General features: G+C 45.7%; 4 protein-coding genes and 1 pseudogene across 8 annotated transcripts; 1 reads left to right on the top strand and 4 right to left on the bottom strand.

Annotated features, from left to right (window-relative positions):
- Nucleotides 1-15827: 15827 nt before the first annotated feature.
- On the bottom strand, nucleotides 15828-166342 carry CMYA5 (cardiomyopathy associated 5). Of its 2 annotated transcripts, none has more exons than XM_068250143.1 (14): nucleotides 166317-166342; nucleotides 138024-138940; nucleotides 122076-123919; nucleotides 107813-107908; nucleotides 85355-85588; nucleotides 81486-81508; nucleotides 78549-78670; nucleotides 69361-69510; nucleotides 63638-63784; nucleotides 47334-47481; nucleotides 41451-41584; nucleotides 24946-25045; nucleotides 23110-23286; nucleotides 15828-17431 (listed from the first exon to the last, which is right to left on the bottom strand). In XM_068250143.1, the coding sequence occupies exons 2-14, from the start codon at nucleotides 138886-138888 to the stop codon at nucleotides 17179-17181; spliced, it is 4293 nt and encodes a 1430-aa protein (XP_068106244.1). In that variant the 5' UTR covers nucleotides 138889-138940; nucleotides 166317-166342; the 3' UTR covers nucleotides 15828-17178. The 2 variants fall into 2 exon arrangements, with proteins under 2 accessions (XP_068106244.1, XP_068106235.1); XM_068250134.1 differs by lacking the exon at nucleotides 166317-166342 and adding an exon at nucleotides 155498-155745.
- LOC137528686 (uncharacterized) lies at nucleotides 94227-94856 on the bottom strand (the record flags this gene model as incomplete). Its single annotated transcript, XM_068250156.1, has 1 exon — nucleotides 94227-94856. A coding segment is annotated over one exon (630 nt), but the record flags the coding sequence as incomplete, so codon positions are not given.
- LOC137542540 (baculoviral IAP repeat-containing protein 1b-like) lies at nucleotides 165025-272273 on the bottom strand (annotated as a pseudogene).
- A 39222-nt stretch (nucleotides 272274-311495) lies between these two features.
- On the bottom strand, nucleotides 311496-355716 carry TENT2 (terminal nucleotidyltransferase 2). Of its 3 annotated transcripts, none has more exons than XM_068250171.1 (14): nucleotides 354934-355716; nucleotides 350723-350848; nucleotides 340133-340400; nucleotides 333143-333257; nucleotides 331105-331196; nucleotides 329296-329362; nucleotides 328775-328841; nucleotides 325814-325890; nucleotides 321487-321615; nucleotides 319395-319438; nucleotides 316844-316980; nucleotides 316652-316743; nucleotides 315957-316036; nucleotides 311496-313104 (listed from the first exon to the last, which is right to left on the bottom strand). In XM_068250171.1, exons 1-14 carry the CDS (start codon nucleotides 355041-355043, stop codon nucleotides 313024-313026), a joined length of 1485 nt encoding a protein of 494 aa, XP_068106272.1. In that variant the 5' UTR covers nucleotides 355044-355716; the 3' UTR covers nucleotides 311496-313023. The 3 variants fall into 3 exon arrangements, with proteins under 3 accessions (XP_068106272.1, XP_068106280.1, XP_068106289.1); XM_068250179.1 differs by lacking the exon at nucleotides 354934-355716 and adding an exon at nucleotides 352184-352456; XM_068250188.1 differs by lacking the exons at nucleotides 340133-340400; nucleotides 350723-350848; nucleotides 354934-355716 and having other exon boundaries at nucleotides 333139-333223.
- A 54183-nt stretch (nucleotides 355717-409899) lies between these two features.
- On the top strand, nucleotides 409900-540604 carry HOMER1 (homer scaffold protein 1). Of its 2 annotated transcripts, none has more exons than XR_011023458.1 (11): nucleotides 409900-410012; nucleotides 412592-412764; nucleotides 419618-420204; nucleotides 450652-450808; nucleotides 458580-458711; nucleotides 462993-463085; nucleotides 471876-472018; nucleotides 527099-527258; nucleotides 529134-529244; nucleotides 532138-532291; nucleotides 534282-534341. XR_011023458.1 is itself a non-coding variant. In XM_068250201.1 (11 exons), the coding sequence occupies exons 3-11, from the start codon at nucleotides 420200-420202 to the stop codon at nucleotides 538928-538930; spliced, it is 1071 nt and encodes a 356-aa protein (XP_068106302.1). In that variant the 5' UTR covers nucleotides 409900-410012; nucleotides 412592-412764; nucleotides 419618-420199; the 3' UTR covers nucleotides 538931-540604. The 2 variants fall into 2 exon arrangements, 1 of the variants encoding a protein (XP_068106302.1); XM_068250201.1 differs by lacking the exon at nucleotides 532138-532291 and adding an exon at nucleotides 538742-540604 and having other exon boundaries at nucleotides 534282-534362.
- Nucleotides 540605-576716: the final 36112 nt, after the last annotated feature.

Genomic DNA, 576716 nt, shown 5'->3' on the forward strand with positions numbered 1-576716 from the left:
GTGTTCCTGCAAATTATGATCAACATGAATGTGTCAGTTTTGTCAAATATATGTGGGATCCTTTGTCAATTAAAAACAGATCTTTTTCTCCCAGTAACTCTTTAAGATCCTCCATCTATGATCCTGCTATGGGGAAAATTCCTAAACTATGCAACCTCAAGAGTAATGTTAATGTGACTAATAAAGTTCCTCATGTTGTTGTCGCAACTTCTTCTGCAAATAAATCTATGCCTCACTCTGTTCACACCTGTGAAAGCACATTCCCAGATGAAAATTGTTCCAATATTCCTGTCCTGGACATTTTACAATTTGGTCCACAGATTTCGGAGGCTTGCGCTTTAGAAGCTTCAGTTTCACAACCGAATGCGATCTTGGATTCGCACATTTTGCGTTCTGACTCCCCTGATTTGACATTGTTAGCCGATTCTAAGGGTGAGACAGCGCTTTGGTTGTGCGAATCTGATACTGAGGGATCTTTGCTTTGTCCAGAAAATATTTCTGTGAGTCTACCCTGTACCATGAATGAAACTATGATGTCTACTCGCACTGACATTTGTGAGTCCCTTTCTTGCTCTGAAGAAAGTACTGACTTTCCACCCTGTACTCTGGATGAGTCAATGTTGCCTTGCATAAAATCTCCTGCAGTGAGCCCAGAGGCTCGTCTAGGTATTGCAACTATTCTCACCTGTTTTTCTGCCATTTTGGAATTGCAGTCTAGTTTGACTGCTATGCAGGATTCTGCGTGCAGTGAAACTATAGTCAGGGAGTCAGTGTTTGTTCCAGTATATATTCCTGTGCATTATGTTCATGAGAATGAAATTCAGTCTCAGCGTATTGTAGAACCATCCCTTGGACATCTGCCCTGTCCGCAGAATGTATTTGATGTTTTGCCCTGTAACATGGATATTTCAGAATCCTTGATTAGTTTGTCAGAAAACTTGGGAAATGATGCTCCTGAGTCCTGAGGTTGTGTTTGATGTGCTGGAGGTCTCTGAGTTCCTCCCAAAGGATGCAGAACTTTTGGGAGATGCCTCCTGCCCCCAGGTCCTTCTGAGGTATTGCCCACTTCAGTAGGCATTGCTGTTATGCTGACTACTTTTGCAGCTCTTGTGGAGCTTCAGTCATGTGTAGTCAATGATAAGTTTTAGTTAGATACAATTACAGTCACAGAGACTTCTAAGTCTGAGTCCAAGTCTTCTTTTGAAAGACCAGTACTTGTGACCACTACTCGTGATGATTTTCTGCCCGGTCCTGGTTTTAGTCTTGTCGTGACTGACTCTGAGGTTTGCAGTTCCTTGACATGTCCAGAAGTTTCTCTTGTACTAGTGTACCCAAATGCGCTCTGTGAGCCAGAATGCCCAAGTGTGTCTCGTGTGCCAGCATGCTCAGATGCTTCCTTAGTGTTCTGATATTGCCTGCCTGCCTGCATGCCCAGAAATGGTTCCTGAAAGCCCTGATCTTGATGGTTATCCTGGTAACCCTGAATCCAGAATTGTCATAGGTTTCATAGGGGTTCTTGATAGTTCTCCATGTGAACCTAAAGAGCATTCTGGTCTCTTGGGATCTCTGCGGAGCTTCAAAGTGTTCTGGGAGATTTTGGGAGAAACTTATCTTGGTACCCTGGATTGGATCAACAGTGGCTTCTGTGTTGATAGGGACACTTCTAATGGGTATTGTGGGAGGTTTGGTATTTTTGGACGGTCCCTGGAAGGTGGTGGGTATTGCTCGGAGAGTTTTGATGGGTCCTTCTCTGGTACTTACAGTTCTGATGGGTGTCACGCTGAGGCTTGTAGTACTGATGGGCATGTTTTGGTGGATCCTGCCTCCGATAAGTTCGGTTTTGGGAGGATTGATTCTGGAATTGGGCCTTGTCGGGCTGTCCCGACCTTCATGAGTGTTCAGCCAGACTGTTTTGTTGGAAATGTCAGTTTTGAAAGACGTCTGGAAGCCGTCCCTAGAAGGGGGGTACTGTAATGATCTGCTCTGCTGTCTGCACAGGCAGGCAGCTTTTTGACCATTTTTCAGGTCTTCCTGCTGCAGGTCCCTGGAAAGGAGACCTGTTTTCACTCTGCAAATTTCAGACTTGCTGTTCTGGTGAGGGATTTGCATTCACTTATCTGGTTATTGATAGCTCTGCCTCTCTTGAAGGCATGCAGTATAAATGCTATTTCCTCCCAGAATTCCCTGCTGGTCATAAAGGTTTGGTTCTGCTGGACTTACCTTGAGTTTGAGCCCCTCTGCTAATTGTTTGCTAAATATTGTCTTAGAGTAGTTATCCTTGGGAGTGCACTAGCATTCCTTCTAGTGCAGTTAGTTTGTTTATTATCTGTATGGCCTAGTTCTGTCTTGTCTGTTTGGATTGCATTCGCCCTAGCGTTAGAGGCGGTGGATCTCTCTTGTTTGAACCTTGGAGTATAACCTTAGCTGCGGTTGCTACTGGTTACTCCTTCTGTCTGTCTTGTCTGGAACGAACGCTTGCTGTTGTCAGCGTGAGGCAACCGATTAGCAAGCGTTCACGTTCTCTGTCTATTTTCATTTTTCCGTGTTTCATTTGTTAGGGTTGGTACGTTTTGTCACTGTTGCACTTAACGTGCGGTGACCGTGCCTTGAACGCACTTTGTCGCTATTGCGCTTAACGTGTGGTGACCGCGTTTAGCTAGTCCTGTCTGTTCCTTCATGTTGGATTGCAGGTTGTTATTGGTTCTGTATTGATTCATTCTATGTTCTGTCTTTACTCCGTCTTGTGTCTTTGCTAGCAATCGTCATTCTTGCGATTGCTTTCTCACTTTGGTCTTTGCTGTTGTATGTCAACCGTCGCTGGGTGGCGACTAGATTGGTGGACATACATACATTATGTCTCTGTGCTCACTCTCTCTCGAGTGGCTATCTTGCCCTGTTTTGCTTCACTTCGTACAATCTCCATCTGGCATCTGTGGTTGTACAGAGACCGAGTTCCTCTGTACTCCACAGCTCCATTTGCCGGTTGGAATTCCTCTCTACAGGTGCATTTGCACCAAAGCTGGGTTCCCTTATTCAAACGCTTGTGGAGGGTTTCCGCCGTGTCAGCGCACATGTTGAGCGCTGACCACGGAGATAATTCCACAATCGTTACAATGGACTAATAAAATGTGTCGCTTTTATCCACAGTAAAATGTTTTATTTGAAAAATATAATGACAGAAAGCTGAGAAATAATGATTTTTTTTTCAATTATTTCTTATTATTCTCATTAAAATGCATTTAGAATAAAATAATTCTTAGCAAAAAGTACCACCCAAAGAAAGCCTAATTGGTGGCAAAAAACAATGTATACAGTAGATCATTTTAGTGGGATAAGTACTGATAAAGTTATTGGCAGATGAATGGACACAGCACTGACAGGTGAAAGTTGCTCTGGTTTTTAAGGGGAAAAACCCTCAGAGGTGAAGTGGTTAAACCCATGAGTGTCTGAACCTGCATATATGTAGCAGGCGAGGGTCAGAGTGCTTGTGCTTGGTTCAAGAGATTTCACAGTGTGTTTGCTCCACTGTTCCAACACAAACATTTGTCCAACACATATCCTACTACAGGAGTATCGGAGCCTGTAGGGTTTCTGAAAGACTGAACATGTAAAAGGAAGCCAGAGCATGCCATTAAGTTCTAAGAGTGTGTTGTAAGTCAGCATATGTATATCAAGTGAGTATCAAAATCTGCACCCATCTTTCATTATAACATCAGGACCTGTGTACTTATAGTCAAGAGTGTCAAAGCATGACCTTGTGCTAGGTGTCAAAGCACACTCATATGTTCCAAGGGAGCAGGGGCGTATCTGGGTAATATAGAGCCTATGGCAAACACTGAAATTGCGCTCCCCCTGGTTAGAGCCCCATTCTTTATCACGTACATGTGTTATGGTTGCCTGTGTTTTTTGGCTTGAGATATTGCTGAAGTTACTTTTTTAATATCTCTTCTTATTTCATCTTTGTCCTCTTTTCTGAAAGTAAGAGTGTACCCTACATACAAAAGATAAGTAGCTATGTTCCCCAGAATTAATCTGATCTGAGGTCTTAGTGACAAAGAGGCAAGGGGGCAGCCATATTGGCACAGCTCAGGAGCAGGCATGGACCCCCATGGTGCTGTGGCGCCCATGAAATGATCCATGCCTGCAACCCTCTAGATACGCCTCTGCAAGGGAGTGTTAGACACTACAAATATGTTGTAATGTGTTTGTCAATACTGCAAGTGGAATATGACAAGATTAAGCTGTCAGGAAAGCAGGTTTCCGTAGTACACTGGTGGAACTGGAATATGCTCTGTGTGCTGTACTAACTACAGAGACACTACAGAGAACATTAAGAGCTTACTCACAGATAAGAAGTGTCTTCAGTCTTTTGCTGTGGAGTCCATTTTAGATAAGCCAGTGTGTTGAAGGATGTCCTTCGTGGTGTGTGTCCTTGTGATTACCAGTACAACTGACAATGGCAGCTCCAGCTTCAAATATTTGGGGAGGCACAAATCGGGGCATAATGGGTGGGGCCCCTCTGGGTGATCAAAATCAATATTTGTATGGTGAGCTTTAGATATTTTTTGCCTTGTGAGGTAATTATTGCAAACAGATAACATCCTTGGTTTACTTAAAGGGACTCCGAGCACCTCTCATGAGTATGCCTTTAAGACAGACGACTGCCAACAAAGTTGTGCTATGACTCCTCTGGAGGAGCCTCTTGCAATGGCCATGCGTGTCACTTCCTCTTCCTGCTTCATTCAGTGATGCACTTCTCTCACAGAGAAGACAGGGGTGACCCGGAAGTTATAACATAGCCAAGATGGCAGCCGCGATTTTTTTTAATTGAAAACGAATAAAAACTATTTGGTGTAGAACGGCATCAAATGAAAGAGATCACAAGCTACAGAAAGGTATGCATCTTTAAGTACTTTGCAGTACTGGTCGGAGTCTTAAAGGCATGCCCATGAGAGTTGCTCGGAGTCCCTTTAACCCCTAGACTCAGGTTGACATGGAGAGTTTTTTTTATAGACCCTATCTTGTTCACAGTAGGATGCTGGAGTCTGGAAACAGTTAACTGTTTGTTACCGAGCAGCGGGGAATGGGAGGATGGGGTGCTCAGAAGGGCACAGTGATTCCTGAAGGGTGAAGGGGGGGGAGTGCCCAGCATGCCCCAGTGTAGCGCCGCCCATGACAACTGAGGGGAGGTTTCTGGGATAGCACAAGCCTCATTAAATGCCACCCATCTGTTGACCATTCCCTAATGGTGGACACCATCCGGAGAATAGTTTAGAATTACTGGATAATTTTTCAGGGAGTCAGCAAACTAAAGTCATACAAAGAACATCCACTGAAATCATTCAGAGGGATGCTTACCCTGGGAGACCAATTAACCTCGAGCAAATTTATAACAGTTATAAAGGCAGGTTAGTTAGACATGCATTAAATGTGGGGAAATTATAACCTTATTATACCCTTTTCTGAATTGTGAATAATCGCAGCCCAGTGCAATCTCCAGTGCCTAGCTGCTAGGGGCGGGCCCAACATGAAGCCACTTGAATCATGTTATTCATGCAGCAAAATCTAGGGGGCGGTGTTTGGACTAATATTTTGAGCCACCTGGCGCCTGCCTCCTCTCCGCTCTCCCGCCCGCCTTCCTGGCGTACACACTACCCTCCTCATCCACTCAACCCCATCCTTATTTGACCGGTGGCACCTGCCGCCCTTCCCTATGACATCATAAGCAGGTGAGCTATCGATATATGCCTATTATGGAGATCACCATGGCTAGTCAGAGGGGAAGAGGGGCCCCAACCCTGAAGTTTGCCCCAGGGCTCCTTAAACCGGCCCTGAGTATAATGAGAGGCATTGTAATAGAGAGTGATGAAATAAACAGCCTCGCCTACTTTTAAATACCATGTCTCCTGCAAAATTAAATTCAGGGGTTCCTCGAGATAAAAAAACACATTTTCAGGGGCTCTTTAACCACTTGAGGACCAGCACCCTCTGCCCCCTTAAGGACCAGAGGGTGCTGGTCCAGTAAACCGCCGCTTCCCGACGAATCGCCGCTAAAATCCGCCGCTCCCGACGGTCACCCCGCTCTGTCCCCCGCCGCAGGCTGCTCTCTCTGCCGTCGCTATGACGGCAGAGCACTGTGAGCCGGGCAGGAGTCGTTTTCATTGGCTCCTGACCCTGTCACTCCATGTAAGCCAATGGGAATGGCTTACAGTAATGACAGGGCCAGGAGCCAATGAAAACGGCTCCTGCCCGGCTCACATTGCTCTGCCGTCATAGAGGCGGCAGGGCACCACATTGCGGCGGGGATAGAGCGGACAGAGCGGCGGGGACGGGCGGGGGCGCGCGGTCAATGGGACGTAGAGTTTGCCTACGGTCAGGTCAGAACCGCAGCGCCCGAAACTGCCCGAATGCTTGGCATTTCAAGAAGTACTGTTTCAAAAATAATAACTGCCTTTGAAAGAGAAGAAAAAACATCCCCAGCAAAGCACAGTTGTGGATGAAAGTCAAAGTTGTCTGAGAGAGACCGCCAGACTCTAAATCGAATTGTTAGAAAAGCTTGCAAGACCACGGCTCCTAAAATCATTGCAGAGCTGAATGAACACCTACAGAACCCAGTTTCAACAAAAACTGATAGTTGGGAGCTGCACAAATCTGGATTCCAGGGAAGAACTGCAATTAAAAAACCTCTGTTCTCAAAGACAAATGTTTCAAAGCGTTTAGAGTGGTGTACAAATACAAACCACTAGAATTGGTCCCTCGAGGAGTGGAAAAATGTGATTTTCTCTGACGAATCATCATTTACCTTATTTCCGACCTCCGGCCGAGTGTACATTTGGAGATAGCCGAAAGAAGCATTTCATCCAGACTGCCTTCTCCCAACCGTAAAACATGGCGGGGATTCTGTGATGATCCTGGGTGCTATTTCTTGGAAATCCACCAGGCCAATGATTTCCCTTCATGGAAGAATTAACAGCCGAGGCTATTTAGGAATTTTAGGCGACCAAGTTGATCCTATGGTTCAAGAACTGTTTCCGGAGGGGAATGCCATCTTTCAAGATGATAATGCCCCAATCCATACAACTAGAATTGTTAAAGAATGGCACAAGGAACATTCTAATGAAGTTGAGCATCTCATCTGGCCGCCGCAATCCCTAGATCTCAACATTATTGAGCATTTATGGTCATTATAAGAGATTCAAGTAAGAAGTCAATTTCCGCCGCCATCGTCTCTAAAAGAACTGGAGGGTGTTTAAACTGAAGAATGGGCTAAAATTCCTTTGGAAACAATTCACAATTTGTATGAATCAATACCTCGGAGAAGTTAGGCTGTAATTTTTTTGTCCAACCCCTGTATATATTATACTGTAGTATGCTTCAGACAGCAGAAAGTCTAGAACTGGACTTGCTGGCTGATTTCTTCTACTCATTTTTTTTTTTTTTTTTTGCGAATTATGCATTTTTCCTAACAGTGGCCATTTTGCCATTCATTTATAAGAATGTTGCACAGCAAAGCAGGGCCGGTTTAAGCAACAATGGGGCCCCAGGGCAAAATAAACCTGGGGGGCCCCCCAACAGATACCCCGGAACAAAAATCGGCATTAAGGGACCTTTTTTGCTGCTGGTATAGTCAGGGTCTGAAGCCCCAATCGGTCAGAACTCCACATTCTGGCTATCCCAGCCTGTATGGGGGACAAGGGGTTAAAAAGTTTCAGGAGGGGGGACCCCACCTAATTAAAAAAAAAAATTCCCACACTCTAAACATAAAAAACAAAATTGGGAAAATAGGAAAAAATGCCAGGGATCTTCATACAGCCATATTGCGGCTGAATAGTGATGCCTGGCCAAAGCGCTGCAGCTGCGTATGGACCCCATGGAAACCCCGTCAGAAAATTCATTGCTCTTTCTTTTGATACATGTAAAATTACACTATCATTAGGTTTGCTACTAAAAGTGACATTTACCGCATTTAAAAGTATACTCTTTTCCTTTGAAACTTTAAAATCGATTTTCTCAAAAACTATAAAGGTCTTTTTGAAAAAAATGTTTCCTCTTGTAGCCACTGGGGGCCCCTACAGGCTCTGGGGCCTGGGGGCAATTGCCTCCTTTGCCTCTATAGTAGCGCCGGCCCTTCAGCAAAGTCTGTGTTTTGTTAAAATGCAACACAACGAACAGATACAATATATCCTGTGAAAGGTCCTTGTGCTTCTTTTGGATGCAGTAGACAGAGTTATTGGGCCTCCACTGCCACTTGCTGGTATGTAGAGCCCATAGCATTTTTTTGTCTATTTTGTTAGTCTACACTTTCCATTCTTGTAATGCTAAATGCTAAATTAAAGGGACATGGAACACTTTGTACTTCATTATGATGTATTTCTTCAAGCAGAAGAAAATATAGTGTTAGATATAGTAGGGAAGGCTTATAAGCCTTGCTTTTTTCTGCCATCCAGATACTCTATAAAACAGCTTTGAAATTTGTGTTCACTATTGCTTTAAGGCAGTTATGCTATAACATTTCTGAGGCAGGGGTCACACTTACCGGCTTTCGTACGCGTTTTCTGCACAGAAAAACTGACTTCAACTGAGAACTCATGTTAATCAATAAGCTAGGTCACACTTTAATGCAGATTTCGCATGCAGAAAAAAAACTGACATCTTGCGCAATTTGTCAGTTTTCTCTATAAATTACATTAGCTGTTGTACGATAGAGGTCACATTTGTCTTTCAGTTTTCTGAAAAGTGTAGAAACTGAAAGACAAGTGTGACCCCAAATGAATGTCATTCATAGACTGCTTTGGCTAATGTAACTGAAAAGAAAAAACTGACCATAACAATAAGAAAAAAGTAAGGCAGTCCATAATGGGATAAAAATACAAAAGCTTTATTGAACCATACGTTAAATGCATAAAATAATTGCACTGCAGAACACATAAACCCCTCAAGCAATGAAAAAGTCTATGTTGCAGGTTTTCTTTTTGGTCTACTATTTTTGATTGAAGAGGTTCCGTGGTCCGCAGTACAATCATTTTGTGCAATTAAATATCCTGTTCAATAAATCTAGTATATTTTAAAACCATTATTGGTGTTTCTACGTTTTTTTCTTTTTCCTGAATTAATGGCTGTACATGTCCACCGCATTTACAGTTGGTCAGATAATGAATGCATGGGGGCTGAGCAAGGTAAAATAACTTTTGTGTGTCTCACTAGTAAGAATAGCATGTGTAAAGCATTCACTATAGAGTATATTGACCAGTTGTGTACCATCATGATGATATATAGGCTCATTGTTATCATTTATGTTACAGACATTCTTTTAACTTCCTGTTACTGGTGACGCTACAGGAAGTGAATCAATAATATCCCCAATGACAATACAAACAGTATAAAACACATCATTTTCATTGTAGATAGGTTAACAGTTATTGGGGTTTCATTTTTGTTTGTGCTATCGATGGATGGATTCACTCACTTTGTGGTTTAAGGGAACGTTGTCCCTGAAACAGGAAGGGATTGTAAATCTAGCCAATCAGAACGCAGGAAAAAATACAAAGTGCATACTGGTTTAAGCCTTCGTCATGCCAAAGCTAACATAAAATATTAGGGTGGAGTTCAGTCTACTTATGTGCCTTGATAAAGGACTCCTCTGTGGCTCTGAAATGTTACTTGTGTTATGACACCACATATTGAAATTTACTTTTGTGGATTGCCGTTTCCTGCTGTGCACCCACCTGGTAATTTGCTGTTTGAAGGTATTAGTGTATGTTGATTTGGGAATTACAAAAAAATACAAAGGCTATATCAGAGACATCTAGGTAAATGACATGCATGTAGACACATAGAGAAGGCTTCTTTCTTTCATCGCTGATCACTTAGGCCCATGCTAGATGAAAGTTGGCCGAGATGGTCGCTAACAAACGTCTCTGCTGAAAATCAGCAGCACCCTGACACCTCGGCCAGGGATCCACTGGGAAGATCGACTTGGCCGATCACTGGTTGATCCCCAATCATAGCAACAGGATTTGTGATGCTAGTAAGGCTAGTGATGCTAGTAAGCATGTTTATATTTTAAATGCAACATGACACTTAACACATAGCTTACATATTGAAATAATTATGTGCAGGAACTTACTTTATTAATAAATCACAAATAAATTAAGCTAAAATGGCAATTTAGGAAAAATATGAACTTTAACAGTAAATGTATTACGAAACGTGTCAAGGGTTTTTACAGTACAGTATAGCAAAACATTGAAAGCTTGAGAAACATTGGCTTTAAATCGATTTCAGCTAACAGGCATACTGTGATTGCATCTTCTCCTGTAATCCAAAATAAAATACAATGGGCTTGATTCACTAAACTGTGATAACTCAAATATCACACCTTATCAAAGATATCACACCTTATAAAAGATATCACACCTTATCATGGCAACTTGTTAATGCTGCAGTCATACAATAACAACACAACTTCAATTGGTGGGGACAGGTTTTATCAGTGACAGACACATGGTGGACAGTTTTGGTGACTTGGAGTGTCTGGTTTCTGGAAGGACTGTTTGGGAAACGTCTCACACGGGGACATACCTGCCCTCACACTACAAACAGTACAAAATGGGAATCTCAGCTATGACAGATAAAGCTCTCCTTACAAATTCACACATCTTGAATGTGTTATATAAAAAGGGACTCAAGTCAGGTTGTGTTCTGTAAGGGCTAGTACAAAAGTTATATACAACCATCCTACCTACACAGGTGATTTATTAATAGAGTTGTGGGATTGAAGAATAATGATGTTTTGCTGTCATCACTTCAAATATCCTATCACATGCGGCACAGGGCCGGTTTAAGCCGCACTGGCTCCCCACATGTCCACCCCAACCAAGGGAGAGCCGGTAGGTGTGTATGATATTGCAGCGCTGCATAGGATACGCAGAGGTCATGCATGTCTGCACATCAGCCCCCACAATCCCTTGCATCGCCAGGTGACCGCGCCTAGCCAAAGAGCGCTCACCTGGTATCAGGGCCGGGCCGAGGCAGAGGCGAGAGAGGCTCCAGCCTCAGGGCGCAGTTTTAGTGGGAGCGCACAACTCACTCAGCTATCATTCCCCTATTGTGTTTGAAGCAGAGAGAAATAAGAAAAGAGGATACATGGCAGTGGCTGCAATTGTTGCCTCTTAGTCTAATAGCAACCAGTGTGTGACGGCTGGGGTGGGAGGGATGGATGCACTTTGGTGTCTCAGCCTTGGGTGCTGGAGAACCTTGTCCCAGTTTTGCCTGGTATGAGCATTAGACGATGCAAGGGATTGTGGGGGCTGCCTGTAGTGTGGATACGTGTGGCTTATGCATCACCTAGGCAGCGATGCAATGCTGTGCAGCCAGCCAAACATATTACGGGGGCCCTGGGAGCAGTCGGGGGACTGGGGGACCACCAGGAATTCCATGACGCAGGGGGCCTGGTAGCTGTTAGTGGCACTGGGGCAGGTGCATGTCATATTGGCACTGCTCAGTTTGGTGCGGGGAGAGCTGAATGACGGCTCTCCCTGCTGCCGCTAAACTCCGAGGCGGCGTTAAATACTATTCCCCCTCCGAGTTGTCGCAACTCGGAGGGAGATGTAATTCGTGGTCTGGCAGCCGCCAGAGCCCCGAATTACTTCTACGCGGGGTGCACATCATTGCATTGCTGCTATGACGGTGCCCAGTTTCTGCGCTCAGCTCTCAGAGCCGCGCGCCAAAATCAGCTGATTCACACTGGGGAAATTTCTCCCTTTCCTGTAATAGCACCACTGGCCCTGCATGCGCAGGATTGCAACACACAGCAGCTACGCTGCATGTGATTGGACATGTGCAGTGATTGCACGCAAAGTTCTAGCCTGCACTTTTTGCTTTAGTAAAACAACCTAAATGTCTTTTAGATATAATTAGTAATGACATTCACTGCCAATATTTCCAGCCAACAACCCCCACATTCACACGTTATTAACAGCACATTTCTAAACACTTCCTACAAAGTTATTTTTATAAATATTCAGTGCGGTTACATCTGTAGCTAAATGTGAAACGGAAATATCACATATGCATTATTTCCAGTAAGTTTGTTGGTAGTCTGGGGTGGACTGGCGTACACGTAATTCATATGCCCCAACTGGCTGCAGTTTACACCCTTAAAGGGACACTTAAGTCAAATAAAAAAAATTAGTTTTACTCACCTGGGGCTTCCAATAGCCCCCTGCAGCTGTCCGGTGCCCTCGCCGTCTCCCTCCGATCCTCCTGGCCCCGCCGGCAGCCACTTCCTGTTTCAGTGACAGGAGCTGACAGGCTGGGGACGCAAGTGATTCTTCGCGTTCCTGGCCACAATAGCGCCATCTATGCTGCTATAGCATATATCATATACCATATAGCAGCATAGAGGGTGCTAATGTGTCTGGGAACGCGAAGAATCGCTCGCATCCCCAGCCTGTCAGCTCATGTCACCGAAACAGGAAGTGGCTGCCAGCGGGGCCAGGAGGATCGGAGGGAGACGGCGAGGGTACCGGACAGCTGCAGGGGGCTATTGGAAGCCCTAGGTGAGTAAAACTCATTTTTTTTGTTTGACATAAGTGTCCCTTTAAAGTGTACCCGAGGTGACATGTGACATGATGAGATAAACATGTGACCGCAGTCACCCCCGGCAGTATCATAGTCTATGATATCTGCAGATCCTCATACGCACCTTGTTTAACAGACATTTATCAGCATATCTGACAAGCAACGCCGGCGCTACTATAGAGGCAAAGGGGGCAATTGCCCTAGGGCCCCGGAGCCTGTAGGGGCCGCCAAGGTGTCTCCCCCAACTTAACTTTTGTTCCCCGGTGCCCCTAAAGAGTCTTCGGCTGAGCCAGGTGGTGTCAAAATTTGGCTGCAACAAAGTGTCCCTACTTATGATTTTTGATTGGGGGGGGGTGTCTATTGGGGGGGCCCGGGAATAATTTTTCCCGGAGGCGCCTTTGTTACTAGAACCAGCCCTGCTGACAATCATCTGCAGATCTGAAGATCCATCCTGGTGGATCTGATCTGTAGATGAATGTCTGTTAAACAAGGTGTGTATGATGATCTGCAGATATCATAGTCTATGAATGCATTTTGCAGGAATGCATCTTTTGCAGGAACTGATCTTTTGCAGATAATGATCTGTTGAATGTGTACAGCATCTGTGTGTGCAGCATCTTGCAAAGATTTTGTCTGATGGGGAGTGCAGCTCCATAGAATAGACTGTGTAGAGTATGGCTCTCATACTACATGGAAGGGGGTAAAATTGGTCAAAGATTAATCTTTCAAGTGTTCAATTACCAAAAGGACCATACGGGGAGCCAAAGCTACTACCTTGCCCAGGGCTCCAATTCATCTTAATCCATCTCTGCATAGCAGATCAGTTTGCCGTTCGGTTTCCTGCGGAGCCACAGACCAGTAGACTGGAGGAAGCTGATTGGCTGCCTTATGTTCTTGTAGAGAAGTCTAGCCATCTGCAGCCAGGTTTAATCAATGTTTATTGTTTTAGAGCAGCCCTGAAGTGATATTTTATTTCCCGTTAGCAGGCACTGTGCTAAAATGTGTAAGATGACTATCACTAACATACAAGTATGTACAGATATTCAAAAACTTACATGATAGATGTGGGAAAATTACCCACGTGCAAAATAAATAGTATATCATTATTTTATTTCAAATTCCTTTATATTAGTGTCCTGTTAGCTTTATAACAAAAAGCAATAAATATCCTTGCTGCTGCTACTTTAAATCACTCAAGTCACCTAAGTAAGAAAACAAACAAACATTTTAACTTACCTGGGGCTTCTTCCAGCCCCCTGGACTCCTACTGTGCCCACAACGTCCTCGTGATCCCCTCCGGGCAGAGGCGGTGACCCCTACAAAGATGGGCTGTCGCCGCCAGAGCTGTGTGCACTGTGGTCGGGAGCATTCTGCGCATGCACAATAGCCAGTTACGCATACTGCGCAGGACGCTCGCGACCAGGGTGCGAGTGGCTAGAGGTCATGTGTGCGCAGTAGCCCAGCTTTGTGGGAGTCGCCGCCACTGCCCGGAGGGGATCAGGATGACGTCATGGGCACAGTAGGAGTTCAGGGGACTGTACGAAGCCCTAGGCAAGTTAAAATCTTTTTATTTTTTTAACTTAAGATTCCCTTGAAAGTATACCTGAAGTGACAATTAATGTAGTCATGTGACTTCATGTAGAAGGGTGCCAGTATTCACTTCCTCCTGTCCCTTTCTAGTAATAGTATAGTGCAATCACCTCTGTCAATTCTGGGCAAACTGGACTGTTAGACCAGTTGGTTGCATCTCGACCCAGAAGGAATGCGATAGTCCTCCCAACTCTGCCCCACCTTGCCCTCATCGCCTCACAATCTGGCAAAGATATAATGTGTGGGGATTTACATCATTGTGTGGACAGAGATTGGAGGAATATGGTTCTCCTATGGGAGAGAGAGTTTAGAATCTCTGCTCTGATAGTAGTTTTTAGCCCTAGAGTTTTAGAAAGGGCATTATATACAGCTGTACTAACTGGAGAAAAGCTTCAGAATTCTGATATCTAATCAGAAATTGTCATTACCGAGACTCAAAAATGTTTAGGCTAATCACAAGACTTGAAAGTATTGGGCTAATCAGAGAATCAGTATTGTACAGCAGAAATCAAATTACCACGGAGATTTTAAGCCAGAGAATCAGAGCATGCAGAAGTATATCGTGGTTGCCAATCGGAAATGCAGATTATGCACAAGCGTACATCCACAAAAAAATTGCGGATTCTTCAAAAAAACACTTTTATTTATTTGTTGTTTTTTTTTTTTTTTTTACAATTTACTAAATTTATTGACAAAAATACCAAAACAAAAAAAAAAATATTCAGCAGAAATACTAACAATGCGAGAGTGAGGAATAACACCCAGTGTGAGTACAGGCACCCATCTAATATAGGGGTTATCTTTGCTTTATTACTGTACTTGTTACTTCAGATACACTTTAAGGGTCGGTTCACACTTGTATTAAAACCATATCCGTGGCTCAGTTTTTTTGTCCGGGCCAAAAACGGAGCAACGGATACCAATGTTAAAAATATGGACCATCTTCACACATTTCAAAACACTGATCCGTGTGATAAAAAACTCAACGGAGAGTCCGGATTTGCAACATTTTCACGGACCCCGGAAACCCGCAGGGGCAATGAAGGGCAATAGAAAAAATGGATCTCCCTCTACACAGACAACTTACATTTCCAGTACGTTTAGGTGTCCCCAGCCCTGGCTGTGGGTGGGAGGGGGCAGCTGAGCTGGTGGGGGTAGCAGCCAGGAGGGGGGGGGGGGGGGAAGTGGGCACAGTGGTGGGGAGGGGGGTCGGACCCTCCCCCTCACATGGGACCCCCTTCTGCTCTCCCCCTCCAGCTATTTTCGCTAAATTTTAAATCAGCAGAGAGCGGGGAAGCTATTACCTACTTCCTTGCATTCCACTGGTCGCCGTGTCACTTCTCTGCAATGCCGCCCACTGAAGTACAGTCTGCTCTCCCCCTCCAGCTATTTTCGCTAAATTTTAAATCAGCAGAGAGCGGGGAAGCTATTACCTACTTCCTTGCATTCCACTGGTCGCCGTGTCACTTCTCTGCAATGCCGCCCACTGAAGTACAGAGGGCGGCATTGCAGGAGGTGACGTGGCGAGTGATGGAACGCAAGGAAGTAGATAATAGCTTCCCCGCTCGCTGCTGATTAAGCATTTAGTGAAAATAGCTGGAGGCAGAGAATGGCTGGGGGGACCCAGGTGAAAGGGGGTCCAACCCCCCTCCCCACCACTGTGCCCACTGTCCCGCTTCCTGACTGCTATCCCTCCAGCTCGGCCCCCCCCCCCACGCCCACGGCCAGGGCTCTGGATATGATTTTACAGACGTATGCTGCAAAAAGGACACTTTTTTGGAAAACTGATCCTTTTTTAGAATTTTTTTTCAAAACTGATCTGTTTGAAATGGGATCGGATCTGCATCCTAACAAGTGTGGACCGAGCCTTACTCACATTCCATGGCTACAACTCCAGACACAACTATAATCCTTAGCTAGCTACAGGACAACACTCAAATTCAGACAATCCTTAGAAGCACAGATTCTTTTCTACAAACCTCAATATTGTAATAGTATAGATAACCAGGGCTGTGGAGTCGGAGTTGAGGAGTCTGAGCAATTTTTTGGTACCTGGAGTCAAAGTCGGTGGTTTCATAAACTGAGGACTCAGAGTCGGATGATTTTTGTACCCACTCCATAGCCCTGCAAGGCCTGTAAAGTCAGAGTCTGAGAGTCCGAGTAATTATCGGTACCTGGAGTCAGAATTGGTGGTTTCATAAATTGAGGCGTCGGGTTGAAGTTGGATGATTTTTGTACCCACTCCATAGCCCTGCAAGGACAGTGGAGTTGGAGTCAGAGCAAAATTGGTTACCTGGAGTCGGAGGTTTCATAAACTGAGGAGTTGGAGTTAGATGATTTTTGTACCCGTTCCATAGCCCTGCAAGGCCTGTGGAGTCCCAGAGTCGGAGAGTCAGAGTAATTTTGGGTACCTGGAGTTGGAGGTTTCATAAACTGAAGAGTCAGAGCCGGACGATTTTTGTACCAACACCACAGTCCTGGAGATCACATACATCTTCTGCTCAGTAACATACAGTATATTACTTCAGGAACATGAAAATGGGCAGCACAGTTCTTACAGCCAGTGTACTGAGGCATTTGGATCCCTATAATTACATAGGCTGGGATCAGAGGCTGGCTTTGTGTAGTTCAGTGCTCCATCACTCTTGTCCCAGGAGACCACAAGCAGTGTATGTTTCCAAACGGCCAGGTAGGAGCACCCACCCTTTGAAATTAAGCAGAGCAGAGTGGAAAATAAGACCTATAAACAGACCCTGAAGACCAGAGTCAAAAGAAACTATCTTAGAAGACCAGCCATGGTGTCCTTTATGATCACAGAGCAGAAAAAAAAAATCAAAAATAAAACTAAACCCTGAGAAAAAACCTGACAAGACAACCTGTGGTGTGCTTCGCCTATTTATTCTATCCCCAGGTGTCCCCGCACACAGTGACTCTGCTACAAAGCACAGGCTAGTAAACTCTTCATTATGGCTTGTCCACCTTCAGCACTCTGCGGATAATGGCCTGTTAGCTGTGCTTGGCAAAGTTTGGCAGTTCTATTCCAGTATGTAGGTGAATCTCTCCTGGGGCCTCCAGAGCAAAGGTGGGGTGAGCTGCCTCTGTAAACTTATACCTGAAGGTGAACAGCAGCTGTTTTCTCTGGACATCGTAGAAAGAGAGTCTACCCTTCCCATAGTCTAGAAGGATTCCAACCTGGAGTGGGGGTGCTGTCAGCAGGACTTCACTCCAGAGTTCATTGTGCAGGAACTTGTAGGAGAAACTGAAAGGAAACATAATGTTTATGTCAAGCAAAAATTTGAAAGCAGAGATGAACTATAGTATAAAATGTGACTTATTTCATGAACTCTACCAAACCAAAATTAAAGGAAACACGAGGTGAAAATAAACTGATGAGATAAAAAATTGTATCTATCCTGCTCATCCTAAAAATGCCCCTTCTTAGATATCACATGGTTTTATTTTATTTTTAAAACTACTTTTTAAGTTTTACTGTTTCATTGCCTATGCTCAATAACACATTCATTAAAGTATGCCAGAGCTATAATTTACGAACTATTGAACCTTTATCTCTTTCCTGTTCTCAGAAGCCATAGTCTGCCCGGAAAGTGTTTTATGGCTGTAATTCCTTATCTTTGAGGATTACTCTATAGTCCGACCCGGTCCCAACCCAGACAGAAACTGTCACTTGCATTCCTGATTTTTAACTCTTTCATGCAGAGAAATAAAAAAAGGAAAACAGCCTAGTTATTTGTGTGCCTGGCACTGTACATGCACGTCTATCTCATGTCACATGTCACCCCATTTATCCTTTAAAGCGGTATTGTCACCATAAAAATCACATTTCAAGAGCAACTGGTCTGAGACAGTGTATTAAGTGATGATCCTGCATTCAAAACTTGCAAAACTTTTTCTGCTGTTATGATTTGGAGTTATCACATACTTTACGAGCACTGGCCCTCTAGTACAGTGTTTTTCAACCAGTTGAACGGAACGTTGCCTGGTGTGCCGTCCTCTTCTCCCCCTCCCGCCCGTCCCCGCGGCCGCCGCTGTTAGTACCTTAGCAGCGGCCGCTCTCCCCTCTCCAGCGCATGTGTTTATTCTAGCAGCGTATCTCCGGCTGCTCTGTGTGATGCGGAAGGAGGCAGGGCTCGGTTACCATAGTAACGACGATACATATCGCCGTTACAGGAAGCCGCTGCCCTGCTTTCTTCCGCATCACACAGAGCAGCCGGAGATACGCTGCTAGAATAAACACATGCGCTGGAGAGGGGAGAGCGGCAGCTGTTAAGGTAATAACAGCGGCGACCGCGGGGACGGGCGGGAGGGCACTATACTGGCTATACTGGGGCACTATTCTGGAGCACTATACTAGCTATACTGGGGCACTATTCTGGCTATACTGGGGCACTATACTGGGGCACTATACTGGCTATACTGGGGCACTATACTGGCTATACTGGGGGGCTATACTGGGGCACTATTCTGGGGCACTATACTAGCTATACTGGGGCACTATACTGGGGCACTATACTAGCTATACTGGGGCACTATACTGGGGCACTATACTAGCTATACTGGGGCACTATTCTGGGGCACTATACTAGCTATACTGGGGCACTATTCTGGCTATACTGGGGCACTATACTAGCTATACTGGGGCACTATACTGGGGCACTATACTGGCTATACTGGGGCACTATACTGGGGCACTATACTAGCTATACTGGGGCACTATGCTGGCTATACTGGGGCACTATACTGGCTATACTGGGGCACTATACTGGCTATACTGGGGCACTATTCTGGGGCACTATACTAGCTATACTGGGGCACTATTCTGGCTATACTGGGGCACTATACTAGCTATACTGGGGCACTATACTGGGGCACTATACTGGCTATACTGGGGCACTATACTAGGGCACTATACTAGCTATACTGGGGCACTATTCTGGCTATACTGGGACACTATACTGGCTATACTGGGGCACTATACTAGCTATACTGGGGGGCTATACTGTGGCACTATACTGGGGCACTATACTAGCTATACTGGGGGGCTATACTGGGGCACTATGCTGGCTATACTAGAGCACTATACTAGCTATACTGGGGCACTATTCTGGCTATACTGGGGCAGTATACTGGCTATACTGGGGCACTATACTGGGGCAACTAAACTCCCTACACTGGGGCAAATATGCTAGCTATGCAGCCGCACCCCAGCCCCCCCCCCCCCCATAGCCTGCTGCGCATGGCACTGTCCACTAGGTCGCGCAAACAACCGGGGGTCCCGCAAACAACCGGGGGCCGCATCCCCGACCCCCCCCCCCCCCCCACGCCGTTCCCCGGAGAAAAATTTGGTCAGACAGTGTTCCCCGGGCCGGAAAAGGTTGGGAACCACTGCTCTAGTAGTCAGTGCCAAACAGTTAAATGCTGGGGGTTCTTTTTATCTATAATATATTCCTCCTTTTCCATTTATTTCCCTGCCTAGCTTCTTATCTGAAACATCTCTGCTCACTTGTGTTTACAAGCAAGGCTGAGGTGACTCAGCGATTGGAGGAGAAAATAAAAAAAAGACAGTGCAGTTGTTAGTATACAACTCAGTGGGAGTGTCTGAAGACTCGGAGAGGAGGGCAGCTAATGAATACACAATGAGCAATAGAAAGGAGGGGGGGAAACCAAGAGTCAGGGAGGATATGATGTCAGCATTAGCTTGGTAAAATGGCCACTGCCTAGAATAGGATTTTCTGATTTTCCTTTATAAAATTCACAGGAATCATTACGTGGATAGCACAATACACCTGTTATGTAAGTAAAAAAGTAGTATTTATCTACATATATTATATATGTGTTTTTTATTTCTAGGTTAGCATGGGTGTCGCTTGTTCTTTAATAAGCTCCACCAAACCAAATTTAAAGCCAAAATCACTTTGTATCAATTCCAACTATAAATAGGTCTAAGCCCTAAAACAACTTTTGCCAAAATGCATCGGATAACAGGAAAAGAGGTTAGAACGTTAATTTTATGGAACATCTCTGGGATTCTGTGTGAGGGAGAGTGATAGTTCTCAAAGCTTTTATTGGTGGCCCTCATTTACACTGCATTGCTGGTGTCCCAAGAACAGGAGAAGAGTCTATCCAATAAGAACACATACAACAGTAACAATATGACAGAGAGTCTAACCTCCTTATATCAAGTTTTGGTTGAAAATGGGCTTGAAGTTAGAGCAGGTAAATATGTAAGCTCCCCCTTCGGTACTCATTTAAAGGTTGGCCTGCCCGGGGGAGGCAGGACGGGTAAAGCCGGCTGTGCGCCGCAGCGTAGAGATTCAAAATATAGGTTGGTGGCCAAAAGGTTAACGCTCAAGCATGCTTTTAAGTGACCCTGGGGGTGCTTCACAATAGATTCTAAGCTAAGGTAGCCCCTTACAGCTGCATCAGCCAAGCTCCATTCAGTGTTTGTATGTAGCTTAAAGTGGATCCAAGATAAACTTTTACTCATTGCATAATTGTGTTCCTTTCTTATTGTTTATAGGGCATTCCTCAAGCCAAATACTTTTTTTGTTTTGTTTTAACACTCTAATTTCCTATAAACTAAACAAGCCTCGCCCACAGCTCCTTTTGTGCCTTAGCACTGTATCAAGGGCTTATGGGAGCTCAGTCTGGGCAGGAGGAGGAGGAGGTTACTAGCCATTGATTTCAGAGGCAGAGGGGAGGAGGAGAGGGGAGTGAATTTACACACAGGCAAGCTGGTAGCATCGCCAGCCCTCAGTCGGTGACAATGTGACAAACACAACATGGCTGCCCTCATTGTATCACAAGAATAAATAATCATAAACTTTTGAAGCTGTTTGCAGCTAGATATGCTGTGTAAACTATCTAAACGTTAGATACGATATATAGACAAGTTACTTGTTATAGTTAGTTTCTCATCTCGGATCCGCTTTAAAAAGAAACTGTAGTGAAAATAACGTCATGATTAAAATTGCTTATTTTTTTTACAATATTAATTTAATTAGTGTTTGCCCATTGTAAAATCTTTCAACTCCCTGATTTACATTCTGAAATGTATCACTGGTGGTGGGATCTTTAGTCCTGGCAGGTGATCTGTATGGAATGTTCATTTACTGAGCGTTCCATACACAGAGGGAGATATCCTTGCTTGGCAGTTGGAAATAGGCATTATTTCCCACAATGCAACAGGGTTCACAGATAGCCAACTGTCAGGACCATGGTCATGACATCACACTGTGGGAGGGGTTTCACCACAATATCAGCCATACAGAGCCCCTGATGATCCGTTTGAGAAAAGGAAAAGATTTCTCATGGGAAAGAGGGGATCAGCTACTGATTGGGATGAAGTTCAATCCTGGGTTGAAGTTCCTCTTTAATTCTTTTTGTCGCGCCTCTGCGTTTATCATGCTATTTCTAAAACTACAATAAATGAAGGTGCTGCTTTGAAGTGTAGCGTGGGGATAAAGAAAGCCATTCAACTGCATTACTGAGCAGCTTTCTGCAGAGATACAATCACAAGACAAAACAGTGGCTGTAAGCTACAAGAGGAAGGATCGGGTTATGCTTCCTCCATGCCACCCGGGCAGGGCTGGATTTACCATAAGGCAGTGTAGGCACGTGCCTACAGGCGCCTCTTGATGGAAAGGCGGCTCTCTTCCCTCGCCGAGTGCCTCCCTCCCTCCTTCCTTATGCAGAGTCCTGATGAAAGCGTAAATGAGAGGTTCTCAGATCCCAGAACTCCCTTCAGTCAGGAGCACCTTTAGCTACTTAATACTGTGGTTCTTCTAGCTACCTAATACTTGGGGGCACCTCTCGCTACTTAATTGAGGATATTTCTGGCCAAATAATGATAAGAGGCACCTGTAACTGGAAGCAGGAAATTTGGGCGCATGAGGCAGGTGGACAAAAAGGGCGCCGCCATTCACTCCCATAATAAATATCGTTTAATAGGCGCCCAACAGGAAAAAAGGGCGCCGGAGAAAAATAATGTTTTAAAAGCGGCGCCCGGAGACTTTTAATGTTTTATAACTACTTCTCATGATTACACATTATTTAATGATTTATAATTTTTTTAAACATTATTTTTAAACGAAAAACAGTACAATATTTTTTTTAAAACATTATTTAAAACGAAAAACTGTACAATTTTTTTAAAAAAACATTATTTTTAAACGAAAAACCGCACAATATTTTTTTAAACCGTTATTAATGCTTATCACAGGGGGGTCTTAGGTTTAGGCACCACCAGGGGGGTCTTAGGTTTAGGCACCACCAGGGGGGTCTTAGGTTTAGGCATCACCAGGGGGGTCTTAGGTTTAGGCACCACCAGGGGGGTCTTAGGTTTAGGCACCACCAGGGGGGTCTTAGGTTTAGGCACCACCAGGGAGGTCTAGGGGTTAGGGGTAGGTACAGGGAGGGTTCTGTGTGAGAGTAGGGTTAGGTATAGCTTTAGTAACATTCTTATTAATGTTTTATAAAACGTTATTATAAATTTCACTTTTTAAACAGGGAAGATTAACGTTTTTACAATTGCCGATTTTATACACATTATTTAATGATTTATAACTTTATAAAACATTATTTTTAAACAAAATATAGCACAATTTTTGTTTAAACGTTATTCATGCTTATCATTTAAAACCCTGCGCCCTTTTTTCCCGGTGCCCTTTTTTAACGTACGCCCTGTAACTACCTATGACAAGCAAGAGAAGTAAGGGAGAAGCAACAGCTGGGGCAGCCAGCACACTTGCGGTGTGATTTGGTGGGAGTTTGTAGGTTCATGGAGGGTGAAGTCTAGGGTGCCAGAACATCTGTTCCTATAGGCTCCTGTGAGGTTAATCCGGGCCTGCTGCCAGGGGTTCTGTGAGAGTTGGAGGGATCACTGGATGTAAAATGAAATGAGGGGGCATAAGAGGTTACCTTGTGGAGGAACAAGAGCACTGCATACACCATGATGTGCTGTCCTGGGCGGAGGCATATTCTTCAGGAGAAGGGCGGAAAGTTGCACCAACGCTGTACGCACTGCACTCATTCACCAGCATCTCCCAGTAATGCCTCCCAGCTGCTGGCAGCAGCTCTCCAAGCACCAGCGGAATTCTGTGCAAGAAACACAACAATGTAAACCCTTGTGTACAGCAGCCTATCTGTAACAAAGCACTGGAAGCATCATAGCAATAGACAGATAGAACCGAAACAAAAATACCTAACAAAAATATCTGCACTCATCACCACAAGACATTAATGCTTGGTTCAGATGGAGGGTTGCCAGCGCCTTGTCGTTTCATGTCAGGATCAAACGCACCCTGCATTAAGATGAATGTCAGCGGTCACCTCAAGTGACCAAAAGTTCTACAGGTACTTGTATTGACCTGAGGACCCGTGAAACGCATTGTCTACCTCCATGCATGAATGGAAATAATGGTTTGCCTGTCTAAGAAGGTAAGAAATTGTGCTTCTCATGTATGCAACATCTAGTACAGGGGTGTCAAATTCAAATACAAAGTGGGCCGAACTTGTACACTGGAACTTAGTCACGGGTCAACCTCAATGTCTAGTGGCCACCTTCCTCCCTTATAAAGTTCCCAGGTGTCTGATGATCCCCATCTATCCCTATACAGTTCCCTGGTGTCTAGAGGACCCACCCTCCCCTATACAGTTCCCTAGTGTTTAGTGCTTTCCCCCTCCCTCCTCCATAGGGCTTCCCTGGTGTTCTAGGCTTCACCTCCAGTATAGCTTCCCTGATGGTCTGCAGAGGGCCAAACATAATGCAAAGTGGAGAAAGCACTTGAGGGCCAAATTTATTGGCTCTGAGGGCCAGATTTGGCCCGCGGGCTAGAGTTTGATCGGTATGATCTAATAGTATTATATCATCAAGGACGTCTCCACCAGTGTTTTTTAGTATTCACCTCAATACATGGAGGCAGGGAACACACTTGACTTTCAGTTTTCCGCGCACGTTTTTCTGCATACTTTTTCTGCACACCAAGTGTGTTTCTATGCAGGAAAACGCGCACATTTTTTCACAGCAGCTGATGTAAATGATAGAGGAAACTGCCAAAATGTGCAGAATCAGGATGCAGAATGTCAGTTTTTTTTCTGCGTGCGAACAACACAGTAAGTGTGCACTAGCCCATTGATTAACATGAGTTCTCAGTTTTTCTGTGCAGAAAACGCGTACGAAAACAGTCAAGTGTGTTCCCTGCCTTACCATTGATTCTGCAAACAGGGTTAATGGAAGAGCGGCGTATTCGGAAGATGGACGGGCGGGCGCCTTGACACAGGTCAGGTAATGTATAAATACCCACATACATGCACATTTATATACTGGGGGAATAACACCGGGGGTTTTATCACGTTTGTTGCTCGTCCCGATATCGGTCCCCATTACCGCCTTGCACCCAATCGAGCAAGACCGCCCTACATCGTGCAGCATGTCTGACCGATACATGCAAACAATTGCAATTTCATCCTGCAATTGTCGGATCATCAATCGGGCATGCACTTGATGGCACCGATTTTCATCCGTTTTGATTATAATAATCGAAACGGATAGTCTATTGGCTGCCAAGTCATCTGATGTATGCTCACCTTAAGACAAACCTTTCAATCTAACCCCAATCCCCACTGGAGAGGCTTGGACATCTCTGGAAATTCTTTAGTTAATCAGGTAATCAATGTACATGGGTATGTGAGTTGGAATTTGCAATGATAGAACTGCTGCTATATATTCCACGTGTCTACTGAGAAAATACAAACCCAGTGATCTCTTTCTGTTCTGAAATGCTGATCACAGCGCCATCTGGTGACAGGTCCAGTGCTGGGTGAGCGGTATCCCTCAGTAAGTGAAATCTGGTACCTGCGGGAAGAGACTTCGGTAAGGTTAAAGCAAATCTGAAGTGACTGAAATAAACAATTGAATCTATGGGTTTACTACTACCGTAAATAGGAACGCACTGACCCAGACATTTAGGGTGAGTTCCACTATAGATATATAGCATTTCATTGCAATGTAAGTTATCGCACAGCAGCATGCTGGAATAGTCTCACAAAGGGCACAATGACATCTGTGCGTTGCCTGCATGGTACACTGGGCTCTGTTACAACACAGCATGAAACCTGCGGGCCTCAGATTAGAGCGTGATATCGTTGGGAGTCACAGACTGGAAAGAGGCTCCATCACACCTCCACATACAATTCCAATCGATACAGACTCAATCCGGACTCAACCAATCAGCACATGTGGGTTCTTCAAGAATTCATATTTATTTGCAGCGGTTATACAGCATAAAAATAAAGAACAACGTTTCGGGCGTGAGGCCCTTTCTCAAGTGCTTGATTGATGATTGAGTCCGGATTGGCTCTGTATCGACTGACATTGAGCTCTGTTGTAAGACGCAAGCCTTGCCATGTGCTGCTGGATATTGCGTTGCCTTGATGGTACAGCGGGTTTGGTGGTTATGATGCAAGCCTAGCTGTGTGCTGCTGGACATTGCGCTGCCTTGATGGTACAGCGGGTTTGGTGGTTATGATGCAAGCCTAGCTGTGTGCTGCTGGACATTGCGTTGCCTTGATGGTACAGCGGGTTTGGAGGTTATGATGCAAGCCTAGCTGTGTGCTGCTGGACATTGCGTTTCCTTGATGGTACAGCGGGTTTGGTAGTTATGATGCAAGCCTAGCTGTGTGCTGCTGGACATTGCGTTGCCTTGATGGTACAGCGGGTTTGGAGGTTATGATGCAAGCCTTGCTGTGTGCTGCTGGACATTGCGTTGCCTTGATGGTACAGCAGGTTTGGTAGTTATGATGCAAGCCTTGCTGTGTGCTGCTGGACATTGCGTTGCCTTGATGGTACAGCAGGTTTGGTGGTTATGATGCAAGCCTAGCTGTGTGCTGCTGGATATTGCTTTGCCTTGATGGTACAGCGGGTTTGGTGGTTATGATGCAAGCCTAGCTGTGTGCTGCTGGACATTGCGCTGCCTTGATGGTACAGCGGGTTTGGTGGTTATGATGCAAGCCTAGCTGTGTGCTGCTGGACATTGCGTTGCCTTGATGGTACAGCGGGTTTGGAGGTTATGATGCAAGCCTAGCTGTGTGCTGCTGGACATTGCGTTTCCTTGATGGTACAGCGGGTTTGGTAGTTATGATGCAAGCCTAGCTGTGTGCTGCTGGACATTGCGTTGCCTTGATGGTACAGCGGGTTTGGAGGTTATGATGCAAGCCTTGCTGTGTGCTGCTGGACATTGCGTTGCCTTGATGGTACAGCAGGTTTGGTAGTTATGATGCAAGCCTTGCTGTGTGCTGCTGGACATTGCGTTGCCTTGATGGTACAGCAGGTTTGGTGGTTATGATGCAAGCCTAGCTGTGTGCTGCTGGATATTGCTTTGCCTTGATGGTACAGCGGGTTTGGTGGTTATGATGCAAGCCTAGCTGTGTGCTGCTGGACATTGCGTTGCCTTGATGGTACAGCGGGTTTGGTGGTTATGATGCAAGCCTAGCTGTGTGCTGCTGGACATTGCGTTGCCTTGATGGTACAGCAGGTTTGGTGGTTATGATGCAAGCCTAGCTGTGTGTTGCTGGATATTGCGTTGCCTTGATGGTACAGCGGGTTTGGTGGTTATGATGCAAGCCTTGCTATGTGCTGCTGGACATTGCGTTTCCTTGATGGTAGAGCGGGTTTGATGGTTATGATGCAAGCCTAGCTGTCTGCTGATGGATATTGCGTTGCCTTGATGGTACAGCGGGTTTGGTGGTTATGATGCAAGCCTAGCTGTGTGCTGCTGGATATTGCGTTGCCTTGATGGTACAGCAGGTTTGGTGGTTATGATGCAAGCCTTGCTATGTGCTGTGTTAATGTTATAGCTGTATGTTAATCCAAGTTTCATAGATTTGCACTTAATAGATATAAGGTGACACTAGTGTTTAAAATAAGGCCAATGTAATATAGATGAACAGAGTTACCCTTTAGCATTGGCCTCAGATTCTTCTATTGCTGAAAATGAGTAGTCAAGAGCAAGTACTGTTTGTGAATTTATCTTTCAGGAAATTCCACAGATATGCTGTGCCTGGCACTGCGTAGGATGTCCCCATTCTCACGAGCTGAAATCTTAGAAGCATCTTTGGGAAATTGGACTACGTGCAAGAAACAACACCAGGTGCTAAGCTATGAGAAAACTCCACCCTGCTGTGCAATGAAGAAAAAACTCTCGGTGTCATGCATTTATTATTGGACTAGTAAAGCTCATCATGACTACGTAATTTGTGGTATAAGAATCAGTACACAGCGGAAGTGCCTTCAGAAGCCTTACCTGCCTGAATCCTTTTTTACTAGGCTAACCAGGTTTCTCCATGTATACATGTGAAGCTTCTTAATAAAGCCATACATTGCTTTCCTTATCATCTCCTGACATATTTTTGAAATCTTGGTGTATTGATAAGTGAGTGACTTTCACATTATGGTCCTTCGAAAAGCCGGAATCGATTCTGTTTGGCCTGGGGTGCATCTCTGAAAACTGGGGGTGATGATCCCAGTCATCCCAATAAAATAAGTCCTCCAGGGTGAAAAATTCCCTGTAAACAGGGGCAAATTTTCAGAGTGCTATACCCAGACGGGACGGAACTCGAATCCAAGAACCAGGATTTCAGGAGATGCTGTGAAGAGCAGAGGGCTTTACCTTTTTTTGGGGTGTGTTTGTGTGTGAATGTGTGGCCGGCCACGGACTGAGAGGATTACATTGATTGTCAACACTGAGAGCTATCAAGGTGCATCAAAAAAGTAAGTAGATATTTGATTTTATTCAAGTACTGCATGACAGTTCGGTTAGCTGGGGTATACCTGTGATCTGTAAAAAAGCTGACAATTTTACCAATTGTCAGTCATGGTATCTGCGAGGTGGAATAGATCCTCAGTGACCGAATGAGGAGAAACAGCGGATACCATGTAATAGCCACAGGGCAAAAGTAATCCAGGGCTCAAAGTGCAAGCCGAATTTAATCCAGGGCTACCAAAGCCGGGTTAGATTCAGGGCTTAAGTGCAAGCCGAATTTAATCCAGGGCTACCAAAGCCGGGTTAGATTCAGGGCTTAAGTGCAAGCCGGATAAAAGCCGTGGTTATCATCACTGATTTGCTAGGCTGGGTAGTAATTCTCGCAAAGCGCGCCCGAGTAACAGCGGCATTCAGTGAAGCGTACTATTCAGCAAGTCGGCCCCAGCACAGTATCGGTACACTGGGGGGCAGCGGCGGCTGAGTAGTTATATCATAGGAAACAGATCACGGGTGCCCCGGAATAGAATTGTCAGGCAGGATGGGGCAAAATGCAAATAAAGCTCAACTTCTCCGTGCAACAGATGATGAACTTCTCATGCATCGTAAAGACCCACGCTTAACAGAAAAATGCGAGGTCTGGCATGAGATGTTCAAATTCCCGGGTCATTTGCACCCAAAACAATGCAGGGCATTGATAAAGGCTATAGAGGAGAGAAGTAAAGGGAAATTAACTTTGCAGAATAAATATGGTTTGCAATTGGCGAGAGAATGGCGAGATGAAGCTGATAAGTGTAATAGAGAGCTGTGCTCCTTTTATTTTGGGAAGAAAGCGAGGGAGAGTGATAGTGAAAGTGGAGATGTGCTTGGAGCTGAGGCTGCAGAAACACAAAGGATGAGGCAGAGATCCCAATCCCTTCAGTGGAATTCAGACCATAAAGGTGCCCATACACTCGTCAGATTGGCAGAAGATAGATAAGAAATGCATCTGATGATCTATCTGATGCGTTTTTAGAACATTTTTTACCAGGATAGAATTCCAATAGATTTCAGTTTGAAATCTGTTGAAATTCGATCTGATGGCATTTTTTTGCCATCAGATTTCCATTAAGGCCAATGCAAACTGATAAGCAATCTCATCAGATCGACCTAAATTTTCCACCCTGCAAGTTCGATGGAAATCCATCGAAATCGATCGAAATCGGCCGTCGATCGGTCGATTGGCCAACCGATTTGCGATCGATCGATCGATCGATCGCGATCGATCGGTCGGCCAGAAAATCGGCTGAGTGTATGGGCTGCTTAAGTCAGGATATCAAGCCCGCTCCTCAAGTACAGGAAACCTCAGTAAGCCCACTAAGTACAAACCTGTTAATAGACAAACTGAGGTGACAACGTCTGATAGACAGTTGCGGGAACAAAAAACATCAGAAGCCCGAGGCAGAGCATCCTCAGCCTCGAACATCAAACAGGAGGTTGATCAGTTAGCTGTGACAACGGGAGATCTGAGAGTAAGTGCAAATAGTGAAGAACAGCCATCTCAGACCCCACCGAAATATACCAACATTTACCCACCACTTCCACACCCTCAATTTCCTTCCTATAATCCAGGTGCCATCTTTATGCACCCAATGGCAGCCATGTCACAGCTCCCGGGTTCTGCCCTATTACCTTACCCATCTTCCACCGCATTGCAACAGCCAGCAGTGACCATTTCAGTGCCTACTGAAAAGTGCAACCCTAAACCCGCAATGCAAATGCCTATGATAGAGCTCCCAAACGGAGCAGGGCAAACCATACATGTTTACAGACCCTGGTCAGAGGAGGACATGTTGAATGCAATTAAGACCATACCTAGCCCAAGAAAGGATGTAGTAGAATGTGTTAAACAACTGACTGAGTTAAGACAGAGTTTTAAGCTGACTGCCGCTGAATGTGAGAGAGTTGTGAGAAGAGTCTGTGGTACTGGATGGGTTAATGTAGAGGGAAATTGGAGTGCATGGGGGCCTGGACGACTTGTGACTGACCCGTTTGCAGAGTTGGGGTGGGATAGCACAACCTTAACCACCAGGTGGGATGAATTGATCCAACGAATGATAACATTTTACAAGATCACCCCAGATTTTACCAAGCTTTCTATGATTTCCCAGAAAGCAAACGAAAGTGTGAATGATCTAGCAGCTCGGGTCATGAATGCTTTTGAAATATACAGTGGGTTGCAGAAACCTGCAGTGCTTGATGGCACTACACCATGGGAACAACAGCTCAAAGCACAGATTGATGGGGCTTTAAAGGAAGAATTACAATGGACAATCCATAAAAATTTGATTACATGGCATACGTGCAGTGTGACAGAGTTTTTGGAGTATGCCAGTCATGCGGAGAAAATTCTGATAGAAAAAAAGAAGCAGGGACAGAAGAGATATCCTGCTGCAGCAGCCTCCTACTCCTTGTTCACCTGCAACCAGGGCACAGGCGAGGAGGGTGCCTGCAGCGGAGGTGTCTCGCGTCCCCGTCCACGTAGATTTGTGCGTGACTTTGCTGGAAAACGAGACAGGGAGGAATGTTTCATTTGTGGAAACCGGGATCACATTGCACGAGACTGCCCAGAGAATACGGCCAACCAAACCAAGTAACAACCCCAGTCTGCATGACTAGGCAGGGAAGAGTTGAGCCGTGACACTGTTGTGATTGAGATTGATTATGCTGACAAAAAAAAAAAAAAAAAAGGGCCTGAAATCCTCCTGTCTGTATCGAGTGTTAGAATCAAGTTTTCGGTTGACACTGGTGCATGTAGGTCTGTCCTCGGGACTGGTTTGAAAATCCCGTGGGAAATGTTGGGTACAGTTGTAACACGGAATGCCAGTGGTGGGTTTGAAGTGTCCCCAACCACTAAACCATTGCAGGTTTTAGATGAAAAGTCAGGCAGAGCTGTGTTTTGCAGTTTCATAATTTCTGCAAGGTGCCCAATTAATCTGTGTGGCAGAGACTTGATTGATGATTTAAAGTTGACTATTGCTCCCGGTCCAGAGTCACTGCAGATCCATCGTGCTCCTATGGCAGACGCACCTGACGTGCATTGGTACGGTATCATTCTGCCAAATTCACTCCTGAACTGGATGCAGCAGGATGCCGGCCCAGCTGATACATTTCAGGAGGTAGTATGTGTGTCACGCGTCACCACACATTATATAGCAAATGGACGCAGGGATTTGGACTATGAGCAAAAGTTCCCAATGAGGAGAAAAGTCTGTGTAGAGATTACCGGACTATGAGAAAATGCAGAAGGTTATGTTCTGTATGAGGTTTCAATCCCAGGCTGGGACAGTGTTGAGACAGACGGCATCCTGCAGGATGAGCTGTTTGCTGTCCCGAACTCCGCCCCTCATGCTTCACTGTACAAACCGAAGTGGGGACGTTGGGACACGGCCGGGATTCTATTGAACAAGTGGAAAGAAGAAGGTGGTGAGGGCATTTACTGCCCACGCCACCTTCGGACCACAGGGATGCTGATACACCTGACTAAACGACCTGAAGAATCTGACAATGTTGACTTTGCGGATGCGTCCTGACATGAGTTGTCCAGTGTCCCAGACAAGCTGTGGGCACAATCTGACACTGACGTGGGCCTGATACAAAATTCAGAGGAGGTCATTGTAGTTGCTATTGCAGACTCCTCATTTATGTCAATTATTTGTGTAAAGGTGCACGAGATGAGAAGAGGTGTCTGCAACCCACAGTGTAACTGCTCTGTTTCTTAACAGAACAGGGCAACAAGGCCTCACGTAAGAAACTACAGTTCTGTCAGCCCACTGTTAAATATTTAGGACAACTCGTTTCAGGTGCAGGACGCACTATTGAGGATACGCGGGTACGAGCTATCCAAGATATACCAAAACCTGTGACAAAGAAAGACATAATGACGTTCCTTGGGACCCTTAACTACTACGGGGCCTGGATTATCCATTGCTCAGCACTGGCTAAGCCTTTGTTCAATGCCATCCACACTGACCCAATGGCAATGACTGACAAAGTCACCTGGACAGATGACTTGACTATGGCATTTCAGAGGTGTAAGTCTGCGCTGCAAGATCCCCTGGTTTTAGTCTTCCCTGATTACCCGAAGCCTTTTAAACTGTATGTTGATTGCAAAGATAAATGCATGACAGCTGTGATGACACAAACATGGGGAGACAAACAGAGGCCGCTAGGTTTTTATTCTAAGCCTTTGGATCAGGTTGCATGTGCTTTGCCGTCTTGTGTACAATCTGTTATTGCTGCTGGGATGGCTGTCGACATAACGGCCACCCTGGTCCTCTACCATCCACTAGAGGTTCTTGTCCCCCACGCAGTGCATGCTCTTTTGTTGCAGGATAAAATGACGTTACTTACTCCTGCCCGTCACTTGTATTGCACTGCCACTTTGCTGGGTCAGCCTCACCTTACGGTGAAACGCTGTACCACACTCAACCCAGCAACTTTACTCCCGACCCCCGCTGCAGAGGGTGATGAGCCTCAGCATGATTGTGTCACAGAGTCACAAAAGGTCTTTCTACCCAGAGAAGACCTGAAGTCCGAACCAATACCCGGAAGTACACTTGTCTTTGTCGATGGCTCTGCCTCCAAAGATGCCTTAGGAGTGAACAGAGTGGGAGATGCTGTTGTTACCCTGAATGCTGTTTTGGAGTCTGGTCCCTTACCGATCTCCTACTCCGCACAAGCTGCAGAGATTCATGTACTCACTCGAGCCTGTGCGCTGCACGAGGGTGAAGTTCTCACTGTTTACACTGACAGCCAGTATGCGTTCTCTGCTTGTCATACCTACGCAGTACAGTGGAGGAACCGTGGCATGTTAACTGCGGCTGGGAAACCAGTCCGTCATAAAGACTTATTGCAACAGCTCCTTGATAGTGTACTGCTGCCCTCGCAGGTAGCTGTGGTAAAATGCATGGCACACATGCGTGATGACTCTGACGTTACCCGTGGCAACAATCTTGCAGATGCTGAGGCGAAATTGGCGGCACAGCGCCCTCTCCCAATTTCTGAGCCATCCCATCCCTTCTGCCCACCACAGCTGCCGCCTCCCCTTCACTCCCTGACACAGATCCCCCTCTGCCAGCAGCCCCCCCCCCCCTCTCATCATTCCATTCTCTGCAGCGATCACCACTGATCTCTTAGTGGAATTCCAGAGCAATGCACCAGCAGCTGAAAAGTCTCAGTGGCAAAGAGCACATGCAACAGTTAATGATAGCGGCCTCCTCTGTGTCAATAATGCCTTATGCCTTCCCAGACTTTTGTACAGATTATTGGCTCTTGTGTGACATGGGGTCACCCATGTCTCAACGGGTGGTGTGATGGCTACAGCCACCAAATATTTTTACTGTCCGGGCATAAGCACCTTTTTTAAGAAGTTTGTCTCACAATGCACTGTATGTGCTCAGCACAACACAGGAAAGGGATTAAAGCCACCTATTGGTAAAACACCTACACCACATTACCCCTTTCATACCATTGCACTGGATTACATTGAACTCACCCCTGCAGAGGGAAAGAAATATGCTCTAGTGGTGCTAGATATATTCTCGGGGTGGGTGGAAGTCTTTCCCACTGCAAAAGCTGATGCACTCACAGTTGCAAAAGCGCTGACAAGAGATATTATTCCGAGATGGGGCATACCAGAAAAAATCATCAGTGACAATGGTAGCCATTTTGTGAATGATATCATTAAACAGTTGACAGTTACTTTGTGCATAAACGTTAGGCACCATTGTAGTTATCACCCACAGTCAGCAGGAGCTGTGGAAAGAACAAATGGTACAATTAAAAACAAACTTACTAAAGCTATGGCGGAAACAGGGAAGAGTTGGATATGGTGTTTACCCTTGGTATTGTTAAGTATGAGAACAGTGACAGTGAAAGGCAAGTTGTCACCATATGAAATTGTGTTTGGCAGGTCCTACAGAATCCCGGCTTTTGATGTAATCTGGGATCCCCCTGAGGAGTGGGAACTTGCAGACTACTTAAGACGCACCTGTAAACAAAGATCTCATGTACCGGGGAACCCTCCAAAAGAGCCGGATGTAAGTGAGGATCTCCTTGTAAATATAGGAGATTGGATCTGGGTCAAAATTATTAAAAGAAAACATTGGAACACCCCACGGTGGGAGGGTCCTTACCAGGTGTTGCTGGCCACACCCACAGCGGTCAGAATAGCCGAAAAAAGTTCGTGGATACATTTAACTCACTGCAAAAGGGCACCCATTCCCGGTTCAGGGACAGAATAGACAGCATCCTGTGACGGGAGGTGTACGCTCCTGGGCCCTGGAGTGTGAGGAACAGTTGCCTGAGCTCCAGTCAAGACAACGTCACAGCGGGTGGAGGGAATATTAGAGATTTTCCTCTATTCAAAGCGGGCACAAGCCCTGAACAGGATAACTGAGGAGCTAGATTAGGGAGAGTTGGGGGCCCGTTTAATTCTCAGAGTTCTTGTCTTTAAAAAAAAAAAAAAAAAATGGGGATCTTGGATACAGGATACTTTAACACTCCAGGTGGAAAGGGAGTCATTATTGCTATGCTTTTCATTGGGACATTGTGGATGGTGTTAGAAGCCCTAGAGCATTTCCAAACACCTCCTTTAGCCTTTCCACAAACTGATAATGTAACTCACAACCGGCCAAGGGTTAAACGGGATGCCATAAATGTAGAACTGATGCGAAGAGGCCAGGTTGCTGTAACAAGAGAACACCAGAGCTTAGTGTTCTGGTATAACTCTTCACAAATACAAGTGGCGACTTACACCTTTGACTACTGCCAGGTTGTGCAACGTTGTAATTGGCACTGCAGCCTTTATGAAAAAGGACAATTTTTCATTTGTGTGACTGATGACAATTGGGGGTATAAATGTAGTTCTTGGAAAGCAGCTGCCTGGAACACAGGTACTGACTGGGGATATAGACCTGATCCTGCCATGACTCGGGTGGACAAAAATGGGGTGCCCCTTCGCTCAAGGATGACCTTAACAACAGCTGGGGGAGCCTGTATGCCCGGAAGACAAATAGATAGTTCCCAGCGCCTGACCCTGAATATAGAAAACCCAAGCCCTGGAGATGCAGGAACATATGTGATAGGCATGCATGTCCCAGGGTATACAGGGGGGCCTCTGGGGAAGTTTTCGCTCAGGGACATGTATAAAAACCCTGAGTTTAGAGTCATGGAGCATGAGGATCAGGAACCTTGGGTACAGGCCCTGGCTAACCCTACATTTGAGGAGACCATTGCCATGGAGACAGGATATACAGATACTAACATGTGGCTTGAGTGGATGAGGTACACAGCCAAACAAAACAATATGTCAGATTGTTATGTATGTGCAGGAGCAAGGCCACACCTTGGCACTGTGCCACTTCCCCTTCCAGAAGGGGGTGAGACATGTTTTCTGTCACTCTATAGGAGTAAGGGTCAAACCCCAGCCACAACAGATCCACTCTGTAAAATGTGGATAGACCGATACCCATTGAAGGAAGGTACCCCCAATCAAATTGACCACTCAGCAACTGTGTACAAGGGTAACTATACTTGTTATAACAGTACGAATACAGGTGGAGTAGATGTGGGTGAATTTCCCCCTGGTTACTGTGCTGTAATGAAACAAGCAGACCCTTTCCTACTATTTCATCAGACACACTCCCTTGGTGATATCTACTGGTTGTGCGTCGATCTTAAATTACGCCCTAGATTGCCACCAGTGTGGAAAGGTCACTGTGCACTGGCCAAACTCATTATGCCCATACATATGTTTAGAGAAAGTGACCAAGATTTTGAAAAAGAAGCCCACAAGATCTTTAAGAGAGAACTTAAAGGTAACCTGGACCCGCATGTCTATTTGGATGCAATAGGTGTCCCCAGAGGGGTTCCAGATGAATATAAGGCCAGAAACCCAGTGTGGGCAGGGTTTGAGTCTTTAATTCCACAGATCACTATTAACAAAAACGTGGAGTGGATAAACTACATATATTACAATCAGCAAAGATTTGTGAATTTTACACGTGATGCTCTGCAGGGCATAATTAATGAGTTAGGCCCAAACTCCAAAATGACATTTCAGAACAGAATGAGCCTGGATATGATGCTTGCTGAGAAAGGAGGAGTTTGCAAATTTCTGGGACTGGGCGGGGCCTGCTGTACCTACATTCCCAGTGAAACTGGCCCTGATGGACGGGTGACAGAAGCTTTGAGGAAACTGACTGACCTATCAGACGAGTTAAAAAGAAACTCTGGTGTATCAGATTCCTTTACAAAATGGTTCAATGACTGGTTTGGAGACTGGAAGGGTTTCCTAAAAAATGTTGGTACCATGATACTTATTGTGATACTCATGTTCAGTTTTTTGCTTGCTGTGTCATACCCCTGGCTAGGAAATATGTGGGCAGTTTCATAAAGCAGAAAACTGATGCAGCCATGTTTTCATTCCAACATGAGGAATACAATGACAGTGAGGAGGAGGACAGCTTTATGGGGAAGCACAAATTCCCAAAAATTGACTTCTCAGTTGTGTAGATTGCTTGATATCGGATAAGATAGTACACTAGAAGCATTAGGCGTCACATAAATATATATATATATTTTGCAATGCTACAAGGCTACAAAGAAAGCAGCTGCTAGCCTCCATTACTTAAGAAATGTTTCAAGCCTATGTAGTTGAACCCCTTGCCACCTTATACGTATTTATGTGCAACAGGGGGGTATGTTAATGTCATAGCTGTATGTTAATCCAAGTTTCATAGATTTGCACTTAATAGATATAAGGTGACACTAGTGTTTAAAATAAGGCCAATGTAATATAGATGAACAGAGTTACCCTTTAGCATTGGCCTCAGATTCTTCTATTGCTGAAAATGAGTAGTCAAGAGCAAGTACTGTTTGTGAATTTATCTTTCAGGAAATTCCACAGATATGCTGTGCCTGGCACTGCGTAGGATGTCCCCATTCTCACGAGCTGAAATCTTAGAAGCATCTTTGGGAAATTGGACTACGTGCGAGAAACAACACCAGGTGCTAAGCTATGAGAAAACTCCACCCTGCTGTGCAATGAAGAAAAAACTCTCGGTGTCATGCATTTATTATTGGACTAGTAAAGCTCATCATGACTACGTAATTTGTGGTATAAGAATCAGTACACAGCGGAAGTGCCTTCAGAAGCCTTACCTGCCTGAATCCTTTTTTACTAGGCTAACCAGGTTTCTCCATGTATACATGTGAAGCTTCTTAATAAAGCCATACATTGCTTTCCTTATCTCCTGACATATTTTTGAAATCTTGGTGTATTGATAAGTGAGTGACTTTCACAGCTGCTGGATATTGCGTTGCCTTGATGGTACAGCTGGTTTGGTGGTTATGATGCAAGCCTAGCTGTGTGCTGCTGGACATTGCGTTGCCTTGATGGTACAGCGGGTATGGTGGTTATGATGCAAGCCTTGTTATGTGCTGCTGGATATTGCGTTGCCTTGATGGTACAGTGGATTTGGTGGTTATGATGCAAGCCTTGCTGTGTGCTGCTGGACATTGCGTTCTCTTGATGGTACAGCAGGTTTGGTGGTTATGATGCAAGCCTAGCTGTGTGCTGCTGGACATTGCGCTGCCTTGATGGTACAGCGGGTTTGGTGGTTATGATGCAAGCCTAGCTGTGTGCTGCTGGACATTGCGCTGCCTTGATGGTACAGCGGGTTTGGTGGTTATGATGCAAGCCTAGCTGTGTGCTGCTGGACATTGTGTTGCCTTGATGGTACAGCGGGTTTGGTGGTTATGATGCAAGCCTAGCTGTGTGCTGCTGGACATTGTGTTGCCTTGATGGTACAGTGGGTTTGGTGGTTATGATGCAAGCCTAGCTGTGTGCTGCTGGACATTGCGTTGCCTTAATGGTACAGCGGGTTTGGTGGTTATGATGCAAGATTGCTGTGTGCTGCTGGACATTGCGTTGCCTTGATGGTACAGCGGGTTTGGAGGTTATGATGCAAGCCTAGCTGTGTGCTGCTGGACATTGTGTTGCCTTGCTGGTACAGCGGGTTTGGTGGTTATGATGCAAGCCTAGCTGTGTGCTGCTGGACATTGCGTTGCCTTGATGGTACAGCGGGTTTGGTGGTTATGATGCAAGCCTAGCTGTGTGCTGCTGGACATTGCGTTGCCTTGATGGTACAGCGGGTTTGGTGGTTATGATGCAAGCCTAGCTGTGTGCTGCTGGACATTGCGTTGCCTTGATGGTACAGCGGGTTTGGTGGTTATGATGCAAGCCTAGCTGTGTGCTGCTGAACATTGCGCTGCCTTGATGGTACAGCGGGTTTGGTGGTTATGATGCAAGCCTAGCTGTGTGCTGCTGGATATTGCTTTGCCTCGTTGGTACAGCGGGTTTGGTGGTTATGATGCAAGCCTAGCTGTGTGCTGCTGGACATTGCGTTGCCTCGATGGTACAGCGGGTTTGGTGGTTATGATGCAAGCCTAGCTGTGTGCTGCTGGACATTGCGTTGCCTCGATGGTACAGCGGGTTTGGTGGTTATGATGCAAGCCTAGCTGTGTGCTGCTGGATATTGCGTTGCCTTGATGGTACAGCGGGTTTGGTGGTTATGATGCAAGCCTAGCTATGTGCTGCTGGACATTGCGTTGCCTCGATGGTACAGCGGGTTTGGTGGTTATGATGCAAGCCTAGCTGTGTGCTGCTGGACATTGCGCTGCCTTGATGGTACAGCGGGTTTGGTGGTTATGATGCAAGCCTAGCTGTGTGCTACTGGATTTTGCATTGCCTTGCTGGTACAATGTTCCGTGGTAATGACATGAGCCTAGCTGCTGAACAATGTCCACATTACAATTGAATGGCAATGAGGTACCATGTGTTACCAAAAGCTGCTAACTTTAAAACCTGTATGATGTGCTGTATGCGTGCATTGCAAAGGTTTCAATGTAAACTTACCCTTATTGTTATGCAGCTCCCATCTAGAACTATTGACTTTTTTAATGTGTTCCCTAAACTCGAAACCCTTTCTGTGCAATGCAAGACTTTTATGACTTGTAATTAGTTCAGTTAGTGAGAATCAGTGAGAGTTACTACAGTCCAAGTCTGACTGAAGGGTGTCATTTACATACCTGAATTATTAACCCTTACTTTAAAAAAAAAAGAGAAAAGGAACACAACTTTGCTTTAAGTAGGATAGGGGTTGTACATACACACTTTTATCTCCCTATTCCCTAATAGCCATAGGTTAGGTAAACCTACTTGTGCTTTGGAGCGGGCTGTGGCTGACAGCTTGTTGTAGAGGACAGTCAGTATATGGCTGGGTAAGCACAGGCCCGGTCCGCCCATGATGCCAAATGAGGCGATTTCCTCAGGCGGCACAAGTCTGGGGACAGCACCAGGCAGAAACAGGAAGTGAAGAGAGTGCCTGGCCAACCTATACTGGGGGCAACTGTACCTGGATAATCTATACTGGGGACAACTGTACCTAGCTACTAATACTGGGGTCACCTATACCTGGAGGTGGCCACAAACATTAAGACTCCCCCCATCACATGACTCCCAGCGCTAAGCTAGCGGAAGATCTGAATAGGTTCTACTGTAGGTTTGAAGACAACCAAGAAGATGTACCCCACGACCAGGTGCCACCGGTCATGACCTCCCAGGTTCATACTAGCCCAGGTCCCCCAGCCGCACTGATGGTGTCAGAGGCCGAGGTTCTGAGATACCTTAAGCTACTCAATCCCCGGAAAGCTTCGGGCCCAGATGGTGTGTCAAACCTCTGCCTAAAAACCTGTGCAGACCAACTGGCCCCAGTCCTCACTTCCCTGTTCTCACAATCCATAAAGGAACACAGGGTTCCCTCTTGCCTAAAAATCTCCACAATCATCCCCATCCCAAAGAAACCAGGTGCCACTGACCTAAACAATTTCAGACCGGTCGCACTAACATCAAACATCATGAAGGTCTTCGAGAGGCTGGTCCTTTCCCACCTGAAACACACCACCAAGGATTTGATGGATCCTTATCAGTTCGCCTACAGGGCCAACAGGTCCGTGGAGGATGCCATCAATATCAGCCTGGAGCACGTTTTGAGCCACCTAGACAGACCAAACACCTATGTCAGGATCCTCCTCTTGGACTTCAGCTCCGCCTTCAATACCATTAGCCCCGACATCCTCTCTGACAGGCTAGTTCTCCTCAATGTGCACCCCAGCCTCTGTAGCTGGCTGAAGAACTTTCTCTCAAACAGGACTCAGACAGTCAAGCTGGGCCCTTCTTGCAGATGCGAGTCACCAACACGGGTGCCCCCCAGGGCTGTGTCCTGTCCCCAATGCTGTTCTCGCTGTACACAAACTTCTGCATCTCAACAAACAACTCGGTCCAAGTCATCAAGTTTGCGGATGATACCACCATCCTTGGTCTTATAGAAGGGAGCGATGAACGAGCCTATCGCCAACAGATTGCGAATATCTGCAACTGGTGCAAGGCAAACAAGCTTGTACTGAACACAGATAAAACCGCAGAACTGATCATTGATTTCAGAAAAGGCCATCCCAAACTCCCCCCAGTCCTCATCGAAGGCACTGAGGTGGCCAGGGTCCCGCACGCATGTTTCCTAGGCACCACCATATCCAGCAACCTAAGGTGGGAGGCAAATGTAACAATGATCCAAAAGAAAGCGCAACAACGGCTGTTTTTCCTACGACAGCTGAAAAAGTTTGGAATGTCACAAGACATTATGACCTGCTTCTACTCTGCTGCCATTGAGTCAATACTTGGCTCTTCCATCATCGTGTGGTATTCAGGGGCCTCTGTGAGCGACAGGTACAGACTACAAAGAGTCATAAAGTCTGCCGAAAGGATCATCGGTACTCCCCTCCTACCACTCAACATTCTCTACTCGTCCAGACTACGCTCAAGGGCCACAAGGATAGCAAGTGACCCCACCCACCCTGGCAACCGCTATTTCAGTCTCCTCCTCTTAGGCCACAGCTACAGGTCCTTACCCACCAGGACCACTAGACACAGAAACACCTTCTTTCCACAAGCCATTGACCTCCTCAACGTTCCCTCCCAAGCGCACTCCCTTGCTCCAGCGCTTACACCCAGGTAGTAGCCCGCCCATGGTACATCACCTCAACTAGTCTAGAGTGAATTAACTATTCTACTGCTCTCCTGTACTACTATTATATATCTGTTTATGGTACTGTATATCTGTATTACTTGTCTTGTGTACTACTCGAGCCTGTCTGTGCCAAAAATAGTTCCAAGTGCAAACCCCTGTACTTGGCCATTAAACTTGATTCTGATTCTGGATACCTACCTATACTGAGGGGCTCACCGCAGCTATAACATGCGGTGCAAATTGTTGGGTCCTGTGCGATCATTCCAATTCAGGGGGGGGGGGGGAGGGCGTAGTATAGAGCTGGCCCTGGGTAAGCACTAGAAGCCTGGGTGGTCATGTGACAGCTGCAAGCTGGGTGTGGTGGGGTACGTACCTTTGGTGGATATGAGCGCAGCCTCACTCTGCTCACTCGATCCAAACGTATTGGCAGCTTTGACATAGAAGAAGTAGTTCTCTCCTGGCTGCAGTGAGACCCTCAGCTGCTGATCCTTTATCCCAGATACAGACCTGAAAACAACAACAGTAATGGCATGCTTACAAGGATGGATGAAGTCAGTCCCTCAACTACCTCCAATGTTGAGGACAGCTATAAGTAAAATGAAAACTTTTTTTGTTGTATAGAACGTGGTTATTTAATTTTATCCCAAGTCCAGGCCTTGTAGTGGCCAAGAAGCTGTAAGATAAAATCACTTTGATAATCCCAGTTTCCTAAGTAGACCTCCATCTCAACTATGTTTTCTATCTACATCCTTGTTAGAGAGATTTCTACTGTGAGAATCTGCCTGGTTCTTGCGATGTAAAGCCTTCATTTAGTTTAAAGAACAACTGTTTCAGCAAGAAGACCATATTCAGAGTTCTACCTTAAGACATATTCTAGAGCAGGCTTTCTCAACCAGGGTTCCCTGGAACCCCAGGGTTCCTTGAGTGCTTTGCAGGGGTTCCTTGGAATTTTCCCCAATTGTGGGGGAAGTGTAGTAGAGCATACAATAATAGGTGGTACTGTAACAAAAAGCACAAAATTGGGGGCTTAGGAGACAGTATAATGAGTGGCAGTGTAATTTGGGGTAGTGAAATAAGCAACCACACTACTTTTAAAGACCATGCCTCCTGCAAAATAAATGCAGGGGTTCTTAGAGATCAAAACATTGTTTGCAGGGGTTCCTTGAGCTCCGAAAGGTATTTGCAGGGTTCCTCCAGGGTAAAAAGGTTGAGAAAGGCTGTTCTAAAGAAACATAATTCTGATCATTTTAGTGGTACATGCATCATGCTTTGTGGAAGGCCATTGAGTTTTATCTGTTCAAATGCACAGCCAGCCAGTGTCAGGGACTAGAAGGGTAAAAAAAAATAAATCACAGCATGAAAATCTACAGAAGTTTCCTGGAAATCCAGAAGAACCCAAATATGGCTTGGAGTTCCCAGACCTGCGTAGTGGGTATGCAGTCTATCACATTCTCATGGAAGTCAATAGAAAGCTGCTAATGTGAGGGATGGACAGCTCCCATACACCCACAGCCTACCTATAGTAGGGTGGGCCTACTTAACACTTGTTAAGCTGAAGTTTTCTGTATATAAGATGTAGCCGTTATTTATAGGGAACGAGAAATGGTATTCACTATTTAGAGCTAATTAGTGTTGGGCGAACAGTGTTCGCCACTGTTCGGGTTCTGCAGAACATCACCCTGTTCGGGTGATGTTCGAGTTCGGCCGAACACCTGATGGTGTTCGGCCAAACCGTTCGGCCACATGGCCGAACTAAGAGCGCATGGCCGAACGTTCCCCGAACGTTCGGCTAGCGCTGTGATTGGCCGAACGGGTCACGTGGTTCGGACCCGAACGCGCTCTGATTGGCCGAACTGTCACGTGGTTCGGGTAAGTAAATACCCGAACCACGTCATATCTCCGCCATTTGTCTGTGGGTTTAGCTTTGGGTAGGCAGGAAGGGTAGTTCGCACTCCAGCCACGCTAGCCAGGGTCCCCCCAGTTATTGTGTCGCTGCTGGGAATAGTAGTACACCGCTCGCTCAGCCACACTATATAGCATTGTGTTTACTGCCACTCTGTGACTGCGCTCAGCCACACTATATAGCATTCTGTTTACTGCCACTCTGTGTCTGCTGGGAATAGTAGTACACCGCTCGCTCAGCCACACTATATAGCATTCTGTTTACTGCCACTCTGTGTACCTCGCTCAGCCACACTATATAGCATTCTGTTTACTGCCACTCTGTGTCTGCTGGGAATAGTAGTACACCGCTCGCTCAGCCACACTATATAGCATTGTGTTTACTGCCACTCTGAGTACCTCGCTCAGCCACACTATATAGCATTCTGTTTACTGCCACTCTGTGTCTGCTGGGAATAGTAGTACACCGCTCGCTCAGCCACACTATATAGCATTCTGTTTACTGCCACTCTGTGTACCTCGCTCAGCCACACTATATAGCATTCTGTTTACTGCCACTCTGTGTCTGCTGGGAATAGTAGTACACCGCTCGCTCAGCCACACTATATAGCATTCTGTTTACTGCCACTCTGTGTACCTCGCTCAGCCACACTATATAGCATTGTGTTTGCTGCCACTTTGTGTCTGCTGGGAATAGTAGTACACCGCTCGCTCAGCCACACTATATAGCATTGTGTTTACTGCCACTCTGTGTACCTCGCTCAGCCACACTATATAGCATTCTGTTTACTGCCACTCTGTGTCTGCTGGGAATAGTAGTACACCGCTCGCTCGGCCACACTATATAGCATTGTGTTTACTGCCACTCTGTGTACCTCGCTCAGCCACACTATATAGCATTGTGTTTACTGCCACTCTGTGTCTGCTGGGAATAGTAGTACACCGCTCGCTCAGCCACACTATATAGCATTCTGTTTACTGCCACTCTGTGTACCTCGCTCAGCCACACTATATAGCATTCTGTTTACTGCCACTCTGTGTCTGCAAAGAAACATGACATTTTCCACATTTAAAAGACAGTTTTTCCTTTGAAACTTTACAATCAATTTTCTCAAAAACTATAAGCTCTTTTTCAAATATTTTTTTCCCTCTTGTACCCACTCCCAATGTGCACATACCCTGCAAATTTGGGGTATGTAGCATGTAAGGAAGCTTTACAAAGCACGAAAGTTCGGGTCCCCATTGACTTCCATTATGTTCGGAGTTTGGCGTGAACACCCAAACATCGCGGCGATGTTCGGCGAACCCGAACATCTAGGTGTTCGCCCAACACTAGAGCTAATGTACATTCTGATTATTTGTGTTTTCTGCCTTGCCGCTTTTGTAACGAGTCTGAACACGGTGCACTGCGGACTTCCACTATTACTACTGACTGTGGGAAGAAGTTGTCACTTTTATGAGAAATATTGCTGTTGTGTTTGATACAGCTGGAAAGATTCACTGAGTTCCTATTACTAATACCAGAAGAGGTGAAGGCAAATCTTCCCAACAGGTAAACAAGCAGCAATAAATGCAGAGGCTGCTAATGATGAAGAAAAATAATCTCCTAACGCATATTTCCACTAACCCAGGAAAAGAAAAAACATTTAGTCAATCAAAGCTGGTCGGTTAACCGGCTGCTGGCTTTGACCAGATCAATTTATTTCCGTCATCGTAAATTTGTATGTTAAGTAAATTTTTTGCTCATCACTAGTTGTAACCTTTTCTTTTGCTCTAGAAATAAAACACAGCAAATGTCCATTTCCGACTTAAAGCGGATCTGAGATGAAAAACTAACTATGACAAGTAACTTGTCTATATATCTTATCTAAAGTTTAGATAGTTTACACCGCATATCTAGCTGCAAACAGCTTCAAAAGTTCATGATTATTTATTCCTGTGATCAGGGGCGTAGCAATAGGGGGTGCAGAAGTAGCGACCGCATCGGGGCCCTTGGGCCAGAGGGGCCCCGAAGGGCCCTCCCTCAACTACAGTATTAGCTCTCTATTGGTCCTGTGCTCATAATAATCACTTCTATAGATACTTTGAATAGTGGTAATCATTTACAAACTGTTCTCCATCCCCTTCTTGCACCTCTGTAGTTGCCATTGACAGGTTTTGGTGCGCCATATCAATTGATATGTATAGAGTGCTTGGGGTGCCCCATTGTAAAACTTGCATCGGGGCCCACAACTCCTTAGCTATGCCACTGCCCGTGATACAATGAGGACAGCCATGTTCTGTTTGTCACATTGTCACAGGCTGAGGGCTGGAGATGCTATCAGCTTGCCTGTGTGTGCCCAGACTGAGCTCCTATTAACCCTTGCTACAGTACCAAGGCACAAAAGGAGCTGTGGGAGAGGCTTGTTTAGTTTATAGGGAATTAGAGTATTAAAACAAAACAAAAAAGTATTAGGCTTGAGGAATGCCCTATAAATGATATGAAAGGAACACAATTATGCAATGAGTACAAGTTTATCTCGGATCCACTTTAAGCTTCCAAGCTGTGTGGAGCTTTCAATTTATGTTATCAACTCTGCTTTGTCAATCGATCTGAAGAAGATATGTAAATAATTCTAAGTTGCATGCAAATTTAATTGACTTTGTATGCAACTGAGCTAATGAAATGCACTTCCTACTTGGCCCAATTCCAAGCTGCGGCCAGTTTGCATTAAATTTACATAACTACAGTCATTAACGATTCCTAAGAGAAGTCTGGAGTTGGGGTTGTTTGGCTGGTTGCTGTCTTCTCCCACCCATCTTCAGACCATCTGAGTATTATTAGGTGTGTGTGGCTTGTGCGCATATCTGTACATCATCAAAATCTGGTTTCAGCATCAGAAACACTTCTTATGTCTATATATTGCTGTTGATTGGTATGTAATTGCCACCCTCCCAGTGATGTCAAGCCTAGGCTATGTCAGGCAGCCTTCTCCCCAAAAGCACTCTGGGAGATTATGTAATGATCCTGGTCACGTCACAGAGGGGGAACAAACATCTCAGCTTACCAGCAGTAAAGTTGGCAACATCAATGATACATTTCAGAATGTAAGGACGAGATAAGATTTTACATGAGCAAACATTGACTAAATTATCTATAAATGTATATTGTAAAAAAATAAGCTATTTTATTCACTACAGTGGGATAAGACTATCATCTAATCATCTTGCTCTAAAAGATTAACTACTTAAGGACCTCAGTGATTGGAATCTACTCCCTGTTTTGGTGGGCTCTTAGCTGGCAGGGCATAGATTTTAATCACCTCCCGCAGCGCGCATCCGCTGTTTCCGTCGCTCCCCGCCAATCGTGCCGCTCAAACCCGACGAATCGCCGTGCATACCCGCTGCAACCGCCGTCACCGCCGCATACCGGGAACTTCCTGTCATGGACTCTGCCGTCTCTATGACAGCAGAGCCATGTGAGCCGGACAGGAGCCGATTTCATTGGCTCCTGGCCGTGTCTATAAATGCAAGCCGCTCCCATAGGCTTACATTGATAGACACGGTCAGGAGCCAATGAAAGCGGTTCCTGACCAGCTCACATGAGTCTGCCATCATAGAGACGGCACAGTCTAAGTCAGGAGGATCCCGGTATGCACGGCGATTCGTCGGGGTTCCGTCGGTATTGTACCAGCGTTCTCTGGTCCTTAAGGGGGCAGAGACCGCCGGTACGTAAGTGGTTAAACACAGTACAAAAACAAAAAACACAGACAAAAACAAATATGAGACTGTATAAGACTGGTCTAATGTCATTTGAAGGCATATTTACACTTCACTGAAGCATATTGATATCATTGCTGGCTGCAGGACAAATTATCAGGTTGACTTGTAATCAAGTTATTACTGAGCAAATAAAGTAGAGAAAGTTCTAAGCTTCGATTCTGGGTATAGCAGAAACTTTCTGCATGGTTTATACAGCTTAGTACAGGACAAGTCAATCTAATAATTTTGCTATGGCAACCTTATCAATTAGCTTCTGAGTGAAGTAAAAGTTTGAGTGTCAACCTTTCCAGTAAATACCAGTTATATATTTTTTAGCTATTATGCTATATTTTATGCTTTAGTTTAGAACGTAGGTGAAATTTGAGTTTCATTCCACTTAAAGTTATATACAATAAAGTTCCTCTTTAAGTGGAACCTATCAGGATGTCTGCTATGTGCACCAAAGATGATTTGAAAATGTGACTAATATGCAAACTTGGGTTCCAAATGATTCCAGAAGAACATATTAGCAATAAGAGAAATTACTTTGAACTTTGCAAAGCACTGCAGAAGATGCCAGCAGCACTATATAAATGTATAATAATGATCTTACCTGAGCCCTTCTCCCTCGGAGGAGTACTGCTTACACCACTCCAGGGTGAAGGTCTCTGTGGACTCGGGGTGAGCAGTGCTCCATCTGATGACAGCGGTGTTCCAGCACACGGTGCACTCCTCCGCTTTGATCAGAGGGGTGGAGGGTGCTGCCAATAAAATAAGGACAAGTCAATAAATGTTGTGTACCTTACCTGCTAAATTGAAGCTTCCTCTGGGTGGTATGCAGCACTTATGTGTACTTTCATTTGTAACAGGACAATAAAGAGTTCTGTAATGTGAAATACAGTATATTATTTCTTTCAAAATTATATCTAGGCATGGGCTCAGCAAAATGATGTGCAGATGATGATCATGGTTTGCCTAGTACTGCAAAATAAGTTCACAAAATCCTTTACTATGCTTTATAAAACATTTGCATGAGTGATCTCTACCTTTTTTGTTTTGCCTTGTGTTAGGCCTCCTTTAAACAAGCAGCTGATGGCGGTACATTCCCCGCCTGTCAGCTGCTCTCGTGCAGGTATGCACTACTGAAAAACGTGCATGTTATGCCACATTACAAATTAATGACAACGAGCTAACATGTGCTACGGTCTGTTACTGGTAGACACTAATTTTGAAACCCATTGTGATGCGCTTTATATGATCATGTGCATTGCAACGGACTTAATGTTAAGTATCCCAGTATCCCTTCTAGAATAATATATACTCTGGTGGTGAGTCCGGTTTTATCAGGTGTGGTGAAGGTAAGATGCTCTGTACTGTATTGCTGATTTAAAATACTGTATATACCCACAGGCCAAAGGCATTTGAATTGCGCTGCGTCATTGGGACTTGTGGTTGTGAAGCCACATCTTCTAATGCTTAAAGTGAATTTGAAGCGATAATTAAAAAAAAAAAAAAAATACTCACCAAAGGAGACGGAAGGTTCTGGGTCCTACAGAGCCTTCCTGTTCCTCTCCTCATCTGCTTGTTCCCCTGCAGGCTCTTCTGTTCAAATCTCCCACCGTGGGAGACTTTGGAAGTCTTCATGAGGCTGAGTGCTCGAGAAGACGGGCGGCTCTGTAATGCGCACGCACGTGTAATGGTGTGATGTAATGTAATGGTGCATGCGCAGTATGGGCGGCCCATCTTCAGGAGCGAGCGTGCTCCCGAAGACTTCCGACGCCCACCCAAAGTGGAAGAGAGCAATCTCCGACCCATGGGTTGAAGACTGCTAACAGCGAGAGCCTGCAGGAGAACGCGGGGACCAGGAGACAACCAGGAAAGCTCTATTGGACCTAGAGCCTTCCCCCTCCTTAGGTAAATATCTGTTTGTTTTTTTAAATATCGTTTCAGACTCTCTTTAAAACATGCCCCATGCTGTAAGGCAGCACCAATGACCAGAGCATGAACACAATGCCCTACAGTGAAGTTATTTCTGGAGTAAACTATTTCTACCTGGGCATGTTTTACTTGTGCTGTTTTGCTTTAGCATTGCTGAAAGAGAAGGAACAATAAATCCACCAGTATTAAGGTATCAACACCCAATAAACTGTTTCAGCAACAAAGGTGTAACAGTAACGTTGCGTATTGTATGGCAGATTCTGTTACCAAACAACACGATGTCCTATATGGCAGATTCTGTTACTGAAGACTACAATTCACTCCCGGGGAAAGATAAAAGCTCGCATAGGCTGCTGATAAACAGGAAAGACCCAGCAGACAGACGACAGCACCGGAGGTTGAAGCCTGAAACTCAAGATGCTGTGGATGCTCTGTGGAATGGACATCAGATGACCACACTGTGGTGCTAAGCTTCCAAACCCCCAATGCAGTATCTCATAAACAACAGTGTTATGTGTGAGCCAACATGCTTTGGGATTTCATAGCGCTGCCAAAAACTTGATGTATTCCTTAATATAGGAGTGAATCCAAAGACATAACAACAAAAGTTGTTTAGGTGATACCTAAAATATTTGATACATACTCGGTGCTTCCAGCAGCCCCATGAGCACTGATACGTCCCTCGCCACCGTTCTCCAGCAATCAGCCCCGGTAACTGGCATGTGCAGAAGAGACGACTGTCGCAACTGTGCCAGATTACCGGGGCTGATTGTAGCCAAATGGAGCCATCCAAGGAAAAACTGGCGCCGGGTGAAGCCGAAATAAGGGTAAACGATAAATACCAGTGTAAAATTGGGGCCAATGAAAATGAAAAATATTACAGTGGTAATGATGATAGTAAAACATTGGTAAGGGTTACCGATATTTTACTTCAACTAAACCTAAACTTACTCTCTCACAGATTCCTCCCCTCGCCGATGTCTAACCCTAAAACCCCCCTTTCTGATGCCTAACCTTAAAAGCCCCCTTCTTGATGCCTAACCTTAAAGCTACCTTCCTTACACCTAACCCTAAAGCCCCCCTTCCTGACGTCTAACCCAAAAACCACCCTACCTGACACCTGACCCTAAAACCCCCCTTACTGATGCCTAACCCTTAAACCCCCTCTTCCTGATACCTAAACCTCCACCCTTCCTGATGCCAAACCCTAAAACTCCCCTTCCTGGTAATGATTTGCATATTTAAGAGTGATGCATCATGGAAAACCATAGTTGTTCACTTAAAGCTGAAATACCTTTTTTTTTAAGAAGGAAAATGTATTGTAAGTTTTTTTTTAGTAAGGGCACTTTTCGGTCTCTTTTAGTCCCTTACAGTTTCCTAGTGGGTCACCATGAGCTATCTGAGTATTTTGTAGCCTTAGATCTCTGTGACACTTCAGAGTTGGAATGGCATGGCAAGTCCTTTGGATTTTGTTGTTTGTTTTGTCTGCTGCATACGTAAATGCCTCATGCCTTGACCTCTTCTGTGTTGAGGTCTACAAACTACTGCATGTAACACCTCAGCATAGGCTTTGCAGGACCTCTGGAGTATGTGCATGATGATCCAGCTTCCAAGGAAAGCTTTACAGAAAGAGTAACAGCATGTGAATGGAATGGACTTTGTAGGCCTTGACTTAGTAGAGTATGGTTGTACATTCCCAAATCTTAAGCTGGTAAACAGGGCATGTCACATCGAGTATTGGAATGCATTACCAGTGGTGCTAGTCAACCATTCCACCCAGATCAGAGATCAGGGAAGCAGTCCTACCTTGAGTATTGTGTCTTCTTAAAGTGTACCTGAGAAGAGGCCAAAGTAATAAAAGATACATACTTGGGGCTTCCTCCAGTCCTTTCGACCTAATCTATCTCACGCCGTCCTGTTCTGACTGCTCGTTCGCCTACAACTCGCCCCGGAAAATCCTCCAGTCGGGGCCAGTTGGTGCAGGCATGGCCTGGCGCTCTCCCCTGTCTCTCTCCTGGAATTGTGAACGGGATGGGAGTGCACACATGTGCAGTTGGCCCTAGACTGGAGGATATTCAGAGGACAGCCCTGTATGCCAAGCCCAATTCCGGGCACGACTCAGTCGTGCTTGGCGAAATAAATGATTCTGATTCAATTGCAGGCAAACGGGGAGTCAGAAGAGGACGGTGTGAGAGCAATCAGGCCAGAGGGGGCTGGAGGAAGCCCCAGGTATGTATGTTGTATTGCTGTGGCCCCATCTCAGGTTCTTTTTAAGACTATTTACACATTTGGCAAGACTGTAAAACGGTTTTAAAACTGATGCATTTCCACCAGCCCTACTAGTATTTATAGACTTGGCTGAATAATGAGGACAGGCCTAGGTCAGTCACAGGGACAAAAGAGTAAACACAGCTGTAAAAAATTACTGGTGCGTGTCATTTTAGGCTACATAAGATGTCACCATATTGTTACTTTTCAGAGTGGTTTCCAAAACAAGTTCAAAGTGATTCATTTGGACAAAACAACATTAAACAGATCCCTGGCTCACTCACACAGAGACAGCAAGAGTACCTAATTGCATTAAAACAAATATATCAATAGGACAGTTTCGCAAATGCATGGAAATCATGATGAGGCCAACATCAAAGGCTCAACTGTAATCTGTGGTCCTAAAAAAGTGTAAATTGACTGAGGGACCCCCAACTTAACCCCCCCCCCCCCCATTCTCGGGAGGCAGCATTAGGTGGTTAGGTTGCCCCTTGTTCCTGAACAACCACCCATAGTATTAAGTGTACCTGAATGGAAAGAAAGGGCCCTGGTTAGATACTCTCCTTAGATAATCCAGAGGCTTCCCTCAACCCCCCTGCACCTCACTGTTCCAGCGCTGGGATCCTTCAATCCTCATAGACAACAACTTTATCTGCCAAGTTCAAGGGACCATTCTACTGCGCAGGTGCGAGGAGTTCTGCGCCGGCACAGTGCAGCCATGCTTGAACTTCCAGAGGGTCCAGCAGTGATCGAGAGGAGGACATGGGGATCCTCTGGAGAATCTACTGAGGTAAGTATCTGTATTTCTCTCCCTTAAAAGTTACAGGTTTACTCCAAGTGTTCCCTGGGTTCCAGAGTCGTACTCATGTACTCATGTACTCATGTACTCATGTACTCATGTACATGCCATCGGTTCATGGAGAAGAGGTGGCCAGCAGGGATGAAGAGAGAAGCACACAAACTGATGGAAGACCGCCATGTCCGAGCAGGTTAGTTTGTTCCACTGCCAACATTCTGCAGGGGCCTCTGAGACCACTATTCACTTGGGGGAGGGGGTAACGGAGGGAAATCCATCAGTCAGTTCTGGGGTACCGGGCAATTGCCTAGTTTTTCCCCTATGGAAGCGCCAACCCTGACTCCTCTGCTTGCAGTGCAAACATGGAATTGCAAGCCACAGAGGTGCCATCTTTTTTTCTAGTCTTTGGCATCTGAATCCTAACAAACCCGTTTAATCAATACAGCTTATAGTACTTATGGGTTCCAGGGAAAAGTTCCATCCATACTTGCTGCCAGAGCTCTCTAGACTGCCTCTTTAAATACGTCTTTCAACAACTTGTTACCACTCTCAGCATAACAAAGTGACACCGGCTCTGCTTCACTCCAGAATGTCTGACTACGCAGTTCCAAAGGTTGTTTTCAAATGTTAAAAAACTGGAAATGTGCAAAGCTGTGTACAAAGTCCAGCGAGGGTGATAGAGGAGTACTGGGGCAGAGGACAAACCAAGGGCAAGCAAGAAATCAATCTTTGATGAATGGTAAGTGGAGAGCTCTGGACTGCCTGTCCAGCAGCATTTTCACATTCACACATATCAAGGAACTAAAGAACTGCTGATTTACTGGCATAGGCAGGTAGTCACAGTCTAAACTTAAAAATGACATCATACCCATGGCTTGTAAATTAAAGCACGTTATAGCAACAAAAGGAAATATAGTGACGCTGTGTGCTCTGGTTTCCTCCTATAGCTCAAAAACATTACGATAGGTTAATGGGCTCCTGATTAAAGCAAACCCGAGGCGACCCTAATGCAAAAGATAAGATACTTACCTATGAAGAGGGTTCCTGTATCCTCTCCGTCCCGCTGACCAGACCCCCTTATAGTTCGCATCCGGGTTCTCCGCTGTGCTAGTGCATGGCAATGCTGCACCTGCACTAATATGGCTGCACCTGCAGCATACCTACTAATACATCATTGGTGAGTTGGGCGCAGGGTGAGCAAAATGACGCTCTCCCTGCTGCTGATAAACTTCCCGGGGGTATTAAATGCTATTCCCATTCCGAGTCGAAGGGGGGTGTAATTGAGGGTCTGGCAATCGCCAGAGCCCCAAATTACTCTTGTGTGGTACGCGCTATAAGAGGCCACCAGCTTCGGCGCTCCGCGCTGAACTCCTTGCACCGAAGTTACCTGCGCCATCAGGCTCCGTATATGTTCATCTCATGAATTAGCTCTCCTTAATGTGGCCACTAATGGTCCAATTTCCTGAACGATCGACCAGCCGATCCGATTAATGTGATTGGTTGGAGCCATATTGATTGCATTGATCAAGTGTTCCCCTCCTGTTAGTGGACATGATTGATCGTTTCCAACCGATTGCACTTATCGAAAAACTGATCAATTTCATTGCTTGTATCGGATTGGGTATGTGTTAGCATTTTTTGGATCGGCCAGTCAATTGTTTGGGAAAGTGGACCATTAGTGGCTTCACCACTAAGGGCCCGTTTCCACTATCGCAAATTTGTAAGCGTTTGCCGCATGCGAATTCGCATAGCCAATACAAGTGGATGGGACTGTTTCCACTTGTCAGGATTTCTGTGCGTTTTCATCCGCGTGAAAAATCTGCATGGCAGAGCCATCAGAATTCGCATACCGCTATGCGATTGGCATACAATGTATTTAATAGGGAATTCGCATGCGGTTTTGGTATGCGAATTTTCATACGAATTCACATGCGAATTCACATGGAATCAATGGAAAAGCACACAGGCACTGCCCTGGTAAAATTCGCATACACCTGCACGGCGATTCGCACCGCACAAGTGGAAACGGGCCCTAGGGGTCATTCCCCTTATGGATCAGAGCAATTTTTGCCTTTCATCGCTCCTTCCTTTCATTCGCCAATAACTTTATCACTACTTATCACATCAAAATGATCTATACATTAGAGGGGGTTTTTTGCCACTAATTAGGCTTTCTTTGGGTGGTACTTTTTGCTAAGGGTTATTTTTTTATATGCATTTTAGAGGGAATAGTAAGCAAAAAAAACATTTTTTTGAAAGACACTATTTCTCAATTTTCAAACCCTATAGTTTAAAAATAAACAATGTTACTTTAGATAAAACCCACCCATTTTATTTCTATTTGCCCATTTGTTCCAGTTATCACGACAATAAAATTATGTTCCTAGTATAATGTATGGCGACAATACAGGGGTTGGACAAAATAATGGAAACACCTTGAAAATCAACAAAATATATTTGAATATGGTGTAGGTCCACCTTTTGCGGCAATTACAGCCTCAATTCTCCGATGTATTGATTTATACAAATTGTGAATTGTCTCCAAAGGAATTTTAGCCCATTCTTCAGTTAAAACACCCTCCAGTTCTTTTAGAGACAATGGCGGCAGAAATCGACTTCTTAATTGAATCTCTAATAACGCCCATAAATGCTCAATAATGTTGAGGTCTGGGGATTGTGGTGGCCAGATAAGATGCTCAACTTCATTAGAATGTTCCTCGTGCCATTCTTTAACAATTCTAGCTGTATGGATTGGGGCATTATCATCTTGAAAGATGGCATTCCCCTCCGGAAACAGTTCTTGAACCATAGGATGAACTTGGTCGCTCAAAATTCCTAAAATTCCTCGGCTGTTAATTCTTCCATCAAGAAAAATCATTGGCCCAGCGGATTTCCAAGAAATAGCACCCCAGATCATCACAGAACCCCCGCTATGTTTTACGGTTGGGAGAAGGCAGTTTGGATGAAATGCTTCTTTCGGCTGTCTCCAAACGTACACTTGGCCGGAGGTCGGAAATAAGGTAAACAAAGATTTGTCAGAAAAAAACACATTTTTCCACTGCTTGAGGGACCAATTCTGGTGGTTTCTACACCACTCTAAATGCTTTGAAACATTTGTCTTTGAGAGCAGAGGTTTTCTAATTGCAGTTCTTACGTGGAATCCAGATTTTTGCAGCTCCCGACGAACAGTTTTTGTGGAAACTGGGTTTTGTAGGTGTTCATTCAGCTCTGCAGTTATTTTAGGAGCCGTGGTCTTGCAAGCTTTTCTAACAATTCGATTTAGAGTCCGATGGTCTCTCTCAGACAACTTCGACTTTCGGACACAACTGTGCTTTGCTGAGGACGTTTTTCCTTCTCTTTCAAAGGCAGTCATTACTTTTCAGACAGTACCTCTTGAAATGCCAAGCATTCGGGCAGTTTCTGTTACAGTAGCGCCTGCCATATGAGCACCAACAATTTGGCCTCTTTGAAAGTCTGAGAGTTCTGCCATTTTTATAAATTATAACCAACTTTTGTTTAAATATCTGTAAAAAACGGGGTCAGTGAAAGATAGCGCCCAGTGCCGATAGATAACAACGGCGCCCCATTAACTTACATTATAAAACGATATTTATCACTTTAAATGTTAAAAAATGGCGCCGACCTTTTGAACGAAATTTAACGTTTTAAAACTTGTTTTTTTTTTGTCCTGCCTGAACGATATTGTGAACAAGAGGAACATTTTTTTTTTCAAAAAGACCTTATAGTTTTTAAGGAAATCAATTTAGAATTTTCTTCTTCTGACCGTGGGAAAATTAAACGCCGGCCGACTTTAGCGGTTAATAGCAAAGCCCCTTTAAATGCCAGAAACACCAAATGTGTAGGGAATGTTAAGAAGAACAGTGGGAACAAGAAGAACATTTTTTTTTTTCAAAAAGACCTTATACTTTGTGAGAAAATCGATTTTAAAAGTTCAAAGGAAAAAAGTATCCATTTACATCCAGTAATGACATTTCTGCGGGAAACAATTCCCGCCGAATTTAGCAGTTAATAGCAAAGTCCCCTTAAATCCTAGCAACACCAAATTTGCAGGATATTTTAAAAAGATACTGGGAAACAATATTTAAAAACAAAAATTAAATTTTTTTATTTATTTTTAAAAAATGTTAAATTTTTGTTTTATGTTCTGAGTGCGGGATTTTTTTTTTTAAATGACGTGGGGTCCCCCCTCCCGAGCCTCTGTAACCCCTTGTCTCCCATGCAGGCTGGGATAGCCAGAATGCGGAGCCCCGGCTGACTGGGGCTTCGCACCCTGAGCTATACCAGCCCGCATGGTCCATGGTATGGGGGGGCTCTGGGGGGAGGGGCGGCCAAGCCTCCCCCTCCCCCCGGAGCCCTTGTCCAATCCATGGACAAGGGGCACTTTTCCCCACCTCCGGTACCCCAGAAGGAGGTGGGGGTGACGACTCCCTGGGGGGGGGGTTCATGGTGGCATCTGGGAGTCCCCTTTAAGAAGGGGAACCCAGATGCCTTCCCCCTTTCAGGAAAAATGAGTATAGGGGTGCAAAGTACCCCTTACCCATTTCCATAAAAGGTTAAATGAAATAAAAACGCAACAATGAGAAAAGTCCTTTAATGTTCTAAATTAACCAGAAATACTTACCTGTACCTTTAAGAAAAATTCCCACGCCAATTAGGTCCCACGACAGTATCCTCTATCTTGTGATCTTCAGAAATACTTACCTGTACCTTTAAGAAAACATTCCCATGCCATTATCCTCGGAAAAGGTCAAGCGCTATAATCTGTTATGTCCCACGACGACAGTATCCTCTGTTTTGCGATCTTCAGAAATACTTACCTGTACCTTTAAGAAAAGATTCCCACGCCAATACTCATTTCTTCTGGGAGGGGGGCCGGCATCTGAGTTCCCCTTCTTAAAGGGGACTCCCAGATGCCACCATGAACCCCCCCCCCAGGGAGTCATCGCCCCTGCCTCCACCTGGGGCAAGGGAGGCGGGGAAGAGCCCCTTGTCCATGAATGAATTGTCCATGAGGGGGAGGCTTGGCCTCCCCTCCCCCCGGAGCCCCCACATACCATGGACCATGTGGGCTGGTATAGTTCAGGGTGCGAAGCCCCAGTCGGCCGGGGCTCCACATTCTTGCTATCCCAGCCTGCATGGGGGACAAGGGGTTACAGAGGCTCAGGAGGGGGAACCCCACGTCGTTTTTTTTTTAATTTGCTATCAACTTTTTTTTTTTCAATGTTCTGAGTGTGGGAAATAAATAAAAAAAACACGACTCATGGGTGCACCAGGTGCCAGGCTAGGTTAGGGTGACAGGTGAGGAGGCGGGGAGGACAGCGGGAGACGGTGCTATGCGTCCGTATGCAGGACGCATTGTAAGGTATAGTATTGCTAATTGCCGTGGGAGATCTTCAATCAAGATAGAGGATACTTTACGATGGATCATTTCCGAGGATATATTGGCGTGGGAATTTTTTTTTAAAGGTACAGGGAAGTATTTGTGGTAAATTAAGATTATTAAAATACTTTTCTCGTGGTTGTGTTTTTATTTCATTTAACCCTTTGTGGAAATGGGTAAGGGGTTCTTTGTACCCCTATACTCATTTCTTTTGGGATGGGGGTGGGCATCTGGGATCCCCTTCTTAAAGGGGACTCCCAGATGCCACCATGAACCCCCCCTCAGAGAGTCGTTGCCCCCACCTCCTCCTGGGGCACTGAAGGTGGGGAAGAGCCCCTTGTCATGGATTGGACAAGGGCTCCGGGGGGGAGGGGAAGGCTTGGCCGCCCCTCCCCCCGAGCCTCCCCATACCATGGACCACGCGGGCTGGTATAGCTCAGGGTGCGAAGCCCCAGTCGGCCGGGGCTCCGCATTCTGGCTATCCCAGCCTGCATGGGAGACAAGGGGTTACAGAGGCTCGGGAGGGGGAATCCCACATCATTTTTTTCAAAAAATTTCCCACGCTCAAAACATAAAACAAAAATTTAAATTTAAAAATAAATAAAATGTTTTAATTTTTTTTTAAATATTGTTTCCCAGTATCTTTTTAACATATCCTGCAAATTAGGTGTTGCTAGGATTTAAGGGGACTTTGCTATTAACTGCTAAAGTCGGCGGAAATTGTTTCCCGCAGAAATGTCATTATGGGATTTAAATGGATACTTTTTTCCTTTGAACTTTTAAAATCGATTTTCTCAAAAAGTATATGGTCTTTTTGCAAAAAAAATTTCTCTTCTTGTTCCCACTGTTCTTCTTAACATTCCCTACACAATTGGTATTTCTGGCATTTAAAGGGGCTTTGCTATTAACCGCTAAAGTCGGCAAGCATTTAATTTTCCCACAGTCAGAAGGAGAATATTCAAAATCGATTTTCTCAAAAACTATAAGTTCTTTTGGAAAAAAAATGTTTCCTCTTGTTTACAATTTTCTTCTTAACATTCCCTGCAAATTTGGTGTTTTTAGCTTTTAAGGGGGCTGTACTATTAAACGTTAAAGTCGGCGGGCAGACATTTTCCAAATGGCAGCAAAGCAGGGCTTAAAACGATAACTATCATTCAGGCAGGACAAAAAAGAAACAAGTTTAAAACGCTAAATTTCGTTCAAAAGGTCTGCACTATTTTAACCTTTAAAACGATAAATATCGTTTTAAACAAATATCGGGCAGAAGGGGGCACCATTATTTAACCGGCGCCATTTTTCACTGGACGCGTAAAAACCATCACTGGAACTTTTGTATAATACTCGCAGCGTGAGAAGGGCCAAAAACATTATCGAGGACAACACTCACCCTGGAAATGCCCTGTTCGAGCTCCTTCCATCAGGTAAACGTTTTAGATCAATCCGCTCACACACAAACAGACTGAAAGACAGCTTTTTCCCATCCGCCATAAACTTGATGAACTCTGAATCCTCTCTGAAATAATTAACACTGTGTACAAATTGTTTAAACATCTGTAATACCTGGCATACTTGTATAATTTCTTCTCTTCCTTGTTACTATTACTATGTTCCCTATGCGTACGTTAAAAAGGGGCGCTGGGAAAAAAGGGCGCTGGGTTTTAAACGATAAACATGAATAACGTTTAAAAATATAATGTACTATATTTCGTTTAAAAATAATGTTTTATAAAGTTATAAATCATTAAATAATGTGCATGAAATTGGCAATTGTGAAAACGTTAATCTTCCGTTTAAAAAGTGAAACGTATAATTACGTTTAAAATAAAATAGTAAGTAACCCTCCCTGTACCTACCCCTAACCCCTAGACCCCCGTGTTGGTGCCTAAACCTAAGACCCCCCTGGTGGTGCCTAAACCTAAGACCCCCCTGGTGGTGCCTAAACCTAAGACCCCCCTGTTGGTGCCTAAACCTAAGACCCCCCTGGTGGTGCCTAAACCTAAGACCCCCCTGTGATAAGCATTAATAACGTGTGAAAAAAATATTGTGCTGTTTTTCGTTTAAAAATAATGTTTTAAAAAAGATTGTACTGTTTTTCGTTTAAAAATAATGTTTAAAAAATTATAAATCATAAAATAATGTGTAATCATGAGAAGCAGTTATAAAACAGTAAAAGTCTCCGGGCGCCGCTTATAAAACGTTATTTTTCTCCGGCGCCCTTTTTTCCTGTCGGGCACCCATTAAACGATATTTATTATGGGAGTGAATGGCGGCGCCCGATTTGTCCACTTGCCTCAGGCGCCCGAATTTACTGTCACCGTTCCCTATATGCACCGTGAGGTTGTCATGAAAAGTAATTTCGTTGTGTTACACAATGACAATAAAGTGAATTGAATTGAATTGAAAAAACAATTATTTTAATTAAACATATCAAATAACAAAAATAATAAACAAAAAAAATTAACATATGTCAAGTTTTGATTGCTTAAAGCATGTTCAAAGATTATGATGCCAAAATGTTATGTGTTTCCATTATTTTGTCCAACCCCTGTATAATATTTGGCAATAAAGGTGTATTTTTTCATTTTGTTTGTTTGGTTTTCTCTTTATACTTTAATAAATTACAATCCCTAATTTGCAAAACATCAATAATGTACCCTTACAGCATACTGTAGATATATAAAAAGTTAAGTCCATAACCAAACAATTTATGTATTCTTTTTGAAATGCCCTCATTTTTTTTGTTTAAAAGTCATTTATTTTGGTAGCCATAGGAGTGAGGCAGGAACAGGAAGGGGTTAATAATTTTTAGTTATGAGTGTAGGATTTGTGTGTGTGTGTGTGTGTGTGTGTGTGTGTGCGTGCGTGCGTGCGTGCGTGCGTGCGTGTGCGTGTGTGTGTGTTTAAATTTGTCCACTAGGTGGAGCTGAATCAGCAAAAGTGATTTTTTTTTTACACTGTAGCAAAGATTATTGGAGGCACTTAAATTGGTTTTGGGAACATATGTTCCCATTCACCAATCTGTCCGCTAACTGCTGCCGTGGAGGGCAAGTGCGCGTGCAGAAGAACTTCAGAAGACGAGTATCTACACCCCTGGGGGGGAGGTACAAGTACTCCTACGGGGCGTAGATAGACTGCTGTGATCGCGGCTAATGGTTAAGCCTAGTACACACGCCTGAGGACCGTGGCCCCACAGAGATCAGGACTCGTTTCTGTGGATGATAGTTCGGGGCCGAGGCTATACAGACACATGTAGGCTAGCAATGCGTTGGTTATTATGGAAGAAGTGACAATGCAAAGCGCACAGTGGAAAGGGCTTCTCTTTAGGCAATGACAAGAGGCTCCTGTAAATACAGTAGATTACTACGTAATTTAATGGTTGAGGTGAGAAAGGAGTAAGAAGAGAGAAGAGAAAAGCTTTGTGAATCAACCCTTGTGTGGGGACAGAGAAACATAACTACAGTAGTATAGCATTTCGGAATGTATAATTTACATATTACATGATCTTGCATTAACAATTGTCAACTCAGCTCAGAAGAAAGACAAGTAACTGACTGCCTGCCACTACTTTGTGCAGGAATTATCTGCAGCAGGCAGAGCACAGCCTATCTCCAGCCCTGCTGTGTCTGCAGTATATGGTCACTTGCTCCCCGGCTGGGATTAGCACCACACTGTCTTATTTGACCCTGCTCTGCTTCTGTTACTCACAGCATATTGATACTAGTGTGATATTATACACTTGTAAGCCTCGACAGACAGGAAATATAAACACACAGATTAACCTTGCATGAATATGCACAGAACATATTTATATCAACAAACAAATGCTCTGTTAAATTCCTCAGTGCCGTAACCTGGGTGCTTAGGTTTACCATTTGCGCACTGAAAACATAGCGCTGTCTACACAAAACAGTAGGTGTAGGCTACTAAAGGTTCCCATTAAAGTGAACCTGAAAAGTGTATAGAAAAAAAAATGGTACATACCTGGGGCTTCCTCCAGCCCCCTTCAGGCTGATCACTCCCTCGCTGTCCTCCCGCGCTGCCTGGATCCTCCGCTATTCGGTTCGGTAATACCGTCAGTTGGAGCATGCGCTGTCCGGCTGTGCACTGCTCCCTATCACGCTCCCGTCACTTGGAGAATTCTGTGCCTTGCAATAGTACTGTCCGCAATCCGTATACATGCACCCCACGGGGTTACCCGTGTATACATAAGCACGCATGTAACCTGGGAGCGTGTGTGTGTCACACACGTGCCCAAGAATATGCCAGGAAACACGTGGGGCATAACCAAAATTCTGTGTGCAATGACAAAAAACAGTCCAAACACTCTTGCTGCCAATCTAGGTTGCCGCACCTTTTGTCAATTAATCCTTCAAGATATACTTCTATAAGATCAGGGCATAACATTCACTGCCACCACACCGCTTGTAGACCAGCTGTCCACTCCGCGCAACTGCAGGCGTAGCGTGGAGTGGGCAGCTGAAGGCGGTCTTTCATCATCCTCAAACCTGCAGTGTACTTGTATGCCTGTAACAGACATACGTGGAATCTGTGAGAGTTTTTAATTCATATTTTAAATGGTGAAATAAAACTTTTTTTAAGACTGTATCATGCTATGCAGAGTTAATTTTTCATGCAAATGGGGAAACAGAGAAGGGAGTAATTGAGCCCAGAGTAGACCAGACAGGCAGGAAACATTAAAGACGTGCATATGATCATTTTGTATGATCAAAGGAGCTGGTGAGCGGACAGGGCCGGATTTAGGCCAAGGCTACCTAGGCCATGGCCTAGGGCACCACAGGTGCAGGGGCACCAAAGCAGCAGGCTAAACTGGTGCAGCATTTGTAAGCTTGCAAATGCTGCAATGCAGGGAGATCAGGCAAGCGCCTGACCGCGGTACTCTGCTGCTAGCCGCCTGTGCAGCAGCCATCTTGCTCTCTGTGCACGTTTGCATTGCGCCCGGCAGCTATGGACTTGGGCAGCATTGGAGACGTAAAGGAAGAGGAAGCTTCTGCACAGGAGTCGAGTGCAGAAATGATTGACACTGACGGCTGCGGCGGTGTGAAGGCGATCTGGCTACATATACTGAAAGGGAGTGGGAAAAGGAGGGATTAAGGGAGTCATCAGGCTACCTATACTGGAGGGAAAGGGGGGAGGTCATCAGGCTACCTATTCTAGAGGGATGGGGGAGATGGGTCATCTGGCTACCTATACTGGTGGGAAAGGGGGGAGCGGTCATCTGGCTACCTATACTGGAGAGAAGGGGGAGGGGTCATTTCAAAACCTATACCGAAGAGGAGCGGCTGGTGACAGTGGCTTTGGGCGGTAAAGAGTACAAATCCGGCCCTGTGATCTACAGGTGGTGTGGAGAAAGAGAATGTTATGCGCTGATCTTATAGAAAAGCATATTCATCAGAACAATGACAGACAGGCCAGATAGCTTACTTTATTTACGTTAATTACAAAGCTATTGCATGTTCAAACACCTAGAGAAAAGGGCGCAGGGTTTGCAAGTAGTAGAATATTGCTACAATTAGCGATATTCTACGGCTGAATTCCAATAGTAAAAAATATCGGTAATGACTACCGATATTTTACTATGGCTAAACCTAACCCTACTCTCACATAGAACCCTCCCTTGGTGGTGCTTAACCCTAAGACCCACCCGGTGGCGCCACACATCAACCTCCCCCCCTCCCACGATGGTACCTAAACCTAAGACCCTTCCCTGGTGCCTAAACCCAAGAACTGCCCGGTGGTGCCTAACCCTAGGACCCCCCTCCCCCCGAGCCTAACCCTAACCCCGTGGCTCCTAACCCTATCTCCCCCCCCCGAACCTTAATGAACCCTCTGCCGTAAAGCCGTCGTATGCAGCTTGGGAGGTAAATTTCAGCTCCACGCCCGCTATGCATGCCGCAATTTTCATTCCTGCAAGATCCTTTAGTATGTGTATCGCTAATCAGGCCCCGGGATGCACCAAAATTTACCTCCCTAGCCGCATACCGCAGCTATTATAAAAGCCACGATTTGCGTCAAAGAAGGTAAATTTCCATCTTTTGCTGCAAATCACGGCTTTTACAATAGACACCTATGGTGGTGCCATTTTTCCATAACGGCTCCTGCGCCCTTTTTTCCTGATACTGCTCAAACCACCTCTTCTTGGTGGCAGATTCCCCATCACCCATTTATCAAAACATGGAAGAAAACTGATGATGAAGTGTATTAATGCCAAGAACAACCAAATCAATCAGATTTTAGCTGTTCACAGTAGCAAAGTTTCTGATAGGTTGCTTTGTGCAACGCTTCATCACTAGTAATATGGCCTGTGGTGTGGCGTCTCCAGTGTCCCTGGGATATTATCCACCATCAGTCCTGATGATGAGCACACGCTTCCACAGATAAAACATCGACTTTCCCAGCATTTGCTCCTTGAAAATGGTATCTGGTTAGGAGTCGCTGGCATCTCATTCCCTTCAGCAATGTTTACAACTGTTAATAAGATCAGTGTGGTACATACCAGTCCGGAATATTGACTTGTCACTGGGTAAGCTGCAGCCGGTGTTATTTACGGCCATAACCCAGACGCTGTAACATTTATCCGCTTCAAGGTCCTCCAAAATGCAGAAACTTTCCTTCACTATGACTCTGTATTCCTCCAGCAGCCCTGTAGTCATAAAACGTACAAAATGCTCTATAAACTTCATTGCCGGTAGCCCAGGGTCATACTGTAGATCTTGAGAGATGCGGTCGTAAACCAGACGACATAAACATGGTACAGAAACAATCTTTGACTTTTAAATTCTAATTTTTTAAAGAGACTCTGTAATTAAAAACGAAAAATACCCCTGGGGGTACTTACCTTGGGAGGGAGATGTCTCTGGAACCTAATGAGTCTTCCCCATCCTCCTAAACCTCAGGAATCCAGGGCTGGCTCCGCAGTAGCGGCTCTCTGCTTGGGCTCCAGTGAAACTAGCCGAGGCCGATCGAGTCCACTCTACTCCGCAGGTAACCGCTATTTCAGCTGGAGCCCGAGCGGAGAGCTGCTACTGTGCCTGCGCTGGATCATGGTAGGTAAATATTTGGGGGGCTTCCAGCCTGGGATCGCCGAGGCTTAGGAGGACGGGGGAAGCCTCATTGGGACCCAGAGGCTTCCTGCTTCCAAAGTAAGTATCCCCAGAGGGTTTTTTTCTTACAGATTTTCTTTAGAGGGGCACTGTATTGACATATAGTAGAATCCAGAAAATTATTCCCGCCACCCACTTTTACAGGCATTTTCCTGGTCTCAGCATCAGAAATACTTCCTATGGTATATCTATATATTGCTATATATTGGTATGTAGTCTTGCCCTCCCAGTGATGTTTCACCTAGGCTGTTTAGCTTTGTGGAATTCTCCTCCCAGAGCATTCTGGGAGACCAGGTATAATTTCTATTGGCTTCACAACTCTCAGTAAACATTCTGCAGCGATGCACCTCCCAGGATAAATAGATAAATAGAGGGAGGAAAAATTTGACAATGGGCAAACACTGACTTATGGAGAATATTCACTTTCAAAATGGATTGCATGGAAAAGCATTCTGTACTAAACTCTTTCACCTCCATTGGAAAGGGTCCATACTCTACCCACACCATTCAGCAAGCAACCAAATATTTCATGCTCTTGAGCCTGAGATTCATGCCTGCTGACTGGTGTAGGTAGTGTAGGGACACTTTTGAATGGAGGGAACCTCAACGATGGTAAAAGGGTTTAGTACAGAATACCCTCCACTTGTGCAACTGAATACAACACATAATCTAGTTGTATTACTAGTTGTCATTACTAGACAGACAGACTAGACTAGATTGCCTCTGACATAGAAGACCTGGATTTGAATCTTGGCCCTTCCTGTTCAGTGAACCAGCACCTATTCAGTAAGGAGACTTTGGGAAAGACTCCTTAACATTTAGCATACTTGTTCCTAAAATACTGGGTAACTCTTGAGAAAGGTTAGGAAGGGACACGATACAGCTTGCACATGGCATCGCTGCCACCTTGTATTGTAAGGGGGGAACTGATGTCTCTCTTGCATTCAGTTTTCAGCTCCTGCTGTATCTGTTCTGGGGAAGTAATAGCACAGCATGTGCCTTTACATTTGCCAAGATGCCTTTCCTGCAGCTATACTTAAAGAGGAACTGTAAACAGAAAAAAAAAACAAAAAAAAAACGGACTCCTAGAGGGTGATGAGACGAACCATTTTTACTCTTGGCAGAGTAACAGTTTTTTTTTCTTCCTTCCAGCAGTTGTAACTGTTATACTAGGGCTGTAACCACTTTTTCTTCTTTAACTGACTGATGTCATCTGAAGGCGCCCAATGTATGTGTGGAAGAAGTTCAGAACTAGCTGAAGGAGGCTAAAATGTGTTTGTTTATATATACAAACAAAATTGAATGGTTGTTGTAAAGCAGTTTTGGAGCTAGTCTACTTTAGGGGACCCACCGTAAATCCCCATAGAGAATTGGAGTTGTGCTGAAAACGGAACAAATTTCCGCTTTCAGCTCTTTTAAACTCCCACAAGTTATACATGTATGGAAAGCTCAGAATCTGCTCTAACGAATGATGCCACTTTCGGTGAGAAGAAACTGAAACTCACCCTGAACGAGCCGCCGAAAGGCCGCAATCGCGGCTCCGTCGGCCATCTTACATTTGTGCTGCTCATATTGTTCTCCCTCCTTATTGGAGGGATTGTTAGCTGGGGGCGTGCCAGAGAAAGAAAAAAAAAAAACGTCAGTAGCTAGTTCTGCGTTTGTCTTGTCCGGGGAGAAGGGAGAGCAGTTTCTGACACGCCCCCAGCTAACAATCCCTCCAATAAGGAGGGAGAAAAATATGAGCAGCACAGAAGTAAGATGGCCGACGGAGCCGCGATCGCGGCCGTTCGGCGCTTCCTACATGGTGAGTTGCACCTTTTGCTCACCGAAAGTAGCATAATTCGTTAGAGCAGATTCTAACCTTTCCAAAGATATATAGCTTGTGGGGGTTTAAAATAGCTGAAAGCGGAAATTTGTTCCGTTTTCAGCACAGCTCCAATTCTCTATGGGGATTTACGGTGGGTCCCCTAAAGTAGACTAGCTCCGCAGTTTTAGTAAGTAAAAGGGTAAATGTATGGAAAAAAGGGTGATTTATTGTAATGGGCTGGGCCCTTTTCCACTGGCTGTGATTTTGACTGATTGCGAGAGCACCACGATTTACATATAAATCGCAGTGCTCATTTCCCACTAGTGCTCCCATTTTTTCCCAGAATGCAGTTGTCGACTTCCGTGATTCTCATTGCAATCGTGCTCCAATCCCAACAGTGCAAATGAGGCAAGTGGATAAAGCAGCATGTGCGATCACAAATGCTGCGCAGTTGCGATCGCGCTTGTAATGGAAAAGGGCCCATGGAGGAGAAAACAAAATGAAAGCAGATCAGGTCTGTTTCTACACAGTTAGTATCAAGTTTCAGCATAGCGTCAAAGTGCTCATACACTTATGATTTTCTCATTGGCAGTATTTTCTGGTGGTCTAGTGGTTCCCCTTCAAAGTCTTCCCTTGCAGTCTAGTGGTCCCCTATCCTTTACTAGAGTATTCCCTCAAACCCTGGTTTTCTCTCAGTATTCCTCCAGTCATCCTGTGCCCACGCTGTCAGTCCGCGATCCTCTCGTCAGCTGTATCGGCCTCCAATAAACTGTATGCATGGCCCCAGGCCAGGCGCCACATCGCGTTCCTGTGCACGGCAGCGTTCTGCACATGCGCAGTACAGAACACATGTGCAGTACTGAAAAATCATTACTATCAGAATGCATGCAGCCCAGGGCCAAGCATGTGTAGTACCTCGTGACCGGCCACAACTAACCAACTTTGAGAAGGGTCACTGATGCTGTCTGGAGGGTCGTGGAAGAACAGTGCGGGCACAGGATGACTTCAGGGTGCTGCAAGAAGCCTCATAAAAAAATTAAACTGCGTTTTGTTTTTGACTTAAAGGGAACCTGAAGCGAGTAAAATTATTTAAAATAAATAAACACATGCGTAGCTGCAAATTAATATTACATACTTATCTCACTATCAGTTCCTCTCAGAAGCTCACCATTTTCTTCTTACAGTGATCCCTTCCAGTTCTGACAATATTTTGTCAGAACTGAAATAAACCAGTTGCTGTCAGTTATATATCAGCAGCTGTCAGTTACTACTGAATGTGCAAGGTAATGTCCATGTTTTCCTATGGCTCAAGTGGGTGATATTACAATTTAACAGTGTGCTGACCAGGAAGCTGTTAGGGGGTAATGGCCATCTTTAAAATTAAGGACGAATTCCATTGATCACAGTGGACAAATGGGGCGCAGGAGAGGAGAAAGAGATTGAGCTGTAGACTACACAGGAGGTAAGTATGACCTGTGTATGGTTATTTTGACTTTTTATTTTCAATTCAGGTTCTCTTTAAAGTGTACCAGAGAGGAGTAAGTATAAAAGATTTATACATACATGGGGCTTCCTCCAGCATCCCCCCTCCCCCATCTTCCTCCGCCTTCTTGTTTTTCCATTAACAGTCCTGCTAGCTCAGTGAGTCGGGGTGCACTGCGCATGCGAACAAGAAGGCAGAGGAAGACGGCATGGAAGTGATCAGTGCAGAGGGGCTGGAGGAAGCCCCAGGTATGTATAAATCTTTTATACTTACTGGCTTTACAGTGTACCTGAGACGATAGTCGTGTTAGGCTTTATACTTACCTGGGGCTTCCTCCAGCCCCCTTGAGGCCGCTCAGTCCCTCACCTTCTCCCCTGGGCCACTTCTGGACAGCCTGATACTCTAGCTGAGTTGTGCTTCACTGCGCATGTGTGGCCCGGCCGTGCTCCCCCATGGCAGACAGAGATTGCTTCCGGGTACGGGAGTGCAACGAGGGAGCAAGTGCTGCTGGTGAAACAGGGGACAGGAGTGGCCAGGTGAGATGGCGAGGGATGAAGTGGCCTCAACAAGGCAGGAGAAAGCCCCAGATAAGTATAAAACAGGCTTCCTTAAAGCTTCCCGTTAACCCCCGGTAGTATGGTCGCCCCCATACCTTTTAGCTGTATTCCCTGGTATTCTAGTGAACCCTCCACCTCTGCATGTGTGGTCGCAGTATATAATATATATATATATATATATATATACATACATACACCCATTACACCTAGAGAGCATTATTTGACCACTGGAGCTCCCCCCTCTCTACATGACCATCATGTACCTGCAAGCCCCCCTCCCCCCCTGAAGGCTGCAGCATCTCTCTCCCTCCTCCTTGCAAAACGCAGGCTATACTCCCTGTATACCTTGTCCAGTGTTGTGTCGCTCCACTCTGCAGCACAGTACACAGTTCACAGTTCAGTACACTGAGCGGCTCTGATGACAGCTGAAGAATTGAGCAGAGGGAAGCGACGCACAACACTGGGCAAGGTATACAGTGTATATACTACACTCTGCTAGCAGGAGGGGCAAGGTGATGCAGCCTTCAGGAAGAGGCTGGGAGATGAGACGACCAGAGGAATTCCTGCTGACCACCGGAGCACGAAGAGATCTCGGAGAAGTGAGAGCCACACTCACGGCCAGCCCCTGCTATCTCCCTCTGCAGTGTGCACGAAGTGTCCTGCAGAGATGACGTGAGCTTTTTTTTCTTTTCTTTTCACAACTGTTACTTCCCAGATGGCTGTTCGTCCCAGGCTCAATTAATATGCAGCCGCGGACTAACTTTATTAGGTGGGCGGGGCTTATGCCTTAACACTCTATTTAATGTGTTTTTTGGCTTCTTCTTCCTGGAAAGACTTGGTTTTCCCCCATAAAGTGGATGTCAGCTTCATGCTGGCGATGAGTTGAATATGTGGTTACAGTTCCTCTTTAAGTCACTTACCCTTTCTCTCCCCATGCAGTATAACTTCATATGTTTGTGATACTTTAGTTCTAAGTTTTCTTTTTCAAATACAGCCTTATTCTTAGTGCTGCCAAAAAATCTGCAGGTGCCAATTTGCACTACACAGCCGCCACCGATTTTTTTTAAAGAATGATACAGGTGGGGCCACCATGAAAGCAGAGCCATGGCTGGTGATGTGTAGGGAAATGTGCACAGTGTGCATGAAGATGTGCACAGCTGCAGATGCTGCGGGGAAACACCGTTCTTTCGGACATCTTCACATATCAAGCCAATCTTCTATTAAAACATCAAGAAAAGGAATACGTCCCTGCTCTGAAATTCTACTGACCGTTTTCGTCGCGGTTCCCCTGCGGCTCCTCCATGCAGTACACCTGGAAGCAGTCAATGATGTCCTCCTCGCTCATTGTCCAATACACGGTGATGGAAGCGCTGGTGGCAGAATTGGCCTCTTGAGGCTTTAATTTTGGTGTCTGTGGAACTGCAATAATAAATGAAACAGTCTTATGGAGCCATGGTTCTCAAAACATGGTACATGCAGCCCTGGGGGAGAAGTGATGACTTTGGGCGCAGGTGGCAAGCAACATCCTCGGCAGTACCATAGACTGCAATATTAATTGTGGCTATGGTCGCCGGGGGGCTTAGATTTTGGGCCATTCAGTAATACATCAGTCACAAGTGGCGCCACATCGGTACTATGAACAGGAAACACTGGTGTGAAAGTATATCAATCGGCAAGTAGAGAAAAGACATCAGTAAATAAGGTAAGTATTCGATGTAGGAGCAGGAAGGCCAGCGCTAGAAGAAGCAGTAGTGAGGTTAGGGTAGAGGTAGTGGTAGTAGGATTAGTGTAGATAGTAGTGGCAGGTGCAGCGGTAGTAGGAGGATTAGTGTTAGGTGTAGCGGTAGTAGGTGGATTAGTGTTAGGTGCAGTGGTAGTAGAGATAGTGTTAGGTGTAGTGGTAGTAGGAGGGATAGTGTAAGTGTAGCAGCAGTAGCAGGAGGGATAGTGTTAGGTGTAGCGGTAGCAGGAGGGATAGTGTTAGGTGTAGCGGTAGTAGGAGGGATAGTGTAAGAGTAGCAGCAGTAGCAGGAGGGATAGTGTAAGTGTAGCAGTAGCAGGAGGGATAGTGTTAGGTGTAGCGGTAGTAGGAGGGGGTAGTGTTAGGTGTAGCGGTAGTAGGAGGGATAGTGTTAGGTGTAGTGGTAGTAGGAGGGATAGTGTAAGTGTAGCAGCAGTAGCAGGAGGGATAGTGTTAGGTGTAGCGGTAGTAGGAGGGGGTAGTGTTAGGTGTAGCGGTAGTAGGAGAGGGTAGTGTTAGGTGTAGCGGTAGTAGGAGGGATAGTGTTAGGTGTAGTGGTAGTAAGAGCGTTAGTGTTAAGTGTAACAGGAGTAGGAGAGTTAGCAAGAGTAGGTGCCAATTATGCACCAGGGTGCTTAGATTTTGGACCACTTGGCATTACATCATCAACAACAAGCAGCAACACATCGGTAGTCTACTGGGCCCCCTTTTTTTCCACAGCTCTTCCTGGTAGTCTAGTGCCCTCCTTCACCTCAATAACTTTCCTTGGTAGTCTAGTGGTCCTTCCCCTTTAAGGGATTTCCTGGTAGTCTAGTGGTATCACCCTTCCCCTTTAAGCAATTCCTGCTAATCTAGTAGTCTCCCCCCTTATCACTGGTAGTCTAGTGGTCGCCCCCAGCAGCCTTCCCTTGCAGAGATCAGCAACTAGCAGCCTGGCTATAAGTATGACTCACCCTGCTGGCTCCTGCGGTGATTGCCTCTTTCCTTCTCGCACTCATTTTGCTGTGCATAAGTGGCCGGTGGTACAAATGAGTTATAGAGAGAGCCAAACACAGCAGGAGCTAGGAGGGTGATTGGTAATATGTAGCCATATACTCCATATACACGACATGCGCAAATTAGTGAATTACACCTTTTAACAACTTAAGAACCACAGGCTTTACGGTTGCGCATGCACTGGAAAATGTCATTTTCCAATGACCTGTTCTCTTATTCTTATGCCGGGCATACACGGCACGTTTCTGGATGCAATTATGCACCGGATCGAGCCGCTGGCTCGATGCCGGCGCATTCCCGCTCGTCCGCACGTGCGCGCAGATCGATTTCCGCTCGTCCCCGCTGGCACTCCTAATCAGCCACCCCATTCCCCGCTATTGTCCGCCGGCGGGGATCGAGCAGGGAATCATCGGACCTGTCGGATATTATCAATCGAGCCATCAGCGGCTCGATTGATAAGGAAAGAAAGTGCCGTGTATGCCCAGCATTAGGAGAACATTGTTTTCTGTTCCCTGGCTATTGTTTACCTTTAGGAAATATGAAAACACTCCATGTTTATCCCACAAGGCCTGGATGTCTGCTTGATATCTATTCTATGGCCTTGTGGAGTCAGAGCACAATGTTCTACTGAACATGGTGCTTGCAGAAATGCCTCTATTTCTTTCCAAGAGAAATTCTCCTTGAAGAGAGACATAAGTCCTTTCCTAAAACCAGTTATCTAAAGTGACTGAGGTCTCCGATTTTAAGCGTATCATACTTAAATTCTAACACTCCCCCCCCCCCAGCGAATCACAGCAATCGGCTGTCATAGGCATGAGCCTATGACAGCCAATCGCTCCTGTGCCTCCCCAGGGGACAGCCGAGTGACACGGCTGTCCCCAGTACAGCGTTGCTGTAGAATGCAGCGCTGTAAGCAATCGCTGCTGGGAGACTGATTCAAGCGGAAATGAGTGCATACCGGCGCGCGATCTCCTGCAAAACCCCGCCCAAGGACTTCATGTCAATTGACGTTGAGCGCTCCTGGGGCTTCCGCTGCATTCACGGCAATTGGCGTGGATCAGTCGGCAAGAGGTTAAACGAAAAATGGCAAAAACAGCAACAAAATAGCAGAAAACCATAAAATTATTAAAAAAATGCATTTTCAATGGCATTTTCGTTCATCATAAGTTGAATATTTCCTTATGTTTGCAAAAATGAAGGTAAAAGAATATTGGCATTTTTGCTAATCACTGGTCCCTTGCTGCATGTCTGCTGTGACCATAACAGTGTGATTGAGAGAGGAGCACGGGCGTGCGAACGCAAGTGCAGAAGCCTGCAATCACAGCTGTGTCCAGTGATCTTTCGGAGGGGCTAGCGGCACACTGGAGGGCAGCGGAACTGTAGCAAGGGACCACATAGGCTGCTGGGGCTGGAAGATGTCCCAGGCAAGGAAACCTGAATGTTTCCTTTTCAGCTCAGATGTCCTTTAACCTCCTTGGCGGTAACCCCGTTAACGCAGGAGGTTTTCTCCGGCCCTACTGGGCTGATTTGTTTAATTTTTTTTTTTGCTGCACGCAGCTAGCACTTTGCTAGCTGCGTCAGCACACCGATCGCCGCCGCCCCGCGCTCGATCGCCGCTATCCATCGCGCCGCGCGCCCCCCCCCCCCAGACCCCGTGCACTGCCTGGCCAATCAGTGCCAGGCAGCGCTGAGGGGTGGTTCGGGACTCCCAATGACGACCCGACGTCGGTGACGTCATCCCGCCCCGTCGCCATGGCCAGGAAATCCCGTTCTTTGAACGGGATTTCCTGATCGGAGATCACCGAAGGCGATCGAAGCGTGCGGGGGGATGCCGCTGCGCTGCCTCCTGGCGGAATTTTTTATACCGCCAGGGGGGTTAATGGACAACTGAAGTGTAAAGAATATGGAGGCTGCCATATTTACTTTCTTTGAAAAAAAAAAAAAAAACAATTGCTTGGCAACCCTGCTGATCTATTTGGCTGCAGTAATGTCTGAATTACACCAGAAAAAAGGATGCAGCTAATCTTGTCAGATCTTACAATAATGTCAGAAACACCTGATTTGCATATGCTTGTTCATGGTCTATGACTAGGCCCGGTTCACATTAGCGTTCACTGTCCGGATCCGCCTGATCGGATCCGGACCGTATACTGTACAAACGAAACGTACGTTCCGCATAGCAATGCAAAGTCTATGCGGACGTTCACACGCGTACGTTCCGTACAGAACGGATCCGGACTCCGGACACTTTTCCAACATGCGCTATTTTTCGGGTCCAGATCATCCGGCCGACGCACCCGGACCGGAGCCTGACTGCACCATCCGGAAATAGAAACCTATGGGGAACGGAAAGCACAGAACACACAGGATACAAACACCTGATGTTCTACCCCACTTCCTATGCGTATTCTAGCAGCCATTTCGGATGGGGACACGTGCAGCAGTGGAGCAGCAGTGACCTTACGTGCTGGAGCTGTTTGGCAGTATGTCGGAGGTGGAGGTGAGGCCTAAACAGCGGAGGACCTGATTCTACAGGTGCACCAGGTGCACACTCTGCTGACCCCAACAATTTTTTATTATATTTCGCTGTTTTTACCACACGGATCCGGATGGCAGCCTGATGCATGCCTGATGCAAACGGACCGGATCTGCATCGGATCCGGATAGGAACCGTACGGTTCTGATCCGGATCAGGTCCTGATCCGATCCGGATCCGGTCTGTTTGCATGCCAAAACGCAAGTGTGAACGGGGCAGGCATGCATAAAATAAAGGCATGAGGAGAAAAGGGCACAGGTGGATAACAAAATTGTTATAAATGATCATTTTCAATTAAAGTCAAGCTGAAAACATGTAAATGATAATTAACGTTGTAAAACAGACGGAAAATGAAAATGACAAGCTACTTACTTTATAAACCTATTTATTATTCAATAATACAGCTTAACCTAACCCTACTCTCACACAGAACCCTCCCCTGGTAGGGCTCAACCCTAAGACCCCCCCCCCCCCCCCCTGGTGGTGCCTAACCATAAGACCCCCCTGGTGGTGCCTAACCGTAAGACACCCCCCCCCCCCCCCGTACTGGTACCTAACTCTAAGACTTCCTGTTGGTGCTCAACCCTAAAATCCCCTTTCCTGGTGCCCTTTCAAACGTAGAAACAATAAAATATTTGCTAACGTAAACATTTGTATATAGAAATGAAAACATAAGACAAAAACTATAAAGTTAAAATTTCAAAACGATAACATATTTCATAAACTGTAATGTGCTAATGTTGAAAACAATATTTATCGGGTGTCCATTTTTCCGCTTTTGGCAACGTATTAACGATATTTGCATTCGTGCCTATGGCGGCACCCAAATTGTCCACTAGCCTCCGGCGCCCTTTTTTACCTGCTGCCGCTAACAGTATTAGAGGCAGAGGATCAGCAATATAGTCAGGTATTGCTTAAAAAGTAATAAATATGGAAGCCTCCATATCTCTCTTGCTTCAGTAGTCCATTAAGGTAAAAGTAAGTATGGTGTTTTTCGCATACAAGTTATTTTTTTTCTCTCGCCATATAGATCAATCTTAAAGGGAAACTGAAGTGAGAGGTAAATGGAGGCTGCCATATTTATTCCCTTTTAAACAAAACCAGTTGCCTGGCTGTCCTGCTGATCATTTGTCTGAATCGCACAACTGAAACATCTGATCTGCATGCTTGATCAGGGTCTGTGGCTAAAAGTATAATGTTGGGGATACACGGTACAATTCTGTACCGTGTATAGACCAGCTGATCCGGCCAGCTGATAATATTCAGCTGGTCCGATCACGCTGCTCGACCCTCGCCCGCTCGATCCCCGCCGGCGGACAATTGCAGCGCTGATAAGGAAGCACGGGCGGGGATGAGCAGCAATCGATACGCGCGGACGAGCGGGGAAGCGGCTGGGGTCGATCCGGCGGCTAATCGAGCCGCCGGTCGACCCGTGTATTCCCACCTTTAGAGGCAGTGGGTCAGCAGGACCGCCAGGCAATATGCATGGTTTAAAATTAAATAAATTTGTCAGCCTCCATACCCCTCTCACTTTAGGGTCCCTTTAATTAAATGCCCTACCGATGGCTGTGCTCGCAATGATAGGCACCTTTTATGACTACTGTAAATTGAGAATGTACCTCAGTAATTTACGAGGGGAACACATTATTGCTTAATAAGGTCGTAAAACACCAGACCATGCATAGAATATCTAACAGAAGACCACCCACATTGCAAACACTACAGCAGCTTGTCATCGTATAATTAGTCTTAAATCATATAAAATATGTAACTCTTTAACAGCCAGACGTAAGAAAATCTCCCGCTTTCACTGAGGACTTATCCTGTTCTGCATAACTCAAAGAAACACAGCGGACAAGACGAGAAAAAAAAGTGGCTCCACCGCCGTGTATGCCAAGGCCTTGTGACTCTGGCCAGGTTATCTTACATATCAGTCTCCCAGAATTAGCCTGTGTCGTCTTCTGAGAAGCTCAGGATTTCAGAGTGACAAGACACCCTGGACCTTATGTCACGATTGACTGATCTCCCCTCTTATGTGACACACAGCTGTCAGTGTACACTTTCCTGGACTCCGCTGCAAAATTCTTTCATCTGATTCAGTGTTAAAGGCATCCTTTAAAGCCACACTTTTAATCCTGCAAGGCGATAGCTGGAGACAGCAGCTACTGTCACATACAATGCAGAGGGATTGGTGGCCAGGATTCAGCAGCATCTGGAATTCTGTACCTTTAAACTGGATACCTATCATAATGAATTAATGTACTATCCTAAATGTGGTGTTCTGGCCTGCAGATGGCACTGTGATATTACTGTGATATTGCATGGTCAGAAGGTCACATGGTTCTATCCATGCTGTTCTAGGATTGTTAGTTCCTGTTCCTGCCTGTCTGTGTGTGTGCTGGATATGCAAAGCAAGCATAGCTTGGTGTACCAAACTGCAGTAACTTGTAAATAGACCAAGTTTCAGTTATCCTGCAATCCCCATTACTGAACACAACAAATTGGCGACGAGGATGGCTCTCGCATTACAACTACCATGTTTCCTTCAACCACCGGTTGAGCCTGCAATGCACTTCACCGGTTAGATTCTGATGTTTGACAATTATGTACTTGCATCAAATCTGTTAAACAGCTGTTCAGGAAGATGGTGCCATATTTGGCAGGACTCTGGCTTTTTCTTGCTTTTCTTCCCTTTTCCCTACCAATTCACCTTGTTTTCCCCCAGAAGGTGTGCGGTGTGGTCCAGTGTAGCCTGGGACGCTGGTGCAGGCCGTGGGGAGTTTGGGATCTGGAGTTATTTCTGCCTTGCTGCTGCCTGTGTCCGTTGTCTGTGCAGGTACAGGCCGTGCGGAGTCCACCGCTGCTACCCATTTGGTCAGGGCTCCACTGAGGTAGAAAGACACTGTGCTGATCGGGAAACCTTTGGCCTCGCTGGATGCCGGCTCCATCCATCCATTGGTAGTTGCTGCTACACCACAGCAGGGACACCTCTGGTTCAGCCCCTCCATGGTGCCAGGCACTAATCCGGAAGTAAGGGCTGCCGCAGCCGGATGCTTCTGTGACAGCCAGATAATTTTGAACAGCTCTGTTGAACAGTGCTGCTCGGATACCCCTTTTCAAAATCCGGATTGGATTCAGATCCGGATACCCAGATATCCGATCCGGGTCGGATATCCGAGTTCAAACTTTTCTGATCCGAATCGGATATCCAACCTCAGTATCCAGGTGGATTCGGATATCTGGATAGAAAAACCGGAAGTGGCCTTTAAATTGCTTGAAAACGTTTTTTAGGGTAAATGAGGCATGTAGCATCATTATTTTCTAAAGGGAAACACTAATTGATGATGTGGGGACTTAAAATTCCCCCTCCCCCCAAAAAATGGCTGTCAATTAACATCAGGACTAGGTTCCAGACAGCGGTTGTGCAGCCCACATTATGTCCAAAGTCCAACCGCACAACTGGGACAGACACCTCCAAAAAATTACGCAGCAATTGTGTTTTTGGTTAAATATAGGTGGTATCAGCACAGCAGCAGTGGCCTGTGGCACCCTGGCGGTGGGAGAAGCAAAGGCAGCAGGAGCAGGGCAATGCAGCAGCGGGTATAACATCTGCCAGGAGCATGCCGGACGTGGTACTTGGCAGTGGCACTTTGCACTTGGCATGTGGCACTTGGCACGTGGCACTTGGCACGTGGCACTTTGCACGTGCCACATGCAAAGTGCCTAGTGCAAAGTGCCACGTGCAAAGTGCCACGTGCCAAGTGTAAAGTACCACGTGCAAAGTGCTACGTGCCAAGTGCCACGTGCAATGTGCCAAGTGGCAAGTTTAAAGTGCCACGTGCAAAGTGCCACGTGCCAAGTGCAAAGTGCCACGTGCAAAGTGGCACATGCAAAGTGCCACATGCCGAAGGACAGTCTTACAGCAGAGGAAAATACACTAGTGGACACTAACTGTCACACTGGCACTGCTCACAGCACAGCAGTTCTGTAGTAACCTAACACAGTAGTACTACTACTCTAACAACTACTAGCACTGACTGCAGTACTACAGTACTAACTACACAATAACACAGTAATCCTATTCCCTAACCTAACCTATACTGTAGCTAGACCTAGCTGGCCAGCAGGCAGCAGCTAGCCTGGTCTGTGCACAGCACACACACAGACACATAGCAGCTGCAGCAGCCCTGCAGCACACACTCTGACTGTCACTCACTGAATTAAATCAAGCTAGCTAATCTAATTAACAATATAACAATAGTGTAGTGATAGTGAAGGGGTTAATCACTGAACAGCTTTAGGTTTATCACTGTGTTCAGCACTTGCTAGGCCAGCAGCACTGGAGCATGTCTCTCAGTGAGCATTCACAAGCATAGACGAGATTTCTCATCATGGCAGCCCTCCTTATTATACAGGGGGGGGGGGGGGGGGGCTGGCCAGGGTTCCCTTCTGTGGTTGGGTGCCAGGGTTTAGGCTGGGAGCCCTCTGATTGGCTCAATGAGGTCAGGTGGGGCTGGCCAGGGTTCCCTTCTGTGATTGGTTGCTAGGGCTTCTGCTGGGAGCCCTCTGATTGGCTCATCCCCTGCCCCACTTCGATGTCTTCTTCGGGATAATAGACGATGCAAACTGGTGGTGTCGTAGTAGGGCAGCCTCGGCTCTTGGCTTTCAGACATTATTCCCCTTTCCTTCCAGAACCTGTATGAGCCACAACCAATTCCGGGTATAACCCCCTGTTTGTACTTGGCAAAATAAATGATTCTGATTATATGAAAATTACTTACTTGATGTCAGAAAGAGAGCTTCGCTGATTCGCTGCCTAGGCACAGAAGGACAGCACATATTCTACACTTTAAAGGTAGAAGACAAAACTTATGCTTCAACTCTCATTGCATTAAAGAACCCTAAACTATTCTCACACAAGCCCTCCCTCTACCCATATCGGTACAGTGCCATGAGATAGGACAACACTACATACTGTAAAGCACTACATAAATAATAATAATAAAAGGAAAGCAGCTAAGCAAAAAAGTATGCTTTGGCACAGACAGTAATAGCTGATTAATAAGAAGGAGCAGGGTACAGACTTCCACCCCCAACCTGACAGGCCCATAGACCTGCATCATCACAATCTTACAATCTAGTCAATTTACCAGTAATGTACAGTACTCAAATTCTTCTTCTTACCTGGGACATGTCTCGCTGCTTTCTGGTCACCTGCAGCAGTTTTTGCAGCTAAATGATCAAACAGGGAGAAAGCGCTGGGCATCTTGTCTAGAGAGAGCGTGTTTTCTATTGCTGTAATTACCCTAGGTTTAATTGAAAGAAGAAATATAAATAAATATGACAATGATGATCATAAGCTGCTAATTATGAAAAAGTTTCGCAATTGCGGCCATAGCAAAGCCCCTTTACATTCTATTGTCACCAAAATTTCTACTTATGTTAAGGAGAATAGGGGCAATAAAGAAAAAACACTATGTCGTTTTTGAGAAAATCGATTTTAAAAATGCAAATGAATTTCAAAAACTACAAGGTCTTTTTTGAATTTATTTTCTTTTACTTATTGCCCATAGTCTCCTTAAAGGACAACCGAGGTGACAAGTGACGTGATGAGATAGACATGTGTAGGTACAGGGCCTAGCACACAAATAACTAGGCTGTGTTCCTTTTTTTCCTTTCTCTGCCTGAAAGAGTTAAACATCAGGTATGCAAGTGACAGTTTCTATCTGGGGTTGGACTGGGTCAGACTATAGCATAACTATATCATGTAATTAATGATAAGTAATTACAGCCATAAAACACTTTCCTTTTAGTAAATGGCTTCTTGGAGCAGGAAAGAGAAAAAAAGGTCAATAGTTCATAGATTTTAGCTCTGGCATACTTCAATGAAGGTGTCTTAAAGCAGTCATTTTTAGGAGAAGGAAAAATGATGTCCTTTAATATATGTAATATATGTAACAAGTTTAGACATCGGCATGTAGGGGGTCTTTGCTATTAACTGCTAAAGTTGGCAAAAAATTAGGCAAAAATTATGCAAAATTGCAAAACTACGTTTCCGGATTCTATTTACAAATAAAATTTGTTTATAAACAAACACAATGGCCACCAAAACAGGAAGTAGGTTGATGTACAGTATGTCCACACATAGAAAGTACATCCAAACACAAGCAGGCTGTATAACAGCCTTCCTTTTGAATCTCAAGAGATCATTTGTGTGTTTCTTTCCCCCTGCAGCTCTCATGCACTGAAGTGACAGGCTGATCGTTTCTTCCTGCAAATAGCTCTGCCTGTGTCTAATTCCTCAGTATGTGACGGCCCAGCCAGCTCAGAGGACGATTTATCCAGCTTGTAAAAGATAAGAAAGCAGAGAGAAGCTGCCCTAATGTAAATAACACACAGGTAGTGTGCATAGAGGGGCCTGGAGGGGAGCGTGCATAGCAGAACCACAACACTGAAGAACTTGGCAGCCTTCCAGACACAGGGCGACAAGTCCGACAGGGGAAAGATAAGCTGATTTATTACAGAGATGGTTTGATAGTAGAAACTGCTGCAGTAAGCCAGAACACATTAGAATAGGTTTTGGAACTTGTAGGGTGGTAGAAAACCAGATGCAATTTTTGTTACAGAGTCTCTTTAAAGTGAATATTCTCCAAATTTTCTTCTATGTCCTGCAGTTGCCAGAACCCTGGAAACAGGCCTCCAGGCATCCCTCAGCTAAAGGATCACTGAACCTAAATCAATCGGCCAAAAACGAGTTTCACTTACCTGGAGCTTCTACCGGCACAGGACATCAGAGGGATGGTAGAAGACACAGGTAAGTGAAACTCGTTTTTGTCCGATCAGTTTAGGTTCACTTGGACAACGTATCATGTGTGACTGGCTGTTGGTGATGGGATGTGCTGGAAAACCAAGCTTGACCAGTTTGTGGATAAAATTCACCATCTCATAATGCCCAGTATGACCTCAGGCCCAATGTTAGCTGGCTAGAAGGGATGGGGTTTACCATGGTAACTGACGTGTTACGTTGAGACATGCAAGTTTGCAAACGCCTCTAGTCAGCTGACAGGCCAGAAGTTATGCTGGTTATTATACTGTGGCAAATTCCATCCTTAAGCTCAACACACACCATACAATCTTGGTTGTACAGATTTACCAAATCTATGTAGTATAAGGGCCAACAGATTGAAAATACCTGGAATGATTGATTGGATAAACTCTTATACTGCATGAAAGTGGTAAGATTGTACAACCAAGATTGTATGGTGTGTGTTGAGCTTTACACCAATACTGTTATTTCCTGCTGCAACTCATTCCCAGTGGTCTTCCCGTCATTATTATGGGCATTCAGACAGAAAGTTTCTGCATTGATCTGGCACATGGAACAATCATAAACGACTGTCTTGGGTGACCAAAATTTGAAGGGCCGTTCTGGATTTTTCCCACAATTTCAATATCAAAACTGTTAAATGCTACCATCCAATACACCAACTCCGGGACTGACTGCAGAGTTATTGGATTAATGCATAGCAGGGGACAAAGCAGAACGCCAAGTCATGTCTGGGGACTAATGTAAGCCATCCCCTCAGTCTATGGGGGCTCTGCTGCTATACAGAGAACGCTCTGATAACACTTAAAAGAACAGTCATTTACTGTCTGATACTTTTCAGAACTGGCCTAAGTGACAAGTGCAGCAGCAAATTCAGTATATTCCCTTCATAAAACTCTGAGGCCCATATGCGATTCCAGTTTTCTCCTACGTTTTCACCTAGGAGATAATTTTTCATCTTCTATTTTAAATCATTTTCCAGCACTTTTCAACTAAAAAATGACTGAGAAGTAAGTGCCAAAGTACTATCAAAATTATTTTAAGTATTTTCTTGCTTGCTGGTGGCTTAAAAGGCATTTTATTGAAAAATTTAAAAATATCACCTAGGAGAAAACTCAGGTGAAAAAGTGAACTGCATATGGCCCCGAAACTCTAACATTTGACAAAGGTTAGTTGAATAGTTTTGGAAAATCAGAAATCACCCAGAAAACCAAAGCATGCTATTACAGCCAGAAACACAGCGTGTTGCACTCCAGCACACAAGACCCATGCAACACAATGACTGGACACTTTACCTGCTACTGATGTCGCTATGAGCCTAAGAAAATAATATGTTTGTTAACACTTTACAGAGACTTTACTATGTGCAACAAAACTATAAAGTACAAACTTTGAACACAAATAAAAAAACATGAGCTATTCTGGCCTCTAAAGCTTCGGACACAGACTCGACCACTGTTGGTAAAAACGATGGATTCCCAAAGGTAATGCCACAAACAAACGACCTCTGATGGCGTGTGAACTCAACGTCAGCACAAAGACGGTCTACTGATCGGATAGCAGAAGCTTCATTTATTTTATTTATTTATTTAAAGAGACTCTGAAGCAAGAATAAATCTCGCTTCAGAGCTCAAAGTTAGCAGGGGCATGTGTGCCCCTGCTAAACCGCCTCTATCGCGCCGCACAACGGGGGTCCCTTCACCCCCAAATCCCCCCCCGCACGACTTGGTCGTACATTTGGTCGCTCCTGGAGGCAGGGCTAACGGCTACAGCCCTGCCTCCAGTCGCGTCTATCAGCGGTGCATCGCCGCCTCTCCCCCGCCCCTCTCAGTGAAGGAAGACTGAGAGGGGCGGGGGAGAGGCGGAGATACGCACTGACAGACGCGCGTGGGGCAGGGCTGCGGCAGTTAGCCCTGCCCCAACCAGGAAGCGCTCCCCGGCTGTAACGAGGGGATTTGTGGGATCAGGGACCCCCGTTAAGCCGCGGGATAGCGGCGTTTTAGCAGAGGCACACATGGCCCTGCTATTTATGAGGTCTGAAGCGAGATTTATTCTCGCTTCAGACTCTCTTTAAGCATTTATACCTTAAGCCTGAGGACCCAGAAGTACATAACTATGCAAGGTTTTTGAATAGAGTGATCATTTATCATTGTTCGATACAAACAACTTTTGAACGGCTAATGTGTACTAACGCACACCAACTGATTCAGTGTAAACGGGCCTAAGGGCCCATTTACACTAAGGCCCCGTTTACACTTAATCAGTTGGTGTGGGTTATTGCACGTTGGTACGCGTTTTTTTCCATAGCAGTGCATTGTGAAAAAGATTTCAGTTAAAACGCATTAAGTGTGAAATGTGCCATAGGAAAACATGGGCATTACTTTGAAAATCAGTTTTCTTTCAGATTTAACTGAGAGCAACTGATTAAGTGTAAAAGGGGCCTAACAAGGATTATCGTCTGAGGGAATCTGCCAGGATGGACCAGTTACATCGGCAATAACCATTATCTTTTCAGGTTGTATCTCATTTTTTCAATGATACTAGGCTGACCAGTCATTCCTCATTTGCTATGGGCAGTGGTGGTCAAGCATGTGTATGAGGCTTCAGGTGGTATACATGTGAACAACAACAATATCTACAGTATCCATGGTACACAGGCCAATACATGTGAAGACACCCTACCAACATGAATAGATTGGATAAATACTCACCAGAGCGGCCTGTGTGACTGTTCCCAGAAAAAGAACAATCATCTAATGTCGGATGAGGCAGCACAGTTCAGTGCCTCCTTTCTTACTGGTCTTAAAATTCCCCATATTTGTGTACATTCACACATTTAATTAGTAGCTTGAGTGACTTCTGGGGTTATTCACTAGAGCACCATAATGGTGCATACACCAAAAACTGCTGTACACGCATTTATGAAAACTAGCTATGCCTATGTATGCTATGCAGCGGGTAATGGATAGGTCAAGTCACTAAGCTGAATCCTGGCCATCTGCAGTGGAGCAGCGTTCATCTGTAGGATAGTATTTACGGTATATAGGGGAAATGTTTACAAGTCATCCCCATAATATTTGACTTTTTTGTAAGTATATTTTTTTAAATATAAGTTTTTTTATTTTATTCTCATTGTTAAGGTGGGCAGTCCAAGGAGGACTTTTTTTGTATTTCATTCTCATATTTATGGGGGGAGGAAGTTTTTTTATTTTATTCTCATATTTATGAGGGGCAGTTCGAGGAGGACTTTTTTTTATTTTATTCTCATATTTGCGGGGAGCAGTCCGGGGAGGGTACTTAAAGGATACCTGACCCTAGGCAAAACTATCTTTCCCTGAAATTAAGACATCCCCTGAAAGTAAGCCCTAGTAGGAATTTTGAGTATACTCTAAATATAAGCCCTACCCTGAAAGTAAGCCCTAGCGGCAGTAAGGGGAAAAATATGGAAACTTGTGTTATTACTGGAGACCATAGTCTTGCGGGCAAGTAGACACGGGACACAGGAGAACAGGGGATAGAGCAGGACACAGGTTCAGAGAGGGTCACCAGGGGACACTAAAGGTACAAAGGGGAAAAAAGTGGCGCACAAGAGGTGGATCCAGCACAGGAAAAGGTGTCAGTGTCACAGTGGGCATGTCAGGAGGACACACAGCTCAGGAACTTGTGTGTTAATAGAAATATAAGACATACCCTGAAAATAAGCCCTAGCACTTCTTTTGATGCAAAAATTTATATAAGACACTGTCTTATTTTCGGGAAAAGACGGTATGTGTTGTCCATTCCTTTTCTCGTCCTCTCCAATCCCCATAATTATTCCTTGAAAAATGTGACTTTTTGCTAAAGTCTAAGTTTCATATAAGAAGAAGCAGGCCTGCTGGGAGGTTCCCTCCTGTCACCCTCCCATTCTTCCTCTTAAGAAGAGAGAATGGTGCGGGGAAGAGGAGGGAATAGGAGTGTGATAGGAGGGAACATCCCAGCATGCCCGCCTCTTCCTGTCTAATCACATTTTTCAAGCAATGATTACAGGAACCGGGGGGAAGGGGAGGTGGAGAGGAATGGACAATGCACGGAGGTATGTGGATCCAGCATGAACATACCTCTGTGCTTACAGCAAGGCAACTAATATTGTCTAAAAAGGAATACATATGGCAGCCTCCATATCACTATCGCTTCTGTTGTCTTTTAAGCAAAGATGGAGGAGTATCTATTTAGTATTGTTCTATTTTCTATTTATAATGTTGTGGGTGCAATATGGTCAAACATTATTTTAGTTTGGTTTCTCTTTAAAAAGAAACTGTAATTAAAATTACATAATGAATAATATTGCTTATATTTTACAATATTCACTTATAAATTATTTAGTGTTTGCCCATTGTTGTAAAATCTTTTCTAGCCCCGATTTACATTTTTTAAATTTATCAAAGGTAGCAATATCTTTAGTCCTGCTAGGTGATCTGTGTGGAATGTTTGTTTTCTAAAGGCTCGTACACACGTTGGATTTTCGCAAACGACCCGTCGTTTGGACGATCCGCCAAGCGGATTGCTCAAGTCCAGTCTTATCAGCTGAACGACAGACTGTACACACGTCCGATTTAACGTCCAAATGACCGGACCTTCAAACGTCCAAATGACGGGGCGTTTGCGAAAATCCGACGTGTGTATGTACCTTAAGGGTTCTATGCACAGCGGGAGATACTGCCAGCTTGGCAGTTGAAAATAGTCGTTATTTTCCACAATGCAACGAGGTTCACAGGCAGAAAACTGTCAGGGCCATGGCCATGACATCACACTTGGGAAGGGTTTCACCACAATATCAGCCATACAGATCCTCCTGATGAACTATTTGAGAAAAGACAAATATTTATCATGGGGAAGGGATATTGGCTATTGAATGGAATGAGGATCAATCCTGAGTTAAAGTACCTCTTTAATATCTAGATATATGTATATGCAGCTGCCTTATCCCATCATTGTGCTGCAATTTATCATCGCTGAGAACATGAGTAACTGGCTATGAGGTAAGAGATCCACAGGTGATAAAACCAATGAATCCAACATTCTCCATTCATAATATTAACACTCTACAAAGAGTGCCCTTTATAAGTTTGTACAAGTGCTTTGAGACATTTCTCATGGAATAAACATAAAAAGCTGTGAAACTTACAGACAGAAAAGCAAGCGCATCCAGCTCCTCCACCTCCTTGGCTGTTTTCTCTAGGATCTCCTTCCCTGCATCCACGTTCTGCTGGAAACTGACCATCTGGTCATACAAGTAATCCATCTTCATCTTCTTCACTTCCTGGTGACTCTCTCTCTTCTCCTTGTGCTGGGCGATCACTTTCTCCACCATCTTCTCATTCTCTTCTGCAAGATGCTTCTCAGCTTCTGCACAGTTTTTCTATAAAGGTAACAGAGACAATAACCACCACTAGTTTTAGGAAGCCCCTATGGGTTGTGGCTAGTGTTGGGCGAACACCTGGATGTTCGGGTTCGGGAAAGTTCGCCGAACATGGCCGCGATGTTCGGCATGTTCGGGCCGAACCCCGAACTCCCCGAACATCCCGCTTTTGGGGGCCCTATGGGGTCGCAGGCATAAGGGGGGAGCATGCCCCGATCGCGGGGGGGTCGGAAATTCCCCCCACCCCCTCCGCTAGCGCTCCCCCCTCTGCCCGCTTCCCCATACAAAAGTTTAATGAAGTAAAACAGTACCGGTCTGGTGGTAGTGGGTGGCTGGCAGTGGGCGGCACTGTTTAGTGAGTGACTGAGGAGGAGGAGTCCGGAGAGTGACGCGTTGAGGGAGGCCGGGCAGCGGGCGGTTCAGCAGTAGTACGGTACTACTGCTGAACCGCCCGCTGCCCGGCCTCCCTCAACGCGTCACTCTCCGGACTCCTCCTCCTCAGTCACTCACTAAACAGTGCCGCCCACTGCCAGCCACCCACTACCACCAGACCGGTACTGTTTTACTTCATTAAACTTTTGTATGGGGTAGCGGGCAGAGGGGGGAGCGCTAGCGGAGGGGGTGGGGGGAATTTCCGACCCCCCCGCGATCGGGGCATGCTCCCCCCTTACGCCTGCGACCCCATAGGGGGGCAGTATTCGGCCGAACAGGGGCCCTGTTCGGCCCTGTTCGCGGCCATTTAGTAGTTCGGGGCGAACCCGAACTTAAAAGGCCGAACACCATCAGGTGTTCGGCCGAACTCGAACATCACCCGAACAGGGTGATGTTCTGCAGAACCCGAACAGTGGCGAACACTGTTCGCCCAACACTAGTTGTGGCTTTGCTATAACATCAGTGGATTACTACAGTAAATGGCCAGAAATTGCTTTTGTGTCCAGTGGTGCTCAGCAGAGCTTGAATATTCGAGTAGCTCGAATATTCGAGCTCTTTTCCAGCTATTCGAGCTCGGTATTCGAGCTCCGAATAGCTGTAGCTATTCGAATGGGCTATTCGCGTACACTCGAATAGCCCATTCACTATTCGAGCTATTCGAGCAAACGGCGCTATTCGAGCTCGGTACCGAGCTCGAATAGCGTCATAGCCCAGATTGATGTCCTTAGAGCCAATCAGAGGGCTCCCAGGCCCTCTGACGGCAGCCAATCACAGAGGGGGACCCTGGCCAGCCCCTACCCTATAAATAGCGGCCGCCATGTTACGTTTCTCCGTCCTTGCCTGAGACTTGCATAGAGAGAGAGTTGCTCCTTTGTGCTTTGGCTTAGCAAGAGCTTTATTGTGGTCATTTACCTAGCGTTTTTGCTCACATACACCTCCTATACACACCTATATTGTTGTTAGTTAGTTAGACATTGTATTTTAGTTAGTAGCTTTTGTGTTACATAGAGACAGGCCAGCTGCTGCAGGCTTACAGCTTTAGGCCTCAGGGCCTGCCTGTGTGGGCAGCTGTCCTCCTGTCCTCTGTTTATTTCTCTCTATTCTATACCAGTATTTCTGCTGTCCTTTACTACTGATTGTATTAGTATTGTAGTTATATACTGTAACTGTACTAGGACACTCACTGTCACTGTTCATAGGCTACTAGCTGCTCCTGCGTGTGTGCACTCACTGTCTGTGTACACACTACACACACTCTATTTCCAAGTTCTGATAACTGATTGATTATTGTAATTGAATATTGTAATTAGTTAGTTGTACTCACTGTTACTACTTACTGTACTAGGAGTCTAGGACACTCAGTCACTGTTCATAGGCTACTAGCTCCTGCGTGTGTGCACTCACTGTCTGTGTACACACTACACACACTCTATTTCCTTCTGATAACTGATTGATTATTGTAATTAGTTAGTTGTACTTACTGTTACTACTTACTGTACTAGGAGTCTAGGACACTCAGTCACAGTTCATAGGCTACTAGCTCCTGCGTGTGTGCACTCACTGTCTGTGTACACACTACACACACTCTATTTCCTTCTGATAACTGATTGATTATTGTAATTAGTTAGTTGTACTTACTGTTACTACTTACTGTACTAGGAGTCTAGGACACTCAGTCACTGTTCATAGGCTACTAGCTCCTGCGTGTGTGCACTCACTGTCTGTGTACACACTACACACACTCTATTTCCTTCTGATAACTGATTGATTATTGTAATTAGTTAGTTGTACTTACTGTTACTACTTACTGTACTAGGAGTCTAGGACACTCAGTCACTGTTCATAGGCTACTAGCTCCTGCGTGTGTGCACTCACTGTCTGTGTACACACACTACACACACTCTATTTCCTTCTGATAACTGATTGCTTATTGTAATTAGTTAGTTGTACTTACTGTTACTACTTACTCTTACTGTACTAGGAGTCTAGGACACTCAGTCACTGTTCATAGGCTACTAGCTCCTGCGTGTGTGCACTCACTGTCTGTGTACACACACTACACACACTCTATTTCCTTCTGATAACTGATTGATTATTGTAATTAGTTAGTTGTACTTACTGTTACTACTTACTCTTACTGTACTAGGAGTCTAGGACACTCAGTCACTGTTCATAGGCTACTAGCTCCTGCGTGTGTGCACTCACTGTCTGTGTACACACTACACACACTCTATTTCCTTCTGATAACTGATTGATTATTGTAATTAGTTAGTTGTACTTACTGACTGTTACTACTTACTTACTTACTGTACTAGGGACACTCACTCAGTCATTGTTCATAGGCTAGCTCCTGCGCGTGTTTGCGCGTGCGTGCACTCACTGTCTGTAGTGTACACACACTAAATTTACTTGTGATTACTACTGATTATTGTAACTGCTAGTTGTACTTCCTGACTGTTACTACTTACTTACTGTACTAGGGACACTCACTCAGTCACCTCACCCACCAACCCACTCCATTAAAGTACCCCACTTTTCACCCGCCCTTTTAAAAAACTTTTGTCTATACGCCCAAAACATCGAAGATGTCTGGAAGTGGCAGCCAGCGCGGTTTGGGCAAGGGGAAGGGCAGCAAGGGAATCAGGAGGAGAGGGAGCAGCATTGTGGCAAGCCGCGGGCGCGGGCGCGCCACCATGCACAGTTCCGCAGCAGCAGCAGCAGCGTCAGTGGCTAACATTCCTCCCATAGCCACTGGCCGTGGACGCCTTGGGCGCCGCCCAGCAGGAGCATCTGCAACTCACGCTGCAGAGACACAGCAGCAGCAGCGTGTAGCACCTGCTCCGATTTTCCTCCAGCCGGGTCGGAAACGTCCCATTGAGGAAAAGCATGCAGACACTGTGGTGCAACTCATGACGGAGGATGAGCAGCCCGCCATCAGCTCTGCATCTGAGGCCTCCACCCTCACCACCACCACCACCACCCCTGTTCGCAGCAGCCGCCCAGCAGGGTCTGGGGAGGAGGCCAGTTCACCGTCACTCGCCGACCTGTCATTCAGCAGTCTTTTGACCCCAGGCATCATGAGTAAATTGTCTGCTGTTGTTGGCGATCTTGAGGAGGAGATGCTGATGGGCACTTTGGGGGATGAGGGATTGGACAGCAAGACTGTGGCGACAGTCAAGCAGCCCATCCATGCATCAGGAGAGGAGTTTGGGGGGTCCTCATCCCAGCAGGACATGTTTCAGGAGGGGGAGGATGTTGATGACCCGGTGACAGACAGAGACTGGGTGCCACCACCTCCAGGGGATGTCGTCCTCAGCAGCTCTGAGGAGGAGGAGGAGGATGCTCTTGTGGGCCTTGCAAGGAGGCGCATCATTGCAAGCACTGGTGTCTCAGGCTCAGCAGCAGCAGCAGCAGCATCTGCCAGTACCACCACCAGCCGCACCCAAGCCCCCCAAGCCCCACCCCCAACCACCACAGGGAGACAGGCAGCAGCGCTTCCATGCCGTAGGGGGATGTTTCTGTCACCAATCTGGCGCTTTTTCACCATGCCCACAGTGTACAGCAAGTACGCCACTTGCAACCACTGTCAGCGGAAGTTGAGCAGAGGTGCAGACCCCTTAAAGTTCTGCACCAGCTCGCTCATCAACCACCTTGCTGCGAAACATTTCCACCAGCATCAGGAGTTCCAGAGGCTGAAGGCATCTGGTGCTGGCAGTGGCACCACACCCATCACTGCACAGCCTTCAGCAGCAGCAGCAACAGCAGCCACCCGCCCTCCTGCTCCTCCAGCAGCACCAGCAGGAGTGCGGAAACGCACTGCTCCTCCCCCCTCTGCAACTCCTGCCGCCGACACTGAGGCCTGTTCTAGCAGCCAGTCCTCAGTGGCCTCCTCCGCTGTGTCTGCTGATTCCCGTGCCAGCAAAAGGCCACGCCAGAGCCTTTTGAGCGAGTCCTTCCAGGGGGTGGTTAGGGCTCTGCCTCCCAGCAGCCGTCGCGTGCGGCAGCTGAACGGCTTGCTGGCACGGGCCATGTGCTCCCAACTCCTGCCGTACACGCTCGTGCAGGAGGGGAGCGACATTCGTGCGCTGCTTGCTTGCGCAGCCCCAGACTGGCAGCTCCCCAGCAGACACTTTTTCTCCCGCAAGGCCATTCCTGCACTGCACCGCTTTGTGATGGCCAATGTGGAGCGAGGGCTGGAGCACGCGGTTGGTGAAAGGGTCCACGTCACCATGGACTCCTGGAGCAGCCGCTTCGGGACAGGCCGCTACCTGTCCTTCACTGTCCACTGGGTCAGCTTGGTGGAAGGGGGTGAGGATGGGAGAGCAGCAGCGGGCACAGCAGCAGCAGCAACACAGTGGGTGGTGCCACCCCGCAGGGTCAGGGGAACTGCAGCAGGTTCCTCCGATCCTCTGCCATCCTCCGGCACACCTGGCCAAACCCCCCGCCTCAGCAGCAGCGTGAAGGCCCGCCACTGCCAAGCGCTGCTGCACTTGGTCAGCCTTGGGAAGACCAAGCTGACGGCAACCCATGTGTTGGCCAAACTCCAGGAGCAGGAGAGGATTTGGCTGACCCCCAGAGGCCTCAGAGTCGGAGAGGTGGTGGCCGACAATGGGGCCAATCTGGTTGCCGCAATAGACAGGGGAAACCTGACCCACATCCCCTGTCTTGCCCACGTGCTGAACCTGGTAGTGCAGAAGTTCTTGCGCACCTACCAGGGGATGGGCGAACTGCTGGAAACGGCAAGGAACGTTGTGCGTCACTTCCGGCGCTCGGCTGCAGCCTGTGCGAGCCTGGAAGACGTGCAAAAGGAGCTGGATCTGCCACGCCATCGGCTGATCCTTGACGTTCCGACTCGTTGGAACTCCACCCTGGCGATGTTGGAGCGTCTGGTTGAACAGAAGCACGCTGTCAACCAGTACCTTGCCCTGGCCACTGTTTCCGCCGCTCAGAGAAGGGACAAGACCAGCAACCATATATCATCGTCCCCGATGATGACTGGAGGCACATGCAGCAGGTGTGCTTAGTGCTGGCTCCCTTTCTGCAGGCCACTAACATGGTGAGCAGGGACCATGCTATGGTCTGCGAGTGGGTGCCCCTGGTTTGTCTGCTGAACAGGGCCCTCGATGCTTTGCTGGAACAGGGAGCGGCAGCCTTGGACCAGCAGGAGCGGCAAGCAGCTGCACAGTCCACCTCTGAGGGGGAGGAGGACTTGGTGGAGGTCCCTGACCTTGCTGCTGATGAGGGGGAGCAGCACAGTGCAGCTGAGTTGGTGCGGGGGTGGAGAGAGGATGAGGCTGACGAGGCAGAGGAGGAGGATGAGGACAGCAGCACTGCCGTCGATGTGCCAGCAGACGTGGCCCGCCTCTTCCCAATGGCAGCGCACATGCTGACGTGCCTGCGCAGAGACCCCAGGGTGATCCAGATGAAGCAGAGGGAGGACATCTGGATCAGCATGATGTTGGACCCACGCCTCAAGGGGAAGTTGAGCCAGTTCCTGCCGCCTGCAGGAGGAGACCCAGCGCAACAAATAAGGAGCTTGCAGCAGGCCCTTGTTGAGCGCTTGGAGGAAGCCTTCCCCCAGCCTTCCACCCCCACTGTCCAGCAGCCAGCACAGAGGCAGCAGCAGGTGCCTGCATCCAGCAGCAAGCGCCCCACAGACCTGCTGTCTCTCAGCCACGAGCTCTACAGGACTGTAGAGGCTCCGGCAGCAGTGACTAGAGAGGAGGTGCATGCAGCAGCATCCTCCACCGGTCACAGCCAGCGCCTGACCCGCATGGTGGCTGACTACATGGGGTCCTACAGCGGGCTTGACAGCGATGCCCCTGTTGATCCCATGGAGTATTGGGTCAAGCGCCTGGAGATCTGGAGCGAGCTGGCGCAGTACGCCCTGGAAGTGCTGTCCTGCCCCCCTTCCAGCGTGCTGTCCGAGCGCTGCTTCAGTGCAGCTGGTGGTGTGGTCACCGAGAAACGCTCACGTCTGTCTCACAAGTCTGTGGACAGACTGACATTTCTCAAGATGAACCAGGCGTGGGTGGAAGGCGAGTTCCTGGCCCCTGTTGTCGGCGAGAGGGGGACATGAACTGGCTAAGAACCATCGTTAATGTGCCTTACCACCCTTTACCACCTCCTGGCTCCTGCTCACTAAGCCAGCCTGGTTCACTTTGACTATTACGTCGCCTGCAGCCACACATTTTACACCTACAGTGGGCTGCTGTGTACTGCCCTTCTGCTGTCTTTCTGTGTTTCCCACTGCCAGGGTACACAGATTTACCTTCTGCTGCCACTCTGCCACCAGCTATTACGTCAAACAATAGCTATATATCTGTGTAATTTGTTTTACAAACAAAACCAAAAAACCATAAAAAAAAAAAAAAAAAGGTTTAATTTTTCTGAGGTGCCCGGGTTGAAAACTGTGTTGTCCCAGTTGTGTATTGGACACGATGTGGGCTGCACGACCGCTGTCTGGGACCTCCTGTTGTGTTCATTTACGGCCTGGTATCACCGCTAGGTACCAGGGCTATTATGTCACGCTGCCTGCCTGCTGCCACACTCACACTACTCCTCCATTCCTCCTGCTGATGCTGCTGTCTGTCTGTGTTTCCCAACGCCAGGGTACACAGATTTACCTTCTGCTGCCACTCTGCCACCAGCTATTACGTCAAAAAATATCTATATCTGTGTAATTGGTTGTAAAACCAAAACTACAAAACCATAAAAAAAAAAAAAAAAGGTTTAATTTTTCTGAGGTGCCCGGGTTGAAAACTGTGTTGTCCCAGTTGTGTATTGGACACAATGTGGGCTACACGACCGCTGTCTGGGACCTCCTGCCTGCTGCGTTTATTTACAGCCCTGGTATCACCGCTAGGTACCAGGGCTATTATGTCACGCTGCCTGCCTGCTGCCACACTCACACTACTCCTCCATTCCTCCTGCTGATGCTGCTGTCTGTCTGTGTTTCCCAACGCCAGGGTACACAGATTTACCTTCTGCTGCCACTCTGCCACCAGCTATTACGTCAAACAATAGCTGCTCACATTCCTCCTCCATTCCTCCTGCTGCTGCTGCTGCTGTCTGTCTGTCTGTGTTTCCCAACGCCAGGGTACACAGATTTACCTTCTGCTGCCACTCTGCCACCAGCTATTACGTCAAAAAATAGCTATATCTGTCTGTGTAATTGGTTGTAAAAACAAAACTACAAAACCATTAAAAAAAAAAAAAAGGTTACATTTTTCTGAGGTGCCCGGGTTGAAAACTGTGTTGTCCCAGTTGTGTATTGGACACAATGTGGGCTACACGACCGCTGTCTGGGACCTCCTGCCTGCTGTGTTTATTTACAGCCCTGGTATCACCGCTAGGTACCAGGGCTATTATGTCACGCTGCCTGCCTGCTGCCACACTCACACTACTCCTCCATTCCTCCTGCTGATGCTGCTGTCTGTCTGTGTTTCCCAACGCCAGGGTACACAGATTTACCTTCTGCTGCCACTCTGCCACCAGCTATTACGTCAAACAATAGCTGCTCACATTACTCCTCCATTCCTCCTGCTGCTGCTGCTGCTGTCTGTCTGTCTGTGTTTCCCAACGCCAGGGTACACAGATTTACCTTCTGCTGCCACTCTGCCACCAGCTATTACGTCAAAAAATAGCTATATCTGTCTGTGTAATTTGTTGTAAAAACAAAACTACAAAACCATAAAAAAAAAAAAAAAAAGGTTACATTTTTCTGAGGTGCCCGGGTTGAAAACTGTGTTGTCCCAGTTGTGTATTGGACACAATGTGGGCTGCACGACCGCTGTCTGGGACCTCCTGCCTGCTGTGTTTATTTACAGCCCTGGTATCACCGCTAGGTACCAGGGCTATTATGTCACGCTGCCTGCCTCATTGACTGCCTGCTGCCACACACTCATCCTCCTCCTCCTGCTGCTGAATTTACCTCCTGCTGTCTGTGTGTTTCCACTGCCAGGGAGCACATACAATGGCGCTTCCAACATGCGTGCGCCACCAGCTATTTGTTACGCTCAAAAATAGCTGCATTTCTTTAAAAAAAAAATTTGAAAAGAGAAATAAGTGAAGAAGAAGACGATATAGAAGAAGATGAAGAAGATGAAGAAGAAGAAGAAGAAGAAGAAGAAGGAGAAGAAGAAGAAGATGAAGATGAAGAAGAAGAAGATGAAGAAGAAGAAGATGAAGAAGATGAAGAAGATGAAGAAGATGAAGATGAAGAAGAAGAAGAAGAAGATGAAGAAGAAGAAGAAGATGAAGATGATGAAGAAGAAGAAGATGAAGAAGAAGATGAAGATGATGAAGAAGAAGAAGATGAAGAAGATGAAGAAGATGAAGATGAAGAAGATGAAGAAGATGAAGAAGAAGAAGATGATGAAGAAGAAGAAGATGATGAAGAAGAAGATGAAGAAGATGAAGAAGAAGAAGAAGATGAAGAAGATGAAGATGATGAAGAAGATGAAGAAGAAGAAGATGAAGATGATGAAGAAGAAGAAGATGAAGAAGAAGATGAAGATGATGAAGAAGAAGAAGATGAAGAAGATGAAGATGAAGAAGATGAAGAAGATGAAGAAGAAGAAGATGATGAAGAAGAAGATGAAGAAGAAGATGAAGAAGATGAAGAAGAAGAAGAAGATGAAGAAGTTGAAGATGAAGAAGATGAAGAAGAAGAAGAAGAAGAAGATGAAGAAGATGAAGAAGAAGAAGAAGAAGAAGAAGATGAAGAAGATGAAGAAGAAGATGAAGAAGATGAAGAAGAAGATGAAGAAGAAGATGAAGAAGATGAAGAAAAAGAAGATGAAGAAGAAGAAGATGATGATGAAGAAGATGAAGAAGAAGAAGAAGACAATATAAAAGAAGAAGAAGATATAGAAGAAGATATAGAAGAAGAAGATATAGAAGAAGAAGAAGAAGAAGAAGATATAGAAGATAAAGAAGAAGAAGAAGAAGTATATACAGTACTGAACAAATTTCTGGACACAACTTCTCTTTTCAACTTTTTTTTTTTAAAGGAACATCCCCACATAATCACTTGCTGTTGTTACTTGGAAAAAAAGAGGTTTCTTGCATCATTCACCCTCAAAACAAGTGTTGGAAGCTATTTAAGGCCATTTCGAATAGTCAGCTCGAATAATGAGCTCGAATACCGACTCGAATAGTGAGCTCGAATTCCGAGGTTGAATCGAATAGTAAAAATTATTCGACTCGAATATTCGACTGAATAATTTACTATTCGAATTCGACCTAACTCGAATTTTGAAAAGGGGTATTTGAGCACCACTATTTGTGTCAAATCAAATATTTCCTCTGCTACTGTCATTACATTTCTTTCCATAATTTTCAGCAGGGAAAGTAATCCAAAGGAGCTGGTTTTGGACAATAGAGCCCAATTTGTATCATCTGCATTTGAATCTTTTCTGGAGAGAGAAATATCGCGCATAGGAAAGTGTCTATTACCCCCAAGCAATTGGAGAGATTGAAAGATTCAACAGAAGTCTTATGCTGAATACATACCATGCGTTTCCGCGTCGAATGCGTCCGTCAATACGCGCCGATTCGATTATTTCCGAGCATTTCCGAACGCATTTCGATGATTTTTAGGTTGATTGCCATGTAAAGTATGGCAAATCGACCTAACTATCCATCGAAGCTTGAATCGGACATGTCGGAAATAATCGAATCGATGCGTATCGACGGACGCATCGAACGCGGAAACGCATGGTGTGTATCCAGCATTAAAGGGAACCTAAACTGAGAGGGGTGTGGATGTTTCCTTTTAAACAATACCAGTTGCCTGGCAGTCCTGCTGATCTCTTTGGCTGCAGTAGTGGCTAAATCAAAGACCTGAAACAAGCATGCAGCTAATCCAGTCTGACTTCAGTCAGAGCACCTGATCTGCAATGCTTGTTCAGGGCTGTGGCTGAAAGCATTAGAGACACGTGATCAGCAGGAGAGTCAGGCAACTGGTATTATTTTAAAAGGAAAAATCCATATCCTTCTCAGTTTAGGTTCCCTTTAAAGAAGTTCTTAAGACTGCAAATCTTATAGGTAAATCCTGGAAAGTTTTCACCACAGAGTTCTTACATGTTTACAGAGCAACTGCACATCCAACTACACAAGCATCGCCAGCTGATTTGTTTCATGGCAGTACTATACACACTTAACTTCAGGTGGCTGACATACAACTTCTACAGCATCCAGTGCCTATAAAGGCCCGTACACAGGCCTGACTAAGGTGGCCGATAATGACCGCCTCAGCCGATATCAGGCGTGTGTACAGTGGCCACCGACCCCCAACCCAAAAGCCACCTGCCCAATGGATCAACTCACCCCCTGCAATGGCCAATCGCATCGTCTGTGCAGAATCGGCCTTAGAGTTCGTGAGGCCTGGGGCAAGTGTCATATGCGGGGCCTAGAGCCATAAGTGTTGGGCATCTACCTTACCACCATGCTCACAGGTTTGTCCCCTTTTAAAGCAGTACGCCTTATTATTGTGTAAAAACAGTTGTTTGTTAAAGGCCACTAAGCTAACCAATAAAGTGGAGATGGGTACTAAGCTGGCTTGGGAGCAAGGGAGGGGTACTAGGCTAGCTGGGGGGCTACTGATGGGTACCAGGCTGGCTGGATAGGTAGAGGCTGGCTGGGGAGCTTGGGATAGATACAGGCTGGCTGAGGAGCTAGGGGTGTGCACCAGACTGGCTGGTAATGGGTGCTAGGTTGAATGGGGAGCTCCCCATGCTTTTTCTGCACCACCACCAGGGAGGGTGAAATGTGTTGTGTCTGTTGGCCTGACTTTGATGGCTGACTCTGATTCTGTTGGTGGTATTGTAGAGTCTTAACCTGTTTAGTAAATTCCAAAATATGATGCTACAGAGTCCTTAGAGAGGTTGAGTTCGCAGACTCGCAATGGCCGGCGGTATGTTGCATGCCCATGGCCGGGAGTACTATGCGCATGACGTAAATCATAATGTCAATGCGCAGGGAGCTCTCGTCCGTGGGCATGTAATCAAAGACGCGTGTGCCGCAGGGTCAGCACCTGAGCATGTGCCGACCAGGAAGAACGGGGCTCTTAGTGCGAACGCAGTGGGCATGACTGCTGGGCCCCCTTCACTTGCCCCCCCTAAGGCCAACTCTGGTCTGTGCAGCTTCCCCACCCACCGTGTGACGTCATGCACGCACTGCTCCATCATCCCTCCTACTCCTTGCATAGCAAGAGAGCGCGTCATCTACATAGCTGACATGCATTTGCACAGGCCGGCCAGAGATGTCGCCCTTGGCAATTGGGCCCCGATAAGAGATGGTCAATGAGATGCAAATAATTTCAAATTATGCAAATTAATTAAATCAAATGGAAGGATTATGCACATTTTGTATGCAAATTTATGCAGCTCAAAAATGAACCAATTGAATTAGTTCATGTTCCAGCTGCATTAATTGGCAAGCAAAATTAGCATAATGCTGCATCACCTCGAAATTATTTGCATCTCATTAACCATCCCTAGTCCCCAATGGCTGACATAAAGTCAAGAGGTGTGTGCAACAAGATAAAAGTAAAGCATATACTGATCTGCAATGCAGTGCTAGAGAAGTCCACTTTCAGCCTGCATCTTTAGTTAGTGTTGAGGGACCTGAAATACTGAAACACAGAGCCGGGACAAGGTCCTCCAGCACCCAAGGCTGAGGCACCAAAGTGCGCCCCTCCATCCCTCCACCCCAGCCGTCACACACTGATTGCTATTAGACTAAGAGGTGCCACAGGGCCCACAACCTCCCAAACACCTTAATATCTAGTTATCTGGCTTGCAGTCACTGCCATGTATCCGTTTTCTTATTTGTTTCTGCATCAAACACAATTAGGAATGACAGCTGAATGAATTCTGCGCCCCCTCCTACACTGCGCCCTGAGGCTGAAACAGGGACAACACCCATTTTCTAACCCATTTAGATTGACAAGGCAAAGAGGACCTTTCAACTAGATCTGGTTAGTTGTGTTTTCCAACTTGGTCATAACGACTACAATTTGACCATATCCTTCATCAAATGAAGCATCAAACAAGTCCTAACGGGCAAGACGACTGGCATTCTATATACATCCATCAGACAACGCCAGTCATCTCTTACACATTGATTACTTAATGACTGACATGGAGAGTTTTTTTTTACAAACCCTATCCTGTTCAGTGTGTGCTGCTGGAGCCCGGAAACAGTTAACTGTATGTTACTGAGAAGGGTGGGCACAGTTATTCCCAGGGGAAAGGGGGGGGGGGGCAGTTCCCCAGTGTAGCGCCGCCACCAGTGGCTAGTGTTGGGCGAACATCTAGATGTTCGGGTTCGGGCCGAACAGGCCGAACATGGCCGCGATGTTCGGGTGTTCGACCCAAACTCCGAACATAATGGAAGTCAATGGGGACCCGAACTTTTGTGCTTTGTAAAGCCTCCTTACATGCTACATACCCCAAATTTACAGGGTATGTGCACATTGGGAGTGGGTACAAGAGGAAACATTTTTTTAGCAAAAAGAGGTTATAGTTTTTGAGAAAATCGATTTTAAAGTTTCAAAGGGAAAACTGTCTTTTAAATGCGGGAAATGTCTGTTTTCTTTGCACAGGTAACATGCTTTTTGTCGGCATGCAGTCATAAATGTAATACATATAAGAGGTTCCAGGAAAAAGGACCGGTAACGCTAACCCAGCAGCAGCACACGTGATGGAACAGGAGGAGGGTGGCGCAGGAGGAGAAGGCCACGCTTTGTGAGACACAACAACCCAGGCCTTGCATGAGGACAAGAAGCGTGCGGATAGCATGCTTTGTACCGCCATGCAGTCATAAATTTAATAAAGATAAGTGGTTCAATAAACAGGGACCACGCGGCAACGCTAACCCAGCAGCAGCAGACGTGATGGAACAGGAGGAGGCGCAGGAGGAGAAGGCCACGCTTTGTGAGACACAACAACCCAGGCCTTGCATGAGGACAAGAAGCGTGCGGATAGCATGCTTTGTACCGCCATGCAGTCATAAATGTAATAAAGATAAGAGGTTCCATAAACAGGGACCGGCAACGCTAACCCAGCAGCAGCAGCAGCACACGTGATGGAACAGGAGCAGGCGCAGGAGGAGAAGGCCACGCTTTGTGAGACACAACAACCCAGGCCTTGCATGAGGTACCGCCATGCAGTCATAAATGTAATAAAGATAAGTGGTTCAATAAACAGGGACCACGTGGCAACGCTAACCCAGCAGCAGCAGACGTGATGGAACAGGAGGAGGCGCAGGAGGAGAAGGCCACGCTTTGTGAGACACAACAACCCAGGCCTTGCATGAGGACAAGAAGCGTGCGGATAGCATGCTTTGTACCGCCATGCAGTCATAAATTTAATAAAGATAAGTGGTTCAATAAACAGGGACCACGCGGCAACGCTAACCCAGCAGCAGCAGACGTGATGGAACAGGAGGAGGCGCAGGAGGAGAAGGCCACGCTTTGTGAGACACAACAACCCAGGCCTTGCATGAGGTACCGCCATGCAGTCATAAATGTAATAAAGATAAGTGGTTCAATAAACAGGGACCGGCAACGCTAACCCAGCAGCAGCAGCAGCAGCACACGTGATGGAACAGGAGCAGGCGCAGGAGGAGAAGGCCACGCTTTGTGAGACACAACAACCCAGGCCTTGCATGAGGACAAAAAGCGTGCGGATATAGCAGCAATGCTTTTTGCCGCCATGCAGTCATAAATGTAATACAGATGAGAGGTTCAATAAACAGGGACCGGTAACGCTACACCATCCCAGATGTTCATTGGTCATGTTACTTGGTTGGGGTCCTGGAGTGTTGCGTAGTCGTTTCCAATCCAGGATTGATTCATTTTAATTTGAGTCAGACGGTCTGCATTTTCTGTGGAGAGGCGGATACGCCGATCTGTGACGATGCCTCCGGCAGCACTGAGACAGCGTTCCGACATAACGCTGGCTGCCGGGCAAGCCAGCACCTCTATTGCGTACATTGCCAGTTCGTGCCAGGTGTCTAGCTTCGATACCCAATAGTTGAAGGGTGCAGATGGATTGTTCGACACAGCTACGTCATCTGACATGTAGTCCTTGACCATCTTCTCCAGGCGATCGGTGTTGGAGGTGGATCTGCACGCTTCCTGTTCAGTGGGCTGCTGCTGCATGGGTGTCAGAAAATTTTCCCACTCCAAGGACACTGCCGATACCGTTCCCTTTTGGGCACTAGCTGCGGCTTGCGTTGTTTGCTGCCCTCCTGGTCGTCCTGGGTTTGCGGAAGTCAGTCTGTCGGCGTACAACTGGCTAGAGGAGGGGGAGGATGTCAATCTCCTCTCTAAAGTCTCCACAAGGGCCTGCTGGTATTCTTCCATTTTGACCTGTCTGACTCTTTCTTCAAGCAGTTTTGGAACATTGTGTTTGTACCGTGGATCCAGAAGGGTATAAACCCAGTAATTGGTGTTGTCCAGAATGCGCACAATGCGTGGGTCGCGTTCAATGCAGTCTAGCATGAATTGAGCCATGTGTGCAAGAGTCCTACCAGAATCCTCATCATCCTCTTGTGAGCGTTGTGATAGTTGTTGTGATGCATCATAGTCGTCACCTTCCTCCTGGTCTGCTTCTGCTGACCATTCGCGCTGAATTGTGGAAGTCCAACGTGCACCGCTCTGGCCCTCGTCAGTGGTGGCATGAAATTCCTGCTCCAACTCCAGCTGTTCCTCCTCCTCTTCTTCGTCATAGCTGCTGGGGCCAGCGTTCCCTGAGGCGGATGGCCTGATGTTGGTACCATCACGCTGATCGTTTTCTCCTTCAGATTCCCCCAGTTGCATCATGACAGCTGTTTCCTTGATTTTCAACATTGACCTCTTCAGTAAACACAGCAGTGGTATGGTAATGCTGACTGAAGAGTTGTCACTGCTCACAAGCAACGTGGATTGCTCAAAATTTTGGAGGACTTGGCAGAGGTCCAACATGTTGGCCCAATCGGATCCACAGAAGCTTGGCAGCTGGCCGGATGCGCCTCGGTACTGCGCCGTCATGTACTGGACCACTGCACTCTTCTGCTCACAAAAGCGTGCTAGCATGTGCAGCGTAGAATTCCAGCGCGTAGGGACATCACACAGCAAGCGATGGTGGGGGAGATTGAAGCGCTCCTGCATCTTGGCGAGTGCCCCCGAAGCAGTACTGGAATTTCTACAATGTTTGGCCACTCGACGCACCTTCAACAGAAGATCGGCCACGCCTCGGTATGTCCTCAGGAACCGCTGAACTACTAGGTTCATCACGTGCGCCAGGCAAGGGATGTGTGTCAGCTTAGCCAACCTTAAAGCGCGAATGAGATTACTCCCATTATCACACACAACCATGCCCGGTTTCAAGTCCAGCGGTGCCAGCCACAAATCCGTCTGTTCCTTTATTCCCTTCCAAATTTCCTCCCCTGTGTGCTGCTTATCCCCAAGGCAGATCAGCTTCAGCAATGCTTGCTGACGCATGCCAACAGCTGTGCTGCACTGCTTCCACGATCCTACTGCTGCTGGGTTAGCGTTTCCGGATGAGGTACAGGTTTGAGATGCGTTGGAGGAGAAGGAGTCAGAGAGGTAGGTGCTGCTGTTGTTATCCAGTGGGAGGGACGGCGGTGCAGCTGTTTGCGGCGTGGGCAACACCCGCGCCGTAGCAGGTGAGGAATCGCTGCCAGGCTCCACAAGGTTCACCCAGTGCGCGGTAAGGGAGATGTATCGACCCTGGCCGAACGCACTCGTCCAAGTGTCAGTGGTGAGGTGAACCTTGCAGGCAACGGCATTCTTCAAGCTTCGGGTTATTTTGCTGACCACGTGCTCATGCAACTCAGGCACTGCAGAGCGCGCAAAGTGGTAGCGGCTGGGAACCACGTAACGTGGGATGGCCACTGACATCATGCCCTTGAAGCTGTTTGTCTCCACCACTCGATATGGCAGCATTTCGCAGGCCAGAAGCTTGGCTATGCTGGCTGTTACTGCCACGGCCCGGGGGTCATTTGCTGGCAATTTCCTCTTGCGCTCAAACATCTTCGACACAGACAACTGAACCGTAGCGCTGCACACGGAAGGGCTGTTGGTTGTTGTGTTTGATGAACACTGGGAGACCTCAAGAGCACTACTCCGGAAAGTGACAGTGTCAGCGTCGTCTGATGTTTGTGAATGTTGTGAACCACGCAATGGCTGGGCTACTGCTGCTGCTGAGGCGGGTCTGGTGGTGAGTCTGGTGAACCCAAGGGAGGCAGTGTTGCTGGTACCCTGTCCTGCCGCGTTTGCCCACAGAGTGGGATGTTTGGATAGCATGTGGCGGCTCATGCTGGTGGTGGAGAGGTTGTTAGTACTTTTCCCCCTGCTCAGGCGAGTCTTGCACACCTTGCAAATCGCCATGGTAACATCCTCAGTGCAGTCTTCAAAGAAAGCCCAGACTTTGGAGCACCTGCCTCCTTGCTGGCGATTTCTGTTTCCTCCTCTTTTGCCTCTCACTCTAACTTCCACGCTTGTGGTGCCTGAAATTGCGCGCCGCCTACCTTGTGGCACAAGGCGAACTCGTGCAGCAGTGGGTTCTTCAACAGACTCATCTGTGCTGCTGCTACGACGGCGATGTTCTCGTTCACAAATAAAATCTGGGTCTCTGTCCACATTGTCCATACCCTCCTCTTCCATCTCCTCAAACTCGTCATATGTCATTGTGGGGGGCCGCCGCCGTGGAGTAGAGCTCCCCAGAACAACCTCTGCGCAGCTCACTCCAACGTCGTCTTCCAGATCTTGTCGGCCGACCTCCAGCAATTGCAACCCCTCCTGCCCAACTTGCTCTGGGATTTGGGTTTCCGAGTCCTCCTCGGACTCGCCTTGTATTACAGTGCGCGGTGCATTTCCCACAGTTAATGGTTGTGAATCCGGGCACAACATTTCTGGCTGTTCCTCCATTGACCTTTGAAAGGTGGAAGTTTGTTGGGCTGGGAATAGCTCCTGCGAATACCCCATTGTGTCCTGAGGTAATTCATAGGACTGGTTATCTGGCAGTTGTGTGCGTGGTGTCGCTGCCGGTTGTGTCAGCTTTGTGCCCACTGGCTCCTTGTAACTGGCTGAGGACTCGGACCTCGTGCGTGATGTGCTGGTGCTGCTTAACCCACTGCTGGACGCTTGAGAGGTCATCCAAGTAATTATCTGGTCCTGTTCTTTTGGATTTGTGAGGGTTGTTGTCCTGGACAACATGGGCGGTATTGAGTGGGTTTTCTTGGGTGCTCCCCTGTGGCCTGTACGTGAACCGTCAGGGGAAACACCTCTTCCCTTGCCCCTTCCTCTTTCACCGGATTTCTTCCTCATTTCACTTATCCTTACAGTACACGCTGACTGGCAGCAGTACAGTGGCAGTACAGAAATGCTATACAGTACCACTATTCCCAGCAGCGACACAGAGCACAATGCTATACAGTGGCGGGTGAGCGGTGTACTACTGTTCCCAGGCCCAGCAGACACAGAGTGGAAGTAAACACAATGCTATATAGTCTGGCTGAGCGGTGTACACAGAGTGGCAGTACACACAATGCTATATAGTCTGGCTAAGCCGTGTACACAGAGTGTCATTAAACACAATGCTATATATAGCGTGGCTGAGCGAGGTGCACAGTGGCAGTACACACAATGCTTTATAGTCAGGCTGAGCCGTGTACACAGAGTGTCAGTAAACAATGGTATATAGTCTGGCTGAGCGGTGTACACAGAGTGTCAGTAAACAACGGTATATAGTCTGGCTGAGCGGTGTACACAGAGTGGCAGTAAACACAATGCTATATATAGCGTGGCTGAGCGAGGTGCACAGTGGCAGTACACACAATGCTATATATAGCGTGGCTGAGCAAGGTGCACAGTGGCAGTACACACAATGCTATATATAGCGTGGCTGAGCGAGGTGCACAGTGGCAGTACACACAATGCTATATATAGCGTGGCTGAGCGAGGTGCACAGTGGCAGTACACACAATGCTATATTAGTCAGGCTAGCCTAAGCCGTGTACACAGAGTGTCAGAAAACACAATGCTATATATATAGCGTGGCTGAGCGAGGTGCACAGTGGCAGTACACACAATGCTATATATAGCGTGGCTGAGCGAGGTGCACAGTGGCAGTACACACAATGCTATATATAGCGTGGCTGAGCGAGGTGCACAGTGGCAGTACACACAATGCTATATTAGTCAGGCTAGCCTAAGCCGTGTACACAGAGTGTCAGAAAACACAATGCTATATATATAGCGTGGCTGAGCGAGGTGCACAGTGGCAGTACACACAATGCTATATATAGCGTGGCTGAGCGAGGTGCACAGTGGCAGTACACACAATGCTATATATAGCGTGGCTGAGCGAGGTGCACAGTGGCAGTACACACAATGCTATATATAGCGTGGCTGAGCGAGGTGCACAGTGGCAGTACACACAATGCTATATATAGCGTGGCTGAGCGAGGTGCACAGTGGCAGTACACACAATGCTATATATAGCGTGGCTGAGCGAGGTGCACAGTGGCAGTACACACAATGCTATATATAGCGTGGCTGAGCGAGGTGCACAGTGGCAGTACACACAATGCTATATTAGTCAGGCTAAGCCGTGTACACAGAGTGTCAGAAAACACAATGCTATATATATAGCGTGGCTGAGCGAGGTGCACAGTGGCAGTACACACAATGCTATATATAGCGTGGCTGAGCGAGGTGCACAGTGGCAGTACACACAATGCTATATATAGCGTGGCTGAGCGAGGTGCACAGTGGCAGTACACACAATGCTATATTAGTCAGGCTAGCCTAAGCCGTGTACACAGAGTGTCAGAAAACACAATGCTATATATATAGCGTGGCTGAGCGAGGTGCACAGTGGCAGTACACACAATGCTATATATAGCGTGGCTGAGCGAGGTGCACAGTGGCAGTACACACAATGCTATATATAGCGTGGCTGAGCGAGGTGCACAGTGGCAGTACACACAATGCTATATTAGTCAGGCTAGCCTAAGCCGTGTACACAGAGTGTCAGAAAACACAATGCTATATATATAGCGTGGCTGAGCGAGGTGCACAGTGGCAGTACACACAATGCTATATATAGCGTGGCTGAGCGAGGTGCACAGTGGCAGTACACACAATGCTATATATAGCGTGGCTGAGCGAGGTGCACAGTGGCAGTACACACAATGCTATATATAGCGTGGCTGAGCGAGGTGCACAGTGGCAGTACACACAATGCTATATATAGCGTGGCTGAGCGAGGTGCACAGTGGCAGTACACACAATGCTATATATAGCGTGGCTGAGCGAGGTGCACAGTGGCAGTACACACAATGCTATATATAGCGTGGCTGAGCGAGGTGCACAGTGGCAGTACACACAATGCTATAGATAGCGTGGCTGAGCGAGGTGCACAGTGGCAGTACACACAATGCTATATATAGCGTGGCTGAGCGAGGTGCACAGTGGCAGTACACACAATGCTATATTAGTCAGGCTAGCCTAAGCCGTGTACACAGAGTGTCAGAAAACACAATGCTATATATATAGCGTGGCTGAGCGAGGTACACAGTGGCAGTAAACAATGCTATATATAGTGTGGCTGAGCGAGCGGTGTACTACTGTTCCCAGCAGCGACACACAATGACTGGGGGGGACCCTGGCTAGCGTGGCTGGAGAGCGAACTACCCTGCCTGCCTACCCAAAGCTAAACCCACAGACAAATGGCAGAGATATGACGTGGTTCGGGTATTTATTTACCCGAACCACGTGACCGTTCGGCCAATCAGAGCGCGTTCGGGCCCGAACCACGTGACCCGTTCGGCCAATCACAGCGCTAGCCGAACGTTCGGGAACGTTCGGCCATGCGCTCTTAGTTCGGCCATGTGGCCGAAAGGTTTGGCCGAGCACCGTCAGGTATTCGGCCGAACTCGAACATCACCCGAACAGGGTGATGTTCTGCAGAACCCGAACAGTGGCGAACACTGTTCGCCCAACACTACCAGTGGCCTAGCTAAGGAGCTGTGGGCCCCGATGCAAGTTTTACAATGGGGCCCCCCAAGCACTCTATACATAACAATTGATATGGCGCACCAAAACCTGCCAATGGTAACTACAGTGTCAGAGCTGCAAGAAGGGGATGGGGAACAGTTTGTTAGTGATCACCACTATTCGAAGTATCTATAGAGGTGATTACTACCAGCACAGGACCAATAGAGAGCTAATACTGTAGTAAGGGCCCCGATGCGGTGGCTACCTCTGCAACCCTATTGCTACGCCCCTGGCCACCACTGATGGGGTGAATTCAGCGCTTTCAGCTGCCTGTCTGAAAGAAGCCTTATTTTCGTTAAGACTTTCAATATTTTTTTACTGCTAGGTCTACAGTGGGGAGTTTACCTCATTTGCTGTGCCAGAAACACAACAGAAAGTTAGGCGGAATGTATCCAAAATTAGGGGAAATTTCTTGCAGTTGTTACTGGAACAATTGCCACAATCTGAAAGGGCTGCCACGGTTTTGGAAACAAGTGTAACATTTTGGAATACATCTCAGGGACAGGAAATGAGAGAAATGTGTGCAACATGGACACAATCAGCAATAACACCCCAACTAAGCATCAGAGTTCAGACCATCCCTTGTGCTTACTAAAAAATAAATAAATAAATAAAGAGTTATCCCATAGAGCCATATTAATCCATGCCATGCACAGCACGACGAGGACCAAAAAGTCCAACACTTGCTGCATGTTGGATTGGTGTGGTTCTGTAAATGTATTAGCTATAGGCTCACTATACACCAGCGCTTCAGCTTTCAGGGGCATAAAGAGATGATTGGCATATTCGTGGGGTGATGCATCATGGGAAACCAGAGTTGCTCACTTACAGATTAATTATCAGAAATACTTTCTGTTTTAAGAAGGCAAACGTTATCTAACAGAATTAGGGATGGTTGGAAATGTCGATTTCCGATTCCGCAGAAATCCTGACTTCCGCTAATGCCGATTGCCGATTCCACGGATTTCCGAGTAATTTTTTGGGGGTCATTTTTTTGTATTCTCTGATTGTCCAAATACTTCCAAGTTGTTTCTGCATTCTCTGATTGGTCCATTGTTTCCGAGTTCTGTGATTGGGATAAAATTACCGAATTGCTGTAATGCAATTGCGCAAAATCCGAATGAGCATACCTAGACAGAAACCCTGAAGTGTAAAAAAAAAACCCCAAACATTAAATACCTCCAGCTGCCCTATACCCTGCAGTTATACTGGGCAGAGGGAGCACAGAAAGTCGTAATGGGGAGAGGGAACACTAATGTTTCATTTTCCCAGTGCAGGTATGAATGAAACGTTATCCTTGCAGGAACTGTGTTGTAGGGGTCGGTACAGGGCTGAGAGATGGATTATGAAGAAATGGGGCCCTAAGCAAGGTAGTACCTGTGGCTCCCCCTTATGGTCCTTTTTGTAATCTGAGGTGGAGAAGGGTCAGAGAAGGTAGCAGGTGGGCCTCTTGACACCCACTGGGCCCCGGGCACCTGCCTATGTTGCCTTGTGGGTTATCCTGAGATGATACAGGGCCAGGCCTCTGATTCACAACCCTGGAGATTACATCTCCTTCTCACTCACCCACTGGTGATAGACAGGATTAATCTATTAGTCATTTATGTTTCTGCCTCTTCCATTATTGAGTCACTGCTGGATACAGACCTGCTACATTTACCTAAAGTGACGCACACAAGTTAAACTGTTACATGTAATAATAGAACAAAGACACTTACTTCAACTTCATTAAACAACGCCTCCACTCTGGTGACAAAGTCCTCGGTTTTCAAGGAGCTTGCCTGGAGCGTCTCCAACAGGGCCTCCAGATTGCTCTGAAAACAGAATATAGTTTATTTTGTTACACCTCATTTTTTTTTTGTTAACTCTCAGTTATAGTCAAGGAAACTTAAAGCAAACCTGATCTGAAAAATAAAAGTCAAAATAAACATACTCATAGGGAGACATGGACATTACCTTGCACATCAGTTGTCCTTTCAGTTATAACTGACAGCAACTGATGTAGTGGAAAAGTGCCCTAAGGGCTCGTTTCCACTAGCGAAGTGATGCGAGTGTGGCTATGCAGCCGCATCGCATCACTTTCGCCGCCGACCGCATCACTTCCGCATCTCCCGATGCGGAAGTGTATTGGGGAGATGTCGAGAGACGTTTGAAAGCTCGCGGCTATCCGTCTAGGTTAATCAAGAGGGGCAGACTTAGAGCTATGGAGAGGTCACAATTGGATCTATTACAGAATGAGGGCGGTCCGGCCAAGGTCAACGAAAGCCAACTTTTGTGACCACCTATTCGACAGAATACAGGAATGTGATCAACATTATCTCCAGATATCTTCCTATTTTGGAGGGAGATGTGGGTCTCTCCCTTGTCCTGAAGGATGGTGTTAGATTTTCCAGCCGACGGGCTCCTACTTTAGGACAGATGCTCTCTCCCAGTTTATTTACATCTGGCGCCACAACAGACACTTGGCTGACAGTCAAGGGATCCTATAAGTGTGGGATCGCCACATGCAGGTATTGCCACTTACATAATAAGACCAAAATGGTTGTTTCTGCCTACAGTGGCCAAATTTATAATCTTAAACAGTTCATTAATTGTGGCACCTGCTATGTGGTGTATTTAATTGATTGCACCTTCTGTTCTGTACAGTATGTTGGGTGTTCCACCAGGCCTCTAAGGCAAAGAATAGCCGAACATTATCTTGGGGCAGGGTGGTCCACCACAAACATTTCAAACGTGGCCAGACACTTTAGGGAGGTGCATGGGGGAGACATGAAAGGTTTCCGGTTTCAAGGAATAGAGAGAGTTATGTCACCAAAAAGAGGGGGAGACCTATATAAAATCCTTCTCAAAAAGGAGGCCATGTGGATACATCGCCTGGGGACTAGGTTATCCCATGGCCTCAATGCAAGGTGGGACCTAGCGCTCATCACGCATTAGCCTGGTCCATCTTTCTCACCCTCCCTCCCTCTTCCCCCCCCCTCCTTCTTCTTCCCTCCCTTTCTTCCTCCCATCCTCTTCCTCCCCCCCCTTTTCTTCCTCCCCCCCCCCGTTCCCCTCCCCCCCCCCTCCTTGCAAGCCCTCCACATGACCCATTATTGCGAGTAGGATACCATTATCTGTATATGCATATACCTTAATTTTTACATCCATGGACAGGGTCCGCATATGTCTTATATACTTCTATGTTATGTTATGATCAACCACGTTGTTGTGTGTTTTTTGCCACATTCCTATTTATTCATTTCTGGTACATTGCTATCTGTATTTTATATTGCATTTTATATTGATTTTAATTTATAGTGTGTTTGCCTCTGTAGTGGATTTTTCACAGGTAATTACCTGTCCATCACACTTAGACCACCCTCTTCACTCCTCCTTTCGGGGTGGGGTCCTGAGTGGCTGGTATAGGACATCCTCCTATTTATAGGAGTCTTTGCCACTTTGTAATTAGCTATGATTAAGAGCTGAGATAGCTCGAAACATGTCAGCGTTGTGATGCATGTGCATATTCTATATTGGATACGTCCTAAATAAAAGTATTTCCTGGAATCCTGGATTGGTGCGGACCTTCTTGTTGTGACAGCAACTGATGTAGTGGAAAAGTGCCCTAAGGGCTCGTTTCCACTAGCGAAGTGATGCGAGTGTGGCTATGCAGCCGCATCGCATCACTTTCGCCGCCGACCGCATCACTTCCGCATCTCCCGATGCGGAAGTGTATTGGGGAGATGGGACGCGGCTGCGGGTGGATGCAGCCATGCAAATATCTGCAGCATGCTGCAGATTATCGGACCGCTCCGCGCCGCACCGCACAACATGTACGCAGTGGAAACTCTTCCACTGGCGTGCATGTGTTTCAGCACACCTGCGGTGCGATGCGGGTTATGTAGCCGCATCGCACCGCTCCTAGTGGAAACGAGCCCTAAGGCGTTCAGTTGCAACTAGATCTAGTCCGAACTGGAAGGGATCATTGTTAGAAGAAAATAGTGAGCATCTTAGAGGAACTAACGAGGTAAGTATGTATTATTCATTTGCAAGTACATTGTGTGCTTATTTTAAATAATTTTACTTGGTTCTGGTTCACTTTAATGGATATCTTGTGATGACTACAGACGTTCAGTGAGATGTGGATAGTTCTGGCTTGCAAAGCAAATTGCATGGAGCTTGTAACTGAGACAGTCAGATGTATTTTGACCGGTCCAATTTGAAGCTCTATACAATTGGCATGCAAAGGAGCATCTTATTGATCATCTCTTATGATCAGATTGGGGTGTTAAATTATCAACCATTTAACCACTTCCTGCACCATGACGTTAAAATAAGTCTCTGCACTCCCCTCCCTACAAAATCCTAGATAACACTGTTTATTTATCTCTGAGCTGATTACAATGCTACACCCTTGTAAAGGAAGGACAGCAAACCCCTCTCTTCCCAGGGAATTCAATAGCAGGATTAATGTGTAAAACAAAACATTCCAGGAGCAGAAATGAGGACAATTGTCTGATAAGCACAAATGCACTTTTCAGCCTGTGGAGTGCCTCCTTCATTTGTTAATGGCTAGCTATCTAAATAAAGAAGGCACTACATAGGCTGAAAAGTGCATTTGTGTTTATCAGACAATACACACAATGTTGCTCAAGAAACACAAGTGCAAGTTTGAGGTGGGAAGTACCTCCTTCATAGCTCAGTGCCAGTGTAGCAGGCGTGGTGTACCTGCTGTAGGAGTCCATCGGTACCTCTCGCTAACTGGGACTGAGACAATGTGGAAGTGAGTGAGCCACTACTTTACATAAAGGCAATCTGAGCAGTAAATGGAGGCTGCCATGATGCGGCAGCCAGAATTATCCGCTGCTCCCATCGCTCCACCACGGCGGATCCCCTCCTTGAATCCCTCCACTGGCTTCCTATCCAGTCCAGAATCAGATTCAAGATACTGTGTCTGACCTACAAATCTGTCCACAAAACCTGTCCAACCTACATTTCCGATCTTACTCAGAGGTACATACCTAGCCGCTCACTCCGCTCTTCCAATGAACTTCGCCTGACCGCCCCCCGCATCACCCAGTCCCATGCACACCTCCAGGACTTCTCAAGAGCTGCTCCAACACTATGGAACTCCCTCCCTCCACCCATTAGGGCAGCCCCCTCCTTCAACATCTTCAAGAAGGCCCTCAAAATTCACCTTTTCACTCTGGCCTACTACCCCTCACAAGTGCTCTAATCCCACAGCTGAACTCTGGTCCCTACCTTTCGTGTCCTTACCTCTCCCTCTAGATTGTAAGCCTTTGGGCAGGGTCCTCCTCCTTTTGTGTCCTACCTAATCATGCACCTCCATTACTGTGCACCCATGCTATGCATCTGAGTGAACCTAACTTGCCTAATCTCCATGCTCCCATCCAGTGACTGACTAAGCATTACCTTGTACTCATACTGTGCTGTGTGATCTGGTTTGCATGTATTCCTGTATTGTCATATTTATGTCACCCCTAAATATTGACATGATTAAGGAGCCTTTCAGAGCTCCGATACGCATCAGCCTTTTGTGTGTCTACTGATGTGCTAATAAAGGAAGAAAAGTTTTATACCCACCCTTGGTGTAGCGGGATATCCCCCTTTTTTTGCCTGCATGTTCTGAGACTTGTGGTTCCTGCTCCCTTGGGACAAGCAACGGTGGTGGTAGCGTTCCTATTCCTTTTTGTACCCCTAAATATTGTCTGTAACCTAAATTAATGTCCAGCGCTACGTAATATGTTGGCGCTTTATAAATACAATAAATAAATAAATACATTTCCTTTCAAGCGATACCAGTTGGTGATCCTCTGCCTCTAATACTTTTAGCCATAGGCCCTAAACAAGCATGCAGCAGATCAGGTGCTTCTGACATTATTGTCAGATCTGACAAGATTAACTGCATGCTTGTTTCTGATGTTATTCAGACACTACTGCGGCCACATAGATCAGTAGGGCTGCCAGGCAACTGGTACTGTTTAAAAGGAAATAAATATGGTGGCCTCCATATTCTTCTCACTTCAGTTGCCTTTTAATACTTATCCAAACCTAACTCTCAGATCCCAGTTTTGCAAAGTTGTTGGGGTTCAGCCACTTATGAAAAGAGAAACTCCGACCAAGAATTGAACTTTATTCCTGTCAGTAGCTGATACCCCCTTTTACATGAGAAATATATTCCTTTTCACAGACCACCAGGGGGCGCTGTATGACTGATATTGTGGTGAAACCCCTCCCACAAGAAACAAGAAAAGTATGTACTCTTGGCAGTTTCCTGTCTGTGAACCTTGCTGCATTGTGGGAAATAGCTGTTTACAGCTGTTTCCAACTGCCCAGAAAAGCATGCAGCAGCTACATTACCTGCCAACAGTAAAAATGTCACCATGTAATAAATGTCAGAATGTAAATCAGGGATTTAAAAGCTTTTACAATGGGCAAACACTGACTAAATCATTTATACTTAATTATTGTAAAAATGAAGCACTTTTTTATTACATTATTTTCACTGGAGTTCCTCTTTAAACCACACCTGAAGCGTGTGTGTGTGTGTGTGTGTGTGTGTGTGTGTGTGTGGGGGGGGAGTTGGGTAGTCACTTCAGCAGTTGGAAGCTTCTGAGTAGTTCAGAGGCTTTCCGGATTCCTGTAGAAGCCCAACTTTCCAGTGCAGGGTCCATCTTCATCTGCTGGCTGTGCTCCTGGCCATGGACAAGAGCATCCGCACTGGGCACTTCAGAGTGAGGTCCACATATGGCCAGTACAGTGAAGTGCTTGTGCATGGGTTTCTTTCTCTGTACGCAAGCACTTTGTTCTACTGGGCCTACACATGACCAGTCCTGGTGTGCATACCCACAGCCAGAAGAAACCTATTCCACTCACGCCTAGTTGGATGATTAGTGGTTTACAACTCATACGTTTATTTTCACATCAGGTCTTTTTTCAACCCCCAGTCTGGGCAAAACTGATTTACAGCCCTGTGTAGGTACAAAGCTTGTTTTATCAGTGTAGAAATTCTTTGATAATCTGATGCCAGTAAATCCCGAACCACCTGCTGAGCAGACCATTTGTGTGCAATTTCCTGTAGCACAGACCTCCATTACTGTAGCTGCTATCTTATCAGAAAGTTCAGTCTTGGCCCTTCCCCACTGCAGTTTGACCAGTATGATGATGTAAGAAGCACCGCCCACAAAGCTAGGCTAGCCTGCAGTTTAATTCCTTCAACTCATCTGCTACCGGTCATTTGAGCAGACACCTGCAGAGGCCCCACTTCACACATGAAAGATAACACTTGGGATTTATGATTAGCAAGCAGTAGGTTGTATGTTTGCATCTCTACCTGGATATGAGCTTTGCTGAGAAAAAAAGGCGATCCCTTCAGCTAAGCTCGGTACACTGCAGGGATTACTAGCAAAATGATTGCACTTGCATATGTCAGAATGTAAAACACAGTTATTCCAGAGAGTTCCTAATGAAGGCAGGGATATGGCAGCGCCCAATTGTCTCATCAGTCAATGGAGTACTGAGCTCCTATTCTGTGCAGCTAATAAATTATGCAACAAGAATGGAAGATTCTAGGCAGTCCTCTAGGGATGATAAATAAAATTCAAATAATTCTGGGTTGATGCAGGATAATGCAAATATTGTATGTAAATGTATGCATCATGAAAATGTAACAATCAAATGAAGCCAATGTGGGATGTAATCCCTTTTAAATCTGCACACATTTGCATACAGAATTTACATAATCCTGCATCAACCTGTAATTATTTGCAGTTCTTTGACCATAAAGACAAGACACAGAAAATGTATCTTGCACGTTGTTTCTCCTGGCAGACTCAAAGCACCAGAGCTGCAGCCACTAGGGTTCGCTCAGTAAGCAGTAGCAGCGTTAGGGAGTCTTTCCCAAGATCTCCTTACCGAATAGATGCTGGCTTACTGAACAGGGACAACATTTGAACCCTGGTCTCCTATGCCAGAAGCCGTGCCCATAACCATTACCTTATCCAGCACCAAACCTATGCTCAGGGGCTTAGCAGCAGGGTATGAGCCCCCCCCCCCCCCCCGTGAAATTTCTCACACACGCAACCTATATGTGGGGCCCCCCTCATATCCACATAGCCCCCAGGTTATTGTAAAATCACAATAAAATCTTTCCTCTCCCCGGGCAGTTGGAAAAAGCCGTTATTTTCTCACAATGCAACAAGGTTCACAAACAGCAAACTGTCAGGGCCATGGCATCACACTTGGTAAGGGTTTCACCACAATGGCTATCATTCATAAAGGAGCTGTCGGTAAGGAGAATCAATGCGGGAAAACACTGCTGCCGGTATTTTAGACTTCTGGGTGGGCATTCATAAAAATGTATCCAGTTGCGGTAGCAGTGCGGAGATTCCCCGAATTAGGCTGGCGGTAGGCAGGCGGAAGCACAGGAAGCAGCCGAGTTGATACATTTCTCCGTGTTCCGCTCTACTGCAGCTGCCTGGGAGGTCTGTGTGTCTCCATTCACTTACATTGGTATCGCCACATCAGAGGCAGCGGTACTTCCCGACCTCACACCGCTTGCAGTGATCTTTATGAATTTGTTTTGTTACATTTGTTCCGATAATCACCGCACAAGGTGGTGATTTATCACTCTGCTCGGTAATGTCAGTTTTTCATGCGGAAAGAGGCTTTATGAATGCTGACTTTCTGAGTGTTCGGTAAAGTCAGCTGTTTTAAGCATTTCCGCATGCGGAAATGCTTTATGAATGATAGCCAATATCAGTCATACAGATGTTCCTGATGCTCTATTTGAGAAAAGGTAAAGATTTCTCAGGGGGTATCAGCTACTGATTGGGATGAAGTTCAATCCTGGGTTAAAGTTCCTCTTTAAGAGTCCCCCCCCCCCATTTATTTCTAAATATTATTATTATTATTTAGTATTTATATAGCGCCGACATATTACGCAGCGCTGTACAGTGTATATGACAATCATGCCACCTTTGTAAGCACTGTAATATTTTAAAAGCAGATCCTTTGATGACATGTTTATTTAAAAAAATACCTAGAGTTGTTTACAGAAAGTGTTAAAGCTCAGGAGACTATGTGGTTAGGGTGGAAGTTAGGATGCTGGGAATACATGATGAGGTTTTTCAGTCGATTTACTGTCTGATCTTATTTTAGATCTATTTTCCGATCGATTTTCTTATCTTTTCTTATCAATTTCCATTCACTTCTATGAAAAATCGATCAGAAAAATAATCGGACATGTGGGAAATTATCTATCGAACCATCTATCTGCTGAAAAAACATATGGTGAACTCCCAGCATTAGACATAGAGATTTCTTGGGGACCCGCCAAGAGCACATTCCCCTTTGCCTGCGCCGTGGGCATTGTAACAGCTTTAGTGTTGCAGGCATTTCTGTGCGTTGAGGTGGAAAGCGCACAGCTATGCAAGTGAATGGGTCCGCTTTTTTAGCGCATAGAAGCGCGTACAAGCGCATAGAAGCGCATGCGTTTTTTACCCCTAATTGGAGAAAAAAATACATTTACATACAAAAACAAAGTTTTATTGACAACTGCTGCTGCTACAGTAAGCAAAACGTGCTTTAAAGAAGCGCAGCGCAACGCACAGAAACGCGGACTAAAGCGCGCACAAGCGCATGCGTTTTTTACCACGCGCTTTCACACGTTTTTCAGCGCAGCAGATGTGAACGAGGCCTTATTTGGGGAGACACAATTACCCACCTCATAAAGGATTTCAGCCCCTTTCACAATTAAGCATTGCAACATCCTGGAAAAGGGGCTGTCTCACTGAATGTGGGGCGCCGTGGCCGTGGTGCGGCGGATCACGATTCCCGGAGCATGCAGTGTGTTACCAGGCAGCTTTTGTGTATGTCCCCGAAGGAGCACTTGAGAAAGGGCCTCTGCCCGAAACGTTGTGCTTTCAGTGTGCTATATCACCGCTAATGAATGAATGCAATAAATACCAGTTGAATCATCTATGGAGGGTCGAGTCCTATGTGGATTGTACGATTGATTGGAACTTTTACGAGGGGTTTGATGGACCTCTTACCGCACTGGACTCCCCACAACAATTGAAATAACTCTGTGGCCGGCAGGTACTATTGCACAGTGTATTGTCCCCGAAATCAGGCATACTTTCAGTGGAAAGTATGCTTTCCTGATTTGGTTGCACCGCAGCTTGTTCCACAACTTCTTGGCCGGGGTGCGGTGCGAACATAAAAACTGCACCCACCAAGTGTAAAAGCAGCCTTAAAGAGGAACTCCAGTGAACATAGTGTAATAAAAAAAAGTGCTTCATTTTTACAATAGTTATGTATAAATGATTTAGTCAGTGTTTGTCTATTGTAAAATCTTTCCTCTCCCTGATTTACATTCTGCCATTTATCACATGGTGACATTTTTACTGCTGGCAGGTGATGTCAGTGGAAGGAGTTGCTGCTTGCTTTTTTGGCAGTTGGACCCAGCTGTAAACAACTGTTATTTCCCACAATGCAATGAGTTTCACAAACAGGAAACTGTCAGAACCGTGATCCTGACATCACACTGTGGGAGGGGTTTCACCCCAATATCAGCTATACAGAGCCCCCTGATGATCCGTTTGAGAAAAGGAATAGATTTCTCATGGGAAAGGGAGTATAAGCTACTGATTGGGATGAAGTTAAATTCTTGGTTATGGTTTCTCTTTAAAATAAATTTGTTGTTTTTTTAACATGTGATTCCTCAGATGTGGTATAATAAGTGACAACTGACAAAGGGTACATTGGCCGAAATATTGTGTTTGGCTGTATAAGCGCATTTAATGCAATAAATGGGAAGCTTGGATATTTATCTTGACAAAAGTCTTCTCTACAAGTGCATGTGAGTTAGCCTATGTGGGGCAGACCTCCATAAAGATTAAAGAGACTCTGTAACACAATTTTGAGCCTTATTTCTTCTATCCTATAAGTTCCTATAGCTGTTCTAATGTGCTCTGTCTTACAGCAGCCTTTCCTTGTTGCACAGTGGCTGTGTTATCTCTGTTATATGATCTAATCGTCTCTCCTCTGTCGGGTCTGTCTGGCTCAGGCACTCAGGCTGGAATGTGCTGTGCTGCTTGTGATTGGATAGAAGCTATACACACCCTCTCCAGCCCCCCTGCACACTCTATATGACTCACACACTGAGCTACTCTCAGCCTATCACTTGCTATGTCTTTTGTTTGTAAGCACTGCCTAAAAATGGCAATTACAAGCCAGGATTGCAGCAGGGAGTGGCAGAAACAGCACAGAGGGGCCCAGGAGACATAATGAATAAAATGGTATGCTTTTTATTGTAAGAATTTTACAGTACAGATTCTCTTTAAGGTGAGGCTTTATGAGCACCAGAATAAAATTAGCAACTGCGGACCTGGAGAGCGGGCTTTTAAGGCAATTTTTGGGAAAGGGGTATTCTGTGAGTCAACTTAGATGGCAAATTCTGGAGTACTTTATATTCCAGGAAGGTATTGATCCCCACAATGCATTGCTTCAGAGGGCAGCTTACTGGATTAATATGTGTGATTAAGTCGTCTGGGTCTAAACGAGGAGTTCCAGTTGAAGTTTTTGTAAATTAATGTGTTAAGATTGAGGTTAGTGTTTCTTGGTGGGCAGGGCCGGATTTCTGGAAAGGCCAGAAAAGGCCTGGGCCTTGGGCAGCTACAGTCCAAGGGGGAATGTGAACATGAAATTGGTTGCTACATATGAAAGAGAAGGCTGAAAATGAGGAGCAATGCGCCAGTCCCTCTGTAATGCTATTACCAGTGCAAAAAAGCAGCGCGCTGGGCATCAGCACCTGATCAAGTAGCCTTTGCTTGAAATAATTTTGAATTTAGGAGTTGGTGAATCCCCCAAGATGTGCCTAGTAAACACATCTGATTTAGATTGGTTAATAATTGGCAACATTTACCACCTATGTATGAGGGTTTACCTACACAATGGGCTTGATTCACAAAAGAGTGCTAACTGTTAGCACGGCCATTTTCGCGCGAATTTTCGCATCGCGCGCAATCGCGAATTTTCGCGTGAAATCGATATCGTTTTCACGCAAAAATTTGCGTTTGCGCATGAAAATGATATCGTTTCGCGCGAAAATTCGCGATCGCGCGCGATGCGAAAATTCGCTCGAAAACGGCCGTGCTAACAGTTAGCACTCTTTTGTGAATCAAGCCCAATCTGTTTATAATATTCAATATCTATATTTATAGATACTATATATTTATAGTACCAGTATCTACAGGGCCGGCGCTACCATTAAGGCAAAGGAGGCAGCTGCCCCAGGGCCCCAGAGCTTGTAGGGGCCCCCAGTGGCTACAAGAGGAAAAACATTTTTTTCAAATCGGCCTTATAGTTTTTGAGAAAATCGATTTTAAAGTTTAGAAGGAAAAAAGTATAGTTTTAAATGCGGTAAATGTAACTTTTAGTAGCAAACCTAACGGTAGTGTAATTTTACATGCATCAAACGAAAGCGCAATAAATTTCCTGACGGGGTTTCCAGGGGGTCTATACGCAGCCGCAGCGCTTTGGCCAGGGATCGCTATACAGCTGCAATATGGCTGTATGAAAATCCCTGGCATTTTTTCCTATTTTCCCCCCAAAAATTTATGTTTAGATTTTTTAAAAAAAAATTATGTAGGGTCCCCCCTCCTGAAACTTTTTAACCCCTTGTCCCCCATGCAGGCTGGGATAGCCAGAATGTGGAGCTCTGACCGATTGGGACTTCACACCGTGACTATACCAGCTGCAAAAAAGGTCCCCTAATGCCGATTTTTGTTCCGGGGTATATGTTGGGGGGGCCCCCCCAGGTTTATTTTGCCCTGGGGCCCCATTGTTGCTTAAACCGGCCCTGAGTATCTATATCTTATAGTATTCTGTAGGCCCTCAAACTAAATGAAGGTGGTAAAATTTGCCACTCATTGGTCAATCAAAATTGGATGTGTGTAAAAGACATTACTTCCAGACACTGCCAATGAGTAATGGATTTGGTACTCAACAGGATTATCACTATTACTATAGCATTATTTATACTATGTAAAGCTCTGTAGAAGATGTTTACTGCTATATTCATCACAGTGAAAATTTCAGTCATCAGCAATGTCACATGTGTCACAGAAACAGGAAGAGAGTCGCCTTTGCTGGCCTAACCAAAGGTCCTTACCTTCCAACCAGTGTTGCCAACTTATACCTTTAACAGCCAATTTATTTAGAGGCTTGCAAGGGCTCCAGCCACTTTATTTTAGCACATTTTTTTTATTTCTTTGTTACATTTTCTTGCTTCTAATTAGTACTGCTGTAATGGGTATTTACAGCCACTTGTCACTAGGGGGCAGTGTGAGACAATAACAGGGGAGTTCTGCTTTCAGTTTCTGTATTTTTTTTGCTAGAGAGAGAGATCAAAGGATTCCTAGAATTTACAGCACAATGAGTTCTGCCAACTGAGGTCAAATGCAGTGTACTTATCTCAAACGAGATAACTCTATTGAAGCTGTTTATGGTTTAAATAAGGACACATACGAATTATACAGATATCGTAATTGTGGCTAGTAGTGAGATGCGGCTTAGGCACTGATATGTGTAAGTAGACCCAAAACCTGAGTGTGAGAGAACGCGGAAAAGCCGCCGCGTGTACTGACAGCAGAGCGGCTGATTCCGCGTCCAACACGGCGGTCTGCACGCGGAAGCATGCATCTAGTGACATGGCAGAACGCGGAAAAGCCGCCGCATGTACTGACAGCAAGGCAGCTGATTCCGCGTCCAACACGGCGGTCTGCACGCGGAAGCGTGCATCTAGTGACATGGCAGAACGCGGAAAAGCCACCGCATGTACTGACAGCAAGGCGGCTGGTTCCGCGTCCAGCGCGGCGGTTTGCACGCAGCAGCGTGCAGCTGGTGTGGCTGAGCCTGTTAGTTCACACAGGTTTAGGAATACGCGCGCGCGCGCTGAAAGGCAGAACTTTTATGATGGCCAAGGAGGGATCAGCTGACCAGGCCGGTCAGCTGACCTCAGAGCTGGTAACCATTGGTTGATCACTTCAGGGTGGCGCCAGAGAGCACTGCGGTATATATGGTTACTGCTGGCCACTCTCAAATTGTCTGCCGTTGCGATCACTACGTGGAAGCACTCAGACCTTAGTCAGATCCAACAGTGTGTTTGAACCAGGAGGACCTGGGAATTCACACTGAGCCAGATTACTTGTGTTATCATTCTGTTATACTTCAGACTAGTTCCAGGGTGTAGAGACCACGGACCTCACACCCAAGACTAGGAAACTTGTATTATCATTCTGTTATACTTCAGACTAGTTCCAGGGTGTAGAGACCACGGACCTCACACCCAAGACTAGGGAACTTGTATTATCATTCTGTTATACTTCAGACTAGTTCCAGGGTGTAGAGACCACGGACCTTACACCCAAGACTAGGGAACTTGTATCATCATTCTGTTATACATCAGACTAGTTCCAGGGTGTAGAGACCACGGACCTCACACCCAAGACTAGGCATTGTTTGATATTTATGACCTGTTGCTTTCCTGACTATCCCTCTGGTTTCTGATTCGATACCTCGCATATCTGATATCACGTTGCCAAACCCTGCCTGACTTGGATACCGAATCAGCCTTCTGTCTTTGTAACTTATCTGTCTGTGTGTTGCCGACCTGGCTTGCCCGACCACGAGAGCTATCTCTCTCCACTTAAGAGATAGTCTCCAAGGTCAGTCAGTGACATCCACCTTCAGGTGTCACTCACTCTCTGGTCCTTCCTACCTTCAGCCTGACTCCACTCCTTGGAGAGTCTCAGGCTGCTGGAAGGTTTCTGTACTCTCCATAGCAGTGTCTTCTGTACTGCTTAGGGTCACCTGTTCATCAGGTGGGTTGCTCAAAGTTATACTGTTACACCAAACACTCACTATATATATCTAGAGGTGTCCAGAGGTTAGCACTATATCTGTATTATTGGTGATTCTGCAGATCATTCATAATCAGGTATAGATCTGTATTCTTGGTGATACTGCAGATCACCAAAAATCAGATTCTCTCTGCGTGCTGACACCGATCGTTACACTGAGTAACATAGATGTGTTAGTGTTAAAATGGAAGATTTGCCAACCCTGCTTCCAACACTATGAAAAGAAATCATTAGCTGCAAAGCAGGTGGTTTGGACGCACGGAACTCACTGCTGGGCGCTGAAACCAGGCGCCCCATAGCAGCAATGTAAGGGTAATTTGGGGCGCTGGCAGCTGCCGAACCCCGATTTACATCTCCTTCTCAGTTGCGACAACTCGGAGGGGGAATAGTATTTAAACAGAGTCCGTAATCAAGGATTGAACTTCATCCCAATCAGTAACTGATACCTCCTTTCCCATGAGAAATCTTTTACTTTTCTCAAACGGATCATCAGGGGGCTCTGTATAGCTGAGATTGTGTTGAAACCCCTCCCACAGTGTGATGATAGGACCATGGTTCTGACATTACACTATGGGAGCCTTGTTGCATTGTGGGAATTAACAGCATTGTGGGAAATAATTATGCAAGTAGTATCTCCCAACTGTGACACCAGTGGAACATTGGCATTCAACGGCAGCATGTAAACACTACTACTAAACACTGTCTATATTTTTTCGCTGGCACTTTGAGTAGTGAGCGATGGGAATGATGGGGAAACACCAAAATGTTATGCTCATGTGAACCTAATTTGATCAATTTCTTAGTAATTTAAGCAGCATAGGAAGCAAGTACCAAAGTCTGTAATTTCCAAAGTCCATATAAAACATTTTAAAGATGTGTTCAGACATACGTCCATTTGTTTTCTAAAATTCTTGAGTCACTAATATAAAGGTTATCTGCCAGATATTTCACACGTTTTCGCCAAGCTGAGATAGGTACTACTTAAATGTATTGCATTTTAAATAAAGCTTTCCAGTTCTCAATATTGGTATACTGCAGAAAAAATATGACTTACCGTCATGGAATTAACTGCATCCTCTAACGTTATGACATCATGATTCTTGTGATCACCAAAATCTTTATCGTTAGCTACTATCGGAATCTTACAGGAGTTGCAGTAGGAGTCCATCTGATCCTGTTTGTCTTCTGCTTGAGGAGGTTCAGATAGTTTTTTAGCTACTTCCTCTGGTTCCTTGTCCCGTTTAACAATCTCAAAGCCAGAATAGTCATGTTTCTGAGGGACTTCTTGTACAGTTTCCAGATATGAAACATTCTCATGTTCCTCGGGCTCTTGGTCATCAAATGTGATTTCCTTTAAAGAAACATCATCTTCTTCAAGGTCATCCGGTGAAACAATAACATAATCCAAGGACTCATCAATTTCGTCCTCATCTGCAACACATTTCTGTTTCATAATGTGAGGTTTTGGCACTTCTTTTTCAATCAGGTCAACATTTTGTTTGTTAACAATACTTTCCCTTGAAATCACTTTAGACCTTATTTCTCTGGCTAATAGAGGAAGAGGCTCAACATCTGACGCCTCCTTTCTAGGTACTTTTGAAAAGGCAGATGGTACGTCTTCCTCACTCTTCTTTGTTCCTGATCCCAGATTGTTGTTTTCCGGAAATGACTCGTTTGCCAAAACTTCATAACTCAAGTATTGCTCCTCTTCGCTTCCCTCATCACTGTAAAATTCCTCCTCATCATCAGACTTGACAGCACCAGGTGGAATTTCATCTTTAAGGTTAAATTTTTCAAAATAAATTCCGGTTCCATCGTCATCTGAAATTCTGCTGTGAAATGTGGCTGCTGAAGAGGTACTTTCAGCATCTGATTTGTCATGTTCCTCTTTTGCTTTACATCCTCTTGCTTGTTCATAAAGATCTGTGTAGAGGAAGGCCAGGGCAGGTGGTTCCTCTAAGAGCTCTGGATTAATCGGATAAGAAGTGGGGAAAAAGAATGATTTTTCCAAAACACCTTCATCTGGACTGAATAAAGTAGCTCCATTTGTCTTCTTCTTCTCTTGCCTTTCCAAAGCTTCTAAGCTGGATGTTTCAGGTAGAAGACTTCCTCTTCGTGACCCATCTTTATCTAAGGACACACCATAGAAAGATTCATCTAGACTATGCAGTACATAGTAGTCCTCTTCGATGGATGGTTGTCTTTCAACAGAGGCACTGCTTTGTTCTTCTGTCACATGGACTAGTTCATGTCTTAGAGCTGGTGTTTGAACATTAACGTCAGCAGGTTTGTTACAGGTATCGATTAAGGTAAATTTCTCAAAATAGTCAATTTCATTGGCAGCTTTATCTGTGGGAGTATTTCTATTTTCAATCTTCTCTTCTTCAACTGTTTCGCTATCTTTCTGGTCAAATTCCCAAGGTTCCTCTAGGTCAAGAAACTGTTTTGGCTTAAGCAAGGGGTTTTCTTCAAGGTATTCTAGCTTGTCTTGCATCTCCTCGCTTGCATCTTGGTCAGCAGTTGATATAAGATCTGGGGCCAAGATGTTTAAAATTTCGGACCCATCTGAAACAATACTGAACACGTTTGATTCGGTGCTAGGTGGCTCTTCCACTTGGGACAGTCCACCTTGCTGTGGATTGGTTAGTTTAGCTATGTTTTCTAAGACACTGCTTAACTCTACAAGAACGTTGGGTGGATAGTCAATATCGTGCTTACTTGACAGCACATCAGGTTTAGCATGGACTAAAGACTGTGGAATGCGTCCTTTAAATCTGGCGTTACTGAAAAAATCGTCATTCGCGTCTTCTGATGTTTTTTTCTGTGCTACATTTTTTACCGCTGCAGATCCAGCATTGTCATGACTCAATTCAGTGGGTTTTACTGTTTTTTCAGACACTGAAAAATAAATAAATAAAAATAAACGTTAATATCATAGAGCTGGTATCATAAAAGATTTCTTATAAAGGCGGCATTATATTAGCTGTGAGTTTTACTATTATCATCTGCGAAACACTGAACAATTAACTCCTCTTGTGTAGGTTGTATAGTCATATGTAGAGATGGTCGGTCATATGCTAATCATTCCAGATTGCATGCAACTGAGAAACCGAGGTGAACCTGAAGGAAAAAACAAGATACTTACCTGAGAAGAAGGAAGGGTACTGGGCAGCAATGGTGGTTTTCAGAAGGACGTGGGAAGTCTCTGGAAGTTTCAAAGGCTTTCTATGTCCTACTGGAAACCACCGCTGCTGTCTGGGACCCTTTTGAGGATCGTCACCATGCTCCTCTTCATGCACAAGCTTGGCCTCGCCTGCACAACTGCACTCACGTTGTTTCGAGGGTCTGCGCATGGCATTGGGAAGGGGCCAGGAGAATGTGAGAAGCCTAAGGAGGATCCAGAAACTTCCCTCTTGTTAGGTAAGTATTTTTGTTATTTTATCTCGCCTCGGACACACTTTTATGCATATTGTATGCAATTGGACCAATTAAAAGACAACTATTCAAGTTAACTAAAATAATAAATGCCACATATATTTCTAGTAATTACTAGCAAATAGCAATACAAAGGCTTTTTTCCCCATCTTTTCATTACTTTTGTTTAAAAAAAAAAAAAAAAAAAGATGAGATTAACAGAGAACAGTTTTCACTGTGGGCATTACTATGGAGGACTGTATTCAGCACATCCAGCATACAGAAACAGTCCTTACTGGCTGTAATCCTGTGACTGAAATGTCTTCAGAATGACAGAAAGCAGAGATATAGCATCAAAACAGTGTGTAAATAACTCATCAGCGGCAGCTCTGTGTGCCTGGTCCCTGCTGTGTCTCTGCTCTCTGCTTCACACAGTTCTAAAGACAACAACCAGGAAGAGAGCTCTTTCTGAATGGTGGATGTAAGCATCCAAAAACAAGGGTCCTTCTTTTTTAGATCCTTTCTCCGTAGTTGAAAAATCTCTCAGCTGTTCTCATATGATCTGTGAGAAAGCCGTGTGTGTGGGCAGGGCAGAAACAAACAGTAAATCATTCCTCTTTGATTAATGGCAGGGAAGTAGCACCTATCTACATGGTACAGTCCTGGTATCCACACCGGCTCATGAAGCAGGGACTGATGCACAAATACACAAAGCATTTCCTTCTCACAGGTTGTGATAAAAGACTTCTCAAAAGTCTTCTATTGTTACTGGCTTATAGCTCTATAGGTATGTTACAGAATGACAGTTTCTTTGATAGTTGTCCTTTAAATGCATTTCCTGATGATTTACCATATGTTCACGTGCAAACAGGGATTATTAACATGTCATTGACCATCTTGAGGCATACGAAATCTTATTTGATAGTGACTCATTTTGCACAAGTCTGCTTACTTCATTGCAATCACACAGTTTGCATCTCAAGGATCTCAGAATTTCAACACCTAGCAGAGGTTTGGGTTTTTTGTCAACTCAGCCGTGGGTGGTTTTTAATTTTTAAAGTTGATAGTCTGATTAGGCAATTCCTCATGCAATGGATGAGCTCAAACATATTCAAAGAGAAATCAAGCCTTACCTGTTTCCTTTCCTTTACACTCAAGTTAGTGCAATGAAAAATTCATTGATATCATTTTGCCCGGGATCGGTGAGAAATGTATTGGTACCTTTCAGTCAGATATTTCAGGAAGTAATGTATAGTGTCTGAGAACAAAGGCATTTATTTATACTTCTAAAGGCTCGTACACACATCCAACAATGTCCAACCACATGACATCTTGTTTACAGGAGCTGTATTTCCTCACAGCCAAACCAATTAAATGAAAGACTTATTTACATACTGCACATGCTAGAGGAACGATGGGCTGCACGATATGGCCGCGTTCAAAACAAGCACAAGTTGTTCAAACGACTTGTACACACATGGCCAACTGCACTAAGTGTCGTGTAAGTGGATTGGGCAAACTGCTTGTTATTAGTCACTCGTCTAGTTGTTTGCCATGCATACACATGCCTAAAGGCTCGAACACACGTCTGATGAAAGGCAATTGACGGGTCTGTTGTCACCTTCCGCTGGGCGGGTTTTCAGCAGACAGTACAGCGTGTGTACGCCGGGCGGAACGCTCAGAAACAGCCTTATCAGTCTGCCAACAGACTGTACACACGCTGTACTGTCTGCTGAAAACCCGCCCAGCGGGAGGTGACGACGGACCCGTCAATTGCCTTTTATCAGACGTGTGTACGAGCCTTTACTACAGTCCAACAAACGAAGTTTGTAAGATAGTTGGGCGGAATAGTTGCACGTGTGAACAAGCATTTAAAGCATGGCTGAAGTGAGAGTGATATGGTGGCTGACATTTATTTCCTTTTAAAGAGACTCTGAAGCGAGTCTACATTCACTTTGTTAACATGCAGCCATGTTAAGAACTATAACCCCTGCTAAAGCACCACTATCCCGCAGCAAAATGAGGGATTTATGCCTCCCAAATATCCTCTCCTACCTCCTCCGGGGAGCACTTCCTGATGAGGCAGAGCTTATGGCTGTAGCTCTGCCTCTCAGTGCTTCAATCCCCGCTGATCGCCGCCTCTCCCCGCCCCTCTCAAGCTTCCTTCACAGAGAGGGGCGGGAAGAGGTGGAGATCTGCGTGGCGATTGACGCGCATGGAGGCAGAGCTGCAGCTGAAAGCTCTGCCTCCATGAGCAGCAAAATCCACGACCAAGAAAGTCGTGGATTTTGCAGGGGGATTTGGGGAGTATAAACCCCTCGTTTTGCCGCGGGATAGCGGCGGTTTAGCAGGGTTTATAGCTCTTAACATGGCTGCATGTTAAAAAAGTGAATTTAGACTCGCTTCAGAGTCTCTTTAAACAATGCAAACTGTCTGGCTGTTATGTTTTTACAAAGCTTCCCCCTTCGATAGAGCTCTCTACCGGTAGCTGTGCACAGCAGTCGAGGCTGGGAGCATTCAGGACATGCGCAGTTCAGACACATTTATAACTGCGAATGCACAGGACGCTCTCCCCCCAATGCTCTTGCACACTGTAAAGGAGTGCACACAAAGAGGACACGCAAGTGGGATGAGCATGTGCCCTTCATTCAAGAACAGGGAACAAAGCAAGAAGACGGAGAGGTGGTCTAAGCTGAGGAGACACAGAGGATATGGGGGCACTAAAGACCCCTCAGCTATGGCCAACTCTGATAATTATTTTTAGTTCAGGCATGCTTTAAATCCTTCATAAAACACATTTCTGTAGTCCGCAATCAATAACAACTTCTGAATGACTTGATAATATATGGCATTATCATCTACTGTACCTATGGCATGCTACACATCCTGAAAACAGCAAATAAATGCTGTTGTATGAAATGCACAGGTGGGTGCATAACGCTGATATGAACTAAAGATAGAATCAAGACATACATTGTATGTGTAGTAAGAGGGTTATCTTCCTGGTGTCTCATTTTTATTCTCACTTCCAGGGGTTAAATTTGATCTCTGAACTTTGTACAGCAGTCATGTCAGTATGACAAAAGATCTGATTCTTTCAGCTCCCAACAAAATAAATAAATAAGTGAAATGCAAGTGCAGGTGTGGCTTGGCACGCAACTGTGATGGCTGCTTAAACCCGGAGCTCCCGCTTACCCTCCGCTAAAGCTTCTCCTACACGCTATCCAGCTGACCCAAAATGAGTGTCCGAACTACAAGAAAGCAGCAAGGCACCATACCCGATTCGGGAACCACTCCCGTACCTCCAGGCAAAACGGTCCCGGAGATCTTCCGCTCGCAGAAGCAGACCATGCAGGCCTCAAAGATGGCGCCGGTGGCTGGAAACACAGCATCGCAACCGTCCTCCCCAGAGTCCACGGCAAGTGTAAGTAGCAAGAAATCAGAGCAGCTACATAGATCCCCCACACTTGCGGACATGCACGCCATGGCAGATGATATAAAGCGCACATTCCAAGATGCTATAGCTAACATCCGCACAGACATGGCGGGATTTAGCAGCAGACTCACGGTGGTGGAGACAGAGGGAATAAGAAGGGACACCCGCATTGATAAAATACAGCGGACCTCAGATCACCATGACATCAGGCTGGCTGAACATGCTAGACACCTAGAAGATCTGGACAATAGGGGCAGACGCTGTAACATTCGTGTCAAAGGAGTGCCAGAAACTGTGAGTCCAGAACAGATCCCACAGGCCCTTGCAGCCATCTTTAACAATCTCCTACAACGTGCAGAAGATTCACAGATCTCTTTCGTTAGAGCACATAGGGCTCTTAGACCACGAGGTGGAGACTCCGATCTTCCAAGAGACATTATATGCTGTCTAGAGTCATTCCAAATAAAAGAAAACATCATGAGAGCTGCTAGAACACAGGACGAGATTTTATTTAACACCACCCCTGTACAGCTATTTCAAGACCTATCATTGATTACTCTCAACAAGCGCAGAATTCTGAAACCTCTCCTAAAGGTTTTAAAAGATAATGGCTTTTCTTATAGATGGCGTTTCCCATTTGCTCTAACAGTACTTCATGAAGGCAAAGTGGTCACTTTAAGATCCCCTGCGGGCCTTTCCGATTTCTATGATGACCTGGGCCTAGACCACATAGACATTCCGAACTGGGAGACCGCTCCGATGTTTCCCCGCCTAGACGCGGCTTCCTCCAAAGCTCCTCGCCGCAATCAGGGGAATGTTAACCGCATCAGACACAGATCTGCCAGCAGCAATGGTGAAGAGTCAAATAAAAGACCCATCCTCGACCGTCAAGATCGGGACTCCTCGGGCGAGGACTAAGTATACTCACTCTAGTCTTACAATTTAATTACGCAAGGCCTTCCTTTTGTTTATGTGATCCCTAGGTGTTTCCCACTGCGATCAACTATACACATGTGATCATAACTTCATTACGCACTTTTTCAGCAACAATGACTCCTCCTCAGAGATCTCCTATCTCTCATGGAAATAAGGACATCTTACTGCATCACTCCTGACAGGTTATGTTGATACCAAGTATAATTTTACTACTGGATAATGCACAACTCTAAAATGCTATAGATAGAATGTTTACTAATATTATATGATACATAGCCTGATCCTAACCTGAGGTAATGATGCAGAGAAATTTTGTACTGCATGAGCTCTTGCACAGGTGTGTGGTGACTTAGACGGGCCCGGTATTGGCCATACACCGGGAGATTTCTCTCTTATCACAAATTCATAGTATCTCAACAGATTTTATCCCCTGACTCAACCATACCCAGGATGACTACATGGCTGTCTTCCGGTCCCCTCTGGGACACCTATAGGCAGAGGCGGGACAAGGTCCTCCAGCACCCAAGGCTGAGACACCAAAGTGCGCCCCTCCCTCCCTGCCACCCCAGCTGTCACACACTGATTGCTATTAGACTAAGAGGTGCCACAGGGCCCACAACCTTAATATCTAGTTATCTGGCTTGCAGTCACTGCTATGTATCCCCTTTTCTAATTTCTTTCTGCTTCAAACACAATTAAGAATGACAGCTGAATGAATTGTGCGCCCCTCCTACACTGCGCCCTGAGGCTGGAGCCTCTCCAGCCTATGCCTCGGCCCGGCCCTGCCTATAGGCCTGTCTCTCAATGCTGTTGGGGACAAGCTCAGGGATATATTGCAAGCCTTTGCGTATACTGTCTACGGTTTATAATGTTTAGGATACGAAACACAATAGAGAGGAAGAGATGGGATGAGTAACTCTGCTCTTTCCTATTTGGAAAATGTGAAACAAAATGGCCTGTTGTGCATTACCCTAGAGCCTGATTCACAATCCACCTACAGGCTATATCAACATCCTTAGCCTAGCGGCTCTGAGGGGATGTACACAATGACACCTCTCCATATCACCGTTTAGAAATATCTTTCTATGGTTGCCTTATTGCTCTAGTTCTGTTTCAATTATAAGTTATCACTAATAATAGAATAGCTGGTTTTAGCAATTTTTACGTTCTGTAAAGCGGAGGCGGCGGTTTTCCAATTGCCCTACCGCTTCCAACACCTTGGGCCTGATTCACAAAGCGGTGCAAACTTTTTCGCGGGCAATTTGCCGCGATTCGCGCGATCGCGGACTTTTGCGCGCGCAATTTGCCGCAATTTGCGTGAATTGCGGCAAATTGCGCGCGCAAAAGTCCGCGACCGCGCGAATCGCGGCAAATTGCGCGCGCAAAAGTCCGCGAAAAAGTTTGCACCGCTTTGTGAATCAGGCCCCTTATCTGCTGATTAGACTCACACGGTTGTGACTAGTCATTACGGATACTGGGTGTCTTCCACATCCCCACACAGTGTATGTACTATTTATACATACACTGAATACCTTGCCCATTATCAAAGTAGGTGTTGGCTTAATAAAACCACACCTACGCTGGGAATAATTTTCTTTTTCACTAGCTAGACTCAATAACTCTTACATCTTCTTTTTCCCTGGTCATTCTCTTAATACATCACACTTGATGCAGTTTTGGCCTCTCCAACTCTGGGTGTTTGCAATCCTCACCTCCCCCTCTCCTCTAATACCTCCTTTCACCCTCTCATCACTTCTCCCCCTCTCCTCATTTCGAGCTCTTCTCTCCCCACTATCAGATATACCATATCCCTCTATAATCTGCCAGATATTGGGGGAACCTAATCTGTTGCACAAAATGACTGAAGCAACCAGCACCTGCCGGACACAATTAGAGTGGAAATTTCTCTCACTCAATGTGAATGGCCTGAACATTCCAGCCAAAAGAACCATGGTCTTTGACCTTCTTAAGAAAGAAAAGACTCACTTTGCTTTTCTTCAAGAAACTCACCTCAGAACAAATCATATACCATCTAGATTTGATAGACACTTTCCAACAGCCATACACGCTACCTCCCAAACAACCAAAACTAAGGGAGTGTCAATATTTATACACAAAAGCGTCCCTTTTCGGGTAGAAGAAGTAGAGAAAGACCCAGAGGGTAGGTTCTTATTTGTAAAAGGAAAGCTCAACAATCGAATCTTTACTTTAGCAACAGTTTATGCTCCTAACAAGCAACAACCTTCCTTCATCGCATCAACCCTCAACCGTCTCTCTTATTTTACATCAGGCATTTTGATTCTTGGAGGAGACTTTAACATACCCTTACAACCACTGACTGACTGCTCGAATGGCTCTTCCACGCTATCTTACAGGGCACTAAAATTTATCAGGTCCAGCCTGCAAAAGTTGACACTTATGGACCCTTGGAGAATATCACACCCCCTTGAAAAAGACTACACGTTTTTTTCCCCCATACACCAAAAGTATTCACGTATTGACTACTTTTTTGTCTCACAAAGAGATTTGACACTCATACGCGCTCCATCCATTGGTTCCAAGACAATCTCGGATCATTCCCCCATCTCCCTTATTGTGAGCTTCCCTGAGAAAGTAAGCAAATCATGGTGTTGGAGGCTCAACCCTCAAATTCTAGCTGATGAAGCTAGAGTAGCTACTATAACAACAGCGCTAGATAACTATTTTCTAGATCACAGAAACACTGATACATCAACCCTCACAATCTGGGAGGCTCACAAACCGGTGATTAGGGGACGCCTTATACAGTTGGGGGCCAAGTTGAAAAAAGAAAAAGAAGAGGGAATAATTAAACTCTCGGAGGAAATCTGCAATTTAGAGAAGCTTCATAAACAATCCCTTGCTGCACAAACACTAGAAACACTGACTGAACGCAGAGCTAGACTACACTCCCTACTATTTACCGAGGCTAAACAGAAAATCTTGTCAGGAAAGAAAATATTTTATGAACTAGGAAATAAGAGTGGTAAATACTTAGCAGAAGCCCTACGCCAAAAAATGCTAAACTCCCATATTCTCACCATCATTGGCACTAAACACACCAAACTAGCTAAATCAGATGATATAGTTGAAGAGTTTCGCAGGTTTTACAAAGAATTGTACAATCTGCAAGACTTGCACCCAGAGAACTAACAAAATTGCAGAATACCTAACTAAATTCTCCTCTCCTCTTAATATCTCACAAGATGACTTCAAAGACCTGGAAGCTCCAATATCTGAGGATGAGTTTTTGGTGGCGGTTAGAGGCTTGAAATCTGGCAAAGCACCTGGACCTGACGAGTTTAGCTCCCAATATTACAAACTGTTCGCTAAGGTGCTGGCCCCAGCCTTTACCGCAGCCTTTAAATCAATTACCCCAGACACTACTCCCTCCCCCCAATTCCTGGAGGCCCACATAACAGTAATCCCTAAACCGGGGAAGGATGCCAAGCTCTGTTCCAATTATAGGCCCATTTCCCTTCTCAACCTGGATGCCAAGATATTTGCTAAAATTTTGGCAAACAGACTCATTCCGTTTATTCCAGAACATATCAAGATAGACCAATCGGGCTTTATCCCAGGGAGAGAGGCCAGAGACAATGTTATGAGAGCAGTTGGTGTTATAGCTTTAACTAAAAAACTCAAACTCAAAGCCTTCCTCCTTTCAACTGACGCGGAAAAGGCCTTTGACAGGGTGGCATGGGACTTTTCCCGTGCGGCCCTGTCACGCCTAGGTCTTGGCCCCAATATGTTAAATTGGATTAACTTACTATATTCCAATCCCTCAGCCAAAGTAAAGGCCAATGGCTTGCTTTCTGACAAATTTACCATCACCAATGGTACACGGCAAGGGTGCCCCCTTTCCCCGTTGCTATATGTAATCACTCTAGAACCTTTCCTTAATGCCGTGAGAGCAAACCCGGCAGTTAGAAGGATACGTACGAAATCCTCAGACCATGTAGTGTCCGCTTTCGCCGATGATCTATTATTTTTTCTCCAAGACCCTCTAACTTCTATACCCAATCTAATGAAACAGTTTGAACAGTTTGGCTCTCTCTCCAACCTTAAAATAAATTTTCATAAGTCAAGAGCCCTGAACATCTCACTTGACCCCGAAACAGTTAAACACTGTCAAACAATATTCACTTTCTCTTGGTCAACTGAATCGCTACACTACTTAGGAATAGACATCCCTCAGAATCTAAACAACATCCTTGCAAGCAATTTTATTCCCTTAAGTAAAAAGCTCAAAGCAGACCTAACATCTTGGGGCACCCAAAAAAAGCTCTCATGGTTTGGCAGAATAGCCTCTGTCAAAATGACTTTGCTTCCAAGATTTCTGTATGTTAGCCAATGCCTCCCGATTTCCCTACCGCCAACATATATTAAAGATCTTCAATCTGCTATCAATAAATTTATCTGGGAAGGGAAACCCCCAAGAATCAAACAATCAACATTGATTCTTCCCAAGGATATGGGAGGCATGGCTCTCCCTGACATTCACACATACCATCTGGCCTCACAACTAAGCAGAGCCATTGAATGGTCCAACTATTCCCTACCCAAACAATGGGCACAGGTTGAGGGAGAAAATTCTGATCTCCCAACCTCCGCCCTGGGTTGGACTGACTTTCCTTTAACCACACGAAATAGCTGGGAAAACCCCCTGATTGAAGCCACAATTAAAAGCATGCGCAAATATCTACCGCCTAAGGGCTTGGCATCCTTCCCCGGCAGACTCACTCCCCTCACCAACAATCCTGCTTTCTCCCCAGCAAAAGACATAGCCTTCCTTCAAAGATGGCCCAGTGGTGACTGTCCCAGACTCCAGGACTTTGTCAGTAATGGTACAGCTAAGTCTTTACCGGATCTCAATGCAATGAGAGATGATTGCCAACTATCTCAGTGGCAATATTTCCAGGTCCGCCATTTTACACAAGAAATATCTAGCAAAGTTAATTGGGCCACATCATTATCTCCCTTTGAAAGATTAATTGGCAGCAAGGGACCACATAGACATTTAATTTCCCAACTCTACCAGCTCCTCCTTACTAGCCCGTTACCCAACAAAACGAGATTTCAGGAGGAATGGGAAAAAGACCTGGAAACACAATATACCAATGACCAGTGGCATAAAATCCTCTCCCTCAATCACAGGGGTTCCATAAGTGTCAACATACAGGAACTAGGCTATAAGCTCATAACCAGATGGTATAGGACGCCAAAACTTTTACACAGAATTTTCCCTTCAGTCTCCGACAGGTGCTGGAGATGCAATCACTCGGAAGGTTCTCTCATACACATCTTTTGGGAATGTCCAAAAATCCAGAACTACTGGACCCAGATTCACCAACTAATTAAAGACATAACTTGGAGCAGGGTTCCCTTTACACCGGCCTCGCTTCTTCTCCATGACACCACAGACTCAAGCAAAAGCTACAAAACATCTCTAGTAGCCCACTTAATCAATGCAGCTAGAGCTCTTATTCCAGTTCACTGGAAAAAAAACAGATATACCCACAATCAAAGAATGGATTGGAAGGGTGGGAGCTGTGGAGTCTATGGAGAGGATCATAGCTTGCGCAACAGACAAATTGGAAAAGTTTAATTACACATGGGCTCTTTGGAACGATTTCCAAGTATCAGAAAAATATAAACTCCTTATGGGTCACTGATCAATGCTCATAAATATGTTCCTCTAGCGTATTTACAACTCCAGTACCCTGTACCCCTTATACTTTATCCCTAGCAGTGGATCCTTTCCCAATTGTGGTCCACTTCTGGGGGCCTTTTTCTTTTTCTTCCTTCTTCGACACCCAGAGTTGAACAATTACACGACTTGATCAGGGCATACTTTTTATCAGAGTCCTGACTAACCCCACACTAATACTATGCTCTAGCTCCTCCTTAGATTTACAGGTGGTTCAAGATAAATACCTAAGATATAATCCTAAGCATCTGGGGCTTCCCCTGACTAATAGTATAATAACATGTCTTAAACTATGGGGCTTAATGGTGTTTATGTTAGCTTATATCTGTAAATAGCTTGTATGCATGCTTCTAATCTGGCTTTTGGGTCTATTTGCTAACGCTTATAGATGATTGTTAATGTTCAGAATATATTTTGGTTTTACCCTTCAATAAACGTTAACTGAAATAAATAAATGAGTAACTTTGAGCTTGAGAGAACTCTCAGGGACTGTTTACACAGCCAGATATAAGTGTTTTGCCTCTATTTAGTTTTTAGGAGACCTGTGGTTGTATTTCACTGTTGTTCCACTGCCTCATTTTTATACATGTAATATATGGAGTTTCACTTGTTATTTTATGTAAAAATCGAGAGTTAAACAATTGCTAAATTCTTCATCTGCCTCTCCAAAAACACAGATATGAATGTTCAACCAAGCAGCCAAGTGTAGGGGTCAGTCTTCTGGGAGAGTGTCGAGTGAGTGGTCAGATCATATGTGTTCCAATGTCTATGGCAGACTAATGAGGTTACTATACTGTGAAGTTTATGAATGAGTCATTTGCTGAAGATGCAGGTGTATCTGCCCTTTTGGAGCTGATTGGTTAGGAATAAGATGTTTTGTGCATGGGCATCCGCACATATGGCAATTTCGGGCGTCTGCCCGACCCTGGCCGTCCGCTGCCCCCCCTGGCCACGTGCCTGTGCGGCCAGCAGGAGGGGAGCAGCGCAGAGAAGAGGGAGAGCTATGTGCACAGTGGGGAAGGGCGGACGTCTCCCGCCCCCTTCCCAACCTTAGGGGGCTCTCCCTCCCTCGCTCTCCCCTCCGGAACGAAGTGTTGTGCAGCGGCTGGGCAGCGCGCGGAACTCACCTCCGTCTCGCTCCAAGCGCCAGAAGTTCTGGTACCGCTGTCTGATCTGGACCAGAACAGACTAGCGGCAAATCCATCCTGTGCCTGAACGAGACGGAGGTAAGTTCCGCCCGCTGCCCAGCCGCTGCACAACACTTCGTTCCGGAGGGGAGAGCGAGGGAGGGAGAGCCCCCTAAGGTGAGGGAAGGGGGGGGGGGAGATGTCCGCCCTTCCCCACTGTGCCCATAGCTCTCCCTCTTCTCTGCGCTGCTCCCCTCCTGCTAGGGGCACACCTGGCTACTTATTCTGGGGACATATACCCCTCTCCTGCCTACATATACTGGGCACATATACCCCTGGCTACATATACTGGGCACATATACCCCTGGCTACATATACTGGGCACATATACCCCTGGCTACATATACCTCTGGCTTCATATACTGGGCACATATACCTCTGGCTTCATATACTGAGCACATATACCCCTGGCTACATATACTGGGCACATATACCCCTGGCTACATATACTGGGCACATATACCCCTGGCTACATATACTGGGCACATATACACCTGCCTACATATACTGGGCACATATACACCTGCCTACATATACTGGGCACATATAACCCTGACTACATATACTGGGCACATATGCCCCTGACTACATATACTGGGCACATATACCCCTGGCTACATATACTGGGCACATATACCCCTGCCTACATATACTGGGCACATATACCCCTGCCTACATATACTGGGCACATATACCCCCGAGTACATATACTGGGCACATATACCCCCGGCTACATATACTGGGCACATATACCCCTGGCTACATATACTGGTCACTTATACCCCTGACTACATATACTGGGGTCATCTATACCTCTGGCTACATATACTGGGGACATATACCCCTGGCTACATATACTGGGGACATATACCCCAGACTACATATACTGGGCACATATACCCCTGACTACATATACTGGGCACATATACCTCTGCCTACATATACTGGGCACATATACCTCTGGCTACATATACTGGGCACATATACCCCTGCCTACATATACTGGGCACATATACCCCTGGCTACCTGTTCTGGGGACATCTCTACCCCCGGCTACCTGTTCTGGGGACACCTATAGACCTGGGGCTACCTATTTTTGGGGAACCACTGCTGTCAGATTGAATGTATTTTGGGGAACTGTTGCCAGGTGAGAGGTGTCTACCATATTAAGGGGGCATTCTGACTATTTATGTGAAATGCTGTCTATTTATGTGCCTCATGACTGCTGAATTTGTCTTATTGGGGGCCTCATGGTTACTGACTTTGTCTTGTTGGGGGCCTTATGATTTGTTGGGGGCCTCAAGATCACTGAATTTGTCTTGTTGGGGGCCTCATGATTGCTGAATTTGTCTTGTTGGGGGCCTCATGATTGCTGAATTTGTCTTGTTGGGGGCCTCATGATTGCTGAGTTGGTCATGTTGGGGGCCTCATGATTGCTGAATTTGTCTTGATGGGGGGGCCTCATGATTACTGAATTTGTCTTGTTGGGGGGGTCACATGATTGCTAACTGCGAGACTATGGAAAAAGCTGAATCATCATCATTTGAGACAATAGCATTAAACCTACTTTTTCAGCTTTTCAAAACCGAAAATGAAACTGGGAGGTTCTAAAAAAAATGAACACATTTTCCAGGAGTCGGATGGATAAAATTGTTTATCTTCACAGTTTATTTTCAACTTGGATTTTCCATAATGTTCATGTATGAGTTAAAACATTTGTATTTAGTTTAAATTGCTATTGGCACTTTGCGATAGATTAGTGACTTTTGGGTTGCAGTTTGGGCACTCGTCCTCCAAAAGGTTCGTCACCACTGTCCTAATCTAATGTCCCACCATTGCTAAGTTCATGTAATCTTGTCTCCACCCACGACCACACCCACATTCTGGTTCATGACCACACCCATTTTTCGGCATGCTGTAGCCCCATTTTTTGGTGCGCCGAGCGCGCCACACAACGCCGCCCCAAATTTTTGTTGTGCCCCGCTTCTTCCTCTCCCTCTTTTTTGCCTCCCCCCTGGAAAATTTTCTGCGGACGCCCATGGTATTGTGCATGACAGTCTGCCTGCTAACCTGGCACCTCAGTTAAAAATGATAAATCAGACTTTTAAGGAACATAATCTGATGTGTCTGATTCTGATTGAAATTAATAGGAAGAGACAAGGTGTTGGGTCATGCTGCAATGCCAATCTTCCTGTTATCTAAAAGACACCGTAAAAAAGATGGTGCCCATTTTCTTGAATTGATTTAAATGAATAGGATTGGAAAACTTCTTTGAAAGTTGAGAGTGAAAACGCTTCCTACCTTTATCAGATTGTGTTTTTTCAGCTGGATTGCTTGGTGGAACTGCAGTGGCCTCAGCTGGGGTAGGTTCCACTTTCTCATCTTGAGTTGTCTTCTCTGAACCTAAGTCTGACTTTGGCTCCTCTGTGTACTGAGATGTGCTGTCTTTAGGAGGTTTCTCTGGGTTTTGAGAGGTGCTGGTTTCAGGAGGCTCCTCTGTGTTCTCAGATGTAGAGTATTTTGGAGTCTCCTCTGGGTTCTGAGAAGTACTGTCTTTAGGTGGTTCATCTTGGTTCTGAGAAGTACTGTCTTTATGAGGCTCCTCGGGGTTCTGAGATGTACTGTCTTTAGGAGGCTCCTCGGGGTTCTGAGATGTACTGTCTTTAGGAGGCTCCTCGGGGTTCTGAGATGTACTGTCTTTAGGAGGCTCCTCTTGGTTCTGAGAAGTACTGTCCTTAGGAGGCTCCTCTTGGTTCTGAGATGTTATGTCATCGGGAGGCTTGGCAGGACTGTCAGTAGTGTTAGCTTCTTCTGTGTGTGTAGACAGGTGACGTTTAGCTTTTTCCAGGGCGTGCTTGAAAGACTCCTCCATGCTGTCAGCAGACTCTTTAGGATTTTCCCCACTTTTCTTGTGATGTGGAGACAGCCTTGTAAACTTTGATGAGGATGAAGGCCTAACTCTCTTCCTGCGCATCTTACCTTCATCCATGATGAAGATAACTTTACCAGATGGGGTTCCGACTGATGAGCTCTCCATGCTGTAGATATCAGAAGTGGTGCTAGCTTCTGATGCCCATGGTGTGGAGCATCTGCTTGAGGTGGTCTCCCAGTGAATTCCGCTGTCTTCACACTGGACTGTCACCATAGAGAAGTCTGGGTTGGACATGAGACATTGGAGCTTTGGTTTCACATCTCCAGCATCAACCACATCTTTTAAACTAGAGCAATAAGCAAAAGAAAAGTTATAAGTATTTGGTTGAATTAGAATTTTACTTGTAAAATACGGCAGAACCTTTTTTGTTTTAACAATTTGATAAGACTTTCCATATACACTGCAACCATTTGAAAACTAAATAGCTTTAGATTGTAAGCTCTCGAAGGCAGGTCTCTCAATCCTATTTGTGTCTTGGAATTTATGATTCATTTCAAAGCTTGCAGTCTGTTATACATTTTATTCATCATGTTACATTTGTCATTCAAATCACCAGTTTTGTGTTTTATACCAGTGTCCATATTTGATGTATATCATTGTAGGTATCATTATGTACCCCTACTTTGTACAGCACCACTGAATACGTTGGGACTTTATAAATCAATAATAATAATAACTGTGGTGAAACAATCAGCTACCACTAAATGCAGTGGGTGTGTTAAGGTGCCTGTGGGCATACTCTAACCAAATGGATTTCCTAAAGACAGGAGGCCCTCTTAGGCCAAAAACCTGGGGAAACTGTAAACATGCTGTATAATTTGAGCTTGTTAACCCATTCGCGTTCCGTCGTTTTCACTTGAGCAATGTTCACCTCCCATTCATTAGCCTATAACTTTATCACTACTTATCACAATGAACTGATCTATATCTTGTTTTTTCCACCACCAATTAGGCTTTCTTTGGGGGGTACATTTTGCTAAGAGCCACTTTACTGTAAATGCATTTTAACAGAAGGAATAAGAAAAAAAACGGAAAAAAATCATTATTTCTCTGTTTTCAGCCATTATAGTTTTAAAATAATACATGCTTCCATAATTAAAACTCACGTATTGTATTTGCCCATATGTCCCGATTATTACACCGTTAAAATTATGTCCCTATCACAATGTATGGCGACAATATTTTATTTGGAAATAATGGTGCATTTTTTCCGTTTTGCATCTATCACTATTTACAAGTTTAAAAAATATAGAAATATTTCATCTTTACATTGATATTTAAAAAGTTTAGACCCTTAGGTAAATATTTATGTTTTTGTTTTTATTATTGTAATGTTTTTTTTTTATATTAACCACTTCACCACTGAGGGGTTTTACCCCCTGACCACCAGAGCAATTTTCACCTTTCAGCGCTCCTTCCATTCATTCGTCTATAACTTTATCATTACTTATCACAATTAAACGAACTGTATCTTGTTTTTTCCACCACCAATTAGGCTTTCTTTAGGTGGGACATTATGCCAAGAATTCTTTTATTCTAAATGTGTTTTAATGGGAAAATAGGAAAAATGTGGGAAAAAATTCATTATTTTTCAGTTTTCGGCCATTATAGTTTTTAAATAATGCATGCTACTGTAATTAAAACCCATGAAATGTATTTGCCCTTTTGTCCCGGTTATAAAAGCGGTTAAATTATGTCCCTATCACAATGTTTGGCGCCAATATTTTATTTGGAAATAAAGGTGCATTTTTTTCAGTTTTGCGTCCATCCCTAATTACAAGCCCATAGTTTATAAAGTAACAGTGTTGTACCCTCCTGACATAAATATTTAAAAAGTTCAGTCCCTAAGGTAACTATTTATGTATTTTTTTATTGTAAATTTTTTAATTTTTTTTTTATTACAAAAAAAAATAAAAAAATTGGGAGTGTGGGAGGTAATGAGTTAATTTTTTGTGTAAAAGTAATTTATTTGTATGTGAAAAATGTTTAGGGTGTAGTTTTACTATTTGGCCACAAGATGGCCACAGTAACTTTTTGTTTAATGCGACCTCCAAGCGTCCTTCCGGACTCTTGGAGGAAGTACTAGGAGGCTGGGTAAGTGTTTCTTTTTTCACAATGATCGCGCTGCTCATCGGAAAGCAGCGGATCATTGCGGGGCTTAGATCAACAAACGGGAATGGATTTTCCCGTTCATTGATCTCCGGGCGAGCGGTGGGCGGCGTGTTTACGAGCGGGAGCACGGGCAGCGGCGGGAGCGCGGAAAGTACGGATTTCTCCGTCCCTGGGAGTTAAAGGATGGAAAAAGGGACGGAGAAATTCGTACGGGCGGGGGTAAAGTGGTTAAACATTTTATTTGGGTATTTTTGGGAGGGTGGGATGTAAACAATGTAAATGTGTTTAACCACTTTACCCCCGCGCGTACGGATTTCTCCGCCCCTTTTTCCATCCTTTCACCCCCAGGGACGGAGAAATCCGTACTTTGCGCACTCCCGCCGCTGTCCGCGCTCCCGCTCGTAAACACGCCGCCCGCCGCTAGTAAACACGCCGCCGTCCGCTCGCCCAGAGATCAACGAATGGGAAAATCCATTCCCGTTTGTTGATCTAAGCCCCGCAATGATCTGCTGCCGCTCGGCTGAGCAGCGCGATCATTGTGAAAAAATAACAAAGTCCCAGCCTCTTTCTACTTCCTGCAAGCGTCCGGAAGGTTCGCATGAAACAAATTGGTAATGTTGCCATCTTGTGGCCAAATAGTAAAACTACACCCTAACAATTTTTTACACACAAATAAACTTGTTTTACACAAAAAATTAACTCCTTACCTCCCACACTCCCCAATTTTTTTTTTTGTAATTAAAAAAAAATAAAAAATTTACAATTTAAAAAAAATACATAAATAGTTACCTTAGGGACTGAACTTTTTAAATATTTATGTCAAGAGGGTATAACACTGTTACTTTATAAACTATGGGCTTGTAATTAGGGATGGACGCAAAACTGAAAAAATGCACCTTTATTTCCAACTAAAATATTGGCGGCAAACATTGTGATAGGGACATAATTTAAACGGTTTTATAACCGGGATAAATAGGCATATACATTTAATGGGTTTTAATTACAGTAGCATGCATTATTTAAAAACTATAAAGGCCGAAACTGAAAAATAATAAATTTTTTCCCACATTTTTTCCTATTTTCCCATTAAAACACATTTAGAATAAAATAATTCTTGGCATAATGTCCCACCTAAAGAAAGCCTAATTGGTGGCGAAAAAAACAAGATATAGTTCATTTCATTGCGATAAGTAATGATAAAATTATAGACGAATGAATGGAAGGAGCGCTGAAAGGTGAAAATTGCTCTGGTGGTCAGGGGGTAAAACCCCTTAGTTGGGAAGTGGTTAAACTGTGAAGAACTGGCATAGGCATGTCCATTCTTTAACCTGCACGTTGCATTTTGGACCTGCAGTAACACGCTGTACTTGCCGCTTTTGATAGCATGTTATGATTTGAGCTTTGTAGTTATCTGTTACTACATTTAATCCAAAAATATCCCTTAGGTTTTGATTTGTTATGCTTATGTTTGCCAATGTTAACTTGAAAAAAATGTATTTAAAGTCGAAAGAGTATCTTTATATACTGTAACAAGCTCTGTAATCTTTTAAAATATACATTTGTAATAAAGCATCCAAATGTCCATATTATTTCATTGGCCCATATGCAATTCACTTTTTCTCCTGAGTTTACTCCTAGGTGATAATTTCCCATCTTGTCAATAAGATGCCTTTTAAACCACCAACAAGCAAGAAAAGACTCAAAATAATTTTTATCGTGCCTTTTTTACCTTCTTTCTGATATTTTTTCAGTTACAAAGCGCTGAAAGATATTTTAAAGTGGACCTGAACTCTTGCACAGGACTGAAGAAATACATAGAGGAATGCACCCTGTATGTATAGAGAGTTTAGTCTGTCTCATCCCCCCTCATTTGTGTCTAATCACACGTTGTAATCTGATTTGTCCCATGTGTCACATGACTGCCTACGGCAGAGATGGCAGATAAGGCCATTTGAAAGCACAGGCTGTAAACAATATGTCTGCCTCCATGAATCAGGAGGTAGAAACTGTGCAGATTTATTGCAGGATTTGTATCAGCTGTAACAAAGACATGTTTTTTGTTTAACTGCCTGCTGACCGCATCACGCCGACGGGCGTGGCAGCGGCGGCAGCCCCAGGACCGCCTAACGCTGATCGGTGTAAAGTCCTGGGGCGGCAGTTTGCAGGAGATCGCGGGCAGGCTGCGCACGCATCTCCTGTTGGTAGGCGGAGCAAAACCGCTGTCTTTCTTCTAAGTACAGCGCAGCGATCTGCAGCAGCACTGTACTGGGGACAGCCGTGTGACACGGCTGTCACCTCCTGACTGTCGACGGTGATCGGCTGTCATAGGCTGAAGCCTATGACAGCTGATCACAGGGATTGGCTGGCGGGGGGAGGGAGGGTATTGTAAAATAAATAAATAAATAAAATAAGTAAATTGAATAAAAAAAATTATAAATATTTACAAAAAAACAAACACTGGGGAGCGATCAGACCCCACCAACAGAGAGCTCTGTTGGTGGGGGGAAAAGGGGGGGGGGAAATGGTCTGTTGTGCGGCCCTTCAGCTTGGCCTTAAAGCTGCAGTGGCCAATTACACAAAAAATAGCCTGGTCTTTAGGGGGGGGGGGGTAGCACTGTGGTCCTCATGAGGTTAAAGGTTATTATGCTGTTGCGTATCTTTTAGAGCAGAGAGGACGTTCTGAGTTCAGGTCCGCTTTAAGGAGAGCATGAAAAATGATCTCCTAGGAGAAAACTTAGGAGAAAAGGGTAATTGCATATGGACCTTTGGGTCTCTGATCACATCTCATTTAAACGCAAATTAAATAATGCCATCTAGGTGGAGGGCTGTACATGTTGCCAGCAGGCATCTTCTGCATCTCTGAAGTCTAGGAATGAGGATTTCAGGCACAACACCAGCAGTGTGGAGCAAACAACAGCAATTCCCTCTAACTTATGGCTGGATGGATGCCTTAAAAACAGCTATTATCATCTCAGTGCAGCGACATCGAGCAGAAACGCAAAAGGAAGGGGCGGCTCTGAACTTTGGAGGGTAAGGAGGAAGAAAAATGGAGTTTGCCCGCGCTTGGACAAGATGATCCCGCAGTCCAGAGGAGCCCAAATTTCCAATTGTAGCCACTAATCACAGCTATTAACATGGGCAGTGGGCACCTATGACGGTGCAAAAACTTCATCGGCGGCAACTATTAGTAGCCGCACTTTGGGTTAGGGCATTGATTTGGGGGTTGGTTAGGGTTATGCATCGATTGGGGGGTCAGCTAGATTTAAAGAGAAACTCCGACCAAGAATTAAACTTTATCCCACTCTGTAGCTGATACCCTCTTTCACATGATAAATCTATTCCTTTTCACAAACAGACCAACAGGGGGCTCTGTATGGCTGATACTGTGGTGAAACCCCTCCCACAAGAAACAAGAAAAGTATGAACTCTTGGCAGTTTCCTGTCTGGGAACCTTGCTGCATTGTGGGAAATAGCTGTTTACAGCTGTTTCCAACTGCCCAGAAAAGAATGCAGCAGCTACATCACCTGCCATCAGTAAAAATGTCACCATGTAATAAATGTCAGAATGTAAATCAGGGATTTAAAAGATTTTACAATGGGCAAACACTGACTAAATCACTTATACATAATTATTGTAAAATTGAAGCACTTTTTTTTATTACATTATTGTCACTGGAGTTCCTCTTTAAGCATTAATTGGTGGGAGGGAGGGGTTCAATTAGATTTAAGCATTGGTGGTGGTGGTGGTGGTGGGGGGGGGGGGGGGGGTCAGTTATAGTTAGGCATTGTTTGGGGGGGTTAGTTAGGGCTAGGCATCAGTTGGGGGGTTGGTTGGGGTTGGACGTCAATACAGGGAGGGTTCAAGTGAGAATTGAGTCAGGTATGGGGAGAGTAAAGTATCAGTAAAAAGTACCAATATTTTACTATCTTTTACTATCATAACTACACATCCTACTATCGGCTTTATGCGGTGCCCAAATGATTGCATCATCCTTTTTACATGAATGCTCGTTGGATGTTAGGGGCCATCGTACACACACTAAATTCTTGACAGAGGTGGCCCCGACCTGTCGCCTCAGCCGATTACCTTCTATTCTAGAGTGTGAGCAAGACTTCAGCTCAGCTGACAAACACAAGTTATTTTCTCTAATGAAAAAACAATAGAGACCATGTCATAACCACGTCGGCAGGTAATGATGAGAAGGTATATTGTAGGCCGTCACCCATACATTGTAACCAACAGAATGGACATATTAGCCCTACCTAAACCGCCGCATCCCCGCGGCTGTAATATATCTAAATCCCCCCTAACTCCCCCTCCCTCTCCCCTGCAAAATCCACGACTTTTGTGGTCGTGGATTTTGCTGCCCTCTACTCTTCCGTGTGAGGCAGAGCTATGAGCTGCAGCCCTGCCTCACAGGCATCTGTCAGCGGCGGATCTCCGCCTCTCCCCCACCCCTCTCAGTGAAGGAAGACTAAGAGGGGCGGGGAGAGGCGGAGATACACGCTGACAGACGCGTGTGAGGCAGAGCTGCGGATTTTGTAATAAAAAACTGATTTTTTTAGAGACTTCAGAGTCTCTTTAAAATGCCTTTTATTTTGTGTACTTTAGAAATCAGAGTAAAGATGCTCATTAATGATCCAATTTTCCGAACGATTGTCCGTACGATCATTCAGGCGGGGGGGAAATGATAAACAGTAATAATCCAATCAGACTAAAATAATTGTTTAGAAATTCAGACCAACGGTGCGATTGGTCAATCAGCACTATTAATGGCACATGATCCAATTGATGGTATGTGCGATAGTTTGGGAGATTGTACCAGTAATGGGCACCTTAAAGGGAACCTGAAGTGAGAGAGATATGGAGGCTGACATTTTTCCTTTTAAATAATGCACATTGCCTGGCTGATCCTCTGCCCTCTAATAATTTAATCCATAGACCCTGAACAAGCATGCAGATCAGATGTTTGACAAAAATCTGACAATATTAGCTGCATGCTTGTTCCATGTGTGTGATTCAGACACTACTGACCAGAAAGATCAGCTGGATGCCAGGCCACTGCTATTGTTTAAAAGGAAATAAACATGGCAGCTTCCATGGGTCTCACACCTCAGGTTCCTTTTAACCTCCTTGGCGGTAATCCCGAGCTAGGGTCAGAGCGGAAAACCGCAGGTAAGAGCGGTAATCCTGACCTCTGCTCTGGGTATCCGGCGGAGGCTCTATGCAGAGTATAGCGCAGGGGCAAATCCAGGATTTCCAAGGGGGGGGTTCCTGAAAGCGGTGTGTGGGCGTGGCCAAAACATGGTGTGGGTGGAGCCAAATACTAGCAGTTTCTAGGCTAAATTGCACCCAGGGTGAGGGCGTAAAATGCGCCCCCAACGTTTAGACAGGTATAGGTGCCCGCAGTATAGGTAGCCAGCTATAGGTCCCCCCCCCCAGTATAGGTAGCCCATATAGTTGCCCCCAGTATAGGTTAGATAGGTATATGCCCCCAGTATAGGTTAGATAGGTATATGCCCCCCAGTATAGGTTAGATAGGTATATGCCCCCCAGTATAGGTTAGATAGGTATATGCCCCCCAGTATAGGTTAGATAGGTATATGCCCCCCAGTATAGGTTACATAGGTATATGCCCCCCAGTATTGATTAGACAGGTATATGCCCCCCAGTATAGGTTAGATAGGTATATGCCCCCAGTATAGGTTAGATAGGTATATGCCCCCCAGTATAGGTTAGATAGGTATATGCCCCCAGTATAGACTAGATAGGTGGAGGAAGGTGCCCCTGTGTGGGGAGAAGATTGCCCTGGGAAGAGAAGAGAGAAAAAAATTGTGGCGGCGCCAATAAGGGATGCGGGAGCCGGCTTTATTCCTCGCTCCCTCCCTCCCTCTGAATTCCCCTCACCTGCGGTGATTGTGTGCCCGGCTCCCCCATGAGTGTGTGCGCAGCGGAGCGGTAGGTCCTCTTACCGCAGATCAGGCGCATCGGCAACTGGAGTCTCCTGCTTCCTGTGTACCATGACGTCACAGGAAGCATAGAGACTAGTTGCCGGTGCGCCTGATCTGCGGTAAGAGGACCTACCGCTCCGCTGCGCACACACTCATGGGGGAGCCGGGCACACAATCACCGCAGGTGAGGGGAATTCAGAGGGAGGGAGGGAGCGAGGAATAAAGCCGGCTCCCGCATCCCTGGGCCCCTCGCTCTAGTCAGAGTCCTTCTCGCCGCACACAGATATGAGCAGGCGGCAGCTGTGCATCTGTGGCTGCCGCTGCTAAGATTTAGAGGGAGACTTCCGGTCTTGGTGCAGGGGGGTGTTCTGTACACCCGGAACAACCCCTTCCGTGCGCTTCTGTAGCGTGCAGCGGGCGGTTCTACATATCTCCCAGGGATCCCGACGTCTGCCGCCATTCTTCTTCCTTTCCTCCAGGGCTCTGCTTCCTGCTGGTGAGATCGCCGGCTGTCATCATGACGACAGCCGGCAATTTCACTTTAGAGTTGCAGCGCCACCCGGAGGATGGAGGCATAACTGCAGCACTGGAGCCAGAGAGGTGAGTGATTGCTGGGCTGCTGCAGATCTCCCTGGCTGGCAGCATGATTTTTTTCCAGGTTGTAGGGTCTGAAAGGGCACAAAAAATTGCACCGCTTTTAGACCCTAAAATCCAGAAAGAATCATACCACCAAGGGAGTTAACAAGCACCTTCTTATGCCTATAGCAGCAATGCTTTTTCTTTTCATTTCTGTATATGATAATTAAAGGACAACTGAAGTGAAAGGGATAGGGAGGCTGCAATATCTATATTTATTTCCTGCAAAGTAATACCAAATGCCTGGCAGCCCTGCTGATCTATTTGGCTGCAGTAGTGTCTGAATAACACCAGAAACAAGCATGCAGCTAATCTTGTCAGATCTGACATTATTTATATGATTAAATACAACTAAGTGGGACTTTAAAGGGGTATTTATATCAATGTGCCATTTTGGAGTGTTATGTTGTTTTATTGCTTCTCCTTTATAGTATACTATTTTTGTACTTTTAAACATTCCTTTGTCATGTGTGATGTTTTTGATAATTTGTTATATTTGTCAATAAATGATTGTAACTACCATTCGAGGAACTGTCTTCGGCATTCTCCAATTAACCCCTCGTTTTTCAAAATGGTACATTGATAAATACCCCTTTAAAGTCCCGCTAAGCCGTATTTAATCAGATTGTGAGCCCCTCTGAGGGACAGTCAGTGACAAGACTATATACTCTGTGTCACAGGAGCCCTCAGTGGCTGACCGCACTTAGCCTTCTAAACGGTGCCAGCGCACAGATCGTGCGAACTCTGGTCGCAGTCAATGCGCAGGAACCGCTAAGAATTAGCCGCAGACAACTCAGAAGGGAGCCTGTGAGACACGGGTGATTACAACTCACACACTAGTTCATGGGATCTGCCACCACCTCTGTTTCCTGAGACAGAGGAACTCACTAACTGACTAGTCCTGCGAATAAAACGGTTAACACACGATATTCTGTCTAGCCAACAACAACAAACAGTAGCGTATCTTCAGAGACCCGGGATCATTTCTGTGTGTGCTGATAAGCAGGGTAGCGGAAAGTGAATGACTTGGAGAAAGTCGTTTATTCACGCAATATAAATAATTAATATATACAGACAATTATGAAAATCAACAATTATGAAAACAGCAATAGCCAGTATGAAAAATAAAAGAAGGGAGAAAAAATACTTAGTTCCTGGAAAGATGTCCTTATTGTGGGAAGAATCATAAAGTCCTTGGTTTCAAAGTCCAGAGTTCAGAGTTCAGACCAGGTGGATGCCAGCATATCCTCAAGCTGGCATCTGATGAGTGCAAGATGTTTCAGTGTGGAGGACACTGAGTTTTAGTCCTCAGCCATTCTTATGCCCCTGCTTCAGTAGGAGGGAGTGAGGGCGGGGAGCTATACACCTCCTTCAAAGATGAGCCCTCCTCTTGTACTGGGGCTAGAAATCATATCTACCCATATATGGGCTCTATCTCACAGAACCGTACAGGTCAGGGCAGATTTACTAATATTTCCAGATCTGCCTCGATGTACCCAGCAGTCTGATACCAAACATGAGGGGTGGGACCCCTGTGGTACCATTAGGGCACTGTTGGACTGCCTAACGGGCAGTCTTTACCTCAGAAGGTTCTGAAATGTGCTCAGAACCAACGCCAGGCAGGGCCCTACCTGCTCTGTTAGTTTGGAGGGTCTGCCAGCCTGGCAACACAGAAAATATGATACATATAGCCATTTATGGAATATGAGAGACCCCTGGGATTTATACCAGGTCATTCCCAGGCAAAGGTTCTTTGAAGTTGGCAGCAGCAAGCCACATGTCGGCTCCCTGCTGGGAAAAGGAGTCGGAGTGTCTGAGTTCCCTCACTCTAAATTTGGTTCTGTCATGGTGTTTGTCACCTTATACCTGATGGATGGGCCATCAGCACAGCTTGAAGCCAGGGACTCTCTGGGCCCAGGCTCATTAGCATATCAAAAGAGCCATCCTGCAGTTAAGGTGATGCTATTCCTCTGCTAAGAAAGGACTGCAGACCTCCTACACAATAAATCCAGATTCTATCGATTTGAAGCGCAATCGACGCAGAGAATCGAGTGCGATCGCTTTTCTTCACGGGCGGTTCCAGGACGCGCCTGCGTCCCCGCAATCGTCCGTGACAGCCCCCCCCCTTGTCAGTGGCTTAGCCACTCATCCGCAAGATGTGTGGCGGCGCCGCTAACCTGGCTGACGGGCCTCGAGTTGCCGGTACGGCGGGAAAACCTATTGGAGCCTGTGGCTCGGTTCCCCTGGACCGGTCGCGGTCTGCTACCCTCAGGGTTGACCCAACATGGACCGTTCTGGACAGGGCGTTTGCGCCACTGCAGTCGGACGTGGTGTCTGCCGGGACTGCGGACAACGGGCAGTGGGTTGGTTAGGTCAACAGCCAGCCCACGCAGGGTTCCCCTGCTGAGTGGCTGTGGACCTAAGGGAACCCCGCGGGAATCCCTGGACCTTCCCAGCTCCTGACAGACGGCACATGCCCTGCAGTAGTTGGCTACATCCCTGTTCATCCGGGGCCAATAAAACTGTTTCCGAATACCGGCGAGTGTCTTGCGGACACCCGAGTGCCCGGTCAGAGGATTACCATGTGCGGATTTCAGCACATGTCCCCTAAACGCACTCGGGACCACAAGCCACTTGGTATCCGCGTGGGATCTACCTGTAGGGGGCTGTACAGACTCACTGTACAGTCTCCCACCTTCCCAGTACACCTTGAAAGCGGCCCCGTCTGCGAGGGGCTCAGCGGCTTGCTGCATGAGCACCTCCAGGCTTGGGTCACTTTGTAGTGCGGCTGAGAATACGGCGCTGTCAGTTTCAGCCAACTGGCTCATGTCACACGAGGCCAGCGGCTGAAAGGTCTCATCCCTGCGGTCAGAGGAGGGGGAGGAGGCCGGAACCCCCTCCACCTGTCCTGAGCTCGGGTTCTGAGCAGTGCAGCTGCGCGGTACTGCTAGCACCGGTACACTGTCAGAATGGCACAGACGGACATTACTCAAATCATCATTGCATGCAGTAATGACATTGACAGGTATAGACATTTTTTCATTACAGACAGGTTGTACAGAAAACTCAGGTACAGTTACAGCATCATCACAACAGACAGTCTGTACATCAAACTCAGGTGCCTTTGAAGCAGGCACTATTGAACCTGGTACCCTTGAACTGGGCACATTCAACCCACCTCCCCCTGGTGCTCCCCCAAGTGTATAAAGTACCTGGTGGTGGGTGGAGAGTCCGTCTCCTTCCGTGAGCGACAAGGCGGTCGTGGCAGGTTCATAGTAGGACACAAGCTTGCCCAAATCAGTCCCTAGCAACACAGGGACAGGGAGATCCTTCATAACCCCAACAACCCTTTCTTGGACCCCTCCCACTCCCCAATCCAGCTTCACTCTGGCGTGGGCTATGTGAAAAAGGGTGCCTTCTACTCCAGTAAGGGCAAGGGATCGGCTGGAGCTGATGCTCTCCTTTGGCACAAGGTGTGAGTCAACTAACGTGATGTCAGCTCCGGTGTCTCGGAATCCGGTGACAACTTTGCCGTTCACTCTAACAAGTTGCTGCTGGTCGGTTCGGTCGCGGATTTCCTTTCCGCGGGCAAACAGGACAAAATCGGATGATCCAGGCTGTGGTTCGCTGGCGGGTTGCCTCTGCTGTGGGTGAGGTGCAGGTGATGCAGATGATCCAGGTGCTGGTGGTGTCTGTCTCCGCTCCGGACAGTCGAATTTCATGTGTCCGGGCTGGCGGCAGTAGTGACAGGTGACCTCTCCAGGCGCTGCAGGCCTGGGTGCAGCAGCTGCGCTGGGTGGCCTCTGTGGCGGACGGCTCACAGGGGCAGGAGGGTCTGCCGAGGTATTGGGCTGACCTCCTCTCCAGCTGGATGGGACAGTTCTGCGTGTATCAGCCACCCGGGTAGTTGCAAAAGTCTCAGCAAGGTCTGCAGCGACAGTGGCTGAAGCCGGCCTGCGTTCTAACACAAACTGTCGTACATCAGCAGGGCAAATGTTCAGAAATTGTTCGAGGACTATCAAGTCCTCCAGGACGCCATAAGACCCTTTGGTGAGGCCTAGAGTCCACTGACGGAGTGTGGTGAGCAAGCTGCTGACCACATCTCGGTACGAATCAGACGACTTTTTCTGCCAGGCCCTGAACTTTTTGCGATAGGCTTCTGGCGTCAGCTGGTACTTAGTAATGATAGCGTCTTTTATAGCAGCATAATCATTATCCTTCTCCGCAGGCAATTCTGCGAAGGCATCAAGCGCTTTGTAGCGCAGCAAAGGTGTCAGATGTCTGGCCCACTGGTCTTGGGACAGACGATACTGACGGCATGCTTTTTCAAAAGACCGCAAAAACAAGTCAATGTCTGTGTCTTTTTCAATATTAGCAAATTTAAACTTTGCACTTACGGGTGGTGCAGCTCCTTCAGCAGGGAGACTGGGCGGTGAACTCCGGCTGGCCTGTTGCACTTTTGCCATGTTTAGCTCATGCTGTCGTTGGCGCTCCCGTTCTCGCTCAGCGGCATCCCTCTCCGCGTGGCGTTCTGCAGCAGCGGCTTGCCGCTCCCGTTCCTCTCGTTTTTGCTCCGCCATGTACTGCAGGTACTTGTCCAGGTCAGTCTCCATCAGCTTTTGTAATGCCTGCTGCATTACCGGGTCAGCACCCATGGACAGTCCAGTACTGGCCGGTTCCAGGCGAGTACTTTCAGAAACTCTGGGGTTGGGGTCCACACTGACATTCTCTGGCGTAACTGTTGCAACAGGGCCCGCAGGATGCTCAACCTCTGTACGCCTAAGATCTTCAGCCTCTGGTTCCCCTTGATTGTCAGATGGGCTGGTATCCACCTCAGCGGACACTCCCGGCTCCCGCAGTTGCTGGGCATCCCATCTGGACAAGTCTGCTATCAGGTCCCGTTTTGTCTTGCGGAGGATGCCAATGCCCCTCTCTTCGCAAAGATTTTCCAGGTCTGCTAGGCACATGTTCTGGTAGTTCCCGGACATTTCCATGCCAAATAAAATAAAACTTTGGGGAGGGGTACTGGCTACACAGTCTCTCTGTATATATAAAAAATATATTGCCTTCCAGCTTCACCAACGAATTAGTTCGTTTCTCGATAGCGCTAGCGCTATCGCAGATACTTTCAGCACAACACAGGTCCAACCGCTGCCTAACACTGTCACAGGAGCCCTCAGTGGCTGACCGCACTTAGCCTTCTAAACGGTGCCAGCGCACAGATCGTGCGAACTCTGGTCGCAGTCAATGCGCAGGAACCGCTAAGAATTAGCCGCAGACAACTCAGAAGGGAGCCTGTGAGACACGGGTGATTACAACTCACACACTAGTTCATGGGATCTGCCACCACCTCTGTTTCCTGAGACAGAGGAACTCACTAACTGACTAGTCCTGCGAATAAAACGGTTAACACACGATATTCTGTCTAGCCAACAACAACAAACAGTAGCGTATCTTCAGAGACCCGGGATCATTTCTGTGTGTGCTGATAAGCAGGGTAGCGGAAAGTGAATGACTTGGAGAAAGTCGTTTATTCACGCAATATAAATAATTAATATATACAGACAATTATGAAAATCAACAATTATGAAAACAGCAATAGCCAGTATGAAAAATAAAAGAAGGGAGAAAAAATACTTAGTTCCTGGAAAGATGTCCTTATTGTGGGAAGAATCATAAAGTCCTTGGTTTCAAAGTCCAGAGTTCAGAGTTCAGACCAGGTGGATGCCAGCATATCCTCAAGCTGGCATCTGATGAGTGCAAGATGTTTCAGTGTGGAGGACACTGAGTTTTAGTCCTCAGCCATTCTTATGCCCCTGCTTCAGTAGGAGGGAGTGAGGGCGGGGAGCTATACACCTCCTTCAAAGATGAGCCCTCCTCTTGTACTGGGGCTAGAAATCATATCTACCCATATATGGGCTCTATCTCACAGAACCGTACAGGTCAGGGCAGATTTACTAATATTTCCAGATCTGCCTCGATGTACCCAGCAGTCTGATACCAAACATGAGGGGTGGGACCCCTGTGGTACCATTAGGGCACTGTTGGACTGCCTAACGGGCAGTCTTTACCTCAGAAGGTTCTGAAATGTGCTCAGAACCAACGCCAGGCAGGGCCCTACCTGCTCTGTTAGTTTGGAGGGTCTGCCAGCCTGGCAACACAGAAAATATGATACATATAGCCATTTATGGAATATGAGAGACCCCTGGGATTTATACCAGGTCATTCCCAGGCAAAGGTTCTTTGAAGTTGGCAGCAGCAAGCCACATGTCGGCTCCCTGCTGGGAAAAGGAGTCGGAGTGTCTGAGTTCCCTCACTCTAAATTTGGTTCTGTCATGGTGTTTGTCACCTTATACCTGATGGATGGGCCATCAGCACAGCTTGAAGCCAGGGACTCTCTGGGCCCAGGCTCATTAGCATATCAAAAGAGCCATCCTGCAGTTAAGGTGATGCTATTCCTCTGCTAAGAAAGGACTGCAGACCTCCTACACAATAAATCCAGATTCTATCGATTTGAAGCGCAATCGACGCAGAGAATCGAGTGCGATCGCTTTTCTTCACGGGCGGTTCCAGGACGCGCCTGCGTCCCCGCAATCGTCCGTGACACTCTGTACAGCGCTGCATAATATGTCGGCACTAAATAATATACTAAAATAAATAAATAAATATGAATGTACATCGGGATGTGGGGATAACCTAAAAACTACTTTTTTGCATATCCATATAAATATCTTATTCCCCCTTAAAGAAAACCTGAACTGAACATTAAAAGTCAAAATTAACATACACAAGTCTTACTTACCTCCTGTGTAGTCTACTCCTCAATCTATTTCTCCTCTCCTGCGTCCCGTTTGTCCACTGTGATCAATGGAATTCTCCGTCCTCCCTTTTGAAAATGGCTATTACCCCATAACAGCTTCCTGGTCAGCACACTGTTAAACTGTAACATCGCCCACTTGAGCCATAGGGAAACATGGACACATCAGTTCTCCTCTCAGCTGTAACTGACAGCAACTGATATATAACTGACAGCAACTGATATATTTCAATTCTGACAAAATGTTGTCAGAACTGGAAGGGATTATTGTCAGAAGAAAATGGTGAGCTTCTGAGAGGAACTGATGGCAAGGTAACTATGTAATGTTCATTTGAAGTTACCTCATGTGTTTATTTTAAATAATTTTACTCAGTACAGGTTCTCTTTAAAGAGGAACTCCAGTGAACATTTTAGTCTTGGCAGGGGATGTAGCTGCTGCATGGTTTTTGGCAGTTGGAAACAGCTGTAACAGCTATTTCCCACAATGCAACAAGGTTCACAGACAGGAAACTGCCAAAAAAGTACATACTTTTCTTGAGGGAGGGGTTTCACCACAATATCAGTCATACAGCGCCCCCTGATGGTCTGTTTGTGAAAAGGAATAGATTTCTTATGTAAAAGGGGGTATCAGCTACTGATTGGGATAAAGTTAAATTTTTGGTCGGAGATTCTCTTTAATAGGGCAGCATTTACATTAAAAAAGGGTCCTTGGTGGCTATGTTGATTCAGATCTGACAATCATGTCAGAAACACCTGATCTGCTGCATGCTTGTTCAGGCTCTATGGCTGAAAGTAGGTATTAGAGGCAGAGGATCAGCAGGGCTACCAGGCAACTGGTATTGCTTAAAAGGAAATACATGTTGCAGTCTCCATATCCCTCTCACTTCAGGTGTCCTTTAAGGCTGCTTTCACACTGTGGCAGGCAGAGGTACAGAGTATTGAGCTGTAGGACAATGAAAAGTGATGAGAAATGGAAGTATACACACAAAGGTCAAACACATAACGGTGACCGGATGTGCGGCTGGTGCAGGGATTTCACAGCGACACAACACACTGACAGCAGCGGATCATCAGCCGGGAAGCAGCTTCCAGAAGGGGCAGGGGAGGGGCAGCAGGAGACTCCCCAGCTGTCACTTCTGATGCTTCTTTAAATAGAATAAACCTTTCCATTGCCAGCGCAGGCTCTGGAATAAAAGGCAGTTTTACACTAGTGGAGATGGCAAACCGGGGTTTGTTCAGGGGATTTACAAGTGTCAGGCCTGACACCCCCCCCCCTCATATAACAGGTGCGGTGCCCCCATATCCCAGTGCATGCTTGTGGGGTACCTCTGTGCCAGCTCCTCCGCTTCTTCAGTGTTGAGGACAGGGTTGGCTTCCTCCAGACAGAAGGAGACATCTGAAGCTTTGTCACACTCAGGAGGACACAGGCTCTCCATTCTTCTCTTCTGTCTTTTACTTTGCTGGGGGGTGTTGTGTTCCCCTAGATCAGGCCGCCCCTGAACTCCCCGGAGAGACTGGTCTCATTGCAGCAGCAGCTTCTGCCACTGGCTTCTATTCCCCTGACTAAGGGGAGGCTTAAAATAGCCCCAGAGAGCAAACAGCCTGGAACATACATGCTTTCTCTCAGCACCCAGAACTGCTCAGCCTGCCCCCTCTGACTTCCTACTCTGGGTCCTAGGGCCTGCTGGCTAATTAGCTACATCACCTGCATACCAGGTCATCTGCTCTAAATACCGCCCACAGAGAGGTATACATATACCGCCCACAGAGCAGTATAGCTTGTAAACAATGCTAGTTGCCTGGCAGCCCTGTTGAACTTGTCTGAGTCTAAACCCTGGAACAAGCTCATAGCTTATCCAGTAAAACCTGAGTCAGGGTACCCGATCTGCAGCATGCTTGTTCAGGGTCTATGGCTAAAAGTATTAGAGACACAGGATCAGCAGGGCTGCCAGGCAAATGGTATTGTTTCAAAGGCAATAAATATGTCAGCCTCCATATCCCTCTCACTTCAGGATCCCTTTAAAGAACACCTGAGGTGAGAGGGATATGGAGGCTGCCATATTTAATTCCTTTTAAACAATACCAGTTACCTGGCTGTCCTGCTGATCTCTTTGCCATCAGTAGTGTCTGAATCACACACCTGAAACAAGTATGTGGCGAATCCAGACAGACCATTTAGAACACCTAATATGCATGCTTGTGTTGGAGATTTAACAACACTATTACCTTAAACTTCAGTATAGTAAAAGAGCCACAGGATGTCACTGTGTGTAAAATGCAATTGTGATCTTTATGGGATTGTTATCCACTCTGTATTCTCTGTGTTCTAAGCAAGCTGCATATCCTGGTGGTGGTGTATGAGATATCTCTGCATGTTTTTCTTCAGTAAAGAGTTCTATCTTGTCCTAATGGGTGTCTATCTGTGTGTACAGACCACTCTGCTCCAACAGCTTGTACAGGGTCTACAGTCCTGGCCAAAAGTTTTGAGACTGTCAAAAATATTAGTTTTCACAAAGTTTTCTGCTAAACTGCTTTTAGATCTTTGTTTCAGTTGTTTATGTGATGTACTGACATATAATTATAAGAACTTCATACGTTTCAAAGGCTTTTATTGACAATTACACGAGATTTATGCAAAGAGTCAGTATTTGCAGTGTTGGCCCTTCTTTTTCAGGACCTCTGCAATTCGACTGGGCATGTTCTCAATCAACTTCTGGGCCAAATCCTGACTGATAGTAACCCATTCTTTCATAATCTCTTCTTTGAGTTTCTCAGAATTAGTTGTTTTTTGTTTGTCCACCCGCCTCTTGAGGAATGACCACAAGTTCTCAATGGGATTAAGATGTGGGGAGTTTCCAGGCCATGGACCCAAAATGTCAACGTTTTGGTCCCCGAGCCATTTAGTTATCACTTTTGCCTTATGACACGGTGCTCCATCGTGCTGGAAAATGCATTGTTCTTCACCAAACTGTTGTTGGAAGAAGTTGCTGTTGGAGGGTGTTTTGGTACCATTCTTTATTCATGGCTGTGTTTTTTGGCAAAATTGTGAGTGAGCCCACTCATGAGAAGCAACCCCACACATGAATGGTCTCAGGATCCTGACAAGCCTTTTCCCAGATGCCCCAAACAATCGGAAAGGGGCTTCATCGGAGAATATGACTTTGCCCTAGTCCTCAGCAGTCCATTCACCATACTTTCTGCAAAAGATCAATCTGTCCCTGATGAATTTTTGGGAGAGAAGTGGCTTCTTTGCTGCCCTCCTTGACACCAGGCCATCTTCCAAAAGTCTTTGCCTCACTGTGCGTGCAGATGTGCTCACACCTGCCTGCTGCCATTCCTGAGCAACCTCTGCACTGGTTGCACTCCGATCCTGCAGCTGAATCCTCTTTAGGAGACGATCCTGGCTCTTGCTGGACTTTCTTGGACGCCCTGAAGCCTTCTTATTAACAAGAACTGAACATCTTTCCTTGAAGTATTATAAATTGTCGATTTAGGTGCAATCTTAGTAGCCACAATATCCTTGCCTGTGAAGCCATTTTTATGCAACGCAATGATGGTTGCATGCATTTCTTTGCTGGGCACCATGGTTAACAATGGAAGATCAATGATTTTAAGCATCACCCAGCTTTTAACATGTCAAGTCTGCCATTCTAACCCAATCAGCCTGACATAATGATCTCCAGCCTTGTGCTCGTCAACATTCTCACGTGAGTTAACAAGACGATTACTGAAATGATCTCAGCAGGTCCTTTGTTGACAGCAATGAAATGCAGTGGAAAGGTTTTTTCGGGATTCAGTTAATTTTCATGGCAAAGAAGGACTATGCAATTCATCTGAACACTCTTCATAACATTCTGGAGTATATGCAAATTGCTATTATAAATAAAACGTACGCACCAACTTTTCTAATTTCCAATATTTTTGACAGTCTCAAAACTTTTGGCGAGGGCTGTATGGCTAAAAGTATTAGAGGCAGAGGCTCTTCAGAACAGCCAGGCAATTTGCAATGTTTAAAGGGAGTCTGCAACGAGAAGTATATGGAGGCTGCCATATTGCTTTCCTTTTAAACAATTCCAGTTGCCTGGCAGCCCTGCTGGTCTATTTGGCTGCAGTAGTGTCTAAATCACATCGGAAACAAGCATCCAGCTAATCTTTTCAGATCTGACAGAAATGGCAAAAATACCTGATCTGCATATGCTTGTTTGCAGGCAGATGATCAGCAGGACAGCCAGGATTGCTGGTATTGCTTAAAAGGAAATAAATATGGCAGCCTCCATATACCTCTTACTACTAGTGTCCTTTAAAAGGAAATAAAATATGTCGTCAAACTCCATATTCCTCTTTATCGATGTTCGTGTCTAGGAGGACTCATGGTGAAGCATGTGATTTGTTTTTTTATCCAATTGCAAACCTATGATCACATCCTGCTTTAGCACATGATCCTGACTAGCAAATCACAGACTGACATATCTATCACCTGACCAAACTGATCACATGCTTCTCCTAGATATGCCCATCACCATTCCTCTCACCTCAGGTGTGCTTTAAAGTGTAACTGTCGGGCATAAATTCAAAAATCAATTCTTCATTTTTATCTGGTAAACAAGTAATAAGGATGCTAACCAGGCAATCCAAAAGTTAAAATCACTATTACTTTTCCTGTTGATAAATGATCATTCCTCAGTATCCCTGACTCTAATTTGGTACACACACAATTTGGGTGCACAAAAAGGAAGTTGCAGGGCATGCTGGGTTGTCCTTTTTTGCTTCTGTACTTCCCCTCAGACTTAACTAATGCAGCCTGATTGGCTGAAACCTCTTTCCTTCCCGTTTTCCCCTCCCACACCTCTGATCCTCTTTGATTGGCCAATATTTCTTATGCTGAGACAATGCACTATAGAAATATAGTGCAGGGCGGGCAAATCAGGCAGGGGAGAGTAAGGGAGGAAAGTACATCAGGATTGGCTTCAAACTAGCCACACTTAAAATGGGAAATGCTAAGGATTGTCTCTTTTTTTTACTATAGAAAAATTACTAAAATCAAAACGAGGACATTGCAATACATATGTTCTGTAAGTAAAGCAACAGGGGCGTAGCAATAGGGGGTACAGAGGTTGCGACCGAATCAGGGCCCTTGGGCTACTTTGAATAGTGGTAATCATTAACAATCTGTTCCCAATCCCCTCCTTGCACCTCTGACACTGTAGTTCCCATTGGCAGGTTTTGGCGCGCCGTATCAATTGTGGCGTACAGAGTGCTTGGGGGGCCCCAATGTAAAACTTGCATCGGGGCCTGTAGCTCCTTAGCTATGCCACTGTAGAGCAAGTATTTATTTAGTTATATATGTGTTTCTTTTTTCTGAGATAGTATGGCTGACAGCTCCTCTTTAATAAAGAACAAGTGACATCCATGCTAACCTAGAAATAAAAAAAACACATATATAAGTAGATAAATACTAGTTCTACTTTCATAACAGATGTATTGCACTGTCCACGTTATGATTCCTGTGAATTTTATAAAGAAAAAGCAGAGAATCCTATTCTTGGAAGTTTCCATCTTTGTCGCCTTTGACCTCCTGACATAATTTCCACCCTCACTTTTTTTCTCCGCTTACGGTACTAATTGTGTATACATGACCCGCCCTCCTCCCAGGGTCTCCAGACACTCCCACTGAGGTTTATACTAGGAAATGTCTTATGTCATTAGAAGGAGGGGGAACTAAAGGGAAGAGGAGGAATATAGTATAGATAAAAAGACCCCCAGCATGCAACTGTTTGGCAATGGCACTTAAAGGGCCAGTGCTCCTAAGGTACGTGATAACTCCAAACCATAACAGCAGAAAAAGTTTTGAAAGTTTTGAATGCAGGATTAGCATCTTTATCACTTAATACACTCAGGCTAGTTGCTGTTGAAATTTGATTTTTATGGTGACAATACCGCCTGAACTCTTGCACAGAATAGAAGCAAAACAGAAAGAAATACCCCTGTATGTATTTAGAGAGTTTACAAACTCAGCTGTGTCAGCTGACTGACATGGCAGAGCAGCTAATTGGTAAACACAAAATGTTAACAGTATGTCTGCTTTCATGAAAGTAGGAAGTAGAGTCACTGCAGATTTATTGCAGGATTTGCATCAGCTGCTACAAAGTAATGTTTTTCTTTGAAGGTTATTATGCTGTTGTGTATCTTTTAGAGCAGAGAGGATGTTCAGGTCTACTTTAAAATTTAAAGGGAACCTAAACTGAGAGGGATATGGATGTTTCCTTTTAAACAATACCAGTTGCAGGGCAGTCCTGCTGAGCTCTTTGGCCGCAGTAGTGGCTGAATCACACACCTGAAACAAGCATCCACTGAACACACTAAGGAATGAAGTAGGCACTCTAAAGGCGTTTTAAACTTGCGTTTATCAAAAAGTAGCAATACCAATGTTTCAGCGATCCCCCCTTCCTCAGGTGTAACAACCAACCCAGCACACAGAAACCATATGAACAGTAGTACAGACACCCTCAATTGGGAGACCCACCCACCCACTTGGTCGGCTGACCGTGTGACATCATTACCAATCCAGGTTAACCCTAAGGGTCCAAATTCCAATTGCCTTACAGGGGACTACTATTAAAGACAATCGACTGTCTTTGATGTTACCTAATTCTCTAATTCTTCACTGTTTACAGAAGCCACCTATTATTGTTATTGGGATGAGGGTTACCTAATACTGCCATCTGTTGGGGGGGCTAAAGTAAAAGAAGTTATTCTTACCTGGGGCTTCCTCCTCTGACCCCCCTGCAGTCTGTCTGCTCCCTTGTCATCCTCCCGGTCCTGGCTGCTTGCACTCCCAATCACGCTCCTATGGCCTGTACAGTTCATTAGGGCTATAACTGCACTTGCACAGATTGTTCTAAGCCATGGTAGCGCAATCGGGACTGTGCATGCGCGGTGACCCGCAACCTGGCTGGATCTCGGACTCCACATCAGTGCAACAGAAGGGAACCGACTAACACAGAGGGAACGGACTACATACTGTGTGTGTCTGTCTGTATCTACCTTAGGCCCCGTTCACACTTGCGTTTTTGGAAAAAACGGACCGGATGTCCGTTTGCATACGTTTTTCATCAGGTATGAATACGGCTGCGATCCGGATCCGTTTTTTTAAAGAGATAACACACTATATAATTTCCTGGGGTCTGGGAGGTCAGCAGAAGCGCAGGGGTCATTGTCGGAGAGAGCTTGACGTGTGCAGACCATCCTTGGGTACAGAGACTGCAGTTTGGACAAACAGGTGTTCGAGCCCCTTTACGTACAACTTGGCTATATCCTGCCACAGCTTTCTGCATAGCCTCACATTGCTGTGGTCTTTTTCCACCTTGTCCCACAGGGCAGGTATCTACTGCACCTGTAGAATCAGGTCCTCCGCTGTGTAGGGCCTCACCTCCACGTCCGACATACTGCCAAACAAACAGCTCCAGCACAAACTCACTTCTGCTCCACTCCAGAAATGCTGGGCCCATGTGTCCCCATCCAAAATGGCCGGTATTACCATAGAAAACGCATAGGAAGTGGGGTAGAACGTCCTGTTTTTATAGCCAGTGTGTTCTGTGCTTTCCGTTTCCTATTGGTTTCTATTGCCGGATGGTGCAGTCAGGCTCCGGTCCGGGTGCGTCGGCCGGATGATCCGGACCTAAAAAATAGAGTATGTTGGAAAAGTGTCCGGAGTCCGGATCTGGTCCGGCTCCGGTCCGTACGGAACGGACACGTGTGTACGGCCACATAGACTTTGCATTGCTATGCCGAACATCCGTTCCGTTTGTACAGCATACGGTCCGGATCCGGCCCGGCGAATCCGGACAGCGAACGCTAATGTGAACCAAGCCTTATACTGCTATCTGTGGGCAGCTGGGCACAAAGTCTACCTAAAACTGAACTATTCCTGCCTTCTTTATCAACTGAACTATTTCTTCCTGCTTTGCCAACTGAACTTACTCCTGCCAACTGTTCCAACTGAACTACTCCTTCCTTATGTATTGTACAAACTGAACTACTCCTGCCTCCAGTACCAATGTAAAGGACCACTGTCACAGAAATCTTAAAATGTAAAATATATGTAAACACATACAAATAAGAAGTACGTTTTGCCCAGAGTAAAATGAGCCATAAATTACGTTTCTCCTATGTTGCTGTCACTTTCAGTAAGTAGTTGAAATCTGACATTACCGACAGGTTTTGGACTAGCCCATCTCCTCATGGGGGATTCTCAATGTTAAATTTATTTTCAAAAGCACTTAGTGAATGGCAGTTGCTCTTTCTAACTGCTGGAAAAGTAAGCAGCGAACAGGGAGACTGTACAGCACCTTTATATAAATTATTTTCAAGGAGTGTCTTTATAAAGAATAAAAGCCATGCTGAGAATCTCCCATGAAGAGATTGACTAGCCGAAAACCTGTTGGTTCTGGGAAATTTCTATTACCTACTAAAGTGTAAATGACAGCAAGATGGGAGAATGGGAGCTTTTCACTGCCTACTGTAAGCGACAGCAATATAGGGGGAAAGTAATTCATAGTGCATGTTACTCTGGGACATTTTGCTGATAGAGGGTGGCTGAGTTTCAGTCTTCTATTGGTTTACGGGAGAGCAGGTGAGTTACTGCAGCTGACATCCCCCGATCCTTGCAGCTCCAAAGGTGACCACACACAATACAATAAAATGATCAGATTTTACGGCAATGCAATAAAAAGGATCAGCTGTCCCAAAAAAATCAAAAGCTTTTTTTTTTCATTTGAGCGAGAAATCAGATTGGATCACGTTTTTATTTTTTCAATATAAGTTGATGGAGAGTGGTGGAATTTTCTGATCAATATTTATACGAAATTGAATGGTGTAGGGTAAATTGACAATTGATAAATGTATACAACCAAGCAATTTTTTTTTTGAGTTTTCAGTCCATTGGTTTTTTTATATATATAATTGGGGAAATATTGAACACGTATGTGGTACATTGGTCAAATGTTTTAAATGTTACAATCAATCAGAAAAATGGATTGTAATCCTTGAATTGAAAAGAAATTAAAAAAATTGTATGTTGTATGACCACCTTAAAGAGGAACTCCAGTGAAAATAATGTAAAAAAATGGCTTAATTTTTACAATAATTGTGTATAAATGATTTAGTCAGTGTTTGCCCATTGTAAAATCTTACCTCTCCCTGATTTACATTCAGACATTTATCACATCATGACATTTTTACTGCTGGCAGTTGATGTCACTGGAAGTAGATGCTGCTTGCTTTTTTGGCAGTTGGAAACAGCTGTTATTTCCCACAATGCAACAAGGCTCCCACAGTGTGATGTCAGGACTTCAGAGCTGTGAGGCGCTGACATCACACTTTGGGAGGGGTTTCACCACAAAATCAACCATACAGAGCCCCCTGATGATCCGTTTGAGAAAAGGAATAGATTTCTCATGGGAAAGGGGGTATCAGCTACTGATTGTGATGAAGTTCAATTCTTGGTTACGGTTTCTCTTTGAGAGAGAGCTTTAACTACTTGTCAGATGCTCCTATTTGCCAGCTCCATTGGCAGTGGTCAGTGACAGTAACCGCAATGAGTCTAGGTTGACAGTAGGACATTGTTTTGTAAAGTTGCATCGCAACATTACAACAAAACAAAAAAGTGGGAACACAGATTAACTCTGTGTTACCGTCGTAGGTACAGTAAAGCATACGGGCAATGAAAAGTATGCTTTCCTGTACCTAGTAACGTGTGCGTTTAGCGGTAACCATAATGCAACACGTTACCAAGCAAAGCTAAAGTCGCACTGTGAACGTTGCATAGACTTTTAATTGCATTGCGGTAAGCTGCGTTATAAGACTTTATAACGCAGCACCATAACGTCCCACTGTGAACCTAGCCTGTGTGTCAAGCGCAGACACATGTAGTTACAAATGCTCCCACTCTTTTGCAATACAGCAATCAGTATGGTTTTCAATAGGTAACTGTTGTCTCGTTTATGCAAAATTTCTTGGAAAATTTACATGAGCCCCTCTGGAAACCCCACAGTAGACTGTGCACCCTGGCAGAAGGCAAGACACATAGCATTTACAGGACTGTGCAAACGTTTTAGGCAGGTGTTAAAAAATGCTGTAAACAAATAATGCTTTCAGAAATATAAATAATGATTGTTAATTGTTATCAATTTATAAAATACAAATTTAGGGAGCAACAGTAAAATCTAAATCAAATCAATACTACATCAGCAAGATCTCTCCCAGACAAAGATTTCAGACTGGGGTTTCAAGGTGTGCTGTTAAAACTCTTTTGAAGAAGCACAAAGATTGAAGTTGCAGTGCTCTCCAAGTAAACTTAGTGCAGCAGATGAAAGACACATCAACCTTATTACCCTTCGAAATTGGAAGAGGCCCAGCAGTGCCATCAGCTAAGAAATGTCAGAAACCAGTGGGACCCGATACACCCATCTACTGTCCTGAGGATTCTGTCCAGAAGTGGTCTTCATGGAAGAGTTGCAGACAAAAAGCCATAACTTGGACATGGAAACAAGGCCAAGCGACTCAAGTATGCAGAAAAACATAGGAACTGGGTGCAGGAAAAACGGCAGCAGGTGCTCTGGACTGATGAGTCAAAATGTCAAATATTTGGCTGTAGCAGAAGGCAGTTTGTGCGTCAAAGGGCTGTAGAGCGGTACAATAATGTGTGTCTGCAGGCAACAGTGAAGCATGGTGGAGGAGGTTCCTTGAACGTTTGAGGCTGCATTTCTACAAATGGAGTTAGAGATTTGGTCAGGATTAATGGTGCTCTCACTGCTGAGAAATACAGGCAGATACTTATCCATCATGCAATACCTTCAGGGAGGCGTATGATTGGCCCCAAATGTATTCTGCAGCAGGACAACGACCCCAAACATAATGCCAAAGTCATTAAGAACTATCTTCAGCGTAAAGAAGTAGAAGTCCTGGAAGTGACAGTATGGCCCCCACAGAGCCCTGATCTCAACATCATTGAGTGTGCCTGGGATTACATGAAGAGACAGAAGAGTGTGAGGAAGCTTCATCCATATAAGATCAATAGTTAATTCTCCAAGATGTTTGGAACAACCTACCAGCTGAGCTCCTTCAAAAACTGTGTGCAAGTGTACCTAGAAGAATTGATGCTGTTTTTAAGGCAAAAATATTGATTTGTTTTCGATTTCTCTTTAGTCCATTCACTGCATTTTGTTGATTGATGAAAATAAATGATTAGCAGTTCCATTTTTGAAAGCATTCTTGGTTTACAGCATTTTTTTCAAACCTGCCTAAAACTAGGGCTGCAGCCACTTAGGGTACACTCCACAGGCAACCAGGAGCACCAGGGAGCCTTGCTCAAAGGACTCCTTACTGTTTTACATACTGGCTTGAGCCAAGATTCAAAGCCTGGTCAAAGGCTCAAATCCTACATCAAAGGCAACAGCCTTAACCAGTACGCTATCCAGCTGACCTTAGCGATAGCATAGTAGCATAGTTACATAGTTTAATTGAAAAAAGACATCCGTCCATGTCCAACCAGAAAAATACATTAAAAAATAAATAAATTAAAGAACAAAACCACCACCCTGAACCTGCACATACAGTATGTCAGTTGATCCAGGGAAAGGTGAAAAACCTTACAAGGACTGGACCAATTAGCCTTAAAAGAGGAAAATTCCTTCCCAACTCAAGGTGGCAGTCAGATAAATCCCTGGATCAACTCCACCAGGAATTACATAATAATTATCACCGTGAATGCCCTTCAATGCAACAAAAGCATCCAAGCCCTCTTTAAATGCAGATAGAGAGTTTGTCATAACTACTTACAGCGGTATTCCAGATTTTAACCACTCTCACTGTGAAGGCAAAAACTTTTTTCCTCCATACGCAAATTATGTCCCCTTGTCCATCGTGCAACCCTTGGGACGAAAAGCGAATCTGCAAAGCTTTTGTACTGTCCTCTGATCCATTTATACATGTTAATCAGGTCACCTCTCAGTCGCCTTTTTTTTCCAAGCTAAGTAAGCCCAGTTTATCCAACCTTCCTTGGTAAGCTACTATTATTTAATACCAGCATACATAATCAATAATGAACACTATCAACCAATAACAGTAGTTTTTCTTGTGTACTCACTGGTAATGTCAGCAGCCGAGTGGCTCCCCACACACCCTCCAGTCCTCTCTGCTCTAGTGTGCACTGACACAGGCAATGGAAACTGGAATGTAAAATACACAACCCAAGACTTCACCCTGGGGATGTCCCTAGCGGAGGAACTCACAGATGCATTTCTGGGATCAGCACAGCTTGCATCAGTAGTGGCCACACTGCAGGCTGACTGAAGGGGAATACGGCCCTTTATTTGAATCTGCCTGAAAAATACTTCATAATAATGATCAGCTGAGTTTGATGGTAGAATCCGTTTGGCAGGGATCACACTTGTCTGTTTATGTGTAACTTTTCTTTACAGGAAAACGGAGAACCCTTGTCCGGGCCCTTTTAGACGGGCGGCTGAACGCGTACGTTAAAAAAGGGCGCCGGGAAAAAAGGGCGCAGGGTTTTAAACGATAATCTTGAATAACGTTTAAAAAAAATTGTGCTATATTTCGTTTAAAAATAATGTTTTATAAAGTTATAAATCATTAAATAATGTGTATGAAATCGGCAATTTTAAAAACGTTAATCTTCCCTGTTTAAAAAGTGAAATTTATAATAACGTTTTATAAAACATTAATAAGAATTTTACTAAAGCTATACCTAACCCTATCCTCACACAGAACCCTCCCTGTACTTATCCCTAACCCCTAGACCCCCCTGTTGGTGCCTAAACCTAAGACCCCCCTGTTGGTGCCTAAACCTAAGACCCCCCTGTTGGTGCCTAAACCTAAGACCCCCCTGTTGGTGCCTAAACCTAAGACCCTCCTTGTGATGCCTAAACCTAAGACCCCCCAGTGATAAGCATTAATAACGTTTAAAAAAAATATGGTGCGGTTTTTCGTTTAAAAATGTTTAAAAAAAAAATAAAATTGTACGGTTTTTCGTTTAAAAGTAATGTTTTAAAAATATTGTACTGTTTTTCGTTTAAAAATAATGTTTAAAAAATTATAAATCATTAAATAATAGGTAATCATGAGAAGCAGTTATAAAACATTAAAAGTCTCCGGGCGCCGCTTTTAAAACGTTATTTTTCTCCGGCGCCCTTTTTTCCTGTTGGGCGCCCATTAAACGATATTTATTATGGGAGTGAATGGCGGCGCCCTTTTTGTCCACCTGCCTCATGCGCCCAAATTTCCTGCTTCCGGCTGAACTGAGTGTTTGCCGAGCAGTTCAGTCTCCTGTCTGCCGCTCGCTAGTGCAATCTGGGTGCAATTTAAATGCAGCCCAATTGCAGCGGTTGTAACACCATGCATGGCAAGCACTGACACGTGGTGTTACTGTGCAGCGGACGAACGTGACGTGGGCGTGGCTGCGGTTGCGCTCTGATCACACTCCGTGGAGGGGGGCCACCTGTATGGGGCGCTAACTAGCGCCCGGCCGGTGCAGGAGAGCAACTGACAGGCGGTGACTTCACGGCTTGTCAGCTGGGCCCTTAATCAACAGGCACGAATAGTGCACACCTGAGGCAGGGCTTACACTCGTTTGAAGAGTGAAAAACACGTGAAAAAACAAACAATGTTAGTCTATGGGCCACATAAAGAAAACGCATTGATAAGGGTTTTTCTATGCATCTATAGGTGCAGGAAAAAAAACTAGAAAAGAAAAAATGCTTAGCAAATTCATTTTTCCTGCATATTGTATGCAAAACGCAGGGGTTTTACACGCAATGGTTTCCAATGGGAAATAAAAACACGCGTTTCATGTGCTTTTTTTTTCTGAAAAAAATGGGAAAAAATAATTTGAAAATTAATTTTTTGTACTTGTTAAATATGAATATTTATTAACAACGCAGACGGAAATGCATGGAAATAAAAACCGAAAATGAAAGACACACACACAAAAACAAATGCTGAAACGCACATGGCAGAAAATCTGTAACTTCAGTGAGGGATGCTATAGTCTGACTGGGTCCCGACTGGAGAAAAACTGTCGGTTGCATAGTAGAATATTTACTCTTTGAGGCCTGATGCACACCAAGCGTTTTTGGTAGCGTTTTCAAAGCCGCTGCCGCCCGTGAAAACGCTTGACTAATGTATCTCAATGGGATGGTGCACACCGGCGGTTTGAGGTTTTTTCAAACCGCAAATGTGGCTCCTGCAGCATTTTTGCGGTTTGCAAATGCATTTCTACCTCAATGTAAAGTATAGGAAAGTGGAAAAACACTCTGAAAAAGGCAATATCAGAGCGGATTTCCAGGGGGTTTTGTTACAGAAGCTGTTCAGTAACAGCTTCAGGGCCCATTCACACTTGTGCGTTTTCAGAGCGATTTCAGCTTTGATGAAAATCGCTAGCGATTTGAAGAACGTGTGCACAATGAAAGTGTATGGAAGTGTTCTCATCTAAGCGTTTAGCGATTTGCTGAAACGCAAACGCGTTGCATGCAGCGCTTTCTGAGCGATTCTGGAGCAATTAGCAATTCGATAAAAGTATTTGAATTGAACTAGAAATCGCAAAACGCTAATCGCTGGAAAAACGCTCTGTATACAGTGAAAAATCGGTAGGAAAAAATGCCAGAAAAACGCTCAGCGTTTTGCGTTAGCGTTTAGCGATTTCTAGTGTGAATGGGCCCTAAACATGCCTAGAATCGCTCTGAAAATCTGCTTCAAAAACCTCTAGCGTTTTGCGGATCTGCTAGAGGTTTTTGGTGTGCACTGGGCCTCAGACAGGGAAAAACAAAAAGCAACACCGCATATTTATTTGTGTGCTATGCACTGTACATACATATGTCTATCACTTAAGGAGAATCTTAAAGGAGTCATCAGGGAAAACAGCGGAGGGCTCTACTTACCTGAGGCTTCCTCCAGCCCCTTGCAGCGGACACGTCCCACGCCGCAGCTTCGCTCTCAGCCGCTGCCTCTGTGGCCCCACTGGTGAAGAGGGCAACTTCCTCTACTGCGCCTGCGCAAGCACCGCTGTCAATCAAGTCCATGTCGTCCACGGTGTGCTGCGCCTGCACAGTACACCGCGGACAAAGTGGGCTTGATTGACAGGGGCGTCTCTCTCAGGCGCAGTAGAGGATGACCTCGAGGTCACCATCTGCACCGGCAGTCGACAGCTGAGAGTGGAGGTGCGGCATGGGACTTGTCAGCTGCAAGGGGCTGGAGGAACCCCCGGGTAAGTAGAACAGGGGGCAGGGCCGGCCCTAGACTTTTTGCCGCCTGAGGCAAACTTCGGAAAATCGCAGCCCCCCCCAAGCCGTGTGTGGGGGGCCACTGAGCTGGAGGGGGTAGCGGGCAGGAAGGGGGTATTGGGCACAGAGGTGAGGAGGGGGGTTGGAGCCCCCCCTCTCTCGCCTGGGTCCCCCTATCTGCGCTCCCCCTCCGGCTTTTAGTTGCTACTGGTAAGAGGCAGCGGGCGGGGATGAATCACCTCTTCCGCGTTCCAGCGTGCGTTCCACTGTCATCACTTCCTGAAATGCCGTACACTTACAATACAGTGGGCGGCATTGCAGGAAGTGACGACAGTAGAACGCACGCTGGAACGCGGAAGAGGTGAGTCATCGCTGCCTCTTACCAGTAGCGACTAAAAGCTGGAGGGGGAGAGGGGTCCGACCCCCCTCCCCACCGCTGTGCCCAATACCCCCTTCCTGCCCACTACCCCTTCCAGCTGGGGCAGGCGGGTGCCGCCCCCCCAGAAGTGCCGCCTGATGCATTTGTTTTACCCCGCCTCATGGGTGGACCGGCCCTGGCAGGGGGGAGCTGTTTTTCCCTGATGACTCCTTTAAGTGAAAAAAAAAAAGCTGGAAGAAGCCCCAGGTAAGTTAAAATCTTTTTTGTAGTCACACAGGAAAAAAAAATTATGATTGGTTTCTAGGTTTTTAGTACCCTATACTTGTTCCTCGAACAGTTTTTATTAACTAACTTCTACCTTGGCTGGCTGCTGAAAAAAGGCCAAATATCCAGACTACATCCCTGCTGCATCCTTTGCCATGTATTCATTTTTGCATTCCCTCCACTTGCCTGTTCACATTGTCTAGCGAGTGCTAAGTGAGATTAATGGAAGAGTTGATAATGTGTGACTGCTCACTGGCAGGTAATTGAGCTTGTCACCGAATGGACTGAAACTGGCACACCAATGTTATCTGGAGGTGGCAGAGGTGCTGGCAGTGCATTACGCAAGGGACAGAAGAATGGTGGTGGGATTTTATATTTGGCTAAATGATAAGGAATCAGGTTCTATTTGTCAGAATAGTAGTTATATATACACATCACTGATACCGATTATTATTTCATGGATACTGTAAATACAGTACATACGGTATTAAAGAGACTCTTGAAATTCATCGTTTTATTTAACAATCCCCTTCTACACTATAACTGCATCTAAAACGCTGCTATCCCGCGGCAGAACGCTGTGTTTAACCTCCCCAAACACAGGGGCAAAAATCCACGACTTTCCTGATCGTTGATGTTGCTGCCCGTGGAGACAGAGCTTTGGGCTGTAGCTCTGCCTTCATTCACGTCAATCAACGCTAATCGCTGCCTCTCCCCCTTCCCCCTCGGTGAAGGAAGGCGGCGATCAGCGCCAATTGACGGGCGTAGAGGCAGAGCTACAGCCCAAAGCTTTGCCTCTACTAGGAAGCGCTCCCCCAACAATGCCCCAGGGATTTGGGGGGTTTAGATACAGCGATCTACCGGGGGATATCGGCGTTTTAGATAGGGTGATCGTGTAGAAGGGGATTGTTTAATAAAGAGAGGAATTTTAAGAGGCTTCAGACTCTCTTTAAAGAGACACTGAAGCGAGACTAAATCTCGCTTCAGCTCTCATACATAGCAGGGGCATGTGTGCCCCTGCTAAAACGCCGCTATCCCGCGGCTGAACGAGGGTCCCTGACCCCCCAACCCACCCCCTGCAAACCTTGGTCGTCTTCTTGGTCGCAGATTAGCCCTTCCTAGAGGCAGGGCTAACGGCTGCAGCCCTGCCTCACAGCGCGTCTATCAGACGCGCATCGCCGCCTCTCCCCCGCCCCTGTCAGTGAAGGAAGACTGAGAGGGGCGGGGGAGAGGCGGAGATACACGTCTGACAGACGCGTGTGGGGCAGGGCTGCGGCGGTTAGCCCTGCCCCAATGCGGAAGCGCTCCCCCGCATTACGGAGGGGATTTGAGGAAACAGGGACCCCCGTTAAGCCGCGGGATAGCCGTGTTTTAGCAGGGGCACACATGCCCCTGCTAGCTATGAGGTCTGAAGCGAGATCTATTCTCGCTTCAGACTCTCTTTAACTGAAGGGAAAATGCCCCCAGAACAAGCAGGAACTAAGGACAGTTGCAGTAGAGGGCTGGCAGAGCATAACCAGGGATGAAACCCAGTGTCTGGTGATGTCTATGCGTTCCAGACTTCAGACTGTAATTGCATAGGCTTTGCACCGAAGTATTAAAAAGTAAAAGTTTGATTTATGATTATTAATCTGTCCCATTACTTTTGCTCCCTGAACAAGTGGGAGGCACATATGCAAACTGTTGTAATTCCTACACGGTTCCCCCAGGGCCGGATTACCGACCAGGCCACAAAAGCAGTCGCTTGGGGCTCCATTCAGAGTCAAAGGGGCCCCATCAGCACATAAACCAGCCCTCACCATCCTGTCAGCGGTGGCTGGATGGTATAATGGTTAAAAGGACTCTGAGCAGTGCAGTAACTATGGAAAGATGCATATTATTTTAAAGCTCTCTTTCTCCTCTTTCCACTGATATATAAACGGCCGCCCTATGCCTTTTAGTTTTTGCTATTTTCGCAATTGAAATCGCGGCCACAGGACGACTTTTCTCCAAAGCCGGCAGCTTGATTCAGCACAATGCAATGCCTCTCCCTCTAGATTGTACGCCTTTGGGCAAGGTCCTCCTCCTTTTGTGTCCTACCTGATCATGCACCTCCATTACTGTGAACCCATGCTATGCATCTGAGTGAACCTAACTTGCCTAATCTCCATGCTCCATCCAGTGACTGACTAAGCATTACCTTGTACTCATACTGTGCTGTGTGATCTCCATGCTCCATCCAGTGACTGACTAAGCATTACCTTGTACTCATACTGTGCTGCATGATCTGGTCTTTCTTGTATTCAGGTATTGTCATTTTGCTGTATGTCACCCCTAAATATTGTATGTAGCCCTATTTATTGTCCAGCGCTGCATAATATGTTGGCGCTTTATAAATACAATAAATAAATAAGGAACCCAGGGGGATAAAATTACAAACATCATGCTGGTAGGTGTGAGGATGTAATTAATTAGTTGTGGGTATGCTTAAAGGCATACCCACTGGCACTGCTCGGAGTCCCTTTAAGGGCTCTGCCTCTGACACAGGAGACCAGGGTTCGAATCTCGGCTCTGCCTGTTCAGTAAGCCAGCACCTATTCAGTAGGAGACCTTAGGCAAGTCTCTCTAACACTGCTACTGCCTATAGGGCGCGTCCTAGTGGCTGCAGCTCTGGCGCTTTGAGTCCGCCAGGAGAAAAGCGCGATATAAATGTTATTTGTCTTGTTTTGTCAAATGATGTCGTGCGTTGCAGATTGTCTTCAGAGCCAGGCTCTCCTCCTAGGTCCCCCTCCTGCTACTGTGCACTCTGCTGCTGCCCACTCCGCCCTCCCTTCCCACAGAGAACCACAGCTGCAGCAAGAATGATAGCAGCAGATGGCAAACGCTCACTCACCTATCCATGTTCCAAGCGATAGAGATCCCGTCATCTTAAACCCATCTGTCTCTTCTACAGTGCAGCCGCTCGCTCTGAACTTCCTGATTCTCACAGATCAGACAGGAAGTAGGAAGTAGTAATAGTAGTAGTAACAGAGCGGCAGCACTCTAGAGGAGACAGATGGGCTCCGGATGACGGGACCTCTATTGCTTAGATCGCAATAGGTGAATGTGAGTCTTCTGGTGCTGTCATTCTCCCCCGCTGCTGCTGCCTTCTCTGCTGGACTATCGTATTCACTTGGATGGAGGCTGCATGGTGGCTGTCTAGTTTGGGAGGAAATCGGTTGTTCGGTGGTGGGGGTGGTTATGTAATTCTGTCTGGGGAACGGCTTCCGGTTTGGCGGTGTCCAGAGCTTTCTGCTATTGCCAGGCTGGAGATGCAGGAGAAAGTGCTGATGCTGTGATATCTGGTGCCCTCTTCACAGGGGTGCCCCAGCCCCTGAGTGCAAATGTCCCAGCCATTCAACTCTCACTCTGCATTTTGCCGCTGCTATTCCCTGCATTGTGCACCCACAGAGGAAAGCGGGCTGTTGCCCATAGCAACCAGTAGCTCGACTGCCCAGGTGTGTGCGGCATGTTGCTGTGCAGCTGCATCTTCTGATTCTATTACGACATGATTGGTGGGCCCAAATCAGTTACGTTGCTTAGGGCCCCATTTAGCCTTAATCCGTCTCTGGGTTCCCCTGATTTGAATGTAAATACCCTTAAATTAAAGTCGACAGTCAGCAGTTAAAGCACATCGTGTTCGTTTCATTTCAAATACATTGTGGTTGTGTATAGAGCCAAAAATGTTAGAATTGTGTCGATGTCCCAATGTTTATGGACCTGACTGTAAATGATACCACAATGTGCTTACATTTGGTGATTATATTAACCTTTTGGGGACAGCCCATAGTAGATCCTACGTCGCACTTGTGGCTGTTCGAGCCTGATGTGGCATAGGATCTACGCCACCCGCCGTTTCTGCTCCCGACGTGATCTCTCCCCTCAGGTATCAGCAGCCATCGCGTATGGCTGCTGATCACATGATCACTACGATCGCCGGCGGATCATAGTGATCACTTACAGAGCTGCGGTGGTGGTGGGGGGGTCGAGGGGGAAGAAGAGGACCCACTCACCTCCCTGCCGTTCTCCTGACCATCGGCGCCCCCTTCCGCTCTGGCCGGCATTTCTGCTCCCTCGGCTTGACAACGTCATTAAGCCACGACTAAGAACTGAGCGGCAGTAGGAGCAGAGATGCCGGCCCGGAGCAGAGGGAGCTACTAAGGTAACGATCAGGAAGGGGAATTGTCACATGTACATGTCTTTTGTTTTGTTGTTGCAGCAGCAGTGCAGGCAGAAAAATTAGGTAGGCATGTACACGCACCAGAAAAATTATTATAGCGGCCAGCGGCCTTAAAAATTCAGGAATCCACCTGGAGTCCTGGACCCTGTTGGTGGTGGTGGAGAAGGCAGTCAAGCGGCCTGCAGGCAGAGATGCTGTGTGGGGAGCGACTTAGTCTTAGGGCAGGCAGTCACATGGCGTGCAGGCAGAGATGCTGTGTGTGGGGACTGACTTAGTTTGCGGGCAGGCCTGACCGTGCTTTGCAGACCCTTGACCCAACACTGTGTGCCAGAGATGACACCACTTGCCTTTCAACATCACGGTACAGTTTGGGTATCACCTTTTTTGAGAAAAAATTGCGGCCTGGTATCTTCCACTGCGGTGTGTGGTTTTGCTTTTGTGTGCTGCTTTTTCTCAGGTGGTCATCCCATTGCAGTTTGCGCTTTTTCATCATGTGCCTTCGTAAGGCAGTTGTCCCTACGCGGGTCTTGGTCTTTTCACGGCTCAATTTTCGATGATAGAGAGTACAGATGGCATAGCTTTCATCTGAGGTACACACACACAAAAAATGTCCACATCGCTGAGCCCTGGGATGATGGCACTTTGGTGATGGCTACCGACTGAGTGTTAAGTGGGTGCAAGAATCAGGGCAGGAGGAGGAAGATATGTCAAGCTTCCCTGCGGAAGCTGAGAAAGATGAGGTGTTCTGTGTTAAATAGTCAACTATGTCCTGACAATATTGGGGGTTGATGGCACGTGCCTTCTTATGAACACTGTACTTTGGTCGAGGGCCGCACAAAATCACGACAGCACGACCTCGAACAGACTTGCTGGGTGGCCTGCCTCTGGCTCTGCCTGTTGTTTTGTCCATATTGGGGGGGATGAAATGAAAGGTATGCACTGACTTGACTAATACAATGTGCAGTCACACAGATGCAGTGAAAGGTATGCAGTGACTGCTGGTAGAACAATGTGCAGTCACACAGGTGCAGTGAAAGGTATGCAGTGACTTCTGTTATGACAATGTGCAGTCACACAGGTGCAGTGAAAATGGATGCACTGACTGCTGGTATATAAAACAGCATGCGGTCACACAGATGCAGTGAAAGGTATGTAGTGACTGGTATATAAAACAGCGTGCGGTCACACAGATGCAGTAAAAGGTATGCAGTGACTTCTGGTATAACAATGTGCAGTCACACAGGTGCAGTGAAAATGGATGCACTGACTGCTGGTATATAAAACAGCGTGCGGTCACACAGATGCAGTGAAAGGTATGCAGTGACTGGTATTATAATACAATGTGCAGCATTCACACTAGGCACTGAATGTGCTGGGCCTGGCACAGTATAGCAATTAGCAAGGTCCAGCTGTGACAGACAGGGCTGTATAAGCAGTGTCAGTAGCACACACACACAAAAAAACACATGACAAGAACATTAGCTCTCAAAAGAGCTGTTTTGGGGTGCTTTTCGTCAACAAATATAAGCAAGGAACAAACTAACAGACCTCCTATCGCTTTCCCTATCTCTCCAATGTCTCTCCCTTCTCGCACTAATACAGCAGCACACAGAGTGAGAAAATGGCCGACACTGCTGCCTTATATAGGGGGGGGAGGTCCAGGAGGGAGTTCAGCCTTAATGGCTGCCATGTATCTGCTGACTGTGATGTAGAGGGTCAAAATTTAGCCCAATGATATAGTATAGGGGGTGGGTCAAACACGCATAAAGTTCGCGTTTCGACGCGAACTCGTGTTGTTTGCAAGAACAAGTTCGCATGCGAACCGTTCAGGCCATCTCTAATGAAGGATACCATATTTCATTTTCAGTAATACTAGTTGCCTGGCAGTCCTGCTTCTTCCAGCCCATACAAGTCACTTGTGTCCCTCGCAGCAGCTCCACTCTTCTCCGGGGTCCCACTGGCAGACAATGAAGAGACTTCAGGTAAGTAAAGATAGTTTTATTTCGTCACCTCACTTGCCCTTTAACCACTTGAGGACCACAGTGCTAAACCCCCCTAAAGACCAGGCCATTTTTGTGGAAATTGGTCACTGCAGCTTTAAAGCCAAGCTGCAGGGCCACACAACACAGTACACAAGTGATTCCCCCCCTTTTTTTTCTCCCCACCAACAGAGCTCTCTGTTGGTGGGGTCTGATCATTGCCCCTAGTGTTTATTTTTTTAAATAAATATTTGTTTCTTTATTTTAATATTATTTTTTTATATATATTTTTTTCCAAACCCCTCCCTCCAGCCAGCCAATCCTGGCGACCAGCTGTCATAGGCTTCTGCCTATGAGATCCGATCGCTCTCTAGTATCCCAGGGGGGGGGGGCAGCCGTGTCACACACTGTCCCCAGTACAGCGCTGCTGCAGATCGCAGCGCTGTACACAGTTATAAGATGGCAATTCGCCGTCTAAGCGTTTCTGAGCGGGGAGCGCCGCTGGGAGACCCAAGAGGAGATGCACGCATCTCCGTGCGCACGATCTCCTGCAGTAGCCGGCCCCAGAACTTGACGCCAATAGGCGTTAGGCGGTCCTGGGGCTGCCGCCGCGGTCACGCCCGTTGGCGTGACGCGGTCGTAAGGTAGTTAACCTCCTGAGCGTTATGCCGCTCAGGAGGTTTTTGTTACTTTTTGCCCGATAATAAAATAATTGTCCCAAATGACTATAAACCATTTAGCTAGCACTAGGCTAGCTAGTAAAGGTGTCCGGCACCCCCCGATCCCCGCCGCTCCCCCATTTATACATTATCCAGCCTGGATCCAGCGATCGGCGCAGCCTCCCCAGACAGCTCCGGTCTTCACTATGGGGAGGATCACATATGAAGTCATGACGTTGCCGATGTCATGAGCAAACCCGATCCTCCCCATAGAGAGACCAGAGCTGTGCCGGGAGGCTGCGCGCGATCGCTGGACCCTGGGGGGGGGGGGGGGGGGGGTAATGTATAAATGGGGGGATGCGGGGGTGCCTGACACCTTTACTAGCCTAGTGCTAGCTAAAGGGTTTACAGTCATTTGGGACAATTATTTAATTATAGGGGACTCCTGGGGCCACAGAGCGGAATGCCCGACACAGTGTCAGGCATACCGCTAAGGAGGTTAAAGAACACCCGAGGTGAAAATAAAATAATGGAATAAACAATTGTATCCATCTTCCTTCTCCTAAAAATGACTTTTTGAGATATTCCACAGTTTTATTTAATATTTAAATCTACTTTTTACGTTTTAACTGTTTTATTATTTTTGCTCAATGACACATTTATTGACCCTTTTTATCTCTTTCCTGCTCTCAGAAGCCATTTTCTGCTAGGAAAGTGTTTTAAAGTTGGAATTTCTTATCTGTAAGGGTCACACTGTAGTCACTTCCTGTCTGAGTCAGGACTGAGTTAGACACTTACATACCTGATATTTAACTCTTTCAGGCAGAGAAAGGAAAAAAAGGAACACTGCATAGTTATTAGTGTGCTAGGCACTGTACATACACGTCTATCTCATCATGTCACGTGTCACCTCTGGTATCCTTTAACCACTTTATCCACCACTACAGTATATCTACGTCCGACGGACTGTGTAGTTCCTGGCCAGTCCTCACCATTTCCAGTCACTACTGAACCAAAATTTGCACGCTAGACACATTTTATGACCCTTTCCATTAATGTGGAGGCAGCAGCCATACCATCTTTGTACAGACTAACCAGCAAGCTCATGGTGACCCAGAACTCATTGGGGTGTGTAAGGGACTACAATGGTCCTAAAAGATGATACAGAGATGCTATTCTGTGTGTACTGTCATTGGTGGTCATCTAGCCAGGGCACCATAGTGCAGACATTACAAGATGCAATGGGATTGTGTGCCCACTATGCTCTGCTGCACCCAGTGTGACTCCTAGTGACATCCAAGTGCAGTGCAATACTCCCTCCACACAGAAATACAAATTCTGTTCCCGTCTGTGTATATATTTTTACCTCACACAGTATCATTTACACCAGGCGTAGAAGAAACTTTACCTAAGCATACCTAATCTATACTTAGTGATGAGCGACCATTGGACCAGCTTGTAACGGATGCAGACATTCAGTGGATTCTTCAAAAGGAAAAATGACTACCTCTTATGAGAGACTCAGTGCGTCTGCCAGTTCAGAAGCTCTTGTACACACTGGAGAAACCAACTGATGATTTGACCGCCACTATAAGCTGCGCTGATGTCATTGCAGGCTGGAACCATATACAGGCAGTCCCCTACTTACAAAGTTCTGTGAGATTGTTTGTAAGTTAAGTCCAGTCTTATTCATGGTGAAACGTGGATAAATGATTTGCTTTCAGACAACTCTGTATTTAGACATATATCATAAACTATGTTTTTTTTTAACCACTTAAGCACTGCTGCCTTAAAACCCCTTAAAGTGAACCTTAAGTCTCGTAAAAAAAAAAATGAGTTTTACTCACCTGGGGCTTCCCTCAGCCCCCTGCTGCCGATCGGTGCCCTCGCCGTGTCTCGGAGATCCTCCCGTCCTCGCCGGCGACCACTTCCGGTTTCGCCGTCAGGACCCGACAGGCATGGGAACGCGAGTGATTATTCGCGTTCCCAGCCACAATATCGCCCCCTATGCTGCTATTGCGGAGGCTGTGCTGACATTTTTCAAATAAAGTAAAATTTCTAAATACATTTTTTTCTAAATGTATTGTGCTACATGTCTTTGATCAATAAATAGACACTTTAGATTTTTTTTTGTTTTGGTAAAAGTTATAGCGTTTACAAACCATTGTGCAAAAAGTGAATTTCCCCAGTTTGAAGCATCTCTGACTTTTCTGAGCACCTGTCATGTTTCATGAGGTGCTAAAATTCCAGGATAGTATAAATACCCCCCCCCCCCCCCCTCCCCAAATGACCCCATTTTGGAAAGAAGACATCCCAAAGTATTCACCAAGAGGCATGGTGAGTTCATAGAAGATTTTATTTTTTGTCACAAGTTAGCGTAAAATGACACTTTGTGACAAAAAAATAAATAAAAAAAAGCTTCCATTTCTGCTAACTTGTGAAAAAAAAAAGAAAAAATGAAATCTGCCACGGACTCACCATGCCCCTCTCTGAATACTTTGGGGTGTCTGCAAAATGGGGTCATTTGTGGGGTGTGTTTACTGTCCTCGCATTTTGGGGGGTGCTAATTTGTAAGCACTGCTGTAAAGCCTAAAGGTGCTCATAGGACTTTGGGCCCCTAAGCGCACCTAGGCTGCAAAAAAGTGTCACACATGTGGTATCGCCATACTCAGGAGAAATAGTATAATATGTTTTGGGGTGTATTTGTACACATACCCATGCTGGGTGGGAGAAATATCTCTGTAAATGAGAATTTTTTGTTTTTGTTTACACACAATTGTCCATTTACAGAGATATTTCTCCCACCCAGCATGGGTATGTGTAAAAATACACCCCAAAACACATTATACTACTTCTCCTGAGTACGGCGATACCACATATGTGACACTTTTTGCAGCCTAGGTGCCCTATGAGTACCTTTAGGATTTCACAGGTCATTTTGAGGCATTTGGTTTCCAGACTACTCCTCACGATTTAGGGCCCCTAAAATGCCAGGGCAATATAGGAACCCCACAAGCTCCCCATACTCCTAACGGAATACCTTGGGGTGTCGTCTTTCTAAAATGGACCCCATTTTAGAAAGACGACACCCCAAGGTATTCCGTTAGGAGTATGGTGAGTTCATAGAAGATTTTATTGTTTGTTACAAGTTAGCAGAAATTGATTTTTATTTGTGATGAAACGCGGAAAAGCCGCTGTCTCTCAAGGCGAGGCGGCTGTTTCCGCGTCCAGCATGGCGTCACAACGCGGAAAAAACGCCGCATGCCGCTTAGGCAGAGCGGCGGAATCCGCATCGGAGGCGGCTCCCGCACTCAGTTCACTGGATACATTGCAAGACAGTACAGGTGTGGCTGGGACTGATAGTCCACCAAGATTCAGACTTACACGCGCGCGAGCACAGAGGCAGAGTTTAAATAGCAGTTAGAAGGGTGTCGGCTGACCAGCTGGGTCAGCTGACAAATTCCACTGCTCTCATTGGACCAGCAATAAGGGAGGTCCTGGAAAGGTCCTAGAGTATATATACTGCTGGTTGTTCACTTGCTCTTTGTCTGGCGTGCGATCACATATGTGGAAGCACCCAGATCCGTAGTCAGATCCGCAAGTGTGCCGGGACCAGCTGGAGCTGAATCCTACACTTAGCTAGATTTTGTTGATAGCTTAAAGTACTAGTTTGATTGTGATCATTTGTTATGACTTTTGCCTGCCTTGACTACCCTTCTGAACTCTGATCTTGTACCTTGATATTTCTGATACCCTGTTGCCGAACCCCGGCTCGTTTCTAGACTCTGCCTCAGCCTCCTGATTCTGTACCTCGATATTTCTGATACCCCGTTACTGAACCCTGCCTGTACTTAGACTCCGCCTTTGCCTCCTGTTCTTGTACTTTATCTGTCCGTGTGTGTACGACCTGGCTTGTCCGACCTCGAGAACCGACCTTATCGTTAGAGGCGGTTCCTCGCTCTGTTAGCGACCTTTCCTCCTGAGGGTCACTTCCAGACATCCTTCCTACTGTCAGTCTGACTCCTCCCGTCTTGGAGAGCTCAGGTCTGCAGAAGGAATCTGTGCAGTACTCCTTGCTGCACTGAGGCCTAGTCCTCAAAGTGTTACTATTACACCAAACACTACACTCTACTCAGGTGAACAGAGGTTAGCTAGTATATCGGATTATCGGTGAGACTGCAGATCACTTATAATCTGTTATATATCTGTATTCCCAGTGATACTGCAGATCACCGGTAATCAGATCCTCTCTGTGCTTCACCGATCGTTACAGAACGCCAGACCAAATACAAAATGGACGCAAACACTGATTGTCTGGGTGTACTTGCCACTTCGGTGGACAACATCAATCAAGTACTGGGCGCCCACATAACTCTTATTGATGCCCTATCAGGGTCTGTACAAACCCTCCAGACATCAGTGGATCATGTGCGATCCTCTCCTAGCTCTGACATACGTATGCCTGTACCTGAAAGCTTTTCCGGCCACAGATCTGACTTCCTGGAATTTTAGGAGTAGAGTATTGTCCTATTTTGAGTTGAGACCCCAATCTTCGGGTACTGAGACCCAGAGGGTCACGTTTATAAAGACTTTGTTGTCTGGCGACTCCCAGTCTTGGGCATATAGCCTGCCCGCCGGAGACAAAGCTCTTACCTCTGTAGAGGAATTCTTTAAAGCTATGGCAGTAATTTACGACGATTCGGACCTTGCTTCGACTTCTGAGGGGAAGCTCAAGCTTTTGCGTCAAGGCGAAGGTCCGGTCGAAGATTACGCGGCCGAGTTTAGGAGGTGGTCAGTTACGGCCAGGTGGGACACTTATGCCCTATTAGATCGTTTCTTGTCAGGGCTGTCCGATGAGGTCTCTGATTTGATGTTAAGCCAGCCCGAGCCCAGAACAGTCGATGAGGCCATCTCAGCGGCCATCCGAATCGACCGCAGGCTGCGCTACCAAAAACAGACCAGGGGTAGTTCCCGTGTCAGAGGGGTATCTTACACTACGGTCCCAGTGACTCCACCTCCTACTATTTCACCTTCTCCCGTCTTGCCTCCATCCGAGCCGATACAGATTGCTCGGTCAAAATTGACCCAGGTAGAGCGAAGACGGAGAATGACCGAACAGCTGTGTCTGTACTGTGCTGAAGGGGGGCATATAGTACAGAACTGCCCTAAAAAGCCGGGAAGATGCTACCGTTTAGGAGTGGTAGGGGGTAGCACCCTAGGTGCCCGGCTCATACCCTTAAACGAAAAACGTTTGCTCCTTCCATGTATGATTACATGGGGGGACAAATCTGAAGCCACAGAAGCCTTTGTTGATTCTGGCTCCGCGGCTAACTTTATGAGTTCAGAGTTCGCAGAAAAGTTGGGCATTCCGCTCACCTCAGTAAAACCACCTATCCAGGTTACTGCTGTGGACGACTCCCCGCTGCAAAGGGACCGTCCGCTGTCTCAGACACCAGAGGTGGAAGTCACTATTGGGGTTCTGCATAACGAAAGTCTAAGTTTCTTTGTATTACACATGACCACCTCCACAATTGTTTTAGGAATGCCCTGGCTGCAGCTCCATTCGCCACAGATTAATTGGGCTACAGGACAATTAACTAGTTGGTCAGACTTCTGTTCCCAACAGTGTCTAGGGAAGGTGACGTTAGGTCAGACCAAGTTGCATGTGGAGGGGGTTCCCGAGCAATACTCCGAGTTCTCGGATGTATTCTGTCCCAAGGCTGCTGACAAGTTACCTCCTCATCGCACTTTCGATTGCCCCATCGATCTCCGTGCCGGTTGTATGCCCCCTAGGGGTCACCTGTATAATTTGTCTGGACCAGAGAAAATAGCGATGCAGGAGTACATTCGTGACAATTTAGCCAAAGGGTTCATTCGCCCCTCCCGGTCGCCTGCAGGGGCCGGATTCTTTTTTGTTAAGAAAAAAGACGGAGGGCTGCGACCATGCATCGACTACCGTGGCCTGAATAAAATCACGGTGAAGAATCGTTATCCGTTACCATTGATAGACGATTTATTTACGCAAGTCACCAACGCTAAGATCTTTTCAAAATTAGATCTGAGGGGTGCATACAACCTGGTCCGCATTAGAAAGGGTGATGAATGGAAGACGGCCTTCAACACTCCCGACGGGCATTACGAGTACTTAGTGATGCCCTTCGGGTTGTGCAATGCGCCAGCCGTCTTTCAAGAATTAATCAACGAGGTATTCAGGGAGGTGTTGGGTAGGTTTGTACTAGTATACCTTGACGATATACTAATCTATTCCAACAACCTCCCCGAGCACAGGGTCCATGTTAAATTCGTGTTGGACAAATTGAGGCAAAATATGCTGTATGCCAAGGTGGAGAAATGTATTTTCGAGGTGACCACTGTCACATTTTTAGGGTATGTGATCTCCACCTCAGGCCTGTCAATGGATCCTGCCAAGGTCACAGCTGTCCTGGAATGGCCACAGCCAGTGGGGTTGAAGCCCCTGCAAAGATTTTTAGGTTTTGCGAATTACTATAGGAGGTTCATAAAGGGATACTCCACGATGATTGCCCCTCTTACCAGTCTCACAAAAAAGGGGGCAGATACCAACCACTGGTCTCCTGAGGCTGTGGCAGCTTTTTCTCACTTGAAAAAATTGTTTTGCTCTGCACCCATATTGAGACACATAGACACCTCTTACCCATTCATTGTGGAGGTTGATGCCTCAGAAGTTGGAGTAGGGGCTGTGCTGTCTCAACGCTCTGGGCTGCAGGGAAGGTTGCACCCGTGTGCCTATTTCTCTCGGAGGTTTTCACCGGCAGAGAAAAACTACGACATAGGCAACCAGGAACTTCTGGCCATTAAATTGGCATTTGAAGAATGGCGCCACTGGTTAGAAGGGGCAGAACACACGATCACGGTGTATACTGATCACAAGAATCTGGAATACATCGAGGGGGCTAAGAGACTAAGTCCCCGACAGGCCCGTTGGTCGTTATTTTTTACGAGGTTCAGATTTATTATCACATACACTCCAGGCAGCAAGAACATCAAGGCAGATGCCCTGTCCAGATGTTTCGAATTAGAGACAGCACAGTCCCCCGCTCCTGAGTCCATCATCCCGCAGAGGCTGGTATTAGCAGCCACAGAGACCTGGGAGGATTGGACAAAGGTTTTGGGTCCCTTTCAGCAGGATGTCCCTGAGGGAAAACCGGAGGGGGTCTTGTTTATCCCACTGTTTTTTCGTCTACAGGTCTTACAAATGTTTCACGCCCATAAGAGTGCTGGTCACCCTGGTGCTGCCAGAACGCAGGATCTGATTGCCAGGTGTGCTTGGTGGCCTTCTATGGCATCAGACTGCAAGGAATATGTCAGGGAATGTGCGGTATGTGCCAAAAGTAAACCCTCCCGGCAGGCACCTGTCGGTACCTTACAGCCTTTACCCGCCCCGAGTGAACCATGGACCCACTTGTCCATGGATTTTGTGGGTGAGCTCCCCAGGTCTGAAGGCATGTCGGTCATTTGGGTGGTAGTCGACCGCTTCAGCAAAATGGCCCATTTCGTGCCTTTGAAAGGACTCCCCTCGGCCCAAGAATTGGCTGACCTATTTATCGTCCACATTTTCCGGCTGAACGGCATTCCGGAGAACATTGTGTCCGATCGGGGAGTCCAATTTATCTCTAAATTCTGGAGGGCATTTTGCCACCAAATGGGCATGAAGCTGTCTTTCTCGTCAGGCTACCACCCACAGACGAATGGGCAGACTGAACGAATTAATCAGTCTTTAGAACAGTTTTTAAGATGTTACGTTGCGGAGGCACAGAATGACTGGGTGAAGTTTCTGGCTTTTGCAGAATTTGCGCAGAATAATTTAAAGAGTTCTTCTTCTGGTTTTTCCCCGTTCCAGATTGTGACAGGGAGGTCGCCCAAGTTCTCCCCTTTGCCAGTTGCCTCTTCTCCGTTCCCAGCACTGGAGGATTGGCAGAGGTCACTCAGGGACAATTGGGGAATTGTTAGAGATAATTTGCAGAAAGCGTTCCAAAGTCAAAAGGGTCAAGCGGACAAGAGACGTTCCATGGAATGGAAGTTTCAGCCAGGGGATTTAGTCTGGGTGTCCACACGTCACTTGACCCTGAAGCAGCCTTCTGCCAAACTGGGCCCCAGGTTTGTGGGTCCGTTTTCTGTGACCAAAAAGATCAACAACGTCACTTATACCGTTGATCTCCCCGCCAGCATGCGTGGGGTGAGATCATTTCACGTATCCCTGCTCAAACCTGCAGTCCATGTGGGCCCTACTCCTCCTCCTCCTGTCCTGGTGGATAGTCATCCTGAGTTCGAAATAGAGAAAATTTTGGACTCTCGCATTGTCCAGAACTCGGTACAGTATCTGGTACACTGGAAGGGATATGGCATTGAGGAGAGACAGTGGGTACCGGGGACTCGCATGCATGCGGATGAGTTGAGGAAAGAGTTTCATGCCTTACACCCCGAGAAGCCTGGTAGGAGTTGTCCGGAGTCCACTCCTCGAGGGGGGGGGGTACTGTGATGAAACGCGGAAAAGCCGCTGTCTCTCAAGGCGAGGCGGCTGTTTCCGCGTCCAGCATGGCGTCACAACGCGGAAAAAACGCCGCATGCCGCTTAGGCAGAGCTACGGAATCCGCATCGGAGGCGGCTCCCGCACTCAGTTCACTGGATACATTTCAAGACAGTACTGGTGTGGCTGGGACTGATAGTCCACCAAGATTCAGACTTACACGCGCGCGAGCACAGAGGCAGAGTTTAAATAGCAGTTAGAAGGGTGTCGGCTGGCCAGCTGGGTCAGCTGACAAATTCCACTGCTCTCATTGGACCAGCAATTAGGGAGGTCCTGGAAAGGTCCTAGAGTATATATACTGCTGGTTGTTCACTTGCTCTTTGTCTGGCGTGCGATCACATATGTGGAAGCACCCAGATCCGTAGTCAGATCCGCAAGTGTGCCGGGACCAGCTGGAGCTGTAATCCTACACTTAGCTAGATTTAGCTTAAAGTACTAGTTTGATTGTGATTATTTGTTATGACTTTTGCCTGCCTTGACTACCCTTCTGAACTCTGATCTTGTACCTTGATATTTCTGATACCCTGTTGCCGAACCCCGGCTCGTTTCTAGACTCTGCCTCAGCCTCCTGATTCTGTACCTCGATATTTCTGATACCCCGTTACTGAACCCTGCCTGTACTTAGACTCCGCCTTTGCCTCCTGTTCTTGTACTTTATCTGTCCCTGTGTGTACGACCTGGCTTGTCCGACCTCGAGAACCGACCTTACCGTTAGAGGCGGTTCCTCGCTCTGTTAGCGACCTTTCCTCCTGAGGGTCACTTCCAGACATCCTTCCTACTGTCAGTCTGACTCCTCCCGTCTTGGAGAGCTCAGGTCTGCAGAAGGAATCTGTGCAGTACTCCTTGCTGCACTGAGGCCTAGTCCTCAAAGTGTTACTGTTACACCAAACACTACACTCTACTCAGGTGAACAGAGGTTAGCTAGTATATCGGATTATCGGTGAGACTGCAGATCACTTATAATCTGGTATATATCTGTATTCCCAGTGATACTGCAGATCACCGGTAATCAGATCCTCTCTGTGCTTCACCGATCGTTACATTATTGTTTTTTTTTCACAAAGTGTCATTTTCCACTAACTTGTGACAAAAAATAAAATCTTCTATTAGCTCATCATACACCTAATGGAATACCTTGGGGTGTCTTCTTTCTAAAATGGGGCCATTTGTGGGGTTCCTATACTGCCCTGGCATTTTAGGGGCCCAAAACCGTGAGGAGTAGTCTGGAAACCAAATACCTCAAAATGACTGTTCAGGGGTATAAGCATCTGCAAATTTTGATGACAGGTGGTCTATGAGGGGCTGAATTTCGTGGAACCGGTCATAAGCAGGGTAGCCTCTTAGATGACAGGTTGTATTGGTCAAACACTGCGTTGTTAGTATATCCTAGTGACCCTAATATAGATCTGACTGTGATCAGTAATGATCACTTACAGATACTATATAGTAGCAATGCTGATTAGCGACAGTGATGATGCTAATCAGCAACTAATTAGTGACTGCGGTGTGGTGGGCTGGGTGCTAACTGACGCTAACAACCCAACAAAGGGCCCTAGCTAAATAACTGGCCTAACTGTTAACACTAGTGATGCTAAAAAAGTGACAGTTTTCACTGATCACTGTTTTTAGATCACTAGGATAGTGACAGGGGGGTGATCGGGGGGTGGGGGGGTTTCTGAGGGGGATCTGAGGGTGTGGGTGGGTGATCAGAAGCCTGCATAGGGCAGATTAGGGCCTGATCTGATGGGTAGGAGTGCTAGGGGGTGACAGGTGGTGACAGGAGGTGATTGATGGGTGTCTCAGGGAGTGATTAGAGGGGAGGATAGATGCAATCAATGCACTGGGGAGGTGATCAGGGGGGGTCTGAGGGGTCTCTGAGGGTGTGGGCAGGTGTTTGGGTACCCGCAAGGGGCAGATTAGGGTCTGATCTGATGGGTAGCAGTGACAGGTGGTGATGAGGTGACAAGTAGGTGATTACAGGGGAGAATATATGCAAGCAATGCACTGGCGAGTTGATCAGAGGGGGTCTGAGGGCGATCTGAGGGTGTAGGGGGGGTGATCAGAAGCCCGCAGGGAGCAAATTAGGGCCTGATCTGATGGGTAGGAGTGCTAGGGGGTGAAAGGTGGTGACAGGAGGTGATTGATGGGTGTTTCAGGGGGTGATTAGAGGGGAGGATAGATGAAATCAATGCACCGGGGAGGTAACCAGGCGGGGTCTGTGGGGTCTCTCTCCATAGGTAGTGGGCGGTCGGCAAGTGGTTAACCAATTAACGTTCCTGGACGTAAACGTTACATCCAGGAGGTCATGTGCGCTCCCGCGGCCGATCACGCGTGCTCACGGCCCGCGGTTCTTTAGCCAGGCAATCAGTGAGTCGGGCTATGGTGCCCGATCACTGATTCCTCTCCCCCGCAGAAAAAGCGACAGCTTCTCTCGGAAGCTTCGCTTTTTCTGGCTCTAGCATCCCTCTAAGCGTACGTTACGCTTAGAGTGATGTCACGTGAAACAAACTCATGTGGCCAAAAAGTAAAACTACACCTAAAAGTAAAAAAATATAAAAATAATCATATATTTACATTTAAAAACCACAATTTACATCCCACCTTCCAAAAAATACCCACATTAAATGTTTAATAAAAAAAACAAAAAAAACATTACAATAAAAAAAAAAAACACGTAAATATTTACCTAAGGCTCTAAACTTTTTAAATATCAATGTAAAGATGAAATATTTCTATTTTTTTTTTAAATTATAAGCTTGTAAATAGGGATGGAAGCAAAACGGAAAAAATGCACTTTTATTTCCAAATAAAATATTGTCGCCATACAGTGTGATAGGGACATAATTTAAATGGTGTAATAATCGGGACAAATAGACAAATACAATACGTGGGTTTTAATTATGGAGGCATGTATTATTTTAAAACTATAATGGCCGAAAACTGCGAAATAATGATTTTTTTCAGTTTTTTTGCTCATTCTTCCTGTTAAAATGCATTTACAGTAAAGTGGCTCTTAGCAAAATGTACCCCCCCAAAAAAAACCTAATTGGTGGCGGAAAAAACAAGATATAGATCAGTTCATTGTGATAAGTAGTGATAAAGTTAAATACTAATGAATGGGAGGTTAAAATTGCTCGGATGCATAAAGTGAAAACGACTGAATGTGAAGTGGTTAAAGGACCACTATCACGAAAATAGTAAAATTTTAAATACATGTAAACATATACAAATAAGAAGTACCTTTCTTTCTGAGTAAAATGAGCCCTAAATTCATTTTCTCTTATGTTGCAGTCCCTTTCTGTAGGTAGTAGAAATCTGACAGAACCGACAGGTTTTTAACTAGTCCATCTCTTCATGGGGGATTCTCAGCAAGGCTCTTATTCTTTATAAAGACATTCCCTGAAAAGGATTTCTACAATGATGCTGGCCAGCCTCCCTGCTCGCTGCACACTTTTTTTGGCAGTTAGACAAAGCAACTGCCATTTGCTAAGTGCTTTTGAAACTAAACAAAACCATGCGAATCCCCCATGAGGAGATGGGCTAGTCCAAGACCTGTCGGTTTTTACGGTTAATATGGTAATTTATGGCTCATTTTACTCTGGAAGAAACACACATTTTATCTGTATGTGTTTACATACATTTTAAATTTTACAGTTTTTGCCATAGTGGTCCTTTAAACTATTTTTAAAGTGATTTTAGGGCTCAAACCCACAAGCAGCATTTTGAAAATGCTCTTCCATTCACTTGAATAGGAAATGCGGTAAAATCGTTTTGGTTAGTGGGTTTGAGCCCTTAACCTCCTTGCTTGTCTAATTCCCCCGGCAAGGAGGCAGTGCAGCACTTTTAAAATTTTTTTTTTTTTTTTAAATCATGTAGCGAGCCCAGGGCTCGCTACATGATAGCCGCTGAGCAGCGGCAGCTCCGCAGTCACTCTGATCGCTTCCGGCGATCGGAGTAAGCAGGAAATCCCGTTCAGAACGGGATTTCCTGCTGGGCTTCCCCGGTCGCCATGGCGACGGGGCGGGATGACGTGGGACGTCATAGGGAATCCCGGGCCACCCCTCAGTGCTGAGTTCGGGACAACCGGCAAGGAGGTTAAAGGGACACTTAAGTCAAACAAAAAAAGATGGGTTTTACTCACCTAGGGCTTCCAATAGCCCCCTGCAGCTGTCCGGTGCCCTCGCCATCTCCCTCCGATCCTCCTGGCCCCGGCGGCAGCCACTTCCTGTTTCGGTGACAGGAGCTGACAGGCTGGGGACGCGAGTGATTCTTCGCGTTCCCAGACACATTAGCACCCTCTATGCTGCTATATGGTATATGATATATGCTATAGCAGCATAGATGGCGCTATTGTGGCCAGGAACGCGAAGAATCACTCGCGTCCCCAGCCTGTCAGCTCCTGTAACCGAAACAGGAAGTGGCTGCCGGCGGGGCCAGGAGGATCGGAGGGAGACGGCGTGGGTACCGGACAGCTGCAGGGGGCTATTGGAAGCCTCAGGTGAGTAAAACTCAATTTTTTTTGTTTGACTTAAGTGTCCCTTTAAAGTGATTTAAAGTAAGGAAAAAAGTGCCCCTATTCTGTACATGCCTTGGGAGGGGGAAGCCTCTGGATCCTAAAGAGGCTTCCCCCATCCTCATCCATTGACCTGTTCCAGTGCTGGGACCTCCGAAAATCAGCTTGTTGACAACTCGTACATGTGCACTAGCACTGATCAGGCTTGGCTTTTTCCACCAGAGCACAGGTGCAGTGCGGACTTGCTTCAATGGTTGCAACGTTGGATGAAGCTGGTGCAGGAGGCCAGGGGAAGACTCTATAGGATCCAGAGGAATCCTGCCTCCCTAAGATAAGTATCACAAATACCCTACAGCAAACATCACAGGTTTGCTTTAATCTGTATTATTTAAAGGACAACTGTAGTGAGAGGTATATAGAGGCTGCCATATTTATTTCCATCTAAGCAATACCAGTTGCCTGGCTCTCCTGCTGATCCTCTGCCTCTAATACTGTTAGCCATAGCCCCTGAACAAGCATTCAGCAGCCCAGCCTCCTAATACCTCTCACTTCAGTTCACCTTTACAGTGTACCCAGGGCCGGCCTTTGACCTGAGTGACCGGAGCGATCGCTCAGGGCGCCGGCTTCCAAGGGGGCGCTCATGCCACCCTGGTTGCATAGGATATCTGGCTGCAGCGAGCTCCGGCTGGGTCTGTCTCGCTCTTGTGTCTCGCTCCGCCCCCTGGTGCAGCTGGGGGTGATGGAGGCGAAGACCACCAAACTGCTGATGTGGTGCCAGGGCCGTGCCTAGGGAGACTGGTGAGCGGCAAGAGAGCTGAGGCGGGTGTCCCCAGTCCCACATCGGCAGCAGACCAGCTGTTCTCTGTAATCAGCTGTCCCCAGTCTGTCATGCCTGCGTGCACGGCACAGAGGAGAGCGACCCTCCCCTCCTCTGTGACACTAAGGCCACATACACACATCAGACCATAGTCTTTTGAAAATGAAAGATCACAGACCAATCCTACCACTCTTCATGTAGTATGAGAGCCATACCCACACAGTCTATTCTATGGAGCTGAACTCCCCATCAGACAGAAATCTTTGCAAGATGCTGCACACACAGATGCTGTACAGACACAAAAGATCAGTATCTGCAAAAGATCTGTTCCTGCAAAAGATCTGTTCCTGCAAATTGCATTCATAGTCTATGAGATCTGCAGATCATCATACCCACCTTGTTTAACTGACATTCATCTGCAGATCAGACAATCATCTGCAGATCTGAAAATCCATCCTGGTGTATCTGATCTGCAGATGAATGTCAGTTAAACAAGGTGTGTATGAGATCTGCAGATATCATAGACTATGAATGCAATTTGCAGGAACAGATCTTTTGCAGGAACAGATCTTTTGCAGATACTGATCTGTTGAATGTCTACAGCATCTTTGTGTGCAGCATCTTGCAAAGATTTTAGCTGATGGGGAGTTCAGCTCCATAGAATAGACTGTGTAGAGTATGACTCTCATACTAAATGGAAGGGGGTAAAATTGGGCTGTGATTTTTCATTTTCAAAAGACTATGGTCTGATGTGTGTATGAGCCTTTAGGGGTGGAGCACAGTAGAGAGAAGGACCTGGACCCGGGAAAATCAAGCAAGACAGACTTTGCAGGTCAGGATGGGTAGCTATGCTGGGAAGTGGGGAAGAGACAGTGCGAGGAATTGGGAGAAGTCAGAGCAGAACAGGCAGAGATTCTGCTCACTTCCAGGACTGAGCTGCCTGTTCCTTCTGCTGGATCACTTTACCTAATGCTGGGATACACTTACCAGCTCTGGAGTGAGTGCCCAGCTGGGAGTGCTCTCTCTCTCTCTCCTTCCTCAAAGCCAGTGACTTCAGAAGATGAAGCTGCTGCATGTTTTTGTGGGATAACAGGCAAGAGCTGGGCTTCCTGGGTGAAAGGAGAGCAGGCAGGGGAGTAACAATGAGCACTGAGTCAGGGCTGTGGTGATTCTGTCTTCTGTTCTACCAACACTCAGTCCTTTCTCGTTTTCTCTGTTAATCTCCACTCTCCCTTGTAAGATATCCCCTTTACCTCTAGAAAATACACACACACAATTTTTTTCAGTCTCCATAGTTTGTGTTTATATAGCGCTGACATCTGCAGCTCTGTACAGAGTACATAGTCATGTCACTGTCCTCAGAGGAGCTCACAATCTAATCCTACCATAGTCATAGTCTAATGTCCTACCATATTATTATTATGTATTTATATAGCACTGACATCTTCTGCAGCAATTTACATAGTCATGTCACTGACTGTCCTCAGAGGAGCTCACAATCTAATCCTACCATAGTCTAATGTCCTACCATATTATTAGTGCTGGGAGCACCAAAATCTGGTTACGCTCAGGGCGCTGTGAAACCTAAGGCCGGTCCTGAGTGTACCTGAGACATAAAAAAATATATACATACCTGGGGCTTCCTCTAGCCCCTCCTTCCAGGCTAATTGCTACCTTGCCGTCCTTCTCCTCCGCCTGGATAGCTTGCAATTTGACCCTGAAAGTTCTTCAGTTGGGACCAGATGGCAGAGGTGCAGTCCGTCTGGTGTGTAAATCGAATCTCAAGTTCCTTCACAACAAAAATATGTAATAAACAGTATTGTATCTTTTGTACGTAAAGACAACTTAGTATATCTGAAATGTTGTAACTCAAGTTGTTGGTAAGTAGGGGACTGTCTGTGCTGACTCTGCTCCCTATGCAGCTAAGATGAAACTCTTTCAGCTCCAGATAGTTTTCTGGTCCTGTGCAGATAATTAGCCATAGAGTAGAGATGTTGCGAACCTCCGATTTTCGGTTCGCGAAAAAGTTTGCGAACCGCAATAGACATCAATGGGGAGGCGAACTTTGAAATTTTGAAAAAATTCTACCAGCTAGAAAAAATATTTCAAGAGCTCTAATACCTGGAGGCACACCTGATTGAGTGAAATACACATCACTGCTGGAGGACCCTCCCTCCTCCAAGCTAGGTCCTTTACACCATTTGACTCAGTTGTCTGCCTACACTAATTAGTTATGGGACAGCTGCTACACACTCTGCTAGGGAGATTTTAATTGGCCTCCTCCCCTTCTACCTCCTACCGGAGGGAGGAGGGTCTCTTCTGCCAGGGAATTATACTATTTTAAAAACCAGTATACATCATACCATAGCTGCGAATCGAACCCAGATCTCACTGTGTGGTGGGCAAGTCACCCTAAGCACTGTACCACTACAGTAGTAAGTGAAGCAGGCCTAAAATTTACCATTTATGCTCAATAGAACCATTAGGTTGCTTAAAGGAGAACTGTAGTGAGAGGTATATGGAGGCTGCCATATTGATTTCCTTTTAAGCTATACCAGTTGCCTGGCAGCCCTGCTGATCTATTTGGCTGCAGTAGTGTGAATCACACCAGAAACAAGCATGCAGCTAATCTTGTCAGATCTTACAAAAATGTCAAACACCAGATCTGCTGCATGCTTGTTCAGGGTCTAGGGCTAAAAGTATTGGAGGCAGAGGATCTGCAGGATAGCCAGGTAACTGGTATTGCTTAAAAGGAAATCAATATGGTAGCCTCCATATACCTTTCACTACAGTTCTCCTTTAAAGGGAACCTTAACTGAGAGTGATATGGATGTTTCCTGTAAACAATACCAGTTGCCTGGCAGTCCAGCTGAACTTTGTGACTGCAATAGTGGCTGAATCACACCCTGAAACAAGCATGCAGCTAATCCAGTCTGACTTCAGTCAGAGCACCTGATCTGCATGCTTGTTCAGGGGCTGTGGCTAAAAGTATTAGAGACACAGGATCAGCAGGCGATTCAGGCAACTGGTATTATTTTAAAAGAAAAAATCCATATCCTTCTCCGTTTAGGTTCCCTTTAAGGATTTGTAGCATAAAAGCCAACTCACATTGGCTGGGATTTGAACCTGGGTCTCACTGTGTGGTGGCCAAGCACACTAACCACTGTACCAACTGAAACTGGCCTAAAATTTACCATTTATGCTCAATACAAGAGAAAAAGTAGACAAGACAAATAACATTTATATCACACTTTTCTCCTGGCGGACTCAAAGCACCAGAGCTGCAGCCACTAGGGCATATACCTACTGTAGTGGTATAGTGCTTAGGGTGACTTGACCACCACACAGTGAGATCTGGGTTCGAGTCCCAGCTATGGTATGATGTATACTGGTTTTTAAAATAGTATAATTCCCTGGCAGAAGAGACCCTCCTCCCTCCGGTAGGAGGGAATAGGTAGAAGGGAGGTGGGAGGAGGGAATAGGTAGAAAGGAGGTGGGAGGGAAATTAAAATCTCCCTAGCAGAGTGTGTACCAGCTGTCTCATAATTAGTGTAGGTAGACAACTGAGTCAAATGGTATAAAGGACCTTGCTTGGAGGAGGGAGGGCCTCCAGCAGTAAGAGAAGTGTGTTTGACAATAACATGTCTGCTGACAGTGATATGGAGGGTCAAAATTTTGCTCAATGGGGCGAATCGAACTTCCGCAAAAGTTCGCCTGAAGCAGGCGAACGCGAACCCCCAAAGTTCGCCTGGAACCGTTCACAGGCGAACCGTTCGCGACATCTCTAATCTGCAGTGAGTAATTATCAACAGTAACTTTTACTAATTTGACACAAAGTACACTTTGTTGCTCAATCAGTGGAGCTTACAAAGTATCACATAAATGGTTTCCAGTTCCACTAAATTTTCTGAATTCTCTGATAATCGTGCACAGCAATCCTATCATTATTTTATACGTAAATGTATTATTATTACCACTACAATTTCACTTTGATGTTTAACTTGAAAGATGTTCTATTTATGGTAATAAATTGTCTATGCCAGTGCTTACCTGGTGGTGGCATCTCACTTATTTCCAGACACTCCAGTGAAGTCAGGTAGGTCACCTGTTCTTGTTCCTCTCTGGAAAGCTCTGTGGATATGACAATTAACTTCACAACTAAAGTCTTGTACTGGTCTATGGTAGACCAAATGTTCTTCAGAAATCCATGGCTATTCCTTAAAGAGAACCTGTACTGAGTAAAATTATTTAAAATAAACACATGAGGTAACTTCAAATGAACATTACATAGTTACCTTGCTATTAGTTCCTCTCAGAAGCGCAACATTTTCTTCTGTCAGTGATCGCTTCGAGTTCTGACAACATTTTGTCAGAATTGAAATATATCAGTTGCTGTCAGTTATTTATCAGTTGCTGTCAGTTATAGCTGAGAGGACAACTGATGTGCCAAGTAATGTCTATGTTTTCCTATGGCACAAGTGGGCGATATGACAGTTTAACAGTGTGCTGACCAGAAAGCTGTTATGGGGTAATGACCATTTTCAAAACGGAGGACAGAGAATTCCCTTGATCCCAGTGGACAAACAGGATGTGGGAAAGGAGAAAGAGATTGAGGAGTAGACTACACAGGAGGTAAGTATGTCCTGTGTATGTTTATTTCACTTTTAATTTTCAGTACAGGTTTTCTTTAAAGGGGTTCTTTCGCGAAAAAAGTAGCCAGTTAAAAAATGTGACAGATGACAGGTTTTGGGCCAGTCCATCTTTTTAGGGGGGATTCTCAGGGCTTTCTTTGTTTTCAACAGCATTTCCTGAACCACAGTTGCAAAATCTAACTGACATAATAGTATGCAAATGATTAGGGAGGCTGGCTATTTTGGCAGTTAAACTGCTGTTCAGGAAATGCTGTTGAAAACAAAGAAAGCCCTGAGAATCCCCCTTAAAAAGATGGACTGGCTCAAAACCTGTCATCTGTCACATTTTTTAACTGCCTACTTTTTTTCGCGAAAGAACCCCTTTAAGTCTAATTCAATGCGATTGGCTAGACTGCAGAAAAATGGGATACATTTATCCTCTAAGGTCCAACCATGGGCATTAACTCTTAGCAGAGGAATTCTATGATGAGCAGGGTCAAACCTCAGCTTAGAAATATCAGGAGCATTTACATTTTCCTTGCATCTAAAATCTGGGTTCTTTTTAAATATGTCTGCGGTGTGCCGGAATGCCATCAAATAGTCTTCTTCAACTGTTGGCACCTCCCAAATGGATTTAAATGCGTCTGAGTCCCAAACATCAGTGTCTGTATCGTTTATAGCAGAATGTACATTTATCTCCAGGCTCTTAAGTAAAGAAAGCCCTTCAGGATATTTACGCAGAAATCCAAGCTGAGAAAATGTTGATTTGCCCCAACAAGCAATGTCCTTTCCTTTGAGAAACTGCAGAATAGTTGGGGCACAGTGATCCATATATTTACTCCTACTTGCTACTTCAATAGCAAAGTCAAGCAGCAAACAGACAATGTAATCCTGAAGAGATCCGTCATTGATATTTCTGACTAACCCCATACATATGTCCATGTTAATAGTGTTGCATAACATTTGTTCTTTTGTTTCCAGTTCTGGATGGTGTTTTAGATGGAGATTTGAATCTCTCTGACATTTAAATGCTTCTCTGTTATCCAGCAAGCTGAACAGATGAGAAATGATCACTGTAGTTGTTTTAGGAGAATGCATGCAGCAATTCTTCAAGAAATAGTGATAGCGCCTAATGAATTCTAGGAAAGTGTTGATTTCCTGCAGATAAGACAACCCAATTCTATTCTGTGTGTCATCTTCAGAATGCAGAAGTTCATTCATCTTAATGCTAGCTAAGTACTCCTGTAATGATGGATGGAAGAATCTGAAGATGGGGCGAAGCCTCTGAGAACTAAACATACTCAAAAGACCAAACCGAAGTGCATCAGAGCGGTTCACACCAGCTTCATCAAGATTCTCCTGAGTGTATTCAAAACGTGTTTGGAAGATACCTTGAAGGGCAAGTTGTCCACATGACAAGACCATCGCTTCCAATTTCTCTTTTTCGGTGTTGTGTTTTAACATTATGTGCATCAAGTAGTTCTTACATATTAAAAAGTCTTTTGATATATAGTCACCTGGCTTTTGTACCCAACAAACACAAAGGGCTAAAGCAAATAGTAGAGTCTTTAAAGCTGCCTGCAGTGTCTCTGACTGTATCAATTTACAAATAAAGCCTTCAAGAAATGGTATATCATGTGAGAAAAGCTGTTCATATATGTATAGCGAACTACACTTTGGGAAGTCCTGAATGCTCACTATGTTCTTTGCAAATTGTCTCACACTTGAAGACTTGTCAGTGCTCACGGTAACTGTTATCCTCCCTGGCGGTAAGCCCGAGCTGAGCTCGGGCTATGCCGCCGGGAGGCACCGCTCAGGCCCCGCTGGGCCGATTTGCATAATTTTTTTTTTGTTACACGCAGCTAGCACTTTGCTAGCTGCGTGTAACCTCCGATCGCCGCCGCTACCCGCCAATCCGCCGCTATACCCGTCGCCGCAGCCGCCCCCCCCCAGACCCCGTGCGCTGCCTGGCCAATCAGTGCCAGGCAGCGCTGTGGGGTGGATCGGATTCCCCTTTGACGTCACGACGTCCCGTCGCCATGGCGACGGGGGAAGCCCTCCAAGAGGTCTCGTTCTTTGAACGGGATCTGTTGATCTCCGTTCGCCGAAGGCGATCGGAGGGGCTGGGGGGATGCCGCTCAGCAGCGGCTATCATGTAGCGAGGTCTCGCTACATGAAATTTTTTTTTAAAAAAAAAAGGTATTTGCTGCCCCCTGGCGGATTTTAACAAACCGCCAGGGAGGTTAAAGTCACTCTGTTCCAGGGGTTCTTCAGTAAGAGTTCTTCTATACCTCCAGGAAGATAGTCCCTCATGCCATAATCATCCAGGAGAAACAAGACTTTCTCTTTTAATTGATTTATTATTTCTCTCAGAGACTCTTCAGTGATAGCTGTAGTGGTGCCCACCAGCTGCTTGCAGATGATATCATGCAGAGACTGCTGGCTTGCAGTGCAAGACAGAGAGATGTAGAACACAAGGCTGAACCTGCTGAGGAGAGGATATTTCCCCGATGCCCAGAGAATGGCAATCTTCCTGAGCAGAGCTGTTTTCCCACTTCCGACTTCTCCTTCTATCATGGTGATGTCCCTCAGCTCTGACAGGATGTCCGGTAAAGTGAGCCACCTCACTGGTTGATTTCTGGTGTCCTTCAATACTGTGGAGATATCTGCAAATAGTGACTTCAGGTGACAGGTCTACAGAAATATGTGAGGAACCTGGGAATGGTGATAATTTACTGAAAGTGGAATTACTGTAGACATCCATCAAACTTATTTTCAGCTCTCCAGCTTGGTTAGACCAGGTGATATTACAAATCTTTAAATCTAAAAATAAATAATGAATATGTCATTAAAAATAGCATCATAAAAGTCATAATACAGGTAATAAATTAGCAATGGTTTATAGTATTTCTGGATTATCAAAACAATACTGAAAAACATACTTACTGTTCTCTGTTTTAAGGACATCTTTTTGTTCCACATTTTGGGGAAACTGGATGGAAAAGATTAAATATTTCAGTAAAAGATGGGGGGAAAAGCAAGACAGGATTACCAAAACAGAGTGAAAGATAACCCTGTTGTGTCTGTAGCAACTGTCAATTTTAAGTCAAGAACTTAAGCTCTGTAGTAAGTGTAATTTCCAGAATTCTGAGAAAGTAAAGTGGCAGCCACCGTGAAACATATAGTAGACTATATCATACTGGACACTAGATACAATAGCTATCTACCCACAGAGAAAACCTTCAGTAACATAAGTATAATGCAAACATACAGGTAATAGTACCCAATACACTAAATTAACTGATCTGACCATAGATATGCCAACCAACCAATAAAATCTCTTTAGGATCTAGAGGGTGAAAACAGAAAAAACACAATGGCAAGACTAAACATGTCATTCATTCCCATAGGACTAACTATGTCTAATCATGCCATCCATTACACTTCCTTTTGCATTAGCAATCTGTCCCTGTTGCCTCCTCTAGTCAGAGGTGGCGTATGTTCCAATACCATCCACCCGGGGTCGGATTCACCCCAAGGAACTGTGGGCACTTTGGTGGGGATTTGTACATTCATGGAGGGCGAAGTCTAAAGTGCCAGGACATCTGTGCCTATAGGCTCCTGTGAGTTAAAACACTCCATGGCCACAGTCATAGAAATGCCTGGCCACTGTGGTGTCACAACCTATGGTAGCTTGGACGGATCATACCCACAGATAGAGCACTGTATCCTGTTCTTAGCTGTTCGTATGTTCTTCCCTACATACAGGAGGCTGCAGGGACACTTCAATGCATATACCACAAAACAGCTATCGCATGTGTACATGGATCTAATACATATATTCTCACCAGTATATGGATGTACTACATGCTCACTCTGGATAATGACACTATGGGCTTGATTCACAAAAGAGTGCTAACTGTTAGCACGGCCGTTTTCGCACGAATTTTCGCATTGCGTGCGATCGCGAATGTTCCCACGAAATCGATATCGTTTTCACGCAAAAATCGCGTTTTGCGCACAAATTCGCGATCGCGCGCAATGCGAAAATTCACGTGAAAACGGCCGTGCTAACAGTTAGCACTCTTTTGTGAATCAAGCCCCATAACAGTTGCAACGTAGCTATGTAGCTGCTTCAGATTCCATGACATGAGTCTCATGTCCAAATCTGCTCCTGCACCATCTTAATAGTACGTAATTTCCATTCATTAAGTTGAAAAAGATTTTTTAAAAGGTTTCCTTTAAAGGACAACTGTAGTGAGAGGTATAAGGAGGCTGCCATCTTTATTTCATTTTAAGCAATACCAGTTACCTGGCAGCCCCGCTGAGCCTCTGCCTAGAATACTTTTAGCTATAGACCCTGAACAAGCATGCAGCAGATCGTGTGTTTCTGACATTTTTGTCAGATCTGACAAGATTAGCTGCATGTCTGTTTCTGGTGTGATTCAGACACTTCAGCAGCCAAATAGATCAGCAGGGCTGGCAGGCAATATGTATTGTTTAAAAGGAAATAAATATGGAAATAAATATGGCAGCCCCCATATTCTTCTAACTTCTAACTTCAGTTACCCTTTAAAGTTAAAGTGGCAATGTCCCATCAAAAAATAATCCCCCCCCCCCTAATTGTTAACCCCTACCTAACTAATTAACCCCTTCTGTCACCTGTTAGTGGCCTTAAGATTCGTGGACACCTGAAATGGCTACCACCCATAACGTTCAGATTTTATCAACTATTTTGTTGCCTAGCAATGCATCTGTACAGCACTGGGGTTCCCAAACTGTGCACCTTAGTGATTGTAGGCAATTGCTAGAGACCCACAGGCTGGCGATAATGGTACGCTATATGCCCAACTAGTGATAAAAAGGTGGCATGTATGGTATCGTTTTAACTGGGACAAGACAAACAATGTATTTTGAGGTGTGAACTTTGGCACTTGAAAATTAGGAGGGGTGAAACATGAAAAAATGTGTAATTTTTGCATTTACGCCTATTTATCCCCATTAAAATGCATGTAAAAGTAAACGATTCTTAGGGAAAAAATAGTACCGAAAGAAAGCACAGTTTGTCCTTAAAAAAATATATACTGTATGTATTACTTTGATGGCATAAGTAATAAAAAGTTATTGCTACGTCAATAGTGACACAGCCGAAACGCCAAAATTGTCAGGAATCTCAAGGGGTAAAAACCCCGGAACCTGAAGCGGTTAAACACGAACATGTCCCTCTTTTTTCTGTCAGCTTACTCACCACACACTTGTCTAACAAGTCCACTTTGCTCACCATCTCTTTAATCATCCTGCATCTTTTGTAAGATGAAAAAGGGTGGCTCTTTGAAAAGCTCAGCAAATGTGGGATCATGTTGCAATATGGGCCAGTATTTTTTAACCACTTGCATCAAAAGCCCTGACTGTTTGCAATAGGTCTGCAAAAATGGGATATGCTACTTAGTGTCCATTTTGGCCTTTCCTTCCACCAAATTTTCTCTAGCTATGATGCCAACTCACTTTCTTTTCACTTTCTCAAGTTCTTTGGATACATATCCGTTGGCAACAAATGCATATCAAGTAATGGAATGTGGTTGCAGCGCTTGTTCACTGAGGGTTAATGTCAGCTGTAAGGAGAATGTGGGATAACTCCCATACTCCCACATACAAGTAAAAAAGTAAAAAGGAACTCCTGCGCTCTTTCAAAAATTGATGGTCCTGGTCTTGGGGCATTCTCTAACTCCTGGTCTGCAGTCTGGAGCAGCTGTACAGTAGTACAAGTTCTGGAGTTGGCAAAAAACGGAAGTATATTGGTGACGTCATGCTTCACTACCAACCAATAGCATCCAACACATTTCATCAGGCACACCTGTCTTCATCAGGGCTTGTTTCATTAGGTCCCTTCACCTCTCTTAAAGGGTCGCTTAAGGCTCCAAAAAAATGAGTTTTACTCACCTGGGTCTTCCACCAGCCCCCAGCAGCTGTCCGGTGCCCACGCAGTCTCGCTCCAATGCTCCTGGCCCCACCGGCAGCTACTTCTGTTTCGCCGACAGGCCTGGGAATGCGAGTGATTCTTCACATTCCTTCCCCGCAATAGCAGTATAGAGGGCGCTATTGCGCCCAGGAACATGAAGAATCACTCACAATCCCAGGCCTGTCGGTGCCAGTTGCCGAAAACGGAAGTAGCTGCCGGTGGGGCCAGGAGGATCGGAGCGAGACTGCGTGGGCACCGGACAGCTGCTGGGGGCTGGTGGAAGCCCCCAGGTGAGTAAAACTCATTTTTTGTGGCCTTAAATCTCCCTTTAAACCCCTTGACCCCACCCCCTCTTCTTGCTCATTCATAAAAATTCAAAATGCAAATAGTTCAGTATTGTGCCTGAATTAACTGATGAGACCTATGCTTCCTGTACAAGCTGTTATGTGTTTATTGCAGGCAAATTATTGCATATTGAATACTGTGCATTTTGATCTAGTGTAGACACTGAGTGGCCTCAATTCACGGAGCATTATCAAACGTTTATCAAACACTTTATCAAACGTTTGATAATTAACCTCATGGGTAAAATCTAATTTTTAATTCGCTAAGGTGTTATATATTTGTTGAACATTTTATCGGTAAAACATTCGATAAATATATAACACCTTAGTGAATTTAAAATGAGATTTTACCCATGAGGTAAATTATCAAACGTTTGATAAAGTGTTTGATAATGCTCCGTGAATTGAGGCCACTGTCTGTGCTCGCTTGCTGAAGCACGTGCGTGCGCACTGTATTGGAAATAAAAAATATTTACCTCATCCACCAATTGCATCTGCATATTACTGGGGTAGCCAACATCTTCTGTATCTTTACTCTTTAATTCCAATATTTGCATTACAAAGTTGCAGCTATAATATAAACATAACTTGTCATGCCAAGAAGGCAAGACATAAGGCACTACTATAAACAAACTTGCTAAAATAGGACTAGTAAATGAGGCTGATAACCTTAGTTTCCCAATATGTGTGGTGTTCTTTGACAGCTTGGAACTGGTAGTTTCGGTATTACAGAGCAGTGCAATACAGTGCATTGTCAGCAAAAGCGAAAATATTGGATTCATACCTCTAATATTAGAAACATTTTTCTATAAGATGCATTTTAAGAATAGGAGGTGTCTCCGAAACAGAAACAGACCTACACATGTATCTGGCAGTCATGTTTTCTACCCTTTAACCTACAGGTGTCAAACTCCAGTCCTTGATGCCGTATCCATGCCAGGGGTTTAGATAGACTAGAAAATGGAGAAATGTGTTTATCTTGATGAATCACATCTTTCCTGATTCAGTCCAATCAATAAATTTGAGCTGTGCCACACGTGTGAGGACTTCAGCCCTTGAGGACTGGAGTTCGACATTCCTGCTTTAACCAAACATGCCAGATGGAGAATTTAAAATGGTTAGGGTTCATATGGCATTGTGCCCCCCACCTAAAATGGAGACTCCCCATGGGACATCATAGTTCGCATGCAATATTTCAGCACCAAAGAAGCTCTCTTAGAAGCTGCCAGGGAGAATACATTCTTGCTTAACTTGGGCTTGAAGGAGAAGCGCCCCTAGGCCCCACAAGATTCTCACCTTTGGATAGAATCTCTACTTACAGATGCTTTTGGACCAAGGTAGCTCCTAAAAGGGATTGTGGGTCTAGAAGATCTCTGCCAACTGCCATCTCCAGCTAGCTTGGATGCTTCCACAAATGGATGATGTCCAAGCTCCTAGATCCTTCATAATGCAAACTTCTCCTATTTTTCAGGGACAGTGGGAACACTTCAATCCACTGCATTATTTTTCCCAACACCCCAGGCTGGTGTACTGGCATATCAGAATTATGAGCAACAAAAGTTTTTCTCAATTTAGTTTTTTATTCTGTGTACGGCCGTCATATGGAGAACAGGCTTTAATCCGGCTGCTTGAGTTCAAGGGCTACATCTCTCCACTGAAGGGCTACTTACCCAAGTCTGTGAAATACTATACTACATTTCGAGATGTCTTTTTAGGCATCTCACCCTTTGTCCTGTAAATTTTACTTTAATTTCAATGCGTATTATATCTTTCTTTACCTAGATACTCTCTAGCACTGTGCACTTTTTTTTTTTTTTTTTACGTAAGTGAAAGCTTACTGACTCTGACCTCTGTTTTAGGGGATGTGGTGAAACAGGTGACCAGATCCATAGTTGGTTCCCTGCTCCCCTCCCCGGTGTTAAAATCTGGTAGGCATGCTTCCACCTTGCGTTTAGGGTTATGAAGGTTTTTATTCCTTTGGATCCATGGGTGGCTCTGTTCAATAAAAAGGTCTCAAAGTTATCCAGAGTTCAGAATCCTAACACAATTTTGTAATGCTACTAAAACTCTGATTGCCAAAACCCGGAGGTCCGTATCATTGTCCTTAATACAACTCATAACATGAACAAAATCTACTTAATGTCTAATCATCAGGACCAGAGGTGGACATAGGCCCATGCAGCCGCACAGGGGTTCCATGTCCTATAGGGTCCATACGGCAGCACAACAGTTTGCGCCTTATTATCTTCTAGGCTCAACCTCTGTGTATTTTTTTCTGTAACCTATGAGGTGCAGTGATAATTGCTTGTGGCCCAATCATATACAAGCATAAAATGTATAATATGTGTGCTACATTAAAATAGTGCCTACAGAATGTGGCCAAGGTTCATCTACCATGATTTGTTATTATGACCATTCCAACTCACATAGGGCCCCCTTTATTTATTCTGCATAGGGGCACACTGTTAGCTATGTCCGCCACTGTTAGCTTTGTCTGGTTCCCCAGGTCTGTTTGGAGACCACTGTAAAACCATGCATAAGCACAAGTTAACGACATTTAAAAAAGTGTGCTAGTTAAAGGCTCTGCCTCTGACACAGGAGGCAAGGGTTCAAATTTTGTTCAAATCTCGGCTCTTCCTGCGCAGTACGCCAGCACCTATTCAGAAAGGAGACCTTGGGCAAAACTCTCTAACACTGTTACTGCCTATAAACTAGTGGCTGCAGCTCTGGCACTTTGAGCACAAAATAAATGTTCTTTGTCTTGTCTGACCTATCATCCAGGTGTATATCCATATCTTTTTTCTTGCCTCTCTTCTTTTTCTTTGTTCGTTTCATGTTAAACTTACTAGTAGTGTTGGCATTTAAATTTGGCAAAGCAAATCCGGAACAACCAAATTCTCCCAATTACTGCCGTTCAGCGCCCAACCAGCAGACAAGGTCTGGAGGAAGATTGACCAAGATCATTAACCTGATATCATATAGGTCACTTTCAGTTTTTTGTTTACTTAATGTGGTCATGGAGGTAAGATCCCCACATGCTTTAAGAAGTCCACTATCATCCCTGTGCCAAAAAAGGAGCCTCCAACCTCAAAAACTTCAGGCCATGGCCCACACATCCGTCACCATGAAGACCTTTTAAATCACTGTACATTGGCTCACTTGGACCTGTTTCAGTACGCGTATAGAGCAAATAGGTCCACTGATGATGCTATCGATAGCTGCCTGGAGCTCATCACTGGACTCGTATGCTAGAATTTTCCTTCTGGACTTTAGTTTGGCTTTCAATACCATCTGACCCTGCATACTACAGTACATGATAATCTTGCAGAACTCGATGTCCATTCAAACCTCTGCCTATGGATCACAGACTTCTTTACAAATAGGTCCCAAATTGTTAACCTGGGCAACATCTCCTCTAGACCATGGGTCAACAACAAGGGAGCCCCACAAGGTTGCATCTTGTCACCGATCCTGGTCTCTCTCTACATGAAAAATTGCGTATTCATGGCAAAATCTGTCAAAGTCATAAAATTTGCTGACAACACCACCATTATTGGCCTCATAACTAAGAATGACGAGTAAGCCTACCATCAGGGGTTAATAAAATATTCCACTGGTGCAAAGAGAATAAGTTAGCACTCAACACAACCAAATACATTGAAATGATCATTAACCACTTCAGCCTACAGGCTCAAGGACGGAAGCAATTCTCCCCCATAAGTGCTCCTCCCATTCATTTGCCAATAACTTTATCTCTACTGATCATACATAAATGTTCTATATATTGTTTTTTGTTTTGTTTTTTGTAGCAAATTAGAAATTTTTTTTTGGGGGGGGGGGGGGGGAGTGGGGAACAATACTTGTTTTTAGCAATTACTTTATTTTCTATGTATTTTATAGGGAAATACAAGAAAAAAATATGCAATTTCTCCAATTCCATCCCCGATAGTTTTAAAATAAGCAATGTTACTATAAATGAAACCCACACATTTTAGTTGCCCATTAGTTCCATCTATCACACTGTAATGATCTGTAACAGCTCTTAACAGCACGATAGTCAGTACTTTATTCAGAGTGTGATCACACGTGTTTTTAGTGCACAATAACACAGGAGTACTCCTATGTGATAGCCCTTGGCTGTAGGGACTATCACTAGGAAGAGTGGTCGTACAGGCAATGTCGGTAACAGGTCGGTCAGGAGGCAGTACAGAGTTGTCAGGCAAAGGCGTAGTGCGAAACAGGCAAAAAAAAGGGTCGGTAACAGGTCAGATGAGCGAAAGTACAAAATCTGGTGGCAATATCAGTCGAGGTCGGCGACAATCAGATAGGCAAAGTACAGAATCAAGAGGCAGAGAGCGGAGTCAAGAGTTTCAGGCAAATAGTCATACACAGATAATTAATACAATATTGAATATTATTATTGTCACAAGAGCCCTCAGTGGCTGACAGCACTTAGCCTTCTAAACGGTGCCAGCGCACAGATCGTGCGAACTCTGGTCGCAGTCAATGCGCAGGAACCGTTAAGAATTAGCCGCAGACAACTCAGAAGGGAGCCTGTGAGACACGGGTAATTACAACGTCACCTACTGGTTCAGAGTAAACTGCCACCACCGCGGTTACTATGGGACCGTGGGGCCCACTAACTGACTGACTAATCCTGCGAATAAAACGGTTAAACACACGATATTCTGTCTAGCCAACAACAAACAAACAGTAGCGTATCTTCAGAGACCCGGGATCATTTTTGTGTGTGCTGATAAGCAGGGTAGCGAAACAGTGAATGACTTGGGGAAAGTCGTTTATTCACGCAATATAAATAATTAATATATACAGACAATTATTAATTATCACAATTATTAAGACAGTAATAGCCAGTATAAAAAATAAAAGAAGGGAGAAAAATACTTAGTTCCTGGAAAGTTGTCCTTTTTGTGGGAAAACAGAGTTCTGGGTTTCAATTTGAGTTCAGAGTTCAGACCAGGTGGATGCCAGCATATCCTCAAGCTGGCATCTCATGAGTTCAAGATGTTTCAGTGTGGAGGACACTGAGTTTGGGTCCTCAGCCATTCTTATGCCCCTGCTTCAGTAGGAGGGAGTGAGGGCGGGGAGCCATACACCCCCTTCAAAGATGAGATGAGCCCTCCCCTTGTACTGGGGCTAGAAATCATATCTACCCATATATGGGCTCTATCTCACAGAACCGTACAGGTCAGGGCAGATTTATTAACATTTTCAGGTCTGTCTCGATTTACCCAGCGCCCTGATACCAGACATGAGGGGTGGGACCCCTGTGGTATCATCAGGGCACTTTGAAACTGCCTAGCTGGCAGTCCTTACCTCCGAAGGTTCTGAAACTTCCTCAGAACCAGCACCGGGGCTCATGCTACACTTCCCTCACGTTTGGTGAAGCTGCCATCTCAGGAACCCCAGAAATATTACAGATCTGGGAAGTTATGGATTATGCCAGGATGAGACTCAGGTTTATTCAGGATGTTCTAGCTGCTAACAGCTGACTTTCCTTTGATCTTTAGCAGAGAACAGAGTGTCAAGACCTCCCGTGGATTCGTAGCCTGCTTGGCTGCACCTAGGCATCCTTTGGTTAATTAACATCTCCATGAGATCAGCAAAGTGTCACCTGGTTCCCAGAGCCAAAAGGGAAATTGTGCCTTCCACAGGGAATATGTCCAAGCTAATTAACACCTTCCCCCCAGGCTGTCATTTCAGCTAAGACAGATTCCCCAGCTGTTTTAAGCAGAGGGATACTACACGTCAAATCTTGGTTCTATTGATCTGAGGCGCAATCGATGCAGGAATCGAGTGCGATCGTTCTTTTCTTCACGGGCGGTTCCAGGACGCGCCTGCGTCCCCGCAATCGTCCGTGACAGCCCTCCCCCTTGTCCGTGGCTTAGCCACTCATCCGCAAGATGTGTGGCGGCGCCGCTAACCTGGCTGACGGGCCTCGAGTTGCCGGTACGGCGGGAAAACCTATTGGAGCCTGTGGCTCGGTTCCCCTGGACCGGTCGCGGTCTGCTACCCTCAGGGTTGACCCAACATGGACCGTTCTGGACAGGGCGTTTGCGCCACTGCAGTCGGACGTGGTGTCTGCCGGGACTGCTGACAACGGGCAGTGGGTTGGTTAGGTCAACAGCCAGCCCACGCAGGGTTCCCCTGCTGAGTGGCTGTGGACCTAAGGGAACCCCGCGGGAATCCCTGGACCTTCCCAGCTCCTGACAGACGGCACATGCCCTGCAGTAGTTTGCTACATCCCTGTTCATCCGGGGCCAATAAAACTGGTTCCGAATACCGGCGAGTGTCTTGCGGACACCCGAGTGCCCTGTCAGAGGATTACCATGTGCGGATTTCAGCACATGTCCCCTGAACGCACTCGGGACCACAAGCCATTTGGTATTCGCGTGGGATCTACCTGTAGGGGGCTGTACAGAATCACTGTACAGTCTCCCACCTTCCCAGTACACCTTGAAAGCGGCCCCGTCTGCGAGGGGCTCAGCGGCTTGCTGCCTGAGCACCTTCAGGCTTGGGTCACTTTGTAGTGCGGCTGAGAATACGGCGCTGTCAGTTTCAGCCAACTGGCTCATGTCACACGAGGCCAGCGGCTGAAAGGTCGCATCCCTGTGGTCAGAGGAGGGGGAGGAGGCCGGAACCCCCTCCACCTGTCCTGAGCTCGGGTTCTGAGCAGTGCAGCTGCGCGGTACTGCTAGCACCGGTACACTGTCAGAATGGCACAGACGGACATTACTCAAATCATCATTGCATGCAGTAATGACATTGACAGGTATAGACATTTTTTCATTACAGACAGGTTGTACAGTAAACTCAGGTACAGTTACAGCATCATCACAACAGACAGTCTGTACATCAAACTCAGGTGCCTTTGAAGCAGGCACTATTGAACCTGGTACCCTTGAACTGGGCACATTCAACCCACCTCCCCCTGGTGCTCCCCCAAGTGTATAAAGTACCTGGTGGTGGGTGGAGAGTCCGTCTCCTTCCGTGAGCGACAAGGCGGTCGTGGCAGGTTCATAGTAGGACACAAGCTTGCCCAAATCAGTCCCCAGCAACACAGGGACTGGGAGATCCTTCATAACCCCAACAACCCTTTCGTGGACCCCTCCCACTCCCCAATCCAGCTTCACTCTTGCGTGGGCTATGTGGAAAAGGGTGCCCTCTACTCCAGTAAGGGCAAGGGATCGGCTGGAGCTGATGCTCTCCTTTGGCACAAGATGTGAGTGAACTAACGTGATGTCAGCTCCGGTGTCTCGAAATCCGGTGACAACTTTGCCGTTCACTCTAACAAGTTGCTGCTGGTCGGTTCGGTCGCGGATTTCCTTTCCGCGTGCAAACAGGACAAAATCTGACGATCCAGGCTGTGGTTCGCTGGCGGGTTGCCTCTGCTGTGGGTGAGGTACAGGTGATGCAGATGATCCAGGTGCTGGTGGTGTCTGTCTCCGCTCCGGACAGTCGAATTTCATGTGTCCGGGCTGGCGGCAGTAGTGACAGGTGACCTCTCCAGGCGCTGCAGGCCTGGGTGCAGCAGCTGCGCTGGGTGGCCTCTGTGGCGGACGGCTCACAGGGGCAGGAGGGTCTGCCGAGGTATTGGGCTGACCTCCTCTCCAGCTGGATGGGACAGTTCTGCGGGTATCAGCCACCCGGGTAGTTGCAAAAGTCTCAGCAAGGTCTGCAGCGACAGTTGTTGAAGCCGGCCTGCGTTCTAGCACAAACTGGCGTACATCAGCAGGGCAAATGTTCAGAAATTGTTCCAGGACTATCAAGTCCTCCAGGACATCATAAGACCCTTTGGTGAGGCCTAGTGTCCACTAGCGGAGTGTGGTGAGCAAGCTGCTGGCCACATCTCGGTACGAATCAGAAGGCTTTTTCTGCCAGGCCCTGAACTTTTTCCGATAGGCTTCTGGCGTCAGCTGGTACTTAGTAATGATAGCGTCTTTTATAGCAGCATAATCATTATCCTTCTCCGCAGGCAATTCTGCAAAGGCATCAAGCGCTTTGTAGCGCAGCAAAGGTGTCAGATGTCTGGCCCACTGGTCTTGGGACAGACGATACTGACGGCATGCTTTTTCAAAAGACCGTAAAAACAAGTCAATGTCTGTGTCTTTTTCAATATTAGCAAATTTAAATTTTGCACTTACGGGTGGTGCAGCTCCTTCAGCAGGGAGGCTGGGCGGTGAACTCCGGCTGGCCTGTTGAACCTTTGCCATGTTGAGCTCATGTTGTCGTTTCTCCCGCGCCTCTGCAGATTGGCGCTCCCGTTCTCGCTCAGCGGCATCCCTCTCGGCGTGGCGTTCTGAGGCTGCAGCGGCTTGCCGCTCCCGTTCCTCCCGCATTTGGCGCTCCTCACGCATGTACTGCAGGTACTTGTCCAGGTCAGTGTCCATCAGCTTTTGTAACGCCTGCTGCATTAGCGGATCAGTACAAACGGACAGTCCAGTACTGGCCGGTTCCAGGCGAGTACTTTCAGAAACTCTGGGATTGGGGTCCACACTGACATTCTCCGGCGTAACTGTTGATGCAGGGCCCTCAGGATGCACAACCTCTGTACGGTCAGGAGTCTCAGTCTCTGGTCCCCTCGATTGTCAGATGGGCTGGTATCCACTTCAGCGGACACTCCCGGCTCCCGCAGTTGCTGGGTATCCCATTGAAACAATTCCGTTACCAGGTCCTGTTGTTTCTTGCGGCCGACATCAATGCCTCTCTCTTGGCAAAGATTTTGCAGGTCCGCCAGGCCCATTTTCTTGTAGTTCCCGGACATTTCCATGCCAAATAAAATAAAACTTTTGGGGAGGGGTACTGGCTACACAGTCTCTCTGTATATATAAAAAATATATTGCCTTCCAGCTACACCAACGAATTAGTTCGTTTCTCGATAGCGCTAGCGCTATCGTAGATACTTTCAGCACAACACAGGTCCCAACCGCTGCCTAACACTGTCACAAGAGCCCTCAGTGGCTGACCGCACTTAGCCTTCTAAACGGTGCCAGCGCACAGATCGTGCGAACTCTGGTCGCAGTCAATGCGCAGGAACCGTTAAGAATTAGCCGCAGACAACTCCGAAGGGAGCCTGTGAGACACGGGTAATTACAACGTCACCTACTGGTTCAGAGTAAACTGCCACCACCGCGGTTACTATGGGACCGTGGGGCCCACTAACTGACTAACTAATCCTGCGAATAAAACGGTTAAACACACGATATTCTGTCTAGCCAACAACAAACAAACAGTAGCGTATCTTCAGAGACCCGGGATCATTTTTGTGTGTGCTGATAAGCAGGGTAGCGAAACAGTGAATGACTTGGGGAAAGTCGTTTATTCACGCATTATAAATAATTAATATATACAGACAATTATTAATTATCACAATTATTAAGACAGTGATAGCCAGTATAAAAAATAAAAGAAGGGAGAAAAATACTTAGTTCCTGGAAAGTTGTCCTTTTTGTGGGAAAACAGAGTTCTGGGTTTCAATTTGAGTTCAGAGTTCAGACCAGGTGGATGCCAGCATATCCTCAAGCTGGCATCTCATGAGTTCAAGATGTTTCAGTGTGGAGGACACTGAGTTTGGGTCCTCAGCCATTCTTATGCCCCTGCTTCAGTAGGAGGGAGTGAGGGCGGGGAGCCATACACCCCCTTCAAAGATGAGATGAGCCCTCCCCTTGTACTGGGGCTAGAAATCATATCTACCCATATATGGGCTCTATCTCACAGAACCGTACAGGTCAGGGCAGATTTATTAACATTTTCAGGTCTGTCTCGATTTACCCAGCGCCCTGATACCAGACATGAGGGGTGGGACCCCTGTGGTATCATCAGGGCACTTTGAAACTGCCTAGCTGGCAGTCCTTACCTCCGAAGGTTCTGAAACTTCCTCAGAACCAGCACCGGGGCTCATGCTACACTTCCCCCACGTTTGGTGAAGCTGCCATCTCAGGAACCCCAGAAATATTACAGATCTGGGAAGTTATGGATTATGCCAGGATAAGACTCAGGTTTATTCAGGATGTTCTAGCTGCTAACAGCTGACTTTCCTTTGATCTTTAGCAGAGAACAGAGTGTCAAGACCTCCCGTGGATTCGTAGCCTGCTTGGCTGCACCTAGGCATCCTTTGGTTAATTAACATCTCCATGAGATCAGCTAAGTGTCACCTGGTTCCCAGAGCCAAAAGGGAAATTGTGCCTTCCACAGGGAATATGTCCAAGCTAATTAACACCTTCCCCCCAGGCTGTCATTTCAGCTAAGACAGATTCCCCAGCTGTTTTAAGCAGAGGGATACTACACGTCAAATCTTGGTTCTATTGATCTGAGGCGCAATCGATGCAGGAATCCAGTGCGATCGTTCTTTTCTTCACGGGCGGTTCCAGGACGCGCCTGCGTCCCCGCAATCGTCCGTGACAATTATTACAGCTATCAATAGAATTCCTAGCTATGTGTGAATCCCCGGGGTCCTGCTGGTTCCAACACACTGGGAACTGACTAAGGTCTGAGAGCTTAACCGCAAAGTTTCAGCAACAGCAGACAATGAGGCACTGATAGCTCAGGCGTTAAATACAACAGCATATTCCAAAAGTTCCGCCCAGCGGACTTCAGTCAATCGGCGGTTAGAGCCAGCCCATTGCTGTCAGCTGACCCGCCTCCTCAAAGCATAAAGGTGCTGTCTCCTGGTGCGCGCGTGCGCTGCCCTGCTTTGATGCACCCTGGAGAGACCTGTTCTACCGGAAGGGGATGCCTGAGATGATGCGGCAAGATCCGCGGTGACGTCAGATGCGGGAGCGGCGGCCACACCGCTCCATGCTGCAGAGGTAACTACATCAATCCTGACACACACCATTTAAATTATGTTCCTAGTACAATGTATGGTGGCAATATATTATTTGAAAATAACGGTGTATTTTTTCTGTCTTGTGTTTTTTGTATCCTGTCAATAACTACAAGTCCTTATTTGCTAACACAACATTAATATACCTTTATGACATACAGTATATATTAAAAAAGCTGAGTCCCTAAGGCAACTATTTCTGCATTTTTTTTTTACTTTTTTTTACAGTGTTTGGTAACTGGCGGAGGGGGGTCGGGGTGTGTTCATTTAGAAGGGATTACATTTATTATTTTTTTACTCAAAATGTGCCCCGAGTGGAGTTATACTTTTTCACCACTAGATGGCAGCACACACGCTATCCTGGATTACCAGGAAGTGTTCGATTTTTTTTTTTTTTACATTCTTCTACTTTCACTATTATGAATGGACATGGCCCCTGATCAGGGTCAGGTTCATTCATTCCAGGCACTGAGATAGGCTCAGGGAACATTAGTTCCTCTTCACCATTATTGCAGCAACGTAAATGCGCTTGCACCCGCCATAAAAACAATGGAAGCGTATACGCATCCAGTTAGACTTCAGCAGCTTCTATCTGGATGACTATAGTCATCCAGATAGTATTAATTGGTAACTTTAGGAAATATGCCATCAACCCACCTCTGATCTATATAGACAGCACTGAAGTCGAAAGAGTATCCAGCGTCTGCCTCCTGGGCACAACCATCTCTGATGACCTGAGCAGGAAGGTCAACACCGACTTAACTCAGCAGACAGTCCAGCAGTGACTATTCTTTCTTCACCAACTTGAGAAGTTTGGTATCTACTCCGTCACTATCGAATCTGCCCTCTGTTTGTCCATTATGTTCTGGTCCATTCAAATGAACGGACAGGTCTTTTTTTTTTTTCAACCATTCGCACAAATGCTGTGCTCTATCTGGTCACAGAAGCATGGATCCATAGGAAACCATGGGCTGTTTCAATATTGTCCATTACCATCTGCTTTGGGAAAAGGTCTAGCAGCACGGAGCTAGTAAAAAAGGGCGCACAGAGATAGTGGACAAAAAGGGCGCTGCCATAGACTGCAATGCAAAATATCGGCTATTCGGCGCCCGACAGGAAAAAAGGGCGCCCGAGAAATTGCGGTTACACGGATCGTGTTAACAAAATTTTTCGTTTACAGAATAAGGTTTATAACAGGGGCGGACATATGGCCGTGCAGGTCGTGCAGCCGCACAGGGGCACCCTCAAGTTCCGTTTCTTGAGGGGCCCATTAAGTACCGCTGACGTTTTTTAAAACTTTTTTTTTACCACTTGCAGTCCGCACGCAGCTTCCGCCTCCTGTGTCATCACCCCCCCTTCTTTCCTTCCTGTGCTCTGTGGGCCCCCCTCACCAATAAATAACTTACGTGACGTGGCCCCGATCAGGAGAGCCTCTGCTCCAGGAAAATGGAACAGAGGCTTGAATAGCAAGCAGCACTGCAGTGCTGTCATGTGTTGCTCCTCCCACTCTTTCCCCGGCAGACTCTGAATCCACAGGCTGCAGAGCTGAGTACATGTCCTGAGTTCCAGGAAAGCAGCGCTGTTCAGTAAGTGGCTGTGCTGTGCACTGTGTAAGAAGCAGCCTGCAGCTGCTTTAGAAATATATGTCTGGCTGTTATTTTTCTGGATGCTCTCCTCTGTACCTCTGTACATGTAACGTTCTGCTGTCTGTGTTCAGGCAGAAGACACACAGCTCTGCCTCTGCCTGAACTTTTGACCCTCTATATGCTGCTTTTATTCCCCCTGCCCCTCACAGGTACAAATGATGTGCTGCCCTGCAGCCAGAACATCACCCTCTCCTCTACAGCTGACTGTCCCAGGATCCCCAAAACAACCAGCCAAAAGGTCACAGAAACCGTAGAAGCTTAGAAGTATGGGGAGCAGTGATGGTGAATTGTCTTTTCTTTTTTCTTCTTCTGCAATTCCCAATAAACCTCTCTTCCTCTACTTTCTTCTCTTCCCCACCTCTCTCTGTCTCTCTTCCCCATTTCTCTCTCTCCCTATAGCTATCACTCACTCTTTCCCTATCCCACTCTCTTTCTCCCTTTTACTTTGCTCTCCCTTAAAGGAAGCATCCAAGCTAAAAAAAAAAAAAACCTCTACTTACCTGGGGCTTCCTCCAGCCCCTGGCAGTTGTTCTGTGCCCTCGCTGCAGCTCCGGTGTCCTTTTTTGCAGAAGCCGACCTCACCGGCTTCCGGGTGCACTCCACGGCGCACGGGTCACGTGGTCTGGGCCGACGTCATCAAGATTGTACTGCGCAGGCGCAGTATAATCCTGATTAGTGGTGCTCAAATACCCCTTTTTAAAATTCGAGTTTGGTCGAATTCGAATAGTAAATTATTCGAGGTCAGTCGAATATTCGAGTCGAATAAATTTTACTATTCGATTCGACCTCGGACTTCGAGCTCACTATTCGAGTCGGTATTCGAGCTCATTATTCGAGCTGACTATTCGAATTGGCCTTAAAAAGCTTCCCAACACTTGTTTTGAGGGTGAATGATGCAAGAAACATATTTTTTTCCAAGTAACAACAGCAAGTGATTATGTGGGGATGTTCCTTTAAAAAAAAAAAAGGTGAAAAGAGAAGTTGTGTCCAGAATTTTGTTCAGTACTGTATATACTTCTTCTTCTTCTTCTTCTTCTTTATCTTCTATATCTTCTTCTTCTTCTTCTATATCTTCTTCTTCTTCTTCATCTTCTTCTTCTTCATCTTCTTCTTCTTCTTCTTCATCTTCATCTTCTTCATCTTCTTCATCTTCATCTTCTTCATCTTCTTCTTCATCTTCTTCATCTTCTTCATCTTCATCTTCTTCTTCATCTTCTTCATCTTCTTCATCTTCATCTTCTTCATCTTCTTCTTCATCTTCTTCATCTTCTTCATCTTCATCTTCTTCATCTTCATCTTCTTCATCTTCTTCTTCATCTTCTTCATCTTCTTCATCTTCATCTTCTTCTTCATCTTCTTCATCTTCTTCATCTTCATCTTCTTCATCTTCTTCTTCATCTTCTTCATCTTCTTCATCTTCATCTTCTTCATCTTCTTCTTCATCTTCTTCATCTTCTTCATCTTCATCTTCTTCATCTTCTTCATCTTCTTCATCTTCATCTTCTTCATCTTCTTCTTCATCTTCTTCATCTTCATCTTCTTCATCTTCTTCATCTTCTTCATCTTCATCTTCTTCATCTTCATCTTCTTCATCTTCTTCATCTTCTTCTTCTTCTTCTTCTTCTTCTTCTTCTTCTACTTCTTCTTCTTCTTCTTCTTCTTCTTCTTCTTCTTCTTCTTCTTCTTCTTCTTCTTCTTCTTCTTCTTCTTCTTCTTCTTCTTCTTCTTCTTCTTCATCTTCTTCTTCATCTTCTTCTTCTTCATCTTCTTCTATATCGTCTTCTTCTTCACTTATTTCTCTTTTCATTTTTTTTTTTTAAAGAAATGCAGCTATTTTTGAGCGTAACAACAAATAGCTGGTGGCGCACGCATGTTGGAAGCGCCATTGTATGTGCTCCCTGGCAGTGGAAACACACAGACAGCAGGAGGTAAATTCAGCAGCAGGATGAGGAGGATGAGTGTGTGGCAGCATGCAGCCAATGAGGCAGGCAGCGTGACATAATAGCCCTGGTACCTAGCGGTGATACCAGGGCTGTAAATAAACACAACAGGAGGTCCCAGACAGCGGTCGTGCAGCCCACATTGTGTCCAATACACAACTGGGACAACACAGTTTTCAACCCGGGCACCTCAGAAAAATTAAACCTTTTTTTGTAATGGTTTCGTAGTTTTGGTTTTACAACCAATTACACAGATATATAGCTATTTTTTAACGTAATAGCTGGTGGCAGAGTGGCAGCAGAAGGTAAATCTGTGTACCCTGGCGGTGGGAAACACAGACAGACAGCAGCAGCAGCAGGAGGAGGAATGGAGGAGTAATTATGTGAGCAGCTATTGTTTGACGTAATAGCTGGTGGCAGTGTGGCAGCAGAAGGTAATTCTGTGTACCCTGGCAGTGGGAAACACAGACAGACAGCAGCAGCAGGAGGAATGGAGGAGTAGTGTGAGTGTGGCAGCAGGCAGGCAGCGTGACATAATAGCCCTGGTACCTAGCGGTGATACCAGGGCTGTAAATAAACACAACAGGAGGTCCCAGACAGCGGTCGTGCAGCCCACATTGTGTCCAATACACAACTGGAACAACACAGTTTTCAACCCGGGCACCTCAGAAAAATTAAACCTTTTTTTTTTTTAATGGTTTGTTTGGTTTTGGTTTTGCAACCAATATAGCTATTGTTTGACGTAATAGCTGGTGGCAGAGTGGCAGCAGAAGAAGGTAATTCTGTGTACCCTGGCAGTGGGAAACACAGACAGACAGCAGAAGGGCAGTACACAGCAGCCCACTGTAGGTGTAAAATGTGTGGCTGCAGGCGACGTAATAGTCAAAGTGAACCAGGCTGGCTTAGTGAGCAGGAGCCAGGAGGTGGTAAAGGGTGGTAAGGCACATTAACGATGGTTCCGGCAGCCAGTTCATGTCCCCCTCTCGCCGACAACAGGGGCCAGGAACTCGCCTTCCACCCACGCCTGGTTCATCTTCAGAAACGTCAGTCTGTCCACAGACTTGTGAGACAGACGTGAGCGTTTCTCGGTGACCACGCCACCAGCTGCACTGAAGCAGCGCTCGGACAGCACGCTGGAAGGGGGCAGGACAGCACTTCCAGGGCGTACTGCGCTAGCTCGCTCCAGATCTCCATGCGCTTGACCCAATACTTCATGGGATCAACAGGGGCATCGCTGTCAAGCCCGCTGTACGACCCCATGTAGTCAGCCACCATGCGGGTCAGGCGCTGGCTGTGACCGGAGGAGGATGCTGCTGCATGCATCTCCTCTCTAGTCACTGCTGCCGGAGCCTCTACAGTCCTGTAGAGCTCGTGGCTGAGAGACAGCAGGTCTGTGGGGCGCTTGCTGCTGCTGGATGCAGGCACCTGCTGCTGCCTCTGTGCTGGCTGCTGGACAGTGGGGGTGGAAGGCTGGGGGAAGGCTTCCTCCAAGCGCTCAACAAGGGCCTGCTGCAAGCTCCTTATTTGTTGCGCTGGGTCTCCTCCTGCAGGCGGCAGGAACTGGCTCAACTTCCCCTTGAGGCGTGGGTCCAACATCATGCTGATCCAGATGTCCTCCCTCTGCTTCATCTGGATCACCCTGGGGTCCCTGCGCAGGCACGTCAGCATGTGCGCTGCCATTGGGAAGAGGCGGGCCACGTCTGCTGGCACATCGACGTCAGTGCTGTCCTCATCCTCCTCCTCTGCCGCCTCATCCTCTCTCCACCCCCGCACCAACTCAGCTGCGCTGTGCTGATCCCCCTCATCAGCAGCCAGGTCAGGGACCTCCACCAAGTCCTCCTCCTCCTCCCCCTCAGAGGTGGACTGCGCAGCTGGTTGCCGCTCCTGCTGGTCCAAGGCTGCCGCTCCCTGTTCCAGCAAAGCATCGAGGGCCCTGTTCAGCAGAGAAACCAGGGGCACCCACTCGCAGACCATAGCATGGTCCCTGCTCACCATGTTTGTGGCCTGCAGGAAGGGAGCCAGCACAAAGCACACCTGCTGCATGTGCCTCCAGTCATCATCGGGGACGATGGACGGGATGTTGCTGGTCTTGTCCCTTCTCTGAGCTGCGGAAACAGTGGCCAGGGCAAGGTACTGTTTGACAGCGTGCCTCTGTTCAACCAGACGCTCCAACATCGCCAGGGTGGAGTTCCAGCGGGTCGGAACGTCAAGGATCAGCCGATGGCGTGGCAGATCCAGCTCCTTTTGCACGTCTTCCAGGCTCGCACAGGCTGCAGCCGAGCGCCGGAAGTGACGCACAACATTCCTTGCCGTTTCCAGCAGTTCGCCCATCCCCTGGTAGGTGCGCAGGAACTTCTGCACCACCAGGTTCAGCACGTGGGCAAGACAGGGGATGTGGGTCAGGCTTCCCCTGTCTATGGCAGCAACCAGATTGGCCCCATTGTCGGACACCACCTCTCCGACTCTGAGGCCTCTGGGGGTCAGCCAAATCCTCTCCTGCTCCTGGAGTTTGGCCAACACGTGGGCTGCCGTCAGCTTGGTCTTGCCAAGGCTGACCAAGTGCAGCAGCGCTTGGCAGTGGCGGGCCTTCACGCTGCTGCTGAGGCGGGGGGTTTGGCCAGGTGTGGCGGAGGATGGCAGAGGATCGGAGGAACCCGCTGCAGTTCCCCTGACCCTGCGGGGTGGCACCACCCACTGTGTTGCTGCTGCTGCTGCTGTGCCCGCTGCTGCTCTCCCATCCTCACCCCCTTCCACCAAGCTGACCCAGTGGACAGTGAAGGACAGGTAGCGGCCTGTCCCGAAGCGGCTGCTCCAGGAGTCCATGGTGACGTGGACCCTTTCACCAACCGCGTGCTCCAGCCCTCGCTCCACATTGGCCATCACAAAGCGGTGCAGTGCAGGAATGGCCTTGCGGGCGAAGAAGTGTCTGCTGGGGAGCTGCCAGTCTGGGGCTGCGCAAGCAAGCAGCGCCCGCATGTCGCTCCCCTCCTGCACGAGCGTGTACGGCAGGAGTTGGGAGCACATGGCCCGTGCCAGCAAGCCGTTCAGCTGCCGCACGCGACGGCTGCTGGGAGGCAGAGCCCTAACCACCCCCTGGAAGGACTCGCTCAAAAGGCTCTGGCGTGGCCTTTTGCTGACACGGGAATCAGCAGACACAGCGGAGGAGGCCACTGAGGACTGGCTGCCAGAACAGGCCTCAGTGTCGGCGGCAGGAGTTGCAGAGGGGGGAGGAGCAGTGCGTTTCCGCACTCCTGCTGGTGCTGCTGGAGGAGCAGGAGGGCGGGTGGCTGCTGTTGCTGCTGCTGCTGCTGAAGGCTGTGCAGTGATGGGTGTGGTGCCACTGCCAGCACCAGATGCCTTCAGCCTCTGGAACTCCTCATGCTGGTGGAAATGTTTAGCCGCAAGGTGGTTGATGAGCGAGCTGGTGCTGAACTTTAAGGGGTCTGCACCTCTGCTCAACTTCCGCTGACAGTGGTTGCAAGTGGCGTACTTGCTGTACACAGTGGGCATGGTGAAAAAGCGCCAGATTGGTGACAGAAACATCCCCCTACGGCATGGAAGCGCTGCTGCCTGTCTCCCTGTGGTGGTTGGGGGGGGGGCTTGGGTGCGGCTGGTGGTGGTACTGGCTGATGCTGCTGCTGCTGCTGAGCCTGAGACACCAGCAGGCTGTGGGACGCTGCCAATGCTTGCAATGATGCGCCTCCTTGCAAGGCCCACAAGCGCATCCTCCTCCTCCTCCGAGCTGCTGAGGACGACATCCCCTGGAGGTGGTGGCACCCAGTCTCTGTCTGTCACCGGGTCATCACCATCATCCTCCCCCTCCTGAAACATGTCCTGCTGGGATGATGACCCCCCAAACTCCTCTCCTGATGCATGGATGGGCTGCTTGACTGTCGCCACAGTCTTGCTGTCCAATCCCTCATCCCCCAAAGTGCCCATCAGCATCTCCTCCTCAAAATCGCCAACAACAGCAGACAATTGACTCATCATGCCTGGGGTCAAAAGAGTGCTGAATGACAGGTCGGCGACTGACGGTGAACTGGCCTCCTCCCCAGACCCTGCTGGGCGGCTGCTGCGAACAGGGGTGGTGGTGGTGGTGGTGGTGGTGAGGGTGGAGGCCTCGGATGCAGAGCTGATGGCGGGCTGCTCATCCTCCGTCATGAGTTGCACCACAGTGTCTGCATCCTTTTCCTCAATGGGACGTTTCCGACCCGGCTGGAGGAAAATCGGAGCAGGTGCTACACGCTGCTGCTGCTGTGTCTCTGCAGCGTGAGTTGCAGATGCTCCTGCTGGGCGGCGCCCAAGGCGTCCACGGCCAGTGGCTATGGGAGGAATGTTAGCCACTGACGCTGCTGCTGCTGCTGCGGAACTGTGCATGGTGGCGCGCCCGCGGCCGCGGCTTGCCACAATGCTGCTCCCTCTCCTCCTGATTCCCTTGCTGCCCTTCCCCTTGCCCAAACCGCGCTGGCTGCCACTTCCAGACATCTTCAATGTTTTGGGCGTATAGACAAAACTTTTTTAAAAGGGCGGATGAAAAGTGGGGTACTTTAATGGAGTGGGTTGGTTGGTGAGGTGACTGAGTGAGTGTCCCCTAGTACAGTAAGTAAGTAGTAACAGTCAGGAAGTACAACTAGCAGTTACAATAATCAGTAGTAATCACAAGTAAATTTAGTGTGTGTACACTCAGACAGTGAGTGCACGCAGGCAGGAGCTAGTAGCCTATGAACACAGTGACTGAGTGTCCTAGACTCCTAGTACAGTAAGAGTAAGTAGTAACACCAGTAAGTAGAACTAACTAATTACAATAATCAATCAGCGATCAGAAGGAAATGGAGTGTGGGTGTGTGTACACTCAGACAGTGAGTGCACGCAGGCAGGAGCTAGTAGCCTATGAACACAGTGACTGAGTGTCCTAGACTCCTAGTACAGTAAGAGTAAGTAGTAACAGTAAGTAGAACTAACTAATTACAATAATCAATCAGCGATCAGAAGGAAATGGAGTGTGGGTGTGTGTACATTCAGACAGTGAGTGCACGCAGGCAGGAGCTAGTAGCCTATGAACACAGTGACTGAGTGTCCTAGACTCCTAGTACAGTAAGAGTAAGTAGTAACAGTAAGTAGAACTAACTAATTACAATAATCAATCAGCGATCAGAAGGAAATGGAGTGTGGGTGTGTGTACACTCAGACAGTGAGTGCACGCAGGCAGGAGCTAGTAGCCTATGAACACAGTGACTGAGTGTCCTAGACTCCTAGTACAGTAAGAGTAAGTAGTAACACCAGTAAGTAGAACTAACTAATTACAATAATCAATCAGCGATCAGAAGGAAATGGAGTGTGGGTGTGTGTACACTCAGACAGTGAGTGCACGCAGGCAGGAGCTAGTAGCCTATGAACACAGTGACTGAGTGTCCTAGACTCCTAGTACAGTAAGAGTAAGTAGTAACAGTAAGTAGAACTAACTAATTACAATAATCAATCAGCGATCAGAAGGAAATGGAGTGTGGGTGTGTGTACACTCAGACAGTGAGTGCACGCAGGCAGGAGCTAGTAGCCTATGAACACAGTGACTGAGTGTCCTAGACTCCTAGTACAGTAAGAGTAAGTAATAACAGTAAGTAGAACTAACTAATTACAATAATCAATCAGCGATCAGAAGGAAATGGAGTGTGGGTGTGTGTACACTCAGACAGTGAGTGCACGCACGCAGGAGCTAGTAGCCTATGAACACAGTGACTGAGTGTCCTAGACTCCTAGTACAGTAAGAGTAAGTAGTAACACCAGTAAGTAGAACTAACTAATTACAATAATCAATCAGCGATCAGAAGGAAATGGAGTGTGGGTGTGTGTACACTCAGACAGTGAGTGCACGCAGGCAGGAGCTAGTAGCCTATGAACACAGTGACTGAGTGTCCTAGACTCCTAGTACAGTAAGAGTAAGTAATAACAGTAAGTAGAACTAACTAATTACAATAATCAATCAGCGATCAGAAGGAAATGGAGTGTGGGTGTGTGTACACTCAGACAGTGAGTGCACGCACGCAGGAGCTAGTAGCCTATGAACACAGTGACTGAGTGTCCTAGACTCCTAGTACAGTAAGAGTAAGTAGTAACAGTAAGTAGAACTAACTAATTACAATAATCAATCAGCGATCAGAAGGAAATGGAGTGTGGGTGTGTGTACACTCAGACAGTGAGTGCACGCAGGCAGGAGCTAGTAGCCTATGAACACAGTGACTGAGTGTCCTAGACTCCTAGTACAGTAAGAGTAAGTAATAACAGTAAGTAGAACTAACTAATTACAATAATCAATCAGCGATCAGAAGGAAATGGAGTGTGGGTGTGTGTACACTCAGACAGTGAGTGCACGCACGCAGGAGCTAGTAGCCTATGAACACAGTGACTGAGTGTCCTAGACTCCTAGTACAGTAAGAGTAAGTAGTAACACCAGTAAGTAGAACTAACTAATTACAATAATCAATCAGCGATCAGAAGGAAATGGAGTGTGGGTGTGTGTACACTCAGACAGTGAGTGCACGCACGCAGGAGCTAGTAGCCTATGAACACAGTGACTGAGTGTCCTAGACTCCTAGTACAGTAAGAGTAAGTAATAACAGTAAGTAGAACTAACTAATTACAATAATCAATCAGCGATCAGAAGGAAATGGAGTGTGGGTGTGTGTACACTCAGACAGTGAGTGCACGCACGCAGGAGCTAGTAGCCTATGAACACAGTGACTGAGTGTCCTAGACTCCTAGTACAGTAAGAGTAAGTAGTAACACCAGTAAGTAGAACTAACTAATTACAATAATCAATCAGCGATCAGAAGGAAATGGAGTGTGGGTGTGTGTACACTCAGACAGTGAGTGCACGCACGCAGGAGCGAGTAGCCTATGAACACAGTGACTGAGTGTCCTAGACTCCTAGTACAGTAAGAGTAAGTAATAACAGTAAGTAGAACTAACTAATTACAATAATCAATCAGCGATCAGAAGGAAATGGAGTGTGGGTGTGTGTACACTCAGACAGTGAGTGCACGCACGCAGGAGCTAGTAGCCTATGAACACAGTGACTGAGTGTCCTAGACTCCTAGTACAGTAAGAGTAAGTAATAACAGTAAGTAGAACTAACTAATTACAATAATCAATCAGCGATCAGAAGGAAATAGAGTGTGTGTTGTGTGTGTACACTCAGACAGTGAGTGCGCACACGCAGGAGCTAGTAGCCTATATGAACAGTGACAGTGAGTGTCCCTACGGGTACAGTAAGAGTAAGTAGTAAGTAAGTACAACTAACAATAATCAATCAGTAATCAGAAGGAAATAGAGTGTGTGTACACACAGACAGTGAGTGAGTGCACACACGCAGGAGCTAGCTAGTAGCCTATAAACAGTGACAGTCAGTGAGTGTCCTACTCCTAGTACAGTATAACTACAATACTATTAGTAAAGGACAGCAGAAATACTGGTATAGATGAGAGAAATAAACAGAGGACAGCTGCCCACAGAGGCAAGGCCCCCCTGAGGCCTAAACCTGTAAGCTTGCAGCAGCTGCCTGCAGTTCTCTAATGTAACACACAAGCTACTAACTAAAATACAATGTCTATCTAACTAACAACAATATAGGTGTATATGGCAGGTGTAGGTGAGCAAAAACGCTAGGTAAATGACCACAATAGAGCACTTGCTAAGCCAAAGCACAAAGGAGCAACTCTCTCTCTGTACAAGTATCAGGCAAGGACGGAGAAACGTAACATGGCGGCCGCTATTTATAGGGTAGGGGCTGGCCAGGGTCCCCCTCTGTGATTGGCTGCCGTCAGAGGGCCTGGGAGCCCTCTGATTGGCTCTAAGGACATCAATCTGGGCTATGACGCTATTCGAGCTCGGTACCGAGCTCGAATAGCGCCGGTTTGCTCGAATAGCTCGAATAGTGAATGGGCTATTCGAGTGTACTCGGATAGCCCATTCGAATAGCTCCAGCTATTCGGAGCTCGAATACCGAGCTCGAATAGCTGAAAAAGAGCTCGAATATTCGAGCTACTCGAATATTCGAGCTCTGCTGAGCACCACTAATCCTGATGATGTCGGCCGGACCGCATGGTGGAGCACAGAAGAAGCCGACCCGGAACCCGACCTGGCGAGGTTGGCTTCTGCAGCGGGGAAGACCGGGAGCTGCAGCGAGGGCACAGAACGACTGCCAGGGGCTGGAGGAAGCCACAGGTAAGTGGATATTTTTTTTTTTTCTAGCTTGGACCTTCATTTTAAAGAGAACCTGAACTGAAAATAACTTACTTCCCATGTAGTCTACTTATCAATCTCTTTCTCCTCTCCCATGTCGTATTTGTCCACTGTGATCAATGGAATTCTCCGTCCTCCATTTTGAAAATGGCCATTACCCCATAACAGCTTCCTGGTCAGCACACTGTTAAACTGTAACATCGCCCACTTGAGCCATAGGGAAGCATGGACATTACCTTGCACATTCAGTTATAACTGACAGCAGTTGATATATAACTGACAACAACTGGTATATTTCAGTTCTGACAAAATATTGTCAGAACTAGAAGGGATCATTGTAAGAAGAAAATGGTGAGCTTCTGAGAGGAACTGATGGCGAGGTAAGTATGTAATATTCATTTGCAGCTACATCATGTGTTTATTTTAAATAATTTTACTCACTACAGGTTCCCTTTAAGGTGACCACAAACAACACAATTCAGCAATCAATCAGTTACTAACAATTATTCATATGATCTATCGGAAATAAATGTTTGGGACCACTGATGGACAAAAAAATCTCCTAACTGAACCGATCAGATTAATGAAATCATTCCGTCAATCAGATTGGTTGGGAGATTTATGTCCATTTGTAGGTCCCAAACATTTCACTTCCGATCATTCATCGAAATAATCATTTCTAAACGATCGTTCAAGGAATTGTATTGTTAGTGGCCACCTTACCTCTCATATCTCAATTTCCTCTTCCTCCCCACCTTTTCTCTCTTCATCATCTCTCTCTTTCCCATATCTCTGTCTCTCTTTTCCCCCTTTCCTCCTCTCATATAAATAAGCAGAAAATGTTGGCGCTGGGGAATTTTAGACATCTGAGGTGCCCGATAAAAATAGCAGGTGCTGGCGCCTCCTGTTATACAAACTGACTAGTTGTAACTACAGTTTGTAAAGCAGGCAGCCTCACTGCCTCCTAATTTTATCTGGCACCTCAGGCACCCAAGTTTACTATTATACCTGCCCTTCCTGGCTATTAACATGGCTGCCTATGGTCGCACCCAAAGTTTCCAGGTGTTTGGAGTTACGCTACTATGTAGCGGAACTCTAATGACTGCCTTTTGCTGCCACAATTGAGCTGCTATACACCTCTGGCTTTATTGTTGCTGAACTCTGGGCTTTGGGGCCTGGTTAGTGTTAGGCATAAATGAAAGAGGGCTAGTGTTAAGAAGTTGGTGGTGATTGGTTAGTGTTAGGAGTAGATAGCAGAGGTTTGTGCGAGGGCTGGTGCACACCTAAAAGCACTGACATAATTGCAAACCGCTAAGCGTTTTTAGATTGACCTGGCGATTTCCTAGGTCCTAGCGATTTTTGGAGTGTTTTGGTGTAGCATTTCTTTTTAATTTTTTACAGTAGAGCTGCAGGGCCAGTTTAAGCAACAATGGGGCCCCAGGGCAAAATAAACCTGGGGGGCCCCCCCAACATATACCCCGGAACAAAAATCGGCATTAGGGGACCTTTTTTGCAGCTGGTATAGTCAGGGTGTGAAGTCCCAATCGGTCGGAGCTCCACATTCTGGCTATCCCAGCCTGCATGGGGGACAAGGGGTTAAAAAGTTTCAGGAGGGGGGACCCCACATAATAAAAAAAAAAAAATTCCCACACTCTAAACATAAACAAAAATTTGGGAAAATAGAAAAAAATGCCAGGGATCTTCATACAGCCATATTGCGGCTGTATAGCGATCCCTGGCCAAAGCGCTGCGGCTGCGTATAGACCCCCTGGAAACCCCGTCAGGAAATTTATTGCGCTTTCGTTTAATGCATGTAAAATTACACTACCGTTAGGTTTGCTACTAAAAGTGACATTTACCGCATTTAAAAGTATACTTTTTTTCTTCGAAACTTTAAAATCGTTTTTCTCAAAAACTATAAGGTCTTTTTGAAAAATTGTTTTTTCCTCTTATTCCTAATGATCTCCTTAACATATCCTGCAAATTTAGGGTTTCTAGCATTTAAGGTGGATTTGCTATCAACCATTAAAGTCGGCAGGTTTTTAAATGTGTATTTTTTTTCCCTTGAAACTTTAAAATCGATTTTCTCAAAAACTATAAGGCCGATTTGAAATTTTTTTTTTCCTCTTGTAGCCACTGGGGGCCCCTACAAGCTCTGGGGCCCTGGGGCAGCTGCCTACTCTGCCTCTATGGTAGCACCGGCCCTGTAGAGCTGAAAGATTTTGTAAAAAAAACACTTGGAAAATCGCTCTGTTCTAGCGTCCAGTGATTTTTCCACTTTCCTTTACTTAACATTGAGGCTGAATCGCCTCAGAAATGCTGCAGGACCCACGTTTGCATTTGGGAAAAAAATCACATCACTCTGGTGTGATCCATCCCATTCAAATACATCAGCCAAGCGCTTTTCAAAGAGCTAGCGTTTTAAAAAGCGCACAGAAGAGCTCTAGGTTTGCACCAGCCCTGAGAGTTGGGATACACCGAATAGTAGTATATCAGTGTCACAGGAGCCCTAGTGGCTGACCGCACTTAGCCTTCTAAACGGTGCCAGCGCACAGATCGTGCGAACTCTGGTCGCAGTCAATGCGCAGGAACCGTTAAGAAGTAGCCACAGACAACTCAGAAGGGAGCCTGTGAGACACGGGTAATTACAACGTCACCTACTGGTTCAGAGTAAACTGCCACCACCGCGGTTACCATGGGACCGTGGAGCCCACTAACTGACTGACTAGTCCTGCGAATAAAACGGTTAAACACACGGTATTCTGTCTAGCCAACAACAAACAAACAGTAGCGTATCTTCAGAGACCCGGGATCAGTTCTGCGTGTGCTGATAAGCAGGGTAGCGGACAGTGAATGACTTGAAGAAAGTCGTTTATTCACGCAATATAAATAATTAATATATACAGACAATTATTAAAATTACAATTATTGAGACAGTAATAGCCAGTATAAAAAATAAAAGAAGGGAGAAAAATACTTAGTTCCTGGAAAGATGTCCTTTTTGTGGGAAAACAGAGTTCTGGGTTTCAATTTGAGTTCAGAGTTCAGACCAGGTGGATGCCAGCATATCCTCAAGCTGGCATCTGATGAATTCAAGATGTTTCAGTGTGGAGGACACTGAGTTTGGGTCCTCAGTCATTCTTATGCCCCTGCTTCAGTAGGAGGGAGTGAGGGCGGGGAGCCATACACCCCCTTAGAAGATGAGATGAGCCCTCCCCTTATCCTGGGGGCTAGAAATCATATCTACCCATATATGGGCTCTAACTCACAGAACCGTACAGGTCAGGGCAGATTTATTAACATTTTCAGGTCTGTCTCGATTTACCCAGCGCCCTGATACCAGACATGAGGGGTGGGACCCCTGTGGTATCATCAGGGCATTTTCAAACTGCCTAACTGGCAGTCCTTACCTCAGAATGTTCTGAAACTTCCTCAGAACCAGCACCGGGGCTCATGCTACACTTCCCCCACGTTTGGTGAAGCTGCCATCTCAGGAACCCCAGAAATATTACAGATCTGGGAAGTTATGGATTATGCCATGAGACTTCAGGTTTATTCAGGGTGTGTTCTAGCTGCTAACAGCTGACTTTCCTTTGATCTTTACTAGGGAGCAAAGTGTCAAAACCTCCCGTGGATTCGTAGCCTGCCTGGCTGTACCTAGGCATCCTTTGGTTAATTAACATCTCCATGAGATCAGCTAAGTGTCACCTGGTTCCCAGAACCAAAAGGGGAATTGTGCCTTCCACAGTAGTGATGCTCAAATACCCCTTTTTAAAATTCGAGTTTGGTCGAATTCGAATAGTAAATTATTCGAGGTCAGTCGAATATTCGAGTCGAATAATTTTTACTATTCGATTCGACCTCGGACTTCGAGCTCACTATTCGAGTCGGTATTCGAGCTCACTATTCGAGCTGACTATTCGAATTGGCCTTAAATAGCTTCCAACACTTGTTTTGAGGGTGAATGATGCAAGAAACATCTTTTTTTCCAAGTAACAACAGCAAGTGATTATGTGGGGATGTTCCTTTAAAAAAAAATGTGGAAAGAGAAGTTGTGTCCTAAATTTTGTTCAGTAGTGTTACTGTATATACTTGTTCTTCTTCTTCTTTATCTTTCTTCTTCTTCTTCTAGATCTTCTTCTTCTATATCTTCTTCTTCTTCTTCTTCTTCTTCATCTTCTTCTTCTTCTTCTTCATCATCTTCTTCTTCTTCTTCTTCATCATCTTCTTCTTCTTCTTCTTCATCATCTTCTTCTTCTTCTTCTTCTTCATCATCTTCTTCTTCTTCTTCATCATCTTCTTCTTCTTCTTCATCATCTTCTTCTTCTTCTTCTTCATCATCTTCTTCTTCATCTTCTTCATCTTCTTCTTCATCTTCATCTTCATCTTCTTCTTCTTCTTCATCTTCATCTTCTTCATCTTCTTCTTCTTCATCTTCTTCTTCTTCTTCATCTTCTTCTTCTTCTTCTTCTTCATCTTCTTCTTCTTCTTCTTCATCTTCTTCTTCTTCTTCTTCTTCTTCATCTTCTTCTTCTTCATCTTCTTCTTCTTCATCTTCTTCATCTTCTTCTTCTTCTTCTTCTTCATCTTCTTCTTCTTCATCTTCTTCTTCTTCATCTTCTTCTTCTTCATCTTCTTCATCTTCTTCTTCTTTTTCATCTTCTTCTTCATCATCTTCTTCATCTTCTTCTTCATCTTCTTCTTCTTCATCTTCTTCATCTTCTTCTTCTTTATCTTCTTCTTCTTTTTCATCATCTTCTTCATCATCTTCACGTATTTCTCTTTTCAATTTTTTTTTTAAAGAAATGCAGCTATTTTTGAGCGTAACAAATAGCTGGTGGGCGCACGCATGTTGGAAGCGCCATTGTATGTGCTCCCTGGCAGTGGAAACACAAAGACAGCAGGAGGTAAATTCAGCAGCAGGAGGAGGAGGATGAGTGTGTGGCAGCAGGCAGTCAATGAGGCAGGCAGCTCGCCGTGACATAATAGCCCTGGTACCTAGCGGTGATACCAGGGCTGTAAATAAACACAACAGGAGGTCCCAGACAGCGGTCGTGCAGCCCACATTGTGTCCAATACACAACTGGGACAACACAGTTTTCAACCCGGGCATCTCAGAAAAATTAAACCTTTTTTTTTTTTTTTAATGGTTTGTTTGGTTTTGGTTTTGCAACCAATATAGCTATTGTTTGACGTAATAGCTGGTGGCAGAGTGGCAGCAGAAGGTAATTCTGTGTACCCTGGCAGTGGGAAACACAGACAGACAGCAGCAGCAGCAGGAGGAATGGAGGAGTAATGTGAGCAGCTATTGTTTGACGTAATAGCTGGTGGCAGAGTGGCAGCAGAAGGTAAATCATCTGTGTAGTGTACCCTGGCAGTGGGAAACACAGACAGACAGCAGCAGCAGCAGCAGGAGGAGGTGTGGAGGAGCAGTGTGAGTGTGGCAGCAGGTAGGCAGCGTGACATAATAGCCCTGGTACCTAGCGGTGATACCAGGGCTGTAAATAAACACAACAGGAGGTCCCAGACAGGGGTCGTGCAGCCCACATTGTGTCCAATACACAACTGGGACAACACAGTTTTCAACCCGGGCACCTCAGAAAAATTAAACCTTTTTTTTTTTTTAATGGTTTGTTTGGTTTTGGTTTTGCAACCAATATAGCTATTGTTTGACGTAATAGCTGGTGGCAGAGTGGCAGCAGAAGGTAATTCTGTGTACCCTGGCAGTGGGAAACACAGACAGACAGCAACAGCAGCAGGAGGAATGGAGGAGTAATGTGAGCAGCTATTGTTTGACGTAATAGCTGGTGGCAGAGTGGCAGCAGAAGGTAAATCATCTGTGTAGTGTACCCTGGCAGTGGGAAACACAGACAGACAGCAGCAGCAGCAGCAGGAGGAGGTATGGAGGAGCAGTGTGAGTGTGGCAGCAGGTAGGCAGCGTGACATAATAGCCCTGGTACCTAGCGGTGATACCAGGCCGTAAATAAACACAACAGGAGGTCCCAGACAGCGGTCGTGCAGCCCACATTGTGTCCAATACACAACTGGGACAACACAGTTTTCAACCCGGGCACCTCAGAAAAATTAAACCTTTTTTTTTTTTTAATGGTTTGTTTGGTTTTGGTTTTGCAACCAATATAGCTATTGTTTGACGTAATAGCTGGTGGCAGAGTGGCAGCAGAAGAAGGTAATTCTGTGTACCCTGGCAGTGGGAAACACAGACAGACAGCAGCAGCAGGAGGAGGAATGGAGGAGTAGGCGAGCAGCTATTGTTTGACGTAATAGCTGGTGGCAGAGTGGCAGCAGAAGGTAAATCATCTGTGTACCCTGGCAGTGGGAAACACAGACAGACAGCAGCAGCAGCAGCAGGAGGAGGTATGGAGGAGCAGTGTGAGTGTGGCAGCAGGTAGGCAGCGTGACATAATAGCCCTGGTACCTAGTGGTGATACCAGGGCTGTAAATAAACACAACAGGAGGTCCCAGACAGCGGTCGTGCAGCCCACATTGTGTCCAATACACAACTGGGACAACACAGTTTTCAACCCGGGCACCTCAGAAAAATTAAACCTTTTTTTTTTTTTAATGGTTTTTTGGTTTTTGGTTTTACAACCAATATAGCTATTGTTTGACGTAATAGCTGGTGGCAGAGTGGCAGCAGAAGAAGGTAATTCGGTGTACCCTGGCAGTGGGAAACACAGACAGACAGCAGCAGCAGGAGGAGGAATGGAGGAGTAGGCGAGCAGCTATTGTTTGACGTAATAGCTGGTGGCAGAGTGGCAGCAGAAGGTAAATCATCTGTGTACCCTGGCAGTGGGAAACACAGACAGACAGCAGCAGCAGCAGCAGGAGGAGGTATAGAGGAGCAGTGTGAGTGTGGCAGCAGGTAGGCAGCGTGACATAATAGCCCTGGTACCTAGCGGTGATACCAGGGCTGTAAATAAACACAACAGGAGGTCCCAGACAGCGGTCGTGCAGCCCACATTGTGTCCAATACACAACTGGGACAACACAGTTTTCAACCCGGGCACCTCAGAAAAATTAAACCTTTTTTTTTTTTTAATGGTTTTTTGGTTTTTGGTTTTACAACCAATATAGCTATTGTTTGACGTAATAGCTGGTGGCAGAGTGGCAGCAGAAGAAGGTAATTCTGTGTACCCTGGCAGTGGGAAACACAGACAGACAGCAGAAGGGCAGTACACAGCAGCCCACTGTAGGTGTAAAATGTGTGGCTGCAGGCGACGTAATAGTCAAAGTGAACCAGGCTGGCTTAGTGAGCAGGAGCCAGGAGGTGGTAAAGGGTGGTAAGGCACATTAACGATGGTTCCGGCAGCCAGTTCATGTCCCCCTCTCGCCGACAACAGGGGCCAGGAACTCGCCATCCACCCACGCCTGGTTCATCTTGAGAAACGTCAGTCTGTCCACAGACTTGTGAGACAGACGTGAGCGTTTCTCGGTGACCACGCCACCAGCTGCACTGAAGCAGCGCTCGGACAGCACGCTGGAAGGGGGGCAGGACAGCACTTCCAGGGCGTACTGCGCCAGCTCGCTCCAGATCTCCATGCGCTTGACCCAATACTCCATGGGATCAACAGGGGCATCGCTGTCAAGCCCGCTGTACGACCCCATGTAGTCAGCCACCATGCGGGTCAGGCGCTGGCTGTGACCGGAGGAGGATGCTGCTGCATGCATCTCCTCTCTAGTCACTGCTGCCGGAGCCTCTACAGTCCTGTAGAGCTCGTGGCTGAGAGACAGCAGGTCTGTGGGGCGCTTGCTGCTGCTGGATGCAGGCACCTGCTGCTGCCTCTGTGCTGGCTGCTGGACAGTGGGGGTGGAAGGCTGGGGGAAGGCTTCCTCCAAGCGCTCAACAAGGGCCTGCTGCAAGCTCCTTATTTGTTGCGCTGGGTCTCCTCCTGCAGGCGGCAGGAACTGGCTCAACTTCCCCTTGAGGCGTGGGTCCAACATCATGCTGATCCAGATGTCCTCCCTCTGCTTCATCTGGATCACCCTAGGGTCCCTGCGCAGGCACGTCAGCATGTGCGCTGCCATTGGGAAGAGGCGGGCCACGTCTGCTGGCACATCGACGTCAGTGCTGTCCTCATCCTCCTCCTCTGCCGCCTCATCCTCTCTCCACCCCCGCACCAACTCAGCTGCGCTGTGCTGATCCCCCTCATCAGCAGCCAGGTCAGGGACCTCCACCAAGTCCTCCTCCTCCTCCCCCTCAGAGGTGGACTGCGCAGCTGGTTGCCGCTCCTGCTGGTCCAAGGCTGCCGCTCCCTGTTCCAGCAAAGCATCGAGGGCCCTGTTCAGCAGAGAAACCAGGGGCACCCACTCGCAGACCATAGCATGGTCCCTGCTCACCATGTTTGTGGCCTGCAGGAAGGGAGCCAGCACAAAGCACACCTGCTGCATGTGCCTCCAGTCATCATCGGGGACGATGGACGGGATGTTGCTGGTCTTGTCCCTTCTCTGAGCTGCGGAAACAGTGGCCAGGGCAAGGTACTGTTTGACAGCGTGCCTCTGTTCAACCAGACGCTCCAACATCGCCAGGGTGGAGTTCCAGCGAGTCGGAACGTCAAGGATCAGCCGATGGCGTGGCAGATCCAGCTCCTTTTGCACGTCTTCCAGGCTCGCACAGGCTGCAGCCGAGCGCCGGAAGTGACGCACAACATTCCTTGCCGTTTCCAGCAGTTCGCCCATCCCCTGGTAGGTGCGCAGGAACTTCTGCACCACCAGGTTCAGCACGTGGGCAAGACAGGGGATGTGGGTCAGGTTTCCCCTGTCTATTGCGGCAACCAGATTGGCCCCATTGTCGGCCACCACCTCTCCGACTCTGAGGCCTCTGGGGGTCAGCCAAATCCTCTCCTGCTCCTGGAGTTTGGCCAACACATGGGTTGCCGTCAGCTTGGTCTTCCCAAGGCTGACCAAGTGCAGCAGCGCTTGGCAGTGGCGGGCCTTCACGCTGCTGCTGAGGCGGGGGGTTTGGCCAGGTGTGCCGGAGGATGGCAGAGGATCGGAGGAACCTGCTGCAGTTCCCCTGACCCTGCGGGGTGGCACCACCCACTGTGTTGCTGCTGCTGCTGTGCCCGCTGCTGCTCTCCCATCCTCACCCCCTTCCACCAAGCTGACCCAGTGGACAGTGAAGGACAGGTAGCGGCCTGTCCCGAAGCGGCTGCTCCAGGAGTCCATGGTGACGTGGACCCTTTCACCAACCGCGTGCTCCAGCCCTCGCTCCACATTGGCCATCACAAAGCGGTGCAGTGCAGGAATGGCCTTGCGGGCAAAGAAGTGTCTGCTGGGGAGCTGCCAGTCTGGGGCTGCGCAAGCAAGCAGCGCACGAATGTCGCTCCCCTCCTGCACGAGCGTGTACGGCAGGAGTTGGGAGCACATGGCCCGTGCCAGCAAGCCGTTCAGCTGCCGCACGCGACGGCTGCTGGGAGGCAGAGCCCTAACCACCCCCTGGAAGGACTCGCTCAAAAGGCTCTGGCGTGGCCTTTTGCTGACACGGGAATCAGCAGACACAGCAGAGGAGGCCACTGAGGACTGGCTGCCAGAACAGGCCTCAGTGTCGGCGGCAGGAGTTGCAGAGGGGGGAGGAGCAGTGCGTTTCCGCACTCCTGCTGGTGCTGCTGGAGGAGCAGGAGGGCGGGTGGCTGCTGTTGCTGCTGCTGCTGCTGAAGGCTGTGCAGTGATGGGTGTGGTGCCACTGCCAGCACCAGATGCCTTCAGCCTCTGGAACTCCTCATGCTGGTGGAAATGTTTAGCCGCAAGGTGGTTGATGAGCGAGCTGGTGCAGAACTTTAAGGGGTCTGCACCTCTGCTCAACTTCCGCTGACAGTGGTTGCAAGTGGCGTACTTGCTGTACACAGTGGGCATGGTGAAATATCGCCAGATTGGTGACTTAAACATCCCCCTACGGCATGGAAGCGCTGCTGCCTGTCTCCCTGTGGTGGTTGGGGGGGGGGCTTTGGGGGGCTTGGGTGCGGCTGGTGGTGGTACTGGCAGATGCTGCTGCTGCTGGTGCTGAGCCTGAGACACCAGCAGGCTGTGGGACCTGCCTACTGCTGCTGCCAATGCTTGCAATGATGCGCCTCCTTGCAAGGCCCACAAGAGCATCCTCCTCCTCCTCCTCAGAGCTGCTGAGGACGACATCCCCTGGAGGTGGTGGCACCCAGTCTCTGTCTGTCACCGGGTCATCATCATCCTCCCCCTCCTGAAACATGTCCTGCTGGGATGAGGACCCCCCAAACTCCTCTCCTGATGCATGGATGGGCTGCTTGACTGTCGCCACAGTCTTGCTGTCCAATCCCTCATCCCCCAAAGTGCCCATCAGCATCTCCTCCTCAAGATCGCCAACAACAGCAGACAATTTACTCATGATGCCTGGGGTCAAAAGACTGCTGAATGACAGGTCGGCGAGTGACGGTGAACTGGCCTCCTCCCCAGACCCTGCTGGGCGGCTGCTGCGAACAGGGGTGGTGGTGGTGGTGGTGGTGAGGGTGGAGGCCTCGGATGCAGAGCTGATGGCGGGCTGCTCATCCTCCGTCATGAGTTGCACCACAGTGTCTGCATCCTTTTCCTCAATGGGACGTTTCCGACCCGGCTGGAGGAAAATGGGAGCAGGTGCTACACGCTGCTGCTGCTGTGTCTCTGCAGCGTGAGTTGCAGATGCTCCTGCTGGGCGGCGCCCAAGGCGTCCACGGCCAGTGGCTATGGGAGGAATGTTAGCCACTGACGCTGCTGCTGCTGCTGCGGAACTGTGCATGGTGGCGCGCCCGCGGCCGCGGCTTGCCACAATGCTGCTCCCTCTCCTCCTGATTCCCTTGCTGCCCTTCCCCTTGCCCAAACCGCGCTGGCTGCCACTTCCAGACATCTTAAATGTTTTGGGCGTATAGACAAAAGTTTTGTAAAAGGGCGGCTGAAAAGTGGGGTACTTTAATGGAGTGGGTTGGTTGGTGAGGTGACTGAGTGAGTGTCCCCTAGTACAGTAAGTAAGTAGTAACAGTCAGGAAGTACAACTAGCAGTTACAATAATCAGTAGTAATCACAAGTAAATTTAGTGTGTGTACACTCAGACAGTGAGTGCACGCACGCAGGAGCTAGTAGCCTATGGACAGTGACTGAGTGTCCTAGACTCCTAGTACAGTAAGAGTAAGTAGTAACAGTAAGTAGAACTAACTAATTACGATAATCAATCAGCGATCAGAAGGAAATAGAGTGTGTGTTGTGTGTGTACACTCAGACAGTGAGTGCACGCACGCAGGAGCTAGTAGCCTATGAACACAGTGACTGAGTGTCCTAGACTCCTAGTACAGTAAGAGTAAGTAGTAACAGTAAGTAGAACTAACTAATTACAATAATCAATCAGCGATCAGAAGGAAATGGAGTGTGGGTGTGTGTACACTCAGACAGTGAGTGCACGCACGCAGGAGCTAGTAGCCTATGAACACAGTGACTGAGTGTCCTAGACTCCTAGTACAGTAAGAGTAAGTAGTAACAGTAAGTAGAACTAACTAATTACAATAATCAATCAGCGATCAGAAGGAAATGGAGTGTGGGTGTGTGTACACTCAGACAGTGAGTGCACGCACGCAGGAGCTAGTAGCCTATGAACACAGTGACTGAGTGTCCTAGACTCCTAGTACAGTAAGAGTAAGTAGTAACAGTAAGTAGAACTAACTAATTACAATAATCAATCAGCGATCAGAAGGAAATGGAGTGTGGGTGTGTGTACACTCAGACAGTGAGTGCACGCACGCAGGAGCTAGTAGCCTATGAACACAGTGACTGAGTGTCCTAGACTCCTAGTACAGTAAGAGTAAGTAGTAACAGTAAGTAGAACTAACTAATTACAATAATCAATCAGCGATCAGAAGGAAATGGAGTGTGGGTGTGTGTACACTCAGACAGTGAGTGCACGCACGCAGGAGCTAGTAGCCTATGAACACAGTGACTGAGTGTCCTAGACTCCTAGTACAGTAAGAGTAAGTAGTAACAGTAAGTAGAACTAACTAATTAAAATAATCAATCAGCGATCAGAAGGAAATGGAGTGTGGGTGTGTGTACACTCAGACAGTGAGTGCACGCACGCAGGAGCTAGAAGCCTATGAACACAGTGACTGAGTGTCCTAGACTCCTAGTACAGTAAGAGTAAGTAGTAACAGTAAGTAGAACTAACTAATTACAATAATCAATCAGCGATCAGAAGGAAATAGAGTGTGGGTGGTGTGTGTACACTCAGACAGTGAGTGACCGCACGCAGGAGCTAGTAGCCTATGGACAGTGACTGAGTGTCCTAGACTCCTAGTACAGTAAGAGTAAGTAGTAACAGTAAGTAGAACTAACTAATTACAATAATCAATCAGCGATCAGAAGGAAATGGAGTGTGGGTGTGTGTACACTCAGACAGTGAGTGCACGCACGCAGGAGCTAGTAGCCTATGAACACAGTGACTGAGTGTCCTAGACTCCTAGTACAGTAAGAGTAAGTAGTAACAGTAAGTAGAACTAACTAATTACAATAATCAATCAGCGATCAGAAGGAAATGGAGTGTGGGTGTGTGTACACTCAGACAGTGAGTGCACGCACGCAGGAGCTAGTAGCCTATGAACACAGTGACTGAGTGTCCTAGACTCCTAGTACAGTAAGAGTAAGTAGTAACAGTAAGTAGAACTAACTAATTACAATAATCAATCAGCGATCAGAAGGAAATGGAGTGTGGGTGTGTGTACACTCAGACAGTGAGTGCACGCACGCAGGAGCTAGAAGCCTATGAACACAGTGACTGAGTGTCCTAGACTCCTAGTACAGTAAGAGTAAGTAGTAACAGTAAGTAGAACTAACTAATTACAATAATCAATCAGCGATCAGAAGGAAATAGAGTGTGGGTGGTGTGTGTACACTCAGACAGTGAGTGACCGCACGCAGGAGCTAGTAGCCTATGGACAGTGACTGAGTGTCCTAGACTCCTAGTACAGTAAGAGTAAGTAGTAACAGTAAGTAGAACTAACTAATTACAATAATCAATCAGCGATCAGAAGGAAATGGAGTGTGGGTGTGTGTACACTCAGACAGTGAGTGCACGCACGCAGGAGCTAGTAGCCTATGAACACAGTGACTGAGTGTCCTAGACTCCTAGTACAGTAAGAGTAAGTAGTAACAGTAAGTAGAACTAACTAATTACAATAATCAATCAGCGATCAGAAGGAAATAGAGTGTGGGTGGTGTGTGTACACTCAGACAGTGAGTGACCGCACGCAGGAGCTAGTAGCCTATGAACACAGTGACTGAGTGTCCTAGACTCCTAGTACAGTAAGAGTAAGTAGTAACAGTAAGTAGAACTAACTAATTACAATAATCAATCAGCGATCAGAAGGAAATGGAGTGTGGGTGTGTGTACACTCAGACAGTGAGTGCACGCACGCAGGAGCTAGAAGCCTATGAACACAGTGACTGAGTGTCCTAGACTCCTAGTACAGTAAGAGTAAGTAGTAACAGTAAGTAGAACTAACTAATTACAATAATCAATCAGCGATCAGAAGGAAATAGAGTGTGGGTGGTGTGTGTACACTCAGACAGTGAGTGACCGCACGCAGGAGCTAGTAGCCTATGGACAGTGACTGAGTGTCCTAGACTCCTAGTACAGTAAGAGTAAGTAGTAACAGTAAGTAGAACTAACTAATTACAATAATCAATCAGCGATCAGAAGGAAATGGAGTGTGGGTGTGTGTACACTCAGACAGTGAGTGCACGCACGCAGGAGCTAGTAGCCTATGAACACAGTGACTGAGTGTCCTAGACTCCTAGTACAGTAAGAGTAAGTAGTAACAGTAAGTAGAACTAACTAATTACAATAATCAATCAGCGATCAGAAGGAAATAGAGTGTGGGTGGTGTGTGTACACTCAGACAGTGAGTGACCGCACGCAGGAGCTAGTAGCCTATGAACACAGTGACTGAGTGTCCTAGACTCCTAGTACAGTAAGAGTAAGTAGTAACAGTAAGTAGAACTAACTAATTACAATAATCAATCAGCGATCAGAAGGAAATGGAGTGTGGGTGTGTGTACACTCAGACAGTGAGTGCACGCACGCAGGAGCTAGTAGCCTATGAACACAGTGACTGAGTGTCCTAGACTCCTAGTACAGTAAGAGTAAGTAGTAACAGTAAGTAGAACTAACTAATTACAATAATCAATCAGCGATCAGAAGGAAATGGAGTGTGGGTGTGTGTACACTCAGACAGTGAGTGCACGCACGCAGGAGCTAGAAGCCTATGAACACAGTGACTGAGTGTCCTAGACTCCTAGTACAGTAAGAGTAAGTAGTAACAGTAAGTAGAACTAACTAATTACAATAATCAATCAGCGATCAGAAGGAAATAGAGTGTGGGTGGTGTGTGTACACTCAGACAGTGAGTGACCGCACGCAGGAGCTAGTAGCCTATGGACAGTGACTGAGTGCCCTAGACTCCTAGTACAGTAAGAGTAAGTATTAACAGTAAGTACAACTAACTAATTACGATAATCAATCAGCGATCAGAAGGAAATGGAGTGTGGGTGTGTGTACACTCAGACAGTGAGTGCACGCACGCAGGAGCTAGTAGCCTATGAACACAGTGACTGAGTGTCCTAGACTCCTAGTACAGTAAGAGTAAGTAGTAACAGTAAGTAGAACTAACTAATTACGATAATCAATCAGCGATCAGAAGGAAATGGAGTGTGGATGTGTGTACACTCAGACAGTGAGTGCACGCACGCAGGAGCTAGTAGCCTATGGACAGTGACTGAGTGTCCTAGACTCCTAGTACAGTAAGAGTAAGTAGTAACAGTAAGTACAACTAACTAATTACGATAATCAATCAGCGATCAGAAGGAAATAGAGTGTGTGTTGTGTGTGTACACTCAGACAGTGAGTGCAGTGCGCACACGCAGGAGCTAGTAGCCTATATGAACAGTGACAGTGAGTGTCCCTACGGGTACAGTAAGAGTAAGTAGTAAGTAAGTACAACTAACTAACAATAATCTATCAGTAATCAGAAGGAAATAGAGTGTGTGTACACACAGACAGTGAGTGAGTGCACACACGCAGGAGCTAGCTAGTAGCCTATAAACAGTGACAGTCAGTAAGTGTCCTACTCCTAGTACAGTATAACTACAATACTATTAGTAAAGGACAGCAGAAATACTGGTATAGATGAGAGAAATAAACAGAGGACAGCTGCCCACAGAGGCAAGGCCCCCCTGAGGCCTAAACCTGTAAGCTTGCAGCAGCTGCCTGTCTCTAATGTAACACACAAGCTACTAACTAAAATACAATGTCTATCTAACTAACAACAATATAGGTGTATATGGCAGGTGTAGGTGAGCAAAAACGCTAGGTAAATGATCACAATAGAGCACTTGCTAAGCCAAAGCACAAAGGAGCAACTCTCTCTCTGTACAAGTCTCAGGCAAGCATGGAGAAACGGAACATGGCGGCCGCTATTTATAGGGTAGGGGCTGGCCAGGGTCCCCCTCTGTGATTGGCTGCCGTCAGAGGGCCTGGGAGCCCTCTGATTGGCTCTAAGGACATCAATCTGGGCTATGACGCTATTCGAGCTCGGTACCGAGCTCGAATAGCGCCGGGTTGCTCGAATAGCTCGAATAGTGAATGGGCTATTCGAGTGTACTCGGATAGCCCATTCGAATAGCTCCAGCTATTCGGAGCTCGAATACCGAGCTCGAATAGCTGAAAAAGAGCTCGAATATTCGAGCTACTCGAATATTCGAGCTCTGCTGAGCACCACTGTTCCACAGGGAATATGTCCAAGCTAATTAACACCTTCCCCCCAGGCTGTCACTTCAGCTAAGACAGATCCCCCAGCTGTTCCTAGGCAGAGAGATACTACACATCAAATCTTGGTTCTATTGATCTGAAGCGCAATCGATGCAGGAATCGAGTGCGATCGTTCTTTTCTTCACGGGCGGTTCCAGGACGCGCCTGCGTCCCCGCAATCGTCCGTGACAGCCCTCCCCCTTGTCTGCGGCTCAGCCACTCATCCGCAAGATGTGTGGCGGCGCCGCTAACCTGGCTGACGGGCCTCGAGTTGCCGGTACGGCGGGAAAACCTATTGGAGCCTGTGGCTCGGTTCCCCTGGACCGGTCGCGGTCTGCTACCCTCAGGGTTGACCCAACATGGACCGTTCTGGTCAGGGCGTTTGCGCCACTGCAGTCGGACGTGGTGTCTGCCGTGACTGCTGACAACGGGCAGTGGGTTGGTTAGGTCAACAGCCAGCCCACGCCGGGTTCCCCTGCTAAGTGGCTGTGGACCTAAGGGAACCCCGCGGGAATCCCTGGACCTTCCCAGCTCCTGACAGACGGCACATGCCCTGCAGTAGTTTGCTACATCCCTGTTCATCCGGGGCCAATAAAACTGGTTCCGAATACCGGCGAGTGTCTTGCGGACACCCGAGTGCCCTGTCAGAGGATTACCATGTGCGGATTTCAGCACATGTCCCCTGAACGCACTCGGGACCACAAGCCACTTGGTATTCGCGTGGGATCTACCTGTAGGGGGCTGTACAGACACACTGTACAGTCTCCCACCTTCCCAGTACACCTTGAAAGCGGCCCCGTCTGCGAGGGGCTCAGCGGCTTGCTGCCTGAGCACCTCCAGGCTTGGGTCACTTTGTAGTGCGGCTGAGAATACGGCGCTGTCAGTTTCAGCCAACTGGCTCATGTCACACGAGGCCAGCGGCTGATAGGTCTCATCCCTGCGGTCAGAGGAGGGGGAGGAGGCCGGAACCCCCTCCACCTGTCCTGAGCTCGGGTTCTGAGCAGTGCAGCTGCGCGGTACTGCTAGCACCGGTACACTGTCAGAATGGCACAGACGGACATTACTCAAATCATCATTGCATGCAGTAATGACATTGACAGGTATAGACATTTTTTCATTACAGACAGGTTGTACAGTAAACTCAGGTACAGTTACAGCATCATCACAACAGACAGTCTGTACATCAAACTCAGGTGCCTTTGAAGCAGGCACTATTGAACCTGGTACCCTTGAACTGGGCACATTCAACCCGCCTCCCCCTGGTGCTCCCCCAAGTGTATAAAGTACCTGGTGGTGGGTGGAGAGTCCGTCTCCTTCCGTGAGCGACAAGGCGGTCGTGGCAGGTTCATAGTAGGACACAAGCTTGCCCAAATCAGTCCCCAGCAACACAGGGACTGGGAGATCCTTCATAACCCCAACAACCCTTTCTTGGATTCCTCCCACTCCCCAATCCAGCTTCACTGTCGCGTGGGCCATGTGAAAAAGGGTGCCCTCTACTCCAGTAAGGGCAAGGGATCGGCTGGAGCTGATGCTCTCCTTTGGCACAAGATGTGAGTGAACTAACGTGATGTCAGCTCCGGTGTCTCGAAATCCGGTGACAACTTTGCAGTTCACTCTAACAAGTTGCTGCTGGTCGGTTCGGTCGCGGATTTCCTTTCCGCGGGCAAACAGGACAAAATCTGATGATCCAGGCTGTGGTTCGCTGGCGGGCTGCCTCTGCTGTGGGTGAGGTGCAGGTGATGCAGATGATCCAGGTGCTGGTGGTGTCTGTCTCCGCTCCGGACAGTCGAATTTCATGTGTCCGGGCTGGCGGCAGTAGTGACATGTGACTACTCCAGGCGCTGCAGGCCTGGGTGCAGCAGCTGCGCTGGGTGGCCTCTGTGGCGGACGGCTCACAGGGGCAGGAGGGTCTGCCGAGGTATTGGGCTGACCTCCTCTCCAGCTGGATGGGACAGTTCTGCGGGTATCAGCCACCCGGGTAGTTGCAAAAGTCTCAGCAAGGTCTGCAGCGACAGTTGCTGAAGCCGGCCTGCGTTCTAACACAAACTGGCGTACATCAGCAGGGCAAATGTTCAGAAATTGTTCCAGGACTATCAAGTCCTCCAGGACGCCATAAGACCCTTTGGTGAGGCCTAGTGTCCACTGGCGGAGTGTGGTGAGCAAGCTGCTGACCACATCTCGGTACGAATCAGAAGGCTTTTTCTGCCAGGCCCTGAACTTTTTCCGATAGGCTTCTGGCGTCAGCTGGTACTTAGTAATGATAGCGTCTTTTATAGCAGCATAATCATTATCCTTCTCCGCAGGCAATTCTGCGAAGGCATCAAGCGCTTTGTAGCGCAGCAAAGGTGTCAGATGTCTGGCCCACTGGTCTTGGGACAGACGATACTGACGGCACGCTTTTTCAAAAGACCGCAAAAACAAGTCAATGTCTGTGTTTTTTTCAATATTAGCAAATTTAAATTTTGCACTTACGGGTGGTGCAGCTCCTTCAGCAGGGAGACTGGGCGGTGAACTCCGGCTGGCCTGTTGCACTTTTGCCATGTTTAGCTCATGCTGTCGTTGGCGCTCCCGTTCTCGCTCAGCGGCATCCCTCTCCGCGTGGCGTTCAGCAGCAGCAGCAGCAGCTTTGCGTTCCGCAGATTGGTGCTCCCGTTCCTCTCGTGCTTCCATGTACTGCATGTACTTCTCCAGGTCAGTCTCCATCAGCTTTTGTAATGCCTGCTGCATTACCGGGTCAGCACCCCTAGACAGTCCAGTACTGGCCGGTTCCAGGCGAGTACTTTCAGAAACTCTGGGATTGGGGTCCATACTGACAGTCTCTGGCGTAACTGTTGCAACAGGGCCCGCAGGATGCTCAACCTCTGTACGCCTAGGATCTTCAGCCTCTGGTTCCCCTCGATTGTCAGATGGGCTGGTATCCACCTCAGCAGACACTCCCGGCTCCCGCAGTTGCTGGGTATCCCATCTGGACAAGTCTGCTATCAGGTCCTGTTGTTTCCTGTGGCCGACGTCAATGCCTCTCACTTGGCAAAGATTTTGCAGGTCCGACAGGCACATGTTCTGGTAGTTCCCGGACATTTCCATGCCAAATAAAATAAAACTTTTGGGGAGGGGTACTGGCTACACAGTCTCTCTGTATATATAAAAAATATATTGCTTTCCAGCTACACCAACGAATTAGTTCGTTTCTCGATAGCGCTAGCGCTATCTTAGATACTTTCAGCACAACACAGGTCCCAACCGCTGCCTAACACTGTCACAGGAGCCCTAGTGGCTGGACGCACTTAGCCTTTCGAAACGGTGCCAGCGCACAGATCGTGCGAACTCTGGTCGCAGTCAATGCGCAGGAACCGTTAAGAAGTAGCCGCAGACAACTCAGAAGGGAGCCTGTGAGACACGGGTAATTACAACGTCACCTACTGGTTCAGAGTAAACTGCCACCACCGCGGTTACCATGGGACCGTGGAGCCCACTAACTGACTGACTAGTCCTGCGAATAAAACGGTTAAACACACGGTATTCTGTCTAGCCAACAACAAACAAACAGTAGCGTATCTTCAGAGACCCGGGATCAGTTCTGCGTGTGCTGATAAGCAGGGTAGCGGATAGTGAATGACTTGAAGAAAGTCGTTTATTCATGCAATATAAATAATTAATATATACAGACAATTATTAAAATTACAATTATTGAGACAGTAATAGCCAGTATAAAAAATAAAAGAAGGGAGAAAAATACTTAGTTCCTGGAAAGATGTCCTTTTTGTGGGAAAACAGAGTTCTGGGTTTCAATTTGAGTTCAGAGTTCAGACCAGGTGGATGCCAGCATATCCTCAAGCTGGCATCTGATGAATTCAAGATGTTTCAGTGTGGAGGACACTGAGTTTGGGTCCTCAGCCATTCTTATGCCCCTGCTTCAGTAGGAGGGAGTGAGGGCGGGGAGCCATACACCCCCTTAGAAGATGAGATGAGCCCTCCCCTTATCCTGGGGGCTAGAAATCATATCTACCCATATATGGGCTCTAACTCACAGAACCGTACAGGTCAGGGCAGATTTATTAACATTTTCAGGTCTGTCTCGATTTACCCAGCGCCCTGATACCAGACATGAGGGGTGGGACCCCTGTGGTATCATCAGGGCATTTTCAAACTGCCTAACTGGCAGTCCTTACCTCAGAATGTTCTGAAACTTCCTCAGAACCAGCACCGGGGCTCATGCTACACTTCCCCCACGTTTGGTGAAGCTGCCATCTCAGGAACCCCAGAAATATTACAGATCTGGGAAGTTATGGATTATGCCATGAGACTTCAGGTTTATTCAGGATGTGTTCTAGCTGCTAACAGCTGACTTTCCTTTGATCTTTACTAGGGAGCAAAGTGTCAAAACCTCCCGTGGATTCGTAGCCTGCCTGGCTGTACCTAGGCATCCTTTGGTTAATTAACATCTCCATGAGATCAGCTAAGTGTCACCTGGTTCCCAGAACCAAAAGGGGAATTGTGCCTTCCACAGGGAATATGTCCAAGCTAATTAACACCTTCCCCCCAGGCTGTCACTTCAGCTAAGACAGATCCCCCAGCTGTTCCTAGGCAGAGAGATACTACACATCAAATCTTGGTTCTATTGATCTGAAGCGCAATCGATGCAGGAATCGAGTGCGATCGTTCTTTTCTTCACGGGCGGTTCCAGGACGCGCCTGCGTCCCCGCAATCGTCCGTGACAATCAGTAAAATATCTTAGGGGGCCCAAAGAGCACAGGGAGGGAGGAGTTGGGGACATGGTGATACAGGAATCGGGGGGCACAAAAGGTGACACGGGGGAGCTGGGGGGACAAGAGATGACAGGGGAGAAGCTGGGAACAAGAGATGACAGGGGAGAAGCTAGGAACAAGAGATGACATGGGGGGACAAGAGATGACACAGGTTAGCTGGGGGCAAAGAGATGACATGGGGGAGCTGGAGGGGACAAGAGATGAAGGGGGGAAGCTGGGGGACAAGAGATGACACAGGAGGGAGCTGGGAGGACAAGAGATGATGGAGAAGCTGGAGAGACAAGAGATGATGGGGGGGAAGTTTGGGGGACAAGAGATGACGGGGAAGCTGGGGGAACAAGAGATGAGGAGGAAGTTTGGGGGACAAGAGATGACGTGGGTGGAGCTGGGGGAACAAGACATAATGAGGAAGTTTGGGGTACAAAAGATGACGTGGAAGTTTGGGGGACAAGAGATGACGGGGAAGCTGGGGGGCAAGAGATGACACGAGAGAGCTGGGGGAACAAGAGATGATGGGGGGAAGTTTGGGGGACAAAAGATGGCACGACGAGAGCTGGGGGAACAAGAGATGATGGGGGGAAGTTTGGGGGACAAGAGATGACACGGGAGCTGGGAAAAAAAGAGATGATGGGGGAAAGTTTGGGGGACAAGAGATGACACGGGGGGGGAGCTGGGGGAACAAGAGATGACGAGGAAGTTTGGGGGAACAGATGACGGGGAAGCTGGGGGAACAAGAGATGACGAGGAAGTTTGGAGGACAAGAGATGACGGGGAAGCTGGGGGAACAAGAGATAACCAGGAAGCTTGGGGGACAATAGATGACATGGGGAGCTGGGGGAACAAGAGATGAGGAAGCTGGGGAACAAGGGATGACGGGGGAAAGCTGGGGGGACAAGAGATAACCAGGAAGTTTGGGGGACAAGAGATGACATGGGGAGCTGGGGGAACAAGAGATGAGGAAGCTGGGGAACAAGGGATGATGGAGGGAAGCTGGGGGAACAAGAGATGCTGGGGAGGGCAAGATATGACACAGGGAGGAGCTGGAGGGACAAGGTGACACATGGGAAGCTGAGGGCACAAAAGTTGACATAGAGGGGGCTGGGGGGACAAGAGACAACATGTTGGAGAAGCTGAGGACCAAGAGATGACACGGAGGGAAGCCAGGGGCACAAGTGGTGATGGGGATGCCGGGGACACAAGAAGTAACATGAAGGGAAGCCGGGGGCACAAGAAGAAACATGGGGGAAAGCTGGGGGCACAAGAGGTGACAGGGTGGAAGCTGGGGGCACAACAGGTTACATGGGGGAAGCCGGGGGTCACGAGGTGACACGGGGAAGCCGGGGTCACAAGAGGCGTCACAGGTGAAGCCAGGGACACAAGAGGTGACACAGGGGAAACACAGTGGGGGGGGGGGGGACGAGGTGATACAGTGGAGGGGACAAGAGTTGGTGACACAGGGGAACAGAATAGATGAAGTGACACCGAGGGGGACAACAGGTAACATGGGGCAAAAGAGGCATAGCAGGACATGTGTTTACACAAAGGGGGACAAGAGGTTACACGGGGATCAGAAGGGGATGAAAGAGGCACAGGGGGAACAGAAGGGGACAAGAGGTTACACGGGGAACAGAGGGGGATAAAAGAGGCATGGGGGAACAGAGGGGGACAAGAGGTTACATAGGGGGGAACAGAGGGGGATAAAAGAGGCACAGGGGGAACAGAGGGGGACAAGCGGTAACACAGGGGGAACAGAGGGGGATAAAAGAGGCACAGGGGGAACAGAGGGGGACAAGAGGTTACACGAGAAATAGAGGTGACACCGACGGGGATAAAAGAGGCCCAGGGCCCAGGGGGGACAAGAGGTTACACAGAGGGAACAGAGGTGAGTGACACAGAGGGGGACAAGAGGTGCCACAGAGGGGGACAAAGAAGACACAGGGGGACATGAGGTGACAGAGGGGTACAAAATAGGTGCAGGAACAGAGGAGACACGAGGAACAGATGTGACACAGGACAGGGGTAACAAAAGAGATCAGAGGTTAGTGGGCCATATTGAAATGATAGCGTCATGCAAGTTGCTCTGCCTACCTCAAGTCATGGCCACGTTAATGTTTTTGCCACAGCGCACAAAGCATGCCGCTCCCTTCGGGAGGGGGACGCAGGATGTGGGCCGCTTGGGCCACAAAAACCTTTGCTGCACCCCTGGAATGGCATATGGGGGAATCACCACAGTCCAGAAGGGTAGGGAATAGGGATAATGGCGCAGTGCAGGGCTGCAGCTAGTAAGCAAGTCTTGATAAAGAGTATTGATTTTAATTTATGAGTAATACATGGAGTGAGCAAGGGATCAGTGCTATGTGGTAATGGCAGGATTGATTTATTAACAACCTGGCAATGGTGCTTTGTACTACCTGCAGCCTGTGCAAGATCATTATGTGCGATGCCTGTGTAGATTGAATTGTAATTGCATGAGTATTAACTGGAGCGAGCAAGGGATCAGTGTTATGTGGTAATGGCAGGATTGGTTTATTAACAACCTCTAAATAGCTGCATTTTTTTGCTTTTGTTCAATAAGCTGTATAATGCATTTGCCACGTGTATGCATCATGTATACATATTTCTGGGCCTCAGGGAAGGTTGCTACAGACTGTATTGGTAAATATATGCTTTGTGTGACCACACCCACTTTTGTTATAGCCACGCCCACTTTTGTTATGGTCACACCCACTTTTAGCTGCATGTCAGGGGCCCACAGTTGGAATTTTGCACAGGGGCCCACAGCTGGCAGTGTCCGCCACTGGTTTATAACAAATATCGTTTACAAGTTCGTTTTGAGTTTGTGTTATACTTATTTTTTCGTTTTTAAATTTTGCTTATATCAGTTTTTACTTATTATTTAGATTAAAAATTTCGCTTACAAAAGTATAACAACTAAATTTTCGTTTACACTTCTTTGATCATTTAAAAATTTGTTTTCATATGTATAATGCGTAAATACCGTTTTCAACCTTATTGTATTAGAAATACATCGCTTTTGGTATTAACTTTGTTTTTACACTTATAATGCGTTGATTATAGTTACTAAAATATCGCTTTTAATATTACTGTTATTTTAAGGTTGTTTTTATACTTATAATGCGTTGATTATAGTTACTAAAATATCGCTTTTAATGTTACTGTTATTTTAAGACTTCTAATGCTTGTAAGGCTATCTATTGTATTGTATATATTTATATATATATATACTTTTCTCTATTTATAATATTAATGTATACGTGATTTTAAGGCTATTTTAAAGCTATTTATTCTATTACAAATATATAAATTATTTTATTCATGTTATTTGTAGAGAAGTATTTTAAGGATTAAATATATTATTGTTTATTTGTGTTTAGGGTGTTTGTGCGGTGGTAATGGTTAGGTTTAGGCATTACCAGGGGGGTCTATGGGTTAGGGATAGGTACAGGGAGAATTAGGTATAGTTACAGTATAATATACGCAATCAGGGGGTGGTTAGGGTTAGGCACCACCAGGGGGGTGGTTAGGGTTAGGCACCACCAGGGGGGTCTTAGGGTTAGGCACCACCAGGGGGTTCTTAGGGTTAGGCATCAACCAGGGGGGTCTTAGGGTTAGGCACCACCAGGGGGGTCTTAGGGTTAGGCACCACCAGGGGGGTCTAGGGGTTAAGGATAGGTACAGGGAGGGCTCTGTGTGAGAGTAAGGTTAGGTATAGTTACAGCACAATATATGTAATATATACAATTTATTAAATTATGTATATTTAAACAAAGAGGGGTCTAGGTGTTAGGGTCAGGGATAGGGAGAGATCTGTGTGAGCCTACAGTTTGGTATAATTACAGTAAAATATCTGTAAAACGTACCATTGCATTGCTATGCTTAGTACAAGTGTAAATATCTTTTTTGTTATAGAAGATATTTGACGTTTCTTTTCAGAATTGTTATAGACGGTATTTTGCCATTTCATTTCCGTTTATTTAACCTATTTAGCACTAAATTTTCCTTTACAACCCCTTAAAAGAAAAATATGGTTTTGCATTAAAACTTAAAATTTCAGCTATACCCTGCGCCCTTTTTTCCAGGCGCCCTTTTTTGATGCACGCCTAGCAGCACACCCAATGCGAACAAAGCCTACCTAATGGCTCTAGAACAAAATTTAAAATAAACTATTAACATTTCAGACACTTTTCAGAGCTTGTTTTTAGAATAAAATGGCTGATATGTTGGCGCAGAGGGAAAATTGTAGCTGTGGCCTGGTGCACACCAAAACCCGCTAGCAGATCCGCAAAATGCTAGCAGATTTTGGAATGCTTTTTCTTATTTTTCTGTAGCGTTTCACCTAACATTTTGCGGTTTTGGCAAGCGGTTTTGGTGTAATAGATTTCATATATTGTTACAGTAAAGCTGTTACTGAACAGCTTCTGTAATAAAAACGCCTGCAAAACCACTCTGAACTGCCGTTTTTCAGAGCAGTTTGCGTTTTTCCTATACTTAACATTGGAGGCAGAAACGCCTCCGCAATCCAAAAAATGCCTCACCCCGGGAGTATGCGTTTCTGCAAAATGCCTCCCGCTCTGGTGCGAGCCATCCCATTGGGATACATTGACCAAGCGTATCCGCAGCCGCAAGCGGCTGCAAAAACGCCAAAAAACCTGCTCGGTGTGCACCAGCCCTGTAATTCTGCTGTAAGCAGATTTTAGGACAGAGGGTGAAGACGATACAACAATCCATTTTGTTACCATAAAAACAATTCAACTTAAAATATAAAACATACATTAGAATGATTGATTCGCAAATCGCAATGTTATGTTCACTGCTTACTTACTTAGGATTGTGTTTTCTCATGCTCAGTCAGAGGATCTTCTCCAGGTTCAAATTGAGAAACTGTGACACCACATATGTAGCATCTTACTGCATCAGATTTCCCTAAAAATTACAAGCACACGTCACTCATTCATTATTACCCCATAGCTTACAAATATGTAACAGAAATGTAAGGCGACATTCTCAAATTAATTACATTAGGATATCAGTGCAGGAAATCTTAGCATGATTCTGAAGTGGTACACTCATTGGATCGGATTGGCAGGCATGCCAAAGGATCCTATACTAGACAATGGGATCCAGTCACAACTGTTTGTTTTGTATGGATCCATTTGTTCAGTTCCGATGAGCTCTGCGGTACCCGATCATTCCAGAGCACTAAAAATGAAAGGCAGACAGATATAATTGAAACAGGGTAAAAGCGTGTTCACAGAACCGGCTGACTATAGAAATGAAAATCGGACAGGGTATGGTATTTTGTATGCTATTTCATCTATAATGTGAGCTTTCATCCATAATCTATTATTAGGGAGCAGGAGAGAAAAGACAGCCAGCATTGCAAGTGCAGATGGATCTGTCAGCAAGCTGAGCATGCTGGTTATGTGTTTTGGAAAGGACGTATAAATCAGAATTAAATATTTGTGGTAGGCAGGAGAGGTTCCAGGGCCAGGCACTAAAGCATGGGCCTGGACTGTGTGCAGCTGAGGGAAGGCCTACATGATGGGGTTTTGCTGTCCAGGTGCGGGAGGGATTTAGGCAGGCAGGGGATAATGTGTCTGCACCATAGGGACTGGTTTTAATGTTTAGGGCTCTTTCACATTACATAACACTTGCAGGAACAGATTTCCTGTAAGCGTTATGATCTGCAGCGTGGACGTCGGGATGTTGCTGTGCGACGCTGATTGGCGGCGGTAGTTATAATTCACCAGTGGGAAAACGACTGCATCGGACAATTAAAAGCTCCCGGGTGCGTCGAACTGCAATGCAGTTGGATGTGAAAGATAAAATGAAAGCCTATGGACTTTCATTTTACCTTGGTTAACGCAAATTATTGACTTTGCGTCAAAATGCCAGAAATCAGCTCTGGTGTGAAAGAGCCTTGAGGAGGTAGGGAAGTGCAGGCAGAGGGCTTGAGGCTTTGGGAAGTGGGTGGGCCAGGAAGTGGTCAGGAATAGATAGGATTGGTTTGCAGGTAGTTAGGAAGCCATGGTGGAGAAGGATCTGTGGAGGTCTGTTATGTTTATCTAGTGATGTGGGAGAACCCGCCCCCGGTGGCAGTCCTTCATTTATGGGGGAGGACCCAACCTCGGTGGCAGTCCTTCAGTTATGGGGAAGGACCCACCCTCAGTGATGGCCCTTCAGTTATAGTGCTATCTGGTGATGTGAGAGGATCCACCCTCAGTGGCAGTCCTTAAATTATCATGTTTCAACTACATTTATTGGACAGAGATAGTCAAGAGCGCCCAGTCATCACCGAGTCAGTGTTTGCCTCTGCAGGCCGATGGTTGTCTGAGTGCTCATAGTCTTAGCGATCTCCATACTCCCTCTCCCTCTGGTCTTTTGGTACATTGTTAATTTGTTTATATTATTGTATGTTGTGTATGTATGTTAGGAGGTCAGTGGTGATTGTGGTACATATTGTTGTGGTGGCAACCTGGGCTCTTAGCAAATACCCACATCATGCAATTGCCTTTTCAAATTATTAGTCTTCTATAAGTTCATCCATGTAGGTTATCAAACAATGTATAACATACTAGACTAGGAGACAGTGGGTGTCGGGCACACGTCTATTTTTTAGCATCCTCTCCTGTACATTCAAAAACGTAACAGAAAATTGATTAAAAAACTGATGACAACGGAACAAGCTGATTTGTTAGTAAAGCAGAACAAATTATTTTGTTTATCAGTTACAGTGTGACCCCAGCCTTATGTACTGGAGAAGCATGGGTTCCAAATATTATACTGGCAATAATATTTTTGATTTCTGGAGAAATACATAACTTCCTGGAAATTCAATGTGATTTAAACTCTCAGCTACCATCCACAATGGATGAGGGACAGTTGGCTTAACCTCTTTAGCAGTAACCCCAAGTCAGGCTTGGGTTGGAAATCCACAGCTCAGAGCGGTGACCCTGACTTGGGATAGCCGCCGCAAGGTTACTGCAGAGCACAGCGTGCAGCGGGCGTTTCAACTTACCTCCCGCGGGATCCAGACATCGGTAGTCATTCTCCTTCCTGTCTTCGGAGGCTCTGCATCCCCCTGGAGAGATTGCTGTCTGTCGTCATAAGGAGTGGGTGGTCCAGGAGGGAGTGCTAGCTGATTGGCTGCCATGTGTCTGCTGACTGTGAGGTAAGGGGTCAAAGTTAACTCAATGATGATGTATAGGGGGTGGGTCGAACACGCCAAATGCTCGCTGTTCACCGCAAGTGCGAACAGTGGAAGTTTGCAGAATACTGTTCGCCGGCAAACAGTTTGGGCCATCTCTAGTGAGGATGACACAATAAAAAACATGTAATGATAGAAAACATGATTGCTTGGTACTACCACATGAATGACAAGTGTTTATTTGACCCAATCCCCATGTAGATCATTACACAATAAGAGTGAAGTGTAGTAGGAAGTCACAAACCAAGTAGCCAGAGACTGGTCAGATCAACATTTGCGGGCACAAGGAGCCTGCCAACCGGTGCTTCTTCCGGGGCTACAGCGGCGCTTCTTCCAAGACTACAGCTTTGAAAGAAGTGTCGGTTGACGCTAAACGGCCCGTAACCACTGATCTGACCAGTGTCCGGCTACTTGGCATCTGACTTCCAATACTTCACTCTTACTGTAGAAGGATCTACATGGTTATTGGGTCAAATAAACACTTGTCTTTCATGTGGTAGTGCCAGGCAATCCTTTTTTCTACCATTACATACTTTTTATTGTTATTATTATTGTTGTATTGTTTGTTGTTGTTAGTATTATTTTATTGTTATTACAATATGTCTCCGGTGCATCTTCTTGGCCTAGAGCATGTGGCAGCACTTTGCAGTCACACCAAGCATCGCTATAGCATCCTACTACACATGCTGGACATTATAGTGCCGACCCCCTACCTTCTTTTACAATAAAAACTATAAGCATGCTACTCTGAGAATCAAGTTCAACCTGTATAGAAAAATCCTGCTTTGACAAGTCCAGAGGGCTCTGCATTGGCAAGTGGAGGCCATGCTTTAAATGATTCCAGGCGGACGTTCTCATCTTCGAAGATGTTCAAGTTTGTAACACCTGCAAAAACACAAAGATATAAGATTTACAATAATTAAATACCATATGTAAAAAACTATCTATCCCATGCAGCTTCAAAGAAGGCCTACATCATTTACAGTCATAAAAAAACAACACATTCAAAGATTCTGTGATGAATTGCTATTATTTTATTTGAAGTAATAATTCATATTCCAGTGTTATATTGACCTATAGAATTGATCAATACTCCACATGCAAAATAGTTTTTTCCCTGACTGTATGTTGCCACATCCATTCATATAGATGAGGGAGGAACAGGTGTATGGCTGTAACTCTGTGCTCATCTTTGCTGCTGTAAGATAATGTGTGTTTGTTAGAGATGTCGCGAACGGTTCGCCTGCGAACGGTTCCAGGCGAATTTTGGGGGTTCGCGTTCGCCTGCATCAGGTTAAACCGTAACGCTCCGTATAATATAAAAAAGCCGCCGACTTTAAGGGTTAATAGCAAAGCCCCCTTAAATGCTAAGAGCCTCACATTTGGAGAATATATTAAGGAGATCAGGAGGAATAAGAGGAAAAATTTTTTTTTCAAAAAGACCTTATAGTTTTTGAGAAAATCGATGTTAAAGTTTCAAAGGAAAAATGTAAACATTTAAAAACCCGCCGACTTTAACGGTTAATAGCAAAGCCTGCTTAAAGTTTAGGAACACCAAATTCCCAGGGTATATTAAGGGGATCAGTGGGAATAAGAGGAAAAAAATTTTTTTTCAAAAAGACCTTATAGTTTTTGAGAAAATCGATTTTTAAGTTTCAAGGGCGAAAATGTCTTTTAAATGCAGAAAATGTCAGGTTTTTTTGCACAGGTAACAATAGTGTATTATTTTCATAGATTCCCCCAAGTGGGAAGAGTTTTACTTACTTCGTTCTGAGTGTGGGAAATATAAAAAAAAAACGACGTGGGGTCCCCCCTCCCAGACCTCTTTAACCCCTTGTCCCCCATGCAGGCTGGGATAGCCAGGATGCAGAGCACCAGCCGCGTGGGGCTCCGCACCCTGACTATACCAGCCCGCATGGTCCATGGATTGGGGGGTCTCGGAAGGGGAGGGGCCCCTCCCCCTCCGAGCCCTTGTCCAATCCAAGGACAAGGGGCTCTTCTCCACCTCCGATGGGCGGTGGAGGTGGAGGCCGCGATTTCCTGGGGGGGGGGGGGGGTTCATGGTGGAATCTGGGAGTCCCCTTTAAAAAGGGGTCCCCCAGATGCCCACCCCCCCTCCCAGGAGAAATGAGTATAGAGGTACTTGTACCCCTTACCCATTTCCTTTAAGAGTTAAAAGTAAATAAACACACAAACACTTAGAAAAAGTATTTTAATTGAACAAAAAACATAACCACGAAAAAAGTCCTTTAATATTCTTAATTAACCATTAATACTTACCTGTCCCTTTAAATAAATGATCCCTCGAAATAGCCTCGGAAATGTTCTATCAGTTACAATGTAACAAAGTTATTACAATGTAACAACTTTGTTACATTGTAACTACGCCGCACCCGACGTCACTCGCCACCGCCGCATACGCGTCTGCGCTGCACAGACCCGACAGAGCTCTGAGCTATATAGCTCAGAGCTCTCTAAAGCATCTTTGTATTTTGGCTCCAAGGAGCCCCATTGGTCCTTAGCAGACCAATGGGGTTCCTTCAAATCAGAAGGAACCCCATTGGTCTGCTAAGGACCAATGGGGCTCCTTGGAGCCCAAATACAAAGATGCTTTAGAGAGCTCTGAGCTATATAGCTCAGAGCTCTGTCGGGTCCGTGCAGGACGCTAAGTCCCCGCAGCTCCCGCCGCCCTCCCCGCCTCTCCCACATGTCACCCACATGTGGGTGACATGTGGGTGACAGATGTGGGCGGGGAGGACAGCGGGAGCTGTGGGGACTTAGCGTCCTGCACGGACGCGTAAGTGTATGCTGCGGCGGCTGAGCGGCGAGTGACGTCGGGTGCGGCGTAGTTACAATGTAACAAAGTTGTTACATTGTAATAACTTTGTTACATTGTAACTGATAGAACATTTCCGAGGCTATTTCGAGGGATCATTTATTTAAAGGGACAGGTAAGTATTAATGGTTAATTAAGAATATTAAAGGACTTTTTTCGTGGTTATGTTTTTTGTTCAATTAAAATACTTTTTCTAAGTGTTTGTGTGTTTATTTACTTTTAACTCTTAAAGGAAATGGGTAAGGGGTACAAGTACCTCTATACTCATTTCTCCTGGGAGGGGGGGTGGGCATCTGGGGGACACCTTTTTAAAGGGGACTCCCAGATTCCACCATGAACCCCCCCCCCCCCAGGAAATCGCGGCCTCCACCTCCACCGCCCATCGGAGGTGGAGAAGAGCCCCTTGTCCTTGGATTGGACAAGGGCTCGGAGGGGGAGGGGAAAGCTTGGCTGCCCCTCCCCTTCCGAGACCCCCCAATCCATGGACCATGCGGGCTGGTATAGTCAGGGTGCGGAGCCCCACGCGGCCGGTGCTCCGCATTCTGGCTATCCCAGCCTGCATGGGGGACAAGGGGTTAAAGAGGTCTGGGAGGGGGGACCCCACGTCGTTTTTTTTTATATTTCCCACACTCAGAACGAAGTAAGTAAAACTCTTCCCACTTGGGGGAATCTATGAAAATAATACACTATTGTTACCTGTGCAAAAAAAACGGACATTTTCCGCATTTAAAAGACATTTTCGCCCTTGAAACTTAAAAATCGATTTTCTCAAAAACTATAAGGTCTTTTTGAAAAAATTTTTTTCCTCTTATTCCCACTGATCCCCTTAATATACCCTGGGAATTTGGTGTTCCTAAACTTTAAGCAGGCTTTGCTATTAACCGTTAAAGTCGGCGGGTTTTTAAATGTTTACATTTTTCCTTTGAAACTTTAACATCGATTTTCTCAAAAACTATAAGGTCTTTTTGAAAAAAAAAATTTTCCTCTTATTCCTTCTGATCTCCTTAATATATTCTCCAAATTTGAGGCTCTTAGCATTTAAGGGGGCTTTGCTATTAACCCTTAAAGTCGGCGGCTACCTAACATTGATCCATGCGTCAACTTTTCCGCTTCGGGAGCATGGCCATACGCATTAATTTCGTAATACCCGTTGCAATGCGAAAATTACGCGAAAATTACGCTTACGCGAAATTTCGCGAAATCCTTCTTCATTATGATTATGTACTTACGGCCATAAACGTAATTACACTAATTACGCGAAATTTCGCGAAATCGTAATTACGCCATTACGCTCATCTCTACCCTGCTGATCTATTTGGCTGCAGTAGTGTGAATCACACCAGAAACAAGCATGCAGCTAATCTTGTCAGATCTTACAAAAATGTCAAACACCAGATCTGCTGCATGCTTGTTCAGGGTCTAGGGCTAAAAGTATTGGAGGCAGAGGATCTGCAGGATAGCCAGGTAACTGGTATTGCTTAAAAGGAAATCAATATGGTAGCCTCCATATACCTTTTACTACAGTTCTCCTTTAAAGGGAACCTTAACTGAGAGTGATATGGATGTTTCCTGTAAACAATACCAGTTGCCTGGCAGTCCAGCTGATCTTTGTGACTGCAATAGTGGCTGAATCACACCCTGAAACAAGCATGCAGCTAATCCAGTCTGACTTCAGTCAGACCACCTGATCTGCATGCTTGTTCAGGGGCTGTGGCTAAAAGTATTAGAGACACAGGATCAGCAGGCGATTCAGGCAACTGGTATTATTTTAAAAGGAAAAATCCATATCCTTCTCCGTTTAGGTTCCCTTTAAGGATTTGTAGCATAAAAGCCAACTCACATTGGCTGGGATTTGAACCTGGGTCTCACTGTGTGGTGGCCAAGCACACTAACCACTGTACCAACTGAAGCTGGCCTAAAAATTACCATTTATGCTCAATACAAGAGAAAAAGTAGACAAGACAAATAACATTTATATCACACTTTTCTCCTGGCGGACTCAAAGCACCAGAGCTGCAGCCACTAGGGCATTCTCTATAGGCAGTAGCAGTGTTAGGAAGAGAGAGAGATATGAATCTACCTGGCTATCTGGGGTTCTCTTTGGACAACTGTTGAACACAAAAGACAAGGCCATGTCTGGCTAAATATCTGTAAGCAGTGGCTGCATGGTGTAATGGATAAGGGTGCTGCCTCTGACAAAGGAGACCAGAGTTCAAATCTCAGCTCTGTCTGTTCAGTAAGCCAGCACCTATTCAGTAGGAGACCTTAGGCAAGTCTTCCTAACACTGCTATCTTGTCTAATTTTTCTCTTGACAACTGTTGAACACAAAAGACAAGGCCATGTCTGGCTAAATATCTGTAAGCAGTGGCTGCATGGTGTAATGGATAAGGGTGGTGCCTCTAACAAAGGAGACCAGAGTTCAAATCTCAGCTCTGTCTGTTCAGTAAGCCAGCACCTATTCAGTAGGAGACCTTAGGCAAGTCTTCCTAACACTGCTATCTTGTCTAATTTTTCTCTTTATTTGATTAGCCGCACCCAGGCTATGCATATACATAGGTTAGGATTTAGTTAGTGTAAGGCCCCTCCCATGGAGGATTGACTTCTTCGCAGTGGGAGGGACGAGTACTTAATAGGTTGCATGCAAGCTGTTACAGGAAACTAACATCCTCCTCCAGTGGTAGACAGGTCATGTGTATGCTCGGTGTGTATTATATCCCACAAGTGGGGCTTGCACTCTTTTGCAGGTAGGCACTTGCCTGTTTTTAAGTAGCGCTGTTCATTTCCTTGCTACGTACTAATTTAATTTGTTTTTGGTCAGCTGCTCCCACTTAACAGCCATGCGTTTGGTGTATATGCAGAGCTTCTGTTTGGGTTCAAGGTGCGTTTGTAGTTTCTGGGGGGGCTCAGCGCACCTCTGATTGGAGGCCATTTGGAGGCGGCCTGGTGTTGCGCTGATCCACCTTTTGCGCAATTTTCAATTTTCGACTTTATTTGATTAGCCGCACCCAGGCTATGCATATACATAGGTTAGGATTTAGTTAGTGTTAGGCCCCTCCCATGGAGGATCGACTTCTTCGCAGTGGGAGGGACGAGTACTTAATAGGTTGCATGCAAGCTGTTACAGGAAACTAACATCCTCCTCCAGTGGTAGACAGGTCATGTGTATGCTCGGTGTGTATTATATCCCACAAGTGGGGCTTGCACTCTTTTGCAGGTAGGCACTTGCCTGTTTTTAAGTAGCGCTGTTCATTTCCTTGCTATGTACTAATTTTTCTCTTGACAACTGTTGAACACAAAAGACAAGGCCATGTTTGGCTAAATATCTGTAAGCAGTGGCTGCATGGTGTAATGGATAGAGATGTCGCGAACCTCCGATTTTCGGTTCGCGAACCTTCACGGAAGGTTCGGTTCGCATAAAAGTTCGTGAACCGCAATAGACTTCAATGGGGAGGCGAACTTTGAAAACTAGAAACATTTCTGCTGGCCAGAAAAGTGATGGAAAAGATGTTTCAAGGTGTCTAACACCTGAGATCTTTCAGTGACTACAAGAGGGGAGGGGGGGGGGAATACAAAAATACCTTATAGTTTGTGAGAAAATCTATTTTAAAGTAACTCCTTCTGACCGTGGGAAAATTAAGCGCCCACCGACTTTAGCAGTTAATAGTAAAGCCGCTTTAAAAGCTAGAAACCCCAAACTTGCAGAAAATGTTAAGAAGAACAGTGGGAATAAGAGGAAATTTTTTTTTTTCAAAAAGACCTTATAGTTTTTGAGAAAATCAATTTTAAAGTTTCAATGTAAATTCTCCTTCTGACCGTGGGAAAATATACCCCCGCCGACTTTAATGGTTAATTGCAAAACCCCTTTAAAAGCTAGCATCACCAAAATTACTGGGAATGTTAAGAAGAACAGTGGGAACAAGAGGAAAATTTTTTTTTTCAAAAAGACCTTATAGTTTTTGAGAAAATCGATTTTAAAGTAAAAAAAAAAAAGAGTCGATTCATAAAAAAGAACCGATTCATTAAAAAGATCCGGCTCATTCATGAGCCGTTAGTATAGCAGAGAATGCGTCCTCGGAAGGACGTGAAGCTGCTGGCTCCCGCTGCTGTCTCTTCCCACCTGCCTGCACCTGTCAACCCCCACCTTGGCTGGCACCCAGCGCACCCATGGGTGCACTGGGTGCCAGCCTAGGTGGGGGTTCACAGGTGTAGGCAGGCAGGTGGGGAGAGACAGCGGGAGCTAGCAGCTATGCGTCCAAAAGGACTTTTGGACGCATTCTCTGCTATGTGGGTGGGGGGCTTCGGAGATCTTCAATCAACTTAATAGAAGATCACAACATAAGAGGATACAGTTCGTTGGATCATTTACTGAGGATATTGCCGTGGGAATTTTTTTTTAAAGGTACAGGTAAGTATTTCTGGTTAATTAAGAAAATTAAAGGACTTTTTTCGTGGTTGTGTTTTTATTTCATTTAACCCTTTGTGGAAATGGGTAGGGGTACTTTGTACCTCTATACTCATTTCTCCTGGGAGGGGGTGGGCATCTGGGGTCCCCTTCTTAAAGGGGACTCCCAGATGCCACCATGAACCCCCCCCCAGGGAGTCGTCGTCCCCACCTCCTCCTGGGGCACCGGAGGTGGGGAAGAGCCCCTTGTCCATGGATTGGACAAGGGCTCTGGGGGAGGAAGGCTTGGCTGCCCCTCCCCCCCCCCGGAGCCCCCTATACCATGGACCATGCGGGCTGGTATAGCTCAGGGTGCGAAGCCCCAGTCGGCCGGGGCTCCGCATTCTGGCTATCCCAGCCTGCATGGGGGACAAGAGGGGTTACAGAGGCTCGGGAGGGGGGACCCCACGTCATTTTTTTTTTCAGATTTCCCACACTCAGCACATAAAAATAATAATAATAATAAAATTATATATATATATATATATATATATATATATATATATATATACACACACATACATATATACATATATATATATATATATATATATACACACACATATATATTTTTTTTAGGACTTACGAGGCCACAAGTATGAATAAAGTTAAATACCATTTCATAATCCAGATCCATGGAGGACGCCATCTGCGCCCCCCCCGTTCATTCCGCCATGGCACCCGCAGTAATACCGGCCCCGGTCGGGTCCCGACCCCTCCAAACGGGTCGGGTTCTCATTCCCCCCTCAATATGGCCGCCACAGATTGCCGCTGCTGCGCAGTCCGCATAGATGCGATTACGGCTGCACAGCTCTAGGTCCTCCTCCCGATGCGTCCGATGTATGCACGCATATTGATGACGCGGCAGGAGGAGGCCCTAGAGCTGCGCAGGTGTAATCGCGTCTTTGCGGACTGCGCAGCCGCGGCAATCTGTGGCGGCCATATTGAGGAGGGAATGAGAACCCGACCTGTTCGGAGGGGTCAGGAGTCGGGACCCGACCAGGGCCGGTATTACTGCGGGAGCCATGGGGGAAAGAACGGGAGGGCGCGGATGGCGTCCTCCATGGATCTGGATTATGAAAAGGTATTTGTGATGAAACGCGGAAAAGCCGCTGCCTCTCAAGGTGAGGCGGCTGTTTCCGCGTCCAGCAGGGCGCCACAACGCGGAAAAAACGCCGCATGCCGCATAGGAAGAGCGGCGGAATCCGCATTGGTAACGGCGGAATCCGCATTGGTAACGGTGGAATCCACATTAGAGGCGGCTCCCGCACTCAGTTCACTGGATACATTGCAAAACAGTACTGGTGTGGCTGGGACTGATAGTCCACCTAGATTCAGAGTGACACACACGCGCGCGCACAGAGGCAGAGCTTAAATAACAGCCAGAAGGGAGTGAGCTGACCAGGCGGGTCAGCTGACATTTTCCACTACTCTCATTGGTCCAGCAATTAGGGAGGTCCTGGAGAGGTCCCTGTGTATATATACTGCTGGCTGTTCACTTGCTCTTTGTCTGGCGTTGCAAACACATACGTGGGAGCACTCAGACCTGTAGTCAGATCCTTAAGTGTGCCGGGACCAGCTGGAGCTGTAATCCTACACTTAGCTAGATTCTGTTGATAGCTTAAAGTACTAGTTTGATTGTGATTATCTGTTATGACTCTTTGCCTGCCTGACTATCCTCCTGAACTCTGATCTTGTACCTTGCCATTCTGATACTCTGTTGCCGAACCCCGGCTCGTCCTTAGACTCTGCTTCTGCCTCCTGATCTTGTACCTCGATATTTCTGATACCCTGTTGCCGAACCCTGCCTGTACCTAGACTCCGCCTCTGCCTTCTGATTCTGTACTTTATCTGTCCGTGTGTTACAACCTGGCTTGTCCGACCTCGAGAACCGACCTTACTATTGGAGGCGGTTCCCCGTCCTGTTAGTGACACTACCTCCTGAGTGTCACTTTCAGACTAACCTTCCTACTGTCAGCCTGACTCCTCCCGCCTTGGAGAGTTCAGGTCTTCGGAAGGAAGCCGTGCAGTACTCCTCACTGCACTGAGGCCAGTCCTCTAGTGTTACTGTTACACCAAACACTACACTCTACTCAGGTGTACAGAGGTTAGCTGGTATAATGGATTATCGGTGATACTGCAGATCACTTATAATCTGGTATACATCTGTATTCCCGGTGATACTGCAGATCACCAGTAATCAGATCCTCTCTGTGCTTCACCGTTCGTTACAGAACGCCAGACCTAAAGACAGATGGACGCACGCGCTGACCCCCTGAATGTGCTTGCCACTTCGGTGGATAACATCCATCAAGCACTGGGCCAGCACAAAGCCTTAATTGATGCTCTAACAGGCTCTGTGCAAACCCTCCAGACGTCAGTTGATTCGGTGCGATCCCCTCCTAGTGATGACATACGTATGTCCGTACCTGATAAATTTTCCGGCCACAAATCTGACTTTCGAAATTTTAAGAGTAGAGTGTTGTCATATTTCGAGTTGAGACCCCGATCCTCGGGAACTGAGACCCAACGGGTCATTTTTATTAAGACTTTGTTGACTGGCGACTCCCAGTCCTGGGCATACAACCTGCCCTCCGCAGATACAGCTCTGACCTCAGTAGAGGAATTCTTTAAAGCCATGGCAGTAATATACGACGATCCAGATCTCGGTGCGAACTCTGAGCGGAAGCTCAAGCTTTTGCGGCAAGGCAAGGGATCGGTCGAAGATTACGCGGCAGAATTTCGTAGGTGGTCAGTTACGGCCAGGTTTGATACCTATGCTTTGTTAGATTATTTCTTGTCTGGGCTGTCGGATGAGGTCTCCGACCTAATGTTAAGCCAACCCGAGCCCAAAACAGTCGATGAGGCTATCTCATCGGCCATTCGAATCGACCGTAGGCTACGTTATCAAAGACAGACTAGGGGCAGTCATCGTGTCAGGGCAACATCTTATGCAGCTCCTCCCGTAGCACCCCTGGTAACTCCATCTCCTTCTGTCTCATCATCTCCAGTCGTGCCTCCACCTGAGCCGATGCAGATCGGTCGGTCTAAGCTGACCCAAGCGGAGAGAAGACGGAGAATGAATGAACAGTTATGTTTATACTGTGGTGAAGGGGGACATAGGGTACGAAACTGTCCCATTAAGCCGGATAAGAATAAGCCGGGAAACGCTATCGCCTAGGAGTTGTAAGGGGTGACACCCTAGGCGCCCAACTCACGCCCCTAAAAGAAAGACGGTTGCTTCTTCCCTGTAGAATTTCCTGGGAAGATAAAACCGAGGTCACGGAAGCCTTTATTGATTCAGGCTCCGCGGCAAATTTCATGGATTTCGAGTTCGCTAAGAAATTGGGGGTTCCGCTCACACCGGTGGATCCACCCGTGCAGGTTACGGCAGTGGATGATTCTCCTCTGCAGAGGAATCATTCCCTGACTCTAACACCAGAGGTCGGAGTTACCATAGGGGTATTACATTGGGAGACGTTACAGTTTTTTGTGTTACATATGGCCACCTCCACAATTATACTCGGCATGCCATGGCTACACCTACACTCCCCACACATTGATTGGGCCTCTGGTCAATTAATTTCCTGGTCAGATCATTGTTTTCAGCACTGTTTAGGGAGGGTGACTTTGGGCCAAACCAGGGTTCAGGTGGAGGGGATTCCTGAACAGTATATGGAATATGCTGATGTATTTTGCCCCAAGGCAGCGGATAAGTTACCTCCACATCGCCCTTTCGACTGTCCCATCGATCTCCGTTCAGGTTGTGTGCCCCCCCGGGGCCATTTGTACAATTTGTCGGGGCCCGAAAAATTGGCCATGCAAGATTACATTCGTGAGAATTTGGCCAAGGGTTTCATTCGCCCGTCCCGGTCGCCTGCTGGGGCAGGTTTCTTTTTCGTTAAAAAAAAGGACGGAGGCCTGCGGCCCTGCATTGATTACCGGGGACTTAATAAGATTACGGTGAAGAATCGCTATCCGCTGCCTCTGATAGACGATTTATTCACACAGATCACTGACGCTAAGATCTTTTTTAAGTTGGATTTGCGGGGCGCGTATAACCTGATACGCATAAGAAAGGGCGATGAGTGGAAAACGGCCTTTAATACTCCGGACGGGCATTACGAGTACTTGGTAATGCCCTGGCCGTTTTCCAGGAACTCATCAACGAGGTCTTCAGGGAGGTGTTGGGGAGATTTGTTCTAGTCTACCTAGATGATATACTTATTTTCTCCAACAACCTCTCTGAGCATAGGACCCATGTAAAATTTGTTTTGGATAAACTGAGGCAAAACTCGTTGTACGCTAAACTTGAAAAATGTATTTTTGAAGTAACATCAGTCGCCTTCCTGGGGTACATAATTTCCACCTCAGGCCTGTCTATGGACCCTGCCAAGGTCTCCGCTGTTCTGGAATGGCCTCAGCCAGTTGGGCTGAAGTCTCTTCAGCGGTTTCTCGGCTTTGCTAACTATTACAGGCGGTTCATAAAGGGGTACTCCACGGTCATTTCTCCACTTACCAGTCTCACTAAGAAAGGGGCAGATACTACTCACTGGTCTCCTGAGGCTCTACATGCTTTTTCCACCCTGAAGAATCTATTCTGTTCGGCACCCATCCTCAGACATGTGGATACTTCTTTCCCATTTATTGTTGAGGTAGATGCTTCAGAGGTCGGAGTGGGGGCTGTGCTGTCTCAGCGATCAGGCTTGCAGGGTAGAATGCACCCGTGTACTTACTTCTCTCGTAGATTCTCCCCGGCAGAGAGGAACTACGATATAGGCAACAGGGAGCTCCTGGCCATTAAGTTGGCTTTCGAGGAATGGCGACATTGGTTAGAGGGAGCAGAGCATACGATCACTGTTTACACTGATCACAAGAACTTGGAATACATCGAGGGGGCTAAGAGGTTGAGCCCCCGTCAGGCTCGATGGTCATTATTTTTCTCTAGGTTCAGCTTCATTATTACATACACTCCGGGTAGCAAAAATGTTAAAGCAGATGCTTTATCCAGGTACTTCGAGCCAGAGACAGCACAGCCCTCCGTTCCAGAGACCATTGTTCCCCAGAGGTTGGTGCTAGCAGCAACTGGAACTTGGGAAGATTTGAAGGAGACTTTGGTTCCCTTCCAACAAGACATCCCGGAAGGGAAGCCCGCAGGGGTTATGTTCATTCCCCTACCTTTTCGTCTCCGGGTTTTAGAGATGTTCCATGCGCACAAGAATGCTGGGCATCCTGGGGCATCTAGAACACAAGATCTGGTAGCCAGATGTGCCTGGTGGCCTTCCTTGGCAGCGGATTGCAAGGAATATGTTAGGGAGTGTGCGATATGTGCGAAAAGCAATCCCTCCCGGCTGGCACCTGTCGGTACCTTGCAGCCTTTGCCCACCCCGAGTGAGCCGTGGACCCACCTGTCCATGGATTTTGTGGGTGAGCTTCCCGGATCTGAAGGCATGTCAGTCATTTGGGTGGTGGGCGACCGCTCTAGCAAAATGGCCCACTTTGTGCCTTTAAAAGGACTCCCCTCGGCTCAGGAATTGGCCGAATTATTCATTGTTCACATTTTCCGTTTACACGGCATTCCAGAAAACATAGTTTCAGACAGGGGAGTCCAATTTGTTTCCAGATTTTGGAAAGCTTTTTGCCATCTAATGGGCATTAAGCTGTCATTCTCGTCAGGCTACCACCCACAGACAAATGGCCAGACTGAGAGGATAAATCAGTCCTTAGAACAATTTTTGAGATGTTATGTTGCGGAGGCACAAGACGACTGGGTCAGATTCTTGCCCTTCGCAGAATTTGCTCAAAATAATTTGAGAAATTCCTCCTCCGGATTTTCTCCTTTTCAGGTGGTGACGGGGAGATCGCCCAAATTCTCTCCCTTGCCAGTTTCCTCTTCTCCGTTTCCAACCCTGGAAACCTGGCACAGGGCATTTAAAGATATCTGGGGGATGGTGAAGAGTAATCTGGAAAGGGCATTCCAGAGTCAAAAGGGTCAGGCTGACAAAAGACGCTCATTGGAGTGGAAGTTCCAGCCAGGAGACTTGGTCTGGGTGTCCACTCGTCACTTGACCCTGAGACAGCCCTCGGATAAACTGGGCCCCAGGTTTGTGGGTCCATTTTCAGTAGCCAAGAAGATCAACAACGTTACTTACTCCGTTGATCTTCCCGCCAGCATGCGTGGGGTAAGGTCCTTCCACGTAACCCTGCTTAAGCCAGTAGTCCATGTGGGTCCCACTCCTCCTCCTCCCGTGGTGGTAGATGACCAACCTGAGTATGAGGTTGAAAAGATTTTAGATTCACGCTTTGTACAAAACTCGGTACAATATCTCGTACATTGGAAGGGGTACGGCATTGAGGAGAGACAATGGGTACCGGGGAGTCGCATGCATGCGGACGAATTAAGGAAGGAGTTTCATGCCTTACACCCCGAGAAACCCGGTAGGAGTTGTCCGGAGTCCACTCCTCGGGGGGGGGGGGGGGGGTACTGTGATGAAACGCGGAAAAGCCGCTGCCTCTCAAGGTGAGGCGGCTGTTTCCGCGTCCAGCAGGGCGTCACAACGCGGAAAAAACGCCGCATGCCGCATAGGCAGAGCGGTGGAATCCGCATTGGGAACGGCGGAATCCGCATTGGTAACGGCGGAATCCGCATTAGAGGCGGCTCCCGCACTCAGTTCACTGGATACATTGCAAAACAGTACTGGTGTGGCTGAGACTGATAGTCCACCTAGATTCATAGTGACACGCGCACGCGCACAGAGGCAGAGCTTAAATAACAGCCAGAAGGGAGTGAGCTGACCAGGCGGGTCAGCTGACATTTTCCACTACTCTCATTGGTCCAGCAATTAGGGAGGTCCTGGAGAGGTCCCTGTGTATATATACTGCTGGCTGTTCACTTGCTCTTTGTCTGGCGTTGCAAACACATACGTGGGAGCACTCAGACCTGTAGTCAGATCCTTAAGTGTGCCGGGACCAGCTGGAGCTGTAATCCTACACTTAGCTAGATTCTGTTGATAGCTTAAAGTACTAGTTTGATTGTGATTATCTGTTATGACTCTTTGCCTGCCTGACTATCCTCCTGAACTCTGATCTTGTACCTTGCCATTCTGATACTCTGTTGCCGAACCCCGGCTCGTCCTTAGACTCTGCTTCTGCCTCCTGATCTTGTACCTCGATATTTCTGATACCCTGTTGCCGAACCCTGCCTGTACCTAGACTCCGCCTCTGCCTTCTGATTCTGTACTTTATCTGTCCGTGTGTTACAACCTGGCTTGTCCGACCTCGAGAACCGACCTTACTATTGGAGGTGGTTCCCCTTCCTGTTAGTGACACTACCTCCTGAGTGTCACTTTCAGACTAACCTTCCTACTGTCAGCCTGACTCCTCCCGCCTTGGAGAGTTCAGGTCTTCGGAAGGAAGCCGTGCAGTACTCCTCACTGCACTGAGGCCAGTCCTCTAGTGTTACTGTTACACCAAACACTACACTCTACTCAGGTGTACAGAGGTTAGCTGGTATAATGGATTATCGGTGATACTGCAGATCACTTATAATCTGGTATACATCTGTATTCCCAGTGATACTGCAGATCACCGGTAATCAGATCCTCTCTGTGCTTCACCGTTCGTTACAGTATTAAACTTTTTTCACATTTGTGGCCTAGGAAGTCCGTTAAATATTGTTTCCTGCTATCTTTATAACATATCCTGCAAATTTGGTGTTGCTAGGATGTAAGGGGCCTTTGCTATTAACTGCTAAAGTCGGTGCATGATGATAACCAACCAGAATTATAGGGGTGCAAAAGTGCTCAATTCTGCCATAGGCTTCCATTAGGCTCCCTATTTCACTTTCCAAAATCTCACATCTTTTCAAAGGGCAATTGCTCAGCAGTGGCAAATTTTCTAGCATTGTAGGAACTGTTAGGGGGATCATAACTGGTGAGTTGCGGGCCCCTAGGCCGAAGAGGTCATAGCCTAGGGTCACAAAAGCCTGTTTATTTGGGCAATTTCAATGGTAGTGATGCTGACGTACATAAATCGAAGCCATGGCCGTTAGCAACGTCTGAATTTCACGAAATGTCTCATGTAGGTAGAAGACATATTGTTAGACTTGGATTCCAAAGATGGGGTCCCTACATCTCTGCAAACCAGAGTTACAGGGGTCCAAAATTGGTAAAATCCCCCATAGGCTTTCATTGCCTCCCTATTTCACTTTCCAAAATCTCACATCTTTTCAAAGGGCAATTGCTCAGCAGTGGCAAATTTTCTAGCATTGTAGGGACTCTTAGGGGGAACATGACTGGTGAGTTTCGGGCCCCTAGGCCAAAGAGGTCATAGCCTAGGGTCACAAAAACCTGTTTATTTGGGTAATTTCAATGGTAGTGATGCTGACGTACATAAATCGCAGCCATGGCCGTTAGCAACGTCTGAATTTCACGAAATGTCTCATGCAGGTAGAAGACATATTGTTATGGACGTCAGAGGGAATCACGATCCACCCCTCAGCGCTGCCTGGCACTGATTGGCCAGGCTGCGCAAGGGGTCTAGAGGGGGGAGGGGGGGTAGCGCGGCGGGTAGCGGCGAATCGGCGGCGAGCGGCAGCGATCGGAATATGCACGCAGCTAGCAAAGTGAAAATCCAGCGGGGTCGGAGAAATCCTTCTGCGCAGGTTACCCTGAGCTGAGCTCAGGATAACCGGCAAGAAGGTTAAGTAAGCATTAGGGAGCTTCTTACAAACGTGCAGAACACTTCCACCTGCTGGAAAGGACAGTTTAAGAAGGAAAAACTGTCAGTAATGCTTTGATAAATCTGGCCCGCCATGCCTTGCGGCAGTCAGGACAAACAACATCACCATTGCTGCGTCATTTGCAGCACAGATAAAAGCAAGATGGAGACCTATATGTAGATGGGCATGGGCTAATGAGCAGACCCCTCTCTCCCCCCTCCCGTAGGTAAGTAAAGGCTCGCTGAGTAAGCCTTTGTTCTTCCCTTATTTAAGCCTCAACAAGGTATAATGATCACAGTACAGTAGATAGGGGATCACAATGAACCCTCAGCCTGGTATAATGAGCACAGCAAAGTACATGGGGAATAACAGTGAAGCCTCAATGATCACAGCATAGTACATAGCGGCTCACAATGAACCCTCAAACATGTATAATGATTACACCACAATACATAGGGGATCACAATAAACCTTTAATCAGGCATAATGGGACAGCACAAAGGTGTAGTGGTCAGCGATCTCGCCTTGCAGCGCTGGATTCCCGGATTGAATCCCAGCCAGGGCAACATCTGCAAGGAGTTTGTATGTTCTCCCTGTGTCTGTGTGGGTTTCTTTCGGGAACTCTGGTTTCCTCCCGCATCCCAAAAACATACAGATAAGTTAATTGGCTTCCCCCTAAATTGGCCGTAGACTACAATACATACACTACATGATACATACATAGGACTATGGTAGGGATTAGATTGTGAGCTCCTCTGAGGGACAGTTAAGTCACCAGAAATATACTCTGTACAGCGCTATGGAAGATGTCGGTGCTATATAAATAATGATAAAATAATGATTACAGCACAGAACCAGCACAGCACATGGGGACAATAGTGGCAATAATTGTATAGTAAACTCCAAGGGACCAGGAAAAGTAGTTTATTATATCAGAAGTTTACTATAGCAGAATTGGTCATGCTTTGTATGTTTAAACAGACACATTTGTCTGACCTGAGGACTGAGTTTACTATATCCAGAGGTTTACTATAATTAGATTCTACTGTCCAGTACAACACCTGGGGGCATAATGATCACAGTACAGCACATGGGGGCAGCCTCAGGTATAATGATCACTAGAGTTGGGCCGAACGGTTCGCCTGCGAACGGTTCCATGCGAACTTCAGTGGTTCGCGTTCGCGTCCCGCAGGCGAACCTTTGCGGAAATTCGGTTCGCCCCATAATGCACATGGAGGGTCAACTTTGACCCTCTACATCACAGTCAGCAGGCCCAGTGTAGCCAATTAGGCTACACTAGCCCCTGGAGCCCCACCCCCCCTTATATAAGGCAGGCAGCGGCGGCCATTACGGCCACTCGTGTGCCTGCATTAGTCAGAGTAGGGCGAGCTGCTGCAGACTGTCTCTCAGGGAAAGATTAGTTAGGCTTAGCTTGTTCCTGTCTGGCTGCATACCTGTTCTGTGAACCCACCACTGCATACCTGTGCTGTGAACCCACCACTGCATACCTGTGCTGTGAACCCACCACTGCATACCTGTTCTGTTCAGTGGACCCGCCACTGTATACCTGTTCATTGAACCCACCACTGCATACCTGTGCTGTGAACCCACCACTGCATACCTGTGCTGTGAACCCACCACTGCATACCTGTTCTGTTCAGTGGACCTGCCACTGCATACCTGTTCTGTTTAGTGAACCGCCACTGTATACCTGTTCTGTTTAGTGAACCCGCCACTGCATACCTGTTCTGTTCAGTGGACCCACCGCATCAGTGCGCATACCTGTGCAGTTAAGTGAACCCGCCACTGCATACCTGTTCTGTTCAGTGGACCCGCCACTGCATACCTGTTCTGTTTAGTGAACCCGCCACTGCATACCTGTTCTGTTCAGTGAACCCACCGCATCAGTGCGCATACCTGTGCAGTTAAGTGAACCCGCCACTGCATACCTGTTCTGTTCAGTGGACCCGCCACTGCATACCTGTTCTGTTTAGTGAACCGCCACTGTATACCTGTTCTGTTTAGTGAACCCGCCACTGCATACCTGTTCTGTTCAGTGAACCCACCGCATCAGTGCGCATACCTGTGCAGTTAAGTGAACCCGCCACTGCATACCTGTTCTGTTCAGTGGGCCCGCCACTGCATACCTGTTCTGTTTAGTGAACCGCCACTGTATACCTGTTCTGTTTAGTGAACCCGCCACTGCATACCTGTTCTGTTCAGTGGACCCGCCACTGCATACCTGTTCTGTTTAGTGAACCCGCCACTGCATACCTGTTCTGTTCAGTGGACCCGCCACTGCATACCTGTTCTGTTTAGTGAACCGCCACTGTATACCTGTTCTGTTTAGTGAACCCGCCACTGCATACCTGTTCTGTTCAGTGGACCCGCCACTGCATACCTGTTCTGTTTAGTGAACCGCCACTGTATACCTGTTCTGTTTAGTGAACCCGCCACTGCATACCTGTTCTGTTCAGTGAACCCACCGCATCAGTGCGCATACCTGTGCAGTTAAGTGAACCCGCCACTGCATACCTGTTCTGTTCAGTGGACCCGCCACTGCATACCTGTTCTGTTTAGTGAACCGCCACTGTATACCTGTTCTGTTTAGTGAACCCGCCACTGCATACCTGTTCTGTTCAGTGGACCCGCCACTGCATACCTGTTCTGTGAACCCGCCACTGTATACCTGTTCTGTTCAGTGAACCCACCGCATCAGTGCGCATACCTGTGCAGTTAAGTGAACCCACCTACCTACGTGAGTGCACGCAGTGTGATATACCACTCCGTGCATACCCGATATGGACAAAACAGGTAGAGGAAGAGGTAGTGGCAGAGCCAGAGGAAGGCCACCCGGCAGGTCTGCGCGAGGTCGTGTAAATGTAATTTCGTGTGGACCTGGCCCACAGTACAGTGCTCGGAAGAAGGCACGTCCCATCACCTCCCAAGATTGTCAGGACGTGGTTGAGTATTTAGCGACACAGAACACCTCATCTTGCTCAGCCACCAGTGCTACTACTAGCACCACTTCCGCTGCATTTGACACTTCGCAAGAATTATTTAGTGGTGAAATCACTGATGCACAGCCATTGTTGTTACAGCCAGATGAATTTTCACCAGCTCATATGTCTGAGTTACGCGGCAACATTATGGACAGTCACTGTTCTGTCATTCAGCTACATCAGCCAGGTGACCATATGGGCTGTAAAGCCACCAAAACCTGCACTCTCGCCATGGTGCGCACCAGTAAAGCACGGCCGTCACTACACAAACAGCTGTTTGCGGTGCGTTACACGATGAGTTTGGTGTGTCAGTGTGAAGCAGTACCTTAATTACACTACCTGATTGATGTATACACATGCAAGATGTTTGAAAGCACTTTAGGCCTGTCATTTAGCATTCAATGTGATTTCTGCCCTTAAAACGCTGCTTTGCGTCAAATCCAGATTTTTCCCGGGGACTTTTGGCATGTATCCCACTCCGCCATCCCCCCCTCCAGGTGTTAGACCCCTTGAAACATCTTTTCCATCACTTTTGTGGCCAGCATAATTATTTTTTTTTTTCAAAGTTCGCATCCCCATTGAAGTCTATTGCGGTTCGCGAACTTTAACGCGAACCGAACCTTTCGCGAAAGTTCGCGAACCCGGTTCGCGAACCGAAAATCGGAGGTTCGGCCCAACTCTAATGATCACAGTACAGCACATGGGAGCAGCCTCAGGTATAATGATCACAGTACAACACATGGGGGCAGCCTCAGGTATGATCATTACACATGAAGGCAGTGTTCCAAAGGTATAGCACAAGAGGGCAGCCTCAGGTTTCCCTTGGGGCAACAGTGAAGCCTCAGGTATAATGATCACACACAGCTGGGCACAGAAAGTCTCCTAGGCAGTATCACCACGCTGTCTCCTCTGCACCACACTGACCTAATAATAACAACACAACAGCCCCGCAGTGATATCTCCAACAACCTCACACACAGCCCATTTCTGCATTGTACCTCTCCTCCTCCTGTCACTTCCACCAGTCAGTGTGTAGCACTATAGCTTCCCCGGCAACAAACAGAACTACAAACGTTCCGCTTCCTCCCCATACAGGAGGCAGTTCCAGTTGTGACTGATTCATGAAATAAGATACAAACTTAGTTCTGCCTCTCCGGTATTATGGTATAGTAGCGCTCTGGGCACACTTAAAGAGAACCAGAGATGAAGCACCCTCAGGTATTTTATTACATTTATCAGTGGGTACATGACAGTAAACACCTACCCTGCTTTTAGTTTCATTGTTATCTGCTTAATTAGTCTATTAGCAACTGTGATAAGAATCCACCGACTATTCAGTCGAGGTTTGACCTGGAATCATTATAGCTGAGTCACTCTTCTGTGTAGTCTTTTCAAGCCCAAGCCTTCCCCTCTCCTGGCTTAGATTTCCTGCTTTGCATACTGAGAGCTGTGATGACATAGGAGAGCCTGCTGCTTCTGAGAGAGAAGCTCTGTGGCTGTAATATGATCCCTGTGTGCTCTGTGTGCACTAGATACTGATAATAATGGCAGTTTCATTCCTATGAGAGAGACTTCCCACAGGCAGCTGTTGTACATCATACCAAAATGAAAGCACATAGATGAAAGGCTGCATTTAGCCTAGATAGCAGCATAGTCTCATATAGCCTAGACAGCACATCCAGAACAACTGATAACCCGGAAGGAGAAGGGATATGAGCCGGCAGCCATATTTGATTTTTCCTGGAGCAATAATGGATAAAAAACACTAAAAAAGGCACACCAGAGCGGCAAAATTATCAGGTAGAGCATTTATTCTTTACAAGCTATCAACTGATATGTTTATTTTGTGTGAATCGTTCATCTCTGGTTCCCGCCCCAAATCTTTGGTTTGGAGGGATAGACCCTCATCTGGAGCCAAATCCCTCTGGTCTTCTTTCTTTCTCACTGACACTGTCACTCTTTTAGGACATATGTGTACAGATTACATAGCTCCCAACTAAAAGAGGGACAGTCCCTTTTGGGGGGCCCTGTCCCTCTTTCCTCCTCATTTGTCCCTCTTTCAGGACTTTGTCCCTCTTTCAGTGTAAATATATATATTTCTCTACTAAAAAATGTGTTTGACTCTAAACTTTATTTTCATCCCTTAAATTGATATATTACTAATTTTAAAATGTTAATATGAAGTAAAATGAACCAGGATAGAAAGGACCAGTGTGGTTTGAATTATAAAACAACATATTTTGCTTATGACATTTTTATGCTATACATGACTAGGGGTGTGACGGGGGCGTGATCAGGGGTGTGGCAGGGGCAGGGCTTAAGTATCCTTCTTTCTCATCTCAAAAAGTTGGGAGGTATGTGTGACAATCCAGCCCCGCGATCCCGTCGAGATCTGCTCCCGTTAGCGTACGCAGGAAGTACGGGCGCAGACGGACAACAAGACCGGTTGCTGGATCGTCAGAGGTAAGAAGAAAAGGGCGACAGAGCGTGCCAATCCCGTCTAATCTGCTCCCGTTAGCATACGCAGGAAGTACGGTGAACAGACTGACAATAAAGATTGGTCGCGCAGCTGCCGACAATATGTAATGGGACAAACATCCCCAATCCCGTATTACTAGGCCACTGTTGCCATGCAGGTCTCATGCACTAGAGGCTGCTGGAGGCAAATTCACTGTGTGCGTAGTAAACGGTTAAGATTGGTTGGAGGTGCCCATACATGTACAATTTTGATTGTATATACAATCTGTAAACTAAAAATATCGATTTCGCGCTGGAAATCGGATAAATACACTGCCACCACTGTCTGATTGGATGAATGGAGCAGACAGTCTCCAACTAGGGCGAAGAGACCCCAACGCTATCATAAGACGGTAGCCAGCCCAATCACGTTCAACACGCTCAAGTCACCGTTCGGGGAATAATCACTTCCGACGGCTTAAAGACTGTGAGCAATGTGACGTTAAAGAAAGGTTACTGGGTCCCTATATGATGCAATCTCGAATTGTATTTATAATCGAGAAACGAAGTTATCGATTTCGCACAGGAAATCTGGTACTAGCTAATCCTAGAAGGAAGAAACGGTTATTTACAACCTAGCTAGCAAATCAACAATTTATAAGCAAATCATAAAACAATGCGGTAGTATGACTGACTCTTCAGAGGGCAGATTCGTTATAGCAGCAATCAGATGACCAGAACAGGCACAAGACTGAACGATAAAATCGTTAGTTTATTTCTAAACTACATACACACAGCTTATTTTAGAACAGATTGATTGACAGAGAGAAGAGAGGAAAAGAGAACAGAATGTCTTAATATACAGTTCAAATACCGTTATTGGTAGTCCATGCGGCAATCGCAAGTCTTTGGCGAAAGTCCCAAAATGGCGGTTGCCATGCGGCCAACAGGCCTTTGTTAGGAAGTTCCAAGAGGGAGGGTTTGCCCGCGTCCTTGCGGGCTGCCAGGATGTTACTAGGCATCAGATTGAAGGTAAAGGACCCAGAGCTTTCTGGGCTCTGTCTGGTTATAGCCCCCACTCCAGCAAGGAGGGGTTAGGGGGCGTGGATCACACACCTCTTTGGGAATAGGAGATCTCTGCCCCTCTCATAGAGACAAAGATTTACCTGAATCATGATAAGGGTGCTCATCTGCAAACTGTACAAGTTAGGTTAAATCTAATAACATTTTTAGGTTTGTCAGAATTTATCAAGAACGTTGATACCAAACTTGGGGAATCAGACCCCTGGGGTATTAGAGGGTTATTTTAAAACAATCTTACGCTAGATCTGGCAGTCCGATTGGTCCGTAAACCTGTCAGAACCAGCGCCCTGTGGAATCCCATAACCTGTGCAGATTTCATGGGCAGGGAGATCTGCTATGTCAGGAATTATGAAGGAAATATGGAGAACATATGAATATTGGGATTTCTGAGGTCACAGCAGGTTTTCCTAAGGTCATTGAGAAAGCCAGCTGTAGTCTCTAAGTGGCTTCTGCAGGATGTTAGCAGGACCTCCTGTGGCTGCTCTTTTCATGTACGGAGCTGAGGAGCCACCAAGTCGGGGTTAAGGCAGTGGAGGTGTGAGATTTCCCTCTTTCTGCCTGGTTGGGGGTCCCTGTGCTGGCAGAAAATCTTTTCAACAGGAGGCTAATTAGCTGACCATGAAAAGATTTCTCCAGCCCTTTGGTGAAGGGAAAATAAAGTGTATTTAAACCAAAAACTGTATTAACCCCTGGCTCCCCTGATCTTCTTATAAACCAAGCCTTTCCCTCTGCTGTCACTTTTAATAGTGGCGACAGGGAATATTTTATAAGGCTCTAACTACTTTTTTAGGACGAATAACCGTTGATTCGTCACACCTCCCCCTTTTAAGAGATTAGCTGGGGAGGAGTCAACAAGACTCCGAGTAAAGCAATCCACTGTCTGCTGGGTCTGGTACGCCACATTCGGAAAGGCTGGGTTGCGCCTGACCTTGGGGGGTTGCCTTTTACCCATGGCATTGGTCAGTGGGTTAGTCAGGAGGCTACAGGGCGTAGCACACATCCTGTAGTATCCCGCCGTTTCCAGAGAGGCCTGTACCTCTGTCATCACAATCTGATCTGCGTCTGGTTCAACGGTCAGATTGTCAGCTGACAGCTGTCCTAGTACCAGGGACGAGTGATCGTAGTGTTGCTCCCAAGTCGGGGGGAACACAGGGATGTCATCCGGGTACGTGACTGTACAACCGTGCTTGCTCTTCCACAGGTCGTTCCACGCCTGGAGGAAGGTGGCTTGGGCATTCATCATGCCAAAAGACATCCGCATCGAGGCGTTTAAGTCCAAGGGCAGGGTGAATGTGGATTCCAGGCGTGCCTTGGGCACGGTTGGAATCTGCCAGTATCCGTAGCTCCGATCTATGATCGTTAGGTAGTTGGCGGATGCCAGCCAATCCAACAGATCACCGAGGGGAGTCATGGGATACGCAACGGTTATTGGGATGTCGTCCGGCATCCTATAGGCCTCACAGAACATGGTGGTCGGTGAGCTAGAGGATTTGCGGAGGACAGACATCTGTAACATCTCCTCATACTTCATCTTCACTTTTGCTTGCACCTCCGGAGAGGCGCTGTAGGGGATCTGCCATAAGGGCTTGTGAGTCCCCGGGTCCCTTCTGTGAACTGCTGTATCCTGCCCAGGGTTGCTGCGAAGATTTCGCTGTGGGGGCGCAGTGCGCTTCAGTGAGGCCTTCGGGGAGTACGAGAGGTGGGGGGTGACTTTCACATCATCCGCCAATTCTCGTGTGGGAGCTATCAAGCCTGGCAGGGGACCTGTGTCTTCCGGTTCTAATTGGCTGTGCTCTCCCAGAACTAACTGCGTTCTATCTGACTGGGCTTCTAACAGATCCACATGGACCGTGCTTTCACCTGGGGTGTCAGTTACATGGGGAATGGGTTCACTGGCGTAGTTACCATTCTCCCTGTACACCTGTAGTGGAGCTTCCACTGCTGGCGGCTTAGCGGTCTGGCCACTAAGCGCACGCAGGTTGGAGTCGCTCTGTAGTATCCTCACGGATGCGGGACTACAAGTCTCAGCCAGCTGCCTAGTGTGATCTGAGGTCAGCTGCTGAAAATCTAACTCTCTGGGGTCAGAGCTGACAGGAATGCCTGCAGGCTCTGAGCTCAGGTTACCAACAGTACTGTATGTGTCTGTCTGCACAGGCCCACCACAGTAAACATCACCTTTTGGGTTAATCAAAATCATGTCCATATTGACATTGGCCTGGGGATCAGAGATATCAGGGGAAGTCGAGACTTCCCCAGATAGTCCTGAGCCCAGACTACCGGTGACACTGAAGGCGTCATCCAGCGTACTCTCACAAACATGCACAACATTATCAAAAGCATTTGCATAACATGATATGTCATTTTTAGCATGTGTGTCACCCGCCTGAAAGTCAGAATTGTCAGAGGGAATCCCTGCTGTCAGCTCTGAGTTCATGCGACTGGCCATAGAGCCTGTAATGGCCAAAGAATGTACAGCGTTTCTATCCCAATTATCACTGACACATGCAATTTCATTAGTAATAACAGGTGCAGAAAGAGATAAAAGACAGTCAGTTGCTTGTACATATAAATCTGAGGGTACCTCCCGCCCAGCGGCGTTAGGTACAGTAGCATTAGCAGGTAAGGGTTTGACATCTCCCTGTTTTACCAAAGGCTTGTACAGTACCTGGTGGTCAGGGAGTCCTGCTGGGAACTCCTGCATATCAGCAGAAAATTCCGAAGGGCACACAAGCGTGCCTAGATCAGTGCCAAGCACAGGAGGAGAGGGAAACTCAGCAACAGCCCACTCTGGAAAACCCACCCCCCATCCGGCCTTCTCGGGACCGGGGATAACAGGGTTGTGGTGGTTGGGCCTGACTTCAGTCAGGGTGAGGAGCTTTTGTGGGAGAATATCTTCCTCTGTGGCAAGGTCGGAACAGACCAAGGAAACATCTGCTTCTGGAGCACTGGAGCAAAAGATGATCTGGTCGTCCACTGGAGCACTGTGACGATTTCCGGAACCGTAGAGCATCTCTGACACGCTGACAGGCAGTGCAGAGGGTGATGCAGGTGACGGATCAGGGTTGCTAGCCATCTTCGGGCTAGGGACGGTCGTTCTCTTCCTCTTGGGACAGAAGAACTTTATGTGGCCAGTTGCGCCACAAAGATTACACGTGCGAATGGCAGGTGTGTCAGACTGGGATGCAGCAATAGCAGCAGCTGCAGGTCTCGGTGGCACAAAGCTCACCGGACCAGGAGGAGCGAATGCAGTAGGCTTACCTCCTTCCAAGTCTTGGGACAGTGTTCTGGGACTGTCCAGCACCAGGGTTATCTGGCTGTCAGGTACAGGAACCTGATGGTACGCCCTCTCAGAGGTGCGCACAGGAAAGTCTCGTTCCGTGCCCTCTTCCATGGCAGGAAGATTTGCTGTGGGGGTCACGGGTAGAGGTTTGCATCTCTCCACCGAAACACATAGTGAAGAGTGCTGATTTGATTGGGTTAGCTGGGCCAACTCCAATTCACGCTGGAGCCGTAGCTCTTTGATCTGGAGATCCCACTGGCGCCAGCGCGCTTGGTGCTCTGCTTCACGCTGGAGCATCCGTTCTCGGAACTCCTGGTACATGCGCAGATCCTCGCCGGTCAGGTTTGCCAACCACTCCGGGGGTATCAGGACTGCGGTGTATGGAGGCATTAAGCAAGGTGGCGACAAGGATTCCATCTCTGGGGTTATGCCACCAGCTCAGCCTTGTCTGTGCTGCAAGCAGCAATGCCGTGCGATTCGCAGAGGGCTTGCACGTCAGGAACTGACCAATTTTGGTGAAACTGAACTGAATCAGACATTCAGAAGAGAAGAGTACAAGAAAGAGTAGGATATAGCAAAGAAAAAGTTAGGAAATGTAGACCAATCTATTGCTATCAATGTGTACCGTTTTGTGCCCAGAACTTCGGTTCTGCAAGACAGGATACTTAATGACCACTGTCTTATTGTTCTTTTTGCAAAGACTGAGTTTGTCAGATCTTTGCGCTCTGATTTCCCAAAAGCTGGCTATGCCTGGTTTTGGGGTGTGCTATCACCACCACTGCCAACCAATGTGACAATCCAGCCCCGCGATCCCGTCGAGATCTGCTCCCGTTAGCGTACGCAGGAAGTACGGGCGCAGACGGACAACGAGACCGGTTGCTGGATCGTCAGAGGTAAGAAGAAAAGGGCGACAGAGCGTGCCAATCCCGTCTAATCTGCTCCCGTTAGCATACGCAGGAAGTACGGTGAACAGACTGACAATAAAGATTGGTCGCGCAGCTGCCGACAATATGTAATGGGACAAACATCCCCAATCCCGTATTACTAGGCCACTGTTGCCATGCAGGTCTCATGCACTAGAGGCTGCTGGAGGCAAATTCACTGTGTGCGTAGTAAACGGTTAAGATTGGTTGGAGGTGCCCATACATGTACAATTTTGATTGTATATACAATCTGTAAACTAAAAATATCGATTTCGCGCTGGAAATCGGATAAATACACTGCCACCACTGTCTGATTGGATGAATGGAGCAGACAGTCTCCAACTAGGGCGAAGAGACCCCAACGCTATCATAAGACGGTAGCCAGCCCAATCACGTTCAACACGCTCAAGTCACCGTTCGGGGAATAATCACTTCCGACGGCTTAAAGACTGTGAGCAATGTGACGTTAAAGAAAGGTTACTGGGTCTCTATATGATGCAATCTCGAATTGTATTTATAATCGAGAAACGAAGTTATCGATTTCGCACAGGAAATCTGGTACTAGCTAATCCTAGAAGGAAGAAACGGTTATTTACAACCTAGCTAGCAAATCAACAATTTATAAGCAAATCATAAAACAATGCGGTAGTATGACTGACTCTTCAGAGGGCAGATTCGTTATAGCAGCAATCAGATGACCAGAACAGGCACAAGACTGAACGATAAAATCGTTAGTTTATTTCTAAACTACATACACACAGCTTATTTTAGAACAGATTGATTGACAGAGAGAAGAGAGGAAAAGAGAACAGAATGTCTTAATATACAGTTCAAATACCGTTATTGGTAGTCCATGCGGCAATCGCAAGTCTTTGGCGAAAGTCCCAAAATGGCGGTTGCCATGCGGCCAACAGGCCTTTGTTAGGAAGTTCCAAGAGGGAGGGTTTGCCCGCGTCCTTGCGGGCTGCCAGGATGTTACTAGGCATCAGATTGAAGGTAAAGGACCCAGAGCTTTCTGGGCTCTGTCTGGTTATAGCCCCCACTCCAGCAAGGAGGGGTTAGGGGGCGTGGATCACACACCTCTTTGGGAATAGGAGATCTCTGCCCCTCTCATAGAGACAAAGATTTACCTGAATCATGATAAGGGTGCTCATCTGCAAACTGTACAAGTTAGGTTAAATCTAATAACATTTTTAGGTTTGTCAGAATTTATCAAGAACGTTGATACCAAACTTGGGGAATCAGACCCCTGGGGTATTAGAGGGTTATTTTAAAACAATCTTACGCTAGATCTGGCAGTCCGATTGGTCCGTAAACCTGTCAGAACCAGCGCCCTGTGGAATCCCATAACCTGTGCAGATTTCATGGGCAGGGAGATCTGCTATGTCAGGAATTATGAAGGAAATATGGAGAACATATGAATATTGGGATTCCTGAGGTCACAGCAGGTTTTCCTAAGGTCATTGAGAAAGCCAGCTGTAGTCTCTAAGTGGCTTCTGCAGGATGTTAGCAGGACCTCCTGTGGCTGCTCTTTTCATGTACGGAGCTGAGGAGCCACCAAGTCGGGGTTAAGGCAGTGGAGGTGTGAGATTTCCCTCTTTCTGCCTGGTTGGGGGTCCCTGTGCTGGCAGAAAATCTTTTCAACAGGAGGCTAATTAGCTGACCATGAAAAGATTTCTCCAGCCCTTTGGTGAAGGGAAAATAAAGTGTATTTAAACCAAAAACTGTATTAACCCCTGGCTCCCCTGATCTTCTTATAAACCAAGCCTTTCCCTCTGCTGTCACTTTTAATAGTGGCGACAGGGAATATTTTATAAGGCTCTAACTACTTTTTTAGGACGAATAACCGTTGATTCGTCACAGTATGCAGATATGTGTTTATATTTGATACTAGTAGCTATCCCCGGCTCCTAAATTACTGCAGTGCCTTTTGTACATCATGTACAGAAATCAGTGATTCATTCCCTTCAGTCTGCACCGGAGAAGCTTACGCTGTAATGCCCTATCCATGGGTAAACACTATTATTTCTGTACTGTTATTATTATTACTACTATTTTTTAAAGCTGTGTAAAATTCTGCAGCACTGTATAGAGATCACAGATCCATTCCTATTCCTATCATTCTCTGCAACAAAGGAGCTTACACTCTAATGTCCTCTCTACTATTAAGCCTTGTACACACACTATATGGTTCTCAGCAGAATCTAGTGTGTGTACAGAAGCTGCAGATGCCCCTTGGTGCCTCAGCGAGCGATCTGCCTGGTGGATCTACTCGGCCAAGTGCAAGATGAGGGCATTGTTCTCCTGCCCACCCTACCCACTCCATCTTGCGCCGCACTGTCGGCGCTCCTCCACAGCAATGGAACGCCTGCAGCCTAGCAACAGGTTTGTACAGCATCGGCTCTGAACTGTCACCAGAGTGTTCGAGTTCTGATCCCTGCTGGGCAACAGTCCTTGTACATGTGTACAAGGCTTTACACACACTATTATTATTATACCTGCAAGAAGTATTAGGTAGGATACGGCTCTGACATAACACAGTGCTTAAAGTAAATCTGAAGCCTAAAAAAACAGAAACTTACCTAAGGAGTGGGAAGCCTTTGGGTCCTATAGCCTTCCCGTTCCTCTCCTCATCCTCTCGTTCCCCACAGTGCTCACATAATTATCTATCTATCTATCTATCTATCTATCTATATACTGTATATATATATATATATATATATATATATATATATATATATATATATATATATATATATATATATATAGTGCTGCCCATAATTATTTATCCCCCTGGCAAATTTTGACTTAAAGTTACTTTTATTCAAGCAGCAAGTTTTTTTTTTTTAAGGGAAATTACATAGGTGTCTCCCAAAAGATATTAAGACGATGTACAAGAGGCATTATTGTGGAAAAAAAATCTTAGCTTGAAAACATTTAAAAATGGTCTTGTAGCCCTTTCCTGACTTGTGAGCAGCCACGCATTGTGAGCTGCCACAGGTCCTCACTGAGCTCCTTTGTCTTAGCCATGACTGTCCACAAACCAACTGCAGAGAGCTGCTGTTTTTCACCTGTTGAGTTGATTAAAACAGCTGTTCCCAATTAGGGTAATTAGGATGCTTTAGAACAGCTTGGACTATTTGGAATGGTATAGAACCTTGCATTTTCCCACAGACTGTGACAGTTTGTGAGGGGTATGAATAATTTTGGACTGGACACTTTTTGCTCAAATGTAAATAAAAGCTGAGAAACATTTTTTTCCACAATAATGCCTTTTTACATCGTCTTATTATTTTTTGGGAGACACCTATGTCATTTACCGTCAAAAATTACTTGCTAGTTGAATAAAAGTAACTTTAAGTTAGAATTTGCCAAGGGTATGAATAATTATGGGCAGCACAGTACATATATAAATATATACAGTATATACAGTGGGATGTGAAAGTTTGGGCAACCTTGTTAATCGTCATGATTTTCCTGTATAAATCGTTGGTTGTTATGATAAAAAAAATGTCAGTTAAATATATTATATAGAAGACACACACAGTGATATTTGAGAAGTGAAATAAGTTTATTGGATTTACAGAAAGTGAGCAAGAATTGTTTAAACAAAATAGGCAGGTGCATAAATTTGGGAACCACAAAAAAGAAATGAAAGCAATATCTAGTAGATCCTCCTTTTGCAGAAATGACAGCCTCAAAACCTTCCTGTAGGTTCCAACGAGAGTCTGGATTAGGGTTGAAGGTATTTTTGACCATTCCTCTTTACAAAACATCTCTAGTTTATTCAGGTTTGATGGCTTCCGAGCATGGACAGCTCTCTTTAACTCACACCACAGATTTTCAATTATATTCAGGTCTGGGGACTGAGATGGCCATTCTAGACCATTGTACTTGTTCCTCTGCATGAATGCCTTAGTGGATTTTAAGCAGTGTTTAGGGTCGTTGTCTTGTTGAAAGCACCAAAAAAAAGCGCAGCTCCAGCTTTGTCACTGATTCATGGGCATTGGTCTCCAGAATCTGCTGATACTGAGTGGAATCCATGCGTCCCTCAACTTTGACAAAAATCCCAGTCCCTGCACTAGCCCCACTGCCCCACAGCATGATGGGACCACCACCATATTTTACTGCAGGCAGCAGGTGTTTTTCTTGGAATGCTGTGTTGTTTTTCCTCCATGCATAACACCCCTTGTTATGCCCAAATAACTCAATTTTAGTTTCATCAGTCCACAGACCCTTATTTCAAAATGAAGCTGGCTTGTTCAAATGTGCTTTAGCATACCTCAAGCACCTCTGTTTATGATGTGGGCGGAGAAAAGGCTTCCTCTGCATCACTCTTGCAAACAGCATCTCCCTATGTAAAGTGGGCTGAATGGTTGAACGATGCACAGTAACTTCATCTGCTGCAAGATGATGCTGTAGGTCTTTGGTGCTGGTCTGTGGGTTGACTCTGACTGTTCTCACCATTCGTCGCTTCTGTTTATCCGAGATTTTTCTTGGTCTGCCACTTCGAGCCTTAACTTGAACTGGGCTCTTTTGATCACTGAAATCAATCTTAGACACCACTGATAACTAGTTTCCCAGGTGAGCCTGATTAAAGAAAAAACTACTAAAAAAGGGTAATACAAGATCACTTAAAATACAGTAGTATAGTTCCACCCCTGGTATAATATCAGATTCAATTTACAAAGGATATATGACGGGGTTTTAAATGAACAAAAAGTCTTTTATTCTTCAGTTTTCCAATTTCTTCAAGATTGCGGACAAGTGCAAACACGACCCAATACAGAACTCCACATCATAAAAAAGGACTGCCTGACACGTGTTTCACGGCCAAAGACTGCTTTGGCCGTGTCCTTGATCCGACAGTTGATATGTGTGTACACTGTATGCCTCTGAGGAAGCGGTCTTTGGCCGTGAAACACGTGTCAGGCAGTCCTTTTTTATGATGTGGAGTTCTGTATTGGGTCGTGTTTGTACTTGTCCGCAATCTTGAAGAAATTGGAAAACTGAAGAATAAAAGACTTTTTGTTCATTTAAAACCCCGTCATATATCCTTACTAAAAAAGGGTGTTCCACATGATTAAGCAAACCACTATTTTCAAGCAATATGAGAAAGAAAAATACTCTCCCTGCTGTCAAAAAGTGTGAAATAGTTGGATGCCTTGGACAAGGTATTAAAACCTTTATATTTCATGAAAACTTAAGCATGATCATCATACTGTTAAAAGATTTGTGGCTGATTCAGAGCACACACAGGTTTGTGCAGATAAAAGCAAAATGAGGAAGGGTTCTTCCAAACAAATACATCAGATTAAGAGAGCAGCTGCTAAAATGCCATAACAAAACAGCAAACACATATTTGAAGCTGCTGGTGCCTCTGGAGTCCTGTGAACATCAAGGTGCAGGATCCTCCAGAGGATACCAATTATGCATAAAACTTCTATTCAGCCTCCTCTAACCAATGCTCACAAGCAGAAATGGCTACAGTGGGCCCAGAACTACAAGAATAATCAGTCTTATTTACTGATGAGTGCCTTGCAAATCTGGATGGTCAAGATGGATGGAGTGGTGGATGGTTGGTGGACAGTCACCATGTCACAGCAAGGTTGGGACATCAGAAAGAAGTTGGCAGAATCATGGGAAGAAAGCTTGTCGGCCCCTTTAGGGTCCTTGAAGGTGTGAAAATGACTTCTGAGAAATATGTGGAGTTTCTGACTGTCCACTTTCTTCCATGAAAAAAGAAGACTTAAAGTGAACCTCCAGACTAAAAATCTACTCACAGCACTGAAAAGGCTTTGTGTTTCTTTACGTAACAGTTTCACAGCATCAGAACTTTATTTTTGTTACCCAAGTCTCATTTTTAGCTGCACAGAAGAAAACTGCCTGGGCATTTTTCCCCTGATGTTGTGCAAAGCATGATTTGATTTGTGATGTTGTTGTTCTCCTTCTGCTGTTTTAATGCATTTTTTTTTTGAACTTTTAAGCCTAGCGCGCGCAGCTGGGAGGAGTGTTCAGGACACAGGACAGTTGGAACTGTCTCATGCTCCCTGTCACCTCCTTTCAGCCAAAAAGATGACTGCCCCCATAACAAAGATAGCTGCCCCCATGAAATCACAAACATTTGCTTGTTCTTTTAAAACAGAGTGGTTTAGAGATTATATTACTAATCTATTTTAATTAATATAACTAATCTAACTTAATGACAGTATGTTTGTTTAGGCTGAAATTCCCCTTTAAATAAGAACTGTTTTCTGTGTGTGATCTTCATGCATATCAATGCACCAGCTCATGCTGCAAGGAATACCTCTGCACCATAGGCTGCTATCAGCATAAAAGCAGAGAAACTCATAGTGTGGCCCTCATCCTCCCCTGACCTCCATCACAGTAAGAACCTTTGGAGCATACTGAAGCAAATGATATATAAGGGTGGGAGGCAGTTTACATCCAAACAGCAGCTGTGAGTGGCTATTCCGACATCCTGCAAGGAAATTCAAGCAGAAACTCTCAAAAAAACATACAAGTTCAATGGATGCAAGAATTCTGAAGCTGCTATCAAAAAAGGGGTCCTATGTTAATACATAACTTGACCTGTTACGATGTTTTTGATTAAAATTGCTTTTGATTATAGTAAATATGACCCCCTAATGCTGCAAATTCAACAAATGATCATTTTCAGATCTTTACAGCTTATAAAATGTTATAAATCTCTGTTGAACGTAATAATTTGGAACAGTGTATTTTAATTCGTTTTGTTTTTGAAACAATCCCGTTATCACGAGGAGGTTTGTTTAGTAACATTTGAATTATGCTCTAATGGTTGATGACTAAAAGATGACGCTGACTGCCACTGACATCCACTATTTAGGAAAATCAGAGGGAAATATAATTTGCAGAATAATTTGGAGCATGGTGTATGTATAATACAGGATGTGTGTAATCTATAACACACATCTAAGGTACATTGCAATTAACAAATAACAAATAGACTAGGCATGCTGAGATATCAGGCACTGTTTGCAGGGCACGCTGGACTTACTGAACTGCGTAGCCCTGCATTTAAAATCAGACATGTCATTAATAAACAAAGAAGAAGAATGGAGAAGAGAGAGGGGTGAGTCTATTGAGGGCAAAGATTACAAAAAAATAGCTTTCCAAAGTGTGGGAGCCTAATAGCATAGAGCGCCTTTACTGGCGCATTGATTGGACTGCGTTAGCTCGCCTGTAGACAGGGGGCATAGTGACGCCATGACGCTCGACGCCATGTGCGAGGAAGCTTGAATTGCCATACTGGATGTGGGTGCAACGGCGCCTGAGTATTAGTATAGGGACATAAGGATGTTTGGGAGGCTACCACTAGATGGCAGTAGTGAACGGTTTTCACCTAGGTGAAGCTGATAGTGCACTACAGCTACTGAGGGGAATGTCACTTTACAAATATGAAAAATGAATTAAGTAGCAGAGGATCTCCACTATTAAATTTTTCCCCCATCATTCATTCGCTTAATAACACCCTATATACAAGTATATATACACCCTATATACCGTACATACTGTATATACAGGTAATATCTTCTCTTATTTATTTCCCCTAGCTCACATCATTCTTTGCCCCTTTAAATGGTATTCCACATCACACCTTTTTTAATATCTAATGTTTTTCCCTACCATGTGTTAATACCTCTTTAAGGAAACAAGCGGCACCCATGCTAACCTAGTAATAAAAAACACATATATAAGTAGATAAATACTACTTCAACTTATTGTGCTATCCACGTAATGATTCCTGTGAATTTTATAAAGGAAAAGCAGAAAATCCTATTCTAGGCAGTGGCCATTTTCCCAAGCTAATGCTGACATCATATCCTCCCTGACTCTTGGTTTTCCCCCCTCCCTTCTCTTGCTCATTGTGTATTTATTAGCTGCCCTCCTCCCAGAGTTTTTTTTTAAATCACACATCCAATCACTGAGTCACCTCAGCCTTGCTTGTAAACTCAAGTGATCAGCTAGGCAGGGAAATAAATGGAAGAGGAGGAATATATAAAATATATATAGGAGGAATATATAGATAAAAAGAACTCCCAGCATTCAAAAGAACTCCCAGCATTCAAAAGAACTCCCAGCATTCAACTTTTTGGCACTAGGGCCAGTGCTCCTAAAGTATGTGATAACTCCAAACCATAACAGCAGAAAAAGTTTTGAATGCAGGATTAGCATCTTTATCACTTAATACACTCAGACCAGTTGCTGTTGAAATTTTATTTTTATGGTGACAATACCGCTATCTTTACCAGCACTTACCTACATATATATCCCTCAGCCCCTGCCCCTTTAAATACTATCCCATATCAGAATGTTTATAAAACCCCTGTCGTCCTCCACATTTGGCACTACCCCTTTAAATTCCCCTCCCCCCTTTGTACCAGTATTCATCCACACTCCCCCGCACACATTGTTAATGCCCAAACACATCCCTCGTCACAGTCGCCACATATGCCACTGTAGTGTGTTAAACACTATCAGCTTCACCTAGGGGAAAACCGTTCACTACCGCCATCTAGTGATAGTCTCACAAACATCCTTATGTCTCTATACTAATACTCAGGCACTGTTGTGCCTACATCCAATATAGGGTTTCAAGCTTCCAGGCACGCGACGTCGCTACGCCCCCCTGTCTGCAGGAGAGCGTGATAATGAGCAGTCGCTAAGTTTAGCTACACAGTTTATTTATACGCAATCCAATAAATGTGCCAGGAGAGGCTCTCAATGCTATTCGGCTCCCACACTCTGGTAACCTATTTTTTTGCTATTCTTTGCCCTTAATTAATTTTTCATTAATCCCTCCCCCAACCCCTCCTCCTCCATTAACTAAGCACTATACACAGCGCCATATTTAGCATAAGGCACTGTAGACACGTACCTACAAGCACCTTCTACTGCAAAGGGGGGTCTCTGAATGTCCCTATTTTGCAATGCAAAAGCTAGGAGTGCAATCGCTGTCACCACCACGGCCCGCCCACGATCGCGTCTCCCGGTTGCACACTGTTCAGTTGCCAGCCTGTGGTCACACCCCCAGCAATTTGATGTCCTGCATGCCATCAGGCAGATACAAGAATTGGGGTTGTGGTTGGAGGTGTGGCCTGTTGAGGGGCAGAGCTTAGGGTGCCAGAATGCCTCTGCCTACAGGCTCCTGAGTTTTAAATCCGGCCCTGACTATACGGCTTCCTTTATTTATTAATTACATCCCTGATTTTAAATGCAGGGCTATGCTGTTGAGTAAGTCCAGCATGCCCTGCAATTAGTGCCTGATATCTCAGCATGCCTAGTCTATTTGTTATTTGTTAATTGCAATGTTACTTAGATATGTGTTATGGAGATAAATTACACACATCCTGTATTATACATATGCATGTGTTTTTATATATACAGATGCAAATTGTTTAGCTGCAAACGGATTGTTAAACCATAGTAACAATAATAAATTATAATATTAAACTATTGTTTTCTTTATTGTTACTTATACACTACTAAAAAAAATAAAAGGAACACAACAATAAGACATCCTAGATCCGAATGAATGAAATATTCTTACCAAATACAGTACTTCATTAGTTACATAGTTGAATGTGCTGACAACAAAATCAAACAACGATTATCAATGGAAATCAAATTTATCAACCCATGGAGGTCTGGATTTTTGAGTCGCACTCAAAATTACAGTGGAAAAAACCGTTACAGGCTGATACAACTTTGAGATGCAATGTCCTTAAAACAAGACAAAATGAGGCTCAGTAGTGTGTGTGGCCTCTACGTGCCTGTATGACCCTACAATGCCCGGGCATGTGCCCGCTGCCCCCCCCTTCCAGCATGGGGGGCTGATACCTGCGGCTACCTACCTAACTGGGGGGGCCCTAGGTGAAGGGAGGCTTCCCTGCCGATCTGTGCCCGCTGCCCCCCCTTCCAAGCTGGGGGGAACTTGCATTTTGTGGGGGTATCTGCCACCAACCTGATTGCATTTTGTGGGGGTATCTGCTACCAACCTGATTGCATTTTGTGGGGGTATCTGCCACCAACCTGATTGCATTTTGTGGGGGTATCTGCCGCCAACTTTATTGCATTTTGTTGGGGTATCTGCCGCCAACCTGATTGCATTTTGTGGGGGTATCTGCCGCCAACCTGATTGCATTTTGTGGGGGTATCTGCTACCAACCTGATTGCATTTTGTAGGGGTATCTGCCGCCAACCTGATTGCATTTTGTGGGGGTATCTGCCACCAACCTGATTGCATTTTGTGGGGGTATCTGCCGCCAACCTGATTGCATTTTGTGGGTGTATCTGCCACCAACCTGATTTTATTTTGTGGGGGTATCTGCCGCCAACCTGATTGCATTTTGTGGGGGTATCTGCCACCAACCTGTTTGCATTTTGTGGGGGTATCTGCCGCCAACCTGATTGCATTTTGTGGGGGTATCTGCCGCCAATCTTATTGCATTTTGTGGGGATGTAACGATATGTGTCAGCAAGTAACAGAGTTCTGATTATTAGGTAATCTGCAGTATCACCTATAATGCAGATATATACCTGATTATATGGTGATCTACAGAATCACCAATAATACAAGTATACCAGCAGCTAATGTGATAGCAAGGATAGTGCTTGGTGCAACAGTAGTACTGATAGGTTTAGCTGTACCTCACCAGAGGAGCTGGAGGGCACTAACAGTACAGAGCCCCTCACCAGAGACAAGGGCCCTCTGGTGAGAGTAGAGTGGTCAGACTAATCGAGTTGGCAATAGACAGACAGATACGGTACAAAATCAGAAGGCAAAGGCAGAAGGTTTTAACAGGCAGAGTCGGCAGCAAGATCAGATGGGCAGAAGTAAAGAATCACTGAGAGTAAGAATGAGCAAGAGTCATACACAGATAATAAACAGTATTCCGATTATAATTATAGCTATCAAACAAATCCTATCACTGTGTGAAATCCTCGGTTTCCTCCCGGATCAAAGCACACCGGATCTATCTAAGGTCTGAGCGCTAACACGAAGTGATCGCAACAGCAGACAAGTTGCGAGTGAATCAGCAAAGCTTAAGAAGCAGAGGAGACCCCTTCGGCACGCCCACTCCCATCAACCAATGAGGAGTGGCGAGCGTCTCCTCTGACGTCAGCCGACCGGCCGGTCAGGTGACGCGCCTCCTCCTAACATAAAGGTCCCGTCTGTGCGCGCGCGCACGCGACAATGCAACCCTATGTGCTGCTGACAAACCCGTCCTCAGCGTGCTAGACGCCCGAGGCCCGGATAGATCGCTAGGCAGGGAGATGGAGGCAGCTGCGGTGATATCGCTGTTCACCGCAGCTGTCTCTTCCATGTTTGTTACAGGGGAAATCTGCCGCCAATCTTATTGCATTTTGTGGGGGGTATCTGCCGCCAATCTGATTGCATTTTGTCGGAAAATCGGCTGCCATTTGACTACTTGATGAATTATTATGAGGCACGTAACTACTTGAATATTTTATCTAAAATGTATCTGGTTGGACCTAATCTCTGTGAATAACACCAGTACTTATTTTGTGTTTTGTTTTTTGTTTTTTTTAAGTCTGCCCATGACTCATCATGACCACGCCGATGTTCCAGTGCGTGGTGACACCCATTTATCTTTGCATGTGGACATATTGCTTTAAAAGACTGTGCTCAGAAGTGCTCACAATCTATTCCCTACCATAGAGTCATGCAAAATGTGTAGAGTACATGTGTATGTGAGCCCAAAATGAGGGGGGGGGGGGGGGGAGAGGAGGAGAGGGGGCGTGCCCTAGGCTGAAACTTCCTTGGTGGGCCCTTAGTGTCCCAGTCCGACGCTGTTTGCAAACACACCAGTAAATGTCTAGAAGGCAAACACTTTTATCGCGCCTTTCTCCTGGCTGACTCAAAGCACCAGAGGTGCAGCCACCAGGATGCGCTCTATAGGTAGTAGCAATGTGTTAGGGAGACTTGCCTAAGGTCTCCTGCTGAATAGGTGCTGGCTTACTGATCAGGCAGAGCCAAGATTTGAACCCTGGTCTCCTGTGTCAGAGGCAGAGCCCTTAACCATTACACTATCCAGCAACACATAGATGATCACTGATCATGATGACGCGCATTGCAGAAGCCAAACACTAGAGGTGCGACTGAGAGGAGACCGGGTCTGCGATCGAGGAGAGCGGCTGGAATGGTAAGACTGCCGCTATGCTGACACTCGGGGGGGAAGTGGACACAAGTGGGGGGTAGCGGACACTAGTGGGCGGGAGGCAGACACAGGCGGGGGTAGCAGACACAGGCGGGGGGTAGCTGACACTAGCGGTGGGTAGCGGACACAAGCAAGGGGGAGGCAGACACAGGTGGGGGGTAGCGGACACTAGCGGGGAGGCGAGCGAGAAGAGGCGGACCACACAAGGAGCCAGGGGCACACAGCGCGGCACATTGTTACATATAAAATATACTGCAACACAAATTACTATCACTGGGAGCGGACCACACAAGCAGGTAATGCAGGGAATCTCCGACGTTGCAGCGGTTTGTATCGGCGGGTGTTAGTATGTCGGGGATTCCCTGCATTTGCCGTATAAGACGCAGGGACTTTTTCTCCCCATTTTGGGGAGAGAAAAAGTGTGTCTTATACGGCGAAAAATACGGCAATTCATGTTTTCCCTAATCACAATTGTCAGCCTGCAGAATTTTTGTTTGGTTTGCGATTTTTATCCTTTGTACCTTTTTGGAGGATTGGCATGGCTGTAGGGGAGGAGGAGGCCATACTTAGGGGTATATTTACATCATTTTAAATATACCCCCGAGTATATACCCCACGAGTTCAGCTCTGCAGGTTGCCACAATTTGTGATCTACATCACCCCTCCCAGAGCTGCAGACTTGTTGACCGCAGGGCTGCTTTCACTGAGGGGCACATGGTATGATGTCATCCTTCCATGTCTGCAGGCTTCTTGACCACAGGCCTGCATGAACTGAGGGGCACACGGTATGATAACATCCTCCCAGTGCTGAAGGGTTGTTGATTGCAGGGCTGCGTTCACTGAGGGGCACACTTTATGATTTCACCTTCCCAGGAGTGCCGGCTTGTTGACCATAAGGCTGGAAGAACTGAGGAGCACACGGTATGATTTCACCCTCCCAGGGCTGCAGGCTTGTTGACAGTAGTGCTGCATTCACTAAGGGGCACACGGTATAATGTTAACCACAGAGCTGCATGCACTGAGGGTCACAAAGGATGCCGTTACACCTCCCAGGGCTGCAGGCACGTTGACCGCAGGGCTGCGTGCACTAAGGAGCACATGGTATGATGTCATCCTCCCAGGTCGGCAGGCTTGTTGACCGCAGGCCTGCATGATATGGGAACACGGTATGATGTCACCCTCCCAGGGCTGCAGGCTTGTTGACCGCAGGGCTGCGTCCACTGAGGGGCACACAGTATGATGTTGACCACATTTCTGCATGCACTGAGAGGCACAAAAAATTATGTTACTCCTCCCAGGGCTGCAGGCTTTTTGACCGCAGGGCTGCATGCACTGAGAGGCACACGGTATGATGTCACCTTCCGAGGGCTGCAGGCTTGTTGAACGCAGGGATGCGTGCACTTAGGGGCACATGGTATGATATCACCCTCCCAGAGCTGCAGGCTTGTTGAACGCAGGGCTGCATGCTCTAAGGAGCACACGGATAACGTTACCCCTCCCATGGCTGTAGGCTTGTGGACCGCAGGGCTGCGTTCACGGAGGAGCACATGGGACAACGTCACTCCTCCAATGGCTGCAGGCTTCACTGAGGTGCTTACGGGACGCGTATCATGCCATTCAGCCAATTGCAACAGCACCATGATGAACATGTAGACCGTGGTGCTGGTTTATTACTAGAGTAATTCATGTTTTTTCTAATCACAATTGTCAGCCTGCAGAATTTTTGTTTGGTTTGCAATTTTTATCCTTTGTACTTTTTTAGAGAGGATTGGCATGGCTGTAGGGGAGGAGGAGGCCATACTTAGGGGTATATTTAAATAATTTTAAATATACCCCTGAATTCAGCTCTGCAGGTTGCCACAATTTGTGATCTACGTCATTCCTCCCAGAGCTGCAGACTTGTTGACCGCAGGGCTGCTTTCACTGAGGGGCACATGGTATGATGTCATCCTCCCATGTCTGCAGGCTTGTTGACCGCAGAGCTGCATGCACTGAGGGGCACACGGTATGATGTCACCCTCCCAGGACTGCAGGCTTGTTGACCGCAGAGCTGCATGCACTGAGGGGCACACGGTATGATGTCACCCTCCCAGGGCTGCAGGCTTGTTGTACGTAGGGATGCGTGCACTTAGGGGCGCACGGTATGATATCACCCTACTGGAGCTGCAGGCTTGTTGACCGCAGGGCTGCATGCATTAAGGAGCACAAAGGATGACTTTACCCCTCCCATGGCTGTAGGCTTGTGGACCGCAGGGCTGCGTTCACTGAGGAGCACATGGGACAACGTCACTCCTCCAATGGCTGCAGGCTTGTTGACAGCAGGGCTGCATGCACTGAGGTGCTTACGGGACGCGTATCATGCCGTTCAGCCAATTGCAACAGCACCATGAAGAACATGTAGACCGTGGTGCTGGTTTATTACTAGAGTAATTCATGTTTTCCCTAATCACAATTGTAAGCCTGCAGAATTTTTGTTTGGTTTGCGATTTTTATCCTTTGTACCTTTTTGGAGGATTGGCATGGCTGTAGGGGAGGAGGAGGCCATACTTAGGGGTATATTTACATCATTTTAAATATACCCCCGAGTATATACCCCACGAGTTCAGCTCTGCAGGTTGCCACAATTTGTGATCTACATCACCCCTCCCAGAGCTGCAGACTTGTTGACCGCAGGGCTGCTTTCACTGAGGGGCACATGGTATGATGTCATCCTTCCATGTCTGCAGGCTTCTTGACCACAGGCCTGCATGAACTGAGGGGCACACGGTATGATGTCACCCTCCCAGGGCTGCAGGCTTGTTGACCGCAGAGCTGCATGCACTGAGGGGCACACGGTATGATGTCACCCTCCCAGGGCTGCAGGCTTGTTGACCGCAGAGCTGCATGCACTGAGGGACACACGGTATGATGTCACCCTGCCAGGGCTGCAGGCTTGTTGTACGTAGGGATGCGTGCACTTAGGGGCACACGGTATGATATCACCCTACTGGAGCTGCAGGCTTGTTGACCGCAGGGCTGCATGCATTAAGGAGCACAAAGGATGACTTTACCCCTCCCATGGCTGTAGGCTTGTGGACCGCAGGGCTGCGTTCACTGAGGAGCACATGGGACAACGTCACTCCTCCAATGGCTGCAGGCTTGTTGACAGCAGGGCTGCATGCACTGAGGTGCTTAAGGGACACGTATCCTGCCGTTCAGCCAATTGCAACAGCACCATGATGAACATGTAGACCGTGGTGCTGGATAATTACTAGAGTAATTCATGTTTTCCCTAATCACAATTGTCAGCCTGCAGAATTTTTGTTTGGTTTGCGATTTTTATCGTTTGTACTTTTTTGGAGAGGATTGGCATGGCTGTAGGGGAGGAGGAGGCCATACTTAGGGGTATATTTACATCATTTTAAATATACCCCTGAGTTCAGCTCTGCAGGTTGCCACAATTTGTCATCTACATCACCCCTCCCAGAGCTGCAGACTTGTTGACCGCAGGGCTGCTTTCACTGAGGGGCACATGGTATGATGTCATCCCTCCCATGTCTGCAGGCTTCTTGACCACAGGCCTGCATGAACTGAGGGGCACACGGTATGATAACATACTCCCAGTGCTGAAGGGTTGTTGACTGCAGGGCTGCGTTCACTGAGGGGCACACTTTATGATTTCACCCTCCCAGGACTGCCGGCTTGTTGACCACAAGGCTGGAAGAACTGAGGAGCACACGGTATGATTTCACCCTCCCAGGGCTGCAGGCTTGTTGACAGTAGTGCTGCATTCACTAAGGGGCACACGGTATGATGTTAATCACAGAGCTGCATGCACTGAGGGTCACAAAGGATGCCGTTACACCTCCCAGGGCTGCAGGCACGTTGACCGCAGGGCTGCGTGCACTGAGGAGCACATGGTATGATGTCATCCTCCCAGGTCGGCAGGCTTGTTGACCGCAGGCCTGCATGATATGATGGGAACACAGTATGATGTCACCCTCCCAGGGCTGCAGGCTTGTTGACCGCAGGGCTGCGTCCACTGAGGGGCACACGGTATGATGATGACCGCATTTCTGCATGCACTGAGAGGCACAAAAAATGATGTTACTCCTCCCAGGGCTGCAGGCTTTTTGACCGCAGGGCTGCATGCACTGAGAGGCACACGCTATGATGTCACCTTCCAAGGGCTGCAGGCTTGTTGTACGCAGGCTTGTTGAATGCAGGTTTGCGATTTTTATCCTTTGTACTTTTTTGGAGAGGATTGGCATGGCTGTAGGGGAGGAGGAGGCCATACTTAGGGGTATATTTAAATCATTTTAAATATACTCCTGAGTTCAGCTCTGCAGGTTGCCACAATTTGGGATCTACGTCACCCCTCCCAGAGCTGCAGACTTGTTGACCACAGGCCTGCATGATCTGATGGGCACACGGTAGGATGTCACCCTCCCAGGGCTGCAGTCATGTTGACCGCAGGGCTGCGTGAACTGAGGGGCGCACGGTATGATGTTGACCGCATTTCTGTATGCACTAAACGGCACAAAAAATTATGTTACTCCTCCCAGGGCTGAAGGCTTTTTGACCGCAGGGCTGCATGCACTGAGAGGCACACGGTATGATGCCCCTTTCTGAGGGCTGCAGGCTTGTTTAACGCAGGAATGCATGCACATGGTATGATGTCACCCTCCCGGAGCACACGGGACAACGTCACCCCTCCAATGGCTGCAGGCTTGTCTACAGCAAGAAGATAATTTTCCTCTGTCTTCCTTACCAGGTACCAGGATTCCCCCTCCACGCCCACTGTGGACTAAAGTCACACCTCGCAAAGCTAGCAGACTGAAAACTTCTTCTAAGAAGGCCTCAGTTTCATCGGACGGCTGAGTGTTCATAAAGGAAATAGTGGCAGTGAGAAGCGGTAGTAGGAGGGTTATAAGAAGCCATATGTGGGAGGGAGAGGAAAAGCACTAGACACCAGGGACCTGTATAAGGGAGAGGGGGGGGGGGGGCAGCAACACTACACACCAGGGAACTGAATAAGGGAGGAAAGGGGCCACTATACACCAAGGAACTGTATAGGGGAGGGAAGGGGCCACTAGACACCAGATAACTGTACAGGGGAGGGAGGAGGCCGTTAGACACCAGCTGAAGAGAGGGGAGGGGGATAATTAGACAAAACTTTTATAAGGGAGAGAAGTGGCCACTAGACATTAAGGTTGACCTGTGACTTGGACCCATTGAGTTTGACACCCCTGGTCTACAGCAAGGAGATAATTTTCCTCTGTCTTCCTCACCGGATACTAGAATCCCCCCTCTACGCCCACTGTGGACTAAAGTCATGCCTTGCAAGCTATCAGACTGAGACCTTCTTCTCAGAAGGCCTCAGGTTCATCGGACGGCTGAGTGTTCATAAAGGAAATAGTGGCAGTGAGAAGCGGTAGTAGGAGTGTTAGTGTTAGGTAAAGCTGCAGTGACATTAGTGTTAGACATAACGGTAGTAGCAGGGGCGTCTCTAGCCATTTTGTCACTCCAGGCGAGAAAACCTGTGGCGCCCCCCCCCCCCCCCCCCCTGTGAGGTGCCACTTGATGAAAATAATCGTTTTACCGTAAAATAATCGTAACGCAGTAATGATTCACTTAAAATCGTAATGCGGCAATCTTTCACTAGAAAATAACCATAACGCAGCAATGATTCACCATAAAATATAATGCAGCAATGATTCACCATAAAATAATCGTAATGTGGCCAGCGTTCACCAGGAAATAATCGTATGTGGCCAGCGTTCACCAGGAAATAATATTATGTGGCCTGCGTTCACCAGGAAATAATCGTATGTGGCCAGCGTTCACCAGGAAATAATCGTATGTGGCCAGCGTTCACCAGGAAGTAAACATATGTGGCCAGCGTTCACCAGCAAATAATCGTATGTAGCCAGCGTTCACCAGGAAATAATCGTATGTGGCCAGCGTTCACCAGGAAATAATCGTATGTGGCCAGCGTTCACCAGGAAACAATCGTATGTTGCCAGCGTTCACCAGGAAACAATTGTATGTGGCCAGCGTTCACCAGGAAATAATCGTATGTGGCCTGCGCCAAGTGTTATGGGCGGGCTGAGGGGGGGGGGGGGGGGGGGTTGGGACTCAGGGCCAGCCAGGGCGGCATATAAAAAATTATCAAGAGCAGAGGGCACTCACTGTGAGGTGTCGCCTCGGCAGATAGTGTGTGTGCAGTGTAGCCAGCCGGCGGTGGCACTGGTCCCTGGTGCGTCACATGGTGCCTTCAAGCACGTGTGACAGGCGGGGGGCGGCGCCGCACGTATAAACAAACTAGCGTGCGGTAGTTCGCGCTGCACGGAGAGGGAGAGGGGGTGAACTAGTAGGCGGCAGCACAGCACGTATAAACTAATTAACGTGCGGCTGCTCGCTCTGAAGGGAGAGGGAGGGGGCGGACCAGTAGGCGGCACCGGGCACAGGCTGAGCTGCCTGTCACAGCCGGCCCAGCGCTGAACTGATAATGTGGGGAAAAAAACACACACGCACACAGCGCGGCGAAAGAGCGCCCACCCACGGCGCACCAGGCCAAAATTTATAGTTGCCTGGTGACAGAGACGCCTCTGACTGCATCTGTCCCCTGGCTGTCTCGCTCCAGTGTCTGTGTGCAGCCAGTGACACAGGTGGGGGGTCAGACTGTCGGGGGCATAAGCTGGCTGGCTGCTGGCTCCTGGTTTGACTGGCGTGGGGCGGAGTTAAAAGCTGGGCCACACGAGGTAAACACTTTACCTGTATGGCTACTGAGAAGAAGGGGCACGCCTTTAAAGAAGGAGCCTGGCAGAGAAGAGCAGTATTGATTGCTCTATTGGCTGGGGAGAAGTGGAGGTGGAGGCACTGCTGAGCACATGGTAGCGTGCCGAGCACCGGGGACTGAGTCGGGAGGTAATATAATATATATATATAAAAAAAAAACATGGTCACAGTAGCAGCGGCAGGGGAATGCGCCTCACCACCGCATGGCGCCTCAACACCTCAAGGCGCCCCAGGCAACCGCCTATACTTGCCTGGTGGGTGAGACGCCCCTGGGTAGTAGGAGGGATAGTGTTGGGCATAGCGGCACTGGCACTGAGGTTAGTGTTAATGGCAGTGAGGTTACTATTAGCAGTAGTAAGAGAGCTACTGTTAGGTGTAGTGGCAGTGATGTTAGTGTTAGGCAGGATAGTGTTAGGTGTAGCGGTAGTAGGAGGGATAGTGTTAGGTGTAATGGAAGTGACGTTAGTGTAAAGGTGGCCTCTAACGATACAATTTACTGAACGATCGTTTACGGATCATAGTTCGTATGAACGATTGTAAATGACTGTTTGGGACAAACTGTCCACTAATGGACAAAATTCTTCTAACCAAATCCAATCAGATTAATGAAATTGATCCAAAAACCAGATCGATTTAATTAATCTTATTGGATTAGTTATGCAAACAAGTTGTTTGACCCAGCACTCTAATTGGAGACAAGCGTGCTATAGCTGATCAGAACCTGTTGCTCATCAAGTTCAAAAATAGCAACAGCTCTATCTTAGCTATGTGATTTTATTGCACAAATAAAAGAGCTATCTTGTTCACTTTAGCGGTGCTGCTGATACTTCTTTTTTGCTATTGGATTAGTTAGAAAATTTTTGATCGTTGGTGGTCCCAAACGATCATTTATGATTAATTACGTTCATACGAAGAATCATTCGTAAACGATTTTTCAGTAAAGTGTATTATTAGTGGCCACCCTAAAGGTGGCCATTAACTATACAATCCCACAGCTGATCAATTGTTTCCGGTCACTGCATTAATCGATTGGAAACGATCGGTCGTACCCAATAACGGTCAATTTCTCGCTAACCAATTTCATCAGCTTGATGGGATGGATCCAAAAAACAGTTTGATTCCATTAATCTGATTGAATTGGTTAGCGGGAATTCATATTTTAACAGGCAAAACTAATCATTTCTGATCAATTACCGCGACTGATAATTTCTGATCACCACGGTAATCGATCAGAAACATTGTATTGGGATTGGATCTTTAATGGACATCTTTAGGGAGAGTTAGGTTAGTGTTAATGGCAGTGAGATTAGTTTTACTGGTAGTAGGAGGGTTAGTGTTAGAGGTTGCAGTAGTAGGATGGATATTGTTAAGGTAGCATACATCTAGCGATTTTGGTGGCCGCTCAACCAAGAGACAGATCTTTATCTGATCTGAGAGAGATCTGTTGGATACTATAAAGCGCAGGCCAGTTCCTCATCGATTTTAGCATGAAATCTTATGATAATTGGCCTTGTGACGCTGCCACACTGCCCTCGGCCGCTGCCCCTCCTAATGTATGTCCTCCTGGTGCCCCGCGCAGTTATACTTTATCCGCTGCCATTCGCGTACTTCCACATTTACGCCAAGTGGTTGCCGGCGTTGTAGCACATGCGGCGTGTGTGTGATGTCACACACGTGCCCCACGCGCTATATGCCGGTAGTCACATGGGGTCACAATACAGAAGTATGGCAGACACAGCGGCAAAAACCATCTTTAGCTGGGCATGCTCTTAGCAGCAACGATTTTCATCCAATTCAGTTATAATTATTGAATTGGATGGTCGAGTTCAGTAATCTATGGGCACCGTTAGGCGAAGTGGCAGTTAGGTTAGTAGTAGTAAGAGCAGAGCCATGACAAGGTCCTCCAGCACACAAGGCTGAGACAGCAAAGTGCGCCCCTCCATCCCTCCCACCCCAGTCATCACTGATTGCTAATTGCTATGAGACTAAGAAGCGCCCCAGGTCCCCCAACACCTTAACCTCTTGAGGACTGCTGTGTTAAACCCCCCTAAAGACCAGGCACATTTTCATTAAATTGGCCACTGCAGCTTTAAGGCCAAGCTGCAGGATCGCAGAACACAGCACACAAGTGATTTCTCCCCCCTTTTCTCCCCACCAACAGAGCTCTCTTTTACCTGGGGGCCGCAGGAGGCAAAGTCAGGATGAGGCTGGGCCGCATAAGGCGATGCGCTGCGATTGTGAAATTCCTTATGCGGCCCATCCTCATCCTGACTTTGCCTGACTTTTCCTCCCAGGTAAATAGAGTTTGAGACCCCTGTTCTACAGTGACTCTTCAGGCTGACGTACTGAAATGAGCGAGAAGCCGTTATGCTGTATCAGGTATAGGTGTGAATTACTCATACATATAACGTCATCCTATGTATACAAATAGAGTTTTGTTCTTGTTCCGCTGTCTTCACACCACACAAATCTTTACATTATGTTAAATACCCACAGCACCTACATTACACACTTTTTATTAAAGTGACACGGAATCAGGCCAGAAACCCACTAGGAGCGATTTTCTGAGCGTTTGCGATTTGAAACCTCTTGCTAATGTAATGCTATAGGTGTGATCCCACTTGAGCGATGTGATTTCATCCCCCATAGAGTTGCATTAGCAAGAGCTTTTTCAAATCGCTCCTAGTGGGTTTCTGGCCTCACAAAACAAAACCTTATGATATAATGAACTGTATGTGTAGTACAGATAATAAAACATCAGTTGCATAGAAAAGTCTCATTTTAATTTTCAGTTACAGTATATAGCTTTTTGTATTTATAACACTGCGTCATTCTCAGATATTGGCAATAACAAACAGCACTCTGGGCTTGATTCACAAGAGTGCTAACTGTTAGCACGGCAGTTTTCGCATTGTGCGCGATCGTGAATTTTCACGCAAAACAATAACGGTTTTCGAGCACAAACACATTTTTGCACGAACACGATATCGATTTCGCGCGGAAATTCGTGTTTGCACGCGAAAACCGTTAACGTTTCACATGAAAATTCAAAATCGCGCGTAATGCGAAAATTTGCTCGAAAACGGCGTGCTAACAGTTAGCACTCTTTTGTAAATCAAGCCCTCTGTATTTTAAACTATGAAACAGAGCAGAGCTAATGAACCTTTGAACTCCCCTGCAGTAAAACTTTATGCCAAGCTAACTACCTCTCAGGGCTTGTTCACACTAAAGCTGGCCACTAACGGTCCAATTTCTAGTGAAAAATCGTTCGAGCAATCAGAAATTCTGATCGGATGAAAAATCATTCACTACACCTCAACTAACCAATCATTGCTTCCTATCTATCACGACCACCAAGAAAATCCAAATTTTCATTCGACGAAAATTCATTCGGGTGACATTTTTTTTCACTCGTTCATAATCGATTGTGTCCACCAATGGAAATTATTTACAACCAATCCGATCAGAATTTCTGATCGCTCGAACGATTTTTCGCTAGAAATTGGACCGTTAGTGGCCAGCTTAAGAGCGATTTCACTTTTTTTTTTTTTTTGTGCTGCAGATTTTAAAAATCACCTCAAAAGCACTAGTGCAATGTTAGCTTATGTGAGTATCTCAGCAGGAGATAACCAGAATTATTATTATTTATTGTATTTATAAAGCGCCAACATATTACACAACCAGAAGATAATGACCATTCTCTACAGAGAACAGAAAACCTAACAGAAACCTCTAACAGGAAATTGTATGGTGAAATCTAACACAAAATTGTATGGTGTGTACTAGGCATTAGGATAGAAGTACTTTGAGAAACCACAATATTGATAATTAAAAAAAAAAAAAAAACCAGTATCCAACTACTTTTCAATAAATCTTGTCAATACATAAATGAATCTTCAGAGACGTATATTCAGAAATTCACTTTGCCATAAGGATCATAGGACTTGATTCACTAAGACAAATAGCATGCCTTATCAAAGTTAACACGCCTTATCAGAGTAGCATAGTCAGAGTTACGAACCTATGCCTGCTAATTGGCTATGACGAATAGTAGGGCGGTGCTACAGGAGCCAGCCAGATGCTGAAAGTCCTCGAGGAGAGATTTTTACATGCGCATATTTTATGGATTATTTGTAAGTGCACTATCATTTTATATTTGATATTAATAAACGGAGTTACACTATGTTACACCTTGCTTGAGTCTTAGGACCATCTTTGCTGAAGGGGAGTTGTATACAAAACCCGCTGAAGTGCTGGTCTGTGACGGGTCAGTGTCTATATTTGCTGAGAGGCTTGAGTGCTTATCTGATGGAGGTACGCAGGGTGACATTGGAGTAAATTGGGAGCACTGGTGGTATTGAATGTTATATAACCAGGCAGTATCACACTATTGCTGTATCCTTGTCTCTTCACCATGTACATGGACGTTTGAGGAGTCTCTGCGGGGAGATATAAGCGAGTGGAGGACTGCCAAGGCTCAAAAACCATGAATGCTGATCCTTAGTGGTTGGCCAAGTGATCTGGTGAGCGTATAAATGTTACTGCCATGAACAGTATATGAAGGATATGAAGAACTGTGGACTTTTAATAATTGTTTCATTTATTAGTGTATGGAAAGAACTTTAATGCTGGAGTTTTAGTCCTGGCTTATCTATATCCTCCAACGACTTAGATGCCATTTAAAGCAATTTAAAGTCCTCCTAGACCACACCGCCACTGGCCCTCGCTCCCCTTTTTGAGGAGTCCTTGGGTTCAGTTCAAGAAGTTCAGTTCAGTTCGATGAAATAGAACTTGCAAACCAACAAGGAACATTTAACTGTGGAGTCATAGCCAGGGGCGTAGCTAAAAATGACTGGGCCCCATAGCAAAAAAAATTATGCCCCCCCCCCACAACCTTCCAGCTCCACAGACCTCAGACCTCCCCCCCAAAAAAAACATTTTGTGGGGAAATCTGCCGAAAATCTGGTTGCATTTTGTGAGGAAATCAGATTTCCCTACAATATGCAACCAGATTGTCGGCAGATTTCCACACAATATGCAACCAGATTGTCTGCAGATTTCCACACAATATGCAACCAGATTGTCTGCAGATTTCCCTACAATATGCAACCAGATTGTTGGCAGATTTCCCAACAAAATGCAAACAGATTGTCGGCAAATTTCCCAACAAATTGCAATCAGATTGTCACCAGATTTCCCCACAAAATACAGTATATGTAGTTAGGTCTATAGTGGGCTAACAATTACCTGGAGGGAGGGTGGTTGGGCAGGCTGGCACACTATTTGCGGTGCAGGCACTGCACTGGGTAGGCAGTTAGGTAGCTGGGTGGGAGGGTAGGCAGATAGGTAGACGGGTGGGCAGTTAGGTAGCCGGGTGGGAAGTTAGGAAGAAGGGTGGGCAGTTAGGTAGCCGGGTGGCAGGGTGGGCAGGTAGGTAGCTGGGTGGGCAGTTAGGTAGCTGGGTGACAGGGTAGGCAGGTAGGTAGCTGGGTGGCAGATAGGTAGCCAGGTGGGCAGCTCGGTAGCTGGGTGGGCAGTTAGGTATCCAGGTGGGAGGGTGGGCAGTTAGGTAGCCGGGTGGGCAGTTAGGTAACTGGGTGGCAGGGTAGGCAGATAGGTAGCCAGGTGGGCAGATAGGTAGCTGGGTGGGCAGTAAGGTAGCCGGGTGGGAGGGTGGCCAGTTAGGTAGCCGGGTGGGAGGGTGGCCAGTTAGGTAGTCGGGGTGGGAGGGGAGGTAGCTAAGCAGTTAGTGGGGTAGGGGCCCGACTCCTATCCCCCCCATCTTACCTGGGGTCCCCCCCCTCCTTCCATCAGCAGAGAGAGAGCGGCATATACAGGAAGCTCCGGCGGGGTAATCAGCCGCTAGAGGTTCAGCTGCCTCCAGGGCTATGGTGTCTTCTCTGTATTGCTGCTCGCAATAAACCAGGAAGTGGTGCGAGCAGCAATACAGAGGAGACAGGCTTGCCCGGAGGCAGCTGAACCTCTAGTGGCTGATTACCCCCGCCGGAGCTTTCTGTATATGCCGTACTCTCGCTGCTGATTAAAGGAGGGGGGACACCAGGTGAGGTGGGGGGGGGGGCAGCGCTGAGGTGAGGGAGGGGGTCCCCAGCCGGCGAAAAAAAAAAAGCAAAAGAAAAAAAAGTCCACTTAGGTAGCTGCGGGCCCCCTGTGACGTAGGGCTGCTGAGGGGCCCAATAGCAACGCTATGGCTGCTATCCCCATTGCTACGCCACTGGGCTATTAATTTTAAACTACTCAAGCTCATAATTCTCATTTACATTTTATTCCATGTGATATTTTACAAAAAGAAAAAAACATCAAAAAGACAGATATACATGAAGTCAACAGCAACAAAATTAAAAGAATTTTAAACACAAATATAGACAGAAGCACCAGCTGTGCTATAACAGGAGACTCTTGCACTGCCCAGGTTGGTCACCTATAGCTGGGCTGTAGGATAGACCTTTGCAGGGTAGGAACTGAATGAAGCATTTGATTATTCAGGAGCACGATTTGCAAAGACCCCCTTTTGCTAGTGGTACCTCTGTCACCCACTTTAATAATGGGACAGGTGTCAGGGGTGATTTATGGTCTGACAAGCATCTAGGTGACACAAAGCTACATAGCTGGAATAAATGGTGCCACTTGCCTGGCTTATTATGCCATGACAGGTGCGTAAATAAGACTGGCCGAGCAGAATTTAATGCATTCAGTTTTCTGACAAATAGAACTTCCAGATTCCACACCTGCAGCTCCACCTGCTGGGAACATTTGATAGTGCAACAATACAGTACAAAGATTTTTTATAGGAACTATTGCATTTGTATAAGCCAGATTTCAGCAAGCAAAGCATTTAATGTGCCTTCAAAATTTCCATGGCTGTGGGATATTGCAGGAGGACACGCCTCCTCTCTGCATGTCTAAAGAGAAAGCAAAACAGGCGGGCGGGAAAATTCTCTATTTTTTGGAAGGTTTCTTTTTCTGTGGCAAGAGTTAAGGTGCCCATACACTCGTCAGATTGGCAGCAGATAGATAAGAAATGCATCTGATCTATCTGATGCGTTTTTAGAACATTTTTTACCAGGATAGAATTCCAATAGATTTCAGTTTGAAATCTATTGAAATTCGATCTGATGGCATTTTTTTGCCATCAGATTTCCATTAAGGCCAATGCAAACTGATAAGCAATCTCATCAGATCGACCTAAATTTTCCACCCTGCCAGTTCGATGGAAATCCATCGAAATCGATCGAAATCGGCCATCGATCGGTCAATTGGCCAACCGATTTGCAAACGATCGATCGATCGGCCAGAAAATCGGCTTAGTGTATGGGCCCCTTAACACTGTAGCAAAAACAGATTAATAGCAGCCAGTTCCAGCAAGCAGCTGAGAAGTATGTCAATATATTATCCTGCCCACTCAGATTTCAGTGTAAAAAGTTACCCAAGAAACTGCCCCTGCTAGCAATGCAAAGCACAATGCCGTACAAAGCTACTAGCAGTCAATTTCGGTCACACTTTCTTGTTCAATGAAACTTCTGATCAATTAACCAGACTGTAAACGTTTCCCAATTTTAGTTATGTTTTGGTCAATAGATTGACAGATTAAAACTGTGAATCTTCCAGAAATGTCCCCCATGGGCACCCTTATGAAGACCAATTGATGTCATAGCCTGTAGTAAACTACAGTACAGTAACAACTGAAATGACAACTGTTGCAAATAAAATGTTCAAAGATGGATGTATGTTAATCATATACAAATTTCTCCCAGAGTAAGATTCTTTGTAAGTTGCCTTTTGCTCCTGTGCTGCTGTCACATGCAGTAGGGAGTACATTTCTGAAATGTTTGGACTACTAGACCATCTTCTCATGAGGGATTCTCAGTATTCAATTATAGGACAACTGAAGCAGGAGTAATATGGAGGCTGCCATATTATCTTTTCAAGCAATACCAGTTGCTAGGCTATCCTGATCAGGGCTGTGGAGTCGGTACAAAAATCCACCGACTGACTCCTCAGTTTAGGATTCCACCAACTCCTCGACTCAGACTCCTAATTTCCATATTACAATCTTGTTGATTGAAATTATGTAACATGAAATTTGTCTCTTAACTGCCAATGCTTAGAGATTTTAAAACACAGCTGAAGTGAGAAATATATGTAGACTGCCATATTTATTCCCTTTAGTCATAGACTAAAACTAGTCCTTGGTAAGAGTACTTGAAAAATGTACAGATAGGAACAAAGAACATCTATCAGGCCCTAGGCAATGTAACTGTGGGTACATATAAGAGTGATGTGCAGGTACTCTGCAGGGGATTCTTCCTCTATTACACATTCTTCACGCACAATCTGAGCCAGGTTTATGGGTGATAGACAACACCTCTGTGTTCAATGTGCACAACATTCTCAGTGGATTCCCTGCAGCTCTGTGGGGAGTGCATATGTATAGTACTACTGTGCAACAAAGTAACATGCCCTACCTACATCTCGCAGCTTGTTCACAAGTATACACCAGGTCGCCCCCTCCGTTCCTCCAACGACCTTCGCCTCACCACCCCGCGCATTTCACACTCCCATGCCCGCCTGCAGGATTTCTCAAGAGCTGCCCCCACCCTCTGGAATGCCCTTCCACCACCCATCAGACTTGCTCCCTCTTTCAACACATTCAAGCAAGCCCTCAAAACCCACCTCTTTATGATGGCCTACCCACCTCCTACCACACAGTAACTCTCTAAGGAATATTTAACAGCCCCCCCTAGTGTTTCCACCCCTCCCTTTAGATTGTAAGCCTCTGGCAGGGTCCTCCACTCCCTAGTGTAATCTACAGGATCATGTGCTCCTGTCCTATGACAGCCTGTACTTGTATTACTGGGCCTACCTAACCAGCCCATATTGCATGATCATGTATTTTGTACAATTTGTATGTATAACTTTGTTCTATGTGTATAACCCTATGTATGTCATCCTTGTATATATTTATTGTCCAGCGCTGCGTAATATGTTGGCGCTTTATAAATACAATAAATAATAATAAAAGTAAACCTGAGACAGTTTTATACATATATGGGGCTTACTCCATCCCCCTTCAGGCTAATCAGTCCCTCGCTGTCCTACTCCACCACCTGCATCTTCTGCTGAGTCCAGGTACTTGAGCCAGTCTGGCATAGTGCGCATGCACACACTACGCCGCCGGGAGCTTACTACACCTGTGCAGCACTATTGCGCAGGTGCAGAACGCTCCTGGCTGTAGGTGCGGCATGCGGCCGGACCGCGCTGACTGGCTGAATTACCAGGACTCATAGCAGAAGATCCAGGTGGCAGACGACAGCGAGGGACTGATTGGCCTGAAGGGGGCTGGATGAAACCCCATGTATGAATATAAAAAACAAACAAAAACAAAAAACTTTTCTTTTCATCCTTCTCAGGTACCCTTTAATTCATGGTCACTAAACCAAATTTTAACAACATTAAATGATTTGATTTCATGAGCAAAAAGAGTGCATATATTTGCATAAATCAGCATCAACGCAGAATGATTTCCATCTCATTGACCATCTCTATTTGTGACACGGCTACACATCAGGCTTTATTCTTACAGCATAGATGTTATATAGTGTATATATAAGAGATTCCTGTGTACACATCATATATATACAGTCACAATCAGATATGTATATCTGACTTTAAAAATACGGGGACTGCTTTATTGAAGCAGCACAAGTAACTCATTTTGATTGGTTTATTCCATTTTTGTGGACTAAGCACAGCTATTACTGTATATATACACATTATTTATGATGACTATTATCTGAAAAATAGAATATTTTATCATATTTTCTAATTTAATTACAGTTTAAATTCATTAGTAGTCAGTCGGTGCATTTTTTGCCGACTCCAGGCACCCAAAATTGCTCCAACTCCACAGCCCTGATCCTGCTGATCCTCTGCCTCTAATGCTTTTAGGCAAAGACCCTGAACAAGCATGCAGCAGATCAGGTGTTTCTGACATTACTGTCAGATCTGACAAGATTGGCTGCATGCTTGTTTCTGGTGTGATTCAGACACTTCTGCAGCCAAATAGATCAGCAGGGCTGCCAGGCAACTGGTATGGTTTGAAAGGAATTATTTTAAAAATAAAGAAGACCCTGAGAACCCCTCATGAGGAGACAGACTAGTCAAAACATGTCAGATTTCTATGCCCTACTATATGTGACAGTAAGAGAGGAAAAATACATTTATGGTGCATGTTACGCTGAGACAAATGTACATCTTATATGTGTGCATACATATGTATTATACATGTTACAGGTTTTCACGCGTGAGCTTGCAGATCTGGTTTGTAGATTATTCCTGAGCTCACAAATAAAGAGCCCAAAGCCATCCAATCCTGGCAGGTGAGAAATAAACAACATTTAAAACCATTTTCAGGATACCACTGTCACTCAAACTAGCATTACAACCACATTACAATTACAGCATTTAGGAGAGGAATCCATTTTTAGCAGCAATAATGTACCAGGAGTCTTAGATGGCTTGTGACACAAACATAATGAACTGGTCATTTAGACACACTAGAGGTAGCCATATTTTGTCCTTTACAGATATTTAGGTCCCCAACATACAAGGTAATAATGACATCGCTGCCATCAGAGAGGATGTACTTGACGTTTGCGCACATGCATAAAGTGCAGGGCCCACTTAAAGTAAACCAGAGACAATGAACCTTAAAACGTTTTATACTACCTGGCGCTTCCTCCAGCCCCATCCGCTCAGATCTCTCCCACGCCACCATCCTCAGTCTTCTTCATCTTCGCACTGCGCTTGCTCAGACTGGCCGAACTTACGGGACCTGTTAACGAAGACGGAGAAGGCTGGGGACGGCAGCGTGGGAGCGAGCCGGACAGATGGGGCTGGAGGAAGCCCCAGGTATGTATAAAAAACTTTTAAGGTACTTTATCTCTGGCACACTTTAAGGTTTGGTCTGATGATGATGATAAGCCCGTTTGAATTTGTCTTCCTTTAGACATTGTCTAATGGACCAACTGCATTAAACACTCTGGGCAATGAAAGGTCTACTTAGCAGGCTAACTTTCCTTACCTGGGACGACAGTAATAAATACAGATCAGTTTTGACCAACAGTTTTTAGAGGTTTAAAGCAAACCTGAAGCGTAAATAAACTTATGAGATAATGACTTGTATGTGTAGTACAGCTGAGAAAAAGAACATTAGTAGCAACGAAAAAAAAGTCTTATGTTTTCCAGTACAGGAAGAGTTAAACTAGTTATCTCTGCAAGAGCTTCTCTGAGCTCTCTGACCCAACTTGGGTCAAATACAGTCCTGTTTTCTAAAGCACTTAATCGGTCTCTCGCTGTTTGACTGTTTAAGATAAGGTTTTACTGCAGGAAAGTCCAAAGGGTTATTATTTCTGTTTTGTTTCATAGTTTAAAATACAGAATGTGGTTTGTAAACTGCAAGTATGACGGAATGATGCAATGTATCAAAAAAGCTATATCACTGAAAATAAAACATGAGACTTTCTTTGCTACTGTTTTATTTCCTTATCAGTACTACACATAAAATTCATTTTATCGTAAGTTGTTTTTTTTGCTTCAGGTTTGCTTTGTTGCGACGTAGTGGACATATCTTGGCGTAGGCAGAGAATCACAGGGAAGGATAGTAGCTGCTTGCCTCCTCAACTATGGAGGATTCATGTGCTTGGACAGCTACGCTTCACCCATAAATCACTAAAGCACCACAACAGTTTATGTGCAAGACAACGGTTGGTCAAGAAAGTTATACTAACACACAGCAATCTGTTTCAGCAAACGTTGAGCCATCTCACGGTAAACTGTGCAGTGGGAAGGCCTAACCAGGGTCATTGGCACCACTAGGCACCTTAGAGCCAGTGCCACAAACAGGAAATGGAAGGGCAGGCTCCCCATGCCATATGATGCGTCACTTGTGATTGACCAATAAAACCACAGTTTGTCAGCAGGGCCGGCCATGTTGCTTCTTTCCACAAAGTCTTACTTAAAGTGGACCTGAACTCTTGCACAGGACAGAAGCAAAACACAGAAATGCCCCCGTATGTATTTAGAGAGGTTAGCCTGTCTAATTCCGCCTCATTTGTGTCTAATCACTAGATGTAATTTCATCTCCACCCTGTGTCACATGACTGCCACAGCAGATAAGCCAATTTGAAATCACAGGCTGTAAACAATATGTCTGCTTCCATAAATCAGAAATTGTGCAGATTTATTTTAGAATTTGTATCAGCTGTAACAAATGCATGTTTTTTGTTTGAAGGTTATTATGCTGTTGTGCATCTTTTAGAGCAGAAAGAAGTTTTGAGTTCAGGTCCATTTTAAACAACCTAAGGTTATGCCAGACACAGAACATTTATAATTGCACTTTTCTCCTGGCGGACTCAAAGTGCCCAAGTTGTAGACAGTAGGATGCGCTCTATAGGCAGTAGCAATGTCTTCCCAAGGATTCTTACTGAATAGGTGCTGGCTTACTGAACAAGAGCCGAGATTCGAACCCTGGTCTCCTGTGTCAGAGGCAACTCCCTTAGGCTCCCTGCACACTGCATGCGATTCAGATTTTTAATCGGTTTTTACATCCGATTTTTAATCGTTACTGCATGCTGCGTTTTTTCCTCCGTTATTCTGTTGATTGCAAATCCATTTTGTGATTCCGATTTGCAATTCCATTTTTACCTGAATGCAGTGTGCAGGGAGCCTTACCCTGTACACTATCCATCTATTAACCACTTCCACACCATGACATTTTATGCTGATCTGTGCAGCGTGGGCTCTCCAGCCCACAGCACAGATCAGCTAGCAGCCAGGGCGATCAGACTTCCCCCCTTTTTTCCCCACTAGGGGGATGTCCTGCTGGGGGGGTCTGATCGCCGCCGGCTGCTTGCGCTTGCGGGGGGCTCTTCAAAGCCCCCCTCCGCAGCGCTTCCTGGCCTCCTTCCCCTTCCCTCCCTCCCCCTCCCCCTGTGAGCGGCGCAGGACAGAAATCCGTCCTGCGCCTGATGGGATAGGCTTTAGCCTATCAGATGCCGGTGAGATCGCCGATCTCCTCTACGGCGCTGCTGCGCAGCAGCGCCGTATACATGTAAACACCGGGGAAGATCTTCCCCGTGTGTTTACATTTACCCTGCGAGCCGCCGATCAGCTCGCAGGGTGTTCACGGAGACACCCTCCGTGAGCTGACATGGAACGTTTCCATGGTATACACTTCTGGATTCAGGGGCGTGTATATACGTACCGAGAATCCGGAAGTGGTTAATGTCCAATCCCTTTTGGTCTTCTGCTACACAGATGTGATAAGATTGCCCACATATTGCCTTGTGAGAGGATAGCGTGATATTTAACAATGATCTCTTTCAACAGCACTATGCCTGAGAAGTTGCCACACCCAGTATAATTCAGGCAGACCTCTAAAACTGCCAGCCACGTACTGTACAACAAACAAAAAATTGGGTCACAATAGAATATATTATTTTATTTATTTACATATTGTAACAGCTTGCAGTTTAACATCTCAGTCACTAGTAACTGGTTATCTCAGGGATCATGGCGAGAGAACAGCACCCACATGGGGTGACTAGCTCAAGCTAAAGAATTCACTCTTTTTTTTTTTTTACAAATCCAAGACTGCAGCACGAGGAGGGAGACATCCTAGTCTGGCCAACAGCTCCAGCAGAACCAAGAATCCTGGCTCAGCAATTTTACTTCTGTGGTGCATGAGAGGTACAAGAAGCCGGAGAGACTCAAGCCAACAGTACCCACTGTTACCACTTATATGTAAAGGACCGCTATAAACAAAATTATTTTGTAAATGTGCTATAAACGACTTTTCTCCTATGTTGCTGTCACTTACAGTAGGTGGTACAAATCTGACAGAACGGACAAGTTTTGGACTAGCCTATCTCCTCATAGGGGATTCTCAGGGTTTTCTTTATTTTCAAAAGCACTTAGTGAAAGGCAATTGCTCAGTCCAACTTCCAGAATAGTGTGCACACAGGAAGGGGGTGACCTGCATCATTGTATGGATCCTTTCCAGGAAGTGCTTTTGCAAAGAATCAAATGTAAAACTAAGATTCACCCATGAAGTGATGAACTAGTCAAACTGTCAGTTCTGTCAGATTTCTACTAACTACTGTAATGCTGGGAATACACGGGTCGTTGCTGCTGGGCGTTTCTTCTCTCAATCGTTTTTGCCGCTTGATTCAGCAGTCCATTCTCTTATATGCCGCTCGTTTCTTATCTTTTTCCATTCACTTCTATCAGAAAACGAGCGGCCAGGGAATCAAAAGTAAGATCGGACATGTCGGAAATTATCTATTAAAGCATCTTATCAGTCTAAGAACGAACCGTGTATTCCCACCATTAGAGACAGCAACATCGGAGAAAAGTAATTTAGAGCTCATTTTACTCCGGAAGAAACATACTTCTTATTTGTATCTGTTTACATGTATTTGAAATTTTACAATTTTCGCAATAGCGATCCTTTAACATTCCCCCATGGACATTTTCCCTCTTCCTAAGAGAAAGGGTCAGGTGGAGCAATAGGTTGGATTTTTCTTTGAACCAGTGCATAAGATTTCTTAGAGCAGTAATGGAAATACGCATCAGCTGAGGTAAACATATATAGGCTCTTATTTAATATCTCTATAAACATAAAGAGTAGGAGACTGACAGGGGCTGTATCTTTATACAGGCCGATGAGACGTACATCTTATAACCGTGTAGTGCAATTCCAGAACTGATTTCAGAAAGGGGGAAAAAGCGCTTTCACTCTCAAAATGATTCTACGTCATGGCAGCACAAACATCCAACATACACATGACTGCAAAAAAAAATATACAATAAAAAGTAAAGTTCTGTACAGGAAAAAAAATTAAACTTTTTTTTCTAAAAGTTTTCTTATAATAGAGACTTTTGGGGATTAAAAAAAAGGAGTTCATAAACTCTTCGGGTGTCAGGTGCTCAGTTCAGACGGGTGTGAGCTATCTTTTTGGCGTGCAAGTTATTCTTCCCAGAGGAAGCACGCTGTTCAAGTCTCTGCCGTCCTTTAAAATTGCCCATGCCTGAAACAAACAAAAAATGTATAAGCTATTAAATTCTGTGTAAACACTTTCAGCGAACAGGTAAACAAATGTTCAGGAAGCACCATAGACTTCAAGGCAGGTGGTTTCGGCACACAGAACTCACCACCGGGCACGGAAATCAGGCGCCCCATAGCAGCAACGTTATGCTGCGCAGGGTGTGTATGGGTAGTTCGGCGCTCCGGTGTTGTAGAGCTGTAGCGACTCAGAGGGGGCATGTTATTTAACACCTCCGGGGAGTTTTGTGGCAGCAGGAAGAGCCGTCATTTGGCTCTCCTGGTGCCCAACTCACTGATGGCCGTACAATACGTACGCCATACTGTTTACTAAATGCATCGGGTGTATAACAGCGCGCACAGGGCCTTATTCAATTCCCTCTCTTTCCTGATTTTCTCCTAGGAGATATTTTCATCTTCCGTTTAAAGATCTGGATCTGAAAGAACAAACAGTCCCTATGAGGTACTTACATCAAGAGGGGGAAGCCTCTGGATCTAAATTATGGTACCCATAACACTGTACAATAAAAACTGACAATTTTCCTTTTTATTTGAGCAAAATGATCAAATCGAATGAAAGTCAAAAAGAATATTTTTTTTTTGATCAAGAAAAAAAAAACCATTTTCCCGGTGTTTTTTTTCAATAAAAATCCAATCGGATATGTTGGAAAATCTTTATATTCGATCTAATGGAATAATCAAACTAAATTATCTAAGCAAAAAAAAAATATAAGAAATTGTATGATGTAAGGGCACCTTTCAGGGTCACCCCATCCGCCTCCGTCCCTGCACTGTCAGCTGCCGGGGATCCGCCGGGGCTCCAGGATCAGAACAATCCTGTGTGAGCCTCGCGCAGACGCAGTAGCGGTTTTCCGAGCCCAATCGGATCCGCTCTACTGCACAGGCATTTGGGCTCAGCTATTCCTGCCTGAGCACAAAGGAAAATCGCTGCTGCGTGTGCGCGACGCTCACACAAGACTGTTATGATCCTGGAGCTTGTTGGCGGATTTTCGGAGGCTGGCCGCGCTGGAACGGAGGACGACTGGGGAAGCCTCATTAGGATCCAGTGGCTTCTCCCTGCCTTTTTTTTTGTATTTTTTCTTACAAATCCTCTTTAAAAAGAGAATCTGTACTCTAAAATTCTTACAATAAAAAGCATACCATTCTATTCATTATGTTCTCCTGGGCCCCTCTGTGCTTCCCTGCTGCAATCCTGGCTTGTAATTACCAGTTTTAGGCAGTGTATACAAACCAAAAACATGGATGCTAACCAGCATGTGATAGGCTGAGAGAAGCTCAGTCTGTGACTCATACAGAGCCTGGAGGGGACGTGGAGAGGGTGTGTATAACTTCTACCTATCACAGCAGAGCAGCACTTTCCTGCCTGAGCCGACAAAGGAAATAAGATTAGATTATATAACAGAGATAATACAGCCACTGTGCAACTAGTAAAGGCTGCAGTAAGACAGACCACATTAGAACAGGTATAGGAACTTATAGGATAGAAGAAATAAGGCTGAAAAGTTTGTTAGAGTCTCTTTAAAGTAACTTTTAAGCACTCTGCAATTGAAAAAGTGAAAAGGTGCAGTCAACATTACTCGGAGTATTTTCTTGCTTGTTGGTGGCTTAAAAGGCATTTTATTGACAAGTTGTGAAAATACCACCTAAGAGAAAACCACGAAAAAGTGAAACAAATAAGGGCCATAGTTTGAATTTAGCTTCAGTGTACCAGGAAGAGGAATCCTCCCAAACTCTACGATGCTAGCTATGCTTACAAAGCAGTGGAGAGTAACCACTAACATGGAGAGTGAAGCATATTCAGAGAAGAGATCAGTGAAACATTTAGGTAGTCGCAGGTATGCCAGTGTAATGTGGCTTTTAATACACTTAAAATACCGGTATAAGATTTGATAAGGATCGCCCTTTTTTTTTCAGGCAAAGTGAACAGATGCTTTGAAGAGCCCCTCCTATACCAAATCTGACATCAGTAGGTTATATAGTGGTGTCATTACTTTTTATCTTGATGAACCACTTAAATTTATATAGCTATGGAACCTCGTGAAAGGTAAACTAAAAAAAAAAAACTTCAGCAGAGAAGTCCTGTATTGAAAACAATTCTAGGATTATAGTCCAGAAGCATTGCAGACAGCTATTTGAGTTTTCCTACCCATTTTTATCTGAAAATGTGAACCAAGTGGCCCATGCTGCCAGCTCACATTTCTGGCCATTGAAGAAACTGTAGTGAGGGGTGTAAAGATGCAAACATCCTTTGCAGACTGACAAGTGTGAATGAAACAGATTTATACAATATGATCAGTTCACTATCAATTTTCGAGTGCAGTAAGCAGGAGTCCCAGGACCTTGAAGCCACACGGATTGATAAAAATGAGCACATCTTGGATAGGGAGCGCCATTTAGAATGTGCCTGCATACCTAGGAGCAATAAATAGCTGACTCTTGCTTAAAAATGAACCTGAGATGGGACTCCAGGCTATATTTATACTTACCTGGGGCTTCCTCCAGCCCCCATGAGGCTCGTGGTATCCCTTGCTGTCCTCCCAGGCGGCTACATTCTCTTCTAATGCTCTCCAGGAACCCAGCCGGCTGCGCTCTTGTGCCCAGTTGTGCACGCAACCCCATCGCGCTCCCGCCGCCTCACAACGTTCCCCCAGGCACAGGAGAGTGACAGGGCTGTACATGCGCAGATGTGCACGACTGGCCTCATGGGGCAGGAGGAAGCACCAGGTAAGTATAAATAGAGCCTGGAGTCCCATCTCAGGTACCCTGTAAAGCTATGGTTTCCCATTAATTGTACTAGTGGAGACCATCAATCCTTACCTTCTTAAATTCATCCTGAATCATGTCAAACTTCATTTTTTCATGCACTGCTCTAGCAGTGTTTGTTCTGTCAAACGGCTCTGGAATAGAGAGCATAAATCTAGTGTGAACAGGTGTTCAAAGAGGGACTGTAGTGACATACAGTAGAAAGCAGCACATAATTCAGGATCCCCACTTTTAGGTTAATTATCCTGGTTTCATCATCAGAAACAGTTCCTACATCGAGATAATGCTGTAAATCGGTATGCAACCCCGCCCCTCCCAGTGATGCTTAGCCTAGGCTAATTAGGAATCCCCACCTCCCCCAAGCATTTTGGGAGATGTATATTTTTATCTTTATGCATATTTTCTAATGGCTTTAGAAGGGAACTTGTAATTTGTAAATGGACAAGATCACTTGTGCACAAAAGCATACACCCTTTTCCCCCGAAAATAAGCCCTTCCCTGAAAGTGAGTCCAAGCTGGAATTTTGAGCATGCTTGAAATATAAGCCCTATCCCGAAAATAAGCCCTAGTGGAAGTTAAAGAGGAGGATGAGGGGACACAGCAGTACAGTACCAATCAGGCAAATCCTGTTATGCCAGCACACAGCAAGGTTATCAGAGATATAGATAGACACACATATACACAAACACACGTTTTTTATTGAGTGTTACGTTAGTGTTTTATTCCACAGTAAGACGTCTATACTTCACCTTCCACACAGATAAATTTGTGCCTCCATTCAATGCCTTCTGTTCTCTGCATAGCTTTGCCTTCTCGCACAGAAATAATCTTGCTATTCCAGCTAAGAAAGGGAGAAAAAAGGTGAATAAACATATGGACCCCCCCCCCTTTCCTTCTAATTCAGGTGCGCTGAACTCTGCAGATCAATAATAGCAACTTACTCAAACTCTGTAGCAAAATATTTCAAGAATCCCACAAAAAGGTCCCCCAGGGAGGATTCATTTTTGGACTTGTATGGAGGAATATGGCGAGGAGCCAAGTGGACAAGGTGCAACTGCATAGTAGGGTTAAAACATTCCTGCAAGAATAAAACGCAAAATAATGTACACTGCACTTACTTACCAATCAACAAATAATCTTTTAAGCCAACTGAAATGTATAAAAAAATTACAGTGCCCAGCAGAGCAAATGGTGGCCCCACATCCAAACCTCCACTAGTTTACAAACCCTGTACCCTGCCCCTAAATTAGGCCGATCATTCTCATTATGTATCCAGCAACAATGTCTGCAATCATGTACAGTCCTGGCCCGTTACTTTCTGCACACCCACTACACCCCCCTGCACGACTATCCCCCCCCCCCCCAATAACTTAACTAATCGATGCCACTTTCTGCACACCCACTACACCCCCCTGCATGACTAACTAAACGACACCACTTTCTGTACACCCACTACCCCCCTGCATAACTAAATGACTTTTCAAAATAGACTAGTCTGAACAACCATTTGACCTTTAAACCTTTAACTTGGTTAATATATTCATCTATCTTTAAGGAAAATATGGAAAAATTATTGAAACAGGCAGAAAAACAAACAAAAACAAAAGGCCTCACAAATATGTGGGACATTACGCCAACAATTGTTTTATTCTAAATGTGTTTTAATGGGAAAATAGGAAAAAATGTGGGGACATTTTTTTTTAGTTTTCAGCCATTATAGTTTTTAAATAATGCATGCTACTGTAATTAAAATCCATGAAATTTATTTGCCCATTTGTCCCAGTTATTACACCGTTTAAATTATGTCCCTATCACAATGTTTGGCGCCAATATTTTATTAGGAAATAAAGGTGCATTTTTTCCAGTTTTGCATCCATCCCTAATTACAAGCCCATAGTTTATAAACAGTGTAATACCCGCTTGACATAAATATTTAAAGAGTTCAGTCCCTAAGGTAACTATTTATGTATTTTTTTATTGTAATTTTTTTTTGTAATAAAAAGGAGTGTGGGAGGTAATGAGTTCATTTATAATGCAACACTATGTATTTATATATGAAAAATGTTTTTGGGTGTAGTTTTACTATTTGGCCACAAGATGGCCACAGTAATTTTTTTGTGCAATCGTTCCTTACAGGAAGTGCAACGAGGCTGGGAAAATCACAATGATCGCGCTGCTTCTCATAGAAGCAGCCGATCATTGCTGGAAGGCTTAGAACTTTTTTCCCGTTCCATTGATCTCCGGGCACGCGTGCATGATTGAGCGGGAGCGCGGACATCGGCGGGGGGTGCCTGTATCTACGCCCCTGGTGGGCAAAGGGTGTTAAAAGGCGCGTAGATACACGCACCCGCGGTGGTAAAGTGGTTAATTGAAAATAAATATGGCAGCTCACTTCAGTTGTCCTTTAATTCTCTAATGAACAAAGACGGCTGTGCTTATGATCTACATCTAATACTAGAAGTCACTGGCCCTGAATGAGAATGCAGATCAGATGCTTTGGCTCTGCTCTGACTCCCCTGGCTGCATGCTTATTGCAGGTATGCGACCTTAAAGGGAACCAGAGATGAAGCACCCTTGTGTATTTTACCATATATATCAGTAAGAACATTAGAGAAAACACCATGCTCTCTGTTTCATCCTCACTGCTAAAAGTGTCTGTTAACAACTGTGATAAGAATCCCGGACTGAGCGTTCACTCTGGCTTTGCAGGGAATAATTATAGCTGAGTCATTATAGCAGAGCCACAAGGGGGCAGGCTTGGGCTTGAAAAGACACCACAGAAGACAGACTCAGCTATAACCTTTCGGTAGCAAAGCTAGACCGAGTGCTCAGTCGGGGATTCTTATCAGAGGTGATAACAGTCAGATTAAACAGAGAACAATGAAACGAAGAGCAGATTAGGTGTTTACTGTCATGTTTCCACTGATTTATAAGGTACAATACAAGAGGGTGCTTCATCTCTGGTTCTCTTTAAAGCCAACTACAGCCTAAAGCCACATCTAAACGCGTAGATGCGGCCGCGATGCTCCTTATCAATCGAGCCGCTGATGCAGCTCGATTGATAAGATCCGGCAGGACGGATCTTCGCACCGTCGATTCCCTGCTCGATCCCCGCGAGGGGACAATGGCAGGGAATCGTGCGGGAGATAAGCGGCGCCTGCGGGGACGAGCGGGCACTCGAATGCGGCGCACGAGCGGCGAGCGGGGACGCGGCGGGCACGCTGAAGAGGAGATCCGGCGGCTAATTGAGCCGCCGGATCGCTTCAATGTCCCATGGTGTAGATGGGGCTTAAGGCTCCACACAACAGCCAGGCAACTGGCATTGTTTATAATGAAATTAAGATGGCAGCCTCCATATTCCTCTCGCTTTAGGTTCCCTATAGGAGTGAATGACAGAGTGAAGCTTACTCTAGACAAGTTACTCTCACCTATTCTGTTCTGTGTTGTACAGTAAAATTAAGTTTGTTTTAAAATGACAAATTCTGTACTTACCGGGTAATTTTTTTGTAGAGAAGGAAGAACTGGTTCAGGTAGAGCTACAAAACATTAAAGTTTTCCATATTAGACATTTACATTGAGACATTCAGAATAATGTCACTTTCGGGTGGAACTCTTCCCAAAGCTTTTCAATTCTGTACAGTAATGGAGGATGACATCTGTGCAATTTTATTATGACTGAGCGATTAGGTAAAATCCTCAGATACTCTGTGCTCACTCTCAGGGGAAGAAACACTGCAGATTGCCCCTTTATGGCTCGGTTCACATTGGTGCGGATGCAGAATGGAAATGGAACCCGCGTCCGCGAGGCAGATGCATTCCGTCCATTCTGCATCCACCTTGTGCAAAATACCTGACCATTCCGCATCTGTAGCGTCACTCACGTCGGCCGTACGCATTGCCACTCTCCTGCCACTGCTCGTCCCGCTGCTCGGTCCCTTCAGCAGCCCGGAGGCCAGCAGAAGCATGGCAATCCATAGGCTGCAACAGGCCAATTCTCCCTAGCAACAGGGAGACTTTTCATTGGTTCAACAAAAACCAATAAGAATTCTCCCTATTGCTGCAGATCCCCATTGGTCTGCAATGGAGAATCCCCGGCCACCGGGCTGTTCAGAAGGGACAGAGCGTAGGCGATGGGTGGCGGGACACACGAGTATGAGGTCACAGCAGCGGCGTGGAAGCGAGTAAAACAGGCGACGTGGATGCGGCAATTAGCCTAGTGAGAACAGACAGTGTCCGTTCTCATAGGATTTCATTGGGCACGTTTTCCCATCCAGTCCAGGAAACCGTGCCAAGTCCGGACTCTACGTTCCATCTTTAATTCCGCGGCACACGGATCGTACACGGATCCGTGTTAACAAGTGAAAGCGGGTCCAATTTTTAACATAGGATCCGCTTCCCGCATTTTTGAGGAGCTTTAAAAACGTATCTCACGGATACATTTTCAAAGCAAGTGTGATCCGACCCTATACACTAAAGCCAGAACTGGACCTTCCTCTATTTGCGCTGCATAAAAAGTACTCAGCTAAGAGGTCCAGCTAGCCCTCTGCTGTAAACAGCATAAGTATGGCTAAGAACCCACTTGGGGCAGCGTTCAAAATTCCTGGCAATTCAGAAATCCAAAGCACTGTGTTTTTGCCCACAATTTCAGAGCGATTGCACTTTTTGTTTTATGCTAGGTGCACACTTAGCAGAAACGCTAGCGTTGCGGAAAACGCCGCGTTTTTGCAGCTAATGGAAGTCTGATACGCATATGCATGTTGTATGCGTGCATTTTTAAAATGCTGGTTTTGTTGCAGAATATTCAGAAACGCACATAATGAAAGTCAATGGTAATGCAATGGTATGGGTTTTTTTTTTTTTTTTTATTGTTTTGTGCCGCATTTCCGCTTCCTGTTGTCTTCCTAGTGATTTGCATAAATCAAAATATGAAAACTCATTAAAAACGCATATGCGTTTTGTATATGCGAACCGCAAACGCATTAAAACGTATGCAAAATTCTTTAAAAACGCATCTGCAGTAAAAAAAAAAAAAACACCACAACAAACAAACCCAAACGCTAATGCACCAAAAAAAAAAAAAAGCTCACGACATAAAAAAGATGCAGCCTTTGATATTATGTTGTGTGTGCACCCAGCCTAAAAGGAAACATCCGTATCGCTCTCAGTTAAGGTTACCTTTAATAAGGTCAGTGAATTTGGGCAGTGCTGAATAAGCTCCACCTAAGGGATGAGTCAAGATCCCAGCAAGCTCTGTAAGGGTAGCTCAGGACTCTAGAGAGGACTTCCCCCTCACTTTAGCCCACTCCCTTGTTCATCTTTCCACAAAGCCCTTTGCCTTCAGTGTATGGCTAATCATGCAAGCAGAGCCTTTCTTCACTAATGATGACTGTTCTGCTGCAGAGTCAGTTCACAGCTGTGAGTAACAGTCAGGCCCACAGGGAAAAACGGAACTTTGCATCAGACTCAGCCCACACAAGACACGGCTAACACACTCTTCCTTTCCCAGACATCTCTGCACAGAGGAAGAGCACCCGCTGTGCCCATTCATCCACCAAAATGTTATCAAGACAAACTCCTTACTTACTTTGTAAATAGTGCAAAACCATTAAAACAAGACTGTAGCTGCTCAGGGTTCCACGACTGGCATCGTTTATGCCATGGTAGCTGGCCCACCGCTTTATAACCAGAACTAAAGGACGAACACGGCTTTCTACTGTGAAATCAAAAAGAAAGAAAAGTCTCATTAACTTTATCACTACATATCATCATAAGCGTACCAAAGTGGCATGAGATAAACATACGGTAGGCAGATATAGTGCTACTAAAAGGTCAGTAGTCCCCGTTTTACAGTACAGCAAGAGTTAAAAAAACTGGGCGTTATCTATGCAAATGAACTAGTCGAACGGTTGATTGAATTCAGTCCCTTTTCTGAAAAGGAAATAGATGCCAAATGCTTACTTTCTGTCAGAAAGGAAGCAGGTAAATAACGTTTTACTGCAGGAAATTTCAGAGTCAAGGGTCATTACTTCTGCTTCTTTTTCTGCTTAAAGCAGTCCTAAAAACTCAGAACATCCTCTCTTCTAAAAGATAAGCAACAGCATAATAACCTTTAAAGAAAAAAATCTTTGCCACGGCTGATACAAATCTAGGGTTAACATCCTGTGCTTACAAATTAGCTGTTCTGCCTAGGCAGCCAGCTGACACAGCCGAGAGATCAAATTACAGTGGTGATTAATCACAGATAAGGGGGAATTAGACAGGCTAAACTCTCTAAACACAAACGGTACATTTCTGTATGTTTTCCTTCTGTCCTGTGCAAGAGTTCAGGTCCACTTTAAGCAGGCAGAGTGTAGATTCTAAACAGCAGTGTGATGTAATGTTAAAAATGAAGCCATCAAACTGAAAATAAAGATATGAAACTCTTTTCTATGCTACTAATGGTAATCCTTGGTAGTACATACACACACACACACACACACACACACACACATATAGATATATATGCAATTATCTCATGCTGAACTAAGTCAGTATGTATCTGCAAATTCCTTGCTTGATCAGTTCCAGTCTGGCTTCCGGGCAAACCACTCCACAGAAACAACCCTCACCAAAGTAGCCAATGATCTCCTCACAGCTAAATTCAAAGGCTATTTTTCCATACTTATCCTTCTAGATCTGTCATCAGCATTTGACACTGTCGACCACACTCTACTCCTACAGATCCTTTCATCTAGGAATAAAGGACCTCTCCTGGATATCTTCCTACCTCTCTGGAAGGTCTTTCACTGTTTCTTATTCAGATCAGGCCTCCTCTTCACATCCTCTGTCTGTAGGGGTACCTCAAGGCTCTGTCCTCAGTCCCCTCCTCTTTTCCATCTACATGCACGGTCTTGGTAACTTAAAGGGGCACTATTGCTAAAAACCTTGTTTTTAAACCTTATAGCATACATATTTGTTCACGGAGGACTGTTTTTCCGCATTATGCACTCTTATTTGAATGTTTTTGTTTGCAGGCAATAAACATTTAGAGACTTGTATTCACGTCAGCAGTTGTACCTTTCTGACGCCAAGTTAGTTCAAACCATTCTTCAATAGGGAGGATGATTGTAGTGGTGTGAGAGATCTCGTTATAATCCACCCCTCTGGCCATTTCAGTTCCGTTCTCCCACCTTGTAACTGCTCTAAAGAGCAGTTACTGAGCACAGCAGCCAACGTAAAGTAATAGTCGCAGCCTCCTCTGTGCAGGGTGGAACGTTATTCCGAGCGCTGCGTGTAGTTACGCTGCCCGGCCGCCAAGGACCCTCTTTTCTATGCCGGCAATGAAAAGGACACCTATTGTCCGTTTCCATGGTAACCTGACCGGCTGTTTGCTCAGCGCAGGCTTGCGGTGGTGGCATCAAAGAGCTCACACAAGCCCTGTAGCGGTGTGTTGCTATGTATAGCTATATATATCTATATATATCTATATGCAACACACCGCTACAGGGCTTGTGTGAGCTCTTTGATGCCACCACCGCAAGCCTGCGCTGAGCAAACAGCCGGTCAGGTTACCATGGAAACGGACAATAGGTGTCCTTTTCATTGTCGGCATAGAAAAGAGGGTCCTTGGCGGCCGGGCAGCGTAACTACACGCAGCGCTCGGAATAACGTTCCACCCTGCACAGAGGAGGCTGCGACTATTACTTTACGTTGGCTGCTGTGCTCAGTAACTGCTCTTTAGAGCAGTTACAAGGTGGGAGAACGGAACTGAAATGGCCAGAGGGGTGGATTATAACGAGATCTCTCACACCACTACAATCATCCTCCCTATTGAAGAATGGTTTGAACTAACTTGGCGTCAGAAAGGTACAACTGCTGACGTGAATACAAGTCTCTAAATGTTTATTGCCTGCAAACAAAAACATTCAAATAAGAGTGCATAATGTGGAAAAACAGTCCTCCATGAACAAATATGTATGCTAAAAGGTTTAAAAACAAGGTTTTTAGTAATAGTGCCCCTTTAATCAACTCATTTGTTTTTCAATACCACCTATATGCAGATGATACACAACTGTACCTCTCGGCCCCAGACCTTAACTCCCTCCTCACACGGGTTCCCGACTGCCTGTCCGCTATATCCTCTTTCATGTCCTCTCAGTTCTTAAAACTTAATATGAATAAAACTGAACTAATAGTCTTTCCACCATCCCTGTCCACCTTTTTGCCTGATACTACAATAAATGTTAACAACACGTCTATAACTTCAGTTCCCAAAGCACGGTGCTTAGGGGTAATATTTGATTCTTCTCTCTCATTTATTCCTCACATTAACTCCCTAACCAGCTCCTGTCATCTCCAACTCAAAAACATAGCACGTATCCTTTTCTCTCTCATGACACAACCAAAATGTTAGTACATGCTCTTATTATATCTCGATTGGACTATTGCAACATATTGCTTGGTGGACTTCCAACTAACCGACTAGCACCATTCAATTCTGTACTGAACTCTGCTGCTCGACTCATTCATCTCTCCTCTCGCTATTCCTCTGCTGCTCCTCTCTGTCAAGCTCTTCACTGGCTACCAATTAACCAGAGGATTCAGTTCAAACTCTTAACCCTAACCTACAAAGCTCTCCTTAATCTTTCTCCCTTGTACATCTCCTCACTAGTCTCCAGATACCAACCCAACCGCAATCTCAGATCTGCACACAAGCTTCTTTTATCCTCTTCTACAATTACCTCCTCACATTCACGTGTACAAGACTTCTCACGTGCCTCACCCCTCCTCTGGAAAGCCCTTCCACAGCACATCCGCCACTCTCCCACCTTTGAAATCTTTAAACACCATCTCAAAACCCACCTTTTCCAACAAGCATATTCTCTAGCGTAGGCCATGCACCCACTAAATAACTTAATTATGCACTGCCTGTATATATACTGTATACTACCACCACCTCTTGTTTCCACCCCATTCCTTTAGACTGTAAGCTCTCAAGGGCAGGGCTCTCACACTTGTGTCATTGAATGCTATTATTTAATTGCTTGCACTCTGTTAGACATTTATACATTTTAGTCATCATGTTAAATTTGCTATTGTAATCAGCAGTGCTGTATCTTGTATCAGTGTTCATATTTGATGTATATCATTGTCTGTATCATTATGTATCCCTTGTTTGTTTTCTTACATTGTACAGCGCCATGGAATATGTTGGCGCTTTATAAATAAATAATAATAATAATAATAATAATAAATTGTCAGGGGGCTGAGCTACATACCAGCAGATATGGTGCTTCAGGGGAGAAGACACCAACTACCATTACAGTAGTACCCCTGAAATTTAAGTTAGATATCAGCTTTAAGGATCCCTGGAGTGTAGTGGATGCTCCATTAACTGCCTAGTGGAACCCCCCCCCCCCCCCTTATTCCTGGCAGTCTAGTGGTTGATCCTCCCTATAACTCAGTCATCCTGGTTCCTGCTCTGCATCACACCCCTAATAATGCCTTGCTCGTGTCAGCATGTATGGTCCCAGCTTGATGATGCCATCAAGCCGAGACCAGTACATGAAGAGCCAGGCAATAATAAGAGTGAGAGCCGATCCCCGCAGGAATCAGGACAGGTGAGTTACGCTCATTTCTGCTTAGCCGATTCGTACTGCAAGTCTGTGCAGCTCTCTGCAGTGAATTTTTTTTTTTTTTTCACACAGGGAATGCTTTTAAATGTTCTTTTATGTAAAGCAAAACAAAAGTTTGCCTTCTTAAAACAGAAGATATTTGCAATTTACTTCCTTTATGTGTAAGTGTTACTTAAGTTTCAATTTTCAGAGTATAATCCCATTTTTACATCTCATTGGTCATCATTCTTTATGGTCTATTCAAAATTGTACATGTATCTGTTGACTTTAAAAAAAAAAAAAAGAAGAGGAACTTACTGTGTGCATAGCTTCTAAGGAGGAATGTGTTTCTGATTCCCACAACATTGTTTACATTTAAGTCAAACTCCACACCACTAGGGAGAAAGAGAAACAAATACTGCATCATTTATGTGTAGCAATACGTCTACAGTAAGTGGCTTAAAGTGACCCAGAGATGAATAAAAAGCCTGTTTTTTTCTTACCCGGGGCTTCCTCCAGCCCCATAAGCATGGATGCGTCCCTCGCCATCACGCGTGCCTCCCGCAGTCCGCCTGGAATCCTCAGTGTAGCCGCAGCGAAACCACGGTAGACGGCTCAGTCTGACTCTTGCGCAGAAGGCCCCCTGCTGATGTCACACAGCCGCTTACCGGAGCAGATTGCGGCTTAACAGAGGACAGTAGGAGGACGGCGAGGGACTCATCCATGTTTCTGGGCTGGAGGAAGCCCCAGGTAAGAAAACAAAGGGGGTTTTATTCATCTCTGGGTCACTTTAAATATTGCTCAAAGCCCAAATAATTTTTTTTTAAATAATAAAGTGCACGTTTTGTAGTATTGAAGGAAACTGTAACCAAGAGGCATATGAAGGCTGCCATCTTTACTTCCTCTTACTAAATGCTAGTTGTCTGGTCATCATGCTGATATTCGTCTCCAGCAATGTCTTAAATGCACAAGTCACTGGAGAGAGTGCAGGCAGAACACTACTTGGCATGGCAAGGTGATTACACTTATTGCCTCTGTAGTTGTAATGGTGCCATAATTAGGGCAATCTAACAATTTGACTGATCTCACTGCTATACGTGTGGCCCCTTGTCGAGTTTCAGAGTGATAGCCAGGGAGGCAGCATTTTCAGACGGAAGCCAGTAAATAAATCTTCCATATCCTTCTTGGTCCAAGCTTTCATTAAAAGAAAATGTCTTTACACAATGGCTATGAATATAAATTAGGGCTATAGTAGTCTTTTTGTAACAAATTTTACCCCCTCCCTCCCCTACCAGGGCCAGGACGAGGCAGAGGCGAGAGAGGCCCCAGCCCCAGGGCGCAGTGTAGGAGGGGCACACAACTCAATCAGCTATCATTTCCCTATTGAGTTTGAAGCAGAGAGAAATAAAAAAGGGGATACATGGCAGTGACTGCAAGCCAGATAACTAGAGATTAAGGTGTTGGGGGCCCTGAGGCGCCTCTTATGCTGCATACACACTTGAGATAAAAGTCTTTGGAAAAGGCAAGTTCACAGACCAATTTTACCCCCTTCCATGTAGTATGAGAGCCATAATCTACACAGTCTATTCTATGGAGCTGAACTTCCCCATCAGATAAAATCTTTGCAAGATGCTGCACACAAAGATGCTGTACACATTCAAAAGATTATTATCTGCAAAAGATCTCTTCCTGCAAAAGATCCATTCCTGCAAAATGCATTCATAGTCTATGAGATCTGCAAATCCTCATACACACCTTGTTTAACAGACTTCATCTGCATATCTGGCAATCATCTGCAGATCTGAAAATCCATCCTGGTGGATCTGATCTGCAGATGATTGCCTGTTAAACAAGGTGTGTATGATGATCTGCAGATCTCATAGACTATGAATGCATTTTGCAGGAATGGATCTTTTGCAGATACTGATCTTTTGAATGTGTACGGGCATCTGTGTGTGCAGCATCTTGCAAAGATTTTATCTCATGGGGAGTGCAGCTCCATAGAATAGACTGTGAAGGTATGGCTCTCATACTACATGAAATGGGGTAAAATTGGCCTGTGATCTTGCCTTTTCCAAAGACTTTTATCTCAAGTGTGTATGCAGCATTAGTCTAACAGCAATCAATGTGTGACGGCTGGGGAGGGATGGAGGGACGCACTTTGGTGCCTCAGCCCTGGGAGGACCTTGTCCCGACACTGCTCCCCCCAGAAAAAAAATTTCAGCCAGCACAGAATATGTAATACTGGCAACAAGTTCAATGGTTAACTGAAGTGAAGGGGGGTGCCACATTTATTTCCTTTTAAAGGATATCTGAGGTGGTGCTTAAAATCTAGCTTTACTTGCGTGGGGCTTCTTCAAGTCACTAGTCTCCCTCGCCACAGCTTCGTTATACTCCTGGGTCCTAGTGGCAGCCTCTGCAGGATCTTCTGCACATGCACAGGCCTGGCCATGTGCAAGAGCGCACTCACATCACCGGGGGCGTACTGCTCCTGTGCAGTACATTCCCCATGATGTTGGCGCGTTCCCCCATGCGCAAAACACCAACCCATCTTTACAATTTTTAATCTGACAGCAAAAGTGAAAGCATCCTTTACCAGCTTGCAGACTGTCCAGAAAAGTTGGGATCCTAGACACTAATAGCGACCTCAGCAATAAGCTGCAATTAGCTCAATCCCCTTCGCCCCCTTCTACACAAACCCTCTTAATGTCCTCATGTACTGCAATTTCCTAGAAGCAATTGTAAGGCTTGGAGCCACAAAAATTTGATGCAAGTCACTACCCATCAACTACAACTGGCTTCTGAGTAAAGGTCCAGCATACCCACGACTCGATTTTTCAGATGAATTTTTCACAATATCCCATAACACAGTTTAATAAATTCTTTTAACGATGTTTCACGATGCAGGACACCAGCATCAATCGTTCATTTTCAAATGACTGCAATGTTGGATCATATCGTGGAGGTTCGTTACGATCACCATTGACTTTTGCTGTAACTTCCAACGGTCATGTAAATGACCATTTACGTGCTCATTCATTTCCGCGGTCGTCAACTAAACTTGAAGATTCAGTCAGGTGGATAGGGGAGCGACCGTCGGTGGAGATCCCCGATCCATCTGGCTGTGTGTACATAGCTTAACTTTGAAAACACTGTACACCACTTATACTGTCAGATCAAACATCAAAGCAAACACAGGGACAGCCCAAAACGACTATGAACACTCCGGTGATCAGTGTGTGGTTATGTACACTTAAAAATATTGCTAAGAACATTTACCTGACTTTGTCCCTGAACTTTACAATTGGCACTTTTGCTCTGATGAGTTGAGGTCTTTCAATATAAGCTGAAATATCAAACATGGGAAGGGTTATTAAGCGTCCATGATACCATGCATCAATATTCGTGATTCTAAGAAAGCAAATTGCAACTATAGTTAACAGTAATAATTACTAGAAAGCAATACTTCTTTTAGTTGAAACAATGAACTAACTGGTTAAGAAATAATACAACAAAGGCCCTTTCAAGACAAGACAAAACATTTTGCACTTTTTCCTAGTGGACTCAAAGCGGCAGAGCTGCAGCCACTAGGACAGAGACTTGCCCAAAGTCTCCTCACTGAATAGGTGCTGGCTTTACTCAACAGGAAGAGCAGAAATTTGAATCCTAGTCTCCTGTGTCAACAGTGCTTAACCAGTACAATATCCAGCCTTTAGCCATTATCCAACAACTTTCAAGAATCGGTTAACACTGCACTTGCAGCGCAAACAAACAGAACAACTTCAAGTGTAGGCACTTACAAAGTCTGGTGTAGAAATGTTTTTGGAGTAAGCTGAGTATGTATCTTGCTTCTGTTTTCTGATTCATCTGCCAGGAAACAAAAGTCTTTAAAATGAATGTAAACCATTTATATTCTTTATCTTCATTTAATACAAACAAACAAAACACACACTATGATTTACTCAGGCAAATATGAATTATTACCAATATTTCATATTTACTAATTGTGGCCACGGGTAGGACTCCAAATCTTGACGTCTGAAAACCCTGATTTCAAGCCAATGTTCAGATCAGATTCCAGAGGCTACAAGTAGGCAATAAACATGATACCCGAAATGGCAGATAATTAGCCAGAATGCAGCTACGACTGTCCTACCATGTGCAGATAGGTCCTTCAAACATTGCAGAGCAGCATGTGTAGAAACGGTGCAATGTCTGGTGAAATGCAGTCTACTGGCCCCTGTACCAACCAACAAAGGAATTTTCTAAAAAAAAATTTTTACTAATTGTTTTATATGCTGCGTAATAAAGACGGTTTACACTTAGATGTGCCGTACATCTCTTTCATGCTACTATCCTATTGGACTCCCCTCCGGCGAGTCTTTGTGACCTCAGGATATCTAGTGCATTCCAGAGGAATCTGTGGCGTGTGACATCGCTGGCGAAATAACACAATCAGAGTACTGCGGACCATCTATCAAATTCGTTTACAACCTTATAATGTGGGTTGTTGGAATCTGGTAAGCCTTGCTTCTTTACCTTTTCGTTCAAGGATCTGGTATATCAGAAAATGGCGAAAGCTGTATTACTATAGACCTGCGCTGACTTTGTATATTTATTGCTTGTGTGGACTTTTGGACATTGTCCTTCTCGGCTGCGGTCACCTTCTGCCTTGGCGCTGACACGTATTGTTTAACAAAGGCATGGCTAAGCTGTGGCAAGTGAAAACTCCTCTGCTCATGCCTCATGCCAGGCAGCAATGCCAGTAAAATACGCTAACATGAAGCTCAGCAACAATCAGTCTCCCCCTGGATGTGCATTTATCTCTCCGTTGCACCGCAGAAATTAGCCGATTGCGATGCTTATATCGCCACGTCTGATCATGGGTGTGAGACAGGCTGGCAACAGCTTGTCTTCTGTCCTGAATGTTACACGAGTTTTTATCAAGGCTGTAGAGTCGGGTACAAAAACTCCAGGTACCCAAAATTGCTGAGATTCAGACTGCTTGACTAAGACTCCACAGCCCATGCAGGAGTCTGGAGTGGTTCCAAAAAGCATCCAACCCATCAGTTTATGAATCCACCGATTCTGACTCCAGGTACCCCCAAATTGCCAACTCCACAGCCCTGGTTTTTATCCCCGAGCCCAAAACCTCAAACAACAATGATCTGCCATTCTTCTTCCAATTCTGTCTAACCACTGGAATGGACTGCACAATGATGGGGTGTGCTCAAACGTCTCCCAGGCAGTGAAAATGTAATACCATATTTGACCCTATGTTTGTACTTTAAACACGCACCAGAATCCATACACTACAGTAAACCACAAAGAAACTAGGCATTATGCAACCAAAAACCAAGTTCTACATTTTCATTCTATTGCCATTTGCTTTGATAAGTAACTTTCTCGCCTTTCTTACATACAGTATAACAAAAGCTGAAGTTCACTTTGCGATTTGGGTTTTTTTCTTTTGTTTTTTGTTTTTAAACTCAGTTTAAAAAAAAAACAAAAACAAACCAAAAACATTTTCTCTACACAAACTTATTTTAGGGGGAAAAAAAAATAATCTCTACTTTTTATATTGGAAAATAATTAATGCATGCACTTACCGGCTCTTCTGTGATGACTAGGCACAAATCTGCATCACTGCTTCTCATGCCAAACCCACTGAGCGAAGAGCCAACCAAATACAGTCTGCTATCTAGAAGTAAGAAATAATTATGACACAAAATAACCTGCACATTTAATCAGCTGCCTTTAAAGAGAACCAGAGCTGGACTATAAAACAAAACAGATACTCGCCTAAGAAGAGTGAAGCCTCTAGGTCAGGGGTGTCAAACTCAAATACAAAGTGGGCCAAAATTGTACACTGGGACCTAGTCGCGGGCCAAAATTGTACACTGGGACCTAGTCGCGGGCCAACCTCAATGTCTACTGGCCATCATCCTCCCTTATAAAGTTCCCTGGTGTCTAATGGCCCCTCTCCAACCCCTACACAGTTCCCTGATGTCTAGCAGTCTCCCTCTCCTATACAGTTCCCTGGTGTCTAGAGGCACCCCCCTTCCCTATACAGTTCCCTAGTAGTTATTTCCCTCATCTGCCCTATATGGCTTCCATGGTGTTCCATATAGCTTCCCTGGTGGTCTAGAGTGGGCCAAACATAATGTAAAGTGGGAAAACCACTTGAGGGCCCAATTTCATGACTCTGAGGGTTAGATTTGGCCCACGGGCCGGAGTTTGACATGTATGCTCTAGGTCCTGCAGACCACCGCCTCTTCCTGGGATCCTCTGGAAGTTCCTCTCTTTGCATCGTGAACACGCAAGTGCAGTGCGGTCGTGCTCGCCACAAGAACAGGTCTTACTAGCTCTTGTTGAATATGTTCTAAGGGTCCGCACACGGCTACATTGAGAGTGAAGATGACAATGGAAGCCTCTGTACTATACCCTCCATCCATAGCACCAGTGTCCAACTTGTCCAGAACCAAACTACACAATGGCACAAGATGCCCGCAATCTTGTAATGGTGTGTTGCAATGAAATTACAGAAGCACTTAGTTGGGTGATCATAGTTTGGCATAAAGTGCAAGCATTTCAAGCCAACTGCTGCTGGATAAACAGTTGTGATTATGAGAGTATAGGCCCTCACCACCATTACTGGTAGGCTCAGATGTCTCAGTCTGCAACCAATCTGGACAAGTTGGAAACTGGTGCCATTGATCGGCCAATCTGATTTGGTGTGTATGTGGGGTGTTTGATAAGAGTAAAGCCCAGCAGGCAGTGTGTACCTGCAGGGGATAGTTGCTGTTGCCGTGTGTCATTGTTTTTGAAAGGCATCAGATGAGTTTTCATACCTTATTCATGTGCAACAAAGTTGTATTTTGTTAATGAAGAGGTCTGTGAGTTATCATTGTTAATGGTTATTCATCACAAAATGGCTCCCCATCATTCGGCTTAACATGACGATTATATCCAGCAAGCACTCCTTTGTTTTAGGGCCCGTTTCCACTACAGCGAATCCGCATGCGTTGTCTGCATGCGGATTCGCACAGCCAATACAAGTGGATGGCCCTGTTTCCACTTGTCAGTTTTTTCCAGCGTTTTTCTGTGCAGGATTTTTCTGCACAGTAGAGCCTGCAGAATTCGCCTGCGTGAGGAATGCAGGCGATTCGCAGGCTATGTATTTGATAGGGAAAACGCACATGCGGTTTTTGCCGCGATTTCGCGTGCGAATTTGCATAAAAAGTAATGTAAATTTAACCAGGCAGCGACATGGTTAAATTCGCATATACTCTGCCTATGCGAAATCGCGGCAAAAAAAGTACGCGAAATGAGATTTCGTCAGCGGTGGAATCCCGGCGATTCGCACCGCACTAGTGGAAACGGGCCCTTATGAATTCATGTAGGAAGATTTGTCAACTGCACCCTTCTAAATATTATCTAACATATAAATAACTATTCATTACTGGGTTACTTTAAAATAGAGACTCTGAACACAGACTTTATAAAAAGTTTTTAAAGAATCACAACTTCCACTACTGTAAACCAACACCTAGGTGTCAATAGCTGGTGGTTGTGAGGTCCTGCAAACCACAGTGCATCATACAAGTCGTTTTCATACTAAAAAGAAGAAGAGAAAAAAGTACCTACGGGGAAAGATCTGCTGGATTTCTCTCTGGAGTTCCGCCCGACACACGTCTTTCTTTTTCAAGTCACTGACTTGCTGCTGACACGCCTGAAACAAGTCCAATATCTGCTTGCTCAGCTGCATTGAAATAATAGGAAACAAAGAGTAGATTAAAATGGGTGTTTTATCAATTTATACAATAAGATTTAGTCTAGTTCCCCAAAAACGTCAGTGGGTAAAGCCCTAAGACAAGTTTTCCAGGTGTGAGAATGAAAGAAGCATGTTCCTCTGCTCAGACTACTCTGGTGAACAGTACAACTTACAGTGCTGGCCATAATTATTCATACCCCTGGCAAATGTTCACTTAAAGTTACTGTTATTCAACCAGCAAGTAATTTTTTGTCAGGAAATGACATAGGGGTCTCCCAAAAGATAATAAGATGATGTACAAGAGGCATTATTGCGGGAAAAAAAACATTGCTCAGCTTTCATTTACATTTGAGTAAAAAGCGTCCAGTCCAAAAATATTCATACCCTTCACAAACTGTCATAGTCTGTGGGAAAATCCAAAGTTCTATACCATTCCAAATAGTTTAAGCTTTTCTAAAGCATCCTAATTACCCTAATTGGGAACAGCTGTTTTAATCAACTCAACAGCTGAAATACAGCAGCTCTCTGCAGTTGGGTTTGTGGACAGTCATGGCTAGGACAAAGGAGCTCAATGAAGACCCGCAGCTGCTCACAAGTCAGGAAAGGGCTACAAGGCCATTTATAAAGGATTTAAAGCTCTAGTGGCTACAGAGCAAAGAATTATTAAAAAAATACAAGAAATCTCAGAGGATGTGGTAGAAAGCCAAAAGTGACACCTGTGCTGGCTAGGAATATCGTGAAAGAGGTGAAAAAGAATCAAAGGATCACCACCAAGGTCATCCGGGTGAATCTGGGCTCTGCTGGTGGCAATATCAAGGCAGGCAATCCAACGGCCACTGCACATTGCTGGGTTCCATGGATGCAGACCAAGGAGGACACCACTTCTCCAGATAAGGCACACACAAAATCGCTTGGCCTTTGCAAATGCTCATCTGGACAAAGAAGAATACTTCCGGTCTTCTGTGTTATGGTCAGATAAAACAAAAATTTAATTGGTCACAATTATGTTTTTTTTAATTTGGCATAAAAAAAAAAAAAAAAAAAAAAAAAAAAAAGAGAAGCCTTTAACCCAAAGAACACCATTCCCACTGTCAAACATGGTGGTGGGAACCTAATGCTTTGGGGTGTTTTTCAGCCACTGGAGCAGGGAACCTAATCACAGTAAATGGCACCATGAAAAAAAGAGCCATACACGAGGATTCTCAATGACAACATCAGGCAGTCTGCAGAGAACCTTGGCCTTGGGCACCAGTGGGCACTTCAGCATGACAATGACCCAAAACACACAGCAAAAGTGGTGAAGAAATGGTTAGCATACAACAACAACGTTTTGGAGTGGCCCAGCCACAGTCCTGACTTAAAATGAATGGGAACCGCATTTTTAAAAAAATGAAGCAAATACTTACCTAAGGAGAGGGAAGGCTCTGGGTCGTATAGAGCCTTCCGTCTCCTCTCTCGGTGCTCTCTAGCCTGTGCTGGCTCCCCCCCCGTTTCAATACCCCACCGAAAGGGTATTTGGAAGTCTTCAAGAGCAGTGTCCTCCCGAAGACGTGCGGCTCCATACTGCACAGGCGTAAGCGTGCAAGAGAGTGTGCTTGCGCAGGCGCAGTACAGGGCTGCCCTTCTTCAGGAGCACTCGGGCTCCCTGAAGACTTCTGAAGCCTCCTTCGGCCGGGTAAAGCAGTATTTGACTAATTTAGTCAAATACTGCTACCGGGCGAGCCAGCACTGGAACGAGGGGACCAGGAGAGGGGCGGGAAGGCTCTATAGGACCCAGAGCCTTCCCTCTCCTTGGGTACGTATCTGTCTTTTTTTAAATGCGGTTCCCATTCACTTTAAATATAATTGAGGATCTGTGGGGGGAGCTAAAGATCAGGGTGATGGCAAGAAGACACTCCAGCTTGAAAGATCTGGAGCTCATTGCTAAAGATGAATGGGGAAAAATACCTGTGGAGACATGCAAAAAGCTGGTCAATAAAAGTTTTCTATTGATTGAGAAGGGTATGAATAGTTTTGGACTGACGCTTTTTGCTCAAATGTAAATAAAAGCACCTATGTCATTTCCTGTCCAAAAATTACTTGCTGGTTGAATAATGCAGGGTAGTGGACTGTGCGCCTCAACTTACTGAAGTTGAAGCAAAAACAAAAGAAAAAAGGGTGTTAGGATTAGGCTTTAATCGAACAGAGGGTAAAGGTGGGTACACACGTCAGATAAAAGTCTTTGGAAAATGAAAGATCACAGACCAATTTTACCCCCTTTCATGTAGTATGAGAGCCATACTCTACACAGTCTATTCTATGGAGCTGAACTCCCCATCAGATAAAAATCTTTGCAAGATGCTGCACACAAAGACCGCTGTACACATGCAACAGATCAGTATCTGCAAAAGATCTGTTCCTGCAAAAGATCCATTCCTGCAAAACGCATTCATAGTCTATGATATCTGCAGATCTCATACACACCTTGTGTAACAGACAATTATCTGTAGATCAGATCCACCAGGTTGGATCGTCAGATCGGCAGATAATTCTCTGATCTGCAGATGAATGTCCATTAAACAAGGTGTGTATGGGATCTGCAGATATCAGACAATGAATGCATTTTGCAGGAACGGATCTTTTGCAGAAACAGATCTTTTGCAGATACTGATCTGTTGAATGTGTACAGCATCTTTGTGTGCAGCATCTTGCAAAGATTTTTATCTGATGGGGAGTTCAGCTCCATAGAATACACTGTGTAGGTATGGCTCTCATACTACATGGAAGGGGGTAAGATTGGTCTGTGATCTTCCATTTTCCAAAGACTTTTATCTGACGTGTGTACGCACCTTTAAGCCTTGTGCACACACAAAGTGTTCTAGGCCGAGGAGGATGGTCTAGGCTGGCCTCTGTACAGTGGCTGCCAATCCCCCTCAGCAGTCTGCCTAACTGATCATCTGGACCAAGGGCATTGTTCTCTCTCCGCCCACTCTTTGCACCATGTCATTGGCCAAACCAACCCTCTTCCATAGCAATAGAAGGCATCGTTGACAAATAGGCTAGCAAGGAATCTGTACAGGCTCAGCCCAGAAATCATGTCCAAGGTATCGAGTCCTGTTCCCTGCTGAGTGACAGTTTTTGTACATGAGTACGATATATTTGGGGGACAGTGAGAGATGGGTTAGGTCCAGAGAGATCAGTACAGGTGAGTCTCAAATGCCCAACATATGAACGGCCCCCCGAGTTGAACATCCTACATACGAACGGCACAATCCCGCCGTGATGAGGTCATTTCTGAATGGGGGAAGTTTAAAGGAGCTGCTTCAAACTTCCACCTTATCCATGGCACATCCGGCAGAGCTCCCCCACAGCAAAATCAGAGCATTTCTCACCCTGGCAGCAGAGTCCACTATTGTGCGCCCCCCTCTGTCCACATCCTGCATGCCACGTGACATGAAGAAGACCAGAACTAGAGGATGCAGGAAGTGGCCTGAATAGACAGCGCTGGACTCTGCCTGAAAGGTGAGAACAGCACTACAGATACAGGGGGACACAAAGCATGCACACAGAGTGGTACGGTGTGGGGCAGAAGTGTCTCTAATACTTTTAGCCACAGACCCTGAACAAGCATGCAGAGCAGATGTTTGCCTGAAATCTGACTGGATTTACTGCATGCATTTCAGATGTGCGATTCAGACACTACTGCAACCAAAGGTAATCAGGCCTGCCAGGCAACTGGTATTGTGTAAAAGGAAATAAATATGGCAGCCTCCACATCCCTCTCACTTCAGGATCCCTTTAACAAAACTATATTATTCAAGTATGTAGAACACATCAGATGAAATCAAGCGAGGGAAAATAATGAAAATATTCTTCCTGAACTTTAAGAGTGGGGATAGCAAAGCAAACCTGTGGGGAAGGAAGGGTTAAAAATGGAATACTTACCTCAGAAGTGGGAAGCCTGTGATTACTCCAGAGGTTTTCCAGATACTCTTCCAGCTCTACATGGTTGCCTAGGGTCCTCGGTTTCTGCCCAGGACTCTTCTATCCCACTGGTGTATGAGCTTCTCCACACTGGACATACGAGAGCACAGAACAGTCCACTCATACCCAGCAGAATGAGGCAAATGTGCACAGTGGAAAAAAGCTGTGCTCGAGTAGCTTCACTCTATTGGGCATGCGGGGGTATTACATGAACGTTGCGGGACTACGGGGTTACGGGGGAACAGGCAGCCAGCGGGGATGGAGAGGACACAGGAGGAGTGAGCCAGCAGACAGGCGAGAGTGCTCCGCCGCTAACACTCTGCATCAGCCCTGCACGGCAGCAGTTCCATAGATTAATAGATTTCATGGTGAAAACGATGAAAAATCTCCCCCCTGTGACAGTGTATGGCAAATGTCAGGATAGAAACAAGGATACCAGAATCAAACAGTGTTGTAAAGCTGAGGCAGTAAACAAATACAGTGTTGCCAATCCCAGTTGTACAAAGCGGATACCCCTGATAATAAGGCAATTATAGTGAGACCTTAAGCAGCTCTGAGCTACTGCTCATAAAAAAGAAACACTCACTGCATCTCCAGCTACTCAGATCTGCCTCGGTTACTCTACAAATAATCATTTTGCATAAGGAACCCAGATTCAGGCTAAGTTCACAGTGGGACGTTAAAGTCGCGCGTTAAAACAGCATTTAACGCAGAATAACTCACTGCAATGAAAAATCAATGCCCTGTTCACAGTGCACACGTTGCGTTGGTGCCTAACGCTGCACGTTAAGTAAAAGTACTGCATGCAGTGCGTTATACACGTCATTAGCTGCGTTGGACTGTTTGCACATGCTCAGTAATAATTTGGAAGCATACTTTTCATTGCCTGTATTTTTTACTGTATCTGCTGTATGCGACGATAACGCTGCGTTGCCACTTTTTGGGCGCGTTGCGTTGTAAGCTTGCGGTGCGACTTTAACGTGGCATCAAAACGCAACGTCCCACTGTGAATCTAGCCTCAGATAACAGAAACTCTTCCACAAACAGTGAGACAACCTCCCATGCCATAATACAAAGTTTCCATTGATTATGCACAGCAGGAAGAGAGGTGTATGCCATAGCTATGGATAGGGGATTATGCCATTATTCACACAATTCTCATATGTGATACAGCAGTTCTAGAGACAAGTGACTCAATCACAAACACGGACAGAACAGAGTGTAATCCCCAGCTAGTGCGCAGCCTTCACAGAGCAGATAACCTGACCATCTATATCACCCATTTATAAAGGCAGTTGGGGAGGGTGTGGAATTTTTTTTCTTCTTTTAAAGCGGATCAGAGATGAAAAACTATCTATAACAAGTAACTTGTCTATATATTTTATCTAAAGTTTAGATAGTTTACTCAGCAAATCTTGCTGCAAACAGCTTCAACAGTATATGATTATTTCTTCCTGTCATACAATGAGAGCAACCATGTTCTGTTTGTCACATAACACACAGGCAAGATGATAGCATCTCCAGCTCTCAGCCTATGAAAACTTCACACCCCTCTCCTCCACTCTGCCTCTGATTTTTCTGGCTAGCAACACCTCCTGCCCAGACTGAGCTCCCATAAGCCCTTGCTACATCTGTCTTAAAGTGCCAAGGCCCTCTGGAGAAGCTGTGGGTGAGGCTTGTTTAGTTTATAGGGAATTTGAATACTTGGCTTGAGGAATACCCTATAAACTATGAGACACACAATTATGCAATGAGTAAAATTTTATCTTGGGTCCACTTTAAAGTGGACCTGAACTCAGACCTCCTTTCTGCTCTAAAAAAACATACACAACAGCATAATAACCTTTAAACAAAAAACATGTATTTGTTACAGCTGATACAAACCCAAAACTAAATCTGCAGTTTCTTCTTCCTGATTCATGGAAGCAGACATATTGTTAGCATCCTGTGTTTTCAAATGGGCTTATTTGCTTATCTGCCATACGCAGTCACGTGACACAGGGGAGGATCAAATTCCAACTTGAGATTAGAAACAAATGAGGGGGAATTAGACAGCCTAAACTCTCTGAATACATACAGGGTGCATTTCCCTCGGTTTTCCTTCTGTCCTGTGTAAGAGTTCGGGTCTACTTTAAAAAGATAAGACTTTACTGGAGCTACATGCTGGCCACAAATAGTTAATCTCTACACAGCTGGTGGGAGGAGTCTGATAATCAGTTCTTTGCTGACAGAGAAATCATCCTGGATTATCTCATGTAGGAGATGATGCATAGGGGAGGGAACTGCACAGCAACTGCAAAGAAATTTTAATCTATTATAGCTTGGTACACATCCAATTTTGATTGGCCAATTACCCCTTACCCAGCCAATTTTACCTCCTCCATGTATTATGAGGGGCAACAAATTCTGACCACTATGAACAGATTGTGTAGGTAAGCTCTCATACCACATGCAATTGGCCAATCAAGATTGGATGTGTGTAGCACGCTTTAGCCAGGGAACACACTTAGCAGAATAGTGCATGTAACGTGCACCGCCACACTGACCAATTGATTTGAATGGCCTGCTCAGGACTAGCATGTCATTTGCATTTACACGGGCTGCAAATCATTGTCACTGCAATACACTCGTCCTGTTGTAAATTCTTGAAATGTGTTGATCTCTCTAGCAGAAAATATAGAAACAAAGCAGAACTTCCCTGTTATTGTTTCACACTGTCCCCTAGTAACAAGTAGCCATCAATACACATTACAGCAGTACTAATTAGAAGAAGGGACATGTAACAAATAAGAAAAAAAAAGTGCCAAAATAAATTGGCCTGGAGCAAATGCAATCCTCTAAATAAATCTGCTGCTAAAGGGTTAAAGCAATAAAAAGCAAAGGGGCCGTCTCATCAATACCTTGTCTTTAGCAACAGGCAAAGTGGTTTCTGTCTGGTCAAACAACCAGGAATCTCCAGCAGTTGGAACTTGCCCGTTTAATTCATGGGGTGGGGGTGGTGGGGGTGAAGCCAGGGGAGGAAGTGGAAGTCCAGAAGTCCCTGCAAAGTAATGGTGGCGATCATTTCTTAAAGGCACAGCACGGTGAATGACAGGTGTGGACTGCTGAGGGGACTGAAACCTTTGTCTCTTCACGTCAAACTGCCCGTTGCCCTCATCGCTTCTCCTCCTGCCGATAAGAGAGAGAGAGAGAGAGAAAGAGGAAACATGAAATGTTGTAATCTGCTGTATTGCGAAAACCACCACCAGCAACAGCTGTACAAGGAAACGGTGACTTTATAGAAGAGCAGACTGCAGTGATTTGTGGCCAGTGAAAGACATTACACAATTTATCATTTACAAAATCAAAACCTACAGTTATAAACCCTATACAGTATAATGAGAGGTGCACAGCCTAACCATTCATTACACAGTGAAGAAGACAGAACCTTTGAAGGGCTTACCGTAAAAGGGACTCAAAATGCAGAATTTGTCTAAGTAAAAATGGTAATCTGGGCAAAAAAGAACCTAAATTCACTTTGCACATCTTTACATTTCAAATAAACAGCAATAACTGCTTATTAAAAAGAAATCTGAAGTACAAGGACTATGGAGACCATCATTCTTTACTCACTTAAAGGGAAGGTTCAAGCAGAATAAAAAAATGAGTTTCACTTACCTGGGGCTTCTACCAGCCCCATGCAGCCATCCTGTGCCCTCGTAGTCACTCACTGCTGCTCCAGTCCCCCGCTGGCAGCTTGCCGACCTCGGAGGTCGGCGGGTCGCATTGCGTACATTTTTACGCATTCCCGCCAGTGCAGGAACATTAACAAATACATTTTTACGCGTTACTGGTTCAATGCGTACATTTTTACGCATTGAACCAGTAATGCGTAAAAATGTATTTGTTAATGTTCCTGCACTAGCGGGAATGCGTAAAAATGTACGCAATGCGACCTGCCGACCTCCGAGGTCGGCAAGCTGCCAGAGGGGGACTGGAGCAGCAGTGAGTGACTACGAGGGCACAGGATGGCTGCATGGGGCTGGTAGAAGCCTCAGGTAAGTGAAACTATTTTTTTTATTTTGCTTGGACATTCCCTTTAATAGAAAAATGTCAGTTGCCTGGCTGGCATGCTTCTGGAGGGTGAGCACACATTCAGGAAGTACACACTCTGAGGCCTGGAACCCACTACAAATCGCAAAACGCTATCGCAATCGCTAGCGTCTTTATTCAGAGTTTTGTAAGCGATTTCATGAGCGTTTTCCCGCGCTTTTGGGAGAGATTTTAAAAAGTGTAAGCTTTTTGCCAGCGATTGTGTAGCGATTTGCGATTTTAATTCTGGATTGGTCCTTTCAATGAATCAGAATTTTATTACAGCTTGCAATCACACTCAAATCGATATGTGTAGCGATTCATGAGTGATTTGCCACCGCTTCAATACTTTACATTAAACCGCAAACGCTCCCAAAATGCTGCATGTCCTGCGATTGCGATTTTGCTAATCGCAATCGCTGCTTTGGAATTTGTTACATTTATTTACATTGGCAGAGCGTTTAGGGAAACCACTAGCGATTTAAAGTGCTCCCTAAATGCAAAAAAACCCAAAACAAACGCTCTAGGGGAGAGAGAGAGAGAGAGAGAGAGGGGAAGGGGGGGGGGGGGAGAGAGAGAGAGAGAGAGAGGGGAAGGGGGGGGGGAGAGAGAGAGAGGGGAAGGGGGGGGGGGGGGGGGAGAGAGAGAGAGAGAGAGAGAGAGAGAGAGAGAGAGAGAGAGAGAGAGAGAGAGAGAGAGAGAGAGAGAGAGAGAGAGAGCGAGAGAGCGAGAGAGCGAGAGAGCGAGAGAGAGCGAGAGAGAGCGAGAGCGAGAGAGAGCCACACCGCCACCACCTGCTAATCATCATGCAGCCCGTGAATGCTTGTTGTGGTATCACAGCAGAGATTCCCAAATCCCCAAGATGCAATTTGGTGAGAGAAAAAGAGATTGTGAATTCTGTCATGTCTGATCTGCTCCCGCTCAACAATGTGATCGATTTTACAGTTATGGTAATAGTAGCAAAAAAGTTTCTGTACAAACAAATTATATAGGTAGACAAATTATATAGGTAGACATTTTTTTTTTTGTAAAAAATACCTTTTAATGTTAACTATCAGTTAGCCATTAAAAGGTGTTTTTTTTACAAAACGTTTTTTCTACCTATACAGTTATCATGGGAAAAATAAATCCTGTTATCTATCGGGAGCGGTTTGGACATGTACACACGATGCAACTTCCTGTCAGATTACCCGGTGATCAGATGGGAAAATGCATTGTGTGTACTCAGCATAAGACCAGGCTTTTTCCTGCTTTTCACTTGTTTGACAATGGCTGCAGCTACCTGTAATTATTAAAGACACCAGAAATACTGTCTGCCTCCTCTTTATTGACACGGCTGTGATTTATCAGGGATTGCAGAGTGCAGTAGGACCTTAGGGGGTTTGGAATACCAACAGAGGCTGGGCTGTATAGGCAGATCCAGCCTCACTATGCAGATCACAATGTTCAAACCCCAGCTCGGGTTCTCTTTAAAGAGAATCTGTATTGTTAAAATCGCACAAAAGTAAACATACCAGTGCGTTAGGGGACATCTCCTATTACCCTCTTTCACAATTTCGCCGCTCCTCGCCGCATTAAAAGTGGTTAAAAACAGTTTTAAAAAGTTTGTTTATAAACAAACAAAATGGCCACCAAAACAGGAAGTAGGTTGATGTACAGTATGTCCACACATAGAAAATACATCCCTACACAAGCAGGCTGTATACAGCCTTCCTTTTGTATCTCAAGAGATCATTATACACAGGCAGTGTGCAGAGAGGGGCCAGGAAAGGGGAGATGCATCACAGAACCACAACACTGAAAAACTTGGCAGCCTTCCAGACACAGGCTGACAAGTCTGACAAGAGAGAGATTAGTTGATTTATTACAGAGACTGTGATAGTGGAAAGTGCTGCAGTAAGCCAGAACACATTAGAATAGCTTTTGGAACTTGTAGGATGATAAAAAAACAGGATGTAATTTTTGTTACGGAGTCTCTTTAAAGGGCTTCCTCCAAACTTATAGCTACCCCTGCGCCGTCCGCCGCCTCCTGGTTCGTCTGCTACTGCCCCCGGAATATCCTCCAGTCGGCGCAGTCAAGGGCCGTGCATGCTCCCGTCGCTGGGAGTGTACTGCGCAGACACTTCCGGTGATGGGAGCACTTGCGCAGCCAGGCATGCGCAGTTGGCCCTTGACTGGAGGACTTTCTGGGCAAGGGGGGGGGGGGGGGGGGGGAGGGGAGAGAGAGAGAGAGAGAGAGAGAGAGAGAGAGAGAGAGAGAGAGAGAGAGAGAGAGAGAGAGAGAGAGAGAGAGAGAGAGAGAGAGAGAGAGAGAGAGAGAGAGAGAGAGAGAGAGAGAGAGAGAGAGAGAGAGAGAGAGAGAGAGAGAGAGAGAGAGTGTGAGAGAGAGAGAGTGTGAGAGAGTGTTTTTCCTGCTCCTCTTTAGGTTGACTTTCAACTTGTTATGCCACAGGGAGTGTGCGTGTGCCTTTTATAACTATTCAGACCTTGAGTATGGATACCATTATACTTGCCACAAGCATGCAGCCAGCTGAGACAGAACACCTGATCAGCATATGTGTTCTTGGTCTCTGAGCCAAGACTGTATTAGAGACAGTGGTCAAATACTTAAACAAGCAGCGTTGTTTTTTTTTTTTTTTTTTTTTAATGGCCATATGCCTCTCACTACAGGTTTTCTTTTCTTAGTAAGTTGTTTTTTTAACTTCTCTGTGTTTCTCGCTTTTGTTGTAAAGCTATTTTTAACAACCTGGCCTAACAACCCCTCTGAGACGCAGCTCTGCTGCATATGCATACTCCAAGGACGCAAGTCGTTCAGTGCTTACAGATGAGACCCTTTTTTCAGTGCTTACAGATGAGACCCTTTGCATCTAGCTTTTTACCCAGTAGGAGAAGAAAGCCAGTGCTTGTCTGTGGCAGGCAACAAGCCACAGCACTGACAGAAAATCTTACTGCACAAATAAAAACATATGTCAACAGGCACAAGACAGCAAAGCTTAAACAAAGTCAGTCAACTCAATTTTAAGACACGGTCAAGGCTCATACACACATCAGACTATAGTCTTTGGAAAATGAAAGATCACAGACCAATCTTACCACCCTTCATGTAGTATGAGAGCCATACCTTTCACAGTCTTTTCTATGGAGCTGAACTCCCCATCAGAAAAAAAATCTTTGTAAGATGCTGCACACACAGATGCTGTACAGACACAAAAGATCAGTATCTGCAAAAGATAGATCTGTTCCTGCCAAAGATCCGTCCCTGCAAATTGCATTCATTGTCTGAGATCTGCAGATCATCATACACACCTTGTTTAACTGACATTCATCTGCAGATCAGACAATCATCTGCAGATCTGAAAATCCATCCTGGTGGATCTGATCTGCAGATGAATGTCTGTTAAACAAGGTGTGTAGGATGATCTGCAGATATCAGACTATGAATGCATTTTGCAGGAACGGATCTTTTGCAGGAACAGATATTTTGCAGATACTGATCTTTTGAATGTCTACAGCATCTTTGTGTGCAGCATCTTGCAAAGATTTTTTTCTGATGGGGAGTTTAGCTCCATAGAATAGACTGTGAAGGTATGGCTCTCATACTACATGGAAGGGGGTAAAATTGGTCTGTGGTCTTTCATTTTCCAAAGACCATGGTCTGATGTGTGTATGTGGCCTCAGTTCCCTGACTACTGAACTCCTAATATGGCTTAAAGGACATCCGAGGTGAAAATAAACTAATGAGATAAACTATTGTATCTATTCTCCTCCTCCTAAAAATGACCCTTTTTTTTAGCTATCCCAGTTTTATTTTAGATTTAAATCTACTTTCTAAGTTTTTACTGTTTCATGGCCTCTTCTCAAGGACACATTCATTGAAGTATGTCAGAGATAATAATAATAATAATAAAATATATATATATATATATATATATATATATATATATATATATATATATATATATATATATATATATATATATATATATATATATATATATATATATATATATATATATATATATATATATATATATATATATATATATATATATATATATATATATATATATATATATATATATATATATATATATATATATATATATATATATTCCTTATTAGTCAGGGTTACGCTATAGTCAGAGCCGGTCCCAACCCAGACAGAGTGTCAGTTGCATACCTGATTTGTAACGCTTTCAGGCAGAGAGAGAAAAAACTAAACCACAACATATTTATTTATGCGCTTGGCACTGTACATACACATGTATCTCATGTCACTTGTCACCTTGGAAGTCCTTTAAATGGAATCTGAAGTGAAAATAGACTTACGATATAATGATTTGTATGTGTAGTACAGCTAAAAAAAATATAACAATAGCAGGACAGATATTGTTTCCAGTACAAGAGTTAAAGTGGACCTGAACTCAGAACTCCTCTCTACTCTAAAAGATACAACAGCATAATAACCTTTAAACAAAAAACATCTTCGTTACAACTGTGACAAATCCTGAAAAAAATCTGCACAGTTTCTACTTCCTGTTTCATGGAAGCAGACATTATTGTTTACAGCCTGTGCTTTCAAATGGGCTTATCTGCCATAGGCAGTCATGTGACACAGGGGAGGATCAAAATACAACTAGTGTTTAGACACAAATGAGGGGAATTACACAGGCTAAACGCTTCAAATACATACAGGGCGCAGTTATGTTTTCCTTGTGTCCTGTGCGAGAGTTCAGGTCCACTTTAATGCTGGGAACATATACAATTTTCTGTTATGCTGGGAATACACAATGCGTTTTTCAGCTCGATTCTCTGCTCGATCGATTTTGCCGCATGATTGTCTAATATTCCTCTTGTTTTTCTTCTCTTTTTCCATTCACTTTTAGGAGAAATCGAGCGGTAAATATGTTCCAACAACATGATGGAAAAAAAATCTACCTGGCAGGTAAATCCAACAGAAAGTTGTATGGTGTGTACTTAGCAGACTTTGATGCAAAGGCTTATCTGAGCTCCACACCAATTTGGTCACTGCTTTCTGGAGCATTTATACATCAAAGAAACAGTCATGCTGGGAATACACTGCTCGATTCTGCGCCCAATCGTTTTGTCCGCTCGCTTTTCTTATCTTTTTTTCAATTCACTTCAATGATGAATCGAGCGGCAAGATGATCGAATGGGGATCAGACATGTCTGAAATGATCTATCGAGTCATCTTAATGGCTCAGAATCGAGCCGTGTATTCCAAGCATCAGAGACAGATTTAGATTACATTTTTACTCCTGGAAAGTTGAAAGAGCCTTTAGCTCAGCTTGCCCTAAGGGGCCCATACACCTAACGATTTTCCCGCCGATACAATCACAGTGATCGAATCGGCTGTGAAATCGCCACGCACACCGCTGACAGAATGATCGATTTCCGTCCGAAATCGATCGTTCCCGTCGATCCGTCCGTGCGGAAGATTTTTCTAGATCGCTGGCGGGTCGGGAGTGCGTCGATAGCGGCATCGAGTGGAAAAAAAGATTGAGCGGAGAATCGAACAGGAAAAAGGTATCGTGTGTTTCCATCCAGCATTAGAGAATTTATGCAATGTTATTATAGAGACACTTTTCTTTGCTACTAATGTTCTGATGTCACAATATCAAGCTGCCAATGCACTTAACCTCTCTGGCGTTATGATTCTTTTCAGATTTAGTCTAAAAGCCATGCAATTTTTCCACAAGCTTTTTAGACCCTAAAAACAAGAAAAAAAAAAACATACCACACAGAGAGCTCTGTAGAAGCTCCTGCATATAACTCACTTAGGCACGGGATTACCACTCTAAGATACATTTTTCCATCCCGAACCTGTCTTGGGATTACCGCTAAAGCCCCATCTACACCATACAATTTTTTGTCCGATTTCTTTTGCCATTGCAAAACAATGGCAAATTGAATCGAATCCCGATCGGACATGTTGGATTGAATAGGAATCAAATCGAAAAAAATTTTTATGGCGTAGATGGGGCTTAAAGGATACTTGAAGTGACGTGTGACATGATGAGATAGACATGGGTATGTACAGTGACAAGCACACTAATAATTAGGCTGCGTTCTTTTTCTGCCTGAAAGAGTTAAAGTGAACCTCCAGACTAAAAATCGACTCAGCGGCACTAAAAAGGCCTGGTGTTTCTTTAACAGTTTCACAGCATCAGAACTTTGTTTCTCTTATACAAGCCTTATTTTTAGCTGCACAGAGGAAAACTGCCCGGGCTTTTTTCCCCTGATGCTGTGCAAAGCATGATGGGATTTCTGATTTTGTTGTTCTCGTTCTGCTGTTTCGGGCAATTTTTTTTTTTTACATTTTGAATTTGACATTTGAAGCCTAGCACGTGCAGCTGGGAGGGGTAATCAGGACACAGGACAGTTGGAACTGTGTCGCCTGCTCCTTGTCACCTCCTTTCAACCAAAACCATGGCTGCCCCCATGACAAAGATGGGTGGGTAAGAGATTATATTACTTATCTATTCTAATTAGCATAACTAATGTGACTTGATGACAGTATGTTTTTAGGCTGAAGTTCCCCTTTAAATATCAGGTATGTAAGTGGCTGACTCAGATAGGAAGTGACTACAGTGTGACCCTCACTGACAAGAAATTCCAACTATAAAACACTTTCCTAGCAGAAAATGGCTTCTGAGAGCAGGAAAGAGATAAAAAGGGTCATAGTTACATAGTTATTTGGGTTTAATAAACACATACCTCCATCGAGTTCAACCAGAACCCAATAGTTCATAGATTTTAGCTCTGGTATACTTCAATGAATGTGTCATTGAGCAAAAACAATAAAAAACAATTAAAACTTAAAAAGTAGATTAAAACATAAAATAAAACTGTGGGATATCTTAAAAAGTCATTTTTAGGTGAAGGAAGATAGATACAATCATTTAATCAGTTTATTTTCGCTTTCTGTGTCCTTTAACCACTTCACAACTGAGGAGTTTTACCCCTGGAGCACCAGAGCAATTTTCACCTTTCAGCGCTCCTTCCATTCATTCATCTATAACTTTATCATTACTTATCACAATGAAATGAACTATATCTTGTTTTTTTCGCCACCAATTAGGCTTTCTTTAGGTGGGACATTATGCCAAAAATGATTTTATTCTAAGACTGGTTTCACAGTGGGACGTTACAGGCGCACGTTAGAGCAGCCTGTAACGCACCCCAATGCACAGCAATGAAAAATCAATGGGCTGTTCACAGTGCCCACGTTGTGTTACATTGTAACGCAGCACGTCTACATACCGTACTGCATGCAGTACTTTACACGCGGCTAAGCCGCGTTAGACGGTTTGCACATGCTCAGTAGGGTTTTTTTTTTCATTTTAAGGGCGGAGAGGAGGCGGGGAGAGGCCGCTACGTAGCCAGGCACATGGCTAATTATTCACTGCACTTGCAGTGTTTACATCCTGGAGCGGCCGTGGATTGGCTGGCGGGACCACGTGATACGGAGAGCTCCGCTCACGTGGTCTCCGCAGTGCCTCCGACAGAGCAGGCGCACCAAGAGCTGCTTGTAACGCGGCTCTTGGTAGCGCCCTGCTCCAACACCACCAGGCATTGCGTTAGGGGCACGTTATGCGACCTTAACGTCCCCTCTAACGCAACGTCCTGGTGTGAAAGAGGCCTAAATGTGTTTTAATGGGAAAATAGGAAAAATGTGGGGAAAAAAAATCATTTTTCAGTTTTCGCCATTATAGTTTTTAAATAATGCATGCTACTATAATTAAAATCCATGAAATGTATTTGCCCATTTGTGCCGGTTATTACACCGTTTAAATTATGTCCCTATCACAATGTATGGCGCCAATATTTTATCTGGAGATAAAGGTAGGTCCATCCCTAATTACAAGCCCATAGTTTATAAAGTAACAGTGTTATACCCTCTTAACCTAAATATTTGAAGAGTTCAGGTAACTATTTATGTATTATTACAGCAGCCTCCAATGTGTCGGCCAGCAATCAACCTGGTGGATTGATTTGGCCGACAGCATTGTTCTCAATCACCCCGCGTTATGTCACTTACACGCCACTCTTTGGCCCCTAGTGAAAATTGTGTATATTTAACCACTAGCCATGTTTGCGGTACTATATATCTACGCCCTGTGAGAAGACTGTTCCCATTGCAGGGATGTAGATATTTGTCTTTGAGTTTTAATGCGCACACCCACAACCTCCCCCTGTGACAGTGTTGTAGTACACTGATCGGTGAAGGGGAACACAGTTCCCCTTCACCGATCAAAGTGTCTGAGATGCCATGGTCATTGCCGGGAGGGGAGTGGCGTCAGTAATCCGGCGGCTTTCACTGAAAGTCACTGACACAAGGCAAACTATCATAGCAATCTTTATGCCAGGAATGCAGGTTTACACCTAACCAAGTATATATATTTTTCAAATTCCCATGCCCTGTCTACCCACTCCTAGCCTGTATCTGGCTGTCCCAGTTGACACCAAAGGAACGAATCAAGTAAGAGAAATGGCAGGTCAGCCTTCTTCAGGGCTCAGTCACACTAACGCTGGGTTCACAGTCCGTTTTACGCATCGGAGAGCAGTGGATAAATGGACCAGTTGATACATTCTATATTAAGTATAGGATCTATTTTCATGTTTGTCAATGGATCCACTGTCTCTGATGCTTTGAGCAGAATACTGTGTTTGCGCAGTACATAATGCTGGAGACTGGATGAAGGTCGGACTTATAAATAACCATGCTATGTTGGGTGAGGGACACTACAGAAGATTTTCCTCAGAGTCGGCCCCCAACCATTTTGCCCTAAAATGGACCTGAACTCTTGCACAGGACAAAAGGAAAACAGAGAAATGCCCTCTATGTATTTCGAGAGAATAGCCTGTCTAATTTCCACTCATTTGTAACTAATTAGAAGTGTAATGTGACCACACAGGATGCTAACCCCATGTCTGCTTCCATGAAAGCAGTAAGTAGACACTACAGATTTATTGCAGGATATGTATCAGCTATTTTTAATTTAAAGGTTATTTTGCTGTTGCTTATATTTTAGAGCAGAGAGGACGTTCAGGTCCTTTTTAAAGGATGCCTGTGGTCCCTGCACAGCAATACTCAGCCATCTGTATTGCTATTTGCCATTACACTGACCTCATTCATTAACCTGAATGGCGTAGCACAAAGAAACATATGCAGTAATGTATCCACTGCACTGCAATCCATTACTGGCAGTATCAAACAGCAGCTATCCTGCACACTGTAGTGTAACACTGCACCTTAAATAACATCAAGCCATTACAGAAAAGCACCCTACAGTATTGCTAGTGTAAGCTTCCCAACTAGGATTTCCCAAACAAAATATTCCACAAACATTAAAACAATTCAATTTACATAAAATAAGCTGTAAAGAAACACTCACTTCCTGTTTTGGAATGGAGGAGACGAGGCAGGGCTGACCAAGGGACTAGGGTTTCCATATGACCATGATGCTGGGGACATTGGAGGCATAGGCAGAGCATTTCCAGTCATCAGCATTCTAGAAAGACTAACATAACATTATTAATTAACAATGCAAGAAATGAAACTTACAGCAAGACAGGACAAAGCTGTAATTCCTACATCTCTATTTCTATCCTACATCTACAATACAAATACTCAGAAGTGATCCAATAGCTTCAACATATGTGTACAGTTGATGAAGTTACAGTATAATCTCCTTATAATAAACTCTGATATAGTAAACATTCAGGTATAGTACACTACCGCTCAAGGTCCCAGCCAATCTCTATTATAAGAGTCTATGGGAGCTAAGGCTCGTATAGTAAACTCTGATATAATAAAACTTCTGTTATAGTAAACATGTTTTTTTGGCCCGTGACACTGACCCCAGATCTTATGCTGGGATATATTGCTCGATTTTGAGCCATTACGATGGCTCAATTGATAATTTCCAGCATATCCGATCACTGTTCGATCATGTTGCTGCTCGATTTCTCATTGAAGTGAATTGAAAAAAAGATAAGAAAAAAAAAACAAGTGGAAGATAAGAGAAACGATCGGGCGCAGAATCGACCCGTGTATCCCCAGCATATTAATGCTGGGCATACATGGCTCGATTTTGCCGCTCGATTCTCCGACTCAATCGATTCCTTGCTCGATTCCGCAGGCGATTATCTTATCTTCCGCTCGTTTTTCTAATATTTTTCCATTGTGTATAATGTGGAATCGAGCAGCCAGTAGCGTCACTAGGGGGGTGCGGTAGGTGCGGACCGCACCAGGTGTCACGAGCAGAGGGGGTGACACCAAGCTCCAGGCTAAGGGAGAGTGGAGAAGGCTATGTAAATACTGACGTCTCTCTCCTGCTCTACTCCCTTCTGGCTGCTCCTTGTTGAGCTTATAACAGAGGAGGCTAACAGGGCCACATGGTGATCATTTTAACACCTCCCTACAAGAAGCAACGTTACTACCTGGTGAAGTTTGGAGGTTAATGGGTTAGGAGGGGGTGACACCATGAGTTTCCGCACCGGGTGACGCCAACCCTAGTGGCGCCTCTGCGAGCAGCGAAATGATCGGGAGGGAGATCAAACATGTCAGATATTATCTATCAAGCCATCTAAATGGCTCAAAAACGAACCATGTATTCCCAGCATTAGTCTACTGCCAGTACCATGTTTTTATAGCAGGGATAAGAAATGGCCTTTCTGTCAGACCCAAAGCAATGAAATTGGCTGCGTTGTTACTTCTAGTAAGAGCAGTGACAGATTAACTGCAATTACACAGCACAGACATGTCTCCCTCCCCTCCCCCCTGGACACACCACACTTCCCCTGGAGAGCAGGCAGGGCCAGCTGTCCGCCTGTGTGTTGGGCGCAGGACTCACTTGGCGTGCAGGAGTCGCTCGGCGCTCAGCAGCTCCCCGCTGTGGTGAGGAGAAGGAGGGGGGAGCATAGGGCTGCGGCCCAGGCTGGAGGGGTGCGGGAACATGCTGCTGTCGCTGCTCCTCCTCCCGGCTCCGGCCGCACATCAGCCTGGGGGTGCCGGGCCAGTCCGAGCAGGAGACCCGAGCGTCCGATAATCCGAGGCTCCGGAGGAAATGGCGACCAGCAGCTGGAGCCTGACGGGAAGCCACGGGGGCGGAGCCACTGCACGAGTCAGGAAGGAACGAAGCGGCATGGTAACCAGCAGCTATCATGTGACTGAAGGCGGCCAATCGGGGAAAAGGAACCTGGGGTCGCTACCCCGAGGCGGAGTCACGTGCGCGTCCCTCTGTGTTTACAGTTCTGGTGTGTGGAGAGTGGAGACGGGCTGGCGAGCGCCCCCTGCCGCCCAGCCTGCGCAAGACACGCTTCTGTACTGATACATATCATTCCACTTCCTACTTTGCTTTTTTGTTGCTTTTTCTTTTGTTTTTGCTCTGTATAGACCAGAACGATTGGGGTGAACTGGGGCAGTGTTGTGAGAGAATCCAAGGTGAAAGTGATTATGAAGGCTGCCATGTTTATTTTCTTGTAAGCAATGCCAGTTGTCTGGCATTCCTGGCATAGGTAGTGTCTGAGTCAAAACCCTGGAACAGGCATATGGCTAATCCACTAAAACCTGAGTCAGGGGACCTGATATGCATATGATGTCCATAGGGCTAAAAGTGTAACATTTTAAACACTTTAAAGGGAACCTTAAAGCGGAACTGTAAAGGTATTTTAGTCACATACTTTCACTTACCTGGGGCTTCCCTAAGCCCCCAGCAGCCGCCCTGTCCCGCGCCGGTCCTGCCTGAGCCGCCGTTCTCTCGCCGCCAGCTCCGTTCTGTGCCGTAGACTTCTCAGTCAACGCCAGCTCAGCCCTGCCACGCGTATCCTTTCTTTGCGTCCCTGCTATTGCAGAGGGGAACGCGATGAAAAGATACGCGTGGCAGGGCCGCGCTGGCGTCGACTTAGAAGTCTACGGCATGTAACGGAGCTGGCGGCGGGAGAACGGCGGCTCGGGCAGGACCAGCGCGGGACAGGGCGGCTGCTGGGGGCTTAGGGAAGCCCCAGGTAAGTGAAAGTATGTGACTAAAATACCTTTACAGTTCCGCTTTAACTGAGAGGGATATGGATGTTTCCTTTTAAACAATACCAGTTGATTGTCAGTCCTGCTAATCTCTTTGGCTGTAATAGTGGCTGAACCACACACCTGAAACAAGCATGCAGCTAATCCAGTCTGACTTCAGTCAGAGCACCTGATCTGCATGCTTGTTGAGGGGCTGTGGCTATAAGTATTAGAGACACAGGATCAGCAGGAGAGTCAGGCAACTGGTATAATTTTAAAAGGAAAAATCCATATCCTTCTCAATTTAGATTCCTTTTAAAGAGACCCGAGGTGGGCTCATAGATTTAAAAAGCTACCTTCTGGGGGGCTGAGCGGATCAGGTAGCCGCAAAAATTGCCGCTCCCCACCGATCCTGTGGGCTGCACTAGCCCACTTTCACTTTCGTGACCTCTGGGTCACAATGCTGAAAGGAGAGACTGATTCTCTCATCCAGCGTGCAGGGAGCAGCAGAAGGCGCAGCCAGGGAGAGAGAGCTGCTGGGCAGCTCTGGAAACCCTGCAGGAATGCCCCTGGTGGGCGTTTTAAACAGGGAATCCCTCTCCCCCATGTTTACCCTCCGAGATAGTGACAAATAATGTCGCTTATCTCGGAGGCTATAGCGTGGCAGTGGGGGGACACAGACATGCCATGAAGCTGAAAACATGCACCCTTCTATTGGGCCTACAGCCCCCCGGGCTCGGCTGACCCCCCTTAAAAAAAGCAGCAGGCTAGCGACAAGCAGATTGTCGCTAGCCTGCTATTTACCTCTGCCTGTCAGTCATTGCCGCTCCCCGCCTCCTGTATATCCCTTCCCTCCCCGCCTCCGCTTCCGATTGGAGGAAGCTTACAGAGCCGGGGAGGGAAAGGACACACACAGGCAGGGAGCCGCGCTATACAGGAGGCAGGGGAACGGCGATGAGTGACAGGCAGAGGTAAATAGCAGGCCAGCAACAATCTGCTTGTCGCCAGCCTGGCACTTTTTTAAGGGGGTACAGCAGAGTCCAGCGGGGAGGGGGGGGGGCTGGAGGCACAATAGAAGGATTGAGGCAGGGAACATATGTTAATCATTTGTCTAGTTCACACTTAATGTATTTTTCGCACGCAGAAAGAGACTGATATTCTGCATCATGGTTCTGCACATTTTGTCAGTTTTCTGTATCAAATACATCAGCTGCTGTGAAAAAACGCACGCATTTTTTCTGCATAGAAACACACTTGGTGTGCAGAAAACGTACGCAGAAAACTGAAAGACAAGTGTGTTCCCTGCCTCAGAGGCTGGTCACTGTACACAAAGCATGCCTCTGTGTCCTAATATGATTTGACAAACACGCCTCAGGTTCTCTTTAACTGTAAAGAAATCCTCCAGACACCAAGTTCATTTTAAGAAATATTTGTATTAAATCATAAGGATAAAAAGTTCAGTGACAAAATGCATCCATACATTTCTTTTTAAGCAGAATTAGTATAGGTAGGCCTATTATATATCTTTAGCCTGACAGGATCAGGTCTAGTCTCAGAAGCATATGTGATGCAGTTTATTAGCATTAACTTGCAAGAATTTACCTCATGCTGGTTACACACGTTGCATTTTTTTCGTGCGACAGATGGATCCAATAGATAAAATCCGTCATGTCCGATATTGCTCCCGATCGATTCCGTGTTCGATTTCTCATAGCGGTGAATGGAAAAAGATAAGAAAAACGAATGAAGATAAGAGAATAAACATTTGTTTATCATGCGGAGTAATGCTTTATGCGTGCAAACCTTTGCGCGCTGCAGATCATATGATAACTGCTGTGATAGCAGTTATCACGTTTTTGTGAATCGAGCCCAATCTCTCCAGACACTGCACTACAGTCTTTTCTTTTTCTTTAACCCCCTTGGCGTGATTCTTGGGAATCCTGGGATCCAGCAGTGCAGTTTTCCCTCTATCCTCCGGATGGCGCTGTAACCCTATAGTGAGAATGCCGGCTGTCGTCATGATGACAGCCGGCGATCTCACCAGGGCGAAACAGAGCCTTGGAGGAGAGGAAGAAGAATGGTGGCCGACGTCGCGATCCCTTGGGAGGTGACTTAAACCACCCGCTGCTCTGCACTGACCTCCCAGCAGCTACCATGAGTTCAGCTCTGGGATACCACTTATAGTTTGTATTTTCCAACCTAAGCTGAACTTGTGATTACCGCTAAGGAGGTTCATCCTGTCACTTGTTTCTCTGTCTCTCTCCTGTATGCATTGCTGTCCCACTGTCTCTGTGTCACTTTCGTGTCTCTGCTGTTTTCTGTCACCCCTCAGGTAATTTTTACTTGCCGCTAGTCTACTTTAGGGGACCCACCGCAAATCCCCATAGACACTTTCAGCTGGGCTGCAAAACGGAACAAATGGCTTCCGTTTGCTTGTTTAAACCCCCACAAGCCTTATATCCCTGGGTAGCTACACATGTCCTCCAACGAATTTTGCGGATTTCGGTAAAAAAAAAAGTTTGAACTGACTGTGTAGGAGCCGCGGAACGGCCGCAATTTCGGGTCCGTCGGCCATCTTGGTTCTGCTCTGCAGGTCGTTTCTTCCTCCTCATTGGAGGGATTGTTCGGTGGGGGCGTGCCAGCTAACAAACCCTCCAATGAGGAGGAAGAAAGAGACCTGCACAGCAGAATTAAGATGGGCGACTTAACCGAGATTTAGGCCGTTTGGTGGCTCCTACACGGCCAATTTAAACTTTCTGTTACCGAAAACCTTCCAATTCGTTACAGGGCATGCTTACCTATCCATGGGTATATGGCTTGTGGGGGTTTAAACAAGCAAACGGAAGCCATTTGTTCCGTTTTGCAGCCCAGCTGAAAGTGTCTATGGAGATTTGCGGTGGGTCCCCTAAAGTAGACTAGCGCCTTTTACTTTACTGGTCCTTCCTTCTTATTCCTCTCTTCTGGCTTATCTCCCCAGTATCATTGCTCTTTACTGGCCTGTAGCTGTGAGAGGTCTCTCTCCTCTCCTGTTCTGTCTGCAGCTCTCTTTCATTTCCTTGGTTTAGTTTTCAGTGGTGCTCTTTTCATCTGTGCCTCTGCCTTGCTCCGTCTGTCTCACCAATGGCTGGTCTCTGTTTTTTGTCTCTGCTCTATTTCCTCTCACATCACGCTTATTTCTTGCTGCATCATCAACTCAGTCCCAACAGCTTACTAGGCTCCTCCCCCTCACTAGCCTTCAACTGCCAAAACCTAACTGCCATTTCCCTTTGCACATGCCCAGCTTCTCTCACCTCTTTCCTGCTCATGGGCTCCCCCTGGTGGCACCTGCAGGCTCCCTTTACAGCAGCCCTTCCCACAAAAAGTGAATGCATAGTTAAAGGGGAACTGAAGTAAGAGGTATACGGGGGCTGCCATATTTATTTCCTTTTAATCAATACCAGTTGCCTGACAGCCCTGCTGGTCTATTTCTCTGCAGTAGTATCTGAATAACACCAGAAACAAGCATGCAGCTAGTCTTGTCAGATCTGACTTTAAAGTCTGAAACACCTGTTCTGCTGCATGCCTGTTCAGGGGCTATGGCTAATAGTATTAGAGGCAGAGGATCAGCAGGGCTGCCAGGCAACTGGTATTGCTTAAAAGGAAATAAACATGGTAGCCTCCATATACCTATCAGCAGTTGATACGGTTGACCACACCTTACTCTTACAAATACTTTCAAATGTAGGAATAAAGGGCCTTGCTCTCACATGGTTATCTTCCTACCTCTCTGGAAGGTCCTTCACAGTCTCCTACTCAGATCAAATCTCTTCTCCTCATGCTTTGTCTGTCGGGGTTCCTCAAGGCTCTGTCCTTGGTCCCCTCCTCTTTTCCATCTACATGCATGGTCTTGGTGACTTAATCAACTCATTCGGGTTTCAATACCACCTGTATGCAGACGATACGCAACTGTACCTCTCGGACCCAGACCTTAACTCCCTCCTCAAACGTGTTCCTGACTGCTTGTCTGCTATATCCTCCTTCATGTCCTCTCGCTTCCTAAAACTTAATATGAGTAAAACGGAACTAATAATTTTTCCACCGTCTCTGGCCACCTCTCTGCCTGAAGTAACTATAAATGTTGATAACACTCCCATAACTTCAGTTCCCAAAGCACGGTGCTTGGGGGTAATATTCGACTCTTCTCTTTCTTTTATTCCTCATCTTAACTCCATAACCAGCTCCTGCCATCTCTAACTCAAAAATATATCTCGCATCTGTCCCTTTCTCACTCAAGACACAACCAAAATGTTAATACATGCTCTTATAATTTCTCGTCTGGACTACTGCAACGTACTACTTTGTGGACTACCTTCTAACAAACTGGCCCCGCTCCAGTCGGTACTGAACTCAGCTGCTCGTCTCATTCATCTTTTTTCTCGATCTTCCTCAGCTGACCCTCTCTGTCAAGCTCTTCACTGGCTGCCAATTAACCAGAGGATCCAGTTCAAACTCCTAACCCTAACCTACAAAGCTCTCCACAATCTCTCTCCCCGGTACATATCATCACTCATTTCCAGATACAAACCCAATCGCAATCTCAGATCTGCACACAATCTTCTGTTGTCCTCCTCTAGAATCACCTCCTCACATTCCCGCTTACAAGATTTTGCACGCGCTTCACCCCTTCTCTGGAATCCCCTCCCACAACACATCCGTCACTCGCCAACATTTGTTACTTTTAAAAGCTCTCTAAAAACTCATTTGTTCCGACAAGCATATGCGCTACCCTAGGCCACTTCCCTTTATCCTAAGACCAAATTGCACTCCTACTAGGTATCCTAAAACACACTGCCTCTATATATTTTATCGTATACTACCCCTCCTCTTGTCTCCCCCCATTCCCTTTAGATTGTAAGGTCGCAAGGGCAGGGCTCTCTCCCCCTTTTGTGTCTTGGAAATCATTATACATTTTATTCATCATGTTACTTTTAGACACAGGATCAGGAGGCTGCCAGGGAACTGGTATTGTTTAAAAGGAAATAAATATGGCAGCCTCCATATCACTCTCACCTGGGGTTCCCTTTAGCCACTTCAGGTTTCTGGGTTTCTAACCCTTGAGTTTCCTGACAACTGTGTCACGATCCGATACTGCAATAACTTTTTATTACTTATGGCATTAAAGTGATACATATATTGTTTTTTTCAGTATGATATAGGCTTTCTTTTGGTAATATATTTTACCCAGAATTTTTTCGTTTTTTTATGCATTTTATCTGGGAAAATTAGGCGTAAATGCAACATTGTTTTTCATGTTTCACCCTTCCTAATTTTCACATAACAAGTGCCACAGGTTTAAAACACCTCCAAATACATTATTCGGCTCATTCCTGTTAAATGATACCATATCTGCCATGTTTCATCAGTAGTTAGGCATGTAGCGTACCGCTATCTGCAGCTTGTGCGTCTGTAGCGATTGTTTGCGATCGCTAGGGCGCACAGTTTGGGGACCCCATGTGCTGTATACAGTAGAAGCATTGCTAGGCAACAACATAGGGATGCATCTGTACAGTGTTTGGTCCCTAAGCGTAGCTGATCGCTATGGGTGGCAGCCATTACAGGTGTCCACCAATCAGGCTAATTATAGATGACACAAGAGGTTAATTAGTTAGGTAGAGGTTAAATTCACAATAGGCAAAAAAAACCCTAACCTTTTAAAACTTTTTTCTTCAAACTTTATGAATGATTGCTGCGAGAGATGCTCATTTGTATGAATTCCACGGATATCCGATGTACCGCAACTCGGTAATTTTAGCCCAATCACAGAATTTGAACCCATTGGACCAATCAGAGAATGCAGTTTTTTTTAGAAACATTTTAATTTCAGAACAATCACAAGTCTGAGTTTCCATTTTTTCGAATTCCGATTTATGTTTTTCCAGTTTCCGTTTTTCCGATGTCTTTTTTCATTTTTTTTGCATTCCCTGATGAAAAAAAATGACTAATAAAATACTCCTCAGATATCGAAAAAACACAAAGACGGAAAATGGAAAAAAACAGAAAATCGGGAATGGGCATGTCCGACCATCCCTAACTGTTGCTATGGCAGCCATTGCTCACTATTGGGTGGGTGCCCGAGCTTGTGCATGAGGGGGGAGGCATGCGTGCACGATCGCGGCAGCAGCGGCTTTTAGGGCTTGTTCACACTAAGAGCGATTGTGGGTTTTTTTAGCGCTGGCGATTTTAAAAATCGCCTTAAAAGCGCTAGTGCAATATTGCTCTATGTAAGTGTTCTCACATGAGCAATGAGCGTTCTATCAAATTGCAAACGCCTCTCCTGCACCATTTTCTGAGCGTTTGCGATTCAATAGAAAGTATAGGGAAATTGCAAAGCGTTTGAAAAAGCGCTTTGAAATCCAATTTCCCGAGCATTTAAATGGATTAATACATTGTATTTATTCATTTCCGGGTCAAAGAGTTCACTTCCTGACTGACGTCAGAATGTGAAAAAAAACATAGCTCCACAAAAGCTTTTCTAAGTGAAAATCGCTGGAGAAAGCGCTGACAAAATCACTCCATAAATCGTTCAGCGCTTGGATTTTATAATGTGAACAAGGCCTTAGTGCTGGACATGAGGTTCACATCCGGGAGAGCAGATTCGGATGTGAGAGTCACGTCATGGAATTTCTTGCACACCAATCTGCAGCGTTTCCTCGACGTGAATCTGTATTCAAATTGGATGGTCAGCAGCATTTTATTGCATTATGCATGTGAATCCCCATAGCAGTGCATGCAGGCTAGAGAGACTCGGATGGCTACTCGCATCAGACTATGTACTGGCATCTGCCACGCAGTGGCGGCGCCACACTGGGGCTTACCCAGGCTTCAGCCCCAGCTGGCGACTCATTAGCCCCCCTTAAAGCCCCCCCTGCCGCAGCTGAGAGAACTTCCGACCCGACCTGCACAAAAGGAGCGGAGCCTGAGTGGGAGGAGGGCTTGGGCTGGCGCTGACTGGACAGTCACCACCCACCAGGGTACTACGTTGTGTGCTGGCGACTGGCGGGTGTGTCAACACGTGACAACGTCTGGCGTCACGTCTCCTCGCCCGCCCGCGCAGCAGCTAGTTGCCGCCGATAGGAGTGACACGGACAGCGCACACCGCACAGGACTGAAGGCTGGAGCCGAGTCAGCCAGCCAGAGCTCAGCAGTCAGCAGCACACAACAGCCGGACTTGGAACTCCGACGGCACGGCAGCTCAAGGTGGGTGGTCGTGGGTGTCCTGTCCTGGCTGTCTGTCCTCCTGTCCACTTCAGCCAGCCCAATTTTTTTTTTTTGCAGCTGAGCCCTGCACCAGGCCAGCACGGCACCACTACCAACTAGGCCTGACTCTGAGAGGGGGGGGGGGGGGGTACAGCCTACCCACCCACCCCGCCCACCACCAGCCCTGAGGCCTCCCCACCACCGGCCAGGCCTGAGCTGTGCTGCGGCCCCCAGCCCACCAGCACCAGCCAGGCCTTAGCTGCCCTGGGGGGCCCCCAGCCTACCACCACCAGCCAGGCCTCTGCCCTTCCACCCAGCCCACCACCACCAGCTAGGCCTGAGGTGCCCTAGGGCAACCAGCCCACTGCCACCAGCCAAGCCTGAGCTGCCCTGGGGCCCCCAGCCCACCGCCACCAGCCAGGCCTGAGCTGCCCTGGGGCACCCAGCCCACCACCACCAGCTAGGTCTGAGCTGCCCTGGGGCCCCCAGCCCACCACCACCAGCCAGGCCTGAGCTGCCCTGGGGCCCCCAGCCCACCACCACCAGCCAGGCCTGAGCTGCCCTGGGGCCCCCAGCCCACCACCACCAGCCAGACCTGAGCTGCCCTGGGGCCCCCAGCCCACCACCACCAGCCAGGCCTGAGCTGCCCTGGGGCCCCCAGCCCACCACCACCAGCCAGGCCTGAGCTGCCCTGGGGCCCCAGCCCACCACCACCAGCCAGACCTGAGCTGCCCTGGGGCCCCCAGCCCACCACCACCAGCCAGGCCTGAGCTGCCCTGGGGCTCCCAGCCCACCACCACCAGCCAGGCCTGAGCTGCCCTGGGGCCCCCAGCCCACCACCACCAGCCAGGCCTGAGCTGCCCTGGGGCCCCTAGCCCACCATCAGCCAGGCCTGAGCTGCCCTTGGGCCCCTAGACCACCACCAGCCACGCAGGCATGAGGCCTCCAGCCCACCACCAGTCAGGATTGAGGTGCCTTGGGGCCCCCAGCCCACCACCACCAGCCTGACTACATATACTGGGGAAAGCTATACGCCTGGCTACATATACTGGGGACAGCTATACACCTGGTTACCTATGCTGGGGACACTGGCTGTCTGTCATTATGTGCATTTACTGGTGAAAAGTTGTCTCTTATGTGCATTTACTGGGGAAATGCTGTCTGTCATTACGTGCATTAACTGGTGAAAAGTTGTCTCTTATGTGCATTTACTGGGGAAACGCTGTCTGTCATTATGTGCATTTACTGGTGAAAAGCTGACTCTTATGTGCATTTACTGGTAAAAGGCTATCTGTCATTATGTGCGTTTACTTCATTTTTTTTATGTAACTACGTTAGCTGGCACAACTACATTACAGTTAGCCCCGCCCACATGACCATGACCAATTTTTCAGTTCCCCCCCCCCCCCGCCAAGCCCAGCCTGCCAGCCCTTGTGCCCCCTTTGAGCCCCCCCAAAAATAGGAAGCTGGAGCTGCCACTGCTGCCACGGCTTTGTACAACTAACAAGCTGGCACATCATTGCATTCCAGTGGTATTGGAGGTGTCAGAGGCTTAGCAATTACCCCTGCAAGGGATGCAGGCACAGGGGGGCCCCAAGTCTATTGGGACTGCCCACCAAGGGCAGATTTCAGCGGAAGGAGGGGCGTAGCGCAGGAGAGGGGGCAGTGGGCACACAGCAGCAGGGAAAGGGGCCCCCTTCCCCTCTCCCTCACCTCAGGGCCCCCCCTTCAGTGCTCCTGGCTTCCCCTCCAGAAATGATGTCAGCGGGCGGGGAACTCACCTCTGACTTCCACGTTCCAGGCGGCGACGGAGCTCTGCGTGTTTAAGTCTTCTATGTCTCCAACATCGCTGACTCCCGACTACTCCTGACTTCCTGACTATTTCCTGTCAGCGGCGTTGGAGACATACAAGATGTAGACACAGGGTGGGGGTTTGAACATACAAAGTTTCGCAGGGGGGGCCAGCGATTTCTAGTTACGCCACTGGAGGTGTGTATAGCTTACAGGGACATCATAGGGATGAATTGCATATTCAGCAGTGATGCATTGTCGGAGACATCATATGCTCGCTTCAACCTGGATAATCGCAAATACCTTCTGTTTTAAGAAGGCAAACTTTTGTTTTACATAACATTTTAGTAAGAGGGCAAGCCTTTGTCCACATGCTATGGGGGCTCCTAGCGCTGGAACAGCAAGGAGAAGAAGGAGGAAGTGGAAGTCTCTAAATTATCAAGAGGCTTCCCTCTACTTAGGTATAGAGATGTCGCGAACCTCCAATTTTGGATCCACGGACCGCAGACGCAAACAGGCAGACTGGGCGGACCGCCATAGACTTTAATGGCAGGCGAACGGTCACTGACGTGCTAGAAACACCAAAATTTGCAGGGTATGTGGAGGGGGACAGTGGTTATAAGAGGAAACTTTTTTTTTTAAAAAAGACCTTATAGTTTTTGAGAAAATCGATTTTAAGTTTTTTCAAAGGAAAAAGGTATACATTTAAATGCGGTAAAAGACAGATAATGTAGCAAGCCTAACGGTAGTGTAAATTTACATATATCAAAAGAAAGAGCAATGAATTTCCTGTTGGGGTTTCCAGGGGGTCCGTTCTCCGTACACCCTCCGGAGCCGCAACGCTTTGGCCAGGGATCACTATACAGCCGCAATATGGCTCTATATAGATCCCTGCCATCTTTTCCTTTTTTTTTTTTTTTTACTTTTTATTTATGTTCAGATTGTGGGAAATATAAAAAACGTGGGGTCCCCCTTCCGATCGTTTTTATCCCCTTGTCCCCCATGCAGGCTGGGATAGCCAGAATGCGGAGCCTCGGCTGAGTGGGGCTTCGCACCCTGAGCTATACCAGCCCGCATGGTCCAGGGTATGGAGGGGCTCCGGAGGAGAGGGGCGGCCAAGCCTTTCCCTTGTCCAATCCATGGACAAGGGGCTCTTCCCCACCTCCGGTGCCCCAGGAGGAGGTGGGGCGAGGACTCCCTGGGGGGGGGGGTTCATGGGGGCATCTGGGAGTCCTCTTTAAGAAGGGGACCCCAGATGCCCGCCCCTCTCCCAAGAGAAATGAGTATTCATGTCCACAAAGGGTTAAATGAAATAAAAACACAACGACAAATAAAGTCCTTTAATATTCTTAATTAACCAGAAATACTTACCTGTGTATCCCACGCCAATATCCTCTGTAATGTCCCATGACAGTATCCTCTATCTTGCAATCTTCAGAAAAACTTACCTGTACCTTTAAGAAAATGTTCCCACGCCAATATCCTCTAATGTTGCGGTCTTCATTACAACTTGATTGAAGCTCTCCGCCACACCGCTGCTCCCCCGCCGCACACAGACACAGCTCTAGCTATACTAAGTATAGCTAGAGCTAAAGCATCTTTGAATTTCCTTCCAAGGCTCCCCATTGGTCTATTAACAGACCAATGGGGAGACTTGGAGCCAAAATTCAAAGATGCTTTAGCTCTGCTATACAAAGTATAGCAGAGCAGCGTCTATCTCCGTTTCCCTTCGTGGCTTTCCGCTCTCCTCCCCACACACTGAACCTATTGCCTCCACCTTCCCTGGCACCCTGGAGCACCCATAGCACCTATCAGGGTGCTCCTAGGTGCCAGGGAAGGTGGGGACGATAGGTGCAGTGTGCGGGAAGGAGAGTGGAAATCCGTGGAGGGAGACGGAGATAGATACAGCTCTAGCTATACTTAGTATAGCTAGAGCTGTGTCTGTGTGCGGCGGCGGTGCGGAGGAGAGCTTCAATCAAGTTGTAACGAAGATCGCAACATTAGAGGATATTGGCGTTGGAACATTTTCTTAAAGGTACAGGTAAGTATTTCGGAAGATCGCAAGATAGAGGACACTGTCATGGGACATTACAGAGGATATTGGTGTGGGACCTTTCCGAGGATATTGGTGTGGGAACATTTTTTTAAAGGTACAGGTAAGTATTTCTGGTTAATTATGAAAATTAAAGGGCTTTATTCGTCGTTGTGTTTTTATTTCATTTAACAATTTGTGGAAATGGGTTAGGGGTAATTTGTACCCTATACTCATTTCTCCAGGGAGGGGGGCGGACATCTGGGGTCCCCTTCACAAAGGGGACTCCCAGATGCCACCATGAACCCCCCCAGGGAGTCCTCGCCCCCACCTCCTGGGACACCAGAGGTGGGGAAGAGCCCCATGTCCATGGATTCATGGATTGGACAAGGGCTCTGAGAGGGAGGGGAAGGCTTGACTCCTCTTGTAGTCACTGTCCCCCTCCACATACCCTGCAAATTTGGTGTTTCTAGCACGTAAGGGTGCTTTGCTATTAACCGCTAAAGTCGGCGGCCGTTCACCTACCATTAAAATCTATGGGAAAAATGCAAATACTGACTTTTTTCAAAAAAATCTGTGTCCTGCCATGGATGCGAACAGCTGATATCCGCACAAACTACCCGCTGGGCGGACCGTTCGGGCTGTCTCTACTGAGGTAAATACCCATTTGGGCCACTTTGTTCACTACAGGTACAATTTAAGGAATTTGCAGCAACAGGTACCTCCTGTCACAGACTCCCCACTGTGGTGAACTTCTTGCTGTGTTGGGACAAGAGCCTTCACCTTCCACTGACCCATACACTTATTTGCGCATGTAATATTCCTACAGCCTGGTTAGTCAACATGATGGGCTCATGCTTTTTGCCCTGAACTTGACTGCTATGCCCTCTATATTTTGTCTTGTTTCCCATATTTGCTGCTATTGATTATTAATTATAGTTTGTAATGATCCGCTCAGCTGGCTGCACAGGCAGCCAGCTGTTTGACCATTCCTTATGTCTGAGAGATGCAGGTCTCTGGAAAAGAGACCTGGCTTCATCTTGCAACTTTCAGAGTTGCTTTGCTGAGGAATTTGCATACATGCAAATTGCTCAGCTGTCTCATTGGAGGGCTGGCAGTATAAAAGCCTGCTGCTGACCAGAAGGCTTGGCTGGTCATAACGGTTTGTAAACACACTCCTGGAGTGTCAGCCTTCTCTGTTGGATTGTTAGCTAACAGAGTAATTCTGGGGGCTGTATTAGACACCCCTCTAGTTCAGTCAGTTTGTATATTTGTATTGCCTGTTCTGTCTGTCTGTCGGGTGCTAACCAGAGCAGCGGTTGCTACTGGTAGCTCCTTCTGTTTCTATACTTGGATCACACTTGCTCTGGCGGAAAGAGCAGTGGATCCTGCTAGCTCTGTTGCTTTACTTGGATCACACTCGCTCTGGCGGAAAGAGCAGTGGATCCTGCTAACTCTGTTTCCCTATTTAGATCGCACTCGCTCTGGCGGAAGAGCGGTGGATCGTATCTCTCACTTATTCCTGTTTTCGTTTATCTGTCTTGTCTGATACGAACACTTGCTGGAGGCTCGGTGAAGTCACCGTTAAGCAAGCGCTCGCATCCTCTGTTTCGTGTTTGTCTGTCGGTGGTTAGTTAGGCGTGCTTGTCTCTGCTGTGCTTAACATGCGGAGATCGCACTGTAAATGCGTTCGCTGTTGCGAATGAGTGCGGTGTTCGCGTTTAGTTAGCGTTTGTTATTTTCCTTATCTTCTCATTGTATGATTTGCTGTGCCTTTGCTACTCTCGTGCCCTGTCTTGCTTTAGCCTTGTGTCACCTCTGGCAATCGCCTCTCTCGCGATTGCGTTCCTACTTCGTATCTGCTGTTGTGTGTGCACCGTCGCGGGTTGGTGACTAGATTGGTGCACACACATACATTCTGTCCCTGTGCTCATTCTCATTTGCAATCGCTTCTCTTGCGATTGCGTTCTCACTTGGTTTCCTCTGTTGTATGTCCACCGTCGCAGGTTGGCGACTAGATTAGTGGACATACATACAATCCTCCTCTGTGCTTATTCAGTCTTGTGTCGCTGTTAGCAATCGCCATCCCTTGCGATTGCCTTCTCACCTGATTTTCATGGTTGTGTGTTCATCGTCGCTGGATGGCGACTAGATTGGTGGACACACATACACTCTGTCGCTTTAATCTCTCTCTTTAAGGGCTATCTTGCCCTGCGTTCTTCCCTTCGTACAATTCCTGTCTGGCGTCTGTGGCAGGGCAGAGGATCTGTTCCTCTGCACTCTACAGCTCCATCTGCCGACAGGAATCTCCCTCTACAGGTGCGTTGCACCTTTTGCTGGGTTCTCTCAAATTATACGCTTGTGGAGGATTTCCGCAGTGTCAGCGCACATCCTGTGCGCTGACCACGGAGAGAATTCCACAATCGTTACATATATATATATATAGATAAAACTCTGACATAACATTCAATAAAAATGTGTTTTCCTTGTTACTATCACTATGTTCCCTATATGCACCGTGGGGTTGTCATGAAAAGTAATTTCGTTGTGTTACACAATGACAATAAAGTGAATTGGATTGAATTTTCTTACCTTTTATTACCTATACCATTATCATATTTGCTTTTGGGCACAAGTAATAATGTCTGTCTACAAATTCCCAAATTACAGTTTATCTGCTCTGAAAGCTGCCATTGCATTTTATTGCACACCGGTAGCTGCTGTATTTCTATATTAAAATCTATCTAGTGATCACTTCTCAGCTCTTTCTGCTTCTCAGCTCAGTACAGCTCAGTTTTAGCAGTTTGCTAATGTTTAAATGTATCTGACAAAGGAATGTGGACAAAAGAAAATGTTATCACCTCTTCAGATGCGGCCATTAGCTGCCCACTGAAGCAAAGCGCTTTCCACTGAAGAACAAAGTGCTGTGTTTAAAGAGGAACTCCAGTGAAAATAATGTAATAAAAAAGTGCTTCATTTTTACAGTAAATATTTATAAATGATTTAGTCACTATTTGCCCATTGTAAAAACTTTCCTCTCCCTGATTTATAGTCTGACATTTATCACATGGGGACATTTTTACTCCTGGCAGGTGCTGCTTGCTTTTTTGGCAGTTGGAAACACCTGTAAACAGCTGTTATTTCCCACAACGCAACAAAGCTTCCATGGGGTGATGTCAAGACCTCAGTGGTGTGACATCGCACTGTGGGAGGGATTTCACCACAATATCAGCTATACAGAGTCCCCTGATGATCCTTTTGAGAAAAGAAAAGATTTCTCATGGGGAAGGGGGTATCAGCTACTGATTGGGATGAAAGAAATTCTTGATTACGGTTTCTCTTTAACTGTTTGAATGCTCTTCTGCTACAAATGTTTTGGGTTGTAGTAGATTTTATGCTGTAAATTATCTTTTAGAGCAAAGAGAAATTACTGAATTTTTATACCACTTTAAAGGGAAGGTTCAAGCAAAATAAAAAAAATGAGTTTCACTTACCTGGGGCTTCTACCAGCCCCATGTAGCCATCCTGTGCCCTCGTAGTCACTCACTGCTGCTCCAGTCCCCCGCTGGCAGCTTGCCGACCTCGGAGGTCGGCGGGCCGCATTGCGTACATTTTTACGCATTCCCGCTAGTGCAGGAACATTAACCCATACATTTTTACGCATTACTGGTTCAATGCGTAAATTTTTACATTAAACCAGTAATGCGTAAAAATGTATGTGTTAATGTTCCTGCACTAGCGGGAATGCAAGCTGCCAGCGGGGGACTGGAGCAGCAGTGAGTGACTACGAGGGCACAGGATGGCTGCATGGGGCTGGTAGAAGCCCCAGGTAAGTGAAACTCATTTTTTTATTTTGCTTGACCCTTCCCTTTAAGTGATACCCTGTATTCTGATTATGAGCACAATTCTACGAGTATAGCTTTTTTATTTCCAAAGGCAATATAGTCACATCAGTAAAGTATAAACATTTTATACATTTTCCAGTTCAAAAACCACATCAGCAGTAAGTATTTAAAATAGCACAAGCATCCTGGTTCCCGTTGGGTAGGGCGCAAGTCACAGGATGGCTGACAGTGGGGGCGGGTACTGTTAGAGTATGAGTAATGTTTGGGAAGGTGGAGTGTGAGTGGGTGGAAGCAACAAGATGCTGAACAATCTTACTTTCATTACAGCTCACAATAGGGGTAAAAACAGAAGTGACATTTTAGAAAATAATTTTCTTTCTGAAACCAATACTACTATGTCAAACACAGTGGCGTAGCAATAGATGGATGCAGAGGTTGCGGCCACACTGGGGCCCTTGGACCAGAGGGGCCCACTAGAGGCCCTCCCCCAACCACAGTATTGGCTCTTCAGTGATACTATGCTGGTAATGATCACTTCTATACATACTTTGAATAGCGGTATTCATCATCAACCAGCCAGGCGGTATGGACGAGCTCAGCTCGTCCATTACCGCCGGAGGCTGCCGCTCAGGCCCTGCTGGGCCGATTTTTATCAAATAAAAAGGAGCACACGCAGCCGGCACTTTGCCAGCCGCGTGTGCTACCTGATCGCTACCTAATGCAAACGTACCGCTTATGTCACGATTCGTCACATGCGCCATCCCTCCCAATGGCACTAATAGACCTGAGAGGTATTTGGTAATGCTAAAGACAGCAAGACCTAATTTCATTGGCAAGGCCCAGCTCTGGCATACATTGCTCACACAAACCTCCACCTCCATCCACTCTGCCATGACATATTGGCCTAGAGGCTGCGGGTGGTAACTGAAAAGTGAGGATAAATTCACACCATGCCATAGGGCTTGTCTCTTGTGGCCAAGGACGTATTTCTGGAAAGGCCACATAGGCTTGGGCCTTGGGCAGCTGGACATAGAGGAAAGGCTGCTAATGGAGAGTTGAAGCTGCACATGAGTTACAATACATGGAAAAAGGGAGCTTATGCCTAGGGAGCTGTACATTATTATTATTGATTTCTAAAAGCACTAACATGTTCTGAGCACTGTACAGAGTAAGAAAAAAACACAGGGCACAAAATGAGGGGTGTCCAGGTCGATAACATTTGGCTGAAGAACCTCAGGAACCAGGAGAGGAAAAAGGAATCAGAAAACACCAGGAGCACCAGATAGTTTAGTATTTCCAGGCAATGAATTGATGTGTGAAATAAATATTACTTACAAACCTGTGTTGCTATTAGGCAACCACAGTATCAGACAGGTGGAGTATTCAGTCCCACGGTGATTGGGTTTCCTCTTCAGGATAGGTTGGGTCGCACTTCAGAAAAAGGACCACTGGCATGCTCGATCGGGTGTACAGCGGTAAGGGCTGCGATAATCGAGAACAAACGGGACCAAAACCCTCGGTCGCATCCCCCAAATGTAAATGTATCAAAGTCCCCCTCCCCCAGATGCTGTGCATTAATACTTCACCTGTCCAGTGTCCGCCACTGCACTTTTCTTACTCATTCACGCCCCACGTGGTTGCCGGTGTATTGCATGTGGGGCGCAGGTGTGATACCTTTCATTTAATTTCAGTAATAAACGTCAGTAAAAAAAAGTGTTCTGTCAGAAAAAATTTTGTGCTTTGTCAGTAAAAATGTATTTCCGAGGTTGGCAACACTGTACGCCGTGTATGTGGATGGAGCACGGAGCCAGCAGACACCGACAGGAAAAGTATACTAGGCACCAGGGGGCACATTTTACACAATGACTAATGTATGGGCACTTGAAGGGTTACTAGAATGCAGTCTTAATGTGACATGTGTATGCAGTGAACAAGTGCACCTTAACCTTTTCCACTACAATTTTCCACTCCCAGCACTTATTTCTTTCTGGAGTGCAAGGAGCGGGGGACTTGGGTGATTGCTGAAGAGGGAACTAGAGTGAGAAGGTGATCTGACATCAGAGTGTGTGTGTGTGTGAGGGGGGCGGGGGTGTCAGGGCCAGCAGCAGCTTTTATGCTGTAGCTCCGCCTCTATTGCATGCATTCCTGTGTAATAACTCTATTGCATGATACAGAGGCGTGCTGAGGGAATCTATGTTTACTTTGTTGGCACTTTCATCCACAAAGGGGCGCCATGCCAGACTAGATACAGCAACGGAGTCCCTAGCCAGTGGCGCAATGATAGGGGCTGCAGGCCCTGCACCTGCGGGAGGGCCTGGGGCCTGCTCAGGGCCGTTTTGGGGGGCAGGAGGGGTGGCAGCATGAGGGGCGAGCATGGCCACACATCGGTGGGGAGGGGGGACATTCCCCCACCTCACCTCAGGCTCTCCCCTCAGCGCTCCCCTCCAGCATCAACCATGGGAAGCGGGCAGGAACACAAGTGGCGAGCAGGAACACATATCTTCATGCGTTCCACCGCCAAAGTTTCTTGCTCTAAGTGTCTGATGCTACTTCCTGTTTAAACAGGAAGTAGCGTGAGCCACTTAGAGATCGGACCTCCTCACCGATGTGTGGCCATGCTCGCCCCTAATGCTGCCACCCCTCCTGCCCCCCAAAACAGCCCTGAGCGGGCCGAGGGTTGTCCAAATTTTTGCAGGGGGGCCAGGTGATTTCTAGTTACGTCTCTGTCTCTAGCAGTGAGCTTAAATATGCCCACATAAGATTGAAATTACATGGCACAGATATGGGGCCAGGGGAACTATAACTGACACTTTGATCTAAAGAGGCCGACGCTGAACTGGATTTTATCTGGCAACAGCGCCTCCTAGCAGCAGCCATTTTTCCTGTGTCCAACATTGGACTTTTGCTGGAAAAGGACAATAACATAGTCCGACACAGGATTTGAAAGGGTTAAAAATACATCTTTCTATAGTATGGTATGCGATGACGAGTGTATTTTGCATAACGCAGGTCTGGGTTTATTTTAATGGTTAGAAAAGAATGCAATAGTTAAACCCTAAAGTATAAGAATTAATTAAATTACCACTCAAATAATTAACACTTCAATTAATCACACGCCTCAAAGGACGCCTCAGTAACTGTCTGTATATATCAGTTCTAACTAATTGCTGGAAACACTGGAAAACAAATATTATTTGTCTTGCGAGACCCACATGAATTCGTTTCATTTATTAGAGCCATAGCACAGTACTGCAGTGGAGAAAATAAATGGCAAAAGTAATCCTGTGGTCATATAAATGTGCACTTAAAGGGAAACTTAAGGCAACTTAATATGGGAACCACATTTTAAAAAAAATGAAGCAAATACTTAACTAAGGAGAGGGAAGGTTCTGGGTCATATAGAGCCTTCCATCTCCTCTCTCGGTGCTCCCTATCCTGTGCTGGCTCCCCCCAGTTTCAATCCCCCGACGAAAGGGTATTCAGGAGCCGTGTCCTCCCGAAGACGTGCGGCACCATACTGCACAGGCGTGAGCGTGCCAGAGAGCGTGCTTGCGCAGGCGCAGTACAGGGCCGCCCTTCTTCAGGAGCACTCGGGCTCCCTGAAGATTTCTGAAGCCTCCTTCGGCCGGGTAAAGCAGTATTTGACTAAATTAGTCAAATACTGCTACCGGGCGAGCCAGCACTGGAACGACGGGACCAGGAGAGGAGCTGGAAGGCTCTATAGGACCCAGAGCCTTCCCTCTCCTTGGGTAAGTATCTGTCTCATTTTTTTAAATGCGGTTCCTATTCACTTTAAAAAAAAAAAAAGAGATTCACTTACCTGGGACTTCTACCAGCCCCTTGCAGCCGTCCTGTGCGCGTGCCGGTCCTGCACGATCCTCCTTTCCCCTGCTGCCAGCTAGTTTCTTTTTTGCCGACTCAGAGTAGACAGGCCATGGCGCCTGCGCAGCCCTGGCAATGTGTATCCTTCTTCACATTCCTCTATTATTGCAGAGAGAAATGCGAAGAAGGATACGTGTGATCAGGGCTGCGCAGGTGCAGTGGCCCTCCGAGTCAGCAAAAATGAAACCAGCTGGTGGCGGGGGGATGAAGGATCGTTGCGGACCGGCGCTGGCGCAGGATGGCTGCAGGGGGCTGGTAGAAACCCCAGGCAGGGCCGGGCCGAAGCAGAGGCGAGAGAGGCTCCAGCGTAGGAGGGGGCACACAGCTCACTCAGCTATCATTCCCCTATTGTGTTTGAAGCAGAGAGAAATCAGAAAAGGGTGTACATGGCAGTGACTGCAAGCCAGATAACTAGAGATTAAGTTGTTGGCATCCCTGGGCCACCTCTTAGTCTAAAGGCTCATACACATGCTCAACAAAAGTCTTGTAAATGCACGATTATCAAACAACTTGAAGAAGTTGGACAACTTTTGTCAAGTAAAAAACGTACAAACAACAATGCGTTATCACTGATAAGAGACGACCAACGGCTGATAAGACGCAGCTCAAGTCAATCCAACAGTTGAATTGACTTGAGCTGCGTCTTATCAGCCGTTGGTCGACTCTTATCAGTGATAACGCCTTGTTTGCACGTCTTTTACTTGACAAAAGTTGTCCAACTTCTTCAAGTTGTTTAATAATCGTGCATTTAAAAGACTTTTGTTGAGCGTGTGCACATGGCTTAAAAGCAATCAGTGTGTGGTGGCTGGGGTGAGAGGGGTGTAGGGGAGCACTTTGGTGTCTCTTGGTGTCTCAGCCTTGGGTGCTGGAGGACCTTGTCCCAGCTCTGGCCCCAGGTAAGTGAATCTCTTTTTTTCTAATTTGCCTTAAGTTTCCCTTTAAATCCATTCAAGTAAAACATTTATTTTACTTTTCAGCTAATAACAATGGGGGGCAGCGTGTACAGTATTACTCAAAAGTCAGTATACACAGTTTTGCCTGTTCCTCTGTGTGATGGTTTCCGGTCTGTGTTCCGGTTTCCAGGGATACTGTTTTCTACATTGCTCACTGTTCAAAAGATACTGGTCTGGCTTTGGCATTATTTCCCTCCCTGCCCACCCAGGTTTTCCATCTACTGACTACTGTATTATTTGCTGCTTTCTGGGTTCTGCCTGATGTTATACAGTTTTTTATCCAACTTGCCATCCTGCCTGGACATTTACAGTTTGTGTTTCAACCTCTGAAGATCAAGGTTTCAAAGTTTAACTTATTTCCCTCCCTGCCCGCCCAGCTTTGGCACTTGCGGTCCGCCTTGCTCAGGTATTGCTTGCCTCACTACTTTTGGGATCCTGGTGGGGATTTTGTAAGGACATTGTGGAGTGTCCAGGGCCGGATTACCGACCAGGCAACAAAAGCAGTCGCTTGGGGCCCCATTCAGAGTCAAAGGGGCCCCATTAGCACATAAACCAGCCCTTGCCATCCTGTCAGCGGTGGCTGGATGGTATAATGGTTAAAGAGACTCTGAGCAGTGCAGTAACTATGGAAAGATGCATATCATTTTAAAGCTCTCTTTCTCCTCTTTCCAATGATATCTAAACAGCTGCTCTATGCCTTTTAGTTTTCGATATTTTCGCGATCGAAATCGCGGCCACAGGACGACTTTTCTCCAAAGTCAGAGGTGGCTGGATGGTATAATGGTTAAAGGGACTCTGAGCAGTGCAGTAACTACGGAAATATGCATATCATTTTAAAGCTCTCTTTCTCCTCTTTCCAATGATATCTAAACGGCTGCTCTATGCCTTTTAGTTTTCGATATTTTCGCGATTGAAATCGCGGCCACAGGACGACTTTTCTCCAAAGTCAGCGGTGGCTGGAATGTATAATGGTTAAAGGGACTCTGAGCAGTGCAGTAACTATGGAAAGATTCATATCATTTTAAAGCTCTCTTTCTCCTCTTTCCAATGATATATAAACAGATGCTCTATGCCTTTTAGTTTTCGATATTTTTGCGATCGAAATCGCGGCCACAGGACGACTTTTCTCCAAAGTCAGCGGTGGCTGGATGGTATAATGGTTAAAGGGACTCTGAGCAGTGCAGTAACTATGGAAAGATGCATATCATTTTAAAGCTCTTTTTCTCCTCTTTCCAATGATATATAAACAGCTGCTCTATGCCTTTTAGTTTTCGATATTTTCACGATCGAAATCACGGCCACAGGATGACTTTTCTCCAAAGTTGGCAGCTCGATTCAGCACAATGCAATGAAATATAAGGAACCCAGGGGGATATAATTACAAACATCATGCTGGTAGGTGTGAGGATGTAATGAATTAGTTGTGGGTATGCTTAAAGGCATATCCACAGGCACTGCTTGGAGTCCCTTTAAGGGCTCTGCCGCTGACACAGGAGACCAGGGTTCGAATCTCAGCTCTGCCTGTTCAGTAAGCCAGCACCTATTGAGTAGGAGACCGTAGGCAAGTCTCTCTAACACTGCTACTGCCTATAGGGCGCGTCCTAGTGGCTGCAGCTCTGGCGCTTTGAGTCCACCAGGAGAAAAGCGCGATATAAATGTTATTTGTCTTGTCTTGTCAAATGATGCCGTGCGCTGCTGATTGTCTTCAGAGCCAGGCTCTCCTCCTAGGTCCCCCTCCTGCTACTGTGCGCTCTGCCGCTGCCCACTCCACCCTCCCTTCCCACAGAGAACCACAGCTGCAGCAAGAATGATAGCAGCAGATGGCAAACGCTCACTCACCTATCCATGATCCAAGCAATAGAGATCCCGTCATCTGAAACCCATCTGTCTCTTCTACAGTGCAGCCGCTCGCTCTGAACTTCCTGATTCTCAGATCAGACATGAAGTAGGAAGTAGTAATAGTAGTAGTAACAGAGGGGCAGCACTCTAGAGGAGACAGATGGGCTCCGGATGACGGGACCTCTATTGCTTGGATCGCAATAGGTGAATGTGATTCATCTGGTGCTGTCATTCTCCCCCACTGCGGCTGCCTTCTCTGCTGGACTATCGTATTCACTGGGATGGAGGCTGCATGGTGGCTGTCTAGTTTGGGAGGAAATTGGTTGTTCGGTGGTGGGAGTGGTTATGTAATTCTGTCTGGGGAACGGCTTCCGGTTTGGCGGTGTCCAGAGCTTTCTGCTATTGCCAGGCTGGAGATGCAGGGGGAAAGTGCTGCTGCTGTGATATCTGGCGCCCTCTTCACAAGGGTGCCCCAGCCCCTGAGTGCAAATGTCCCAGCCATTCATCTCTCACTCTGCATTTTGCCGCTGCTATTCCCTGCATTGTGCACCCACAGAGGAAAGCGTGCTGTTGCCCATAGCAACCAGTAGCTCGGCTGCCCGGTGTGTGCGACATATTGCTGTGCAGCTGCATCTTCTGATTCTATTACGACATGATGGGGGGGCCCAAATCAGTTACTTTGCTTAGGGCCCCATTTAGCCTTAATCCGGCTCTGGGAGCGTCCTGAGGTCGCTCCTTCAGGGGGGGTACTGTTACGATTCATGTTGTGTCATCTCCTGCCTGCTGGTGGTGGTATTGAGTTGGACTGCCTTGGACTTCCACTATCCACCAGCAGGTGGCTTCTCATTAAATACAAAGACCTGCAGTTCTGTGTCTGGCCTGCAGATGCCTCGAATGGGACTCATGTCAATCACCTCCAGCTGCTTCCTGTTTCATGGACTATATAAGTCTGCCCCTTCCTCCAAGTCATTGCCAGAACTTTGTTTGTTTAGGTCTGAGTCTCTGATCACCTCTGATACCTGATTCTAGTGATGGGAATTCCGGCTCTTTTAAGAGAATCGGCTCTTTTGGCTCGGCTCCCATTAAAGAGCCGGCTCGTATGGCTCTCAAATGGCTCTTCATTTAATACCATTAGATGCCACTCAGATACGGAAGAAAAGCCCCGCCCTGTCTCCATGACAACTCCAGGCTGCTTCCCTGAGTGGGGCAATCCCTCCTGGTGCTGCTCTGCTCCGCCCCATACACCCCTACAAGCTACAGGAGGAGGACTACATCTCCCGGCATGCCTCAGCGCCCTTTATTACAGAGCACAGCAAAGCTGTGTGGGGTGGCTGAGGCATCGGCTCCTCTGATTCGCCTCAAAGAATCGGCTCTTAGAGCCGGCTCATTCGCGAACGACCCATCACTAGCGCACTGGTGAGTGACTCACAGGCATCGGCTCTTTTTAAACTGAGCATCGGCTCTTGTCGTTCGCAGCAAAGAGCCGGCTCTTAGAGCCGGCTCGTTCGCGAACGACCCATCACTACCTGATTCCATATACCCTGTTCTGTGATCTGATTACCTGTTGCTGAACCTTTGCTTGTCCTGACTCTGCTTGCGTTTATTCCTCTGTACCTCGTATGTATCTGATTACCCGTTGCTGACTCCGATATTTCGCTTGACCTGTCTTTGCCTGCTCCCTTTGATACCGCGTTATTGTATATATTTTTGCTTGTACATATTTATATACAGTGGGTTGCAAAAGTATTCGGCCCCCTTGAAGTTTTCCACATTTTGTCACATTACTACCACAAACATGCATCAATTTTATTGGAATTCCACGTGAAAGACCAATACAAAGTGGTGTACATGTGAGAAGTGGATTGAAAATCATACATCATTCCAAACATTTTTTACAAATAAATAACTGCAAAGTGGGGTGTGCGTAATTATTCGGCCCCCTGAGTCAATACTTTGTAGAACCACCTTTTGCTGCAATTACAGCTGCCAGTCTTTTAGGGTATGTCTCTACCAGCTTTGCACATCTAGAGACTGAAATCCTTGCCCATTCTTCTTTTGCAAAACAGCTCCAGCTCAGTCAGATTAGATGGACAACGTTTGTGAACAGCAGTTTTCAGATCTTGCCACAGATTCTCGATTGGATTTAGATCTGGACTTTGACTGTAACACATAGGCCTCGATTCACCAAGCGGTGATAACTCAGTTATCACGCCTAAAGGACTTTAGGCGTGATGACCTTTTCACCACTGAGTTATCACCGCTTTTTCCTGCTCTTCGCGCGAAGTTACCGCGCGAACGCGCGTTCGCGCGTACGCGCGTGAGAGCGCGCGCAAAGTCCCATAGGGTTTAATGGGAGCTTCGCGCGAAGCGTCGGGTGCTGCGCGCGCTCTTACGTGCGTACGCGCGAACGCGCGTTCGCGCGGTAACTTCGCGCGAAGCCCTTCTTATCATGCCTAAACTGAGTTTAGGCGTGATAAGGGCCTTTTCACCACGGTGCTAACACTTTGCACCGCTTGGTGAATCGAGCTCATAGATATGTTTTTGTAACGATTGTGTAATTATTTCAGTGGTCAGCGCACAGGATGCGCGCTGACACTGCAGAAATCCTCCACAAGCGAATAATCGGAGAGAACCCAGCAATGGTGCTTTGCACCTGTAGAGGGGAATTCCTGCCGGCAGATGGAACTGTGGAGAACAGAAGAACAACCCCTCTGTACTGCCACAGATGCCAGATAGGAATTGTACGAGGGGAAGCAATGCAGGGCAAGATAGCCCTTAAAGAGAGAGAGCACAGAGACAGGATGCATGTGTGTCCACCAATCTAGTCGCCACCCAGCGACGATGAACACACAACAGCGGAAACCAAGTGAGAACGCAATCGCAAGAGATGACGATTGCTAACAGCGAAACAAGACTGAGTAAACACAGGGAAAGGAATGTATGTATGTCCACCAATCTAGTCGCCACCCAGCGACGGCGAACACACAACAGCAGAAACCAAGTGAGAATGCAATCGCAAGAGATAACGATTGCCAACAGGGAAACAAGACTGAGTAAGCACAGAGATAGAATGTATGTGTGTCCACCAATCTAGTCGCCACCCAGCGACGGTGAACGCACAACAACGGAAATGAAGTGGGAACGCAATCGCAAGTAACAACAATAAGAACATCAAGAAAAATAACAAATGCTAGCTAAACGTGAACACCGCACTCATTCGCAACAGCGAGCGCGTTTAAGCACGATCACCGCGCGTTAGGTGCCCAGTGATAAGCGTGCCACCCTAACTAACCAAAGTACACACACATGAAATAGAGAACGCGAACGCTTGCTAAACGGATACCTCACCGAGCCTACAGCAAGCGTTCGTACAAGACAACACAGACAGACAGATGGGGCTACCAGTAGCAACCGCTGCTCTGGCTAGCACCCCTAAGGCAGAATATAGAAGGAACCACTGCCACTACCACTAGGGTGAATGCAATCCAGACAGATGGAGCAGCCAGCAGCAACCGCAGCTCTGGCCTACACTCCCAGACAGACAGAACGATTTCCTGTCGACCGCCGCTGTCGAAAAGACAATCGAGGCAGAGAAACAGAACAAGGCAATACAAGTAATACAACCTGACTGCACTAGAGGGATGCCTAGTGCAGTCCCCAGGAATACTCTAAGATAATCTTTAGCAAACAATAGCAAGGCTGACACTCCAGGAGTGTTTAGCAGGAACAAACCATCATGACCAGCCAAGGATCCTGGAAGAACATGGTATTTATACTGCAAGCCTTCAAAGGAGGCGGCTAGGCAATTTGCATGACAAGTGTATGCAAATTCCTCAGTAACAGAGCAAGTCTGAAACTTGCAAAGTAAAGACAGGTCTCTTTTCCAGAGACCTGCAGCCCTCAGACTTAAGGAATAATCAAACAGCTGTCTGCCTGTGCAGACAGCTGAGCGGATCATTACAGTTTTGTTTTAAACCATTCCATTGTTGCCCTGACTTTATGTTTAGGGTCAATGGGCTCGATTCACAAAGCGGTGCTAACCCAGTTAGAGACTTTAGGCGTAATAACCATTGCACCACGCTGGTGAAAAGCCAGTTTAGGTGTGATAAGTTTAGGCATGATAAGTTTAGATAAGTTTAGATCGCGCGCAAAGTCCCGCACGCAAAGCAGCGCCATTAAACTCTATGCGAAGTGCACCAGACTTTGCTAGCGCAACACTCTTGATTAGCTGTGCACTGCGGTGCTAACCCAGTTGGTGCTTAAACTTATCACGCCTAAACTTATCACACCTAAACTTATCATGCCTAAACTGAGTTTAGGCGTTATAAAGGGCTTTTCACCAGCGTGCTAACTGTTAGCACCGCTTTGTGAATCAGGCCCATTGTCCTGCTGGAAGGTGAACCTCCGCCCCAGTCTCAAGTCTTTTGCAGTCTCCAAGAACTTTTCTTCCAAGTTTGCCCTGTATTTGGCTCCATCCATCTTCCCATCAACTCTGACCAGCTTCCCTGTCCCTGCTGAAGAGATGCACCCCCCGAGCATGATGCTGCCACCACCATATTTGACAGTGGGGATGGTGTGTTCAGAGTGATGTGCAGTGTTAGTTTTCTGCCACACATAGCGTTTTGCATTTTGGCCAAAAAGTTCCATTTTGGTCTCATCTGACCAGAGCACCTTCTTCCACATGGTTGCTGTGTTCCCCACATGGATTGTGGCAAACTGTAAACGGGACTTCTTATGCTTTCTGTTAACAATTCCTTTCTTCTTGCTACTCTTCCATAAAGGCCAACTTTGTACAGTGCATGACTAATAGTTGTCCTATGGACAGATTCCCCCACCTGAGCTGTAGATCTCTGCAGCTCGTCCAGAGTCACCATGGGCCTCTTGACTGCATTTCTGATCAATGCTCTCCTTGTTCGGCCTGTGAGTTTAGGTGGATGGCCTTGTCTTGGTAGGTTTACAGTTGTGCCATACTCCTTCCATTTCTGAATGATCGCTTGAACAGTGCTCCTTGGGATGCTCAAGGCTTTGGAAATCTTTTTGTAGCCTAAGCCTGCTTTAAATTTCTCAATAACTTGATCCCTGACCTGTCTTGGACCTGTCTTGTGTGTTCTTTGGACCTCACGGCGTTGTTGCTCCCAATATTCTCTTAGACAACCTCTGAGGCCCTCACAGAGCAGCTGTATTTGTACTGACATTAGATTACACACAGATGCACTCTATTTAGTCATTAGCACTCATCAGGCAATGTCTATAGGCAACTGACTGCACTCAGATCAAAGGGGGCCGAATAATTATGCACACACCACTTTGCAGTTATTTATTTGTAAAAAATGTTTGGAATCATGTATGATTTTCGTTCCACTTCTCACGTGTACACCACTTTGTGTTGGTCTTTCATGTGGAATTCCAATAAAATTGATTCATGTTTGTGGCAGACTGGCAGTAATTTGACAAAATGTGGAAAACTTCAAGGGGGCCGAATACTTTTGCAACCCACTGTGTGTATATATATATATATATATATATATATATATATATATATATATATATATATATATACAGTGGTGTGAAAAACTATTTGCCCCCTTCCTGATTTCTTATTCTTTTGCATGTTTGTCACACTTAAATGTTTCTGCTCATCAAAAAATGTTAACTATTAGTAAAAGATAACATAATTGAATACAAAATGCAGTTTTAAATGATGGTTTTTATTATTTAGTGAGAAAAAAAACTCAAAACCTACATGGCCCTGTGTGAAAAAGTGATTGCCCCCCTTGTTAAAAAATAACTTAACTGTGGTTTATCACACCTGAGTTCAATTTCTGTTGTCACCCCCAGGCCTGATTACTGACACACCTGTTTCAATCAAGAAATCACTTAAATAGGAGCTATCTGACACAGAGAAGTAGACCAAAAGCACCTCAAAAGCAAGACATCATGCCAAGATCCAAAGAAATTCAGGAACAAATGAGAACAAAAGTACTGTAATTGAGATCTATCAGTCTGGTAAAGGTTATAAAGCCATTTCTAAAGCTTTGGGACTCCAGTGAACCACAGTGAGAGCCATTATCCACAAATGGCAAAAACATGGAACAGTGATGAACCTTCCCAGGAGTAGACGGCTGACCAAAATTACTCCAAGAGCACAGAGAAAACTCATTCGAGAGGCCACAAAAGACCCCAGGACAACATCTAAAGAACTGCAGGCCTCACTTGCCTCAATTAAGGTCAGTGTTCAAGACTCCACCATAAGAAAGAGACTGGGCAAAAACAGCCTGCATGGTAGATATCCAAGGTGCAAACCACTTTTAAGCAAAAAGAACATTAAGGCTCGTCTCAATGTTGCTAAAAAAACATCTTAATGATTGCCAAGACTTTTGTGAAAATACCTTGTGGACCGACGAGACAAAAGTTGAACTTTTTGGAAGGTGCGTGTCCCGTTACATCTGGCGTAGAAGTAACACAGCATTTCAGCAAAAGAACATCATACCAACAGTAAAATATGGTGGTGGTAGTGTGATGGTGTGGGGTTGTTTTGCTGCTTCAGGACCAGGAAGGCTTGCTGTGATAGATGGAACCATGAATTCTACTGTCTACCAAAAAATCCTGAAGGAGAATGTCCGGCCATCTGTTCGTCAACTCAAGCTGAAGTGATCTTGGGTGCTGCAGCAGGACAATGACCCAAAACACACCAGCAAATCCACCTCTGAATGGCTGAAGAAAAACAAAATGAAGACTTTGGAGTGGCCTAGTCAAAGTCCTGACCTGAATCCTATTGAGATGTTGTGGCATGACCTTAAAAAGGCGGTTCATGCTAGAAAACCCTCAAATAAAGCTGAATTACAATTCTGCAAAGATGAATTGGCCAAAATTCCTCCAGAGCGCTGTAAAAGACTCGTTGCAAGTTATCGCAAACGCTTGATTGCAGTTATTGCTGCTAAGGGTGGCCCAACCAGTTATTAGGTTCAGGGGGAAATTTCTTTTTCACACAGGGCCATGTAGGTTTTGAGTTATTTTTCTCACTAAATAATAAAAACTATCATTTAAAACTGCATTTTGTGTTCAATTATGTTATCTTTGACTAATAGTTAACGGTTTTTGATGAGCAGAAACATTTAAGTGTGACAAACATGCAAAAGAATAAGAAATCAGGAAGGGGGCAAATAGTTTTTCACACCACTGTATATATATATATATATATATATATATATATATATATATACATATATATAAAAATAAATATATATATATATATATATATATATATATATATATATATATATATATATATATATATATATATATATATATCTCCTGCACGCCATTTGTAAATAGATAGATAGTCAGGGTTTTGGTTATACGTGTGCACACTGTTTTGTTGGTTTGCGGGAGATTCACTGTATATATTGTTTGCATATGATTGTATTTGATTTGCATGGTTTAGTTCATAATAAACACCTTTTGCACATTTCTGTTTCAGTGTCAGTATTTCTGCAAACTGTGGTCATTTCTTGCAATACCTGTTTGTTCCGTAACAACTACTTACACAACTAAATGATCTATAACTTGTTTTTTTTGCCACCAATTAGGCTTTCTTTGGGTGATATATTTTGCTAAGAATTATTTTGTTCTAAATGCAATGTAATGGGAATAATAATAAGAAAATGGAAAAAATCCATTATTTCTCAGTTTTCGGGCCATAATAGTTTTAAAATTAACCTCCCTGGCGGTAAGCCCGAGCTGAGCTCGGGCTATGCCGCGCAGGGGGAGATCTCAGCCCCTGGTGGGGCGATTTTTACACTGTAAATTGCTGTGCGCGCAGCCAGCACTTTGCTAGCCGCGCGCACAGCTTGATCGCCGCCGCTTTGCGGCGATCGGCCGCACGCAGCGGCGAAAGAGGCCCCCCCCATAGCCAGAGCCCTGCGCTGCCCGGACCAATGAGTTCCGGGCAGCGCTATGGGCTGGATCGGAGGTGTCTGACGTCAGGACGTCGGCTGACGTCCATGACATCATCCCGATCGTCGCCATGGCGACAGCAGAAGCCAAACAGGGGAACGCGTTATATACGCGTTCCCCTGCTTGCTATAGATGCCGGCGACGATCGCACTAGAGGGACACATGCGCCCTCTAGTGGTGTTTCATGTAGCTACCACTCTGGTAGCTTTACATGAAACAAAAAAAAAATTTAAAAAAAAGGATTTTTGCCAATTTGGCAAAAAAAAGGGAGGTTAAATGTGCTACTGTGCATAGAAGCCACGCCTTTTATTTGTCCATTTATTACAACATTTATACTTTGTCTCTAGTACAATGTATGGTGACGATATTCTATTTGGAAATAATGTTATAATGTTTCAGTTTTGCAACCGTTACTAATTACAAGCACTTATTTGCAAAAATAACAGTAATATACCCCCATGACATACATATTAAAACAAAAGTTGAGTCCCTAAGGCAACTATTTATGTATTTTTTTCTAATTTTTGTTTAATATATAAATACAATCATTTTATTTTGGAAACTCTGGGAGAGCGAGGGAGGTAAGGGGTTAATTTTAATGGGAGATACATGTAATGTAATGCATTAAGATGTAGTTTACTATTTGGCCACTAGATATCCCACCTCAGCTTATCCCTAATATGTTGTGTTTTGCTCATACATGGCTTACAGGAAGTAAATCGTGTATGTTTTTCATTTTGTCAATGAGCACACGGCATCTCATTGATGCCAGTAATCACTGACACCGGCACTTAGAGCGGTGAATGGGAACTGAGTTCTCATTCACTGATCTCTCTACTAATGGGCAGCGACAAAATTGTGCAAATCGGTGGTGTGGCGAGGTATGTAACAAGTGAACCCGAGGTGAAAACAAACTGATAAGATTAACAATTATATTTATCCTCCTACTCCTAAAAATGACTGTTTTTTGTCATCCCAGGTTTTTATTTTATATTTAAACATTTAGAAAGTAGATGCAGTTGCAGTCTATAAAGTGTCCCTAAATGAAAATACATGAACTGCATTGACCCTTTTTCTCTCCCTCTGCTCTCAGAAATATGTAGAAAAATTCTGTATTCTGCCAGGAAAACTTTTATGGCTGTAATTTGCTTATCAGTGATGTTTACTGTATTCCTGACAAGGTTCTGACAAGACAGAAGCTGTCATTTCCAGCCCTAAAATTAACTCTTTCAGGCAGCAAAATAAAACAAGTAAAACAGAAGGTTATTAATATGTTTAGTACTGTACATACACATGTTTATCTTATCAAGTCACATGTCGCCTCAGGTACACTTTAAGGAGGGAGCGGGCAAGCGGTGGCAGGAGTCAGGAGGACCCAGGAAACATCTATAGGATCCAGAGGCTTCTGAACCCAAGCCTCGGCTCGGGTTCTCTTTCAAAGGAAATGCTGGTAACAAGTAGATCATTTACGCATATTTGTAGGGATGAATTTATGCTGCACTGAATCCTGTATACAATGAAGCAATGTGAATACCAAGTCGGAAATGTGATTGTATCCCCATCTATTTTCCATTGCTGGAGACATACTGTACAAAATCCTGATCACAGTAAATTCTCTTTCTGCCTTTTGCCCTTTTCAGAATTCACATTTATGTGTCCTTCTTTGTTCTGCAGATGTATGGTGGCTACAACATGATTAGTATTATGCAGCAGAGGCTCATTGTTTGCATACTGAATACAGCGCTTAATTACAGGACTTCAATTGAGGTTTTCACGCAACATCTTTAAAAAAATGTACAGGAGTTCCTCTGAAGGCTGCAGAGCACAGCTGTCAGCTGAATGACTGGCACATGCAGGTCACACGTTGATTGAACACGCACATGTGATTGTTCACTACAATGGTCCACAAAATGCCTATGTTTACTCCACTCTGCCAGTCTATTCTGCTAAAACAAGCCCAGACCATGCCCCTTATTCAATTCTCTTTTTCTACCGAGATTTCTCCTATTCCATATTTTCAAACCTTGTAAATAATATGCCCTTTAAAGGAGATCCTCAATTTTTTTTTTTTAAGTTTTACTTTTTTACTTACCTGGGGCTTCTACCTGCCTCCTCCAGATCTCCTGTCCCACACCAGTCCTCAAGGGTCCTCCAGTCCCCAGCCAGGGCTCACCTATGTTACGGCCAACTTACAAGTCGACGGCAACTGCGCCTGCATGGTCCTGGCTGCGTGCACCTTGTACATGGAAACATCGTACTGCGCTTTTTACAGGACACTCCCAGCAACGTGAGCAGGAGCGAGGACATGCGCGGCAGGTACAGTTGCCTTCGACTTGTAAGACGCCCGAAGTGAAAGTGAGCAGCAGATACGGATCGAGGACAGCACTGAAAAGCCACAAGCCAGAGCGTGCCCAGGCCTCAACCACAGTGCCTCCTGGGGAGAACAAGCACCAAAGAACGAATGGGGCCGGCACCGCTCAAAGGTCATTTGATGGCTAATGCAGTTTGAAGAAGGGCTTGTCCCGAAACAGCAGTCTGTCCTGCTGCCATTTCACTTTGAATAAAAAGCTTTAAATACATCTGAGCGGTGCCCACTCGTTCTTTGGTAAAAGTGAGCTGCGGCGGGGGATCGGAGGTTCCTTGAGGTCCGGCGTGGGACAGGACATCTGCAGGGGGGCAGTAGTAGCCCCAGGTAAGTTAAAAAAATATTTAAAACAAACATTGAAGATCTCCTTTAAACCACCAGGAAGCAAAGAAATACTCAAAATAATTTTTACAGCTCTTTTTCATTTGTAAAATTCTGAAAAGTTATTTATTTATTTTTTTAAACATATTTTATTGGCTTTTTCCATATCATCGCATAGGTAACAGATCTGCGGTTTATGGCTTAATATAAACATATATATGAACAGATGAACCCTCAAAACCCAAAAAACATTAACTCCCCTAGAACTATCCCCTCTAATTCCCTAACCCACCCTTGTCTCCAGGATAACGGTCAAGCATTGGGAGATTAATGGTATAAAGGGGTGAGGCAGTAGTTCAGCATTTCACAGAGTCTCAACAGCGTCTTGGCCCAGTTGGGAGATCAGGGAAGAGTCCGTAGAGGGCTCCTGCGGTTTGGGACTTTCAGCCTACCAAGTTTGTCTTGTAGATCCAGCAGTGCATACCAGGAAGTATATTTGAAATGGTCCATTAACTTGTATAGGTCTGTGTCCGAGTACGTATGGAGGATAAAGTTCTTCCATGTGTTGAAGAGAGACTTGGTAAGCTTTTCTTTGTGTTGTAGAGCTTCCAGTTTGTCTAGATTGAGGATATGCATTAGCTCTTCCTTTAGGTCCCATAAAGTAGGAGGGTTGACGTAGATCCATTTGTTGTAAACGGTTTTCTTTGCGGCTACTAGGATTAGGTGGGCCAGTCTGTTGTTCCCTTTGGGGGTGTATTGTGCATCCACCATTGCAGAGTTTGGGTTTTCCTTAAAATGGAATAGGTAAAGCTGGGGGGTAAGTGACCAGTCGAGTTTGCAGACCTCTTTAATATAATTTTTAACCTTTAGCCAAAATAATGCTATGGGGGGGCAGGACCATAAACAGTTAAACATATCTGCCTTGGGGTGCTTGCATTTAGGACAAACCGGGGTGTAATGGGGGGGGGGGGGGGGAATGGAGTAGTTCAGGTTGCATGCATATTTAGCCTTATTGATCATTTTGTAGTGTGATTCTCTCCATGTTTCACAGATCATCAAGGACCTAAATACCAAATTCCCTTCAATTACTTTTTTTCCCTATTAGGGGATCGTCTATATGTTTAATCCAGATTTTCTGGTATACCTCGGTAGCCCCCTCCAGTGTTTGGAGTTCTAATTTTTTCTGTATATCTGCTAGCGATAATTTCGGGACTGTGGGAGAAAAGAATAAATCAAAGCTATTGATGGAGCAGATTTTGGAAGTGTTCCTCACTTGGGAGGTGACATAAGATTTGAGCTGGGCGTAGAATAGAAAATGGGACCGAGGTATACCAAACGTGTCTTGGAGTTCTTTAAAAGATAGCCATCTATGTTTTTCTAGTGACAAGACGTTTCCCAGCTTTGTGATGCCCTTGTCTTCCCAAATACTAAAACCTTCATGTGCCATACTGGCTATAAAGCCTGGGTGACCCCATAGAGGCATGTACTTGGAAATATGTATTGGGACCAGGAACTGTTTACGTATTTCTTTCCATGTGGCCCAGGTGTCTCGGATTAAACCACTGCATTTCAACCTTGGGGGTAGATTTTTATATGGGGTATGTAGGATGGCTGCCAATGACCAGGGCTCTACATAGGCTTCCTCCAATCTGTGGTTGGAGTAGATGCTTGTCCGATGGATCCAATCTCTTACATGTCTGAAGAGGCAAGCTAGATTGTAGCGTCTAATATCAGGTAGCCCCAACCCACCTTTACTCTTAGGGAACTTTAGTTTGGTATATGCAATCCTTGCTTTTTTTCCTTTCCACAGGAAGTGAGTGAACATCTTTTCAAGTTTCTGGATATCTACATGTTTAAGTAGTAATGGAATCGTCTGGAGTGGGTACAAAAGCTTGCCGAAGCAGACTGACTTCAGGATTGCTGCTCTTCCCATTAGGTTGATGGGTAGGTTTTCCCATCTTGTTAGTTTATCTATGAGATCTCTGATAAGTGGGTCATAATTTAGTGTATATAGTGAGGATGGGTCTCTATTAAAGAAAATACCTAAGTAGCGAATTTTATTACTAATCTTTACTGGTAGGGATTTTAGGCCATTTTGTTTATGGCCTGCTCCTGTGAGGAGGAGTAGTTCACTTTTGGATTGGTTAATCTTGAAACCACTGATGGGAGCTAGTTCTTCTAAGAGGTTAAAGATTATCGGTATTTGGGCCACCAAAGTACCAGGTCATCAGCAAAAGCTGCCTGTAAGACCCTCACTGAGCCAATAGGAATTCCGCGTAGATTAGTTTGTAGCAGTCTGAGTAGGGGCTCCAAGGCCAAATTAAAAAGCAGGTGGGATAAAGGGCATCCCTGTCTCGTCCCTTTAAATAAAGTGAATCTAGGTGAGAGAAACCCTGGGGTATATATTTGGGCAGTCGGTTTATTATGGAGTACCGTTAGAAGGTCTAGGAAAAGGGGGGGAAATTCTAGTCTATGTAGGATCCTCGTCAGCCATTGCCAGTTCACATTGTCAAAGGCCTTTTCGGCGTCTAGAAAGAGCAATGCGTAGACTAGTTTTTAGAGGTAGCTGGGTAGTTTTTGGCATAATCTAAAAGGGCGAGGACTTTGCGGATGTTTGCTACTGCTGATCTGTTATGTGTGAAGCCTGATTGGCATGAGCTTACTATCTTTGGCATGATATTGGCGAGTCTATTAGCTATTATTTTGGTTAGTATCTTTCTGTCTACGTTTATCAAGGAAATCGGTCTATAGGACTCTGGGAGGGTGTTATCTTTGCCTGGTTTTGGTATTAGTTTTATGTGGGCTAATTGTGAGGCATCTGTGCTTAGTCTTTTTGAGATAACGGTAGAGAAAACTTTTTGTAATGTGTTGCTGATTTCATTTTTTAAGATTTTAAAAAATTCTCCTGATAGACCATCCGGTCCGGGTGCTTTATTATTGGCTAGTGAGGAAATGCATGTTTTGATCTCTCCTTCTGTTATTTCAGCATCTAACTCCATTTTATCTTCTTCTGATAATTTCGGTAGATTGACTCTGGACAGGATTTCATCTATTTTAGTTAAATCTGTGTGTTGGGAGTCTGGGCCATAGAGGGTAGCATAGTAATCATGGAACAGTGAGTTTATTTGTTTTGGGTCCGACGTGTAAGTGCCATCTTTTGTTTTGAGAGATAGGACATGTGAATTAGCCCTGGAGCCCCAAATCAGACCACTCAGCAGTTTACCCATTTTGTTGCCAAATTTTCTAAATTTTATTTTCCCGTATGCTCCCCGTAGAGTCTCTTTATATTTAAGGAGTCTGTCTACCTCAAATTTAAATTTGATCCAAGTCTCCCTGTTCGAAGCTGTGGGGTTTCTCTGGAAGTTGCTTAGTGCATTCCCGAACCTCTGCTACAGCTTGTTGGTATTTTTGATTGGCTTGTTTTTTTGCCCCTGCGGTGTATGCAATTATTTTCCCTCTGAGAACTGGCTTGGCAGCTTCCCATAACAGAACCGGGTCTTTTAAATGTGCTTTATTATCATGTAAGTATTCCTGCCACCAGGAGATTAGCTGATTAGTAAAGTTCTCATCTGTATACAGTTGTGACGGGAATCTCCACAGTATATCAGTACCTTTAGGTGACTGTTCTTGTAGGTCAACGTATATGGGCGAATGATCTGAAATTATTAAATCTGCAATTTCTGACTTTTCAATTCTTGTGGTTAATGCAGGAGACACGAATAAATAGTCAATTCGTGACCACACCTCGTGTGGGGCGGAGTAAAAGGTAAACTGTCTATCGTATGGGTGGAGGAACCTCCAAGAGTCTGTCAGACCCACATCAGTTGAAAATTGACTAAGTCTTAGCGATTTTTTTGCTATAGCAGGCGGTTTTTTAATTCTATGGGTTCTATCTTCAATGTCATTTATTACTGCGTTGAAATCGCCTCCTACCACCAGGTGTGGGCATGGGGATTCCAGCAGCTTGGTTGTCATGTCTGTCAGAATTTGCATATTGTCTTCATTTGGCCCATACACGTTAACCACCTCAATCACCACGCTTGCCAGTTTAATTTTCACTTTTATCCATCTACCTTGTTTATCTGTGTCATGTCCAATGACTGTTCCCCGTAAATTTTTGTGAATGAGGGTTAGAACCCCCACTTTCCTTCCCTGAGCTGCCGAACCAAAAACCTCCCCCACCCATAATTTTCTCATTGAGCAGAACATCTCAGCAGTCAAATGGGTCTCTTGAAGCAGAGCGATGTCAGCTCTAAGCTTTTTAATGTGTCGGAGTACAAGAGACCTCTTGGCAGGGGTGCGAAACCCCTTAACGTTCCATGACAAGATGCGCAGAGGCATCAGTCACAAGCGTGAGATATACATACAGGTTAAAACACATCATAAACCATGCTGTAAGAACAAGAGTTGGCCGTTCCTGGAGACAATTCCCGCCCTCCTCCCTAACCCCCCAAACAAAGCTTAACATCTGAAGCTTACAGTTCCAAGGTCTGAACTCACTACAGACCCTGATTTTCTGGATCCCCTTTTCTTTTTCTGCGACCTCACTTCTTCCCTGTGGGGATGACTGTCTCTCTCGGAAGAGTAGTATCGTTGTCGCGCGGCAAACCGCCCTTTAAAATGTGCGCGCTAATAAGTGCGTCTTTGATTGTCAGTGCCCTGAGTAAGAAATTAGATTCTCAGTTAAAGATTCTGGTCCTTGCTGTTAAAGTGGAAGTTAGTTCTCCCAGTTGAGGCAGGGTGGAAGCAGAGGTGACCAATGTTTAAGTTTCGCCATCGTCATTTGGTGCTTCCATAAATGCTTCCGCATCCCTGGCCGACTTAAATAGATGGTCATTTTTTTGGTCGTCTGTAATTTTCAGAGTGGCCGGGTACATTAGCATAAATTTCACTACCTTCTTGATGCATAATGAGCATACCTTATTGAATTGCTGCCTCGCTTTGGAGACCTCTAGGGAGTAATCGTTAAAAAGTCTTAAGGTATGTCCCTGGTGGTTCAGTGGTTGTTTTGCTTCTCTGTATGCTTTCATTATGGCGATTTTCTCTGTGAAGTCGAGAAACTTCATGATGACCACCCGCGGGCCCTTTTGCGTGTTGCTATCTTTGGGGGGCCCAATTCTGTGCGCCCGCTCGATTTTACAGGGGGATGGTAAACCCAGTAGTTGTGGAAGTGTGGTTGCGCAGAGATCATGCAACATGGTGGCTGCGAAAGATTCTGGGAGGCCTACCATTCTTAAGTTGTTTCTGCGCGACCTGTTTTCCAGGTCTTGCAGCTTGTCAAACATTTCGCTATTGTTTGTTTCAAGTTTCTTTATGCGTTCCTTATGTTTAAGTCTATCGTCCTCCAGTTTAGAGATCCTGCTTTCTGCTTGTTTAAGCCTAGTTGTGTGGGCTTGGATATCTTTCTGTATCTGTTTGAGGGATTGTGCTAGGGCGGATTGAATCATGTTGTGCAGCTCTGGGGTCAGTTTAGACACTACAGCGTCTGCTATCTCTGCGTAGTTTATTACTTCTGCGGGGTTTTCACCCTCATCCGCAGGGTCATCTGTGTCACTGGCCCCGTCCTGCACGTATTTAGACGCCATCTCCTTACCCGGTGGAGAGGACTGCTTGTCTTGCAGGTTCTTCCGCTCTCTGCCTTTATGCGCCATCTTGGGAACTCCGGCCATGGGTTGTTTGGTGTCGGACCGGAGCAAATAACGGTCCATGCCACGTTCCCCGAGCCCTGGAGGTTGTCTGCTGCTTCCCCCCGCTCTCACTGCGGTAAGCGGGCACTTTTGCAAGTGTTATAGCGGGCGGCGGGAGTCCGCGATCGGAGCCCCTCACGCAGCCGTCTTCCTTCACAGGCGCCGGAACCGGAAGTCCCTGAAAAGTTATTTTAAACAGAACATGAAAAATGATCTCCTAGGAGAAAACTCAGGAGATAAAGTGAATTGAATAGGGGTCTATATATGTGACTTGTGACATGATGAGCTAAACATGTGGATGCACAGTGCCAAACATATTTATAACTAGGCTGAGTTTCTTTGTTTTTCTTTTTTTGCCTGAAAGAGTTAACGTTCAGGCCTGCAAGTGACAGTTTCTCTCTTGTCAGACCCTTGTCGGATTAAAGCATAACCCTCACTGATAAGGAATTACAGCCATAAAAATAAAATTTCAGGGAATAAGTAAAAAAAGGGTCACAAGTTCATATATTGTAGTTTCAAAATTATTTTTGTTTATTTATACAGGAAAAGCTGCCATATGTATGCGTTTAAAGGGAACCAGAGATGAACGATTCACACAAAATAAACATATCAGTTGATAGCTTGTAAAGAATAAATGCTCTACCTGATAATTGTGCCACTCTGGTGTGCCTTTTTGAGTGTTTTTTTATCCATTATTGCTCCAGGAAATATCCAATATGGCCGCCGGCTCATACCTGTTCTGCTTCCGGGTTATGAGTTGTTCTGGATGTGCTGTCTAGGCTATATGAGACTATAGACAAGCAGGGCTGCTGCAGCCTTTCATCTGTCTGCTTTCAACTATTATTCTGGTATGCTGTGTGGCTGCCTGTAGGAAGTGTCTCTCATAGAAATGAAACTGCATACAGTAGATAATGACAGGCTGCACACTGCACACAGATACACTGTTTCAGAGCTTCTTTCTCGGCAGCAGCAGCCCCTCCCATGTCAACAGCTCTGAGTGTGAAATCTGATCCAGGAGTTGGCAGGCTTGGGCTTGAAAAGACTCCACAGAAGAGTGACTTAGCTATAATGATTCCAGGTCAAACCTCGACTGAATAGTCGGTGGATTCTTATCACAGTTGATAACAGATAGATTAGACTGAGAAGAATAAAACTAAAAGCAGGGTAGGTGTTTACTGTCATGTTCCCACTGATAAATGTAATAAAATACATGAGGGTGCTTCGTCTCTGGTTCTCTTTAAAGGGGGCTTAAATGCTTTACTTGTGATGAAAGACATCTTTTGATTACTAGGTAATTCCCAGTAGTGTTGATCGAAGGATTTTATCTCATTGGCATTTTTTTTCCCTTTTGGGGCTAATTGGACCATGCCTTGTAAGGGTTTTTCACCTACCTCTGGATCAACAGGGGGTGCAGGCTAGTATTGTACCTTATCTTCTGATTGAACTTGATGGACATATGTATTTTTTTCAACCAAAATAACTATGTAACCATGTATATGTTTTAGTTCATTATAAGTTTGAGTGTGTAATGCAACATTTCAGCATAAATTGTGAAGTTAGGCTACTTCTTAAACTACTCAAAGACTGCGCTAATTGAAATCTACGCCCTGTTTTGGTGCTCACCTTGCTGGCAAGGCATAGATTTAAATTAGCCGCCGCTGCGCGCATCCGTTGCTCCTGCCGATCGCCGCTTAATCCCCACCATCTGTCGCTGCAGCTCACCGGCTCTGCCTGTCTCTATGACGGCAGAACCCTGTGAGTGGGTCAGGAGCCGCTCCCATTGGCTCACATTGAAAGACAGGGTCAGGAGCCAATGAAAGCGGCTCCTGACCGACTCACAGGAACTCTGCCGTCATAGAGACAGCAGAGTGGGTGGCCCAGGATCCCGACGTGCGGCGGCGAAGGCGATTGCGACAGGTATGTGCGGCGCTTTGTCGGTATTCCGCCGGGATTCCGCCGTTTCTGTACCATCGGTCTCTGGTCCTTAAGGGAGCAGAGACCGCTGGTACTTAAGTGGTTAAATATTACTTTTAATCAATGAAAATGTTCATTTGAGGCTGAAGAACATTCACAAGATTGTTTACATGGGGTAGATTCATCAAGCTGTGCAGCTAAAAATGACAGGAGCGCACGCTATGCTGCGGTAGTGCAGCTAGCATGCGCTGGTAAGTTACACTTGCTCCTCTGAACTAACAGCCGCTACACTGAACCCTCGAATTACAAAGTTTCATACATGCAAAGTTGTCTTCATATACAAAACAGGTTGTGTTATACATACTGTATGTCCTGGAGGTGTCAACTAGCAAAAACAATGATTTGCTCACCTGACGTTATCACTGAAGCTCTTTGCGATTGTTTGCAGTGCGTTAAAACGTGGCATTTTGTCTGTCATTGTGAATGACATGTTTTAAAGCACTTAAAGGAAAGGTTCAGGGAGGGTGGGCAAAAAATAAAAATCAAATTCCACTTACCTGGGGCTTCCTCCAGCCCGTGGCAGGCAGGAGGTGCCCTCGCCGCCGCTCCGCATGCTCCCGGTGGTCTCCGGTGGCGCGCCCAACCTGGCCAGGCCGGCTGCCAGGTCGGGCTTTTCTGCGCTCCAAGGCCCGGAACTTCTGCGTCCCACGCCGGCGCTCTGACGTCATCGGACGTCCTCCGTGCTCTACTGCGCATGCGCAGTAGTTCTGCGCATGCGCAGCAGAGCCCGGAGGACGTCCGATGACGTCAGAGCGCCGGCGTGGGACGCAGAAGTTCCGGGCCTTGGAGCGCAGAAGAGCCCGACCTGGCAGCCGGCCTGGCCAGGTCGGGCGCGCCACCGGAGACCACCGGGAGCCTGCGGAGCGGCGGCGAGGGCACCTCCTGCCTGCCACGGGCTGGAGGAAGCCCCAGGTAAGTGGAATTTGATTTTTATTTTTTACCCACCCTTCCTGAACCTTCCCTTTAACCACTTGCCGACCGCACACTCATAACGTGCGTCGGCAAAGTGGCAGCTGCAGGACCAGCGACGCAGTACTGCGTCGCCAGCTGCAGCCTAATTAATCAGGAAGCAGCCGCTCGTACGAGCGGCTGCTTCCTGTCAAATCACGGCGGGGGGCTCCGTGAATAGCCTGCGGGCCGCCGATGGCGGCTCGCAGGCTAAATGTAAACACAAGCGGAAATAATCCGCTTTGTTTACATTTGTACGGCGCTGCTGCGCAGCAGCGCCGTAAGGCAGATCGGCGATCCCCGGCCAATCAGCGGCCGGGGATCGCCGCCATGTGACAGGGGACGTCCTGTCACTGGCTGCACAGGACGGATAGCCGTCCTGTGCAGCCCCGATCACCGGGGGAGGCAGCAGGTAGGAGAGGGAGGGGGGAATTTCGCCGCGGAGGGGGGCTTTGAGGTGCCCCCCCCGCCACCCACAGCAGGCAGGAGAGATCAGACCCCCCCAGCACATCATCCCCATAGGGGGGAAAAAAGGGGGGCAATCTGATCTCCCTGCCTGCACCCTGATCTGTGCTGGGGGCTGCAGAGCCCACCCAGCACAGATCAATCAAACCAGCGCTGGTCCTTAAGGGGGGGTAAAGGGTGGGTCCTCAAGTGGTTAATTCCACAAATTTGCGAATGTACTGTTATTTCTGCCCTTTATAGACTAAAATTTTACTCTGCGTCAAGTACATCATTTTTGGTGGGACTTCTGCCATGAATCCCCTTCTGGCATGGCACGGTCCAGGACCGGAGTTAGGCCCCTTGAAACAACTTTTCCATCACTTTTGTGACCAGAAACAGTCCCTACAGGTTTTAAAATTTACCTGCCCATGGAAGTCTATGGTGGTTCGGCGGGTTCACCTGTTCTCAAATTTTGCTGAAAATTCATGTTAGCATTTGCGAACCAAAAATGTGATGCTCGCTACATCACTATACCTGACATGAGATGCGTCTCAGGTACCATACTTACCTGGGGCTTTGTTAAGCTCCATTAACCACTTCAGCCTTTAGTGTTGTTTAACCTTATGCATCCGAGAAACTTTCCCCTCCCATTCATTCGCCAATAACTTTATCACTGCCTATCACAACAAAATGATCTATATCTTGTTTTTTTCCGTCATCAATTAGGCTTTCTTTGGGTAGTATATTATACTAAGAACTAGTGACCTTAGCCCTTTTAAAAACGGGCTAGGTCTGTCAGTAATCCACCGTGCGCACGCCGCCAGCCGCGCGCACAACCACCGCACGCACACCGCATGCACCCATGACCGCCCCTTCTGGCCCCGTCCTCCTCCGGCTCTGGCAGTGTCTCTGCGTCTTGTCCCTGCACATGCGCAGTGCTAAAAAGCACTGACACACAGACAGATGCAGGGACACTTGCCTATTATTAGGTAGGGTTATTTTATTCTAAATGCATTGTAACAGGAACATTAAGAAAAAAATTGAAAAAAATCCTTATTTCTCAGTTTTCAGCCACTATAGTTTTAAATAATACATGCTACCATAATTAAAACCCATGTATTTTATTTGCCCATTTGTCCCGGTTATCACATCATTAAAATGATGTCCCTATCACAATATATGGCGCTAATATTTTCTTTGGAAATAAAGATGCATTTTTTTCAGTTTTGCGTCCGTCACTATTTACAAGCCCATAATTTAAAAAGTAACATAATATACCTTCTTGACATATATATTAAAAAAAGTTCAGTCCATAAAGTAACTTTGTGGATTTTTTTTAATTGTGTATTTTTACATTTTTTTTTACAAAAAATGTTTTTGTGGTAACTATTGGGGAGTGAGGGAGGAAAGGGGTACATTTTAAATGTAAAAAAATGTAAACAAAAAATAAAACACATGTTCATGTAATTTTACTATTTGGCCACAAGATGTCCTCACACATATCATCCATATGCGTAGTATTACTACTCAAAACAGAAGTAATGCGTGGACGTGAAAGTATGGGCTTTGTGAAAGATGGAGCTGTCTGGTAGACGGTGTCAGTCTTTCATACGGGGACTTAAATCAATGAATGGGAACATTGATTCATTGATCTCCGGGCTAACGGGCAGCGGCAGGAGCGTGTGCGTTTGGCCACGGTGACGAGCGGCAGCATTTTGGACATAGCCATTTGTCCCTCGCTGTCCACCTGGGTGGCTCCGGTCCCCCGTAATTTAGCCCGAAAGTGCAACAGGGGAGCGCGCCTGTCCAGGCCACGCATGCACGATGAAGCAAGACTTGGCCAGGCTTTTTGATCTCTTTTAGCCCTTTGTACCTTCCTAGTGGTTCTGGGTCACCGGGAGCTGTCTGAGTTTCCTCCTCACTTCAGGTTTGCATTAAAGTGGACCTGAACGCAGAACATCCTCTCTACTCTAAAAGATACACAACAGCATAATAACCTTCAAACCAAAAACATTTCTTTGTTACAGCTGATACAAATCCTAAAATAAATCTGCACTGTTTCTACTTCCTGATTCATGGAAGCAGACATATTGTTAACAGCCTGTGCATCCAAATGGGCTTATCTGCCATCTCTGCCGTGGCAGTCATGTGACACAGGGGAGAGATCAAATTGCAACTTGTGATTAGAAACAAATGAGGGGGAATTAGACAGGCTAAACTCTCTAAATACATATCGGGTGTATTTCTCTCTGTTTTCCTTCTGTCATGTGCAAGAGTTCTGGTCCACTCTAAAAGATACCAGACCCGAAGTATATAGGAAAAATGGGAGGAGCTGGCATGTATGATGAGTCGTCCTGATGCCCACTGCTCCCTGGTTCTTCTTTCTGCCCCTCTGATCTTCCAATTTGCACCCTCTTTTGTGTTGACAGAGTTGGGCATTACTGCCCAGGTGCTGGGCGGGTTGCATGTGCCCTACAGTGCACGACCGCGTCCGGGAGCACTCTGTGCATGCAGATGACATAATAGTGACATCACACGCATGTGCAGAGCGCTTCCGGATGTGGTCAAGAGCTGTAGGATGCACGCAGCTAGGCCAGCAGAGGCGCAGCGATGCCCGATTCTGGCGACCTGACGGAGGGTGCCAGAGGGCAAATAGGGGGATTGGAGGGCTGAAAGAAGAACAAAGGGAGCTGTGGGCATCAGAACGGCTCACCATACATGCCAGCTCCTCCTGTTTCTCATATATGCTTCGGCTCTGGTATCCTGTGAAGGGACTAAGAAAAAGAAATGCACACCAGAACTAGAGCTCCTTCTGGTAAATTGCAGGCCGACATACTCACCCAGGGAGTTCTCCTCCTTCGTTCTCGCTGGTGTGTATATCCCACCTGATGCTGAAGTAAAAAATGCCCTGAGGGAGCTCAGCGACACTGTCATGCAGTGGGAGACGGCCCTTCCGGACTCACTGTTCATCGTCATGGGCGATTTCAACAAGGCCAACCTCCGCCAAGAGCTTCCCCGCTTCTATCAGCACGTCACCTGCCCCACCAGGCATGCCAACACACTGGACCACTGTTACACGGTCCTGAAGGATGCATACAAAGCCTCCCCTTGGGCAGCTCTAGGTTCATCCGATCATTGTCTCATACACCTGATACCAACTTACAGGAGACGCCTGGAGACATCGAAACCGGTCCTCAAAACCTCCAAAGTGTGGTCAAGCGAAGCGAAGCTACAACTTCAGGCATGCTTCGACTGCACAGACTGGCAGATCCTGGAATCCCCAAACTTGGACGAATGGGCAGACAATGTTACCTCATACATTAACTTCTGTGAGAATCACTGCATACCAACGAAAACCTTTAAACTCTATCCTAACGACAAACCGTGGTTCTCAAAAAAACTACGGCAACTGCGCAGAAGCAAAGAGGACGCGCACAAGTCAGGAAGCCGAGATGAATACAGAAGGGCCAGAAATGACCTGAACAGAGAACTGAGGGCTGCCAAGAAGGGCTATGTGGATAAACTGGAACAGTACCTCTCCTCAAGCGACTCTCGAGCTGTGTGGAAAGGGCTCAAGGCCACCACCAACTATAAGCCTCCCCTGCAGCACGCAACACCGAGTGCTGAGCTCGCCGAGAATCTCAGTGAATTCTACTGTAGATTTGAGAACCAGTCTCCTCCACAGCAACAGGCACCTCCCCCCTCCCCTGCCTCCGAGGCCCCGAGACCAAACTCGCCCCCTCCACCGGTGAACGAGGCGGATGTTCTGCAACACTTGTTGAGGATAAATGTCAGGAAAGCCTCTGGCCCGGACGGTGTGTCACCAGCCTGCCTGAAAACCGGCGCACGACAGCTCGCCCCTATTCTTTCATCCATCTTCAACAAGTCCCTTCAGAGTGGGAAAGTCCCCGCATGCTTCAAGAGGTCCACCATCATCCCTGTCCCCAAAAAGCAAGGCGCCACCGACCTCAACAACTTTAGGCCCGTGGCACTTACATCAATCATCATGAAGACTCTTGAAAGGATGGTGCTCCCCCTCCTCAAGCTCACCACTGAGGCCCTGCTGGATCAGCACCAGTACACATACAGAGCAAACAGGTCCACCGACGACGCCATCAATATCTGCCTGGAGCTCGTCCATGGACATCTGGACAAACCCGGCACGTATGCCAGGATCCTCCTTCTCGACTTCAGCTCAGCATTCAATACCATCAGCCCCAAAGTACTTCAGGAGAACCTTGCCGCACTCGGGGTCCACCCCACTCTATGCCTGTGGATCACAGACTTCCTCTCCAACAGATCCCAGGTCGTAAAGCTAGGCACCATCTCCTCTCATCCCCGAATTACAAATATAGGAGCACCACAAGGGTGCGTCCTGTCGCCGTTCCTGTTCTCCCTCTACACGAATGCTTGCAGATCCACAGCGGACTCCGTCAAAGTGATCAAATTCGCTGACGACACCACCATTGTCGGCCTCATCACTAAAAATGACGAGGAAGCGTACCGCCACCAGGTTGAGAGCATCTGCCACTGGTGCAGGGAGAACGGGCTGGTCCTTAACACGGCAAAAACTGTTGAGATGATTGTTGATTTTAGGAAGCACGCCAGCGCCCCCCCTCCAATTCGTATCGATGACAAAGAAGTTGAAAGAGTTCCCTGTGTCCGACTTCTGGGCACAACCATCTCCAACGACCTGAAGTGGAAGGCAAACACCTCCTCCATCCAGAGGAAAGCCCAGCAGAGGTTATTCTTTCTCCGTCAACTGAAGAAGTTCAGATTGTCCCCGAAACTTCTGACCAGCTTCTACTCTGCGACAATTGCATCTGTCCTCTGCTCTTCCATCCTAGTCTGGTACGCCAGCTCCTCCGCCAGCGACAGACACAAATTACAGAGAGTCATCAGATCAGCGGAGAGAATTATAGGAAAACCGCTACCTGCTCTGGACCTCCTCTACCACTCAAGGCTGAGCTCCAGAGCTTTGAGGATTGTAAATGACCCCTCGCACCCAGGCAACCGTTTTTTCAGCCAGCTTCCTTTGGGCCGGAGGTACCGGTCCATCTACACCAGGACCACTAGACACAGAAATAGCTTCTTCCCCTCAGCTGTAAACTCACTAAACTCACACCACGCACTCCCCACCACAACGTGATCATGTATTGCCGCCACACATATCCCTCACACACCTGAGTGCTGTGTATCTATGCAAAAATTTGGAAATGTAAATGTAAATTGAGTGTTGAATGTTGTCTCTGTATGTAATATCTGATATAGTGTTGATCCTTTTGATGTATTCTGTGTACCCTATCCTACCTGTATCTGTACGTGCCAAGACCAATTCCGGGCACGACCCAGTCGTGCTTGGCGAAAATAAAGATTCTGATTCTGATTCTGACTAAGAGCTGAAAAACCTAAAAAGATTTTATACATACCTGGGGTTTCCTCCAGCCACATCTGCCTGGATCCCTCCCACGCCGTCGTCCTCCGCTACCCGCAGCTTCAGGAACCAGGTTCCAGCACTTCCATCATCGCGGTCAGTCTACGCAGAAGAACTGCGCTCTTTGCGTATCTCTCCAGCGGCTGCTGGAGAGATAAGTAGAGGGCGCACTTCTCTTACCCCAGACTGGCTCCGACTGATGGAAGTGCAGGGACCCGGTACCGGAGCTGCAGACGGAGGGCGGCGGCGTGGGAGCGATCCAGGCAGATGGGGCTGGAGGAAACCCCAGGTATGTATAAAATCTTTTTAGTTTTGAGCTCTGGTACACTTTACTGTAAGTTAGCCAATAAATAGAAGCAGCTCATTTCTGCACTGCTGTCCAAGGTGCTGAAGCTATTGCTAATTACCAGCAGTTTCTGGACAAAAGACACTACTCACTCTATAGATTCTGCATTGCTTTGGTCTTGTTCTAAAGTTTGGCACATACAATACAATTTTTAAAATCTCTTTTTAATTCAAGAATTACAATCAATTTTTCGATTGATTGTAAAATTTGAAAAATCTAACCAGTGTATGACACACGTGCGTTCAATTTTGCCCTAATTATGAAAAACAAATGATTGCAAACTCTGAAAAAAATTACTTGCTTCTATACATTAAGAAATAGACAGTCTATCCTACACCATTCAGTTTTCATAAAAATGTATCAGAAAAGTCCACTACTCCCGATTGACTTTTATCCCCCCCCCCCCCCCCCCCAAAAAAAAACCAGGAAATTTAATCAGATTTCTTGAATGAATTAATAAAAAAAAGCTACTGATTTTTCTGTACAGCCAATCCTTTTTACCGAATGCTGCAAGGCATCTGCACAGAACTTGGCTCTCGAACTGTCACCCAAGGGTAGAGATGGCATGAACGGTTCGCAGGCAAACAACCGGTGTTCACGTCGGCTGGTGAACATATGGTGTGTACGACCCGCCCCCTATACATCATCATGGAGCCAAAATTTGACCTCTCACACCAGAGTCAGCAGGCACATGGCAGCCATTTTACACTCTGCCTGTGTGCTGTGTGAAGTAGTTTAGGGAGAGAGCTGTGCTGCAGATAGGGAAAGTGGTAGCTAGGCCGTGTTCTGTGTCCCCGGTGCAGTTTCTTGCTGCTACAGTACCAATTCACCATCTACATAACCCCAAGAGCCCTTCTAAGGGCTGTTTTTCTTTTTCTTGCTATTGTTATATTACAGTTCTGTGTGTCCAGGGCACATGATAGCTGATGGAGACAGGTCTGCTGGTCCTAGTAGTGCACCGACCATAACCCAATAATCCTTCAACATCACTACTGGCATCTAGTATCCACTACTGCCCTGCATAAGGCCTCTCTGGCCAGGGGCAAACGCAGGATTTTAAAAGGGGGGGTTCCTGAAAGGTCCAGAAGCACGTATGTCCCGAGTGCTTCCGAATACAGGTGGCTCCATACTGCCCATGCACAAAAGTGCGCTGGCGTATTACGGAGCTGCCTATCTTTGGAAGTACTCAAGGACACGAGTGTTTCTGAGGGCTTCTGGTAGCAGCAAATGTGAACGGGGGACAGCGCTGGAACAACTCCCCAAGAGAGGAACAGGAGATAGACTTAGTTTGGACAATTCAGTGGAATATGCTACATAGTTTCACATAGCGCAAGCGATACCCATATGATGCAGGGATATATGCATCTGCGGAAGATGTCGGCGCTACATAAATACTAAATAATAATATTTTGCCTCACCAGGATTGCACTTTTATTTAGCTTTCCTGTAAGACAAGGACACACAGCCAGCTCTAGGGGAAAGGGGAAACAAAGGTGAATGAAGGAGGCTGGTGCACACCAAGAGTGCTTCTGAGCGTTTTTCAAATCAACAGTGATTTGAAAAGCGCTTGGCTAATGTTACCCTATGAGGGTTTTCCCACAGCAGCGTTGTGATTTTTTCAAAATCGCAGGTATACTGCATGTAGCATGTTTTTGAGCAATTCATTCAAAAATCGCTCTGAAAATCACTTCACAAAATCACACTCACAAATTGCTAGCGATTGCTATTGTCATTTTGGCGTTGCACTAGCCCAGAGAGAGGAGTGGAGAAATTGAGAATAGCCTGAGATGGAGCAGAGAACGTATCTGTATTGAAGTCCCACATCACACAGGCTACTTGCCTGTAATCGGACTCCTGTCCCTGTCAGTCTCTCACACAAGTCAGAAAGAAGCCCTCCTGGAGTCTAGGGACTGTCAAAAACTTTTCAGCTTGTTATCCACACCTTATCCACACATGCAGTCATTATAACAATGGGGAGAGACCAGACAGATGTTTGCCCACAGACCCTGAGTCCAGGCAAGCTCTGCATCATGCTGTGCATATTTACCAGCTTGCCTGCACTCTAATTTCATCATGTCTGACACTTCTGTGCTGTGGAGAGTCTGGGACTCCATAATCAACATTCTCTCACTGCAGGCTGCATCTTCTTGTGAGAGAAGCTGGGCTGCCTCTCTCATTCTATTAGCTGGAGGGAGGCACCAGAAGTAAGAAGGGAGGGAGAATGAGGCTGTTTATATTATGCGGGCTTCCCTGGCTGAATACACAGCTCAGTGCAGGGGGGAGGTTCCAGACACCCGGAATAGCCCCCTGAGTTCGCCAGTGCTGGCAGGGCCTATATTTTGAGTTGATTGTTGCACAAAGCATAAACCTATCTGTCACCTGACTTGCGTGAAGTGACATTAATTAAAAAACAAAACAGAACCATCTAGTATCCACTACTGACCCTGTATAAGGCCTCAGTGCAGAATTAGTGTTTTTTATGGTCACTTAACTGTCATTGAGCTATCTCACACTGTGATCGCCTGCAGTCCCGCGAACATGTGAATAAGCACGGCGGCCACTACACACCACTACACAAAGATTGCCACCGATAGGACTAATATTTATGTCTTGGAGGTGTCAACTAGTAAAAACAATGATTAGCTTACCTGACATTATCACTAAAGCTCTTTGTGGCTGTTAGGGGTGCGTTAAATAGAGATGGCCTGAAAAGTTCACCAGCAGTATTCTGCGAACAAAAGCCTGTTCGCCATTCGCATAAAATGTGAATTTTGTTTTAAAAAATCCGCGTTTGCATTTTTCCCATAGACTTTAAGGAAGGCGAGCGGCCGCTGACTTTAAAGAGAATCTGTACTCTAATATTCTTACACTAAAAAGCATACCATTCTATTCATTATTTTCTCCTGTGCCCCTCTGTGCTGTTTCTGCCACTCTCTGCTGCAATCCTGGCTTGTAATTAACAGTTTTAGGCAATGTTTACAAACAAACTAACCAGCTTCTAATAGGCTCAGCTAAGCATAGTGTGTGAGTCATTCACAGTATGCAGGGGGCCTGCAGAGGGTGTGTATCGCTTCTACCAATCACAAGCAGCCCTGCACATTACACACAATCAAAGCCTTAGCCCGACAAACAGGACAGAGGAAAGATACATTGATTTATTACAGAGACAGTGTAATTAGGAAGAGCTGCAGTAAGCCCCAGCACATTAGAACAGGCATAGGAACTCATAGGATAGAAGAACTAAGGCTGAAAAAATTGTTACAGAGTCTCTTTAAGCGCTCTTTCACACTAAAACGTTACGTTTGATGCGACGTTAAGGCCGCATAACGTGCCCCTAACGCAATGCATGTTAGTATTGAAGTTGGACGTTATATAGAGTCACGTTATGCATCTCTTGATGCGTCCGAGATGCGTACTTTTTGACACATACTATCGAACAAAAACGGCGCATGCGGTAAATTAAAAAACAAAACATAAAAACAGTACTGAGCATGTGCAAACATCCGAACGCAGACACATAAGAGTATAACGCACAGCACGCTGCACTTTCATTGAACGTGTAGCGTTATACTCGAACGCAACGTGGGCACTGTGAACAGCCCATTGATTTTTCATTGCTGTGAGTTGGGCTGCGTTACAGGCTGCTCTAACGTGCACCTGTAACGTCCCACTGTGAAAGCTGCCTAACAGTTAACAGCAAAGCCACCTTACATGCTAGAAACACCACATTTGGAGGGTATGTGGACAGGGACAGTGGGTACAAGAGGGAAACTTTTTTCAAAAAGACCTTATAGTTTTTGAGAAAATCGATTTTAAAGTTTCAAAGGAAAAAAAGTATACATTTAAAAGCGGTAAATGACAGATAATGTAGCAAACCTAATGGTAGTGTAAATTTACATATATCAAAAGAAAGAGCAATGGATTTCCTGACGGGGTTTCCAGGGGGTCCATACGCCCTTCTGAGCCGCAACGCTTTGGCCAGGGATTGCTATACAGCCGCAATATGGCTGTATAAAGATCCCTGGCATATTTTACTTTTTTTTTTTTTTACTTTTTTTATGTTCAGAGGGTGGGAAATGTAAAAAAACAAACAATGTGGGGTCCTCCCTACTGAGCCTTTTTAATATCTTGTCCCCCATGCAGGCTGGGATAGCCAGAATGGGGAGCCCCGGCCGAGTGTGGTTTCGCACCCTGAGCTATACCAGCCCACATGGTCCATGGTATGGGGGAGCTCCGGGGGAGAGGGGTGGCCAAGCCTTCAAGTTCCAATCCCCCTGGAGCCCTTGTCCAATCCATGGACAAGGGTCTCTTCCACACCTCCGGTGCCCCAGGATGAGGTGGGGGTCGACGACTAGGAGTCATCTTTAAGAAGAGGACCCCCAGATGCCCACCCCCCTCCCAGTAGAAATGAGTATAGGGGTAAAAAGTACCCCTTACCTATTTCCATAAAGGATTAAATGAAATAAAAACACAACAATGAGAAAAGTCTTTTATTGTTCCTAATTAACCAGAAATACTTACCTGTACCTTTAAAAAAAAGTTCCCACGCCAATATTCTCAGAAAAGCCTGGGCATCTGGGGGTCTCCATCTTAAAGGGGACTCCCAGATGCCACCATGAACCCCCCTCCCAGGGAGTCAGTGACCCCCACTTCCTCCTGGGGCACCGGAGGTGGGGAAGAGCCCCTTGTCCATGGATGTTTCCTTTGAAATTTCAAATAGATTTTCTCAAAAACTATAAGGTCTTTTTTGAAAAAAATGTTTCCCCCACGTACCCACTGTCCCTGTCCACATCCCCTCCAAATTTGGTGTTTCTAGCATGTAAGGGGGCTTTGCTATTAACCGTTAAAGTCGGCGGCCGTTTGCCTGCCATACAAATCTATGGAGCTCACTGCAAATTTTTTGAGAAACTTTGCGAAGCAGTTCGCGAATAGAAAATTCTGTGTTCCCGACATCTCTAGGGTTAAACACGGCGTTTCATCTGTCAGTGTAAACCGGGCTTAACCCTCACACTACCTTATTGCCCTTATTGCGTGTACGATTTTAAAGCACGTAATTTCACAAACTTAGGAATGTACTGTGATTTCTGCCCTTTAGATATTAAACACAACTCTGTGTCAACTACATGATTTTTGATGGGACTTTTGCCATGGACCCCACTCTGGCATGCCACTGCCCAGGTGTTAGGCCCCTTTTAATAACTTTTACATCACTTTTGTGGCCAGAAACAGTCCCTATAGATTATAACATGTGCCTGACCATTGAAGTCTATGGCAGTTCGCCCATTCGCAAACTTTTGCAGTAAATTTGCATTCGCGAACCAAAAATTTGATGTTTGCTACATCACCTCCCAAGGGATCAGAACTTAAAGCTTTGTTTGATAAGCTGAGTAGAAGCTACAGCTACACTGATTTTAAAGTGCAGAATGTTCTTTTCCTACTAACTCTCCAATTGAAATGGGTATGACTTAATACTGAAACATGGTTGCTTCCATTTGTGGGTGTGGTGTATTTCTACACAGATTATATCTTTTGAGACAAGCACAGGTAGGATAACTACAGTGTATGGGCAATAAGTACTTGAAATAAAGGATTTTATTGTCATGCTGCTGACATGGGGTAGATCAATTGCAGGCAAGTCAACAGAGTGGCATCTCCTTTTTTTTTTTTTGGTGATGGAAGATTTACGCGCAAATGTGATCAATTAAGGGTGGAGACAAGGGCGTCGCACGTTGGGCAAATTGGGATGGCTGCCTCCCCCTGGCCGCCCGCTGAGTCGTCCCCCCCCCCCCCCCCCGCTGCCCCCGGCCGAATCAGTGGCGCCCCCCGTACCCCCCACCCGATTCAGCACAGTGAAGGGGGAGCAGCAGGCACATCGGTGGAGAAGGGGGGACGTCTCACCCTTCCCTCACCTTGGGGCTCCCCCTTACTCGCTCCCCCCCCCTCCATAAGTCATCGACGGAGTCATCCTCTAGGAAGGTTCTGTGTGCAGCTGGTCTGGTCTGGTCAGTGGCATCAGACCAGCGACGCACAGATCTCCCTCGAAAGGAAGTGTTCCAATCTACTGCTGCCCGCCAGCCGCAGTATTATGGAGGGGGGACCAAGGAAGGGTGAGCCCCAAGGTGAGGGAAGGGGGGGGAGACCTCCCCCCTTCCCCGCCACTGTCACAACTGGGGGGGGGTTCCCTGTCACGACCTGAACTGGGGGGGTCCCTGTCACTACCTGAACTGGGAGGTCCCTGTCACTACCTGAACTGGGGGGTCCCTGTCACTACCTGAACTGGGGGGTCCCTGTCACTACCTGAACTGGGAGGTCCCTGTCACTACCTGAACTGGGGGGGCTCCTGTCACTATCTAAACTGTGGGGTCCCTGTCACTACCTGAACTTGGGGGCTCCTGTCACTACCTAAACTGGGGGGCCCTGTCACTACCTAAACTAGGGGACCCTGTCACTACCTAAACTATCCAGGCCAGCCAGCCCAGCATCACCGGCAGCCAGGCCAGCCTAGCATCACCGGCAGCCAGGCCAGCCCAGCATCACTGCCAGGCCTTTCGGCCCACACATCATCCCCAAGCCAGCCAAAAACAGTATTGCCAGGCCAGCCAAGCACAGCAGCCAGTAGAGGAGAATTCAGAAGCCAGGTGAGAGGTGTCTACCATATTAAGGGGGCATTCTGCCTATTTATGTGAAATGCTGTCTATTTATGTGCCTCATGACTGCTAATTTTGTCTTGTTGGGGGCCTCATGATTGCTGAATTTGTCTTGTTGGGGGCCTCATTATTTGTTAGGCGCCTCATGATTGCTGAATTTGTCTTGTTAGGGGCCTCATGATTTGTTGGGGGCCTCATGATTGCTGAATTTGTCTTGTTGGGGGGCCTCGTGATTGCTGAATTTGTCTTGTTGGGGGCCTCATGATTGCTGAATTTGTCTTGTTGGGGGCCTCATGTTTGCTGATCTTGTCTTGTTGGGGGGCCTCATGATTGCTGAATTTGTCTTGTTGGGGGCTTCATGATTTGTTGGGGGCCTCATGATTGCTGAATTTGTCTTGTTGGGGGCCTCCTGATTTGTTGGGGGGCCTCATGATTGCTGAATTTGTCTTGTTGGGGGCCTCATGATTGCTGAATTTGTCTTGTTGGGGGCCTCATGATTGCTGAATGTGTCTTTTTGGAGGCCCCATAATTGCTGGATTTGTCTTATTGGGGGTCACATGATTGCTAACTGCGAGACTATGGGAAGAGCTGAATTATTATCATATGAGACAATAGAATTAAACCTACTTTTTTTTAGCTTTTTAAAACAGAAAATTAAAACTGGGAGGTTCTAAAAAGATGAATACATTTTTCAGGAGTAGGATGGATGAAATTGTTTATCTTCACAGTTTATTTTCAACTTGGATTTTCCATAATGTTCATGTATGAGCTAAAACATTTGTATTTAGTTTAAATTGCCTTCGCCTTGTTGGCACTTTGCGATAGATAAGTGACTTTTGGGTTGCAGTTTGGGCACTCGGCCGCCAAAAGGTTCGCGCCACCATTGTCCTAGTCTAATGTCCCACCATTGCTAAGCGCATGTAAATTTAGCTCCACCCGTGACCACACCCACATTCTGGTCCATGACCACACTAAGCCGCACAACGTACCCCCAAATTTACCATTTCCCCCTCCCTCCTTTTTGCCCCTCCTGGAAAATGTTCTGCAGACGCCCATGGGTGGAGGTAGTGAATGAGTCAAATCTTCAGCAGTTAAACCACGCAGTCTCCGCAGTCACCAAGTCTTTAGTGTTGTCTTAGCATGTTCTCCTTTTCTATGAACTTTTAGGCACCAGATAGTTGTAGCCTTTCATACTCGCCTGTCCTGTGACCTTCCTTCTCTGTCTCTTATGGGGAACATTCTCAACCAAAACCTACCCAGAGAAATTTACTCTTCTCTTTCAAACTACTGTTCTGCTATCCTTCTTGTCTAGGAAAGGGTGATGCTTGAACGAACACACCTGGACATTGTCCTCTCTACTCAGAGCAAATATAGTAAATTTGGGCCTGTGTCCTAATTTATGTGGGAGCTTTTCAGTCAACAACAATTATGGCCCAGGTTCTCCCCTTTAGAGCACGACTAAGCCAACCGTTGTGAAGGACATACAGTATACCTAAATTCTGGCCATCCCTCCTTCTCCCTGCTGGGTATGCACACATGGGATATAATGTAGTGAAATGGTCTAGTTTTACCACATACTTTATTTTAGCATAGGTAATTAGATTATTTTGTACACTGGGCACAAGAAACTCTCTCAGGCATTGAGGATGAATGTAGGGCCTTTTTTGCTCTCATTTCAAATGTATAAAGTGAAATGATACAGTATAACTCAGAGGCCAGAAAAGTCCATACTGTCATAATGATTCGTATTCGAGAAGCTTCTTAGCTCCATGGAATAAATTCAGACTAACAGGTTCCACCACAACGGCAGTCTGAGGACTGACAGCAACGTTACCAAGCTTGGTGGCTAAGTAGTAAGTATCACTATTGGTTGCTATGGTTTACAGTCTTATTCTACATTATTCTTTTTTTTTGGGGGGGGGGGGGGGGGGGGCTGGGAGGGGGTAGGTACTGATTGAGAACAGGGGCTTAGCTAGGAGGGAGCAGCACCTGCCATCACAGAGGGGCCCAGAGCTGTGGGGGCCCCAACTACCAACCTTCCTCTGATACAGGAGACTGTACTTCAGGTCTGGTGGTTTTGTGGCTATACCTGTTAAGTGTGTGAAGATCATGATGTCCACAATTGTGGCAAGGGAGGGGGTGTGAACATTAGGGGGGGGGGGGGAGGCATCAAAGTTTTGCTAAGGGGCCTGTGTACTGTAGTTACACCACTAATTGAGAATACCCCTATAGGTTCTTTGCAGGCTCTATTGGCCAAGACAGAAACTCTTGGGTGAGATGTAGTGTTCATGCCTGTACACTTCATGAGCCGTTGAATAACCCTGCCTCTGCTCTGCATGATGTTGCATACCAAAACCATTGATGGAACACTAGCAGAAGGTAACCCCAGAGGTTGGTCTGATTTTAGATGACCTTCTGTGGTTTTTTCTATAGGGAGATCCAGATACTAGACAAGGCTGGTAGAATGAAATGGAACTAGCACTCCATTGTTCTCTCCTTAGTTGAGAAATACCTAGAGAGGTAGCCTGGCTAGTTATGGAATGTTGCCTAAACGCATGAGATGATGATGCTGGCATGTTTGGGTGGGAAGAGGATGGATAACACATTGGTAGTGTCTCTGCTCTTGCCTGGGTGTTATTTCTGTTAAGTTCAGCTCATCATGTCTCCCCACATATCTATTTTTGGTCAGCAAAACAAAGCGTTATCCCAGGATCTCCCCCCGGCCCCCTCTTTCACCTCTCTCTGTGCTCTGCCTCTCCCAGCTCCCTCTTCTCCCCATATTTAGAAAGCGCTTCCGGCGGCGCCGAGCACTTTGACGTCATCCCCCACACGGGAGTGACGCCAATGCGGAGGGCGGAGAACGGATGACGTTGCTTATTTAAATGTCTCCCGAGCTGAGGGATGGAGAGAAGGTCTGAGCGAGCCCGGGACAGCTGTGCCGCTGAGCTGCGGTAACCGGGAGCCAGGATCCTCGGAGAACGGTCAGTGAGCTCCCGCCTGCATGGTGGTGCACATAGGGGAGAGGGAGGCTGCTGCTGGGGGTGGTGTGGGGGGGCTGCTGGAGGTGGTGTGGGGGGCTGCTGGAGGCTGTTGGGGTAATATGGGGGGGCTGATGGAGGCTGCTGGGGTAATGGGGGGAGGGGGGGGGGGGCTGGTGGAGGGTGGTGTGGGGGGCTGATGGAGGCCTGATGGGGTAATGTTGGGGGCTGATGGAGGCTGCTGGGGGGTGGTGTGGGGGTTGATGGAGGCTGCTGGGGTAATATGGTGGGGCTGATGGAGGCTGCTGGGGTAATGGAGGGGGGGGGGGGGGGGGGCTGATGGAGGGTAGTGTGGGGGGCTGATGGAGGCTGCTGGGGTAATGTTAGGGGGCTGATGGAGGCTGCTGGGGGTGGTGTGGGGGGCTGCTGGAGGCTGCTGGAGTAATGTGTGTGTGGGAGGGGGGGGGGGGCTGATGGAGGCTGCTGTGAGAGGGGGGTAGATCGCTGTGCAGATGGGGGGGGGGGGGGGGGGGCTGTGCTGATAGAGAGTGAAGGTGCAGAGAGAGGGGTGAGTAGTTGATGCACAGATAGTGGGGGCTGTCATGCAGAGAGGGGTGAGAGGCGAAGATGGAAGGGAGGCTGCCTTGCATATGAGGGAGTAAGTAGGTGCTGTGCAGGGACAGGGCTTAGAGGAGTAAGTAGGTGCTGTGCAGGGACAGGGGTGAGAGGAAGTAAATAGGTGCTGTGCAGGGACAGGGGTGAGTGGCTGCTGTGCAGATGGGGGGTAAGTGGGTGCTGTGCAAGTGGGGGTGTGAGTACTGAGCAGGTGGGGGTGTAAGTGGGTGCTGAGAAGGTGGGGTAGTAAGTGGTGCTGAGTAGGTGGAGGTGTAAGTGGGTTCTGTGCTGATGGGGATATAAGTGGGTGCTGTGCAGGTGGGGGGATATGTGGATACTGTTGCAGGTGGGGGGGAGTAAGTGGGTGCTGTGCTGATGGGGGGATAAGTGGGGTGGTGTGCAGGTGAGGGAGTAAGTGGGTGCTGAACAGGTGAGGGAGTAAGTGGGTGCTGAACAGGTAAGGGAGTAAGTGGGTGCTGTGCAGGTGGGGGGAGTAAGTGGGTGCTGTGCAGGTGGGGGAGTAAGTGGGTGCTGGTGCAGGTGGGGGGAGAGGGAAGCTGCTGTGCAGATAAAGTAGGATGCTGCTTGTGCAGGATACGTACACTGCATAGGCGCCCACTCCATACATGCTGATCACACACATGTTACTACACTCACTACACACGTACACACATATGGTGGGACACGCACGGCTTCCAGAGCCTAAAAGCTCATCTGTTTAGCACTAGAGTATACATAAATACCACCAATGTGCAGGACATCACAAATAATCCGCATGGCCAATGACCCCACATTGATTAATCTACCGTGTGATGTATGTGTACGGCACACCATGGAAGCTGTATTTCTTCACAGTATTTATCTTTATTTTGAGTATAGCAATGCAATTTAGTGTGTGTGCAGGGATTAGCAAAGTGCAGGTACCCATGGCAACCAATCAGGTTCCAGTTTGCTGCAGTTAGATCTGTAGGAAGCGAATCCTGCTGGGCTGCCATTGGTCGTTACATTGTATCTGCATGCCTTATCGAATAGAATGGGTCACACAGCTCCTGGAATTGTCTCGCATTCTCCCTCAGACATGCCTTTGCACTACTCCATAACCTCCTGATTCAATGCAGCATCCTCCTACTGTACTGGCAGAGGGATAGAGCATGTGTTATAACGCTGCTGTGACACATGGGGGAGTGTGTACCTTCTAATGTGTGCAATGTGCACATGCAGCAGCAGCAGCTCTTTTTGGGGCCTTCACTTGCAATCAGAGGTGAGTGGCTGTCCATCCATGGATGGGAAATGAGAGCTGTGCAGTATAATTATTACTATTGCACAGTAGCATTTATTTGCCATGGGATGTCTACGAGATTCACCATGCAGCATATTATCTCTCTCTGTGGCATATTCGGAATTTTGGCAGCCCTTCTTGCTGCTGATCTGTGGGTGGATGGATGGATGGTGACAGGCCAGATATTATGGGACTGGCAGGTGACAGGCATTGGGGCCACAATAGCTAGAATTAAAGGGGCATATAGGGGGGTCGTTGAATTCACAAATGTCATTGATTTGATGATGTATAGAAATAGACAGTATGATACCCCTTATCCACAATAGGTTTTAAAGTGACATATATGGGGGAGGGATTATGATGATGTATAGAAATAGACAGTATAGTATATTTTATCCACCATAGGTAGAATTTAAGGGGGGGGGGGGGGGTTAACAGATGTCATTGATTTGATGATGTATAGAAATAGACAGTATCCCTTGATGTTCTTCCTGGTGAGTGATGAGAATGTAGTCCGGTTGGCTATGCAGGGCGCCGGGCTATGGGAGGCTGTGGAGGCGCATGGAGCGAGCAGGGAGCCAGGCCGGGATCAGCTGCTGAGGGCGGCGCTGTCCTTGTCATCTGGGGTTAGTATTGGGCTTGTCCCCGCCTCCCCGCTCTCATCCCGCTGTCCCTCCGTGTGTTTCAGAGACATGCTCGGTGCCGCCAGCTGAAGGATGGCCGCTTTCTGTGTGCTGATGGCCGGGGGACGAGCTGCTGCCTCTGCGGCCAGAGAAGGCATCGCCCGCCCGCTACTGCTGCTGCCGCTGTCCGAGGTGCTGAAGGCGCCGCCTGTGTCCCCAGCGAGAGCTGCGCTGGATGGTGAGAAGCCGGTGCTGTCTGTCTGTGTGTCTGTCTGCAGCCCCTGCAATGTCATCCTGTCTGCTGTCACCCTTCAACCTACATGCTGTGCCGCTGCTCGCTGGCCTGAGCTGCCCTCATACATGGGATACGATCTGATGCAACCTCTCTGATCATCGAACTGCCCCCTCATACATGGGACAACCTCTCTGATACAACCTCTTCCCCTCACACACGGGATACAACCTCTTCCCCTCGCACACGGGATACAACCTCTCTGATACAACCTCCCCCGCATACACGGGATACAACCTCTCTGATACAACCTCTTCCCCTCATACATGGGATACAACCTCTCTGATACATCCTCCCCCCCCCCCCCCCCTCATACACGGGATACAACCTCTCTGATACAACCTCCCCCCCATACATGGGACAACCTCTCTGATCATCGCACTGCCCTCTCATACATGGGACAACCTCTCTGATACAACCTCTTCCCCTCATACACGGGATACATCCTCTCTGATACAACCTCCCCCGCATACACGGGATACAACCTCTCCGATACAACCTCTTCCCCTCATACATGGGATACAACCTCTCTGACACAACCCCCCCCCCCCCCCCCCTCGTACACTGGATACAACCTCTCTGATACAACCCCCCCCCCCCCCATACATGGGACAACCTCTCTGTTCATCGAAACTGCCCCCTCATACATGAGACTGCCTCTGAAATCACTGAGCTCCACCTCATACACAGGATACAAACTCTCTGATACAACCTCCCCCCCCCCATACATGGGACAACCTGTCTGATACAACCCCCCCCCTCATTTATGGGACATCCTCTCTGATACAACGTCTTCCCCCCTCATACACGGGATATAACCTTCTCTGATACAACCCCCCCTATACATGGGACATCCTCTCTGATACAACCTCTTCCCCTCATACACGGATACGACCTCTCTGATACAACCTCCTCCTCCCCCCCCCCCCATACATGGGACAACCTCTCTGATCAACAAACTGCCCCCTCATACATGGGACTACCTCTCGAATCACTGAGCTCCCCCTCATATACGGGATACAACTTCTCTGATACAACCCCCCCCCCCCCTCATATACGGGGTGCAACCTCTCGAATCATTGAGCTGCCCCTCATACTTGGGATACAACCTCTCTGATACAACCTCTCTAATCATTGAGCTCCCCCCTCATACACAGGATACAGCCTCTCTGATACAACCTCTCTAATCACTGAGCTCCCCCTCATACATGGGATACAACCTCTCTGATACAACCTCCCCCCCCCCCCCCATACATGGGACAACCTCTCTGATCATCGAACTGCCCCCTCATACATGGACACCTCTCTGATACAACCTCTTCCCCTCATACACGGGATACATCCTCTCTGATACAACCTCCCCCGCATACACGGGATACAACCTCTCTGATACAAACCTCTTCCCCTCATACATGGGATACAACCTCTCTGACACAATCCCCCCCCCCTCCCTCGTACACTGGATACAACCTCTCTGACACAACCCCCCCCTCGTACACTGGATACAACCTCTCTGATACAACCCCCCCCCCCCCCCTCGTACACGGGATACAACTTCTCTGATACAAACCCCCCCCCCCCATACATGGGACAACCTGTCTGATACAACCCCCCCCCCCCCCCCCATTCATGGGACATCCTCTCTGATACAACCTCTTCCCCTCATACACGGGATACGACCTCTCTGATACAACCTCCTCCTCCCCCCCCCCATACATGGGACAACCTCTCTGATCAACAAACTGCCCCCTCATACATGGGACCTACCTCTCGAATCACTGAGCTCCCCCTCATACACGGGATACAACTTCTCTGATACAACCCCCCCTCATATACGGGGTGCAACCTCTCGAATCATTGAGCTGCCCCTCATACTTGGGATACAACCTCTCTGATACAACCTCTCTAATCATTGAGCTCCCCCTCATACACAGGATACAGCCTCTCTGATACAACCTCTCTAATCACTGAGCTCCCCCTCATACATGGGATACAACCTCTCTGATACAACCTCTCTAATCACTGAGCTCCCCCTCATACGCAGGATACAGCCACTCTGATACAACCTCTCTAATCATTGAGCTCCCCCTCATACACGGGATACAACCACTCTGATACAACCTCTCTAATCACTGAGCTCCCCCTCATACACAGGATACAGCCTCTCTGATACAACCTCTCTAATCATTGAGCTCCCCCTCATACACGGGATACAGCCTCTCTGATACAACCTCTCTAATCATTGAGCTCCCCCTCATACACGGGATACAACCTCTAACCACTGAGCTCCCCCTCATAGACGGGATACAGCCTCTCTGATACAACCTCTCTAATCATTGAGGTCCCCCTCATACATGGGATACTACCTCTCTAATCATTGAGCTCCCCCTCATACACGGGATACAACCTCTCTAATCATTGAGCTCCCCTCATACACGGGATACAGCCACTCTGATACAACCCCCCCCCCATACATGGGACAACCTCTCCGATACAACCTCCCCCCCCCCCACACACACACACACATGGGACAATCTTACTGATACAACCTCTTCCCCTCATACACAGGATACAACCTCTCTGATACAACCTCTCTAATCATTGAGGTCCCCCTCATACACGGGATACAGCCTCTCTGATACAACCTCTCTAATCATTGAGGTCCCCCTCATACACGGATACAGCCTCTCTGATACAACCTCTCTAATCATTGAGCTCCCCTCTACACTGAATCTGGTGTAACTAGAAAGGAGCAGCTCCTGCAACCCGTAAGGGGGCCCCAGTTACTACTTCAAGCCCTCTGATAAAGGCGTCCATCCTTCAGATTAGGTGTTTTTGTGGCTACACTTGTTATGGGTCTAAAGCAGGTATGTCAAACTGGTCCTACGAGGGCCGAGATCCTCACACATTTTTGATACAGCCTCAAATGAATTGATGGGTCTGAATCAGAAAAGGTGTGGTCCATCAGGTAGAACACATTCCTTTCTTTCTCAGTCAATGTTAAACACTGGCATGGATCTGGCCCTCCAGGCCTGGAGTTCGACACATGTGGTCTAAAGGTTATGATGTCCACACTTGTTTTAGCACCTTTGTAAAATGGCCCCCAGGCTGTGAGGGTCACAAAAGGTAAGGGAAAGGGTGTGAATATTGCTGGGCCCCATCAAAGTTTAGTTGGGGGTCCCCGTGATTTGTAGTTATGCCCCTGCACTGGATACAACCTCTCTGATACAACCTTTCTAATCATGCACTGCTCTCACTTTTTGGCACCTGCTATCTTCTTCAAGGCTGAAGCTCCCTACACACACTCCATCCTTATAAAACAAGTGATCCCTGACGATTTGCAATAAATGAATGGCATCAGAGTACATTTGAATTGAACGGTCTGCCAATCGGATCATTAGCGACAACTCTAAAATACGAATCGGAAGGGGCGTAATTAGCCACACGTAAGTACTTGGAATGGAGAGATCCTTTGTTATCATTCAATTCGAACGATTAACACCGATTATCGTCTAAACCATTCTGCCAGGACGGACTTGACGGGTCTACATTTCCGTCGTTGGGACACTTATTTTGAATGATTTGTGGTTGTCCCTTGTTCGTTTAAAGCTTTATGTGTCTAATCAGACCCCAACTAACCCCCCTATCCGCAACTCGTTGTATGCATTCTGTATTAGATGCAGTGGTGTAGGGATTACCATAGCAGCCATAGCATCTGCTATGGGGTCATAGCCAAAGGGCGGTCTGGTCCTGGAGTTTTTTTAAAGTATAGATTATTATTACAATTATTCTTCATTATTTGCTCCTTCCTTGCTGTTTTTCTGGCTCTCCCTCTATAGAGGGGGAACCACTAGACCACCAGGGGAAGCTATAAGGCTGGGACCACTGGAATACCAGGCAAATTAATATAAGAGGGGGTACTACCATCAGAGCACCAGTGACAGATATATGGAGGAGTGAACACTAGATTTTTCCCATGCCTAGGTAACTGGCTTGTATCATTGTTCTATGTATATTTTCTAGTAACTCTTCTTATCAACCTATCAAAACTTCCCCGGTACCCTGTGCCAGGGGTCCTCGAATCCCATCCATACAAGGTCACCCCTTTCTAAATACTTGATTTAAAGTGACACTGAAGCTGAAAAAAACTTAAGATATAATGAATTGAATGTGTAGTATGGAAATGAATAGAACATTAGTAGCAATAAAAAGAGTCTCATATTTTTATTTTCAGTTATATAGCTTTTTTTATAACACTGCATTATTCTCTAATATTTGCAGTTTACAAACTACACTCTGCATTTTAAACTATGAAACAGAGCAGAGCTATTGACCCCATTGAACTTCACTGCAGTCAAATCTTATCTGAAGTTGTCTTTCACTGTTTCTTTGATGTGTAAGTACTTCATAAAATAACATTGCTCTCTGACTAAATTAGTTGGGGAGCTCAGACAAGCTCTTTTGCATAGATAACAAGTGGAGTTTCTTAACCCTTCCTGTACTGCAAACAATATGAGACTCATATCTGTGTTACTCATGTTCTGTTTCTTAGCTTACTATACATACACGTTTTTTTCCCCTTCAGTTTCCTTTTAAAACCCTTTGATGTGCTCTGATGCCTACATTGCTGTATGTATGCTGACAAGATATTTATACCTGTCACTTTAATTAGAAGCATATCTTCATTTGTAGTAAAAAAACATAATATTTTGTTAGAATGTAGCTAATTCTGTTCTTGTTTAGCATATTATTTAGTCTTGTAAACTGTATTTGTTTCAGCCTAGTTTTGTTTGGGCTGGTTCAGACAGACGCTTGCAGAGCGTTTACTGCCAGCGTTCGGGGCTTGGCGTTAAACGCTCCCATTCAAGTGAATGGGAGCGTTTGTTACCAAGCCTTTACGCGCGACTGCACGAACGCGGCGTTCGGGTCCCGATTTTCACTGGCGTTCAAGGAGCCCCTGGAAGCTACATGTTACTTCCAGGGGCGGTTAACCCGCGACGGGTGATGTCCCCCTAGGGGAAGAAAAAACGTGACCGCATCCGAACGCATTGCGAACGCTGCTGAAAGCCCGAACGCATTGCCGCCGCGACGCCAACAAACGCGACTCCTCCAAACGTCCGTCTGAATAAGCCCAGCTCCTTGGAGCTTGGACATTTGCCCATGTCATCAAAATAAATTCCCTTTTAAAGCGATCCGAGATGAAAACTAACTATAACAAGTAACTTGTCTATATATCTTATGTAAAGTTTAGATGGTTTAAACAGCAAATCTAGCTGCAAACAGCTTTAATAGAATATGGTTATTTCTTCCTGTGATACAATGACAGCAGCCATGTTGTTAGTAAACATTACACAGAGGCAGGCTTATCTGCACCATCAGCACTTAGACTGAAGAAAACCTAATCCCCCCCTCCTCCCCTCTGCCTCTGAAATCTCTGGCTAGAAATACCTCCCCCTCCTCCTGCCCAGACTGAACTCCCATGAGCCTTTGCTACTGCCAAGGTTCTCTGAAAAACTGGGCAGGGCTTTTTTAGTTTATAGGGAATTAGAGTATTAAAACAAAAACAAAAAAGTATTTGGCTTGAGGAATGCCCTATAAACAATAGGAAAGGAACACAATTATGCAATGAGTAAAAGTTCATCTCGGATCCACTTTAAGTATCTGTTTATTTATCGAGCAATTTGCATTGAAAGTGATCTTCAGTGATTTGAGCTGTTGCAATCTATGCTACATTTTTGAATTGTGAAAAGTAAATGTACTTTCCAGCCTAGTGCAACAGAATTTTTATTATTATTTATATAGCGCCGACATCTTGCACATCACTGAACATATTGTCTTGTCACTAACCGTCCTTCACAGGAGCTCACAATCTAGTCCCTACCATAGTCATATGTCTATGTATGTATTGTGTAGTGCATGTATCATAGTCTAGGGTAAATTTTTAGGGGGAAGCCAAAAAAAAGGAATTAATTTATCAGTAGGTAGTAAAGAGACGGGCAGATTTTGGACTGGTCCATCACCTCATGGGAGATTCTCAGTTATTTCCTTTATTCATTACAAAAGCATTTCCTAGAAAAGATCTATGCAAAGGAGTCAGTCAGCTTCTCTACACACTATTTTGGCAGTTGGACTGAGTAACTGCCATTTAGTATCTGCTTTTGTAAATATAGAAATACTTGAGAATCCCTTATGAGGAGATGGACTGGTTGGAAACCTGTCAGGTCTGCCTATCAAAAAAAATTGTAGCAGAACAACATTCAGACAGTTAAACACAGTGCTTTGTTCTTCAGTGGAAAGCTCCTTGCTTCAGTGGGCAGCTTCTGGCAGCATCCGAAGAGTTGGTAACATTATTATTTACATTCCTTTGTCAGATACTTTTAGTAAACATCAGCAAACTGCCGAAACTCAGCTGAACCGAGCTGAGAAGCAGAAAGAGCTGAGAAGTGATCACTAGATAGATTTAAATATATAAATACAGCAGTTATGCAATAAAATGTAATGACAGCTTTCAGAGCATATAAACTGTACTTTGGGAATATGCAAAGACAGTATTACTTGTGCACAAAAGCACGTATCATAAAAAGTAGGAAAACACATTTTTATGAATGTTATGTCATAGTTTTATCCCACTTTAAAGTATATTTTTCTCTGGAAGAAATTTACATTTTACATGTGTGTGTGTTTTAAATTTTAAACTTTTTTTTTTTCCTATAGTTGTTGCCCTTTATTGTGGAAAGATCTGTGTGTTTCTACTGTCCTATTGCTCTGGCTCCTGATACTTCTTCCTTGTGTTGTGTAGTGTCGGATCCGCCCTGTCGAGGAGTCCCGCGAGGAAGGAGTGGCTTAATTCTAGCCTGGGAAGGAGAGCTGGGAAGTGTGCATTTATTGGTCACATTGGTGCATACTGTATATATGTCTGTGTGCGTCGGAAGAGGATTGCAGGATCGGGATTGCTCTGAAGGACATGATTGGAATAAGCATTGGGCTGGCTTCCTAGTGTTGCCTCAAACGAAAAGACGCTGGCAGAAGCAGGCACATGAGTGCGCGCTCATTTGGTTGGATATACTTTTTTTGATATTCAAGTATTTTTTTTTTACTACGTTAAAATTATAAAAAAAAGACACTTATCGGGCTCGTCATCTATTTTCGTTTTTGTTTTTTTTCACCTCTTGTTTTGGATTTATCCTTGGATTTTAAAGCCAGACACTTCATTAATCCATGTTACGTGTGTCGGTTACGGGACACGGGGCTGAAGAGGCTGAGCGCGTTTGATACACGATTCTGATTAACGATACATGGAGCAGTGCTAATGTGGCAAGAAGAGGCATCTTAAAATAAATATCGCTTTGGTCACGCCAGTGCAAAATCATATCTGGGCAAAATGGGGTAAGTGGTTTCTTCTTATATGCTGTTGTCCTTCTATCCCGGTTATTTAAAACTGTATACTGTATTCAAAGTGTTAGTGCTCTTATGCGTAAATGTATTTAGCCTGTGATAAATAATGCAGTATATTTGTGTTATGGGTTATAGCTCTGTTTAAGGCGGAGAACACACTTGACTGTTTTCGCGTGCGTTTTCTGCACAGAAAAATTGAGAACTCATGTTAATCAATGGGCTAGTTTAAAAAAAACTGACATTCTGCAGGATATTTCTGCACATTTTGCCATTTTTATCTATCAATTGCATTAGCTGCTGTAAAAAAAAAACATTAGCATTTTTCTGCATACAAACACACATGGGGCTTGAGTCACTAAAGGGGTGCATACACCTAACGATTTTCCCGCCGATATACAGCAGATTCAATCACTGTGATCGAATCTGCTGTGAAATCGTTACGCGCAAACGCTGAGAGAATGATCGATTTCCCTCCGAAATCCATTGTTGCCCGTCGATCCATCTGTGCGGAAGATTTTGGTCGATCGCCGGCGGGTCGGGAGTTCGTCGATAGCGGCGTTCGAATGCCCGACGACCAACGCTAGCGGCAATACATTACCTGCTCTGGCCGGCGCGAGTCCCCCTCTGTCCCCGCGGCTTCCGGACCGGCTGCAGCTCATTGAACTTCCTGTCCCGGCAGGAAGTTTAAACAGTAGAGCGTCCTCTACTGTTTAAGCTTCCCCGGACAGGCAGTTCAAAGAAGCTGCAGCCGGTCCGGAACCCAGCGCGGAGAAGAAACCGCGGGGACAGAGGGGGACTCGGGGGAGGGGGGGCGGCAGCGGCAGCATCACAGATTGTGATCGGTGTCATGCTGAAATCAATTCACAATCTGTTTGCAGTAAAGGCAGCCATACGATTCCTCTCTCATCAGATTCGATCAGAGAGGGATCTATCTGTTGGTTGAATCGGATGGCAAATCGACCAGTGTATGGCTACCAGAAAACAAATAGCATGCCTTATAAAAGTTACAACGCCTTATCAAAGTTAACACGCTTTATAAGAGTAACTTACGAACCCGCAGGGGCTCAGGGCAGGACAAGTGGAGCTCTCGTCATTGCCAATTAGCAGGCATAAGTTCGTAGCGCTCACTATGCTACTCTGATAAGGTGTGTTAATTTTGATAATGGGTGTTAACTTTGATAAGGCATGCTATTTGTCTTAGTGAATCCAGCCCTAGGTGTGCAGAAAGCACATGCAGGAAACTGAAAGACAAGTGTGTCCCCTGCCTAAAGATATTTGCTTGCCACTGGTACATTCGGGTGGTGGTGGTGGTCTTTTTGTTTTCCCTACTTTTGTTTGGCTACCCATAATAGATCCCAACACAAATCCTGCCAGGAAATTTAAGCACATCATTGGAAACTACATCTCCCAGCATGCATCACACATCCCTAGCATGCATTGCAGCCACAGTGTACACTTATATATCGTTTTTCAACCTGCGGTTCTGTGGCACAGAGCAAGAAAAGATGGATGCCTCCATATAGGCAGGGGGCTACTGCCCAGCCTTCTATAGGTAAGTATAGTAGGGTCAGCTGAATAACATACTGGTTAAGGCTGTTGCTTGTGATGTTGGGTTTGAGCCTTTGACTAGGGTTCAAAGTCCGGCTCAAGCCATTACGTAAAACAATACCAGTAAGGAGTCTTTGGGCAAGGCTCCCTAATGATCCTGGTGGAGTGTGCCCTAAGTGGCTGCAGCCCTGAAGCAAATTGAGTCTGTTGGGAGAAAAGCGCGATGCAAATGCTTTTTTTTCCTCTTATGCTTGCTGCACCCAGAGAAGCCCACGCAGGTTACAGACCTCCCTTACCTGGAGGTTCAATTGACAAATTTTTTAAATGTTATGCTTAGGACCCTTTCAAGCAGACCTAAACTCAGAACTTCCTCTCTGCTCTACAAGATAAGCAACAGCATAATAACCTTTAAACAAAAACATTTCTTTGTTGCAGTTGATACAATCCTGCAATGAATCTGCAGTGTGTCTACTTTCTGCTTTCATAGAAGCAGACATAGAGTTAACATCCTGTTTTTACAAATTAGATGAACTGTTGTGGCAGAGGAGATTCCTGAGTTGGCACAGCTGAGGGAACAAATCACACTGGTGATTAGACACAGATGAGGGGGAATTAGACAGGCTGGGAACACACTAAGCAGATACGCTAGCGTTGCGTAAAATGTAGCGTAAACGCGTATAATGTTAACTCAATGGGACTCATGAAAATAAGCATGTGTACGCGTTTTTTTTTTCAAAACGCTTCAAAAACGCACATAATGAAAGTCTAAGGTGACGCAATGTATAGCGTTTTGCATGCATTTTTGTAAGAAAATACTATGTTTTTTGATGTATTTTTACTTCCTGTTGACTTCCTAATAATTTTTATTAAAACGCATATAAAAACTGCAAACGCATTAAAACACACAAAAAACGCATGTGCGGGAAAAACGCAAACACACTAAAATAGCACATGACAGAAAACGTGACCTTTCACGCACTGCCAAGTGTACACCCAGCCACAGGCTAATCTCTCTAAATACATACACTGTGCATTTCTCTCTGTTTTCCTTCTGTCCTGTGCACTGTCTGCACAAGTAGGGTAACTGTATGGGCAATAAAGAGTAGGGAAGCAAGTTTGTACTGAATACTATGGCAGACTTTTCCTTTAAGGCCTCTTTCACAGTTGGATGTTGCGTTTTGATGCGACGTTAAAGTCGCAATGCAAATTACAACGCAATACCCCAAAAAAGTTGCAACGCAACTTAATGCCCCGTTACGGTCGCATACAGTAGAGCATATAGGCACTGAAAAGTATGCTTCAAAGTCATTACTGAGCATGTGCAAACAGTCCAACGCAGCTAATAACGTGTATAACGCACAGCATGCAGCACTTTAACTTAACATGCAGCGTTAGTCACCAACACAACGTGTGCACTGTGAATGGGGCATTGATATTTTATTGCAGTGAGTTATTCTGTGTTAAATGTTGTCTTAAAGGGACACTTAAGTCAAACAAAAAAAATGAGTTTTACTCACCTAGGGCTTCCAATAGCCCCCTGCAGCTGTCTGGTGCCCTCGCTGTCTCCCTCCGATCCTCCTGGCCCCGCCGGCAGCCACTTCCTGTTTCGGTGACAGGAGCTGACAGGCTGGGGACGCGAGTGATTCTTCGCGTTCCCAGACAAATTAGCACCCTCTATGCTGCTATATGGTATATGATATATGCTATAGCAGCATAGATGGTGCTATTGTGGCCAGGAACGCAAAGAATCACTCGCGTCCCCAGCCTGTCAGCTCCTGTCACCGAAACAGGAAGTGGCTGCCGGCGGGGCCAGGAGGATCGGAGGGAGACAGTGAGGGCACCGGACAGCTGCAGGGGGCTATTGGAAGCCCCAGGTGAGTAAAACTCATTTTTTTTTTTACTTAAGTGTCCCTTTAACGTGCGACTTTAACGTCGCATTGTGAAAGAGGCCTAAATGACTATTGGGCTCCTCATTTCTACACAGGTGCGTTTTTGAATGCTATTTACAACTCTTAAATTATCATTTTCCATTATGGTTTCCTCATCTTTTTACATTTGGACATTCATAAACCAAAATCGATATTACGCTTCCAGAGAGAGGCAAAACGATCTGACAGATGTTTTCATTTTATTTCATTTAAGATGCAAACCTCCCTAATGCTCCATAAATATGAGCGCAGGATATACACGAGGCATATAGGCTTATTTAATGCTAGTAAATTGATGTAATGCATTATATTGATTGCCCTTGACTGACACATAGTAACACTTCGGAAGGTCTGAGACGGCTGGAGGTTGAAATAGACTGGCTCCCCATTGCAGAACCACCAGACTGAATTCTCCAATATTAGCTCAGGTCACTGAGAGGTATTACTGATAGAACAAGCTGTGTGGCTTATCGATGGAAATTGGGACACATGCAAAGTAGGGTGGCTTCCTACAAGCAGACAGTCAGGCTGCATTTCCACTTGTGCGGTGCGAATCGCCGCGGTAAAAATTCGCATGCGGATACGAATTCCGCATGCGATCCTATGCGAATTTTCACGAGAATTCGCATGGATGACGATGCATGCGAATTTAACCATGGCAGTGCTGGTGTGCTTTTCCATTGTTTCTATGCGAATTCGCATGAAACTTCGCATGCAAATTCGCATACTCAAACCTCATGCGAATTTGCTATTAAATACATTGTATGCGATTTGCATAGCGGTATGCGAATTCTGATGACTCTGCCATGCGATTTTTTTTTCTGCACAGAAAAACGCAAAGGAATCCTGACAAGTGGAACCAGTCCCATTCACTTGTATTGCTATGCGAATTTGCATGCGAATTCGCGATAGTGGAAATGGGCCCTCAGTAAACATTTTAAGGTTCAGAGTTATTTTTACTTATTGATTTTTAAAGGAAATGATTGATTGATTGATTGAAGCAAGTGTGTACTGTGCTTAACGGCCTATTCCAGGTACAGATCGAAAAATCCCAAATGCCACCTTGTCCATGATTCATTTAAAGGGAAATCGAGGTGAGAGGGATATGTGTTTCCTATTAAACAATACCAGTTGCCTGGCAGCCCTGCAGTTCCTGTGTCTCTAATACTTTTAGCCATAGACCCTGAACAAGCATCCATGAGATCAGGTACTCAGCTGACTCAGATTTTACTGGATTAATCATATGCTTGTTCCAGGGTTTTGACTTGGACACTACTTATGCCAGAAGATCAAAAGGACTGCCAGGCAACTGGCATTGTTTGCATGTAAATAAATTGCCAGCCTCCATATCCCTCTCTCCTTGGGTTCCCTTTAATGGGAACCTGCAGTATAAGCAGTATGAAGGCTGCTATCTTCATTCCCTTATAAACCATGCAAGTTACCTGGCTGTCATGCTGAGCTTTTGGCTTTAGTTGCTTTTGAGTCACACTTGAAAGGAGCATTTGCAGCCAGTGGCGTCAGAGCAGTTAGAGCATCTGATCTGCATCTCTCTCATTCTGGGCTAGTGGCTTTAAGCTTCCTTCACACATGCTGTGGCATGTCATGGTACATCCCCCCCCCCCACTCCACCTCCTCCCCCACCCCAGCAGCTGGTCAAAGTGCTCAGTAGTTGCTATGAGACTGGCTGCAGTACCCGCAGTGTGACATGATGTGATAGAAGTACTTCCATCAACACAGAGGTGATGCAGACTTTGCAGTGCATTGCCAAGCGGTATCACTCGGCGCGTGATTGCATTAGAGCCAAAGGTACCACTACAAACTACTATAGATTGTAGTGGTGCGGCGCACATGCGCAGATCTTAAAAAAATCCGGTGACCTACTTCCTGTCTGTCCTGCAGGGAGCATGTCACTGAGCGGGGACCAGGATTCAGCAAATTACCCTGGCAGGTCAGTCTGCTGCAAGGTGTGTAAAATACGAAATGATGCAGTGTGAATGTCCTGGGGCAGATCCTGCAGGAAAATCGCACCACACACACATACTGTGTGAAGGTAGCCTCAAGTATTAAAGTCAGAGCATCAGCTCAGAAGTCAGACAATTGACATTTTTTATTAGTGAATAAAGATGACCTCCATATTTCTTTCCCTTCAGGTTCGCTTTCAGTTTCTGTTTACTTGCCTCACTTGCCTTTTTAGGAGAGGTTTGATCTGTTAAAACTTAACTTTTATTAGTTAAGTGAAAAGGTTGACTGATATGATTCAACTTTTATTTGGTGAGAGAAGATTGAATAAAAAATTTAGGTGTAGGAAGTACAGTGGGTTGCAAAAGTATTCGTCCCCCTTGAAGTTTTCCACATTTTGTCACATTACTGCCACAAACATGCATCAATTTTATTGGAATTCCATTTGAACGACCAATACAAAGTCAGTGTTCTCCCCAGAATTTTTTTTCCAGCCGGGTGGCATGAAATATTAGCCGGGTGGCATAAAAAAGTAGCCGGGTGGGACAAGTTGAAAATGCATGGTAACTGTGCTTACAGCATAGGAGGAGGTGAGGAGGTGAGCCGATGACAGCCGGGTGGTCACCAAATCTAGCCGGGTGGAGCACCCGGCTAAAAGAGCCTGGGGAGAACACTGCAAAGTAGTGTACATGTGAGAAGTGGATCGAAAATCATACATCATTCCAAACATTTTTTACAAATAAATAACTGCAAAGTGGTGTGTGCGTAATTATTCGGCCCCCTGAGTCAATACTTTGTAGAACCACCTTTTGCTGCAATTAGCGCTGCCAGTCTTTTAGGGTATGTCTCTACCAGCTTTGCACATCTAGAGACTGAAATTCTTGCCCATTCTTCTTTGCAAAACCGCTTCAGCTCAGTCAGATTAGATGGACAGCGTTTGTGAACAGCAGTTTTCAGATCTTGCCACAGATTCTCGATTGAATTTAGATCTGGACTTTGACTGGGCCATTCTAACACATAGATATGTTTTGTTTTAAACCATTCCATTGTTGCCCTGGCTTTATGTTTAGGGTCATTGTCCTGCTGGAAGGTGAACCTCCGCCCCAGTCTCAAGTCTTTTGCAGTCTCCAAGAGGTTTTCTTCCAAGTTTGCCCTGTATTTGGCTCCATTCATCTTCCCATCAACTCTGACCAGCTTCCATGTCCCTGCTGAAGAGATGCACCCCCTGAGTATGATGCTGCCACCGCCATATTTGACAGTGGGGATGGTGTGTTCAGAGTGATGTGCAGTGTTCGTTTTCCGCCACACATAGCATTTTGCATTTTGGCCAAAAAGTTCCATTTTGGTCTCATCTGACCAGAGCACCTTCTTCCACATGGTTGATGCTGTGTCCCCCACATGGCTTGTGGCAAACTGCAAACGGGACTTCTTTTGCTTTCTGTTAACAATGCCTTTCTTCTTGCCACTCTTCCATAAAGGCCAACTTTGTACAGTGCATGACTAATTGTTGTCCTATGGACAGATTCTCCCACCTGAGCTGTAGATCTCTGCAGCTCGTCCAGAGTCACCATGGGCCTCTTGACTGCATTTCTGATCAGCGCTCTCCTTGTTTGGCCTGTGAGTTTAGGTGGATGGCCTTGTCTTGGTAGGTTTACAGTTGTGCCATACTCCTTCCATTTCTGAATGATTGCTTGAACAGTACTCCGTGGGATGTTCAAGGCTTTGGAAATCTTTTTGTAGCCTAAGCCTGCTTTAAATTTCTCAATAACTTGATCCCTGACCTGTCTTGTGTGTTCTTTGGACTTCACGGTGTTGTTGCTCCCAATATTCTCTTAGACAACCTCTGAGGCCCCCACAGAGCAGCTGTATTTGTACTGACATTAGATTACACACAGGTGCACTCTATTTAGCCATTAGCACTCATCAGGCAATGTCTATAGGCAACTGACTGCACTCAGATCAAAGGGGGCTGAATAATTATGCACACACCACTTTGCAGTTATTTATTTGTAAAAAAATGTTTGGAATGATGTATGATTTTCGTTCCACTTCTCACGTGTACACCACTTTGTGTTGGTCTTTCATGTGGAATTCCAATAAAATTGATTCATGTTTGTGGCAGTAATGTGACAAAATGTGGAAAACTTCAAGGGGGCCGAATACTTTTGCAACCCACTGTATATATCTACCCGATATGTCCTGTTTTCTCCTTACTTCCAACTACTAATTACTATTTATATATACAGTACAAATAAATCATACTCCATTTCCTAAGACTTAAAAAAAACCTGTCAACATGTTTCGCCTTTTAAACTAAATGCTTCGTCAGGGGTGCTATACAAAAGGTATGAGTCTGACAGGCCACTTTTCTGATGTTTCTTGCAACTGTTTATTTATGTGCTAGGACTCTTGCACCAGGTCTGGACTTTGTCTTGATCCTCACAGAATCCTACATTTCATTCTTTTTAAGACATTTCTTAGTGGATTTACTGGAGTGCTTTGAGTTGTCATGTTGCAAGGTCCATTTTCTTTAATCTTCAGCCTTCTGACAGATGGTGTTATGTTATCCTTAAACAGCCTCTAGAACAAGTAAGAATTCACATTGGATTCTGTGATGCTGGGCTATCCGAGCAGCTCCGAAACATAACATGTTAAAGCCTTATTAGTTCAGGGTCCCATTTTTTTTAATGCATATGATATTGAATTAGTATTATTTAGTAATTCTCAGTACTTTGTGCACTGTATCTGTACCTTTTTCTGTAGAATTTGCTGTATTACCTGTCTGGCTTTGCTTCATCTGTCCATATTACATAGTGTTCAAGGAGTCTTGGTCTGTCCATATCCCGTAGTGTTCCAGGAGTGCTGGTCTGTCCATATCACATAGTGTTCAAAGAGTCTATCCATATTATATAGTGTTCAAAGAGTCCTGGTCTGTATATATTACATAGTGCTCCAAGAGTCCTGCTTTGCCCATATTATATAGTGTTCAAGGAGCCCTTGTCTGTCCTTATCACATAGTATTTCAGGAGTCCTGGTCTGCCCATATTACATAGTCTTCCAGGAGTTCTGTTATATCCGTATCACGTAGTGTTCAAGGAGTCCTGGTCTGTCCATCCATATCACCCAGTGTTTGAGGAGTGCTGGTCTATCTATATCACATAGTGGTCCAGGAGTCCTAGTCTGTCCATATCACATAGTGTTCAAGGAGTCCTGGTACATCCTTATCACATAGTATTCCAGGAGTCCTACTCTGTCCTTATCACATAATGTTTCAGGAGTTCTGATCTGACCATATAACATAGAGTTCCAGGAGTAGAGATGGCCCAAACAGTTTGTCAGCGGACCGTTCCTGGCAAACATGGGCTGTTCGTCATTCGCATTTAACACAATTTTTTTTTTGTAAAAAAAAAAAAAAAATGACATTTGCATTAAAGTCACTGGCCACTAAATTTAGCGTTTTTTTTTTTTTTTTCTAAAAGGTCTTATAGTTTTTAAGGGCTCTTTCACACTAGAGGCTGCGGTAGAAAAGGCTGAAAGTCAGCCTTTTGCTTAATGCCAATACATAGCGTTTTCAAAGCATTTTCAAAGCGTTTTACAGCTGATATGAAAACGTCCTTTTTTTTTTTTTTTCTATAAAAATAAGTGAACAAGTCAGCTGTAAAACGCTTTGAAAACGCTTTGAAAACGCTGAAGTTGGCGTTTTCCATTGACTATCATTGAAACGCCAACAGCCAACTTCGGCTGTAAACAGCCCTGAAAAAGCTCCTAGGAGCGTTGAAACGCAACGCTCTAAAATGCCGAGTTAGATGTGAAAGGTAAAATGAAAGTCTATGGACTTTCATTTTACCTTAGAAAACGCCAACTTCGGCTGTGGCGTTAAAACGCCGATAAAGTCCTCTGGTGTGAAAGGGCCCTAAGAAAATTAATTTTAAAGTTCTCGTTCTGAGTGTGGGAAATGCTTCAACGGCCGCCAACTTTAGCAGTTAATAGCAAAGCCCCCTTAAGTGCTATAAACACCAAATTTGCAGGGTATGTTAAGAAGGGCAGTGGAAACAAGAGGAAAACATTTAAAATAGACCTTATAGTTTTCGAGAAAATTGATGTTAAAGTTAGAGTAAAAAAGTAGCAAAGCGACTGCGGTAAAATGACAGATAATGTATTAACATGTGTGTGTATAAATATATATATATATATATATATGTATATATATATATATATATAGTGTGGGAAATATAAAAAAATGATGTGGGGTCCCACCTCCCAAGCCTCTTTAACCCCTGGTCCCCCATGCATCCTCCTGATTCCCATTGGTCTGTTATTAGACCAATGGGGAGCCTTGGAGCCAAAATTCAAAGATGCTTTTGGCTCTAGTAGCTGTACTTAGTATAGCTTGAGACACTCCATCCTCCCTCAGGAGGATCCCCATTGGTCTGTTATTAGACCAATGGTGAGCCTTGGAGCCAAATTGAAAGATGCTTTTGGCTCTAGCTATACCTATACCTATAGCTAGAGCCTTGGCGGGAGCGGAGGTGTGTGGTGGTGGATGTGCGGCATGCAGATCAGGTGCTCTGACTCAAGTATGACTAGAGTAGCCACATGCTTGTTTCAGGGTTTTGACTCTACAGATGCCAGAAGTTCTACACTACTGATGGCAGAAGATCAACTACCAGGAAACAGATATTGTTTAAAAGGAAATTAATATAGGCCCCGTTCACATCTGAGCGGGAATCGTGCGATTCCTGCTCACCGCAAACTGCTAGTGGTTTTTAAAACCGCTTAGAAGTTGTTATCTCATGGCAGTGTTCTCACTGCTGCAATTGTGATTAGCGATCATCGCAAACACGTTACATGCAGCATTTTGGCGGCTATTCTGGAGCGATCGCAATTAGCATGTATAGAACCGCTAATCGCGATTGCTCCCAAAACACTATATTGTCCATTAATTTTCCCGCGTTAATGGCAGAAAAATCGCTCCCGAAAACCGCTAGCGGTAATCGCTAGTGTTTTGCGATTTCATAGTGTGAACGAGCCCTAAAATATAAATTGCATTTAGCATACTTTCATCTCATCATTCTTTTATACCAACATGTTTCATGGAACAATATGTACTTCTTCAGGACATTAACCTTTGTACATTTTACCTGGTTGTGTTGCGTGTCAGATAATTTGTATTGTACTCTATGTTGCTTTTTGAACCGTTGTGTGCTTAGCTGCCGAGCTCAGGAACACCAGATTCTGCTGTTGGCATTCAGGAGGATGTGTCACTTTGTCATAATCTTAGGCAGTGTTACACTGCACAATGCCAGCCGTCTACCTCAAGGACAGAGTGGCAGTTGAATCTAATGAAACAAAACAAATGAAACCTATTCGCTGTCTCCTTCGCTTGTAAAGCATTCACAGTATCCCCAAACCAATTGCCTTACCCACTGAGGGGAACAATAGATGCTAGTGCTTTAAGGTGTACCTGAGGTGACATGTGACATGATGAGATAGACATGTGTATGTACAGTGCCAAGCACACAAATAACTAGGCTGTGTTCCTTTTTTTTCTTCTTTTGTTACTTTTTTGCCTAAAAGATTTAAACTTCAGGTATGCAAGTAACAGTTTCTCTCTTGTCGGATTATAGCGTAACTTTCACTGACATGGAATTATAGCCATAAAACTTTTTTTCCCTGTAGAGAGCAACTTCTGAGAGCAGGGGATAGATAAAAGAGGTCAACAGTTCATGTATTTGATCTCTAGGACACTCAGGGTCCTATTACACTTGGGGCTTGATTCACAAAGCGGTGCTAACCTACTTAGCACGTCTAAAGTCTTTAGACGTGCTAGCCAGGGTGCTAAGTAGGTTAGCACCGAATTATCTGATTCAGAAATTCGGTGCTAACCTACTTAGCAGCCTGGTTAGCACGTCTAAAGACTTTAGACGTGCTAAGTAGGTTAGCACCGCTTTGTGAATCAAGCCCTTGGTGTATTGCGATTTGCGCACGTCAAAATGGCTATTGCAGCGCACCATAAAACACACTTTAGTATTTGCGGCAGACTGCGTTGACAGGAAAATTGGAGACAACCTGTCTTCAAAAAGTTGCACCCTTCAGTCACGTGTGTGCTGCTGGACAGGAAGTATGTCATTTGAATCTGCGCAAACATGCCAAAAATTTAAAATGTTCTCGATTGACTTTCATGGCTTCTAGTGATGCGTGTGGTGCGTGATAACGCACTGCAACTTCTGCGTCAGCTAAAACCATCGCATCGCAGTAAGTGTGTCATGTTTCATTGACTTAAATGACCATTGAGGTGTTTAGGTGAAAGCGACGCAAAGCAGTTAGTGTCGGTAAGTGTAAAAGGGGCCTTAATAGTATGCCATTGAGCTGAGACAATAAAACATTAAATATATTTTGTAAATATTTAAATATAAAATAAAACCATGAGGTACCAAAAAAAAAAAAAGTTATTTTTTAGGAGTAGAAGGATAGATACAGTTATGTTACATAGTTTCATAGTTATTTGGGTTGAAAAAAGTTATACGTCCATCTAGTTCAACCAGAGAACAAAGTACAACACCAGCCTGCCCCCTCACATATCCCTGTTGATCCAGAGGAAGGCGAAAAAAAAACCCTTACAAGGTCCAATTAGTGGCAAAAGGGAAAAAATTCCTTCCCGACTCCAGATGGCAATCAGATAAAATCCCTGGATCAACATCACTGAGCATTACCTAGTAATTGTAGCCATGGATGTCTTTCAATGCAAGGAAAGCATCTAAGCCCCCTTTAAATGCAGGTATAGAATTTGCCATAACTGCTCCCTGTGGCAACGCATTCCACATCTTAATCACTCTTACTGTAAAGAGCCCTTTCCTAAATAAATGGCTAAAACGTTTTTCCTCCATGCGCAGATCATGTCCTCTAGTCCTTTGAGAAGGCCAAGGGACAAAAAGCTCATCCGCCAAGCTATTATATTGCCCTCTGATGTATTTATACATGTTAACCACTTGAGGACTGCAGGGCTAAACCCCCCTAGTGACCAGGCCATTTTTAGAAAAACTGGCCACTGCAGCTTTAAGGCCAAGCTGCAGGGCCGCACAACTCAGCACACAAGTGATTCCCCCCCCCCCTTTTCTCCCCACCAACAGAGCTCTCTGTTGGTGGGGTCTGATCGCTCCCCCCATGTTTATTTTTTTAAAAATAAATATTATTGTTTGTTTTTTTTTTAAAAAAAAACCCTGTTACTTTAAATTTCTTCCCTCCCTCCCTCCCCACAGCCAGCCAATTATGGCGATCGGCTGTCATAGGCTTCTGCCTATGAGAGCCGATCGCTCTCTTGTCCCCCATGGGGACAGCCGTGTCACACGGCTGTCCCCAGTGCAGCGCTGCTGCTCATCGCAGCGCTGCACCTAGTAAATAGACGGCGATCACGCCGTCTAACATTCTCCCGAGCGTCAATAGCCGCTCGGAGACTGAAGGCGAGGCGGAACTCCGCCTCCGAGCATGAGATGCGCGCGCAGCGTGCGCGCGATCTCATGCAAATTACAGCCCCAGGACTTTACGGCAATCGGCGTTAGGCGGTCCTGGGGCTGCCGCCGCGGCCACGCCCATTGGCGTGACATGGGCGGCAGAAGGTTAATTAGATCCCCTCTAAGGCGTCTTTTCTCTAGACTAAATAAACCCAGTTTATCTAACCTTTCTTGGTAAGTGAGATCTTCTGTCCCACGTATCAGTTTTGTTGCTCGTCTCTGCACCTGCTCTAAAACTGCAATATCTTTCCTGTAATGTGGTGCCCAGAACTGAATTCCATATTCCAGATGTGGCCTTACTAGAGAGTTAAACAGGGGCAATATTATGCTAGCATCAAACGTTTTTATTTCCCTTTTAATGCATCCCAAAATTTTGTTAGCTTTAGCTGCAGCAGCTTGGCATTGAGTGCAATTATTTAACTTGTTGATGAGTACTCCTAAGTCCTTTTTCCAAGTTTGATGTCCCCAACTGTATCCTATTTATTTTGTATGGTGCTAGACCATTGGTACGACCATTGGTATGACCAAAATGCATACATTTTTCAACATTGAATTTCATCTGCCATTTATGTGCCCAAATAGCCATCCTATCCAGATCCTGTTGCAATATATCCCTATCTTCCTGAGAGTTGATGATTTTGCACAATTTTGTATCATCTGCAAAAATAGTAGAAGCAGTAAAGTGTTGTACCGTGTTAGCAATGAGTAAAAGCAAGAAGTTTTGAATCAGGATGATACCATTTATTGGCTAACTTAGAGATGGATAAACAGTGAGCTTTCGACTTATAAAAAGCCTTCGTCGGACTGGTTCCTGACCAAAACTGAAAAACACAGCTTATATACACTGACATACAGAGGAGAAACATTCTTTAGCAAACATAAACGTAATTAGATGCCTTAACTGTTACTGAGGAGGCTTTCCCAGGCATCCTATCTAAACTGATAAGATCAATAGAATCCTCAACATGACATAAAGCAGAATCTGGTGATGGGGAGACATCGTAAATTCCGAATTCAAATTTTAACTGGCCTGGTTACATGCACCATTAATTCTAAGCTTAAGAGAATTGTGGCATTTAAAGCCAGCACCTGAAAGCAAATAAAATGAATAGTGACAGTGAATTCCATCTTGCCTTCCATCCCACAATCAAACTGAAATTGAGCTACTCTCACAGGGAGATTAACTTTCTTGACACCACCATATACATCAGAGAGAACAGCTTACAAACGTCCATGTACCGCAAACCGACGGATCGTCCCACATACCTCAGGTATGACAGTTTCCACCCCAAACATATAAAGAATTCCATAATTTACAGCCAGGCAATAAGATGCAATCTGATCTGTTCTGACAAGGATGAGAAAGACAAACACCTGGATTACCTGAAGAAGAATTTCATAAAACAGGGATACAATCCTCTAATGGCTGAGACCCAAATCAAGAAAGCTAACAACATCCCTAGGACTCAGCTCCTGGAGTACAAGCAGAGCCAGGAAGAGAGCCGTGTCCCACTGGTAGTTACCTACAGCCCACGCCTGGAAATCTTAAAGGGAAGGTTCAGGGTGGCTCTTAAAAAAATAAAAATGCCCATCCACTTACCTGGGGCTTCCTCCAGCTGTGGGCAGCCAGGACGTGCCCTCGGCTCCCGGTCCCCTCCGGTGGCCGACCCGACCTCGCCAGGCCGGCTGCCAGGTCGGGCTCTTCTGCGTTTCAAAATGCGCCTCACGGGGGCGCGCTGACGTCATCGGACGTCCTCCGGGCTGTACTGCGCTGGCGCAGAACTACTGTACCTGCGCAGTACAGCCCGGAGGACGTCCGATGACGTCAGCGCGCCCCCGTGAGGCGCATTCTGAAGCGCAGAAGAGCCCGACCTGGCAGCCGGCCTGGCCAGGTCGGGTCGGCCACCGGAGGGGACCGGGAGCCTGCGGAGCGGCGCCGAGGGCACGTCCTGGCTGCCCACGGCTGGAGGAAGCCCCAGGTAAGTGGATGGGCATTTTTATTTTTTTAAGAGCCACCCTGAACCTTCCCTTTAAGAAAGATTGCAAAAGAACTTCATCCTGTTCTACACAAGGATCAGAGACTGAAAAAGATATTCCCTGAACCTCCCCTCCTAGCGTTTCGACAGCCACCCAATCTTAAGCAGATGATAGTGAGGAGTGCCTTAAATAGGCAAGAACAGAAAGGAACATTCCCCTGCCGAGGGAAAAAGTGTGGGACCTGTAAACACATCCATTCCACTGACAGGATACTAATACCAGGAACACAACAGGAATACAAAGTACAAGGCACCTTTTCCTGCGACTCATCTAATGTGGTATACCTGATCATGTGTGCAAAATGCCCCAAAGGAATTTATGTGGGAGAAACAAGTCAACCACTGCGTGATCACATGACATTGAATGTTATGTCAGAGTTTCAGACCACTTTAAGGCTTGGTTCAGGCTTGGTTCACACACGAAAAGTTCCAATCCTGTAAAACTGATTAAAAAAACGAATGCAAAACTGACAGGACTGGATTGGACCAGAAATGTACAGATTTATGCATGAACTAAGCCTGAGTTGCTTTTCCTTTCTGCTTGGGATAATGAGTGAGTTTATGCAGAGCACTGAATAAAAAAACTAGGTAGAGAGTCTTTCATACAACAAGCTGCCCATCGCTGTGCCACACATCTGAGTTCTATAAAGTGAAGCACGATCTTTACATTTACATGCTCACACCTTCATACCACCTGCTATAAAAGTGGTGTCCTGGTGCTTAAATCTGTTACAGTTAATTTTGCAGGGAGTGATTATCTTTAAATGAGAACGCAGATTGCTCTACGGCATGAACTGCTTACTACTTGGGATAATGTCGCCATGACAATAGAGTTTTTCTTCCTTGCACGTTGCCTTGGCCGTGTGCTGGTACCCACAGCTACTGAGATGCCTCTTGCCTGTGTGTCTATATTTTCAACCCTGGAATCTTTTGATTTCTCCCACATTTTTAATGGAAACGTGTACTGAATGAAGTATGGAGGATGCTGTGCTGTCTTCTTTAAAAAAAAAAGGAAAAGAAATGCGACTTTGTCGGCTGTGGGGGCTGAAAATACTGGAGATAAAGGCTAGCATCAAAGTCAAGCATATAATATATTAGAGGTGCTTATTGACAGTACAATTTTTAGTAAACGATTTTATATTGGATCCGATTGTATTGTATGAAAACAGAGAAGATAGTGGACCTAATTGATCCTGAATGATCACATTATCTATTTATTTGCTTAAAGGGACCCTGAGCAGATGTAAAAAAGGAAATCTGAACTTACCTGGGGCTTCCTCCAGCCCCCCCCCCCCCCCCCCAGGCAGCGAGGTCCCTTGGTGTCCTATGGGTCCCCTCCTGGTCCTGCTGGCGGCAAGCACAGGACCCTTACATCAACAGGCTATGGGGGGCTGGAGGAAGCCCCAAGTAAGTCCAGAATTCCTTTGATCAACTCTGTTCAGGGTCTGCTTAAAGAACTGATCGCTTGGTGTGGTGGATTTTTTTTTTTTTTATAGATAAGATCGCAGATGGTTTCAATATCAGAAATAGCTTGGATTATTTAATGCAGTGTATCAATTAAATGCAATATTTTCTGATGGTCAGCTTGAAAATATGATCGTTCGCTAGAAATTGCACCGGTAAAGAGGAACTGTAAGCAAGGACTGAACTTCATCCCAATCAGTAGCTGATACCCCCTATCCCCTGAGAAATCTTTACCTTTTCTCTAAAAGATCACATGACCTGTTTGGGGAAATAATATGCCATAACAGTCAGAGTCTTGGGAATAAAGACTTTATTTCTGTGATCAGCTAAATCAAAGCTCTTCTAACATGCTAACAACACAACTGCCACCTGCAGAAAGCAATAGTCATTCAGAAAAGGAAGTATCAGCGATACAGCAAATTCCAAACAGAGCCATATGGTAGCAGTAAGGACGATGACTATGCAGGGCATCAGGATGGAGTTGCTTTGAGAGGAACTCCAGTGAAAATAGTGTGATAAAAAAGTGCTTCATTTTTACAATAATTATGTATAAATGATTTAGTCAGTGTTTGCCCATTGTAAAATCTTTCCTCTCCCTTCTGACATTTATCACATGGTGACATTTTTACTGCTGGCAGGTGATGTAAGTGGAAGTACCGGCTACTTGCTTTTTTTGGCAGTTGGAAACAGCTGTAAACAGCTATTTCCCACAATGCAATGAGGTTCACAGACAGGAAACTGCCAGGAAAATGGTCCTCACAGTTTCCTGAGGGAGGGGTTTCACCACAATATCAGCCATACAGTGCCCCCTAATGATCCATTTGTGAAAAGGAATAGATTTCTCATTGTAACGATCGGTGTAACACAGAGAGGATCTGATTACCGGTGATCTGCAGTATCACTGGGAATACAGATATATACCAGATTATTGATGATCTGCAGTATCACCGATAATCAGATATATAGGCTAACCTCTGGACACCTGAGTGGAGTAGTAGTGTTTGGTGCAACAGTAATACTTAGAGGACTAGGCCTCAGGGCAGTAAGGAGTACTGCACAATTCCTTCCGAAGACCTGAACTCTCCCGGAGGGAGGAGTCAGGCCGAGAGTAGGAAGGACAACCTAGAATGACACTCAGGAGGGAGTGTCCCTACCAGGACTGGGAACCGCCTCTGACAGTAAGGTCGGTTCTCGAGGTCGGACAAACCAGGTCGTAACCACACAGACAGATACAGTACAGATACAGAAGGCAGATGTGGCGTCTAATAAACAAGCAGGGTTCGGCAACAGGGTATCAGAAATATCGAGGTACAGAATCAGGGGGCAGATGCAGAGTCTTAGGGCGAGCCGGGGTTCGGCAACAGAGTATCAGAATAGCTAGGTACAGGATCAGAGTTCAGAAGAATAGTCAGGCAAGCAGAAGGTCATAACAGATAATACAGTATAATTTCCTAACGCTAAGGTGTGAGATCCGTGGCCGTCAACACCTTTGGAACCTATGCTAGAACACAGATACAGACAGGTCTGAGTGCTACCACGTTGTGTTCGCAACGCCAGACAACCAGCAACTGAACAGCCAGCAGTATATATACACAGCTACTTTCCAGCACCTCCCTAAGTGCTGGACCAATGAGAGGACACAGAATTGTCAGCTGACCAGCTTGGTCAGCTGACCTACTTCTGACTGCCATATAAGTTCCGCCTCTCTGCGCGCACGCGCGTCATTCTGAATCTTGGTGGACTATCACTCCCATCCGCACCAGTACTGTCTGCCAATGTGCTTGCTGACTCGTGCGCGGGGTTGGTCGCACTGCCATCAGCCCCGGCGGCGGCCTCCCCGCGCTGGGTCAGACTACTCGAAACAGGCCCATGCGCGCTAACCGCCGCGTCGGACGCAGCGGTTTTTCCGCGTTCTGCCACGCCATGCGCAGAAAGAGCCGCCTCCCGCTGACTCATGGCGGCGGCTCTTCCGCGTTTCTTCACACTCATGTAAAATAGGGTATCAGCTACTGATTGGGATGAAGTTCAATTCTTGGTTACGTTTTCTCTTTAAGGCTGGTGGTAAACTTACTGAGGAGATTAGTATGGGAATTTTTACATAAAAGTATTTTTATTATGCCTATTGGTATTCTAAGATTCCCAATAAAAGTGAAATTCTTAAGTGTTGTGTTTAACCTAGTTCTCTAATTCACTGCATTATTTTAGGTTCTCATGGCAGAAACTGATATATTTCTTTATTTAGTATGAAAGTATAATGCAAATTTTGTATATCCCAGCAGTAATCCTGTGTTATTTGCATAGACATCTTATAAAATATATTGGGGTTAATTCACAAAGGTTACTTAGTGCTAATGCATGAGATAAACAAATAAGGAGAGAGAATTCATGAGATACTTAGATAAGGAGAGCTAAACCATGAGTTATATCAAATAAGGTGAGCTAAACCATGAGTTATGCCAAATAAGTAGAGCTAAACCATGAGTTATGTCAAATAAGGAGAGCTAAACCATGAGTTATGTCAAATAAGGAGAGCTAAACCATGAGTAATGCCAAATAAGGAGAGCTAAACCATGAGTTATGTCAAATAAGGAGAGCTAAACCATGAGTTATGCCAAATAAGGAGAGCTAAACCATGAGTTATGTCAAGTAAGGAGAGCTAAACCATGAGTTATGCCAAATAAGGAGAGCTAAACCATGAGTTATGCCAAATAAGGATAGCTAAACCATGAGTTATGTCAAATAAGGAGAGCTAAACCATGAGTTATGTCAAATAAGGAGAGCTAAACCATGAGTTATGCCAAATAAGGAGAGCTAAACCATGAGTTATGTCAAATAAGGAGAGCTAAACCATGAGTTATGCCAAATAAGGAGAGCTAAACCATGAGTTACGTCAAATAAGGAGAGCTAAACCATGAGTAATGCCAAATAAGGAGAGCTAAACCATGAGTTATGCCAAATAAGGAGAGCTAAACCATAAGTTATGTCAAATAAGGAGAGCTAAACCATGAGTTGCGTCAAATAAGGAGAGCTAAACCATGATTTTAGTTAGATAAGGAGAGCTAAACCTTGAGTTAAGTCATTTAAGGAGAGATAAACTGTGAGTTAATAAATAAGGTGAGATAATTTAAGAGAAAAGCTTTGTGAATCAGGCCCATTGCGTTTATTTTAGGTCAGATGCTTGAATTGATCTCCTTACTTTTAGCCTGGGAAGGTCAAAGTAGTATCATCTTACCTATAGATGGTCAAATTGGTGGCGTCCATTATTCCTTCTAGCTTGTATTAATTGTCTATGTAGGTTTGTCATTTGCATCCTCTGCATATATTGTAACTTAAAGTGTTCCTGAGACCAAAGAGGTCTCAGGTTTTATACTTACCTATGGCTTCCTCCAGCCCCATTGAGGCCACTTGGTCCCTTGCTGTCTCCCCGGGCCGCTCCTGTATCCTGCTGGACAGCCCGGTATTCTGGCCAAGTAGAGCTTTGTTGTGCATCCTCCTGTAGCCGGGAGAGTTCTGCAGCTGCGCAGTAACTACTTCTACTACTACGACAGGGAAGCATGCACGGATGGGCCACGCATGTGTGTGAAGCGCGACTCGATCAGAATACCGGACAATCCAGCGGGAGACGGCGAGGGGCGGAGCGTCCTCAAGGGGGCTGGAGTATGCCACAGGTATCTCTTTGGTCTCAAGTTTCCTTTAAAAACAATAATAATAGTAATAATTCTATTTCAGAATCTCAACTCTGATCTGCTTACATATTGTAGCAGCTTGGGGTGGGGAGCCCCACATCTGTATTTTCTAAATGCAGAGATTAAAATACCCGCCTGTCCTAAGCAGATAAAATATTGTTGGATTTCTCTTCAGAAATGACAAATGGTTCACATTCCATGCGAGGATTTTTCAGAGCCACTTACTCTGTCCGGAAAAGTGGCCGCTAAACCTGCTGGCACATTTCATTGTGATAAAACACAATCTGCTGCTTAGTCTAATGGCTGCAGACCTTCTGTAAATCAGGCAAATGTCGACACCCAAGTCCATCCGGATCATAAATCCCTTACAAATCATAATGGCCAAAATATGCCGGCAATGGGGGTTTTAGTATTTAGTCATTTTAACCTCTCAGCGACTGTGGGCATGCTATCCTTACATGATCAGACAGAATTTGCCACTCACAGAGAAGAGATTATTTTTGTCTAATCTTTATAACTGTGCCCAAATCTGATGGGTGGCTTTAGTTAAAGGGGCACTATGGTGAAAAACTAACATTTATATTTACACCTACACGTACCGTATTTTTTGGACTATAAGAAGCTCCTGCGTACGTACGAAAAGGGCGTCGGGAAAAAAGGGCGCGTGGTATAAACGATAAATGGAAAATATCGTTTATAGAAATATTGTGTAGAATTTCGTTTATAAATAGTGTTTTAAGAATTTATAAATCACTAAATAATGTGTATGAGATCGGCAATTCTTAAAACGTTAATCTTCCCTATTTGTAAAGTGAAACTTATATTTACGTTTATTAAAAACCCTCCCTGTACCTATCCCTAACCCCTAGACCCCCTGTTGGTGCCTAAACCTAAGACCCCCCAGTTGGTGCCTAAACCTAAGACCACCCTGTTGGTGCCTAAACCTAAGACCCCCCTGTTGGTGCCTAAACCTAAGACCCCCCTGTTGGTGCCTAAACCTAAGACCCCCCAGTTGGTGCCTAAACCTAAGACCCCCCTGTTGGTGCCTAAACCTAAGACCCCCCTGTTGGTGCCTAAACCTAAGACCCCCCTGTTGGTGCCTAAACCTAAGACCCCCCAGTTGGTGCCTAAACCTAAGACCCCCCAGTTGGTGCCTAAACCTAAAACCCTCTATGGATAATAAAACAGACATTAATAAATAAAAAATGTAAAGAAAAAAATGTAAATTATTTTTTTGGGTGGATAATAATGTTTTAGAAATGTTTTAGAAATAGTGATTTAGTATCTTCATAAACGTTATTCGTCACGGGCTCATTTTGTAAACTTAAATCATCACAAACATAGTTATAAATCCTTAAATATCTCCGGGCGCCGTTATAAATCCTTAAAAATCTCCGGCGCCTTTTTTTCCCTGTTCAGCGCCCATTAAACGATATTTATAATGGAAGTGAATGGGGCGCCCTTTTTGTCCACTTGTCTCATGCGCCCAAATCTACTGCTTCCGAAGCTCCTGACCATAAGGCGCACCTCGGTTTAGAGGACCAAATCCAGGGAAAAAATATATATGCTAAACCTGGTGCATCCATGGTGAAGGAGCATCTTGTGGATTATGCCCCCTTTGTACCTCATTCCTTTTTGTACCTCTTGTGTCTTCCTGTGTCTGCCTCTGTCCCCCTTGTGTCCTCCTCTATGCGTCCCCCTTGTGTGCTCCTCTATGCCTCTTTGTGTCCCCGTGTCCCGTTTTGTCCCCCTGTGTCCTCCTCTGCATGGGCACAGTACAGGGAGTCCCCAATATTGCGGCGGATTGGAGATTTGTATTGGCAGGCGTTCACTAGTTAGGAACTCCCTGCATTTGCACTATAAGATGCAGTGACTTTTTTCCCCAGTTTTGGGGGAGAAAAATTGAGTGTTATAGTCCAAAGAATACAGTAAGTTGTACATCTCTCCCATAGTAAATGCACTTTACTTTCTATTTAGCTGCCTCTCAGAGCAGGTACTGTAATCTACCAATTCCGAACCTCTTACCAGCAGGTAATTTGGGTGCCGGAGGCGCTGGGGAGGTTTTCATGTTAGTAGCCATGACTAGAGGCTATAACAGGAAATGTGGATGCCCAATATAAATACTGTGGCTACAAATAAAAAAGCTCCTGATATTTTATTGGACGCCTTACGTGCCCAAATTTCCTGTTATATTGGTTAATTGTGGCTATTAACTTGGGCACCTATGGTGGCACCCAATCTCCATAACTGTGAAGGTTGCAGGGACTGAGGCAGGGGGGATGGTTAGGGTAAGGCATGGGGGAATTGGTTAGAATTCGGCACCGGTGGGTGGTGTTGTTTAGGGCTGTTATTTCCCACAATGCAACAAGGCTCCCACGGTGTGATGTCAGAACCATGATCCTGACATCACACTGTGGGAGGGGTTTCACCACAATATCAGCCATACAGAGCCCCCTGGTGATCTGTTTGAGAAAAGCAATAGATTTCTCATGAGAAAGGGGGTATCAGCTACTGATTGGGATGAAGTTCAATTCTTGGTTACAGTTTCTCTTTAACGTCTACCTGCATTGTTTTGGGTAAAATTAAAGATCACATTTGTTTGAAAGACCCAGGTAAAATAACCTAACTGTCCACAGAATAGCCCGTGATGAGGCTGGCATCAGTGCATGCCACACTTCCTCTGCTGTGAAGGGAAGCACAGTGCAGGCTCTGCTCTCATTCTGGGTGACCTCTGGTAACATGGCACCTGCCAATCAACACCAGCCCTTCTATAATGCATTGATTCCTTGCTCTGTAATTATATAGGGGCCTGTGCTGACTGGTGGTTACTGAGTTACTATGGATCACCTAGAAACCTGTGATCTGCACTTGGTGATGTCTTAGCATATTACAGCAGCTGCAGCAGATGCTCATGAGGGACTTGTAGCTGGTCTAGCAGCATGTCATGGCTACAGAATCTCTTTCACTTGTAATAGCAACAAACAGCATCACAGCTACAGTCACTGGGACATGCCTCTGTGATACTTTAAATACCACTTGTAAAGCGCTTTTTTCTCATATTACTCAAAGCACATATAGAGTATATGTCTCATCAATACACAGTTGCAGGACGGACTGCGTTACAGTGGAATTAGTGAATGCAGGGAAGGGTGTGGCAAGGAGTTCCAAAGTGTAGGGGCAGCATGACAGACGGCTCTGCCTCCAAAGGTTTTAGAAGGGGATGACCAAGTTATTCCGGTAGATCCATGTGATGTAAAGTTGTGGAAGGTGGGATACAGTTGCGATGAATCAATTAGATATGAATGCCAATAATCCAATAGAATTCTCCATTTTACGGGTAGCCAGCAGAGTGACCGAAGGTGGTGCAGGTCTTTTTTTTTGGAAGGCTTGTATAGAGAACATTGCAGTAGTCCAGCTGTAAGTAACCTGTTGATATGTTACAAAGTCTCCCATGTGGCAGTGCCCTGAGGCCCCTTTTCACACTGGCACCTTGCGTTACCTTGTTTTGCCGCAGGGTAAAGCTAAACCAGCGTATTTCATACCTGGTGCTGTGTGATTTGATGTGCCGGAAGTCTCCAGTTTGACGTGCGGGCAACAGCGCGTTAGGGGCCAGCATGCGCGGTGACCAGAAGTAATGTTAGTGTATGGCGGTGCAGCTTTTTTAAACTTTTTGGCATTCGCGTTTCAGTGCACCTGCGCGGAAGCGTATTTCTTCAATACACTTCCACGCAATTATAATATCGACCAGACGCTAGAGAGTCTCACTTCCTGCTTGGCTTTCAGCCAGAAGGAAGGGATTATCGCGCATTGCTGTGGTAATCTCCAAAGGCTATTTTAACCCCCTCCCAACTGCCTTACCCCAGGGGCACAGTCCCCCCTTACCTCAGGGGCACCGTCTCAGTGCTTGCCATAGGCGCTGGTTTCCCTAGATCAGAGGTTCTCAACGTGTGGTACGTGTACCCCAGGGGGTACTTCTGATGGTTCCAGGGGGTACTCAGGGTTCATATACTTAACCAAGAATAACAAATTTAGAGTTTTAGAAAATGATTAATCTTATTTAAACAACACTAAATTAGTATTTTAGTTAATTAAAAGCAATAGTAAATGCTTGGAAATTGTTTCAAACCAATTATCATGTACTACAATTAAATATATATTTGTCAAGGGGTACTTGTGATAATATTTACTATGCCAGGGGGTACTTGGTGAGTACAGGGTTTTAAAAGGGGTACATATTAATGAGATGTTGAGAAACACTGCCCTAGATAACGTATGCTGTTCTCAGGCATAGGCTACACAGGCTATTGTGTTTTGCTTTTTAATTTCTGATGTATTTCTGAAGCGCATTAGCAAAATTTTGAAAATATTATTAGAATTTTGAATAAGATCTTTTGGAACAGTGAAGAAGTAAATTTAAGCCGGTGTAGACTAGCCCTCAAAGTGCTCAATAAGACCCTAATTAAAATTCAAGTGCTGCATTCAAGACCTTGCCAAGATGCTTGAGGAACGCATGTTAGAAGCAAAACATACAGAGCTATATACTTGTGTGTTCCCTAGCCTAGTGTTTCTCAACATTAGTATAGCATGTACCTCTTTATTAATTACTTCCTTATCCAAGTACCCCTATAGTGGGTAACATCATCTCAAAGAGCCCTTTGACACTAGGGGCCCGATTCACTAAACCGTGCCAACACTTAGCACGACAGCGATAAGCCGCTTTGCATGTGATATCATGTGCTAAGTATCATTATCACGTGGTAAGTATCATTATCACATGGTAAGTATCATTATCACGTGAAGTCACTGCAGATCACGGAATGTAGATCATGAATTATTACTGTATACAGTACATAAAGCGGCGCACGTTAAACTTTGCGCGCACCGTATTACATTAACTTACATGTTAATTCAAGCACCATTGCTGATTTCATTACCAAACTCTATCTTCTGATCGCGCGAAGCGCCATAGTTTTCAATGGCAAAGTTTAACGCGCTTCGCTTTATGTACTGTATACAGTAGTAATTCATGATCTACATTCCATGCGTGATCTGCAGTGACTTCACGTGATAATGATACTTGGCACGTGCAAAGCCTTTACACGTGATAACTGAGTTATCACGCTTTAGTTAATCGAGCCCTATATATTTGTAGAGATGTAGCGAACGGTTCCCGAACCGTTCGCCGGCGAACATCTCTGAAAGCATGGGGCTTTTACTACTTCCGGGTTGCTCTGACCCGGAGTAGTACGCCTGCGCTGCCCGGCAAAGCGCGTCCTAGATCGCGCTCCTGTTGCCGGGCACTTTCTGCGCATGTGCGTGACGTCATGAACGACGTCACGCACATGCGCAGAGAGTGCCCGGCAACAGGAGCGCGATCTAGGATGCGCTTTGCCGGGCAGCGCAGGCGTACTACTCCGGGTCAGAGCGACCCAGAAGTAGTAAAAGCCCCAGAGATGTTCGCCGAGCGAACAGTTCGCAACATCTCTATATATTTGTTGGGCATGCTCCATACTTGTGGATACAGTACATGCTTTCAAAAGATGTTTTGATACTTTTAAAGTGAACCTCCGGACTAAAAATCTACTCAGCAGCACTGAAAAGGCTTGGTGTTTCTTTAACAGTTTCACAGCATCAGAACTTTGTTTTTCTTACCAAAGCATCGTTTTTAGCTAAGCTCCACCCATCAAAGAAAAAAAGCCTGGGCCATTTTTCCCTGATGCTGTGCAGAGCATGATAGGATTTCCTATGTTGTTGTTCACGTTGCCTAGCAACTGGGAGGGGTGATCAGCACACAGGACAGTTGGAACTGTGTCTCATGCTCCCTGTCACCTCCTTTCAACCAAAAAGATGGCTGCCCTCATGAAATCAAACATTTGCCTGTTCTTTTAAAACAGGGTGGGTAAGAGATTATATTACCTATCTATTTTAATTAACATAACTAATGCAACTTAATGACAGTATGTTGGTTTAGGCTGGAGTTCCTCTTTAACCATAAAAATACTTACTCAGATTTATTTTTTTAAAGCAAACCTGAAGCAAAAATAAACTTATGATATACTGTAATGTATGTGGGGTACAGCTAAGAAATAGAACATAAGTAGCAAAGAAAAGAGTATGTTTCCAGTACAGGAAGAGTTAAGTAATTCCCGCTAGTGACGGATAATTGAGACCCCACCATAGTAAAGTAGTAAAGTGGAGTTCTCCCCCATTCAGCCCAGCTACTGCAGAAAAGAATCTTGAAAGGGATATAGGTGTTTTCTGTAACATAAGAAGAAGTGTTCCCCACGGATGCTAAATGCGACACACTGACGTAGGAAGTTTGCAAACACTAAGCGTAAGTGAAAATAAACTGCAGACATATAAATGGGGCTTCTTCACACCACTGGCAGACCTGTAAATCTATTCAAAATGACGGTACATCACACAATAGAAACTGACAAACTGTAGAGAAATATAACATGATGTCAGCAGAGAGTGTGTGCAGCTGTGTGCAGAGAGCAACACATCGTTCAGAAATGGGGAATTCAACCTTCATGATAAAATGACCCTAAATATACGTGAGTGCTTCTCAAGTCTTTTGGTGTTAAAAAAATTACAATTCCATATTAAAATGCAGCCAGCTAAGAATATGCAAAACTGACAGTGAGCTCGAATTGCCCTTCTTTGAGGCGCAAGTCAAAGTGTTGGTGCAGTTTAACATTTTGTAGTTGTAAAACTTACGGATCAGCTTCTGATTTCGTCGGGATTCTGAATTCCAAGTTTCCGATAAGAAATCTGTTTTCCGCAGCGGAAATCGTTATTCTGTGGAAATACTGCATTACTGAGACTCGGAAATTATTTTAAGGCCCGGTTCACATTGGCGTTCGCTGTCCGGATTCGCCTGATCGGATCCGGACCGTATACTGTACAAACGGAACGTACGTTCCGCATAGCAATGCAAAGTCTATGCGGACGTTCACATGCGTCCGTTCCGTACAGAACGGAGCCGGATCGGATCCGGACTCCGGATACTTTTCCAACATGCTCTATTTTTCGGGTCCGGATCATCCGGCCCACGCACCCGGACCGGAGCCTGACTGCACCATCCGGAAATAGAAACCAATGGGGAACGGAAAGCACAGAACACACTGGCCTTAAAAAACTGACGTTCTACCCCACTTCCTATGCGTTTTCTAGCGGCCATTTTGGATGGGGACACATGGGCCCAGCATTTCTGGAGTGGAGCAGCAGTGACTAACGTGCTGGAGCTGTTTGGCAGTATGTCTGACACGGAGGTGAGGCCCTAAACAGCGGAGGACCTGATTCTACAGGTGCACCTTCTGCTGACCTCCCAGACCCCAACATTTTTATATAGTTTTTTATTTCTTTTACCAAACGAATCCGGATCGCAGCCGTATTCATACCTGATGCGACCGGACCGGATCGGATCCGGTCCGGTCATCCGGTCCGTTTGGCACAGAAACGCAAGTGTGAACGGGGCCTAAGCCAATCACAAGACTCTGACGCATTGTGCAAGTTAGAAAATCAGTATTGTGCCATGGAAATATTAGGCCAGTCAGACCACGAAGTATCTGGCCAATTAGAAACGGCAGAATTTTACCGCTGTTGCCAGAAGATTCCGCATAATAGTTTACATCCGCAAAAATTAGCAGTGTGATCATAAAGGGGCACGTTGCACATACGCAATTGTAAAGCATATGTGTGACCTAAACAGCCCATTTTTTTTTTAATACTTTACATCGCGTGCCACTGCAGTTTACTTTGTTTTTTTGCCCCACTACACTTAGCCTTGCGCTGTGTGCATTTCATAATACATTTTTATAACATTGCATCATACTATCACAGTTGGCTGTTATAAGTAAGTCTCATAAGTTTATTTTCGCTTCAGGTTCGATTTAAAAGGAAATAAATATATGTCGGACTACATATTCTTCTCACTTCAGGTGTCCTTTAACCTCCTTGGCGGTAATCCTGAGTCAGGCTCGGGGGTGGAAAAAACAAGCCAGGAGCGGTAGCCCAGAGTGACTCGTGGTTGCCGCCGGGAGCCTTGTGCAGGCATAGCGCGCAACGGGTATTTTCACTCACCTCCCTGGGGATCTAGACACTGGAAGCCATTCTTCTTCCTGTCCTTGGAGGCTGTGCATCCCCCTGGTGAGATCGCCGTCTGTCATCATGATGACAGATGGCAATTTCACTACAGCACCACCCAGAGGACGGAGGGAGAACTGCAGCGCTGGATCCCAAGGAGTTGAGTAAGTGCTGGGGCTGCTGCAGGCTTTCTAGCAGCATAATTTTTTCCCAGGTTTTGGGGTCTAAAAGCCTGCAAACAAATTGCACTGCTTTTAGACGCTATAATCCAGAAAGAATCATAACGCCAAGGGAGTTAACGCAGACATTTTTTATTGGGCTTTAAATCCAGAGATATTGAAGTATCATTTGTAGATGTGCAGCAGCTGGGATCTAATTAACATGAGCCACATATTGAGCTTTGGATTACCACATGCTTTTAAATGTACTTAAATGCTGGACATAAGAAGGTGCTATCCCGCTTTGAGCCAAACAGCAAATCGCTGACAGATTGCCTGACTGGCAGGGCTGGAGCCACACAAGTGAATGGATTCATACTTGAATATTAATTTTACTCATTTGCTTAATTGAGGATCTCTTCCGTTTAGAATTCCTTGTAAGATTTTATTTATGGATAAATCTGTCCAGCTCATTCTAGTTTTTCTATATAAGGAAAAACAGATAAAAGTACATTTTTGATATACTGCATGGATTGAAAACTTCAAAAACAGGTCGTGCTCCAATAGTGATTTTACAAAAATGAAATCTGTGGTGAATGACGTGTTTACTTCAAATGTCCAGTCATATGCAGAGAAGATTATGTTATTATTATCATTTAGTATTTATATAGCGTCAACCTCTTCCACAGTGCTGTACAGAGTATAACTGTCCCTCAGAGGGGACAATCTAATCCCTACCAGTCCTATGTCTATGTATGTATCGTGTAGTGCATGTATCCTAGTCTAAGGCCAATTTAGGGGGAAGCCAATTAACTTATCTGTTTGTTTTTGGGATGTGGGGGGAAACCAGAGTCCATGGAGGAAACCCACACAAACATGGGGTGAACATACAAACTCTGTGCAAATAGTGGCCTGGGTGGAATATGAACCGGGCACTGCAAGGCGAGTGTGCTAACCACTAGCATAGTTATGGCAAATGAAATACAAATTCGCTGTGGCATGGTGGTTAGCACTCTGGCCTTGCAGTGCTGGGTCTCCGGTTTGAATCCCAGCCAGGGCACTATCTACATGGAGTTTGTATGATCTCCTTGAGTCTGTGTGGGTTTCCTCCAGGCACTCCGGTTTCCTCCCACATCCCAAAAATATACAGATAAGTTAATTGGCTTCCCCCAAAAATATAGCTCTAAATAGTGTGTAAATAATCATCAGCTGCAGCTGTGTGTCTTATCCTGCCTGCATGTCTGTCTCTCTCTGCCATGCAATCTAAAGTAAACAGTATACAGCCAGGGAGAAGTGTAACCTAGGTATATATTACAGCTGTGCCCTGACCCCCCCTCCCCCCACACACACACACAGATGCCGACGCAACAATTGTTACATACTGTACAGCTGATAAACAGCGCATCATTTTTTTCTCATTTTTCTGAGCTGAGAGACCTCTGAAAAGGCTTCTAGTGTTGCTGGCTAAAAGCTCTATAGGAATGTGGGTTTTACAGAAAACTGTTTCTTTCATAGTTGTTCTTTAAGCTGAATACTTACCATCCGACGGAGGAAGATGGATCCATTGACACCCCCTCATGACGAGCGCTCCACGATCCATCCTCTGGCCAGCAGGTACACTCGACATAACAGGATGGGCGCGAATGGGAAGTCAAGCGATCGCGGAACTTTGCACGGAGTCTCCGCCATGGCGGTCGTTATCGCCTTGCGACGCTAAATGACATTCGCATGAACGCGCGCCAGTACCCACGTCGCGAGATTGCAGGAGCAGTCGCTCATCACTCATTCCCCTCAGTGATAGGCAAACTTGGCTTTCCTGCTGTCAAAGAACTACAAGTCCCACAATGCATTTGTCTTATGAATCATAATTATGGCTGTCAGACTCCTGCAATGCATTGTGGGACTTGTAGTTCCTTAACAGCTGGAGAGCCAAGTTTGGCTATCACTGAGGCCTGACTGATCCTTTTCTGCAGAAGTCAGAACAGCTTACACTTCAATGTCAATGCTCTTATATCATAGCATGCTAATTGTTTTCTCTTAATTTTTTTTTTCTCTTTCAGAGAGCAACCCATCTTTAGCACCAAAGCCCATGTCTTCCAGATTGATCCAAATACAAAGAAGAACTGGGTTCCCACCAGCAAACATGCAGTTACTGTGTCCTATTTCTATGATAGCACAAGGAATGTCTACAGGATAATTAGTCTGGATGGGTCGAAGGTAAAGTGGCTTCCCATAATTACTGGATACCATGCTCAGTTTGGTATAGAAATGGCTTTGATGCCTACATTTAATACAATATACTGAAATGCTTAAAGAGGAACTTAACCGAAAAATAGTAGTAGGGGAAATAATAAATCAATACATTGCAAAGTGAGCAGTTAAAAAATATAAGAGAGATCAAGAAATGATTCATATTTGCCATCTAATTCATTCATGTTGTTTGATCTACAATGATCCTGCAAGTCATCATCTTTACTACTGGCAGACATGAAAAAAAACAAAAACCATACAGCACCAACTGCCATTATCTATAACGATACCCCCTAACAATGCAATGGGCTAAAAGGTTGTGTAATGCTGGGGGGTTATACTTTCTGACCACCCAGCACAGCAAGGCTAAGAGCTGGATAATGGAAGAGGCTACACAGGCTGCGCAGAGCAACTGCAGCTCTGGGTTTCTGATAAGACGTAATGCGATGTTGCGCTGCTCTTGCGATGTTGCGCTGCTCTTGCGATAGCAAACATTCAGATACAAGACAGACTGGAGTAAGGTAGCCAATAGCAACCGCAGCAATGGCTACCTCGCAAAGACAGGATTATGCTAGCTAAGCACGGTTGATCACGCTAAGCACAACCTACCGAATCGTGCTAAAAACTGACTAGCTGAACACAGGATATCAACAGTTCGAGTACGTATATATATCAGCGGCACTGATATATCACCGTAACACGAATACAAGGAAAATAACAAACGCTGACTAGAATATGTATATATTGGCGATGAACCAATATATAACATAAGCAAGGAGACTAGCTAGATCTGGACTGGAGCAATACAGGGAACTAACTAGGCAATACAAACAATACAAAATCTCTGCACTAGGAGTACGTATATATGTCTCCGTGGGAAATACATAATCGTAGCTCCACAAGATAACTGAACTAAAAAGTAACAAGACAAGGAATATTATTCACAGTATCAAAGGACCCAGTAACAGCTTAGACAGAGCTGAAACTATGACGGGCGGGGTCTAAAAGGGGAGGCAGACTTTTATGCTGGCATCAGCCAATTGATGCAAGCATGCAAATCTCCACACAGCTGAATGGTAATCATTCAATCCTAAGCTGGCTTGGTTACCATTTGCTAGCTGAAAGACTCTGTACCAATGCATGCAGTCCTATGCAACAACATGCATGCAGGAAATCCAGGGCTATCTGGCTGCAGTTCAGTTGTAGTAAGCCATTGGTGGAATGATGACAGCATTCTGAGCTGCCCAGAACTGCAGAGCAATTGCAAATGACTATGTGACTCATTGCGAATGCACAACCGAATACAGACTGAAAAGCCAGAACTGTCCGTCTGCGGCTCCACCGCAAATGCACATAAAGAGATACTGGTTGCTTGGCATTTGGAAACAGCTGTTATTTTCCACAATGAAACAAGCTTCACAGAAAGGAAACTGTCAGGACCTAGGTCATGACATCACCACAATATCAGGAGCACATCATGTCTAAGTTGATATTTTTACACCTTGTCAACAAAATGCCTTTTAAACCACTATCAAGAAAGAAAATACTTTATAATAATCTTGCTAATACTTTTTCACCTACGTTTTGGTAATTTTTCAATTGCAGAGTGCTGAAAAGTAATTTTAAACAGAAGATGAACAAGTATATCCTAGGAGAAAACTTAGGAGAAAAGTTAATTGCATAAGGGCATACAAGGGCACAACGGAAGAACCCATTTTGGGTGGAGTTAGCCACTAATAATAATGGGTGGAGGCCCTCTTTAAGTAACTCTGAAACAATCTGTAAAAAAGTTAGATACTCACCTATGGAGAGGGAATGCTCTGGATCTCATCGACTCTTCCTGCTCCTCTCCCCACAACCTCGTTTCCCCTCTGTCCCCCCATTGAAGCTATTCGACCAACTGGTTGAATATGCCTTTGGGGATCCTTGGGAGGCTTCAGAAGCACTCGTGTCTCAGAGTGCTTCCAAAGACAGGTGACTCCATACTGTGCACATGCGTGAGCTCACACACACATGCATGCGCAGTATGGAGCCGCCCATCTTTGGAAGCACTTGGAAAGACAGCAAGTTCTTACAAAGCCTTCTGTGGACCTCTGAAGGCAACAAATTTGAATGGCGGACAGTGGCGGAGCCAGAACTTTGAGAGGATACTGGAAGGCTCTTTGAGATCCAGAGCCTTCTCTCTTTATAGGTGGGTATCATTTTTTCTTTAAATAGATTAAATTTATAGAAATACTGAAAATCACCCAAATATCTCTCGTTGCTGCCTGACATTTTTCTTTAGAGTTCTAACATCTATAGAGTTAATTAATTGCGAAGTCGTGAAAATCCCTGACAACACCAAGTCCTGACAACATGGCTTTGAAGCCCTGACAACATACATTTATTTTCCCTAAGAAAGCTGCTTTTTTGATGATGCTGCGGATCAGCTGCAGGGCTGACTCATTTTTATACATTTCTTTACGCCACTCCATTGAGGCCTTTCTGCTACTGCCAGCTATTTTATTATAACATCCACAATGATGGAGAGGTACATCACACGCCAGTCACATTTGATATAAATATCTTCATTTTGGGTATGCAGCAGTTTAATTAAGTTTTTTTTTTAAGCTCTAAGCTGTGATCGGAACAGCATCAGCAAGTAAGCTTCTCGGGTTTCTCAGCAGATGTGAAGATTTCTGATTGCTCTGCTTCTTGCTGTGAATGGATGGTGCTGATTGATCTGTAAACCTCATGCTCCTGTGATGTTGATGAATTAGATATGGAGTAGATAGTACAGGAGATAGCAGGAAAGGTGTGCTCCACTAGTAGATAACAGAACATGGCCATTTCCTCCCTCTGTCTTTAGATTTGATAATGGTAAGTTTGATTATATAGTTGCCTACTCTACAAATGAACTTAATAGAGCTGGATTTCTTGAAAGGCCACAGAGGCCCGAGCATAGGGCAGCAACTGTCAAAGGGAGACATGGGCGTCATTTCATCAAAGGCTGTACAATAAGGCTGCTTTCACAGTGGGACGTTACAGGCGCACGTTAGTGCAGCCTGTAACGCACCCCCACCGCACAGCAATGAAAAATCAATGGGCTGTTCACAGTGCCCACATTGCGTTACACAGTAACGCTGCACGTTCGTTTGCAGTGCAGCATACTGTGCGTTCTAGCGGCTTAAGCCGCGTTAGACTTTTTGCGCATGCTCAGTATGTGTTTTTTTTTTTTTGTGTGTGTGGGCGGAGAGGAGGTGGGGAGAGGCCGCTACGTAGCCAGTCACATGGCTACTTTATATTCACTGCACTTGCAGTGTTTACTTCCAGGAGCGGCCGCTGATTGGCTGGCGGGACCATGTGATGCGGAGAGCTCCGCTCACGTGGTCTCCGCGGCGCATCCAACAGAGCAGGCGCACCAACAGCTGCTTTTAACGCGGCTCTTGGTAGCGTCCTGCTCCAACACCACCAGGCGTTGCGTTAGGGGCACGTTATGCGCCCTATAACGTCCCCTAAACGCAACGTCCTGGTGGGAAAGTAGCCTAAAGAAAAAAGTTGGGAAAATACCTCATTCTGTATTTTAGGCTTTTTTGCTAATTCATCAGTATTTTCACAGGTACGGTAGAAGTTCGGTAATTTACCAAGGCCCATTCAAAAACTAACAGCGGCGCAGTGTGAGTTATCTGTGTTGTTACATGCTGTTCTCCGTGCAGTGAGGGCATTACAATAGTTAAAGGCATCCCCACATCCCTTTAGATGTACATGTTTGTTATACTGCCTCTGCTCGCTCTAAATCTGTCTATTAGTCTTTCTTAACATTTTTATTTAATTGCCACAACTTAGAAGAACTTCCTGGAGATATTAGGCCCTGTACACACGGCTGCGCTTGCACTGCGTTTTTAAAATCGAATGCGCTTTTTTAATTGCAAGGTTTTTTGAAAAATCATGAAAATCGTGAAGACCTGTACACACTGGTGCCATGCGATTTTTGTATTTTCATGAAGGCTTTGCGATTTAAAGGTCGGATGTGATTTTAAAAGCGCAGTGCAAGCGCAGCAGTGTGTACAGGCCCTTACACATGCCATGCTTAAGGGATTTCCCCACTAGCTACTCTGCATTTTCAAACAGGAACCTAAGGGGTTAAACGGCCGCAGGGGTAGCCTATTTTGTTCCGTTGTCTTTGCTTGCTGCCTGGGGGATAGAAAAGCTGGACCCTCCGAAGAAGGCTTCGGATCCAATCACAGGGACTTGCAGGAGATAGAGGCTGTTCCTATTGGCTCTCTGCTCCTGTCAATCATGGGGATATCCACACGGAAGGCATTCGAAACTGGTTTTGGACAAAGGAGAGCAGCTGGTAAATATGCAGTAGGTTGCTATGTTTTACCGCATGCTCTTCTCTTCATGAATTGACATTTGCTGATGTGGTGGAGGTGTTTACCACACAAGTTGGTAATTTACCTCACTGCTCGGTAATTTCAGCTTGCCATGCGGTAACAGCCTTGATGAATTGACATTTCGGACACATGGGAGCAAAACATGGCAGATGAGGCTGCAAATTGGGAACAACACATTGAAGAGGGGTTGTACTATATGGCAGGGGAGGCTGCAAATGAGGAGCAACACATGGACGAGGAGGTACTGTATATGGGAGAGGAGGCTACAAATGGGGAACAAGACATGGAAGGGGAGGCACTGTATATGGGAGAGGAGGCTACAAATGGAAAGCAAGACATGGAAGGGGAGGCACTGTATATGGAAGAGGAGGCTACCAATAGGGAGCAAGACATGGAAGAGGAAGCTACAAATGTGGAGCAAGACATGGAAGAGGAGGCACTGTATATGGAAGAGGAGGCACTGTATATGGAAGAGGAGGCTACAAATGGGGAACAAGACATGGAAGGGGAGGCACTGTATATGGAAGGGGAGGCACTGTATATGGAAGAGGAGGCACTGTATATGGAAGAGGAGGCACTGTATATGGAAGAGGAGGCTACAAATGGGGAACAAGACATGGAAGAGGAGGTACTGTATATGGAAGAGGAGGCTACAAATGGGGAACAAGACATGGAAGGGGAGGCACTGTATATGGAAGAGGAGGCACTGTATATGGAAGAGGAGGCACTGTATATGGAAGAGGAGGCTACAAATGGGGAACAAGACATGGAAGAGGAGGCACTGTATATGGGAGAGGAGTCTACCAATGTGGTGCAAGACATGGAAGGGGAGACACTGTATATGGGAGAAGAGGCTACAAATGAGAAGCAAGACATGGAAGGGGAGGCACTGTATATGGAAGAGGAGGCTACCAATAGGGGGCAAGACATGGAAAAGGAGGCTACAAATGTGGAGCAAGACATGGAAGAGGAGGCACTGTATATGGAAGAGGAGGCTACAAATGGGGAGCAAGACATGGAAGGGGTGGCGCTGTATATGGAAGAGGAGGCACTGTATATGGGAGAGGAGTCTACCAATAGGGAGCAAGACATGGAAGGGGAGGCTACAAATGTGGAGCAAGACATGGAAGAGGAGGCACTGTATATGGAAGAGGAGGCACTGTATATGGGAGAGGAGTCTACCAATAGGGAGCAAGACATGGAAGGGGAGGCTACAAATGTGGAGCAAGACATGGAAGAGGAGGCACTGTATATGGAAGAGGAGGCACTGTATATGGGAGAGGAGTCTACCAATAGGGAGCAAGACATGGAAGGGAAGGCTACAAATGTGGAGCAAGACATGGAAGAGGAGGCACTGTATATGGAAGAGGAGGCACTGTATATGGGAGAATAGGCTACCAATGGGGAGCAAGACATGGAAGGGGAGACACTGTATATGGAAGAGTAGGCTACAAATGGGGAGCAAGACATGGAAGAGGAAGCACTGTATATGGGAGAATAGGCTACAAATGGGAAGCAAGACATGGAAGGGGAGGCACTGTATATGTGAGAGGAGGCTACAATGAGTCGCTTTATATGGAAGTGTGGCTTTGCTGCCTAAGGCAGTACATGAAAAGGGGGAGCTGCTGCACATGGATGCTACCCATGGAAGAGGGGGGCTGTATTTGGAAGGGGAGCCACAATAGTTTTCCTAGGGGAGGAAAAAGTACAAATCCAGCCTTAATGAACTGTATACACTACAGGTTTGATTTACTAAAGCCACATACACACAGTGATGACTTTGGTCATCTGAAACAATCCTTAGTGATCATTTTAGATGAGTGCCTGATGAGTGTACAGGTAGGTGCTCTGCAATACCAGGCCCTTCATCCTCACCAATTGTCCAATGGGAACTCTTCATCCGACTGCTAATGAAACTTGTCTTGCTATAAGTTCTCGTTGTACTGCTCAGGAACTATGGCACCCACTGTTGTCTGTATTATACTCTGCACAGCACTGCTAAAGATAACAGTTATACATACAGTATATTCAAAAAATAATAATAATAAATGTAGCTCTCATTGATGTTGGAAATCTGCTCATCATGGAGCCTAGCATCTTGCCTGTATAACGATTCTTAATCAACTCAATGTTTGGGGTAACAAAAGCATTCTGTACTTTCACACATAGCTACAGTTATTTCTTTTCCACACAAAAAAACCCCAAACAAAAACATTCTGCAAGTTGTAAACAATAGTGGTAACCTCTCCTGTCTACCACAAAAAGCTAAGAGAAACATGGTAAAAACTCTGTAGCTGTGTTGTGGGAAGCCTCACCCTAACTAGCAGAAGCCCCCTCTCCCGTGTTTCTCCTGTGGATAGGCATGACTTTATTGCTTACTCCTGCCAGCAGGGCCGGCGCTACCATAGGGGCGATTGCCCCGGGGCCCCAGCATCCACTGGGCCCCCAAGTGTCCCTACCACTGCATGCTACCTCCTCCCCCTGCAGCACTATGGAATCAATGGGTGGCAGCCACACACTCATCTTGCTTAAGTCTAGGGGGCCCCCAATGTCCTTTTGCCCCAGGGCCCCATTGTAGCTAGAACCGGCCCTGCCTGCCAGTATACATTGGAGGGGCTTCTGACATGATAACGTATGTAGGAAGTACAACGTAGATTTTAATGTTCCTTGAGGAGCATAAAGTAGTTAATATGTGGAGATAAGTGACTCCCCCTACCCCCCCAACTGTCCTGAATTTATTAACTATCTTCTTTAGGTGGCACCTTCACTTGGCTCATGATCATTTCTGAAATACTAACTATGAGAATAACACTTGTTGCAAAAGCAACATACTCACTATATGTTGAACAGACTTATGAAAACTACGAAATGTGCATTACTTTTATGTAGAGCGTAGTGATGTTTACATGCGCTATCTGTGCATATAAATGTTGCCCCCCTTTTTTTTTAAGTAAATAGACCCAGTTTGTCTCTAATCTTTTGGCTTTGCTAACCCAGCATGCCTTGCAACACCCGATTATTTACTACATTTGCACTAAAAAATATCATGTTGATGGAGCGTACAAAGAAAATTAGTTAGTGTTGTTTAGTTTTCAACAAATAAAAATGTCCTAAAAAAAGTATAGTTCCATAACTGTGTAGTTAGGGGAACAACCAAGACACTCATTTTATTTTTACCTATATGGCTTTGTTCTGTTGTAAGTTCTGCAGTGCTGTTTGGTAGCAATCCCTATATTTGCCATGGAAGACACCCGATCCTTAGACAGGGTCCGGCTTTCTATGCTTTTATATTGTGGATATGTTTGTGTGGCTTCATGTTTTTGATATTATTCTGAAAGGAACTATGCTCTGTTTTTCCCCAGGCAATAATAAACAGCACCATCAGTCCCAACATGACATTCACTAAAACATCCCAGAAGTTTGGCCAGTGGGCAGACAGCAGGGCCAATACAGTGTATGGCCTGGGCTTCTCCTCAGAGCATCATCTCACAAAAGTGAGTATTGTCGCAGTGACCTTGCATGAAAGTCCATACAAATGTGTCATTGTCTATAACTGTAACTATGCCTCATGTGAATGACCTATATTCTGCTGCTGAAAACACTCTGCGCCGGGGAATGAGATTTAATGGGCTTTCAGATTTTTCTTTTCATACTCTAATGCTAGGCATGCGCGGCTCGATTTTGCCGCTTAATTCTCCCACTCGATCGATTCCATGCTTGATTCTGCAGGCGATTCTCTTCAGCTCGTTTTTCTTATCCTTTTCCATTGTCCTCAATGCAGAATCGAGAAGCGAAATGACCTGGAGGGAGATCGGACATGTCGGAAATTATCTCTCGAGCCATCTAAATGGCTCAGAATAGAGTTGTGTATCCCCAGCATTAGTTAACAATGATAAGTAGCTGATTTTCGGGCAGGATCCTGACACTGTATTGTCTTGAATTCTCTATTAAATATGGTCGAGAATTTAGTGAGGATTTGTTTAGAGAGTAATCAAAGAGATGTTACCAGAGACTGGGTGGGACATCTTACATGATCCTGCTGTCTATTGGCTGGGAGATGTTACCAGAAAATGGGTGGACATCTCACATAATCCTGGTACCTATTGGCTGCTAGATTTTAACAGAGAATGGGTGGGATATCTCACATAATCCTGCTGCCTAATGGCTGGGATATGTTACCTCTCTCATGCCTTGAATGCTGTATGGTATAGTAGCTGCTTTTACAAAGTTTTTTTTAATAAATGGCAATGTTTTAATTGGATGTTCCCGGCCTGCTGCTCTCAATCATTTTATACTGTGATGAACTGTTGATTCTGGGCTTAGCAGCACTCCAAGAAGCCTATTAGTTGGATCCTGTGCACTTCCTCTACATTAATATTATTTCTGATAAAGGGATTATTGTTAACCTAATTTATGTATTTCAGCTATAAAAAGAGAATAAGAGGGCGAATTCAGCCAAAACCTTAAAGAGAAACTCCGACCAAGAATTAAACTTTATCCCAATCAGTAGCTGATACCCCCTTTTACATGAGAAATCTATTCATTTTCACAAACGGACCATCAGGGGGCGCTGTATGACTGATATTGTGGTGAAACCCCTCCCACAAAGAAATTCTGAATACGTACTCTTGGCAGTTTCCTGTCTGTGAACCCTGTTGCATTGTGGGAAATGGCTGTTTACAGCTGTTTCCAACTGCCAAAACAGCAAGCAGCAGCTACATCACCTGCAACAACAGTAAACATGGCACCATGTGATAAATGTCAGAATATAAATCAGGGATTTAAAATATTTTACAATGGGCAAACACTGACTAAATCATTTATACATAATTATTGTAAAAATGAAGCACTTTTTTTATTACATTATTTTCACTGGAGTTCCTCTTTAATAGTGTTGCTGAATCGATGGTTTAGCAGTTGTTTATCTGCCAATTGTACTGGCTAACTCTTGTGGGAGGAGTTGATCAGTTGCTGTGGGAGGAGTTGATCAGTCTGCCTGACTCATTCATTATGGACTGAAGGGGGCGATGCAGTTTAAAAGGCGGCCTGACAAAAGGGAATTGCAATAGTCAAGGCTGGAGATGACGAGGGCATGGAAGAGTTGTTTTGTGATGTCAGGGGACAGGAAAGAGCGGGTTCTGGAGATGCTGTGAAGGTTAAAGTTGCTCAGAAAACTGACGTGCCCTGTTGATTTAAATAAAGTGCAAATGTTCTCTTGAAAGAATGCAGCAAGTAAAATATTTTTCCTATGGAAAACCAAATGCAAGAGATTTTCTGAATTTAAAAATGCAACACAAAAATCCTCACATACTGTAAAAGGGTTCTTTGAAAACCATTGTGTATGGAACATGTCTGATATGTCTGATGACATGATGGAGGATGCTGGACTCCAACTCTAAACTGCTGTATCCCATATGTTTCAGCATAGACAACAGTTTTACGGAGAGCTTTCTTTCATTCAAAGAAAGTCAATAAAAGTGAAAGAAAGAGTTGGCACTACCTGATGTACCGTATTTTTCGCCTTATAAGATACACCAAACTACTCCCCTTTTCTATACATTTCGCGTTGCGATTGCGTCAATGCGTATGTGTATGCAAATTGTTTTGCAATTGATCCAGAAATCACAGGGACTTTTTTTCTCCCACTTTTGGAGGCGTCTTATAAGGTGAAAAATACGGTGTTTGATGATGCAGTTCATATTAACCCCCTTGGCGGTATGAAAAATACCGCCAGGGGGCAACGCAGCAGTTTTTTTTTTGATTATTTTTTTTTAAATCATGTAGCGAGCCCAGGGCTCGCTACATGATAGCCGCTGCTCAGCGGCATCCCACCAGCCCCGCCGATCGCCTCCAGCGATAGGCGATCAGGAAATCCCGTTCAAAGAACGGGATTTCCTGGAGGGCTTCCCCCGTCGCCATGGCGACGGGGCGGGATGACGTCACCGACATCAGCGACGTCAGGACGTCATTGGGAGACCTGATCCACCCCTTGTCGCTGCCTGGCACTGATTGGCCAGGCAGCGCAGGGGTCTGGGGGGGGGCGCGCCGCACCGGATAGCGGCGATCGGGCGCGCGGCGGCGGCGATCGGGGTGCTGGCGCAGCTAGCAAAGTGCTAGCTGCGTCCAGCAAAAAGAAAAATTATGAAAATCGGCCCAGCAGGGCCTGAGCGGCACCCTCCGGCGGCTTACCCCGTGTCACACACGGGGTTACCGCTAAGGAGGTTAAGTCTGAGGGACCACTAGACAACTTGCACATACCCAAAATCTCGCTCTACATGCTCAGGATAATGCAACAATCTAGATAGATAATCAATAGAACAGAAAATCCGGCACTGCACTGCTATGCCACTTAGGACAAAGTGCTCACAATAAATTTGTGCAATGCTTATTGTTGTGGTCCTACCATTAGGTGAGATGGATGGCAGCATGTGCAGGGTGTGAAACAAGCAGCCTGATGGCCGTTTCGCACGGTGATGCTTCTTCCAAGGCTTGTCTGCTGTTATCCGTCTCACCTAATGCTAGGACCATATTTGTGACAATAAGCATTGCACGTATTTGATTGTGAGCACTTTGTCCTATGTGGAATAAATGGCTTTTGAAGCACTGCAGTGCCGGATTCACTCAAAAGAAATCAGCCTTCGAATCCAGTGGCTTTATAGCATTGCAGTCCATTCAGGTATTTTGTGGCTCCTTTCACACTGTGAAGATTACTTTGCAATGCGATTGTTCTTCAATCACAGCACAACCTATCCAAACACTTGCATCGGTGCAGGGCGACCATACAGTGAGGCATACAATGCAGTGAAAGTATGCCTCACTGCCACTGTAAACACACTGCATGCAGTGCGTTATCCCAACTGAGCCTGCAGCATCGCACCGCACCGTCATCCATGTGAAAGCCCCAACATGGACCTAAATTATTTTTCCACCCCACAATTCAACTCCCCTGCCCGACTTCACAATTTCTGTTGCTAGTACTTCAATCACCCCTGTCCCCCAGGCATACTTCCTAGGTGTAATACTGGACTCGACTCAAACCACACATTGGCAGACTATCCTCTTTTTGCCTCCGCCTAAAACACATCTACAGCTGCCTTTTTCTCACATAGGACGCTACCAAACTTGTTCATGCCCTGATTATCTCACGTCTAGACTACTGCAACTCTCTGCACCGTGGCCTCCACGCCAACCGTTTAGCCCCACCATCATGAACTCTGCTGCACGACTCATCCACCTCTCCTCCCCCTTCTCCAGCCCAATCCCCCTCTGTCAGTCCCTTCACTGGCTGCCAATTACACCTCATCCACCTCTCCTCCTGCTTCTCCAGCCCTATCCCCCTCTGTCACTCCCTTCACTGGCTGCCAGTTACACCTCATCCACCTCTCCTCCTGATTCTCCAGCCCAATCCCCCTCTGTCACTCCTTTCACTGGCTGCCAATCACACCTCATCCACCTCTGCTCCCGCTTCTCCAGCCCTATCCCTTTCTGTCAGTCCCTTCACCGGTTGACAGTTACACAAAGAATACAATTTAAAATCCTTACTCTCACCTACAAAGCTCTCCACAACCTAGCTCCTTCCTATCTAAATCAACTTATTTCCAGATACCATCCTACACGCAATCTCTGCTCTACTAACAATGTTCTCCTGTCTTCCTCTCTGATCACCTCTTCTCACTCCCCACTTACAAGACTTCTCTCGATCTTCCCCCCTCCTCTGGAACACCGTCTGCTTAGCTGCAGCCTGGATATTAACTGTATCTTCTTTTTTCGTGCAGTTTGCAGAAAAATTTCAGGAATTCAAAGAAGCTGCTCGATTAGCAAAGGAGAAATCCCAAGAAAAGATGGAACTCACCAGTACCCCTTCACAGGTATTACTTCTGCCTCTTCTACTTTTCTTCAAATTATTACTGTACTTATAGTATGCATGCTTAAAGTGGACCCAAACCAAACAATTTTTTAATTCAAAATATTTAGTTGCACCACTCTGACACATGCAACACGCCTTCAAACCTATGAGCATTTCAGTGCATACTTTTCACCCTTCTCTTTTCATAACTAGGGTTATACAGGTGGCAGCCATTAGCAATTCCTCCTTTGCTGGACACCACCTACTCCACCAGTTTGCCGTATTCTGTCCCTGCAATATGAAAGGAAGGGAGGGGTTCCTCCAATAAATGTAAAATATTTTATATTTGTCATCATGCAGCTGAAAAAAGGCTGCTATTTATTAATATAATATAGAAAATAGATTTTATTTCTGAAATCTTGTATTTTTAATTTGGGTTCACTTTAAAGGGGAACTAAACTCAGAAATTACTCTCTGTTGTAAAGGATAAGCCACAGCATAATAACTGTTATGGAGAAAATTCTTCATTACAGTTTAGGGAAATCCTAAGAAAAAACCCTGAAGTGTAACTTGCTTTCACTTTTGCAGAGGGCACTGAAAGGGTTAATCCGCAGTGTCTACTATATGGAGAGCTGCCTTGGCAGAGCTCTCCTGCAGTCTATGCACAGCTGTGATAGGAAAGGTTGATTTGGCTAAACAAATACAGAGTTTGTTAGGTAGCTACTGTATCTGTGGAATAAAGACTTCTCATTTTGTGCTGTATTTATTTATTTTTTTTAAAAAAAGGTCCACCTTGGGCCAGAGATGACTAAATGCAAAATATTTATACGTACCTGGGGCTTCCTCCAGCACCCTCCAGACCGATCATTCCCACGCTGTCTTCCTCAGTCTTCCTGATCTCCTGCTAGAAGCCCCGTAAGTTTTGCCAGTTGGGGTCAGTCGGCACATGCGAAGTGCAGCTGCACACGCCCCCCATAACAGGCCGCACAAGCACAGTGCACCCTCTGACTGGCCCGGCCAACGGGCCTTATAGCAGGAGAATGGGAAGGCGGGGGAAGACGGCTTCCTCCAGCCCCTGGCAGCTGTCTTTTGCCCTCGGTGCAGCTCTGCTCCCCGGCAGTGGCTCGAAGTCCCCTCCGGTACCAGGGTCCTACTTGCGTTCTAGCACGCGGCTCACGTAGTCTTGCTGACATCATCCGGACTGTACTGCGCATTACAGTCCAGCTGACGTCAGTGCGACTCAATGAGTCGCATGCTGGAACGCGTGAGAAGTCGACCTGGAAGCTGACCATGAGAAGTCGACCTGGAAGCCGACCTGGCGAGGTCGGCATCTCCACTACAGCTCCACATATAGCCGGTGGCCTGGCATCCTCTCTGGTGCAGATGCTGTCCTTGCCAGGTTGGCATCTGCTGCGCCTGTGCGAAAGCCGCTCCCGGTCGTGCTAACGTCATCTGGAGTGTTCTGCCCAGTAGATGCCAACCTGGCGAGGGCCACCGGGGAGCCGGCTATTAGCAGAGCTGCAGCGAGGGCACAGGACAGCTGCCAGGGGCTGGAGGAAGCCCCAGGTAAGTGGATTTTTTTTATTTTTATACTCCTCGGACCTTCCCTTTAAGTTGTGTGTTTTAATGCACTTTATGCGCTGTATGGAAACCCAGAATGCAGCATGCTGTTTGCGTTTTGAAAATAAAAAAAAGCACATCTCGTAAGGCGTAGGTATATGTACGCTGCCGTTCAGCTGGGTGCAAGGCAAGCCGAATGATGCCCAGAGATCAGCAGGACTGCTAGCCAACAGGTACAGTTTAAAAGAAAATAAATATGTCAGCCTCCATATCCCTCCCACTTCAGGTGTCCTTTAGGAAATGCAATATGTAAGGCAACTTTTGACTTACTGTATTTTTTGGACTATAAGACTCACTTTTCCTCCCCCAAAGTGGGGGGAAAAGTCACTGCGTCTTATAGTCCATATGCAGGGAGTTCCTGACTTGTGAACGCCTGCTAATACAAACCTCCAACCTGCCGCAATGTCAAGGGCTCCCTGTACTGTGCCCATGCAGAGGAGGATACAGGGGGACATAAAGGGGCATAGAGGAGGACAGAGGTGGACACATGGGGGACACAGGAGGACACAAGGAGACACATGTACAAGGGGGCAGGAGGTACTAAGGGGGCATGATCCACAAGATGCCCCTTCACCATGGATGCACCAGGTTTACTTTATATTTTTCCCCCTGGTTTTTGTCCTCTAAACATAGGTGCATCTTATGGTCAGGAGCATTCTATAGTCCAAAAAATACGGGTAGATTAAGTAGTCCATAGCATCCCACCGCTGTGGATCACTTAACTGAAGACCTTTCACAGGTGACATCTGCCCATTGCATGTGGGGTAGGAACTTGGTTATAAGCCAGCCATTCCCACTCATGTGTCCCAGACTGGCCGGGAAGAGCTGAAATTGCAGTTGGCAGCGGTTGGGCCGTGTCCACAGAGAGGTGAGAGGCTCACAGGCTGCTGACACAAGATTGTAATCCAAACAGATATTGGCTTCATCAATTTTACCCTCCTTGTTTCAGTGGTGGCTTCTGTTCATACTTGGCTCTTCCATTATATTACTGAAATGGAGCCACCATATTATTATGTATGCCCTACTGATTTGTTCTGCAGTCACATTATCCTTGACAAGGTGACTTTATCGTCATTGTATGATGTGTTATCATTATCCTATTATGTGATTTATTTTTAGATTGTAGTCAAGGTCTTTGTAGATTGCTTTACTTTGTGCAGCTCTGGAACAAATTATTTTGAGCTTTTCAATAACACATAACTCTCATAAATGACTCAGTTCACTAAAGGCTATTAATGTTTAGCTACCAACTGGATTTTTATCTGTGTAAAGGCTGCAGTGAGGACATTTCTGTGCTTGAGCTCCTAGTCCAATCTCCCTGCTATGTCTGTTGTGAATGGGTCTTATTCTTATTAGGTCCTCCTTCAATTTATATTACACATGGAGTATATTGACTGCTTGAAGGACTTGGACACACCTATAAACTTCACTGAGGACAGTATGCCATACCTAGGAAGGTATTGATTTAAAGGATACAGGAGGTGACCTGATGAGATAGATGTGTATGTATACTGCCAAGCACACAAACAACTATGGTGTGTTCCTTTTTTCTCTGCCTGAAAGAGTTAAACATCAGGTATGCAAGTGACAGGAATTTCAGCCATAAAACACTTTCCTGGAAGAAAATTGCTTCTGAGAAGGAAATAAATAAAAAGGGTCATAGATTTTAGCTCTGGGATATGTCAATGAATGTGTCATTGAGCAGAGACAGTGAAACAGTAAAAAGCTTAAAAAGTAAATATAAACTAAAAGTTGAGGATATCTAAAAATATATATATTTAGGAGAATAAGGATAGATACAATTGTTTATCTCGTCAGTTTATTTTCACCTTGTTTTTCCTTTAAAGAGACTCTGTAACAAAATGTTGAGCCTTATTTCTTCTATCCTATAAGTTCCTATACCTGTTCTAATGTGCTCTGGCATACTGCAGCCTTTTCTAGTTGCACTGACTCTGTAATAAATCTTATCTCCTTTCCTCTGTCGGCTCTGTCGGGTTGAGGCTGCAATGTGTGGAATGTGCAGCACTGCTTGTGATAAGCAGAAGCTTTACACACCCTCTCCAAGCTCTCCTCTCAGCCTACCACACTCTGGTTAGCAGCCATGTCTTTTGTTTGTAAACACTGCCTAAAACTGGCAATTACAAGCCAGGATTGCAGCAGGGAGTGGCAGAAACAGCACAGATGGGCCCAGGAGAACATAATGAATAGAATGGTATGCTTTTTATTGTAAGAATTTTAGAGTACAGATTCTCTTTAAGGTGTGTAGGTTAATGGCTTTCAGCACCTGATCTTGCTGGTGGTGGGGGGCCATTTACAGTTTCCAGGCACAATGATTTTCTCTTGGGAGGTCCTTCCCTTTGCCTTTGGAATTCCACTTCCACCGCAAGACAACAGTGCAAGTTTTGGTCAACCTTGGTTTACTCCAGTACTTGCCAGATCTCACCAGCGTTCCTTGTTCTGCCGCCCAAGGAGGCTTCTGAAGGGAGACCAGCAACTTCACACTTTAGCATACTTTTGCTTCACTTTATACATCCTATTCTGGTCAGATCTTCATGGCTACCGTAGCGGCAAGAGGCCCACACATACTTCATCATACTTCATCCCAACAGGCAATCCCTTACTTGATGTTGCCCAGGTCCAACAACGAGAAGGTAGCAAGCTTGGAACCCACAAGTCCACAAATGATTCATGTATCAATTTTCAGTAGACTAACCTGCAGACAGTAGATATAGGAGTGTCTTATTTCATTCAGAATTCTGTTGTGTAGTATTATTCACTCCCCCGGTCTGCTGTCTTACCTGTGTGAGTGTTGCTGGGTAGATCATAGAAGGTGAAAGCAAGCTGAGCTCTCTCTACAAGGGTATTATCCATTCACAAATAAACAGAAACAGACACTACCAGAATCCATGAATCCATCAATGAAAATTCCATTCAAGATACACTCCAGATTACCTCATGGGCCCCCATACAAGATAAAATTCTAGGACATTGGGCAAAGTACTGGAGCTGGGGGCCGCAGGGTGAGATTTACATTGATCCCCTCAAGCACTTTAAACATAACAATTGATATGGGTCACCAAATCCTGCCAAGGACATCCGCTCTGTCTGAGAGTTTTAAAGTGAACCCGATGTGAGAGTGATATGGAGGGTGCCATATTTGTTTCCTTTTAAACTATACCAGTTGCCTGGCAGCCCTGCTGATCTATTTGTCTGCAGTAGTGTCTGAAGTACACCAGAGACAAGCATGCATCTTATCTTGTCAGATCTGACAATATTGTTAGAAACACCTGATCTGCTGCATGCTTGTTCAAGGTCTGTAGCTATAAGTAGTAGAGGCAGAGGATCAGCAGGGCAGCCAGGCAACGGGTATTGCTTAAAAGGAAATTACTATGTCAGCCTCCACACACCTCGGGTCCACTTTAAGCAGGGGAGGGGAGCAGTTTGATGATTAACAATTTTCAAAACACATCTAAAAGTTATCATTACCATTGATGCACCAATGAAAAGTTAATATTGTGGATGGAGTGCTATTGGTGGTCCCCTTTGGTCCAGGGTCACCAGTGCCTTCGCAACCTCTGCAACACTTGGGGCTCGATTCAGTAAACTGTGCTAAGTGTTAGCACGCCTGTGAAAAGCCCTATATCACACCTAAAGTTAGTTTAGGCATGATAAATTCACATCTAAAGACTTTAGGCGTGATAACTAGGGTGCTAACTGGGTTAGCACCCATTACTAAATTTACATCGCGTGCACAGTCCCACGCGCAAAACTTTGCGCGCGCACCGCAAAAACAGCGCACCCGATGCGCCTATAAGGTCGCATTGGGTGTCGCACCATGTGATGTTAAAGTTGCACCCAATGCGACCTTATAGGTGCATCAACACACCGTTTTCGTCGCACCGCGATGCGACATTTCGCGCACACCGCGATGTGCGCACGCAAAGTTTTCAGTGTGGGACTTTGTGCGCGATGTAAATTTAGTAAACAGTGCTAACCCAGTTAGCACCCTAGTTATCATGCCCAAAGTTTTTAGGCGTGCTAACTGGGTTAGCACCGTTTACTGAATCAAGCCCTTATTCCTATGCCAGTGACTGGAGTGCTGTCTGTACCTCATGGTGGCAGCCCAGCGAGTACACCAGGTAAGGTTGGAAGGTAAAACAGCTCCAGAACAAACAGTGATCAAACGAAAGTCTGCATTCCTGAACTCGTCTTCCTGAACTGTGTTTTTAAAAATACCCAAACATATTCTATGTTCTATGCTCATGTTTATTGATAGCACTGCCTCTCCATATTCTTAATTTTAGGGGTCACTATCAGTGCAGATCCACAGGCTCTGATCAAGGGCTTGTTCACACTAAAGGCATTTTTGCCTTTTTTTAAGCGCCGGCTATTTGCAAAATCGCCCTAAAAGCGCTTGTGTAATGATTCCCTATGGGAGAGTTCACACCTGAGCAGTTTGATTACGATCCGCTCACCAAAGCGCTGCCTGTACCATTTTCGGGGCAATTTGCCTCAATGGAAGGTATAGGGACATCGCAAAGCGCTTGAAAAAAATGTCTTGTATAGCGATTTCCCCAGCGCATTCATGAATAAATACATTGTATTTAATATTCATTTCCAGGTGAAAGAGTTCACTTCCTGACTGATGTCAGGAAGTGAAAAAAACAGAATCACTCTGCAAAAGCGCTAAGAAAAGTGGTTTATAAAAAATCGCAGCGCCTAGGTAAGCGTCAGGAGGCGCTAAAAAAAAAATCGTGCAGAAAAACCAAAACCGCTGGCATCAGCGATTTTGATTTTAGATGTGGACAAAGCCGAAGAGAGTCTCAAGGTGGCCACTAACAATACAATTTGGCGAACGAGCAGCATGTTTTGCTCATAAAAGAGTTAAATTACTGAAAATGGTGCCAACCCAATTGCTTTCACATGTTGTAGTCTGACAAGTCTACAGCTCTAGTTGAGCTCCAGTAATCATAAGCGGTTCCACGTAAGTGAGGTTCAGCTGGTCATGTGACTGCTGGCGTACTCTCTGGATCACATGACTTCTGCAGCGGCTCACTAGCTCCAGTGTGATGTGTGCTGGGCAGTACTAGGAACTGCAGCCATAATGCAGTCACCTGGGGCTCACTGAGTGCAGAACCCTTTGTACTGCCAATTCTGTTAGTAGCTGAAGGTTTCTGTCACCAATCTTTTCAGCAATGTTTTTATCACAGGGCTCACAATGGTGTTTGTTTAGGGCTATAAATCCAGGCTTGTTCAAACAGCACAAACAGTGTAAAATCCAAGGAAAAGCCTATGAAACTGAGGTGTACAGGCATTGCTGGCAGATTGACTGGTGCATGGATCTGACCACACACCAGGTGTGGGAAAATACTGTATATCTGAAAGGTTCTAGTAAAGCTTTCCTTGTCAAAAATAGCCACTGCAACCTGAGCTTTCAGCCATCTGCCCTCTCATTCTGCAGCTCTGGGAAAGGTGACAAATCCCCATCCACTTACCTGTTCTTAGACGCAAATGTAAAAGGGCAACGCGGTAATTTGGGCGGTGGATATAGCCGCAAGTGGAATATTGGTAAAATTACTGATTTTCTACTATTGGGCATTGATAATTCTGATGGTAGAATATTGGTAAATTTCACCAATACTTAAAGTGAAACAGAGACGAAGCACCCTTATGTATTTTACCATATAGATCAGTGGGAACATTAGAGAAGACACCTACCCTGCTTTCTGTTTCATTCTGTATTGCACAGCTTGTTTCTAATCAGACCTGACAAAAACCCCCGACTAAGCATTCAGTCTGGCTTTGCTATAATGACTCAGCTATAATGATTCCTGAGCAGAGCCACAAGTGGGCAGGCTTGGGCTTGAAAAGACATCAGAGAAGACAGACTCGGCTATAATGATTCCTGAGCAAAGCCAGACTGAATGCTCAGTCGGGGATTTTATCAGGGCTGATAACAGACAGGCTGAGCAGTGAAGGATGAAACAGAGAGCAGGGTAGGTGTTTTCTCTAATGTTCCCACTGATCTATATGGTAAAATACATGAAGGTGGTTCGTCTCTGGTTCACTTTAACCATTGGTAAAGCTAACACTGTTCTCACATAAGCCCTACCTTTACTGATGCATATTCCATGTTTTTCTATACTAAACCCAACCCTAGTCACACACTAACCCTCTTTGTACCGATACCTAACACTTCAGCTACGCACACATGCTGAACTAAACGGAGCCTAAAGACTGCATCGGGCGAGAATCGTCACTGTACAGCGGCTGCCCAACATCTGCTGAAGATCCAGTATGCCAGAACTTTATTGGTCCCTGATGCCTGAGCACTGCATGACCGCCTTGTTTTCCCATGCCCACAGGAATTTGCTCTTGTGATGCTTGTTCTCCTTTCACCTCCCCCCCGCCCCCCCTTCCCAGAGCAATAAATGCATTGCGAGCCTGAAGGCTAGTGACACATCTGTAAAGCTTCACCCAGTGTGTATGGTGCTTAACCTTCACCCTCGCTGCATTTCTCAGTGATATCTGCGCCACACTACATACTTCCTTCCCTCCACTATCTACCTGTCACCACCCACCTAATCCAAATTTTTTGGGGGCACCCGTGGAGCCAAAGGATCCCCTGGGCATCGATATAGCTGCAACTTACATTGTGGTCTAGGTCAGTGATGGCTAACCTTGACACTCCAGCTGTGATAAAACTACAAATCCCATCATGCCTCTGCCTCCCCGAGTTATGCATAGAGCTGTAAGAGTATTGCAATGGCTCATGGGACTTGTAGTTCCACCACAGCTGGAGTGCCAAGGTTAACCATCATTGGTCTAGGACTAGGTGGTGCCGGCTTCAAATTACCTTAGGCTGCAGAGTGAGAAGGTTGGAGACTGAAAGTCGAGTTTGTACACAAGAATTAATGCGCTTGTTCTCCAACTGAGGGCTTTGCACTAGATGCATGGAGCTGGAAGACACCACCACATGATCTGCCAACAGCCACAGAGAAGGTGAGTATTTTCACTGGCTTTGCTGTTACTGCTGTAGTGTGTATAATAAAATAACAACTATCATAAAAACATATATTTTTTTAATGCAATGATTTTAAAAGACTTTCAAGTAGTCGTGTTGCTTTTTGTAGTGACTCTTGGTTAAAGCTTTGTCTCATTATCATCTTTTTTTATTTGTGTTACTGTGAAGGAGTCCGCTGGAGGGGACATCCAGTCTCCTTTGACGCCGGAAAGCATCAACGGAACCGATGATGAAAGAACAACCCCAGAAGTGACGCAAAACTTTGAACCAAGGGCTGAACCTACGCAGAATGCATTGCCATTTACACATAGGTACCCATTCAGTTCACAAATCCTGATTAACTGATTTGTATGTGTCACAGCTGTGCACAGTTTAGTAGCATTCTCTGATCCACTGCAAGTTTGTCTAATGAAGACCCCTGGACGTTGCGGGGGGTGGTTACTGCATCCTCCCTATAACCTGTAATCTATGCAGTGCTGTACTTGCATAATGTGACCTGTAACTTATTTCCCCGCAGATGTGTAGCAGCAACCTACTGTATATACTCGACTATAAGCCTAAACATTTAGGTCTGACTTAAACCATAGGGGGGCAGAAATGGATTAAGATATAATGGAGCTCCAGGCAGTGTAGTATATTTGGGGCCCCCTCGTGGCCCCGTTGTGAAGCTGAAGTGAAGAGAGGTCAAAGAAGGTGGTAGGTGGGCCTCTTGACTGCCACTAGGCCCCAAGCACTTGACTAGGATGCCTGGTGGAGGATCCTGCTTTGATAGGGCGCGGCATATACAAGGGTCAGACCTAAATTTCTGTAAAATGAAGGTTCTGCTGTGGCAATTTGCACTACTTAAAGGGATACTGTAGGGGGGTCGGGGGAAAATGAGCTGAACTTACCCGGGGCTTCTAATGGTCCCCCGCAGACATCCTGTGTTGGCGCAGCCACTCCCCAATGCTCCGGCCCCGCCTCCGGTTCACTTCTGAAATTTCTGACTTTAAAGTCAGAAAACCACTGCGCCTGCGTTGCCGCGTCCTCGCTCCCGCTGATGTCACCAGGAGTGTACTGCGCAGACACAGACCATACTGGGCCTGCGCTGTGCGCTCTTGATGACATCAGCGGGATCGAGGACACGGCAACGCAGGTGCAGTGGTTTTCTGACTTTAAAGTCAGAAATTCCAGAAGTGTACTGGAGGCGGGGCCGGAGCATCGGTGAGCGGCTGCGTGGGCACAGGATGTCTGTGGGGGACCATTAGAAGCCCCGGGTAAGTTCAACTCATTTTCCCCCAACCCCCCTACAGTATCCCTTTAACTCTGCCCCTTCCCACAGTACCATCTCCCTTTAGTGTGTCTTCCTGTTAGCACTGCTGGTGCTTGGGAACCTCCATGTGCTGCTGTATAGAGGTCTGCTCAAACCAGGGCTGTGGAGTCGGGAAAAAAATCTTCCGACTCAGACTCCGACTCCTCGGTTTATGAAACCACGACTCCGACTCCGGGTATCCACAATGGCTCTGACTCCTTAGTCTAATACTTAACAGGGCTGTGGATTTTGTACAAAAATCATCCGACTCAGACTTCGACTCCTCCTCAGTTTATGAAATGAACGACTCCGACTCCTGGTGCCCAAAATTGCCCAGACTCCGACTCCTCGACTCCTACTCCATAGCCCTGGCTCAAACTGTATTGTTAAATAATACCTGAAGGGAAAAAAATTGCCCCTAGGTGGTAGTAACCTCGAGAGGGGAAGCCTCTGGATCCTGAAGATGCTTCCCTCGTCCTCCTCTGAAGCCCCATTCCAGTGGGACCCCCTGAAGTCCTCCTACAAGGGCTTCCTGGCATTTTGCGCAGTAGTCATCGGGCTCCAGAACAATAATAATCCAGTGGTGCAAGCTGCCTGCGCAGTAGAGCAGACCTGATTGGGTGTCGGCTATTTCCAAGAGTAAAATACACTATAATTGTATTTTCTCCTATGTTGCTGTCACTTACAGTAGCAAGTAGAAGTTTTCAAAAGCACTCCCTGAAATGGACTTTTGCAATGGTGCTGAAAAGCCAATCTCCTCCCAGGCACACTATTCTGGCTATTGGAGTGTGGCATTGCTATCCAAGGACTGTTCTTGAAAATAAAGGAATTCCTGAGAATCCATAAGGAAATGGATTACTTACTAAAATGATGGGAACATAGGAAAAAAGTAATTTATTGTGCATTTTACGATGGAAGAAATGTACAACTAATACACATGTATTTTAAGTTTTACTAATTTTCACAACCGTAGTCCTTTAAGGAATTAAACAGCCGTAATATCATTTTGTGGGAAGTTGCAACATCCTAAAGAACATTTCCTAGTGATGTTCAATGTACGGTATATACAATCATTTTAGTATTGAATATTGTCATACAAAGCTTTTGTATACAATGCTCTATGCATAATCTATTGCTTCCCTGGTTAGTACAGGTAAATATCATGGTGCGTACCTCCTGGTCTTCTGCATCGCTTGTGCTTTGTGCATGTTCTTCAGATGCTGTTTAGAAGTCTTCCTAGTCCTTCAGTGTCCATTAAAATATTGATTTAGTGCTGGGCATGTGAAGATCGCCTATAGAGAGAAAAGCAGGTGCCTCCACAGGAAGGCTCCCACTGGTTCTTGGTTCCTCTCTTATTTACTTTGCTCATCACCTAATGCTAACGTGATGGAGGTGAAGATCATCCAGATGCATATTCATCTGGTAGCCATTTTTTTGTTTCATCCTGTAAATGCACTATGGGAAGGTAAGGGGAGTGGCTTGCAATGATAGGTCTGCTGCCATTTTACTTTCTCAGTAGTTTCAGTGTCTGGGTACATCTAACTGCAGCATAGGTTAATTTGGGTGTTGGGTAAAGCTGGCACTGAGAGTATCAGTGAATGGCTGCTACTGATACTATAAGATACCAGCTTACCACTGTGACTTTCACGTTTTCTCTTCACTTCTTCCCACAGCAATCTGATATACCGAGGTGTCAAAAAAGTGATGAGATAAACAATTGTATCCATCCCCCTTCTCCTAAAAATTATTTTATACAGTATTTACATCTACCTTTTAAAGTCAATGTTACGCCTCGTAAAAAAACAAAAGTCAGATACTCACCTAAGGAGAGGGAAGGCTCTGAGTCCTAATGAGACTTCCCTCTCCTCTCCTGGTGCCCGGTCCCACTCAGGATCCCCCTGTAGCAGTATTCGACCAGTTCGGTCAAATACTGCCACTTCCGCCGCTGAAGGAAGGTTTCGGAAGTCTTTGGGAGCACTCGGGCTCCCGAGGACGCGGCCGCTCCATACTGCGCTCTCGCGCATGCGCAGTATGGAGCCATTTGTCTTTGCGAGGACTCGGCTCCCGAAGACTTCCGAAGTCCCCACGGCGGCAGATGCGAACGGGGGAGCCAGCGCAGCACCGAGGGCACCGGGAGAGGAGAGGGAAGGCTCATTAGGACCGAGCCTTCCCTCTCCTTAGGTGAGTATCCGACTCTTTTTTTTAATTTAATATGGTTCCCATTAGCTTTACGCTTTTACTGTTTCATTGTTACTGCTCAATTACAGTTTAATTGAAGTATGCCAGAGCTAAAATCTATGAACTATTGACCCTTTTTATCTCTTTCCTGCTCTCAGAAGCCATTTTCTGCCAGGAAAGTGTTTCATGGCTGTCATTCCTTATCAGTGAGGGTTATGCTATAGTTCCACCCAGTCCCGACCCGGACAGAAACTGCATTTTGCATTCCTGATATTTATCTTTTTCAGGAAGAGAAAAAAAAAAAGGGAACACAACACAGTGATTTGTGTGCTTGGCACTGTACATGCACATGTTTATCTCACCATGTTACATCGGTATTTAAGCAAATCCCTTATGCTACCTGAGAGGGGCGTAACTAGAAATCACTGAGCCCCCTGCAAAAATTTGGATGGCCCTCCCGCGGGTGCAGGGGCTGCAGCCCCTGTTGTTACGCCACTGCTACCTGATTCCTAACCATACTCTTCCCCCAGCATAAATCCATTCCTGACACGAAACCTTCCCTACGAGGTAAAGCTCTTTGTAACCATAACCTAACCCTTCCCTGACTCATGCCTTGCCCTTAAACCTAACCTCCACCTACCTAATCCCCTAACTTCAAAGTAAACCCGCCGCAAGAGTGATATGGAGGCTGCCATATTTATCTCCTTTTAAACAATTCCAGTTGTCTGGCTGTCCTGTTGATCTTCTGACATCAATAGTCAGAGTCACACACCTGAAACAAGCATGTGGCTACTCTACTCAGACTAGAGTCAGAGCACCTGATCTTATTCAGGGTCTAGGGCTAAAAGTATTAGAGGCAGAAGATCTGGGGGACAGCCATGCAAATTGTATTGTTTAAAAGGAAATAAATATTGCGGCCTCCATATCACATTCACCTTTAACCCTCCTAAAATCATGCCTAACGCTAAGTACCCATCATCTTCACTTTTGACAGGAATCCCAGCACAAGTGGCCAGTCGCCATGTGCCACCTAGTGGCTGCACTGTATAATTTGGACACTGGTGCTCGGTGCCCAAATTATACAATATAACCAATAGCCGGTGCTTAGCTGTTGTTGTAATCAACAACCTAGTGTTGGACACTCAAATTATACACCTGGTGCCACAAAGCTAAAAAGCTGTATTGTATCTAGCGCAGTGCAAGGGTTACATTTGCCCAAAACTGTTTTCAGAAGGTGAAGTTAGAGAAGATGATTGCTGGAGACCTCACAGCCACGCCCTGCAAACAGGTGTGAAGAGTAAAGAGGAGGACCTGGTGTCTCTGGGAACCTTGCTGAGGTGGCGTGCCCTTCTGTGCTGTTTCCGAGGGGGTCATTTTGGTTACAGTCGTCCTCTCATCCTTGTTAAATCATTATAGACAAGGATTTTGTATTTTAAATGGTGACTATAAATCCTTTGGGCACATTATATAAGCCAAAGTACAATGTAAAGTCTATGGTGATCTGTAAGGTGCTAGCTAGGGGATCCTGCCGTCCACATAGCATGACCGCAGTTTGCGTAGTGTCTGCCCTGTCATTTAGGTCTCGGAATCCTCATCGCACCTTGCTGAATATATATTACAGTGTATATATATATGTCAAATTATATGGTGCTGTATAACCCTACCTGAATTATTTTGAGTGTTAATGAAAAGAAACTTAGAGCCCGATCCGATTCACTTTTCCTTTTAAGTATTCACCTAGGAGATAATTTTTTAATCTTCTGTTTAACCCAGTCCTGGGCAAACTAGGGTCTGTGGGCACTATGAAGGCATCCTGCTTATACGGAGCCACCTTCCCCTTCTCCCTTACAGCTTTCTTTAAAATATACGTGTAGAGCACATAAAAGAGGTAACGTTACGTAATGGCTCGTTCCAGCGGCGATCTCCATAGCAACGGTGTCGTCATGTGACCTGCCGTCATTCCGTGCCAGTGCGTCACATGATGCCATCGTCGCCACTGGAATTAGCAATTGGGTGATTTACACCCAATTACCCAATCGCCCCTTGGCCACACAAGTCTAGAGGGAGGGAGCGAGAAGGAGCGGGCCGCATAGGGGCGCATTCCAGAGGCCCCATTTGCAAAAACAAAATTGCCTACTTTTGGTTTAAAATAACTTTTGCACTGTGCAGTTGAAAAAGTATCAAAGTAGGTAATAAAAAGTCCTGTCAAAAATTATTCGGAGTATTTTCCTGCTTGCTTGTGGCTTCAAAGGCATTCTATTTAATGTGAAAATATCACCTCATATCAGAAAAAGTGAAGTGGATCTGGCCCTTTGTCTTTTGAATTATTGCATAGGTTTGAAGCACACACACACACATTTCTTACGGAGTTGACGTTGCTGTCGTGGATTCTGTAATGTCTTTGTAGCGTGACTTTGTAGGAAATGGTTTTTATAGTATTTGGTAAATCCTGTTTTTGTACTAGTTTATGCAATATTTTCTAGCGAACTGTTTTGTGTCGTCAAAGGATTTTTTACTAGATTTGTAGTAGCTGAACTTGTGCATTTTTTTATTTTTGTACTAACGATCCTTATGCTTCACTTCTATAATGTTAATCAGCGCTGGGTAATATGTTGGCGCTTTATAAATACAATAAATAATAATAATAATAAATGACCAAATTTACAGGGGAAGACTTTTCTCAAATCAAATCTTAACTAAATGTCCCTTTGCTTGATCCCACCTCTGCCATGCTTAAAATACATAAATAACATTGTGTTACTAACATACACGGCCATCCAACCTAGCTGGCCAGAGGTACAGAATGTGTTCTCTGTGTGTCATGGGGCAGCCATATTGCTTTCGGCACATTCTGAAAATAACGGTTTTCACGCTCTTTGACTCTAAAAACAAATAAACAAAAAATTATACCCAGAGATCAGGTAAACTCTGAAGAAAATCCGAAGCCAGATGAAAAAGAAAAGTCAGATACTATCTTATAGAGTCTCCCCTGTCCTCTCTCAGTGATCGTTCCAGTGCTGTCCCCCATTCACATTTGCAGCTGCTGGGAGCGCTTGGAAGCACTCACAGACACAGAACATTTATATCGCGCTTTTCTCCTGGTGGACTCAAATTCCCAGAGCTGCAGCCGCTAGGACACTCTCTATAGCCAGTAGCAGTGTTAGGGAGCCTTGCACAAGGTCTCCTACTGAATAGGTGGTGGCTTACTGAACAGGAAGAGACGAGATTTGAACCGAGGTCCCCTGTTTCAGAGGCAGGGCCCTTAACCAGTATACTAGGGGACACGTGCAATACGGAACTACCTGTCTTCGAAGACACAAGTGCTTCCAATGCCTTCTGAAGGTCCCTGAAGGCGTATTGGACCAGTTGTTTGAATATGTGGAATGGGGGTGACAGCCCTGGAATGAGGGGACCGGGCAAGGATAGGGTAGGCTCTATAGGATCCAGAGCCTTCCTTCTCCATAGGTCAGTAATGGATGTATTTATTTTTAAGTCACTTAAAGGTACACTATTTTTTTTTAATTGAGATGGGAATAGTATGCAAAGTGCTCCTAACTACTGGTGTATACATTTCACTGCTTATCTTTTGTTTACTGTATCAAGTTCCTTTCACAATTTACTCACAAGTTTCAGCAAAGCTTACTAGAGGTGAGTCCTGAAGACAGGTTTGAGAACCTCTAATGCTCTAATACATAGGCATGTCCCCATCTAATAACTGGAGCTCTGGATCTAAAGCTTACTGGTGATAAGTCCTGAAGACAGGTTTGAGAACCTGTGCTCTAATACATATTGTATAGTAGGGAGGCATTTCCCCTCCTTATGACTGGAGCTCTGAAAGTTGCAGCAAAGCTTACTTGTGGTGAGTCCTAAAGACAGGTTTGAGAACCTATTCTCTAATACATATAATAGGGGGCAGTTTCCCATCTTATAACTGGAGCTCTGGAAGCTTTGGCAGAGCTTAGGAGATAACTACAAGGTATGTGTATGTTGATTCCAATCATCCCGATTCCCACCAAAGTGTATCTGTATTTAGGAACAGGAAATGCAAGCAAGAGCTATGGGTAAGCAACCTCCAACACACATACACACACGAACATGAGTCCACACATTTTTTGTTTATACAGTTGAACTTCTATTTAAGTAGCAATTCTTCACAATTATTGAGTCTTTCGTTGAGTCTCTATGAAGTTAACAGCACTGCCTGTGTGGTTAACCCCGCTCTGCTCCTCTAGGGTATATAAACTTTTGTTAGGGGAGCAGCAGAAGTGGAAATAACCCTTTAGTGTCTGGCAACTTTCACTCAGTATCAACACCACATGTAAAGTACGTACCGTAACAATCTCCAGAATTTCTGAAAAGCAAGCTGGCTGCCCCCAAGGAGGAGACACAACAGATGTACAGCTCTGGCCAGCAAGGTGAGATGGCCCTGTGTTATTTATATATGAAGACCATGGCAGTGATGGAATCAAGAAAGTATACATTAAAGTGGAACAACAGACAAGCTTTTTTAGTTATGGATAGAGGGTGAAAGAGACTTCTGTAAGTTATTTATACAACTCTATGCTCTGTTTAGGACATTTCTCTTTACTTACTGTCATAGCTACAGAGTCACAGTAAGTAAGGTGATATCTATCCAGTGGGACCAAAGATGGCTATAAAACCATTTTTAGAAGTATTGTTGTGAAACGTTTATTCATAGTCTTTATCCTTGTAAGAAGCTTTGACTTACTTCCTGTAATTTTAACATGGTCACTTAAAACGGGAAGTGAGATTTGGACATGTTTTATAAGTGTGGATTGCACAGAAATTCTCCTGAAAGTTGGAAAATCCCGGCATGGCAGTATTATGGACTTGGACAACTAGAATATTGACCTCTATGGAGGTTGCCGACAGTGTGACATTTGTTATAAGCTATGCTTGAACAGAAGGCTTCACTTGGAGAAAGGGGGCTCTCTGGGTAGAGTCACTCTTGCTGTGGGGTTTCTCTACTGATGTCTCCAAGAATACTGGAAACCAGAATCTAATTTGACCCACCAGTGCCCAAAAGTTTTGCCCAGTGTTAGGGCAGTAAGGAACGACAGGCCTGACAATTGTAGCTTGCGGTGACGCTTCCTTACACCGTAGTAGCAATGTTAAGTAATAAATTACGTGATCTACCTCTTGTCGTATGTAGGATTGTACTATAGTGATATTGTGAAGTGTCATAACAGACATAACGTCATTTTGTACATGATCTGGTTGGTATTTAAATATCCTTTTACTACTCAACATAAATGTCAAAGTTTTTGTTATAAGTTAGAGTAACAAGTGTAATAAACTGTTAACTAGCAATGCAAAAGAAAACAAACCGAGTTGTATGCACTAATAAATGCATACCGTATTATATAACTTTCAAATAGAATTTCAGTTTATGTTGTTTGAATTGTTAATATCAGTAGTTGTAACGATTTGCTAGACTTTGGCTGTATTTTTTACTGCTTTCAGCAACCCTCATTGTCCAGTATTACACAGGTAAAGGTTGCAAATGCTTACCTCCTAATAGCAGGAGATACATGGAGACCTTCTACAAAGGATCACTTATATTCTCCAGTTATCCCAGGGTTTGGGGAACCTTACCTAATTAGGGTATGTTACTTAGGAAGAGCTAGTTGCGTGTGGTCCGGTATTAGTCATTGAAAGAATCAGAAGTCATAACAGACGTAACAACAAAAGTTATTTAGGTGAGACCTTTAATGACTAACTGTACAAAATGTCTTTGCAAGCTTTCGAAACTTCAAGGTTCTTCTTCAGGCATGTTACAGACCGGGTCAGAACCATACCTGAAGAAGAAACTTTGAGTTTCGAAAGCTTTAAAAAACAGTTACAGTTAGTCATTAAAAGTATCACCTAAACAACTTTTGGTCTTCAGATTCTAACCTTGGAAGTAATACTGAGGAAGGTGGGATACGATGTTGGGTATTCAGACACTGGTGACTTTGTCAAGAATGCCTCCATTCATGTATCTGTGGATAACTGGTGTCTGAGTTCATTTTGCAATTTTACATCTGAGTCTAATGTCTAGATCACAACATATGAATTAAAATATGACCTGGGACACCGGTTGCTGCATCAAAGTCTTAAAATTGTTCTTTCATTCACATCTCAACAGGAATGTGATTTATGATTTCTTGGAGAGAATCATTTGGGTGATACTGAACTTAGCTTGTTTCTTTTGTACTTCTTCCTGTATCAGTGTTGTGTAGTCAGTGAAAAAAGAAAAATTGAGGCCATACCAATTTAGCTGCTCTCATAAGATAAGTATTTATTGCAATAATGCATCAATTGCAGTCAATTACAGCAATTGCCACACAGTTATGGCTAAAAGTGCATAAAGACAAGAGTGCTTGTTTTGGGACTATGCATAACACTAAACTTACCCTAAACACCAAACATAATATAGCATAGTATGAATACAGAGGCTTCAAAAGGATAAAAGAATCTAAAAAGTTTAAAACATGAGGAGGCAGTGGTGGACTTGCCTCCTCCAAGCAGACACAAAAATTGCCAATGTATTTGTCAAATACAACAAGTTTATTTACATACTCCAATCTTTCACCTTGAGTCTCACCTCTGCTAACCTTGACCAGGTAGTGACAGCCGGTGCTCCTCTCCTGCAGGTACACTACTCCTGCAAACCAACACAATCTAATACGTAGAAGAAGGCACTCCACAGGCTTCAAACTTGTGTTTGACTTCTTTATTGAGCAACAGGACACACTACATGTTACGGGTACTCTGACCCTTCATCAGGTAAGGAAGGGAAGGGTCAGATTACCCGTAATATGCAGTGAAGCCTGTGGAGTACCTTCTTCTATGTATAAGTTTATTTACATACTCTGGGGGACAATGCAACACGTTTCGCAGGTTTGATCCCGCTTCATCAGGCAATAACAATGGAGCAATAGCATATGTGGTCAGTAGAAGAGCCAGGCACCTCTGTCATAATAACATAATAAGCTCAGATGGCACCATGAAAAACACCTCTCTAGGGGTCCAGTATGATGCATCTTAGGCCAAAAATTCAAAATCAAAAACTCTGAACCAGGGGGTTGTCAGTCCATCCAAACTGAACTTGATGACCCTCAGATATATCAAGGTAGGCATAATCCAAGCATCCAAGAAACTGCCAAACAGCTTGCGGTGTGGGATAGTAGAACCCAGTAGTGTTAACACCAAGTCCCGAGACATACAGTAGGCCAAATCAATATGATAGAAGAAGTACATGTCCACAAAAATGAACAATAAAACATACGACCTGGAAAATGATGATTGCCGATCATTACCCATCTTGATATATCTGAGGATCATCAAGTTCAGTTTGGATGGACTGACGCGCCTGGGTCAGAGTTTTTGACTTTGAATTTTTTGGTCCAAGATGCATCATACTGGCTTTATGGAACGGTAGAGGAGTTTTTTGAAGGTGCCATCTGAGCTTATTGTGTTTAATGTTTAGGGTTATGCATAGCCCCAAAACAAGCACTGTTGTCTTAATGCATTTTTAGCTATAACTTTATGGCAATTGTGGTTATTGACTAGAATTGATGCATTACTGCAATAAATACTTATCTTATGAGTGCAGATATACTGGTTTGGTCTAATTTTTTTAGGATTTTCTACCAGTGCTAGTACCTGAGTGTCTAGTCAGTAATATTGTTAACAGCTGTTGATTTGTATTTCTTTGTGTAGTCAGTGATTTGGGACACTCTTGTAAAATGTATATGTTTTGCATATGGAACCCATTCGAAGGTTATCCAAACTTGCCAACATTCTTGATTTGGAACAAGTAGGCAGCACTTTTGTCCACTCCATGCCCATCTCCAGCTATATAAATAACCTTCCCTCTTGTACTGCTCATTATGATGAACATTGTAGGAAATTTGGGACTGTTGGCAAGCATGGACATAGTACGGAAGCAGCGCTATACACAACCGATTTATGGCTAGAACAGATGCTCATGAGAATGAACCTGATTTTGATTCATAACATATTTTCTCCTAAGTTAACAGGTAGTAACCTCCAGAAAGGACTGTAAGTCATAGCCAGCCCATGTGATGGCTGTATCTTGAGGGCCAAGAACACCCAGGGTAAACTTTACTTAAAGAGAAAAAGAGACAAAGCACCCTCATGTATTTTATTACATTTATCAGTGGGAACATGACAGTAAACACCTACCCTGCTTTTAGTTTCATTCTTATATGCTTAATTCGTCTATTATCAGATGTGATAAGAATCCCGACTGGCTCAGTCTAGGTTTGACCTGGAATCATTATAGCTGAGTCACTCTTCTGTCGTGTCTTTTCAAGCCCAAGCCTGCCACCCCCTGGCTCAGATTTCCTGCTTTGCATACTGAGAGCTGTGATGACATGGGAGGGGCTGCTCCTGCTGACAGAGAATCTCTGAAACAGACACGTGTGGCAATATGATCTGTGTGCACTCTGTCTACATAGATACTGATGATGACTGCAGTTTCATACCTATGAGAGACACTTCCTACAGGCAGCTGCACATCATACCAAAATAAAAGCACACAGATGAAAGGCTGCAGCCTTTCTCATATAGCCTAGATAGCAGAATAGTCTCATATAGCCTAGACAGCACATCCAGAACAACTGATAACCTGGAAGCAGAAGGGATATGACCCGGCGGCCATATTTGATTTTTCATGGAGCAATAATGGATAAACACTATAAAAGGCACACCAGAGTGGTGAAATTATCAGGTAGAGCATTTATTCTTTACAAGCTATCGACTGATATGTTTATTTTGTGTGAAACGTTCATCTCTGGTTCCCTTTAAAGAGGAACTTTACCGAAAGATAGTAGCAGGGGGGAATAATACATCAATACATTCCAAAGTGAGAAGTAAAAAGTAGAAGAGAGATCAAGAAATGATTGATATTCGCTATGTGGCTCGTTCATGTTGTTTGAACCCCAATGAGACTGTGGGTCATCTTTACTGCTGGCAGACGAGAAAAAAACTAGATGACACCAACTGCCATTATCTATAACTACACCCATTAACAATGTGATGGGCTACAGGTTGTGCGTGTGTGTGCATATATATGGAAACGGTTATTTCCCTCAATGCAACAAGGTTCACAGACCCTGTTATGGCCTTGGCTCTGACATCATGACGTGGGAGGGGTTTCACCACAATATCAGCCATACAGGCGTAACTGAGGATCTGTTAGAGAAAAGGTAAAGATTTCTCCTGGGAAAGGGGGGTGTCGGCTACTGATTGGTGACATACAGCTGCCCCAAACTGTCTGGAAGTCATCAGGTCTGAATGGAAGAGATGCTTCGCTGCTATATGAATGGATGAAGACCCAGCTCACTTCAATTGCTTTAGAAGAACAGAAGAATGTTCTTTTCCTGTTTTCGTGTATTAACGTAACTGTCATTTCTCACCTTTATTTTGCTTAAAGAGCAGATTTTTTTTATTACGGCATTACCTTTTCAGTTTGTCTTATAGCTATCATGCATTCATGTTACTGAGGTCAGATCAGCCAGTCTTGCTAAATAAAATATTAAGTATTCAGAGTTGGAGATTTTAGTTTCTAGCTTACCTGACAAATTCCTAATAATAAATTCCTAATAAGCGGATCCGAGGTGAAAAATTAACTATAACAAGTAACTTGTCTATATATCTTATCTAAAGTTTAGATAGTTTACACAGCAAATTTAGCTGCAAACAGCTTCAACAGTTAATGATTATTTATTTATTCCTGTGATACAATGAGGGCAGCCATGTTCTGTTTGTCACAGGCTGAGGGCTGGAGATGCTATCAGCTTGCCTGTGTGTAATGTGACAAATTTAGTCCCCTCTCCTCCTCCCTCCTCCCCTCTGCCTCTGAAATCTCTGGCTAGTAACCTCCTCCTCCTGCCCATAAGCCCTTGCTACTGTCTGAAAATGCCAAGGCACTCTAAAAAGCTGTGGGCGAGGCTTGTTTAGTTTATAGGGAAATAGAGTATTAACCACCCTGGCGTTCTGATAAGATCGCCAGGGAGGCTGCGGGAGGGTTTTTTTTAAATTAAAAAAAAACTATTTCATGCAGCCAACTGAAAGTTGGCTGCATGAAAGCCCACTAGAGGGCGCTCCGGAGGCGTTCTTCCGATCGCCTCCGGCGCCCAGAATAAACAAGGAAGGCCGCAATGAGCGGCCTTCCTTGTTTTGCTTACACCGTCGCCATAGCGACGAGCGGAGTGACGTCATGGACGTCAGCCGACGTCCTGACGTCAGACGCCTCCGATCCAGCCCTTAGCGCTGGCCGGAACTTTTTGTTCCGGCTGCGCAGGGCTCAGGCGGCTGGGGGGACCCTCTTTCGCCGCTGCTAGCGGCGAATCGCCGCAGAGCGGCGGCGATCGGGCAGCACACGCGGCTGGCAAAGTGCCGGCTGCGTGTGCTGCTCTTTATTTGGCGCAAATCGGCCCAGCAGGGCCTGAGCGGCAGCCTCCGGCGGTGATGGACGAGCTGAGCTCGTCCATACCGCCCAGGTGGTTAAAACAAAACAAAAAAAAAGTATTTGGCTTGAGGAATGTCCTATAAACTATATGAAAGGAACACAATTATGCAATGAGTAAAAGTTTATCTCGGATCCACTTTAAGCTTTTCATCACACGATCCAAGTACAATTGAGTCTCCTGCATGCACCACCAGCCTAAAGGACAAACACATGAAGACCATGTGGTCTTGCCTGGTTCCTGGATACACTCTGACTCTCTATTTAAACCTGTCAACACATTTTCTAAAAAAAAAAATGCCATTTGACATAATTTAGCGTCATGTAAAAACACTATATGTATTTAGCATTCTCTTTCATGGCCTCTGAAGAAAACAAGAACAAGAACATTGAAGATGTACTTTAGATCTATCTTCCTATCTCTGCTATATTTATACCTTGTTAAAATCGAGCTTCCATCCCTACTTGCCTACAGTCCCAGATTTCATCCTCGAACTAAGTGCAGCTTGAAGTCCAAATGGGTGGGTCTTAGCTGGGATGTGGGAGTGGTCGTCTGTAGCTCACTGCTGTGTCCTTTTTGGAAATGTATGCCTTATGTTAAGCTCCATCTACACAATACGATTCTTTATACGATCCGATTACGATTCTATTTACGATCTATTTACGATCCGATTAAATCCAACATGTCCGATCGGGATTCGATTCGATTCAATTCGATTTGCCATTGTTTTGTAATAGCAAATTGAATCGAATCGAATCCCGATCAGACATGTTGGATTTAATTGTATCGTAAATAGAATCGTAATTGAATCGTATAAAGAATCGTATCGTGTAGATTGGGCTTTAGGATCGTGATCTACTTTTATAGCTACATATCCAATACAAACATGGAAAGCACAAGAAAGTAATTCAAGGCTTCAAGAAAAGTTTTTGTGTATATATTATGTAGAATTACATTATTAATTTTGTACGGCATTTTGGCTCTTTCATGTATTTTAGACTTTTGGTGTATGTAGTGCACAGTTACATCTGCACGCCTCATATATGCAAGCCAAGAATATTGTGCCATTTGTGTTCTCCCGAGTTTTCTCATCATAGTTCAGAGTTTTGGTTCCAAGTAAACCGTATTTTTCTATGTGCCCTGTTTGGAATAGTATTAAACATTCTTATTACAGTACAGTATTGCAGTGACTTTTTTATTGCAGAGGGTAAATGGGATGGAAATAGTTGAATATAAACACTCGCACTAATAAAAAGCTTCTAGCTGCTGCTTCTCAGCAGGTAAATTATAATGTTTACACACTGGCTTCACAGTATAATTAAACACGTTTTAATGCTTATTATGTTTACTATGGCTTAGGGATATTAACTGTGGTGTAAGATATACAGTCCTTTCCAAACAGAATTCAATACTGATTGTTCAGAAGATTTCCCTTAAAATATGTTTGCTTCATAATATAACACAAGCCTGACATCTTCTTCAGCACTTTACGGAGTCTATAGTCATGTCACTAACTGTCCCTCTCATGTCTATTTCTTTTTTCATTGTCTGGTAATACTTGGGCTCGACTCAGTGTGCTAACCTGTTTACACGTATACAGGGCCAGATTTTTGGAAAGGCCACAAAGACTTGGGCCTTGGGCAGCTGCAGCCCAAGGAGGCACCTGAACATGAAAGAGGGGTTGCTACATATGAAAGAGGAGATTGCAAATGAAAATGGAAGCTAATGTCCGAAGGAGCTGTATATGAAAGAGAGGGGCAGCAGTACATGTATGTTACACATGCAAGGTGGGGCATGCATAAAATGGGAGGAGCAATGCTGCATTTGAGAGATGCACTGCTATGCTGCACTTGGAAGGGGAGCCTCTACACACTTGGCCTAGGGGGAGAAAAAGTATAAATCTGGCCTGGCACGTATACTGATTGTGTACAGGTCTCTTTAGACTCTTCGGGTTATCAGGACTTCCAAAACACAAGTGGATCTATCCTGAACCGAGCTATACATTAGTGTGGAGTTTCACAAAACATGCATTGTTGGTAAGGCTTGCGGAGTGCTAGTGATGAGAAAACAGTTCTTCTGATGTGTAAATCTTCACCAACTCAGTGATAGAAATGTAGCCATCGAAAGCCTCTAGCTTCAGACTAATTAAAGTGGATTATACTCCTAAAACTAAAATCGCAGTAACTACTCTTATGTACATAAATTAACATTTGAAAGCATTCCCATGCATTCTCTGTGTGTAAAAATGTTTTTAATTTTCACTGCAGAGAGACATACTGGCTTACTTATCTCTGACTCATCGGCAAATGTAATCATTGCTTGCCAGGAGACACTGTTGCCTGCCCCCCCCCCCCCTCCCTTCCTTTTCTGCTGAAGTGACTCAGCTGTTGCCAGGTCAATGTGTCTATTCAGCAGAAAGAGGGAGCAGAATGAAGACACAGGCAGAGAGTGTCTCCTGGCCAACAATGATTACAATTGCCAATAAGCCAGAGATAAGCAAGCTTGTACTGATCTCTGTGGTGATAATGCATGTTTTTAAACACAGGGAATGCTCAGGACTGCTTTCAAATGTTCTATTAAGTACCTAATGCTGGGAATACACAATGCGTTTTTGCAGCAGATAGATGGGTTTGATAGAAAATTTCTGGCATGTCCGATCTCACGTTCGATTGTTTTGCCACTCGCTTCCTGATAGAAGTGAATGGAAAAAGATAAGAAAAACGAGCGGAAGATAAGAGAATCGAGTGGAGAATCGAGCAGCAAAAACGATCAAACAGAGAATGGAACGGCAGAAGCGCATCGTGTATTCCCAGTATAAGAGTGGTTACTGAAATTTTAATTTTGAGAGTATAATCCTACTTTAAATCAGATACCAGGGACTGACTAAATGGCTTTCTCTTACTGGGTCTGTAGAGGAACGCACATTAGGAGAATATTTACCACTGAGGATAGGATGAGAAGACTTGCTTTGGTTCATGTCTGCTGACAGATGATCTGTTTTCTTCTTTTTTTTTTAAATAGAACCATTTAAATATTAAAGGACCAAAATGGCCAATCATACCCATTGGCCCCTAATATAGGTTTTTGATCCAATGGCGTCTAAAAGTGACCCGAGCACCAGAATTTTTATGAAACGAACCTCTCGTAAGGGAGGTTTGCTATGGTGTGTGCCATGGGGGGTGGGGGGAGGGGTGTATCACTACTTACCTGTGAGGTGGTGCCATATGAGATGCACCATCTTCTCCATCCGACCGGCAGCCTCTGCTGGTTGTTGTAGTTCCCAGCAGCGTGTGTGAGCCGCAGTGCATGCAGGAGATGTACTCTGTGGATGCGAGCAGAGCTGTACTCGCATCATCAACTGGGAGTGCAGCAGAGCCATTGTCTACAGCAGAGATGTTATCACTAAAGTCTTCTGAATATGTAAGAAGTCCACATGTGGACGAACCACCAAACCTCACCTATAAATGACGTTTGGGATTGCATTTTAGGGATGCAAAATTACATACACTTTAAAGTGGACCCAAATTAAAAATACAAGATTTCAGAAATAAAATCTATTTTCTAAATTATAACAATAAATAGCAGCCTTTTTTCAGCTGCATGATGACAAATATACAATATTTTACATTTATTGGAGGAACCCCTCCCTTCCTTTCAAATTGCCGGGAAAAATCCGGCAGACTGGTGGAGTAGGTGGTGTCCGGTAATGGAGGAATTGCTAATGGCTGCCACCTGCATAACCCTAGTTATGAAAAGAGAAGGGTGAAAAGCATGCACTGAAATGCTCATAGGCTTGAAGGAGTGTTTATTTATCTTTGTATGCGTCAGAGTGGTGCAACTAAATATTTTTAATAGAAAAAAAATGTTTGGTTTGGGTCCGCTTTAAGGGAATCTATCACAAAGAGAACTGCCCGTGGTGAAAGCCACACATAGAAGCTGCATTTCCCTGACTCAGAACTGCGTGGAACTGAACCCCATCAGTTTTACTGTGTGTGCTGCATGAGAAATGTGGCTGCATTTGACGCTTATCATACAGTAGCAGGTTCCCTTTAAAGTGGACCTGAACTCTTGCACAGGACAGAAGGAAAACCTAGAGAAATGCAACCTGTATGTATTTAGAGAGCTTAGCCTGTCTAATACCCCATCATCATATGTGACTAATCACAAGTGTAGCTGTGTCAGCACAGGCAGCCTCAGCAGAGCAGCTCATTTGTAAACAAAGGATGTTAAAGGACATCTGAAGCAAGAGGGATATCGGGGCTTCCATATTTATTTTATTATTAAGCAATACCAGTTGCCTGGCTGCCCTGCTCATCCTCTGCCTCTAATGCTTTTAGCCACCATAGACCCTGAACAGGCATATGCAGATCAGGCGTCAAGATTTGCCGCATGCTTGTTTCTGGTGTTATTCAGACACTACTGCAGCCAAATAGATCAGCAAGGCTGCCAGGCAACTGGTATTGTTTAAAAGGAAATAAATATGGGAGCCTCCATATTCTTCTCACTTCAGTTGTCCTTTAACCCCATGCCTGCTTCCATGAAAGCAGGAAGTAGACGCACTGCAGATTTATTGCAGGATTTGTATCAGCTGTAACGAGGAAATAGTGTTCTTTATCGGTTATTATGATGTTGTTTATCTTTTAGAGCAGAGAGGAAGTTCTGAGTTCAGGTCCAGTATTGTAATTTTTACTTAATTCAAATAAAGCAATTTCTCTGTTACTTGGCTTGCTGGTTACTGATCTTAATCAGATTTTTTTTCTTGTAATAGAAAGTAGTGCTGTGTTAGTGGCCAATCTATAAAGTGCTCATGGGAATGTAGAAGTAAATGTGTGACACTGCTGTTACAGTATGTGCTCTGCTATAGCCATTAGATAATGACAGTGCTCCTCAAGGAAGAGGAGGGTTACTATTTACTTTCCAGATAAGGAGGTAATCCTGTAAGAGGGTTATTATGATCTCCAGGAAATGATGAGCACAGAAGATGGAGTCACTTCTATATTAGGCTATCTAGGATCAGTGCATGGGATTAATGTAGAGTAGAGATCTGCATGCACTCCATATGCACAGCAAATGTTTCCTTCAGTTGTCTGATTCCGGATGCTGATCATAATCACATGGAGCACATGCTGTCCATGGCTAGTGCTATCAGTGGACTATTAATAATACAAAAAAGGCTGTGCTATGGTTAGATCAAAACTGCAACTAGTTAAAGGTCCGTACACACGCCGGACTGGAGGCAGTCGTCACCTCCCGCTGGGTGGGTGTGTGTACAGTCTGTCGGCGGACTGATACGGCTGTTTCTGAGCGATCGGCCGGGTGATGGTTCTTGTAGGCTTCATCTAATCATTGTTAGCCTCCCCCCCCCCCCCCACACACACTATCATTAGTGTATCAGCCACTTTGTAGGTAAAGAATACCTGTAGACACCTAAACAGAAAACAGTTACATACTCACCTAAGAAGAGGGGAGGCTCTGGATCCTGTAGCGCAGTGGTTCTTAAACTTTTCCAGGTCAAGGCACCCCTTGACAAAAACATTTATCAAAATGCACACTCGTCATTTTATGCATTGTCCCCTGTGTCTTCCTCTGTCCCCCTTTGTGCCCCCATGTGTCCCCTGTGTCCTCCTTCATCTCCCTTTGTGTCCCCATTTGTCCAATGTCCTCCTCCATCCCCCTTTGTGTTCCGTGTATTTGTTTGTCACGTGTCCTCTTCCATTCCTCTTTGCATCCATGTTTGTCCCCTGTGTCCTCCTCCTTCTCACTTTTCTATCCTTGTTTGCCCCCTGTGCCCTCCTCCATCCCTCTTTGCATCCTTGTTTGTCCCCTGTGTCCTCCTCCTTCTCCCTTTTCTATCCTTGTTTGCCCCCTGTGCCCTCCTCCATCCCTCTTTGTGTTCCCATTTAGCCCATGTCCTCCTTCATGCCTCTGTGTGTACCCGTGTCCCATGTCCTCCTTTGTGTTCCCATGTCCCCTTTTGTCCCAGGTCCTCCTTCACCCCCCATTGTGTCCCCCTATGTCCTCATTTGTCCCCTGTGTACTCCTTCACCCCTCTTTGTGTCCTCATTTGTCCCCTGTGTCCTCCTTTGTCCTCCTATGTGTCCCCCTATGTTATGTCCCTGTGTCCTCATGCCCCCCTGTATCCCTGTTTGTCCCATGTCCTCCTCCCCATGCAGAATTAAAAGTAGCAGAAGTTGATCATGTGTCACACCTGACCCTGGGAGCCAACGGCGATCAGGGACCACTCCTCTACCTCACTCTTCCACCTAGTGTCGGTCGCGTGTAATAATGCAATCAGGAAAAGCTGGCACAAAGGGAAGAGCGAGGGAGAGGAGAAGCTGCTGATTGCTGCCGATGCCTTTATATCAGGTGAGAAATGCGATTAGCAGAAGAAATAGAATAGGGACAAGTGACCCGGAGGGCAGCTGTGGCACCCCTGGGAAGTGCTCACAGTGCACCAGGATGCCACAGCACCCAGTTTGAGAACCTCTGCTATAGCGCCTTCTCAGCCCGCTCTGCGTCTCTTTGTTCCACCGCCAAGCCACCATTCAAATTTTCCACTTACTGTGTCTTCGAGTCTCCTTGGTAGGCTTTGAGTACACGTGCTCAGCACGGAGCTGCTCATCTTGCCTTCAGAGGAGACCCAAAGACTTCTTATACATTAAAGTCAGATTGCTGCAACGGGGGCCTAGCAGTGGAACGAGGAGGTGCAGAGAGGGCCGGGAAGGCTTTACTGGATCCAGAGCCTTCCCTCTTCTTAGGTAAATTTGTAACTTTTTTTCCAGGTGGCTACAGGTATATGGCCAGTGATGGTGGTGTTTTCACAATGTAAAAAAATGTGGCCACAATAAATCTTAAAACCCTTCTATCTTTAATGTAATTTGTACCCTGTACAATGCAATTGGAAAATGGACACACAAACAAGGGACAGCTACGAAGACTGGAGGGGGATTCTATCTGTCTTCAAGAGAGTAAAAAAACTAGAAATACATGGACTCTGCAAACCGCTGCAGAAGATGTCAGTGCTATATATAAACACAATAATAATCATAAAAAGCACCTGCTGATTTACTAAGGCATCTCCAATTGAGTTGTCACAAATGATTCAGAAAACCTGGACTGGATTTAAAAACATCTGCTGCAACTTTGTGTTTCAATCTGCAACCAGTTTCAGAAGGACTGCAAGCCCAGATGGGTTTCCTTGCAGCCTTAGTAACAATCTTCCCTGTGCTTTGTTAGAAATGGAGGGGTATGTTCAGGATAGCCAAGGACCCCTTTCACCCCAGCAACTGCGATCTCAATCTTCCCCCATCGGGCTGCTTCTATAGGTTAATTCCCACCAGGACCTCCAGACACAGGAACTCCTTCTCCCAAGCCGTCCATCTCCTCAATCTAACCCCATCATCCCCCATCTCCCCAACCCCAGCAACTGCTACCTCAATCTCCTCCCATTGGGCTGCTGCTACAGGTCCATTCCTAACAGGCCCTACAGATACAGGAACTCCTACTCCCAAGCCATCCATCTCCTCACTCAAGGCCCATCACCTACCCCCTCCTGAATTTGCCTCCCAACCGCATAGGTGCTGTCTACATCTTTATGTACCCAGGGGTCTATATACACCAGAGTTTCTCAACGTGTGGTATGCGTACCCCAGGGGGTACTTCTGAAGGTTCCAGGGGGTACTCGGGCTTGATATACTTAACCAAGAATAACCAATTTAGAGTTTTAGAAAATGATAAATCTAATTTAAACTACACCAAATAAGTATTTTAGTTAATTAAAAGCAATAGTAAGTGCTTGGAAATTGTTTCAAACCAATTATCATGTACTACGATTAAATATATATTTGTCAAGGGGTACTTGTGATAACGTTTACTATGCTAGGGGGTACTCGGTGAGTACAGGGTTTTAAAAGGGGTACATGCCAATAAAATGTTGAGAAACACTGATATACACTACCCCTGACCACTGCACCTTCTCAGATCACTGTCTTCCTTTTCCTTTGTACTACTACTCAATGTGCGCACAAACATTTGAATGTACAGTATGTTAGTGAATATAACTCACAGTTTCTATAAGACTGCTCAGAGACTTCCACCTTTAGCTCCACAGGGCTTAGTTATTAATATTCAGCACCTGATAAAAGACTGAAAAACCTCACCTCTGTCATGTCCACACCGGGTATTGCTGAAAGACCAGTATATGAATGGTTGCTTAATTGCAGTCTCACGCAGGCACTTACAGTGATTTTATTTCTCTAATAAACTAGGGCTGTACTGGACTTTCTTATGAAAAACAGAAAGAAACATGCTTCAAACTGCCTTTATATGGGATATGTAATGTGTGTATGTACAACTGTTGTCGTGTACTTGCCAAGCCATGTGTACCACAAGCAATTCTGAGTACGGCACCACCGTACTTGGCGAATAAATCCATCTTGTAATCTTGTAATCTTGATAAAAGCAGTTTTGGGCACCACACTATAGAAAGGACATTGACATACTAGAACAGGTACAAAGACGGTCAACTAAATTAATCGGGGATGGAAGGTTTCACTTACCAAGACAAATTAGACAAACTGGGTTCATTTATCTTGGAAAAAAACATGACTGAGGGGTGACCTGGTTAACATGTATAAATACATCAGAGGGCAATACATATGCTTGGCAGATGAGCTTATTGTTCCTAGGGTTGTACAACGGACAAGGGGATGTGATCTGCATATGGAGGAATATAGCTTTTTTGCCATATATCTGGAAAGAGTTATTTACAGTAAGTGATTTAAGTGTGGAATATCTACCACAGGAAGTAGTTATAGCAAATTCTATATCTGCACCTAAAAGAGGCTTGGATGCTGTCCTTGCATTGACAGGGCCGGCGCTACCATTAAGGCAGAGGAGGCAGCTGCCCCAGGGCCCCAGAGCTTGTAGGGGCCCCCAGTGGCTACAAGAGGAAAAAAATGTTTTCAAATCGGCCTTATAGTTTTTGAGAAAATCGATTTTAAAGTTTCAAAGGAAAAAAAAACACATTTAAAAACCTGCCGACTTTTATGGTTAATAGCAAATCCACCTTAAATGCTAGAAACCCTAAATTTGCAGGATATGTTAAGGAGATCATTAGGAATAAGAGGAAAAAACAATTTTTCAAAAAGACCTTATAGTTTTTGAGAAAATCGATTTTAAAGTTTAGAAGGAAAAAAGTATAGTTTTAAATGCGGTAAATGTCACTTTTAGTAGCAAACCTAACGGTAGTGTAATTTTACATGTATCAAAAGAAAGAGCAATACATTTCCTGACGGGGTATCCAGGGGGTCCATACGCAGCCGCAGCGCTTTGGCCAGGGATCGCTATACAGCCGCAATATGGCTGTATGAAGATCCCTGGCATTTTTTCCTATTTTCCCAATTTTTTTTATGTTTAGAGTGTGGGATTTTTTTTTTTTCATTATGTGGGGTCCCCCCTCCTGAAACTTTTTAACCCCTTGTCCCCCATGCAGGCTGGGATAGCCAGAATGTGGAGCTCTGACCGATTGGAACTTCACACCCTGACTATACCAGCTGCAAAAAAGGTCCCCTAATGCCAATTTTTGTTCCGGGGTATATGTTGGGGGGCCCCCCAGGTTTATTTTGCCCTGGGGCCCCATTGTTGCTTAAACCGGCCCTGTGCATTGAAGGTCATCCACGGCTATGATTATTAGATTATTCCCGGGAGAGTTGATCCAGGGATATCATCTGACTGTCATCTGGAGTTGAGAAGGATTTTCTTTTCCCCTTTTAAGGCTAAGGGTTTTTTTTTGTTTTTTTTTGCCTTTCTCTGAATCATTTCGGATATGAGAGGGTATATGAATATATGAATACAGATTAAACATTCCCCCATATAAATGTTCTGAACTGTCCAAATATATCATTTCATATCAGCTATTACTAACATAAACAAAAAGGCCCTTATCCAATGTTATAATTTGAAAATATCTTTTAAACTGACCCACTACAGAAATGCATGTTATCATGGCCTTATTCATCCCAAAATCACACCCCAGCCTCTTCCTCCAAGGAGAAAAAACATATATTCAAGATCACTTGTCAAAGAGACTTAAAAGTACCAACCTACCCCATAATAAGTGGTATGACTGCACAGACAGAAGTTCTTACTTAAAGCAGTTACAGACCACTACAATGCAGGTGTCCCCAGAATGTTACATAGATGTCTGTGAGAATTAACAAAATAGACAACTTCAGATCCCCCAGTTGATTTAGAGGATGTCCGGTCTTGGACACCAATGGACCTGCCCTTATGTGCCCAAATGTTTTTTGACCAGCCTAATCTCTTCTCTTCTCCTGGGATTAAATCTTGAATGAATAAAATTCAACCAACAATCCTAGAACAAAGCGACAAAAAGAAGTACCATAGTATGGAAAAATTAGAGGCCGAAATGAAAGACCAAATGGACCAGATGAAGAGAAACTGGCACACCTGGATCGCCTTCAAGAGGAGGCTTGTGTGTCCACTTAATTATAAACCCCCGACAAGATCGTCCCACACAGTGGCATAACTACAAAACATTGTGACCTCCAGCAAAAATTTTGGTGCCCTCCAATGCTCACATCCTTTCCCTTACCTACCGCTGGTGACCCTCAACGCTGGGGGGGGGGGGCATCTTACAAGATTCATAAAACAAGTGTGGCCATCATAATCCTGAAACCCTTAAAGTGGATCCGAGATGAAAAACTAACTATAACAAGTAACTTGTCTCTATATCTTATCTAAACTTTAGATAGTGTACCCAGCAAATCTAGCTGCAAACAGCTTCAATAGAATATGATTATTTATTCCTGTGATACAACAACAGCCATGTTTTGTTTGTCACATTACACCCAGGCAAGCTGATAGCATCTCCAGCCCTCAGCCTGTGACAAATTCAGTCCCCTCTCCTCTTCCCTCCTCCCTTCTGACTCTGAAATCTCGGGCTAGTAAGCTCCTCCTCCTCCTGCCCAGACTGAGCTCCCATAAGCCCTTGCTACAGTGCCAAAACACTCTGAAAAGCTGTGGGTGAGGCTTGTTTATTGTATAGGGAGTTAGAGTATTAAAACAAAACAAAAAAGTATTTGGCTTGAGGAATGCCCTATAATCTATATGTAAAGAACACAATTATGCAATGAGTAAAAGTTTATCTCGGATACACTTTAACAGTGTAGCCACAAAAACACCTGATCTAAAGGATGGACCCCTTTATGAGAAGAAGGAAAGGTTATTCATTTTTAGTAATCTCTATCTAATTCAGGGAGACCTGAATGTATTAGCAAATTTGAGGACATACAAAAGGCTGAGATCACATAACTAAAATTTACTAGCATTTGAGTAGTCCCCATAGTCAATGCTAGGTGAGGTACACAATCTTACATCACCAAGCAGCAGATTTTTTTTTTTTTTATCTAATCCAGGTTTGCTGAATCATTCATGGCATCCAAGGCCGGATTTAAACTTGTAACGCTCCTAGGTAAACTTTCTTGTTGCTTTTTACCCATGTGCAACATCACTCCTCCCATTCTATGTGCAGCCCCCTCTTGTGTGTGTAACATCCATGTTAAGCAGCATTTCTGTTTCATGTACAGCTCTCCTGCACTGTACTGTAGCAGTGATAGGACACATACTGTAGCAGTGATGGGATATATACTGTAGCAGTGATGGGATATATACTGTAGCAGTGATGGGATATATACTGTAACAGTGATGGGATATATACTGTAGCAGTGATGGGATATATACTGTAGCAGTGATGGGATATATACTGTAACAGTGATGGGATATATACTGTAGCAGTGATGGGATATATACTGTAACAGTGATGGGATATATACTGTAACAGTGATGGGATATATACTGTAGCAGTGATGGGATACATACTGTAGCAGTGATGGGATACATACTGTAGCGGTGATGGGATATATACTGTAGCAGTTGTTAGAACCTGTTCTATATCACCTTGCTTCGACACCATTAACTTCTTACAGTTGCGTCTCACAGACTGTGAGATCACTTGACTCTCCACACACAGCAAGCAGGAGATAGACTTTCTCAGGCTCCTTCAATGTTTACGGTATTTATTCAAGTAACAGAAATACAGATAGATACAGTTTATCATCTCCTTGCAAAGCAGACTTCCATGTTGCGTTACAGCAGCGTGAGTACCTTCCTTCTGAAAGTACCCAGGTCTTCTTGTATCTACTCTATGTTACATCTAGACTACCTATGTACAGCATACATTATATCAGATTACAGAAAGGAAGAACATACTTAGAGAAATAATTGGGTTCCAGTCAGTATTTGAAGCATAGCAGGAATCAGAGAGAGAGCGCCCCCTTTTCAGCTCGTCCGGCTATTAATACCGACTAGGAAAGAGTTAAACGTGACATCATATTCGCCACCCCTAGATCAGATTATTGGTGGACCCTACTCGTGGTGTCATCATACACACCTACTTGATTAATAATCAATGAGGCATTTGACCCAGATGCAGGAACGTGGATGTTTTGTAAATAAGGCCGATGTTTACTGTTCCTGTGGTGTACGTATTTGAGGTCAGAGTGGCCGATGGCCTTCTTCTAGGAACATGTTCTCAGTATCTGCGTGTATCCTCTGCTACACGCAGACCCTGAGATGCCTCTGCCTGCATCACAAACTCTATTTAGTTTAAAAGCATATACTGCGGACAAGCCTTTTCCATAAAACTCAGGCCAAGTAACTGAGGCCTACTTAACCACTTCAGGACCACAGTCTTTTCGCCCCTTAAGGACCAGAGCCTTTTTCTCCATTCAGACCACTGCAGCTTTCACGGTTTATTGCTCGGTCATACAACCTACCACCTAAATGAATTTTACCTCCTTTTCTTGTCACTAATACAGCTTTCTTTTGATGCTATTTGATTGCTGCTGCGAGTTTTACTTTTTATTATATTCATCAAAAAAGACATGAATTTTGTCAAAAAAATGACTTTTTTAACTTTCTGTGCTGACATTTTTCAAATAAAGTAAAATTTCCTATACATTTGAGCGCGAAAGTTATTCTGCTACATGTCTTTGATAAAAAAAAAAACATTCAGTGTATATGTATTGGATTGGGTAAAAGTTATAGCGTTTACAAACTATGGTGCCAAAAGTGAATTTTCCCATTTTCAAGCATCTCTGACTTTTCTGCGCACCTGTCATGTTTCATGAGGGGCTAAAATTCCAGGATAGTACAAATACCCCCCAAATGACCCCATTTTGGAAAGAAGACATCCCAAAGTATTCAGTGAGAGGCATGGTGAGTTCATAGAAGATTTTATTTTTTGTCACAAGTTAGCGGAAAATGACAGTTTGTGACAAAAAAAAAAAAAAGTTTCCATTTCTTCTAACTTGCGACAAAAAAAAATGAAATCTGCCACGGACTCACTATGCTCCTCTCTGAATACCTTGAAGTGTCTACTTTCCAGAATGGGGTCATTTGTGGGGTGTGTTTACTGTCCTGGCATTTGGGGGGTGCCTAATTGTAAGCACCCCTGTAAAGCCTAAAGATGCTCATTGGACTTTGGGCCCCTTAGCGCAGTTAGGCCGCAAAAAAGTGCCACACATGTGGTATTGCCGTACTCAGGAAAAGTAGTATAATGTGTTTTGGGGTGTATTTTTACACATACACATGCTGGGTGGGAGAAATATCTCCGTAAATGACAATTTTTTTATTTTTTTTACACACAATTGTCTATTTATAGAGATATTTCTCCCACTCAGCATGGGTATGTGGAAAAATACACCCCAAAACACATTATACTACTTCTCCTGAGTACGGCGATACCACATGTGTGGCACTTTTTTGCACCCTAACTGCGCTAAGGGGCCCAAAGTCCAATGAGTACCTTTAGGATTTCACAGGTCATTTTGAGAAATTTCGTTTCAAGACTACTCCTCACGGTTTAGGGCCCCTAAAATGCCAGGACAGTATAGGAACCCCACAAATTACCCCATTTTAGAAAGAAGACACCCCAAGGTATTCCGTTAGATGTATGGTGAGTTCATAGAAGATTTTTTTTTTTTGTCACAAGTTAGCGGAAATTGATTTTAATTGTTTTTTTTCACAAAGTGTCATTTTCCGCTAACTTGTGACAAAAAATAAAATCTTCTATGAACTCGCCATTCTCCTAACGGAATACCTTGGGGTGTCTTCTTTCTAAAATGGAGTCATTTGTGGGGTTCCTATACTGCCCTGGTATTTTAGGGGCCCTAAACCGTGAGGAGTAGTCTTGAAACCAAATGTGGCAAAATGACCTGTGAAATCCTAAAGGTACTCATTGGACTTTGGGCCCCTTAGCGCACTTAGGGTGCAAAAAAGTGCCACACATGTGGTACCGCCGTACTCAGGAGAAGTAGTATAATGTGTTTTGGGGTGTATTTTTACACATACCCATGCTGGGTGGGAGAAATATCTCTGTAAATGACAATTATTTGATTTTTTTTACACACAATTGTCCATTTACAGAGAGATTTCTCCCACCCAGCATGGGTATGTATAAAAATACACCCCAAAACACATTATACTACTTCTTCTGAGTACGGCGATACCACATGTGTGACACTTTTTTGCAACCTAGGTGCGCTAAGGGGCCTAACGTCCTATTCACAGGTCATTTTGAGGCATTTGGATTCTAGACTACTCCTCACGGTTTAGGGCCCCTAAAATGCCAGGGCAGTATAGGAACCCCACAAGTGACCCCATTTTAGAAAGAAGACACCCCAAGGTATTCTGTTAGGAGTATGGTGAGTTCATAGAAGATTTTTTTTTTGTCACAAGTTAGCGGAAAATGACACTTTGTGAAAAAAAAAACAATACATATCAATTTCCGCTAACTTGTGACAAAAAATAAAATCTTCTATGAACTCATCATACACCTAAAAGAATACCTTGGGGTGTCTTCTTTCTAAAATGGGGTCACTTGTGGGGTTCCTATACTGCCCTGGCATTTTAGGGGCCCTAAACCGTGAGGAGTAGTCTTGAACCCAAATGTCTCAAAATGACCTGTGAAATCCTAAAGGTACTCATTGGACTTTGGGCCCCTTAGCACAGTTAGGCTGCAAAAAAGTGTCACACATGTGGTATCGCCGTACTCAGAAGAAGTAGTATAATGTGTTTTGTGGTGTATTTTTACATATAACCATGCTGGGTGGGAGAAATATCTCTGTAAATGACACATTTTTTTATTTGTTTTACACACAATTGTCCATTTACAGAGAGATTTCTCCCACCCAGCATGGGTATGTGTAAAAATACACCACAAAACACATTATACTACTTCTCCTGAGTATGGCGATACCACATGTGTGACACTTTTTTGCAGCCTAGGTGCGCTAAGGGGCCCAACGTCCTATTCACAGGTCATTTTGAGGCATTTGTTTTCTAGACTACTCCTCACGGTTTAGGGCCCCTAAAATGCCAGGGCAGTATAGGAACCCCACAAGTGACCCCATTTTAGAAAGAAGACACCCCAAGGTATTCCGTTAGGGGTATGGTGAGTTCATAGAAGATTTTATTTTTTCTCACAAGTTAGTGAAAAATGACACTTTGTGAAAAAAACAATAACAATCCAATTTCCGCTAACTTTTGACAAAAAATAAAATATTCTATGAACTCATCATACACCTAACAGAATACCTTGGGGTGTCTTCTTTCTAAAATGGGGTCACTTGTGGGGTTCCTATACTGCCCTGGCATTTTACGGGCCCAAAACTGTGAGTAGTCTGGAAACCAAATTTCTCAAAATGACTGTTCAGGGGTATAAGCATCTGCAAATTTTGATGACAGGTGGTCTATGAGGGGGCAAATTTTGTGGAATCGGTCATAAGCAGGGTGGCCTCTTAGATGACAGGATGTATTGGGCCTGATCTGATGGATAGGAGTGCTAGGGGGGTGACAGGAGGTGATTGATGGGTGTCTCAGGGGGCGGTTAGAGGGGAAAATAGATGCAATCAATGCACTGGGGAGGTGATCGGAAGGGGGTCTGAGGGGGATCTGAGGGTTTGGCCGAGTGATCAGGAGCCCACACGGGGCAAATTAGGGCCTGATCTGATGGGTAGGTGTGCTAGGGGGTGACAGGAGGTGATTGATGGGTGTCTCAAGGTGTGATTAGAGGGGGGAAATAGATGCAAGCAATGCACTGGCGAGGTGATCAGGGCTGGGGTCTGAGGGCGTTCTGAGGTGTGGGCGGGTGATTGGGTGCCCGCAAGGGGCAGATTAGGGTCTAATCTGATGGGTAACAGTGACAGGTGGTGATAGGGGGTGATTGATGGGTAATTAGTGGGTGTTTAGAGGAGAGAATAGATGTAAACAATGGATTTGGGAGGTGATCTGATGTCGGATCTGCGGGCGATCTATTGGTGTGGGTGGGTGATCAGATTGCCCGCAAGGGGCAGGTTAGGGGCTGATTGATGGGTGGCAGTGACAGGGGGTGATTGATGGGTGGCAGTGACAGGGGGTGATTGATGGGTGATTGACAGGTGATCAGTGGGTTATTACCCGGAATAACAGATGTAAATATTGCACGGGCAAATTGATAAGGGGGGGGGTCTGAGGGCAATCTGAGCGTGTGGGCGGGTGATTGGGTGCCCGCAAGGGGCAGATTAGGGTCTAATCTGATGGGTAACAGTGACAGGTGGTGATAGGGGGTGATTGATGGGTAATTAGTGGGTGTTTAGAGGAGAGAATAGATGTAAACAATGGATTTGGGAGGTGATCTGATGTCGGATCTGCGGGCGATCTATTGGTGTGGGTGGGTGATCAGATTGCCCGCAAGGGGCAGGTTAGGGGCTGATTGATGGGTGGCAGTGACAGGGGGTGATTGATGGGTGGCAGTGACAGGGGGTGATTGATGGGTGATTGACAGGTGATCAGTGGGTTATTACCCGGAATAACAGATGTAAATATTGCACGGGCGAATTGATAAGGGGGGGGTCTGAGGGCAATCTGAGCGTGTGGGCAGGTGATTGGGTGCCCGCAAGGGGCAGATTAGGGTCTAATCTGATGGGTAACAGTGACAGGTGGTGATAGGGGGTGATTGATGGGTAATTAGTGGGTGTTTAGAGGAGAGAATAGATGTAAACAATGGATTTGGGAGGTGATCTGATGTCGGATCTGCGGGCGATCTATTGGTGTGGGGGGGTGATCAGATTGCCCGCAAGGGGCAGGTTAGGGGCTGATTGATGGGTGGCAGTGACAGGGGGTGATTGATGGGTGGCAGTGACAGGGGGTGATTGATGGGTGATTGACAGGTGATCAGTGGGTTATTACCCGGAATAACAGATGTAAATATTGCACGGGCGAATTGATAAGGGGGGGGTCTGAGGGCAATCTGAGCGTGTGGGCAGGTGATTGGGTGCCCGCAAGGGGAAGATTAGGGTCTAATCTGATGGGTAACAGTGACAGGTGGTGATAGGGGGTGATTGATGGGTAATTAGTGGGTGTTTAGAGGAGAGAATAGATGTAAACAATGGATTTGGGAGGTGATCTGATGTCGGATCTGCGGGCGATCTATTGGTGTGGGGGGGTGATCAGATTGCCCGCAAGGGGCAGATCAGGGGCTGATTGATGGGTGGCAGTGACAGGGGGTGATTGACGGGTGATTGACAGGTGATTGACAGGTGATTGACAGGTGATCAGGGGGGATAGATGCATACAGTACACGGGGGGGGGGTCTGGGGGGGGTCTGGGGAGAATCTGAGGGGTGGGGGGGTGATCAGGAGGGAGTAGGGGGCAGATTAGGGACTTAAAAAAAAAATAGCGTTGACAGATAGTGACAGGGAGTGATTGATGGGTGATTAGGAGGGTGACTGGGTGCAAACAGTGGTCTGGGGGGTGGGCAGGGGGGGGTCTGAGGGGTGCTGTGGGCGATCAGGGGGCAGGGGGGGGGAAATCAGTGTGCTTGGGTGCAGACTAGGGTGGCTGCAGCCTGCCCTGGTGGTCCCTCGGACACTGGGACCACCAGGGCAGGAGGCAGCCAGTATAATAGGCTTTGTATACATTACAAAGCCTATTATACACTGTTGCAGCGGCGATCCGGATGCCAGTAACCCGCCGGCGCTTCCGAACGGCCGGCGGGTTACGGCGAACGGGGGGCGGAGCCAGTCCCCGGCGGCTGATCGCGTCACGAATGACGCGATCGCCGCATAGCCACTCCCGCAGCCGCCCCCGCCGATGGGCGTATTGCGGTCGTTTGGGCCCGGACTTTGCCGCCGCCCATCGGCTGGGGGCGGTCGTTAAGTGGTTAAATTATAACAATCCCCCCTAAAACGGCTTGACCCGCAGATCCCAGCGTCTGAACCTCCCAGTACCTGGTTTCTTTCTTTTATGTTTCACTTTTCGATGTTCGTGCTCACACCACTTCTCTGCTCTAGGCGGTTACCCCTGGAAGAGAGAGAGCAAGACCTCTTGGTCTTCCTGTAACCAGGCTCTCTGGGGAAGCCCTACTTCTAAGTCCCTCAATACCACATGCTCAGCATTTGCGTCACTTGCGTATCACTCACAAACTTGCATGACCACAGAAAAGTGAAACTCGTTTGTTTGTTACAAAACGGAGCAGTGCCAGGTGCCTTCTAAAAGAGCGCCTTTATACAATCAGCCCCATCATAGGTACTACTAAACCTATACCCGTAACCCTGTAGATCCCTTAATTTAAACTATTGGTTCCGGAGATTGTTTATGAGGCACCAATCTCTGGACCGGTTAATTTATTTTACGTAATTTTAACCCGCAACCTCACCTGGATAACGATGCCTAAAGTTGTCATCCCCATCCAGACGACCAGTGGGTGTAGAAAGAACTTTGGAACTGCAGATGCCCCGTCCGAGTGTCCCTGGAACATCACCGGAACCTTTGTCCACCAGGGCAGACTGGAACTCACCTACTCATTTTTGTGTTCTACCTCGTTAAGATCACCTGTATCATGGTGAAATCTTACCTCTAACTTAGTGTACTGTTTGTTTAACCTTTGTAACACAATGTGGTCGTCTTGGATCAAACCCTGTTCCCCTTCGTCCCATGTCGTGTTCTCTTTCAGGACGGGAACTACTCGTGAAACTTTGACCTTTAGAGTTCTCTTAACAATTTGAGAAACAACGTCATCCAGCCTGGATGACAGGATCCATATGGGATCTCCACTCACACAATATGTTCCCCTTGGAAAATCCCCCTTATCGGAACAATTATGAGAATATACCTTGAATGTATCATTAGACCTTATGTTAAAAAACCAAACCCTTCCTTCAGCCACCGGAACTATTGGTTTGGCTTCAGGGTGGATCTTTTGAATGGTAGCCTCGCAGTCTGCGTTATTGAGCCCGCAGGCTTCTTCACTAAATTTGGCTTGCCCCGGCCAACGCAGATACTTCTGCAAGAATTGCCCGCATGAGGACAACTCTACTTGCTTCACCTCCCCGTCTAGCACCAAAAAAGGTTGACCTCTCAGGTCCTGGTGTAAGACCTGTGTTGAGGTGGGAACTAAGGAAGTGGCGGTGCCTAAAGGAATGTTGCACCGTTTCCATTTGTTCACCCAAACATCTCGAAGATGCCATGCAAAAGATCCTTCTCCAGAAAAGTTATTATACCTCCCCTTGTCCAATCTCTCGCTGACAAAATATGTCCCCAGCTGTCCTGATTGGACCTCTTCCCCCCTTACGTCCTGAGGCACAATATGTACCTGAGGTCGGGAAGACTGTACTCTCTGCAATCTTTCGATTAAGAGTACCTCTTCACTTACCCAACTATCATGAGGATAAGCTGCTGCATATGGACTGTGTAATATCGTCCCCTGTTGTGACCCGTGTAGTGTGGATGGGGTTCCCTGTGTTGGCTTTCCCTCCCCCGGGACCGCTCTCCCCACCCTCTTTGTCACCTGGAAATGTGGCTTGATCTCGATTGTTACTTCTTGTTTCGAGAACCACCCACCCTTGGCTTTCCAGCCTTTACGTGTGTAAAGTTGTTTCAGAGGCACTCTCTGTTGGTAGCTCCAGAGTGTGATGTTGTCCCCTGCGTCTCTCTGGTAAGAGAATTGACGCCTCCTGCTCGTTCCTCTCCAATCTGGAACCATCTCACTCTGCATAACCAAGACAAGGTACCCCTGAATCACACACTCCACCTTTTGCATGTACCCATTATACTGCAATGTACCTTTTAACAAACCTTTGGATCGGTGCATTGATTCTGGGAGTGTGGCATTCAATAGCAGATTTACACTGCCATTAAATTCCCACTGCCCGCACACTTGACCCTTCAGACCTTTCACCCACTTTGTGCCATGAAATTTGCTTTCTCCTGGCACAAGTGCTCTTTTCCTCCGTCCCTGCATGGTCCGTCTGTGCCAAGCGGAGGGAGGTGTGAAAGGATTAGTACCTTTGTCACCAAACATTAACATGCTTGGGCCTTGCATTCTCATTAACCCCTTATTATACATGAGAATGTCCTCTCTTCGTTCTCCTAGGACGAAATGGCAACCTAGGATCACCATCAGCACGGTACTCCTCATTATAAAAGCACCACCTTGGGAAAGAAAAACATTAGCAATTTGCACTATGCTTTGCTCAGACAGTTTTTTTAGTCTCTTTCCGATCTCCGAAATCTCGTGGTTTAGTCTCTTTCCAATTTCAGGAATCTCGTGTTTTAGTCTCTTTCCGATTTCAGGAATCTCGTGTTTTAGTCTCTTTCCGATTTCAGGAATCTCGTGTTCCTCCAAGCTTAGATTGGCATCTGGAACCTTTCGCTTATCCGACTGACATCTCCATCTTTGCTGCCCGCACTGCAGCTGTCTCAATTCCATATTGCCAAACACCTGAAATCGAAATACAAACAAATCAATTCTTATTAATGATTTGGGATTCGCCCTGCGGCTTGTACTCTTTACACTTTAAATTGATCAATATATACCGTAATTGATCTCGTTGCTTTATGGTTCTCATGAACTCTGTTTACTCTTATTGGTAGATTGGAGTTAAACTTCACCCCCCTACCTCAGTACTATCTTCAGTACTTACCTGTTTAAAATATGCTCCCGCGGACTTCACCTATGGAAGCTCGCTTCACCTTTGGAAGCTCTCCCCCCATTGCAGCTCACCCCACATCCCCCCTTATCTGTCCATGCGCGGCCGTCGCATGCACAGATTACGGATGCCACACCTGATGCTGCTTTGCAGGTGAGCCTGCAATGCTCTTACTCATTATCGCATTTACTTATCTAGAACTTCATCGCGATACCAGCTCTGCTAGAAGTTCTGTGTGTTGTACCCTCTGATCAATGTTTGCTGTGCCACTACCTAAACTACCAAAAAAAAATTGCTGCCTCCCTGTAGGAAGGAGCACTTTGCACTTAACCTACACAGGGTGCAGGGCTAAGCATACCAGCGTCACATGCCTGTATGCAGATCCTTGAATGCCCACTTGGTAGGTAGTCACATGGAAAACACCGTACTGACACACTGTCACTCTGTAAACGGCAATTCTATCATCTGTATAATTGCCCCATGAACTGCTGTCAGTCCTTGTTCTTTGTGCTACAATTGATAGGAGCTGGAAAAAACATATTTGACCAATCAGTGGACGGAAAAAAAAAACCGCACAAAAAAACAGCCCAGCATAGACCTCTCAGTCAAGCTCTGGCCCTGTCCACGACAAAAACCGGAAAAAACGTTACCGCTCTGCATCAGCGGCGACGGAAACCCGTATTGGTCAACTCCCTTTTTTCCACCTCCGGCACCCCCCCTGATGCGCTGTCCCCCCTTATCTATTGGGAACTCATGCTGCCCCGCCCATCAAGGTGCCTCACTTACAGGAATAATCCCATAAGCAACCCAGTACAGATACTTCCCTGATCTGCGCAGCACTCGCAAATCACTCCCTGGGGACTATCTGACTTATACGTGTTTTCCTAGCTGGGAAACACTTCCTATCTGTGAGCCTGCAACTTGCTTGGCTCACGTATGCGGACACTCCCTGTGTCCAGACTTCTTCTGAGGAAATCATCTGGAAGCCAAGAAACCCAGTAGAATCTCTCTACTGTCCCCACTCTGGACCCCCCTCCCACCAGCTGCTTCCGTGCACGGCGCCTTGTGCCCAGCTGTGACGTGGGACCTGGGATCCCCCCCAGCACATCCTCCCCCCTGCCATCGGGGCGTGCCTATCAGTGGGCGCTTCCCGCCCCCTCCCCTGCTGATACATCCTGCAGATGGGAGTGGCTTTCTCAGAAACCCGACGCCATGTTGAGTCATGGCATGCCAGCCAAAATGGCTGCTATCAATCTCCCGTAGCAACCGCTTAATCCTATACACATTAGGAGAAAACACAGTCAGAACATACATACAATGTATATGCACACTAAACATTTCAGCAGAAAAAGCTCTTCCCCAAGCTAAGCATACCGCTCTACACACTCTCGGATGGAAAAACATCCCAAAAGAGAAATACCAGAAATTCCACCGTGGAGTCTCCTATCTCTGAACCACAGACTCTACCCAGCAGAACATCTCCCGAACACCCCTGCTGACAAAAAAAAGAAAAAAACTACGTCCGAGCCCCATACAGTAGCACCACCCACTATCTCAGCTGTCACTCTAACTGTTGCATACCTTCAAAGCGACCCAGGTCCGTGGGCTGCGTGCATCTGTATAGCTCCCCGAGAAGAGAAAAAAAACATACTTCCGACAGCTAACACAGTGCTTTAAACCCTTCTAAAACTGCACAGCTGTCTCTCTCTCACTTTCCTCACTGCCAGTCTCCTCTCTCTTCCCTCTCTCTCCTTCTCCTCTCCCCCCCCTCTACTACTCGAAAGCCTTAGCCCCCCCTTATCTCTCCTGCGGGGGACTCCCATATCTGGCAAACCTCCCAGACACACGGGAGAAAGAGAAAGGAGAGAAAAAAAACCCTGAAACCGCACGCAGCAGCCACTAGCACAACCCGAGAGAGAGAAAAAAAAAACCTACACAGGAAAACCAGTACGAACACACACTTGAAAAGGTACAGAAAACACTGCTGGAACAAACTGTCAACATGTAATACCAAACACTTGCATTAGAATTAAACAAATGAAACACTATACTTGCCAGTGTCTTGAGACGTTCTCCCCAAATGACCATTCGTTACAGCATCGGTCAAGTTTTGCTCGCGAAGTTCTGGACCCCCTCGGGCTACTGATTCCTTCGTTCAGCAGATCGACCACCACTACGGCACTTGCACCCCAAGCCGCCGCCCGGGACAGCCCACGATCTGGATTCTGGCGTTAGGCATGTGTACAATCACACCTATATTATTCAGTCCACGAACCTTCGCCACTGTAATTACTCGAACGTCATTCCGTGCGCCCGGCTTCCTCGCAGCCTGGCAGCACCACTTATCTCTTCTCGATAAGTTTCTAGCGAGCGTCTCAGCGTCTCCTCCGCTTGTTAGTGGGGAAGTCCTGGAAAACTAGATAACAGACTGACATCTGGCCCGGTCCTTGCCTGCCTTTTCTGCTAGACAGCGCAGCTGGGTTCACGGCACCACTGTTAGAACCTGTTCTATATCACCTTGCTTCGACACCATTAACTTCTTACAGTTGCGTCTCACAGACTGTGAGATCACTTGACTCTCCACACACAGCAAGCAGGAGATAGACTTTCTCAGGCTCCTTCAATGTTTACGGTATTTATTCAAGTAACAGAAATACAGATAGATACAGTTTATCATCTCCTTGCAAAGCAGACTTCCATGTTGCGTTACAGCAGCGTGAGTACCTTCCTTCTGAAAGTACCCAGGTCTTCTTGTATCTACTCTATGTTACATCTAGACTACCTATGTACAGCATACATTATATCAGATTACAGAAAGGAAGAACATACTTAGAGAAATAATTGGGTTCCAGTCAGTATTTGAAGCATAGCAGGAATCAGAGAGAGAGCGCCCCCTTTTCAGCTCGTCCGGCTATTAATACCGACTAGGAAAGAGTTAAACGTGACATCATATTCGCCACCCCTAGATCAGATTATTGGTGGACCCTACTCGTGGTGTCATCATACACACCTACTTGATTAATAATCAATGAGGCATTTGACCCAGATGCAGGAACGTGGATGTTTTGTAAATAAGGCCGATGTTTACTGTTCCTGTGGTGTACGTATTTGAGGTCAGAGTGGCCGATGGCCTTCTTCTAGGAACATGTTCTCAGTATCTGCGTGTATCCTCTGCTACACGCAGACCCTGAGATGCCTCTGCCTGCATCACAAACTCTATTTAGTTTAAAAGCATATACTGCGGACAAGCCTTTTCCATAAAACTCAGGCCAAGTAACTGAGGCCTACTTAAATTATAACAGCAGTGATGGGATATATACTGTAACAGTGATGGGATATATACTGTAACAGTGATGGGATATATACTGTAGCAGTGATGGGATATATACTGTAGCAGTGATGGGATACATACTGTAGCAGTGATGGGATATATACTGTAGCAGTGATGTGAAATATACTTTAGCAGTGATGGGCTGTATACTGTAGCAGTGATGGGATACATACTGTAGCAGTGATGGGATATATACTGTAGCAATGATGGGATATATACTGTAGCAGTGATGGGATATATACTGTAGCAGTGATGGGATACATACTGTAGCAGTGATGGGATACATACTGTAGCAGTGATAGGATACATACTGTAGCAGTGATGGGATACCTACTGTAGCAGTGATGGGATACATACTGTAGCAGTGATGGGATACATACTGTAGCAGTGATGGGATATATACTGTAGCAGTGATGGGATACATACTGTAGCAGTGATGGGCTGTATACTGTAGCAGTGATAGGATACATACTGTAGCAGTGATGGGATACATACTGTAGGTCTGTAGCAGTGACGGGATATATACTGTAGCAGTGATGGGATACATACTGTAGCAGTGATGGGCTGTATACTGTAGCAGTGATAGGATACATACTGTAGCAGTGATGGGATACATACTGTAGGTCTGTAGCAGTGACGGGATATATACTGTGGCAGTAATGGGATACATACTGTAGCTGTGATGTATAGTGTGGCAGTGATGGGATACATACTGTAGCGGTGATGGGATGCATAATGTAGCGGTGATGGGATATATACTGTAGCGGTGATGGGGTATATATTGTAGCAGTGATGGGATATATACTGTAGCGGTGATGGGGTATATATTGTAGCAGTGATGGGATGCGTACTGTAGCAGTGATGGGATGTACACTGTGGCAGTGATGGGATATATACTGTAACAGTGAACAGATATACAGTATACTTTAGCAGAGATGGGAAGGTTGGTTTTCCACAATATGTGAATTGACCAGGCTGTAAGGAGATCACTACTGGGAACATGTTAGCATAAATATTATGCTGGAACCTGAACTCGATTAGCAAACATATAATGACATGGTGAGACATGGATATACAGCAGACTACTGAAGACACCATTCAGAGAAGACGTAAGAGGATTGAGGAAGATTATTTAACTGCTGGGAAGGAAGGCAAAGAATTAGAGACTCAGAACTCATTGCAAATGTGACTGTAGCTCTGATATTATTCATAGGGACTATATTAGCATATTGCAGAGACCTCTCAGCCTGCATTCAGATGGATATATTATACACACACACCTTTTCATTATGACAGTGTCAGAATGCCTATAGATATATACAGTGTGTCTCGCATTTCTGTAAATATTTTATTATACCTTTTATATGGGACAACACTGAAGATAGTACACTTTGACACAATGTAAAGTAGTCAGCAGGGCCAGATTTATCATAAGGGCACTGTAGGCACGTGCCTACAGGCACCTTTTGATGGAGGGGAGGCTCATTCCCCTCCCTTAGCGCCTCCCTCCTTCCCTATGCAGAGTCCTGAGCAGAGTGTAAGGCCCAGTGCACACCGAGCGGTTTTTTGGAGCGATCCGCCGGCCGCATCCGCCTGGAAAAATGCTTGGCTAATGTATTGCAATGGGATGGTGCACACCGGCGGTTTGAGGTTTTTGCCAAGCCGCAAACGCGCCTCCTGCTGCACGTTTGCGGTTTGCTAAAAAACCTCAAACCGCCGGTGTGCACCACACATTGAAATACAATAGCCAAGTGTTTTCACTGGCTGATGCGGCTGGTGGATCGCATACAAAATCCGCTTGGTGTGCACCCGGCCAAATATCGGCTCTCTGCTCCCAAAACCGCTAGCGTTTTGACGATCTGCTAGCGGTTTTGGTGTGCACTGGGCCTGAATGAGAGTTTAGCCGCCTGGCTCTCAGAATTCCAGTGACAAGATCTCCCTGCAGTTGGGGCACCACTAGCTGGCTACCTAATGCTAAGGGACACCTATAGCTACCTATGACTGGTAAGGGAGAAGTCACAGCTGAGTTAGCCAGCACACTTGCTGTGGGGGTTTCTGGGGGGCAAAGTCTAGGGTGCCAGGACATCTGTGCCTAAAGGCTCCAGTGATGAAAATCCAGGCCTGGTAGTCAGTATGCAGCTTGTGTAATAGGCCTGGTGCACACCAAAAACCGCTAGCAGATCCGCAAAATGGTAGCAGATTTTGAAACGCTTTTTCTTCTTTTTCTGCAGCGTTTCAGCTAGTGTTTTGCGGTTTTGTGTAGCGGTTTTGGTATAGTAGATTTCATGTATTGTTACAGTAAAGCTGTTACTGAACAGCTACTGTAACAAAAAACGCCTGGCAAACCGCTCTGAAGTGCCGTTTTTCAAAGCGGTTTGCGGTTTTCCTATACTTAACATTGAGGCAGAAACGCATCTGCAATCCAAAATCTGCAGCAGCCCGGGAGTATGCGTTTCAGCAAAACGCCTCCCGCTCTGGTGTGCACCAGCCTATTGAAATACATTACCCTAGCGGATCCGCACCCGCAAGCGGATCGCAAACCGCAGCGGAGCCGCTCCGGTGTGCACTAGGCCATAGTGTGCATTTGCTGTCCCATCAAAACAACTCAACACTAGTAATGAGCACAGATTTTGCATAATTATAATTTTGCAATGGTAATTAAAAATTACAATGCGAAATGGTAACGCGAAATTTCACGAAAAATTGTAATTGCTTTCATTTGTAAACGTAATCAGGAAAGGTAATTTCATTTAATTTTCACTTAATTTGTGCCAATTTTAATTTAGCCCCCAAATTGATTTTACAAATGCAAAGGAAAAATATTTTTTAAACACAGAAAAATGACGATGTAAAAACCATTTTTTCATTCACAGTATTTGAAAGACAGTCTTTCATTTCACAGTACAGTACCTTAAAGAGAAACCGTGACCAAGAATTGAACTTCATCCCAATCAGTAGCTGATACCCCCTTTTACATGAGAAATCTATTCCTTTTCTCAAATGGATCATCAGGGGGCGCTGTATGACTGATATTGTGGTGAAACCCCTCCTACAATGGGATGTCAGCCCTGACAGTTTCCTGTCTGGGAACTTATTGCACTGTGGGAATTAACAGCTGTTTACAGCTGGGATCAACAACTAAAAAAGCAAGCAGCATCTCCTTCCACTGACATCACCTGCCAGCAGTAAAAATGTCACCATGTGGTAAATGTCAGAATGTAAATCAGGGAGAGGAAACATTTTACAATGGGCAAACACTGACTAAATAATGTATACATAAAAATGAAGCACTTTTTCATTACATTATTTTCACTGGATTTCCTCTTCAAAGTAGACAGAAGGAAAACATAGAGAATTGCACCCTGGATGTATTTAGAGAGTTTAGCCTGTCTAATTCCCCCTCATCTGTGTCTAATCACCACTGTAATGTGATCTCTTCTGTGTCACCTGGTTGCCTTGGCAGAGCAGCTAATTTGTAAACACAGGATGTTAACCCTATGTCTGAAAGCAGGAGGTAGACACACTGCAGATTTATTGCAGGATTTGTATAAGCTGTAACCAATGTTTTTATTTAAAGGGTATTATGCTTTTAGAGCAGAGAGGAAGTTCTGAGTTCAGGTTCACTTTAATGAGTTGCCTGATAAACGTCTTCAAGTTATTAGGTTCAATCTACTCTCACGCACTCTTCACCAGCCGCCCACAGCGCTCTAGCAGATGTCTAAGTAGGCCTGCTTGAGTCATTTTTGAGCTTCATATTTCTCTTATGCTCATGAAGGAACACATTTTATTCTGTACTAGCGGACCTGCGGCATAGCATACGCCGCATAAGAGGGTAGCGGGCAGAAAGGGGGTATTGGGCACAGCGGCGGGGAGGGGGGTCGGACCCCCCCTCCCTCACCTGGGTTTCCCATCTGCGCTCCCCCTCCAGCTTAAGCGGCTGGGAGGGGGGTCAGACCCCCCCCTCCCTCACCTGGGTCTCCCATCTGCGCTCCCCCTCCAGCTTAAGCGGCTGGGAGGGGGGTCGGACCCCCCCCTCACCTGGGTCTCCCATCTGCGCTCCCCCTCCAGCTTAAGCAGCGGGGAGGGGGCCGGACCCCCCCCCCCCTTCCCTCACCTGGGTCCCCCATGTGCGCTCCCCCTCTAGCTAAAGCTCAGCAGCAGCAGCCGCCGCTATTAGTAAGAGGCAGCGGGCGAGGATGACTCACCTCTTCCGCGTTCCAGCGTGCGTTCCACTGTCGTCACTTCCTGCAAGGCCGCCCACTGTATTGTAAGTGGACGGCATTGCAGGAAGTGACGACAGTGGAACGCATGCTGGAACGTGGAAGAGGTGAGTCATCCCCGCCCGCTGCCTCTCACTAATAGCGGCGGCTGCTGCTGAACTTAAGTTAGAGGGGGAGTGCAGATGGGGGACCCCGCCGCTGTGCCCAATACCCCCTTCCTGCCCGCTACCACCTCCAGCTTGGCGGCAAGTGTAGGACCGCCCCTGGGGGCAGGGCGCTACTTCTTCTTCTTGCTTGGCCCGGCCCCTTCTTCTTGCTTGGACCGGCCCTGGGGGCAGGGCGCTACTTCTTCTTCTTGCTTGGACCGCCCCTGGGGGCAGGGCGCTACTACTTCTTCTTGCTTGGACCGGCCCCTTCTTCTTGCTTGGACCGGCCCTGGGGGCAGGGCGCTACTTCTTCTTCTTGCTTGGACCGGCCCTGGGGGCAGGGCGCTACTTCTTCTTCTTGCTTGGACCAGCCCCTTCTTCTTGCTTGGACCGCCCCTGGGGGCAGGGCGCTACTTCTTCTTCTTGCTTGGACCACCCCTGGGGGCAGGGCGCTACTTCTTCTTCTTGCTTGGACCACCCCTGGGGGCAGGGCGCTACTTCTTCTTCTTGCTTGGACCAGCCCCTTCTTCTTGCTTGGACCGCCCCTTGGGGAAGAGCGCTCTTTCTTGTTCTTGCTTGAAGGTTGAGGCACTTAGCCTATTATATATATAGATAATTTCACTTCTTGTAGAGTTCAACGATAAGTCCGGAGATTTTCTTTTGTGGGACTCTTTGTTTACCATACATCTGTGAAGGGCTTGGGTATGATGTACAAAGAAAAATGAAAGGATACCTGTACCTAAAAAAAGTGTCCCAAAGGGATACTCGCCTGAGTAGAGGGAAGCCTTTGGATGATCCAGATGTTTCCCCCGTCCTCCTCTACTGGCCGTTCTAGCGCCTCATCTCCTGAAAGACCGTCGCCAAGCCTTGTTGATGGCTGAGACGGTGCAGTGGTTGGCTTTTTCCACTGAAGCCTGAGCGGGTCCATGCTACTGCACTGGCACAGTGCGGCTGTGCTTGGGGGGGGGGGAGGGGGTCTCCGTTCTTTTTACGGCCAGATGGAGGAGGACAGGGCGACCCTCTGGAGGCTCCTCCCTCCCGAGGTAAGTATCTAACTTTTTTAATAAACAAACTCACAGGTTTGCTTGAAGGAGAAAGGAAGAGAGTGAGAGCCAACTGTACCATTTGGGATGGGTTGCTTTCCCATACCACTAAGTCTATATATTCTAATAATGAAACTGTGCTTACCCTTAAAGTCATTGGAAACCGTAATGAAAAAAAAAAAAAAAACAGATACCGAAGGAGAGGAAAGACTCTGGATCCTGTAGAGCCTTCCCTCTCCTCTCTCAGTCTCTGTTACAGAGCAGAATTCCCTATTATTAGGAGACTACAATTTGCATTAAAGTATAACAAGATTAAAAAACAGAGAGCCTGTAATATAAGGCTCTCTGTTAATTCTGCCAGGATCGGTGGGTGTCAGAGGCAATAACGCACCGCTTGTCTGTAATCTTTAGAGGCTTGAAACTCTACCCCCTTCATTGGCAAAACTTTTTTTTCTAAAGTCTTCCAAAGCTATGGCCACTCCCAGCCCCGTTTCTATGGGTGGGCAAGGCGGGTGTCCACCTGGGGCACAATGAGAGAAGGGGGCGCAGTTACCTCAGTGAAGGAGGGGGGAGCAGCAGGCACACAGGGATTGACCCACGGGGAGAAGGGCCCGACTCCTCCCTCCCTCTCCTCAATCCCCCTTTGTGCTCCCCCCCCCCCCATTGAAAAAATACGTGGCAGCGCCGCAGGGAGCCTCGTACTGCAATCTCACCTTCAGCCCCCCACCATGTTTCCTGCCACCAGGCTGCTCTGTCTCCCGTGCTTCACTACTTCTTCCTGTGTAGGGGGACAGCAAAATACTGAAACGTTATTGTAAACAAGAAGATGAAAAATGATCATCTAGGAGAGAAAGAGAATTGCATATGGGCCCAAGTGTCCTTTAAGAAGTTTGAGCCCATAGTGTGTCTACAGCATTAGACAGGGTTTTGCATTGTGCAGTAGGACTATAATACTTGTTTCAGCTGTTAAGGAAGTCTTGTTGTGGAGGAGGATAAGCCTGAGTCACAGACTTGTACAAACTGCATCTCCCCAGATAACCTCTCCACCATTTTATGAGTACATTTGTTCAGGATGTACTGATTTGCATTCAGTAGCACAGAGCTGAGAACAGTGACCGTAGGAAAGCTCTTCTAACCAATAGGAACCAGTCTAGCTTCAGTTTACTACAGTTACTTCATTTATGTCATAAGGGATTTTTGTTGTGTCTTTAAAGCGGTATTGTCACCATTAAAATCTAATTTCAACAGCAACTGGTCTGAGTGTATTAAGTGATAAAGATGCAAATCCTGCATTCAAAACTTTCAAAACTTTTTCTGCTGTTATGGTTTGGAGTTATCACATACTTAAGAAGCACTGGCCCTTTAGTAGTCAGTGCCAAACAGTTGCATGCTGGGGGTTCTTTTTATCTATAATATATTTCTCCTCTTCCATTTATTTCCCTGCCTAGCTGCCTATCTGAAATACGATCCTCTGCTCACTTGTGTTTATAAGCAAGGCTGAGGTGACCCAGCGATTGGAGAAGAAAAGAAAAAAAAGTAAAGGGCAGAAATTACATCAGCATTTAGCCTAAACTGTGGGCAAAAGACATGGTTCCCACCAGGAACAGAATTCTCTTCATTTGCTATATAACATTCACTGAAATCAAAATGTGGACAGTACAATACATGTGTTATGTAAATAGATCAAGTATTTATCTACTTACCGTATATATGTGTTTTTTTCCCTGGCATATTATGGCTAACCACAGACCACCGCAACCACAGCTTGCAGAAGTTTTCAATGGAAACTGATTATTACGGAGGAATGTATAATTCACGTAACAAAGCTTTCCTATAATTGTTAGAAGGGGAGTAGAGCCACTGTTTAATAACAATACACTGTTTATGTACAGCCTGGGTTTTTACTGTCCTGGAAATCTGGAAAATATGTAACAATCAATCAAGACCAAATCTAAAACAATAACAGCTTGCAATAATTAGCACATTGATATCACTTGCCCAGGGGAATAACAATAGCCCCTACAACCCCTCCAACAAGGGCAGCCTGGAGGCGAAGAGGCCCGTTCCTGTGAGTTAGTGAGTGAAAAGTGGATTGCGGAGCAGCTGCATAAACATCCTGCTTCCAGCGGCGGGACAAGTTCTCTACAGTTCAGTTTAGCTGCGTGCCTGGTAGCCAATCAGCATGTTGCCCCTGTGAGCCTTATGCTGATTGGCTGTCAGGCACCCGGCCACCACCGGAAGTAGGTAATGTATATGCTGTGCTGCCACTGCTCTTCAATTCATTCTTCCCTTGCTCACATCACCAGACCCCTTAGCCCAAAGGACTGTGAGTTGAACCTATTTTCCATGCTCTGGTTTCCATGATCTGCTGCTGCTTTTGGCACATACTCTGAGCAGTGTATCTGCAGCCACACCCACTCATCATTATCTTTTCAGGTGCCTAATCAACAGAGCTAACTGTGGGGGTGGAAAATGTTCTTTTTTTGCCACAAATCATTATATTCCTTTTAAGTATATTTGAGAGAATAAAAAGCAAAAATGTTAAAGGCAGGAAAAAAACTCTCCTAAATGCGTTCAGACCTTTTATATGCAGCGTTGGCAAAAGCAGAGATGAGAGCCGGCGTCTGTTGCCATGTTTGCGGGCAGTGATTGGGCATCCATCAACTTGTGTCAGCTGCCTTTTCAAGATAAGGTTGAAACGCTTACTTTGCTGTATTAAAGTGTTCTAGAGTGCAGTGTCAACTAACCTCGCTGGAACTAGGCCAATCAAGTCTACTTGTCTGCCGCTGCCCAAAATATGACAGCTGGCATGGCAACTTTCTCACATTCTGCCCAACCTATTAGCAGACATCAAAAGCCTCATTTTGTGCAGGCGGTGATGAGCACTTAGAATAAGGTAAAGTACTGCATTGAATTCAGACAGTTTAACATGCATGCAATGTCTGCGCTCTGGATGCAGGCTCCAGGCACATTCCGGCATTATTGACAAGCAACAAATAAATACCAAGAAAAATCTTTTGTATGTTAGGATTTGTTAAGCAAATGTCTCCCCCCATACTTAAAAAAATTGTTTTGTTGCCATGGAAACATTAAAATCACGGCAGCGTTTCAGCGCTCACCTTTCCCATGTATTGAATGTACTGTATTTTTCTACAGCAATTTTATGTGTGCCTGTTCACAAAAACAGCAAAAATTCTCTGATTCTTAACCCTATAGCAGCCAATTTATTCAGAGGCTTGCTTGTTCTCCAGGCCAATTTATTTTAGCAATTTTTTTTTATTTCTTACTTCTTACATTTCCTTGCTTCTAATTAGTAGTGCTGTAATATGTATTTATGGCCACATGTCACCAGGGGGCAGTGTGAGACAATAACAGAGGACTACAGCTTTCAGTTTCTATATTTTTTGCTAGCAGAGAGAGATCTAAGCATTCCAAGAATTTGCAGCACAAGAGCAGGGCAGTTTCCAGGCTAAAATGCACCCAGTGCGAGAGTGTAAAAATTGCGCCCCCCCCCCCCCGTGCCGGAGCCAGGTATAGGTGCCTGCAGTATAGGTTAGCTAGGTCTAGTTGCACTCAGGCTATAGGTCCCCCCAATATAGGTAGCCAGGCATAGGTGCCCCAGTATAATTGCCCCCAGTATAGATTAGCCAGGTAGGTGCCTCCAGTATAGGTATCAAGTATAGTTCAGGGGCGGACTGGCCAGGGGGGAAGGGGGACAATCTCCCCCCAGGCCACCTTTCATTCAGTGATTTAGGGTAGGTTTGGTGTCTGGTGTATTGGGGTTTGTTGTAAGGCAATGTGAAACTTGAGGCTAGCTGATAAAAGTGCAATCAGAGGACAGGCAAGCTGGTAAATATACACAGCATGATGCAGAGCTTGCCTGGAGGGTCCGTGTGCAAACATCTGTCTGGTCTCTCCCTATTGTTATTATGACTGCATGTGTGGATAAGGTGTTATACAAGTTAAAGTTTTTGACAGTCCCTAGAATCCAGGAGGGCTACTTTCTGACTTGTGTGAGAGACTGGCAGGGACAGGAGTCCTATTACAGGCAAGTAGCCTCTGTGTGATGTGCAATACAGATAAGCTCTCTGCTCCATCTCAGGCTATTCTCAATTTCTTCAGTGCTTCCCTGAACTAATTACTTTGCAGTCCCCCGGGGAGAGGGAGGGAGAGTTCACAGCGCCCTTTGGCTGTCTGCGCTCAGTGCTGCCGCACGGCTGCACGGCCCCTAGAAACGGGTCTGCACAAGAGTTCTGCCAAATGAGGTCAAACGGGATAAGCTGCTTATGAGTTAAAGGACCACTGTCATGCAAAATTGGAAAATTTTAAATACATGTGTATACTTTTCTCCCACATTAAAATAAACTATACATTTATTTTCTTCTACGTAACTGTCACCTGCAGCAGCAGTAAAAATCTGACAGATCTGACACGTTTTGCGCTAGTCCCTCTGCTCATGGGGGTTCTCAGAGTTTTCTTTCTAGGCTGTGCTTTTGTAAAAAATAAAGGACACATTGAGAATAAGGGCTGGTGCACACCACAGCGGTTCTGGAGCGCTTTTAAAATGCTTGCAGGGGGAAAACCGCTTGGCTAATGAAAGTGAATGGGATGGTGCACACCAGAGCGGGTCGTTGTTTCCACAAACGCAAACTCGGGGACTGCTGCAGTTTTTAGATTTCTGAGGCGTTTCTGCTTCAATGTTAAAGTATAGGAAAGTGGAAAACAGCTCTGAAAAACGCTAGATCAGAGCGGTTTTCCAGGCATTTTTGTTATAGAAGCTGTTTAGTTACAGTTTTACTTTAACAATATTTTTAATCTGCTACACAAAAACGCTCCAAAAAATGCTAGGCATGTTTAGAAAACCTCTCTAAACATGCCTAGAATCGCTCTGAAATCTGCTAAACCCTCTAGCGTTTTGCAGATCTGCTAGAGGTCTGCACTGCACTGGGCCTCACTCATGAGGATAAGGACTAGTCAAAAACCTGCCAAATCTATCAGATTTGTACTGCTTTCTGTAAGCAACAGCAACATAACAAAATATTTGATATTGCATTTTATTCTGGGAGAAAAGCAATTCTTATAAGTATGTGTATACATGTATTTAAATGTTTTATGTGAAATGTTTCACAGTGGTACTCCTTTAACCCCTTAGCAACTTCAAAGGAATGATTTAGTTTGCGATAAGTGCACTGCTTGTGACCTCAGCCCACAGACCCCCTTGTGCTGTCAATTCTTAAAAATTCTTTGATCTCTCTCTACTAGCAGAAAATATAGAAACTGAAAGCAGAAGTCCTCTGTTATTGTCTCACACTGCTCCCCTAGTGACAAGTGGCCCTAAATACACATTATGCAGTACTAATTAGAAGTAAGGAAATCTACAAATAAGAAATAAAAAAATGTGCTAAAATAAATTGGTCTGGAGCACATGGAAGCCTTTAAATTAATTAGCTGCTAAAGGGTTAAAGAGAAACTCCAACCTAAAATTGAACTTTATCCCAATCAGTAGCTGATACCCACTTTTACATGAGAAATATAATGATTTTCACAAACAGACCATCAGGGGGCGCTGTATGACTGATTTTGTGCTAAAACCCCTCCCACAAGAAGCTCTGAGTACTGAGGTACTCTGGGCAAACTGCCACAATGTAACAATGTTTACAGACAGGAAATGGCTGTTTACAGCTGTCTCTAACAGCCAAAACAGCAAGCAGCAGCTACATAACCTGCCCACAGTAACAATGTCACCATGTAATACATGTCAGAATGTGAATCAGAGAGATGGAAGATTTTACAATGAGCAAACACTGACTAAATCATTTATCCATAATTATGGTAAAAAATGAAGCACTTTTTTTACTACATTATTTTCACTGGAGTTCCTCTTTAAGAACCCCTTTATATATACAGAGATCCTCTGTATATATAAAGGGGTTCTTAACCCAGGTGGATATGGAAACATGTGCTTTCTAAGATTTATAGTGGTTTACTGTCATTCTCTGTAAATTGCTGCTCCTTCACACATAATTTAACACTCTTGGGGGTTGATTACTTCATAGAAGTTAGGCACGTGTTTTGCATACATAATGCGAGCTGCGCTATGTGCGCAATGGACATTACATTCATTAGGTAAACGCCAGCGCACGGCAATTTTACCTGCGGTTTTGTGGATCAACTTCTTGGCTCTTTAACTGGTGAATGTTATGCTGACACATGCTGAACTCTTGGTCTGACTTACTGAAAGTATGATGGCCATACGTGAGGCGACTTTGTAGGGAGTTTGTATGTTCTCCACATGTCTGCATGGGTTTCCTACGGGCACTCCGGTTTCCTCCCACATCCCTAAAACATACATATAAGTTAATTGCCTTCCCTCTAAAATTGGCCCTAGACTATGATACATGCACTACACGATACATACATAGATATAGGACTATGGTAGGGATTAGATTGTGAGCCCCTCTGAGGGACAGTTAGTGACAAGACAATATATACTCTGTACAGCGCTGTGTAATATATTAGTGCTATATAAGTACTAAAATAAATAAATATAACAAAAAAAAAGTATTTCTTTAAAGGACAATCGAGGTGACATGTGACATGATGAGATAGACATGCGTATGTACAGTGCCAAACACACAAATAACTGTGCTGCGTTCCTTCTTTTCTTTCACTGCATGAAAGAGTTAATCATCAGGTATGCAAATGACAGTTTCTGTCCGGGTCGGGACCAGGTTGGACTGGGTCAGACTATAGCATAACCCTCACTGATAAGTAATTACAGCCATAAAACACTTTCCTGTCAGTAAATGGCTTCTCGGAGCAGAAAAGAGATAAAAAGGGTAAATAATTCATAGATTTTAGCTCTGGCATACTTCAATGAATGTGTCATTGAGCAGAGACAATGAAGCAGTAAAAACTTAAAAACTAGATTTAAATATAAAATAAAACTGTGGGATATCTAAAAAAAAGTCATTTTTAGGAGAAGGAGGATAGCTACAATTGTTTTTCTCATCAGTTTATTTTCGCCTTGGATGTCTTTTAAAGGTTATTATGCTGTTGTGTATCTTTTAGAGCAGAGAGGAAGTTCTGAGTTCAGGTCCGCTTTAAATTCTCTTTTGAAAAAAATAAAAAACAACAAACTACTACCTTAAAGTGCAGAGAACGTTCCTTCCTGTTCTGTTTCTGAGCAGAATAGCCCCACCACATCCAGCGGACGGTTCCCGGTAATCTTTCACTTCTTTTTTTTGGCGTGCTTAAATAATTGTGTGCTTATCTCTTATGCCAAATAATACTCCATATGGTGAAACTAATGGGATTTATTTTTCATAACTGACCTACTTTTCAGAAAATAAAACTGCTTTCATAGCCTTTGGCAGTGAATTGCGATCCGATGCACAGATAGCGAAGGTACATCTTTAATGACTCGCATTAATTCTAATGATAATTTCCAACATGGAGTGAGGCGCGTTCGGTTGGGTTTACGGGCGAGCAGCGTGAAATAGCATTGATGTACGCCATTAAATTAATCAGGAGAGCTGCGAGTATGTTAAGCAGGGGTGCCTGGGTAGCGTTTGGGTTTTATTTTGGGAAGCCTAATTTCATTGAGTGCTTATGTTGTGATAGGAACTTTAATCACTTCATCTGCAATACAGTTAAAATGTATCTTCAATTATAGAATTATTTCAACTGCGCTGATCTTCTTTTTGGTTTTTATACCGGCTGTGTTACTAGAGGAGAGATCGGAATATTGGACTTGTTGCGTCGACAACAACACCACTTTTCTTTTGACCTTCATTATTTGCAGTTAGACAATATTACGCCAGATTATGTTTATTGCTTGCTCCTTGTAATAATAATTGCTACTAGTATTTAAGGCGGGATTTGCAGCCACCAAGTCAAATTTCATTTAGGCCCCATTCACAATATAGCGTTTTGCCGTCGATTTCGACTAAACGCTCAAGCGATAGCGCTTTTTAAAGCGCTAGTGCTATGATACCCTAAGGGCTCGTTCTCACTTGAGCGATTTGTGTTAATCGCCGGCGATAACGCAAATCGCCAAATGCAAACGTGTATCCTGCACCATTTTCAGGCGATTTCCCGGCTGTCGCGTTTAGTGCTATAGAAGCGCTAATCGCAATCGCGGAAAAATCGTTGAAGTGTCCAGTGATTTTTCCACGTCAATCGCGGAAAAATCACTCCTGCAAAACCCACCGCTGGCGTTTTGCGCTTTTATGAATGGGCCCTAACCCACTGCTCTGTGTTTATTATGCAGACTGAGGGCTTGTTCACACCTATGTTGTTTTGCCCTTTTTTTGAGCGCCGGCGAAAAACGCCCTAAGATACCTTGTGTAATGAATCCTTATGGGATAGTTCATATCAGCACGTTTTGTCTGCTTCCCGTTCACAAAAGCGCTGCACGTACCATCTTTGGGGAGATTTTGCTATAATGGAAGGTATAGAAAAACGCAAAATTCTCACAACTCGTAGTTGGTTGTTTTTTTTTTATCCGGCGATTGCTTTGCGTTTCTAGGAATAAATACATTGTATTTATTATTTTCCGGATCAAACAGTTCACTTCCTGACTGATGTCAGGAATTGAAAAAAAAACGGAATTGCTCTGCAAAAATCGTACTGCGCAGTGGAGCACCGGGAGGGGTAAAAAACGCTAAAAAAAAATGCTGCTGCTGTCAGCGATTTTGATTTTAGATGTGAACAAAGCCTACAACCTGACTCTACATTGTAACCATTCCAATCTAATCATAAATGTTTCTACTGTAATAAATCTTATCTCAGTCAGCCTGGATCTAGTTTGTACGCTGCCGACTGGAAGGAGGCTTGTCATCTCCCATCCCACATTCCTGCCCATCACTGATTGGCTGAGGGCAGTTCAGTGTGACACAAGGCTGAGAAGGGAGAAGCTGCTGAAATCTGATCTATGCTCTGCTCACATGTGTTTACAAAGCAAGCTAGATATGACAGTGCATTTTGTAGGAGAGAAAAAAAGAGTTAGGCCTGGAACCCACTGAAATCAGCAAACGCAAAACGCAACTGCTAGCGTTTTGTCTGAGCGGTTTGCAAGAGGATTCATGTGCGTTTTTGGTCATGTTTTGCAACATTGTATTTTTTGGGCCAGCGGGTGCGTAGCGGTTTGCGTTTTGCGTTTTTATCCTGATTGGTCCTGTGAATTATTTTTCATTTTGTTACAGTGTGCTGAACCGCAAAACGCTAGCAAAACCGCTCAGTTTAGGTTTTGCTGAGCGTTTCTGCTAGAGGTTCAATACTTTACATTGAAGCGCTAACGCTCCCAAAATGCTGCAGGTCCTGCGTTTGCGTTTCTGAGAAACGCAAACGCTCCTGTGGAAGTTGCCCCATTCATTAACATTAGCCCAGCGTTTTGGCAAACTGCTAGCGTATCGCAGTGCTGCCAAAACGCTGCCAAAAGCGCTCCTGTGGGTTCCAGCCCTAAGGGAGGAAATTACATCAGGATTGGCTTCAGTCAGAAGAAGTAAAAATGGAAAATGCCAGGAGCAGTTTTCTCTTTATTTACTATATAAAATTCACTGAAATCAAAATGTGGACAGTGCAATGACAATGCAGTGATATGAAAGTAGAACAAGTATTTATCTACTTATATACAGTGGGTTGCAAAAGTATTCAGCCCCCTTGAAGTTTTCCACATTTTGTCATATTACTGCCACAAACATGAATCAATTTTATTGGAATTCCACGTGAAAGGCCAATACAAAGAGGTGTACACATGAGAAGTGGAATGAAAATCATACATGATTCCAAACATTTTTTACAAATAAATAACTGCAAAGTGGTGTGTGCATAATTATTCGCCCCCTTTGGTCGGGGTGCAGTCAGTTGCCCATAGACATTGCCTGATGAGTGCTAATGACTAAATAGAGTGCACCTGTGTGTAATCTAATGTCAGTACAAATACAGCTGCTCTGTGAGGGCCTCAGAGGTTGTCTAAGAGGATATTGGGAGCAACAACTACGTGAACGGCAAAGAACACAGAAGACAAGTCAGGGATAAAGTTATTGAGAAATTTAAAGCACGCTTAGGCTACAAAAAGATTTCCAAAGTCTTGAACATCCCACGGAGCACTGTTCAAGCGATCATTCAGAAATGGAAGGAGTATGGCACAACTGTAATCCTACCAAGACAAGGCCATCCACCTAAACTCACAGGCCGAACAAGGAGAGCGCTGATCAGAAATGCAGTCAAGAGGCCCATGGTGACTCTGGACGAACTGCAGAGATCTACAGCTCAGGTGGGAGAATCTGTCCATAGGACAACTATTAGTCATGCACTGTACAAAGTTGGCCATTATGGAAGAGTGGCAAGAAGAAAGGCATTGTTAACAGAAAGCATAAGAAGTCCCGTTTGCAGTTTGCCACAAGCCATGTGGGGGACACAGCAACCATGTGGAAGAAGGTGCTCTGGTCAGATGAGACCAAAATGGAACTTTTTGGCCAAAATGCAAAACGCATTTGTGGCGGAAAACTAACACTGCACATCACTCTGAACACACCATCCCCACTGTCAAATACGGTGGTGGCAGCATCATGCTCGGGGGTGCATCTCTTCAGCAGGGACAGGGAAGCTGGTCAGAGTTGATGGGAAGATGGATGGAGCCAAATACAGGGTAAACTTGGAAGAAAACCTCTTGGAGACTGCAAAAGACTTGAGACTGGGGTGGAGGTTCACCTTCCAGCAGGACAATGACCCTAAACATAAAGCCAGGGCAACAATGGAATGGTTTAAAACAAAACATATCTATGTGTTAGAATGGCCCAGTCAAAGTCCAGATCTAAAGCCAATCGAGAATCTGTGGCAAGATCTGAAAACTGCTGTTCACAAACTCTGTCCATCTAATCTGACTGAGCTGGAGCTGTTTTGCAAAGAAGAATGGGCAAGGATTTCAGTCTCTAGATGTGCAAAGCTGGTAGAGACATACCCTAAAAGACTGGCAGCTATAATCGCAGCAAAAGGTGGTTCTACAAAGTATTGACGCAGGGGGCTGAATAATTACGCACACCCCACTTTGCAGTTATTTATTTGTAAAAAATGTGTGGAATTATGTATGATTTACGTTCCACTTCTCACGTGTACACCACTTTGTATTGGTCTTTCACGTGGAATTCCAATAAAATTGATGCATGTTTGTGGCAGTAATGTGACAAAATGTGGAAAACTTCAAGGGGGCTGAATACTTTTGCAACCGACTGTATGTGTTTTTGTGTTTTTTTTCCTGGGATAGTATGGCTGACCATGCTGCTTTAAGGTAAAATTACACTTTTGTTAGATATTACTGTAAGCAACATATGCTGATCAGACAAAATGTAAAAAAACACCATGAGGAGGAACATCCACCAGGCAACCTAGGCAGATGACTGGGGCTTAGGCCTGGTTCTCACATAAATCTGTACACTTCTGGTCCAGTCCATTGCTTTCCTGTCAGTTTCTATCAGTTTTGCGTGACAGGATTGGAATTGTACATCATTTGTGTGTGAACCAAACCATTGAAAAGTCATACAAAACTGTCCTGTATGTATAATACACAGAAATGTATAGATATATCAACTTCTGGTGAAGCTGAGTATTGTGCTTTCTTCCTTTCACAGCAGTTCTGCAATCAACAAGCACTGGGAAGCAGAACTGGCCACACTTAAAGGAAACAATGCCAAACTTACAGCAGCCTTGCTGGAGTCTACTGCCAATGTAAAACAATGGAAACAACAGCTGGCTGCGTACCAGGAAGAAGCAGAGCGTCTCCACAAGCGGGTGAGTACCCAACGTTACGTCGTCCGCCTGGAGAGTACAGCTGGAGAGTCTGACCTGCAGACAGGGGCGTAGCTAGGGGTGGGCGGGGTAGGACACGTGCCCCCGGGCGCTGGGTCCCTAGGGGCGCCCAGCTGTGACCTGTGGGTATTTTTTTTATTTATTTACCTGGTTACTACCACTGGGGACACCTATAGACCTGGTTACCTATACTGGGGGCACCTATTTTGGGGAAACTGCTGCCAGATTAACTGTATTTTTGGGGAACCGCTGCTGCCAGATTAAGTGTATTTTGGGGAACAGCTGACAGATTATATGTATGTTGGGGGAACCACTGCTGCCAGATTGTGTCTATTTTGGGGGAACCATTGCCAAATATCTGTATTTTGGAGGAACCTCTGCCAAATTACATGTATTTTTGGTGAAATGCTGTCAGATTACATGTATTTTGGGAGGAAACACTATGGCAGAGCTCAAACTTCCCTGCCAGACCTTTTACACCACTGCTAAGGTCATGTATATTTGGCCCCACCCATTACCATGCCCACGCCCCTTTTTTGACCTCCTTACAGGGCGCATTAATAGTCTTTGTCCCCGGGTGCTGGAAGCCCTAGCTACGCCTCTGCCTGCAGATCCTTCAGGATATGGGAAAAAAATACAGGAGAGAACAGGAGGCTAATTCTTATGGTGTAGTACGTCAGCGAAATGTGGGGATGAAATTAATTTATTCATATGGTACCGTGTTTCCCCTAAAATAAGACCTCCCCCAAAAAATAAGACCTAGCTTATATTTTAAGCATGCTTGAAATATAAGCCCTCCCCCAAAAATAAGTCCGAGCTACCGTAAATGGGACGCTATGGGATGGGATGTTAGTGTATGGGGTTATACATACATGCCCATACATCATTCGATTTGGCAGCTGATTCGAGCATCCGATTGGCCACACGCAGCATGTCCCCAAAAATTAAAAATATACATACATGGGGCTTCCTCCAGGCTGATCGCTCCCTCGCTGTCCTCTTGTGCCGCCTGAATCCTCCGCAATTCGGCCTCGAAAGTCCTTCACTGTAGACCAGTCGGCACAGGCGCAGTCCAGACACGTGCGCTCCCTCGATGCGCTTTGGTCCCTGAGGAGTTGAGTGCCCCGTCGAGCTGCGCATGCGCAAAATGCCCCAGACCGGAGGACTTTCAGGGCCGAATTGCAGAGTGATCAGCCTGGAGGGGGCTGGAGGAAGCCTCAGGTATGTGCAATTTTTTCAAATGCCCCGACTCAGGTTCCTTTTAAATGTATGGATGGAGGACACACTCACTTGAGGCGGGAAGCGGCGGATGCGGCGTCACGAAGCTGATTCCCGAGAGATATCATGCTGAAATCTCTTGGGAATCGGTGTGCTGGTGTGTGGGCAGACAACAGATCTCACTCCGATCAGATTTGATCAGAAAGAGATCTGTCTCTTGGTCGATCTGCAGATACATTGTCTGATTAGCACATTACATTTACTATAACCAAATGCTTACTAGATAAGAGTTTACTATAACATGATTACACTGTAGTAGAATGTAGAATTCGTTTCAGTGTAACAAACATAAGACAGCTCCTAATAAACAGTAGAAAGAAGTAAGCAACAAAAAACCTGAAACATTTATTTGTAAGATTTCTTATGTTTCTATCTGAACACGATAAATAAGTGAAAAAAATATACTGAATAAAATCTCTGTTACATTCCGTGTAACCAACTAGCAAATGAGGAAGGAATGATGAGAAACGGGCTGAAGTAAAACTTTCCATGCGAGTGGGATGAAATGTTGGGATTATAACAGCTATGCTTCTATTTCCTGTCTTGATGAATTATTCCCTTTGATCTTACCCTGCACAGGTGAGCGAATTAGAGAGTCTCAGCAGTCAAGCGAATGCAGTGCAGACGCACAAAACAGAACTCAATCAGACAATACAAGAATTAGAATCTACGCTGAAGAAAAAAGAAGAGGTATTTTGCGGGTTTTAAAATGAATACAGATTCTTTTGTGTGTTTGTATTTTTCTTTTATAATCATCACTGTACACAGGAAACAGATGTACAGTTAGGTCTATAAATATTTTTGTGATGATTCATTCATTTTGATTCTGCAATCGTCCATCACTGTTGTCTTCCATGGACGTCCAGGTCTATTTGAATTCCAGAGTTCACCAGTGCTTGTTTTCTTTCTCAGGATGTACCAAACTGTAGATTTTGCATCTCGTAATATTGTAGCAATTTCCAGTGGCGTAGCTAAGGAGCTGTGGGCCCCGATGCAAGTTTTACAATGGGGCCCCCCAAGCACTCTATACATAACAATTGATACGGCGCACCAAAACCTGCCAATGGCAACCACAGTGCCAGAGGTGCAAGAAGGGGATAGGGGAACAGCTTGTTAATGATTATTACTATTCAAAGTATCTATAGAAGTAATTATTTTGAGCACAGGACCAATAGAGAGCTAATACTGTAGTTGAGGGAGGGTCCTTCAGGGCCTCTCTGGCCCAAGGGCCCCGATGCGGTCGCTACCTCTGCAACCCTTTTTGCTACGCCCCTGGCAATTTCTCGGACCGTTTTTTCTGTTTTTGCAGCTTAAGGAGGGCTTCTTCCTCCTACATGGAGAGCTCCTTTGACCGCATGTTATCTGTTCACAGCAAAATCTTCCACATGCTAGCACGACGCCTCAAATCAACTCCAGGCCTTTTATCTGCTTAATTGATAATGACAAAACCACAGACTTGCACACATCTGCCCATGAAATAGCCTTTGAGTCAGTTGTCCAATTGACTCACTGTGGACTCCTTGCATTGTACCCAATGTGTCTCCCTCTCCCATGTAGCTCCACTCCTCCTCCTGTGTCTCCGCTCCCCCCATGTCTCCTGCTCCCCTCCTCCCCGTATATAATTAGCTGTGTAGGGAGCGTGTCTCACCTAATCCGTGTCTCTCTCTGAAATTTCAGACCTCTCATCTCCTGCATAGCTCCACCTAGTGACAGCTTCTGCTGATGATGTGATCAGCAGAAGCCAGCACTAGAGGAGCAGTGCCAGAGATGAGATGTCTGCGATCTCTGTGGGAGCCACAAATTAGGTGAGACACGCTCCGGACACAACACATGGGATAGAAGGGGACACACTCGGGACATATAGGGACAGAGGGGGGCACAGGAGGACACAAGAATTGAGGGAGAACATCTACAAGACGCTCCTGGAACATGGACGCACCAGGTTTAGTATATATATTTTTGCCCTCTAGACATAGGTGCCTCTTATATTCCAGAGCGTCCAAATACGGTACTTTTGAGCCCCTGAAATGAAGGATTGTGTTAAAAAAATGCTTTAGCTGCCTCACATTTTTGTGCAATCATTTTGTACACTCCATTGAGTTAAAGCTGAAAGTCTGCATGACCTTTATCTCCTGGGCAAGAATGGCGGCACTTGTGAGATATAGGGCTGTTTTTTTGGAAAGGCCACACAGGCGCAGGCAGGGGGTGGCAGGACATGGAAGATAAGTTGCTGCATATGGAGGCTGCAAATGGGGAGCAGTACATGGAAGAAGAAGAATACTCTGTGTAGGATTGATGGACTTTGCTGCGTATATAATGCCTGAATATATTCCTTGTAGTAGTATAGTAGGATTTCGGAAACATTACTGATATTTTACTACATCCAGCAAACAAAAAAAAACTGACTTCACCATTCACCAAAATTGCCAAGAGCTGTGTTTACGTGTACACATCTGCTGGTACAGCTTACATATTTTTTATGTGACAGGTTATCTTTAAAGTATAACTGAAATGGCTTTTGGCCATGGAAAAGCGCATCCCGAATTAGCATGTGGGAGTAAGGCCCGCGAATGCTTAGCAGAATGAAGCGCTCATGCACGGAATAAAAATGCCACGCATTCGGGATGTGCTTGTCCATGGACAGGGCCGTTTCTTGGGCAGTGCAGACAGGGCGACCGCCCTGGGCCAGACCGGCAAATAGAAGAAGGGGGGCGCTGGCAGAAGGACATCACCGATAGGGAGCTGGTGACGCGTGGTGCAACCAAATGGAAGAAGAAAGAAGATTACCAGTGTGATCACCTTTCTTGACTCCTCCTGGGCTGCCTGCGTCAGACGTCACGTTATCATTACGTCACCACCGTGTGATGACACCTGATGTCCTGTAGCGGGACTGCAGGCGGTCAGTGTGCGGCGCCCATGGAGGAGTCTGATTTCTGGGCTCTCTTTGACTGTGTGTTCTCCTGGTCCCTGCTTCCTCCTGGATGAGCAGCTGGTCACTAGTAAGTAGGCAGATATATTTCTGACCTGTGGCTGTGTGACTGTCCCTAAAGAATAAGGGTTCCCGAGTCCACGTGGGTGGGGGCGCAATTTTTACACCCTCGCCCTGGGTGTAATTTAGCCTAGAAACTGCCCTGTCCATGGAACGATGTAACATATTTAGCTTGTGCAAGTCAATTAGGTTTAGTGTGACTTTTTGCTGGAACAGTGGCCTGTAAGTTAATTCGGGATGCCTCTGCACCATCCAGAGGTTTCCCACTACCCCGGTAAGGACCTATCTTTCTTATGTAGCAAAGATACTTTAATGTTATGTAGCAAAGACCAGCCAGTAGCACCCTATAGACCTGAGACACCTTAAAGCGGCATTAAACTCTGATATGGCATTAAATAAAAATGTTTTCCTACGTTTTATTACTTGTACAGTTATATTTGTTTTTGTACACAAGTATTATTGCCCAAAAGTACGAAGGACAGTTTATCTGCTCTGAAAGCTGCCATTGCAATTTATTGCATAGCTGCTTTTACTATATATTATAATGTATCTGCTGGTAATTTTTCTCCTGTTTTACACTCTGCTTGTGTTCAGCTAAAGCACTGCCAGGAATGTTTACTAATTGTGGCTGATGAGGAAACATAAACAAGATAATCACTTTCTCAACTTTGTAAAGAGAGATGAACAGGGAGAAACCGAGAGCCCGATATAGTGTAGTATGTATTGGAACCAGAAATGTAATTAACAAGTAAGTAATATACTCACAAACATGGGTTACCACGCAGGTAACCACTGTATAGGCAGGTGGGGAGATTAGACCTGTCCCCACTCAGGATTAAGATGTCGCTCTCTGTAGAAGGAAAAAGAGGGTGTAACACCCTTCCACCAGGGTGGAAACTCTGAGTAGTAAGCTGTGCAGAGGCGCCAAAAGAATAAAAGTATGCTAAAAAGTTTAAAAATTCGGGTGGCGGCGGTGGACCGGTCACTCCAAAAAGGACACGAAGTTTTGTCACTTGAGAAACAGACAATTTAATTTAATACTCCACAATTAATTCGCAACGCGTTTCACGGGCACAATCCCGCTTCATCAGGCAATAGACATACGGAGTATCACGGCTGGTTGTCCAAACTACGCTACAGAGGTGCCAAGCGTAGTTTGGACAACCAGCCGTGATACTCCGTATGTCTATTGCCTGATGAAGCGGGATTGTGCCCGTGAAACGCGTTGCGAATTAATTGTGGAGTATTAAATTAAATTGTCTGTTTTTCAAGTGACAAAACTTCGTGTCCTTTTTGGAGTGACCGGTCCACCGCCGCCACCCGAATTTTTAAACTTTTTAGCATACTTTTATTCTTTTGGCGCCTCTGCACAGCTTACTACTTTCTCAACTTTGGATGGATATAAGCTTCCCACTGAAAAAGAAAGTGCAGCGTTTAACTGTTTGAGTGCTGTTCTGCTACCATTTTTTTTTCTGGTAGTGGGTTCTATGACGTAAAGAATATTTTAGAGCAAAGAAGAAATTATGAGTTTCATGCCGTTTAAAGTCACAGGGCAAGAAAACTCACAGGAAACAATGGGCATACTGACGCTGTCATTGAAATGCATTGTCTTCATTTTACCCAGGCTTTCTCCTGGAAACAGGAACAATGTCAAAAACACCAGTGTGAATGTACCTTTAGGGCCCGTTTAAGCAAAGCAGAATGTGCAGCAGGTATCAGTAATCTGCAGCATCTAATCAGAATGAATCTTTCACTAATCTAGCGGTAATAGGATCAGCAGCCCTGGCTGATACGGGTTTGGATTGTTGCCTGGCATGAAAGGAAAGGCAGATCCATCAGGGTCTGTGAGGCCAGAGAATACAAGGCCAGAATTATGTATTTTTTGTTGTTGTTGCTCCCTATCCTAAAGGACTTTGTGGCCTTGTTACTCCCATTCCAAGTGTAGCCCCCTCTTCTATGTGTAACATCCATGTACAGACAGACACAGAACATTTATATTGCGCTTTTCTCCTGGTGACCTAGGACACGCTCTATAGGCAGTAGCAGTGTTAGGGAGTCTTGCCCAAGGTCTCCCCATTGAATAGGTGCTGGCTTACTGAACAGGAGGAGCCGAGATTCGAACCTGGGTCAGAGGCAGAGCCCTTAACCAGTAAACTATCCAGCCACTGCTTTTACAGCAGCCCCTCTCTTTCATGCACCACTCCCTTGAGCAGCAGCTCCCCTCTCCAGTGTGTTTCTCCCCATTTGCAGCCTTCTTTTCCATGTTCCGCAACCCCTTTCCAATGTCCAGCCACCCCTCGGACATTGCCACCCAAAGCCCTGGCCTTTGCGGCCTTTCCAAAAATTCAGCCCTGTGCGCAATGCAGCTTCTGCCGCTTCTCTATTTTCATATTTCTGACCTTTAGCTGACTGTAAATCTGCTACTTTTATTCCCCTTACACCCCTTTTTTCCTTTTGTGTTTTTTTTTTTTTTTTACTTTCTGGAAGGTTTATCCAATTTGAACTGGTTTCAATAGCTAAACAGATTATAAAAGGTTGGGGTTGTTTTGCATGAGAGATGAGGCAACCAAGGCCTAGAGTCATGAAGTGACTGGGAAAGCAATGATGGTCACATGTAACTTTCTGCCATCTTTGTTGTTCCGCCCACATAAGATACTTGTGGTTTGGTTTGTTGCATATTACAGCCTGTCTCGCTGATTATGAAATTAACTATGCAAATTACTCTATTTTGCCTTCAGGAAATAGAAAGATTGAAAGAAGAAGTAGAACATGCAAAAGAGCTGCAGGACCAGAGAGATTCCTTGAGCCAAAAATTACAGGTATTTGAAGATCTGCTTTTTGTTGTGCTGCCCACATATTGCAGCCGTCACTGAATAGAGACTGACAAGGGAAGAGATACCCGGAAGTGCGTACAATCCCGTGGGAAGACTGTGACAAAACTTTTATCAGTAATTACAAAGTAGAAGTGTTAACACCGCATCCTCTTTTGTTTACGTTCACATTATTCCTCATTTTCCCTAAGCTGCTTATTTGTGCAGTACTGTACATCCAGCACTGGTGCCAATCTTACTAATGTTATCAGGCATCAACTCACCTGCAACCAGCCTGAGGAGAGTGGCCAACCACTGACATATGACGCATGCCCCGCCCACTGTTTACTACATCCAGAGCCAGCGTCACGTAGGGGCCAAAAAACGTTTACTAGTCTTATATCGGAGATTGGCCAAGACCTAGAGAGGTAGTTTATTATACCTGAACTTTTACTGTGCCCAAGTTTATTATAACGAGATAATACTGTATATATATGCTACGATTTTCTAATAAACGCTTCCTCGCATTGCACTGGGGTCTCTGAAAACACTTAGCCTGAAATATGAGATCTGCTTACATCTTCACTTTCTCCATATCATCAAAGGACTATTAATAATATGGGCTGATAAGATTCTAATTGCACTGTTCATCCACAAGACAGTATTATGGCCTCAGCAACCCTGGTGAAATGAAGATGAAGAAACACTTGATAAGCTTTTAATAATTAATTTGAAATACAGCTTGAAAATATACAGAGTAATGAAAAAGTCTGGCACTTAAATAAAATACTGATGTGAAAATAGTCCAATTTTTAAGGTAGCGTTATCTAGTGACACCCATTATGAGAAGGGGAGAGCCACTGGAGATCAACATAAATCTGTATCTGCAGATGAATTTCTAGAATCTAGATCATGGGTGCCAAACTCAAATACAAAGTGGGCCAAAATTGAACACTGGCACCAAATCGCAGGTCAATGTCTGATAGCCACCTCCCTCCCTCATAAAGACCCTGGTGTTAATGTCCCCCCTTCCTCCCCTATACAGTTCCCTGGTGTCTAGTGGCCCTCCCTCCCTTATAAAGTTCCCTGGTGATAATGACCCTCCCCTATACAGATCCCTTGTGTCTAGTGGCCCCTCCCTCTCCAGTTTAGTTCCCTGGTATCTAGTGGTTTTCCCTCTTACCCCTAAAAAGTTCCCTGGTGTCTAGTGACCCCCCATCCCTCCCCTATACAGTTTCCTGGTATCTAGTGGTTTCCCTCTTACCCCTAAAAAGTTCCCTGGTGTCTAGTGACCCCCATCCCTCCCCTATACAGTTCCCTGGTGTCTTGTGGTTCTCCCTCTGCTGTGCCCCCCAATTTAGACATTTAGCAGAGCAGCGATGCAGCAGTGGTATTCAAGGTGCAGAATCTGCACACGTATTTTAACGCCACCGGCGAGCTGGACGCAGGGTGAGCCACTCAAATTCCCTGCCGCGTTAAATGGTATTCCCCCTCGGAGTCCTAGCAACTCGGAGGAACCCAAAATTACCCTTATGTGGGGGAGAAAATAAGTAGGGCCCCCTGCCCTGCATCAGCCGGCAGTGCTTGGGTCGCTAAGGTCCTATGTCTGCCCCACCCCACATCTCTGTGACAATCCACCCCTTGCTGCAGCCTAAAGCTCCACCCCTCCTTTCTGCTAGGCTACAATTCTGCCCCCATACACCAAGAAGATCATAATTACTCATACACACGCAGAAGCGGCCTTGCAGTCACAGTGCAGCAGCTGTGGTAGTGAGCCCAGTGCCAGCACTCTCCATTGTTGGCAGTTCTTCAGCGTCTGCCACATAATGCCAGCTAAGGGCAGGGCAGTGACCATGACATCACCACCAGACCACACAGCCCAAGAATACACAGGCAGCAGCTGCAAGCATGGTACTCTGCCTGTGCATGTGACGCAACACACACTTTACAACTAATGCCTGACGACGTCCAAGACTGGGAAAGTTAAAAATACATTTCTCGGTTGCCATGCCCACCTGGCCCAGCACTGGTGTATATACACAAGTGGGTCTGGGCTCCTGGGATCCCCCTGGCTCCCCCACCGTTCCAAGGACTTTAGGGGCAATAGTCACACCCCCGTTAAAAAAAACAACAACGAAAAAACAGGCATTGCATAGTTCTTCCTACTAAACCAATAGTAAACTCATGAGTATGACTCAGGCCAAAGTCTTTAATTATGCCCACCCCTTTGTCCCTCGCTAAGCTGCTCCCACTGGTCATCTGAGGTGAGGAGATACTGGTGACTGAATCAGTGGCAGGGCCGTTTTTGGGTACAGGCAGTCCAGGCAAAAGCATGGGCACCCTTTTGTGTACAGGGGACAATAACACACTCTCTGTATTTATAAAATTCTGTTTTCTGGCAGTCTACAATGCAAAGCACAATACAAGTGAAACTCAAAAAATTTGAATATAGTACAAAAGTCCATTCATTTCAGTAATTCAACTTAAAAAAAACAAAACTAATATATGAAATAGACTCATTACATGAAAAAGGAGATATTTCAAGCCTTTATTTGTTATACTTTTGATGATTATGGCTTACAGCTTATGAGAACATGAAAATCTCAGACCATTAGAATATTGTGAAAATGTTCAATATTCTAGGCTCAAAGGGTCACACGCTAATCAGCTAATTACTCCAAAACACCTGCAGACTTTCTATTTCATATATTAGTTTTACCTTTTAAGTTGAATTACTGAAATAAATTGACTTTTCGAGCTTCACCTTTATATTAAATCATTTACAGTGCCATAACTCCCAACTTTTTGAGATGAGAAAGAGGGACACTTAAGCTACACCCATGTCACACCCCTGATCATGCCCTTGTCACACCCCTAGTCACGCATACCATAAAGATTTCATAAGAAATATATGTTGTTTTATAATTCAAACCACACTGGTCCTTTCTATCCTGGTTCATGTTCCTTCATATGAACATTTTATTAGTAATTAGCAATATATCAATCTAAAGGATGGGAATAAAGTTTAGAGTCAATCAAACACATTTTTAGTAAAGAAATATATACAGTATATTTACATAGAAAGAGGGCCAAAGTCCTGAAAGAGGGACAAATGAGGAGGAAAGAGGGACAGAGGGACAGGGCTCCCAAAGAGGGCCTGTCCCTCCAAAAGAGGGACAGTTGGGAGCTATGCAGTGCATGTGATATTTTGCAACTTTCCAGTTTCCCCTGTGGTGTGAACCTTGGCTAATGTAACCCCACTCATCATCTTCCCTCCTCCCTCCATAAAGTGTGTATATTGGCAGAGAGGCCAATCACAGGTAGTTGTTCCGGGGGCACCCAATATGTTGGAAATTATCCTGGGCACCAGTCTAGTGACAGTGCACCATCTTGAGGTGGCCATACACTGGTTGAATTGCCATCAGATCGACCAACAGATAGATACCTCTCTGATCAAATCTGATCAGAGAGGGATCGTATGGCTGCCTTTACTGCAAACAGAATCGATTTTACTATGAAACCGATTCACAATCTGTGGAGCTTTCGCCGCCCCCCCCCCCCCCCCCCCTGCATACATTACCTGATCCGGCCGGCACAAGTCCCCCGGTCTCCTCTGTCCCTTCTCCGCTCTGGGCTCTAGGGCTACAGCTTCAATTTACTTCCTGCCTGGGGAAGTTTAAACAGTAGAGGGCGCTCTACTGTTTAAACTTCCTGTCGGCACAGGAAGTAAGTGAAGCCAGCTGGAGCCCAGCGCGGAGAAGGGACAGCGGAGAGAGCGGGGACTCGCGCCGGCTGAACAGGTAATGTATTGCTGCTAGCATCGGTCGTCGGACATTCGAACGCCGCTGTCGACACTCTCCCGACCTGCCGGCGATCGAGCAAAATCTTCCGCATGGACGGATCGACAGGAACGGAAATCGGGCGGAAAACGATCGTTCGGTCAGCATTTGCACAATGATTTCACAGCACATTTGATCACAGTGATCGAATATGCTGTAAGGCCTGGTGCACACCAGAGGTGTTTTTCTGAGCGTTTTGAGTTTTTTAATCCTCCTGCTAATGTTATCCTATGTGTCTGTGCACACTGGAGCAATGAGGTTATGTAAAAAACCCCCATAGCATTACATTGGGAAGAGCTTTTGAAACCTCTAGCGTTTGGGGAGCTTTTCTGGTGTGTCTCAGCCCTATATCAGCGGGAAAATCATTAAGTGTATGGGCCCCTTTAGAGAGGCAGGACGGGTTGGGCTCAATTTATAACTCAGGCTTGAGTCTCACTCCAAGGGACTGTGCCATATTAAACTGTGCTATACATGGTTAGTCTAGAGATTACAGTGTAGAGGGTGACGATTCCCGATGTGACTCTAATGTTTGTTTTCTTCTCACTCTAGGAGGTGGAGACACATAACAAAGACCTTGAAGGCCAGCTGAGTGACTTAGAGCAGCGATTGGAGAAAAGTCAGGGCGAACAGGATGCTTTTCGCAATAACTTGAAAACTCTTTTAGAAATTCTGGACGGCAAAATCTTTGAACTCACTGAATTGCGAGACAGCTTGGCCAAGCTGATAGAGTGCAGTTAAAAAGGCGAAAAGGGCTGCCACCACCAACCTTCTTCTTCAAGATACACACCGTCTCCATTTACTGCACGGTGGTGGGCTCTGCATCAGAGCTGCACAAATACCTGTACGGGAAAACTCCTTTTCTGAGAGTTTAATTGCAAATTTCGTAGTTGGCTGAAGTGTGAAATTGAGACTTGCTTTATTAGCTAACAGAGAGGAAATTAAAAAAAATAAAACTTGAATTACAAATTACCTCCTTATTCCCTTATTGGCCATAACGAACTTTAACGCATTCAGCGCTAGATCGTCTGAAACGCTAGCCCTGAATGTTCACAATTATTGTTACCAGTAGTTTCAGGCAATCCACCTGCGGTTTGCTAAAAAGGCGAAGAAAATAATAGTCTCCATACGTAGAATTTTTATTTGATTTTCTAAGGTTTACTTTAATCTATTTCTTTTTTTTTCTTTTTATGAAATACCTGCTTGCAGTGTTTTGTGCAAAAAAACAAAAACAAAAAAACTGGAAAAAAAACCCTTTAGCAATGGGGATGCCCTTTCTATTTTTTTGTTGTGATCTAAACATTTTCTCAGGATATTTTTGCACTGTCGGAAAAAAAAGTGCATTACTGATTTACCTAGCCAGGACCGAGACAGACTCCATCTTTACCTGAAACTTATACTGTATCCTACCCGTTGTATGACGTTCTTCCTCTTTTTTTTTTTTTCTACTGGAAGATTTTTTTTTTTAATCACGCTGGTGTTTATTTTTTCTTTTTTGTTTATTACTGTGTCCTGTGTAAATTTTTTTATTTTTATTTTCTTTTGTTCCATTGTAACTAATTTACTTTCCAAAAAAAGAAAAAGGTCTCATTTCTTATACACTGTAAAGCCAACTCCAAAGGCAGCTGAAGACTAGGGAGATTAAAGTTGTTAAATTAGTATATACGGTAAATATATATATATTTGAAGAGCATTACGAAGAATATTTAACAAGAGTTTAATATATGGACTTTTCAAACTGCATATGAGTATGTTTTGAAATGAATGCAACATGTTTACTAATGTCTTTTGGGAACCATCATTTCTGAGCGTCTCCTGCATTTCATATGTACGTAGTAAGCGATAAATAGGAAACCCTGGTTTTTCTTAATTATATTTAAGGATGTAATGCTATAGGGAAGCTCTTCCTACGGAGTGATCAAACTGTGAACGACTCTCCCCTGAAACGTTGGCTACAGTCAGGGTTTTACCCCTTTACATCCTTCAATTACACTTCTTTTGCTTTTTAGGATCTTGCTGTTTTTATTGATTATATCAAGTTGTCACTTGAGAAACCACTACGGTAAGGAATGCTGAAACATTTATATATATATATATAAAAAAAAGAATAAATAATAAATTTAACTTGGTAACTTTCAAAGTAATCCTGTATGCAGTACAATGTGTAATGTACATCCAACAACAGTGTTACTGTACAAGACAGCAAGCAACTTAAGGTGCTATGAGATCACTTCCTGTTAACGTACACTCCCACAGCAACTGCCCCCTTAAGGTAATATGCAAATAGCAACCATTCTGAGGGTTGCTATTTGCATAGGCACAAGACACCCATTTGTACCATTAGTGCAAATTGCTTGTGTGTGTATTTACCTAACAAATTTTAGATTTTGGATCAATAAAAGCCTTCTTTTAGTATTTCGATACCTTGTATTTGTCCAAAGTCCTGTTTTTTTTTCTTTTGGAATGCATACCCACACTACAATGTCTGTAGCTTTTTATTGTTATGATTGATTTACAAAGTGCCAACATATTCCGGGACGCTGTACAGAGCAAGAAACAAAACATGTGGTACATAGTAATACAGACAGTGGTTTACACAAAATATAGACACTGGTACATAATACAGAATTGGTCGACTTAATCATTACAGTGATAATTATAACATGATGAACAAAATATATAGCAGAATAGAAAAGGATGAGAGAGCCTTTGTGAGCTTACAATCTAAAGGAATAGGGAGGAAACAAGAGGCGGGTAATATACAATACTAGCTGATGACCCGGTGTTGCTGGGTATGCATTTGGCTGGTGTCGGCTCCGCCCACTTTTTCTAACCCTAACACACAAACACTCAATGACCAAGGTTGTGAGCTTTGGCATCAATCATTTGTATATTCCCCTAGAAATTAAATAAATCAGATTGGCGGTTTGTGACTCCGCCCTCTCCAGCATTTGAACCCCAGTCACCCAATGACCAACTGTAGCAGGTTTGAGGCATCTGCTATTAACAGTGCAAAAATGGCAGCAATTTAAATATTCCCCTGGAAAATCAACAGGTGAATTTTGATTTGCTATTATAGGCCCCACCCACATCCCTGAATATTAATCTCAGTCACCCAGTGACCATCTGGGCAAAGTTTGAGAACCCCGCCATTAACAGTGTAAGAAGGCCTGCAGTTTATATTTTCCCAGTGAAATTTGTTTTTGGCTCTGCCCACTTTTGTAACCTGGACACACAGTCACTCAATGACCAAGTTTGTGAGCTTTCGGGTCCTTGGCATCATTAAAAACAAATCTGATTGGCTGTTTGTGGCTCCACCCCTTTTCCGAATTTGAAGCCCAGTGGCCCAATGATCAGTTGTACCAGTTTTGATGCTTGTGCCATTAACAGTGCAAGAATGGCAGCAATTTTACTATTCCCCATTGACAGGGCCAGCGCTACCATTAAGGCAAAGGAGGCAGCTGCCCTAGGGCCCCAGAGCTTGTAGGGGCCCCCAGTGGCTACAAGAGGAAAAAAAAATTTTCAAATCGGCCTTATAGTTTTTGAGAAAATCGATTTTAAAGTTTCAAAGGAAAAAAAAAATACACATTTAAAAACCTGCCGACTTTAATGGTTAATAGCAAATCCACCTTAAATGCTAGAAACCCTAAATTTGCAGGATATGTTAAGGAGATCATTAGGAATAAGAGGAAAAAACAATTTTTCAAAAAGACCTTATAGTTTTTGAGAAAAATCGATTTTAAAGTTTCGAAGGAAAAAAAGTATACTTTTAAATGTGGTAAATGTCACTTTTAGTAGCAATCCTAACGGTAGTGTAATTTTACATGCATCAAACGAAAGAGCAATAAATTTCCTGACGGGGTTTTCAGGGGGTCTATACGCAGCCGTAGCACTTTGGCCAGGGATCGCTATACAGCCGCAATATGGCTGTATGAAGATCCCTGGCATTTTTTCCTATTTTCCCAATTTTTTTTTTTTTATGTTTAGAGTGTGGGAATTTTTTTTTTAAAAAAATTATGTGGGGTCCCCCCTCCTGAAACTTTTTAACCCCTTGTCCCCCATGCAGGCTGGAATAGCCAGAATGTGGAGCTCCGACCGATTGGGGCTTCACACCCTGACTATACCAGCTGCAAAAAAGGTCTCTTAATGCCGATTTTTGTTCCGGGGTATATGTTGGGGGGGCCCCCCAGGTTTATTTTGCCCTGGGGCCCCATTGTTGCTTAAACCGGCCCTGCCCATTGAAATAGTAATAGACTGAGGCGCTACACCTGCTATTGCTGGAATTTCTGTTTTGTCCCCACGTTTATTGCCTGATGAAGCGGGTTCGGCCTGCGAAACGCGTTGCACTTTTGGGGTACTATATAATAAATGTGATTGCTACTTTTCAGACAGTCTTTCGTGTCTGCTTTATGGAGGTAAGTCCACCACTTCCTCCTACCAAATTTTAAAAATTGTATCCACTTTTTTTCTGCTGGCGCCTCTGTTCTCCTACTGCAAAACAGGTGAATATTGATTGGCTTTTTTTAGGCTCTACCCACTTTTCTGAATATTAATCCCAGTCACCCAGTAACCAACTGTGCAAAGTTTGAGAACCCTGCCATTAACAGTGACGAAGGGCTGCAGTTAACATTTTCCCATGGAAATCTGTTTTTGACCCAGTTTTTGTAACCTTGACACACAGCCATTCAATGACCAAGTTTGTGAACTTTCGGGTTCCTGGCATCAAAATTGTGTGAATGGAAGCAGTTTATCCAGCAAAAAAATCTGATTGACTGTTTGTGGCTCCGACCCTTTAGTGAATTTGAACCCCAATCACTTAAAGGGAAGGTTCAGGGACAGTTGAAAAAAAAAAATCCAAATCCACTTACCTGGGGCTTCCTCCAGCCCGTGGCAGGCAGAAGGTGCCCTCGGCGCCGCTCCGCAGGCTCCCAGTGGTCTCCGGTGGCCGACCCGACCTGGCCAGGCCGGCGGCCAGGTCGGGCCTCTTCTGCGCTTCATTGTGCGTTCCACCCTGGCGCGCTGACGTCATCGGACGTCCTCCGGGCTGTACTGCGCAGGCTCAGAACTACTGAGCCTGCGCAGTACAGCCCGGAGGACGTCCGATGACGTCAGCGCGCCGGCGTAGACGTCATCGGCGTAGACGGCCCGGGTCGGCCACCGGAGACCACTGGAAGCCTGTGGAGCGGCGCCGAGGGCACCTCCTGCCTGCCACGGGCTGGAGGAAGCCCCAGGTAAGTGGATTTGGATTTTTATTTTTCAACTGTCCCTGAACCTTCCCTTTAAGTGATTGGGGTTCAAATTCACTAAAGGGTCGGAGCCACACACACACACACACACACACACACACACACACACACACACACACACACACACTACAATATGTATAGCTAGAGGCAGTGTGTTTTTAGGTTATATTTAGTAAGGAGTAAAACGTTTCCAGAGGTTGAAGGGGGAACAGCCTAAGTTGGAAGAACTGAGTTTTGAAGGAGCGCTTATAAATTTCAAAAGTTGGAGAATGATGGATGCGTTTTGGAAGGAGGTTCCAGAGGAGGGGTGAAGCATGTGAGAAATCTTGTATATGTGAATGCAAGGAGGACAGATGAAGATCGTGTGCAGATCTAGGATTTCATCTGGTTTCACTGCTGCGTAGCAAGCGAGCAGGGAGGAAGGAAGGAAGTCCACGCCTCTATAAATTACTTCTCAATTGTGCTGTTATTATGGGTGGCACAGTGGTTAGCACTCTTGCCTTGCATGGTCCCAGGCTCTATCTTAGGGCCCTGCACACTGTAGAGTGGTTTGCGGGTCTTTTTGTTTTTTTAAAGAATGCTTTCATTGACTTGCTTCAAAATTGCCGCAATTGTAATTTTTCGGAAAATTGCAATCGTGACAATTTTACTGCAAGTCAATGGAAGCATTTTTTTGAAAACAAAAACGACCCACAAAACGTTCTCTGGTGTGCAGGGCCCTTAGTCAGGATGCTGTCGGTCTCTAGAACTTGCATATACTTCCGTAACTTGTGTCGGGTCGCCCGCTGTCTCTCCAGTTTCCTCCAACATCCCCAAAACATACGGGTAGATTATTTGCTCCTCCCCCCTCTTCTCCCACCACACCGAAACTGACCCTAAAATGTGAGCCCCTCAGAGGGACAGGCGTGAATTGCTCGATGCACTCTGTAAAGCACTGCAGAAATTGCCAGTTACTCAATGTTACATAAATGACTAATAATTGTCCGTAGCTTTGGTTGAAAGGAAATGGGATGCAATACAGCAGTGGTGAGAATCACAGGGAAATCATTCAGAAGTATTCTTTTGCTTTGTGTACATTCATGCTGCTGATGATGGACAGCCATTGGCAATAAAAAATCGGTCATCTTCTATTTAAATATTAAATTGGACCTGAACTCTTGCACAGGACAGAAGGAAAACAGAGAGACATGCACCCTGTATGTATTTACAGAGTTTAGCCAATCTAACTCCCCCTCATCTGTGACTGATCACAAGTTGTAATTTGAGAAGCTAATTTGAAAACACAGGAAGTTAACCCTATGTCTGTTTTCATGAAAGCAGGAAGTAGACACACTACAGATTTGTAGCAGGATTTGTATCAGCTGTAACAAAAAAAGGTTTTTCTTTAAAGGTTATTATGCTGCTGTGTATCTTTTAGCACAGAGAGGAGAAGTTCTGAGTTCAGGTCTGCTGTAGTGTGAGGTATGTGGAGGCTGCAATATTTATTTCCTTTTAAGCAATACCAGTTGCCTGGCTGTCCTGCTGATCCTCTGCCTTTAATACATTGAGCCATAAACCCTGAACAAGCATTCAGCAGATCAGGGGTTTCTGACATGATTGTCAAATCCGACCAGCTTAGCTGCATGCTTATGTCGGGTGTGATTCAGGCACTACTGCAGCCAGATAGATCTACAGGACAGCCAGGCAACTGGTATTGTTTAAAAGGGAATACACATCCCTCTCGCTACAGTTGTCCTTTAAGGGAAGTGAAAAATGTTATTTTACCTTTCAAGCATGGCTGACATCTGTATTAGGAAAACAAATCTTTTACCAGCAGGACTGATGAGTTTTTTCAAAATTTAGTGTAAAGCCCAATCTACACAATACGATTCTTTGTGCGATTCGATTACGATTCTATTTACGATCTGATTAAATCTGACATGTCCGATTGGGATTCGATTCAATTCAATTCGCCATTGTTTTGCAATGGCAAATCGAATTTAATCAAATCCCGATTGGACATGTTGGATTTAATCGGATCGTAAATAGAATCAGTATCGAATCGCACAAAGAATCATATTCTGTAGATTGGGCTTTAGATGCAATGCTGAAGCTGCCTGTCCACTGTCTTCCTGTCGGCTTGGAGACTGTCCTTTGATCAGGGCTGATAAGTGATTCAAGCAGTCAGACATGCCAGTTATGAAGTTGCACAGAGGGTAATGATATCAGACCTCCTGAGCCGCGCAAAAAGGCACTGTGGTGTGAATGTGCTGAAATATGTTATGCTCCTATTTTCTTTGTTTGGGAGATAAATTAATGAATGAAGCCTATAGAGACTAGATTACCTCCTCCTGAGCCTCCAGATGCTGCTCATTGTACCTGGGGGTCCCTCCTGTTCTGCGTATCTGGTCCCCTTATCTCCTTCTGAGCAGCGTAAAGTGAATCTGAACTGCACATGCATGAGTTTCAAATTGCACATCGTAAAAGAAAGCACTCATGGCTGAGCACCTGCTTTCTCGCGCCTCCGCAGTTCTGTATCGCTCAGCGCTACTTGGGGAACATTTAGGGAAACAAAGTACACTATTTTTGGACAATAAGATGCACCTGGCCATAAGACGCACCTAGGTTTAGAGGACAAAAATCGGGAAAAACTATACTTAACCTTAGTCCATGGTGCAGAGGCATCTTGTGGACCTTTCCCCCCATGTGGTTTCTATCTAAAACGACACTACCCAGCTACACTAACCCCTGCTGCTTCCATCTTCTACACTAATCCCTGCATACATTACAAAACCACAAGTGCAGGCCCTTATCACCTCTCCAGCCAACAGGAGCCCTTCATCTGCTCTTCAGTTGCTCTCTTCAAAACACATTACTATTGGCTCCGATACCTCCGTGGGCAGGACCTAGAAGTCTCCGCTAATCCCCATGCACTGCAAGGCCGGCAGCAAATCCAGGAGGGGGTGTTGCCGTTAATGTAGCAGCCTCTGGGATCACGCATTAAGATGGCAAGGTCCAGGAAGTACCAGAAGACAGGAGTAGGAGCGTGCAGGTGCAATGTCTGATAATGCTACACTACACTGCACACTCTCCACATGGGTCCTGACTCTGGGGCACGCTACCTGCAGTTTTGCTGATCCCCAGCACCGGCTGACCAGAAGCACCACTTGCACCAGCTGGCTGGAGAGATGATAAATGCTTCCGCTTCACCCTATACTTGGAGACTTGGTTAGGAAGGGAGGATGCACTGACCTCTTCCCGCCGCTTTTGGGAGAGAAAAAGTGTGTCTTATGGTCTGAAGAATACGGTATTTAATGGAGGACAGGGAATAGGAGGGACCCAAAGGACAACCAGCAGCATCTGGACACTCGGAAGAAGGTAAGTTAGCTCACCATTGGCACCATTCAATTTTTTACTCAATTAATGAGTACTTTCAAGGGTACTAGAAATGATATGTAAAATGATGAGAAAAACATGTATGTACAGTCCCAATCCTACATAGAACTAGCCTGTATGGCTCACTGTAAGGGTTTAGAAAGCAGGGCTCTAAAATACAGTTTCTCTGCAGTCAGACTGTAGTGGGAACTGTGTACAGATAAGTACAAGTTATAAACTCCTGTGTGGTTGAGACTAACACTTGTGAGAGCAGGGAATGGCTATTACAGTGAGGAAAAGACAAATTTAATATCGTGCTGATTTTGCTCGTTTGCCCTCTGACCAAGAAATGACCAGTCTATATTTATAATGGTAGGTTTATTGTAGTTGTGAGCGACAGAATAACAACAAAAGAACTCTCAAAAACCCCAGTGCCCCAAAGTCAGAGCTTGCTGTGCATTGTAAGGAGTCAAATATTTGATCCTTATCAAAAGATGACTTAGCACTTGGTGGCAAAAAAATCCCCCTTGTTGGCAATCACACTACTCTTTGCAGATCCTCTCCAAGTCAGTAAGGTTTTAAGGCTGTTTGGCAACTTGAAACTTCAGTTCCCTCTACAGATTTTCTATTGGATTAAGGTCTGGAAACTGGCTAGGCCACTCCAGGACCTCTGTGTGCTTCTTCTTGAGGCACTCCTTTGTTGCCTTGGCTGTGTATTTTGGGTCATTGTAGTGCAGAAAACCACATTGACAACCCATTTTCAGTTTCTGCTTGAGGGATGGAGGTTCTAATCCAAAACTTTAAGGATCATTGGCCCCTCAGCGCAGTGTCCTACAGTTGTCCTGTACCCTTAGAAGGAACCAGGCTGCAAAGCAATATGTTTCCACTTCCATGCTTGACTGTAAGTATAGTGTTCTTTGAGTTATACTCAGAATCTTTTTTTTATATATTCCAAAGAGCTCTATTTTGATACTATGGGACCACAGCACTTTCTCCCAAATGTTACCAATGGTGTTCTTGGTAACTATGGTCCCAACTGCCTTTAGATGCCATGTAGGTCTGTGCTGATCCCTCACCATTCTCATGATAATCCACAACCCATGAGGCAACACCTTGCATGGAGCTCCCGATCAAAGGTGAATGATGGTAACTTTATATTTCTTCCATTTATGAATAGTTGCACCAACAGTTGTCACACCTTCTAATGACGCTTCTTGCTAACGGTCTTGAAGCCTATCCCAGCATTGTGCAGGTTTTCAATCTTGTCCTGTATGTCCTTCAGCAGCTGTTTGTTCCTGCCCATGAAGACGGAGAGGTTGTAATGGAAGGATCTGGTTCTGTGGACAGGTATGCTTTATGCACACAATGAACTGAAATCAGGAGTATCTTTAATTGGTTATGTGGCATGCAGATTGCAATAAATCAATCTGTGGGAGCCAGAATTCTGTCCAGGTTGTAGGTGATCAGATACTCATTTAAAAGACCACTATCGCGAAAAAAGTAGGCAGTTAAAAAATGTGACAGATGACAGGTTTTGGGCCAGTCCATCTTTTTAAGGGGGATTCTCAGGGCTTTCTTTGTTTTCAACAGCATTTCATGAACAACAGTTTAACTGCCAAAATAGCAAGATACCAGCCGGCCTCCCTAATCACTTGCACACTATTATGTCAGTTAGATTTTGCAACTGTTGTTCAGGAAATGCTGTTGAAAACAAAGAAAGCCCTGAGAATCCCCCTTAAAAAGATGGACTGGCCCAAAACCTGTCATCTGTCACATTTTTTAACTGCCTACTTTTTTCGCGATAGTGGTCCTTTAAACCAATAGCATGCAAAACAATTTATAACTTTTATTTATAGTGTTCTTTCTGGATTTTTGGTTGATTTTTTTGGGTTGTCTTTTTATTAAAATGAAACTACAATAAAATTATAAACTGTTCATTTCTATGTAAGTGAGCAATCTTAAAAATTTAGCAGGGAATAAAAGAATTATTTTCTCCGATGTGAGTTCAGTAGTTCAAGATTTGTCTGTATGGGAGCTGAATAAACTTAGAGGCACTCAAAACGTTAACCTTTTCAGGACCTCAAGGACCAGAGCCAGCCTTTTTCTTTTGTAAACAGTGATTGCAGGTAGTCCCTGACTTACGAACAGCCTGTCATTACGAAATGGAAATGGGAGCAAGACAAGTAAAAACATTCTTTTTTTCAGATAGACCTCATAGTTTTTGAGAAAGTCAATTTTGAAAAAATTCAAAGAATTTTTTTTTTTAAACTCGGTAAATTGACATTTTGCTGTGGTACACTATACAGTACTATATAGAGAGTTCTGCATACATATTTTAAAGCATTAGATCTAGCTCGGGATAACGGAAAACAGGAGGAGGTAAAAAGGGAGACAGGGATCAGAGGTGGTCCAAAGGGACACAGTTGATGCAGAGGGACTCAGTGGTGGCACAATTGAAGACACAGAGGGAACGAGGACAGAGGTGACACAGTGGGGGGCAGAAGTGACACAGAGGGGGAAAATGAAGGCAGAGGGGAACAGAGTTGACACAGAGGGGGACATTGAAGGAACAGGTGGGCACAGAGGAGCTACAGGGGACAGAGATGCCACAGTGTTCCGACTTAACAGATTCAGGTTAAGAACGAACCTACAGTCCCTATCTCGTTCGTTAACCAGGGACTACCTGTACTGACAGCAGAGTGAGGGAACGAGCTGTAGCAAGGACCCTGGGGTGAGAAGAACAACAAGACCATGTGGCAAGAGTAGCTGAAATCTGTACCGTGGCAGGAATAATATCTCCCAAACAGGGTGTAAATGTAAACTAGCAAGATCCAGAACCAGTTAAACCTTGATTTTTAACACAAAATAAAACTGGAATTCTATGTAAAGTGAACCTGAAACAAATTACTTACCTACCGTATCTCATATTTTTTTGTAAATATTTTATAAGACGACTGGGCGTATAAAACGGCCCCCCCAACTTTTCCAGTTAAAATATAGAGTTTGGGATATACTCGCCGTATAAGACTACCCCTCTTCCAACGCACACAAAATTAAAATAAAAAAAAAAAAAATATATATATATATATATATATATATATATATATATATATATATACAGTGGGTTGCAAAAGTATTCGGCCCCCTTGAAGTTTTCCACTTTTTGTCACATTACTGCCACAAACATGCATCAATTTTATTGGAATTCCACGTGAAAGACCAATACAAAGTAGTGTACATGTGAGAAGTGGAACAAAAATCATACATGATTCCATTTTTTACAAATAAATAACTGCAAAGTGGGGTGTGCGTAATTATTCGCCCCCCTGAGTCAATACTTTGTAGAATCACCTTTTGTTGCAATTACAGCTGCCAGTCTTTTAGGGTATGTCTCTACCAGCTTTGCACATCTAGAGACTGAAATCCTTGCCCATTCTTCTGTGCAAAACAGCTCCAGCTCAGTCAGATTAGATGGACAGTGTTTGTGAACAGCAGTTTTCAGATCTTGCCACAGATTCTCGATTGGATTTAGATCTGGACTTTGACTGGGCCATTCTAACACATAGATATGTTTTGTTTTAAACCATTCCATTGTTGCTCTGGCTTTATGTTTAGGGTCATTGTCCTGCTGGAAGGTGAACCTCCGCCCCAGTCTCAAGTCTTTTGCAGTCTCCAAGAGGTTTTCTTCCAAGTTTGCCCTGTATTTGGCTCCATCCATCTTTCCATCAACTCTGACCAGCTTCCCTGTCCCTGCTGAAGAGATGCACCCCCGAGCATGATACTGCCACCACCATATTTGACAGTGGGGATGGTGTGTTCAGAGTGATGTGCAGTGTTAGTTTTCTGCCACACATAGCGTTTTGCATGTTGGCCAAAAAGTTCCATTTTGGTCTCATCTGACCAGAGCACTTTCTTCCACATGTTTGCTGTGTCCCCCACATGGCTTGTGGCAAACTGCAAACGGTACTTCTTATGCTTTCTGTTAACAATGCCTTTCTTCTTGACACTCTTCCATAAAGGCCAACTTTGTACAGTGCATGACTACTAGTTGTCCTATGGACAGAGTCTCCCACCTGAGCTGTAGATCTCTGCAGCTCGTCCAGAGTCACCATGGGCCTCTTGACTGCATTTCTGATCAGCGCTCTCCTTGTTCGGCCTGTGAGTTTAGGTGGACAGGCTTGTCTTGGTAGGTGTACAGTTGTGCCATACTCCTTCCATTTCTGAATGATCGCTTGAACAGTGCTCTGTGGGATGTTCAAGGCTTTGGAAATCTTTTTGTAGCCTAAGCCTGCTTTAAATTTCTCAATAACTTGATCCCTGACCTGTCTTGTGTGTTCTTTGGACTTCCCGGTGATGTTGCTCCCAATATTCTCTTAGACAACCTCTGAGGCCCTCACAGAGCAGCTGTATTTGTACTGACATTAGATTACACACAGGTACACTCTATTTGGTCATTAGCACTCATCAGGCAATGTCTATAGGAAACTGACTGCACTCAGATCAAAGGGGGCCGAATAATTATGCACACACCACTTTGCAGTTATTTATTTGTAAACCATGTTTGGAATCATGTATGATTTTCATTCCACTTCTCATGGGTACACCACTTTGTGTTGGTCTTTCATGTGGAATTCCAATAAAATTGAACAATGTTTGTGGCAGTAATATGACAAAATGTGGAAAACTTCAAGGGGGCCGAATACTTTTACAACCCACTGTGTGTATATGTATATGTATATGTATATATATATATATATATATATTTTTTTTTATTTTTTTTTTTAATTTGGTGTGCGTTGGAAGAGGGGTAGTCTTATACGGCGAGTATATCCCAAACTATGTTACTATATACTATATGTATGTATATATGTATGTATGTATATACAGGATCTTCTCAAAAAATTTGCATATTGTGATAAAGTTCATTATTTTCTGTAATGTACTGATAAACTTTAGACTTTCATATATTTTAGATTCAAATACACACAACTTAAATAGTTCAAGCCTTTTATTGTTTTAATATTGATGATTTTGGCATACAGCTCATGAAAACCGAAATTTCCTATCTCAAAAAATTAGCATATTTCATCCGACCAATAAAAGAAAACTGTTTTTAAAACAAAAAAAGTCAACCTTCAAATAATTATGTTCAGTTATGCACTCAATACTTGGTCAGGAATCCTTTTGCAGAAATGACTGCTTCAATGCGGCGTGGCATGGAGGCAATCAGCCTGTGGCACTGCTCAGGCGTTATGGAGGCCCAGGATGCTTCGATAGCGGCCTTAAGCTCATCCAGAGTGTTGGGTCTTGCGTCTCTCAACTTTCTCTTCACAATATCCCACAGATTCTCTATGGGGTTCAGGTCAGGAGAGTTGGCAGGCCAATTGAGCACAGTAATACCATGGTCAGTAAACCTTTTACCAGTGGTTTTGGCACTGTGAGCAGGTGCCAGAGTGTATGGCCAGAGCACTGACAGGCTGACCATTCAACCCCAGCACTTATTTGCAAAATATAACCTCTGAATTTGAAGTTGAGCAAGTGCTTTCTTTGGTTGGCCATGACCAGGCTGGTTCTGAGTGGAACCTGTCTTGTTAAACTGCTGTATGGTCTTGGCCGCCGCGCTGTAGATCAGTTTGGCAAACTTTTTATAGCCTAGGTCATCTTTACGTAGAGCAACATTTCTTGTTTTTAAGATCCTCAGATAGTTCTCTGCCATGATGTGCCATGCTGAACTTCCAGTGACCAGTATGAGAGAGTGTGAGAGCAACAAAACCAAATTTAACATATACCCAACGCACCATGAACTGGCTACTTTTTACAAGAGAGCATGCAAATTTAAAAGAAACCTAAAATGGGAGGAATATGGAAGTTGACATATGTACCGTATTTTTCATATAAGACACAACTGACCATAAGACGCGCCTAGGTTTAGAGAACAGTAACCAGGGGGAAAAAAAATATACTAAACCTGGTGCATCCATGGTGAAGGGGCATCTTGTGGATTATGCCACATTTTTACTGCATTCCCCCTTGTGTCTCCCTGTCCTCTGTCCCCCTTGTGTCCTCATCTATCCCCTTTTGTGTCCCCGTGTCCTCCTCTGCATAGGCACAGTACAGGCAGTACCCGACATTGTGGCAGGTTGGAGGTTTGTATTGGCAGGCATTCACAAGTCAGGAACTCCCTGCATTTGGACCATAAGACACAATGGTTTTTGTGGGAGAAAAAGTGAGTCTTATAGTCCAAAAAATACAGTATTTCCTTTTAAACAATGCAAATTGCCTTTCAGTCTTGCTGATCCACTGTCTCTAATACTTTTAGCCATAGAACCCAAACAAGCATGCAGTGTGAAGGATTGCGGAATAGCCGCCGCGCGCTCTGACGGCGTGACGGCTGTTTCCGCGTCTAGTCCGGCGGTTTACGCGCGGGGACATGTGTCTGATCTGGTTCAGCCTTTCTGTGCACATAGGCTAAGGGAATACGCGCACGCGCCGAGAGGCAGAAGCTTTATGGAAAGCAGAGACGGATCAGCTGACTCCCTTGGTCAGCTGATCCGAGGGTGTATGCGGATTAGCTGGAAGGGACTGGGCGGCGCTGATCAGCGCTGCACTATATAACCACTCGTCCCTCAGTCTCACGTTGTCTGCCGTTGCGAATGCTTTATGTGTTAGCACACAGCAGTCAGATCCTACAGTGTGTTAGAACCAGGACGGACCTGGGAAATCACACTGAGCTAGAATACTCTCGCATGTTATGTTATGTTATGCTATAGACTAGTTCCAGGGTGTTGTGACTACGGACCTCACACCCAAGCCTAGGAAACTGTCTCAATGCTATGTTATGCTATAGACTAGTTCCAGGGTGTTGTGACTACGGACCTCGCACCCAAGACTAGGAAACTGTATCAATGTTATGTTATGCTAGTTCCAGGGTGCTGTAACTACAAACCTCACACCCAAGACTAGTACTGTGTATCTGTACTACTTTAGCCCGCCACTAGGGTGTAGAGAGCTAAGATCTCTCATCCAGTAGGGCAAGTTTGTTCATTTAGCAGCAGGGCATCCTGCAACCTAGCCCAGGCCCCTCTCCTAGGGAGCCTTTGGCCTATAGGGATTCACCCACAGTCCAGGGTGAATTCCCTTCAACGTCCTACCTCCAGTTCCTCTGGTGGTTCTCGCTCAAAGTGTTACTGTTATTCCATACACTCATATTTCAGTTGTCTAGAGGTTAGACATACCTGGATTATTGTTGATTCAGCAGATCATCCATAATCTGGTGTATATCTGCATTACTGGTGATTCTGCAGATTGCCAATAATCAGATTCTCTCTGCATGTTGACTGCGTGTTCATTACATGCAGCAAATCAGATGCTCTGATTGAAGTCTCACTGGAATTGCTGCTTGCTTGTTTCAGGTGTGCGATTCACCCACTACTGCAGCCAAATAGATCAGCAGCACTGCCAGGCAATTTGCATTGTTTAAAGGACAACTAAAGTGAGAGGTATATGGAGACTGCCATATTTAATTCATTTTCAGTAATACCAGTGGCCTGGCAGCCCTGTTGGTTTATTCAGCTGCAATAGTGTCTGAATTACACCAGAAACAAGCATGCAGCTAATCTTGTCAGACCGGACAATAATGTCAGATACACCTGATGTGCTGCATGCTTGTTCAGGGTCTGTGGCTAAAAGTATTAGATTACTCGTGATTCAAATGAGGTTTAATTGATGCAGGTGTGCGGTGGGGATAGAATGGGTTATTTACCCATAATTCCGCTGTCCGCACTGCATTCCAAAGAGCTTTTACGCATCCTATTGGTCGAGGTTGCAAGCCTCACGCCACCACACTTCTTCCTTCAAGCCGGAAGGAGGAAGTGCGCCGGTGTAAGGCTTGCAACACGACCAATACGACACGTGAAAGCTCTTTGGAATGCAGGGCGGATGGCAGAATTATGGGTAAATAACCCATTCTATCCCTGCCGCACACCTGCATCAATTAAACCTCATTTGAATCACGAGTGGTTACTCGTGATTGAGGTAGGTGAGCATCCCTGTAGCCAGGCAACTGGTATTGCGTAAAAGGAAATAAATATGGCTGTCTACACAAAGCTCTCACTTTAGTTGTACTGTAACTTGAAATAATTACATCAGCCTCTGCATTCCTCTCACTTCAGGTTTCCTTAAATGCAAATTGCATGCAGAATTAAAATGGTACTGGGGGGTTGAGGCGCCCCAAAATAGGTTATGCAATAAAACAAAAACAATAATAAGGGGGAGGGAGGTGTCTTTACCACTCCAGATGGAAGAACCCAAACCACAGGGTAAATGTAAATATATTAAGTGATTTATTCAGCACGATTAAAAGGACAATGCGTTTCACGGGTTTTCTTCTGTGCAGCTAAAAATGAGGCTTGGATAAGAGAAACAAAGTTCTGATGCTGTGAAACTGTTAAAGAAACACCAGGCCTTTTCAGTGCTGCTGAGCAGTGGTGCTCAAATACCCCTTTTTAAAATTCGAGTTTGGTCGAATTCGAATAGTAAATTATTCGAGGTCAGTCGAATATTCGAGTCGAATAATTTTTACTATTCCATTCGACCTCGGACTTCGAGCTCACTATTCGAGTCGGTATTCGAGCTCATTATTTGAGCTGACTATTCGAATTGGCCTTAAATAGCTTCCAACACTTGTTTTGAGGGTGAATGATGCAAGAAACATCTTTTTTTCCAAGTAACAACAGCAAGTGATTATGTGGGGATGTTCCTTTAAAAAAAAAAAGGTGGAAAGAGAAGTTGTGTCCAGAATTTTGTTCAGTACTGTATATACTTCTTCTTCTTCTTATTTATCTTCTATATCTTCTTCTTCTTCTATATCTTCTTCTATATCTTCTTCTTCTATATCTTCTTCTATATCTTCTTCTTCTTCTATATTGTCTTCTTCTTCTTCTTCTTCATCTTCTTCTTCTTCTTCATCATCATCTTCTTCTTCTTCTTCATCTTCTTCTTCTTCATCATCTTCTTCATGTTCTTCTTCATCTTCTTCTTCTTCATCTTCTTCATCTTCTTCTTCTTCATCTTCTTCATCTTCTCCATCTTCTTCTTCTTCATCTTCTTCATCTTCTTCATCTTCTTCTTCTTCATCTTCTTCATCTTCTTCTTCTTCTTCTTCTTCTTCATCATCATCATCTTCTTCTTCTTCTTCATGTTCTTCTTCATCTTCTTCATCTTCTTCATCTTCTTCTTCTTCTTCATCTTCTTCTTCTTCTTCTTCTTCATCTTCTTCTTCTTCTTCTTCTTCTTCTTCATCATCTTCTTCTCCTTCTCCTTCTCCTTCTCCTTCTCCTCCTTCTCCTTCTCCTTCTCCTTCTCCTTCTCCTTCTCCTTCTCCTTCTCCTTCTCCTTCTCCTTCTCCTTCTCCTTCTTCTTCTTCTTCTTCTTCTTCTTCTTCTTCTTCTTCTCCTTCTCCTTCTCCTTCTCCTTCTTCTTCTTCTTCTTCTTCTTCTTCTTCTTCTTCTTCTTCTTCTTCTTCTTCTTCTTCTTCTTCTTCTTCTTCTTCTTCTTCTTCTTCTTCTTCTTCTTCTTCTTCTTCTTCTTCTTCTTCTCCTCCTTCTTTTTCTATATCGTCTTCTTCTTCTTCACTTATTTCTCTTTTCAATTTTTTTTTTAAAGAAATGCAGCTATTTTTGAGCGTAACAAATAGCTGGTGGCGCACGCATGTTGGAAGCGCCATTGTATGTGCTCCCTGGCAGTGGAAACACACAGACAGCAGGAGGTAAATTCAGCAGCAGCAGCAGGAGGAGGAGGATGATTGTGTGGCAGCAGGCAGTCAATGAGGCAGGCAGTGAGACATAATAGGCTGTGGTACCTAGCGGTGGTACCAGGCCGTAAATACGCAGCATGAGGTTCCAGACAGCGGTCGTGAAGCCCACATCATGTCCAATACACAACTGGGACAACACAGTTTTCAACCCGGACACCTCTAAAAATAATATCACAACGTATTAATAAAAAGTATATATATTATCGTTTTTTTAAAGAAATGCAGCTATTTTTGAGCGTAACAAATAGCTGGTGGCGCATGGTGGAAGCGCCATTGTATGTGCTCCCTGGCAGTGGAAACACACAGACAGCAGGAGGTAAATTCAGCAGCAGGAGGAGGAGGATGAGTGGAGGCAGGCAGCGTGACATAATAGCCCTGGTACCTAGCGGTGATACCAGGGCGTAAATAAACACAGCAGGAGTTCCCAGACAGCGGTCGTGAAGCCCACATCGTGTCCAATACACAACTGGGACAACACAGTTTTCAACCCGGGCACCTCTGACAAATTAAACCTTTTTTTTTTATGGTTTTTTGGTTTTGTTTGTAAAACAAATTACACAGATATATAGCTATTTTTTGACGTAATAGCTGGTGGCAGAGTGGCAGCAGAATGTAATTCTGTGTACCCTGGCAGTGGGAAACACAGACAGACAGCAGCAGCAGCAGGAGGAATGGAGGAGTAATGTGAGCAGCTATTGTTTGACGTAATAGCTGGTGGCAGAGTGGCAGCAGAATGTAATTCTGTGTACCCTGGCAGTGGGAAACACAGACAGACAGCAGCAGCAGCAGGAGGAATGGAGGAGTAGTGTGAGTGTGGCAGCAGGCAGGCAGCGTGACATAATAGCCCTGGTACCTAGCGGGTGATACCAGGGCTGTAAATAAACACAACAGGAGGTCCCAGACAGTGGTCGTGCAGCCCACATCGTGTCCAATACACAACTAGGACAACACAGTTTTCAACCCGGGCACCTCTGAAAAATTAAACCTTTTTTTTTTTAATGGTTTTGTAGTTTTGGTTTTACAACCAATTACACAGATATAGCTATTTTTTGACGTAATAGCTGGTGGCAGAGTGGCAGCAGAATGTAAATCTGTGTACCCTGGCAGTGGGAAACACAGACAGACAGCAGAAGGGCAGTACACAGCAGCCCACTGTAGTTGTAAAATGTGTGGCTGCAGGCGACGTAATAGTCAAAGTGAACCAGGCTGGCTTAGTGAGCAGGAGCCAGGAGGTGGTAAAGGGTGGTAAGGCACATTAACGATGGTTCTAAGTTCCGGCAGCCAGTTCATGTCCCCCTCTCGCCGACAACAGGGGCCAGGAACTCGCCTTCCACCCACGCCTGGTTCATCTTGAGAAACGTCAGTCTGTCCACAGACTTGTGAGACAGACGTGAGCGTTTCTCGGTGACCACGCCACCAGCTGCACTGAAGCAGCGCTCTGACAGCACGCTGGAAGGGGGGCAGGACAGCACTTCCAGGGCGTACTGCGCCAGCTCGCTCCAGATCCCCAGGCGCTTGACCCAATACTCCATGGGATCAACAGGGGCATCGCTGTCAAGCCCGCTGTAGGACCCCATGTAGTCAGCCACCATGCGGGTCAGGCGCTGGCTGTGACCGGAGGAGGATGCTGCTGCATGCACCTCCTCTCTAGTCACTGCTGCCGGAGCCTCTACAGTCCTGTAGAGCTCGTGGCTGAGAGACAGCAGGTCTGTGGGGCGCTTGCTGCTGGATGCAGGCACCTGGTGCTGCCTCTGTGCTGGCTGCTGGACAGTGGGGGTGGAAGGCTGGGGGAAGGCTTCCTCCAAGCGCTCAACAAGGGCCTGCTGCAAGCTCCTTATTTGTTGCACTGGGTCTCCTCCTGCAGGCGGCAGGAACTGGCTCAACTTCCCCTTGAGGCGTGGGTCCAACATCATGCTGATCCAGATGTCCTCCCTCTGCTTCAACTGGATCACCCTGGGGTCCTTGCGCAGGCACGCCAGCATGTGCGCTGCCATTGGGAAGAGGCGGGCCACGTGTGCTGGCACATCGATGGCAGTGCTGTCCTCATCCTCCTCCTCTGCCTCGTCAGCCTCATCCTCTCTCCACCCCCGCACCAACTCAGCTGCGCTGTGCTGCTCCCCCTCATCAGCAGCAAGGTCAGGGACCTCCACCAAGTCCTCCTCCTCCTCCCCCTCAGAGGTGGACTGTGCAGCTGCTTGCCGCTCCTGCTGGTCCAAGGCTGCCGCTCCCTGTTCCAGCAAAGCATCGAGGGCCCTGTTCAGCAGACAAACCAGGGGCACCCACTCGCAGACCATAGCATGGTCCCTGCTCACCATGTTAGTGGCCTGCAGAAAGGGAGCCAGCACTAAGCACACCTGCTGCATGTGCCTCCAGTCATCATCGGGGACGATGGACGGGATGTTGCTGGTCTTGTCCCTTCTCTGAGCGGCGGAAACAGTGGCCAGGGCAAGGTACTGGTTGACAGCGTGCTTCTGTTCAACCAGACGCTCCAACATCGCCAGGGTGGAGTTCCAGCGAGTCGGAACGTCAAGGATCAGCCGATGGCGTGGCAGCTCCAGCTCCTTTTGCACGTCTTCCAGGCTCGCACAGGCTGCAGCCGAGCGCCGGAAGTGACGCACAACGTTCCTTGCTGTTTCCAGCAGTTCGCCCATCCCCTGGTAGGTGCGCAAGAACTTCTGCACCACCAGGTTCAGCACGTGGGCAAGACAGGGGATGTGGGTCAGGTTTCCCCTGTCTATTGCGGCAACCAGATTGGCCCCATTGTCGGCCACCACCTCTCCGACTCTGAGGCCTCTGGGGGTCAGCCAAATCCTCTCCTGCTCCTGGAGTTTGGCCAACACATGGGTTGCCGTCAGCTTGGTCTTCCCAAGGCTGACCAAGTGCAGCAGCGCTTGGCAGTGGCGGGCCTTCACGCTGCTGCTGAGGCGGGGGGTTTGGCCAGGTGTGCCGGAGGATGGCAGAGGATCGGAGGAACCTGCTGCAGTTCCCCCGACCCTGCGGGGTGGCACCACCCACTGTGTTGCTGCTGCTGCTGCTGTGCCCGCTGCTGCTCTCCCATCCTCACCCCCTTCCACCAAGCTGACCCAGTGGACAGTGAAGGACAGGTAGCGGCCTGTCCCGAAGCGGCTGCTCCAGGAGTCCATGGTGACGTGGACCCTTTCACCAACCGCGTGCTCCAGCCCTCGCTCCACATTGGCCATCACAAAGCGGTGCAGTGCAGGAATGGCCTTGCGGGCGAAGAAGTGTCTGCTGGGGAGCTGCCAGTCTGGGGCTGCGCAAGCAAGCAGCGCACGAATGTCGCTCCCCTCCTGCACGAGCGTGTACGGCAGGAGTTGGGAGCACATGGCCCGTGCCAGCAAGCCGTTCAGCTGCCACACGCGACGGCTGCTGGGAGGCAGAGCCCTAACCACCCCCTGGAAGGACTCGCTCAAAAGGCTCTGGCGTGGCCTTTTGCTGGCACGGGAATCAGCAGACACAGCAGAGGAGGCCACTGAGGACTGGCTGCCAGAACAGGTCTCAGTGTCGGCGGCAGGAGTTGCAGAGGGGGAGGAGCAGTGCGTTTCCGCACTCCTGCTGGTGCTGCTGGAGGAGCAGGAGGGCGGGTGGCTGCTGTTGCTGCTGCTGCTGCTGCTGCTGCTGCTGAAGGCTGTGCAGTGATGGGTGTGGTGCCACTGCCAGCACCAGATGCCTTCAGCCTCTGGAACTCCTCATGCTGGTGGAAATGTTTTGCAGCAAGGTGGTTGATGAGCGAGCTGGTGCTGAACTTTAAGGGGTCTGCACCTCTGCTCAACTTCCGCTGACAGTGGTTGCAAGTGGCGTACTTGCTGTACACTGTGGGCATGGTGAAAAAGCGCCAGATTGGTGACAAAAACAACCCTCTACGGCATGGAACCGCTGCTGCCTGTCTCCCTGTGGTGGTTGAGGGGGGGGGGGGGGGGGGGGGCTTGGGTGCGGCTGGTGGTGGTACTGGCAGATGCTGCTGCTGCTGCTGCTGAGCCTGAGACACCAGCAGGCTGGGGGACCTGCCTACTGCTGCCAATGCTTGCAATGATGCGCCTCCTTGCAAGGCCCACAAGCGCATCCTCCTCCTCCTCCTCAGAGCTGCTGATGACAACATCCTCTGGAGCTGGTGGCACCCAGCCTCTGTCTGTCACCGTGTCATCATCATCCCCCCCCTCCTGAAACATGTCCTGCTGGGATGATGACCCCCCAAACTCCTCTCCTGATGCATGGATGGGCTGCTTGACTGTCGCCACAGTCTTGCTGTCCAATCCCTCATCCCCCAAAGTGCCCATCAGCATCTCCTCCGCCAACAACAGCAGACAATTGACTCATCATGCCTGGGGTCAAAAGAGTGCTGAGTGACAGGTCGGCGACTGACGGTGAACTGGCCTCCTCCCCAGGCCCTGCTGGGCGGCTGCTGCGAACAGGGGTGGTGGTGGTGGTGGTGAGGGTGGAGGCCTCGGATGCAGAGCTGATGGCGGGCTGCTCATCCTCCGTCATCAGTTGCACCACAGTGTCTGCATCCTTTTCCTCAATGGGACGTTTCCGACCCGGCTGGAGGAAAATCGGAGCAGGTGCTACACGCTGCTGCTGCTGTGTCTCTGCAGCGTGAGTTGCAGATGCTCCTGCTGGGCGGCGCCCAGGGCATCCACGGCCAGTGGCTATAGGAGGAATGTTAGCCACTGACGCAGCTGCTGCTGCTGCGGAACTGTGCATGGTGGCGCGGCCGCGCCCGCGGCTTGCCACAATGCTGCTCCCTCTCCTCCTGATTCCCTTGCTGCCCTTCCCCTTGCCCAAACCGCGCTGGCTGCCACTTCCAGACATCTTCGATGTTTTGGGCGTAAACACAAAAGTTTTTTAAAAGGGCGGGTGAAAAGTGGGGTACTTTAATGGAGTGGGTTGGTGGGCGAGGTGACTGAGTGAGTGTCTAGTACAGTAAGTAAGTAGTTACAGAGTCAGTAAGTACAACTAGAAGTTACAATAATCAGTAGTAATAATCACAAGGAAATAGAGTGTGTGTACACAGACAGTGAGTGAGTGCACGCACCCGCAGGAGCTAGCCTATGAACAGTGACTGAGTGTCCCTACTAGTACAGTAAGTAGTAACAGTAAGTACAACCAGAAATTACAATAATCAATCAGTAATCAGAAGGAAATAGAGTGTGTGTACAGTACACAGACAGTGAGTGCACGCACACGCAGGAGCTAGTAGCCTATGAACAGTGACAGTGAGTGTCCTAGTACAGTTACAGTATATAACTATTCAGAAGGAAATAGAGTGTGTGTACACTACAGTACACAGACAGTGAGTGCACGCACACGCAGGAGCTAGTAGCCTATGAACAGTGTCAGTGAGTGAGTGTCCTAGTACAGTTACAGAATATAACTATTCAGAAGGAAATAGAGTGTGTGTACAGTACACAGACAGTGAGTGCACGCACACGCAGGAGCTAGTAGTCTATGAACAGTGACAGTGAGTGTCCTAGTACAGTTACAGTATATAACTATTCAGAAGGAAATAGAGTGTGTGTACACTACAGTACACAGACAGTGAGTGCACACGCACACGCAGGAGCTAGTAGCCTATGAACAGTGTCAGTGAGTGAGTGTCCTAGTACAGTTACAGTATATAACTATTCAGAAGGAAATAGAGTGTGTGTACAGTACACAGACAGTGAGTGCACTGCACGCACACGCAGGAGCTAGTAGCCTATGAACAGTGACTGAGTGAGTGTCCTAGTACAGTTACAGTATATAACTACAATACAAAATACAATCAATCAGTACTAAAGGACAGCAGAAATACTGGTATAGATGACGAGAAATAAACAGAGGACAGGAGAGAACAGCTGCCCACACAGGCAAGGCCCTGAGGCCTAAAGCTGTAAGCCTGCAGCAGCTGTCTGAGTCTCTCTCTATGTAACACAAAAGCTACTAACTAAAATACAATGTCTATCTAACTAACAACAATATAGGTGTATATAGGAGGTGTATGTGAGCAAAAACGCTAGGTAATTGACCACAATAAAGCTCTTGCTAAGCCAACGCACAAAGGAGCAGATCTCTCTCTGTGCAAAGTCGGGCAAGGACGGAGAAACAGAACATGGCGGCCGCTATTTATAGGGTAGGGGCTGGCCAGGGTCCCCCTCAGTGATTGGCTGCCGTCAGAGGGCCTGGGAGCCCTCTGATTGGCTCTAAGGACATCAATCTGGGCTATGACGCTATTCGAGCTCGGTATTCGAGCTCGAATAGCGCTGTTAGCTCGAATAGCGCGAATAGTGAATGGGCTATTCGAGTTCACTCGAATAGCCCATTCGAATAGCTCCAGCTATTCGGAGCTCGAATACCGAGCTCGAATAGCTGAAAAAGAGCTCGAATATTCGAGCTACTCGAATATTCGAGCTCTGCTGAGCACCACTGCTGCTGAGTCGATTTTTAGACCGGAGGTTCACTTTAAGCTGACAGGAACAGAAAGAGAAGCCAACATTTGAGTTTCTAACCAATATACCGCCACTGTAATGAAGAGCGGAAATTATTTTATTACAGCAAAGCAAAAGAACAATGGCACGACATACACATGTAGAACATCTGGCATAGTGCATGCTGTCCAGCAGGCATATTATCACATATAGCAAGCAACCAAGCATAACCATATTTTCTCCTGTGTGAAAGCCTACATCTGCTGCATTCAGCTAATGCAGACTGACATTCAAACCAGGAAGGCATGTCAGCCATACTACAATACATTTTTATCATAATAGATTCAGAATCGCCTTTATTCACCAAGTACACCAAGAGAGGTACCCGGAATTACTTGTGGTACACATGGCAATGGCAGTAGTATGCAAGACAGACATGACGTTGACAGCAAGACTACAATGATACAGACATGGGAAGCATGCGCACAGAGCAAAGGAGGCAAGCAAGACTAATAGCTAGGGCAGTGATGGCTGACCTTGGCACTCCAGCTGTGGTGGAACTACAAGTCCCATGAGGCACTGCAATACTCTGACAGCTCTAAGCATAACTCAGGGAGGCAGAGGCATGATGGGATTTGTAGTTTTGTCACAGCTGGATTAGCAAGGTTAGCCATCACAGACCTAGGGCGTGGGGAAGGTTCTGCACAGGAGCACTAGGTAGTTTGGGGTGAGCGTTCAATGAAATGAAGCTGTCCCCTTTTTATGACTGGCTGATATCTATTATCACGGATAGTCTCTTGTATGCATAGATTTTCTCCTTATGTTCTCTGCAATTCGACTTTTTTGTTCATGTAAATTCCTACTTGCTTTGAACATTGTATTTCTAATCATTAAAGTGCACCTGAGACGAGGTAAATGAGGATTTTTACTTACCTGGGGCTTCTTTCAGCCTCCTGTAACCTGTCAGTGTCCTCATTTCTCCCGGTTGGCTCCTGTTACCCCTGTTGAAGTCCACAACTGAGTTGCGGGCTACTGCATTGTAATACAGCACTCTCGTATCACATGCCCATGTGCTGCCCTGGCTCTGCACCTCCTTGATTGCACTCCTGAGGCTTGGAGGGTACACCGATGTGCACAGAACACTCCTGTCCATGGGAGCGCGGCAAAGGAGGCGTGTGGCGAAGGAACAGCGCATGTGCAGTAGCCCCTGGTTCACAGACTTATTTGGCTGCAGCAGCACAACGGATCAGATTTGGACAGCGAGGGAGCAGACAGACAACAGGGAGCTGGAATAAGCCCCAGGGAAGTAAAAATCCTCTTGTCCCACCACCAGGTTTACTTTAAAGGATACCTTAGTCCTAATTAAATTCAAAAAATGACGCCCCGGCCCTGTGTGTGTATGAGGAGTTGCGCATAGGCTTACCACACTTTCCGTGGCCCGGCTTCTGCCTCCGTTTGCTCACTATTGCTGCCGTTGTCCAGGTCCTGGTTGAAGCAGTCGGCACATGTGCAGTATGTCTTCTTGGGCAGCTTGTGACTGCACCGAATAAGTCAACGCGCAGGAGAGTGTGTGTACAGCACACTGAGGATCCGGCAAGCGCGGTCAAAAGCCACCCATGAGGACATACTGTACATGTGCAGCATGTCAGGATCAAAGGGCGGGACCCACTCAGACCAGGACAACAGCAGCAATAGTGGATGAAAGGAGGCAGATGTTGGGCCACGTGGGGTGCAGTAAGCCTTTTGGCCCCTCCCCAGAATACCCACACAAACACAGAGGGTCATTTCCAAAATTTAATAAGAACGAAGTTATCTTTTAAGGCCACTTTTACCCCAAGACATTAAACAAAAATAATCGCAAACACGACGCGACTATATTGTGATGGGACATTCACGTCGGTGTGTTAGCAGTGTGGTGCGAAGGAGTCATTTAGCATGATGTGTTGCATACTGTGTGGTACTGGACATCGTGCAGGTTTACAGATGTAGTGAAGCATACTTTTTATGTTTACGTACTGATACTGACCAATGATACAGAACGGGGCCAATTACCGGAGATCAGAGGCTGACATCAGGGTCTGGAGGGTGCGTTAAGCATGTGCACAACTCCCCACAAACACAGTAGGCGTAATTTTTTTTTAAATATTCTAAGCGCTAAGGTATCCTTTAACCCCCTTGGCATTATGATTCTTTCCGGATTTTTAGGGTCTAAAATCAGTGCTAAAACCTGGAAAAAAATCATGCTGCTAAGGAAATTATAAATACATCAGAGTGCAATATAAAAGCTTGGCAGATGAGCTTTTTGTCCCTAGGCCTTCACAAAGGACTAGAGCACATGATCTGCGCATGGAGGAAACCCGTTTCAGCCATTTATTTAGGAAAGGGTTCTTTACAGTAAGAGTAATTAAAGGACTTCTGAGGCCAAAACGAAAAAAAAAAAAGTTAAATACCTGCATCGCATATGAAGGCAAGGACGCTGTCTGCGCCCTCTGTGTCGCGCTCTCCTGCCTCCACATGGCCGCATGAGTGCGGCTGCGCAGCTCTAGGGCCAACCCCCCGATCCATACTACAGGCTGTTTCCTGTGGCGTGGATCAGGGGGTTGGCCCTAGAGCTGCGCAGCCACACTCGTGGCTATGCGGACTGCGCAGCCGTGGCCAGCTCATGCGGCCATGTTTATGGAGGCAGGAGAGCCCGACCCGGGCCGTGGGGTCGGGAGCCGGCCCGGGGGGCTATTCAGCGGCGGGGACCCGGCGGAACGGCACGGAGGGCGCGGACAGCGTCCTCCGTGCCTTTATATGCGATGCAGGTATTTAACTTTTTTTCGATTTGGCCTCGGAAGTCCTTTAAAGAACAAGCGCTAACCTAGAAATAAAAAACACATATATATAAGTAGATAAATACTACCTCTACTTACATAACAGATGTATTGTGCTATCCACGTAATGATTCCTGTGAATTTTACAAAGGAAAAGCAGAAAATCCTATTCTAGGCAGTGTCCATCTTGCCAAGCTAATGCTGACATCATATCCTCCCTGACTCTTGTTCCCCCCCCCCCTTCTCTCGCTCATTATGTATTCATTAGCTGCCCTCCTCCCAGAGTTGTTTTTTATTTTATTTACACATCCAATCACTGAGGCACCTCAGCCTTGCTTGTAAACACAAGTGATCAGCTAGGCAGGGAAATAAATGGAAGAGGAGGAATATATTATAGATAAAAAGAACTCCCAGCATTCAACTTTTTGGCACGGTTTGGCACTTGGGCCAGTGCTCCTGTAGTATGTAATAACTCCAAACCATAACAGCAGAAAAAAGTTTTGAATGCAGGATTAGCATCTTTATCACTTAATACACTCAGACCAGTTGCTGTTGAAATTTGATTTTTATGGTGACAATACCGCTTTAAGATGTGGAATGCATTGCCACAGGAAGTAGTTATGGCAAATTCTATATTTGCATTTAAAGGGCACTTAGATGCTTCCCTTGCATTGAAAGACATCCATGGCTATAATTACTAGGTAATGCCCAGTGATGTTGATCCAGGGATTTTATCTGATTGCCATCTGGAGTCTGGAAGGAATTTTTCCCTTTTGGGGCTAATTGGACCATGCCTTGTAAGGGTTTTTTTTCGCCTTCCTCTGGATCAACAGGGATATGTGAGGGTGCAGGCTGGTGTTGTACTTTGTTTTCTGTAACCATGTAAGGAGTTCTGCAGCCGCTCAGCTCTCACTAACCTCCCTGGGATCCAGAGCTGCAGTTTTCACTCTGTCCTCCGGGTAGCGCTGTAACCCTTTAGTGAGATGGACAGCTGTCATCATGACGACAGACAGCGATCTCACCAAGGGGAAGCAGAGCCTTGGAGGAGAGGAAGTAGAATGGCAGCAGACGTCGGGATCCCCCAGGAGGTGAATTAAAACGCTGGTTGCTCGCATTGCTCTGCACAGACCTCCCAGCGGCTACCACGAGTTCAGCTCGGGGATACCGCTCCGGGCATGTTTTTCCTATCCCGAGCTGAAATTGAGACCTTGTCAGAAAAGAGTTAATAGGCAAAAACAAAAATGGACAAAACCACACCAGAAATCAATATGGATGAAATAAATAACCTTTATTCAAGAAAACAAATCGTTAAAGCACCAAAAACTGTGAGTATGCGGTTACATTTAATATGAGACGTGATTTCAGGACAAAGTATCCAAAATACGCATTATAGTGACAAAAAAACCAAAAAACAAAAAGCAACAGAATAATTGGCGGTACTATTAAAAAACAAAAAACAAAGAAAAATATGAGGCAGAATCGCAAATCAATTATTTCATAGTATTGCTATATATAAATGTTTCTTTAAAAAATTATACTTTTGTCACTTAATAAATACTTTAGATTACTTGAGCAAATAATAGTATTGTAAATCTCAGCATCGCCATTTACAATACAATGTGCATCTGAAAAGGTTTTCTTTTTTTTTTTTAAAGTGATTTTTGTTTTTTTCTTTTAAATATTTGTTGTATAAAGAGCACAGTGTGCTAGTGTTCACTTCATGTCAGAATATTGCACAAAGCTATTACATGAGCGGTTAGCATCACCCTTGCAGGATCCTATATATGTACAAGTACAAGTGGGACAGGTCAGTTCATGGCTGTACAGGCAAGCTCATCACAGTCACGGAACCAAACTACATATAATGGAATGGGCCAGAGAATCCTGCTTCTGTGCTAAGGTAGGGCGTATACAGGGGAAAGCTTACAAGACTTCCTATGAAAAGCTGGAGTATGCCAAGTAGGTCTGTTGCTCATAGCAACTAACAGGTGTAAGGTTTGGCCCTCAAATTACAATGGAAGTAGGCCTGTTGCTCATAGCAACTAACTGGCATAAGGTTTGGCCCCTTAAACTACAATGGCTACACCCTAACAACAAATAAGAGGCTATAAGCAGCGGCTACATCTTCCTTCCAGTACTATAAAAACACGCCCAGCATTTTGCAAATGTAAATACTTATATCATCCTTCATTTATAAATCAATAACATATGTAGAGTGATTTGCAGGCTACACCAGTTATCTGGCCAGTCCTTACACTATGAACCTGTAGCATTACTGTGTCCAGTGCCAAGGTGCAGCTACAGGCTTCTGGTGAACGGACAGGCCAATGTTCCTTTATTAGCAGCCCACAGCACTATGGGCTTGATTCACTAAGACAAATATCATGCCTTAACAGAGTTAACACACCTTATCTGAGTTAACATGCCTGATCAGAGTAGAAAAGCGAGCGCTATGAACTTATGCCTGCTAATTGGCAATGACGAGAGCTCCACTTGTCCTGCCCTGAGCCCCAGCGGATCCAATCACTTTAAAGGACAATATCCCCGCGCTTTGATTGGCCCAATAGGCTGCCTGTCAAGTGACTGGCAGCCTATTGGGCCAATCAAAGTGCAGGGATAATGCCCTCTAAAGTGATTGGACCCACAGGGGCTCAGGGCAGGACAAGCGGAGCTCTCGTCATTGCCAACTAGCAGGCATAAGTTCGTAGCGCTCGCTGTGCTACTCTGATAAGGCGTGTTAACTCTGATAGGCATGCCATTTGTGTTCGTGAATCAAGCCCTATATGTGCGATTCAACATTGCAGAAGGAATATTCACGATTGAGGAATGAAGAAAAGGAGCCCAGAACATTCTTCTTTCTGCTGCTTGTACAACACTCAGCTGTGTATGTCCTCACTTTACCATGGCAGTATAGAAGGCTGGCACTGCTTACATAGAGACTGTGTTCTTCAGTTACCTTCATGTAGTGCTGGTCTTCAAGAAGCATGTGATCAATCTGATCAGGTGATGCATTTGTAAAGGTGCCCATACACTGGTAGAAGGGCCAGCAGATTCAGCCATCAGATAGATCCCTCTCTGATGAGAGAATGATATATTGCTCCAAGTATAGTGCACACCCTGGGACCATGGTGAGCTGAAGCAATGCTCAGCTAACCTGTCTGTGCCTCCTCCTGTGTCTTCTCTCCATCGCTGCCCAATGGAATGTATGGGCACCTAAGGCTCTGATCTGATGGCCACATTAGTATAAAAGTGATCACAGCAAATCCCGACCCTTTCAAAATCAGTAGATGAAACTGATCACACCTCTTCAACAGTTGTGGGAACACGAGCAACACTAGTTCTACTACATCGAGGAATGGCGGTGCACCTGAAAATCAGGATGGATCACAAAAGTAATGAGAGTCTTTTATTTGGTCTTCCGTTGGCTCTTCATGCACAGATATACTTCAGTCTCTCACACTACTGCCAAGTGCTTTTTGCATTTTATCTTGTTAAGTAAAGGGGCAATTTCATCTGCACGGAAATTCCCCACCCTTAGGGATCGTTCACACGGACGCTTTCCCGGCCTTTACTGCCGGCGTTTAGACGCAACATTTATCAGGATCTACCTCCGTCCCATTCAAGAGGGAGCATTTGGGAAAAGCTTTTGCAGGCTTTCATGAAAGCCTGGCGGTAGATACCAGCGTTGCGTATCAAAAGAAACATGTTGCTTTCAGAGGCGGTAAATGCCGGGAAAGCAGTGTAGTGACCTGAACCGTTCGCTTTGAAAAAGCCTTCAAAAGCTAGCGTTCAAACGTCGGCGTTTAACAAAAGCTTGCCAGATGTCCATGTGAACCAGCCCTTACACATAGCAACACAGAGGGCTGCCTCAAAACTCCCATTAGCAAGAGCCCAACCTTCATCCCACTGTTTACGGTACTTCTGAAGGACTAGATTCTGTGCGCCTCAACCCACGACCATAGAATGTTGCTGCTTCCCACTGCAGGAGCCATGCACAATCCTTTCTCAATCTGGTGAAAGATGAAGGTCCCCCCAGGTTATTATACATACAGGACACAAGTTTGGAAGGATCCCTCTAAACACTAGAATCCCCTTTATAATGACAAGGCACAACAAGCACTGTCCTATATACAGGCCTAAGAACACAACATCAGTCTGTAGAATACAGTGGTGAAGAAAGCACATTCATGCATGGAATGGATGGAGCCCAGAGCCAGATCATCCACAAGGCAAACCTAGGCATCTGTTTAGGGCATGGTGAAAGACCAGGAGTCTTGTGGCCGCTAGCCTCCAGTAAATCTTACTAAAAATAAAAAGCCAGGTGCCATCAGCAGTGGGCTAAAACTGCAGTCCTGCCTAGGACCTCATTTCATCTTAACCTGCCTGGCGTTCTATTAAGATCGCCAGGCAGGCTGCGGGAGGGTTTTTTTTTAATAAAAAAAAAACTATTTCATGCAGCCAACTGAAAGTTGGCTGCATGAAAGCCCACTAGAGGGCGCTCCGGAGGCGATCTTCCGATCGCCTCCGGCGCCCAGAATAAACAAGGAAGGCCGCAATGAGCGGCCTTCCTTGTTTTGCTTACATCGTCGCCATAGCGACGAGCGGAGTGACGTCATCGACGTCAGCCGACGTCCTGACGTCAGCCGCCTCCGATCCAGCCCTTAGCGCTGGCCGGAACTTTTTGTTCCGGCTACGCTGGGCTCAGGCGGCTAGGGGGGCCCTCTTTCGCCGCTGCTCGCGGCGGATCGCCGCAGAGCGGCGGCGATCAGGCAGCACACGCGGCTGGCAAAGTGCCGGCTGCGTGTGCTGCTTTTTATTTGAGCCAAATCGGCCCAGCAGGGCCTGAGCGGCAGGCTCCGGCGGTACTGGACGAGCTGAGCTCGTCCAGACCGCCCAGCAGGTTAATCCTTTTCTGATGGAGTCAGTCTACATAGAGTGCATGATCCTTCAGCCCAGCACACACATGCAGTGTCAAGTATTGGTCTACTGCAAGCCAGGTTTCCATACATGCATTATACAGAAACACAGAAACTATCTGTCATAGAGTCACTGGCAGAGGTTTGGGACTTATAAGTAGCCTGGACTGTACAAATACATTATAGCTACTGTCATACGTGACTAAGTACTACGGCTAGCCACGCCCGCATGGCTAACGTCCAACATGATATTAGCCTTAGTACAAAACCAAGAGTTTTAGACAATATACAAACCTTCCAGCCTATACTGAAGATGTCCTAATGCCTCCATTGCCACTAAGTGCAGCAGAGTAAATCATTTCATTTGTGTTCTCTCCAACCACTTAGTTGGCGTAGTTATACTTCGATGCACCTACAATGAGGACCTGGTCAATAATGCAACGTACTTCCACAACGGATTAAACTTTAAAGTGGTCTGAAAGTCAGCATTTCTACTTTGCTCTAAAAGATTCCTCACAGCTGTAAAGCTACTATCCCAAACATTTTTTTTTTTAGCAGAACATCTCTGAAATGGTTAAACAAAGCACTTTCTCGCGTTATTCAGCTTCAAATCTGCATCCAAACTGGAGAGAACAGTATCTTTGTTTATAATCCAATGTTCATACATTTGTCTGTAACAAGTAAACACATGAGAAGCGGTCTCTGCTTCAGTCACACACCGATCTCAGAACAACTCATTAGAAGATTTTAATATATAATAAAAAGCAGTTGGAATAAATTGCAATGGCAGCTATGAGGGGAAGAAAAACTACACTCTGGAAACTTGTAATTTGTAGACAGACAATATTACTTGTGCACAAAAAACAAACAAGATAACTGTATGAGTAATAAAAAGTAGAAAAACACATTTTTATTGAATGTTATGTCAGAGATTCAGACCACTTTAAGATACTGGCATGTCATTGTGACATTTAGAAATGACTCATCACCAGCGATTAGAGATGTCAATTTCAAGTTGATGCAAATTATAATAATTAGAGATGAGCTTCCGAATTCCGATTTAAGAGGTTCGGGTCGAATATCAACTTTCCATTGTGGAAAGCGGTAAATTGGAATTCCGTATTACCAAGATTTTAAGCCCATCACAAGACTCAGAAGTTTCGGGCCAATCAGAGAATCAGTATTGCACTGCGGACTTAGAAATTCAGCGGAATACCGAGACCCAAGTTTTTAGGCCAATCACAAGACATGGAAGTATTAGGCGAATCAGAAAATTTGTATGTGTACTGATTGAATATGCGGATAATGCATAATACCGTAAAAATCTGCAAAAACCAAACATTTTTAAACTAACTTTGTTGACAATAGCAAAAGTAAAACATTCAGTGGGAATCGGAAATTCAGAAAGACACTTCTCGGAATGCAGGATTATGTTGGAATCGGAAATCACCATTTCCGACAATCCCTAGTGATAAATTGTATGCACATTTATGCAGCTTGGAATAGGACCAATCAAATGCAGGACTCGACCCCTTGTGCGAGAGTTCAGGGCCTAGGCTATGCAGTCACATGGCTTTCCTGCAGGTTAGCCACACCTTCTGTTGCTATGGAGGGGGAAAGAGGGCTGATGGTGTGGAGCACAATTGAACACCATGGAGATGTAAGGGCAAAGAGAAGAACAATGGTCACAACCTGAGCTTGGCCAAGTCAATCTGATGGGGACCGCTGTACGCTCGCTAGATACTTGGCAGATGTAGTCTGACTTGCCACCTTCAAAAGAGAATCATCTAGTGCGAATACTAAGGCTTTAAATGAAAACTGTTTAAAAGGATGTAGGTGGTGGATTTACGCCCCGTAAAATACAAAACCTATGAAGACAAGCGCACAACAGGCGAGGATCTCTGACCAGGCTTTGTGACATCCTTACAAAAAGCAATATTCAGCAGTGGTGCCTGGGAGACATCTCGAGCTCACTCCAACCTGAATTATTGCAAATTCTTTCTGTTTTAGGAAAGCAAACTTTTGTTTTTTTTAAAAAGCAAGCCTGAAAGGTTATTTTCCAAATCGAAACCTGAATCTTCACCTTCAACCAGATCTACTGCAAGCATCCCCCCTCAACTGGATCTACTGCAAACATCCCCTCAACCAGACCCTACTCCATACATTCCCTCAACCAGATCCTACTGCCTATATCCCCTCAACCACATCTACTGCATACATCCCCTCAATCAGATCCTAGTGCATATATCCCCTCAGCCAGATGCTACTGCATACATCCCCTCAACCAGATGCTACTGCATACATCCCCTCAACCAGATGCTACTGCATACATCCCCTCAACCAGATCCTACTGCATACATCCCCCTCAGCCAGATGCTACTGCATACATCCCCCTCAGCCAGATCCTACTCCATACATTCCCTCAACCAGATCCTACTCCTTACATCCCCTCACCAGATCCTAATCCATACATCTCCTCAACCAGATCCTACTGCATACATCCCTTCAACCAGACCCTACTGCATACATCCCCTCAACCAGATCCAACTGCATACATCCCCCTCAGCCAGATCCTACTCCATACATTCCCTCAACCAGATCCTACTCCTTACATCCCCTCAACCAGATCCTACTCCTTACATCCCCTCACCAGATCCTAATCCATACATCTCCTCAACCAGATCCTACTGCATACATCCCTTCAACCAGACCCTACTGCATACATCCCCTCAACCAGATCCAACTGCATACATCCCCTCAACCAGATCCTACTGCATACATCCCTTCAACCAGATCCTACTCCTTACATCCCCTCAACCAGATCCTACTGCATACATCCCCTCACCAGATCCTAATCCATACATCTTCTCAACCAGATCCTAATCCATACATCCCTTCAACCAGACCCTACTGCATACATCCCCTCAACCAGATGCTACTCCTTACATCCCCTCAACCAGATGCTACTGCATACATCCCTTCAACCAGATCCTACTGCATACATCCCTTCAACCAGATCCTACTCCTTACATCCCCTCAACCAGATGCTACTGCATACATCCCTTCAACCAGATCCTACTGCATGCATCCCCTCAACCAGATCCTACTGCATACATCCCCTCAACCAGATGCTACTGCATACATCCCTTCAACCAGATGCTACTGCATACATCCCTTTAACCAGATGCTACTGCATGCATCCACTCAACCAGATCCTACTGCATACATCCCCTCAACCAGATGCTACTGCATACATCCCCTCAACCAGATGCTACTGCATACATCCCCTCAACCAGATCCTACTGCATACATCCCTTCAACCAGATGCTACTGCATACATCCCCTCAACCAGATCCTACTGCATACATCCCCTCAACCAGATCCTACTGCATACATCCCCTCAACCAGATGCTACTGCATACATCCCCTCAACCAGATGCTACTGCATACATCCCCTCAACCAGATCCTACTGCATACATCCCCTCAACCAGATGCTACTGCATACATCCCCTCAACCAGATCCTACTGCATACATCCCCTCAACCAGATCCTACTGCATACATCCCCTCAACCAGATCCTACTGCATACATCCCTTCAACCAGATGCTACTGCATACATCCCCTCAACCAGATCCTACTGCATACATCCCCTCAACCAGATCCTACTGCATACATCCCCTCAACCAGATGCTACTGCATACATCCCCTCAACCAGATCCTACTGCATACATCCCCTCAACCAGATCCTACTGCATACATCCCCTCAACCAGATCCTACTCCATACATTCCCTCAACCAGATCCTACTCCTTACATTCCCTCAACCAGATCCTACTCCTTACATCCCCTCAACCAGATCCTACTCCTTACATCCCCTCACCAGATCCTAATCCATACATCTCCTCAACCAGATCCTACTGCATACATCCCTTCAACCAGACCCTACTGCATACATCCCCTCAACCAGATCCTACTCCTTACATCCCCTCACCAGATCCTAATCCATACATCTCCTCAACCAGATCCTAATCCATACATCCCTTCAACCAGACCCTACTGCATACATCCCCTCAACCAGATGCTACTGCATGCATCCCCTCAACCAGATCCTACTGCATACATTCCCTCAACCAGATCCTACTCCATACATTCCCTCAACCAGATCCTACTCCTTACATTCCCTCAACCAGATCCTACTCCTTACATCCCCTCAACCAGATCCTACTCCTTACATCCCCTCACCAGATCCTAATCCATACATCTCCTCAACCAGATCCTACTGCATACATCCCTTCAACCAGACCCTACTGCATACATCCCCTCAACCAGATGCTACTGCATACATCCCCTCAACCAGATCCAACTGCATACATCCCCTCAACCAGATCCTACTGCATACATCCCTTCAACCAGATCCTACTCCTTACATCCCCTCAACCAGATCCTACTGCATACATCCCCTCACCAGATCCTAATCCATACATCTTCTCAACCAGATCCTAATCCATACATCCCTTCAACCAGACCCTACTGCATACATCCCCTCAACCAGATCCTACTGCATGCATCCCCTCAACCAGATCCTACTCCTTACATCCCCTCAACCAGATGCTACTGCATACATCCCTTCAACCAGATCCTACTGCATACATCCCTTCAACCAGATCCTACTCCTTACATCCCCTCAACCAGATGCTACTGCATACATCCCCTCAACCAGATGCTACTGCATGCATCCACTCAACCAGATCCTACTGCATACATCCCCTCAACCAGATGCTACTGCATACATCCCCTCAACCAGATGCTACTGCATACATCCCCTCAACCAGATCCTACTGCATACATCCCCTCAACCAGATCCTACTGCATACATCCCTTCAACCAGATGCTACTGCATACATCCCCTCAACCAGATCCTACTGCATACATCCCTTCAACCAGATGCTACTGCATACATCCCCTCAACCAGATCCTACTCCTTACATCCCCTCAACCAAATCCTACTGCATACATCCCCTCAACCAGATCCTACTGCATACATCCCCTCAACCAGATCCTACTGCATACATCCCCTCAACCAGATCCTACTGCATACATCCCCTCAACCAGATCCTACTGCATACATCCCCTCAACCAGATCCTACTGCATACATCCCCTCAACCAGATCCTACTGCATACATCCCTTCAACCAGATCCTACTCCTTACATCCCCTCAACCAGATCCTACTGCATACATCCCCTCACCAGATCCTAATCCATACATCTTCTCAACCAGATCCTAATCCATACATCCCTTCAACCAGACCCTACTGCATACATCCCCTCAACCAGATGCTACTCCTTACATCCCCTCAACCAGATGCTACTGCATACATCCCTTCAACCAGATCCTACTGCATACATCCCTTCAACCAGATCCTACTCCTTACATCCCCTCAACCAGATGCTACTGCATACATCCCTTCAACCAGATCCTACTGCATGCATCCCCTCAACCAGATCCTACTGCATACATCCCCTCAACCAGATGCTACTGCATACATCCCTTCAACCAGATGCTACTGCATACATCCCTTTAACCAGATGCTACTGCATGCATCCACTCAACCAGATCCTACTGCATACATCCCCTCAACCAGATGCTACTGCATACATCCCCTCAACCAGATGCTACTGCATACATCCCCTCAACCAGATCCTACTGCATACATCCCTTCAACCAGATGCTACTGCATACATCCCCTCAACCAGATCCTACTGCATACATCCCCTCAACCAGATCCTACTGCATACATCCCCTCAACCAGATGCTACTGCATACATCCCCTCAACCAGATGCTACTGCATACATCCCCTCAACCAGATCCTACTGCATACATCCCCTCAACCAGATGCTACTGCATACATCCCCTCAACCAGATCCTACTGCATACATCCCCTCAACCAGATCCTACT

The sequence above is a fragment of the Hyperolius riggenbachi genome, chromosome 1, assembly GCF_040937935.1.
Source record: "Hyperolius riggenbachi isolate aHypRig1 chromosome 1, aHypRig1.pri, whole genome shotgun sequence".
In the NCBI taxonomy this organism is placed as follows: Eukaryota; Metazoa; Chordata; class Amphibia; order Anura; family Hyperoliidae; genus Hyperolius; species Hyperolius riggenbachi.

Coding starts and splice junctions, on each gene's coding strand:
- TENT2 (XM_068250171.1), bottom strand. CDS start 355,043: ATGAGAAATCGAACACGGAATCGATCGGGAGCAATATCGGACATGACG. Junction 333,258..340,132: donor TGCCTGTTGCTAAAGACAAG/GTATTGATGAGA, acceptor ATTTCAATGCAG/CTGAGCAAGCAGATATTGGA. Junction 329,363..331,104: donor TAGTCATCACAGAAGAGCCG/GTAAGTGCATGC, acceptor GTTTCCTGGCAG/ATGAATCAGAAAACAGAAGC.
- HOMER1 (XM_068250201.1), top strand. Junction 463,086..471,875: donor TCACCAGTACCCCTTCACAG/GTATTACTTCTG, acceptor GTTACTGTGAAG/GAGTCCGCTGGAGGGGACAT. Junction 472,019..527,098: donor GCATTGCCATTTACACATAG/GTACCCATTCAG, acceptor TTCCTTTCACAG/CAGTTCTGCAATCAACAAGC.
- CMYA5 (XM_068250134.1), bottom strand. CDS start 155,607: ATGGAGAGCCTGTGTCCTCCTGAGTGTGACAAAGCTTCAGATGTCTCC. Junction 138,941..155,497: donor GCGGAGGAGCTGGCACAGAG/GTACCCCACAAG, acceptor TTATTGCTCTAG/TTTAAAAGATGTGGTTGATG. Junction 81,509..85,354: donor ATGCGCTTGCTTTTCTGTCT/GTAAGTTTCACA, acceptor TTATTTTCTTAG/GCTCATAGCGACATCAGTAG.